General features: G+C 42.4%; 3 protein-coding genes across 6 annotated transcripts; 2 read left to right on the top strand and 1 right to left on the bottom strand.

Moving 5' to 3' along the window:
* Positions 1-74,790: 74,790 nt before the first annotated feature.
* Positions 74,791-150,733, top strand: PSD2 (pleckstrin and Sec7 domain containing 2). 2 transcript variants are annotated; one of them, XM_043985934.1, is made up of 16 exons: positions 74,791-74,957; positions 78,084-78,195; positions 95,155-95,700; positions 113,340-113,849; positions 115,599-115,793; positions 124,687-124,767; positions 127,484-127,596; positions 131,824-131,884; positions 137,161-137,251; positions 139,575-139,618; positions 141,068-141,258; positions 142,893-142,963; positions 144,507-144,664; positions 146,807-146,951; positions 148,408-148,551; positions 149,513-150,733. In XM_043985934.1, the coding sequence occupies exons 3-16, from the start codon at positions 95,213-95,215 to the stop codon at positions 149,720-149,722; spliced, it is 2,502 nt and encodes an 833-aa protein (XP_043841869.1). In that variant the 5' UTR covers positions 74,791-74,957; positions 78,084-78,195; positions 95,155-95,212; the 3' UTR covers positions 149,723-150,733. The 2 variants fall into 2 exon arrangements, with proteins under 2 accessions (XP_043841869.1, XP_043841870.1); XM_043985935.1 differs by lacking the exon at positions 78,084-78,195 and having other exon boundaries at positions 74,793-74,957; positions 131,824-131,882; positions 137,162-137,251.
* A 5,929-nt stretch (positions 150,734-156,662) lies between these two features.
* NRG2 (neuregulin 2) lies at positions 156,663-408,522 on the bottom strand. Its single transcript, XM_043989275.1, is given in 12 exon segments — positions 156,663-158,791; positions 159,927-160,151; positions 164,003-164,130; positions 164,666-164,789; positions 166,231-166,333; positions 169,364-169,387; positions 179,188-179,246; positions 187,266-187,386; positions 200,742-200,860; positions 207,624-207,795; positions 407,329-407,797; positions 407,799-408,522. Coding segments are annotated over 12 exon segments (2,433 nt in total). The 5' UTR covers positions 408,015-408,522; the 3' UTR covers positions 156,663-158,118.
* Positions 408,523-509,260: 100,738 nt separating this feature from the next.
* On the top strand, positions 509,261-531,328 carry PURA (purine rich element binding protein A). 3 transcript variants are annotated; one of them, XM_043984410.1, is made up of 2 exons: positions 509,261-509,410; positions 516,592-531,328. In XM_043984410.1, the coding sequence occupies exon 2, from the start codon at positions 516,744-516,746 to the stop codon at positions 517,686-517,688; it is 945 nt and encodes a 314-aa protein (XP_043840345.1). In that variant the 5' UTR covers positions 509,261-509,410; positions 516,592-516,743; the 3' UTR covers positions 517,689-531,328. The 3 variants fall into 3 exon arrangements, with proteins under 3 accessions (XP_043840345.1, XP_043840346.1, XP_043840347.1); XM_043984411.1 differs by lacking the exon at positions 509,261-509,410 and adding an exon at positions 510,001-510,367; XM_043984412.1 differs by lacking the exon at positions 509,261-509,410 and adding an exon at positions 515,898-516,042.
* The last annotated feature ends 43,280 nt before the right edge of the window (positions 531,329-574,608 follow it).

The following is a 574,608-nucleotide window of genomic DNA, read 5'->3' on the forward strand; positions in this document are numbered from 1 at the left end:
TCTTGGTTAATACTAGCTAACATTTATATAGTGCTTATTGCGTGCCAGGCATTATGCTAAGTGTTTGATAAATATTAGCTCATTTGATCCTCAATAACCCTGGGAGGTGGGTGCTATCATTATCTCCATTTTACAGGTGAGGAAACTGAGGCAGATAGAGGTTAAGTGACTTGCCCAGTGTCATAAAGCCACATTCAAATTCAGGTCTTTCTGAATTCCAGGCCACATGTGCTCTCCACTTCACACCAGGGGCCTCAGGGAAGGTTCTGTTGGGTGGGTAGCTAGGGCAAGTCATTGGGAAAGAACAGCAGTATGTGTGTGTGAAAGTGTGTGTGTGTGTGTGTGTGTGTGTGAGAGAGAGAGAGAGAGAGAGAGAGAGAGAGAGACAGACAGACAGACAGACAGACACAGAGACAGAGAAAGAGAGCATCAATAAAACACTGAAAACAATCAAAAAAGACTTCTTGGAGAAGGTAGCCTCAGAAGAATGGGATAGAGCAACGTTTGCTTGGTTATACAAAGTTAAAGTGGTCTTCCCTCTCCTCTTTGAGCTTTCCGCATCGATCCAACTTCTCATATTTTTGTGTAAGGGCATATAGTAGGCATGTAATAATAAATGTTCTCTTAATTGTTGAGTGGGATAAATCTAGCTATGGTCTGTCTGTCTCTCCCCTCTCTTGTTTTCTCTCCTATTTTTTCCTCTTTTTCTCTCTTCTTTCTCTTCTCTCCCCTCCCTCTCTCTCCCTCTCCTCTCTCTTTTCTCTCCTCCTCTTCCTCCTCTTCTTCCTCCTCCTCCTCCTCCTCTTCCTCCTCCTCCTCCTTTTTCTTCTTCTACTTCTTCTTCTTCTTCTTCTTCTTCTTCTTCTTCTTCTTCTTCTTCTCTCTCTCTCTCTTTCTCTCTCTCTCTCTCTCTCTCTCTCTCATTCTCTCCCTCCCCCCAGCCTCCACGCTGACTCTGTCCAACCATAGATGATCCTCACAATCTTTCTGGCCAAAAATTCTCTCTGTGATGGGGTCAAGAGGGCCAGGCTGGGTAGGGAAGGCTGAGGGAGGACCTGATTGTGTCAGTCTCAGGGGTTAGGAAAGGGCCCCAAGTTGTGATATTGTGGAAATGAGATTCAGTAGACGTGGGTTTTACACATCACTGTGCCATTAGTTAGCTGTGTGACTTTGGGCAAGGGATTCTTCTTCTCTGGGGCCGCTTGTCCTTTCTCTGAAAAGAAACTGGGTAATCACCAAGGTCCCTTCTCATTCAGCAATCCTACCACAAACATACCCAGTTTCTCTTTTTTTTTTCCAGTTTCTCTTAATAATTCATGATAGTGCTCTCATACAGGAGTAAGAATCAAGGAAGTCCTTTCTTCTAATCTGTTGTTTTTTTCCAATCCAGGGATGATGGTCATTCTCACAGTCACTCTGTTTCCTTCTCTCTATAGTCTCTTCCAGATGGAAAACTCTATGATTCTTTGATTCACAAAAGGTTTATTGTGTTCACCCACCTCCCAATCTCTGCTACATACCCTACTTGTGTGAATCATTTCTTCTTTTTGTACCTCAGTTTCCATTTCTGTAAAATGAAGTGGTGAGCCCTTGATCCAGTTGTTATGGGCCCAGGACACCCCAGAAGTTCTCTGGGGCACATCAAAGAATCTTATCCTTGAGAAACTAAACCAGAGGACAGACACCTAGAGAGATAAGTGGAACCAGATTTGGACTGAGCTAGCTCAGACCCCTTCATTCTAGTCTCCCTCAACCCTGGGGCGATAAGATTAGGTGTGGCTGCTTCCTTTGTGTCCTGAAGAGATGGCTTGGGAGATCTGCAGCCACCCCTCACCCAACTCTTCCAGCCACCACCAGTGGGGGATGGTCCTCCACCACTCACCCAATTCCCCCAGCCACCACCAGTGGGGGATGGTCCTCCTTCACTAAAGGAACTTTCCACAGTCAGATGGTCACCCCCATCAATCCTCTATAAAAGTACCTGCCAGTCTCCTGCTAGAAGAGATTGGTATCTCAGAGCCACGTGCTTTGTGCCATGCCTCTCTCCCCATGAGAAGTCCAAGGATTTCTCTTGGCTTCCCTTCCCTTCCCCTTCCCTTCCTCAGCCCTGAAATAAACTACTATCTTATTCTAACTGCTTTTGTGTGCAAGAAGGTGTAATTCTCTAAAGAGGAATTCCTAAGGACCCCAAACCCCAAACCCCCTACCCAACCCCTTCCCAAACCCCCTACTCCATTTTCACATGACACAGTGAGTCTACTTCCAGTACTATCCTGCAAGATCATTGACAGTAAGGAGAGATCCACATTTTTTTAATAGAAGCATTTTCCTGTAAAAGCAAAAAACTGAAAACAAAATATATTTTCAATAATTAGGGGATGATGGAAAAAAGTTTTCCCATATGAAAGTGGAGGGTGACTCTTGAGACTAGTGTCGGCCAGGATGTAGGATAAAAGTTTGTAGTTGTGTGGCAGGTAGGTAGGTGTAAATAATAAATGCAGGAATGTGGAACAGGGGTTGAGGTGATGGCTCACCTAACCCTTTTGTTTTTGCCCCAGGTTCATTTGCATGCCAATTAGAGAGCTGAGTGGACCCTCTGCACTCTAGCCCTCACACAATTCCTGTGGGGTTTTATCTGGTGGAATCACCAATATGGGGAGGTTTGGGGAATGCAGGCTTACAGTAAGAGATTTAATAGGAATTTTCTAATGCCAAGTTAGATAATTAACTTGGGCCAGGACTCTGAGTTTGTACCCAGAAAAGAAAAGTACTCAAAAGATAGACCTTATTCCATGATATTCTGTTGGCTTTGTTGGCTTCCTGACTGGGTATGGAGGTTTATAACATTTATCGATGCACCAAAAGAGATTTATTCCTCCCTGACCAGGGAGAGGCTTACTAACTGCAACACCACAGCCTGTGGTAGCAGAGACCAACACATGGTCCCAGAGGCTGAAGATAGTGATAGAGACCATAGAAAATGCTTAAAAAGAGTGGTGATACTATATACCCTTAGACAGAAATATATCACTAGAGGATATCGGTAGCTTGACGATATTAGAGAAGTGAGTTGGCCAGGTCAGGTGAACACTCTGGCCTAATATATCCCCATACATTTATACTCTGCTAATGTGCCCTGGACATATGTATATGTAGTGTGTGTACCTCATTAAAAATGATCCTTGGCCACAAATGATTCCTAATGTGTGTCCTCCATATGTGACCCTTAGTTACCATTATTTTCTGTATGTGTGCCCTTCACCACAAATGGTGCCATATCCTAAAGGAGAATGTACCCCATGTGTATGGGGAGGAAAATCTTGTCACTTACATTGCCATGTTATTTAATTAAATGCCTGTTGCTTTGAGCCAATATGATCTCTAGCTTATAAAAGTAAACCCATCAGTGGGGGACCATTAGTATGGTTTTGAATAGTTGCTGAGGTGGCATTTCAGGGGGTTTGGGGAGGAAGGGGAAGGATGTTTGGGAGGATGGGAGGGGAGGAGGGAACTGCATGTAGAGGGAAGCCTGGTGCTACAATGGTAAGGGAATGTTATTATACTTATAAGGAATGATGAATATTTTACATTTAGAGAAAGGTGGGTAGACTTTTATGAAGTGATACAGGGCAAAAACCAAAGCAACCAACCAACAAATAAATAAACAAACAAACAAACAAAGTGACTACAACAATGTAAATGAAGTCAACATTGAGAGGCGGCAAAAGGAGAAATATTGTAGTCAATGATAGTACTACTGTACTATCAAAGTTAAAAATATATTCTTCCTTTTGTTAATAATCAACAAGCTCATTATTTGTGAGGAATGTCCTTTGTTGGGGGGTTATTTGGGTGGTTGTTGGGAAACATGTTTTTGTTTCAAAATAAAATGTGTCAATAAATTAGAAAAACCAATATTATAGAAAAAAATAACATAAAATGAGAGGGGCTGGGCTAATCTCCAAGGTCCCTTGTGGTTCTGACATTCTGAGTCATTGTGACATTGGGGTTCTTTGGTTTGGATGCCAGGCAGCTAGGTGGCACAGTGGATAGAGGAGCCTGGAGTAAGGAAGACTCATCTTCCTGAGTTCAAATCTGGCTTTGGATAATTCTTAGCTATATGACCCTGAGCAGGTCACTTAACCCTCTTTGCCTCAGTTTCCTCATCTGTCAAATGATTTGGAGAAGGAAATGGCAAAATACTCCAGGAGCTTTGCCAAGAAAATCCCAAATGGGGTCATGAAGAGTCAGACACAACTGAAAAACAACCGAGCGACAGAAATTTTGGAAGGAGGGGTCATTTCCCCCTAGGGATTCTTAGGAAGCCCCTGAATTATGGAGACAAGGCTCCTGCCTTTGGGAAGTCCTGTTTCCTGCAGTTTAGGGATAGGAAGACATGGTCCTCCCATGTCAGGGAGTTCTTAGTCTGATGGGAGGAATTCAGGGTACATTGACTTGTCAAAAAATAAAAACAAAACCAAAAAACATAATCTAAGCAACTTGTAAACAATTGAGTATTCCCTAGCAAGCTGAATAAACACATACTTAGGTCCTACTTTCACTCCATCATCAAGGAAAACTGACCCAGACAATGTCTGACATCATATTCTATACTATATACTACACCTGTGGTTCTCCACTTCTCTTCTGAGAGGAGTGAAGTGTGTTTCAGCATTTACTCTTTTGGGTTGAAAATGGCCATCATGATTAATGAGAGTTTGGCTACCTTTTGGTTTTGTTTAATTTCTATATTTGTAATCATTGGATATATTGTTTTCCTGGTCATACTTTGGTCTTTATCAATTCATACACATTTTCCCATGTTTCTCTTTGTTGTTAAGTCATTTCAGTCATATTTGACTCTTTGTGAACACATTTGGGGTTTTCTTGGCAAAGATACTGGAGTGGTTTTGCCATTTCCTTCTCCAGCTCATTTGACAGATGAGGAAACTAAGGCAAACAAGGTTAAGTGACTTACCCAGGGTCACACAGCTAGTAAATGTCTGAGGTTAGATTTGAACTCGGGAAGCTGAGTCTTCCTAACTCCAGGCCCCACACTCTAACCACTTTGACACCTAGCTAGCATTCCTATTCCTCATTTCTCATGGCTCAATGATAGCTAGGTGGAATAGTAGGTGGAGTGCTGGAGTTGGGAAGACTTGAGTACAAATCCTGACCCTAGTCAAGTCACAACCTCTCTCACCTATCTTTTCCTCATCTGTAAAATGAGAGATTTGGTCCCTCCAACTCTAAACCTCTGATGTTAAGATATATTACAATTTGTTCCCTCATTTCTTAATCTACGGGTCTCCATTTTGTTCTTGGTTTTTGCTATCACACAACACGCACAAATACAGTTTTGAATTCAATTAATGTTGGGTTCTCTTCTTCCCAAATGTAGTGTTATTCTTAGCGAGAAGAGAAATTCAGGGATGTGCTGGTAAATGTTTAACAACTGGCTCCCCAGCCCCCCCCCAAAAGAAATGTACTAATGACATATTTTTAAAGTTTAATCCAAATGATTAACATTTCCTCTGTTATTTTCTTTTTTTTTTTTTACATATAAGGTATTTTATTTTTTCCGTTACATGTAAAGATAGTTCTCAACTTTTGTTTATACAAGCTTTACAATTTCAGATTTTTCTCCCTCCCCTCCCTCCCCCCTCCCCTAGACAGCAGGTAATCTGATATAGTGTTATTTTCTTAAATGTAGACCATCAACAGAACAATAATTCAAGGCACGATTTGTAGCATTTGCTGATTTCCCAGATGGAATTGACCAATCTGCTCTTGGGAGCCCCGATGAGCCAGCTCCAGCATGCCACTGGAAATGAAGGACAATCCCTTTTACATTCCTGTCTTCAACAGTTTTGACAGCAAGGTAGCTGCAGATTTCTTTAGACAGAGAGCTAACGGGGGAGATGCCGACTTCCTGAATCCTAGCCTCCTTCAATTGGTTCAGGGCATTTTCTTCCTGGAGAAGGTAGCCTCTTCATTTTCAGAGTCCTTCTTTGTATCTGAGCTTCTGCTCTCCTCTTATAGAAGCTTCTGCCTTGTTCTTTCTTCAGTAGCCTGGAAGAAGCTTTCCTCACCATGTCCTCTGTCCAGTAATCCTTTTCTACCTTTGGAGTTTCCTTTAGCTTTGTCTTCTCTGGGTTCTGAATAGAGAATTTGTGCATCAGAATTGGAGGTTTTGGGGAGGCAATTGTGGGGTAAGTGGCTTGCCCAAGGTCACACAGCTATAAGATCCTCCTGAATCCAGAGCCAGTGTTCTATCTGCTGTGCCACCAAGTTGCCCCTGGATGTCAGAATTATTCAAGGACCTCAAAGCTTCTCTTGGGTTAGAATGCTAGACTTGGAGTTTGGAAATCTAGTAAAAAAAATCCCACCTTAGGCATTTATTTGTATTTATTGTTACTTTTAATCTACAGGGTTTTTTTTTCTATATCAAGCAGCATAATGAATGAAGTGCTGAACTTGGAGTCAGGAATGCCTGAGTTTAAATCCCATCCAGACTTACTAGTTGTATATCTCTGGCAAGTCATTTAACTGCTCTGGGCCTCAAAAAATGGGGGTTGGACCGAATGGCTTCTTAGTTTCCTTCCAGTTCTAGATACATGATATGTATATGTAAATTTATACATAGTAGGGGCAGCTAGGTGAAGTGGATAAAGGGCCAGCCCTGGATTCAGGAGGATCTGAGTTCAAATCCCGTCTCAGACACTTGACACATACTAGCTGTGTGACCTTGGGCAAGTCACTTAACCCTCATTGCCCTGCCCCCCCCCCAATTTACATGTAGTATTTGTATGTGACTTTGCTGTTGTTGTTGTTCATCCTTCATTTCGGAAGAGGACCAATGGCATCATGGGGTGATGTCTTGATTTGTGCATGAATCAGGTTTAAGTGAGGTAGAGTTACACGAAGTCATCAGCCTCACTCTCTCTTCCAGAGTCATCAAAATCCAGTGGCAGGACAAAAGTCAAGTTGCAGTGGGTGACCTTGGTGTCTTCAATGTCTGACCAAGTTCTAAGCTCTGCACAGCACCTGCTTCATCAGGCTTCGTGGCCTTTAGAACATTGTTCTCATCTACCCACTCTGCCCTGAGGATGATGTCTTCCCACACTTGGGGTAGATAAACATCCCTCTAACTCACTGCTGGGTTTGAGGCCTGTCGGTTACCCTCAACCCCCATGTAGAGATGGTTTTACTGGGGTGTGGACACTGCTCTTGCTACAGCTTCTTGGAGCCACAGGTGAGAGCTGGGTGACAGGTGGACACCAGAGGTGGATGAGCAGCCCTGAAAAGGGCTCGGTAAGCCCTGACACCAGAGGTGCTAGTCCTATGTGATGTACAAATATAGAGTTTCCCCAAAGTCTCAGTGTACAGTCTTTTTTGATTTTTTGTTTTGATTTTTTGTTTTGTTTTGTTTTTTTGGTTAGGCAATTGGGGTTAGTGACTTGCCCAGGGGTCACACAGCTAGTAAGTGTAAGTGTCTGAGGCCGGATCCGAACTCAGGTACTCTGACTCCAGGGCCGGTGCTCTATCCACTGCGCCATCTAGCTGCCCCGTCAGTGTACAGTCTTAAGCTGTATTGGATCTAAATCTATGATTCTAAGGGCTCTTTGGATTTTAAAGTACTATGTAAATGGGAGTTATTATAATTCGGTCTTTGCACATATTTGCTGACATCTTTGTCCAGCTTCATCTGTTTCCCCCCACTCCTAAAGATCACCTAAGCTAATTTCTTCTTTTTTTCTTTTCTTTTTTCTTTTTTGCAGGGCAATGTGGGTTAAGTGACTTGCCCAGGGTCACACAGCTAGTGAGTGTCAAGTGTCTGAGGCCAGATTTGAACTCAGGTCCTCCTGAATCCAGGGCTGGTGCTCTATCCACTACTCCACCTAGCTGCCCCCCTAAGCTAATTTCAATGTCTTTAGTACCTCTCATTGTCCACACCTCAAGAATAACCTAGCCTTGTTCTCAGAAAGGCCAGAAAACAACCTTGGCCCCTCCTCACACCTTTCCATCCTCAGACCCCTCTCTTGTTTTCAGCATTGCTAGTCTTCATGGAGACTGCCCCGTAATTCTTTCCCTAGTTTAGCCTAGATATTTCCCAGCTGAGGGATTGTTTGACAGCATCATTGCCAATCACCACTTCCTGGCTCTCCTCACTGGAATCTGGTCATGGAATTCTTCCTTCTGCCTGTCTCTTGAATCAACAGGCCAAAGCCTAGGGTTCAGATATCTGGAAACTTCCACCACCGTTCCATGGTGACTCCATGCGAATGCTCTTCCAGATTTGGAAAGGTTGTGATATCATGGAGGGGCTGGCCAATCACGGTCTTCCCTGATAGCTTGTCAGTGCTATTTTTTGGGAGAAGTAAGGAGTTGTAAATGAGGTTAACACAGTAAGGGGAAGGGAAGGGAAAGTGGGGTTAATGAAAAGAGGGAGGAGAACCCAAGGAAGAGCTGGCTCTGTCCTACAGGCAGAACACAGGAAGCTTGGGCTTGATTCTGTATGCCCAGGCCCTCACCTCTTCCCACCATGCAGAGAGCTGGGGGAAGCCTGTGGTTGGGTGGGTTGAAGGGAAATGATGGCAGGCAGGCTTGGGAACCAGCATGTGGGAATACAGTTGAAGGCCTCAGGAAGACGGGAGAGACACAGGGGATGCAGGCTGGCTGGCTATAAATACCTCCCAGGTAACAATATCCTGCAAATGAAGGGAGGGAATTAGTCACATTCTCCGTGGAGGAGAGAGGACGAGGAGCAGTGACCTGAATCCAAGGAAGGGAAAAAAATTAGGCTAGACTGAGGGGAGGGTGTGGGAGTGGGGGCAGCTGGGGGTGGGGGGTGGGGAGGAGAGGGACCAGAGCCAGATGGTGAAAAAGCCCAAGGCTGGGAGCCCAAAGGCCCTGGAGAAAATCAAGGACGGGCGAGCTGGGGTGGCCTCAGGGATTATTGTGACATCAGCCAGAAGCCAAGAGAATCCAAAGGTGGAAATGTTCCGGAAGGGGTCATTTTGTTCAGTTCCTTGCTTGTGGTCAGAGATTACGACATAAGGCAGTGAAAAAGAAACTGGAACTGAAAGCAGGAAGCTTGGGATCTAGAGGCAGCTTTGTCACTTAGTAGATGTGTGTGTGTGTGTGTGTGTGACCTTGGGCAAATAGCTTCCCTCCGTGAGCCTCGCCTTTCCCATGTGTAAATAAAATGAGGGCACTAGACTGGATGATATCGAAAGGTCCCTGTCGGCTCCACCGTTCTGAGTCTATAACTTGAAACCTACCTAGGCCAGTGTTTGGTTTCTCCTGTCCTGGAGAGTCCTGCCCCTTCTTCTTGTTCAGTGGGCACCGCACCCCCTGGCTCTTAGAAGCCTCAGTCCTTTGCAAGGCTCAGCACTAATCATCGTTATTTTTTTTTCTGAGTACATCTTGCTTCCTTCCATTAAGGAGAGTCTAAGCTCCCTGAGGTCAGGAGCTAGTTTCATTTTTGTCTTTGTATCTCCAGCATCTAGCACAGTGTCTTGTAGTAGGAGTATGGAGGAAACTGAGAAGCTCTGTAGTCTAATCCTTGTTTTACAGATGAGGAAACGAGTCCCAGAGAAATCAAGTGACTTTGTCAGGGTCACATGTTAAGTGACAGAGCTGGGATTTGAACTAGGTGGCGCAGTGGATAAAGCACTGGCCCTGGAGTCAGGAGACCCTGAGTTCAAATCTGGCCTCAGATACTTGACACTAACAAGCTGTGTGACCCTGGGCAAGTCACTTAACCCTCATTGCCCAGCAATAAATGAATGAATGAATGAATGAATGAATGAATGAATGAAATCTAGCTTCTTTTTCACTCTAGGGTGACTTGAATTATTTCCACTACTTTCCATAGTAGGTGATAAATAAATGTTGTGTGTTAAGTGTTTTCAGTCATATCTCCATGATCCCGTTTGGGGTTTCTTGGCAAAGATAGTGGAACAGTTTGCCATTTCCTTCTCTGGCTCATTTGACATATGAAGAAACTGAAGCCAACAGGGTTAAGTGACTTGCCCAAGGTCACACAGCTAGGAAGTGTCTGAGACTGGAGGAGTCTTCGTGACTCTAGGCCTGGTGCTCTATCCACTGTGCCATCTGCTGTCCTAATAAATGTTAGCCAAATTGAATTAAATAGAGCCTCGTATCCACTGGTCAGAAAGTCCTTCCTTTATCTAGCCCCAGATCTTCCCCATTTATCCCTTGTTCAGACCTTCAGGAAGACAGGTAGATGGAACTGATTTTGCCTTTAACCCTGTTCCCTTTTTCTTTTTCCCTCCAGGGCTCATCTCTACTTCCCCCCTCCCTCCATTGAGTTGGATCTGTTCTGGGCCCCATCTCTCCCACAGTGTCTCCTCCGGTAGCCTCCCAGGGAAGAGCAGATGAATCAGGATTCCACAGGCTGACATGAGGAGAATGGCAGCTTCAGCCGCTCACCCATCCAGAGATAGGTACTCACCATCTGTGCAACCTTCTTGACGCATGCAGTGCAGATTCTGGGGCCTCCAGAGGAGTCAACACAATCCTAGGCACTTTGCCCTTCCCCAGAGAACAGACCCATCAGTCCACAGTCAGGTGTGATATACAGGGATTCTATGGACCAGGGTTTGGGAGAACGTAAATTGTCTCTCCATGATAGGGTGGGGGGATGGAGTGTGTGTGTATGTGTGTGGGGGGGATTGGCCCCGGGGTTGGCCCCAGGGTGGCTGGATCCTGGGAGATCTTCCATCCTGGTCCTTAGCCCTCCCTGCTGACCTCTGAGAGGGGCAAGGAGGATGACTAAGAAATGAGGATCCAGCTCAGGGCACTGTCCTGTTGTTAAAAACCAGGAGTGTTGACTCCAAATAAACCAGAAAATTCAGCAGTGCAAACCTGCCTATTATTTGTGTCTTGCTATCTCTAGTTGGAGTGTTTCAGAAAAACTGGAAAAACCTCTTTGCCTTTAGGGTATAGGGGAAGGAGCCCCGGGCCTCCCAACCATGGGAGAGGTGCATTGTGTATTATCATCCTCATTTGACAAATAAGGAAACTGAGGTTCTGAGGGATTAAACTCCATTTGATTTCAACTTGATTTATAGATTGTTATACCCCAAAGGACGTTAGTGATAATCTAGGTACACTCCCTCATTTGACAGACCAGGAAACAGAAAAACGGTGAGGCGACATAACTTATGAGCTACTAAGTGGCAAAGCAATAATCTGAATCCAGTTCTACTCATTCCCAATGCAGTGTTCTCTCTCCCACATCATCCTGGGCAGCCCCAGTCAGAGGCTGAGGGTATCTCTGGTTGGAATGGGCCCTTAAAGGCCATCTTTCCCATCTTCCTTCTTCCAAGCAGAATTACAGCATAATATATTATAAACACAGAGTTAGGAGTCCAGAGCGCTGGGTTCTAGTCTCAGCCCTGCCACTTAACTAGCTTTGTGACCTTGGGTGAGCTACTTCCACTCTCTTGGCCTCAGTTTCCTTCTCTGTAAAATTAGAGAGTTGAATCATTTGCTCTCTCTCTAAAGGCAGCTAGGTGATACAGTGGATAGAGGGTTGGGCTAAGTCAAGGGAAACTGAGTTCAAATCCAGCCTCAGATACCTCTGTGTGAGCCTGAGCCACTCACTTAATCTGTTTGCCTTAATTTCTTCAACTATGAAATGGGGATAATAATAGCACCTACACTCCCATGGTTGTGAGGATCAAATGAGAGAAAATTTGTAAAGGGCTTAGCACAGTGCCTGGCACATAGTAAGCACTTAATAAATGCTTGTTTCCTTCCTTCCTCAATCCCTCCCTTCCTTCCTTCCTACCTCTCTTCTGTCCTTCCTTCCTCCCTTCCTTTCTCCATCCCACTCTTCTTCTCTCCCTCCCTCCCTCCTTTCCTTTCTCCCTCCCTCCTTTTCTTTTTCCCTTCCTTCCTTCCTTCCTCTCTCCCTCCCTCCCTTCCTTCCTCCCTCCCTCCCTTCCTTCCTCCCTTCCTTCCTTTCTCCCTCCCACTCTTCTTCCCTTCTTCCCTCCTTTCCTTTCTTTCTCCCTTCCTCCTTCCTTCCCTTCCTTCCTTCCTTCCTCTCTCCCTCCCTCCCTTCTTTCCTCCCTCCCTCCCTTCCTTCCTTCCTCCCTTCCTTCCTTCCTCCTTCCTTCCCTCCCTCTCTCCCTCCCTCCTTCCCTTCCTTCCTTTCTTCCTTCCTCCCTCCCTTCCTTCTTTCCCTGAAGTTCTGCCATCCTAGAGTCCTATGTTCTCCCAGTCTTATCTCCATCCCACTATGCTTACAACCCCAGTAGGGAAGCTCCTTACCTTCCTTTCCCACCAAAGCATGACTTTTTTTCTGTTTGCTTTGTGGTCATCCAGCCAGTCAATAAGCACTTATTACTGACTCCTATGTGCCAGGTACCTCTGATATGGGGGGGGGATACAAAAAAGGCAAGAGACAGACCCCCCCCTCCAATCTCAAGAAGCTCACAGTCTAATGGGGGAATAACATGCAAATAACTATGTACAAACAAGCTATCTACAGGATAAATGAGAAATAATCAACAAGGATGCTAACTGAAAGAGCCCAGGGTGATCAAACAAAAAGAGCCCCAGGCTAGAAATTAGGAGTCCTGAGCTTTAATCTCCATCTGCCATTAACTAACTGTGTGACCTTGGACAAGTCACTTCTCTTGGCTTCCTTTTACTTATCTGTAAACAGCTTTCCACTGAGCTCTCTCCCTGGGGCTCAGGGCCAAAGGTTGTTTCAGAGTCTCCAGACTATCTATGGTCCAAAAGGCTTTATTGGAATTCCTTACACAGACCACCTCAGCAAGAGCAAATGTGACCTGTTCTGGAATTTCTGGGGAGAGGGTTAGAGAAGAGCCCTGTGATTTCATTGTGGTATAGACCTTCCCAGTGAAGAAACTCCCTCCACCAATGCAGTCACCACCCCCTCTAAAACTTGTCTTAGAGGGTTGTCTAGATGAGAGGTGTCAACTCCAAAAAGAAATAGGGGTCACTAATCCATACATAAGGGTCCCTGTGGGCTACATGGTGACTTATTTTTGAATGTTGTGGATCACATGTGGTCTGTCAGCTTTGTGTTTGACACGTGTGGTCTGGTACGGTGAGACTGACTTCCTCAAGGTCACACAGCCAGGATGGGTCAGAGGTGAGAATGGAACCCAGCCTGCCTATGGCACCACCATTTGTTGGTAACAATTTGATATTTTTGTTTGTTTGTCCTTCATTCTGGAAGAGGACTATGACATTGGGTGATGTCATGACTTGCACTGAATTGGATTTATTTTTAAGTGAGGGAGGGGTGTGCAAGGTCACCAAACTCACTCTCTCCTCCAGAGCCATCTGGATCCAGTGACAACATATACATCAGGATAACTGGAGATGGTCCTGGATGTTTTTAAAGCAATTGGGTTAAGTGACTTGCCTAGAATCACACAGCTAGTAAGTGTCTGAGGTGAGATTTGAACTCAGGTCCTCCTGACTCCAGGGTCAGTGCTCTATCCACTGTGCCAACTCAAATATATCTAGGGATTTTTTTACTTTATATTGTCTGATCCTTATAATTTTCTTGTGGGGGTGGGGATTGTTATCCTTTATGGACACATGAGGAAACAGGCCCAGAATAGGAGAGTGATTCTCCCCAAATAAATCCTTCATGAATTAGCCACAGAACCCTACCTAGAAGCCAGGTTTTCACCCATTTCAAGTGTGTGGTATACTTCCTATTGGATCCATGGATTATTAGATCAGAAACAGACTTCAGAATTCATCTAATTCAATCCTCCCATTTGGCAGATAAAGAAACTGAGGCCTGGAGAGGGTTTATTGAATGGCAGATTGACATTAGAACCCAAATCTCTGGTTTCCTGGGGCTGCTATCCTTTCGACTGCACAACAATGTTGCCTACACTAGGAAGGGTGAGGAAAACCAGAGCAGTGTGTGATGGAGCAGTCAGGATTATTCAACCTGGAGAAGAAAAATCAAGGAGAATTGGCCCTTCCTCCCTCCCTCCATCCCGCCCTCCCTCCCCTCTTCTCCTCATACACTGGGGAGGAAAAGGGATGACACAGCAGCATGTGGAATTAATGTTAGATTTCAGGAAGGACTTCCTGGGGTGCGGGGGGGTTGGGAGTGGGAATAGTGTGACATGCTGCTGGGGTCTAGGGGCGTTTGTATCTGATCCCTTTTTGGATGCTTTGTGGGCAGGCGAGGGGGCTGGAGCCCCTGCAGACCGAGACTGCGGAGTCAACAAACAGCAGGTTGGGCTGGGCAGACAGAGCCCTGGCTCCCCGGGGTCTCCTCTGAGCAGTGCCTGCCTGGCTGCGGGGGACCCTGTTGCCATGAAGAGTGAGGATGGTGTAATATCACCATGGCGACGATGCATCACCAAGCGGCCTGTTCCCTCTCCCCCCCACCTCTTCTCTGCAGTGGGCAGAGGGCTGATTCTCTTAGTCACTCTCCTCCCCCCTTCCTCCCCCCCATTCTGTGTCTCCAGTCAGCTTAGTCACCACCCCCAACCCCGCTCTGTCAGGGCTAGGGCCAGGACTCCTGGGTTTGAGCTTGAAAAGCTAAAGAATTGGTTTTGTGAGGCTCATCCCCAGTTCCTGCCCCCCCCCAGTCAGGATCCCCAAAGGCCTCCCCTTGCCAAGGATAGAGCTGGGCTCCAGAGGCAGGAGCAAGGACAGCTGTTGGGGGAGCTTTCCCTAGAGAGGACTGTCTGCAGGGAAAGAGGGGATGATGGTTTCCTCCATGGCAGGCTGGAGCTGGGGGGGGGGAGCTATGTGGTGGGAACAGATTTTTGGCTAAGGCAATCTTGGGATGCCTCTAGCACCACATTGTATAGGCAGCTGCTACTTCAGACACTTTGTGGGGTACTCCAAATCCTCTTCCAGCTCATTCCCAGTACATTCTGAATACTCTCCCATTATTCCTAAAATATGTTCACAGTACTTCTCTAGCACTCCCCCAATCCCCTCTTGGTACCTTCTCAGTATAACTGACACATCTCCAGCATTCTTCCAGGGCATCTTCTGTAGTCTCCCAGGTTGGCTTGCCATAAGGGAGACACTACTGACTTAGGAGTCAGGAGACCTCTCCCACTTAAGCTCTGGGATCTTGGGGGTAAGGCTTTATAACCTCTCTGAGCCTCAGTTTCCACATCCATAAAATGGCTGTAATCATATTTGCATCCCCTGACTCACAGGGCTTTTGTTAGGATCCTGAGTAAATAGAGACAATGTGGGTGGTGATCTTCTTGGTCTCGCTCCTCATGCTCACCCAGTCTGATCTTAGCAGCACCCCCTGAACTCTCCCGGCACATCTCTAGTTCCCCTTCCTTCCCAAAGGCTCAGGTGAGGTCAAGTAGCTGTCTTAAGTAGCCCCTAATGGTCAGCAAGACCTGAGCTGAGTGGGCTGGTGGCTCCAGGCAGGAAAGTTGGATTGCAGGTTTGGGCAATCCTGGGGTCAGGGGTCACTGAAGCCGGTGCCTCAGGACCCCAAGGCAGTGTCTGGGATCTGGAGGTTGAGTAGACAGTGCACAATGTAGGACCGAAGCTTTGGGTAGGGAGGTGGAACTGAGTGGGGACTGGCGGGGCTAAGCAGGGCCCCCAGACTCATTGCCTTGACAGAGCTTGGTCCTGGCCCCCAGCCCTGGGGCTTAGAGCACATTCTCAGGCTGTTTTTCTCATTTTGTGAGGGGTCGCTGGTGCCCTCTGGTGGTCCAAATACTTCACATTTCTGTGCTGAAGTAGAGCAAATTGTGAGACCCAGAGAAGACCTAGGGGAGGGCGAGGAGGGGACGAGCATCCTGCAGGGAGCTGGCCAGGGGAGACTCTGCGTGGGAGAGGGTCAGAGACACAGCTAATTGGGACATTTAGAGGAATAACATGAAAATGTGATTCAAAGCAAGGGCAAATAGGGAAACAGCTGAATTCGTCCCTGCCCTGCCCATATTGGGGGAGGCTGGACCCTTAGCCCCATTCCCAGGCCCCTGGGTCCCTGCAAGTCTCCTTGCTTGGGCTTCCTGGAGTCCAAGGCCTGTGTTGGGAGCTAATTAGTAATCGGAACCTGGAGCCTCAGCCTTTATCGATCTAGCTCAGCTCAGTGAATGGCAGCTTCTTCTCTCCCTCCCCCTGTGAATCAATGCTTCCCTTAATTGCTGTCTCTTGGCTGACATCTAGGGCCCTGAATCTTCCACAGGTCCCTAGGACTTGGTACCCTGCTTCGGGCACTGGAACCAGGCCTAGAATGCCTTTCTCTAAGCTTCCCTTTCTAACCCTCCTATCGTGGAGAGGACTACTCCACGGGGGTGGGGCAGGTAGCTTCCCTACCTGCTCCAGAGGGCTCTCTGTCCTGGGGAAGGCAGGACAGAATCTGCTGGACCCCAGGGAGAACTTCCAGGCCTGTTGAAGAGATAGGGTGGGAAGGGGAAGCTGCAATCAACTTATTCAAGAAGAGTAACTGCAGGAGGCAGATTATCTGACTTGTAAGGGACTTCTAAAACTTATCTAATCTAACCCTTTCATTTTAGGGATGAGGAAACTAGCCCAGGGAGACAGAGAGATTTGCCCAAGGTCATACAGATAGGGCAGTGGTAGAATGACAGAACCTATGGAAGTGGTACTAGAAATGAGAGGCTCCCAAGGTGACCCCTGGAGGGCCAGGGCTTTCGAAAACCCCATTACTAGAGTAGCCTTCTCTCCTCTCCCCGCAGAGGTGTGCTGGTAAATATTTAACAACCTGCTCTCAAAACATGTATGCTCCAATACCATTTCAAGTTTTGTCTGCACAATAATATTTTTCCATGCTTTCTTACATTTAGACAATCAATAAAATTATAGATCAAACCTGGATTTGTAGTGTTTGTTGTTTTCATAGTTGAATTTGCTCACACTGAAAATTTAATAATGGGCAGCTAATTTAATAATGGTGCAGTGGAGAGAGTGCTGACCCTGAAGTCAGGAAGACCTGAGTTCAAATCTGGCCTCAGACACTTACTAGCTGTGTGACCCTGGGCAAGTCACTTAACTCTGCTTCAGTTTCCTCCTCTGTCAAATGAACTGGAGAAGAAATAGCAAATCACTGCAGTATCTCTGCCAAGAAAGCCCCAAATGGGGTCACAAAGAGTTAGGCATGACTGAAAAATGATTGAAATAATCATTAAATCATCCCTGCCCAGTTTTGAGGCCTGGTCTGAAGCAGTTCCAGATGATCTATCCATAAGCACTCTGGGCTAGACACCATGCTAGGTGCTGGGGAATATAAGTACAAAAGAAGGAAGCAAACCTGATTTGCAAAGACTTTGCATTCGCATGAGGTAGACAAGCTCACATCTACATGGATGTGCTGCATAAATACGAAGCGAATAGATTCAAACCTATACAAAGTGGTTGAATACAAGGTAGTTTGGGAGGAGGGCAGTAGCAGTCGATGGGACCAGGAAAGGCTTCATGCAGATGATTAATGATTATACTTGAGCTGAATCTTAAAGGAAGAGAGGGACTCTATGAAGCAGAGGTAGAGATAAGGCAGGAGTGTATTCTGGGCATGTGAGACTGTCATTGCAGAAGCGTGGAGGCTGGAGATGAAATGTCTTGTGTGAAGAACAGAAAGAATCCCAATCTGGGTGGACTGAAGAGCATCAGAGGGCAAGCAAGATCTGATGAAGGTAAAAAGACACATTAAAGGGGCGGCTAGGTGGCGCAGTGGATAAAACACTGGCCCTGGATTCAGGAGGACCTGAGTTCAAATCCAGCCTCAGACCCTTGACACTTACTAGCTGTGTGATCCTGGGCAAGTCACTTAACCCCCATTACCCTGCAAAAAAAAAAAAGACACATTAAGGCCAGGTTGTATCAGGCTTTAAACCCAAGACAGGAGATGATATTTTATCCTATAGGTAATAGGCAGCCACAGGAGTTGGCTGAGCAGGGAAATCACAAGGCTAGAGCTTGGATTAAGGAAAATCATTAATTTGTTAGTCAATAGAAATATATCCAGCACAATGAAAGGAGGTAGCATGGTGCAGTGGAAAGAATGTTTGATTTGGAGTCACAGATTGTTGTTCAGTCATTTCAGTCGTGTCTGACTCTTCTTCACCCCATTTGGGGTTTTCTTGGACAAGGTGCTGGAGTGGCGATTTCCTTCTCCAGATCACTTGACAGATGAGGAAACTGAGGCAAACAGGGTTAAGTGACTTGCTCAGGGTCACACAGAAAATAAGTGTGTGAGGCCAGATTTGAACTCAGGAAGATGAGTCTTCTTGACTCCAGGCCCTGTACTCTAGCTGCTCACAGGACCTGAGTTCAAATCCTAGATCTCTTTCATATTTACTTCTTGGTCTTGGCCAAGCCATTAACCTCACTGAGTCTCAATTTCCTCATCTGTAAAATGAGAGAACTGGACAGATGACTTAGATGATCTCTAAGGTCTGATCTAGTCCTATTCTGCCCTCACTTATGATCTCATCCTCATGAGTACTCCCTCAGAAATTTAAGGTTGTCATACTATTTCAATGTTTTTTTTTTCTTTCTTGAGGTTTTTCCCTTTTGTCCTGATTCTTCTTTCACAACATGACTAATGCAGAAATATGTTTAATGTGATTGAACATATATAACCTATATCAGATTGCTTTCTGTCTTGGAGAGGGGGGAGGGAAGGGAGAGAGGGAGAAAAATTTGGAACTCAAAATCTTATAAAACAAATGTTGAAAACTATCTTTACGTGTAATTGGAAAAAATACTATTAAGATTGAAAAAAATAAAATGAGATTAGATTAGAGGTATAAACTCATGACCTGAAAAACTCAAATCAGATTAAAATATAATTAGGAAATGTTTAATAAATAAAAATACAATGCAACATAGAAAAAAATTCAGGCTTTGTATTATCCCTGGAGCAGCTAGGTGGTGCAGTGGATAGAGTGCCAGGCCTGGAGTCAGGAAGACCTGAGTTCAAATCCAACCTCAGACACTTACCGTGTGACCCTGGCAAGTTCCTTAACCCTGTTTGCCTCAGTTTCCTCATCTGTCAAATGAGCTGGAGAAGGAAATGGTAAACCCCTCCAGTATCTCTACCAAGAAAACTCCAAATGGGGTCATGGAGAGTGGGACATGACTGGAAAACAGCTAAACAACAACAATTGAACCTATCACCCATGCTTGCTGTGCTATTGTCTTCCAGGAATCCTGTCCGCTCTCCAACTCCCTGGGGGTCCCACCTGATATGCTGCGAGGAACCTTCCTGAAGTTCTTTTGATATGCCATGAGGACACCCTCTATTCTCCTTCACTAGACTAGCCTTTTCCCTTTAAATGTGGCTCATAATTTGTGGCAGCCTGTTCACTGCCACGTAAGAGCCCTTAAGTTAAGCCCTGGGAGAGATGCAAAGTTTGGAGAACACACAGTGCCTGCCTTCCTGGAATTTACATGGTGGGAGATGAGGCACAAACCCAGACAGTTATAATACACAACAGTACATGGCAAATGTATTAGAAAGTTGAAAAACAAAGGATGTTTGGGTCTGAGGAGGGAGGTTATTAGCCATCCCAGAGGTTAAGGAGAGGTAGTGTTTGAGTTGGGTTTTAAAGGATAAATAGACTTTTGGCAGGTGAAGAGGAGGGGGGAAGGCATTTTGGCTGTGGGCAACAGTATAATGACGGGAGGGCCCGTGGAATATTCAGAGCGCAGGCAGTGAGTTAACCTCTTTGGTTGGAGTGGAGAATCCAAGGAGAGAAGAGATAGAAGATAAGGATGGAGAGGTAGGGGGCACCAGATTGTGTGGGGACCGGGATGCCAGGCAAAGGAGCTTGGATTTTATTTTATTTTTTTGCGAGGCAATGAGGGTTAAGTGACTTGCCCAGGGTCACACAGCTAGTAAGTGTCAAGTGTATGAGGCAGGATTTGAACTCAGGTCCTCCTGAATCCAGGGTCAGTGCTTTATCCACTGCTCCACCTAGCTGCACCCTTGGATTTTTTTTTTCTATCTCTGATATATACTCCTTGTGGGATTAGGGCAAGTCTATGTGCTTGAGTGTCCTCATCTGTAAAATGGGAATCACATGAACTGATCACATGACTGACTGATCAATCAATCAGCATGTATTAAGTGCCTTTTATGCACCTGGGGCACAGAACTAAGGGCTGGGGATACAAATTTGAAAGCCATTTGCCTTTAGGGAGTTAATATTCTTAGATGTGTCAAGAATGTTCACTTGGAGTGGAAAAGTGACTTTCAGCAGGTTGGTGAAGGTATTAATGAAACAAGCAAAATAGGCAACAACCTGACTTCATGCCTCACCTCATGTGAGTGCAGTAGACAGAGTGCTGGGCATTGAGTCAGGAAATCCAAGTTCAAATATAACCTCAGACACGGACTAACTACGTGGCCATGGGTAAGTCAATTTGTTTCTGTCTGCTTCAGTTTCCTCATTTATAAAAGGAAGATAATAATATCTCCCAGGGTTGTTGTTGTGAGGATCAAATGCAACCGGCACATAGTAGGCACTTAATATGTTCTTCTTTCCTTCCTTTAAGGTTGATTTTTCATGGTGGAAGGCAAGGGATTGACACCTTTTAAGGAACTTTTTGACATCAGCCTTTGGTGAGGAAATTATTTTGGGGGTGGAGGAGGGGTACTCCCTGCCTTCTGATATAACATTGGATATGAAGTTCATGGAAATAGGGGTGGCAGTATTGTACCCCAACGGGGTATAGTAGAAAGAGCACTGAACCTGAAATCACTTGGTCCAAGTTCAAATCTGCTGTGTGTCCTTGGGCAAGGAACATCCTCTCTGGGCCTGTTTCCTTATCTGTAAAATGAGGGATTGAATGAGGAAACCTGTTAAGTCCCTTTCAGTTCCAGATCTGTGGTCCTAGAGTGGTTTTTGTATAATGATTGAAAAGCCCGTTTTAGGTCAGGTGGGAAGGGTCAGAGAGATGGTGTGACCAGGGAGGACCAATAGGAAAGATGGATGGGACCTACTGTGAAATTCCCCAGGAAAGTGGAAACACTGCAGTAGCTTAGGGTTTATGATTTAGCAAGTGAAGATGAATGTAGCTGAAAAATGAAGGAGGAAGCAAGAAAAAGAGAGGAGGAAGGAGGGGCTGGAACGTTTGAGGGATATTCTGAAGGTGGGTCAAGAGAAAGAAAAAAACAGAATCATGGACTGGTTTTTGGGATGCAGGGTACTGGTGGGCTTGGCTATAGGTAGAAACAAGAGAAGTCTAAGAACAACTTTCTGCCATCAAAAAACTCACAGTGAATCTGGGCAAAACCGGTCAATTTCAAAGCCCCTCCCCAATCTGTGGTATAATATTTGTAAAGATCGAATGGCACAGTGCCTGGCACATAGTAGGCACTTAATAAATGCAGATAGATAGCACGGTGGATAGAGTGCCAGGCTCAGAGTCAGGAAGACTCCTCTTCCTGAGTTCAAATCAGGCCTCAGACTCTTTCTAGCTGTGTGACCCTGGGCAAGTGACTTAACCCTGTTTGCCTCAGTTTCCTCATCTGTCAAATTAGCTGGAGAAGGAAATGGCAAACTATCCATCTCTGTCAAGAAAACCTCAAATGGGGTCATAGAGAGTCAGACATGACTGAAAAATGGCTAAACAACAACAGCAGCAACAACAAAAGCTTATTTCTTCTCTCCCTCCATCCTTAGAGAATGAAGGGCATGTTTATCAAATGACATGAAACTGGGAGACATAGCTCCAATAAACACTTGTTATTTCAACAATAGGTAGCATGTTGGATAAGAAACTCAGCACCCTAAAAGATCTCTACTCGAATGATGGTAGAATTTAATACAATGCTGTATAATAATAAAATGTAAAATTTTTATATTCAGGTTCAAAAAATGAACTGCATAAATGCAGAATTGGTTGGGGTGGGGGAGAGAGCCCTATGTGTTTTAGCAGCATCTGAGCCCAGTATGAATTAACAGTGTGATATAGCAGCCCCCTAAAAGTTAACTTAATATTATGATGCATTTATTAAAAATAGATTATTCAAGGGGCAGCTAGGTGGCACAGTGGATAAAGCACTGGCCCTGGATTCAGGAGGACCCGAGTTCAAATCTTACCTCAGACACTTGACACTTACTAGCTGTGTGACCCTGGGCAAATCACTTAACCCTCATTGCCCCACCAAAAAAAATTATTGAAAAATAGATTATTCAGAATAAGGGGAGACATAGCCCTGTTGTCCTTGTCCCTGGTCAGACTATATCAAGCATCTTGTGTTTGGTCTTGGTGGGGGCAGAGTGTCGCATTTTAAGAAAGATATAAATTGGAAAATAGCTGAAGAAGACTGGCCTGGCTAGTGGGGAATCTTCTGAAAGAACCCAGACTATTTAATCTGAAAAAAGGTGCATGGGGGTGGGGCAGTTGGGCAGTGGGATACGATCGCTGCTGTCAAATGTTCCAAAGGCTGTCCTAGGCACAGTCAGGCTTGTCTCACTTGGTCCTAGAGGGCAGAACTAGAGGCATGGGTGGAAATTCTCAGAGGCAGGTTTTGACTTGATACTAGGAAGACTTTTTGGAAAATTAGCTGTCCGAAAATGGAATCAGCGTCCTCAGGAGGAAGTGAGTTTCTAGTCACTGAGCCATTAAATAGAGATTAGATGACCACCAAAGGGTGATGGTGAAGGAAGTATTTCTGTTCAGGTATGGGTTGGGTTAGGTGACCTCAGAGAGTCTTCCCAAGGTTTAGAGTTTTTGGTTCTCAGGCCAAACTCAATACCTTATATGATTTTGCCCTAATCTACCTTTCTTGCCTTGTTTCCCATTGTTCCCCAACACTTAATCCATGCTGGAAACCATATTGGCTTATTTATCATTCACCAAAAATACCAAGTCTTTCCTTGACTCAGTGCTGGCCTTCACCTTCACTGGTGTCCTCCCACCTCTTCTCTGCCTAAGTCTCACTCATTCTTTCAGTTCTCCTTCCCCAGCAGCTAGGTGAAGCTGGGCCTAGAGTCAGGAAGACTTGAGTTCCAATTGGACCTGAGACATTTACTAGCTGTGTGGCCCTAGGCCAGTCACTTAACCTCTATCTGCTACAGTTTCCTCTATTTTAAAATAGGGGTAATAGTCCCAGGATGGTTGTGAGGATCAAATGAATATTTGTTTGTATGTTGTCTCCCCCATTAGATTGTAAGCTCCTTCACTGCCAAGACTGGCAGAGACTGTCTTTTGCCCCTTTGTATTCCCAGCACTTAGCACAGTGCCTGGTACATAGTAGCTATTCCTTCCTTCCTTCTATCTGTGTGACCTGGGCAAGTCACTTAGCCCTATTTGCCTCAATTTCCTCACTTGTCAAATGAGCTAGAGAAGGAAATGGAAAACCATTCCAATATCTTTGCTAAGAAAATCCCAAATGGGTCCATGGAAAGTTGGACATGACTGAAACAACTCAACAACAAAGACAATGATGATGACAAAATGTCACGTGCAAAGACCAGCAAGAAGGCTAGTGTTGCTGGGGGCGAAGTGGGGCATAATATGAGGAGCCTGGGAAGGTAGGAAGGGACCTAATTGTAAAGGGTTTTCGATACCCATCACTGGATATAAATCTCATAGGATCCATTTCAAGCTCATAATTTTTTTTTTGGTGAGGCAATTGGAGTTAAGTGACTTGCCCAGGGTCACATAGCTAGTAAGTATCAAGTGTCTGAAGCTGGATTTGAACTCAGGTCCTCCTGAATCCAGGGCCAGTGGTCTATCTGCTGCACCACCTAGCTGCCCCTCAAGCTCATAAAATTTATAGGACATAAAGTTTTCTAACTTTATGACCACTTAGGGATCACCTAGTCTAACCCTTTCATTTTTACAGATAAGGAAACTGAGACCTAGAAAAAAAAGAAATTACTTAGCCAAAGTTACACAGGTACCAAGTACTAGGACTAGAATTTGAACCCATGTTCTCTGACTACAGATCCAAATCTTTTTGTGCTATAATTGTTATCTTTCTATTCTCCGAGTGCCTATAATCTCTCCAGCCTTTCTTCTCCACTGATTACATAAATAAGGGGAACTCCTTGGGTTGGAATGTCTTCTACCATCATAGATAGCAACTCTTGATGATTTAGCAGAACATGGGATCAATAGGTTTAGAGCTAGAAGGGACCCGAGGGGTCATTTAGTCCTCTCATTTGACAAATGAGGAAATTTAGGCCCCCAAGGGGCAGCTAAGTGGAGCAATGGCTAAGAGTGCTGGGCCCAGAGTCAAGAAGACTCATCTTCATGAGTTCAAATCTGACCTCAGACACTTATTTGCTGTGTGACCCTGAGCAAGTCACTTAACCCTGTTTGCCTCAGTTTCCTCATCTGTAAAAAATGAGCTAGAGAAGGAAATGGCAAACCACTCCAGTGTCTCTTCCAAGAAAACCCCAAATGGGGTCAAGAAGAGTTGCATGGGACTGAAATGAATGAACAACAACAGGCTCTAGAGAAAATAAGTAATTTGTGCAAGGTCACAGAGATGGAACGAGTACAAGAGTTGGGATTTAAACACAGGTTCCTTTAATTCCCAACCTAGAATTCTTTCCACTGCACCACAGCTGTCTTCGGAGGCCGTCTGAAGTGATGAGAGGTTAAACGATTTGTCCAGGGTCAAATGGCTAGGAAGTGTTTAGGACAGGATTTGAACCCGAGTCTGATACTCTATCTGCTTTTTAGTTAGTACTCATTACCTCGTATGATAAATATGTCCTGTCGCCTCCACTAAACTATAAGCTCTTTTTACAAGCAGGGGTTGTGCTTCATTCAGTTCCATAGCAGACTACTTCATAGGTGTTTGCTGATTAAAAGGATGTGATGGTATTCTGGGTAATTACCCATTACATGCTAAAAGGAAGGAAGGAAACAAATATTTGTTCAGTACCTACTATGTGCCAGGAACTATGTTAAGCACTTTAAAAATACGAATTCGTTTGATCTTCACAACAATCCTGAGAAAGAAGTACTTATTATTTTGATTTTACAGATTAGGAAACTAAGGCAGGCAAGGTTGAGTGGCTTACCCAGGGTCATACAACTAGGAAGTGTCTGGGGTAGGATTTGAACTCAGGTTTTCCTAACTCCAGACTCTACTTATTGGGCCACCAAACTGTCACAAGGAGCTCTCATTCAAGTAGGGGGAGACAATACACACAGGTGACTTCAGCTACAAGTCAGATGGAAAGGTTCAGTAGTCTTTACAGTACAATTGAAATATGTATTTTCTGAGAGCCAGGAAGATAAAAGAGTGATGGAGGTCATAGAGATCATATATTTAGGACTGGAAGATTCTTTTTTTTTTTTTTGGGTGAGGCAATTGGGGTTAAGTGACTTGCCCAGGGTCACACAGCTAGTAAGTGGTAAGTGTCTGAGGTTGGATTTGAATTCAGGTACTCCTGAATCCAGGGCCGGTGCTTTATCCACTGCGCCATCTAGCTGCCCCTGGAAGATTCTTTAAAGATATTGTCCAATTCTGCATTTTACAGATGAAGAGACTGAGACCCAGAAAGGTTAAATGAAACTGGAGAAAGGTTGCTTAATTGTTTTCAGTCATGTCTGACTTTTTGTGACCCTATTTGGGGTTTTCTTGGCAGAGATACTGGAGTGATTTGTCATTTCCTTTCTCTAGCTCATTTGACAGATGAGGAAACTGAGGCAAACAGGGTTAAATGATTTGCCCAGGGTCACACAACTATTAAGTGTCTGAAGCCAGATTTGAACTCAGGAAGATGAGTGTGGTGCTCTATCCACTACACCACCTTGGTTACACAAGTAGTAAGTAGCAGATCCTGGATCTGAAACCAGGTACTTTAACTAGGCATACAATATTCTTTCCTCTGTGCCATGCTGCCACAGCATGTGTTAAATCAGGGAAAACTTCCTGAAGGAGGTCAGTTCTAAGTGGGGTATTGTGGGGGTTGATGGATATATATTAGTATTCTGGTGGGGGGTGAAGTCAATTGTATGAACAAAGGCACAGAAATAAGAAAAGTGCATGATGGGGAGGAAGACACACTGGTAGGGTTGGGAAGTCTTGAGAGTGGGGGTCCTTAGCAGGGCTGCCAGCCTATCAGCGTGGAGTTCACTGATTTGAGTGCCTTGGGTCTGTCTCTCACTTGCAATCATCTGTGCAGCTTTTTAGATATTCATTTTTATGTTAAATTCCCCATTTCAGAGGCATTGATGAGGGTAATTGTCATTAATTACCTACTTTTCAAAGAAATGACAGTGATAATGTATAAGTAAAGGAAGTTGTTAATGTTCATACATATGCCCAAATCAAAGAATCCTAGAGTCCCAGACTGGGAGGAACTCAGAGAATTTGTCTGGTTCAGTTTCCTGCCTTCAAAGAGGATGAATGTCTAAACCAGGAATCAGCAACCTATGGCACTAATGAGGGACAACAAAGGTCATTATTGGTAGCCCTCTCGGCCAATGCCTACCCAGTGCACCTCTTTTTTGGTCTTTTTTCTCCCTCTTTCCTCCTCCCTTCTTCCCTCTTTTTTGGCAGGGCAATGGGGGTTAAGAGACTTGCCCAGGGTCACACAGCTAGCAAGTGTCAAGTGTCCGAGGCCAGATTTGAACTCAGGTCCTCCTGAATCCAGGGCCGGTGCTTTATCCACTGTGCCACCTAGCTGTCCCCTCCTCCCTCTTTCTTTACTGCCTCTTCTCCTCCCCCTCTTTCTCCCTTTTCCCTCTCTCCTCTTTGCCTCTCTTCCCTTCTCAGAGTCACAGACTCTCAAAATCTCTCTACCTTGGAAGAGAGGTGTAACTGCAGGGTGGGACTTTTTAATAACTTTTTGTTGTTTTTGGTTTTTTTTGGTGAGGCGATTGGGGTTAAGTGACTTGCCCAGGGTCACACGGCATGTACTCGTTAAGTGTCTGAGGTCGGATTTGAACTCAGGGTCTCCTGAATCCAGGGCCAGTGCTCTATCCACTGCGCCACCTAGCTGCCCCCAATAACTTTTTGAAAATCCTTTTTTCTTTATTTTTCACCATTTACAAGATTTGATTTTTCACACGAATGTATATTCATTTCCCATATATACTATATGTAATGTTATAGTGTTGTAAATTAAAAACAAAAAATAAAGGCATTATTAAATATTGAAACCCCATTTGTGACTTTTGGCCCACCCTGAATAACTGTAACTATAACTCCCCTGACAGGTGGTCATCCAGCCTTTGCTTGAAGACTTCGGGTGAGGGAGACTACACCACCACCTGTCTTGTAATTTCTACCAGTAGCTCCTAATTTTGTCTTCTGGGGTTGAATAGAATAAATCCAAACCTGTTTCCACTAGACAGCCCTTAAAATACTTGCCATCAGCAACCACAGTCCCCTCCCCCAAGTCTTTTCTCCTTCCAGCTATCTTCAACCTATCCTTCTTCCATAGCATGGTCTTGATGGCCCTGTCCATATCGATCACCTTCCTCTGGACATTTTCTAGCTTGTGGATCCTTCCTAAAATGTGGCACACACTGCTGCCCATGATTCATGATCCAAAGGAGGAAGACAGAAGGACCGGCCCCATCTACGTTATGCCCCTTTAAGGCAGCCTAATTTGATCCTAGGTGTTAGCTATTTTGGCTTCCATGTCACATCATTGATTTGTATTGAGCTTTCAGGACACTAAAACCCCCAGACCTTTTCACAGGAATTGTCTAGCTGTGTCTTCCCCTGCAGGTACTGGTGCTATGGATTTTTTTTTTGGAGGAAATTGGGTTTAAGTGACACTCTGTCACACACCTAGTGAGTGTCTGAGGTTGGATTTAAACTCAGGTCCTCTTGACTTGGACTAATGCTCTATCTACTTTGCCACCTAGCTGCCTTGCTATTGATTCTTTGAGCCCAAGTGTAGGACTTTACATTTTTTCCTATTAAATTTCATGGGACTAGATTTGGCCTATTGTTCTAACTGTTGAGATCTTTTTGGATTTTGAATGCCATCTAAATTGTTACCACTCCCTTTCATCTTTGTCTTCTATGAAAATTTGTGGCCATACTTTGGGGGGGGGGCGGGGCAATGAGGGTTCAGTGACTTGCTCAGGATCATACAGCTAGTAAGTATCAAGTATCTGAGGTCACATTTGAACTCAGGTCCTCCTGAATCCAAGGCTGGTGCTTTATCCACTGCGCCACCTAGCTGCCCCCTATGGCCATACTTTTTGTACTGTTATCCAAATCACTTAAAAAAAATTAGATGAACAGCATGAGTCAAAGATAGAAGCAATTGGAGGCTCAGTGGATAGAGCACTGGGCCTGGAGTCAGGAAGAACTGAGTTCAAATCTAAGCTTAGACACTTACTAGCCATGTGACCCTGGATAAGTCAATTAACCTCTGATTACTTGTCAAAATGGAATCCACTGGATTCACTATATTAGAAAATGGCAAAGCACTCCAGTATCTTTGCCAAGGAAACCCCAAATGGGGTCACAAAGAATTGGATATGACTGAAACAACCCAACAACAACAAACATGGGTCAAAGACAGATCATTGGGGCACTCTACTAAGAACTTTCCAAGGTGGCATGGAACCATTAGTGATTATTCTTTGTATCTAGCTAGTCAATCAGTTTTGGTTTCACCTGCTCCACTTCTCTCCATTTTAAAAAGAAAGATAGGATGAAAAACTTCGACAAATAAATGCTTATTGACATCCAGGTATTCCCTTGATTTACAGCATCCCCTTAACTTACCAGCCTAATAATCCTATTAGAAAAGGAAATGAAGGGCTGCTAGGTGGTGTAGTGGATAGAGTACCGGCCCTGGATTCAGGAGGAACTGAGTTCAAATCCAGCCTCAGACACTTAACACTTACTAGCTGTGTGACCCTGGGCAAGTCACTTAACTCCAATTGCCTCACAAAAAAAAAGAAAGAAAAAAAAAGAAAAGGAAATGAGGCCAATCTGGCATGACTTGTTCTTTATGAAGCCATGTTGGCTCTTAGTGATCACTGCTTTCTTTTTTAAATGTTTGCAAATCATCTTTTTAATATTATATTCTATAGTACAAGATAGTTCCAAAGGACTCATGATGGAAAAGGCTCTCCAAATCCAGAAAAAAAAGAACTGTGCAATATGGATGCAGATTGAACCATGCTATTTCTTTTGGTTTTGGTGCTGTTGTTTTTCCTTTTTGCTCTGATTCTTCTTTCACAGCATGACTAATGCAGAAATATGTTTAATGTGATTGTACATATATAACCTTTATCAGATTACTTGCTGTCTTGGGAGGGAGGGAAGGGAGGGAGAAAAATTTGAAACTAGAAATCTTATAAAAACAAATGTTGAAAACTATCTCTACATGTAACTGGAAAATAATAAATACTTTTATATATTATATATATATATATATTATGTTCTAGAATTTTGCTTACTGGTCTATAATTTAAAGAGTCCACTTTTTTCATCCCCCCTTTTTAATTTAAATTTGGGACATTTGACCTTTTCCAGTTCTGACCCAAATATTAAATTGTCTATTATTTTTCAAAGAATGGTTTAGAAATCACTTCTTCGTGTTCTTTCAGAATTTCAGTAATTCATCTGAGAATGATGACTTGAAGGTATAGAGGGCAAGGTATTTTCTCTTACTTGGATTTCAACTACCCCTTAGTCATTTTTAAGCTGTCTTTTCTAGTCAGAAGATCATACCCCTTGGCAGAGAAGACAATCAAAATTAGAATTGAGTCAGAACCATAACCAGGGCAGAGTGATAGGAATTTTGCCCCAGAGTGCTGAAAGTTAGAAAGCTCTGATAATATTTCTACTCTTCTAGCAGGTAGAAATAAGCCAGTTTAGCACCTAGTTAGCAAGAATTGTTGTTGTTGTTGAGTTGTTTCATTCATGTCCAATTCTTCATGAACCCATTTGGGATTGATTTTCTTGGCAGAGCTACTGGAATGGTTTGCCATTTCCTTCTGCAGCGCATTTGACAGATGAAGAAACTGAGGTAAACAGGGTCAAGTGATTCACTCAAGGTTATACAATGAATAGGGTGTATGAGGCTGGATTTGAATTTGGGAAGATGAGTCTACCTGACTTCAGGCCCAGTACTCTATCCACAGAAATACCTAGCTGCCCAAGTTAGCAAGAATAATTCCTTCAAATAAGAAGTTACCATATGGCCAATTTCTGGTCCTGCCCCTAAGGCTGCCCTCCAGATAAGCTCTTCCCCAGCTAGGCTCTGCCTTGGTCCTTACCCTAGAAGTGAATGGCTTTCTGATCCATTTCTCACTTGCCTGCATTTTTCTTTCTTTCTTTCTTTCTTTCTTTTTTTCTTTCTTTCTTTCTTTCTTTCTTTCTTTCTTTCTTTCTTTCTTTCTTTCTTTCTTTCTTTCTTTCTTTCTTTCTTTCTTTCTTTCTTTCTTTCTTTCTTTCTTTCTTTCTTTCTTTCTTTCTTCCTTCCTTCCTTCCTTCCTTCCTTCCTTCCTTCCTTCCTTCCTTCCTTCCTTCCTTTCTTTCGCGGGGCAATGGGGGTGAAGTGACTTGCCCAGGGTCACACATCTAGCAAGTGTCAAGTGTCTGAGGCCAGACTTGAACTCAGGTCCTCCTGAATCAAGGGTCAGTGCTTTATCCACTGAGCCACCTAGCTGCCTCTGCATTTGTCTTTCAAAGTTGATTTGAGGGTGTCCGGCATGCTCCTTGCCCTGGGATGTGTTACTTGTCCCAGGTGTTAGCATTGCTACTTGATCCTACCCTCTATCAAACACCATCCACCCAGAGAAAGAATTCCCCCCTTTTTAAGCTTTCTTTTCCCCAAAACAGCCTTTAAAAAGCCCTTTTTGCTGTCTTCAGCCTTCTTTCCCACTTTTAGTTCCTTCTGGCCTTTAACACTATTGACACTATTTCTGTGGATTTCTTTCTTCCTTTAAACTATATATATATATATATATATATATATATATACACACAGGGGCAGCTAGGTGGCGCAGTGGATAGAGCACCATCCCTAGAGTCAGGAGTACCTGAGTTCAAATCCGGCCTCAGACACTTAACACTTACTAGCTGTGTGACCCTGGGCAAGTCACTTAACCCCAATTGCCTCACTAAAATATATATATATATATATATATATATATATATATATATATATATATATATACACACATTTGATATCTTTTGTTTTTATATCCCCTACATTTCATGATAAATCTTTCCCACTCCCCTTCCCAATGAACCACCATCCCCCTCATTTTTTGGTGGGGCAATGAGGGTTAAGTGACTTGCCCAGGGTCACACAGCTAGTAAATGTCAAGTGTCTGAAGCCGGATTTGAATTCAGGTCCTCCTGAATCCAGGGCCAGTGCTTTATCTACTGCGCCACCCAGCTACCCCCAATCCTTTTTTTTGAAGAGGAAAAAAACCCTAACCAATACATCAACCATGTTGGTTCTTTATTTTTTTTCCTCCTCCCTACCTTCAATAGTTTCTTCAATAGTAAAATGAGAAAGTTAGACTAAATGATTCCCCAAGGCCCCATCTGGCTCTGAAGTTCTAGCTAGAATCATATTTCATTTTCTTTTTTGCTTCATCTCTCCCTCTTCTGCCTGTTTCCCCTTCTTCTCTACTTTTTCTTCTTGTATTTCTCCCCTCTTCTTTTCATTGGTCCTTGTTACCTGGTTAACAAGATGGCTGACCCTGTTCTACGCCACTTAGAACAGATAGTTGCCTGTACTGTCCTTTAAAATCTCTGGGGTTGGAGACCCTCCCCCCCACTCCCAGTGGATGACAGAGTCAGGATTGAAAAAATCTCAATAGGATAGAGCATTGGCATGAATCTAAGAAGAGGAAATTGAATAAGGATTACTATAAAGCCTTACATTAATTATATTAACGTAAAGTCTTACAAAGTCAACTTTGTAAGTAGAGGATGGGAGAAGCAAGGTTAGAGAGCAGTTTGTCTAAAAAAATTCCAGGGGCTTTAGTGGAATGAATGCTCAATGAGAGTCAACAGTGTGATGCGGAAGCCCAAAAATCTAATGATATCTTGGGCTACTTTTAGAGCAAGACTTCCATGAATGATGAGCTCCCTCTTCCCTATTCTGGTCAGATCCTATCCCTCATATTATGTTCAGTTATGAGAGCCAAAGTTTAAGGCCATTGAGAATGTGAAGTGCCTCTGGAGGGGGGCCACGAGGCTGGTAAAGGGCCCAGAATATCTGTCCTACGAAGGGTAGTTGGAAAAGTTGAAGATGTTTAAGATGGAGAAGAGAAGACTTGGGAGGCACTTAATAGTGGTATTCAAGTACTCGAGTGGCCATCAGATGGAAGAGGGACAAAGCCAGAGGGCAGGAGCAGTAGATCGAAATTGCAAAGAGGCAGATATAGGTGTGGTGTCAAGAAAAGCTTCCTAACAATTTTGTTATCATTTTTCAGTTGTGTCTCACTCTTCATGACCCTCTTTGGGGTTTTCTTGGCAGAGATACTGGAGTGGTTTGCCACATCATTTGACAGATGAGGAAACTGAGACAAACAGGGTTAAATGACTTGCCCAGGGTCACACAGCTAGGAAGTGTCTGGAGGCCAGATTTGCACTCATGAAGATGTCTTCCTAACTTTAGGCCCAGCACACTATCCGCTGTGCCACCCAGCTGCCTCTTCCTAACAATTTAGAGCTGTCCCAGAATGCAACGAACCAGGAGGGGGATTGGTACTTAAAGAGAGTGAAAGAGCTTGGGAGTAGCTGCTGGGGTGGGAGGGGGAGGGAAGGTGAGGATGGGGGTGTGATAGGAACTGATGGCAGCTTCTCTCTTGCTGGAGGCCTCCAAGCAGAGGCTGGGAACTGGGAAAGTTAGAGTGGGGATTTCTTTGGGGGTAAGGGCAGGAATAGAGGACTGCTTTGCAGCTAGAAAATCCTTGGATTCTATGTGCTTCCTCAGATTTGGGGTAGGTCAGAGGGGCAGGCAGACGGGCAGTGGTTGTCACAGCTTGCAGAGGTGGTTGTGCTCTTGTGGTTTTGTGGTGATAGGAACAGGAATCCCAGGATAGGATTCAGAGCTGGCGGTGACATTTGAGGATTCCTGGTCCAATGCTCTCATTTCACCAGTGGAGAAACAAAGGCACGAAGAGGTTAAAATGACCTGTTCAGGGTGACACCAAAGGAGCAGAGCCAGGCTTCAAATCTAGGTTTTCTGACTCCAAACCTGATGCTTGTTCTACCACTGTACAGGGGTTGGGGGGAAAAGATGGCTTACATGGGAAGTTGAGATGGGGGTGGCATATAATGCTATTTTGTTTGGGAGGAGCTTGGTCTGGGGATGTACTTCCTCAGCTCAATAAGTCACACTTTGAAACTTACAGACTCCCATATTCCCTAGTTGGCACTTATTGGTGCCCCAGTCAGCAAGAGTCTAATAAAACCTACGTTCCCCCCAAACCCTATCCTGATGATACCATCCGTGGGTCCCTGATGGGCTCGGTGCCTCTTTGAGTGGAAGGAAGTGTCAAGGGTAGAATGGGATCTGACCCTTTGTTTCTCCTACTCTTGGATTTGATGGTTGGGTCTTGGGCTTCTGGGAAGGAATAGGGGCCAACAAAGAGATTGAAGAGATACTTAGGATGTGAGACCCTGAACTGGAAATGGGAAGGATACCAGGACCCTCCTTACTGAAGAGCTCAACGACTAGGCTATCTTCCCAACCCCCTCAACCCATCTTCAGGCTGGGCCTCTTTGGGGACAACTCTATGTAAAGGCCAGGAAGATGGAAAGATTGACCTTTGGTAAACAGCTCTACTGTCTGCGGCTCTTGCAATACCAAACAGAGCCTCTCGGGGCCAGCCTGGGATGCTCAGAGACCAAAGATGTGCGCGCAGGTTTGTGTGTGTGGGTGTCTCTCTTTCCCTTTCCTTTTCTTTCTCCCTCCCTCTCCTTCCCTTCCCTCCCTCTCTCTTTCTCCCTCCCTTCCTCCTTCTCCTTCTCCCTTTCCCTTCTTCCCTCCTTCCTTCTTTCCCTCCCTCCCTTTCTTCTTCCCCATCTCTGGGTCTCTATCTCCCTGTCTCTTTGTGTTTCTTCGTCTGTCTCTGTTTCTATCTGCCTCTGTCTGTCTGTCTCTCTTGATGTATGTATTCTGCTTCCTTATCCCGGTGTAGCACTCAGCTATCATGGAAATGTTTGGATTGTGAAACATCTAGATGTAGTGTCCCTTATCTCCAGACTGTCTCCCTCCCTCTCTGGTTGGGCTCAAAACTGGGGGAAGATTCAAGACAGCAGATTCACCTTGAGTCCATCAGTGAGCAAGGCTATGTGGATTGTGCTGTGTTCCCTGATGCTTGGGTCCTGGGGGGAGTGGGAAAAAGATTATCATGGGAAGGGAGATTTGTGGGAGGGAGGTTTTGGATGAGGTGAAGATTTAAAGACTATCCATAGATGAGATCCTAGAAGTTCCCAGAAACATGTTTCTGGTTGTACTGTTTACAATTGGGGGCAATTCTTGGGGGTCAGAATGGAATAGGTGGCATTTCCTTTGTAGGGACTTTGTGTTGGGAAGTCCATGGAAATGCCAAAGTAATAAGATATGAGAAATTGGGACATGCCAAGTTAAAAAACAGGATGGGGGGACTTTGAATGAGGGAAGTCATGGGCTGGGGGGGGGTGTCCATTTTGTTTGGGAACTGATCGCCTGATCCCCATCTGAGGAAGATCTAAGTCTTTCAATCATTAATCTATTGGACAAGGCCTCTTTTAGCTGAACCCCAACCTGACAGCCAAATCACCATGGTAACCCCTACTTTGCCTGGCTCTGAAATCTCTGCTGAGCTGAACTCCCTCCTCAATTTTCTCTCTTTCTCCCTGACATCTGCCTCTCTGTCTCCCAGGCTCAGAGATCTCAGGCCAGGGGACCTCTTCTACAGAAACTACCTCCACTATACCCCCTTCTCCCTACAGCCCCACAAGCACCCTCCCCCGGATAGGAACTTCTGGTCCAGGCCTGGCTCCCCTGAGAACCTGTCTCCTAGCAACCAGGCCTGGCTGGCAGACTGTCACAGTGGGAGGTCTGGCAGGGTAGACAGGAGGGAGGGGACCAGAGACTCCTCTTCTAGGCAGCTGCTCTCTCTAGGGAATAGAGCTCTTATTCTGGGAGGTGATGGAGTGAGGCTTAAGGGTCCCTAGGGGGTCCCTTTCTTTGTGTCCTTATTCCCCCCTTCCTGCATCACTGTCTATGAGGGCCAGATTATGAAGAAGGATGGGAGCTGGGGAAGCAAGCATCAGGTTGCCTCTCTGGGTGTCTACCCCAACTCTGAGGGGGTGGAGACACTGGGTCTTAGTGAGGTTTGGCTGACTCACCAAAGTGCAGTCTTGGACTCTTCATTTAGTTCTAGCTTTACCCTATCTCAGTCCCATTTACCTAAAATGGTTGAAATTCTCTGGACCTCCCACAATAGCAGGAGGTGAACAGTAAGATGGTGGTCTCAGAGCTCATCCAGTCCAGCCCATACCTCAGAAAGAATTTTACCTGGAAGATCTTCTCTGAGGCTCTTTCCAGCTGTGACTTTCCCCATCCCGGGATATACATGTGGTTTGGGTTCTCTCTGCTAAAAGTTGAGGAGAGAGTTGAGGGAGCTTAAAAAGAAGGACAGGGGAAACATCTTTATAATCAAAGGGGGAAAAAACCTGGGATGATGGATAGAACAAGGTCCTAGAAGAGGCAGGAGGGGATGGGATTGAGCTCACAGCTAGAAGGGTTAGCGTTGAAGAAAGAGAAGGTTCATCTCTTTCTCTGAAACCAGAGATTTGTCTGGATAGAGGAATGGAGTTGGGGGAGATAGCATCACTTGCCTAAGTGAAGTAGGAGGGGAACTGCTATTTAAGGAGGGTGATAAAGTTTGGGAGTAGCCTCTGCAGTGGGAGGGAGGAGGTGAGGTTGGGAATGTGGTAGGAGTCAGCAAGAAAAGGTTAAGTTTGCCAAGCAACAGTGAGGGACCAGTTGAGGTTAAATAGCTTGAAGTGGCAGTAGACCTACCAAGGTTAGCACTTTATAGGGCAGATACAATGAAAGATTAAGGGCTGAGGGAATCTTGGTTATTAAATGAGTGAGTCCTTGGAATAATGGAACATGAGATAAGCTAGGCAAGTAGGCAAGTAAAGCCACTGGTAGATCGAGAATTGGGTAGGCATTGGGAGGAGGGCAGAATCCATAAGAGAGAAGGTAGGTTTTAATACCTGTAAGGTTAGGTGCAAGGTAAGAGTGTAGCACCAAGAGATGGGCTAGACCTGACCAGGAGGAGGGATGGTGCGTCAGTGAAAGGCAATGGTAGGGGAGGAAAGGGAGGGGGGCAGAAAAGAAAAATTTGGAACTAAAAATCCAGTGTAAACAAATGTTGAAAACTATCCTTATATGTAATATGTAACTGGAAAATAATAAAATAAATTTTAAAAAGGCAATGGTAGGAAACATACAACATCATCATCAAGCTGTCATTTTGAATGACAGCTTGAATCAGATAGTTCTCACAGCCTCCATGACCATCACATTGAATCTTTCTGCCTGTACCCACTCCTCGTTGTCATGGTCTTCTTTGAGAATGAAGGACAAACCACTACCACCACCACCACCACCTGTACCCAGCTTCCTTCCTCTGTCTCAGACCCCTGGATTATGATTCTCTGAATTCTCTGACTTGGATACTGAGTCAGAACATATGCCCCCTTCCTCCAAGAGGAGAAACACCCCCACTCCAGTGTCATCCATGCTAGGCTTCTCAAGAAGAGGATCTCAAAGTTCATATTCCATGTTCTCAATAAAGTTTTTTTTTTTTTTGCAGGGCAATGGGGGTTAAGTGTCAGGGTTAAGGCCGGATTTGTTAAGGCCCAGGGTCACACAGCTAGTAAGTGTCAAGTGTCTGAGGCCGGATTTGAACTCAGGTCCTCCTGAATCCAGGGCCGGTGCTTTATCCACTGGACCACCTAGCTGCCCCCATAAAGTCTTTTCTGACTGCTACAACCCTTGCTGGTCTCTCTCTTCACTCAATTTTGATAACATTTACTATCTCATTTAGTACTTAGATGATATATTTTCCCCCTTTTTGGGTTCCAATCTGTGGTTTCCTTAATGAGGGGGATCTCCCAGTGTGGAAGCTCTCTCCACCCACATAAATTGTCTGCAAATTATAGTCTTAGAGTTGCCAGGGACATTGAGAGGCAAGTGCTCATCATCCCATAGATGGTGTGTGTCTTGAACCCAGGGGATTCTGATTCTAAGGCAAGCTCTTTGTGTATTATACTATGCTGCCTTTTTCTTCCATCTATTCTATCTTTATCTCTAAGGTACTTAGTTATTTATGTATTTATGTATATTATGTTATTTATGTAACACCCCCTCAGCCCACACTGGCAAGTGGATCCTCAGACAAGTGGCTCCTGCTACTTCCTGGGTCCTAGGGGATAATTCTTATAGGTAGCTATCCATGTGCTTCCTCCCCTCAACATTCAGCCCAATATATTCAGTTCTTTTTTTTTTTCTTTTTTTGTGTGTGAGGCAATTGGGGTTAAGTGACTTGCCCAGGGTCACACAGCTAGTAAGTGTCAAGTGTTTGAGGTCAAATTTGAATTCAGGTCCTCCTGACTCCAGGGCTGGTGCTCTATCCACTATACCACCCAGTCACCCCTATTCAGTTCTTTAGCAAAGAGATTTACTTAAATGGTGAAACAGGAACAGGAATTAGCAAGTACTTCACCTCAAAACCTGGCCTTAGGTACTTCCTAAGATGTGGAATGTTTATTTTTCAAGGTTTTACTCTTTATATTCATCTCAAGGTCCCCCCTTTATATTTCTTTTTTTTTTTTGGTGAGACAATTGGGGTTAAATGACTTGCCCAGGGTCACACAGCTAGTAATTTAGTAATTGTTAAGTGTCTGAGGTTGGATTTGAACTCAGGTCCTATTGAATCCAGGGCCGGTGCTCTATCCACTGCACCACCTAGCTGTCCTGCCCCCTTTATATTTCTTTCTTTCTTTTTTTTTTTTTAGTGAGGCAATTGGGGTTAAGTGACTTGCCCAGGGTCACACAGCTAGTAAGTGTTAAGTGTCTGAGGTCGGATTTGAACTCAGATACTCCTTCCTGACTCCAGGGCCGGTGCTCTATCCACTGTGCCATCTAGCTGCCCCCCCCCTTTATATTTCAATGTTCCCTTTGAGCTTCAGCTTTTGTTGACGTCTCATGGGGCATCTCATTACATTTGCACGTTGTCTCCCCGTTAGAATGGGAGATCCTTGAGGCTAGAGACTGGCTTTTTTTTTTTTTTTTCTATCCCCACTCTTAGTTCAGTGCCTGGCACTTAATAAATGCCTATTGACTGACTAACTGCAAGACACCTCGGAGTTCTTCTTTTTTTTTTTTTTTTGTGGGGCAATGAGGCTTAAGTGACTTTCCCAGGGTCACACAGCCAGTAAGTGTCAAGTGTCTGAGGCTGCATTTGAACTCAGGTCCTCCTGAATCCAGGGCCGGTGCTTTATCCACTGCGCCACCTAGCTGCCTCCTTCGGAACTCTTCTAACTCGCCCCCTTCCTCCTTCCTTCTTCGTCTCCATTCTCTCTCTCCCCTCTGGCTCTCTCTTTCCATCTCTCTCCCGTGGTTTCTGGTTCTCTGCCATTTGTTCTTCCCCACCTCCCTAAGCTTGTTTTTCCTTTGCAGTTCGGTTAGCAACAGGTATTATTCCAGATTCCACCGGCAGATGGAGCCGATAGCCCAGAAGAAACCCCCACGCCTTGCCTGCTCCTGGATGCTTCAGCTCGCCTTCCTCCTAGGTTCCCAGGGAAACCGCCTAGTGCCCTGCCCCGGTCATCTCCATCACCATCAACAGCAACTCTCCTTCCTGGGCATACCTTGGGCAATGGGCAGGAAGGGCCAGTGGGGGGGGGGGGGTCCGCTAAGTTGTAGTCTCTTGGATGTTTTCGGCGGTATCAAGCTGGGATTGTCCCTTCCGTTGGCCCTGGTCTTGTACTGCAGACAAGCTACTCTCATCCTTGTTTGCTGCGATGGGGTTAGGGGTTTAGGCAGATTCTGGTGCAGGAGGGGAGAGATGTGCCCCTATACCTGCGCTCTGTTCACTCATTGGCCAGAGGAATTTCCTTCTGGAAGGATGGAATTTCATCTGGAATGAGTCTATTTCAAGCATGGGTGACAACATAAACAAATAAAGATAAGAGAGGAAAGGGTGAAAGTAGGGGATGGAGGGTAGACCAGTTGACTTGGAATCTAGATCATATGAGAGGAGGTAATATGAATTAAGGCTGGAAAGGGAGTCTGGTGTCAGACTGCTGAGGGCCTTGAACACCAAACTAAGCAATTTAAATTTTATTAGTGGCTTTTCTTCTTTCTCCCTCCCTCCCCACTCCTCTTCTCCCTCCTCCTCTCTTGATCAGCCTATGATATGTCCTTGAACAGACACCCCAAAGAGTTGGTCTATCAATACCCAGATCTTGACCAAATACTGCAGGTGGACAATAAACCAGGCCCAGAATTGAATAAGCAGTTGGCTGGTTCGCATTTGGAAAAAAGGCTTATTGTGTTTTTTTGTTAATTTTTTTTTTAGGGGCAATGAGGGTTAAGTGACTTGCCCAGGGTCACACAGCTAGTAAATGTCAAATGTCTGAGGCTGGATTTGAACTCAGGTCCTCCTGAATCCAAGGCCAGTGCTTTATCCACTGTGTCACCTAGCCGCCCTCAGGCTTATTGTTTTTAATGGCTGTGATCTCCCTGAAATCAAGGCCCATTTTTTTTTTAAAGCAATGTTCTTCTGGCAATACTGTTTGCCTGCAGATAATGAAATATTGTCCCTGAAGAATCACAGTAGCAGGAATGGAGGGACACATGGTGGGCTTGGATAGGTTGGAACAAGTGAGCACTTGAGTAGCTGAACATCAGATATTGTCAAAAAGAGGGAGGGAGCTTTATATCATGGAAAGAGCACTGACTCTGGAATCATAGGACCTGAGTTCAAATCCTGGCTCTGCAACTTACTCTGTGACCTTGAGAAAGTCACTTGGGTGAGTCACTCTGGGCCTCAGTTTTCTCATCTGTCAAATGGGGAGGAGAGGTTAAACTAGATGACCTCTGAGGTCCCTTTCAGCTCTTTATCTATGTTTCTACCTCTAAGAACCTAGAAAATTCAAACTTGGTCATTATAATTATAGATGTAAGATCAAAAGGAGAAGTAGGCTAGTCATGTAGCAAGAGCAAGGGATAAGAGATGGATTGCTTACTCTGTTTGGTAAGCAGTGTTGGACACTGGAAAGAACATCGACTTTGGGGTCGGAGGACCTGAGTTCAAAATCCTGTCTGTAATGTTTGTGACCTATGTGACTTGAGGCGAAATTCATTTAATCTCCCTAGGCCTCAGTTTCCTCATTTGTAAAATAAGGAGATTGGACCAGATGACCTCTAGGACCTCTTCCTACTCAAATATATGATTTTATCGTTTAGAGGAGCACCTCAGGCTCATTGGATAGCTTGTTTTTTTAATTTAAATTTAAATTTTTTTTAGTGAGGCAATTGGGGTTAAGTGACTTATCCAGAGTCACACAGCTAGTAAGTGTTAAATGTCTGAGTCCGGATTTGAACTCAGGTACTCCTGAGTCCAGGGCTGGTGCTCTACCCACTGCACCACTTAGCTGCCCCAGATAGCTTGTTTATGGAACATTAGTGGGGAAATCTGGACAAGATTTGTGTAGGATTGAGTACATGATTTTAGACCCTTGAAGGAAGTGCAGTGCTTGCATCGATGAAGTCACAGATTCCTTCCTTTCTCTAAAAAGGGGGAATCAAGGAGGTCGGTACTGTTGCAGTGATAACTGATACAAAGATGCCCTCAGGAGCCATTGTTTTATTCTAGCCCCACGGAGTTGAAGATATGAAGAGGTGGGGATATGGCCAGGCAGAGGCTAAAGGGAGTTGGCATTCCCCTCAGACAGCTGTGTCTCTGCCTTTGTGACAGAACAGTTGCATGATTTTGTGTCTGACATTTTTTTATTGTTATTCTTCCTTCAGTTTCTTAGTAAAGCTGTATATAACTCCGCCCCAATTTGCTTAGAATTACAAGGTTTTTTGGGGACACAGCCTGGAGTCAGGGAGAATTGTCAGAATTCCTGGATTCCAGTTCTGGCTGGGCCACTACCTAATTCTGCAACCTTGGGAAAATCCCATCCCTTCTCCGGGGCCAAGTTTTCTCCATCTGTCAAATGAAAGTCTTGAACCGTATGTTTATTTCTTTTCAATTCTGACCTATGAGTCTATGTTGTCTGTGTATGTGTTGGTGAAGATCCAAGGTCTGGCCAGCAGAGAGCGACAGAGAGCTTCCAACCATTTTGGTTGTGACGGAAAAATGACAAATTTACTTAGGGCTGGCTAGACCAAGCACCTCCCAGACTCTGAGTTTATTTCCAATGGGAGGTTATAGGCTCCAAATATCCCAGACTTGTCTGAATCTCCCTGTGAATGAGGATCATTTAATTTATTGTATTTTCCCCCAGCACCTGACAGTTCCTGGTACATGGTAGGTAAGAAATTAAGAAGGTAGGTAAGCAATAAGAAATGCTTGTTGATTGATTAATAATATATCTGCCATCTGTAGATTTAGCTAAACTTTTGTAGTCCATGGTCCAGAACCCAAGGCTATGGGTTAACATGTACTGGGTCGGGACAGCTAGGTGGCACAGTGGATAGAGAGCCCTGGCCTTGGATTCAGGAGGACCTGAGTTCAAATTTGACCTCAGCCACTTAACACTTACTAGCTGTGTGACCCTGGGCAAGTCACTTAACCCCAATTGCCCCACAAAAAAAACCAAACAAAAACAAAAACATGTACTGGGCCCAACATTGGAGGCTCCTAACAAACTCTGTTTTTATTTCATGCTTCCATATAGACCTTGGCTTATTTGTCTTTACCCAGGGTTTCCTCTAGGAATATCTGAATTTGGTTTCTGTCTAAAAGGTAAAGGTAAAAAGTAAAAGGCAAAAGGTAAAGAAAAGACCTTCAACTTCTATGCAAGCACTCAGGTGAACAAATCATTGAATACAGAACAGGCTTTATTTAATAACCTAATAAAGAAATACAAAGATTTTAAACTTTAGCTTAGAAACAGCCAAGACAACCGTGTTTCCCATTCTGGTGGGCCTCTGCACACTTCCTGGAACTTATATAGCTGTTCAGACTTAGAATACTGCCCTGTGATTGAACCCTTCCTCCTCCTGCAAGGGAAAAGCACTTAGGATTGCTAGACAGTTGAGTAACCTGTACCTATGGTGAGTTCCACTTCCTCCCAGGGATCCCTCCAGTCTTGGAATTCCCACTCTGGGATTAAGGTTCCCCAAGTAGGGGAAGAATTCAGGGTTGTTAGGCCTGGAATTAGAAAGACTCATCCTCCTGAGTTCAAATCTGGATTCAGACACTTACTATCTGTGTGACCCTGGACAAGTCACTCAACCCTGTTTGCCTCAGTTTCCTCATCTGTCAAATGAGCTGGAGAAGGAAATGACAAACCACTCCAGGATCTTTGCCAAGAAAACCCCACATGGGATCACTAGAATTCGGACACGACTGAACAGCAACAACAAATTGTTATTATTATTATTGTTATTAGTATTAGTCTAGTCCTTAGGGTTCTTAATCTTTTTCCTTTGCATCATGGATCCCTTTGGCAGTCTGGGCTTGTGAATCCCTCTCAGAATAATGCTTCTATATGAATAAAATTAAATGCATAGGATTACAGAGGAAATCAAAGGTTAGTGAAAATAAAGATATAATTTATTTTCTGTCCAAATTCACAGATCCCAGCTGAAGAACTCTTGGTCTAAGGATTCCTCCATCTGTGTCAGGAGGTTTGATCTTGGAATTCCTTTACAGTATCTGTTTCCCTGGAACACATGGTTTCTTGGTGGAGCTTATGTGGCTGCATGGGTTTCCCTCCAGGGAATCATATATTTTGTGTATTGGCTTCCTGGCTTCTTGCTATACAAACTCCCAACTCTTGCTCTGTCTTCTCTTAAACTCTTTCATCTCCCTCTGAAAGATAAGGTCCAGAGGGGTAGCTCAGATGAATAATCAGCCTTCATTAATATGATAATCAACTCATTGTGACTGCCACTCATCATCAATAAACTTCATCAGGAATAGACTTAACCAATAATAATACTGCTGCTGCTGATAGTGACTTAGGAGGAGGGCTTTGGCACCAGAGTATGTCACCTCAGCACTAGCCTAGCTAAATTTGGAGACACTCTTCCCTGCTTTGGCCATTGGGTGATCACTTTTTCCTCCATAGCATCACTCAAAGGCCACCTTTTTTTTTTTTTTTTTTTAGTGAGGCAAGTGGGGTTAAGTGACTTGCCTAGGGTCACACAACTAGTAAGTGTTAAGTGTTTGAGGACAGATTTGAACTCAGGTACTCCTGACTCCAGGGCCGGTGCTCTATCCACTGTGCCACCTGGCTGCCCCCAAAGGCCACCTATTTTAGCAAGTCACAGAAGGCCTGAGATCCATGGCGATGGAGGAAGTGCGCAAACTAATGAAACAGAGTATCATTAAAATATGAAAGTATTTAAGGACTTTGATTACCACTATTTCTTTTTCTTTTTTCTTTTTTTTTTTTTGCAGGGCAATGAGGGTTAAGTGACTTGCCCAGGGTCACACAGCTAGTAAGTGTCAAGTGTCTGAGGCCGGATTTGAACTCAGGTACTCCTGAATCCAGGGCCGGTGCTTTACCACTGCGCCATCTAGCTGCCCCCGATTACCACTATTTCTTTGAGACATTTAACCTCGATAAAACAGTCACCACAAAAAGGAGGTCTAAAAAGCTGAGAAATCGTCAGATGCTTGTTCTCTTTGTCAAGATAGACATGGTAGCAGAGGCCATACTATTAATTTCCAAAACATTGCTGAGAAAGGTGACTGAAGATTGTAAGTAGTATCATATATGGTAGTCTAGTGCTGGGGTATTTATACCCCCCAAGGCATGCTCTCTAGAAGAAATCCCACCTCTCAGCTGCATTTCCTTGTGTGAGAAGATTGTTTTAACTCTTTCTATCCTTCCATGAGGATTATTATTCAGTTATCTTTAGGCCTACTGGTTTGCAATCCCAACCGTGTCCCTGGGAATGATTCATGCTGAATACCCCTAATAAGCAAACCTATGGGTGGCCTCTGTTTCCGTGGGACTTCTTTGGATTGAGTATTTGGTCTTTTTTTTTTTTTTTGAAGGGCAATGGGGATTAAGTGACTTGCCCAGGGTCACATGGCTAGTAAGTGTCAAGTGTCTGAGGCTGGATTTGAACTCAGGTCCTCCTGACTCCAGGGCCGGTGTTTTATCCACTGCGCCACCTAGCTGTCCCTGGTTTGAGTATTTGGAAGGAAAGGGGAAGCCTCAGGATTCAGGTTCTCCCTTACTCTGTTCCCCATCTATCTTCAAGAAAAAGGTCCTTCTCAGCTCAGGGTAGTCTTGACATCCCTTAAGAGGGTACCAGCCAGCAGTATTTTCTTCATCCGACTCTTGAACCCGAACTTCCTCATATAGGCCATTTTCCAGCCCCGTTTGCCCATTGGCAGTTGGTAGGTTGGCCCTTTGGACAAGAGGCTGCTGCCTTGCCTCTCCAGGGCTTATGTGTACCTGATTGCTAGGAACTCAGCTAACCCACTGGAAGCAGCAAGTGGTTGTGATATAATATCTTGGCAGTGCCCTGACTATTGTCTGGGGCTATTTTGTGGTCCAGCAAGTTACCCAATTTTTCAACTTCCTGGAATATGATGGTTCTCTCTTGGTCTACCATCTTGTCTTTTCTCTGGATACCAGTATTCACAAGAGGACTCTACTCTCACATTGGAGCTCCTGACAGTGAATTAGATAGATTGTCATATTATTGCCTGTTGCTCTATAAGCTCTTCTGAGATGAGGCTGTAACAAGGTGGTAGGCCTCTTTAAATACATTAGTCTAGTGATGTGTTAGTTATGAGTATCCACATCTTCTCCATCATCTGAAACTTTGAAGCACAGAACTTTGAAAAATAGTTCAAATTAGTAGGATCTCTGTAATAGTATGGCCTCTGCTACCATGTCTATCTTGACAAAGAGAACAAACATTTGACGATTTCTCAGCTTTTTTGACCTCCTTGTTGTGGTGACTGTTTTATAGAGGTTAAATGTCTCAAAAAATTATTTGAAAAATAATTCATTGGAGTAGCTAGGTGGCTCAGTGGATGGCATACCAGACCTGGAGTCAGGAGGACCTGAGTTCAAATCCAATCCCAGATACTTACTAGATGTGTGACCCATGGCAAGTCACTTAACCCTGATTGCCTTCCCCCAGGATCTTTTATTTATAGCTTTTGTTTTCATATCACCTTCATTTCTAGTTATTTCTTTCCCCTTTAATTACTTAGAGAGTCATCCTTTGTAACAAATAATTTAAAAGAGGGGAAAAAAAACCAGTTCAACAAGACAAATCAACACATTAACTAAGTCTGACAGTATATGCAATGTTTCACACCCATAGTCTTCCAGCTCCACAAAGAAGAGAGAGAGGTACATTTTTTCATGTTTTCTCTGAGGCCAAGCTTAGTCATTATAATTACACAGCGTAATTTTGGTCTTTGTTCTTCCCATTTATGTTGTTGCAGTTGTACATATTGTTTTCCTGGCCTGGTTTCCTTCTCTCTACTTTATTTCATATAAGTCTCCCTGTGCAAAGCACTGATCAATAGGCAAATGTGATGCATAACCATATGAAATCAGGTACTAGGTAAAGCCGGCAGCACTGGAAGGGAGAAAATAAGCATTTAATAAGTGCCTACTATGTGCCAGGCACTATGCTAAGGACTTTATGAGTATTATCTCATTCAATCATCACAATAACCCTGGGAAGGTAGGTACTATCATTGTTCCCATTTTATAGATGTGGAAATTGAGGGAGACAGGTTAAGTGACTTGCTCAGGATCACATAGCTAGGAAGTATCTGAAGCTGGATTTGAACTCAGGTCTTCCTGACTCCAGGTCCAGAGCTCTATCCATTGTGTCTCTTAGTTTTTGGTGGCATTATATGCATGCACTAGAAAGACCATGTACTAAACCCACTGATCCCTTTACTCAGGTCTTAGAGTCTCCAGCATTTCCAGCAACATGCTATTGAAAGCTCTGGCTGCAGGTTCCCTTGAAAGGCATAATTCTAAACCCCTTGAGTGTTTCCAAGGCTAGCATCATCTTGAATAACTTGCTCTCAGAATGTCAATGCTAGTTGGCATGGATCCTGGGAGGAAAATCTCATGTAGAAAAATATCCTTCTCCCATAATACCTTGGAAGCCTTCTGGATCCTAGTTGGGTATGCTTGTGTGTACTGAATAAAATCATCTCTCATCAGTAGGATCTTGCTGATATTCTACCCTTCTAGACATAAGACATACATGCACCCCAGCTCACAAGCTTACTGTCCCCTGTGCTCTCTAGGTAAGCAGCTCAGATCAGCATCACTTTCAGCTGAGTACACTGACCATAGCTCACACGTCTTTTCCCTCTCTGTTGTCATAATGGGTCAGTAGAATCATTTTACACTAGCTCCAGGGTTTTCTCTTGGCCCAAGTGCCCAAGATCATCACAGACACTTTCATAGCCATGCATTAATTGGCTTTGGTTAGAACCAATTACCTTCCTCAACTGCTGTAGGACAGGTTAGTGTGTAATGTAGCATTCTGTTTTTTAAGTCCCATGTCTTAGTGCCATGCTCCTTTTATTCTTGGCCTGTAACATTTCAGGCAGAGCCATCCTGCATCTGTGATCACAGCTGTCCTTGTCCTTCTGAAACTGATTAGTCCAATGGCATAGTTCCTATATGCCCTAATGGCATAGAGCAAGTCCCAAACTCTCTGCTGCATTTGCTTATGTGACCAGACTTTATTCCTGTGTGTTGCAGATTGCCTTAACCTTTTCCATGATGATTATCAAGGTCTCTCAGGTACTAGACCTACAGAAGAGGACATTTGCATCTGCTTTGGTCTTCCCTGTCTATGCATATTATTGATATGTATAATATATAATATGGCATATTACTGCATATATGATCTACATGTTGAATTAATAGTTGACTAGCGCCAATCAATCAATCAACATTTATTAAGTGCTACATACAATAAGTATGCCAGATCTGTGCTAGGCATTGAGGGCATAAATCTAGAAGTGAAAGAGTTCTAGAGTAGGTTTGATCATGTAACTCCTTCTTTCCCCAATGATCTATGGTGGTTCCCTATTTCTTCTGTTGTTGTTGTTGTTGTTGAGTTGTTTAAGTCATGTCCAACTTTTTCTGACCCCATTTGGGATTTTCTTGGCACAGACACTGGAGTGGTTTGCCATTTCCTTCTCCAGCTCATTTTACAGATGAGGAAACTGAGGCAAACACGGTGAAGTGACTTGCCCAGGGTCAAACAGCTAGTAAGTGTCTGAGACCTTATTTAAACTCAGGAAGGGGAGTTTTGCTGACTATAGGCCCAGTGTTCTATCTCCTGTGCCACCTAGCCACCTTCTAGGCTCATATATAACTTCTTATTACTTCTGGGGTCAAATATAAACTCCTCTTTTGGATTTTAAAGCTCTTCATTACCTGGCCCCATCCTGCCTTTCTAATCTTCTTCTTCTTTTTTTTTTTTTAGTGAGGTTTAGTTGGGGTTAAGTGACTTGCCCAGGGTCACACAGCTAGTAAGTGTTAAGTGTCTGAGGCAGGATTTGAACTCAGGTACTCCTGACTCCAGGGCCAGTGCTTTATCCACTGTACCACCCAGCTGCCCCCTTTTCTAATCTTCTTACACTTTACTTTCCTCCAAATACTCTGTGATCCTGCCACATTGGCCTATTTGCAGCTCTTGGAACATGACACTTCCCTTCCATTTCTATGGTGGTGATTCGCTGGTCATCCTCCATGGCTAGAATGCTCTGTCTCTCACCTCTGCCTCCTGCTTTCCTGGCCTCCTTCAAGACCCACCTCAGATCCCACCTTCTGCAGGAGACCTATCTTACCCCCTCTAGACACAAGTGCCTTTCTCTCTCAGATTACCTCCCACCTACACACACACACACACACACACACACACACACACACATCTAATATATGTACATGTTGATCCTTTATTAGAATTTAAGCTCCTTGAGGGCAGGGACTCTTTTTGTTTGTATTTATATCCTTAGTCCATTGGTCAGTAAACATTTATTAAGCACCTACTATGTGCCAGGAACTGTTCTAAGTGCTGAAGGTACCAAAAAAAGGTAAATAACAGCTCTTGCCCTTGAGATGCTTACAATCTAATGGGGAGACGATATGTAAATAACTATGTACAAACAAGTTACGTACAGGATAAGTAGGAAAAAATCAGCAGAGGGAAGGCACTAGAATAAGACAGACTGGGAAAGGCTTTCTGTAGAAGGCTGGATTTTAACTGGGACTTGAGGGAAGCCAGGGAGGCCAGAAGGCAGATAATAAGCACTTGATAAATGTTTGTTGCCTGCCTGCCTGTCTTTGAGGAGTTTACATTCCAATGTAGGAGACAGCAGGCTTATATGCAGTTATATACAAAACTATTTGTCTCTGGCTGGCACCATCCAACTTAGTGCTTGTCGGGGTGTCGGTGGATTGCTGTCCATCCACACTTAGAACTGAGGCCACTACACAGAGACTTTTCAATCTTCCGAGACTCTCAAGTACCCATCAGTAGGTGATGGTGGCTTCCTTGTAAACATCATCTGGTATGAGATGAGGACTGTGTCATAATTTTTTTTGTGAGGCAATTGGGGTTAAATGACTTGCCCAGGGTCACACAGCTAGTAAGTGTCAAGTGTCTGAGGCTAGATTTGAACTCAGGTCCGCCTGAATCCAGGGCCAGTGCTCTATCCACTGTACCACCTAGCTGCCCCGTGTGTCATAATTTTTGATGGCATTGGGTACACACCCTGAGGATAGCCCATATCAACTGCACAGAGCCTTTGGCCCAGGCCTACCAGTGAAAATAAAAGAAACTTAACATGCCAAGCTTCTCAGGGGAATATTCATGCTCCTCTAAAAAGGTACCATTGGAGGCCTGGATAAGCCAAAGCCCAGAGGAGGCTAATGGAAGCCATAGGGGGCACACATTTGACTTCCTACATACTCTAAAAGTACAGGCTCCTTGAAGCACAGTGTTGCAATTTTCGCAAAAATGAGAGAGGCCATTTGGTTGAGTGGAAAACATGAGGTATGCCTGTGTCCAGTTCATCAGTGCCTAGTGACTGGAGGGAAAGAAGCCCTGAAACTGTGAGCTGCTCAGAGGCCTGGGCCAAAGGCTCTGTGCAGTTGACACACACTGCTTATTCATATCTGTTGTTTAATAGAGTGGCTAATAGTTATATATATATATATATATATATATATATATATATATATATATATATATACACATATATATACATACATACATACATACATAATACATTTATTTTATTTTATTTGCGGGACAATGAGGGTTAAGTGACTTGCCCAGGGTCACACAGCTAGTGTCAAGTGTCTGAGGTGGGATTTGAACTCAGGTCCTCCTGAATCCAGGGCCAGTACTTTATTCACTGTGCCACCTAGCTGCCCCACATAATACATTTATATATTCTCTCTCTCTCTTTCTTTTTTTCCTTTTTTCTTTTTAGGCATTTGGGGTTAAGTGACTTGCCCAGGGTCACACAACTAGTAAGTGTCAATTGTCTGAGGCCAGATTTGAACTCAGGTACTCCTGAATCCAGGGCCAGTGCTCTACCCATTGCGCCACCTAGCTGCCCCCACCCTAAACCTTTATCAGAGATATTCAATACAAATATTTTCCCCATTCAGTCATTTTCTTTCTTATCCTTGATGTAATTGATGTTATCAATGCAAAAGCTTTTCTCTTTCAAGTAATCAAAGTTATGTATTTTATCTTTTGTAATTTCCTCTATGTCTTCTTTGGTTAAGAATACCTCTCTTACCTATAGCTGAGTCATACTATCTGTTCCTCTTCTAATTTTTTACAGGATGATCTTTAATATTAAGGTCATGTATCCATTTAGAATGTACTGTGGAATGAAGGGTAAGATGTTGATTTAAGCTTGGTGTCCCAAGCTCTTTCTCTAGAAATTTGTGTCAATCATGATGTATCACTCAATATAGCTCCACTTCTACTATTTGGTTACTCACCTCCCCTCAAGGCCATAGTAGAACAATTGGTTTAATTATCTTAGATAAAAGCTAGATAAGTAAAAAAAGTGACCTTCCAGGCAAACAAAACAAACAAACAAATCCTCTAGAGCTGGAGTGTGCTCCCTTTCATATCAGCTTCCTAGCTATAGTATGGGAGCAAAAGAGAGATCACCCAGATGTTCAGTGTCTTGAATTAGCTATCTTGCCTCCAATAACCTGGAAGTGGAACATGATCAATTAACTCATAGCAGGTAGTTTATATGGGGATTGGAGGGTTCTGTAGAAGCTCTCAATGATTCTCATGGTCATGGATGCCTTAGTGAACAGGACAGTTCTCTCTCTGTCCTGGGTTCTCCTCCTGGGTTCTCTTCTATCACTCTATTCTAGCTTTTCTATCTCAATTCTTCATTGATCTGACTCATGCATCTATTTATTCTTGAATTCTCCCTTTACTGGAAAGAGAGGATGCTTCCAGACCCCCAGAGCCAGTACTAACCAGGGTCCAATGGCTGGGGGGCTGACATAACTGCATCATGCCTTGACTGCTATTGTCTCTATTCTTTAATCTCTATACCGTAGTCCTGGGTCTCACGTCAGCTTTCTCCAGGCACTTTGTATTCTGTGAGGCAAACAAGTTTGATGAAGCTAGATCAGGACATTAGAGTATTGGCAAGGAGCCAGTTTTTCCCTCTTACAGCATGATGTAAGGACTACAAAAGACTCTATGATGATACTATTGACTATGAGCTCTTCAGGTGTTTCTTTGGGTCTTCCATCTAAGAGTACTAGTTTCCAAGACAACTCTTGGGAATTTGGGGGGGAATTATGTGTATTGCTACTTGGACACATATTATTCCTATTCATGCAATGAGAGCTCACCACTTCTCATGCCAAGTTTCTTCCATAGATGATCTCTTCATTCCATAGACTCTGGGGATTTTCTGAAATCAAACTTTTTTCAATCCTGCCTTGAGTTGGATTGTTTAATGCTTCTTTGGTGCCCTTTTCTGGTGTAGTCCTCCTAAAAGCTTCTACATAGGAGACATGGATAATTGGGTATTGAAGTTCAGAGCCTCAGCCTTCAGTCAACTGCTTGCGCAGCCCAAAGCTGGTCTTAATCAACGACGAAATTCCAGAGGTGTTTGCCACTTTTGGATAGTCCAGGGTTATCCTGTTTCCCTTCTCACTGACTTGCATGAGTCAACTCAATTCAAGTCAACAAGTATTTAATGTTGGCTATGTACTAGGCACTGAATTAGGCCCTAGGGATACAAAGAAAGACAAAAAACAGTCTCTGCTCTCAAGGAGCTCATAGTCTAATGGGGGAGACAAAGGCAACAAATTAAGTGCAAACAAGATATATATATATATATATATATATATATATTTGATAAATTAGAGACAATTACAGAGTGAAAACACTAGCATTAAGGGGGATTAGGAAAGGTTTATTGCAGAAGGTGGGTTTTGTGAGACTTGAAGGAAGCTGGAGACATAGATGATGAGGAAGAACATTCTTGACTGCATGGGGGATAGGCATGGGGAATAGCCAGCATAATGCATGGACAGAGTAGGGAGATGGAGTGTTATGTTCAAGGAACAGCATGAAGGCTGGTGTCACTGGATGTTAGAGAATTTGGAGTTGGATAAGGTATAAAAATACTGGAAAGGGAGGGAGGGACTGGCACAGTGGATAGAATGCTAGGCTTGGAGTCAGGAGGACCTGAGTTCAAATTAAGCATCAGACACTTACTAGCTATGCGACCTTAGCCAAGTCACTTAACCCTGATTGCCCCAAAAGAAAAAGTGCCAAACAGAGGATTTTATATTTGATCCTGGAGGTAATAGGGAGCCACTGAGAATCCCAGACTCAGCATGGCATAAAACAATAAATCAATATTAGTAGACCTCATTCAGTTCATAGAAGCCTTGCTCTTGCATAATTTATAGAGGGAAATTTGACAAGTATCTTTTATAAAATGACTGGAATATAATTGTCATTTGGCACCCACTGTTTAATCTAGTAAAATGTTTTACATTTTTAGTAGTCACTGGAACTATTCTATGAGTTCATGTGGGAAAGTCCCAAGATGTCTTCCCAGGGCAAGGATTACTCAGGATAGCCTCCATCTTCATTCCTATCCAGCTTCTGGCAAACCAATACTGCATTCTTCTCTGGAGTGTGCTTAGCACAGGTGGGGACATTCTGCCCATGTTGTTGTTGTACAGTCATTTTCAGTTGTATTCAGCTCTTTGTGATTCCTTTTGAGGTTTTCTTTGGCAAAGATATGGGAGTGTTTTGCCATTTCTTTCTCTAGCCCATTTTACAGTTGAGGTAAAGAGAGGTTAAGTGGATTGCCCAGGGTCACACAGTCAGGAAGTAAGCGTATGAGGCTGGATTTGAGCTCAGGTCTTCTTGACTCCAGGACTGTTGCTCGTTCCACTTCAGCTCCTAGCTGCTCTATTCTGCCCATAGCTTTAAGAAAATGCAACTTGATCATGTTGTGTTGACCACTGGTCTCAAGCCTCTTTGCCTTTCTAGGAGGAGTGTCTACCTCTTGGGCCATTTTCCAGCTGATTTGGCCCCAGATTTTTTGGTGAGATCTGGTTAGACTCTCTCTCTCTCTCTCTCTCTCTCTCTCTCTCTCTCTCTCTCTCTCTCTCTCTCTCTCCTCCATTTCTCATATTTGAGGAAATATCCTAGGGCCAATTTTTGTCATCTCTAATCATTATGCATTGACATTTCGAGTTCCTCGACCAATGAAATGAACTCTAAGTAACTTGAGGGACTCTCCTCAGCCCACATGCTTTAAAGGTTACAACCACAGTGCTTCACCATATGTAGCAACAATAGCATTTATACACACACACACACACAGACACATCGCTCTGTGGTTTACAAAATGATTTACAAATATTCTCTCATTTTATCCTTACAACAACTCTGGAAGGTAGGTATTATCTCCATTTTACAGATGAAGAAATGGAAGTAGGCAAAGATTAAATGATTAGTCCAGAGTCATATAGCTAGTAAAATGGCAGAGGCAGGATTTGAATGAGTGTCATCCTGACTTCAGGTTCAGCATTCTAGCCACTGGGCTACCTGGCTGCCTCTTTCTTTATCAAAACCTTTAAAACTTGGGTCAGTTTAGTGTTCCAACCCCAGCAAAAAGTCAGAGGCCTTTCTGCCCTCTTACAGGGAAGTATCAAGGAGCCGGAGATAACAGCTCTGAGTATTCTCAAAGCAGTTGTCTCTCATCTGTGAGCACTAGAATATTTTTACCCCACGACTGTGCATCTTCAAAGAGCTTCTGAGGTTAAAGGCACAGCTTTGAGGCTCGACATGAGCCTTCTACATTTCTCTGTATCAATCCCTTGCCATACTTGCATAAACTCGGTGGCCTGTCCCAGCCAAGACTTGAAGGATTCTTCTTCCGAGGTGTGGGAATATCACATCCTCATGAAAAATACAAGTTTCTATACTGGATCCCTTATGTGAGGGGAGCAACATCATGACCAATCTGTCACATAAACTAGCTTTTCCCCTAGGGAGACAAGTCCACCATCCTCAAGATTTAATTGGTTGTGGGCAGTATGGTGTCAAACTCAAAAAGAAATGGAGCCCATTGATCTGCGCATAAGGATCACTGCAGAAAACATGGATTTAGTTTGAAAGTAAAGTTAGCGGGGCAGCTAGATGGCGCAGTGGATAGAGCACTGGCCCTGGATTCAGGAGTACCTGAGTTCAAATCCGGCCTCAGACACTTGACACTTACTAGCTGTGTGACCCTGGGCAAGTCACTTAACCCCAATTGCCCCGAAAAAAAAAAAGAAAGTAAAGTTAGCTATGCTTTATCATATTTTTATTTATTTTGTTAAGTATTTCCCAATTATATATTTTTTCTTTTTTTGGTGGGGCAATGAGGGTTAAGTGATTTGCCCAGGGTCACACAGCTAATAAGTGCCAAGTGTCTAAGGCTAGATTTGAACTCAGGTCCTCCTGAATCCAAAGCCAGTGCTATATCCACTGTACCACCTAGCTGTCCCTCCCAATTATATTTTAATCTTGTTCCTGCAGCTTTGGAGTGTTGTGAACCATGTGTTCGACACCTCTGGTCCAGGGTACCAAGACTTGAACTACTTATGTAACTTCCCGGTCTCCCCAGAGTACTTGGCACTCCTCGGACTTGATAGTTTTCCCATTGCCATTTGAGCCAGACGGGATGCATCTGCCCTTTTTTGATGGGGTGTAGCATTGTGGCAACTGTAGTCCCAAGGGGAGTTGCATCCAACTCAGCCAATATTGTATCTTTACTGAGTATCATTTCTAGGCTAAGGTTGTTCATCTCATTTTGTTCCAATCCTAAGGGAGTGACTTAAGTTAGCCCTGGCTCCAAACACCCTATAACTGCCCTGGTTGGCTGATAGCTTCTTCCCTGGACTAGCCATTGGTCTTGTTGTCATTGTTTCACTGACCCCTGGGGGAGGGAGGGTTGGCAAGGAATAAAAGGCTACTGAGAAAAGTGTTGACCCTGGGCCATTTGGCTGATGAAGAGGGTGTCTTGCCCTTCAGCAGGCCTTTTACATTCTCAGTCCTTCTTCTTCTCACTGTGAAAGCTTTAATTTCACCAGCCCCCAACACCACTTACTAGTTACTTATTTAGGGATCTAGGAACACGTCATACATCTCAGGTAACTCACGCAGTGCAGTTACTGCATTGTATTTCTTCCTCTATGTTTCAGTCAATACCTGACATTTCCCCAAAGAGTCCACAGCATGGTATCAAGTCTTTTCAATATTTTACTCTTCCCAAGAAATCCCCAAATCCTTGATTTGGGTCAAGTCCTTGCACTAAGCAACAGCTCTCCAAATAAGTGAATAGCTGCGGTGGCTGTTAGCCCCAGCATACAAGTATACAATGTCACTTCCATAGTGTTATTTCAATAACGCATATGCTACCACCTCAATAAAGATGTGTGAATTCCTTGTATTAACTCGCCTGAATTTTCTATCTAAAGTCTATCTAAAAAGAGCTGCTTCCAAGTTAAAACAAAGACCCTGAATGACATTCAGAAGTGCTGGCCTAAGCAATTCTTGCAATGTAATAATAACAACAATGATGATAATGATAGCCAGCATTAACATAATGCTTTAAGTTTTGCCTGTTATCTCATTTAATCCTACCAACAAAATGTAAATGTAATTTACTGTTGCAAGGCTATGGGTGCAAACAGTTTATACTTTCAAATAACACTGTAGACTCCCTTCCCCAATAAAATCCATATGTAACCACAAATAAGATAAGAATTAGAGACTGGCCTCCATTTCTCCCCCATACATGTAACTTTTATTTCTAACTCTATATTTCCTCTGATTACTTAGGTTTACTATTTGGATTTGTGTAATTTGCATAAGCATACCTTTACCGGCTCTTCTATCACCTCTCCTAGCTATGCTGGGAACTCCAAAGATCATCTAAATTCAATCATAACAATGTATTGGTAAACCAGGACAATAAAAGGACACATTTTATCTTATTGTCTTATGTTATTTTATTTTTATTTTGTATGCAACAGACAGTTAACAAACTGAGCATCTCTGTATGTGGAATGGGGGACTGACCAATGGGCCTTGATCAGTGCCCAAGACCTACTCTCTCCATCCAGAGTCTTATAGAAGTTCTTGCCTCACTCGCCACCAGGAAAGTGAGAACTCAAGTTCCTCCAACCAGAGCCTCTTGGCTGAATGTTCACTTCTGTCTTGACAGCCCATTGAAAGACTTTTCTCCATCTCACAGTACATGAGCAGGAAATCATCCCAGAATACATGCATCTGCTCTGAGGACGGAGCTCTTGTGGCTGCTATCACATATGCTAAAGAACATGCATCAGAAAAATAAACAAAGAAACCCTAATTAATTGGGATTAAAACAATTGGTAAAGAATTCAGGTAATAATCTCATACTTGGGATCTTGTCCATAAGCAAAAGGGGGAGGGAACACTTTCCTCTAAATGCATCCTCTGAAGTAAGGAGAGCATTGCAAAATCTGCATGGCTAGACTGAGGTTGGCCAGTTTTGCCCATGTAGCATCTGGCTGTTCTCCCAGGGAATTCCCCAGGCTCAAAGTCTCTCTGCCACCTGATATGTCCCCTCCTTCCCCATGATTCCCAGGAACACTCCATTCCATCGTCTACTGACAAAGTAATTTTCCTAGTTCTAACCATGTTATTCTTCTTGCTAAAAGAACTCTAGTGATTCCTTACTGTCCCCAGGACCAAATACATAAAGTCCTTCATTTGGTTCTTAAAGTTCTTCATAATCCAGGCCCATCCTAGCCTTCTAATTTTCTTTTTCTTCTTTTTTTTTTTGTTGTTTGTTTTTTGGTGGGGCAATGAGGGTTAAGTGACTTGCCCAAGGTCACATAGCTAGTAAGTGTCAAGTGTCCAAGGTCAGATTTGAACTCAGGTCCTCCTGAATCCAGGGCCACTGCTTTATCCACTGCGCCACCTAGCTGCCCCCCTAGCCTTCTAATCTTACATTCTACTCCCTTCCATACACATTATAATAAAACCATTCGGGCCTATTTGCTGTTCTTTGAACACATCACTTCCTTCTCCCACCTCCCTTCTCTGTGACTTGGCACTGGCTGCTGCCCATTCCCACTGACTTCTTTTAAGACTCAACTAAAGTGTTACTTATTTCAGGAGCTCTTTCCTGGTCCTACCTAATCCATCCATCAACTGCTAGTGCTGTCACTTTTTTTTTTTTTTTTTGGCGGGGCAATGAGGGTTAAGTGACTTGCCCAGGGTCACACAGCTAGTAAGTGTCAAGTGTCTGAGGACAGATTTGAACTCAGGTCCTCCTGAATCCAGGGCCGGTGCTTTATCCACTGCACCATCTAGCTGCCCCAGTGCTATCACTTCTAAAGTTAGTCTTTGTCTATCTAGCTACTAAGTGGTGCAGGGGATAAAGTGCTGGACTTGGAGTCAGGAAGACCTGAGTTCAAATCTAGCTTCAGATACTGACTAGTTGTGGGACCCTATACAAATCACTTAACCTTTATCCATCTGTAAAGTGGAGATAATAAGAACATCTACTTTCCAGGGTTGTTGTGAGGATAAAACAAAATTATTTTTGTAAGGTTCTTTGCAGGGCTTAAAGCACTATGTAAAATCTAGTTATTATTAAGCTGTATTCCCCTGCTATATTCTGATTTATGTGTATTGCCTCTACAATTAGAATGCAAACCCCTTGGGTGCAGGGCCTGTTTTTGCTTTTCCTTTGTGTTCCCAGTACTTAGCACAGTGCCTGGAACATAGATAGTGCTTGCTGATTGATTGATCAATAGCACCACTGAAGCCTCACTCCACGGGACTACTCTTTCTTTTCAGCATTCTCTTGATCCATGATCTCCTTTTTTTGATCCAATCTGCTTGTGGCAATCACCCATTTTTGCAGAAAGTAGTCACTGATAGATACAACCACTGAGCTATTTTTTTTTTCAGTGAGTCTCCGGTTATCAATATAAAATGAGGCATAAATGAGGGGGCTGTCCATCACATTGCCCAAATGGAATAGGGTTGACTACAAATGGTGAAGTCCTCCTAAGGCTCCTCTTTGTGGATGATGTTAAACTATCATATCAAGTCCTAGAGTATTATATGGACTAATCAATGAGATCACAGCCATTCAAAAGAGATCATCCCAGCAATCCACATGGAAACAACTAAGTGGATAAAAAAAAAATACATCGTCTTTTGGATATGGCCAGAATGGCAATGCTTTCATTTATTCCAACAGAGATTATATCTTGGACAGGCAATGTACCTGAATGACCAGACCTTAGGATTGAACAGGAGGAAACAAATGGGCTTGATTGCATTTGGGAAATCATGCATTGCTTTCAACAATCCCAGGTTGCTCTCCAACACAAAATCCCATATTTTACCCACCATTATTCTTCAAATGATATTGTATGTCTGCAGACTATAGAAGACCACAATTTCCAAGTAAAAAATGGAGGTTACCAAAAGGACAATGTAGAGATGCATGATGGATGCAAGTATTTGTGGCTTATTTCATATGATGATTTGTGGACAAGAAGTGATATAAAATATATCCAATGCAATCCAACATTTATTTAACTATTCTGTGCAAGGTGCTGCATTAGGGGATAGGGATACAAAGAAATAGCTCTTAACCCTGAAAAGCTTACATTCTGTTGGGGCAATACAGGATGTATCTGGATAAATATTTCCCAGATAATTTGATGAAGGATAAAGCACTACAAACTCAGGGAATCTGGAAAAGCTTTATAATTTAAATTTTTTAAAAAGTGATATTTTATTTTTCTTAATTACATGTAAAGACAATTTTAATATTCATTTTAGAAAAAAATTAGTTCCAAATTTTCTCCCTTCCTCTTCTCCTCCCCCCCCCATTTTGATATAGGCTATACATGTTCAGTCATGTAAAACATATTACCATATTAGTCATGCTGTGAAAGAAGACACAGACCCAGAGGGAAAAAACACAGAAAAAATACAGAAATTGAAAAATAGTATGCTTTGATCTACATTCAGACTTCATCAGTTCTTTCTCTTTCTCATGAGTCCTTTGAAATTCTCTTGGATCATTATGTTGCTGAGAATAGCTAAGTCTATCACAGTTGATCATCATATAGTATTGCTGTTACTGTGTACAATGTTCTCCTGGTTCTGCTCACTTCACTTTTCATCAGTTCATATAAATCTTTCCAGGTTTTTCTGAAATCAGCTTGCTCACCAATTCTTATAGCACAGTAAGATTCCATTACAATCATATACCACAACTTGTTCAGCCAGTCCCCAATTGATAGGCATCTCCTCAGTTTTCAATTCTTTGTCATTACAAAAAAAAGAGCTGCTATAAATATTTTTGAACATGTGGGTCCTTTTCCCTTTATTTGATCTCTTTGAGATATAGACCTAATAGTAGTATTACTGGATCAAAGGGTATACACAGTTGTATAGCCCTTTTGGCATAGTTCTACTCCAGAATGGTTGGAATCACTTCACAACTCCACCAACAGTGCATTAGTATTCCAATTTCCCCAAATCTTCTCCAGCATTTATTATTTTCCTTTTCTGTGATGTTAGTCAATCTGACAGGTGTGAGGTGGTATGAAAGGCTTTTTAAAAAAAATAATAAATAACATGTGAGCTCAACCTGGAAGGAAGTTAGGGATTCTAAGAGGCAGAGATGAGGAGGACAAACATTCTAGGCATGGGAGACAAAGGCATGATAATGGGAGATGGAATGTTAAATTTGGGGAATGACTATAAGGCTAATTTGGCTAGAATAAAGAATACATTTGGGGAATAAAAATGCAATGTTTGAAAAACACAAATAGGAGCCAGACTGTGGAGGATTTTGTATTTTATCCTATAGGCAAAAGGGAGCAGCCGAGGATTTTTGAGCAGGGGAGTGTTGTGGTCAAATCGATATCTTAGAAATGTCCACTTGGCAGCTGTGTGTAGGATGGATCAGAAAGACGGGAGAAACTTGAAGCAGTTCTCTCCAATTAGGAGAGAAGTACAGAAGAAGTGATGAGGGTCTGAATTAGGTAGTAGCTGTCTGAAGTGGGGGTGGTGAACAGAATAAGAGATGTTGTAGTGACAATATAAGAGATGTAGACTTGATAAGACTTGTTAACTCTTTGGCTATGGATGGTGAAGGCAAATGAAGAGTTAAGAATGGAATGTTCTGAGGTTGTGCACCTGGGTGACTTGTGGGGTTGTGACATTTTCTATAGAAGTAGGGAAGTTTGAGTATAAGTGAGTTGGTGTATGTGTGAACTAGGTAATAAATTCAATTTTGGACACATTGTGGGTAATGTGGAAATTTGTTTTACCTGACTATACACATTTGTAATGGGTTCTATTTTTCTTGCCTCCTCAAAGGGAGGGAGAGATTTTGGAACTGAAAAGAAAATGGAATTAAAACAATTTTGGACATTTTGAGTTTGCTATACCTATGGGACATCCAGGTGGAGATATTTAGAAGGCAGATGACAAATTGGGACTGCAACTCACAAGGGAAATTAGAGTTGGATATGTGGAATTGGGAGTCATTGACATAGAGATAACCATTGACCTCATGGGAGCTGATGAAATCACCAAGAGATATTGAAGAGAAATAAAAGAGATTCCCAGGGTAGAGCCTTGAGCCTTGGACACATTGATGCTTAGTGGGTGGGAAATGATTGATGACTCAAAAAAGGAGACCATCCAGGGTATTTATGATTGGAAAAAGAGGGCTATAAGTCATATAGCAAGGGTGAGGGATAACAAATAGACAGTCTAAGGGCTACACTTGTACCATGAAATGTTAAAAGAATTAGGGGAAGGCTTCCAATGTGTTGAATAGACCCTCTATGGAAGATTTATCGGAGCATATAGGCAAGAATCATACAAGATGGGGGGCAGCTAGATGGCGCAGTGGTTAGAGCACCGGCCCTGGATTCAGGAGTACCTGAGTTCAAATCTGGCCTCAGACACTTGACACTTACTAGCTGTGTGGCCATGGGCAAGTCACTTAACCCCCATTGCCTAAAAAAAAAAAAAAAAAAAAAAAAGAATCATACAATATAAGAAGGTATAACTAGTTCAGAATCTGCACTGATGGAAGGAGGGCCCACAAAGATGAAACCATGGAGCCATTGAAATGTTATTGGATGCCATTTGTGTTTCCAGGAAGCACCCCAAGTCCTCTTAGCTCACTCTTCACAGGGTCAAGTAGGATTCATTCTAGAACTACCACCTTCCACCTTCAAGGGACCAACCCATGTCCTGGTACTGAGGATTCAAGGACCAAGACTCTAATCTTTCCATGAATTATGTTCATGGTTTGGTGATTCTGCTCTTTACCTTAGCCCAGAAGCCTGCATCCTTGAGATCAATGTGGAATAGGGGATAAAGCACCCCATCTTCCAATTCTCATGAGTTTTCATTGGCTGTCCCACATGCCTAGAATTATTTTCCTCCTCATCTTTATTTTCTAGATTCCCTGATTTTCTTCAAGTCCTAGCTCAAATTCTAACTTCTACAGAAAACCTTTCCTGATAATAATAACAATAACAACATCAACAACAACATTTATATAATGCCTACTATGTGTTAGGCTCTGTGTGAAGCACTTTATAGATGTTATCTCACTATCTCAATAGCATCTGCCTCCTGACAAGAGGTTGGTGCTATTATTTTCTCCATTTTACAGTTTGAGGAAACTGAGGCAGAGATTTTTTTTTTTTTTAATGAATGCTCAGGGTCAAACAGTCAGTAAGTTCCAATAAGTGAGCAGTGGATGCAGAGCCAGGCTTGGAGTCAGGAAGATCTGAGTTCAAAGCCAGCCTCTGACACTTAATAATAATAGTAATACTTAACATTTACATATCACTTACTATGTGCTTGGCATTATGCTATGCACTTTCTAATTATAATCTAATTGGATCCTTACAGCAACCCGGAAGGGCAGGTGTTATTATTAGCTCCATTTTACAAATGAGGAAAACTGTGTCACCCCTTAATGCCAGTGCCTTCTCTTTGTGTCTGCTTCAACTTATCCTGTAGGCATCTTGTTTGTATATAGTTGTTTGTACACTGTCTCCCTCATTTGACTGTGAGCTCCGTGGGAACAGCATCTGTCTTTTGTCTTTCTTTTCTTAGCACAATGCCTGGCACACAGTAGGCAGGCTTGTTGACTGAATTGACTGGTTTGGAGTCAGAAAAACCTGGATTTGAATCCTACCTCGGATCATTAGCAGCTGTTAAATTCCAAGCACATCATTCAACCTCTCTGAGCCGCAGTTTCCTCAACTGTAAAATGGGGATTATAATAGTACCTACTTCAAAGGGCTATTGTGAGGGTCCAATGAGATAATTTACAGGATATCTCAAAAATCTTCCCCGGGACACATGTGCATTTCGCTTGTGATACATTTACTTTTATGTTGGATTGGAAATATCCTTCGGTGGCTCCTTGTGTGCAGATAAATTCTATCCCCTTTGCCTGTTCTCTTCGTAATCCTTTTCCTTCTCCACTGAACTGCCTCTCCATGAAGCCCACCCCCTCCCTTTTCTGGGCTGTAGACTCTGGGCACTATTGATGACTTTTACTTATCCAGGATTAGGAGATCCTGGAGTACACAGAACTTAGTAAGGGGAGGAATGACAAGCAACTCCCCCAGAGCTCTCATTTCCCCCAACCTCCGTGCCTGAAAATGCATGAGGATCCTGCAGTGCCTATGGGACAATATCAGGGTCCTCTCTCACCATCTCACTCCTCCGTTACCCAAATCTCCTCTCTCCTGCAGATGCTCCTCTCAGTGCCCTGGGCTGCCTCCCAAAGGAAGCCTGGCCGTACGCCTGGCTTCCCTGGTGTGGCCAGGGACCAGGGGCCAGAGACGATGGTTGGTCAACAAATAGCCTGATTGAGGATTGGACAAAGTACTGGGACTGAGGTGGGAGGCGATGAAGGATGGGTTCTCCCTGGGGACCGTTTGTGGTGCCCAGAATTGGGACCAGGTCCCTGCCAAGGGGGCCGTGCCCAGGACGGCTGCCTCGGCTCCTCTGGCAATGGGTGGGCTTTGGGTCCTGGGGGCCATGTGAAGGGTCTTTGTCTCAGTGCAAAAAGGCTTGGCGACTGAGTATGTCTCGTGGTGCTTGTTGGGGCCAACCCCTGGCATGCAGCCTTCAGCCCCCGGACACTTCATGTTCCTCTTCTGAGGATGGGGGAGAAGATTATTTGCATAAACTTTTCAATATCCTCTACTATTCAACTCCACCCTACCCACCCAGCTTCATCCTTCCACTCCCTTGGTATGCACATACCCTTTGCTACAGTCAAGAGATAGGATAGTGTGATTTGGGTTCAAATCCTGCCCTAGACACTAACTGTGCGACCCCAGGCAAGCCAGTTGCCTCATCAGTAAAAAGAGGGGCAGGATTCAATGACCTCTAAAGTCCCTCTTGGCTCGGACTCTATGATCCTGTGAACTTGTGACCTTCTAACCTTTGCTCTTGACATTTCCCCTCTGCTCCCCATCCACAAAATGCGACTGTTGAGCTGGATGAAGAGAGTTCTTTAATAATCATTCATGATGCTTACATAGCACTTCACCGTTGCAAATTATTTTCACCTCTCACCCTTCATCTGAGCCTCACAACACCTCTGAGAGCTTGGCAGGGCCTGTATGATTATTCCCATTTTACAGATGAAGAAACTGAGGTCACACAGCTAACAAGCAGCAGAGCCAGGGCTAGACTCCACATCTCCTGACACCTATAATGCTGTGTGAGTCTGTTCCCTGGGTGCTTTCCTTCTTTCTCCTCTTGTTGCCTTCCTTCTTGTCCTACACAGGCTTCAGGGTGAGCAGGGAACTGAAACTGAGGGGACCGAACCTTATCCTGGGAAGTTGCTATGGCAACAGGGACTGGCTGGGACCTTAGGGAAAGCCAGGTGGTGTTAGGAAGAGGCAGAGAAACCACCAGCCATAGGCCTGAAGAAAACAGAAGCCCTGTTTCTCCGTCCCTCCCCTTCCCCCCTCCAAAGTCCTTGAAAAGGCCATGTTAATGGCCTGCTTGCTAGCCCCATCTAGCCTAATCCCCAAATTTCTGAATTCCTCAGTGACCGGGACAGCATTTGGCTTTTGTAGAGAAATGACTTAACTGGAGATGAGGTTTCTGGGACTCAGGGCTCTCTTGCTCCAGGGGAGGGAGGGATGGTGGCTCTTGTTAGGCCTACTGATCCCCAAAAGTCCAGGCCACAGAGTAGTGTGTCCAGGGTCTCAGGTCCTTACTGGTCTCTGGGAAAGCACTAACAGAGAAGGCTTTTCTCTCCATCATTAACACCTAAGGGGGCTCTCCTACCCCCAAGCACATCTCTTATATTGGAGGGGTAAGGGGCTCTGTTTCCTCCCCTCAGCCTGGGTCAAGGTGACATCAGCTGCTTCCTCCCTTCCTGGAACAGGCCCATGGGGGCCAGGAGCTATAATCTTGAGCTCTCTCCTACATTGGGCCTCCTTCCCATGCTAGGTTGTGAGGCCTGACTGGGGATATGTCTTCCTCCCAGAGTTGATTGCAAAGAGCCACTGCCCATAATAACCAGCCTGTGGTTTCTTCACAGGACAAGGTACCTCTCCCCTGAGTGCCAACCTCAGGCTGTGGACAAGGTGAGGAGAATAGCCCTTGTGTAGGGGCAGCCAGGATGAGTTTTCCTTATTCTGTGGGGATCCCAGCTCTGGCTCACTCTCTGAATTACTAATAGAATGTTAAGTCAAATTCTTGGCTCTCTGGGAAGGGAGGGAGGGAGAACAACAAGAGGAAATTTAGGTGATGTTAAAAGAAAAGATATCAAAATTAATTTTTAAAATTTATTGATAAGTCCAAGGAGTCATTAGGCTTCTGTGCCCCTCATAGAAAGTGGTCCCAAAAGTTTATTATCATATATTACTGGAAGCTTGGTGGCACAATAGATAAAGTGCTGGACCTAGAGTCAAGAAGGTGAGTTCAAAACCTGCCTCAGACACTTACTGTGTGACCCTGGTCAAGTCACTTAGCCTGTCTCAATTTCCTCATTTATAAAATGGGGGTAATAATATCACCTCAGGGTTGTTATGAGGTTAAAAAGAGGCAATATTTTAAAAGTGCTTTGCAAACCTTAAAGTACTTTCTAAGAAGTAGCCATTATTATTCTTTGTTTATGGAATATTTCCTAGGTAGGGTTCAAGATTCTGCTGTGCTGGGGGTAGGGAGAGAGGAAGAGATATGAAAACATGTTCTTTGCTTTTGGGTTGCTGTGGCTGGGGAGATGAGACACACATACACAATCCATTCACATGTCACATATCACATATCCAGAAGTAAATATATTTATGAAGCTCAGTAAATACTCATTAAAAAACTTGTCAATTGGCTCTAGATAAATGATGCCTTTCAGTGTCTTGTTCAGTTGTTTCAATTGTTCCAACTCTTCAAAATTCCACTTGGGGTTTTCTTAGCAGGGATCCTGGAGTGGTTTGCTATTTCCTTCTCCAGCCCATTTTACAGATGAGGAAACTGAGGCAAAGAGGATTAAATGACTTGCCCAGGATCACACAGCTAGTAGGTGTCTGAGGCTTGATTTGAACTCAGGTCTTTCTGACTTCTGGCCCAGCACTCTATCCACTGAGTCATTTAGCTGCCTTTGTTTTTCCCTCTGTAAAACAAAAGGTTTTTGTTAAAAAATGGAAAAAATACTGGACTTTAAGTCAGAAGACCTGGGACTGAGTCTCCACTCTGTTGTCTATCATGGATCTTGGATCCAAAGCTGTAAAAGACCTAAGGGGCCATCTATGATAACCTCATTTTCAGATAAGGAAATTAAGGCATACAGAGGTTAGGCAACTTGCCCAAGATCACATAGGCAATAAGCATCAGAGGCAGTATTTGAACCTGCGTCCTCTGACTCCAGAGCCAATGCAATCAATCAAAGAGCATTAATTGCCTATGTATCAGGCATCACATTAGGACCCTTAGGTCATACAAGTATGAGAAGGGAAACAATGTCTGACCTCAAGAAACTTGCATTTTATTGAGGGAAATCAATCACCATCAGGTGATTTGAGCCTTAATTTTGTCATCTATTAAATGGAAAGAATGATAATTGTATTATCTACCTCCTAGGGTCATTGGAAAGAAATCACTTTGTCATTCCCCAATTGAGAAATGGTCAAAGGATATAAACAGGCAGTTTTCAGATGAAGAAATTAAAGCTATCTATAGTCATGTAAAAAATGTCCTAGCAAATTAAAACAACTCTGAAGTACCACCTCATACCTATCAGATTGACTAATATGACAAAAAAGGAAATGATAAATGTTGGTGAGGATGTGGGAAAATTGGAACACTAATGCATTGTTGGTGGAGCTGTGAACTGATCCAACCATTCTGGAGAACAATTTGGAAGTATGCCCAAAGGGCTATAAAACTGTGCATAACTTTTAGCCCAGTAAATGCCACTACTTGGTCTATATCTCAAAGAGATCATAAAAAGGGGAAAGGACCCACATGTACAAAAATATTTATAGCAGCTCTTTTTGTGGTGGCAAAGAATTGGAAATTATGGGGTATGTCTATCAACTGGGAACTAGTTGAACAAGTTGTGGTATATGAATGTAATGGAATGCTATTGTGCTGTAAGAAATGATGAGCAGGCAGATTTCAGAAAAACCTGGAAAGACTTACATGAACTGATGTTGAGTGAAGTGAGCAGAACTAGGAGAACATTGCACACAGTAACAACAACATTGTGCGATCAATTGTGATAGACTTAACTCTCCTCAGCAATACAATGATCCAAGACAATTCCAAATAACTCATGATGGAAAACGCTATCCACATCCAGAGAAAGAAGTATGGAGTCTGAATGCAGATTGAGGCATACTATTTTTGCTTTTTGTTTGTTTTTTTTTCTTTCTTGTGTTTTTTTCCTTTTGTTCTGATTCTTCTTTTACAACATGACTAATGTGGATTTAACATGATTGTATTGTATAACCTATATCAGAATGCTTGCTATCTTGGGGAGGGGAGAAGGAAAGGAGGGAGAAAAATCTGGAACTCAAGATCTTACAAAAATGAATGTTGAAAACTATTTTTACATGCAATCGGGAAAAAATAAAATACTGTTAAGTGAAAAAAAGAGAAAGCAAGCACTTTGTAAACCTTTAGGAAGTCTAGGAACATGAACCATCACTGTCATCAGATGCTTTCAGAGGTCTGCCCTCAGTCTGAGAGTCTAGGATTCTAGGATTGACTGCCTTACATGGACTCTCCTCTCTGGGGTCCAGGGCCCAGATGGGGTCAGTGTAGCTGAAACTGAGGCTCCGCCGAGCGAGGCGTGAGGCCTCCCTCCACAGGAACAGATCAAAGTCTCTCCATATCTTCTCACCCCAGGCAACTCTTATTCATTCATGTCTTTTCATAAATCCTCTGTAGAGAATCCTCCCAACTCAATGGACACCTTCTGCTAGTTCTTTTAATATCTTGGCGGGTACCAGTGTAGCATTCAGGCTGTCTGTCTGCCGCCTCTCATTCTCACCACATGACCAGGCTGACTTTTCTGGTTGAGCACCTCCTTCAGAGTGTCTTTTGTTCCACTTCTTGCACTCACCATCATTGATGATATGCTACAGCCTACTTAAAGCCCACCATTTCTCTTCCCATTACCATATAGTTGATTGCATATATGTATATATAGATATATAAAGATATAAAATAATATATATAAATTAAGATAATGTCAAAACTACATATATGTATATAAGTACATTAAAAACATATAGAGTATTTAAAAAGTATATTTGGAATAGATAATATATCTGAAATATCTGTATATATTATATTTGGAAATTAAGGTGATATAAAAATTATATATGTATATAAGTGTATAGAGACATATATAGTATTTTTGAATATATAATGTAGTATATTTGGAATATTTCAAAATTAAGGTGATGTTAAAACTATATATGTACATGGGGCAGCTAGGTGGTACAGTGAATAAAGCACTGGCCCTGCATTCAGGAGGACCTGAGTTCAAATCTGGCCTCAGACACTTGACACTTACTAACTGTGTGACCCTGGGCAAGTCACATAACCCTCATTGCCCTGCAAAAACCCAAAACAAAACAAAGCTATATATGTACATATATACATATAATTTTAACATACTATAGTCTATCTGGAATATATATGTATTATATTTTAAAATTAAGGTGATGTCAGAACTGTATATATACGTGCATACACATATATAGTATTTTAAAATATATAATATAATATATTTGGAATATATATAACATTTAGAATACATATAGTATATTTGGAAATTAAAGTAATGTCAAAACTCTATATAAATGAATATAGACATATATAGTATTTTAAAATATATTGTATATTTAGCATATATAGTATATTTGAAAACTAAGGTGATGTCAAAACTATGTATATGTATAAGTACATATATACATAGATATAGTTTTGACATAACCTTAATTTTCAAATATAGTTTTTTTTCCTTCCTTCCCATCCCCTGCAAACCATCTCTTGTCTAGTATGGTAATGTTATACATAATCATACATGTATAACACATATCTGGATTTCTTACCGCCTTGGGGAGGGGGGAGGGAGGGAAGGAAGGATAAAAATTGGAACTCAAAACTACAAGTAAACATGTTTATTACTTTAAGAAAACCATCTCTTGTAATAAAGAAAAAGAGGAAAAGACCAATTCAACAAAACTAACCAGCTTATCAACTGAGTCAGATTGTATATGCAGTGTTCCACACTCATAGCTTTCCCACTCCCAAAGAAGGGATGTGAACTCATTATCTTTAAAAGAAAGTCACGAATGCTATATTCTTTTTTTTACATGACTATCACATCCTAATGATGCCCACTCCCCAACAGAAACATCCTATGTAATACTGAAGTATAACTAGGCAGAACAAACTAATCCATTGTCCATATCTGATAATCTATGCCTCATTTTTGTAATTAAATTTTTTTTAATGAACACCTTCCCCCATTAAATAAGAAAGACAAAGCCCTTGTGATGAATATGCTTAGTCAAGCAAAACAAATCCCCACGTTGGCCATGTTCAAGAAATATGTCTCATTATGTACCTCAAGTTCATCTATCACCTCTCAGTCAGGAGGTTGGTAGCATGCTTCATCATCAGTCCTTTGTAATCGTGTCTTCTCAGATATTGCACTGAACAGAGTTCTTAAGTCTTTCAAATTTTTCTTTATGATCATTGTTGATATTGCATAAGTTGTTCCTCTGGATTTGTTCATTAAGATCTGTATCAGGGGGCAGCTAGGTGGTGCAGTGGATAGAGCACAGGCCCTGGAGTCAGGAGTACCTGAGTTCAAATCTGGCCTCAGACACTTAACACACACTTACTAGCTGTGTGACCCTGGGCAAGTCACTTAACCCCAATTGCCTCACTTAAAAAAAAAAAAAGAAAAAAAAGATCTGCATCAGTTCATACAAGTTTTCCTGAGTTTCTATGAAATCATTCCTTTTATCATTTCTTATGGACCAATAGTACTCCATTACATTAAAAAACTCAACAAAACCGCAACAAACCATAATTTGTTCAGTCATTTCTCAATTGATAGGTACTCCTTTAGTTTCCAGTTCTTTGCCACTATAAAAAGAGCCTCTATAACTATTTTTTGTATATGAGTCCTTTTCCTTCTTCCTTTCCTTTTCTTTTTCATTTATTTATTTATTTATCCATCCAATTATTTATTTATTTATTCATTAATTTCTTCATCTATTTATTTATTTATTTTGGTGGGGCAATGAGGGTTAAGTGACTTGCCCAGGTTCACACAGCTAGTAAAGTGTCAAGTGTCTAAGGCCACATTTGAACTCAGGTCCTCCTGAATCGGGTGGGTGCTTTATTCTCTTTTCTTTTTTAAAAAATTATTTATTTGGGGGTACAGGCCTAGTACTGGGTAAGCAGTATAGTGACTTTTTGATCATTGTTCCAACTTGCTTTCTAGAATGGCTAAACAATCCATGATTCTGCCATTGGTGCATTAATGTGCCTACTTTTCTACAACCCTTCCAATATTTTCCATTTTTGTCAACTTTGCCCAACTTATGTATGTAACCTATGCTTCATTTTGCATCTAGAGTACACCACCTTTCCTTTGGTCTTTGACTTCCTTGGGATGTATGCCCACCAATCATTGTGACTAGATCAGGGAGTATGCATAGTTCTCTAGTACAATTCCATCTATTAGCCTTTGACTTGTAGTTTTTATTCTTTCATGCTATCCTACAACTCACAGCATCTCAGGGAGACTTTTTAGGGGGAAAAACCTGTGATTTCATCAGTTCAGGGTACTTTCAGTAAGGATTTTCTCTACCATTGCAGATCAGTACTTTCTCTGAGATTTATAGTCTTAGAGTTGCCTTGGGGTACTGAGAGGTTGGGAGTTGATCAAGGTTATACAGCCAGTATATGTTAAAAGAGGGACTCTAACCTAGATCTTTTTGACTTCAAGGCCAGCTCTTTATCTACTACGCTATGCTTATTTATACTGCCTCTTAATGAGAATATTGATGTTAAAGAGATGGGATTTTGCAGCAGTTCACAATTTGGGGTCATTGAAAGAATTACATAATTTCCCAAATGGAATCCGGCACATTTCCTCACACTATTCAATCTTGGGTCAGCTTCTTTTCTATCTATAGTATCTGTCTATGACTGTGGTGCATCTGTTTATCTATTTGTCTCTTTAATATATCTAACTTGATAGGTTGTCTATGTGGCTGCATGTCTGGGTAATGTGTTTTTCATCCGCTTTGTTTTTCCACAGTAGATGGTTAGACTGATTTCTTTCTCATTGCTGTAGATTTCACTTGAGGAGGCTTTGTTTTGGATTTCGAGGCAATTAATACAATTTTATTTGTGAATAGGAGTAGAGGGAGAATTTCATTACAAATACGAAATTCTTTCATTTGGGCTCTGCTAGATGCTTTCCAAGACACAGGTAAACCTTGTGAATGAGCCTATGTGCCCCTGCTCTGTACTTCAGTTGATGTCAATACTCTGACCATCCTATGATGATATACAAAAGACTACATTTTGCAGAACAATTTGAGGTGACAATATTTAATGAAGTATTTTTAGTATAAGAGAAGTTAGAAATGACCTGGGACAACTTGGGGGTGGGTAGGAAAAGGTATGGGATGGGGATTCAGTGGAGATAATAATAATCACTAGCCTTTATATAGTGCTTTGAGGTTTGCAAAGTGCTTTACAATGTTACCTCATTTTATCCTCACAACAACCCTAGGATGTGGGTACTACCACCCCCATTTTACAAATGAGGAAACTGAGGCAGATAGAGGTGAAGTGATTTGTCCAGATTTGCTACTCTAGTAGGTATCTGAGTCTGGATTTGAACTCAGGTTCTTATGACTCTGAGTCCAGTGCCTTCTCCATTGCATAACTCTTATTTTTTTCCCCTTCTAGCATGCCTAGGAGTGTCATTGGGCATAAGGTTAACCATCAACTCTGGTTGTAGGTTAGATGGACATCCAGAATCCTAGAGGAGTTACCACTCCTAGTGTTACCCCCAACCCTACCCCAAACTCATATAGCTCAGTATCCTCCTGTTTCTTTCTTTCTTTGTGGGGCAATGAGAGTTAAGTGACTTGCCCAGGGTCACACTGTTAGTAAGAGTCAAGTATCTGAGGCTGGATTTGAACTCAGGTCCTCCTGAATCCAGAGCTGGGGCTTTATACACTTGTATGGAGCAAACTGCCTCAGTTTACCCAAATAACTCGAGGAGACCACCAAGTCAAGCAGAGACAGATTTATTACATTCCCATAGGAATGGGCAAGTTCAATACCTGAACCGCGCCAGCCAATACATTCCTTGACCTTATATAGGAATGTTGGTCAGAGGGGAAGTCCCCACGCACACTAGGTCGAGCTCACAATCTAACATCCAATCCTGTCTCACCCAGGGTGTGTGTTCAGCTCGTGATCAATGTATGGAGACATGCATACGTGTTCCAGGAACAAGGGGGAAAAGGGGAGGGGGAACAAGGTCAAACCAAAGGAAGAGGAAACAGGGGAGTGACAGTCAGATGTTTCAGATCTCACAGTTCCCACTGACTCCCCTCTCCCGACCCCTGTCTCTAAAGATATTCAACCTGAATAACAGGAAGAGTCACTCAGGTGCTTCAGCATTGTTAAGGATGACAGGGTTAAAATTTATCTTCGGTTATGTTGGGAAGTCAAAGAAATAGAATAAAGAATAAAAGAATAACACATTGTTGGGACCCTAAGGTCAAGGGGATTCTGCTCTGAGAAAAAGAGACATGTCATTTAACATCTGGTCTCAACTCAATTGCTGCATCCTGTGCCGAGCCCCGTCCTTTCTTCTTGAGTCCCGAGTATTGAATTGGTGGGCTAACTCCCTGACCCACTGACTGGGGTTCTGACACATGATGGATTGCAGACAAAACTAATATGTAGCTGACAAGTGGGGAGACTGAGCAGAAGTAAAAATACTGTTAATTGGCAATAAAACTTAAAGGAGACAGTGAGAATTTGACAAGCAATAAACTTCTAAATGAACTATACTGGGGCAGGGCTGGGTACCTTCCAGACCCCATCCTCAGACTTTAATCTGACTCAAATCCATAATCATATCATACACACTGCACCACCTAGCTGCCCCATCCCCCTGTTTTTTTCTTTCTTTCTTTTTTTTTTTTTTGGTGAGGCAATTGGGGTTAAGTGACTTGCCCAGGGTCACGCAGCTAGTAAGTGTCAAGTGTCTGAGGTCGGATTTGAACTCAGGTCCTCCTGAATCCAGGGCCGGTGCTCTATCCACTGTACCACCTAGCTGACCCATCCCCCTGTTTCTTGTCAAAAGTTCCTGCCCAACTCTAACCCTCTTAACCTTGTCTTAGATCTTGGCATTTTCCTTTATCTGAAAGCCTTTTCAAGGAGAATAATAAGAACAACTCCCACTTCCAAATATTGTGCTTTAATGTTTGCTGAATGATCTGCATAAGTTATCCTTACAACAAACCTCAGAGATAGGTGCTATTATCATCCCCATTTTACAAACAAGGAAAAGGAGGCCCAAAGTGGTAAAATGATTTGTCCAGGGTCACACAGCTAGTAAATGTCTCAGACAGGATTTGAATCCAGGTCTTCCTGACTGCGAGTTTATGCCACACTGCTTCCTTCCTTCACTCACCAGAGCTCATTCTGTATTCTTCATAATATAGATCACATTTTCTTCATAAAAAAAAACATCCTTAGGGAAGGATATTCTGTAGCTCTCCTTGGAGATAGTTTACAGTTTCTTATGACATTCAAGGTCAGGAAAAATAATAACAATAGTAATGATGAATAATATCTGGCATATATTAGAATGTGCTGTAGCATTTGTCCATACATTATCTCTACCGCCTTAGTGCCTAAATTTGATTCCTCATGCTCTCAACTATTCCTGGGTTGGGTCTAGGTCTATGTATGTATATATGTGTGTGTATGTGTATATGTATGTATATGTATATGCATATGTGTATATATAGATATAGATAGAATATGGATATAGAGATATAGATACAGTTCTCATCTCTTAGTGATTGAGAAAACCTGATCACCTGTCACTTTCTGCCTCCACCAAGGAGTCTTGAGGAGTTCACCAGCCCTGTATGGGGCAGTTCAAGGTCATACTCAGCTCAGGATTCTTTTGAATTACTGGACAGGTCTTTAACCCCAGCCCACCCCCTTCCTCTTTTTGTGATGACATATGGGCTAAGAAGTCCTGGAGACAGGAATTATACAAAAAATGGGAACTCTGGGTTTGAGGCTGGAGCAGGCTTCAGTGTTTGAGGGTGGTGATCTCTGTGAGGACCCAGTGGTCAGCCTATTTAGAGGGAGACTTGAACTTGGGCTTGGGTGGGCCTGTTCCTGAGAAATTATTGGGGGCTTCTGAAACAGATTTCACGGTCCAGGGATAATTTCCCCCTCCCCCACTTCTTTATTCCTTTATGTCCATATTTCTTTTAAAAATTATTTTTTGTAGCTGCGTCCCCATCTATACTCCTCTAGGTGCCTCTGCTCCTAATCTCTTTCCATCTGTATTCACCCTTGTACCTCTGGCTGTTTCTCTCTCCTTCTGATCCCCTTTCCTTCCCTGTCAACCTTCCTCTGTCTCCCCCACTCTGAGTCTTTGTCTATGCTTATGTCTATCTCTCTTGCCTCTGGAGCTGTCTGACAGTGGTCTCCTCTTCTCCGGTTCTGTCTGTCCCTCTAGCTGTCTTTAGGTCTCTCTGGGTCTATCTCTTCCTGTGTCTCTGACTTCTTCTACGCCCTCCTCTCCAGGCTCTCCCTCGGGAAGGGAGAGAAAGGAAGGTGATAGCTTGTAGGACTGCTCCAGACCCAGGTACCCACGACCGCCCCTCTCCCAGCTCCAGCAGCTGTGGCTGGTCCTGGAGGGAGCGGGGAACTGGCGCCGGGAGCCCCGAAGCCGCCTTCCCCACGTGGGGAGTTTTCTCCTGCTTCCCGCCTCCCCTCTCCCTCCTCCCTCATTCATTTTCTTAAAAAGGGCTCGGCAGCTCTCCCTCCTCCTTTCTCCCAGCCTTGCTCTGGGGCTGGGATTGGCTGGGCGGCCCCTAGCTCTGACCTGGGCACCCAGAGAAGGTGTCGATGCTCTTAGCACTTTGCACACACTTCTTGGAGCCTCCTGGCAGAGGGGCTTGGCACCCCAGCTCCCCACACTACTACTGTTGCAGGGCTCAGGCGACAGACGACAGACGGACCCGCCAACCGACCGCTGCCTTCCACCCTTCCACCGACTGCAGTCTTCCTCCCTTCCTCCTCCCTTCCTTCTCCTCCTCTCCCCTTCCCTCCCCTCCTCGACTCCTCGGTCCCCTCCCCCCACTCCCTTTCCCGACCCCCCCCCCCCACCCCTTTCTCCTCTCTCTCCTTCTGTATCCTCGATCTGGAGGCAATCTCCTGACACCTGAGGGAAGTGCCGAGGAGAGCTGAGCTGCCGAGACGAAAGAAGCGGGGGGAAGTGGAGGGACTGGTGGCCGGAGCGGAGGGGCCGAGCCCCCAGGCACGGGCGGGGTTGCTGCTTCTTCCGCATGGCTCCTCCATGAGGAAGCCATCTGAGCTCGGGCAGCATTGGAAGGAGAGTCTGGGACTCTGGTGAGTGTGAGAGGCAGTGCTGGGCTCTCCCCCTGCCCAGGGGACTTGGTGGGTGGCTCCAGCACTCTAGTGCTTTGGTGGACGGAGGGGGCCGAGTTGGTGGGAGTCTGGTGTGTCCCCTCCTGCCTGGGTCCGGACAGCTGAGGTAGTCTGTGTGCCCCGAGAACTGAGGTCCCCGCCCCCCTTGGCCTGGGGAGGGGGCGCGCAGAACCAGGGCTGGGCTAAGAAGAGATCCTTCTTGAAACCCACGACCCACCGGAGATGGATGGACGGAGGAAGCACCTATGAGCCAAACCATCCAGCCTGGGGTGGACTTAGGGGACTGGCTGTCCTCTTGGGGTTGGTCCTATTGAGATCAGGACATTTTACCCCGGACTGTCTGATAACAAAGCTACATTTAGAGATCAATCCAGCACTGGCTATAGCATCCCAATGACATGGTTGTCATGGAGATGGTACGGGGAAGCTGGAGTGATAGGAATGCATCTGGACTGGAGATGGGCTTTGCTAGGGAGTGATGCTCTGTACCCGCCCCCCATCCCCACCTACCCCACCCCCCAGGTCTTTTTGTCTGGGTGAGGTGACATATTTGTTCATCTCTCGATAAAACAATAAAACCCCACAAAGCCTGGTCTAGGGGATTTCTCATTACCTTGAGTTTAACTGAATTGTTCCTTCAGCATTGGTCTCAGCTTCTGATCAGTAGGCTTTCTCGGTTTTGTAAAAAAAACCCCAAAACCCAAAACCAAAACTGTTAAGGAGGAGGAGGCTGGAGAGGCCAGGACAGTTTGGCCTCCAGAGGTAGGGGCTCTTTGGTTGGGAAGGCTGCTGGGGTGCATGGGGGAGGGAGAGGGGTGTCTCTCTGGCCAGGATGCTTTTAACCCAGGAAGCTGCTTTTTACAATTTATTTCTGTTTTCTTTTCCTTAACTTTGATGGCCCCGGCCTGGCCACAGGCTCTCCTCAGGCTTTGACTGATCAAGGAACAACACTAGTGGGGGTGTGGTAGGTGCAGGGGAAAGACTGGAGACATATAATGGCCAAGTAAGCTGGCGGGGAAGAAGGGGCCCTCTGGTTGGTCCACAGAAGCAGACTACTGGCTTGGGGGCTTAGGGCTCCATGTGTAGCTATGTCCTGGGAGCTGATTCTCTGGCTGAGTCCACAGCTAGAATCTCCTTGTTCTCTGTCTCCTGGGTCTGGCTAAAGAGCATCTGATCTGCTTTGCTCCTCTCCGCATTCTCACCTCCCTGCCCAGACCCAGGGACGAAGGAACTGTCAGTCAGTATTAGGACTGGGAAGAAGTGTGTGTGTGTGTGTGTGTGTGTGTGTGTTTGGGGGAGTACACTGTCTTTTTAAGGATCCTCTGTCCCCTTGGAGCAAACCCTGCCCAGCTCTCTTTGTTTTGGCTGTGGCCCTATTGTAGGGGATTGACCTGGCAGAGAAACCCATCAGTATGGAAGAATTTCCATGAGAAGATTTTTGCAGGATTGGGTCTAAAACAGGGCTGGGCCTATTTGATAAGGTTTCTGAGAAATAGGGGGGAGGAGGTCTGAGATTAGCTGGAATCTGATTGGGTATTCCTGGGTTCTTCAATTGCAGTCTGGGCGGGAGAGGAAGGCAGGGTCACTGAGGGTAGTGGTAGTAGTGAATGAGTTGGGCTATGGGCCTGAGACCTTGGGAGCCAAAAAGTATTAATGTGTAGGGGGGTCCTCTAGGCAGAGACTTATGTCCAGCAGAGTCTAACCTGTCCAGGACAAAGCTGAGGGAGATACTGTGGCCACTGCCATGAGAAGTTTAATCTCTGAGAAGGTTCCTCTCTCCTTCCTTCTTCACTACTCTCCTCGCTGCCCCTACTGCTCCCTGTCCCCCAAACAAACAAACAAAAAAAAACCTGACAGTTTCTGCTTTTTGTGATGGTTGTATTTGAGGATGTGATATCCTGAGTATTCCCAGTACTCTGGGAACCAAGTCTTCCAGATTTTTTAGAAGAATGTAAGACTTCTGCCACCTGGAGTTACTGGGGGCCTCAGCCTTCCTATCTCTAAATTAGACCCAATACCCTTGTCTCACCGTCTACCTTGAACTATGTGCACCCCTTCCCCCACAAGGCTCAATCAGGATCCAAAAGGTCCTTTGGGGTCTTCGGATGAATTCAGACTTTGATCTTAGAGTGGGCCCAGAAGCATCAAAACTCCACACCAGTGGTGGTGGAAATCTGACCACCAACCAAATTGTAGCAACAGGGTGGATTTGCTGACTGCCAGGAGGAGAGGAAGGGAGAGGCAGCCCACTGTTACTGCCAAGGGAACAGAACACAGGCCATCTTCTCCCAGAATTCTCTGGGATACAAGAAAAGAGGGAATTCTAAATTGACTCATTTAATAGAGGAAATGAATCCCTCTGAGGGAGGGGGCTTAATCTCTGGCTTGAGTCTGGTCATTCTGGGCAGATGAGGTCATTTTGACAGCAGTTTGATCTTCCAATCCTTCTTGGCCTTCTCCTTCTTCTATTCATCTCCAGATTCTTTTCCTGCTGCCCTTGATATGCTGCAGCCCCATAGGTAATATGACCTAGGGGCCCTGGTCAATTTTTGGAGAAGGTCCCTTTGTTTTTTCCTCTCCCTCTCTACTCCTCTCTCTGTGTTTCTGTGTGTATGTCTCTCTCTCTCTGTATCTCTCTCTCTCTCACTTCTGTGGACATTGTTCTTCATAGGAAAACCTCTTTAGAGATATAGGACTAAGAGCTGATCATCTAGTCCAACCCCATCATTTTACAAATGAGGAAACTGAAGATATTAAATGACAACCTAAAGAGATGAGTTTGATGTAGCATTGGGAAATGGGGTTAGACAGAAGGAGGGACTATTGCTTATGAAGAACATGAAATAAGAACAGGTAATGAGGAAAGGAAGACTGGGGCCTTTCTCTGGGAATATGGAAGAAGAGGATTGTCTTGAGAATTCTAGGGCAACTGAGGAAGGGGAGGCCAAGCAATGGGCAGCAAATTGCTGGCCGTTCAATCAGTCAATTAGTCAATCGACAAGCATTTCTATTGTGCCAGGCAATGGCTTCATCAGAGTAGGGCCCCTGTATTTGGGTTCCCAGTCTTCCTCTGTCTCCCCTTCCCAGAATATCTCCTTCGGAGTTCCTTGCCAGAATGGGGTTTTCTGAGACACTCTTCCTCCAAGTGGCAGACGACGCTCGAGACACTTCTCCAGATGGCCTTTTCCAGGAAACTGTTGTGAGTGGTGTCTTATGTTTTGGGAGTCCATATTTAGCCCAGTTTCTCGTGCGGTGCAGACATGCATTCTGTCATTCCCTCCCCAGATCCCAAGGAGTTTTTGTTTGTTGCTTTCTTGAAATCATCAGAGGATGTGGCTGCCCCCCCGGGAGATCCCTTCCCTTGTGCTGGACCCTCTGGAAAACCTGAGGTTTTTTAGGTGAAGTGTTTGCCCCTTAGAACAACCTTTTTTCCCCAGCATCGAGGAAAGGCTAACAGAGCTCCTTCCAGCCTCATCAGTGCCTCTCACCTCAGCCTGGCTCTCCCCTTTGTCCCTCTTGGCTTCCTTGCCAGGCTGGCCCTCAGCAAAATCTACAGATTTTGCTCTTGGTGGTTATCTTCAGCATCCCTTGGTTCTGGATATTTGGTACCCTCTTGCAGCTCCAAAACATGCTAGACCTTCCAGGGAGGGATATCTTCATTTTCAAAGATTCTACCTTACAACATCTCTTGCATGATCCTATTTTCTCCATTGGCCACCATCTTAGTTCTGGCCCTGGTCACCTCTCTCCTGGATCATCATAATGTAATCAATTACATCCAGCTGCTTTTCTCTCTACCCCATCCTCCACATCACTTCCTAACTGATATTCCTAAAGCAGAGGTTTGGCTATGTTACTTCCTTGTTCAAGAAACTTAAGTAGCTTCCTATTACTTCTGGGAAAAAGAATACAAATTCCTCTTTGACATTCAATACTCTTCAAAGTTTGGCTCCAGCCTATCTTTCCAAATTGATTATAAATATCTGCCCCTCATGCACTCTACATTCTAGCCGTATGGCTTCCTCAATGCTACCTGTACGTGACATTCCATTCATTTCTTGCCTTTTTGCCTTTATATTACCTATATCTGGAATGCTCTTCTTCTACCTCTTGGGATGCCTAGTTCCCTTCAAAGCTCAGCTGGTGCCCCCTCTGGTTTCTTCCTGTTATCAGGAAATTGAAATTGCCTTTTCACAATGTTGTTCTTACTTATCTATGTATACGTCCCACCCCTGGGTGGGATGTAATCTCCTTAAGGGCAGGAACACTTTTTGTTGTTGTATTTGATTTCATATCTCTGGGTCTTTGTATCACACGTAGTCTGCCGTACAGTAGGTATCTCATACATACTTGTTGAATTGAATAGAAAGATGATAACAGAATGGGGCTGGGAGGATAATGGTGGGGGATGGCACTGAAATGAAGCCCAAAGAAATAAGTTTCTATTGGTTGAATTTCAGGCACCCATTGGGTAGCTATTTGTAGTTTCAAAATTGTGTCACATGAGAAGTTGCTGACTCTGGCTGTGCAAAGGCTGACCTTGTTCCTCTGGGCTTCACTGAGCTACTCATAAGAAGGACCTTCCTGGGCGAGTAGAATCACCCAGAGCATCCATCTGAGCAGAGGCTGAAAAGACCGAAGACTACATAATCTTGGAAAAAGGGTTTCCCCTTTCTGGGCTTCAGTTTCCTCCATATCTATAATATGAGGGAATTGGGTTGGATAAACTCCAAGGTCCTTTGCCAGCTCTAACATTCTATGTTCTAAGATGCAGACCCAAAGGGGAGGTGGCAAGAGCTTTTAGATCCATACGTAGGTAGAAGCGGTCGAAGAATGGGACTACAACCTGGTTCCCCAAACCAGGAGAGCAGGAAAAGGGACTGCCTTGAAGCTTGGGGGCAGAAACTCTAGGATAAGGAAAGGAAACCCTTCACCCAGCAGGAAGCAAATTTTTGGACCCCAGTACCCCAAGTGGTGATAATTAAAATAGGTCCAGGGATTCAGATATTCCACTATGAATCAATGGATTCATTCATTATTCATAGACTTTGTCCCCAGGTCCTTTAGGCACATGTCAGTGAAGGTGGTTACATCCCTTCATGAGCCATTTTTTGGAATGCCCAATAGAGACTATATTAGCCTACAGAGAGCTGACTGTGTGTGTGATAGTCTTTTGAAATTAAAAAAAAAATTTTTTTTTTAGGCAATTGGGGTTAAGTGATTTGCCCAGGGTCACACAGCTGGTAAGTATCTGAGGCTGAATTTGAACTCAGATCCTCTTGACTCCAGGACCCAGTGGTCTATCCACTATGCCACCTAGCTGCCCCATGATGGTCCTTTTGATAAATGCAAATTGCTTTTTGACATCACACTAAACTAAACTTGGACTACAGTGAGCTTTCTCATCCAGCATGCAGTCAGCTATAACTCTGCTAGGATTATAGACTTTTAGAGCCAGAAAGGACTATAGAGGTCACCCTGTTCTCTTCTGGAGCCCTCAGCAGCATTTCTGACAGGTTCATCTGGCTTCGGTTTGAACACTTTCAGTAACAGAGATCACAACTCAGGCAACAACAGCCCATTCACCTTCTTGACAGCTTGGAGTTTGCCTCCCTGTAATTTCCAACCTTTGGGCCTAGTTTTCACCCTTTTGATTAACAAAGAATAAGTCTAATTCTCCTTCCATAAGACAGCCCTTCAGGGATTTGAAAATGGTTCATAGTCCCCTCCAGATCTTCTTTTCTCTAGGCTAATTATTCCCTGTTTCATACGACATGGTTTCTATACATATCTGCATCCTAGTCATCTCAGCATTTCCTAGTTTGTCTATATGGTACTCATTGAGAGGAACATATTCCAGATGTGATCTGGCTATTACAGTGGGAATCTCCCTTGCTCTAGACGCTATATTTTTATTAGTGTGTTCTAAAATTGGGGAGCTAGGCATGGCAGTGGATAAGCATTGAGTCTGGAGTCAGGAAGACCAGTGTGCAAATCTGGTGTCAGATACTTGCTAGTTGTGTGACCCTGGGCAAGTCATTTAACCTGTTTGCCTCAGTTTCCTCATCTGTAAAATAAGCTGGAGAAGGAAATGGGAAACCATTCCAGTATCTTTGCCAAGAAAACCCCAAATGGGATTATGAAGAGTTCATCATGATTGAGAATGACTGAACAACAACACAATCTTAAAATCATATTAGGATTTTTTGTTTGTTTTTTAACAGCCACATAACATTGTGTGTTCATTTTTTTAACCGGAGGAAAAATTAGATGACAGCAATAGGTTTTATACACACATACACACACACATTGCTTAAGCTGTCTTTCCTATAGCATCATGCATTTTCTTTTTGTTTGTTTTCCTTTTCCTTTTCCTTTTTTTTTTTTTTTTTTGGTGGGGCAATGAGGGATAAGTGACTTGCCCAGGGTCACACAGCTAGTAAGTGTCAAGTATCTGATCCGGATTTGAACTCAAGTCCTCCTGAATCCAGGGCCACTGCTCTATCCACTGTGCCACCTAGCTGTCCCCATCATGCATTTTCTTTTAACCTAAATGGGCAGTTTCACATTCACCCTTTAAAAAATTTTACTATCCTAGCTTCAGTCCATTACTCTCCCTTATATCCATCTGAAACTTGATTCTGTCATTCAATGTATTACTTATCTCTCCCAACTTTGTGCAATCTATGAATCTGATAAGCATGCCATTCAAGCCAATCAATCAATTAACATTTATTAAGTGCCCACTACATGCAGGACACAGTGCTATGCACTGGAGTCATTGATAAAAATGTTGACTAGGTCAGGTCTGAAGACAGATCCCTGTGGCTGTAAATGAAGAACTCCCTCCAGGTCGATGTCCATCTATTAATCAATACTTTCTGAGATGATGGTTGGAGAAGTTAGTGACAAGTCCACGCAGCTGTGCTATCAGGCCAGTGTGAGGAATTTTGAACCATGCCTTGTTGACATCTAGATGTTCTCTATCTTTGGTACGACTCTGATCTAGCCAGTCAAAAAGGAAATGAGGTTAGTTTGAGATGACAAATATAAAATCCTCTGTTTGGTGTTGAAAGCCCTTCATTAGCTGGTCTTTCCCTCCCTTTCCCGTCCTTACTGTCCTCCACATACTGTGCAATACAAGCTACTCTGCTCTTCCTGCTGGGAGGCTGTTTATTTTGGCCATAGTGCGCCTTTGCCCTGGCTGTCCCCCATGCTTGGAGTGCTCTCCCATTTTACCACCTCCCAGCTTCCCTGGCTTTTTCAAGAGGCAGCTCAAATCCCTCCTCCTGCAAGAGGATTTTGTTTATCTCTGCATTCCTTCCTTCCCTCCTTCCCCCTCCCAATGCCTGCACTCTGAAATGATCTCCCATTGACTGAGAATAGATTTTGTATGGACATAGTGACTTGTGTTGCTGCCTCCTTGAGGTCAGGAGCAATGTCTTTGAATATCACTTAGTACTACTGTGTTGTAGTAAACACTTAGTAAATGCTTGCTGACTGTTCTTTGTGAGCCGATGCTGACTCCTAATGATTGCCTCCTTTATTTTCCAATGCTTACAAGCCAACTGAATTTATTTTAAATCTACAAATATCAAGCGTAAGCAAGAGATTGTATTGAATTGGGAATATGAAAACAAAACAACAAAACAACAAAAAAACCCAAACAAATTGGTCTTTGCCCTTAAGGAACTTCGGTTCAACTGGATGAATTCCGACCTTCCTCCCAGTGAGTATTCACAGGGATGACCCTGAAGCATTAGGAGAGTCTGTATCACCAAAGAAATCACCAAAGAAAGATTAATTTATGTTAAATTTACGTTACACTTTAAAGATCTGTGATTTTTCTTTTTGTCCAAGGATATTTCATCCACCAATGGAAATTAGCCCATCAGACTCCGATAGAGTAGATTGTCTTTGAGAGTCTTTGAAACTGAAAATGACATCACCCTGTGGCAAACCCCTAAAAAGCTTCTTTGAATTTGTCCTTGAACAACAGACATGCCCAGTCTAGTACAGTCCATGCTTGAAGCCTTTTCAGTTTGGTAAGGCCTGCCATCAGTTGCGGTTGGCTGATATGGATTTATTTGGCATTTATTTATACCCTTCAGGGCCTTACTCTGACCTTTACAGATTTCGTCCACATTTTTCCCCTTCGGATGCTCTGTTGTCCAGATAAACTGGCTTCTTGCTTTTCTTCATGGGTATTTCATCTTAGATGGCATCTTCATCTTAAATACTCTGGCCTTGCAATGAAGAGATGGGACTCATTGGAAGAGACCCTGATGTTGGGAAAGATTGAAGGCAAAAAGAGAAGGGGATAGCAGAGGATAAGATGGATAGATAGTGTCGTGGAAGTAATGAACATGAGCTTGGACACACTTTGGGATAAAATGGAGGATAGAAGGGCCTGCTGTGTTATGGTCCGTGGGGTCACAAAGAGGTGGATGTGACTGAATGAATGAACAACAATATATTTTAACTCCCATCTTCAGGTCTTTCCCTGGTCTGTTCCCTTTGTCTGGAATGTACTTTCTCCTCTTTTTTATCTTGTCTTTGCTCAGTACCAAGAATTCCTCCTGCCTCTTGCCCTCCTAATGCCAACCCCTATCCCCACGAAAGAAATAGTCTCCCTTGCTCTGGATTTCTTTCTGTATCTCTCCATGGGCCCTTACATAGCAACCAGTAGTAATGGCACTTCTAGGGGTAGCTAGATGGCACAGTGGATAAAGCAACTGCCCTGGATTCAGGAGGACCTGAGTTCAATTCGGCCTCAGACACTTGACACTTACTAGCTGTGTGACCCTGGGCAAGTCACTTAACTCTCATTGCCCCCCCCCCCCAAATTACCCTGAAAAAGAAAAAAAAAAGTAATGGCTCTTCTTCAATTGTTAGAGTCTCTCATTTCTTTCAAAGCTCCACTCAAATGCTATCTTCTATAAAATATATTCTATTGTTCTAGTGTCTCAAAAATTACCTTGTATAGGGGGCAGCTAGGTGGCGCAGTGGATAAAGCACTGGCCCTGGATTCAGGAGGACCTGAGTTCAAATCTGACCTCAGACGCTTGACATTTACTAGCTATGTGACCCTGGGCAAGTCACTTAACTCTCATTGCCCCCCCCCCCAAATTACCTTGTATTACTTTGGATATGCTTATTTGTGTATATGTTATCTCCCTCAGTAGAATATAAGCTCCTTGAGAGTAGGGACTTTTGAATTTTTATCTTATCCTCCACACCTAACACGTTGCCTGGCTAATGGTAGGCTACTTAATAAATACTTGTTGATTGATAGATAGCCTTGAAAATCTAGAGTCATTTCCATGCTATGTTGAGGCATCAGAGTAGAATTTAGTGGTGTTTTATGTTGTGTATTCTATTTTATTCTGTTCTAATTCCCTGAAAACTTATAATCCATATGTGTTATATATTGGACTTGTGTAGTAACCAGAATAGTGGGGCTCAGTTCCTGACTCTGCAAGATAAGGAGGTTTACTGTGTATGCAAATCAGTTGCTAAAATAGGCATATGGTACATTGGATAGCTTAATAAAAACGATTTGGGGATTATCTGGCAGTTTGGATTAACTTGGATAACTGAGAGACAACTGCATTTGGAGTTAAGAAATCTTGAAGTCAGCAAATTTATGCAAAGGCTAAGCAACTGAGAGGGCCCTGAATTATCTGGGGGGGAAAAGTTGCCTCTGTGTCAATGACAAGCGGGATGGAGGAGATGGCAAGAAATGATAACCTTTGAGGGAGTCCCTTGGGAGTTTTAGTTAGCAAGTTGTCTGAGAAAGGAGAATTATGCTGATTAGTTGAAAATATTCCCAAGGCCCTCTGAATGTGGCCTTTGGGGAAAAACAACCAAGTGGGAAATGAAGCTGGGGGTATTTCCTTAGAATCCTCTCACCCCCTTAATCCTATAGTACTGGGCACCAAAGGGCAGTGACTAAAAACTGAGAGATGGAAGTTAATTTGGTCCAAAGCTCTAACCGGTGGAGGTAGGGGAAGCAATGAGTTCATCAAGCATCAGTGTTAGACCCATTAAAGCACATTCCATTAATAACCCATAATTTGCACTGACTAACAGGATCTTGTTCCATGATTAACCATCCCCAAATTATACTGTTAAGGCCTCTTATCAGAGGAGCCAGTGCCCACCCTAAGCATCTACCTTCCAACCCAGATGGAATAATGAGCCTGTTCTGAGGAGAAGGCTGGAGGCCAGAATGGCAGGGTCCTGGTCTGGCTCTTTCTTCCTTTATGAAAGACCACAGGAGGCTTCCATTCCTGTGTAGCTTCCCCATCTCCTAGGAACATGAAAGAAATCTGCCCGCCTGATAGCAGCTCCCTACTATCATCCCTGCCAACCCTGCTCCCCTGCTTACCTTCTCTCCCTACTGCACCTTCTTTCCAGCATCACAGACTAAGTCCCAAGTTAATGAGGTAGTTCTCATCTTCCTGTTTGTCCTCTTCCCCTTCCTCCTTTCCTTCCTCCTCCCTCTCTTCCCCTTCCTTTCCTTCTTCTTTATCCATCTCCTCCTCCCTCTTTGTCCTCCCCCTCTTCTTCCTCCTCTTCATTCTCCTCTTCCTCCTCCTCCTCTCCTAACTAGATTCTAGATTCCTCTCTGCAAGGGAACTCAGAGACCATCTAGTCTGGCCCCCTCAGATGAAGATGCTGAGACCTGGGAAGGTGAATCGATGAGCCCAAAGTCATGCTATCAATCAATTAATCAATAAGCATTTATTAAACACTTCCTATGTGCCAGGCATTATGATAAGCTCTGAGTAGTAAGCTTCTGAGTCAGATTTATACCCAGGTCATCTGATTCTGGACTAATGTTATTTTCACTGTACCAGAATGTTGCCCAAAGCTTACGGCTTTAATAGGAGAAAGGAAATTCTTGTTCCTTAGGAATGGGAGAAAGATACAAGAATGTGAGGGGAGGGGGTCTGTGAGTGGTAAAGCTGAGAGGTCGCCTCCGGCTTCCTTTGAAGACAGTCACCAAACACTAAGAAGGTACTGTTTGCAAGGCACCATGGAGAAAATACAAAGAGAATTACAAGGGAAGGGGAGGCTATTTTTTTTGTAGGGCTTGAGGGGAAGGGGTTGGCATCAGGGGTGGGAGAGGCAGGAGGGGCTTTTAGTCCTGAGCAAAGGCAGGCAGGAGGATAAGGGTAAGTGGGGATGGCACAGCTCCCAGCTCCGGAGCCTGTTGTGGCTTTCCTCCCTCACCCTTCATTTACCAGCATTGGGCAGAGAAATGGCACAGGGGCAGGCCAGCTGTGACTGCTCCCTGAGGCTCTTGGCTTGTCCTGGATGGGAGAGGGGAAGGAAGAAAGAGTGAGGAGTCTAAGGAGAGGGAGTATTATACACTGATTCACAAACTGAACCTCCCTCTTGGGCCCTGGCCAGAGGTTACTGATGCCAAGGCCAAAAACACCCTGGGGCACTGAGAAGCCACTCTCTGGGGATTTCTTCCTCCCGCCCCACCCCCATTACATTTTCTACACTTTAAAAATGTACTTTACAATGAACTTTTACATACATGATTTCATTAGATCCTTAGGACACCCCTGGAAATATTCTTCACATCTTTCAAATAAAGCCCTAGAGTAGTAAGTGACTTGCCTAAGGTAATATTGTTCTGGCTAGTTTTTAGCACACCATCTGTCTCTAGGTTTCCCTTTGTGTCTGTTTCCTGATGGGCAGGAAGGAGTGAGGTGGGGAGGGCTCTAGGGAGCCATTCCTGGTTTTGTTGGCTCTTGGTAGAGAGGTGTCTCTTTAGTCCCTTGTCTCTTCTCTCCCCACCACCCTGCTCCCTGTCATCCAGAGTTGAACTCCATGCTACATTTTGTCCTCTGCTTCCCAAAGGCTACTGGGGTAGACTCTAAACTCTTATCCTAATCCATCTGCCCTTGGACCCATCTACTTTTCCCTTCTATCCCTGACCCACTAGGTTGCCTTTCTATTGTGACCTGGAGACTGGGGACATGGCCTCTGCTGCCTATGCCTTGGCAGAAACTCAGCTTCCTGGTGCCAGCTGCCTTGGCCTCCCCCTCTGAGGGCAGAGAGGAAGTGACTGGGGGAGCCAGGGTTGGAAACTAGCCTTAGACAGCTGCAGTACTCTCTGGGATCTTGGGAGAGGGGGCAGAGCAGCACTAGAGACACAGCTGCAGACATTGCTCAAACTTTGCAACTTCTTCTGGGTCTTCTATTCTTCAAGCTAAGAAAATAGGGAGGACACCAGATAGGAAATCAAGAGACCCAAACCCAGTGTCTGCCTTGCCACAAGTCTCTTGTTCTCTTTGTACCTCAGTTATCTCATCTGTAAAGTGAGAGTTGGGTTTAATGCTTTCTAAAGTCCCTTCTAGCTCTCACATTCATTTTAATTTATGACTATGTACTAGACACTATGCTGGGTTCTGGGTTACAAAGATAAAGATGAAACAATCTCTACCTTCAGGGAACTTACATATATGTTAAATACACTATTGGGGGCGGGGTTTGAGGGAAAGACTCTAATAAATGGGGGGCATCAGAGAAGGCTTCATGTAAGAGGTGCTTCTTTATCTGAGCCTCAAAGGGAGACCAGAATTCCTAGAGTCAGAGATGAGAAGGAAAGAGAACATTCTGAGTGGGGTGGGGTAGCAGTGTGGGGGGGGCGGGAAGCCAGAACAAAAATACAAAAGGGAGCCTTGGAATATCATATACAGAGAACAATGAACAGGCTAGGAAGTCATTCTATGATTTCTTCAACTCTGGGAGCTGTGTCCCTCCTTGTTAATTCTTATTGCATCCTTGTGAAATCAGGAGATTCATATATTAAAACTTCTATTTTCAGGGTAGCTAGGTGGCGCAGTGGATAGAGCACTAGCCCTGGATTCAGGAGGACCTGAGTTCAAAATTGACCTCAGAAACTTGACACTTACTAGCTGTGTGGCCCTGGGCAAGTCACTTAACCCTCATTGCCCTGGAAAAAAAGATTATTCCTTTATGTGTAAAGTGAGGAGGTTGTGCTCAGTGGGCCACAGCTTCCAGCTTCTCCCATCATCCCTATGGCCCCTTTGAGGTTTCATAAATAAGGGGCACAGACTGTGATTTAGAGAAGCATGTTTCTGTGTTGAATAGAAACTATTCCTTTTAGGGATCCTGAGAAATGTATAATAGGATTGTGGGAACTACCATAAAGCAGGACTGTTTCCTCTCCTCCAGTCCCTGCTCCAGTGCTATGTCCAGGTGACTACCTAACTCAATTCTCATACTATGAAATTTGAGGAAAAAGGGTAGAAGGCATAACATTTGCTTTCTAGCATTGACTCACTTGCTCCCTGGCCTTTTCTTTTCCTCCCTTGAAGGAAACAGGTGAATCTTGGAAAACCCATTTAAAACTAAGCCTCCTGAATGCAATATCCCTCAGAAGAGTTCTTCCTGCCAAGGTGGGACTACAGGTCGCAAGGGGAGTAGGGTCTCATCCAGTTGTAGGAATCAGCCTTCCCTTGCTACATTTCCCTTCTACAGGCTTCCGAAACTACCTCTGGTCATGATTGCCCAGATCATCTCCTCCATGCCCTGTCTTTTGCGGATTCATCATCTAGGAAGTGGGACATGTTCCTCCCTCCCCCACCCCCAACCCTTTTTTCTGCAGTAGGGGAGGAGGAGTCAATAGAGACAGTGTCAAGGGTGGGAAGAGATATTTTCCAGTTGATTCAGGCAGTGCCCCTGAAAAGTTTCCCCAGGTAGACTTGGAGACTATTTTTAAATGCAGTGTCTCAGCTGGGAGAGGTTTGCAAATTTGTACCTCAAGGATACTTAAACTTAAATCTGTTCCCAAAATAACTGACTCCTCCCACTGCCCTGGCCCAGCACAGCACTGAACTAGGAGCTGTTACTACCAAAAGCAAAGCCCCTCTCTTGAGTCTCCCTACTTTATCTACTGGAGTTGGGCTAGAGTTGGGACAGAGGGGAGGGGGAAGGAAGTGAAGAGAAATCAAGTGCCCCACTTCCCAGACAAACACATAGGACTCACCTATGTAAGTCATTCTCAATTGTCTAAAAACCAATGAGTATGTATGTGTGTTCCTGGGTAGAGAGTGTTTTGAATCTCTGTTCAGGTGGACTCAAATAGCTGCAGTCTGGGATACATTGTCTCTAAATCCAGGGATCAAACTGCATTTAAAATTCATAGATAAAATTTAAACTTACTGCCCTAATTGTGCCCACACTACAGACTGGTTAGACCCATGTATGGGCAAACCATTGGGCTCATTCAGAAACCATATGATGTTGAAGAAGTCACTTCCTTTCTCTGAACCTTAGTCTCCTCTTTAAAATGAGTGTTGGGGGCAGCTAGGTGGCACAGTGGATAAAGCACCAGCCCTGGATTCAGGAAGACCTGAGTTCAAATCTGACCTCAGACACTTGACACTTATTAGCTGTGTGACCCTGGGAAAGTCACTTAACCCCAATTGCCTCACCAAAAAATAACTAAAATAAAATGAGTGTTGGTATGGATGACCCTAAGATCTTTTCCCACTATGACATTCTGTGGTTCTTGGATCAAAAGTCCCTTCCGATAGGTTGGTAGATGTCAGGAGGGTCTCTATATACTTGTGGGGGAATACACACACACACACACACACAAATGTATGTGTATATTATATATTATATATAATATATATACATATATGTATGTATATGTGTTTATTCTATATTAGATAGATAGATAGATTCTTTTTTTTGAGATGGAGAAGTTTGAATGGGGAACAGGAGTGGCTGATGTTCTTTACTTCTATCATTATTTCCATTTGAAAGGCCCTTTGGAACCTGGAAGAACTTATATGAACTGATGATGAGTGAGATGAGCAGAACCAGGAGATCGTTGTACACAGTATCATCAACATTATGTGTTGATCAACTGTGATAGACTTGATTCTTCTCAGCAATACAATGGTACAAGATAGTTCCAGGGGACTCATGATGGAGAAGGCTCTCCAAATCCAGAAAAAAAGAAAGAACTGTGGAATTTAGATGCAGAATGAACCATACTATTTCTTTTGGTTTTGGTGCTGTTTTTCTTTTTTGAGGTTTTTCCTTTTTGCTCTGATTCTTCTCTTATAACATGACTAATGCAGAAATATGTTTAATGTTATATATATAACCTATACAAGATTACTTGCTGTCTTGGGGAGGCAGGGAGGAAGAGGAGGGAGGGAAAAAATTTGAAACTAGAAATCTTATAAAAACAAATGTTGAAAACTATCTCTACATGTAACTGGAAAATAATAAAATACTTTCATAATTCAAAAAAAGTTAAAAAAATAAACAAAATGTCACTAACAATGGAAAAAAAAGAAAAGCCCTTTGGGGGGCTGAACCATAGGGGGCTAAGATTGTGTTAGAGCAGCCATTTTGCTGCCTGTAACACTCCCCCAAACAAGATTCATATGTAAGAATTATTTAACAAATTACATTAAAATACAATAGAACATAGATAATGTTACTATGTGGTTTTCTGTTTAGAATTTTATTTTCTAAATTACATGTAAAAACAAATTTTGACAACAATTTTTAAAAAACTTTATGTTCCAACTTCTCTTCCACCTTCCCTTCCCACCCCCCACCCCCAAGAGCTCAAGCAATTCAATATAAGTTATACATGAGTAGTCATGGAAAACATCACTATGTGGCTTTCTAAGTCAATATGCAGCCTTCAGGGATCCTTATGTATGGTTTAGTGGTTCCTATTTCTATTTGAGCTTGACACCACTGTTCTATAGTTCAGAATCTTTCATATGGATGCTAGGGCAGGCACAACTCCCTAGAGTAAAGATAGGGTCTGTCTCTGCTGGGTCTGTTCAGGACCACGGACAGCTCTCTGCACAGCTGGGCTTCCCCAGAGGGGCTAGGGCAGCCAATTCTTCATCTGCTTTTTTGCAGGCATGTAATCCTCCTTGCAGTTTGTACTATAACCACTACTCTTCTTTGTGATTGTTCATTTCCTCCATAAAATAAGGATTCAGTTGACGTAATTGCTATCTCCATAAACTCTTACTCTAGAATACAGCCATCAGCCAACTGGAAGTGGGGAGGAAAGGAAGTTCGAGGTTACCAAATAATTACTTCTTTGACTCTTGGGGAAAATGAGTTGTAGAGATGGTAAGATGAGAGAGAGTCCATCTTTACTTAGTCTGGTATTTGGCAGAAGTCTAAGAAGCAATGTACATCCCTAGTGTGGAGTTGAGTGGGAAAGGAATGGGGAAATGGGGCAGATTTAAATCCTAGATCCTAGGATTTAAAGATAGAAAGGATCTTTAAGATACTTGACCCTTCACTCTTCTCCATCCTTTCCCACGTCTAATCAGTTGCCAAGTCTTGTCACTTCTACATCCACAACATCTTTCATATCCCCTTCTCTCTACTCACACAGCCACTACTCTGTTCCAGGTCCCTATCATCTCTTATTTGTATTAGTGCTGCATATGGACTTATATTTGTACTTTGAGTCTCTCCTTTGTCCAGTCCATCTTGGACACAACTGCCAAAATAATCACCCTAACTCACAGGTTTGATTACCTTTGTTCCTGATCTCTTGTTCAAGGACCCTTAGTTGCTCCTTATTACCTCTACAATTAAATACAAAATTCTCATTTTAGCATTTAAAGCCCTTCAAAATTTGGTGCCAGCCAAATACTTTCCCAGACTTATTTCATATTACTGACCTTCATACACTCTCTGTTCCAGTCAAACTGTCCTATTTACTGTTTCCCACCTTGGTGCCTCAGAATAGGCTGTTGTCCTTATGCCTAGGATGCATTTGTTCCTCACTGTCTCTTAAAATCCTTAAGTTTTTTCAAGGTCAAAATCAGATACTATTTTCTAGGGAGAGCCTTTTATGATTCCTAAAGTTGTTAGTGCCAATTATGTGGTACAACTGCTGGGCCTGGAGCCAAGAAGTCCTGAGTTCAAAATCTGGCTTCAGACACTTGCTGTGTCAATTTCTTTTGCACCACTTCTTTCAACTGTAAAATGTGAATAATAACAGCACCAAACTCACAGGTTATTGTGAAGATCAAATGAGTTAATATTTGTAAAGTGCTTAGTACAATGCCTGGTGCATAGTAGCTACTTAATAAATGCTTTCTTTTTCCTAAAATTATGTTTTATTCCTTGAGTACAGATTGTTTTTTTAATTTTGTTTTAATATCTCCAGCATCCAGTACAAAACCTTGCATGTGGTAGGTGCTTAATAAATGTTCATTGATCTCATAAACCCTCACGTTATGGATGAAGAAATGGAATCCCAGAAAAAGGGCAATGACTTGCCTAAGGTCACACAAAGCATATGGAGCAGAACTGAGATCTGAAACCAGCTCTTTTGACTCCAGATATAGTGGTGATTCCATTGTATTGCAACTTTCTTGTACTTTAGCAACTTAAGTTGGGACTTCTTTAGAGGGTTTCATCATGTAGTTCAGGCATTCTGAAATTTTTTTGCATCATAAACCCCTTTATTGGCACTCCAGTGAAGCCTATGGATCCCTTCTCAAATATGCATAAAATATAATATGTAGGATTACAAAATAGTTATCTATATCTATATCTAATCTATATCTATCCATCCATCCACTCATCCACCCATCTATCTATCTATCTATCTATCTATCTATCTATCTATCTATCTATCATCTAAAAATCAGCTTAAGAACCCTTGGTTTAGTTTGCATAATTGTGAGTTCCCAGAACTTCAGACATATTTAAATTTACATATAAATGACTTTCCCCAACCCACTAGAAGTGATTTTGGTGCCTTTTGGTTGCTCTCAGCACCTCACACTCGGATGACTCCAATTGCCTGCTGGTTGGTCTTCCTGCCAAAGGTCTTTCTCCATTCCAGCTCATCCCTCAGTCATCTGATCAAGTGATCTTCAAAAGCACAGATCTGACAACACTGTACCCCCCACCCCCAACCCAACCCAATAAACCCACAACTCAATAAACTCAAGTGGGTCCCTATCACCTCCAGGATCTAATATAAAATCCTGTTTTGTGTTCAAAATCCTTCATAAGATGGCCCTCTTCCCCTTCCTCAACTATTTACTATATTGATGGTAAAAGCATATAGCTCCCAGAATTGTTTGTTTTTGTGTGTTTTGTTTTTGTTTTTGTTTTTTGTGGGGCAATGAGGGTTAAGTGACTTACCCAGGATCACACAGCTAGTAAGTGTCAAGTGTCTGAGACCAGATTTGAACTCAGGTCCTTCTGAATCCAGGGCCAGTGCTTTATCCACTGCACCACCTAGGTGCTCTCTTTCTAGTCTTCTTATGCATTATCCCCCTTCCACATTCTTTGCCATCCAGTGACATTGGCCTCCTTCTTGTTCCTCAAACAAAACACTCCCTCTTTTGACTACAGGCATTGTCAACTGGCTTTACTGCATGCTTGGAATGCTCTTCCTCCTCTCCACCTCCTGACGTCCTTCAAGTCTTGGTGAAAATTTCCCCTGCTATAGGAAGCTTTTCCTGATCCCCTTATTTCTAGTGCTTTTCCTTTATGGATTATTTCCATTTACATAGTTGTTTTCCTATTGTCTCCCCCATTACATTGAAAGCTTTTTGAGAATAAGGACTCTTTTGTCTTTCTTTGTATATTAAGGTGCTTAATAAATGCTTATTATATGACTAACTGATTCTCACATTCCATGATCTCTTATGGGAAGACTTCTTATAGGCTACCCAAATGTTGTCCCTGATGCTTCCTGGGATATAAATTATGGAACAGACCTTGGTCTAATCTCTCATAGTTCTGTGAAATCTGTCTTATGAATTCTAGTCCCTAGAGTTTTGTCTCCCTGTTCAGAACTCATGCAGTGCTTAGCATCTGTCCCACACATTAAGCACTTATAATATGCATCATGGCATTACTGTTAACTTCATGTGAAAGTTTTGTCTCCCTAAAGGGCCTTTGAGTTCCTTGATGACAGTGATTTTGTCTTAAACTTCTTTATATCTCTCCACTGCCCAGAACACATAAGTACTTGATAAATACTTGTTGATTGAATGAACACAGCTGGTGGTTGGGGACTAAAACAAAAATTATGTATTTATCCAAGGAGGACCTGAGTGACAACTGGTCTAACCTCTTTCAGACTATCTTACGTGGAGCTCTGGCTGCTTATAGTGGTCAGGGTGGCCCAGAACAAGGCCAAGTTGAATGAATATTGGGCTAGAGTGCTACTGTTTATCTGACTCAGCCTCATCTAGTCACTTTCCAACATTCCATTTGAGTTGATAAGTTATGACTGAGCACCAACTGTCTTTCCACTGTAGTAAAGGAGATGACAAACTTCCTGCCATCAGTATTTCACAGAAATAAGACTTATATGTAAAACAATCATAGCGTAAGATAATAGATTTAGAACTGGCAGCAGATTTAGAAGCCATTTTGCCCAACTCCATCATTTTACAGATGGAGAAAATGGCATAGAGAGGTTAAGTGATTTGGCAACAGATACTGGTAGGTGTCTGAAATAGGATTCGAATTCAGGTCTTCCTGACTCTTAAGACTAGTTTTCTACTGAGAACAATGGTGGAGAATAATGTAGTCCCTGATGTGATGGTACAGCTATGAGAAATTAAGAAGCTAAGAGGTCATTGAGGATTGAAGTCATCAGAAAGTAACTATGGGAAATGTGGGCCTTGAAGGATGTCTAGGATTTGAGTAGACAGTGGTGGGAAGAAGAAAGGATAATAAAGGTAAAGACCTTGAAGTCAGAATAAGAATTCTGAGAGTGTGTGTGTGTGTGTGTGTGTGTGTGTGTGTGTGTGTGTGTGTGTGTGTGTGTGTAAAAGGGTCCTTGGGGGAGGCGGTTCTCTTTTCTGTCATCCTCCTGTCTTCAGGTAGATCCACCTCAAACCACCTCTACTCTTGAGGCATTGTCTGGATTCTAAAGATATCCTGGGTTTTAGACTCTGTGCTTCCACAGGGCAGGGCCTGCACCCGTGTCATTCTGTTTGCACAATATTGAACAGAATAAAGATTCTGATAATTGTGATGTATGAACTGGTAATATAGAGTCAGAATTTTAGTAGGGGAAGGGAACTCAGGACTTTTCAAGCTTCTGTTACATGGATCCCTTCTTTCTTTTTTCACCCAGGTAACATTGAGCCCCAGACTCTGCTGGAGCAGAGTTGCTGGTGGAGCTGGCAACTACCATGGATGATGAAAATCTCCCTCCATCACCACCAGTGGAAGGCAGTGCCTCCCACAGCCCGATCCTGGGACCCCAGCCCAGCAGAGAGCAGCCATTGACAGAAGAACCCACAAAAGATCAGTTTGCCCCTTCAGATGGAGCCAAAGGGGACAGGAGCTCAGGCAGAGAGAGCATGGACAGCAATGGGGACACTTGCCTGACTGAGCCTCCAGAGCACAGGAAAAGGACAGATACCCTAGCCTGTGGGGACAGTGCTGAGGGTAGGGATGGTGACCTCTGTGATTTGTCACTCATAAACAATGTGTCCTTGGGGTATGGGTCGGATCAGGTGATAGACTTGGATAGTGCTGAAGCTCCCAACATGAGTGGACATGGTGACTGTTGGAGGGAAATAGAACTTGAGAGAGGGGAGGCCCCTTACAAGAAGTCTGGCTTGGGATATCAGCAGCCACTGGGCAGTGCTCCAGGGAGCCCTTGTCCTGAAGTCAGGTAAGGGGGTTTCTTTTTTCATACTATTTCAAGTATGTGTAGCACTGCCCTTGAAATCAGGAGCATTTGGGGATCCTAGTTCCATCTTGTCTCTACCTATCTGTGTGATTTAGGCCTAGTCCCATCACTTGTTTTGGCCTCACTTTCTTTACTGTAAACTAGAGGTAATAATCTCTGCCCCCTTAAGGAAGGACAAAATGAAAGCAGATATGAAAAATTGCTTTAAATTTTAAAGTTCAGCAAACATTTATTAATTATCTACTCTGTAGAGTGCATTATGGTAGGTGGAGGAGATGAAAAGGTCAGAAACCTGCCATCTCTGCCTTCCAGGAAGTCACAGACTAGAAGGGGATGGATACATATATTCAACTCAATTCAATGAACATTTATTAGGCACTTTCTGTTTACAAGACATGCTAGGATCTGGGGATAGAAAATCAAATGCAAGTATAGTCCTTGTTTTTAAGGAACTTATGTGCTATTGAATGATGATACAATATACACAAATGAACACAAAACAAATACTTAAGAGGGCAAACACAATGTTATACAAATATAAGGAATAATGATGATAATGATACTCTATTCCCCAGTGAATTTTGCTTGGGGCTTTATGTTGTTGGCAGGACTGATGTTGTCCAGCTGGAAACTGACTCTGCCTGGGAGGAAAAGGGCCATGTTCCTATAGGACTATACAATTTGCATTGTGGGAGCTGGGAGAAACAACACTGGCCTGTCACTGGGAAACACCTCATATAGCTCAGCCCCACAAATTCAGTAGCCAAGAACTGACTGAAATTCTATCACAGTCTTAGAGTTTGGTATGGTAGCGATTCAATCCACTTAATTCATTCAATGTCTATTTCCTGAGCATATTCTGTGTTCAGGAACCTCAGTGCAAGACACTCTAGGGGATACAAAGATGAGTAGACTATGGTTTCTGCCCCTGAGAAGCTTGTTCTAGTATGGAGAAACAAGACATTTGTACTAGTAACTGATACAAGTTATTATGCAAAAAAGTACTACAAGGGAATGCACGGAGTACATATACACATATAAAGTAAATGTACAAGTATTGATGGGGGTTCAGAGAAAGGGAGAAGGATCTCATAGTCTTCTAATATCTGTCTTTTGTCTCTTTTTGTATCCCCAGCACTTAGCACACTGCCTAGTACATGGTAGGCACCTAATAAATGTTAATTGATTGTTGATATCACAACAGTGCAACCTTTCAGACATACTTTCCTGGATTAAACAAATTCAGGAAACAGTCTGGTACAAGGGAAACTAGGCTGGATTTGAAGTAAGAAGACCTCTGCTACTTACTAGCTATATGACTTTGGGTTAAGTCACTTAATCTCTCAGGGTCTCAGGTTCTTCATCTATAAAATGGGTCTGTTAAATGAGGGGATTGGACTAGAGAACCTCATGTTTAGCCTGGAGAAGAAAAGACTCAGAGGGGCTGTGATAGTTCCCATTTAAGTATTTGAGTGGCTGTTGTGTGGAGGAGGAGCTAGATTTTCTCTCTTCGGCCCCAGAGAGCAAAGCCAAGAGCTACAAAATGAAATTACAAAGAGGCAGATTTAGGCTTGATGTTGGGAAAACCATCTTAACCATGAGAACTGTCCAAAAGCAGGATGGGCTGCCCAGAGCAGTGCACCATAGAGGTCTCCAAGCAGAGACCATGTGACTACTTGTTAGGAATCTTACAGTAAGCATTCCTTTTGGATAAAGGTTGGACTAAATGGCTGCTCGGGTCCTTTCCAACTCACAATCTGTGCCTCTGTGACCTTAACGTTCCTTCCAGCTCTAAATCTGTGACCCTATGAGATATGACCACCTTCCCCCTTCTTTATTCTGCTCCATGGTGCCAAGGTGAGTGAAAGGGTCAAGTTTGCAGGTGTGTGATAACCTTTTTAGCAACATGAGGCAGTGTGGGGCAGTAGAGTGACAGATGTGAAGGAATGAATGAATCTAACAAATGAGTAAAAAGTATTTATTAAGCACCATAACACTGTGCTAAGTTCTGGGGATACGGATACAAAGAATGAGACAGTCTCTGCCCTCAAAAAGCTTAAATTATAATAAGGAGAGACAACACATACAAGGGAGTAATGAAGAAGGAAGCACGTTTTGGTTTGGGAAGTTTTAGGGAAGGTGAGTGGAGCCAGAGGGGAGCTGGTTGAACAACCTTTCCAGAATCAATGTTAGTATTGATTTGATTAGAATTCCTAGTATAAGAGGTGGCCAGCTGGGTATGGAGGGGAGGGGGAAAGGAGAAGTATGCAGCAGGGTGGATGGCAGGGCAATGGCTAAGACGAATGGCTTGATAGGATATGAAATACCACCTGGGGCTGGATTGATAGAGTGGGCTAGTAGAATTTGTCATATTCAGTCTCTAATCAGGGGAGCTTAGCTCTGGGGCAAGTGTTCCAAAGGTGAACAAATGAAGTTCCTCAGGGTCTCCAAAGGTCTGGTGTCCAGAGGGTGTGATGACAGAGTGAATGACAAGATGATGGCCAGGGTGGACCCTTGCATGAACTTTTGATTAAGAGTTAGAGGACTGGGGCAGCTAGGTGGCGCAGTGGATAGAGCACCGGCCCTGGAGTCAGGAGGACCTGAGTTCAAATCCGGACTCAGACACTTAACACTTACTAGCTGTGTGACCCTGGGCAAGTCACTTAACCCCAATTGTCTCACCAAAAAAAAAAAAGAGTTAGAGGACTTAGTTTCAAATTCTGGCTCCTCTACTTGCCTTCCTTGTGACCTTGGACAAGTTACTTAACTTCTCTGGACCTCAATTGCTTCACTTGTCAAATTACAGGGTTAAACTAGGTAGCTTCTAAGGTTCCTTCTACTTTCCAATTAATCACTGTAAGATCCCTTCCTCAGAATTCTATTCTTTCTCAGGCTGGGATTGATATCTGGGTTCCACTCCCTCTTCCCATTTCCTAAGAATTATGTAGTCTCAGTTTCTCCAGGGTCGTATCACATTTGAATCTTCACCTAGATTCATAGAAGGATCTAGATTTCAATCAATCAATCACTAAACATTTATTAAACATCTGCTATGTGCCAGGCACTGCATTCAGTGATGGAGATACAAAAAGGGCAAAAGACAGACCTTGCCCTCAAGGAGTTTACAATCTAGTGGGGGAGACAACATGCAAACAAATAAGGCAGGCTATATACAGAATAAATAGGAAATAATTAACAAAGGGAAAGCACTAGGATTAAGTCAGGTTAGGGAAAGTTTTCTCTAGAAGGTGAGATTTTTTTGGAGGGATAGGGCAATGAGAGTTAAGTGACTTGCCCAGGGTCACATAGCTAGTAAATGTCAAGTGTCTGAGACCTGATTTGAACTCAGGTCCTCCTCAATCCAGGGCTCATGCTTTATCCACTGTGCCACCTAGCTGCCCCCTGAAGGTGAGATTTTAATTGAGACTTAAAGGAAGCCAGAAAAGTCATTACTTGGAGCAGAGGAGGAAGAACATTCCAAGTATGGGGGGCAGACAGAAAAAGTTCCTGGAGCTGAGAGATGGAGGTTTTTTTTTTGGGGGGGGGGTGGGGCAGGCCAGAAGGCCAGTGTCATTGGATCAAAGTGTAAGTGTGGGGGAGTAAGGTGTAAGAAGACTGGGAAGTTAGAAAAGGAATAGACTATGAAAGGTTTTGATGCTAAACAGAACATTTTGTATTTGATCCCAGAGGCAATGGAGTTTATTGAGTAGAGGGGGTGGCATGGTCAGACCTGTGCTTTAGGAAAATCCATTTAGTATCTGAGAGGATGGATTGGAGTGCAGCAGACTATTGGAATAGTTCAAACATGAGGTGATTGAGATTTATACTATGTGGTAGCAATGTCAGAAGGCAGGGCATATTTGAGAGATGTTGCTGTGATGGGTAAAACTAAATGTTTGTGGTCACCTTACCTGTCCCCTTTTGGGGAAAGCTAACTAGGACAACAGTTTAACAGTTTAGGTATTAAACATTTATTAAAATATATTAGAGGTTAACAAAGAGAGAACAAGAATAGGAAAACCCTAACTACCTCAACCACTCCTGGTTCCACTGCCAACCCCACAAGGTTCCAACCACCAACTCCCAAAACCAACTGACCAAAACCAACTGCCTTACACACTACTTCAAGCTGATTGGTTGAGAGTTGTCACATGCTCACACAGCAGGGGGCCTCTGTAATATTAATAATATTCTCACACTCCCCTCTGTGCTTCATTAAGAAACAGAGCTTCCTTAAATGAAGCGATAACATTACATATACTTATAACTAACAATGTAAAGGGAATAAAAAAAATTGAGCGACACATTGACAAAAACAAAAGGGAGCACTCCCCTTTAGTAGGTGGACATTGCAAATAGTGTATACAATGGGAAAAAGAAAACAGAAAAATATCCATTCAAGTCTTTAGAAATATCTTCTCAGATAATTCATGGGATGTCCTCTGGGTATAGCTCTGGATTCTGCCTCTGGATCCTAGGCATGGTCTGAGGTGTGGTTGTAAAAAAAGTCTTTCAGGTATTTCAGATACTGATGATCAGCTAGAAAGTCTCAACTGGAGAGTTTCCTACAAAACTGATCTTAACACAACTTTAAATAACTTTGCCAATAGCCAAATCAAATGATGAGAGTTCTCAAAAACATGTCTAAGGAAATTCAAAATCTTTTAGAGATATAATAAAAGGGTCCTCTGTAATATTAATAATATTTTCACATTGCAAAGGTGAAATTGACAGGCACTGGCGACAGCTTCGATATGGGGGATATGTGAGAGATAATGAGAAGTCCAGGATGACTCCTCACTTGTGAAAATGAAGGACTGGGAGGATGGTGTTGCCCTCTATAGGAACAGGAAGGTAGGAGTTTAAGGGAAAAGATAATGAGTCTAGAAGAAAAAGCAGAAAGGACAGGGAAAGGTATCAGGATGCTGAAAGGAGTGGCTTTTGCCACTGGAAGTGGCAGCCAATGCTATAGTAATTTTCTCAATTTGGTGGAAAGATCTGATTTCCTTCAACCAAATCTCTGGGGAGAAGTGCAGGCAGGTTTGCTTTTCATTTGTAGCAGGAATCTCAAGCATCCTAAAATGTCCTGGGTGGCTGAGGCTGGTGAAGTGCACGCCTCCTAAGAGAGGCCCTTATAATGCAGGGATAGAATAAAAGTCTAGACATCTGGGGCTGACCTAGGGAAAGGACTTGTGGAAATTGACTAGACAGTTATTTAATAATGAGAATATATCTAGTACTTTTTTTTTTTTAGTGAGGCAATTGGGGTTAAGTGACTTGCCCAGGGTCACACAGCTAGTAAGTGTTAAGTGTCTGAGGCCAGATTTGAACTCAGGTACTCCTGACTCCAGGGCTGGTGCTCTATCCACTGTGCCACCTAGCTGCCCCCTCTAGTACTTTTAACTACATTGCTATTGTTATATTCCTTTCCCTCGTTGTTATCCCCTAAAGGGGGAGGGGAGGGCCCCCATTAAGTTTATGCCTGACAGTTTCACCCCTTCTCACCAAAGGCTGGTTACACAAAAGATTCTCACAAATGGTGAATATTAAGTAAACCTATATATTTAAACAATCCAGCAAACAGAAATTGGAGAAGTTCTACAGATTAAAATATACCAGAAAATACATGAGAATGAATGGATGAATTCTTTTGATGGGAATAAGCTTGAACCAGGAGAAAGAGATCCTGATGATATCCAAGGGGAAAGTATCTCTCCAAAGTCTCTAGGGAGGCAATCTGGAAATCAGGGACATGCTGAAGAGCTGGCTTCCCCCTATGAGTTTTCTGCTTCCAAAGTCCTTCCCTCACTTCCTTCCTAGAGGAAAGAAAATCTGGAACCATGTCTATCTCTCTTGAAGAATGTGTCTCAAAAGTTGTGGAGCCAACGTCTCTCTTCATGCAGGTCTGTGGTGTTGTGTCTGCATTCTCCCCACCAATTGGGAGTCAAGTCACATAAACAGCAGCACACAAAATTCCCCAAGCTTGTCTGGAAACCTGAGTTACAAGTATATCATTTAAGCTTCACAATAACCCTTGAGGTAGAAAGAAGGGCTATTATCCCCTTTTTCAGATGGGAAAACTGGTACTCTCAGTGAATGGCAGGGTCTGGTTTAGAACTCAGATCTCCTGACTTTTAGTCTGGTGCTCTTTCTATCACAATACTACATTTGACCACTGTGTGTAAGAGTTAACTGCCCTCCCTGGCTCCTCCCTCCTCCCCTTCCTACTTAACTCCCAAACTAGCCCCTTAACTTACTGTTTTAGATGCCATATCCAGGCAAAGTCCTAAGGATTTTTGTTAAATTTCTTTTCTGAAGCAGATAGATGGGTGGTTGGAAGTGACCCTAGTTGCTTTTCTCTTTTGGGTTAGGGCTGCTTCATGTAGGGAAGTCTCAGTGTTCAGTTGGAAAGTTCATGGGATTTTTCATAAAAGGTGAGACTGGGGGTAGCTAGGTGGCCCAGTGGATAAAGCATCAGTCCTGGATTCAGGATGACCTGAGTTCAAATCTGGCCTCAGACACTTAACACTTACTAGCTGTGTGACCCTGGGCAAGTCACTTAACCCCAATTGCCTCACTTAAAAAAAAAAAAAAAAAGAATGTTCTTCAAGTCGCCTTGGTCAGTCCATGCTGAGTTTCCACTGTCAGGAAGGTCTACTTGGGTAATTTTCTTCATATAATTCTAACCCCTTTCCTCTTTTCCTCAAATGTGAAGTAGAGAGACAGGTGGCAGTCCTCATCCCTTGTACAGTGACATCTCAGAGACTCTCATTGGCAGAGCCCACTGAACATTATCAATGGGTATAATTTGTTTTCCTTTTGCTACCTTATTTTTACTGATTAAGATCTCAGGTCTGTGGTGAATGGGGCTTCTTGGGTAGTAGGAGTGACCTCCTCCTGTTCCTGACTGCCCAGTGTTTGAGGGGATTCTTGTATAGATAGATGTCTCTATCCCACATACACACCACTACCAGGGCCAGGGCCAGGAATGGAGAGAGGTTCAAGAAAACCAGACCATATATATGGGAGAAACAGCAGAGAGGTTGTAGAGAGAGTATCAGGAGGTGATACATATTGATGAATGATGGGTCTACATGGCATGTGTGTGTCTAGGCATGCTCATGCACATAAGTGTATGTTCTTTTAGGTGTATATGTGTTATGAACCCATGTGAATGGATGTGATTGGACACTAAGCGCATATGGGCACAGAGACAGGGTGTTCTAGTAGACACAGCAATGCACTCAGAATCAGGAAGATCTGTGTTTGGGTCTTGCTTTTGATACCTACTAGCTGTGTGACCATAGGCTAGTCACTTAACTTCTCTGAGTCTCAACATTCCTCATCTGTCAAATGGGGATAATAGCACCTATTGTGCTTGTGAGGCTCAAATGAGAATCTTGCATGTTAAGTGCTTTGCAAACCTGATAGTGCCATGTAAATGACAAATATTATCACATGTTTATGAGTTCTGGGTAAAGAATGACTAAGAGGGGCAGCTAGGTGGCGCAGTGGATAGAGCACCGGCCCTGGATTCAGGAGGACCTGAGTTCAAATCTGGCCTCAGACCCTTGACACTTATTAGCTGTGTGACCCTGAGCAAGTCACAACCCCAGTTGCCTCACCAAAAAAACAAAGAAAAAAAGAATGACTAAGAGACTGAGGGTTTGGGAGTAGAACCCAAGACAAGAGAAGTACCATTTGAATACATCGGCCCCTCCACTGACCCTCTGGGTCTGAAAATAGCCATAGTTACTTGGAGACTAATTCTAATTCTCTGCCTTTAAATGACAGACTGGGTAATTAATTCCCTAGTCTCTGTCCCTTTCAGGCAGTGATAGGGGTGGCAGGGAAATTTCAGGGCAGGAGACTTAAGAGATTGGCATTGGAGAGAGGGAGGGAGAGGGGATTGAAATCACTACTTCAGAGAAAAGGAGGGAAGGAAGGAAGGAAGGAAGGAAGGAAGGAAGGAAGGAAGGAAGGAAGGAAGGAGAGGATCAGGAAGGGGGCTGTCACCAGATCCCCACTTCTGACCCTGGGAATCCTCCTTACTGCTCCGTTGGCTCCAAAAGCCCTTGGGTGGAAAAAGGTCAGGAGATGACATCTGTCTTTTGAGGAACAGATGATGAAGGCCACAGAGAATAGCCCAGTGGTAACTAACCATGTAGGAACAGACCAATCACAGAGGACAAGGCCCGGTTATCCCTATTATCAAACAAGGACGGCACAAGGAGCTCCAGCAAGGGACAATTTAGGTCAAGAGGGAGGGGAGGTTTGAAGCGGGTGGGTGTTGGGTGCTGTGTGGAAGCTCCTGCCTCACAGAAACTGCGGGAGGAAAGTCTGCCTGCACCAGGCTCCTTCCCCAGGGCACCACAGCCAGGTGTAAGACAATGGTCAAAAGGGCATATCTGCATGTTATTTACATTCTGCTTGCACACAGCAGCATAACACTGAGCTTTCCTTTCCAGACCAAGTTGCAAATGGAAATTTCATTCCTGCTGCCCAGATGGTGGTCACGTCTGGATGTTTCCCTTCTCTGTCCTTTTTCTCCTTCTTGTCCTAGATCCGGGGGTCCCCCTGGGAGTGGGGATGGGGGCCTGTGGGTAGTGCTGGCAGGATTGTGAAGCTGGTGAAGTTGTCTTTGCTGCTTCCTATCTCGCTGGTCTGTGCCTCACCTACCTTCCCTCCTCTTCAAGGACTCTGTTAGCACCCCCTCCTAACCCTGCTGTCAGGAAAAGGTTATTATCGGAGCAGCTAGGTAGTGCAATGGATAGAGCACCAGCCCTGGAGTCAGGAGTACCTGAGTTCAAGTCCAGCCTCAGACACTTAACACTTACTAGCTGTGTGACCCTGGGCAAGTCAATTAACCCCAATTGCCTCACTAAAAAAAAAAGAGGACCCTTTTTTTTTTAAAGGTTACTATCACCTACTTTCTCCTCTCCTAGTGACTTGTACAACTGAAACCTGACCTCTGGAGGCGTTAGCCCCTGGCAAGGTAACCTCAGAGTAGTAGGAAACAATCTTTTGGGCCTGGAACATTTATGGGGCTCCCCAAATTCAAACTGGGAGCTGGCCACCTTCTCTTGAATAAGGCAGGCTCTTATCAAGGAAGCACTCAATAAATGCTTGATCAATTAATTGGTTGATTAGGAAATGCATTGATCTTGAAGGCCTCTTTTTTCCTGGACCAGCATAACTAGATCAGTCTTCAAACTGTAGATTCAGTTTCTGAAATCTTTCTCTGGGCTGCCACATCCAATCTCATAATCCAATCCTACTTTCCCTTTTCCATTTGCACTACCAGCCCCCAATTAAAAGCCTCATTCCTTTTCTATAAGGAAAAAAAGAGTTTGGTGATGTGTTTTGTTTTTACCTTGTTTACTTGTAACAAAGAAAAGTCACCAGACTCTGCTAAACACATTCTCAAGAAGAGCTTTCTGAGTCCCCAACTTCTAGTATCTCCCCCAAGAAAATGTGAACTCTTTGAGGGCCAGGACTATTGGTTTGCTTGTTTCTGCTTTTTTTCTGTAGCACAGTGCCTGGCACCAATTATCTTTTAATTCATGCTTGTTGATTGATGGATTGACTGTATCCAGCGGGTCAGAAAGCCCTGAAGGATGGTGGGAAGGACCCTCAGAGCTCATTTTCAGTTATCAAGTGGCCTAGTCCCATCTGAGGGTAAGAGATCATAAGATCATAGATTTAGAGTTGGCAGGAACCTCAGAGGTCATCTGGTCTGACCCTTTCTTTTTATGGTTAAGGAAAGCCCATTGAGGGAAAGTGGAAAGTGACTTACCTAGCTACACATAGATTGTAAATGATAAAGTCAATAGTTCAAGTACAACAAATGTCTTTGATTCCCATGAGGAGAACCTGGAGAAAGGAACAAGGTCCTCGGTCCAGATGGTTGCTTCATATTGCCAGGAAAAAAAGTGTTGTTCCATTCTCTGACACCTAAGAGCCACTGGGGGAAGAATCAAGTGATTGAGAGGACTCAGGCCCAAAAGCAGGCCTTGGGAGGGGCTGGAAGTGAGAGGCTCCCAGTGGGGCCTACACTTCTCTTGCTGCCATCATCTCCCCTAGGGGAATGAGCCACAGGTATGGTAGAACCTAAGTTCTCTGAGCACTTTTTGTTCTATTTCATTCTTTGTTTTTGTTTTTTTGTTTGTTTTGCAGGGCAATGAAGGTTAAGTGACTTGTCCAGGGTCACACAGCTAGTAAGTGTCAAGTGTCTGAGTCTGGATTTGAACAAAGGTCCTCCTGAATCCAAGGCTGGTACTTTATCTACTGTGCTACCTAGCTGCCCTGTTCTATTTCATACTTGCTTTTTTGCATACCTGGTACTTGGTACATAGCAAATACTTAATAAATGCTAGTTGAAATGAATTTAATTGAAGGCAAGGTTGAACTTTGCAGACATGGGGAAGTGTAACAGAAATAGTTTTGTCTTATATTTTATTTGCTGTAATATTTAATACAAGAGCCAATGGGTTATGGAGTTATTGTCTAGGGGTGTGATAGGTCTGCTTTTGTTGTTCTTCTCTTTCTCTTCATCCCTTAAGAGTCCTCCCACTTGTATTCCTACCTACATCTATTTCCCTGATACCCCCGCCACACACACCCCTTAGCCCTTCCTGGGACTTGATATGACTGTTTAAGAAGTGGGATTGAATTCAGATATTGGGCTGAGCTTTAAAAATAAGGCTACACAAGATGGTGGAGTAGCAGGCAGATGAAAAGTGAATCTTGCCCCCCAAACTCTGATTAGGTCTGGAAAATGTACCAGACTGAATCCTGATGGGAAAATCCAAGAAAAGGTCACAATAACTCACTTTTCCAGCCCAGGTTTAGGGAGACAGACAGAGAGGTCTCTGGATACTGGGAATGGGGACTGGCCAGGAATAAACTGTGTATGGAGTATTTCAGAACAGAGAGAGCTTGTGCACTGGGGAAAGGGGGAGCAGGAGGAAATATATTCATACATATATAGATATAGAAATATAGATATAGTGTGGGTATGTTCACAATTGCATGTATATATGTGTGTGTATGTATGTATGTATATATATATATATATATTTGTTTGTCCTTCATTCTTTTTTTTTGTGAGGCAGTTGGGGTTAAGTGACTTGCCCAGGGTCACACAGCTAGTAAGTGTTAAGTGTCTGAGGCCGGATTTGAACTCAGATCCTCCTGACTCCAGGGCTGGTGCTCTATCCTCTGTGCCACCTAGCTGCCCTTCAGCTGTCCTTCATTCTCAAAGAGGGCCATGATATCAGGATGATATCATGACTTGCAGTGAATTGCATTTAAGTGAGGGAGGGCTGTGCAAAGTCACCAACCTCACTCTCCTCCAAAGCCATCTGGGATCCAGTGGAAAAATATACATCAGTACGACTAGAGATGGCCTCAGATGTTTAAGGTGATTGGGGTTAAGTGACTTGCCCAGGGTCACACACCTGGTAAGTGTCTGAGATGAGATCTGAACTCAGGTTCTCCCAACTTCAGGGCCAGTGCTCTACCCACTGCACCACTTAGTTGCCTCATGGGTATATATACATACACATATATACACACACATGTGTATTTCTTTTGGACATGGTCATTATGGACTTTTGTTTGCTCGACTATACATGTTTGTAAAAGGGTTCTCCCCCCGGCCTTTTTTATCTCAATTAGGAGGGGTGGGAGGGAGAACATTTTTGGATTTTTATTGATTCAAATAATTTAATTTTTTCATGACAAAAAAATGAGGCTAAAAGTAAGGTTTGCCTTGAGATGAAGTTCTGTTGATTGTCATCATATCTTCCTTTTATTGATAAACTCCTTGAGTAGGCTGTCTACAATTGGTATCTCCACTTTCTCTCTTCTCACTCTTTTCATTCTTTCTTTCTTTCTTTTTTTGGTGAGGCAATTGGGGCTAAGTGACTTGCCCAGAGTCACACAGCTAGTAAGTGTTAAGTGGCTGAAGTTGGATTTGAACTCAGGTCCTCCTGAATCCAGGGCCAGTGCTCTATCCACTGTGCCACCTAGCTGCCCCCTTCTCACTCTTTTCTTAATTCTCTGTAGTCTGACTTGTGACCTTATCATTCAACTGAAACTGCTCTCTCCATTTCTACCAATGATCCCTTGTTTCTTGGACTGTTTTACCAAGGCTCTCTTAATCCCCACATCTAATGGCCCTTTCTCAATCCTTTGCCTTCTTCACCTCTTTGCAGCCTTTAACACTGTTGGTAACCCTAGTTTCCTCAATATTTTTTTCTCTCTAGGTTTGAGACACCACAGCTCTCTGATGGTTCTTTTCTTACCTATCTGACTGCTCTTTCTCAATCTACTTTGCTGGATCTTTATCTAGTTCATGCCTCCTAACTGTGGATATCCCCTAGGGCTGTGTTCTGAGCCTTATTCTCTTCTTCTAAACGATTTTGCTTGGTGATCTCATCTGCTCCATGGATTCAACTATCATCTCTATGCAATGATTCTCAGATCTGTTTATCCAGCCCTAACCTCTCTCCTGACCTCCAGTCCTGAACCTCCAAGTGTCCATTAGATATCTCAAAATGGATGTCTCATAGACTTCTTACACTCAACATACCCCAAACTGAGTCCATTATCTTTACCCCCAAATCTTCCCCTTTTCCTAACTTTGCTATGTACACAGTAGCTACTCTGGCACCCATTTTCTGAGGTCTAGGTATGTTACATTTCACCCCTTGCCCAGAGTTCTCTGATACCCTTAAGGAGGTTGGGAGGATATCCTTTCATATCCGACATTAGCTCAAGCTACCACAGTTTGTGTTCCCTCCATTTGGGGGCGACAGTACCCCAGTTCCCTTTAACTATTTAACAGCTTTTGTAAAGGAATATTTACTTCAAAGGAACAACAAGAAGAAACATCCTCCCTTAATGCCTGGGAGCAGAATTCTTGCCCCTCTATACCCTTCTCAGTCTTTGGAGAGCGAAGGAGGAATTAGGGTTACAGATTAGCTCAGTTCCAGTATAGCATAGTCATACACAAGTTCCAGGTGCAAGACTCCCCTGGACTTATGTCCTGATCATGCTCTGATTATTTTTTTTTTTTTTGTGAGGCAATTGGGGTTAAGTGACTTGCCCAGGGTCACACAGCTAGTAAGTGTCAAGTGTCTGAGGCTGGATTTGAACTCAGGTCCTCCTGAATCCAGGACCGGTGCTCTATCCACTGCGCCACCTAGCTGCCCCCATGCTCTGACTCTTGCTTCTCTGTCTTCTCAGGGCCTCTCTGCTGCTCTGGCAGCAACATTTGACCTGGAATCCTGGCTCTAAGATAACTATGGCTTGAGCTCCTGGATCTGGGGACTCTATTCCACACACCTAGAACAGAACAGGCCAAATAAAACAGACCAAACTCCCAAGCTAGAAAGCCTAAGGACAAGGGAAAGGTTGCCCTTCCCCCACCTAGCCTAGTGAATGGTGTCCATGTTGTGGGTGAACAGGACCTTCATTCACCTTTGCAAGTCACTGGAAGGAGAGAGCTTGCTCCTCTGTCAGGTAGATTTCAAGATGTAACCATTTCTGGCTATGAAGCCAACGGAAAGAGGCTGCTCTCACTCCTAGGCTAGGGGTATGAAGAGTGTCTTCTTCTAGAAGCGTGTCTCCCACACTGAGTGCCTCCATCATGGCTGATCTGAGCCTTCCCTGTATTAATGAGCTGCTCCCATTAATAGCTTTTTAAGAAAAGAATGGGGGACAGCTAGGTGGTGCAGTGGATTAAGCACCGGCCCTGGATTCAGGAGGACCTGAGTTCAAATCCGGCCTCAGACACTTGACACTTACTAGCTGTGTGACCATGGGCAAGTCACTTAACCCCCATTGCCCCGCAAAAAAAAAAAAAAAAAAAAAGAAAAGAGTGGAAGTGTGTTGTAGTAAAGAACTTGCCTTGAGGCCAGAAATACCTGGATTCAAATCCTACCTCTGACATATATTGCCTATGTGACCATGATCTAGGACGCTGACTGTTCCTTCCTCATATCAGTTAAATCACAGGCCCAGTCCCCATCCCTTAAAAAAAGGTGTTTGTTAATTTCAACAAGACTAACAAAAATATCTTCTGGGAATTTGTTTTTGTTTAAAGTTTTATTGATATAATTTTATTTATTTATATTTTGTTTTTATATGACATCTACTGATTATCCACCCCATCCCTTCTCTGTGGGAAGCCTCATAACTAAATAAAATAATTACTCAAAAGTAATAATACAGATCTTATTTGAAAGTAATGCCACATGCTACATAGGTAGCACCCACCCCTATTAAAAATAATGAACAGAAATTTATTTTCTTTCCTTCCCACCCCATTGGGGGGAAAAAGAGAAAAGAAAAACAAATTTATTATAACAAATATGCATAGTCAAGCAAGATACTTCCCCTCACTGGTGTTTACTTTTTAATTCTTAAAAATTCTTTACATTTTGGTGGTGCTACTGATTGAGAGGCAGTGTGATGTAATGAATAAGGAGCTGGCCTTGGTGTCTGCAAAAACTGGGTTTAAGTCCTACCTCTGACACATACTAGCTGTGAGATCTTTGGCAAATGTCTCAGAGCTCCTGGCAACTGGGTTAAGTTACAGAGAAGTTGCCATCTGCACCAGAGGGGGTGTAGATTCCTTACCAAGCTATCCCTACACCTTAAAACCCAGGTTTGAACCAAAAGAAAAACCATTATCATCATTATTAATATAACTAGATAATCAATTTGCCTACTGCTTGGATTCTGCTTTCTTTACTCATATGTCTTCCTATATCTCACTGTATTATTCATATTCTACGGTGTATTTTCCATTGGGGGAGTAGGGAGTGGGGTGGGGGTGGGGCTGGGCCCTGGATATGACTGGGCTCTGAGCCAGACATATGAATTTGTTTGTAAATACCATGGTCCATTATCCATCTGAATACTGCAAATAGCTTTGTGGCAAGCTTGCCTGGGCTCGGATTCTCTCCATATCTCCCCCTTGTGTTTCTGCAACTCTTTGTCCCTGTTGGGCTCTGTCTTTGACTGAGCCTTGAATTGGCCCATCTAGGAGGGAGAAGAGTGGGATAGGAAAGCAATGGATGGCGAGGTTCCAGGGCTCTCCCTTCTCTGAGATGAGCTTCTTACTCTGGTGCTTTTCGGTGGGGGGGGGGGGCGGAGTGGGAGCCAGGCATCAGAATGGGTTTGGATTTGTCTCCTTCAAGGGAAGGGTCTTGGTATGGAGGGAGAGCTCTGGACTGTGCTTTCCATAGCATTGATCCCATGGCTTGACTATTAATGATTCTTTTTTTTTAATTAACAAAGTTTGTTTTCTTTCCCCTTCTCTCTTGTCAAAAATAAAGAAGGAAAAATAAAACTCTTGTTAAAAATATGTATATAGTTGAACAGAACAAATGTCTGACTGGTTATATCCTCAAAAATAGGTCTCATTCCACTCCCTGGGTCCATCACCTACCTCTCTGTCATTGACAATATATTCTCTCTCTTTTGTTTTATTTTTTTTTTGTGGAACAATAAGGGTTAAGTGACTTTTCCAGGGTCACACAGCTAGTAAGTGTTAAGTGCCTGAGGCTGGATTTGAACTCAGGTCCTCCTGAATCCAAGACCAGTGCTTTATCCACTGTTTCACCTAGCTGCTCCCTTTTGACAATATATTGACGAGCTGACCTTTTCTCCTTTCCACCTTGAAAAGCACAGTGGTGTTATTTATCTTTTTTTGTTCCTTCCCTGTGATTTTATTTGGTGCAGGGAATTCCTGGTGTGGAAACTCCTTCCACCAATGCAAAACAGCAATTTGTCTAGTCACAGACTTTGCTGGAGAATTGAGAAATTCAACGACTTGCTATGGACGCATAGCTAGCCTGTGTCTGAGACACAACTTGACCCCAGGTCCTCTTGCCTCCAAGGTTACCTGCCTCTCTATCTACTAGCCAGAGTTGCTTTTGCCTCTCAATCTTCTCTCCCTTATTTGCATATGATGTAGCCACCCAAATAGGTGGTGAGTTCCAAGATAGCAGGCACCATGTCTTTGTTTATCTTTGCATCTCTGGGCTTCATTGAGGTGACACTGGAGAAGACATAATTACTGCCATCAGGGATTTTATGGTTTAGGTGGGAAGATGACATATATCCACACATGAAATGAAGAATAATTAGCTCCTTAACTGTGGGATAGGCTGAAAGTGCTGCAGGGGTTCATTGAGGGGTTAGATTAGTCTAGACTTCTGTGATCAAGGAAGGAGATAAAACTTGATTTAGGTCTTGAAAGGTGCGTAGGATTCAGATGAATAAAGGAGAAGGGAGCACATATCAGCTAGGGGATGGGGAGGGGGTAAACGAAAGTATGGAAAGGAGAGTGAATGCTTGTAGGAAGGTGAGCAGAACTGTTTTACTACTAGCTAACTATGTGCCTGGCATTGTGCTAGGCACTTTACAATTAGTATTTTATTTGATCCTCATAACAACCCTGGAGATAGGTGCTATTATTATCCCTATTTTACAGATGAGGAAACTGAGGCATAGTCTAAGTGACTTGCCCAGGGTCATACAGCTAGTAAGTGTCTGATGCTGGATTTCAATTTGGGTCTTCCTGGTGCCCTATCCTCTGCACCACTAACAGAAGGTACCTGCAGGAGAATAATAGAAAATAAGGTCAGATCAGTACACAAGTGTCATTTTATAGAGAACCTTGAATGACAGTTTAAACAGTGTAGGAGGCAAGAGGGAGCTATTATAGGTTCTAGAGTAGGGGAGTGACATCTCATAAGAAGAAATTAAAGAAGATTATTCTGGTATTGGTGTGCAGGATGGGAATGAGGGGAGGGGAAGAGATAGAGGTAAGGAGGAAGCTGCTATAATAGTCTAGGAATGAGGAGGTGAAGGTCTGGACAGTGGGAATGGAAAAGGGTCGGATTAAAGATACATTAAAAAAAAAAGATATTTGGCAGATAAATTGGCAGGACACAGTTGCTAGCGAAATATAAAAGGAAAGAGGAGTCAACAGATGATTCCAAGGTTTTGATAGACACCAGAGGGGGCCAGTGTTGTAAGAATCAAGGCAGAATGTTTAAAAATTCATTGGCATCTTTTGTTTTTACATCCCCTTCATTTCTGAAAGTTCTCCCCCACCTCTCCCCAAGTGAACCATGCCTTGTGACAAAAAGGAAAGACTAAAAAAGCAATTCACCAAAACTAACTAACCTATCAGCTGAGTCTAACTGTGTATGAAGAATTCCACAGTCATTTTGACAAAGAACTGCGCTTCTGGGAGCAGTTAGGTGGTACAGTGGATAAAGCACTGGCCCTGGATTCAGGAGGACTTGAGTTCAAATCTGTCCTCAGACACTTGACACTTACTAGCTGTGTGGCCCTGGGCAAATCACTTAACCCTCTTTGCCCTGGGGTGGGGGTGGGGGTAAGGCCTGGGCTTCTGCAAAAATTAAGGGAGAATTTTGAGAAAGGAGGGATTGGTGGTGTCAAATGTAGCAGAGAAATCAGGGAGACAGAGTAGAGAGAAGAACTTGAGGACCAGCCATAATCAAAAATGTGGTGAAGGCTGGGGTCCTCTCCTTCAGTAGGGTCGGGAGGGGTCTAATCTCTGTCCTTTTGTCTTACAGGCTATTTGAGGAGCCAGAAGCCAGTGAGTGCCAGGAGGATGGAGAGTCATTCCCCTTTAAGGACATCCGGGATGGTTTTAGCTCCACCTTTGAGAAGATTGTGGAGTCGGAGCTGATGAAAGGGACATACTACAGTAGCCTGGACTCACTGGACGTGCTGAGCCTCACTGATGAGACTGACAGCTGTGTCAGCTTGGAGGTGCCCCTCACCCCACTCATTCAACAGCGGGTCAAGGAGAGCCCAGAGCCCACTGAGGTCCGGCCAGAGGACAGGGATGGGGATGGGGAGGAGGCCATAGACGGGCGAGATGGGGCCGAGGCAGGGTTGGGAGATGGGGACTTCGGGAGTCCCCTGAGACACTCCATTACCAGCAGCAGATCGGAAAATGTCCTGAGCCGACTCTCTCTGAAGGTTGTTCCCAATGGCTACCATGCTGCCACCACCCAGGACACGGAAGAAGAGGAAGAGGAGGAGGAGGATGACACAACCAAACTTATCAATTCTGTCAGGTGAGGCAGAAGGGGTCACACACCACCTGACCATCCTTGGGCACCAATGGGCACTCAGGATCTGTGAAATGAGTCCTCTTTTGCCATAGTCCATCAAGGCCCAAGAGAAAGTTCTTGGGTTACTTCCCATTGATATGCTCTGTGACTGTGGGTAGCAATCTTGACCATTCTGAGTATAATGATTGGAATGATGCCACCTACTGGAGACTTACTGTAGAAAAGCTCCGTCATAAGGTGAAGGTCTTTGAGGGTAAGACCATGCGTCTTTTCTTTGGCGTCAGGAAGTGACGTTTGCTTGTGGAAGGAAGAAGGGGGAGCCTGGTGCCGACTCTCTCTCTCTTTCCTGTGGACTCTGGCGGAGAGCGGAGCTAGAAATGCACTTTCCCTTTAATAGATAGATGAATCTAGGCCTTTCCTTCTCTCTTTACCAAATTCTTATTCTCCTTAATAAATGCTTAAAAGTCTAATTCTTGCTAAAGCTTATAATTTATTGGCAACCACTCATTAGATATTTTAGACAGACTAGCTAGAATTTTAGCCTTAACATGAGAAATGGTTTCTCTGAATGTACCCATTGCAAAAAAAAAAAAAAAAAGCCAGCAGCCATTACTTACTGTACCATTGCAGGCTTGCTGAGGGGTAATGATTTGGATTGCATCTATTGCTCCTAGGAGGTATGCTGAATTTCAGGGACACAGATACTCAAGTCCTTTGGTATCCTCGGGGATGTGGGGAAGGAGAATAGGGCAGGATGAAACCAAGACCCCATCTTTGAGTGAGGAAAGTAATAGCCATGTGCAGAATCCACCATTGTAGGCAGGGTTCTCAGGGCCCTTCCAAGTCATTTTCATGGAAGCGTCAAATCCTTAATCCTTCATTCATTAAAAGTTGCTAGGTTAGGGGGCCGCTAGGTGGCACAGTGGATAAAGCACCAGACCTGAATTCGGGAGGACCTGAGTTCAAATCCGGCCTCAGACACTTGACACTTACTAACTGTGTGACCCTGGGCAAGTCACTTAACCCCAATTGCCTCACCAAAAAAAAAAAAAAAGTTGCTAGGTTAGGGGGCAGCTAGGTGGCACAGTGGATAAAGTACCAACTCTGGATTCAGGAGGACCTACTAGCTTACTAGCTGTGTGACCCTCATTGCCTTACAAACAAATAAATGAATGAACAAATGAACAAATGAAAATTGCTAGGTTGGCAAAGGTCTATAGGGTATTCTGAGTAACAAGGTGCTCCCAAGGTCATTTTGCCCACACCCTTGCCTCCAGACATGACTTTTCTCCCTCCCCTTCCCCCACTCTTCAACCAGGTCCAAACTGTTGAATGTCCACTTGACTCCCAAAGATCTTCAGAGAAAGGGCCCTGTATTTAGAGGCAGAGGGCTTAGGTTTGAATCTGACCTCCATTCCTTGCCCCCATATGACCTTACATAAACCACTTCATTCTTTTTAACCTTCATTTTCCTTAGCTTTAAAATTAAATGATTGGAACAAGATCCCTATCCATTATAAAATGGCCTCTGATCCCATGAGCTTCCACCATAGGTGAAGGGAGAAATAGCTAGTGGTCTTGACAATTCTACCCCAGGTCTTACTCTCCCACTGAAGTTTTCAGTTCCTCTTCCTTGTTCTGCCCCACAAATGTTATTTTAAAGGTTTGTTCCCAACCTCCAACCCTTCTCACCCCCTCTCAGACCACTCTGTATACCTGGCTATGCTGATATTGCTCTTCTTTCTACCCCAGTGACCCAAGCTTGAAGGATGCATTATCAGACTCTGATTCTGACCTGGGCAGCTCAGAGCAGCTGGATCATGGAAGTACAGACACGTTGGCCAATGGATGCCAGGCTGTCAACGAAGCAGCCAAGAGGTTAGCCCGGCGTCTCTACCACCTGGAGGGTTTCAAGCGCTGTGACATCGCCCGCCAGCTCAGTAAGAAGTGAGTACCCCCTCCTTTTCTTCTTCCCACCTCTAATGCTTACTGTTTGTATGACCTTGGGCACTTAAACTTCCTTGGGTCTCAGTTTCCTCATCTGTAAAATGGGGAGTTGGTTGGAGTAGGTGGCTTTTAATATCCTTTCTAGCCCAAGGCCTAGGATGCTATTCCAATGCCCCTTTCTCTGGCCTGCTTGGGCAAACATTCCTCTCCTCCTTGCTGCCATTGTCTATCAAGAACAGCACTGAACTTGGAGTAAGCTCCCACCCAGGGCCTAGTTCAGTCTCTGCCACAAAGCAACCTTGGGGAATTTAGGCAAGTTCCTCCCCGTCTATAGGCCATAGTTTACTCAACCTGCCAGATGGAGGTAATGATGTTTGCCTCACTTACCTCACCGGATTGTAGAATGTCAGAGCGAAGAGAGTCTTCCCCAGAGGAGGTGACTTGCACAAGGTTACTCCTGACTCCTGATCCGGGTCCTCTGACACTTTCATATTTAGTATTAGGATGGTTGTGAGTCAGATGAAATGTCAGTCAATAAGCCTTTATTAGGCTCCTATGTGTGCCAGGCACTGATCTAAGCAAGGGGGATGCAAAGGAAGTCAAAAAAATACTGCCTGACCTCAAGGAGCTCACAATCTAGTGAACACGCAAAAAACTACATGCAAACCAGAAATATACAGGAGAAGTTGGAGATACCAATAGAGGGAGGACACTCATTAAGGGGGATTAAGAAAGGCTTCTCATAGAAGATGGGATTTTAGCGGGGAGACAGGAGGCAGAAATAAGGAGGGAAAGTATTCGAGCATTAGGAAAACACAACGAAAATGCCCAGAGTCTAGAGAGGAAGAGTCTTGTCCTTAGAACAGTAAGGAGGCCAGTGTCGCTACATAGTAGAGTAGCTGGAGGGGAGGAAGGTATAAAAATGCTGGTAAAGATAGGAGGGGGCCGGGTTGTGAAGGGCTTTGAATGCCAGGGGATTTTATATTTGATCCTGGAGGTAATAGGTAGTCATTGGAATTTATTGAGTACTCAAATGACATAGCCAGACCTGTACTTTAGAGTGACTGATTTGACAGTGGAGTAGAGGACAGAAGGGTGTGGCGAGGGACTTGAGGCAGACTATTGCGATGGTCCAGGTATGCGGCAATGAGGACTGGAGTGGGAGTCGGGTTAAAGGAGATAATGGGACACATAGGAAAGGATATTACTAAATGTGGCTTTGAAAGACTTTGGTAACAGATTGGACGGGGAGAGGAGGTGAGAAAGAGAGGCGTCAAGGATGACACCTATATTCTGAGCCTGGTTGTCTAGGAGGCTAAGGATGCCCTGAACAGTAATAGGGAAGTTCAGAAGGGGGAAGGGTTTTGGGGGAAAGAAAATGAATTCAGTTTTAGACATGATGAATTTAAAATGTCTACATGGAATCCAATTTGAGATACCTAATAGGCAGTTGGAGATATGAGTTTGGAGGCTAGGGCTGGGTAAGTAAATCATTAGCATAGAGATTATAAATGAATCCATGGGGGCTGATGAAACCACCAAGGGAAATAGTATAGAGGAAGAAGAGAAGTGGCTCAGGATAGAACCCACCATTGGTGAGTGTGAAAAGCTGGATGAAAATCTAGTGTAAACAAGCCTGAGAAGGAAATCAGACAGGTAGGAGGAGAGCTAGGATTGACAAATGTCATGGAAACTGAGAAAGAAGAGGGTATCAGGGAGAACGGAGCGACCCACACTGTCAAGGGTCATGAATACCCTTCCGGAAGCTTCAAGCCTTCCCTCTGGAAAGCTGCCATGGACACTGTCATTATCGGAGTGGCTGGGCCCAGTACACTTGCGGGAGATAGCAAGTTTGGGTTGGACATAGGTCCTGGCTTGGGGAACTTTTAGTCTGGGGACCATGGGAACTTAGAATAATAATGGGGCACATTCCACTGGCCTCAAATGATTCTATTCTCTCCTCACCCTCCTCCCTGGATGGTGTCCTTGTTCCTGCTGGTGTCCTAAATAGGTTTCCTTTCTGAGCTATACAGGGCCAATGCTGCTGCCCCAGGGGGGGAGGAGTGTTTGGGAATCAGGGTAAAGGCAGTGGGCATGGTCTGCTCTCAGTTGCCCTGAACCAGGCTGGAGATTTCCAACTGCAGTGGTGATTCTCTCTATAAGTAGGTAAAGGCAGGTTGGGAGGGACAAGAAAATCCCCTGTGGATCAAGCAGGCCTGAATGTTGTGGGTCTCTCTTAAGGGTCAAGATAAAGTTCACTGTGTTTGTTTAGTCATGGATTGAGTTTCCTAAGCATCTATCGTAGTGTGTTGGATAAAGAGCTGGGCTGGGAGTCAGGGAGGCCCGAGTTCAGATAGTGCCTCAGATTAGCTGTGACCCTGGGAAAATCACTTAATGTCTCAGCTTTGGTTTCCTCCTTTCTAAAATGAGGGAGCTAGATACCACAGCTTTTAAGGTCCCTTCCAGCTTTATATCTATGATCCTGTGATCATCTTTCTTTCTTTCTTTCTTTCTTTCTTTCTTTCTTTCTTTCTTTCTTTCTTTCTTTCTTTCTTTCTTTCTTTCTTTCTTTCTTTCTTTCTTTCTTCCTTTCTTCCTTTCTTCCTTTCTTCCTTTCTTCCTTTCTTCCTTTCTTCCTTCCTTCCTTCCTTCCTTCCTTCCTTCCTTCCTTCCTTCCTTCCTTCCTTCCTTCCTTCCTTTCTTTCTTTCTTCCTTTCTTTCTTTCTTTCTTTCTTTCTTTGAGGCAATTGGGGTTAAGTGACTTGCCCAGGGTCACACAGCTAGTAAGTGTTAAGTGTCTGAGGCCGGATTTGAACTCAGGTCCTCCTGAATCCAGGGCTGGTGTTCTACCACTGGGCCACCTAGCTGCCCCTGTGATCATTTTCACAGGCTGTCCCCTGGGCCTACAATGCTTTCTCCCCTTATCCCTGCCCTCTGGTTTCCCCAGGTTCTTCCCAGCTAAAATCCCACCTTACAGGAAGGCTTTCCCTGTCCCTCTTAATTGTACTACCTTCTCTCTGCTGATTATTTCTCATATATCCTGTATACAGCTTGTTTGTACATAGTAGTCTCCCCCATGGGTCTGCAATGGCAGGAATTGTCTTTCACCTTTCTTCATATTCCTAACACTTAGCACAGTGCCTAGGGCACACAGTCAGTGCTTAATAAATGCTTATGACTAGGACCAACTGACTGTCAATGGCTACTCTGGATAGAGCTCCAATCTAGCCACTGTGTGACGTCCCACAAAAGAAGGAGATGTCATGAGTCCGGTTTCCTGGAAAGATACTGACAGACAGTGACGACAATGTCACAGGCCCATTCAATTTGTCAAGTGCTTAGAATAAGCTGAGACAGGATGGAAGGAGAGGCTGGGTGGGCTGCAAAGGCCTCCCAGGAGTGGTGTGGCCACATCTGTTTGTGCTTCTTTGGACGTGCATCCATCGGGGTCCTTGTGTGGGTAGGAGTGTGTGTCTCACTGTCCATATGTGTAAGGGGGGCTCTATAGGTTTATTGATGCAGCTCCAAGTTATCACAGGCCTTGAGAGTCTGCAGGCCTATTAGTGTTGCATGTATGTCCTCAGGGGAATACATAATGCAGACTTCTGAACGGCCCAAGGAGGAATTTTCTCTCTCCATCCCCCTCCCTCCAAACCATGGGGATCAATGACGATATCAGGAGCCCAGGACTTTGGAATTCCTGACCTTATGTAAAAACATATAAGGGTCATTGCGCCCCCTGGTGGTCAACAGAGGGAAATCCTTCTTTCATAAAATTATTTTGTTTTTGTTGTTGTTTCAGGTCCAGGGTCCAAATCTCGCTGACCTCATGTGGGGTTTTCTTGGCAGAGGTACTGGAGTGGTTTGCCATTACCTTCTCTAGTTCATTTTACAGATGAGGAACTGAGGCAAACAGGGTAAAGTGACTCGCCCAGGGTCACACAGCTAGTAAGTGTCTGAGGTCAGATTTGGACTCAGGTTTCCCTGACTCTAGGGCTGGCACTCTTTATCCACCATGCTGTCTAGCTGCCCATCATAAGATCATACTGATTAATTTCAGTTCAATTCAATTCAATAAACATTTATTAAGCACCTACTATGTTCCAAGCCCTGTGCTAGGCGCTGGGGATAAAAAAGAGGCAAAAGACAGATTGTGTCCTGGAGGAGCTTACAGTCTAGTTGAGGAGAAAGTGCCTGGAGCTGAGAGATGGAAGGTTTCGTGGAACAACCAGGAGACCAGTGTCATTGAATTGAGGAGTATGTGTGTAGAAGGAAGGTGCAAGAAGATGGGAATGGCAGGAGGGGCTAGGTTGAAAGGGGCTTTGAATGCTAGACAGAGTATTTTGTATTCACTACTGGAGACAATAGGGAGCCAGGGGAGTTTGTTGAATGGGGGAGGGTGACATGATCCTTTCATCAGATCACGGCATGACGATCATGTGATCAAATAGAGAGAATAAAGGGATCACTTTAGAGGTGATCTGGTCCAAACCTCTCATTTGAAAGATGAGGTGACCTGGGGGTTTAAATGACTTTGCCCACATCATACTGGTAAGGGGGGGGAAGAGCCAGGATTCCAAGGGAAGTCTCCAAATCCAGCATTATTTCTGTTGTCTTACTTCTTCCCAAAAGGGAGGAAGTCATAGACACCACCTCTTCTAACCCCCTCACTTTACAGACAATAAACTGAGGCTCAAAGAAGGAAAACGGATGTGACCAATGTTGCACAGCCAGTTAATGCCAGAGCTGGCTAGAACTAAGCAAGCTCTCACGGCTCCTAATTCCAGGGATCTTTCAAGAGTCTTCATTGAATTGTAGCAGACATTGGGATGACAAGCAGAGATGTACTGGAGCCATCTTGGACAAGAGAGCCGATTGTTAAATGTTCAGTGTCTCCTACCTCTGTGATCCTGGGCTAGACAATTAACCTCTCTGGGCCTCCATTTCTGAATCTGTAAAAGGAGGGGATCAGAACAGATAATTTCTAAGGTCTCTTCCAGGACCCTATGATCTTTGAACAAATGTGTAGGTGTACACACATGTCTACATATGTATCCATATGTGGACACACATGTGCACATGTGTAACACACATTTACATGTGCACACACATGTATAAATATGTATGTGTATATGTAGCCATGCAATGCATATGTGTGTGTATGTATACACATATATGTGTATATTTATGTGTATATATGTATGTATATACACATATAATATATATGAAAACTGAGGGGTACAGGGAGAGTCACATGTAACTGGGGGGGTGTAATTAAGAAAGTCTTATGGGGGAGGTGCTACCTAAGTTGGACCTTGAAAAAAGACAAGGATTATGAGAGGGGAAGATGAGGAAGGAGGGCATTCTGGGGACAGGGACCACCTGGTGTGAATGGATGGAGCATTGAGTTTGAGGACTTGCTAATATGTCTGTGTTTTTTAGGGGGGAGAATAAGTATAAGGATAATAATAGTACCTACCTCACAGGGTTATTTTATCCGTATTTTACAGTTGAAGAAACTGAGGCAAAGAGGGGTTAAATGTCTTGTCCAGGGTCACACATCCAGGATGTATCTGAGGCTGGATTTGAACTCAGGTCTTCCTGACTGTAGGTCCAGAGCTCTCTCTGCTGTACCACCAGCTGCTTCAAGGATCACACAATTCTAGTTGGGGGAGACAACATGGGAGCTTTCAGCTGTAAACCCCAGTGGTCTTTAGGATGCTGATGCAAAGCAGATGGTAACTCATTTTCTTTAATATTATTTCAATTGATAAAAAAGCCATATCGATTTCTGATGTTGAACAATTCAACCATACCAAGGACCTTGATTGTGAGAACTGTCTTTTCTAGGCCTTCCATAGCTGTGGCCAGGTGAAGGAGCTAGTAGTGGGAAGCCATGGAAGGTTTCTGAGCAGAAGAGTGACATGGTCAGACCTGGGCCTTAGATTGTTTTGGCAGTTGTGTGAAAGATGAATGAGAGAGGTGGAGAATCAGGAAGTGAAGTTAATTAGGAGGTCACAATTTAGTAGTCAATAGTAAAAGGTGATGTGGGATTAAACTAGGGTGATAGTGGTGCTAGTGGAGAGACAGGAATGTTTTCAAGAGATGTTATGGCAGAAGGTTCCCAAAGACCAAGGCAAAAGAAAGTGTCTGGAAGGAGAGGCTGATAATATTAAAAGTTGCAGAGAGAAAGGATGAGGATCCAGAAAAGGCCTTCAGACTCAGGTGATAAGAGATGACCTCGAGGGCCAGCTAGGTGGTACAGTGAATAGAGCGCCAAGCCTGGAATCAGGAAGACATGTGTTCAAATCTGGCCTCAGTCACTTACTAGCTGTGTGACCCTGGATAAGTCATTTAACCTTGTTTGTTTCAGTTTCCTCATCTGTAAAATGAGCTGGAGAAAGGAATGACAAACCACTCCAGTATCTCTGCCAAGAAAACCCCAAATGGGCTCATGAAGAGTCAAATACAATTAAGACAAGTAAACAACAGCAATAACAGCAGTTACCTTGGAGAGAGAGAGAGAAGCTCCGGTGGAGTGATGAGGAGGTAGAGCTGACAAAGGAGTGGGTGGTGACGAAGTAGAGGATTCGAATAATAAGAGCAATAACAATAATAATTGTTTTTTTTCATTTTTATGTCTCTCCGAGGTTTGCAAACCACCATCCATACATCTCACTTAATTCTCGCAAGAGCCCTGTGAAGCAGGTGCTATTATTAGTCCCACTTTATTGATCAGGGTAGAGGGAGATGCAAATTAGCTAACCATAGTTATCAGTTGCTTGGGGACTTGTGCATTCACAGGGACTGAGATGATGTAGAACAGTACTGGGGTTCCGTTTCGTTTTCAATCTCTGAGGAACTGGGTGATTGTGGGAGGGAGTTAAGGCCAAAGATCTAGGTCCCTAGGCACTCACTTTATACATGTGGCACCAGCTCAGTGATTCTTTTTTGTTTGTTTGTTTTTTGTTTTGTTTTGGTTTTTTGTGGGGCAATTAGGGTTAAGTGACTTGCCCAGAGTCACACAGCTAGTAAGTGTCAAGTGTCTGAGGTAAAATTTGAACTCAGGTCCTCCTGAATCCAGGGCCGGTGCTTTATCCACTGAGCCACCTAGCTGTCCCCCAGTTCAGTTATTCTGTTCCCAAATGAGGCACTCCTAGAAAGTACCCTACATTTGCAGCCTGCGTTCAGTTCTGTGTCACATCTGATGTCTGAGTCCTTAGTCCTTAAGGTGCTCAGGTTACATGAAGCCTGGTCCTTTCCGTATTCATTCTAGTATATAAGGCCATAGGGTAGGCCTGTACTTGGTTCTTGCCTGAGATCTCACTATTTACCATTATAGGTGTGATCTCTGGCACTTGGGGGCAGAGTGCCTCTACTTTCAAGTCACAAAGAATAAAGTGCCTTGGACTCCAGGGCAAGGAAATGTATTAGTGGTCAGGGGTATGTGGATCTTGCCACATGATCTCTTTCTCAATAGATAAGGGTCCTGGATGGTCAGCTTTATTGGGTCTGAAGTTTTTGCTCTTGTAGAGTCACATCTGATTCTTCATGACCCTATGGACTATACTGTCTGTGGGCTTTTCTTGGCAAAGATATTGGAATGGCTTGCCATTTCTTTCTACAGTGGATTAAGACAAACAGAGGTTGTGACTTGCCCAGAGTCACACAGCTAGTAAGGGTCTCTGAGGCCAAATTTGAATAGGTCTTCCTGACTCCAGGCCCACTGCTCTATACACTGAGCCACCTAGCTGTCTCCTGAAGTTTTGGTGTTTTTGTTTTTGTTTTTGTTTTGTTTTGTTTTTTTCGGGGCAATGGGGGTTAAGTGACTTGCCCAGGGTCACACAGCTAGTACATGTCAAGTGTCTGAGGCTGGATTTGAACTCAGGTACTCTTAAATCCAGGGCCAGTGCTTTATCCACTGTGCCACTTAGCTGCCCCCCCTGAAGTTTTTTCCATCTATAGTCCCCATCTTGATCCTGCCTCAGTTTCCAAAGGAACAAAGCAATGTGTTGGAGTTGGAAGACCAATGGTTCCACCTCAACCTACTCCCACCCTCCATCTCAGAACAATTTGCATCTAGAGAAAGTTCCTGGCGAGAAATAATTTTTTAAAAAGTTTTTTATGTTTCTGGGTCAAAAGCAGCAGAAGAGGACTGTAATGAAGCACAGGCTTCCTCTGGCTGCTTGTGGGCACTGGAGAAGCCACAATTCTTGGAATCTGGTAGCCAGAGGTTAGTGAGAGTTGCCTCCCATCATCCCACTGGGATGTGGAGGAAAAATGAAGTTGGATATTTAAGACCCTCTTGCATTTACTTTCTTTCCCTCCCTCCCTGATCCCTACTTCTATATTTCTTTTTCTCTTCTCCCTTCTCTCTCCCTCATTTTCTCCCTCCTCCATTTACTCTGTCTCTTCCTCATCTCTGTCTGTCTCTCTTTCTCTCTCCCCTCTTTCTCTCTACCTCTTCCTCCTCTCTCTTTTCCTCCTCTCTGTCTCTCTCTCTATCTCTCTCTCCCCCTTCTCCCTGTCTTTCTCCCTCCCCCTGTCAATCTGCCTCTCTGCTCCCCTCCCCCCCCATCGCTGCCCTCCCTGCTCCTCCGTTCTTCTTGGGATGGCAAACTAGGGACATCCTTGATAATGGGAATTCAATGCCAAGGCCTGACTAGACACCAAACACTGGATATCCCTACTTTTGCCCTTTCCATCTTCACTCCCTCAAAATGAGAGGGAAAAGCAATAACTGGGGAGATAGTCATCCTCCTGGGGAGACTTTCAATGAACCTCATCCTGGGGTGGGGGGGGCCTTGCCTCAGTCACTTCCAGTTGTTCTGATGACAGGGATGTGCCAGTTCTTATCTTGCCTGACCCAGTCTTCTTTCTCCTCTCCTTATAGTAATGAGTTCAGCAGGCTGGTAGCTGAAGAGTATCTCAGCTTCTTTGATTTCTCAGGCCTGAGCCTGGATAGAGCACTCAGGTGAGCAAATGGCTATGGGAACAAGTCGGGACCATGATTCCAGGATGGCTGGGTCCTAGGCCCTGCTCTGTCACTGACTCATTGACCCATTGTGTGATTTTGGACATGGAACTACCCGTCTATGGTCCTCAGTTTCCCCATCTGTTAATGAGGGTGGTGGTGGTGGATAATAACATCCATGTCTCTATGCAGGGCTCAGCCCAAGGACCATTTCCAGAAAAAGAACTTTTTCTCCAGTTGTTAATGATTCCTCCGTTCCCCAATTGTATATACTTTGTGTATATTTTGTATTTATTTGTTTCCCCCCAAATGAATGAAAGCCACTTGAGGGGAGGAATTGCAGGAATTTTTTCTTTCTTTCTTTTTTTTTTTTTTTGGTGAGGCAATTGGGGTTAAGTGACTTGCCCAGGGTCACACAGCTAGTAAGTGTTAAGTGTTTGAGGCCGAGTTTGAACTCAGGTCCTCTTGAATCCAGGGCCATTGCTCTATCCACTATGCCACCTAGCTGCCTCAGAATTGTTTCTTTTTATTTTGCATCCCCTTCACCTAGCCTAGTGCCTGGCAGAGAGTTGGTGATTAATAAGTGCTTATTGAATTGAATCAAACATATGTTTTGTCTACCTGCCTCACAAGGATGTTATGAGGTTCAAATTAGATCAAATTAGCAAATCACCACAGGCCCAGAGGCTACAAAGAGGCTGTTTACAGCATATCTGGGAGTGGAAGGAGGGAGAGGACTCATGGACCTCAAAGATCTCTTAGAGCTGGAGGGAAACTGAGTCATCTAGCCCAGGGGCTCTTAACCCTTTCTGTGTCATGGCTCCCTTTGACCAACCAGTGAAGTCTATGCACCCCTTCTCAAAACAATGTTTTTGTTGTTGTTGTTGTTTTGGGCAGGCTAATGAGGGTTAAGTGACTTGCCCAGGGTCACAGCTAGTTAAGTGTCAAGTGTCTGAGGCCGGATTTGAACTCAGGTCCTCCTGAATCCAAGGCCAGTACTTTATCCACTGCGACACCTAGCTGCCCAAAACAATGTTTTAAAATACATTAGATTAGAAAGGAAACCAAAAGATAGTGAAAATTAAGACATCATTTTTTCCTAACCAAGTTCACATACCCCCTGAAACCTATTTCCAGTCCCCTTGGGAGTCTATGAACCCCAGGTTAAGAACCTCTTGTCTGGTCAACTCCCTCATTTTACCATTAAAGAAAGACATGCTTAGAGAGGGTTGAATAACTTGCCCAAGTTCACACAGATCTTAGAGCTCAATCTTGGAAGGCAGCCCCCTCTCCCTGCCCCCCACTCCCTTGCAGATCCCCAAGGGCCCTGGTCACTCAGCTCAGGGCCTGAAAAGGAGACCGTTTTAGAAGAAAGAAGATGCCTCACTCTGCCTGGGTCTGTGGCCTGAGATGGCTTGGGCACCCAAGGTCATTGATGCCAAAAGGGACTTTTTTCAAGTTTGCCCTTGATGCAAACATGAACTTCATTAATGTTCCAATAACTAAAAGTATAGTCAGATGGTACTCTCTGAATTGGCTAGAACACACTGGGAGTACCATATCCAGTTCTCGGCATCACATGTTAAATGGGACATTGATAAACTGGAGCCCCACTGCGCAAGGGAACTTGAAATTCAACTTAGTTTAATCCAACAGGCATATAGTATGTGGCAGGTGTCATATTAGGCTCTGGGGATACAAAAAATGGAGTAATTCCTACCCTCAAGGAGTTTCCATTCTACTGAAACAAATATACAAGTAAATATAAAATACGGGATGTAGCAAGTCTTGATGCAGATTTACTTAATGCCCCTATTAAAATCACTCTAATAATTTTGGCACATGCCATAATGGACAAAGGAAATCTATTTGTTAAGCATGTTGTAGTGGGCATTCCTCCTGGGCTGGGCTGGGCTGGATGGCCCCTGAGGTCCCTTCAGCTCTAAATTCTGTAATTCTGTGATTCTGAGAAAGTAAATGTCCTGTTAGAGATAGCCCTGATATTGAGGGTATCAGGAAAGGTTTCATGTGGCCTTTGAACTGAACCTTGAAGGGAGGCAGGGATTCCAAGTAGTAGAGATGAGGTCACACGGCGGTATGCCAGGCTTGGGGGAAAAGCCTGTGCAAAGGGATGGAGGTAGGAGATGGAGACTAAGGTCTTACAAAGAAGTCTCAAAGCAACTGCAGATCTTTAGCCCAGAGAGTACAGTATACAAGAGCCCTTCTTCCATCTCTCCCTTTTTCTCTCCCTCATTCTCTGTCTCTCTGTCTCTCTGTCATTTGGGAAACAGGGAAATTCTAGGGTCAGTGGGTGGGAGCTACAGGGAAGCACATTTCAGTTGAATATAAAGGTGATTTTAAAACATAATTATCTGAATTTTCCAACAATGGGATGGGCTACCTGAGGTGGTAGAGAGCTGCCTGTCACTGGAAGTATTCAAGTAGCTCACCAAATCTCTGATCATGGGTACCATAAAAGAATATTCATGTATAGTGTGAATGGTTAGACTAGATGATCAGTAAGAAGCCTGCCAGTTCTGAGCTTCCAGTGACTGTGACTTTAACCCCTGCACCCAGAAAGGATGGGGCGGGGGGAGGGGAAGGAGCTCCCTGCTCTTTGATTGTAGGGCTACAGGGTAACTTCCTTGGGCAGGGGACAGGTGTGGCTAGTGAGGTTCTGAAGTCGCTTGTCTCCTATATGTGTGTTTCCTTACAGGACCTTTCTAAAGGCCTTTCCTCTGATGGGGGAGACTCAGGAGCGGGAGCGAGTTCTTACCCACTTCTCCAGGAGATACCGCCAATGTAACCAGGGAGAGAGCACCTCAGAAGGTACACCTTCCTTCCTTCCTTCCTATTAGGGGAAGTAATTGGTCACTTGTGGGCTAAGGTTTGGGGAGCATTGAACCCCCCCCAAATACCCTCCCTATTGGCATGACACAGTGCCCAGAATTGTGAGCCTTGAAGACTTTTTGATCTTCCAGAATTTCATATTAAAATGAACGCATCTTATAAGGAGTGTAGTGTGATGGAATAAGTTCTCTGTGGCCGAAGAATCACCTAGGAGGAGGTAGCTAGGTGGCACAGTGGATAGAGCACCGGCCTTGGAGTCAGGAGGACATGAATTCAAATGTGGCCTCAGAAAGTAGCTGTATGACCCTGAGCAAGTCACTTAACTCCAATTGCCTCCCAAAAAAGAGAATCTTCTAGGAGGAGCGGCTTCTCCCCCCCCCCCCCGAAAGGAACTGGAGTCTCTCAGACCAGTCCCTAGGGAATGACCCTAGACCAGTCCACAGAGCCCCTACTAACAATAGGCTTTCATATCAAGGGGCATGAATGTGAATACCTGGTAAGGAAGTGCCCAAAGGGGAAGCTTCTCCTTGCACAAGCTGAGCTTCCATGGGGAGAGCATTCATTTATTCAACCAATACTTTTAAGCATTTACCATGGGCATGAGAGGGAATGTAACATGGTTTCTGAGCAGTTCATGCTCCAGCAACAGGAAAATTTAAGTCAAGACTTGCTTCTGATATATAGTAGCTTAATGACCCTGGCAAAGTTACTTACTTCTCAATGCCCCCAACAACTCACTAAGACTATCAGTTGCAAAGAAGGTGGCAATCTGCATTGGTGGAAGGCTTTCCCTCATTCAGGAGTTCCCTACTGCAGTGAAATCACAGGTTCACTTTCTATCCCTTATATTCATTCAGAACTAAGGTTCTAAAGGAAAGACAAAGTCTAAACAGGCTGTGCTTATTACATTCTCATGGGAGATGTGACATATACACAGAAAACCACAACATGTGATCATTATAGCACCCCTAAGCTATACTAAGAGCTGAAGGAGAAAGGTGTTCCCATCTGGGGGATTAGGGAAGGCTTCATGGAGGAGGTGGTGGCATTTGTGTTGGGTCATAGACAGGATTGTGATAGGGAGCACGATGAACAAAGGCAAGGGGATAGGAGCAAGGTTGGGTGGAGAACAGAGCAGCTTGGCTGGAGCATAGAGTAGAATGAGAGAGGGCAGGAGAAGATCATGCCTTAGGACCCCTGGGACCCCTAGGTCTGAGTTGGGGTTACTGGCTATATCTCTGTGGTTCTCAGGAACAGAAGTAGAGTTCAGGGCAAAGAGATTACCATCAAAGTCCATCCCAATAGTAATAATAGTAATAGTAATAAATCATAATAAGAATACTACTACTAATAATAAGCAATTAGGTAGTGAAGGGATAGAGTGCCAGGCATAGAGTCAGGAGGATCTGAATTCAAATCCAGCTTCAGACACTAGCTGTGTGACCCTGGGAAAGTCACTTAACGTTGTCTGCCTCAGTTTTCTCATCTGTAAAAGGAGCTAGACAAGAAAATGGCAAACCACTCCAGTATCTTTGCCAAGAGAACCCCAGATGGCATCATGGAGAGTTGGATATGACTGAAATGACTCAATAGCAACAACAAAAAAAATAAGAGTAATTTCATACACTTGCATTACATTGACCAGTTAACATAGAGCTATTCACATGTATGGCCTTTTACAGGATGTTCCCAATAGTCCTATGAGAGAATCAGACAGGTGTTAGATAGGGCTGGACCCTTGACTTCACTGGGATGAGGAAGTTCCTTTTACTTAGCAGGTCAGTATCTTCTCTTCAATTTATAGTAGTAAGGGGCAGCTAGGTGGCGCAGAGGATAAAGCGCTGACCCTGGATTCAAGAGGACCTGAGTTCAAATCTGGCCTCAGACACTTGACACTTAACTAGCTGTGTGACCCTGGGCAAGTCACTTAACCCTCATTGCCCCGCAAAAAAACCCAAACACACCACAAAACAATAACAACAAAAAAAGCAAACAATTTATAGTAGTAGAGGGTTGCCTAGAACATTGAGAGGTTAAGTGACTTGGGCCCAGACTGGTTAAAATAGTTACCCAAGGACACACACAGCTACTACATAGAGAAGTCTGGGGGTGAATCCAGTGCAGCATTCCTTCTCCCCAATTTTTATTAATGTCTTTGTGCTTTTAAAAAATTGCCTCCCGGGGCAGCTAGGTGGCGCAGTGGATAGAGCACCGGCCCTAGAGTCAGGAGTACCTGAGTTCAAATCCGGCCTCAGACACTTAACACTTACTAGCTGTGTGACCCTGGGCAAGTCACTTAACCCCAATTGCCTCACTAAGAAAAAAAAAATTGCCTCCCAAAACCATTTCTGCCCAACCCTTCCTTATTACAGATGTACCCTGTGGCTCAGGGGGCTCAGCAAGGAGATTCTGGGCTCACACAGACCCGGATTCATCCTGGAATTGGGTCTGACCCCAAAGTGAGTGTGTGTGTGTGTGTGTGTGTGTGTGTGTGTGTGAAGCAGGTTTTTCTTTCTCTGGTTCTGCCTCACCCAGGAGCAATTCTAGGGAAATCTCTAAAGCAAAGCTTAGATTATCTAGAGTCTCCCCCAAATCTGGGTGACAGGGTTCCTTCTCAAAAAGACACTTAGATACTTATCATGTTATATGTATAATAAATATATATGTATATATATATATATATATATATATATATATAGAGAGAGAGAGAGAGAGAGAGAGAGAGAGACAAACAGTTTATTTTTTTGCCACAGACATTGCACAGGTACAAATGCTTGAATCAATAGATACCTCTGTGTACATATATATACACATATATACACACATATGCATATATACATACCTCTGTCTCTGTCTCTCTCTGTCTCTCTGTCTGTCTGTGTCTCTCTGTCTCTGTGTCTCTGTCTGTATCTCTGTCTGTGTCTCTATGTCTCTGTGTGTGTCTCTGTCTCTCTGCGTCTGTGTCTGTGTCTCTTTCTCTCTCTCACTCTCTCTCTATTATCTTCCCTGTGGGATAGCTGGACAGATGTTTCCCGTTCCCTTTCATCTGCTGGGTTGGAGCAGCCTTCCAGGTTCAAATCTCCTGCCTCGTGGGGCATGGCTTTCTTTGGTCTTTCAGATGCAGGAATATCCTGTGGGTGGCGCCCTTCTCCTCTGAGTCGGGCACCGTGCTGCTGTGGAGAGCTCCTCCCTCTAGTTAGCTCATCCACGAATCCCAAACCCAAGAAAGCTTGACCCTGACTGGATGCTGCTGCCAGGGCTGGGACTGCCATTCTTTAGGATTGCTGGTTGCCAACTAGCACTCCAGGGAAGGGACAGAGAGGCAGAAAGAAGACAGCCAGGGCGCAGCCTGCGTCTAGCCTAGCCAGCGCTCTCCCAATGCCATGTACTTAAGCTGCAAGCTGTCATTGGTCATTGGCTGGGGTGGGGATGGGAGGGGAGGGGAGAGATCTTTCTCCATCCCCCTTCCCCTTCCCCCTTTGCTGGAAGTCCAAGGGAAAGAAAAGGCTAGAAAAAAGAGAGCATGATGAAGCTGTTTCCATGGCTCTTAGAGCTTGATGGGTCCATCCTCCTGACTCACATGAGTCCATCCTCCAGAATCCCAGCATCCAATCATCTTTCACTCCTCCCCCAGGCATGGGGATCCACCAGAAGTTGCTGTGTCATCCTGGAAAAACACATGCCCCCTCAATGGGAGGCCAGAACACATGTCCAGCTCCAAGGGAGGGACCCCCAGTCCAGCAAGTTAGGGGTTCCCTGATCACCTCTGTTACACAAAATAGACAGTCAAGCAAAGCCAACTCAGGAACTGTTCCTATCAATGCCTTCCATATTTGGCATCTGTAGTCACCTGCCCTCTGGATTCAATATTGCTCATTGAATTTCTTCTAAAGTCAGTGGCCTCTTTTGGGTGTAGTTTTAAAATATATTATTTTAATCAGAGTATATATTGTTTGATGTGTTCTTTCCATCATACCATGCTGTTTCTTTGCTCTGTCTGTCCTTTCTATCTGTCCTGGGCATTCTTCAGCCAACCTCTCATCCCTTCCCCACAGTCAGAAATAACCCAGTTTAAGGCCTGGGGCTGGGTCCTCCTGGAGGAGATAGCTCCCTAAGCTGTGTGGGTAACCAGATGCCCTGGGTAACAGGAAAGGGAAGGGAGCCAAAGCTAAGGTCTGAGGGCCCCATGCCTCTGCTGTGTTTCAGATGGGATTCACACGCTTACCTGTGCCCTGATGCTGCTCAACACGGACTTGCATGGACATGTAAGTGTGGATGGGGAAGAGGAGAAGGGAAAAGGGGGGGGGGGAGTTGGTGGATAAAGGCGAAGGCCAGAATGCGGAACAAAGATACAGGTCTGGACCAGCCCAGGGAACGTGTGGGGCTCCTCTGTCTGTCCCCCCTGGCCCAACTCCCTGGAAGGGCAGGTGAGCCTTGGCCAAGATACAAGTGGTTGGTGGATTCCCTTGGGGTGATGGGCATTGGCGGATTCTCTCCTGGAGGTGTTGAGACAGCACTCCAGGAAACAGGACTGAGGGCAGGATGGGGTGTCCTCGGGGGCCAGGTCTCCACTGCTCATTGATTCCAAGGCTCTTGCTCAACCTCTGGGGCAGGGGAGAAAGATGGCAGCTAGCGGTGGCCTTGCCCAAGACATCAAAAACAGCCACTGAGTTTCAGGCAGGTTGGAGCTTCTACTTCTTATCTCAAAAGAGTATGGGGCCAGGAAGGCCTGGGGTGGAATCTGATTTCCATCACTAGCCAGCTGTGTGACTATATATGGGCAAATCAGTTCCCCTCTCTAAATTTTCATTTCCTAACCTGGAAAATGGGAATAACTGTAGCTCTTATCTCACAGGCTCATTGTGAGGATCAAATCTGAAAATGTGTATAAAGCACTTTGTAACCCTTAAATGTAAAGTGCTAGATAAACATTAGCTATTATTATTCTCCTCCCTAGTTCTCCTTTTCTTTCTTTTCTTCCGACTCATCAAGTGCTATGTTTTAATTAGTGTTCCTGGTAGATGGGGCTGGAAATGGGGAGGTCTGGGTTCTTGACTTTTGTGTGTGACCTCATTTACCCTTCTCTGAGACTCTTATTTTCTCTGTCTGTGAAATGGGCAGTCATGTCCCTAACAGTCCCAGACTCTTGTTTGTGATGAGGCTGAGTTTCTAAGGATTGATGAGATAAGCCTCATGAAAGCATTTTAATGGAAAACCCAACTGGTCCCAGTTGTAAGGTCGCCCCAGACCCGGTTGGACCCTCTTAAGGCTATGGAGTCCAGGGCTGGTTTACTCACACTCTTGGCGGGCTATAGCAGAGAACTTCCAGGGGCCTCTGCTGACCTGAGATGACTTAGCTCTGCAGCTCTGGTCTCTTTCTCATGTCTAACCACCTGTCTTTTCTCATTTTCCTGCTGTGGGGCTCATGAGCTAAGGTGTACATGGGGCCTCTGGGCTCTATAGTGCCTGTGTACCCCATGACTTGTCTGGACAGTAGATGCCCTGGATGGGCAGAGCTGCCAGTGGTCTGGCTCCCTTGGCAGAGCCAAACCTCCTCATTAACTTCTCCCTCTTCTCTCTGTCTGCTCCGGGATCCCCTCTTTCCGATATCTTGCTCTTTGCCAGGTGGTAAGTGTAGGTGGGGGAGTGCATGTTTCTTTGTGTATCCCATCATCCCCTTCCTGCCTGTCTCTCCAACTATGCTTTGGGTCAAATCACTCTTTTTCTTTGTCCCCATCCATCATGGGTTCTCCTCTGTCTCCTTGGCTTTTTCAGATTCCTCATGAGCAATTTTGGTATAAGATGTGGTATTAAAGGTAGAGATAGATGGTGTAGGTGAAAATGTGGGGGTCCCTGTGCATCTAATTTATGCATGCTGTCTCAGTCCTCCACCAGAGCTGAGGCTTGCCATTACTGTCTCAGCCTCTCCCCTCTCTCTGAAAAAGAAACTTAAGATGAGTTGGGTTAAACTAAGTCCTGGTTAAAAAAAATATGTATTTATATATATGTATATATATATGTGTGTGTATATATATATGTGTGTGTGTATATATATGTGTATGTATATATATGTGTATGTATATATATATATGTCCTGCGTGTAAAATGAGTTTGGAGTTGTGGAAAGAACTCTGGATTTGGAATTTGGAATCAGGAATCCTGGGTTTCAACATGCTTAAGGGACTTACTGGGGCAACTAGGTGGTGCAGTGGATAGAGCACTGGGATTGGAATCCGAAAGATTCATCTTCCTGAATTCAAATCTGACTTCAGGCACTTCCTGGCTGTATGACCCTGGGTAAATCACTTAATCCTGTTTGCCTCAATTTCCTCATCTCTAAAATGAGCTGGAGAAGGAAATGGCAAACATTCCAGGCTTTGCCAAGAAAACTCTCAAACACAGTCACAAAAAGTTGGAAATGACTGGACAGCAAAAGGGACTTTCTAGCTATGTGACCATGGACAGAAATCCCTTCCCTTTTCAGAGTTTTCATCTTGTTAAATGGGGATGATTATTCTTGCACTACTTATCTCATACATTTTGGCGAAGGTCTTTGCAAGCCTTAATGTCTACACAAATTTTGAGTTATTATTATAAGTGCACATATGTTAAGTCTACCATCAGTGGAATCTGTTTGCTTCTATATTCATTTGGTTTCATATTGCATCTGTCCTCATTAGGAACTGATAGCACATATATATCAAAGAAGTGTTAAAACCCCATAACCTTTAGTTTGGGAATAAGAATAAACCCCAAGTACAGTTGTTTACTAAGATCAATCAACACCCTTCTGGTGTGCTAAGAGCCACTAATCTCATGGATAAATTATTAGATTGAGGATGGAATGTTGTCACAAATACTGAACTACTAATTCACTGATCTTTGTGGACATTAACCAGTCGATATACAAAGAATGTCCCAACTAGGGCTAGAGAGTTTTTCTGGCCTTAGAATTTATGAGAAAGAGAGAATGAATCTTGGGATCTACTGTCAGATTGGAGCCAGAGAGCTTGGCTTGTTATTTAATTTGAGTAAGAACAGCTTAGCATGAGTGATGTGAATGGGACTGAGACAGCTTCCACCTAATGGATCCTGGAAACTCTAACACTTTTGAAAGCCTAAAAGTTATGGGTTAGAGTGGAGCTGGATGGGAGGGGATGCCAGTGTTTATAAGCAGCTTTCAGTCATTTACCACAATGCGTTCATTGATTCATTCATTTCATGCATTCAACATTTATTCATGGCCTATCATGTGCAAAGTACCATGCTAGGTACTATGATGTGAGCCAGGGGGCAGCCTGGCATAGTGGATGGAAGTTGGACTCAAGAATCAGGAAGACCTGGGTTCCAATCCTGCTTAGTTGCTTGTTTAGCCCACGGCAAATCACTTAGTGTTTCTCAACCTGGGCTTCCTTGCTTGTAGAATAGGAATGATAATATTTGTGGTACCTGCCTCACAGGATTGTTGTAAAGAATGCACAGTACTTTGCAAACCTTAGAGAGCTATATAAATGCCAATTACTATTCCTATTATTCTAAGGGAGGGGAGCAGGAATGGAAATACTGAGAAAAGCTCATTTGACAGTCCCTAACCTTGACCCCAGGCCCCACCTTCCTCCATCCTCCCTTCACACCATATCAGGAAGCAAATGGGGCTCTGGGGAGCATCCTGGGAACCTCACCCCTCCTGGGAGGCTCCGTCTCTGCTTGGAGCTTTCTTTCCCTTGTGGCAAAGCCTCAGAGACTGAACTGTGAGGAGGAAGCCTGTGCCTCCCTTCCTGACCTCCAAAATGGGAGTCAGGAGGGGAGCCCAGGAGGTAATTAGAAGTCAGTCAATTACTGATTATCCAACTTTTTTTTTTTTTAGTGAGGCAATTGGGGTTAAGTGACTTGCCCAGGGTCACACAGCTAGTAAGTGTTAAGTGTCTGAAGCCGGATTTGAACTCAGGTACTCCTGACTCCAGGGCTGGTGCTCTATCCACTTCGCCACCTAACTGCCCCGATTATCCAACTTTTCTAGAGGGAAAGCAGCAGGAGGGCTACCCCCAAACACCAGAAAGTCACCAGGTGATATCTCTCAGCCTTGGAAATGCATTATGTATTTTTCCCCTTTCCAAATTCTCGGCCAATTCATCTATCCTTAATCTTTTTTTAAAAAAATGTTACTAATATGCAAATGGCTCTATATTTCCTACTAATAGAATGGGCCAGAGTCAAAGGACTTGGATTCAGATCCCACTTCTTATGGTCATTACATGTGAGACCTTGGATAATTCACTTCATTTTCCTGGTTTTCAGTTTCTTCATTTGTAAAATGAGGGAAGTGGGGGTTGGATTAGCTGGCCTCTGAGTTCTGGTCCAGCCCCAAATCTATGATCTATGATCCTGTAAACCTTCCTTTGGCCCTCAATCTTTGTCAAAGTTCTGCCCTACTTCTCTGTATTCCTTTTATTCCCAAGTAGGAGAGGCTCCACATTGGGAAAGAGTGCCCTAGACAGAGCCTCTGGAGTCAGTGAGTGAACCAAGATGTGTACAGCTCATATCTCAGGTCCAGAATGACCTGATCATGCAGCCTTGAGCAAATCACTTAACCCCTCAAAGCCTCAGTTTCCTTGCCTGTGAAATGAGGGGATTGCACTAGATGACCTCCAAGGTCCTTTCTGGCTCCAGGTTTATGATCCTGTGATCTCTCTCTCTCTCTCTCTCTCTCTCTCTCTCTCTCTCTCTCTCTCTCTCTCTCTCTTTTTTAGCGAGGCAATTGGGGTTAAGTGACTTGCCCAGGGTCACACAGCTATTAAGTACTAAGTGTTAAGTGTCTGAGGCCGGATTTGAACTCAGGTACTCCTGACTCCAGGGCCAGTGCTCTATCCATTGTGCCACCTAGCTGCCCCTATGATCCTGTGATCTCAACCTTCCCCAGCTCAGCTTTTGAGAGAGTCAAAGGTTGCCACAAAGATTGATAGTCAGACACATAGACAACCAAAGTCCAAGTCTCTACTTTTCAGATAGAGGCTCTATAGTCCAGGTGACTTCCTTCACACAAGACGACAGCTCCAGGTGTTCCCTTGATGGGAAGCTACATACAAGTACAGTGAACCAAAAGTCTATGTGACTATAGATAGGGCAGGTCTCAGACTGGAAAGCTCAAGAGCTTCATCTTCCAGGACAAAGACGAATTATAAGGAAGGGACAGAGCCCCTGAACTCTCACCAAAGTTGTTGCAGAGCCTGAAAGTGTAATGACTTCCTGTTTTCCAATTCATCCCACATCTCCTAGAGGGAAACTGGCTCCTCTAGTTATGATCAAGTAACCATCTTCCCTCTCAGACCCTGGGGAGGCCACTCGTGGAGAGAAATTCTATAGAGCTTGGACTCTTTCCAACTAAGCTCTCCCTTAGCTCCACCCTCACTGGAAGTTGTTATCTATGGCATAAGGGAAGGAAAGTGAGAGGAAGTTGGATATGAGGCCTTTTCACCATCCTGAGAGAACTGCCTCTCAGGGCGGCCCCTTACCTAGTCTGAGCCCCCTGCTCTCTGTGTTACAGAACATCGGCAAGAAGATGTCCTGCCAGCAATTCATTGCCAACCTGGACGGGCTGAATGATGGACAGGACTTTGCCAAGGATCTTCTGAAGGTACTTCTTTAAAGTCCTGGCCCTGACCTCAGTATGCCGTCCCGTGTCTCCTAGATGGGATTCCTCTTTCCCCACCCTCCATCATCTCCCCATAGGTGGAGCTGAGATCTGCTCTGACCATTCTTATGGTCAGCATTTTAGACACTATCTGGAAGCATGTAACAAGGCTGGGAAGAGGGGAGGGATGTTAAAGGAGGCTGAGGATTTTATTTATTGGGCAAATTCCCATCCAAGTCATGAATATATTGGTTTCCCTTAGTCAAGGAAATTGCTCTAGTCTAGACCACAGGTTCTTCTTCTTTGTCTGCTTCTTGTTTTAATCCATTTCAATGCCATCATGCTTCATCGTCATCATCATCATCACTGTGGGTATAGGCGACATCATTGAAGTCAGTGTCGTCATTATCATCATCATATTTGCCACCATTGTAGCAGTTTTTATCATCACCAGCGAATTTATAATCACCCTGAGCTACCTGGTGAGAGTCACTGTCATCGCTGTCATCGTAGTAATTCTCTTCTTCATCATCATCATCTTCACCATTCTCACCCTCTTCACTTTCACCATCGGCTCCAATCACCATGATTACTGCCACCACCACCACCATCGCGATCAGCACCACTTCCACCACTGCCATCATTACCATCATCACCATCACTGTCGCATCACCCACCACCATCATCATCATCCCCACCATTATTACCATGATCGCCATCACTATCCCCATTATTAACATCATCACTAACCACCAGATTTATCTATCTATATACAACCAGTGCTAGTGTCTTGCCCGAGTTTCAAGTTCCACATGACCATTGGACACGCCCTTTCGGATGTTCTGTAGGCATCTTAAATTCAACTTGTTTGAAATGGGACTCATCATCTTTCCCATCTGAACCCAACCTTATTTCTAACTTCCCTACTTTTGTTGAAGGTACCATGATCCTTCTAATCACCCAGGTTCTCAGCACAGGAGTCATCCTCAGCTCTTCCCTCTCCCTCACTACCCCTGTATACAGTTTCCTATTCCCATGGATTCTAAGTTTTGTATATTCTCCACAACATCTCTTGAATTTGTCCCCTTCTTTTAACTCACAAAACCACACCTTAGTTTGGGCCCCTTGATCATCTCTCACCTGAACGAGTACAATAGTTCCCCACCCTCCCCAAACAGTCATCCTGCCTCTTTATTCTCCAAACTATCCTATGTTACCAAACATATATTCTTGAAGTGCTATCCCTGTTTAAAGAAGCTTCAGTCATTCCTTTTCTGGTCTCCTGGTTTCAAAACCTATCTTTTCAGGCTGATTTCATGTTTTTCCCCATCACATCCCAAATAGCTCCAGCCAAAATGGGCATATTGATGTTTCCCTTCATGCCTGTCAATAATTTCCCAATCTCCCATTGCACATATTGTCCCCCAAGCCTAAAGTGCACCTCTCCTCAAACCATGTCTCAGAACAGTGTTTTCAAACTCAAAACAGAAAAGGATCCCTGCTTGGCCACATGTTGACTTACAAAATCACAAATGTACATTGTCTATGTTGTATTTATTTTGTGAAACATTTTTCCACCTGCATTTTAATCTGGTTCATCCATGCTTCCAGTGACTGGTCGGCTATGAATTTGACACCTCTGTCTTAAGAGTGCCTACTTTCCTTCAAGGCTCCATTTAAATGCCACCTATAGGAGGCCCTTTCCTGATCACCTAATTGCTAGAGCTCTGAGCCCCACTAAAATAATATGATATTTAGTTTCTATAGATTTTCTATTTACTTACCCATGTGCCTGTTGTTTCCCCCTAATAGAATGTGGGCTCCTTAAGAACAGTGACATTTTAATTTTTGCCTTTGTATCCCCCAGGACCTAGCACAGTGACTGGCACATAGTAGGTACTTAATATATATTAACTTGAATCACCAACCATGAGTGTAGTCCATTGTCACCATCACTATCACCATTATCCCCATCACCATCATCACCATTATGGCCAACACCACCATTACTATGGTCATCGTTGTCATAATCATCACAAGCCATCATGGCCACCACCAAGAAGTACTTGTATTTGTTGATGTGGTACCAAAAGAGATCCTACGTCTCAGAACCTGTCCTTGAGGCATTTTAAGTCAAAGGCAAATCAATGGTAAATCATAGTGAATGTGGAGGGAAATGACCCCGAAGAGAATTATTTACAGAGTCTGCCTGACTTGGCCAAGGCCTTCCTCATATGGAGACTCTCCTCGGACTTAGCTGGAGGGTGAAGAATGGCTTCAACACTTCTGGACTCTTCACTAGTGCTCCTTTTTCTTCTCCTTCCAGACCCTATACAATTCCATTAAGAATGAAAAGCTGGAGTGGGCCATGTGAGTAGTGTTTGTGGCCTTGGGAGTGGGTGGGAGGGACTGAAATGGGGAATAAGTCCCTTGGGGCTATAGTTTGCAGTTGGGGAAGGACAATAGTGTTTAGGTTCTGAATGTCACCTTCTTCCTTCCCAGTCTCCTAGGGCTTTGGAAAATTGGGAACAATGAAAAATTGAAAAGTTTGGGATCATTAAGTCTCGAAAAGAGAAAATTTAGCCATCTAAGTATTTGAAGGGATGCCATGGGGAGAAGGCATTAGACTTATCTGGCCACCCAGGGAAGAGCTAGGAATCAGAACAAACATTTCAGAGAAGCAGATTTCAGTTGGTTTTAAGGAATAGCTTCCTAACAATGAATGCTGTCCAAAAATGGAACAGGTTGCCCTCAGGAAGTAGTTGTCGGAGACCTCATTGGAAGTCTTTAAGCAATGGACAAGATAGCTTGCTTGGCAGTATATGGTGGAGAGTTTTCCCATTCAGGCAAAGGTTGGACTAGATGGCTGCTGAGTTCCCTTGCAGATCTGAGCGAGTATGTAGTACTGGATCCACATACATCATGTGTATGCAAATCCAGTTAAGAGAAACCAGTTTAGAAGGACAGTGGGTCAGTGGACTGAGCCTAGTATGCTGGCTTCTCATTGCCATAATCACCACCAGCCATTGTGGCCAGCCACCCCCATATTTGCTGATGTGGTACCAAATGACATCCAACATCCCAGAACCTGCCTTTGAGAAATTTAGGGTCTAAGGCAAATGGGTGGTGAGCCAAGTGATCCCTCTCCATCTCAGAATAAAGGCCCCACATGTGAAACCCTTGGAGATCTCTCTTTGGTCCCCCTTCCAGTTTGGTTTTAGTTAGAGTTCAGTTCAGCTGAAGACCACACATAATGACAGTTCCCAGGATTCTCCTCACTCTTTGTCCTATCAACTATAAGGACAGAGCAGTTCGATACTCTATCTCTCAATTGTCCTATTCCAGCCCCGCTCCCCCAAGTGGGGTTCTTGGGCATAGCTTGCATTTAGTTATTTACCTACTCCTCCATACCCTTCACCTCAGACAGAGAGAGGGATTGAAGATCTGGCCTGGGGATCCACTGATCCAAGATCCCTAGAGGGGGAGGGGTAGAATCTAGAATTTTGTGGTTCTCTGGTCAAGGATGGAGATCAGTATCAGGAGACCAGAAGTCATTAAGGATCTATGATCACGGGTAGGGGAACCAGAATTAGGAATCAGAGCTTCTTTATCTCTTAGTGAAACTGTCCTGTCTCCCAGGGCAAGAACTAAGGTGAAGGGTAGGGAATGATCTTGGCTTAACCTGCTTTTCTGGGGCCCGGGGAAAGGACTGGGGTTGAAGGGTATGGGGTGGGGGCTACAGATTCCCCTCCTCCCCCTCCCAGGGTGTGTGGGGGAGGCAGGGGCCATCCTGTGGTCCCAATCCCTGTGCTTCCCCAGCGATGAGGAGGAGCTGAGGAAGTCATTGTCTGAGCTGGTGGACGACAAGTTCGGGCCTGGAGCCAAGAAGGTGACCAGGATCATAGACGGCAGCAATCCCTTCCTGGATATCCCTCAGGCGCTCAACGCTGCCACCTACAAGCATGGTGTGCTCACCCGCAAGACCCATGCTGACATGGATGGCAAGAGAAGTGGGTGCCACTCCCCAGGGGCATGGTAGAGGAGGAGGGGGGGAGGCGAAGAGGAGTGATAGGATAACATTTGAGATACCTTCCCCGGGGGCCAGCTCTCTGAGGGAATATTGGGGGGAGGTATCTGGGGGAGTTCATATTATTTCATGGGCTATGGTTGGTGGTCCCAAACAACTCTCACTTCCCTACCACCTCCACACACTGTTAACACAAAAATGCTGAGATATGGAGTGATGGGTACTGTGGCAATGCACGCTCCCATCTGTCATCTTTGATCCTCACAGCAACACTGAGAGGTAGGTAAGGAAAAGGGATTGTTCTCCCCACTTTACAGAGGAAAAAACTGAGGTCCAAAGTGTTGAAGTGTAGTTCAAGGCTACAGAGTGAATTCTAACAGAACCACCAGAACTTGAACCCAGATCCCCTGAGTGCTAGTCCACTGTCCTTTCTGCTAGAATGCATATAACCTCCCTAATTAGCCCATCTTTTTTTTTTTAGCACTTCTTTCTTTCTTTCTTTTGGTGAGGCAACTGGGGTTAAATGACTTGCCTAGGGTCACACAGCTAGTAATTGTTAAATGTCTGAGGCCGGATTTGAACTCAGGTCCTCCTGACTCCAGGGCTGGTGCTCTATCTACTGCGCCACCTTGCTGCCCCCCATCTTTTTTTTTAAACCCATATTTGATACCCTCTCCAGGCTGTACCATTTCTGAGGAGTAATGAGTTCCCTGTTCACCTCCCTCCCTACCTCCCCACCCCCGACCAAGCTCAACTTCCTTTGATTTATCCCAAAGTTTTGACTCAATATCAAGCTCATCCCATTTATCAGGGTTTGAGGACACTCTGGTTCCCTTTGTATCTGAGCACAGGCTCTGTTCTTTGCCCTTCTCAATTTGTCTTTCTCCAAACTGAAGAGAGCCTGATATTATCAGTTTGTGCTCATATAGCCATCCCAAGCCCCTTTCCCCAACCAAGGGGTTCTTGTCGTGCCCTTCTCTAGTGCCTGGCACAGTTTTCTTGGAATGGGGACACCAGTACTTCTGGTTAGACTCTCTGGGATCAGAGCAGGAAGAATAGAAAGGGCCTTCTATGGATACCTAGCCTAGAAGCATGAGAACTGCCAACCAACCCCTTGGGGCAGGAGGAAGGGACAAGGACTGAGGAGTTATTGCTTCATTGTTATCCCATTTTTCATGGTTTTACTCACTGTTAGGACTTTTCCTGAGAGCTCAACCTGACCAGTGGTCATTCCAAAGAGGGAGAGGGATGGGGAACATCTAGCCTGGGTGATTCAGTCCCTGGAAAAGTTAAAGAAGTCTTTGGTATTGATTTTGTCTTGAATCCCCTTTTGTAGCATGAATCTACTGCCCTGGACTACTTCAAGTGGGGGGTTCTGGGGTTATGTCCCTGTGGACTTCATTCCTGAACACATCCTTTCTCTGTATGTCTAGCTGGGATGTGGGCTTGCACACGAATTAGTGGTGTGGGATGGCGGGGTGGGGCGTGGGGGTGGGGAACTGTGCGTGAACAGTGACATGGACTTTATTTGACTCATAATTCAGGAAGAAGTTGTACAGTGGATGGGGAATAACTAAAGATAGGTCATAGACACCCATTCCTTGTCTTTTCTTCCAGCCCCCCGAGGTAGGCGAGGGTGGAAGAAGTTCTATGCGGTTCTCAAAGGAACCATCCTTTACCTGCAGAAGGTACATGCAGTCATGACTGGCACGGTCTTCATCTAGGGCTGAACCTGCAGTGTCCCTTAGTCTGTTGTTCTGTTCAGACTTGAAGAGAGGAGGTAGTTCAGGCTACCAACCTTGGGAAGGAATAGAGCCACTATCTTCACCTGAGGGCCTGGGGTGGGAGGAAGGGAAAGTCTGGAGAGACCCCCAGGGTCATAGTCATTATTCATTCAGCAAGGCTTTATTAAGCCACCACCTACTATGTGCTGGACTAGATACTGGGGATTCAGAAACAAAAACGTAATAATGGTCCTTGCCTTCAATTGTAGCCCCTATGCAACATGTACGCATATAAGCAATTTTTTTTTTTTTTTGGTGAGGCAATTGGGGTTAAGTGACTTGTCCAGGGTCACACAGTTAGTAAGTGTCAAGGGTCTGAGGCCAGATTTGAACTCAGGTACTCCTGAATCCAGGGCTGGTGCTTTATCCACTGCGCCACCTAGCTGCCCCGGATAAGCAAATTTAAAACACAGGAAGTAAATATAAAGTGTTTGGGGATGGGGGGGGGGGGGTGTCAGGATACTAGCACCTAGAGGGACCAAAAAATCTAAAAGGCGAAAGGTAAGGAGTGAGTTCTAGGCAAGAGGGACAGCCATTCATAGTGTATCACCACATGAAAGCAACAACACGTAGACCGATTTGGCCAAAACATAGACTAGTAGTGGGTAAATCAGACTGAAAAGATAGGCTAGAGCCATACTATGAATAATTTAAATGTCAAAAGGAAGTCATCAGCTGGTATCTATCTGATCCTTTGATTGAAAAAATAATGTTCCTCAGGCTCTAGCTGAGCTGATAGTAGGTGGGTGAAATCTATATATGGCCATGGTGATTTTATAGCTGGTATCAACTGAGCAACATCTACTAGTTTGTCCAGCACTATCTGTCTTCGGCGAGGGAAAATAATCACACAATCAGAGACAGAGAGACAGAGAGAAGGAAAGAGACAGAGGATGGAAAGAGAGTGGTCCTACAACCAATTTTTCAGGAGCTCTGTGGTTGGGGAGGGTCTTAAGAGGGAGGTGGGACTGAGCAGGCCTTTGAAGGATGGAGTCTGTATCTGGCAAAGGAAGAGAGAAAGCTCTGCTCTTCTGGGACTCATAGGGATCTTTGCAGTTTTTGTGGTTTGTTTTTGTTTTTGTTTTTGTGAGGCAATGAGGGTTAAGTGACTTGCCCAGGGTCACACAGCTAGTAAGTGTCAAGTGTCAAGGAGGCTGGATTTAAACTCAGGTCCTCCTGAATCCAGGGCCAGTGCTTTATGCACTGCACCACCTAGCTGCCCCTTCCCCCCTTAGGGTTCTTAAAGTGGTGGTTATTTTTTTTCAAGTCCTCACTCTAGCTTCGTTGAAAACTTAAGATTAAGATATCTCTAGGCTAGAGGGGAGGCTAAATTCTGTTGGGAACCTAGCCCTGGGGGGGTGTTGGGGGGAAGGTTTATGGGAAGGTAAATGGAAAATCAAACATCACCCTCCTCCCCCAAATTTCTCCCTTGCTCACTGCACCCCAGGATGAATATAAGCCAGATAAAGACCTCTCCGAGGTGGACCTGAAGAATGCCATTCGTGTTCATCACGCACTGGCCACCAGGGCCTTGGACTATAGCAAGAAGTCCAACGTGTTGAAGCTGAAGACAGCTGACTGGAGAGTATTCCTCTTCCAAGCACCGTGAGTACCTTATGTGGTGTCAGGTGCCCACGGCCTCTGACTCGGGCCTAGGAGAGTAGCAGAGGCCTAGAAGGGGCAGTCACGGACAGGGTCGGTCTCATATAATCTTCAGGTACTTTCTGCCCTTTACCCTGGGACAGCACAATCCAATGCACACAGTTTTCTTTACAAAGCAAACCCAAACCTTCATTAATTTTTTTTAACATGAATGTCACTTCCCATTGACCTCTCCAACAAAAGAACCCTCCCATGTAACAAAGAAATTTAAGCAAAACAAACCATGATATTGGCCAGGTCTGATAACATCTGCTCCCACTTGCAACCTCAGTACATCACCCCTCTTGTGAGAAACAGGAGGTGTGCTTCATGGCCAGCTCCCTGGGTTCAAATCTGGTTCCTGCCATGACCTTGTGTCTCTCCATGTTATTTTCACTTGTGTTATCATGGCCATTGTGTATATTGTCCTCTTCTTTCCTTTCACTTCATACTCTATCGGTCTGTATTGGCCTTCCCATATTTCTTTGAATTCTTCATAGTCTTGGTTTCTTAATATACTTAATATTACCATCATGTTAATTTATTACAAAGGAGATAGATAGTTGTGTGGGGTAGTGGAAAGAGAGTTGGCCCTGCTGCCCAGCAGACCTGGGAGTGCCCACCTCTGACACTACTGCCTGTGTGATCCTGGGTAAGTCACCAGTGATCCAGACAACTTCTGTAAGTTGCAGATAAAGTGTCCACTTGCTCCCTGTGTCAATGTAGCTACACATTCAGTCCCTATTCTATTATAATGTATTCAGCCAGTCCCTAATAGATGTGAGTACCTGCTTTGTTTCCAGGTTTGGTTTTATTTTGTCTCACACACACACACACACACACACACACATGCTTACCCAGCCTCTCTCTGCTTGTAGAATCTGCTGCCTATAAGTAGCCTTGGAATGGAAGAGCACTTGGGGCCTTCAGTAGGTCACCTGCGGCCTAATAGGTTCACATCCCTGATGTCAGCCAAAATGCTCTCACAGATTAATAAGTGTATTTTAGGGGGTGTACTGGTAAATGTTTAATACATGGCTCTCTGAAAAATATGGAGGACACACTTTCAGGCTTAATTTCCATTACTGACATTTTTTTCTGTTGCTTTCTTAAGTCTAGACAATCCACAACAAGAAATCAAGCCTGGATTTATAGTATTGGCTGATTTCTGAGGTGTTAATGCTCATGTTGAAAATTTTAACAGCTCCAACACATCCCTTCATCTGATCCTTGTGTAGCAGGGCCGAGCCTGGGTGGGATATGAGGGGTAGTGCTTTTGAGCCCAGCCTGCTTCAGAGTTTCTTCTCTCTTCTCACTACCCACCTCCCCAAACCATAATCTCAACTCAAAGTGAAAAAATTCACTCTCTCCTCCCCTCTCCCCAACAACATCAGAACTTGTTTCCAGCAACTTCCTTTTGGGGACATATCCAACAGAATCCAACAAAACCCCCCAGGTATGAAAAAGTGGGTTATTGGCTCCTGGGGTTTGGTGGTGGATATGGGTTTGCCTTTCTTTGTTCAAGCAGCTCTAAAGTTACTTGTAAACCACTGATGTGTAGAATATTGGAGATGTAAGAATGTAGTCTAACTCCTTTGCTTTACAGAGGAGGAAACAGACCCAGAAGAAGATGAAGCAACTTGTCCAAGGTCACAGGTGACTTAGTGATAGAATGAGGCGATTAATTCAATTCCCTCTTCTCCTGCTCCAGGGTTTTTTCCTTTCTGTCACCTTAGATCTTTATAGATCACATCGTACTTTTAAATGTAGAGTAGCTGGTGAATCCTTTTTGTAAAATAAATCCCTTAACTTATAAGGATCAAATCTGGATTTCCCTAGCAGGAATTTATTAGGACTTAGGGACACACATGACACACACACAATGCATGCATATATACACATCCATCCATACACACACATACAGAGGGAGGGAGATAGAGAGACAACTAAGTTCTTGGGGAGCCCAGAGTTTAGCTAGCCTAGGTCCTGAAAGCAGGGCCATGCCTGGTCGTGCATGAGGCAGTCGGGCTGCGTCTGGGGTCCCAGCACCACTCAGACAGTATAACCAGAGAGCTGTGAGCAGGTGGCACCTTTTTCCCACCCCAGGAGCAAGGAGGAGATGCTTTCCTGGATCCTTCGAATCAACCTGGTGGCTGCCATTTTCTCCGCCCCTGCCTTCCCGGCTGCTATCTGCTCAATGAAGAAGTTCTGTAGGCCTCTCCTGCCCTCCTCTACCACTCGACTGTGCCAGGTAAGGACCAAAGCCTGCCTTGCCCCAGGGACTCTCCTTTCATCCCCAACAGAATGCAAGAAGGCCAGGGCTTGGAAGAGATCTTGAAGGTCACCTTAATAAGACCCCTGCATTTTCCAGATGGGAGAACTGAGGTGCATAAACATGTTTTGCCCCAACTCACACATTGAACTAGTGGCAGAGCTGGAACTGAGCCCCAGATCTCCTGACTCAGTGCTGCTCTAATAAGATGCACATATTGAGCATCTGCGGTGTATGCTGGCCTTTGCTAATCTCTGTGGGCAAGGTGGGTCTTGTCCTCCAGGCTCCAAGGACTGAGTTAGTTGAAACTATAAAATCCTTTGAGAAGCTAAATTACATGGGCAGCTAGGTGGCACAGTGGATAGAGTACCGGCCCTGGAGTCAGGAGTACCTGAGTTCAAATCCAGTCTCAGACACTTAACACTTACTAGCTGTGTGACACTGGGCAAGTCACTTAACCCCAATTGCCTCACTAAAAAAAAGAGAGAGAGAGAGAGAGAGAGAAGCTAAATTATAGCACAATCCAATAGCAAACAGTATTTGAGATGCTATCGAGCCAGTTCCTAGAGGTAGGTTGGGAGCATATGTGGGGGCATTCCCAAAGAAAGCATTGCCTTCTGTAGTCTAACACCAGGGAGAGAGGTAAGGACCTTTCTTTGTGACATCCTGTGCGCCACGTCCTTCTGCCTGTTCTAGGCCACAGGATTTACAAAGAAGACGATGTAATCTCCTTGGGCAGTCATCCAGACTGGTTAGGGCTTGGGAAACCTTTGAGCTCATGACTTTGATCCTATCTGAACATTTTTTTCAAATATGACCAGGGCACTCCTGCCCTCTGGGGGAGAGGGGATTTTGCAAACACCTCATCAGTGCCAGTGATCTAATTGGGTCTGCCTTGACATACTGCCCACTGATGCATACGTGACATCAGGACCTGGCGGTGTCGGGGAGATTTTGTGTGTGTGTATGTGTGTGTATGCATCTATGTTGTGTATGAATGTGTATGTTATATTGTATGCTTATGTGCATATGTAGTTTGTATATGTGTGTCAACTGAAGTCCTTTGAAAATCCAAGTTGTTGTTGGGAAAGACAGGGTGGGGGGCAGAGATTACAAGGGTGACTGTTAGACTCTATTCTGCACATTTTTAAAGGGGAGGGTGGTACCTGGTCTGACAGCCTGACCCAGCAGCCATTAGCCTACCCTCCTTCCCCTCTGGCCAGAGAGGTTCAGTTGTCAGCACCAGAATTAAAGCGAGGGGAATATGAAGTGAATTGGGAATGGTAGCATCACCTCATGCTAAGAGCCCTTGGCTAGGAAACCTGGGTTCCAGGCTCAGTTCTGCTACTGAGAATCTGTGAAATGCGAACAACCATCCCTCTTCCTATGCTACAAGGTAACAATTCTTGGTTATGGGGGGGGGTCCCCTCTGCAGGAAGAACAGCTGAGGTCCCATGAAAACAAGATGAGGCAGATCATGGCTGAGCTCACAGAGCACAGGATGCACCCGGCTGAGAAAAATGTCAAATCCAAGGAGGCAGAGGAATACCGTCTGAAGGAGCACTATCTAACATTTGAGGTGTGCATCCCAGGGGAATGTGTGGGCATAGGGGACTGGTCCTCAGGTCAGCGCAGACCACAGAGAGAGAGAGCCGGGCCCAGAGAGGCCAATTTCCCCTTCCTTAGCATTGTTGAGGCACCCACGATCACCTTGTTTATTCTTGGTGCTGAACAACGACTTTGGGCAAGCCATTAGGCCTCTCCCTTGAGCCTCATCTTAATGCTAGGGCCTTCCTTTTCCCATTAGACTGTGAGCTCTTTGTATCCCCAGAACTTAGTATAGTTCCTGGCACACAGTAGGTGTTTCATAAAGGCACATTGACCAACTGACAGAAGAAGGAACCCTGTGCCCTTCTTGACCCTAATGGAATCATGGAGACAATATTTGGGAGAGATTTGGAAGAAAATCCAGTCAGACCACAAGCCTTCATTAAGTACTAACTGTGTGCCAAGAGTATGCTTGTCAGCCCCAAGGAGTTCACCTTCTAATGGGGGAGAAAACATGCAAGACGGACCACGTGACAGCAATAGCTGGAGCTGTGCAGATAGATATCTGCAGATACACATTCTCCAACTGGGCAGAGTGACCTGGCTCCTTGTAATGACCACCTCGATACTTCCATCCCCATTGCCTCATTGTGAGAGTGCCTAGAGGGAAAATCCCCCACCCCCACCCTGGGCATTCCCGGAGAAACCACAGGTGGGCACGTGAGCCCCAGACAGATTCTGTGAGAAGCCCCCTAGATGGAACTATGTTTTGTGTAAACCCACAGCATCAGATCTTGGCCACAGTCCTTGGCCCATGCAGGGCAGGGCGGGGTATTATCCCATTTTACAGTTTTCGTTGTCGTCCTGACTTAGTGTTAGGACTTAGTGACACAGTTGGCTTGAGTTAATTCGTCACGTACTGACCCCTCCCTCCCCAGCTGCCTTGTGACCCACTTTCCTCTTCCTTTGCCCTCCCTCCCTCTTCCTCCCAGAAAAGCCGCTATGAGACATACATCCATCTCCTGTGCGTGAAGATCGAAGTGGGCTCAGATGACCTGGAGCAGATTGAAACCAGGCTGGCCACTGTGGAAGCCGAGGACCTCTCGTTGAGGAAGACACACTCCAGTCCCTCTCTTAGCCAGGGCCACGGGCCCACAGCAGGTGGACTGGTGCAAAGGGACATCACAGAGCCCAGCACTTAACTGGGATGTGTGGTCAGGCCACAGAAGCAGGGCCCCTGCTGGACTGCCCCACGGAGGTTAGGGGGCACAGCTCTGCCCTGGAGCCCTCATGCACTGAACCCCGCTGGGCGAGCCAAAGGGCTCGGGTCGGGGCCAGGGCCCCGGAGGCCGAGAATCTGTCATTGTCTAGGTGTTGATCCTCTTCCCTACTCTGACATCTCCGGGTCCTCAACTCTCTCCTAGCCCCCAGACAACTCCCTGTTGGGACCCTCCATCCCCACAGAGAGGTTTCTTATTACAATGGGAATCTGCATCCCTGCCATAAAGCTCACAGTTGTGGAGCTGAGGGACCTTGGCTCTTCCCAGGTGCCCCCGCCCCCGGCTCTTCTCATTGGATTTCTCCCTCTTCTCCCCACCCCATTCCAATGCCCAGCCCCTCTCACTGTGGGCGGATCCTGTCAAATCATAAAGGATCCTCCCCTCCTACCTTCTCTCCTTAAAGACAAGCAGCTGCTGGTCTGCAGGCCGCACGCAGCGCCTCCCCCCAAAAACCTCACCCCCATCCCCTCCAGGACATACTCCACCCACCGGCGCCGGTCACCCCACTCCTGCCGCCATGATCCAGGCCCAGTGACGTCCTTCTCACAGTGTCAAGTCGTCCCTGCTTCACGCCTGTGACCATTCCGTCCGCTGATATAGGAAACACTGTGGCCTCACACACAAACACACAAACACACACACACACACACACACACACACACACACACGATTTTCTAACCATGTAGGAGAAAGAGGAGGAAAAGGAAACACGCCAGATGGAAACCCTTTTCCCAAGGATCTACCTGTTATAGTGTCCCCTGAATGTGGCCAAAGGCCTAGGACACAGCGTCTCCTTAGCGGTCTGGCACCTCGAGGGGGAGAGGGGTGGTTCTGCAGGGACTGTCCCTTGTCTGTTCCTGGGGCCACTCTGGCTTTAGCTGTGACACATACTGCTTTACTGTCCGTGCTTTGGAAATAAATAGACAGAGCCCACGTGTGTGTGTCTGTGTGGCTGAGGCTGCTGCTTAGCCTGCCCCACTAACGATGGGGAAGAGGGGGTGGGAATTGGGAGGGGGAATTCTGGAGCAAAGAGAAGGGGTGTCTGCATTGTCCTTGTTCTACCCAGATTTCTGAGCCTCTAGGTGTGGAGATATCAGATCAGATTAGGGAAAAAACCAGACTCAGTCACCTGATCACATTAGCTGGGGGAGGCTGGGGGGGGGGAGGGTGAATCACGGAACAAGCCTGTGTTCTTGGGAGAAGGTGGGGTGCCACAGGACATATTTGGCTGTAAGAATGCTTCTTTCATAGAATTTAGAAATTGTGGAGTTCACCTGTCTCATTTTACAAATGAGGAAAACTAAGGCCCAGAGAGGGCAAAGGAGCAACTTTTCCAAGGTCACACAGCTAGAAAATGGCAATCTAATGTATCCTATTCAAATGTTATGGCTAGAGTCCAAACTTGAACAAGGGAGGCCTGGCTAACATTCAGTCTCAGAAAAAAAAAACCAACAAAAAAGAAATTTGCAACATATGTGATCACTAAATTAGCATTCTTCAAGACCTGCAATTATTAGCACCTCAAGTGGGTGGGTGATGGCTGCTCTCTAAGTTCAGTTAACGAGCAAGCCCTTTCTCTGTTTTTTTTTTTTCCTTGTCTTTTTTTCCTTTTGGTAACTGACTAATAATATAATCTGGCTCATGTTAAAATAAGGCAGAGATTGGACTCCATTCAGCTGTAACATATGTATTAACTGTAGAAAGAAAGAGAATGAGCCAACCTTGCAAGTGCAAATAAGTCCTGATGCTTTACCAGCCCATCAACATTTTACGTATTCACACATGTATTTGGATATGTGTAGAAAGTGTCAGCTTTTGTTTTTGTAACTTTTAATTTTTTTATCTTAATAGTATTTTACTTTTTCCCAGTTACATGTAAAAATAGTCTTAAACGTTAATTTGAATAAGATTTTGAATTCCAAATTTTTCTCCTTCCCTCCCTTCCGTCCTCCCCTGACCACCCCCCCCAAGCTTTTGTTTTTTTATATTCAAGTTATCCCCAGCTGCTTTTTAATCGCAGACAATTCTGGTCACTCTTTTTGGTAAATAATCTGTGCTTAGGAATTGACCACATTCTCCCAAACTAAACATAATTGAAAAGATAAATTTGGAAAACAAAATAGTATTTCCAAATCCAGTTAGCATTGGATATGGAATGTTATATTCTTTTGTGTGAAACAGACCTCTCTGTTCCCTTCTGTTAAGTGTTGATAGCAGGGGCAGCTAGGTGGCACAGTGGATAGAGTGCCTGGCCTGGAGTCAGTTAGACTCATCTTTGGTAGTTCAAATCTGGCCTTGGATACTTTCTAGTTGTATGACTCTGGGCAGGTTACTTAATCCTGTTTACCTAATTTTCTTCATCTGTAAAATGAGCTGGAGAAGAAAATGGCAAACCACTCTAGTATCTTTGCCAAGGAAACTTCATGAAGAGTCAGCCACAAATGAAAAATGACTGAACAAATGTATTGATAGTAAAGTTATGGTGATACTATAATAATAGCCAGCATTTATATAGTGAGACAAGGTTTGAAGTGTTTCATGTGTTAATTCTTTTGATCTTCTTAGAAACACTGAGGGAGGTGCTATTATTACCCCTATCATCTGTCATCAGGTTCCAACCTGAGGCACAGAGAGGTTAAATGACTTGTCCAGGACCACACAGCCAAGAAGTATCTTGAAGCAGAATTTGAATTCTGGTCTTGCTGATTCCAAATTCTGTCTTCTAGGTGCTGTACCACCTCCCCGCTCCCATATACTATGAAATTGGGATATACTGTACAAAGGTCACTGAGGGTTAAGAGAATGTGTTTCCTCATACAAATCAGCAAGGACAGCAGTGACCTCTGCCAGTAGACTAGCCTAGGGCGCCTTCGAATTAGTGAATGTTTCTAAAATTGTCCAGTCTGAGGGCACCCTCAGGGCAACGGCAGAAATCCAGCAGGTAGCTGGACAAAGTAGAGATACTGTCCGGTAGTAGCTGTTGGGGCTGTACGGAGGGAATCCAGGAGAAAGCCTAGATGGTGGAATATTATCCATGACTACCTTGTTGGGGGAGGAGGGTGTAGGAGACTGACCCTTGAGGCAATTAATTTTAAATATTCAAGGGTGCCTGGGAGTCACGAATTGGGCGGATGAGAGAGTCTAAAAATAAGCAGAGTGGGAGGAACATTGAGTGTTTCAGGGAGAAAGAAACATGGAGTTGGGGAAGTAGTTGGACAGAGATACAGGAAGGCCTGGGAGGCCCTGAGTATTGAAGAGAAGAGCAGAGAGAGACAATTCCTGCCCAGAGCTTCCCCCAGGCCTCCCATACTTCCTCTCTGTGTGACCCCGGACACAAGTCATTTGACCTCTTTAAGCCTCAGTTTTCCTCCTCTGTGAAATAGGGAGAATAATAGCACCTCTCTCACTGGGTTGCTGTGAAGATGGAGTTACCTTCTGTAAAGCACTTTGGGCAGCACTATATAAATGATAGCTATTATTATTCACATAACTTTTCTATCAAAACTAACAAAAAAAGGGGGCAGCTAGGTGGTACAGTGGATAGAGCACCGACCCTGGATTCAGGAGTACCTGAGTTCAAATCCAGCCTCAGACACTTGACACTTACTAGCTGTGTGACCCTGGGCAAGTTACTTAACCCCAATTGCCCTGCCCCCCAAAAAAAACTAACAAAAAAGAACAGGGCCAGGGGCTCCCTGTTTTCAGGCCTCCCCATGAATGAAAAGACTGGTTTCCCTTACACAAAAGTGATGAGTGAGTATGGTGGCAGTGGCGTTATCAATAATGACCAAGAAAGGGCAGAGAGATCTGTGCACAAGGAAACTGCCACATTGACCAAATCCTCTGTACATCCCACCCCCAGAAATGGTGGAGTCCTTTTGAAATCAATGGTACAAGGAATGAGCACTGAACCTGGAGCCTCAGGGACCTGGGTTCAAATCCCATCTTTGATGCTTATTCCCTGTGGGACCTTGGGCAAGTCACCACCTCTCTGGGCTACGATTTCTTCCTAAAATGAGGCTGTTGGACAAGATGCCCTCTGCGGTTCCTTCCAGACCTAGTTCTATAATCTATGGATGTGTCTTGTTCTTATATAGCTACACCATTTCCCCTATGTATCTTGCCGATCATTGCTATGAAGGGTATGTTAAGGGCTAAAATTCTAGCTAAACTGTCTAAAATATCTAATGAGTGGTCGCCAATAAATTATAAGCTTTAGCAAGAGTTAGACTTTTAAGCATTTATTAAGGAGAATAAGAATTTGGTAAAGAGAGAGAGAAAGGCCTAGATTTCTATCTATTAAAGGGAGAGCACATTTTTAGCTCCCTTCTCCACCAGAGTCCAGAGGAAAGAGCGCGAGCCTGAGCGCCAGTCTCTTCCTTCCTCCTCCCACTAGCCCGCGTCACTTCCTGACTCCTGGTCTTGCCCTCAAAGACCTTCCCTTCATGGGTAGAACTCCTCTACAGTAAGTATCCAGCAGGTGGCGTTATTCCAATCGTTACAGGTACATCCTCCAATATAAACTTCAAAACTTGCTAGCAAGTGAAGGCATTTAAGCACATGAATGGAGTAAAGAACTCCAGAGGCCTCCTAGTTCAACCTTCTCATTGTACAGATGAAGAACCTGAACTAAGAAATGAACTACCTTGCCCAAGGTCAAATAGGGAGTGAGTTTGAGGTGGGATTTTTGAAACCCCCTCCCAAGTTCTTTGACTCCAAACTCTGGGCTCTTTCCACTGTAGTGTTAATTGAAAAGATGAGGTGTGACTTAATGGAGGTAGGTCATCTGTGGGTTACAGAGTATATTTAAAAGTCAAGGGCAGCTAGGTGGCAGTGGATAAAGCTCCAGCCCTGGATTCAGGAGGACCTGAGTTCAATCCGGCCTAAGACACTTGACACTGGCTGTGTGACCCTGGGCAAGTCACTTAACCCTCATTGACCAGGAAAAAAAAAAGAAAAAAATTCAAACCGGCCTGTTTCTTAAATTTTCCTTGACTACCCACCCTAATTCTAGAAAGCAAAAAGTCAAATGGAAATACAAATATGGAGAGGCCAAGTGGGTTCATTCAGAATTAAATATTTGAGTTCAAACTGGCACATTTCCTTGTTTTCCCCTCCTGCCCTCCAAATTTTTAGAAAGCAAAAGGCCACAGAAAAGCCAAATTGAGGTTAAGATAACAGCGGGTTCATTAAAAGGTTTCTTGGGCCCACTTGGGGTCATTTTGGTGCTCATTCATCTGAGGTCAAATTGTGGCTTCTAACAGAACTTATTTTGAGCAAGCAGAAATATCAAATGGAGGAACAAATAGGATCACAGAATGACCAAAGAGCTTATTGAGTTGATTGTCCCAGATGTCAGAGGGTTTTCTCTAAGTCTAAACTAAGGTATGTATATATTTCTTTTCCTTCCTTCCTTCCTTCCTTCCTTCTTTCTTTCTTTCTTTCTTTCTTTCTTTCTTTCTTTCTTTCTTTCTTTCTTTCTTTCTTTCTTTCTTTCTTTCTTTCTTTCTTTTTCTTTTTTTGTGGGGCAATGGAGGTTAAGTGACTTGCCCAGGGTCACACAGCTAGTAAGTGTCAAGTGTCTGAGTCAGGATTTGAACTCAGGTACTCCTGAATCCAGGGCCAGTGCTTTATCCACTGCGCCACCTAGCTGCCCTTGTATATATTTCTTGACCTTTAGCTGCTCCTACCCGGATAGTTTCCAAGAAGTGTTCAGATATGGACAGAGATGAAATCGCAGAGATGCCAGTGAGTTCACTACAATTGTAGTGGTTATTGGAACATTTTCCTCAGCTCTCCCAACTGCAACACCTAGTGTAACCCTTGCCTTTTCCCCTGTTTTGAGGGGGCCCAGACTTACACATGGCTCATATACAAGCTGGCCTCTACTAATGAAGAAAGTTGATCCATCAGTCAATCACATGAATATGTCCTGGTAATAACATACGGGACTATGCAAAACCTAGGAAGTTTCTTGAACCCTTAGAATGTTAGACCTGGGACTTAGGACATCATTTTCCATAGGTTGGGGTTAGAATCAGAAGGAGGGACTCCTGGCTGCCCACTCAGTGCTTTTCTGTGTTATGCCATGCCACCTCAGAATCTGTACTGGAGGAAAGTGGGAGCTGAATCTGAGGCAGAAATCTGCTTCCTGTGTCCATAATCACAGGCAAAGAGCCAAAAGCTGCAGCAGATTGGAATTGGTCCTTTTAGATGCTTGGGGGTGGGGACGAGGGAGGAAAGGGAGACTTCTAGGGGGATAGGGATGGGCTGGAGCAGAGGCAACCCACAAATTGTAGAATGACCAATAGTCAGAGTCGAGGTCATCTTGGCAGGAAAAGGAAGCTCTGCAGGCCACTTTGCACATCCAGACTGTGACAGTAACCATGGGAGACTTTGAATGTCACTGTATCAATCCTCCTACCCCCTCTCCTGCCCCTCCCCCCAGTGCCAGGAACTCTCCCTTCATCTTTGCCCCTACAATCCCTCCTGGGAACCATTCCATGCTCTCCGGGCCCAAGTTTCAAGTGGAGGGATCTGCGTCAGCACATTGGCCCTGTTCCTCTGCACCACAAGGGACATCTTGTAAATACCTTCTCACGGAGGCTGTTGCCAAAGGCAGGCATTGGAAGTAGGGGTGGGGGTGCGGGGTGGGGAGCAGAGTGTTCTCTGGCCCCCTGGGGGGGGAGAGAGAGAGAGAGAGAGAGTGTGTGTGTGTTAGCTTGCATGTGTAGCTTCTCTATTGGGGTGCTTCCTTAACCTTAGCACCCAGCCCCCTCCATGCTAGGCCTCCCTTCCCTCCAACCTCCCCTCCCCACCCCCCAATCTGAAGACTGGATAAATGCACTGGGCCTGTGAGTTATTTTGATTTTTATTTATAATATAAAAAAAGTTCAAGTGTTCAACAGTCAAGAGTTCAGACATTCAAACAATCTGGGGCAGATTTCTCCTTGGTTTATGTTTGTTCCTTTGTTTTTTACAATACCTTTATGAGGAATTAGCTGATATTTTTTTCTTTTTTTTGGTAAGACCAGATTTTTTTTTTTTTGGTAGGGGAGGAGAGGTTGGAAGGATGGGTTGGGGGCTGGGCGAAGGGATTTGGGGGAGGACGGGAGGGGGATTGGTTACTTTATTGCTAAAAGGTTAAATCAAATACACTGTCAATTGTGTCTTCTCAATCACAGCCTCACCATGCATCCAATCTACGGTATCTGAAATGCAGGACATGCAGGCGTAAAAGAGAAAAGGCGAACCATGTAAACGAGGTGCTGCAGAGAACTGAGGGGAGCCCTGGAGAGATCTCCCTGGGGCAGGGGGAGGTGGGTGTACCCCTGATCCCACCGCAGCTCTGGCTCTCCCTAACCTAGGATGCATTACTGGGCTAACCCCCTGGGCCCTGGACACCGTGGGTGGGGAGGAGGATCCTCTTTCTGAGCCCACCCCTGCCAGGGGTGGAGAGGGATGGGGGGAAGCCCCCCATTTTGTTCAGTCGTACCCCAGGCTGTCTCCTAACTCTGCCACACCCAGCCTCTCAACGTCTCAAAAATGAACATCTTAGCTTTTGTTCTTCCACTCTCCAGGACCCAAGTTCTTACTGTCTGGGAAGTCATCTCAGGGGCCATAGAATTTCACAATATTGGGGGAGGGATGGTTCGATTGCTTCCCCACTCCCCCAAAGTTTCTCCTCTCCACATGCCAAAATTGGGCTCCAGAGAAGAATGCATGTAAGAACACCTGGGAAGCCCCTCTCAGGCTGTCTTCACTGTGGCTAGTTCCTGTCCCTGTTCCTCTTTTTGTTCCAGTCTGGGAGTGGGTGGGCATCATCTCTGGGTGGGAGGGAGAAGGAAAGGGGAGGCAAGATGGTGGGGTTGGGGTGGCCAGAGCCAATCACTAACCTGTTGGACAGCGGAGGTGGCCACAGCCTTCTCTCCAGGAGCTCCATATTAGCGTACAGCAAAAAGGCACCACATATAGGTTTCTATTAAATAGTCAAAAAATTGGCCCATCTCTCCTTTTTTTTTGTTTCTTTTTTTTCCGAAGCTGTAAATCAAGATGTTACATATAAATAGAGTTTCCTATAAAAAAGTCTTTGCTATTAGCTATTATAAGACAACTTTTGCTAAAATGAAAATAAAACATTTTGTTATATTTTTCCTTTTATATAAAATAAAAATATTTTTATTTCTTTTTTTTTCTTTCCAAGTGTGTGGTTTCTGTTCTCCTTAAAGATACAGGGAGCAGAAGGAGGGAAATGAGAAGGGGATGGGGCGGGAAGGGAGGAAAGAAGAGGAGGTGGGGAAGGGGAGGAAGAGTGGGTTCTAGAGGGGAGCGGAGTCTTGTTTCCCCCGTGGGTGTGTGATGCGGCTGTGTCTGCTCTCTTGGGCGCTGTGTCTGTCTAAGGAGTAGTAAGTCCTGCTGTCCACTGGCTGGTACCGAGGGGAGTCCGTGCCCAGCATGTCCGAGGTGTGGATGCTGAGAAAAGGGGTACACTCGGCCACCAGCTCCTCATCTGATTCACTGTAGGAGGCACTGCTGAGTGAGAAGGAGTCCCGGACGGCCCGCGCCCGCTGGGCCATGTGCCCGTTCAGTCTGGATTTCCTCCACCGCCGATGACCTGTGGATGTTCTCTTGGGCGGTTCAAGGGTGGGTGCACACTCCTGTGTAGTCTCATACTCATCGTCCTCCGTGATTCGGAAGGGGCTGGCGGGCAGACTCCCCATGCTATCGTGGGAGCAGCCCCGGCGAGGCGGGTAGTAGCTGTCGTAGCTACGCTGCATGTCAGAGGCGGGGGCCGCGGTGGCTGTGGCGGGCGAGTGCCGCAGGAGGGGTTGCTGCTCCGCCAGACGAAAGCTGATGGGTGCAGCTGGGGGGAGTGAGACGGCATGGGCTGAGTTTGGTGAGGTGATCTCGAAGGTAGGCACCTGCGTGGCCAGGGAATAGTGGAAGTCGACAGGCGAGAGACGGGCGGGCGTGGTGAGGGCTGACACATACCTGGGAAGAGAGGCAAGAGGCAGCTGGGGTCCTCAGGAGCCAACCTAACCCTTCCCTAGATTAATACTGAGGCCCCTGAGCAGAGGAAGAAATGAACTAGCGGGAGAGACTCCTGGGGAAAACGTTTCTACTTTAAAGCAGCACCTCAGAGTTGGAAGAACTTTTATTTAGTCTGACTTCCTACCCAATGCTCTAGAGCTACTGGTGGAGAAGTCACTACCACACAAGCTCAGTAGATTCTCCCGTTGGACGATTATCGTTATTACAAAGTTCTTTGTCCTTTGGAGCCTGTATCGGCTCACCTCTTCCCACCCCAGTAACTTCCACCCTTGGTCCTAGAGCTAACTTCTGAAGCCACTAAAATTCTAATTCCTCATTTAAACATTGGAAGTCAGGGATCACGTCCTTCTTACCCAGAATTTCACCTTTATGCATACCCCACAAAAGTGAAATCGGTTTCTTTTGCCAGTGCCTCACATTGCACACCCTTCCCCTAGACAGGTGGGAACCTGTTACTGGACACATCTGGTAGGAGAGGAGGCTAATTAAGCCTAAGGCAAGGCTCCAATGCAAAATTCTAAGAGCCAAGTAGGGAAAAGGAAGGATGGTTTCCTCGTTTTCCCATGTTACACAGGAGCTCAAGAGCATTTTTTAAAGTAATGGGACCATACCACCAATTCCCTAATCACATAATTCTGGGGTAGGAAGGGACCTCAGCGATTTGCTTCAGGACTTGCAAGACCCCCTGGTTGTTTTCTTTTGTCTCAACAATTACAGTGCCCCCAACCATGCTCCGCGTCCCTTCCTTTTTTTTCCTTGCTCCTACTGTTTTCTATGATCTGACCAGAAAATCTGAGTTTAAGCATGATGCCTGACTTATTCCATAACCTTAGGTAAATCACTTTGGGACTCATTCTGCCCAGTTGTAAAGTGGGAATGATGATCTGCCTATCTTACAGGGGTACTTACCCCACTAGGTGTTGTGAAAACTGATCGAGACCTTGTTTGTTAAACATCAGATAGATACAAATAAAGGTTTGCTGTCACAATTATTTAGGCAGCTGTTACCCTTGGCCAGAGAGCCATGAAGAAGGGTGGGATAAAGGGTGAGAGGCTGATTGGAGGCAGGGCTGACCTCTCACTGTGTGGGGAGTCCCGGAGGGAGTCCACCGAGTCATGGTAGGGCATGGCCGGCCGCCTTTCGTCTTCCATGTTGCAGGCCGCTTCACGCCGGGCACGAGCCTCGATGCAGGCTGGGCTGTTACACTTGCTGGTGCCCACGGATGACATCATGATACCTGACTGGGAATCTGACGTCAAGCTCTCTGTCTGCTCCAAGCTCCATGTGTGGCTTTCATGTCTGGGGAGGCAAAACACCAGAGGACATGTAAGGTACGGATGGGGAAAGCAAACTAAAATTCGCCTTTTATTAAATGAGGAACCGTGCAAAGCACTGAGAAGACAAAGAGAAAAACAAAACAAAAATCCAGCCCAACAAAAACATCCTTTTCTTTCAAGAGCTTACAACCTACCAGAGAGATAGAAAATGTGCACAATATATGAGCCAGTCAATACAAGATAGGCCTGCAGTTGAGAAATACACAGGCTTTGAAGTCAGAGGATCCGCATTTAATCCCATCTCTGACACTGTTGGTGTGACCTTAGGCAAGGCACATTCCCTGACCTGAAGTTTCCTTATACGTACAATGAGGGAGTTGGTCCTTTTCAGCTCTAAATCTATGTGCCTAAGGAAATATGAAGGTAATATGAAGATAGAGAATTTAAGAAGAGGGGATTTTTTTTTGGGGGGGGGTGGGCTGGGCAATGAGGGTTAAGTGACTTGCCCAAGGTCACACAGCTAGTAAGTGTCAAGTGTCTGAGGCTGGATTTGAACTTAGGTACTCCTGACTCCAGGGCCGGTGCTCTAGAAGAGTTTTTGAGATTCTCAATAGCCTTCTTCTGGATATTCTCTGATCTCTTGGCTTTCGTTTCCTCCCAGTTCTTCTTCTTCCCCATCTCCTTTGCTGGGTCACCAACAATTTCATACCCGTTGAGCAGGTAGGGTTCTCACTGGGTTCCATCTTGGACCCCCTTCTCCTTCTGCTCTCTTTTGATAATCTTATCAGCTCCCAGAGGGTTTCTTTCAATTAACATGGGATGACTCTGATCTACATATCTAGATAGTAGCTCTAATCTCTTTCCCAAACTCCAGTCTGTTGTCAATAGGACATTTTCATCAGCCTCTTGAATTCAGCAGATTGAAAACAGAATTCATCACCATCCCCCCAAACCTCAACCCTCCTCCACACTTCTCCATTTCCATTGATCCTTCCGAGTTAACTCAGGTTCACAAACTGATTTTACCTCATCCCCCACATCCAGTCAGTTGTCAAGACTTGTTAAGTTTTTCTCCATCGCATCTTTTGTGCCTCCCCTATTTTCTCTCCATTCACATGGCTACTTGCCCAGTTTAGGCCTTTGTTCACCTCTCACCTGGACTTTTTTCTGCCTTTCAACTGATCTTCCTCATCCTACTCTCTCCCCTCTCTGACCCATTTTCCACATAGCTGGCAAACCAACCTTTCTAAAACACAGGTGTTACCGTGTTACTTCTCTACTCAAACAACTTCAGTGGTTTCTCATTTCCTTAGAATAAATGCAAACTCTTTCCTTTGGAATAAAATGCAAACTCTTCAACCTGGCAAAACTCACTTAACTTCACTTGGCCGCAGTTTCCTTAACTGTAAAATAGTGATAATAACAGCATCTACTTTGCAAGGTTGTTGGATGATCAATTTTTTTTGAAGGGCAATGAGGGTTAAAAGTGACTTGCCCAGGGTCACACAGCTAGTAAATGTCAAGTGTCTGAGGCCGGATTTGAACTCAGGTGCTCCTAAATCCAGGGCTGGTGTTTTATCCACTGTGCCACCTAGCTGCCCTCGATCAAATATTTTTAAAAGTGTTTTTCAGAGTGCCTGGCACATCGTAGGCACCATACAAATGCTTATTACCTTCTCCCATCTGGCATTTCAATCTTTCTACAACTTAGTTTTTGCCAACCTTTCCAGACTTGTGTCATGTTCACCCACTCTATGTCCAATCGAACCAGCCCATTAGTTGTTCTCCAAACTCAACACTCTGTTTCCATTTTTACCTCTCAATCTCTCACTTTCTTTGTGGCTCAGCTGAGCTGTCCCATCCTATGTGAAATGAAGACTTTTGTGAATTGCTTTTCTCTCCCCCAATTCCAATCATCTTTTATTTACTTATCTATATCCTCCCCTTAGTAGAACATAGAATATAGTAGAGTAGAACATAGAACATAGTAGATAGAATCTTTGTTGGCAGTTACTCTCTTGTTTCTGTCATTATAACCCTAGCTCCTAGCAGAATGCCTTGTGCAAAGGTTTAAAGTAAGGGCTTAATAAACATTTGTTGAATTGAATTAGGCAGTGTTGTACTGTTTGCCTACCATTAGTAGTAACTCCAATAAAGGCTCTCTCTACTTCTAGAACCTGAGTTTCTCATTCTTTCTTAGCCCTAGGTATCCTATAGGACCATGGCTAAATTCTCCCCTCCCATTCTATACTTTGTTTTTTCCCAATTGAAAAGATATAATAAAATTTCAATGGCTTCTTATCATTTGTGTAAAAAATATGGTCCACCAGCCACATGCGGCACACAACACTCTTAAATGTGGCTCCAACCAGATTAAAATGAAATTGGGAAATATTTAACAAAACAAAAACGCAACAGAACATAGATCATGTTGACATGTGGTTTCCTAAGTCAATATGTGCCTGCCTGTAGGGCTATTTCTGTATGGTGTAGTGATCCCTGTTTCTATCTGAGTTTGACACCAATGTCTACATGACATTCAAGATCCTTGACCAGATGACACCTACCTATCTCTTTTACCTTATCTCCCATGTAGTCACAGCTCCAGCCAAATTGGTCTGACACTCGTTGTCCCCCATGAATCTTAGAATCTCAGAGTCAAACAGGGCCTCACAGATAATCTAGTTTAGGTCATTCATATTCATGAATAGGAATGTTCTCTATAATTCTGACAAGTACATATCTGGCACTAATTGTCAGGGAGTTCTTTCTCGTATTAAATCTTTTAAAAAATTTTTTTTTTCCCCGGGGCAATGAGGGGTAAGTGACTTGCCCAGGTCACACAGCTAGTGTCAAATGTCTGAGGTCACATTTGAACTCAGGACCTCCTGAATCCAGGGCTGGTGCTTTATCCACTGCGCCACCTAGCTGCCCCTCTCATATTAAATCTATAGTTAACTGGTTAACATATGGTTTATGGTTAACATAAATCTATGGTTAATCTATTGCTAATCTAGGTATGTGCTCTGGGGCCCAAGGACATAAGACAGTCTTCAGATATTTGAATATGACTTGTCATGTCAATTTAACTAATAGTTTTCCGCATGCAAATTATTCTGTCATTGACATTCAACAAACACACTGAGAAAAAGCAATCGCCCTTCTCTCCCAATGCATGACCTCTGAGCCAATGGAAACAGAGTGTACAGATCTCTTCCCTTGCTACCTCTTTTGCATCTTCTCAGGGTATGTGCACTGACCAGTGCTGTCACAGCTGTTTCCCTTCTTGCTGTTTCCTCTGCTCCATCACTTCATCATCTGGCTACACCCTTATTTCACTCTCCTCCCCAGGCCCACTGATTCTTTCTGGCCACAGTACCAATAACTAGGTATCCTTAATACTGAGGTACTCAAGAAAGAATACTATTGTCTGTTAAATTTCTTTTGTTTTTCAAAGTATGAGTGTTGTTTGTGGATATAGGAGAGAGACAGACAGAGAGAGAAAGAGAATGAGTATGTATGTGTGTGCGTATGTATAGATTTGCAGGTATGAAAAATTTAGAAAGAGAAAGGCTGAGGTGATATATAATCCTAGTACATAATCTCACAAAGGGCACAGGGAGGGAAAACAGTCTTGTTCACCAAGCCACAGAGCCTGTGAGCAAAGAGGAAAGCTTTGATGTTTCAAGGATGATGTTTAGGGACAAATAAGACACACATGCAGCTAAGGAATAAACCTATGGGAGTGATTCCCTCACTCCTGGGGTCAGGGCTAGAAAGAGAACCCTCTTCAGGAAGGGTTTGGGCAAATCCACCATGAATTGTTAGAGAGAAGTTGGGAGTCCTTTGGGGGCATGAAGCAGGTATTCCCACCTGTGGCTGGAGGTGGGTGTGGCTGTGGAGCAGTGATGGGACGGCGAACAGGAGTGGCTCCCAGAGAACGTGGTCTCAGTTTCCCTCCGGATGACATGGTCAGTGGCAGGGACATTTTTGGAGATGTACTGGAACAGAGAAAGAAAGGCAGATGGGTGACACATGAACGGAGTAACATGAGAACTGAGAAAACCTAGGACAACAGGACCCTGGTTTGACTACCCTGAACCTCTCTGGACCTGGTAGTGAAGAGTGTAATTGGGACTACTCTGATGCATTCAAGTTAGCCAGTTGATAAACATTTTATAAGTGCCTACTATGTGCCAGGGTGTGTGAGTGGGTATGTGTGTGTTTTTGCATGGTGGGAGGAATTTAATTTAAATAATGCTCTAATAAATACATTTAATAAAAATATTAAACAATAATTTAAATGGAGAGGGCACAGAGAGAGACAACTTAAAGCATCACATGGGACCCAGTCAATAAGCACTTTGAGGGGCTGAGTAGCCTAGGTTTCCCATCATTAAATAATTGACATCTCCCAGTCTCACTTCTTGCTCTGTGGGTGTGGGGATGCCAGTGAGCTAGTCTCACACAAGACTGCTACCTGTGGTGAATGGTACCTTCCTGGGCACAGAGAGGAGGAAGCCACATGCCACTCACATCTGCCATCTGAATCTCCTCAGGATCTAGTCGGGGGTGGCTGGGTCCATTGGCCAAGCTCCGATTTTGATGGGCTGGGCACATGTTCTGCCGAAGGTGGTTGTGCATCTGTTTCCTCTGTTTTCTGTAAGGAGGAAGGATGAGTCATTTCACACAGAACCCTAGCATATTTGAACCTTCCCTCTCCACGAAGTATGGTGTAGTGGAAAGAGTCCAGGCCTGAGAACCAGCTATGTGACCTTGGACAAGAACTTTCCTTTCTCTGGGTCTCAATTTTTTCATCTGGAAAATCAAAGAGGTGGACTAGATAATTTCCATGACCCTTTTTTAGCTCTAACAATCCATTGTTACTTTTCCATGATTTATTTCTATGATCCTTCCCTCCCACCTGACTCCTGCAGAAAGGTGAGGACCCAATAGCTGGATTCGGGGTTCTTATAGGAATGTTCTCCTGCCCAGGACAGTAGGTCTCCAAAGGGCCATTTCCTGCACTTAAGGTCCCCTATCCCCCGCCCCCCATCAAATTTAAAAGGATATGACAGACAAATCACCCTAAAATAGTACTTTCCACATATCATTCTTCTACTCAAAATGTTCAGTGGATTTCCACTGGATATTGTATCTAAGACCCTGCACAATTTGGCTCAGCACCCCAAATTTGGCTTTAGCTAAATCAATCGTTCTACTATTCCTCAAACATGGTCAGTGCCTTCTTGCTTCAAAACTTTTATTGGTACTGAACCATCCTCCATCTGAATCTTATTATCCTTCAAGGACCATCTCAATTCCAACCTCCTTCATGGAGCCTTTTCAAACCACTCTAGGGTCCACAGTGATCTCTCTCTCCTCCTTTCCTGACTCTTTATAATGCTTTTTATTGTTTGGTATCTTTCTGTGTCTGACTCTTGTTTCTCTAAGTATATTATGAGGACCTTGAATGGAGTGATTATGTCTTACTCATCTTCCTCTTCCCTTGCTATCACAATGCTAGGACTCTTTGCTTGCATGCTGCACCAGGAACTAATCTCTGGTCTCCCCCTGCTACACCTTCCTCCTCTCCTCCTCCTCCACCCCATGTCTTAAGTTATCATCCCCTCGTCTTTCAGGACATAAGGGGTCTAGAAAGCCTAAAGGGGAAGGAAGAACCCTCTCTCAGGGAGATAGAGCTGTGGGCTGGCCCAGCAGCACTATGTGGGAATTCATGGTCTCAGACCTCAAGCTCCAAGGCTGGATGACACAGAAAGGATGGGGACCATCTGAATGGATGATATGGAGGAATCTTAACATGGGTCTGTAGCTTTGGGGCTGGCGAGTCCTATAGATGGAGGTGAAGGTGCTCATAGCTAAATTTAGGGCCCTTCAAGGAGCATCCTCCTGCTCAGGGTTACAGTTCCTGGTCCCGGGGCCTGATTCAATGGGTGTGTGTGTTTTTTTCAGTTTTGGGGGCGGGGGGGGACCATTTTATTTCCTTCTGCTCAGCAGGTAGCTCTGCTGGAAGGACCACACCAAGGTAGCCAATCCTCAGACCCTCTGTGTGTCCATCTGCCTGCTGGGCTCTCACTCACTTGGTTTTGCAATAGGCCACCACGCAGACGATCCCAACAACAAGCAGAGCCACGCAGATTCCTGTGATGGTCAGGACCCTCTTCTGGTAGAGCTCCTCAGCTTCTGCAAGAGGGCAGGAGGGAGGCCAATTACTAGGAGTGGGGAGAGGGCTGGGGATGAGCAGAGTGGGACCCTAGCTACTGACTTCTGGAGTGGAGGGGAGGCTGACAGACTGAGCCCCTGGCCAGCCTCGGGGAGATGCCATGGACAATGTCTGGCGAAACCTCCCAAACTCAGGGGTCCTCATCAAATCCTGTTCCTTCTTGGATCCCCTCTAGCCTCCTGTCAATGTGACCCCCTCCTCTGCAGGTGTGCCCCGACTCTACCATGTGCCTCCACACCACTACTCCTGTGGCCCACCCCCCATCTGATATAGCCCCTCTCCCTCAAACATCAAGCTCAGCCATTCCAGCATCTCCTCCTTTGACCCCAGCACCCTGGCTTATGAGGAGGGGGCAGGGGAAGAAGAACAGTGCAGAGAATAAAGGCAGTGATGCAGCCAGGAAGCTGAGGAGGAGATGTGAGGGGGATGGAAGGAGAGAAGATGGAGACAATGACCAGAGATGGACTCCAGACGAGGAGACCTGGAGTGATGCTTCCAAGTCCACAACCTGGACCCCCTGTCCTAGTTCAGGGAGCAGTACAACCCAGACCGACCCCGACCCTCCACAATCCACCCTCCACTTCCAGGAGTTGTTCCCAGCAGGGATCACAACTATTCTGTTCCCCCTTTTTGGTTATGGCTCTGGAGGAGAGGCCTGCTTCAGCCACTAGTCAACTCCTCCTCCCCAGATAATAAACAACAACTGTATTTTTTTTTCTGGTCACTTGAAAGGCATGGGGCACAAAGTGATGAGTGAAGGGTCCCTAGGAGGTCAAGAAAGGAGAAAGAGGATCTTAGGGACAGAAGCCATTAATCCTTAAAGGATGGATGGACTGGAAGGGTTCTATGAGCCATTTAGTCCCCAGGACCTCGGGAGGGCTCCTGATGTATCATGGCCCACCCTGCCCCAGTCCACGGCTGTCTGAGCGAGAGCTTCTTCTTTAGTACAGTGCGTACTGTGGACATGGAGCCTGCCATCCATCCCTGAGAGCTGAGCTAGCGGGGATCCGAACACCAAGCCTTCTCACCCGATTCAGGGCCCTGAGGAGGTGGAGTTCCCAATGACTCCTGCCCCAATGGAGAAGACACCATATTTTCCCTGGATTCTAAGCTTTTCCATAACACCATTCAATTCTGACCCTCCCACTGTCTCTCACCCAAAGTGAAGTATGTATACATTCCTAGATGGAAGAAAGAGAAGGAAAAAAAGAAGACAGGGCTACCAGCTGTGTGGGGTGGCAGATTCTGGACCTGGAATTCCAGGATCAAATGTCCCATCTGGTCTCCCTGAAGGCCAAGGGAAAAGAAGGGAATATTTGGTCCTCCATGTTTCTCCACTAGTTCCAAGCTAGAAAACCAGTTCTGGGAGAGATCATGGATCAAAAAATGCAGCAAAAATAAGCCTTCAGACTTATGACATTCACAGGGTACCATGTTGTCCACCAAGTGGTATCTTTGTACAATGGTACACACATACATTCAAACCTACATCCAGACACATGGAGACGCTGAGATATTCCAACACACACAGAAAAGTCTGATGTACACAGATGCATGCAGAAGGAAACCTACAGTGGCAGATCCTCACTGAAATACTCCTACATACAAGGTCGGACATACAGACATACAGACATAGAGATGTATGCAGAGCTGAGTCTATAGTGGAGATATGGTGACCATACGCTGAGACATATGAAGGTACGTAAACCTCCACATACGTGTGTGCCTAAAGATGGCAGCAGGGGAAAACTACCCCCAAGAAAGCCTTTTCATGCTCATAGAAACCTTTTCTGGATCCCAAATGTCTACTTTTGATGTCCCCATTCTAATAAAAATCCTCAACCACACCAAATATGTACCTTTTCCAATGGTCAGTGTTGGGTTCCTGGACAATTTTAGGGTAAAGTGAGTCTTAGATAACAAGTCCATGTTCTCTTGGGGTGGGGAGGCTTTTCAGCCAGATGAGATGACTTTTTAAAGTCGAGTCCAACCCAAGGATTCACCCAGGGTATAGAAATCCAGGCCTAGCCTCAGCAGGAAGGGTGGGTGAACAGGGAAGAAGGGGGTTAGGTACCGAGCTGAGCCAGATCCTCCTGGATCATTGCTAGACAGACATTAGTCACCATCCCAAACCCGGGTCCCATGGCTGCTAGGCAGTAGCACACAAGACACAAAGGCCATGGCTGGGTGAGATGAATCTCATAGAATCAAGGCAGGGGGATGATGAAAGAGGCAGGATGATTCAATGGGTGACTTGACACAGGATGAGAAGCAATGAGAAAGTGAAAGGGAATGAAGTCAAGAGGGAGGTTAAAGTCCAGTTTAAGGGGATGTCCACCTTCTGCGGATTCCAAACACCACTCCCCAAAGTGTCTGTATCCGTACATCTTTCTCCAAACTATGAGGCCAATCCTAGCTGCAGACAGCTGTGCCAGGGCTTCCCCCTCCAGGGAGAGGGCAGGGGTAGGGTTGAGGGTGAGGGTAGCCTTCCTCTTAGGAATAGTCCAAATGCACTGCCTCTTTCCCCTCATAGGCCTCACACCTCAGGCATTGAGGTGGGGTGGATGCCCTGAGCTGATCATGAGAAAGTACCTTTTTCTTTCTTCTCTTTACTATCTATAAGGGCCTTGGAGATGCTAGGAGGAAAAGGCCAAGGCAAGCATGTTCTCTCTCAGTACCTCAAAGGGGACCAGAGATTGCTTGGGAGTGTGTACATGTATACACATACACATACCATATACATGCATGCACACACATGCCCTGGTGAGGACCTTCCTTCTCCTTAAAATTGATCAGCATGATGATGTTGGACTTCCTTCCTCTTCTAGCCTCCCCCCCAAACCCAAGGTTAAGAGGTAGGGTAGCTGAGTTTTGGAATCATCCCCCATTTTTTTTTCTTTTGGAAAGAAAAAAAATCAATTCAGCACACATGATGTCAGGAACTGTGGGTAAGTGGGAATGGGGTCTGAGCAATAATGGAGTTTTCGTACCCTTTAATTCAAATCCAAGGTGCTCTGACAGTTCAGAAGAGAGAAGGGCCAGGAAATGTGGGGGGAGGCAGAAGGCGGGGGAAAGAGAGAGAGAGAAAGAGAAAGAGACAGACATTGGTCAGGGTTCTTCAGACATACTGGGCAGCCAGCCTGTGAGGTGGAAGCAAGTTAGTAGCATCCCCTCCCTGCCCCCTTAGCTCCCTCCCCTTGACCCCCCTTCCCCCAGGAGCCCCTGAGGGGGCTGGAGAGAGGAGAGGTTAGAGTCAGCAGGCAGGCCAGGTTCTTTAGAGATGAGCCATGTTGGTTAGTACCTGGTGGGGAGGCAGAGGAGGCAGAAAAGTCAGTTGGTGAATGTTGGGAGGGGTGTTTCCTGGGGACAGGAAGGGGCTCAGACAGGATGCCTGCCTCAGGAAGGGAAGTTGGGAGGAGAGGGGAGCCATGCCTCAGCAGCAGCAGGCCCCAGGAGATGGACAGGTCCATGGATTCCACTCTTCTTCCTTTACCTTCTCCCTGAGACTGGAGCCCATGCTCCCTTATCTTTCAAGCCAAGTGTGTAAAGAGCCCTACCATCTTTCCCTGTCCCACCCTCACACACCTTCCCTCACACCTGTGTGTGTGTGTGTGTGTGTGTGTGTGTGTGCAAAGGTTGTCCTTTCCCCCACATCCCTGCGTCCTCAAATTAATGGACAGATGAGACTCATCTTCGTAAGAATGAATCCAATTTCTTTTAACCAGAAAAGGCATTTTCTACATTTACCAAATCAAATGTTTTGATTAAAGGAATGGGGACACAGAAATATCTTGAATGTATCCCCATGTATAAGGCTCTATTATCTTCCTGACATGTCAGATCTGACTAGTCTGTCCCTCTTTAAGGCTGACAAAAAACACATTCCTTACAACAGCCCAATGAGGTAAGTAAGCAAGACAGGTATTATTATCCCTGTTTTTTAAGATGAGGACCAAGAGGCCCAGCTAGATCTAAGCCTCAGGAGAAAAAAAAAAGAAGCAGGATACACCGTAGGGAACTCCCTCAAGGGCCTGAAATTCTCTCGTTAGCTGTTCTGCTCTCTCCACATCCAGAATCAGCTACGAGTGGCAAGGAAGGGGACTCATTCTCCAGTCTGCACTTGTGACTTCATCAGCACAGGTAACTCCTAACCTCTACCAATGCAGGTTCCCATTTGCCTAGAACACTGAAAAGTTAGAGATTGTCTAGGGGCCCAGAGCCAGGTTGGGCTGGAGGTGGGTCTTTTGGGCTCTTGCCTTCACAGCACTATGTTGCCTCTCTCTAATCACGTTCAGGCTTACTGGGGGGGGGGGGGGTTTCTGTTCTTTACGAGCTTCGAGAGCTTTTGCCAACTTGATACGGCAGTGAATCAGCACCCAGAGCTGGGTTTCTGCAGCCCGGCTATTTCCCAGTCACTTAGGTTTGTAGCAAAGATCCAAGCCTGCAGAGGTGCCCTGTTAGGAAGCTTATAGAGGACATATCTAAATGGGTTAGAATCATCACATTTCTAAAGTGGAGGGGACCTAGGTCACCGAGTTCCACCCGAGCCTGGATGGGAATCCCCTCTACAATATACATGTCATCCAGCGAGAGGGCTCCTGCTATACCTCCCTAAGTAGCCCATTCCCATTTGGGATTATTGCAGTCATTAGGAGTTTTTCTTGATCATAACTTAAATTTATCTGAAGCTTCCTTCCTGCTTATTCCTTTCACGGAAAAGCAAAAGTCTATTCTTTTTTCCCCCACGGAGACCCTTTAAATGCTTGCAGGGGGCTGTCACATCCAACTTCCTCAATAAATATTCAGGTAGCCCTTCGCCATATTGGTTTGCCTCTTTCCAGACACTCTCCTGCTTCTTAATGTGCTTCTTAAAATATGATGCTCAAAAGTGAACATAACATTATCCCCAGGAAATAATCTTACCAGGGGAAAGTAACATCAGTCTCCCCAGTTCTGGACTTTTTGTCGCTTTCAAAGTAGCCTAAGATTGAATTAGCTTTCTTGTCCATATTGTCACATTGTTGTCCTATTGTCACAATGTCGCAAACCAAAGTGGAAACGTCTAGGTGGCACGGTGGATAGAGCACTGAGCCTGGATTCAGGAAAACCTGAGTTCGAATCTAGCCTCAGACACTAGCTATATGACCCTGGTCAAGTCACTTACCCTCTGTTTGCCTCACTTTCCTCAAATGTAAAAATGTGGATGATAATACCATTTACTTCATATGGTTTTGTGAGGATCAAATAAATGAGTAATTATTTGTAAAGCATTTAGCACAGTGTCTGGCACATGACAGGTACTATAGAAATGCTTATTCCCGTCTTCATTCCCCAACCCCACCCCCACTCCCCACCCCACCCAGGCACTGGATAAGGCTGAGCCCATATGACTTTAAAGCTCTTTTCCTATGCTGAGAATCAGTGTTTCTAAGTCCAGTGTGGTTCCTGCCCCAGGCCCAGCTCCAGTTTTTCCCACAGAAGCTGTAGCCTCCCACTGGGCTGAGCTGCCCACACAATATCTTCTCCACAAAGGAGAGGGAATTTGGCATCTTCAGCAACTGGTACAAAGAGCCAGCCTGCAGAGGAATACGGGTGAGGGCTTAAGTGTTAGGTCTTCTATTTCGTTCTCAGGGTCTGACTCGGGCCAGGGGCAAAATCTACCAAAGAACCAGAGCAGAGCTATAAGCTGATGAAGGCTTCTGTGGCTACAGCTGAGGCTGAGGAAGGAAGCTTGACCCAAATGCTAAGCATTACCCAGATCATAGCCTAAGCTAAGCTGAGCTGAGAACAGCTTCTTAACTGCAATGGTGGAAGGATCTGATCCCTGCAACCCATCCCTTTAGCTCCAGAGGAAGATGTGGGTCTCTAACAGCAACAGATCTCTGGAGATGAGATGTACCATTGAGAGGGGAAGGGGTAGGGTCACCGCCAAACTTCGCTGTGGTAGTCTCTCTAGACTGGCACTCCAGAATAGAATGGCAGGGTTTGGGGCTTCAGAACCCTGAGGAAAGTATATGGGGAAAACAGCTATTCCAGATTTTCCGAGTATAGCAGTTCTGTGCTTTCTCAGAAGGAAATTTCAACCCATTCATTTCTGGATGGATGAAGGTCAGTTAGAAATGTTTTTGTGGACCCTCTTTCCTTTTTGGATAAGCTCCACCAATGGGAGTACAATGGAAAGGAATGAGAGCTATTTCCTATCATCTTCCCTCCAAATCAGGCCCTGGGTGTACCAGAGAAGGGCTAATCTGCTATTCTGTTCATCCAAAGAAGTCTTGGTTCACATGTCCCCCAAGAAATAAAGCCTTAGAGGAATCAGTTATTCTGGCCCCGTTGTTGGGTTTCCATGGTGTTTTGAATCTGGATTTTGGGGTGGAGGTAGGGGAGGCTCTAAGTGTTCTTGTAATAGACTAGGGGGCTGTGAATAAGGAGTATGATTTGTAGGGAGAAGGCCCTGAGATGAGTTGTGGGGGCAGGGTGTCCATAGACAATTTCTGTGACTGGGCAAACTCTTGACAGGGCTTGACTATGAATAATAGGGCTCGGCTATCTTAGATGCTGAAGTTCTAGTGGGGTGAGGCAGGAGGGTGAACATCGTTGTCCTACTCAGTTAGATTAGATTAGGTTGGACCTCTAACCCTGCTTTTTTGACTTTCCTACTTCTCTCAGCCAGGCTTCTCAAGAAGGAGACATGAAGTCCCAAGGAACACTGCCAGGTTGGGACCTGGGTTCCAACAAGGGGCAATCAGGAATCACCCCTAAAGCATCATCTACTTGGGGAACTGCCTCATACAATCCTGTGGGCTCACAATCTGACTAGAGATATAGAGCAAGAGAATTAACGATTCTAAGACTCCTTATAGGAATCTAGGCAAGGATCTACAACATATGAAATGGGAAGATTGGGATTTTGTGTGTCTGCGCATGGTTCTTTGGCACTCAGCTCATTCTTTTTTTTTTTGCCGGCACTGGCTTCCCATATTCAGCAGCTCCAGGGCTTCCTCTCTGCCCCTTTCCTTCCCTTGAACCAAATTCCATTATCTCGAGCTTTCCTCTGCTAAGCATGGGCAGGAAAGCCAGATACTCTCATGATTTCAGTTGTCCAGATGATTGCTACTCCACCTGGATGGGGCGGGAGGGAAAGACCCTCATGCCCCTGGAGACTCCAGTGTAGGGTGCTGGAAATTCCTTCTTGCCCCCTCATAGAGCTTCATCCAGCTGGGAATCAGGTGCTCCCAATCATCTTTGAATTTCTTTCTTTCTTTCTTTCTTTCTTTCTTTCTTTCTTTCTTTCTTTCTTTCTTTCTTTCTTTCTTTCTTTCTTTCTTTTTTTTTTGGTGAGGCAATTGGGGTTAAGTGACTTGCCCAGGGTCACACAGCTAGTAAGTGTCAAGTGTCTGAGGCCAGATTTGAACTCAGGTACTCCTGAATCCAGGGCCAGTGCTCTATCCACTGCGCCACCTAGCTGCCCCTTCATCTTTGAATTTCAAAGGGAATGGGGGGTTCGGCTTCAGAGGATAAAAGGAGCACTAGAACACTGATAGACAATGCACAAGCCTGGAGGAAGCTCAGGGGATGGGTTAAACAGGATTTTCGAGCTGGGGGAGGGGTTCTTAAGAACTTCTCTGGTACGATCCCTTGCTTTAAACATGGAATTATTAATCCCCATTTTACAGATGAGGTAACTGAGATCCAGAAAAGCTAAGTAACTTGGCCAAGGTCAATCAGCTAATAAATGGTAGAGGAGTAACTAGAGTTTAGATCTTCTGTTTCCTTAGGGCAGTCCTCTCCCCATTATAACAGGCGACCCCCTTGGGAAAGCAACTGAAGCATGAGCTGAGAAGGGAGGAGGCCTGAACACTCATTCCTGGAAACAGGCAGGGATCTAATACTGTCTGAGCTCTGGACAAGGCCGTGTCCATGGGAACAGGGATTGATTACCACTCATAATCCAAGGCTGAGCTATCTCTTACACTACAATATGCCCAGATATGCCTCTAAAATCTGAAAGGGCCAACGCTGGAGATCCAAGCACCCCAGGTCTCTCCCAGGCTGGAATCCAGGGCAGAAGTCTGAATGCATGTGAGACTGTGATGTCACAGTGGACTTAGTCGACTGTCCTACAGGTGATATCACTTCACATACCCAGAGCAGTCTGGTTTGTACAGAGTAGCCATGTTTGCTTTGTATGGTGAAAAAAAAATAACAACAAAGTGCCCTCCCCAAGACCTTCAAACTGCATTCTGAACATGGTCCCTTGGTTCAGTGCTTGGCCTTTCCTGGCTGGTACCCACCAGTACAGGACTATGGCATGCAAGTTGCATGCAAATTGTTTTGAGCCATGAATTTCCATATTGACCAGAGCAACCCAGAATGCTAGGGAACACATCAAGTAACATGCAAATGAGCCACTTTGCTCATGCCCTGAGGGACAAAGGCATGAGAGCCAGGAAGCTGAGAGAAAACTGTGTGATGGACGCTGCCCGGGGAACATGCGTCTTTTTGCACAGGAAACCAATTGGGATGCAGATGCGAATGGTTCCTGTTTGTTCCTCCAGAGGGGATGAGGGGTTTGAGGAGCAAGGGGGTCACTGCACAGGGGAAGTTTGGAAGCATCAGCTCCTTTTCTTTTTCCTTCAGGCCTCTGGATAAGCCTTTTAAGAGGCAAAGTCAATCCAGGGAGGTAACTTTTCTTTGGGTGGGAACAGGATGGGCTGCTGGTGGAGTGAGAGAAAGCTAAGTTGACCCAGTGGTCAGGAGGGAAGATTTCACATAGGCTGGTAGACTCTGGATTCAGCTTTGTGGGAAAAGGCTGCAGCTCACATCACTTTTCACCCTGGCCTTCCAGGGTCTGAGGTTCTCAGAGTTAGAGCTGGAAGGGATTTTGGAGGGCATGGGATCAAAGTTATCTGCTCCAATCCCTCCATTTTACAGATATGGAAATGAAGGCTCAGAGAAGTCCTAGAATCATAAAATCATAGATTTGATAGCTGGTAGGGACCATAAAGATGAACAGTTCAACCCCTTCATTTTATAGATGAGGAAACTGAAGCTTAGAGAGGGCAAGTGACTTGCCCACAGTCACACAGCTAGTGTCTGTCAGAATTTGAACCCAGGTCTTCTTATCCACTATACCATGTTGTAAAAGAAAGGATATGGGCATTGGGCACCTTAACTGCTTGCCAAGTGACCATTGCAAGGTCATGATAATTCAATAATGTAATTGATAATCAAATGAGTTAGTGACAGCATTTTGAAAGGTGTAAGTCAAGGCACCAAAGGTAAAATAGAATTATCTATTACTAATTAACCCTTTACTCCCTACAAGCAACCTAGACAATAAGCTCCAGTTCCTAAATGCCCTGGTTTTAATTCTGGAAGTGTTTATTAGGGGAAGGATGGGTAGATGAGGGCAATGGTGGAGAGTGGTCCAGTGTTTTTGCTGGATCTGAGGTTTACTGATTAAACAAACAAAAAAGCTCGGGATCTTGCTGAAGCATCTCCCTTAGCTTCAGGTGATAACCAGATCCCTAAAAAAATGCCCTCTATTGATAAGCATTGTTCCTGCCAAGAACAGTCTATTGATAAGCATTGTTCCTGCCAAGAACAGACTGGACCCCCAACTGACCCAATGAGAGCAGTCCAGCCCTGATAGAGAATCTCCTCTTGGATATAACGGATGATCACTTGGCCTTTACGTAGAGAAGGGGGGCTCAGGACTCATCTCATGTTTGGACAGCTCTCATCCTTGGGAAGGTTTTCCCAACATCAAGCCCATTCCCTGCTGGCTCCTAGTTCTGTTCTTTGAGGGCCACATCTAATCCATGTCCATCAAATCCTTGAAAAAGCCCTCCTACCCTCTCTGAGTCTATTCTAGGTTAACCTTCCCCTTCTCCTTAACAGAGCTTCAAATAGCATGATCTTGAAGACCCTTACCATTCTTTTTGTTTTGTTTTGTTTGCAGGGCAATGAGGGTTAAGTGACTTGCCCAAGGTCACACAGCTAGTAAGTGTCAAGTGTCTGAGGTCGGATTTGAACTCAGGTCCTTCTGAATCCAGGGCCGGTGCTTTATCCACTGTGCCACCTAGCTGCCCCCTACCCTTATCATCCTGATCGCTCTCCTCTGAACACCCCAGCTTGTCAATATCATTCCCAAACTCTGCTACCCAGAACTCAACGCAAGACTCTATACATGATCATCTCTGCTCTATAGCCCAGTGTTCTGCACATTATATCTCTCTAAGGACAGCCAAATGTTGCATTATTTTTTTTGGTTGCCATGTTCTACTTTAGACTCCTACTGAATTGACAGGCCCCTAAAACCCAAGATCATTTTCATATAGCATGTCTAGTCTACCCCCATCTTCCCTTTTTTGTACTTGGGTTCAAAAAGCTCAGCTTTCAAGTAGAGGACTTTGTGAAATTGCAGTATTTATATCTATTAAATTTAATACATGTAGAAGTCATATGTAACATGATTTGTGACATTTAATATTTTCATTATTTACTAAATCAATAAATTAAATTAATTAGATTAATAAATATTTATTTATTAAATTTCATTATTATTAGAGTTGCCCCATCATTGAGCCTACTGAGGTATTTTTTGGATCCTGACTGTCATCTGTCTCTCCCAGACTGATAACATCTGCAAATCTGATAAGTATGTCATTTAAGGCTTTATCCAAATCATTAATAAAAATGTTAAATAATACTGAACTAAGCATCCCTAAAGCATTGCACTTGACACCTCCCCACAAGCTCACATCCTACCATTAATAGTTACTCTTTGGGTTGGTCCACAAAGAGTTAGCCTGTAACAGAGAGTCTTGATTCCAACACCCTTACCCTGACCCGAAGGGCTGCCACTTAATGAGCTGATCGGTCTGGAAGATAGTTGTTCTAAAAAGTTCCCAAGCTATTCTGAGGAATAAAAAAGAAATATGGCTTCCTTCTCTTCGTCTCATGTCTCTAGATCATCTAGATCAGGGGAGAGTATGTTCCCCAGTTCTCCTATCTCCAAATTCCTGCATGTTCCTGGCATTCAATCCTCAGAGAGGTCTGAGATACTAAGACATTCTTTTCCACCAGACAATCTTGCCCAGTTGTGGCTAGGATCTCCCTCTAAACCAACACAGGCCTTTTGGAGAGTGGTTCAGCACACGGTCATCATTTCTATTCTCTGGGGCCTTTAGCCCTACCACCTTCGAGGAGCTGTGAAGACAAACCTCTGCAGAGATTCCTCAGGGCAATGCCAGGGCTGGTCTTACTCAGAGGTGCCAAGGTCACCTTGCACCTCAGTCTCTCCCACACTGCCTTACAGTGTCTGAAATTCCATTATTATCCTCTCTGGACAGATAGTCCTTGGAGAGGTAACACATTAGGTTCACTTATCCCTTTTTTTTTTTTTTTTTGCAGGGCAATGGGGGTTAAGTGACTTGCCCAGGGTCACGCAGCTAGTAAGTGTTAAGTGTCTGAGGCCAGATTTGAACTCAGGTACTCCTGAATCCAGGGCCGGTGCTCTATCCACTGTGCCACCTAGCTGCCCCTCACTTATCCCTTTTGATGGATAAATTCATTAGAAGCTTTCCTTCCATGATAGGAGAGACCAAGGAAGCAAGAGGCACACTGGGCCTGGAGTGAGGGATGAAAGGTGAAGAAAAGAATGTACATGGGAAGGGGCACTATGAGAGGAGGAGAGGGTACTGAAAACAAATCTCCCTGATTTTGCAATGAGGCAAGTCCCATTCTCTCCCTTGTTTGTTACTGAGTCAAATAGTTTTTCTGCTTTTAGTCCATCTCCACCTGGTGGCTGAAGAGAGAATTCACCCACAGTGCCAAAACTCCTAAGCAATGTTGGCCCTTGGGCTCAGATTTTTCTGCAAACCATGGAAAGAATAAAGTTCTTCATTTGAGAGAAAGGAAATGGAAGATAGTGCTGTTTGGGGTTTCTCCCCAGAGATACTGCTAGAAACTTATCATCTAGCCCAGGGGTTCTTAACCTTTTTTGTGTCATGGGCCTCTCTGGAAATCTGGGGAAGTCTATGGACCCTTTCTCAGAATAATATTTTTAAGTAATTGAAGAAAATGCTAAATTTCAGTTGGAGGTAAGTGAAAATAAAATGTTGTTTTCTCCTCCCCCCCCCATTCCAATTTCAAAGTCTCTGGAAACCTATCTGAACCTATCAGGTTCAGAAGATCTAGCCTGTAAGATAGACCTCCTTCAGCTTTCAGTTCTATTCCTCTCACATACATGTGGACCCATGTACTCTCACTAAGGTCCCTTCGGTGAAAATGTCTACGGATTATGTAGAAAACCCTACTCTAGGTGGTCATAATCTCCGGGACTTCCCTTCTCATAAGTGATGTTCAGGCCAGAGTAGAGGCTTTCAAACAGCCCTTACACACTCAGTCCTCCCTGCCCACTGGCCTTGTACCCTGGGATCTAGAGAAAGTTGCTCAAGGCTTCTCTGTTTCTTATTTAGGCAGAGCCTCCTAATTTCAGGGGAGTGTTGAGGTCAGAAGTGGGTAGGTGAGGAGGGATCATGTCTGTCGGGACCATGAAGAACATGAGGTTATTCCCCATTTGAGATAGGAGGGAGGATCAGCAGTGTGAGGAGTGGTGAGGGGCGCGTTTTTGGTCTTTTAAAAGAATTCCTGTGGGTTCTGAGCATTTACAGGAACCCAAGATACTTGCCTGCTCCCTCCCCTCTCCCCCATAAAAGTATGCCTCTGACTTCCTAAATAAGGTCCCCTCCCTCCCACAAGGGCGACAGTCACCAGGGAAGAAAAGAAATAGAAGAAAGAGACATACTGGAGAAGTTGACCATTGCGAACTGCTGACACCTGTCCCCGGTGTATCCCACAGGACACCTAACAAAAGAAAGAAAACCAGAAAGAGAGAACCAGGATAGCAAGACATGGGCATCTCAGCAGCCCTGCATGGCTCCTGCCCATGCCAGCTCCAATCCTTGCCAACGTTACCACTTGTCCTGGCCTCACCACTCTATCCCCTTACCTGCAACCCTAATCTTTCAACCCAAGAATTAGGCCAAAAATGAAAAACAAAAACTAAAAAAAAACAAAACTTAAAAAAAACAAAAACAAAAGAAACCAACAAAACAAGGCAAAAAAAACCGAAACAGAAACAAACAAACAAAAAGAAAACAACAACAACAAAAAAAACAGCCAAAGATCATAACAACCAACACCCCTGGTCCTAGTACCCTACATGGAGGCGGGGGAGGGGTGGAGCTGCACCCAGGAGCTTTCTAAGGGAAGGGGGGGACTTTTGTTTGTGTCTTCAAACATACTTTGCTTAGGATCTGGCATGTACAATCGCAAAGGCAGTTTCTCCAAACATCTCTGTCCGAAGAATCCGTTTGGACATCTGGAGAAGGAAAAGGGGACAAATCACAGAACAAACCGGAATCATCCACGAGGCTAAGGTTAGAAATCAAAGTGCATAGTGATGAATGAGAAAAATCAAGTTAGGCACTCGGTGTCACACCTGCAGCAAAGGGGGCCGGGGAGGGGGGAGAGAGAGGAGGGAAGTTGGGGGTGGGGAAGGGGTCTGGTGGATGATTGAAATTTCATTTTCCATCCTGCTAACAGAGGCCTCTGTGTCATCCTATTACAGAAGAGATTGCTGCTCTGGGCTTTCCTGAAACTTTCCTGGGGGGTCTGGGAGTTGGGGATGGGTAGGGGGACTGGCTTGGTGACATTCATGAACTGGTAGGTGTATCAGGGGCCGGGGCCTCAGGAAATGCCAGAAGTGTGAGGGCAGCAGCATCCCTTTGCCTCTTGTTTTATCCCCCTCCTTATGAAGCTGATCTAAGAATGGGGGGGTGGTCTCTTTACCTGGAATGGCTTCTAAAAGAAATTTCCAGAGCCAGTGGCTGTAGGAACAGTTGAGTCTGGGAGAAGGGAAGTAGGAGAGCTGATGAAAAAGTGCCCTCAGTTGGCCAGCCCAAATAGAGTCACCTTGTGCTTCCTTGGGGGTGTTCTCTTTGTGATCTGCCATTGACCCTGCAGAACTGGTTGGCCATGGGCCAATGGGGAATGGGAATGGGCTTGTCCTAGACCTGCAGGAATAGAGGGTCACTGGAAGGGCTGGGCAAGCCCTTAACCTGCTGGCCTTCTTAGAAACCCGGCCTTTGCTTTCTTCACCCATATCCTTGCCTCCCTCTGTTCTAGTTCACTTTTCTCTCTGGTGGTGCCCCAGCAGCTCCCCTCTGACTCCTCCATGGCCACACCTTCTTCCTAAAACGATTTTCTGCTCTCTGGCTGCTACTTCCTACCCCTCTGACTGGAGACTCCATCCTTACAGGTTTTAAAGGGATGGTCACATTCCTTTGATTTCTTATCCTGTGGCTCTCAGAAAGTCTGGGAGCACACTAGGATGCTGGGAATCCTAGCTGTACTTTCTCCCTGACCAAGGGGTCATACACCCTTTATCTTCTTTCATCTTGGATCAGCCCAACTTTGCCCTGGGACCTGAGCCTTGCAAGATCACGGTCTTCACGTTTTAGCTTATGTTTATGTTAATAGTAACAGGCTATTAGTCCAACATTAGCCAGAGGACCTGGAAAATGTCTCGTTTCAAACAAGCAAGCCTCTGAGGGGCGAGTATACCTTTGATTTTGTGGCAGACAGGCCGGCTAAGTTACACCGAGGATGTTCTAGTGTTTTGGTTTATTCTAACCATTATCCAATTATCGGGCCCTTCAGGCTCTGGTGCAGATCCAAACAGAAAGCCTTGAAGCCAGCCCAGCTAAAAAGATGGGGGGTCTCCCTCAGGCCATGAATAACAGTTAGCAAGGCTGGAGAAGGGACCTACTGTGTTCCTCCAGGATGTCCAATGGACAGGCATTCAAACACTTGCTGTTAGGCCTACCCTTGTGGACAGGGGAAGCAGATGAGTGAGTAAAAAGAGTCAGAGTATATGGGATCAATTATGATCCTTTGTATTTGAATCTTCAATCCTATCAAACCCGAGGCCTCAAAACACTTTGGAGTTGGTCCCAATTCTACAATGCCCTCCTCTGCTCCCAGGGGGTGGCTGTGACAGGGATATTCCCCGTCACCTCAGAGTGATAATCAAGGATTCCTCATGGTCATGGCAATGGTATGGGGAACCTGAGGAAGGAAACTCTGGCCTGGTATCTATGGACGTATCACAGAATGTGAGAGCTGCCAAGAGGCCTGAAACATGACTCCTCCTAGGACATATCTGAAGAGCAATCATTAATCAGGCCTCTGCTTGACCCCCTCTGGAGGTTGTCCTAGAATTGCACATATTGAACCCCAATCTGCCTTTTTAGAAGGAAATTCTGCCAAATGATCTTACCTAGCTCTGGCCTCTGTAGCCAAATAGCATCCCTCTTCTACATAACACCCTTTAAAATACCTGAATCATGCCTTAACTAAGTCTCCCTTCTTCTTCTTGAGGTTAAGTATCCAGTGACTTCAAATGATCCTTCCATGAAAAAGAGGGAAGAGAAAAAGGAGCCATTTCCTTCTAGGACACTGGCTCTCATCATCTGCCGTTTTCCTTGGACAGTCTATACCAATAATAGTATTTAAACATTCACCAGACCCCAAATAAAGAACTGGAGTATTTTATTAGGATCCTGGGGTGGGGGTGAGGGAGCTGGGTGGGGTATATGTCTGTGGCCTAACCTCTACCTAAGACCAAGACCAGGGCATGCCAGTCCCATGATAATGTGAATAATAAGAAGAAATAAGCTCTAGGTTGGGGAGGGAGGAGGGAATTCCTATTCAAATGTGGATTTCTACTTTGTTCAGGGGCCATGGAGTACCATATAGTATAGCAGCAGATTGTAGCACCCACCCCCTTCCTCCCAAGGACATCGGTTCTAAGTATGTAATGATCAGCTGGTCAGAGAGATGCCTACCTGGGTTGGGGAATGGGTGTGTGTGTTTGTGTGTGTGTGTGTGTTTGTGTGTTTGTGTGTGTGTGTGTGTGTGTGTGTGTGTGGTGGGGATTAGTTAGGGAGGTCCCAGGTGCTGCATATCTGTAGTGACAGAGAGGTTGCTATTATATTCACTGGGGTTTAGTGGAGCGAGGAAATGGAGGACCTGAGTTCTGATCCCACCATGGGCTGGCTCCAAACCCTTCCTTTCCCCCCACCTCCCCATGCCTCAGTTTCTCCTTTTGGTAGCCTGGGGATAATGCCACATGTGCCGCTCTCCCCTTGGGGAGAGGGGAATAGAGTGGAAGGATGGATTAATGAGAGCCCACACCACAGGCATGATGAATGGGGAGGGGCAGTAACAAGGGGATGAGTGAACAAGAGGGTGTGTTTTGGGGGAGGTGATCCATGGCAGCTGAGCAGGCAGTAAGGATAACACAGTGAGGGAGTACTAGGGTTGGGAGGTAGGGCAGGAAGAACAGACACAAGTTATGGGAAAAGGCAGGAATGAGCCAATGGTAGTGGTGATGGGGACATGCTGCTAGTATGTGCATAGGGCTGAGAAAAGAGCCTTGTTCTGTCATCATCCCCTGAACCAGTCCCCGAGATGCATGCACCAACTGTGCTCTACAAAAAAAACACGGAGAGAAGAGGAGAAAGCAGCAAGAGCAAGTGCGGAGGCCCTCGTCTAATGCAAAAGGGACACAAGGAACTTGTCTGAACCCACATTTGCAAATTTCCCTAACTCTGGATTTTTAAAGCAAGATTCAATACCAATGACAATGTTTCTTTCCATCTGACTTTTTGGGGGGGTTCTAAATGCTATAAAAATGGGGGGAGGGAGCTTGTGTACACTCCAGAGTTCCCCATTGTGCTCTGAACCAATATAAAACCTAGGTAAGAGAACCAGGATGGAAACCTGACTGCCGTATCAACACAAATGAAAATGGCCTGTCTCATTTCATTATCCAAGCTGAGCAAAATGCAAAAAACAAAATAAACAAACAGCACAAATGGCAAGACGTGAGTTCAATTTCCTGAATTCTTCAAATCTAAGTTCTATCCAGGTGCCGTTAGTCACCCCAGAGGCTGCTCATCCTTCCCTCCCAGACAGCCCTCCTCCCACGTCCACCCCCAGAGTGGTCTCTGGGCTCTGCCCTGTGACCACCTCCACCCAAACCCCCAAGTAGAGCAGTGTGGCCTCATTCCTCTGCCCAGAGGACTGACTATGAACAGCATAGTCCTAAGGATGGATTTTGATGTTCAAGGATTCCTTCCATCCATGTGAGCAGCCCAAGCTCCCCACCCCCAGCTAGGGCAGGCCAGGGCTAGGTCAGAGAGAGAGCCAGCCTGGTTGTATGCAGTGAATGGCCCATTTGGTTGGACTGGGCAGGGAGGTGTCTGAAAAATCTCCTTATTCCAAATCATGCAGCTTGGTGGGGCTGAGTGTAAGGTGAGGAGGCATGAGCTGACCTTTATCTATAAGGTGGCATGGGGTGGAGGGAGCTGAGGTCTTGAGATTCTATAGAATTAATCCTAATTCCCCCAGGTCTGGCATCTGAAACACTGCCCATGGGCTAGGGGTGAGGGTGGGGAGGGGAAATGCTGACCTGGGGTAAGGAGAGGATGCCTGATCTCCAACCCACTCTGTCTTAGCCTGAATACTTTAGGGAACGTGGTGTTAGAATCCTTATAGACTCCATGCCCTTCACTCCTTGGACCAATTCTTTTCCACAGCTTTGGCCATTCCAACCTACAAACAAAATCAAAGGGACTCATCTTGCCCCCTGGGTCTCCCTAGACTTTAGTATGAGGGGTGGGGGAGGGTTTGGGGGAAATGAGAAAGAGACTAGATACCTGCCCCAGGTGGCTTCACCTGTCTAAAGGGCAAGGATTGGGTTCCTATGAACTCTTCCACATCCCTTCCAGGTTAAGAGTTGAAATGTCCCAAGGACAAGGCATTAGAGGTGTGGGACTGCTTTTTACCCAGTCTCTGTGCAATATTGTATCTTTTTGACGGAGCCCTACTACTGCTCAGCTTCTTGGCCCCCAGAGCATAGGCTAAGCATCCTGGTGGGTGTCTCTATCACATTCACTCCAAAGAGCTCAGAGTATGGCAAACTTGAACATTTTTAGCCAGGAAGCCTCCCTCCTCCCTCCTCCAAAGCATCCCATCACTACTGCCACAGCTAGCATTTACCCACTGGCTTGGAGAAAGGAAAAAAGGCGGAGCCTCGGTTCAGGGCTTGACACTGTTGTCTCTGTCTAGCACTAATGAGAAGAGACCAGACTTCTTGGTCACTGATATTTCAAGACAAGGCTCAGCCAGCCTTTTGGGTCATGACCTTCAGGGGGTAGGCAAGTCCCCCGGGGAGCCTCACGAATCTGGTTCAGGTGAAGAAGCCAAGCTTCTCTGTTCCCAAAGCATCTTCCAGAGTTTAATTTCCCTGTCCAACCCCTAACCTACTCCTACTTTATACCATAGTCTGAAATGAACACTGATTCCATTGCTCTCTCCCTTCATCTGGGTTTCTTCCTTCCAAGATACCCTGATAATCTGGGGACAGGAGGTTTGGGACCTTCCCCTTAAGCTGTCTTTCTATTCCTGATGGGAAACAACATTCCAGAGAGTGCTGTAACCAGGGAAATCTTTGTTCTAGAATCAGGTGGGCTGGGACCATGGGTTCCTAAGGATCAGCCCAACATGTTTTCTTCTGACCATAAACTGGTTAAGTGAAATTTGAAAGGGAAGAGGTATCAGAACGGGTCTTGCATTCAAAACCTTAAGAAATCAGGGTCAAAATTCACTCCAGAGAATAAGTGGTCCAAGGGCTTCTGGTGTGAGAGACTGCTCCACAGTGCACATCTCCAACAGGCCAAGAACCACCCTGAGTAGTTGCTTGTCAAACCACTCCATGTGCTGGCAGCTCGGTCCTAACAATAATAATAGCTAGTATTTATGTAGTGCCTCCTATGTGCGGGGCACTGTGCTAATCACTTTATAAATATTATTTCATTTGATCCTCACAACCACCCTAGGAAGTAGGTGCACTATTATTATTATTATCCCCATTTTGCAGTTGATGAAACTGAGACCAACAGAGATTAAGTGACTTGGCTAGGGTCACATATTTAGTAAGTATCTGAGGCTGGATTGGAACTCAGGTCTTCCTGACTCCAGGCTCACTGGTCTATTCACTGTGCCTCCTTAGAAGTATGTATGGGGGGCGGGGGAGAATGGGACAAAACCTCTTATTAAGACAAGGAGATAGTAGGGTTCCCTTTAGAACTTGCCTTCGTGTGTACTTGTCCTGACAGGCTCTTCCCCAGGCAAAATATCTTTTTTCTTGGATGGTGGCCACTTGTTCTTGGGGAGCATAGATCAATTTAGATCTAAGTCTGGGAGCTATAGTTGGGGTGGGGGAAGCGAAGATACCACCTTAACCTTCCTGTGAGAGGCCTCGGTGGCATGAATTTAAATCATGGGCCACATTTCTCTCTTTCTTACCACACTTTTTTTTTTAGTGAGGCAATTGGAGTTAAGTGACTTGCCTAGGGTCACACAGCTAGTAAATATCAAGTGTCTGAGTCCAGATTGGAACTCAGGTACTCCTGACTCCAGGGCTGGTGCTCTATCTACTGTGCCACCTCTTACCACACTTTTGATGCCCCTGTCCAGATGTTCCAAATGTGGTTAGAATTCCCATTGTCAAACTTGGACCCCTCATCAGGTACCTAAGGCTAGGTTGCTATGAAACTCAGGCCTCTTATTTACTCTCTGGGCTATCACGCTCTGAGCCTCAGCCAAACTACTAAGTAAGGTGTTGGAGGACTAGCTTTTCAGCCAAGCTCTTCCTCTGATGTATTTGGCCTCCCCCCTCCAAATAAAAGGCCTCCCTGTTTCTGGGCCTCGGTGACTTGCCGATCCATCCCTGGGCTGACTGGTGCTATGAGCTCCTTGGAGATCAGTGTTTGAGAGACACCCTGTGCTGGGGCTAGTGTTGTCCATCCAGAAAAGAGGACAAGAGCCAGGAAAGCCAGTCGAGGATGAGGCTAGGGAGGGGCAAGGCTCAGGTCATGGACTGAGTCCTTTTCCTTTTCCTCTTTCTCAGCATCCCTATTTTCCCATTCAAAAGGCAGCTCTTTCTCTCTTTCATGAAATATCCAGGTCAGTTTCCAATATGACTCGGGTCCTGGTGGGAGGCTGACTCTACCAACCCTTGGTCCTTTTGTCCCATCCCACAACATACCGACTAGGGTAGGGGTGCAGTGATAAGGGTCGAGTGACTCTGTGATTATTAGGCCACTTTCCCTCCCCTCCCCTTGCAGTGAATTCAGGGCGAGGGACCCATCCTCCAGCAGGTAAACTGCCAGGAGATGCACATTTTGGCTCCCAGAACTCTCCCTGCTCCTTCACTTCTGTGCTGATGCCTCCCTCTTCACCTCTAGGGAGAGAGACACCCTAGGGCTTATCAGACACTCAGCAAGAGCAAAAGGCAACAGAGATGCTGAGATAGAGAGACAGAAAGAGAAAGAGAGTTATATAGAGGAAGAAACTTCCCACATAGGGAACCAAGGGGCAGTTCTATGGGGAATGCCCTATTGAATAGAAACCAGTGGAAGAGGAATTCGGGGAGGGAGGGAAGGAAAGGGAAACAGGGACTCCAGGAGCCCTGAGACCCACATGTGACACAGACATCTCCCCAAGCTTCCAGGAGGAATCTTTGGCTGGGTGCAAAGGGACCAAGGGATGAATCAAACCTACCTCTGAATCCCCACCATGGACATACCAACAACTGCTCTGAGCTGACCCTCAGCAGGGAGGGTGAGGAAGCCCTTAGGGCTTGCCCAGACCACTTTTGGAGACCCTCCCTTCAGTACCCACTACACAAGCTCCTGGCCTCCCTTCCCCTCCCTCCACTCCCCCCTCAGTGCCCAGGCACCAGCGCTCACTTACTTGCAGGACAGCTGATTGATGCCCTCTATGTAGTAGCAGACCCCACCGTTGACACAGTATGACTTGGCCGTCTCATTGCATTTCCGAGCATGCCCAGACCATGATGAGAGGGTGGTGGCCACTGGAAAGAGGAGAAATATATAGAATGACACATTGTTACTCTAGCTCCCCTTCAGAATGCATCAACTTAGGGGCTAGCTAGGGGTAGGGATAAGGAAGAAAAAAAACACCATTTATATAAAAACACCTACTATGTGTCAAGCACTGTGCTAAATGCTTTACAAATATTATCTCCTTTGATCTTCATAACAACCTTGGGGGTAGGTGCTATTATGCCACTCTGGGCAGATCACTTAACCACTGTCTGTCTCAGTTTCCCCATCTGTCAAATGAGAGGGTTGACTTCATAATGCGTAAGAGAGGGGTTGGAGGGAGGGAGAGAAGTTGGAACTGAAAATAAAAAGATCCTCCCATTCTCATCCCTCCATTTACACTTGAGGAAACTGAGGCAGGATTCACACAACTACAGTATATGTTAAAGGCAGGACACTCCAAGGCCAGGTCTTTGATTACTATGCCCCACTGATTCTCCACCACCTCTTTACTTGGTGATATACTTTCCCTTTATTCCCTACAGAGTCCTGTGTCATAGGACTGTAGATTTAGGGCTAGAAAGGGCCTTGGATGTCATCTCCAGGCAGTTGGGTGGAATAGTAGATAGAGCACTGTCCCTGGAGTCAGGAAGACCAGAGTTCAAATTTAACCTCAGACTCTTAGTAGTTGTGTGGTCCTGGGCTAGTTTCTTAATATCTATCTGCCTCAGTTTCTTTATCTGCAAAATGGGGATAAAGATGCACCTACCTTCTAGGGTTGGTATGAAGATCAAAAGATAACCCACATAAAGCACTTTGCAAACCTTAAAGTGCTATATAAATTCCAGCTACTATCATTATTTTTATTGCTTTTGTTGTTCAGCTGTTTCAATGGTGTCTGGCTATTTGTGAACCCATTTGGAGTTTTCTTGGCAGAGATACTAGAGTGGTTTGGCTTGCCATTTCCTTCTCCAGCTCATTCCACAGATGAGGAAACTGAGGCAAACAGGGTGAAGTGACTTGTTCAGGGTCACAAAGTTAGTGTCTGCACCTGGATTTGAACTCATAAAGATGAGTCTTCAGGACTGGTGCTCTATCCACTTGGCAACCTAGTCACCCCACTATTGTTATTACTTTATTATTATCATCCTCATTTAATCCAACCAACTCATTTTACACAGTAGAAAACTGCTTCCCAGAGAAGTTAAAGGACTTGTCTAAGTTCACAGCGGAAGTCAGTGGCAGAACCAGGAACCAACCTCAGGTTCCCTGACTCCAAACCTAGTGTGCTGCCCAGTACACCACAATGCCTCCTGTTAAAACCGTAGCTGGATGGGGCAGCTAGGTGGCGCAGTGGATAAAGCACCGGCCCTGGATTCAGGAGGACCTGAGTTCAAATCCAGCCTCAGACACTTGACACTTACTAGCTGTGTGACCCTGGGCAAGTCACTTAACCCCCATTGCCCCACAAAAAAAAAAAAAAAAAACTGTAGCTGGGCCAAAAAACCACACCCGACCAGCCTTCCCAATCAAAAGCACCTTAACTCCTCAGCATTCCCAAGGGGCCCCAAATATATAAACAGGGCCTACGTGTGCTTCCTTTTTTATGATGGGGGAAGAGGTTCTCAGATTACCTACAAGAGAATCTTGTATCTCATTCTCATCCCCCAACCTGGTCCTTCTCTCACAGAACTTTGTGTTACCACCTGGGGAAGAGGCAGCAAACTCAGAAGCCCCAGCTTGGTGGCCCTTGGGGCAAGTGTGAGCATTTTTTCTCTAGTTCTCTCACCCAGTTCCGTGGAAAGTTTCCCCAGAGTGCCTTTAAGGGATCACACTGGTAATGAAACTATTCCCTCTGAAGTCCAGCTCTTCAAAGTCCACCTTCCCAGAGAGTATTCAGGTGAGCTCCACAGGTAAAGCCAGAGATAGTAAAATGAGGTTATCTCAGGATACGGGAGGTGGGCATCTAAGAACAAGGCTCATTAACATTAACAAGCCTGTTAGGTTCATTCTGATCAAAGCAGGCCAGGGGCACCAGGGGAATGGGAACTTAGTAGAAGATAGGGGCGGGGTGCTAGTAGGAGACCAAGGTCTAGGATCAACATGCCCAAAGTCTGGGATTAGCAATCCATTTGCTAAAGCCAATTTCTTGGGGAGATGCTTCTCAACATCTCCCTCTCTCCCCAAACAGAAATGGTTCATCCACGAAAGAAACTACTTTCTTATCAGCACCTCTTCTTCTAAGGGGTTTTTATCCTTGGCACATTCTCCTCCCTTTCCCCTGGCCCAATCTTCCTTGGCCCTCCAGCATCATTTGATATAGGCCTACACCAGCCTAGGCCATAAATCATGAGGCTCCAGGGAGGCCCAGAGCAGAGACAGGAACTCAAAGGGGAGGGAGAAAGGGCCAGCTGTGATAGGAAAACAGGCTGAGGGGAATATTTGGTTTTTAATACATCTTTGTCCAGGATATACATCTTACTTTAACAGAAGGATGTAGAGAAATAGCCTTCCAAACTAAAGCATCATCCCTAGATGCTTGAGATTGAGGTCAGGGGGCATGCAGAAAGTCAACATGCAGCTAAGAATCTCTCAATCTCTCTCCTCTCTCTGTCTCTTTCCTCCTCCCTCCCTCTTTCTCTTTCCCTTCTTCCCCTTTCTCTCCCTTCTTTCTCCCCTCCTTCCCTCTCTCCCTTCTTTCCCTTTCTCTTTCTCTCTCCCTCTCCCTCTCTCTCTCCCCCATCTCTCCCTCCCTTTGACCTCTCTTTTGCTTTCCTTCCCTCCCCTTCTATCTACCCCTCCCCCCATAGACACGTACACACATTCTCGTCATGGCCAACAGTGGAAGAATCGACAAGGAGCAAGCTCAGAGAGGGCAGCTGGGAAATCAGCTCATTTCCTATCCAGCTCTCAGGTGCTCTGTGGGCCTGCAAGCTAAACTCTACTTTGGCTTGGTCACTTTCAGTCAGCTAGGGGGTGCTAGATTTCTCCACAGGATGCAGTCCTTGGTTCCTTAGTGTTTAGACATTTGGAGAGATGGATGGACTGAGTGGGCCTGGGAGTATATACATTAGCTTTCAGTCTGTATATGTCTAACAAGCTCATGGATAAAATGTAGCATGTCACTCTCTAGCTTTTGAACCGCTCCCTCTGCACCACGAAGGACCCCAAACCTAGATATGTTTCTATTTTCCACCCCTGAGATCTAGGGATTTCCCCATCCCAATCCTGGCACTCTGCAAGGCTTCTCAGACCAAACTTAGGCATCAGAAACTTGCCCGGGCACATCAATCTGAAGGAGCCCTTTGCCCTGCTAGGCTCTGGTCAAGGGAATCTAAGTCAGTGAGAGCCAGAGGGTGGTGATGAAAAAGCAGAGAAAAAGAAATATTTAGAAATGTCCAAAAAAATTTTTTTTAATTAAAAAAAAGAAACGTCCACCTAAGAATCAGGGATCATAAAACTTCAGTGGGAAGGCTCCTAAAAAGTTGTCTCGTTCAGTCTCGTTCAATCCCCTTGTTTTACAGATGAGGAAATGGAGGTCAGGTGATTTGCCTAGTCACACAGATAGTAAAGTAAGGAGCAGAGTCAGGATTGGAACCTAGGTCTTGACTCCAAATGGGGCAGATAGGTGGTGAACTGGATAGAGTATAAAGCCTGGAGTCAGGAAGACTCATCAACAAGAGTTCAAATTTGGCCTCAGATACACTCTGGCTATGTGACCCTAGCCAAGTCACTGTTTGCCTCAGTTTTCTCATCTGTAAAATGAACTGAAGAAGGGAATGGCAAAGCACTCCAGTATCTCTGCCACGACTGACCACCAACAAAAAAAGCTTGGCTCAAAATGCATTGTTCTTTGCTGATGCTTTTTCCTAGGCTCACAGAATGTTAGAATGAGACTCTAGAAGTTTTCTAGACCAATTTCCTCACCTTATGGATGGGGAAATTCAGGCCCAGAGAGTCAAAGTAACTTGTCCAGTTGAAGTCAAAAAGAGGCCACTGGAGCCCAGATTTCCCAAAATCCTTGTCCAGTGTTATGGGCTGCCAGCTAAATGTCACTTGAAACATCTTAATGGCACAATCTAGGCCATATATGCAAATGATATGCAAATGACAAACAAATACAATACCCTTCCCTCTTCTCCCACTCATATCCACACTCAGTTTCCTAGTCAGAGATCTGGGGAAATGTCTCCGCCACACCTCTTTTGTTAATCTCATTGACAATAGAACCTGCTCTCCCCTCCCTGCATCCCAGTGCTCTGTTATGGCTTCCAGCTGGGCCTGCTGGCTCTGATCTACAGAGTTTACCAGAGAAGAGAGTGGGCTACTACACAAAGGAGTGAAGGGTGGTGTCTGCTCCTCTTAAGAGGTGAAAGTCAAACTTGCAAGGAGCAGACTAAATAGAGTCAGAATCAGGAAGGCTTGAGTACAATATAAAGTCAACAGGCAATAAACATTTATTAAGTACCTACTATGTGCCAGGCACTTGTGCTAAGTGATGGAGTTCAAATCCAGTCTCAGACACTTACTAGCTGTGTGACTCTGGGCAAGTCACTTAACCTCTGTCCACCTCAGTTTCCTCATCAGTCAAATGAAGGGACTGGCTTCTCAATGGGTGGGAGGGGCTGGATGGAGGGAGAGAATTTGGAACTGAAAATAAAAATGATGTTTTTTTAAATGAGGGAGTTAGCCTCAATGACTTCTGAGGTCCTTCCTTTCTAGCTCTAAATTTGGATCCTAGGACTCTTACGGTCCTGGAAGCCTGAGTGTACAAGGCCCGCTGGCTAATTCCAGACACATATGTCCTTTTGCAACCCTACTGAGGGCAAAGCATGTGAGTGGAAATTAGGGGGCTCCACAGTAACTGCTGACCTCACTGGTGAGAGTAGGGAGGGGAGTTGAAGGGAGCCAGCTGAAAAGAGGTGGCTAGGCAAGGTCTTAGGTCACAGAGAATTAGAGGACCTCAGAAAAGGCCCAGCTACAAACACAGAAAGGACTAGGCAATCTGAGCACGAAGGTGATTCAGGCCCACAAGGAGAATCTTGGCTTTTTTTTTTTTTGGCGGGGCAATGACAGTTAAGTGACTTGCCCAGGGTCACACAGCTAGTAAGTGTCAAGTGTCTGAGGCTGGATTTGAACTCAGGTACTCCTGAATCCAGGGCCAGTTCTTTATCCACTGTGCCACCTAGCTGCCCCCTGAGGGTCTTGGCTTTTACTCAAAGGCCTGGGGTGGTTTCCCCTAGGAAAGACAGAACATATTAAGTTGGGCCAGCCCCACAGCAGGGTTTTGCTCAATCTTCTCTAGCACCTAGATCCATGTGAGTGCTATGTCTATGCTAGGGGTCAACAAACTATGGCTGAAAGGCCAAATTCATCCGCGCAAGGAATTGGAGACTTCTGGGGGAAATAAGGATGACAAAAGATCTGGAATTCTGAGGATCCAGATACTTTCAGACCTTGAACCAACAACGGTATCCTCTTCCTGGGGAAATGTCCATAGGTTAGATAAACTCAGAATGAAGAAATAGTGAGTACCAATCAAAGGGATGCTGACTTGACCTGATTTCCCTTGGAGGTTGAGAGTGAAGAGTTATATCCTTTGGGAAAACATGCTGGTGGCTAGACATCAGCCCAAGGAACCCTGTTTCGTACATTCAGGGCCATATTTTGGGCATGACAGACATTAAAACAAGGCGACTCAGGGCAGCTAGATGGCGCAGTGGATAGAGCACCGGCCCTGGAGTCAGGAGTACCTGAGTTCAAATCCAGCCTCAGACACTTAACACTTACTAGCTGTGTGACCCTGGGCAAGTCATTTAACCCTAATTGCCTCACTAAAAAACAAAACAAAACAAAAGAAAAAACAAAACAAAACAAACAAAAAAACAAGGCAACTCTTTATTTCACCTCTACTGGGTGAGTAAGGACACTTTAGAATGAATTCTGGGTCTTAAAAAAATCCATTCCCTCCATAGGCAGGCTAGATGACCTCCCTAGATTCTCTTTGGTCATCACACTGTGATTCAGGCATGTTTTCCTTCTGTTCCTAGCCACACACACAGCTACAAGGCAATTCTATTAAGCAACTATTATGTATCTATGTGCAAGGTACTAGGAAGAAAAAGAATAGTTTTTTGCCTTCCAAGAGCTTACATGAACACAGCTAGGTCTGAAGGGGACAAAGGGTTCTAGAAATATTCAAGAAAGGAGATGATACTAAGAGCCAAGGACAGAGGAGAAGAGACTATAAGAGACTTCATGGAAGAGGCAGCAAGTGAGTTCAGCCTTGAAGGAAGAGAGGGATTCTGAAAGATGTGGCTGAGGAGGGACGGTCTTTTGGACATGGCAGACAGCCCCTGTGAACCACTGAGGCAAATGAAGGAAAGTCTATTTTGGGGATCAGCAAGGAATCCTTAGCTAGAATATAGAGTGTTGGAAGAAGAAAAAGAAAATATAGGGATAGAAAAGTAAGTTGGAGAAACAAAGGAAAGCCTGAAATGCCAGACTAAGGAGCTTTTATTTATTTTATTTTTATTAAGGACTCTTAATGTTTTTGAACTGGGGAGTGAGATGGTTAGACCAGTTTGTCAGCTGGGCAAAGGACTGGCCAGAGAAGGGACAGACCAGTGGCAGACAAATTAGAAGGCAATTATGCTGTTGAAGGACCAAGACTAGAAGAGAGGGACTAAGAATGGAGAGAGATAAAAAAGATATTGCACAGAGGTAAAAAAAAACAAACAGATTTGGCAACTGACTGAATATGAGGATGAGGCTGAGCAAGGTTACAAACCAGGGGACTGAGGATAATGGTTCATTCCTCAGAGAGATGGGAACTCTAGGAGGAAGGGTAGCTTTGGTGGGAAAGATTAGTCTGGTTTTATAGATGTTGAGTCTGAGGTGCTGACAGAACTTCCGGGTGGAGATGTCAAACTCCAGTGGCTTCCTAATACCTCCAGGATTAAATAGAAAATCCTCTGTTTGGCATTTAAAGCTCTTTATAACCTGACCCCTTCCTACCTTTCCAGTTCTCTGACACTTAAGTCACTGCAATGCAGTGACAATGGCCTTCCTACTCTGCTGTTCCTTGAAGACCACCCTCCGTCTCCTTGTTACTGGCTCTCCCACATGGCTAGCATTCTCCCCTTCCTCAAATTCACCTGGTTTCCTTCAAGTATTAGCTAAAATCCCACCTTCTATGAGGAAGGCCTTTCCTCATTCCACTTAATGCCTCTTGAGGGGGAGGGGCGGGCAATGAGGGTTAAGTGACTTGCCCAAGGTCATACAGCTAGTAAGTGTCCAGTGTCTGAGGCCAGATTTGAACTCAAGTCCTCCTGAATCCAGGGCTGGTGCTTTATCCACTGCACCACCTAGCTGCCCTAGTACCTTTCTTCTGATAGTTTTCCAAGTTATCCCAAACATAGCTTATTTCCATGTTGGCTCCCCCACTAAGTGCTGGATCCCCAGCAGTTAGCACAGTGTCTGGCATATAATAAGCACTTAATAACTGCATGATAGGCATTTGGAGACGTAGGACTAGGGTTCAGGAAATGTTATGGCTGCATATATGTGTGTGTATGGGGTGTGTGTGTGTGTGTGTGTGTGTATGTGTGTTTATGTATGTATTTCAGAGTCATCTGCATGGAGATTAGCCTTGAATCAATGGGATAAGGGCACCTAGGAAGAGAGGGTAGAGAGGAGAGAAGAGGGTCTGGGCCTGAGGCACCATCATGCTCAGGGGGTGGGAAGTGAATGATGATCTAGCAAAGGAGCTTGAGAAAGAGTGAACAGACAGGTAGAACTCTATCACGGAGGCCCAGGGAGGAGAGAGTGTCCCAAAGCCGGGAGTGGCTAACAGCAGCTGCAGGAAGGTCAGGGAGGGTGAGGATTGAGAAAAATCCATTAAATTTAGCAATTAGGACACCATCGGTAACCTTTGAGGGAGAAATTTCAACAGACTGTTGTGGTTCGAAGATACATTAAAAAGCACTGAAAAGTGAGTGGGTGGTATAGGGAAATGAAGTAAGCATTTATGTAGTGCCTACTGTGTGCCAGGCACTCTACTGAGCACTTTACAAATATGACCTCATTTGATCCTCACAACAAGAGGTAGGTGCTATCATCACCTCTGTTTTACAGTTGAAGAAACAGAGAGTAAGTGATAAAACTAGTAAGTGCCAGAGGCTGGATTTGAACTCAGGTCAACCTTACCCTAGGCCTGGAATTCTATCTATTATGCCATCTAACTGCCTCTCAAATAGGGAGTATAGACAACTCTTTCTAGGAGTTTAATCAGTTGAAAAGGAAAGGAGATATGAAATGGCAGCTTACCAGGGAGGCAAAATCAAGTGAAAGGTTTTTGCTATTTTGCTTATTTTGGGATTTTTGAACCTAACCTGTGACTTCATTGATATAGGGAATTCCTGGTGAGGAAGATCCTTCCACCATTGTAGATAACCATCTACTCGAAGTCTTAGCAAGTTGAGATGTTAAGGGACTTGTCCAGGATCATACAACCAGCATGCTAGTGAAAGCATAATCTGAACCCAGTGGGCCTTCCTGGATCCTAGGCCAGCTCTCTGCCTGCTATACCACAGTTACCTCTTATCAAGTGAAGGATTTTTTTTTTTTTTTAAGGATAGGGTAAATCAGAGCACATTGATAGGTAATAGGGGGCAGCTAGGTGGCACAGTAGATAAGCACTGGCCCTGGATTCAGGAGGACCTGAGTTCAAATCTGACCTCAGACACTTGACACTAGCTGTGTGACCCTGGGCAAGTCACTTAACCCTCATTGCGGCCCCCCCCAATTACAGTTTACATGGATAGGTAATAAGGAAAAAAAGGGTAGATCATGAGAGATAGACTACGAAAGAGGGAAAAGCAGTGATCAATGGCACAAGACCCTGACGGTGGAGGGAAAATGGGGAATGAGTGCATGCTTCAGAGGGGAATGAGTGCACAGTTGCTCCCCCAGGGTGGAACCTGGCCTAATTCTGAGATTCTGGCATGAGCTCAGGGGCTCTGGGACATTCCCAGATCCTCCTTCACCTGGGATTGAAGCATCAGATTCTAGAAGCTAAGACTATGTAGAGCTGGTCCAAACCAGCTGCTTTGCTGTAAGAGAACGGCGATCCTCCAGACGTCAACAGACCTCCGCTAAGGGCTACGAAGGCCACTTCTGAAGAGAGAGAATGCTCTGGTTTCAGCGGCAGTGATGTGCACAGAGGGAAGAACAAGCACTCCAGATTTAAAAACAAAAACTAAAGATTACATCACAAACTGAACAGCAATGCCAGGGGCCTGGTAAACACGCCTGCCCTGCTGTAGCCCCTGCCAGGCCGCTCCCTGACCCCCAGCCCTAAGGCTGAGGAGGGATCGCCCCCTTGCTTCTCCCTGCGACCCCCCTTCCCTTCCCTTCCCTTCCCTTCCCAATGTGATGGGGTCAGGCCAAACCCACTGGGGTGGAGCTTGAGTGGCTGGAGATGAGTCAGAAGGCATTTAGCCCAGCCCGCCCCCTCCCTCACCCCTCCCCTCCCAGCTCCTGTTGCTGCAGGTCTCCCAGGTTCCACCAGTAAACAAGGTTCCTGATGCATCTATGCCTAGGCAGATGGGAGTGCAGCTTCGGCCCCTCTTTGGGCCAGAAAGGGAGGTTGGGCCGAGGGGCCCGAGGACTTGGAAGCTGGAAGTTCAATCTAATGAGTGTTTTGTTAGATGCTTACTATGTGCCAGGTACTGAGTGCGAGGTGCTGGAGATACAGAGACCAAGACTGAAACAGCTCCTGCCCTCGAGGAGTTTACATTTTACTGCTGCATTTCAGAGCTGAGAAGGGGACTGGTGGAACTGAGGCCCAGAAATGGGACATGACTTGTTCAAGACCACCAGCTTGAGCTAGGACTTGAACCCGGGTCTCTTAGCTCCCATCCGATGCCTTCTTCACTTAACCATGCCGTACAGCTATCAGAGGCAAGGATGGGAAGGCTGCTTATGTTCCTGGCCCTGGTCTCAGTCCAGTCATATGAGCCTCAGTAAATATGCCACTTGGGTCCCAACCACATTGGGGCCTTTTGAGCTAACTGGAGGCAGAGCCCTGTGGATTTGGAAGAAGAGGAAGGAGAGACAGTCCCGGAGCCCCAAAAGCTGATCAAGGATCTTCTCCACCCTCACTCCCTGAATCCAAAATATAAATTGGCACGAGCCCACTGGAATAGAAGGCCAATTCACTATGGCTAAAGATGTTGCCTGTGGCTAGGCTGCTGGGCACAGGCCCTATAAGAGGACCAAGAGTGGGTGAGAATTAGATCCTGACTGTCCCCACAGTTTCTCTGGCCAAGCTGGAGCTATGCAGACTAATGGTGTACCCCAAGAGGCAGCCAGGTAGTATAGAGGATAAAGCACTGATTACATATAGTTGTTGTTTTGTCCTTCATTCTCAAAGAGGTTCATGAAAGATATCATGATTTTCAATAAATTGGATTCAAGAGAAGAAAGGCTGTGCAAAGTCACCAACCTCACTTTCTCCTCCAGAACCATCTGGGTCCAGTGGCAAGATATAGATCAGGATGACTGAAGAGATGGTCCTGGATGATCGAGGCAATTGGGGTTAAATGACTTGCCCAGGGTCACACAGCTAGTGTCTGAAATGAGATGTTGAACAAAGGTCCTCCTGATTCCAGGGTCAGTGCTCTGTCTACTTCATCATCTAGCTGTCCCTGGTTATATGTATAATAGTTATCATAGCCGAGTGACTCTGGGCAAGTCACTTAGCATTTCTCAGCTTTAGTTTCCTCAAAGGTAAAATAAAGATAAGATCCTGAGAACTTAGAACCAAGTAATTCAATCTAGCAAGCATTTATTGAATGTTCCATTTCCTCAAATGTAAAATGAGAATAATAATTGTACCTACTTTATAGGTTTGTTGTGAGGCTCAAATAAAATAATATTTATAAAGCACTTAGCACAATGCCTAGCATGACAGGTGCTTAATAAGTCCGTCCGTCCATCTGTCCTTCCTTCCTTCCTTCCTTCCTTCCTTCCTTCCTTCCTTCCTTCCTTCCTTCCTTCCTTCCTTCCTTCCTTCCTTCCTTCCTTCCTCCCTCCCTCCCTTCCTTCCTCCTTTCTTTCCTTCCTTCCTCCCTTCCTCCCTTTCTCCCTCCCTTCCTTCCTCCTTTCCTTCCTTCCTTCCTTCCTTCCTTCCTTCCTTCCTTCCTTCCTTCCTTCCTTCCTTCCTTCCTCCCTTCTTCCCTCCCTTCCTTCCTCCTTTATTTCCTTCCTTCCTTCCTTCCTTCCTTCCTTCCTTCCTCCTTCCCTTCCTTCCTCCCTCCCTTCCTTCCTCCTTCCCTTCCTTCCTCCCTCCCTTCCTTCCTCCTTCCCTTCCTCCCCAGATCAGGTGATACATTCCATGAGCCCCAGGCCTCAGAGTTGAGATTCTCTCAGTGAATTGCCCTCATGATTACACTAACTTATTGCATATCCAAGAGGTAGGGTGGTGGTGATGAAAAGACAGAAGAAAACAGAGTCCCTGCCTATAGGGAGCTCACAGTCCAAATAGGGAGGCTGGACATATTCCCTTAGCTGAGTAACAATACAAGATGACAACACCAACAATGCCAGGGAGTGATTAGCTGCCCAAAAGCCAAGGTTCTATAGAAATTCAAGGAAATGAGTTATTGGCGTGGGTTGATATAGGCAGGGAAGGCTTTAAGAAGGAAATGGGGCTTAAGACAGGCCGTGAAGGATAAGCATAGTATGAAACAGGCAAAGAGCATCAGGGAGGACATTTCAGGGAAACGAAGGATCAGCAAAGGCTCATAAATGTGGGAAAGTGCAAGGCATGTTTGGGACATAGTCAAGAAGAGCAGTTAGGTTGGGACACAGGCTCATTGTAGTAGGGGGTTAAAGGTGAAGACAAGACTGGGAAGACTGGCTAGTAAAAAATTGAGAGGGCCTTGAATGCCAGGCTGAAGAGTTTATTCTTGACCCTTTAGGTGAAGGGGAGTTAGTGCTACTTTTTAGGCAATAGTAATTTTTGGTGGTGATGAGCAGGACAGATTAAAGAGAGGAAACATCAGAGGTAGGGAAGCTATTGCAATAGCATATGAGGATAGGGTGCAGCTAGGCGGCACAATGGATAAAGTACCGGCCCTGGATTCAGGAGGACCTGAGTTCAAATCTGATCTGACACTTTACACTAGCTGCGTGACCCTGGGCAAGTCACTTCACCCTCATTGTGCCCCCCCCCAAATAGTATATGAGGATAAGGGTGAATTCAGTGGGAACTGAAGAGGGGAGAAAGCGGTTTTTAAAAGAAGAATTAATGGGATCTGGGGACATATAAATTGTTCACAAGGGACAGGATAGAGTCAAAGTTGATGGTAAGATTTCCAGCCTGGATGACTGGGAGAACAGGAACAGAAAGGGAAGTCAGAAGATGGAGCCGGCTTGGGCAAGATGATGATGAATTCTGTTTTGGACACATTGAGTTGGAAGTACAAGCACATTCAGATAGAGGTGTCGGAAAGGAAGCTGAGGAACAGAGGATGCAGAGGAGAGCTACACAATGTGGTTCAGAGCACAAGTGTTTAGAGAGAAGGGAGAGAGATCTGTATTCTGTCTCAGGGGTGGGATGAAGGGGAGAAGGAAGACTTCTGGAAAGACTGAGGGCTTGAGCTGTGCTTGTGAGAAGCACTAGGATGTGAATGGGTGGGAGAGATCCTCTCCAAAGAAGACCCAAAAAGTTTGTATGCAGTGGGACACTGACTAAAGACAGACTCTTGGACCCTTCTATTCATTACCACCTCAATGCCCAAGAGGCCACAGAGTTACCATCTACCCCTCCATGGTGCAAATGTGGGCATCAAGGGATTGTCCTCCCAATTCCACTCCTCCCACTGCAGTTTGCCTCCCCCAGTCCTCTGAGAGGAGAAGGTAGGAGGTTGCCTGGCCTGTCAGAGGACTGTTCCCCAGTAAGTGATCAAACAAACACAGGGGTAGAAAAATCAGCTCACACTCCAGCCCGGGGGGCCCAGCCCTGACTCCCCCAGCTCCGGCTCCTGGCAGGCGAGCCACCCATAATCACCTTCTAAAAATAGCCCTCCCCCACCTATAGATTTCAAAATATTTAGTTTTCAGGGTATTTAAAATGTGAGCCGGCAGCTCTGCCAGCTCTAGATAACAAAGCTAAACATTTATGCTTTAACTGCATTTCTCTTAATCTGCCGAGATCGCTGTGTTTGATAGGGAGAGGGAGTGCGAAGCGCAGTGCAAGATGAATCATGTGCCAGGAGGCTCCCCAGCAGTGCCCAGTGACTGGAAGCCCCCCCTCCCAGTCCTCCCAGCCCAGCCCCCACCTCCCTGACTCTCCCCGAGACCAGACGACCAGACGTACCGCTGTTCACATTCAGTCTGCCTTTGGCTGTGTCCTTGCCGAGAATGTTTTCTGCCTCACAGACATACTCCCCAGCGTCTTCCACCTTCACCTTATTGAACTGCAGCCTGGAGTTTCTTCTGTTTGGGGGAGGCAGAGGGTGGAGGGGTGGGGAGAAAGGAAAGAAGTTTTGATTGAAGGTGAATTGTTCTTCCCCTGACTGCCCCCAGACAGCCTATCTCCCAGCAATGGAAGAGGAGGGAGGTGCACAGCCTACGGGCTGAATGTGGCTGTAAGGGATAGAGAGATGCTACTGTTTCGGAGGGTATAAGCCCTTGACTTGAGAGATCCTAGACTGCTATGAGAACCTACAAATGCTTTCTAGGTTGGGGCCCCTCTCCACCCCCACACCAAGCACCTCTCCTTTCGCTCCCTATGTCTGCCGATCATAAGCACCACAGGGGTAAGGGGCAAGGTCAATTCAAGAGGGAATGGAGAAGAAAGGAATCTATCAGAAAAATGAAGAAAAGTCAACTTGGAAGGAAAAAAAAGCTGGCACTTCTTATCAGCCGCTGTGACCTATTCCAGAAGAGATGCATGTGACCCCACTGGGACCCTAACTTGGGGAGGGGGCACTTTCTGCAAGTGTTGGAGGTAACAGCCTGAGAGGCAGACTGTTGTAGTGAAATGGGTTCTCATGAACTTTGAGGGTTCATGAGGTTAAGAGGGGACCAAGTGCTCCCCAGGACCTCGGAGAGCAACAACTTTGAAAATGACCATTTTCGGGGGCAGCTAGGTGGTGCAGTGGATAAAGCACTGGCCCTGGATTCAGAAGGACCTGAGTTCAAATCTGGCCTCAGACACTTGACACTTACTAGCTGTGTGACCCTGTAACCCTCATTGCCCCACCCCCAAAAATGTTCTGAAAATGACTGTTTTCAGAACTGTTGAGTTGACAACACCAAACCTGGAGTACTGTTATTCCTCATCTATCCAGCTCCCAGCCTTTCTGATCAGGTGGGTTTGGATTCAAATTCCACTGCCACCGTCACCACCACCAGACATTTGGATGAACACTTTGAACACTTTTTCCCCTACATATATTCCCTTATTCCTCTGAGGAAGGGAGGGGTAAGGGATGATTAGCCCCATTTTACATAAGAAGTAACTGATACTGGGGGAAGGGGGGGGGGATGACATGCCCAAAGTCACACAGGAACTTAATGATAGAGCTGGTCCTAGAGCCTCCATCTTCTGACTTCTAGGTTCAGTCATTTTCCCTAGCAAACTGTACTTCCTTTCCTTTCCAAGCTGGTGAGGTAGTGAGCGGATGCTCCTTGTGAAGACTATCATCACTAGGGAAGCCAGCTAGATGTTATATCTTGGGGGGAAGTAAAATAACCATTCTCCCCCTCAGGGGTCCCGGCTTGAGACTCAAGAGTCTGTATGGAGGGAGGGCATGTTGGTTGCACAAGGTGATCCCACCCTGACAAATCTCTCCCTCAGCCTGAGGAAAACTAGGGGCTTGTCCCTCTCTTTGGAATCTCTTCAGCCTCTGGAAATACGGCCTTCAGAAGGCTACCTCAAAAACAGTATTTCTGAGTGTGTGTGTGTGGGGGGGGCAGCTGTTCAATTACTTTGATGTTGTTCACTGATAGGAAAATCATAAAGAAAATTCCCCAATGGTTGATTCTAGTTCCTGATCCTTTTCTGATGCCTCCAATATCCTTTTTTTTTTTTTTTTTTTTTTGCAGGGCAATGGGGGTTAAGTGACTTGCCCAGGGTCACACAGCTAATAAGTGTCAAGTGTCTGAGGCTGGATTTGAACTCAGGTCCTCCTGAATCCAGGGCTGGTATTTTATCCACTGAGCCAACTAGCTGACCCTCCAATATACTTCTTGGCACAACCTCATCTGCTCCCCAGCACCAAGGCAGGCCACAGTGATAGTGCAGGCATCCACTTAGAAAAAAGTTGTCTTTTCTATATTTTCTGCTCCCTCCCTTTCATCTCCATTTCCTTTGGGATGATTCCACCCCTATTCCTCTAAAATCCCCAACCACTGAGAATCCCACCTTGGCCCTGTCTAGAGAATAACTATTGAGCCTTCCTACCCCCCTCGCCCCAGTCTGGCCAATCTTCTGGATGAAAGCACAGGACAGTGACCTGTCCCCTGAGAGAAACAAGACAAAGCAGGAAAATCTCCTTACACAACATGAGTTCTTCACTTCATTACTGAACTGGAAAACTAATTACCAACTTCCCAGAATATGCCTTGCCTAGGGGCCCGTAGCTATAGCTGTGAGCAGTATTTGTGAGGAATGGGGGTGGAAGAAGTGGAGTGTGTGTGTGTGGTTGGGGGGGCAACAACAGGAGATAGGCAGGGCCAGAAGCCCAGTGGGCTAGGAGGAGGGAGAAGGGCACTGGTATGGGGATGAGAGGACCATATCAAACAAATCAAAATGACAAGCACCGCTTGTTTCTTTTCCAGAGACATCCCTCCCCTTTCAGTGAGTCCAGGGGCCTCTGGGGACCATCTTCCTCTTGGGACTCTAGGGGACAGCTCCCTACAGTTGTCTTGTCAACACTTTCTGTTGCTATGGAGATATCCCCAGTGATGCCATAGCTTCTCCAAAGCACATTTTCAGCTCCTTGGCCCAGCTTCTGCCCACAGCCTTGGGGCTCATTCTCCGTGTCAATTATAGTGGATTTCCTTCATTAAAATAGTTGTTAAGATCCCTTTCACCATCCTACCATCTCCTCCCTGACTCCAGCTTAACCAGAAACTATATTCCCCTTTTGTCAGGAATCTGCCCTTGCCACTGCTCCCCAGAAGAAAGGGGACACATGGGGGTCATGGAGTCAGACAATGTAAATCTTGAACTTTCAAGGCCCTAAAAGAACAGGTTTGTTTCCACCCTTTTCTCCATACCCCAAATTGGTAAGTTTCCTTTAAATGCCATCATGGTTCTTTATAAGGAAAGGGCAAGGGGGAATAGGTTCAAGCTACAAGTAGAGAAATGTAGATAGCTACAAGGATGACCTTACTGGTGATCAGGGGAATGTGCCAATATGGAGTCAAGGCATCTCCTTCCATGGAAATCTTGAGGAACAACAGTGGAGACATATTAAGATTGTTCTACTCTGAGATAGGGAAGTCACATGTGATGACCTCTGGAGACTGCCACCAGCTCTAGGACAGAAGTTCCTAATCTGAGGTCCATGACTTGTGTGTGTGTGTGTGTGTGTGTGTGTGTGTGTGTGTGTGGGAGGGGGTTGGGTTTTTTTTTTTTTGGTGGGGCAATGAGGGTTAAGCGACTTGCCCAGAGTCACACAGATAATAAGTGTCAAGTGTCTGAGTCCGGATTTGAACTCAGGTCCTCCTGAATCCAGGGCCAGTGCTTTATCCACTGCGCCACCTAGCTGCCCCCCAAAGGTCTATGACTTGTTTAAAAAATCTTTCCCCAAAATAGTTGGTTTCCTTTGTATTTTATCTCAAACATTTAAAGCCATCATTCAGAGAGGGGGTTCATAGGCTTCACCAGACAGCCAAAGGGATCTCCAACAACAACAACAGCAACAACAACAGCAACAAAAGGTGAAGAAGTTCTCTTCTAGGAGCCTTAGGTTATCAGGCATTTTATAATTAAGACCCACCCTATTGGTTCCTCACTGGAAGGGAAGGGCTCAGAGGGGAAGACTGAGGTACAAACAATGGTCCCAGCTCTGGAGAATGGAACCCAGAGGAGAGAGGAAGACCCCCCCCCCCGGGAAGTCTTTGGAGAAGGGCTCCTATCTTTTCACCATTTAACTGCTCTTCCTTGAGCCTATCACACTGCAGTCCTGTCCTCCCCCAATTCTACATCCTCTCCTCTCAGTGGCTCAGGTTGTATCTTCACATCTTGTGCCCCTTTAGTTCCCAGATTTTATTTCCCTATGTGACCTGGCACCCCTATTCCCAGATAGTGACGCTGGCAGGAATGCTCCACCTCTCCCCACCCCCACCCCCACTCCCCCTCCAATCCCCATACTTCCTCTCTGAGCTGCCCGCCCGCCTGCAGGGCCTGTCCTAGCCTGCTTCTCATTAATGATGGAACATGTAGTTCTCCAGGGGAGGGACCTGGATACTGAGCTGGGGGGGGGGGGGTAGAGATTAAAAAACTGTGCCTGAGAAAGAAGGAAGGAAAGACTATAGTGAAGACTGAAAGACAAACTGACAGAGGAAGAGAGACAGGAAAATGCTGCAACACAGACTTGCAGATGGAGAGAAAAGGAGAGGAGAGGAGAGGAGAGGAAAGGAGAGGAGAGGAGAGAGAGAGTGTTACAGTGACAGAAGCAGAACAGAGTATTTGCTACAGCTGCATCATGTGGTAAATGAGGCAGAAATTCTCTTTTGTTCTTCCTTGGGGTAGGAAGGATTATACACTTGCCTCTTCCTCTATAATGTCAGCTGGGGAGTTAGGGAGGGGGTAGGCTAATTCCAAGGGGCTCTGAGGCTCAGGGCTAGGGGCCAGTGTTACAGGCCCAAGAATCCAGTTGGAATACCTCCACAGGAGGCACAGACCACACATAGATGTTTCCTCATCACTTCAAACAAAACTCATCACATCCTCATCATCCTTCAAACAGGGCTGGGATGGAGAGGGAGTTGGGGGGGCTCTACTATGGGATACCTGAGTGACATAATCAAGATGTGTTTTGAGGGAGTCACTTAATACTACAAAGTGCCCAGGAAAGAAAGATCAGGGAAGCCCCCACCTTAGCTCTAGAGAGCAACTTGACTGAAGGAGAAATCAAGGTCCAGACTAAGGTAGCGACTGTCTCAGGAAGAAATGTGGAATGGAGAGAGGCCTGATTCCTGGATCAGGCATCTCAGACTCAGGAGAAAAGAGTTGCTTCGCCCAGAGAGTTGTCAGTCATACCATGATATCATCACCCCAAGCCTCAGTCAAGGAAAGGAACATGGTCAGACTGGAGTCCCCCTTTCTTCAATTCCACTTTGGGGATCCTACCCAAATGGGATGGAGGAGGGTCAATCTTTGATCAACCCATAAGGACCCCATGCCCAAGGTTTTAAAGGACTCTCACAGCAAAACCTACAGCATGAAGTCTGCAGATCATTCAGCCTGGCCACCCGCTGGCTCCTACAAGTGGGGCACTGACCACAGGAGTGTGGTGGAAGCAAAGAATTCAGGAACGTCAGAAATGTGCCCTCAGCCTTATCAATCCCATGGTCTCTCTAGGCTCTAAGTTTTTCTCTAAAGGAATGGTGTGGATTTAGGGACAGGAAATAGGGCAGATGTAACTGGTTTCATGCAGGTCTCTGGTGTGTCCGTGGTGGTGGTGGTGGTGGTGGTGGGAGGAAGGGAAGTGGGGGGGGGTGTGTTATTGCCCACTGTTAACTTTCTATGAGTGAAAAGGGCAGGGGGAGAGGGAGGCACCAGCAGAGCACAGAGGATGCATGGGGAGATCATTGGCTGAAGGTCTTGGGTGGGATGAATGTTATCCAAGTGGCAACGCGTACTAGCCAATTGAATAGAACAAAGAAAAATTGAGTCTGGGATACAGGAAGAATCGAGGAGGACTTTTATTTTGCTGTTAGTAAGGAGCTTTTAATTAATAGCATCCTCATTCTCCCTCCCCACCAACCCACATAATCCCTTTGGTTCATGATTTAACGGCTGCTATGGATACAGGTAATTCGGAGCTGTTACCTTTTCTGGTAGGAGGCATAGCCAGAATGGGATGTGCTCCTGGGGTCTTCTCAATGCTGCAGCTGGAGACTCCCCAGAGTCTCCCTCATATACACACTTGCCCAGGAGGGGAAGAATGGGGACCTTTGCCAAGCCAGTCCAAGATCTCAAAAAACCCCTGAGTTTTTTCCCTTAGGCTTAGACTCAAACAGATGTGGCCAAGAGGCCAAGCTTCTGGGAAAGAGACGGAATGGGAAGCCAGGGGCTTGGGAGAAAGGAGAAAGAGAAAACTAATCTTCTATCTTGACCCTGCACTTCTTGTTCCCACTGGAGAAGATATGGACAGACAAACATTTTCCCGAGGACATATTTTTGCATCCTCTTCAAACTCACAATTACCAATGAACAGACAGCATACCCAGATCCTCTCTTCTTAATACCCACCTCCCTGCAAACACCTAAATGTAGCTACTTCTAGGGAGGATGGGGCGGGGTGGCTGTATCACTGTCAATAAAGCAGAACTGTAAGACAGGTGGTTTATCTTGCTATTCCCCCTCCCCGACATGCTTTGGGTAGCCCTTCCTGAGGGTGTATCTGGTGCTTTTCTCTTTCTCCTAGCATCCTTTCAAATCATGCCCTTTCCCCTTAGGGCTCTGTTGTCTGTAAAGTGACAGACAGAAATCTAATAGAAGTTAATTATCTCTAATGGGTACATATGGTACCTCTCAGAGACACCAGGTTCTTTTTTAACAGAAGCATCATGAGGAGAGCACCCCAACCCAAAACAGTGAGTGATGGTGAGGATCTCAGGCACCATGGTGAGATCCTGAGGAGAAGGGAAGGGTGGTCTCTTTCACGGCCCCGGAAACCACACTGTGTCACTAGCCTCCTTCACTTATGACCTGAAGTTGCCTGCAGAGATTCATAAAAACTTCCTGAGCATTTCTTAGGTACCCATCATCATGCCGGGACTATACTCAAAGCCCCAGAGGGAGTCAGTGAAGAATAGAAAGAAGGGGAGATCTGAGGTGGGCTAATATGGACTCTGGGGTGCAACCCCCAGCTGCCAGTTTTGCCTCTTGCTTCTGAGGTCTCCTGGCCCCCGGAAGCCAGCTGAGGTTTCAGAACCTGAATTCCCAGCTCTCTGTTTCCAGGAGGTCACCCAGAGGGTGCAGGATATGCCACCATAGTTTGGGAAAGCAGGTACTTACTTGCCGTTCCCATACTTAATTCGGATGTCCCTGCTCCTGTTGAGTTCCTTCCCGTCCTTGTACCAACGGTAGGCGGGCTGGGGATAGCCGGCAGCTGCCTCACATTTTAAGGACTGTTTTTCCCCCACCTGGACCGTCTGGCTCTTCATTTTCTTCAACTTGGGTGGGACAGCTGAAAAAACACAAGACAGAGGGAGCCATCAATCCCAGTTCTGAGCAGATGGGGATTCCCCAGAAGGCAACAGGGTGTGCATGTGCCTTGTGAGGCTTGGCCCATGGCCGGCCAAATTGTTATTCTGGCAAAGTTTATCTCAGGTGCCCCCGGGGCTTCTTTTTCTTTGTCCTTTCCCTCTTAGAGCATCTTAACAAATCTTTCAATGGCTCAGATCGTTCCTTCTCTCTTCCTCCTTTTTTCCAAATGTGCTCTCAGGAAAGGATCAGCTATCAGCCATTCACACCTAAGTGTGAGCATAAATAATCGTAATAATATTAGCTGACATTTATATGAGCACTTTAGATACATTATCTCATTTTCATCCCACGACAACCTTGTAAGGTAAGTACCACTGGTATTATTAACCCCATTTTACAGTTAAAGAAACTAAAGTTTTGAAAGATATTAAGTGAGGCAAATTAACGCAACTCCAAGGTTCTGCCTTCATAATCGTCTGATGATTATATCATGGGGCAAAGATGACAAAAAAGAAAAATTATGAATGTCGGAGGGGCAGTGGAAAAAGACACATTAATGCACTGTTGATGAAGCTGAGAATTGGTGTAGCCACTCTGGAAAGCAATTTGGAGCTCCATCCCCAAAGTTAGTAAAGTGCGCAAACCCTTTGACTCAGCTATATATTGTTACTAGACTTATACCCCAATGACATCGAGGAAAGGGAAAAAGGACCTATGTGCATGAAAATATTTATAGCAGCTCCTTTTGTGGTGTCAAAGAGCAGGAAACTAAAGGAGTAACTATCAATTGGAGAATAGCTGAACAAATGATGGAATATTCTTGTGGTATAAAAATGATGGGGGCAGGTGGATGGTGCAGTGGATAGAGCACCGGCCCTGGATTCAGGAGGACCTGAGTTCAAATCCAGCCTCAGACACTTGACACTTACTAGCTGTGTGACCCTGGGCAAATCACTTAACCCCAATTGCCTCACCAAAACAAAACAAAAGAGGGAGAGGGAGAGAAATGACAAAAGGGACTGTTACAGAGAAACCCAGGAAGACCTGTATGATGACAGAGTGAAGTGAGCAGAACCTAGAGAATGATCCAGAGAATGATTAATACAATAACAACATTGTAAAGTCAAACAATTTTGAAAGAGTGAAGCCCTCTGATCAATGCAGTGGCCAGTCAAGATTCCCAAAGCCCCATGATGAAGCAAGCTAACCCCACCTGACAGAGAGACTCAAGGTCCAGGATGAGATAGATTTCTGGATATGGCCAACATGGGAATTTGTTTTGATATGTATTATAAAGATTTGCTTTTGTTTTTTTTCTAGTGAGAAAGGGAAGGTGGGAAGGATAGAAGATAGATTTTTATTGGAAAAAAAACTTTTAAGGTTGTGATTTGTCTGTGATCATACAATTAATGAATATTAGATTCCAGATTGGATTCCTGATCTTCTTGACTCCTGACTCTCTGTGTTCAGAGGGGACACAGGAGAATTTTAACATCTTAATATTCTATTTCAGATGTATAGGACTTTGTTAATTCCCTTCACATCTGTTTCTTTGATCCTCACCACAATCTAGTGGATTGTGGTCTGTGTCCTCATTCTACAGATGAGAAAACAGAGACTAAGGAGATGAAGTGACTAATAATATTTGAGAGTTAGAAAGAACTTTAAAGGGTTTTGTCTTTCTTCGTATCCTCAATGCTTAGCACAGTCTAGCATACAGTAAGCACTTAATAAATGCTCGCTAATAGACTCATTCCCTATTTTAAGAACGATGAACCTTTAGCCAAGAGGTTACGTTATTTTATATTAAGGTAAGTGGCAGAAATGGGATTTGAACCCAGTCCTCCTAACTCTCAGATCCAGTGCCCCCCCAAAGCCCCATGGGACACAGCAAGGCTGGAACTAGTCTTCTGACTAGCAGTTCAGAGATCTAACTATGCCATAGGTTGCTTTTTTAGTTACTGCATCCTCAAAGTGGCTGGCCCCTATTCAAAGGATTAGTTTAGGGGAGGATAAGACGGGACATTTCTGGTATTTATAAAATCCTGTTCTGTAGGAAGTATCCTTCTCAGAGCCGGCTCAGCATTGAGGGCTCTACCCAGGAACAGGGAGCATTGGGAATGGAGTCAAGGGATACTCAGCGTAACAGGACATCAGGGGTCAGCCTGGATAGTCTAAAGGAGAAAAACAGAGAAGGGGTGGAAGTCAAGGATAGGTGTTCCTGTCCTAGGCTGAACCTGGGCTGACACTCAAGGTCTGAGGGATGGGGGAATGCATAGAGCTTCCCCAGTAATTAGTGGTCAGTAATAGAGGTGAGTGGTGTTAGAAAGCACTCTGTTTCCTTCCCTGGCTGCTGTGTGACTTCTGAGGACAAAATGGGGGCCAATCTTATTGCTACTGATAGGGAGAGGACCAAAAAGCATCAGCACGGGCCCATGAGAACTGTCCGCTTCCAGATGATTTAGACTAGGCTTTCAGTAGGAACCCAATGAAGGAAGTCAGAGCCCAGGGAGATGCTGGGGTTGGGAGGAGCTGGGTCCTTTCCATCCACTACTTAGGAAATTCTCTCAGGGACAGTCCTTGGGGTCCAAGCAAACTGGAGAAAGCCACCTTTTGGGAGCCACCCTAGAGCCTGTCTGGGCTGAAGGGTGCAGTGAAAAAGCATAAGGGACCCAACCCCTACACAGGGACGCTGAAACCCCAGCCAAGGGAAGGACTGACCTCTGATTGTATTCTCAATGTGCTCTTCTGGGCCAGAGAGAGGGGGCCCTCAAGAAGGGGAAGCTTTAAAACAGTAAGCTAAAGGCGGCTCCAGCCCCAAAGAGAGACTAATTGTGTGGCACAAAATCCAAGTTATGTAATGCAATTAAATGGTGTGGCAGGTGGGCACATACACAGAGGCCAAGGGCAGACAGAGAGACAAAGAGCTATGTGTGTAGCAATGGGAACAAACATCAGTACCTCACTCTGAAAATCCCAACCGGGAGCTGGGTGTCAAAAGAAGGAAAGGAGTGAGTCTCAGGGACCCTCCTTCCTCAACTACCTTCAAGGTCCCTTTATCTATCCCAGTGCAATCAGAATGCACAGTGTGAAACCCAGGGGCTGGGGGAGTTCTTTCCTGGGTTCCCCAAATTCAGAGCCGCCTCTCTCCTCCTGGAAATTCATCCCTAGAACCTCGGCTTTCAGGGACTTCTGAGTTCATTTCTCAGCCTCCAAGAAGGACCCCATCGAAGCTTCCACAGGCTGCAGACTCTTAGAGGCTGAGAGGTTGTGGTACAAACAATAAATGGAAAATGCCTCATATAAACCTTAAGGCACCACGAAAGTCTTTTCTGTGAGGCTGGGTTCTACAAAGCCATAGGAAAACAGACCACACCAGAAAGGTCAAAGGCCTCAAGGCCCACAGGAGGAGTGGGGAGCAGGGGAGCTCACTGCCTTCATCTGGGGTTCAACACCACCCACCTGCACCCAGGCGTCACTCCCATGTCCTGGTCCCAGCATAAAAAACAATATCATCAACAAGTTATTTTCATTTTTAGCATTCTGGGAGGCGCCTCTGATGCTGACAGCCCAACCTCGTTAATCTGAGGCGGGCACCGGGCCTTCAGAGATCTGACACAGGAGGCCCAGCTTCACCACCCAGGGAAAGCACAGACCCCCCACCCCCAGCACCCTCCCTTCCAGGCTCCGCCCATCAACAACAAGGGGATAGGTGGGCAGGGCCAGCGGGTTCTTGAAAGGGCTAATGATCCTCACCCTCCTGACTAATGCTGAGCCAGCCCCTTTGCTGGGAAACACCCCGAAACATCAAAGTCTCTCACTTCCCATCTGTCAACCAGGCCCCAGCATCTCAACAGCCCCCCTCCACCTTCCCAAGTAGCTTCTACCTGCACCCCAGCCCAGATGGAGGTGTTGTCTCCAACTCCCCTCTTCCCACCCCCAACCCTGCTGCAACCCATAGGCTGGTAATTATAGACTCTGAGTTCAAATGGAAAAGAAAAGAAATGGAAATTATAAAAAAAAATGCAACAGATATAAGAGGCTGCTTTGGCGGGCGCCTGCCCCTTCCCCCTCCTCTGAAATGGGCAGCCAGACAGTCTCACAGCCCTGCTTCTGATTGGTCTAAAGAAGGAGTGGCTCCACCCTCAGGTATGCATGGGTGCAGGCACCACTGAGGGGCCTTGGCATGGAAACTCCCAGCTGAGCCAATTTGCATCCCCCAGGGGCAAGGTTTCTGATGGCAGCCTGGCATGGACCTAGCTAGGTGTTTTTGTCTGCCCCTGCCTGGCTTAGGTAGCTAGATGGTGCACTGCAATCTGGAAGGCCTGAGTTTGGATTCTGTCTCACTGACTACCTGAGCAAATCACTTAACCTCTTTGGGTCTCTTTTCTAAAACGGGGGTAATAATTGCATCAACCTCACAGGGTTGTTGTGAGGATCAAAACGAAATAACATATGCAAATCTCTTGGCCAAACCTTTAAGTACGATATAAATGCTATTTCTTCTTCTTACCCAGCTTTGCAGACTGAACCAAGGCAGAGCTGCTGGAGTCTCAGAACTCAGTTCGAGCATTAGATAACAAACATTTATTACGTGTCCTCTGCCGTATTCTTCTGCAGAGAAGGGGCTGGGGAAGGCAGGGAGCGAGGGAAGAAGGAAGGCTGGGGCCAAGACTGGAAAGAGGCAAGGAAGGAGGTGAAAGAAATGAGAAGGGGGCGGCTAGGTGGCGAAGTGGATAAAGCACCGGCCCTGGATTCAGGAGTACCTGAGTTCAAATCTGGCCTCAGACACTTGACACTTACTAGCTGTGTGACCCTGGGCAAGTCACTTAACCCCCATTGCCCCGCAAAAAAAAAAAAAAAAGAAGAAGAAGAAGAAGAAATGAGAGAAGTTGGGGGGAGGAGGGGAAAGAAGAGCCCAGGGGAGCCAAGGCTAGCATCTCTACTGCCTTAGGGGCAGCGTGCCCCATTGACTCCTCTGGCACCCTCCATTGTATACAGAAGCATACAAAACCTAACCCTGGGGTTCAGTCATATGGGGGTTACACAGGCATGCGGGGCGCACTCTAGACACTTGGAGGGGTCAGATTTAGAGACGAGCAAGAACCCAAAGCATCTGGGGAATTATATGAGCAGGGCCTAAATTAAGCAAAGGTCACATTGGGCAGAAAGCTACAGCTTCCTGGAGGTGAGGGACGGGAGTGTCACACAGGTACATGGGACAGGGACTACAGTCACCTAGATGTCACAGAGGGACATGGGCATATACTCCAATCATTCAGGGGTAACACAAGGACACGGGTCAGACACGTGAGAGGTAGGGTCACTCTTGCCTATGCTTACTGCTCTCATTTCCTTCTGCTCCGAAGGTACAAACACACTGAATCTTTACCTTCAGTCACCACTCATGGCCTGATCCCACTGCTGACTGGCACAAAAACTTTGCACTTGGCCCTTGCAGGGCCTCACCATATTAATGTCTGACGTAGGATAGGTTTTAGCCCAAATGCAGCTCAGAACTCCTCAAATCAATCTCTCTATCAGCCTCAGCACCCTCAGTCATGGGGAATTACAGGCCTGCACCAGTCATCTAGGCCCACATCCTCATTCATCTTCTACCTGCAGAGGGCTTGGTTTTTTACTTCATTAAGCATATGAAATAAGAAATGCCCGGGGCAGCTAGGTGGCGCAGTGGATAGAGCACCAGCCCTGGAGTCAGGAGTACCTGGGTTCAAATCCGGCCTCAGACACTCAATACTTACTGGCTGTGTGACCCTGGGCAAGTCACTTAACCCCAATTGCCTCACTAAAAAAAAAAAAAAAGAAAGAAATGTCTGGTGCCTTGGTTGTAGGAAACAAGACCGCTCTACCTCCAGGTGCCCTGAGTCTGCTGTGGGTAGGGGGATAGGAGGGTTAGGTTGTCCAATCTGTTTTAGTTACCTGTCTATTCGAAGCCCTGAGAGCCCCTGAAGGTGACTTCACTGACAACCCTTTTCATGCTTTCCTTTCTCTGGCCTTTGTCCAAAGTCTCTGTAGCTGAGGGCATCCTGGATCCCAGAAAGAAGAGGAAGCCCACAGTCTCTCTCAACATCCTCCTGCACCCAGGATGGTGACTTGTGGGAGCTCTGAACCACAGTGAGTTTCCGTAATGCTTTCTGGCTAATTAGGGACGAGAAAGGGGGAAGTTCAGAGGCCTTGGCCCATGGAGTCGGGGATGGAATGCCTCCAGGATCTTCTCCTCAGCTCGACAGAGAAGGGGTGTTTCCAACATTTTTACTATGATTTGGGGATCTGCTTAGAATGACAAAGAATATGGATATGAGGGACATCAAATGAACCCCCGAACCTGAGATACTGGAACAATTCACCCTGGCCTTGAAGGGTTAGAAGGGATGGAAGTTTTAAGAAAAATAAAAGGGAGCCCTAATTCACTTGGTGGGGAACTCATTTCCCTAAGAGTGGAAACAAAACCAAGAGTACCATTTTCCCTTGGTTTTCTGAGTACTTTCACATCAATGATCTCCCTTTCTCCCCGAAACAATTTCTGTGAGGGAGGCAGGGCAAGGTATCATCACCCCCATTCTAAGTGAAGTTGACTTGTACAAGGCCAAGGAAAGAGTTGGAGACCCCAAATTAGGTCTCCCTATACTTTCTTCTGCACCATGAAATGAGTTTGAAAAGGTAGGGGAGGAATCTATTCACAGTCATAATTATGAAAAACTGATTTATGCTGGTGATTGTGGTTATTTGGTCACTGTATTAGGAACATGCACTACAGATTGAAAACCAAGATCCCTAACTTATTAGTGAGAAAAACCATAACCTCCTCCAATCCATCCTTTGGAGACAACTGCCTGAGTTCGAATCCAGCTTCAGACACTTGACACTGACTAGCTGTGTGACCCAGGGCAAGTCACTTAACCCTTGTTGCCTCACCAAAAAAAAAAAAAAAGTTGCTCACTCTAGACAACTGCCCTCTTCCCACTGCCCTGATCCACCAAAGGCAGAATCCTGCATAAAGGGAACTCTGGGACTGACATTCTACATTTATGAGTATCCTGAACTTCTCTGTCCCAAATACCAGAGAAGGACACGTTCACCAGCCACTTCAAACAATCCCCAAACAAAGCTGCAGGCAGCTCAGGTCCCTACCTCCCACAAAAGGCTAAATAAATAAATAAAAATAAGTGCCTTGACAAAAAACCAAAAACACAATTTCCCAGGCCCCAGGGATGGGGTAGGTTAAAGGGAGAGAAGATCTTCCTCTTTAGAAAAGAATCCCTTTCTCTTCACCTTCGCCAGAGATAGCTCCTTTTCTTGGGGGCCAACAAGCACCCTCAAAGTCTGCCAACTCAAATGTCTTTTCTCTATCTCAAGGAAGTCAGATGAAAAGAGATAACCTTGGGCTGGGGCCTGTCTTCCTCACCTTCCCAGCTTTACCCTACCAGGACCATCAAATCTGGAGGCCATGTGGGTCAGTCAATATCAGATTAACCCTCTACCTCTCCAGTGTTCTCTTGACATAATGCCTTTCCTTTAATTCAATTCAACAAACATCTGTCCATGTGGTAGACATTCTGGGGGTGATAAAGAAGTGAATCCCCTCAGGGAACTTAGAGTCCAATTGGTTCCCTTGCTAAATTTGTTGATAAATAATTAAAATAGAAGGCAGGGGCAGCTAGGTGGTACAGTGGATAGAGTACTGGCCCAGGATTCAGGAGGTCCTGAGTTCAAATCCGGCCTCAGATACTTGATACTTACCAGCTGTGTGACCTTGGGCAAGTCACTTAATCCTAACTGCCCCCACAAAAAAAAGCAAAAAAAAAAAAAAAAGAATAGTGCTTATGGGGGCAGCCAGATGGTGCAGTGGATAGAGCACTGGCACTGGAGTCAGGAGTACCTGAGTTCAAATTCGGCCCCAGACGCTTAACACTTACTAGCTGTGTGACCCTGGACAAGTCACTTAACCCCAATTGCCTCACTAAAAACAACAAAAAAAAAGAAGGCAGAAAAGGATAGATGACATACAAATGGAGCAGGCAAAATGATCTACAGAAATACAAAGAGAGAAGTCATCTTCAGCTGTAGCAATCAGGAAAGGATTTATGGAGGATATGCCACTTAAAATATAGGAAGGATGTGGAAGGCAGTAAAGAGGTGAGGTAAGGTGAGGGAGGGGCTCAAGCAAGAAGACAGGGGCATATTTATTTCAGAAGTATTCATCTGGGGCACAGGGTGCATGTAGAGAATAGGCGGTAGGTGGGGAGAGTTGAGGTGCTTGGGAGGGTGAGACACTGTATCTTCTGAAACCAGAGAACTGCGAGCTGGGTACTGAGGCCAATGAGAATTTGAACTGTGTATCCTGGGACAGGAAAGGGGAGCAGCATGGGTCTCACCCAGAGAAAGGGAGAATGAGTGAACAATTCCATGAAACAAACTACTGACCAGAAAATTTCTGCTTAACACTGAGAGTGAAGATATAAAAAAGAAAAAAAAAAAGATTTTCAGTTTCTGTTTATATCGAGAGCGGGGATGTAACTCTGAGTGAAGATTCCCTAAGTTGCATGCATGTGTGTATAGAAGGGGTGGGAGAAAGAGGGACTAGAATCCCTTAAATCTAAAACATCTCCAACCGAACTTGCTGAAATAGTGGGCTTTCCCTTAGGGACCCTGGATTCTCTGCAGAAGGATGCTCTCAAACATCACCTAGGCTACAATACCAGGAAGCTTCGTAGTTAGAGTTAGGGATGGGGGGGGGGAATAAGGGTAGGATGGGCAAGGACAGTAAGGAGCCCTCAAGTCTGGCCAGATCTGGGTACCATATCCTCCCCTTGAAGCTGACAGGGGAATGCACTCTTTGGGTATGTTCCCCTTCTCCCCCAAATGGGGGTTGAGAAAAATCAATATGGGCAAGGACTGGATCAGCTTAAGAAGTTATTCCAACATCCTCTTGAATTGCAGTCCTCCTTCCTGCCCTACCTCCTTCAAAAATGGAACCTGATTACTGTTCTTAACCACCTTTCCCATTCCTAGGCTTAAGGCAAGAGAGCCCCCTTCCTCTTTGAGGGCCTGGGATGACTAGAGAAGGGGAGAGGGAGACCATAAGGAAATGGACAGAGTATAGGGAAATAATGGCTCCTGCCCCAGAGGAGCTGAGAATACTTCCCAAATTTTCTTCTGGCTTGTCACCTGATTCCTCTGTTATCAATAACTAATGAATAGTCTGGATGCCTATAAAATAGCAGTACAGTAGAATAAGTACCTACAAAGAGTAAGAGCATCTAGGTTCTAGAGCCAGCTCTGTCATTAATTGACAATGTGACCTTGTCCAAGTCACTTCCAATTGGGGGCCTCAGTTACTCATCTCTAAACAGAGAGGACCTAGACTAGGTCATCTCTAAGATTGTTTCTTTCTGTCCAAATTCTGTTATCCCAAAAGGTTTCCTCTTGCATCCTTCACTTCTTCCCCACTAACCCCTCCACCCCCCTTCCCTCCCTAGGGAAGGCCTCAACTTTTGGCCACCAGGGGGCACTGCACATGATGCACTGGCCCAAAGCTTTGAATCTATCTGAAATGTCTTCCTTTACAAATCTCTTATTAAGAGGAAAAATGCTAGCTAGGGCAATTACTTGCTCCCTACCTCCCCAGGTGATCTCCTCTGTACTTCTCTGCTTTGCCCCCTCTACCCACTTACCCTTCTGGTTCACCCCCTCAGTGGCCTATTCCAGATTACATTTTCATTATCCTGGCAGCAGCATCCACTTAAAAGCCATAGCATAGAACCTTGCGTAAAGGGTTAGCGATAGGGATTAGACCTGTGATTTCACAAATATAGGAAAATCCTTCTACTGACAAAGGTCATAATTTATGGGCTTAAGAGTTAACTAGAACATTGAGAAACAAAGAGACATATTCAGGGTCACTCAGGCAGCATGTTCCAAAGACTTCACTTGAATCTATGTCTTCTGGCCTTCAAGGTTGGCTCTCCACCCACTATGCCACATTGTCTGTTGGGGGCTCTGCACATGGCAGTGCTGTTTTATACTTATGGAAGTTGACAACCTACTAACTGATTATGAGTAGAAAGACTATTGGTCTGGGAGTCAGGAAACCTGAGTTCTCTTTAGTCCTGATTCTGCTACTTATTAGCTATAGGACCCTCGACAAGTCATTTAGTCTTACTAAGCCTCAGTTTCTCAATCTGTAAAATGGTGATAAGAATTCTTGCCCTATCTATTTCACAGTTCTGCTGTGTGAGGAGTAAATAATGTGAGAGTCCACTATTAGCTGTCAAATTCTATCTACATGTAGGGCATTATTATTCTGGATGGTTAGACCAGTGGCTGCTTGGAGGTCAGGAGGAGAAGGAAGCAACAGAATGAAACAAAAATCCCCTCTTTTCCCCCCCATTCCCATTCACGCATATTCCAGCAAGTTCATCAGTATCAAGAATTTCGACAAAACATTGTTTTTTGCCAGACCAAAGCCACAGGTTCAACCCTATGCACAGAGCAGACAGTTTTACCTAGAGAAAACCCTCCATTTCCAGATAGTATCAGAAATTTAGTCCTGAAAGGGATCAGAAATTCAAATGGTGAATTTATGAAGTAACTCCTAGCAGTCGGGTACTAGGGTTACAAATACAGGAGTGAGAGTCCCTTCCCTCAAGGAGTTTGAATTTGATTGCTGGTATTCAATAGGTTTATAGATCGTTGTTGCAGTGTGCTTTTTTTTTTTTTTTTTGGTGGGGCAATGAGGGTTAAGTGACTTGCCCAGGGTCACACAGCTGGTAAGTGTCAAGTGTCTGAGGCTGGATTTGAACTCAGATCTTCCTGAATCCAGGGCCAGTGCTTTATTCACTTTGCCACGTAGCTGCCCCCAAATAATAACAGTTGATTCAACAATTTTTTTTTTTGGTGAGGCAATGAGGGTTAAGTGACTTGTCCAGGGTCACACAGTAAGTGTCAAGTGTCTGAGGCTGAATTTGAACTCAGGTTCTTATGAATCCAGGGTCGGTACTTTATTGTGTGGTTTTTCAGTAGTGTCAGACCTTCATAATTCCATTTGGGGCTTTCTTGGCAAAGATACTGGAGTGCTTTGCCATTTCCTTCTTCAGCTCATTTGACAGATGAGGAAACTGAGGCTAACAAGGTTAAGTGACTTGCCCAGGGTCACACAGCTATAAGTGTCTGAGACCAGATCTGAACTCATGAAGATGAGTCTTACAGATAGGTACAGGATGAAAATAAAATAAATTCACAGTATTTGGGGCATGTCTGTAGGCTTAGGTGGGGTGTGTGTGATACCAGTAACTGGAGGGAATCAGAAAAAAACTCCTTCTCCTTCTCCTTCTCCTTCTCCTCCTCCTCCTCCTCCCCCTCCCAGGGCAATGAGGCTTAAGTGACTTGCCCAAGGTCACATAGCTAGTAAATGTCAAGTGTCTGAGGTTGGATTTGAACTCAGGTCCTCCTGAATCCAAGGTCAGTGCTCTATCCACTGTGCCACCTAGATGTCCAGAAAAAAAAGCCTCTTAAAGGAGGATGAGTTGATTTGAGACTTGGAAGGAGCCTGGGATTACAAGAAGTGGGGGTCAAAAGGCACAGCATTTCAAGCAGAGGATCAGCCTGTCAGAAGGGAAGGAGGTGGAAGATGGTATGTTGTATATAAGGAAAAGCAAGCTGGCCAGTTTGGCTGGAGCATGGAGTACATGAAGAGTAGTGAGTAGTCAGATCCATCTGGAAAGATGGGTATGACACCAAAGCATGAAGGATTTGAAATACGAATAGGGAACTACTGAATTTTCTAAGCAGGCGAGTGACATACCCATCCTTGTGCTTTGGGAATAATAATTTGGTAGCTGTGTAGAGGATGGATTGGAAGATGGGTGAAAGGAAAGACAAGGGACCAAGTAGGATGTTTTTTCCTAAGTTCAGGTAAGACATAATGAGGGCCTGTACTAGGGCAGTTGTAGTGGAAGAAGGGTAGATGTGAGAGATGTTGAGAATGTGGAATTAAAAAGACTTGGCAAATTGAATGCATATGGGAGAGTGAAGGAAATCAAAGAGCCAATTTGTCCAGTACAAATTGGTCATTTCATGAAGAAAGAATATGAGATTTGAAAGAGGTGATGTGACTTGCCCAAAGTCAGACAGGTGGTGAGAGTCAAAACCACAATTGGAAGCCAGGTCTTGTTATTCAAAATACAGCTGTCTTTATGCTGCCCCCCACTTCCCTACCAAGCTAGCTTGCAAGAGTACAGATCAGATCCCAGTGAAAGCAGAAGACTCTGTCAGAGAACAGGCAGGGCCTGAGCACCATTATCTCTGCATTTTAGGAGTAGCTACATCTCACCCTCTGAAAGTGTCCAGGGCTGATGGCTGAAGGGTCTTTGAGAGACTGGTTGGTTAATCTTCAGGGATGTATTTGGGGCCACTAGCCAAGGTCTTCAAAGGGAATCTCAGCCAATATCCAGCCCAAGAGGACCCCTACATCCACTTCTCAACAGCTCATACACATAGAGGCAGCAAGGTACAGTGGCCCCCAGCTTTGGAGCCCAAGCATCCGAGTTAGAACACAAGTTGTACCACTTACTACCTGTGTGGGATCTTGGGCACATTACCTCGCCTTGTTACATCTTAATTTCTTTATCTACGAAATGAGGGGATTGGGTTAGATGACTTCTATGATCCCCCCTCAACCTCAGATTTATGATTTTCCTGGGCTCAGAACTGGCCCCCGTGCAAACAGTAGGTGTCACCAGCTTTTGGGAAGAAGCAGTGGCACCGAGGGGCCTTTTAATCCTGTTTTCCACTACAGGCCGTCCAAAGTCAAGACTCAATTTCCCCATTAACCTCCTCGCCTCTCCCTCGAGCTCCATGGCCACCCCTCTACATTCCCTGAGCTTGGTTTCCTTGTACCTGACTCACTTTGTCCCCTCCCCTCCCTCCCAGGCTGATGTTCCTGTCTGATGGGCCAGGTACACAGCCTCCCTCTTTCCCCAGGGAGGGATCCTGAGAATGGATGAGTCTCCATCTGTAAAATACTTTGAGCTCCTCAGATAAAAGGCACCCAGAGAGTACAAAGTCGTCACCTTCTTCTTGTTATTGTTTCTAATGATGTCCAGGGTGCCAGCGAGATGGAGCTGAAGATGGGACGCTTGCCCCAAACCCAGGGCAGAGACACAAGCTACTAAAGGAGGAGGGATGCCTGGCACCTAAGATCAGAAATGATAATGCTATGGTCTCCTAAGAGGGATCTCAGTAACCCCACATGCTGTCCTCCCCACTTCACAGGGAAATCACACACCTGCTGAGCTGTTTGATCATAGGGACAATTTAAGGGCAAATGTCTGTGATGCTTGGTGTGGGATTGGAGGCAGGATGAGTAAGATGGCCTTGAAAGGTCATTCTAGCTTGAAGAAACTCTAGCCATAGTCGCAGAAGTATCACTGATGCAGCACAAAGGCATCTGGGATGTTAACACTGGAAGGAATCCATCTAATACTCATTTTATAGATAAAGAAATGGAGGCATTGAAAGGGCAAATGATCATGTTCAGAGGAAAGAATGCCAGATCTGGAGTCAGCAAATCTGAGTTTAAATTCTGCCTCGGTTCCTTACTACCTGTGTCATTTAAGGCAAATCAGTTCATTTCTCTGGACCTCAATATGTTTATCTATAAATCGAAGGGGTCAGGACAGATGACCTCTAAGGTCTCTTCCAACTCTATATTCTCAATCCTGGGACTGACCCAAGGACATAGTCAGAAAATGGCAGACTGGGGCCTAGAATGAGGTCTTCTGACCCAGATCCAATGTTCTTTTTACTCCCCCAGGCTGTATAAGATGTTTATAGGAAATCTCAGGGGAGCAAGAACTAAGGTTCCCATAATACCAACACCTCCCCTCCCAGCCATTCCCCCCCCCCCAGATTCCTAAGGGATCCAAGGTAGGATCCCAGGCGTCAGCCCCATGAACTCCTAGTGAGTCATTCCACAGAGCCCACACCTGTAGCTTGCCCCACCCAGGCCTGGGGCGTCCATACCCCCACTGCTGGTGAGGTAGGAAAGAACTTTCCCCCACATGGGGATAAGGAAGCCGGCCTCTGGGGGCTGTCAAAGAAACAGAGGAACCTGTTTGCCAATCAAGAACCTGAGTGAGGAATGACAAGCTTTATGATCAGGGACTGGGATAAGCCAATGACTCCTCTGAGATCCCCTCTTCACACAGTATGGGCCACGCCTTCATTTCTCACACTACTCCCCCCACCCCCAACTGGAACCTGACCCTCTTATAGTCTATGGCTTAAGCCTGCCTCCCTCCAGTTTTGCTCCTCCCTCTCTCTTCTACATGTTGCATAGCACAGCTGGATATAGCCAACACAGCTGGGCAGCACCCATACCCACTCTTATCCTAGAAGGAAGAGAGAGAGATTTCAAAACAGGGGTTCTTAACCTCTTCCAGGGTCATAGACTATTTGGGAAGTCTAATGAAGCCCAGGGAGCCCTTCTCAGAATAGCTTTTTTTAAAAAAAAAATTTAAACCTTGATAGAAGGAAATGCTAAATTTCATGTGGAGGTTAGTAAAATTAAAGATGTGAATGTTTTCCCATCCAAGTTCATAGATCCTCTGAAATCTATCCACAGGTCCCTTGAAGGCTCATGGACCTCAGGCATTACACCTTTGTAATTAGGCTTTGACTTCTGACCTCAAACCTCCTTCTCTCCCTTCAATCCATCCCCTACCTCTTATATAGCCACACCTAAGCAGCCAAACTGAGGGGGTAACAATGTCACACAGCTGTAATATAGTAATACAGGGAAGGCTATAGAGAAACATTTAGAAGACTTAAAGAAACTGATAGAAAGTGAAGCAAATAGAACCAGGAAAGCTATATATACAATGAAAAAAAAAAAAAGCAAAAGCAAAACTGAAACTGAAACTGAATACCATCTAATTATGACAAGCTTGATCCCAAAGAAGAGAGGAAAAAATGTACCTCCTTTTCTTCTTTGCAGAAGTGGGGCACAATGGATGTCCTATTGCATGCACTGTAAGATTTGGGGTATGTATTGGCTAGTTTTGAACTGTTTCCACCCCCACCCCTCTTTTTTATTCTCTATTACAAGTGATAGGGGCAACTAGGTGGTACAGTGACTAGAGAGCCAGCCCTGGAATCAGTAGGCCCTGAGTTCAAAACTGGCCTCAGACACTTCCTAGATATGTGACCACTTAATCCTCTTTGTCTCAGTTCCTCATCTGTAAAATGAGCTGGAGAAGGAAACACCAAACCATTTCACTATCTTTGCCAAGAAAACTCTGAGCTTCGTGGAGGGTTGGACATGACTGAAACGACTCAACAACAACAACAACAACAAACAACAACAACAAACACCACCACAAGTGATAGATCTCTGGGAAGGAATATATTTGGAAACAAAGTGATATAAAAACAAAAGCTATCAATCAAAAAAAATTTTTTTAGTGGTACAAGGTTTCCTTCAGTAGAGCCGATTAGACAGGGGATGTTCCCCCAACAGCTAGGAGCCACGGTTAACATTTATTAACCTATCCTATCTGGGTAGAAATCTTACTCTCCAGACCTAGTGTTGGATTTGTGACTGTTTTCACTGAACTCTGATTTATTGAATCGTCATCGCTAGAGGCAGTTGCGATCCCCACATTCCTGATCACATTAGAGGCCAGAATTATATACCTCAGACAAAATCTCAGCCTAGCATGGTCTCTTCCATACTAGGAAGGCTGGATATTCACAACCACCTGCTTTCTAGGATTGACTGTGGACATTATGATGGCATGTACAGGAGACAGAACAAGAGGGACAGAACTGAAAGTGTAGCAGGAAGTTCTTTCTGACATGACTAGAGGAGATAAATATTTCCCCAGAAAGTACGACTATTCTGCCATCCCCGTTCCCATTCCACCTCTAAGTTACCCCTTCTTTAACATGGCAGAATTCCAATTCTGCTCAGATGAGGCTGAGTCTTAAAAACATTTTTTTAGAGTTGGAAGGGTACTTTGAGATCACCTAGTCCCAGGATTCTTAACCTAGTCCCTTTCACTTGTTTGTCTGTGGGTTTTTTTTGTTGTTGTTGTTTTTAGGGATTTTGATAACTATTTCAATGCATTGATTTCCTTTTTGATCCTATGTAAATTATTTTATGCATTAAAAAACATTATTCTGAGGAGCTCATAGGCTTCAGCAGACTGCCAGAGAGGTCCTTGACATAAAAAAGGTAAAGAACTGTCAACTAGCTACAACTCTCTCATTTTACAGATGAGGAAACTGAGGCTCAGAGAGGAGTAGTGATTTGCCCAAGGTTACCCACTTAGGGCCAGAGCAAGGATCAGAACACAGGTCTACTAATTCGAGACTAGTGCCCTGCCTGCTCTGGCATACATGGTCTCCAAATGGTGAACTTTTTACCCATGGTGGGAGTACTGAGCCTTCAGTTAGGCAAGTATTTGGACACTTCTTTTAGACTGCACTGGCTGACCTACCATGGTGGGTTCCAGGGCTGGATAGGTGGCAACAGTTAAGTGAAGTTCATTGATTGTTCTCTTGGCCCTGGTGAGGTTTCCAATGCCCAGAGTGCACCATAACTTCACTTATACATACACATAGTATGATGCTCATCAAAACTGGTAACCAGCAATTTCCCCCAGAGAAAGGCATTCCCAGAAATACCCATCCAGCCGTCCATCTTTTGATGGATATTTTAAAAGTGATAACACACAAAACTTTGTACTCACAAAGAATCTTCTTCTAAGAAATCTTCTGCACCTAGACATGGATGCAAACACAAATATAACGTCCTAGACTTGAAGTGATGGCTACTAAAGGTGTTCTGGTAAATATATTTAACAACCAGCTCTCCAGGGAGGAAAAAAAAGCATAGCCACACAAGTGTTTAATCTGCATTACTAACATTTTCTTCATCACTTTCTTAAGTGCAGCCAATCAACAAAACAATAAATCAAGTCCAGATTTGTAATGTTTGCCCATTTCTGAGATATAAATATTTATATCAAAAATTTAACAATTAGCTCTGGAAAAGGTGACTCAAGCACACCTCTGACTTCTTCCTTGGGGACACTGAAGCACAGGGTGGGACAGTGATTTGCCTATGTTTGCACAGTGAAGCAATAATAAAAGCAGAAATCAATTCCTTAGATTTGCTTATCATTAACATCGACCCCCCTCCACCAATGAAGGAATGCTATTTCAAGCAGCACATTTAATAATGGGGGCTAGGGAAGGAACCTGGCATTTATTAAGCACCTACTACATGTCAGGCACAGTGCTAAGTGCTTATTAGGTTTTCTGGACTCCAGGCCCAGCACTCTATCCTGGCATCACCTAGCAGCCCAGACAAATCAGGAAAGGACGGGAAGTGAGATCTGGACACAAGAAATGCTCAGAATCCACTCACATTGAGCTTCCCCTACAATGGGGCTCAGAAGCCAACCTGTTGCTACACGATCCCCTTCTTGGCCCCACTGTAGCTCACTCCACCACCTCCCCTCACCTCTAGGGGAAGTCCTAGGCGAGCTTGCCTTCTCAGCTTCCCACCTGAGACACGGGTTTAGGGAAGGGAGCTTTCCCCTCTTTCTCCCATCCCCCTAGCTTCGAAGGAAAAACCTCTGAGGGAACTCTAGGTGTCTGTCACGGTGGAGTCCAAGGTGTGCCACTCCCCCCACTCCACCCCCATCCCCCAAGCTCAGCCTGGCTCGGCCGAGGTAGCTAGCGGTTTGCTCCATCCCCAAGTGTCTTGTCCTGGCAACCTGACACCATTCTTCACCGGAGAGAGCCCGGCCAGCCAAAGGGGGGGGGGGGCGGCGGGGAGGGCACAGGCTCAGGATCAAACAAGGTGGGCCAGGGCACGGAGAACGCTGATCCCCCAGAGAGCCGAGGGAGCCTCAGGTCACCGGGGCAGCGCGGAGGCCGAACTTTCCCACCTGCCCGGCTCAGGATTCTGCAGAAAGTCTCCTTCCTTTGCCCGGGGGAGGGGGTCACAGGAGGATGGGGCAGAGGGACTCGAATCTCAGCTGCGCAGGGGAACCACCCCATCCCATTTCTCAGGCTTTCTCCCTGGGAAGCCCCAGCCCTGACACCCGAGGGGAGCCAGGCGGAGACCCTCGCTTGTCCCCCAGGATCCTGAATTCGGGTCTCACCAGCCGCCCCTCACTGGTACCCACACAGATACTCAGACAGAGACACATGGTCCCCAGGGGAGGGGGCTGGCGGGCTGGTTTCACACGTGGTCAAGAGTGGATTATTAGTATTAATTTTTTTTTTTAAAGAAAAAGCCAAAGTCGTGTACCTTCATCGCCGAGCTCGGGAGCTCTGTCTCTCTCCCGCTTTCTCCCCTCCCTGTTTTTTTTGCCCCGGCCTTTCCCTCTCCTCTTGGTCTCCGACATGCTGCTTGGCGCTAGGGTCAAGAGTCCCAGGCCCATGGGTCCGGGAGGGAGGCACGGGCTGGCAAGACCCACCGCTCCGTCGCCTCCAGCTGCCTGATCGCCTGCTGCCGCCGCTGGCCTTCTTATAGCAGAGGCCCCAGCAGGCGGGTCACACCCACCGCGGGGAGGGGAGCTGCAAGGAACCTTTAACTCTTCCTCGCCTGCGGTTGGGCCAGCCCGCCTGCCTGCCACTATCCTAATCCCTCCCCTCCTCCCGACAGGGGCCTTGGGGCTGTGCAAGGGGGTCCAGGCAAGCCCTCCTCTTCTACCTCTGCTTTCTCCTGGCCAGAAGGGAGTGCAAGGATGAGAAAGAAGTTCTGGGAGAGAGAGCCCTTCTTCAGTTTAACGAGGGGAGGAAGGCAGAAGGGCCGCCCAGTCACATATCTGGACCTTTGGGCTTTCCTAAACTTTAGCGTTTGGATGGCATTTTGCTCCCTGGATCACAGTCCTTTATAGTCTTCCTTTACCTCCTAAGCCTTGAACCCCTTTGTCTGAGAGGTACTTAGGGATCCTCCTTGGTCTTTGAAGGTTTCTGGCTCCTTTGGAGGACGGCAGAGAACCTCTAGGGGCTCCCCCTCTATCAGGGAATTTGCAGGAGAAGTCGGTGGGGAAGTGAGTCCAAAACTAAGAGCAAGAATGGGGTGGTATTGTCATAGCTCATTCAGTTGTTAGAAGGGGGCATGGAGCATCCCTACCCCGTACAAACATTCCCTTCCCACCTCAATACAGAAGCTCAGGGCCAATTTCTGCTCTAGCAGCCCCCCAGCCAAGAGTAAAGAGTGTAAATGGAATGTCACACCCCACCCCAAATGTCAAGGCTCCAGCCTCCCTCACTCTAATTCTCCTCTGGTCTCTGCCTCTGTAGTATCACCATTTGCTGTTTGAGCTTATGAATCTGGCCATCACTACCCTCCCCCAAAGCCCTTCTTTCCCTGCCCTCCACAAACTACAGCACAGCAGAAAAACAGATGTTTATTTGTTGAATGGGACCACACTCCTGCTCTGGTAACTAGCAGGAGTTTCCAACTCTGGGGTACATTTCTGCATCGTACCCCAGTTTGAGGTGGGATTAGGACTCCCCCCTACTCAGAGGAAGAAAGGAAACTTGTCTCCCCCTAATCCCCGTCCAGCTCTTGGAAAGCAAAATTGAGACTTTCCCAACACCCTTCGTGGTGCTGAAAGGGTTACAGAGGGAAGGTTTTCTACTCTCCCTTTCCTAACCTGTGGTTTGCCTCTGGTTTGCCAGAGGTGTCCACTTACAGAGATCCCCATTGGAATCAGAGAATCAGAGTCAAAGATCAGCCCAACCATACCTCTGTCTCCTGGCAAGTTGGGAGCTCACCCTTCTTATAGTTACCCTGACATCAGTGCTGAAGTTTTTCTGCCTATGGGGGTGCTGAGAGCAAGCAGGCTCAGCTCATCTATCTCAGGCCGGGATCCTGAAAACTAGCGACTGTAGTGGGCTCAGCTGCAAACCCAGTGGAGAAAGCTCTGGCTAGACTGTAAAGAGAAGTGGTATCTGGGAGGTGAACAAATGATTTTATGCCCAGAGGAGAAAGAGAGAACTTTTTACCTCTCCTCAAGTCTTCTCTCTGGGTCAGAGGACCATCTCATAGAAATATGGGCTACAGTGAGGCCCTGAGAGTCCCATGCGTCCTGTTCATCACCAATGTTGGGAATCAAGATACCTGGGTTCAAATTCTACTACTGACACTTAGGTATGTGACCACAAGAATGTCACTTAACTTGAATCTCAGTTTCTTCATCTGTAAAATGGTGCTAATAATGATTATGCTACCTATCACATAGCGTTGTGAGGAAAGCACTCTGTAAAACTATATAAATATGACCTGTTATGATAATTATTGTTGCCAATATCTAATCAGGCATGACTGGGTAAAAAAGATTTCCCAAATCCACCCCCCCAACCCAGACACACTCAAGTAATGGAAAGATGATAACTAATAATACAGTCTTTTAAAAACAAAACAAAAAAGAAGAACTTTACAAATCCATTATCTCATTTGATCCTCACCGTAAGGCTCTGAGGCACACAGAACTTGTGTTACGATGCCCATTTTGTAGATGAGAAAACAGAGACTCAGAGAAAAATTGACTTGCACACAGAAAACTAGGGGCAGGGCTTTCTACTACACCACATCGCCTCCTAGTGCGGGATGGCTAAAATTCAACTCCTCCATGGTTCTGTCCATACCTTGTGGGCAGGTGTGGGGCATACATGGACTTACTATAAGGCATTCCTGGGCAATGTCAACTGGATCCTCCCCCTCTTTGGGGCTCTCTCCACTCTATTTCCTTACGGTCCTTAGAGGAAGGGCACTGGTGGGTCTGGGGAGCTTAGTGGACTGTGCCATGGGGGGAGGGAATTGGGGAGGAGGGGAGTCCTAAAAGTATCTCCTGTGGACAATGTATGTGGACAATCACTATGGGAACTTTTTTCTTTCTAAAGGTTGTGCAATTCACTCAGCGACCTAAGCCGGGGAGTCCTGGGGATAGGCGTGGGGGAGGGGGCCCTTTGGAGCATAAGAAAAGAAAAGGCTCAGTTGCTTAAAGAAGCAACTTCTCCCCTCCCCCCTAAGGTTACACAATGGGACACTAATCATAGAATAACATGTTAATTCAATTCCTTTAAGGAGCAAAGACACAATGTTTCGCTGCTTTACAACCTTTTTCTTTTCTTTTTCCGTTCCCCCTTTTAGCATTTTCTCTTTGGATTTATATAGCAATTCTTCCACTTTGAGGCTGTGCCATGGGCACACTTTGAAGTCAGCAAAGTTTAGACATGTTTGAGTCATGTGCGAAATGCCTATGAGTGTAAAGGGGAAAAAGTACTCACAATAACTCTCCCCCACCCCCCAACATTAGGGTTTACAAAGAAACATCCCTCAATCTCTCCCATAAAGGGAAATCAAGGCCAAACTCAAGATGCACCCCCCCACACTACCACCACCTGTAGTTCAGCAGAAACCTTTGCGGAGAGCCCTTCTTCCTACTAGAGAAGTCTGAAGGGGGACAAGTAGTCCATTCCTCTATCCATCTGCCCTCTAGGTAGAGACATCTAAGCCATTCCAGAGGCACAGAGATTTTTTTCTTATATAAAGAGAAATTAATGCCAGCCCACCGCCCGCCCCCCAGTCAGTTACTCCAGTTTTATGTCTGCACAACTCCTTCATATCACAAAGTTCTTCCTTTAGCATTCATCTGATACCCTCATCCTGTTGTCAGAAAAGGGAAACATAAAACTTCCACTGGCTGCAGGACCAAAGAAATTCAAGCAAACGATGAGAACCCCATTCCTCTGAACCTGAAGGTAGGAAGGAAACAAGTATAATACCTACTATGTGCTAGGAACTGTGTTAAATGCTTTACAAGTATGATCTCATTTCATCCTCACCACATCCCTGGATGGTAGATGGGCACTATTATTATCCCCATTTTACAGTTGAAGAAACTGAGGCAGGCAGAGGTTAAGTGACTTGCTCAAGGTCACACAACTAATAAGTGTCTATGGTCAGATTGAAAAGCGGGTCTTCCTGACTCCAGGACCCAGCGTTCTGTCCACTGTGTCACCTACCTGATGAGCATGAGACACAGAGTTGACCCAAAGAAGCTCCTTTCAAAACACCAGGCCTCTCTCCTTTGGGTTGGCAATTAGTGTCAGTATTAGGGCAAAGGAAATATCTACCCTCAGTCCATGGGAAGTCTTCACTTTTTAGCCATGCGGTTCAGGGCAGAGCTTGGTAGATTGTGGAGATTTCAATATAGAATGGACCTTAAAGGCTGAGTCCAACTCTCTCATTTTGCAGATAGGGGAACTGAGGCAAAAAGATAAGGTGACTTGACTATCATAACAGAGCTGGTAAGTGTGCAAGGCAGAATTTGAACCCAGATCTTCCTTGACTCCAAATTCAATGCCCTAAAATAAGTGAGGCCTGTGTTCTAAGCATGCATTGTCTCTGCCCCTCTAACCACCACAAAGTGTGAATTTTGTCCATGTTGATTATTTGTATAAACATGATTTCCCCAGTAGCTACTTGAGGACTATTCAGTTTTTAGTCTTTGTATCCCTAGTGCCTGTCACCTAATAGATCTTAATAAATAAAAGATGCTTGTTGAGTTGAAAGCAAACTTTCCAGAGAAAGAGCTAGAGAGAGGGAGAGAGAAGCAGAGACAGAGAGACAAAGAGAGAGAGAGACTGTGGCATGTAAACAACAAGGTCATGGGGAAAAGGGACTGAGCTGGGAGTTGGGGCATTTGAGTTCCATGCCCACGTTTGCCCTTAGAAATGTGGGTCCCTGAGTCACTTTCTGGTTTTGTCTCTCTATAAAATGGGGATAACCACAGCAGCTTTTCTCTCCTGCCTGTGCAGGGCTCCCAAAGGATCCGGAAGGTAGTAAGATGAATGGAAGAGAAGTCTTAGCTTCACTTAGGTGCTAGATAAAGTGGTCCAAGGATTTATACAAACCAAAGCTCGGGAGGGGGCTACTGTAAACAGCCAGTTACTTATATACAGAAGTGTTTCTTCTCCTCTACCCACTTCCCACTCCCCATTTCCCCAAATATTGGTAAATTGAAGTATTTAAAGCTCCTAGGCAAGAGGTCAGATAGAGAATTAGGATTCCTGGCTTCCAATTCCAATAGACAAGAGGCTCCTGAGCATGATTCGATCTGTCCCTCTGTAAAATAGGCCTATAGCACTTTCTTACAGAGATTTTGCTGTAGGAAAAGTGAGTTTCTATCTGTCCCCCATGAAAATGGGTAAAAAAGTCTTCTGTGTCTGGACCAAGCGGTAGGGGACAGTCCACCACACCAGACCAGGGTGCAGAGCTGGGCCCCTCCCCAATCCTTCCCAGAGGCCTTCCCCAAACCACACCCCTAGCTCCTGTGGGTATGAGGAGAAACCTAGCACCTGGCTCAGTTTATTTCCATCTAGACCCACAGAGCAAAGATTCCACTGTGAAAGGCACCCCCTTGTTGCCACTCCTCCACTAGCTCTTAGGGAAAGAAGAAGGCAGGGCTGTCCCAGCAGGAACAGATGGGGACCTAGATGGAAGAGGGCAGGCCTTGCTCGCCTGGAGAGGAGAGAGTGGAGAGCCCTCTCCTGGCTCCAGGGGCTGAGGAGAAAAAGGGACAAGAACGGGAGACGGAAATGAGGGGAGAGGTGAGGTGACAGGCAGGCCTGGGCAGAGCAAAGTGTGCAGGATGGGGAGGAGGAGGAAATGAGAAACCAGAATGGTCAGAGGCAGAAAGATTCAGGAAACAGAGATGGTTCTGAGCCGGAGACAAGAAAAAGAGCAGGGTATTAGGGGCTGATGGTAAAGAGAAAGGCCCTAGAAATAAGGAAGAAACAATCAGCCTGGATAGGTTCCCCTGGCCCTCTCACTCCCACCTCTCCTCGGGCCTGCAGGGGGCATTTGGCTTTCTCAGCCACATGCTTGGCCCGGGTCGTGGAGCACCTGGGACTCAGGTCAGGTGTGGAGCTGGAGAGAGCCTGATGGGCTAGGAAACCTGACCCTGGGAGTTTACTACTGTGCTGTTCCAGGGAGAGAAACCACTTCCCCTTCAGACCACAGCCATACCTGGGCAGACACTGGGGGCCCAGCCAGTTGTCGGTGACCTAACAGAATGTGGCCCAGAGCAATCAACCCTCAGCAGGCGATTGTCTTCACCTACGGGGAACCTTCTCGCCTTCACTAGAGTGATTCAACCCGGTGGCCTCCCTTCCTCTCTCCAATACTAACTGCATAATTACACTGCAATAATAACTGACACTTACACATTAAGTCCTGTGTAAGTACATAATTTATTTATATAACAACATAATGACTTGTTTGCAAGCCTGGGGGTGGATGGGGTTTGGGCAGGGGGATCCTGCGGTTGTCTACACTATCCCCTAGGGACCCAGCACTTCTTTTCGGACCGCCTCCACCATCGGCCTGCTGCCCAGTTTATCCCTGTCCTTCTTGGACTGGCAGAGCTGAAGGGAGATGGTCTTAGCTGATGTTTGAAATGTAAATATTTTCTGCTATGTTCATCTCAAGTCTTCCATTTTCTTCTCTGAAGGGACTTAGAGTCCAGGTTGGGGTGGTGGTGGTGGCAGTGCTGGCGGTGATGGTGGTAGTGGCAATGTTGGTGGTAATGGTGGTGGTGGTGGTGGTGGTATGGATCCTTTTGGGAGAGTCCAGCCCCCACGGAATCAAGCCAGAATTCAATCCAGCCTGCAGATTGGGAGAGGCCTACAGAGGCATGTTCTTGGTCCCTGGTCACCGCCTCAGCCCCAGGGAAATAAGAAGCCTTGCCCAATAAAGGCATCCACCCGCCTTGGAGGCAGGAAGATTCTCGCCTGAGAAAAAAGTAAGTAGAGTAAAGCCCAGCCCAGCCCAACCCAGCCCAACTCCCTGAGACTTGGCATCTCATAGGACCACATCCCTACTTTCCTGGCTTTGGGCTCTGGACCTTAACGACATTGCTCCCTGTGAAACCCCAGAATAGGATGGCTTCACAGGGACATCAACAGGGCATGTCTGATGAGGACCCTGGCCAGGGAAGAACCCAGGGACAATTGTGGTCTAGTCACTATCCTCTAAATATTCTCTCTCTCTCTCTCTCTCTCTCTCTCTCTCTCTCTCTCTCTCTCTCTCTCTCTCTCTCTCTCTCTCTCTCTCCTACAATCCTTCCCTATCCATATCTCCCAGCTCAGAGCCCAGGGACACTTCTGATGATTACTGAAAGCTGAAGAAAGGATGCTAATTCTGGGCCTAACTCTGGTTCTATTGATATACCCCAAAATGGTAGAATGAGAAAGTCGGGAGAGAGAGGATTGGTGACTACCAAACTTACTAGCACATCCAGAAATGAGGGTCATGGAAAGATTGTCAGAAGCCTGGCTCAAGACCCAGCGCAAAGGCAAACTTTTATGTGATTTTGTATAAGTCTCCTTTCTGCCTCAGTTTTGTTATCTGTAAGATGAGAGAGTTAGATGATGTGACCTCTCAGGTCTCTTCCAGATCTAGTAGTCTATGAAAAATCCTATGACTCTCTGTTTGTCTTGGGGTTTGGTGAGTTGGCATCATGTCATCAGAATTCATCTCCTGATGCTTCCCAATCCTCCAGATTGGGAAAATAACATTTTGTTGATGTTCAGGACATGAAAGTGGTTGCCCCTCAATCTTGTTTCTGTGCTTTTCTTACCTAGTGGTATCTTAGTCCAGACAATAACCACCTTCACCAATGTTCCCAGAAGACTCTTGGTCTTTCAGTCTCAGGACATGAACGCTTACACGTGTCTAAACACAAGGGTCATTCACTTGCACACATATGCATATGCCCTGTGTACACACATATGGACACTGATAGAGCACCTTGGACCCTCTCGCTCCCCCCATGGCTATCTATTCAATGTGGTCCTATGTTCACAACTGTGATTATAGTGGATCTCAGACCCCTCAAACAAAGCACAGAAGATTCCTGCTGCCTTGTTTTCCTCGGGCCCACTCCTACTCATCCCTATTCGTCTCCAAAGCAATCCAAATCCCCTAGGTCTCCAATCAATCAACAGACAAATATATAGTAAGCACCTACTATGTGCCAGGCATTGAGCCCATTCTCACTAAATGCTGACCCTGCCTTCTACTCCCTTCTTGCTTCCCAAAGTGGTAGAATCTGAAATATATCCATGGTTAAATCCTCACCACAGCTCTGTCTAATTACCCCTCATTGTTCACTATCTGTCTGATGTCCAGCCAAGAGTTCTTTTTGCGTAGTTTCATTTCCCCTTAAATCAGTCTGAAGCTCTCCCTCTCCTTACCTTACCTCACCCTAGCTCCTCAAGGGACTGACAGCAGCTACAGCAGCCCAGCTGTGGGAAGACATCTTCCACTGTCTCATTCTCCTCCCCATTCACAAATAAGACAGACTGCTCCTCCCCTCAACTATGTGCCCTAGTTAGGTGACGGACATCTTCATTTATTATTATTATTATTAATTTTTTTTTTTGGTGAGGCAATTGGGGTTAAGTGACTTGCCCAGGGTCATACAGCTAGTAAGTGTCAAGTGTCTGAGGCTAGATTTGAACTCAGGTCCTCCTGAATCCAGGGCCAGTGCTCTATCCACTGCGCTACCTAGCTGCCCCTATCTTCATTTATTATCGAGTGATAATAAATCGAACTCTGTGAGAGGTAGAAAGAGGCAGAGGGTCATGAAAGGTACTAATGAGGGGACTTAAGGTGTACTTTGATGAATGGGGATAAACAGGGAGAAAGACTGGAGGCAGGGGCAGGGGGATAGATAAAATGGCCTCAGAAGGATTTTTGCCCATTATATCTACAAGGTCATCCTACTGAACTTTCCATTATTACCAGCATCCCTTCTAGGACCATGACTGTTTGAAGAAAAGGCCCCATGAGCCTTCAAGGACAACAGCCTCCAATATCTTCCAGTCTGCAGGATCTCTGCCCTCTGTTAGCCGACAACCTGGCCTCTCCCACATCTTTATCACTCCAGGTTTCGCTATCTACATCCACAAATGAGAATGACAAACCCCTCATCGTGTCATACCTTAGAGAAATTAGCCCCTTGATAAGCCAGCTACAATAGAAGACACATGCGCTGCCTCTTCCTCCCCCCAACTCTGCCCAATCCCTCCTATCGCATTCCTCTCCCCCATTATATAACACATATTATTTTTGCCCAAAGGTATGAGCTGCATTTCTGCATATTTAAACCGCCCTTGATTCATTCCTGCCCATTTCCTTGCTCTGTTTGCCCAGGTGCCCGCCCCACCCGCTGGCTCTGAGGCCTCTGGGAATGTGCCCGAGTTCAACCTGACTCCTGTCTATCCCCTGAACTCCTAGTCCCTCCTGAACCCCACAAGAGCCACCCCAGCAGTGTGCTTAGTTCCAAAGAATCTAGTCCCATGGACCTTGGACTGTGTTGGAGCCAAAAGACTAGGATCACTTCTTTTCTGTCCTCTTGTTCGTTTCCAGTTATGGGAACTTGGCTTGGGTTGTCTCTGTTCTTGGGTCCTCACCACCTCCCTGTCTGCATCCTGGCATCTACTATAGCTCTTGGACTTGGCAGTGCATCCAAACCAAAGTTGGGGGGTTGAGGGGGGAGGTAGGAGAAAATGAATTTAAATTAATGGTTTGTTTCCCATTAGCATCTTAAAAATAAAAAGGCTTAACTTAATTACTGCAATAGTTGCAAGGGGGAATCTTATTGCATTGTAAAATAATTACCTTATAATCATTACTTTATTTTTAAGAGCTCATCACTAAACAGATCATAAATTGCCATCCTACAAGCTCTCTTGCCATGGAGAGAAAGCCTGGCCCCCTGAGAAAAGGTGGTTTTTTGGGTGGGGAAAGAGGGTAGAATAGCAGCCCAAGAGGATTATAGAACATGGAGTCTCTCGGCTCAGGGTCATTGGTTCAAATCTTTATTTCAGCTCAGCAATTTCCAACCATTGTGAGGAACAGGCAGTCGAAGAGGATGGGGTGGGAGTGTGGGAGGAGGAGGGCCCAGCCACTGCCTTCCACTGGCTTCTAAACAGATGTCCCCTAACTGCCTTTGGTGCACGTGGTCCTCCAAGATGAGCTGGTTTTCCCTCGACATTATTACCTCCAGGTGTTTGCTTATCATCCTGCTCTCCCCAGTCCTCTAGAAGGCCCACATCTTCACCCTCCAAATTGTACCCATCCTTTATTCATTTCCACCCACTCCAATGGAATAAGCTAAGTTAGTTGACTACTTAAAAGGTCAAGCAATTCTAGGTAACTAATGAGTTCATAAACTTAAAGTTCATTAAACATTTCGACTTTTTAACAAAAGTAAATAAAGCTTAAGGAAGATGTAGGTGGCTCAGTGGATATAGCACTAGGCCTGGAGTCAGGAAGACCTGAGTTCAAACATGACCCCAGACACTTACTAGCTCTGTGACCCTGGGCAAGTCACTTAACCCTGTTTGCTTTACTTTTCTCATCTGTAAAATGAGCTGGAGGAGACAAACTACTCTAGTATCTTTGCCAAGAAAACCCCCAAGTGGGGTCAGGAAGAGTTTGATAAAACTGAAAGTGACTGAACAACAACAATAAGGCTTAAAAAGGCTTCTCTAATAGCCCCCACCCCCACACCCCTAAAGAGCCAACCTACATCCATCTCTCCCCCTTCTGAACTTCCACAGCATTGATTATCTGTACTATTTATTTGTCATTTGGCTGCCTACAGACTTCCTTATGATAGCTCTTTTACTGTCTCTCTTGTACTGTTGCCAAAAATTTGTATGTATCTATTTGTATCATATTTAGCCACGAGTAGGGCAAGGACTATGTTTAAAGATCTCCATAGTCTCTTGTTTGTAGATGTTTCGGTCATTTTTCAGTCACGTCCAGTTCTTCATGACTCTGTTTCGGGTTCTTTTGACAAAGATAGTAGAGTGGTTTGCCATTTCCTTCTCTAGCTTGTTTTACAGATGAGGAAACTATGTGACTTGCCCAAGGTCACACAGCTAGTGAATGTCTGAGGCAGGAAGATGATGAGTCTTTCTGACTCCAGGCCAGGTGCTCTAACCACTGTGTCACCTAGCTGCCGCTTGTTTGTAGATGACTGTGCTAAATGTTTCAATCTCTATAAAACACTACAGGGTTTCCTCAGTGAGATCCAGATTGACTCAAAAGGGATCTGGCTAACAATCCATATTTTTAAAAAAACCTGAAATGGATGTAATTGAATTTCAATTCAAATTTTAAAATATTTATGAAATACCTATTATATTCTAGGTAATGGGGACACAAAGACAGCTCCTGCCCTTAAGTATAGACATTAGATGGCTTAGTAGAAATGGTACTGGGCCTGGAGTCAGGAAGACCTGAGTTCAAATCTAACCTCAGACACTTACTAACTGTGTGACCCTGGGCAAGTCATTTAACCTCTGTTTGCCTTAACCCACTGGAGAAGAAAATGGCAAACCATTCCAGTATCTTTGCCAGGAAAACCCCATAGCCAGATTGGTGTGCTATGGCCCTTGGGGTTACAAAGAGTTGGACATGAATGAACATTAACAACTCTCAAGAAGCTTACATTCTGTTGGTGTTACATAACATGTAAATACATACATAGAAATAGGAAGAGAGAGAAAGCCCTAACAACTTGGGAGGTCATGGAAAACTTCATGGAGGAGGTAATACTTGAAATAAGCCTTGAAGTGATAAAAGGATACTGAGAGGAAGAGATGAGGAAGAAGTACATTCTAGGCATAGAGGATGGCTCACATACCATCCAGGGAGGCAGGAGATGGGCTGTCAAGTTTGTGAAACAGCCATCTGGTTGGGTTGGAAAGTAATTTGGGCAAGAGAGTAATAGAAAATAAATCTGGAAAAGTAGGTGGTAGTCAGATTGTTAGGGTCTTGAATGTCAGGATGAAGAGGTGGTATTTCACATCAGAGGCAATAGAGACCCACTTAAAGTTTTTGAGAAGAAAAGTGTCCTGTGTCTTAGAAACATTTATTTTGGTAGTTAAGTGAAGGGGAGTTTGGATAGGGGAGAAATTAGAAGCAAGAGGACCACATTGGGCAGTGGCCTAGGCCAGAGTGGTGGTGAGGGTCTGAACCAGGGTAGAGGCAACATAACCAGAGAGAAGAGCATGGATGTAAAAGGATGTCCAGAAGGTATTTTCGATGAGGTTTGATTAGATGGTAGAAGGTAGAGTAATGAGCCAAAGAAGATTTTTAGGTTATGAACTTGGAATGAGAAATGCTTGTTGCTCAGACTCCAAGGTACAGTTGGATGGACATTCGATGGAGTTAGTCCATCGGTGCCTATATTTTAGATACTGAGACTGGGGCCAGAATTGAATTGAAGTGAGCTTGAATGCATTTGGGAAATTGCATAGCATTTCAACAATTCCAAGTTATTTCCTGACACACACAAAAATCCATTTTTAAAACACGAATATTCTCCTGGGGATGTGTGTCTGGGAATCATGGAACAACATAACCTTCAAAGAATGAAAATTGTGAATTGCTCAAAGGGCAATGGAGAGACATATGGTGGGCATAATAAGTAGGCTGCAGCAAATTACCAACAATGACTTGGGGACAAAAACGTGGTCGTAAGGGATGTGCAGGAAATTTATGATTGGAAAAGAAGTAGGGTCCATCATGTAGTGAAAGTAAAGGAGAACAGATGGACAGCCCAAGTGCTACACGGGTAACCATAATATGTTATTAGACCTAGAGAAAGGCTGCCAAGATGACAGTTTGCTCCTCTGTGGAGGATTTATGGGACAGCATGGATAAGAATCATATATGATGAGAAGTGTTGCTCTCTGTACTGTGGAAGAGGGTACCTGATTCAGTTAAATAACAACAATAATAACAAATGGCATTTACATAGTGATTTAAGGTTTGCAAAGCATTTATATATGTTAATTCATCTGATTCTCAAAAAAATCCAACCCACCAACCCTATGAGTTAGGTGCTATTATTATCCCCATTGACAGATGAGGAAACTGAGGCAACCAGTGGTTAAATGACTTGCCCAGGGTCACAGAACCAGTTCATATCTGGAAGCAGGATTCCTGACTCCAAGTCCTATGCTCTATCCATTGTGTCACCTAGCTTATTAAGAACCTACTATGTGTAAGACATATACAAGACATGAAGATAAAACCAACAGCACTGCCTGTCCTCAAGGAACTTACATTTTTTTTTTTTGCAGGGCAATGGGGGTTAAGTGACTTGCCCAGGGTCACACAGCTAGTAAGTGTCAAGTGTCTGAGGTCGGATTTGAATTCAGGTCCTCCTGAATCCAGGGCCGGTGCTTTATCCACTGTGCCACCTAGCCGCCCCCAGGAACTTACATTTTAAAGGCTAAATATACATACAATGCAGTGAGTGATCAGAGTGAGGCAACGCAGAACCCCAGGTAATGTGCTCTAGAAATATTTGAGAAGGAAAAATAAGCACTTTCCACCTATGGGGAGCAAAGAAGGTTCCATGGAGAGGGTGGTGGCTGAACTCAGCCTTGAAGGAAAATAAGGCTTCTGGGAGATAGAGATAAGGAGGGAAGCCATTCCAGGTCATGAGGATGGCTTCTGCAGATGGAATGCCAAATCTGGGAAATAGAAAACAGCCCTGTTTAATGGAATGTAGAGGGAAAGAAGAGGAACAGTGTGAAGTAAGACTGGAAAAGAAGGTTGGAATTAATCTGTGGAAAGCGTGACAAAAAGTCAGTGTGGTGTCATAAAGCACAGTGGGTCATACTAGATGGACATCATTGCCTTTTTTTGGACAAAATGATTAAATAAGGAGGAACCCAAGATCCTTAGAGCAGGAGGGTACCTTAGAGATAATCTGGCTGACTTCCGATGTGTGGAAACTGAGGCCCAAAGAGTATTTTGCTCAAGGTCACAGAAGTAGAAAATGGGAGAAGGCAGGCAAATGCATAAGAGTTTGCCTAATGCTTTGCTGAAAGCTGAGTATATAATAGATAAAATATAGACAGAGTGTACTTACATTTTCAGCAAAATATTTTATAAACTTCTTCATGCTTTGCTTTTGGATAAGATGGAAAAACATGGACTAAATGATAGCAGAGAGAGGAGAATTTGGAACCAAGTGAATGATCCCTGGAGTAGTCATCAATGACTTGGTGTCAATTTTAGGGAAGTCTCTAGTAGAGTGCTACAGAGATATCTGTTCTTGGCCCTGTGCTCCTCTCTCTCTCTCTCTCTCTCTCTCTCTCTCTCTCTCTCTCTCTTTGTCTTTCTCTCTCTCTCTCTCCCTGTCTGTCTTCCTCCATATATATGTATTTAAACACACACATATATATTATATATGTGTGTATATACACACATGCACACACACATAAATATATAGATACATATATGTGTATATGCAGTGACTCAGATGAAGGCATCGATGGTATGCTTGTCCAAATGTAGATTACATGAAGCTTAGAGAAATAGTAATGTGATTATAGACTCCAGAATGAAAATTATTTCAACAGGCTGGAAAGATGGAGCTGAATCAAATAAAATGGATTAAAAAAAATTTTTTTTTAAAGTTTAGTGAGGCAATTGGGGTTAAGTGACTTGCCCAGGGTCACACAGCTAGTAAGTGTTAAATGCCTGAGGCCGGATTTGAACTCAGGTACTCCTGACTCCAGGGCCAGTGCTCTATCCACTGTGCCACCTAGCTGCCCAATAAAATGGATTTTAATGGGGAGAAACTTAAAGTTCAACAAAATCAATTTCACAGGACATGGGAGATAGGGCTAACCAATAGCTCTTGTGAAAAAGATTGGGAGATTTTAGGACCAATTCAGGATCAATCTATGTCACAACATGGTAATTTAAAAAAATATGACATTATCCTAGGCTACCTGAAGATGGGCACAGTATCCAGAGAGGAACACCAGATCAGTTCCACCATGCTTTGTCTCTGGAGTACTGCGTGCTGTTGAGGGCACTGCACTTTAGGAAAGAGAGAGACAAGCTGTAGCACATACAAAAGAGGGCAACCAAGAGTGAGAGGTGAGAAGGCTAGAATGCGTGGCCCATGAGCAATAGCTGAAGGAATTGGGACGGTTAGCCTGGAGAAGAGAAGACTCCTAGGAGACTTCAAAGCTGCCTTCAAGTTCAAGTGTTTGAAGGGCTGTCAGGTAAAAGAAGGATTAGATTTGCTTTGATTGGCCCCAGGGGGCAGAACCAGGAACAATGGGTGAAAGCTGCAGAGAGGCAGAGTTAGGCTTGATTTCAGGAAGAAGTTCCTAACAATTAGAGCTCTCTGATGATGGGCTGTCTGGGCAGGTAATGGATTTCCTCTCACAGGAAGTAGTGCTAGGAAGATGACTTTGGTGGGGGGCATGTTGTAGAGGTGATTCTCGGCAGGTAGGGGTTGGACTGGATGTTGGCTGAAGGGCCCTTTAGCGCTTAATTCCGTCGTATGAAATGCCAAGCCAAGACATTTCTTCATCATCCTAAAGGCAGTAAGTTGCCACTGAATAGTTTTGAGCAGAGAAACAACATGGTCAGGCCTATATTTTAGGTAAATTAGCTGGTAGCTTTTTTTTTTAACTTTTTTTTTTTTTTACTTGGTAGCTTTTCAAAGAATGCATAGAAGAAGAGAGAAACTGGAGGCGGGAAAAACAATTAAAGTATCAGAAGAGACTGGATGATGAGATCCTGAAGGAGGCAGTGGCAGCATGAGTGACTGGAAGGGGATGGATAAGAGGAATATTGTGGTGTTAGAATCAGAGGACATGGTGAATGATGAAATCGTAGGGATGGGAGGTGAGAGAGAGAGGTATCAAAGATGATTGAGGAACAAACTGAATGACTACAAGGAAGATGACAACTTCCATGGAGATAGGCAGTTTGAGCAGAGTTTTGAGCAGGTATAGATTTAGTGGGAGATGTTGAGCTCATTTTGGGGCATGTTGAGTTTGAGGTATTATGGGGACAGTCAGGTGGAGATGTCCAGCAAGTATTTAGAGGTGCTATCCTGAAGTTCAAGAGAGAATTTAGGGCTAGTTGTAAATTTGGGAGCCATTTGTTTAGAAATGATAATTAAAATTATAGAATAGGATGTGATCACCAAGGGAGTGAATGCAGAGAAAGAAGAGGAAAAGTCCCAGAAAAGAGCCCTGGGGGGGACAGTCAGGCTCAGGGAGCAGGAAATGGATACTGATCTACCCTTTTAGGGAAACAACATGGTGAAGTTGAAAGGGTTCTAGTCTAGGAGTCAGGAGGAAATTGGGTTTGAAGATAGCTCAGTGACTTAATAGTTTTATGTCCATGGGCATATAGCTTAACCACTCAGCCTCAATTGCCTCAGCTGTAAAAATGGGAATAGGATTAATTACTATTAGTATTTACCTCAGGGAGCTGTTGTAAGGATCCAAGAGAAAATATGGTAAATCTTGTACAGCTTTTAAAGCTTAAAACCACTTAGAAACAAGAAACAAGTCAAGGAGATTAATATAATTTTAGAAAAGTTAAATATAATAGACCTCTGAAGAAAACTGAATGGGAATATAAACGAATATATTCTTTTTTCAGTGGTACATGACACCTACACAACAAATGACCATGTTAGGGCATAAAAACCTCACAACCAAATACAGAAAAGCAGAAATAGTAAATGCATAATTTTCAGATCATAATGCACTACAAATTATATCCAATGAAGGGCTGTGGAAATATAGATTAAAATTAATTGGAAACTAAATAATTTAATCCTAAAGAATGAGGTAAAAGAACGAAGTGTAGAAACAATAAATAATTTCATTAAAAATAATGACAACACTGAGACAGCATGCCAAAATTTATGGGATGCAGCCATAGCATTACTGAGGGGAAAACATATATCACTAAACCCATCAATAAAATAGAAAAAGAGCAGATCAATGAATTGAGCATACAACTAAAAAAAACCTAGAAAAACATAAAATTTAAAATCCCCAATTAAACACCAAGTTGGAAATCCTGAAAATCAAAGGAGAGGTTAATAAAATTAAAAGTAAGAAAACCATTGAACTAATAAATAAAACTAAGATCTGATTTTATGGTAAAAAATAAAATATATAAATCATTCATTAATTTGATTGTTAAAAAAGAAAAGAAAAACCAAATTGCCAGTATCAAAAATGAAAAGGGTGAATTTGCCACCAACGAAGAGGAAATTAAAGCAATTATTAGGAGATATTTTGCCTTATTATATGCCAATAAATCTAACAATCTAAGTGAAATGGATGAATATTTACCAAAAAAATATAAATTGTTCAGATTAACAGAAGAGGAAAGAGAATTCTCAAATAACCCCATCTTAGAAAAAAAATGAACAAGCCATAAATGAACTCCCTAAGAAAAAGTCCCCAGGATCAGATAGATTCACAAATGAATTCTACCAAACATTTAAAGAACAATTAATTCCAATACTACATAAACTATTTGGAAAAATAGTCAATGAAGGAGTCTGTGGTGAAATAATGAGATTTAGCAGACACTCAAAGACCCACCTGGAGATTAATCTAGACTGATTGAATCAAGTGAGAGTGATTAACTGCTGATTAGCCTACTTCAAGTTAACTGGATTTAGTCACACCTTGAGAACATCTTCAGAACCAATGGATTTGGATGATGCCAACCAATCAGCTTGAAGCAGTGTGTAAGGACCACCTCTGTTCCAGACCTATAAAAAGCTTCCACAATCAGTTTGCTGGAGAGAGTTCCTGATTAAAGCAGGCTCGTGGAGGAGGACTTAGGGAAGAACCCAACCAGGCTGGAACTCTAGGCTAGGTAGGATTTTTTCTTTCTGAACTCCATGGGAATATCTGTATGCTTTAATAAATGTTTAATGCCCAAGGACTGGTGCTAAAGCTTCTAATTTAAGGCGACCACAATTTAGATTTTAAACATCACAAATTCCTTTTACAACACAAATATGGTGCTGATACCTAAAGAAGGAAGAGCAAAAACAGAGAAACAAAACAATAGATCAATTTTCCTAATGAATATTGATGCAAAAATTTTAAATAAAATACTACCAAGGAGATTACAGCAATATATCACAAAGACCATACACCATGATCAGGTGGGATTTATATCAGGAAAGCAGGGCTGGTTCAATCTTTTTTTTTGTTGTTCGTTTGTTTTGCGGGGCAATGAGGGTTAAGTGACTTGCCCAGGGTCACATAGCTAGTAAGTGTCAAGTGTCTGAGGCCGGATTTGAACTCTAGTACTCCTGAATCCAGGGGTAGTGCCTTATCCACTGTGCCACCTAGCTGCCCCTGGGCTGGTTCAATCTTAAGAAAACTGTCAGCATAATTGGCCATATTGATAACAAACCCAACAAAAATGATATGAGTATGTCAATAGGTACAGAAAAAGCTTTTGACAAAATACAACATTCATTTCTATTAAAAAAAAAAACACACACTAGAGAGCATAGGAACAAATTCAGCTTCCCTTAGAATGATAAGCATTATTTATCTAAATCTGCTAGAAAGCATTATTTACAATGGGGATAAGCTAGAAGCCTTCCCAATAAGATCAGGGGTGAAGCAAGGATACTCATACCACTATTATTAAATATTTTACTAGAAATGTTAGCTATACCAATAAGGGAAGATAAAGAAATTGAAGGAATTACAGTAGGCAATGAGGAAACAAAACTATTATTCTTTGTAGATTATATGATGGTATACTTAGAGAATCCTAGAGAAACAACTAAAAAATTAATTGAGGTTGGGGAAGCTAGGTGGCACAGTGGATAAAGCACTAGCCCTGGATTCAGGAGTACTAGAGTTCAAATCTGACCTCAGACACTTGACACTTACTAGCTGTGTGACCCTGGGCAAGTCACTTAACCCTCATTGCCCCACAAAAAAAATAATAATTGAAGTAATTAGCTTCAGCAGAGTTGCAGGATATAAAATGAACCCACATAAATCATAAGCATTTCTATGTATAATCAACAAAGCTCATAAGGAAAAGATAAAGAAATTCCATTTAGAATCACTATAAGACAATATAAAATACTTGGGAGTCTACCTGCTGAGGCAAACTCAGGAACTATATGAACACAATTACAAAACATTTTTCATACAAATAAAGTCATCGAAATAACTGGAGAAATTTTAATTGCTCATGAGTAGTCTGAGCCAGTATAATAAAAATGGAGATTCTACCTACATTAATTTACTTATTTAGTGCCATACCAATCAAACTACCCAAAAATGGTTTTATAGAACTAGAAAAAATAATAAAATTCATCTGGAAGAATAACAAGTCAAAGATGTCAAGGGAATCAATTAAAAAACCCTATGAAGGAAGGTGGCTTACTAGCAACACATCTAAAATTGTATTACAAAGAAGTAATCATCAACATAATCTGGTACTGGTTAAGAAATCTATGGATCAATAGAATAGATTAGGTACACATTACACCATAGTAAACGACCATAGCAATCTAGTGTTTGATAAATGCAATGAACCAAGTTTTTGGGATAAGAACTTACTATAGTCATTCCTCTACATTTGTAGGTTTCACATTTGTGTTTCTGCTTATGCAAGTTGGTCATTGAAAATTAAATGGGAATTTCTGTAGATTTTCAGCATACTGTGGAAAATCACAAATGATGAGCGTATGTAAAGAAAACAAAAAACAAATTTAGTAAGTCATAAATACTGCATGTTATTAACCTATTTTGTCACTTACTATCATAAGTATAAACACATACATTTAATATAAATAATTAAATTTTGTTAAACATTTCAGTATGCTAAAGAATTATGGGCTATGGGAATGCCTCCTCTTTGTCACTCTACCATCCAGACTCAGTCATATGATTTTCTCCCGCAGTGATTGTGGAATCTTGTGCTTTTCATAAGAGAAGGAAATCCATGAAGCAGTTACTGCAGCTAAACCAGGATCTGTGAAGGCTCTGCCTAGTGTATGAAATATTAATTTCTCTTGCATAGAAACTACAATGTTTTTATGGGAACAGTGTGTTGTTTTAACTTGTTTGATCAGAATGATTAAAAGTAAAGGTTTGGTGTGGGCCCTAAAGTAATTTAAAGTCTTTCACATTTGTGGGTTCCTGTTCCCCTGATCCCCACAAATGTTAAAGGACGACTATATTTGACAAAAATTGTTGGGAAAACTGCAAAGCAATTTGGCAGAAATTAAGTATAAACCAACATCTCACACTGTATAACAAAACAAGATGAAAATAGGTATATGATTTAGACATAAAAGGCGATATCATAAGCAAATTAGGGGAACCTGGAATATTTTACCTCTCAGATTTATGGATGAGGGAAGATTTTATGACCTATTAAGAAATAGAAAGCAATACAAGATGTAAAATGAATACTTTTGATCATAATAAATTAAAAAGGTTTTGCATAAACAAAACCAATATGACCAAGATTAGAAGGAAAGCAGAAAATTCTGTGTGTGTGTGTGTGTGTGTGTGTGTGTTGGGGGGGGTTACAGCAAGTTTCTTTGATAAAGGCCTCATTTCTCAAAGCAAGTCAAATTTCTAAGAATATAATTCCCCAATTGATAAATAGTCAAGGATATGAACAGGCAGTTTTCGGAAGAAAAAATAAAAGTTATCTATAGTCATATGAAAAAATGCCCTAAATCACTATTGATTAGACAAATGCAGATTAAAATCACCTCATGCTATCAGACTGGTTAATATGACATAAAAGAAACAATTACAACATGTTGTAGGAGAATGTGGAAAAATTGGGGCACTAATGCATTATTGGTGGAATTGTGAACTGATCCATCCATTCTGAACGTGGTAAAAATTATTAGAGTTTAGCTGACTCATTTGGGAGGGGCCACACCTGGTCCACCCTGAAGTTATGTATGCTACTGAGGTCAGAAGGAGAAACCTCTCCATAGGCAGCTTTTTGAAGGACCTCGCCTTTTGGGGGAGGGAGATTGAATGCTTGCTGAGGGGAGGCTGGAGTCACTTCCAGAATGCTCGCGCTCCCCCACTCTCTCTCCTTGGTTTCCCTGGTGATGTGAGAAACTAGCAGATGTCCCAGGTGTGGTGAGTGAACACAAAAACCCTGCATTCCTTTGAATTAGCTTAATTGGAAATGATCTGGGGATTGTATAGACTTAGGTTAGAGTTAGGAGAATTTATCTGTATTTCTTTTTCCCTATTTCCTTATCTTTGATTTTTAATTAATTTCACCTTTGTTTAATTAATTCCCAAGTAATAAAATCTGATCCTTTTGTGAAAAAGAAGCTGTAAGGCTCCTTTCTTATTGGCCTGGGAGAAATATCTAAAAGGGCAGTTTGGAGGGGAGGGAACTTTGAACCTAGAGGTCCTTCATTATTTCCAGGACCCCAATATTTCAGCAAGTCACCCAATTAACTCTCTATATATTAAGTTTGGCCCCTACATGGAGAACAATTTGGAATTATGCCTAAAGAGGTATAAAACTGTGCGTGCCCTTTGACCTAGCAATATCACTACTAGGTTTGTATCCCAAAGAGGATTTTTTGTTTGTTTTTTAGTGAGGCAATTGGGGTTAAGTGACTTGCCCAGGTTCACACAGCTAGTAAGTGTTAAGTGTCTGAGGCCAGATTTGAACTCAGGTACTCCTGACTCCAGGGCCGGTGCTCTATCCACAGCACCACCTAGCTGCCCCCTCCCAAAGAGATTTTAAAAAAGGAAAAGGGCATATGTGAACAAAAATTATTTTAGCAGCTCTTTTTGTGGTGGCAAAGAATTAGAAATTGAAGGGATACCCATCAATCAAGGAATAGCTAAACAAGTTGTGATATATGATTGTGATGGAATATTATTGTGCTGTAAGAAATAACAAGCAGGATGGTTTCAGAAAAACTTGGGAAAACATGTATGAACTGATACAAAGTGTAGTAAATAGAACCAAAAGAACATTGTACACTGTAATAACAATATTGCACAATGATCAACTGTGAATGAATTAGCTATTCTCAGCAATACAATGCTCCAAGACAATATTAAAAGACTTATGATAAAAAATATTATCTACCTCCAGAGAAAGAACTGATGGAGTCTGAATGTAGATCAGAACAAACTTTTTTAAAATTTTCTTTTTTCTTTTTTTTTTTTGGTCTGTTTTCTTTCACAACATGCCTAATATGGAAATATATTTTGCATGACTGCACATGTATAACCTATATCAAGTTACTTGCCTTCTCAATGAGAGGGGAGGAAAGAAAGGGAAGGAGAGAATTTGGAATTCAAAATTTTAAAAATTGAATGTTGGGGACAGCTAGGTGGTGCAGTGGATAAAGCACTGGCCCTGGATTCAGGAGGACCTGAGTTCAAATCCGGCCTCAGACACTTGACACTTACTAGCTGTGCGACCCTGGGCAAGTCACTTAACTCCCATTGCCCCCCCCCCCAAATTGAATGTTAAAATTTGTTTTTACATTTAATTGGAAAAAATAAAATATAACAATTTTCACTTAAATATGTCACAGACTTTTGGGACAATTTATATAGCACAATAGTTTGAGGAGACGATATGGTCAAAAGAAAGTTTGGGGTTTTTGTCATTGTTTTTGATGGTTGGTTTTTTTCCATTTTTTTGTTTTGTTTTGTTTGTTTTTAGGATAGGGAGAGCTGAGCATGTTTAAATGCAATAAGAAGAAGAGATGGGAGTTAAGAGAGGGAATCATAGATTCCCTCCCAGAGATGGGAAGGAATGCGATGAAAGGCACAAAGGGCTTAATAATTTGACCAAAAAAAAAAAAAGGCAAACAGGCTATCTATTCTTCTGAGATGGAAGTGAAGGATGCTACAGGTGAAGATTTATAGAATGTTAAAATCTTAGAGCTGGAAGGGTCCTAAGAGTTCACCTCATCCAACCTGTACTTGAAGTATGAATACTCTAACATCCCTGCTAAGTGGTCCAGTCTCTGAAGATTTCCTCTGCTTGGAATAACAGTGAACTCACTACTTGAGTGGACAAGTTCATTTTTGTTTTGTTTTGTTTTGTTTGTGGGAGAATGAGAGTTAAGTGAATTGCCCAAGGTCACATAGCTAGTAAGTGTCTGAGGCCAGATTTAAACTGATAAGTTCATTACAACTATGGTACTCCCCGTCCCCCCTCCTCCCAGCCTCAGCATGGTTACAGCTGACATTCCCAGGCCTAGTTCCCACAGGGTGCTTTGTTGCTTGCTTCCAGACTTGTGCTAGGCCAGTGCTGAAGAACTATGCTTTTTAGTATGAACAGTAGGGCCTTGTTGCTTTGTCTCTTCTGTATGGTAAATGATGTATTTCCTCCTTTGTCTCTGCTAAGCAGAAGAGTGGGGGAGTCAGGTGGCACAGTGAATAGAGCATTAGACTTGGAGTAAGGAAGATCTGAGTTCAAATCTTGCCTCCAACAGACACATACTAGTTGTGTGTGACCCCGGGCAGTGTCACTTAATCTCTATCTTCCTCATCTATAAAAAGAGGATGATAATAGTACCTACCTCACAGGGTGGTTGTAAGGATTAAATGTAATAACACAGGTAAAGTGCCTTCTAACCTTAAAGCACTATCTAAAGGCTAGATGTTGTCGTCATCATTATTATTATTCCCTCCCTAATTATAATCATAGGAAGAAAAGTTTAGAACAATGGTGGTGAAATTTTTTCTGTAAGCTGTTGGGAAAGGATAGAAATATAGGTAATGTGGAAGCCTCAAAGGGTGAGGGGAGGGGTTAGGATAGAGAACGTGAGACAGGTGTGAGCCCCTTGAGAAGGGGAAATGACCCGACATTCTGCATATGATGGGGGTTGGGGGGGTGTGGATCTGGAAGTGTGCTCTAAATGGACAGGGTAAACCTCAAGGTAAGAGCATGATGGTGCTGGGGAGAGGGTCAGAAGGTGTGAGTGGGATGCCCTGTTAGAATGTGGATTTGAGTAGATGCATTCGTGCCTGGGTCCATTCTGGCCACCTCGTGTATTCTTTTCTGAGTTGATACTAAACACGATTCGAAAGCTGGACATGCTGAGACCCAGAGACAACTTGTGAGTTCAAGTGGTCTGGATGTTATATGACCAATTCAAAGAGCTGATGGCTATGGCAGTGCCATAAGAAGGGGAATTTTCTGTATTGGATAAGATGGCCACCAATAAGACTGTAGCCCAAGCAGTAGCAGACATGTACCAAGAGTGGTTTGGACAGCATAGTGGCAAAGTGAAATGTAAAATGCCTCATTAGCACCCCTGAAAACAATTTTTATGTTCTGTTGTTGTTGTTTAGTCATTTCAGTAGTATCCTAGTCTTTGTGACCTCATGTGGGGTATTCTTGGCAGAGATCCTGGATTGGTTTGCCATTTCCTTCTCCAGCTCATTTGACAGATGAGGAAACCAAGGCAAAAAGGGTCCAGTGACTTGCCCAGGGTCACATAGCAGGTAAGCACCTGAAGCCAGATTTGAACTTAGGGAGATAAGTCTACCTGACTCCAGACCCAGCCCTCTATCCACTGTACCACCTAGCTGCCTCGTTTTATATTTAGCTCATTTATATTTATACATAAATATATTTGCATGTGTTTATATTTACATTGTATCTATTTTTAGATGTTCTTCTCTTCTCCATTAGAATATAAATTCATATCGAGAAGACATTGTTTCATTCATTTACTTGCATGCCCAGCACCTAGTAGTGTCTGAAAGTAGTAGATGCTTGAGAAATACTTGTTGATTTGTTGATAATATGATGAAGTTTGATGATCAAACCTAGAAAATTGTAACTGTTGTCACAAGTTAGGTTAGGAATAGGGATTAGACCATGATTGGTTTAGGGAATTCCCAGGTAAGGAAACTCCTTCTCCCAATATAGGTCAGCACCCTTTTAAAAAATTATTCAAAGTGTTAGTTCCTAGACCACCAAGAGGCCCAAGATTATCTAGCCAGTTTATATCAGAGATGGGACTCACTTGAACCCAGGTCTTCTAGGCTTCAAGGCAGCTTTCCACTGTACCACACTGCCACTCAGTTGCAAGTTAAACCAACCAGTAAATAGCAATGCACCATCTCCCAGGCAGAATATTTCCCTGGGGGACAGCTCTGGCATAGAAGGATTTTCCTTATATGAAACCTGAATCTGACTCCCAGTCACTCCCACATTTATTGCTGCCAATTCTGTTTTAAAAGGCCAAGCAAAAGAGCCCTAATCCCTTTTCTACGAGGCAGCCCTTTAAATATCGGAAGATAGCTATCATGTCCCCTCTAAATCCCTTATCCATGTCAGCAAGCCTCACTTACTTTTTTTTTTTTTTTTTGCCAGGCAATGGGGTTTAAGTGACTTGCCCAGGGTCACACAGCTAGTAAGTGTCTGAGGCTGGGTTTGAATTCAGGTCCTCCTGAATCCAAGGCTAGTGCCTTATCCATTGCGCCACCTAGCTGCCCCCGAGCCTCACTTACTTTTACCAGTTCTTATATGGTATGACCATATAAGACCTTCAGCTGGATATTCTGCAGCTTATCAATGCCTTGCCCTAAAGTGTGGTCATGAAAATGAAATATAATCTCAACTGGTTTGACCAGAGCAGAGACATGGATTAGGGAAGGCCAGAGAACTCACAACTGAAGGTCTCAATTTCCTCAGTAAAGTTGGAGATCAGCTCATCTGCTGAGAGGGAGAGGGTCTGGGGTGTTGGGAGAGGGAAACACTGGGAGTTGTTGCTTTATTAATTATGATAGAGTGTCCATCTGGCAAAAATGGGAAACAGTGTGAACCTAAGGATGTAGTAGTGAGGGCCCAGTTCAAAGCAATTTAACTCAGCATGCATTTATTAAGTATAAGGCAAGGTGCTAAATGTAGAAGGATACAAAGACAAAAATAAAAAAATCTGTGCCCTCAAGGAGTTTAAAGTCTTCTGTCAGGACATAACATGCACACACACACATGTACACTCACTAACACATGCATCTACATGCATCTACATACACATACACACATAAACAAAATAGAAAGTGGGATGGGACCTGAGTCTTGAAGGAAGATAGGAAGTTCAAGATGTGGAAGCAGGGAGAGAGGTTATTCCAGGTATGGGAAACAGCTGTTGCAAAGGCTTAGAGGAAAGAGATGGGATGCAAGGCACGGTAAACAACAAGGAGGCCGCTTTGGTTGACTGAAACAAAGAGCATTTGAGAAGGAGTCAGGTGAAATAAGTCTGTAAATTGGAGCCAGATTCTGAAGGTGAGATAACACGAATTTATCATGGAGCCAGTGAGCAAGCTTGCATAACTTTCTTGGGCACTGTTTGACAACTCAGGAATAGAAGCAGAGAATTCTGACAAAGGGTGAGAATGAGCCAGGTCAGGGGCTCATCAGGGTATGGATGGTGGTAGGGTGAGGGATTCAAGGGTGAAAGACAGTGTAGAGTTGTAGGCCCACTGTGGAGTGTGAACACTGTGAACAGAAGCAAGTGAGGACAGAACAGGGGTGATAGACTGGGAGAACAGGGAGGGAATGAAGGTGTGATGGGAATGAATAATAAATTTAGGAAAAGTGAAATAGAGGGGAAAATAGGACAGGTGATTATGATCAGAAAGAGTAATTTCATTGTTCAAAATCAGAAGCAGAAAAGTTTAGAATGATGGTGGTGAGGTCTTCGCTGTGGGCAGCTGGGAAAGGATGGAGTTACAGGTAATGTGGAAGCCTCAAAGGTTGAGGGGAGGGGTTAGGATAGAGAACGTGAGATAGGTGGTGAGCCCCTTGGGAAGGGGAAATGACCTGACATTCTGCACATGACAGGGAGGGGATCTGGAAGTGTGCTCTAAATGAACCAGGTAAACCTTAAAGTAGGAGAATGATGGAGCCAGAGGCCCAGTATGTCAGTCCTTACCCTCATGGATTGTGTGGTAACCAAGGGCAGTGCTGGTGTCTCCATAGATGGTTATTTTGGGCCAGAGGACTCTGTGGTGAAGAAGTCTCTCATCTCAGACTTTTTGGGAGGAGGGGGATGGGTGAGAGAATGAATGACTGGTTCATCAAATATCTGCTAATTGGTCCACTCAAAGGGCCGGCTTGAATCCGTGCCCTACACAGTCCATAGTGGCAAAGGATAACACTTTCCCAGGGGTTACTTTGATGGTGGAAGGAGTACTTAGCTCTCAGTCTGAGTGATGAGAGCTCATGTGGGAAGTTAAAGAAAGGATAAAGAGGAAAGAAAGGAAATGATTGATAGGCCAAACTTCTGAAAAAGACTGGAGGGATTCAGTGACCCAAAGGGTTAAACTGCTTTGGCAAGAAGAAGGGTAATCTATGGCTGAGTATGGTGGTACATGCCTGTTATCCCAGATCCCAGGGAAGCTGAGGTCATTGGGTCTCTTGAGCTTGGAAGTTCTGAGATGCAGTGGACTAAGTGGATTGGGTGGCCACGCTAAAATCAAAATCAAATATATTATGGGACCCTGGGAGCAAGGGAGGGAGGAACAGGTTGCCTAGAAAAAGGCAAACTAGGCCAGGACAAAGTTCTCATGACAATTAGTGGCCCTTGAACTGTACTTTCAACCTGGGCGAGATAGGGAGACCCAGTATTATTATTTTAAAAAAAAAAAAAGTCAACCTCAGGGGGCAGCTAGGTGGCGCAGTGGATAAAGCACTGGCCTTGGATTCAGGAGGACCTGAGTTCAAATCCAGCCTCAGACACTTGACACTTACTAGCTGTGTGACCTTGGGCAAGCCACTTAACCGTCATTGCCCTACAAAAAACAAACAAACAAACAAAAAAAGTCAACCTCATCATCTAAGACTAGAGGAATGGAGCAAAGGATTCATGAATCCTTTGATTCATTGGAGATTTTTGAGGTAAGGAATAGGGGAGATGAAGGAGTCATATGTGAGGGCCTCAACTGTCTCAGTAAAGTAGCAACTGAGGTCAGCTGCAGAGAGAAGGGTAATAGCAACGGAATTAAGGACTTGGGGAGAGAGGAGAAGGTTTAAAAGCATCAGAGTGATCACGAGATCAGTAGAATTTAGAGTTGGAAAGAACCTTAGAGATCATCAAGTCCAATCCTGTATAGATACTAATGAACATGGGATCACAGAAGCAGATCTGGAAAGGACTGAAGTGATTTTCAGCCAGTCCAACTCCTTCATTTTTTTTTTGCTGGGCAGTGAGGGTTAAGTGACTTGTCCAGGGTCACACACCTAGTAAGTGTCAAGTGTCTGGGGCCTGATTTGAACTCAGGTCCTCCTGAATCCAGGGACGGTGCTTTATCCACTGCACCGCCTAGCTGCCCCTAAAAAGATTTTTTTTTTTTAAAAGAGAAAGGCTTTCTGTAGAAAATGGGATTGTAGCTGGAACTTCAAGGAAGCCAGAGAAGTCAGATGAGGAGGAAGAGTATTTTAGGCATGGAGGATAGCCAGAAAAAAGGCCCATAGTCAGAAAATGGAGTGTTTGGAATTGAATGTATTGAAGAACAGCAAGGGGGTCAATATCACTGGATTGCAAAATACAAGGTGGGGTGTGTATAAGGTGTAAGTTATAAGAATACTGGAGAGGTACAGAGGGCATGTCATGTTAGGAAGGGTTTTGGTTTTTGTTTTTTGTTTTTTTGCAGGGCATTGGGGGTTAAGTGACTTGCCCAGGATCATACAGCTAGTAAGTGTCAAGTGTCTGAGGTTGGATTTGAACTCAGGTCTTCCTGAATCCAGGACCAGTGCTTTATCCACTACGCCACCAAGCTGCCCCCCAGGAAGTGTTTTTAATGAAAAACAGGTTTTATACTTGATTCTGCAGGAAATAGGGAGCCTCTGGAATCTATTGGTTGGTGGTGAGGGTGTATATGAAATGGTCGGATCTACATTTTAGGAAGATAATCTTGCACCTGAGTGGAGGACAGCCTGGATGGGGAGAGGCTTGTGGTGAGATGATGAAAAAGCAAGCTCTTAATCAGTCCAGGTGATGAGGATTTACATCAAGATGATGGCAATGTCAGAGGAGAAAAGGAGTATAGGAGAGAGATGTTACAAAGGTAAAATGGATAGGCCTTGGCAACAGATTGGAGATGAGGGATAAGGGAGAGTAAGGAGTCAAGGATGACATGTAGGTTGTGAGCCTGGATTGCTGGGATGATGGTGGTATCCTTAACAGTCACAGGAGAATTGGGAAATCCATAAGAGCAAAAAACCATTCCACAATAGACAAACTATCAAAGGATATGAACTAACTGTTCTGAAATAATGCTCCAAATCACCAATAACAAGAGAAACATAAGTCAAAAGAACTTTGAGGTTTTCCTCACTCTCAGAAAATCGGCAAAGATGCTAAAAGACAAGGAGATGGAGGAACGCACTAATGCATTGTTGGTGGTCCTGTTAATTATTACAACCATTCTGGAAAGCAACTTGGGATTATTCAGATAAAATGACTAAAATGTCCATATGCTTTGACAAAGACAATTATCCTTAAGCATAAACCCAAGGAAGCCACTAACAAAAAGAAAGACTCCATTTACAACAAAATATTTATAGCAACACTTTTGAGGGAGCAAAGAACTGGAAAACAAAGTAAATGTCCACTGATTAAGGAGTAGATAAAAAAATACTGCCATGTGAATTTAATGGAATATTATTGTGCTTCAAGAAACAACAAATATGATGAACATAAAAAAGCATGGAAAGAAATACAAATGAACTGGTTGAAAGTTCCATATCTGGGGCAGCTAGTTGGCACAATGGATAAAGCACCAGACCTGGATTCAGGAGGACTTGAGTTCAAATCCGGCCTCAGACACTTAAAACTTACTAGCTGTGTGACCCTGGGCAAGTCACTTAACCCTCATTGGCCCACCAAAAAAAAAAGAGAGAGAGAGAGAAAGAGAGAGAAAGGAAGGAAGGAAGGAAGGAAGGAAGGAAGGAAGGAAGGAAGGAAGGAAGGAAGGAAGGAAGGAAGGAAGGAAGGAAGGAAGGAAGGAAGGAAGGAAGGAAGGAAAGAAAGTCCAAATCTGTGGAACCCCTACCTCTGCTAAGAAGAAAGCGGAGATGCCATCTAACATCCATTCCTAAGAGCCAAGCTTGGTCTTTATAATTTTTGAACATTCAGTTTGTTTTGTGGTGATTGTTCTTTCCATTTATGTCATATTGTGTCTATGATTTTCCAAGCTTTGCTTCTTTCACTTTGAATCAGGTTGTTGAAATAGGATGGTAATCAGATGAAAAAGAAATGATGGTAATGAGGGAGAAATGTAAAGCTCTGCACTTGGGTTAAAAAAAATCAACTTTGTAAATGCAGGATGGGGAGGTATGGGTAGACAGAGGTTTGTCTGAAAAAGATCTGAGGCTTTTAATGCACTAAAAGCTCAAAGTGTCAGCAGTGCGGCATGGAAGCCCAAAACAGCTAATGCCATCTTGGACTTCATTGAGAGCCAGAACATCCAAGAATAAGGAGGTGATTTTGTTGTTGTTCAGTCATTTCAGTTGTATCCTACTCTTTGTGACCCCATTTGGCAAAGATACTGGAGTGGTTTTACATATGAGCAAACTGAGGCAAACAGAGTTAAGTGACATGGCCAGGGTCACACAGCTCGTAAGTGTCTGAGGCTAGATATAAACCCAAGAAAATGAGTCTTCCTTATTCCAGACCTGGCACTCTATCTGCTGGCCCACCTAGCTGCCCAAGGAGGTGATAGTCCCTCTGTACTATGTTCTAATCAGAGAGTCTCTGGAGTATTCAAACCTGGGTGCTATAGTTTAAGAAGGACATTGATAAGATTGAGAACATTCAAAAGAGGGCAACTAAGATGGGAAAGGGCTTTGATTTCTTATCATCTTTTTGTTGTTGTTGTTGTTGTTGATCCTTCATTCTTTTTTTTTTTTTTTGGCATGGCAATGAGGGTTAAGTGACTTGCCCAGGGTCACACAGCTAGTAAGTGTCAAGTTGTCTGAGGCTGGATTTGAACTCAGGTCCTCCTGAATCAAGGGCCAGTGCTTTATCCACTCTGCCACCTAGCTACCCCAATTCTTGAAGAGGACTGATTACAGCACGAGTTCAGAAAAAGTCTTGTCATCTGAGGATTGGTTGAAGGAACAGGAACTGGAACTGTTTGACCTGGACCACAGTCCTGGGTACAGTTTAATAAATGTTCCTTGATTGGGATTGAGAAGCCAGAGAGGGGACATGACAGCTGTTTTCCAGCATTTGAAAAATAATCACGGGGAAGAGGAATTTGGTTTATTCTGTTTGGCTTGAGACAGCAGAAACAGAAGCAATGGATGGAAATTGCAAAAGAGGCAAAAGTTTAACATTAGGAAAAACTTCCTAACACTCAGAAGTGTAAAAGTGAAATGGGCCAGAGGTGGTGGGTTTTCCTTCATTTGGGGTTCTTTAAGCAGAGGCTGGAGGAGCACTTGTCAAGTACATTCTCATAGGAATTTCTCTTAGGTGTGAGCTGGACTAGATGGTCCCAACAACTTAGAACAATGACTTGAACCTAGGAATATGAAATGTAATGGAAATAAATAAATATAAAGGAGGCAGCTAGGTGGTGCAGTGGATAAAGCACCAGCCCTGGATTCAGGAGGACCTGAGTTCAAATCTGGCTTCAGACACTTGACACTTACTAGCTGTGTGACCCTGGGCAAGTCACTTAACCCTCATTGCCCCACCATGAATAAACAAACAAATGAACGAATGAATAAATAAATAAGTAAATAAATGAAAAGCCTTACATTTGGGGAAAATGTACATGGCTGTACAAAGTGGCCTCCAAGCTTGGTCTGACTCACCTGGACAAGACGGCAACTGAAAAAGCAAATTCAATCTCAGACTGCAGTAACAGAGGCATGTAGTCCAGAGCCCCAGAGAATATAATCTTGTTGCACTTTCCCTTAGTTAGAACACATTTGGAGTGTTGTGTTCAGTCAAGGCATCCCATTTAAGGAAGAGAATTGATCCCTGAAGAGTGTCTAGAGGAAAGTGCCCGGGATGGTGGAAAGCCTTGTGATTAAGCCACATAAGGATTAATTGAAGGAACTGGTGATCTTCAGCTTGGAGAAGAGAAGATTTCTGCTAGCTCAAATACCTAAAAGTCTGTTGTATATAGGTGATTATATTTGCTTTGCTTGACCCCAAAGGGCAGAATGGGGAACAGTGAGTAGAAACTGAGGAAAGGCAGATTCAGTTTGATATAAGGACAAGCTTTTGAATAGAGCCGTGCCTCCAAGTAAAAGCTAGATGTCCTCTTTTGGGGGATGGTGTAGAATTGATTCTTGTTTAGGTATTGGTTGAACTAGACAACCACTAAGCACCCTTCCTCCTCAGAGCTTCTACAGTCTGTGATACGAGACATAGGGCAAAGCAAGAATCAACAGAATTAAACAACCGATTGGCTCCTGTACTACCCTGCTGGTGGGTCTGCCTGCTTCAAGTCTCTCACTGCTCCAATCCATTCTCCATTCAGTCATTAAAGTCATTAAAGATTTCCCTAAAATGCAGGTCTGATCAAATCACCCTCCTACTCACCAAACTCCAGTGGCTTCCTATTGCCTCCAGGAGCAAACACAGAATGTTCTGTTTGGCATTCAAAGCCCTTCTTAACGTAGTCTCCTGCTGCCTTTCTGGTCTTCTCACACCTTCTGCCCCAACATTTACTCTTTGATCCAGTCATACTGGTTTCCCCGCTGTTCCATGAATGAGACATTCCACCTCTCAGTTACAGGAATTTTCTCTGGCTGTCCCCCATGCCTGGAATGCTCTCTCTCCTCTGCTCCAACTGTTGATCTCCCTGACTTCTTTTAAGTCCCAACTAAAATCTCCCATTCTACAGGAAGCCTTCCATAACCCCTCTTACATTCTAGTATTTTCCCTCTGTTAATTATTTCCTATTTATCCTGCATATAGCTTGCTTTGCATATATTTGTTTGTATGTTGTCTCCCCGTTAGATTGGAAGCTTCTTGAGAACATGGACTGTGTTTTGCATTTTTTTTTGTATCCCCAGAACTTAGCACAGTGCCTGGAACATAGCAGGTGCTTAATAAATGTTTATTGAATGAATGAATGAATATTTAGGATGAGAGAAGTATCAAAGATAATTAAAATTTTGAAGCCTGAGTAACTATTAGAATGGTGAAGCCAGAAGAAGAAACTTGTTTGGAAGGGAAAGAGAATGAGCTTGGAGTTAGGGAAATTTGGGTTTGAATCCTATCTTAGAACAGGGCTTCTTAAACTTTTTCCACTTAAGCCCCCTTTTTGCCCAAGAAAGTTTTACACGGCCCCTGGTATTTGGGTATATAAAATAAGTATACATAAACTTTTATTGTTGCTAAATTTTTTGTGGCCCCCACATTCAGTTATATGACCCCAAATGGGGTCTTGACCCACAGTTTAAGAAGCTAGGCCTTAGACACTAGCTCTAAAACCCTAGGTAAAGAAATCACTTAGCTTCCCTAAGCTTCAGTTTCCTCTTTTGTAAAATAATAGTGAGATAATGGATGGAAAGCACTTTGCAAACCCTAAAGTGCTAGATAAAACTCTGCCTGTTATGGGGCAGCTAGGTGGCACAGTGGATAAAGCACCAGCCCTGGATTCAGGAGTACCTGAGTTCAAATCTGGCCTCAGACACTTGATACTTACTAGCTGTGTGACCCTGGGCAAGTCATTTAACCCCCATTGCCCCGCAAAAAAAAACACCCCAAAACAAAAAAACCTCTGCCTGTTACCATTAGCATAGCCAAGGTTCATTTTGAGGTGTTGCTAGCATTGACTTTGGTCTTAAATGGATCTGATCTCATGCATGTGGGTATTCCTTTTAATAGTTTATCTTTTGCATAAATGTAGATTTTTCCACATAAGATTTGTTTAAATCTGATTGTGCCTGAAGATGGAATTATAACATGGGTCCAACATGATTGCCCATCTGAGATCAGAGGAGGATGCATCCTCTCACACCTGTTGTCATTTTTCAGTTGTTTATGACTTTTTGTGACTCCATTTGAAGTTTTCTTGGCAAAGATACTAGGGTGGTTTACCATTTCCTTTTCCAACTCATTTTAAAGATGAGGAAACTTGGGCAAAGAAGGCTAAGTGCCCCTCCTAGGGTTACACAGCTAGTGCATGTCTGAGGCTGGATTTGAACTCAGGAAGATGAGTGTTCCTGACTCCAGGACTGGTACTCTATCTTTTGCACCACCTAGCTTGCCTAAAGGCAATATTTTCTGAAGCATGCTCATTATACATCCTGCAGACATAAGTAGAGAAGAGGAATTAATAACTAGGAACCCATGATGTATTGTGTATTGTTTGATGAACCAGACTATGGATAGTTCACAAAGTGATGGAGTTGGGGAATGTAGGACTTTAGAGGTCTTTGATTCCCTCCTCCTCCTGAGTAATTATATATTTTGCAGCAGAAGGGTCTCTGATTCCCTCTTCCTTTTGAGTAATTGTATATAATATTTTGTATAATATATTTAAAGTGGGCAGATAGGTGGCACAGTGGATGGAGTGCCAGGCTTGGAGCCAGAAAGACTCATCCTTGCTGAGTTAAAATCTGGCCTCAGATACTTTTACTAGCTGTAAAGTCACTTAACCCTGTTTGCCTTAGTTCCTCATTTGTAAAATGGCTGGAGAAGGAGATGACGAACCACTCTGGTATCTTTGCCAAGAAAACCCCAAATGGGGTCATGAAAAGTTGGACATGACTGAACAACGGTAACAAAAAAAGAGCCTTAGGAATCATCTTAGGAAACATCTTTGATGTTCATACCTTGCCAAATTCCAGCCCTGGATTATTTCCACTATCTAACTCCCCAATTCCTTTTCACCAACTGAACAGAGTTGAAGGAAATGATGCAAGTGAGTCCACAGGGTCTACTATAAATTTATGTTATCTGATCTCAGCTGGGTCCTGATTCTGTTCTCTCTTGGTTTTCCTCATACCTTTTTTTTTTTTTTTTTTTTTTTTTAGTGAGGCAATTGGGGTTAAGTGACTTGCCTAGGGTCACACAGCTAGTAAGTGTTAAGTGTCCGAGGCCGGATTTGAACTCAGGTACTCCTGATTCCAGGGCCGGTGCTCTATCCACTGAGCCATCTAGCTGCCCCCTCCTCATACCTTTTTAACTTCTCTATTTTATATATTTTTTTTTAAAAAAGAAGTAATTATGCACATATCAGTGAGGTAATAGGATAAGGAAAGGAATGTGCTATCCAAAAAGTCTGGAGACAAGTGGCCAACTTGACATTTCCAACTGAATATTCAGTAGATCTCTCAAATTTAATATAAGCCCAACAGAATTCATTGTCTTTCTCCACAAACTTACCCCTATTTGGAACTTTCTTATTTCTCACCTATCTAACAGTTGCCAAATTTTGTTGTTTTTACCTCCATATTACTCCCCTTCTTTCTACATCCATAGCTGCCCCATCTCTTCTCATCTGGATTATCACAATTGCCTCCTAATTGGTTTCCCTGAATCCAGTCTCTCCCCACTGCAATCTATCTGCCATGAAGTTGCCCACATGACCTTCCTAAAGCTTAGGTCTGACCATTCCATTGTCCTACTCAAACTTCAGTGGCTCCCTATTCCTTCAAAGAGAGAAACAGACATTTAAAGCCCTTCATGACCAGGAGCCACCTTACCTTTCTAAATGTTTTGATATATGACTCCTCATCCTGATCTCTCTGGTCCAGTCAAAGTATCCTTGCTATTCCTTAACCGTGACACAGGTGAGTCTCCCTCCATATCTTTTCACTGGCTGTCCCTCCTGATGCCAGAAATGTACTCCCTCCTCTTAGAATCTCTTGGTTCTCCTAAAACTCAGTTTATTGTCCCTGAAGACTTTCTAGATCCCCCACCAGTTAAAAGTGCCCCCTCAATTTACCTCGTATTTATTTTCTCTATACTTATTTTTTTTTTGCAGGCAATGGGGGTTAAGTGACTTGCCCAGGGTCACACAACTAGTAAGTGTCAAGTGTCTGAGACCGGATTTGAACTCAGGTACTCCTGACTTCAGGGCCGGTGCTTTAACCACCATGCCATCTAGTCGCCCCTATACTTATTTTTAAATAGGTTCTTTCCCCCAATAGCATGTAAGTTCCTTGACAGCAGGCACATGTTCATTTTTGTCTTTGCATCCCCATCACCGATACAGTACCTGGCACACCATAGGCACTGGAGAGATGCTTGTTGAATGAATGGATCCAAGTGAATAAGCTAATTTTATAAATGAGGAAACTGAGACCCAGAGGGATTGAGTGACATACACAGGTAGTGTCAGAACAGGGATTTAAACACAAGTCCTCTGACTCCCAATCCAAGGTGCTTTCCACTACCCCATGAACAAACAAGGCATCTGACCAGAAACCAAACAGAACTTCAGAATAGAGTCCAAATGGTGGAGAGAGCTGGAAAAGGGAGTTGTGCCTACTCCCAATTCTTTTTTTTTCTTTTTTGTTTTTTTAAGTGAGGCAAGTGGGGTTAAGTGACTTGCCCAGGGTCACACAGCTAGTAAGTGTTAAGTGTCTGAGGTCGGATTTGAACTCAGGTACTCCTGACTCCAGGGCCTGTGCTTTATCCACTGCGCCACCTAGATGCCCCCCTACTCCCATTTTTACCCTGAAATGCCTTGGTCTTCCTACTATACATTATGGAGTTTTTATTGTTGTTCAGTCATTTTGCAGTCATTTTCAACTCTTCCTGGCCCCATTTTGGGTTTTCTTGGCAAAGATGCCATAGTGGTTTGCCATTTCCTTCTCCAGCTCATCTGACAGATGAGGAAACTGAGTCCAGCAGAGTTAAGTGACTTGCCCAGGGTTACACAACTAGTAAGTATCTGAGGCTAGATTTGAACTCAGGAAGAGAAGTCTTTCTGACACCAGGCCCAGTTTATATACAGATAACCCATGGCTTTAACATTGATCAGTTCATCAAATATTCATTAAGCCTTTTAGCTGGAGTAGGGAATCTGCGCTTCAGAACCCATCAATCGGGCAGCATTTATTAAGTGTCTATAACATTCTAGGCACTGTGTTAAGGAGAGGGGATATGAAGAAAACAACGAAGAGAACAGAAGGGAATGAGTTTGGAGCTGGTGCTGGAATGAAGAGGCCTTAAATGCCAGGAGACAATGAAGAGTTGCCAAAAGGTTCTGAGCAGGATAGTGACATGGTGACAGTGGATCCCAAGTGTTTTTCAGGTGTCCATATCTCTCGCTTACCTTGTGAAACTTTAAGGGGATTGTGAACTGTGGCACCAGAGGGAAGGTCATTGCTAATAGGCATGCATATGATGTGGAAGATATTAGGGGAGAAGTTTTTATTTTCAAAGCAAACAACAAGCCAAAACATTCATAGTCAATACCACATAATTTGACACTTAATTGTTTGCTGTTTTGTATTATTCTCCAATTGTGTGTGTGCATTCTGCCTTCCCAACAAGCCCATAAGCTATTCAAAGCAGTACCATATACTAGAGGTCCTTTATCTCCCCCAATACTGAACTGGCTACACAGTAAATGCTTAATGTTTGCTCCCCACCCTAATTGATTCAAATTATTTGATTGAATTCTGACTATGTTCAAAGTACTTTGTTAGATGCTAAGGTAGATATGATACAAAATCAATATGGAAATTAATTATGAATAGGTTTGTGGGATATGAAGTTGTTGCTTACACAACACATGGTTATAGTGAAAAAGTTCTGGGCCAAGGCAAGTCATTCATGTTTAATATTGCAAAAGACTGAATGGGTTAAAAAAAAGGAGAGGGAGAGAGGGCCAAGGACTGAACAGGAAGGAGGGAGGGAAGAGGAGACAGAGATAGGGGAGAAGAGAGGAGGGAGAGAATGGGGAAGGGGGAGAGAAAGAGAGAGAAGAGACGAGAGGAAAGGAGAGAAGAGAGGCAGAGATAGGGGAGAAGAGAGGGAGGGAGAGAATGGGGAAGGGAGAAAGAAAGAGAGAGGAGAGGAGAGGAGAGGAGAGGAGAGGAGAGGAGAGGAGAGGAGAGGAGAGGAGAGGAGAGGAGAGGAGAGGAGAGGAGAGGAGAGGAGAGGAGAGGAGAGGAGAGGAGAGGAGAGGAGAGGAGAGGAGAGGAGAGGAGAGGAGAGAGACAGAGATAGGAGAGAAGAGAGGGAGGGAGAGAATGGGGAAGGGGGAAAGAAAGAGAGAAGAGAGGAGAGAGACAGAGATAGGGGAGAAGAGAGGGAGAGAGGGAGGGAGGGAGAGAATGGGGAAGGGAGAGAGAAAGAGAGAGGAGAGAGGAGACACAAAAAGAGACATAGAGAGAAAGAGACACAGAGAGAGCATGTAGTATAGTATCATAGCAGAAAGAGTGCTAGGCAAAGCATGGAGAGACTTGGATTCTAATCCTAAATTTGCCATTAATTCAATATGGCAGAGTCAGTTCCCTTCTCTGGGGTGTCAGCTTCCTCTCTGTAAGATTAGAAGGTCACACTACCTCCCAGGTCCCTTCTAGCTCTAACTATTACTTTGAGAAAGAAATGACAATGAAGAACAATGAATAAAGACCACAGGAAGAATTTCCCAGCCTCTTAATTCTAGGGCCTTCCCTCCTTTCCTTTTTATCTTGTATATAACTTGTTTGTACATATATTGGTTTGTTTACCCCATTAGATTGTGAGCTCCTTGTGTATAGGGACTGTCTTTTGCATCTTTTTGTATCCCCAATACTTAGCACAGTGTCGGGCACAAAGTAGATGCTTAACAAATGCTTATTTACTGACTGGGCAGAGCTGAAGCATATTAACATTGGTGATACTGTTCTTGCCGCATCACCTAAGAGCACAGTAAAGTACATTGTTGGGGGCCCAAGACCAGAGACTAACTAGCTCCTCTGGATGGTGGGATCCATCCAAGGGGGTAACAAGGGTCCTTGGCTCCAGAGCATGTCTATCCATCATGCCTACTTGGTGATGCTAATTTCCCATACCCCCCCCAAACCAGCAAAAATATGATACTCAGAATCAACCGAGGGGATCAGAAAGCACCTCTCCCATAGTGAGAACCCAAATCCCCTTTGTGCTTCCTACTCATCCTGACTGCCAATTAGCCCAAGATGGGCCCTGCCAGCTCCAAGGAGCATGCTTACCCTGGGTCCTTGCAGGATGGTGGGTAGATCTAATGGGATAAGAAAGAGAAGCAAGAGATTCTGACTTTTCTACAAGGTAGAGTAGGAAGAAGGGGGGCTCTGCTATGGTTAACCTCCTTTACCTTCCCTAGTATTTATATTCCACCAATTAATAGCTCACAGACATTATACTGAAATAAAAAGGAATCTACTAACAGGACCATCTTCCAAGGAAGGTCTTCCTGGCCTGGGCATCTTTAATAACATTTTCCCCTCCTGTCTCCTCTCTTTAGCCCAGAAGTGAACTTTCCTCCAGCTCATTAGTTAGTGATGCTAAATCAATCAGGCTTTGACAAGAATAAATCTCTCTGGTCATGAGACAAAGTCAAAAGCGCAGAATTTCTGGTAAACGAGCAAAAAGAAGAAAAAAAAACCCAAGTATTTTTCTGAAGGGCGATGAATTATGCCTTCCTTATTGTGTTCTACAGACAAAATTACTCAACTGGCTTGTTCTGTTTTAATTAACCCAGCTAATAACTTCCCTGCTGGATCCCCTTGTTCATAACTTCTCGGTTTAACATAATAACGTGTTTGTTTCTCCTTTTGTGTCCTAATGAAATGATAATGACCGTCCCTGGCATCCATTTCACCCTTAATATCCGGAGATTTCATGAATATAAACTCTCTTTCCATCTGCTCATGCTGCCTTTTAAAGGAAATATTTCTATCTTCTCTTCTCCACTTCTTTTCTTTGGGGAGGATAAACTAATCTCTCTCTCCCAGAAAGAATCTTTCGGCAATGCTTTCCCAAGCAGACAGGGTTTGGCACAGGCTACACTCCATTCTTTCCCTTCCCATGGCCTCACATTTTTGCCACGGGGAATACTAAACATATTTCACCTGGCACCTTTCTTCCCCCCCACCCCAAGTAATCCAACAGGGTTAAGTCCCCCCCCAAAGGGTCTAGGGAGAAAAAAATGAGAGAAATACCTACCTTGAGTACCAAAGAATGTTTTCTCCTCCCCTTCCATTTGTCCTTGACTCAGCATGTGCCTCAAATGACATTGCAAATACAGGGGTCGACCCACTGTCCTGAATAGGAATGTCATTCCCTGGATACCAGTCAAGGGGAAGCATTTCTAGGTAAGGTGAAAGACACAGATGGCCATGGGGAGAACTCTGTGCCCAAGATTGTGAAGCAATATAACATTTAGGGCTAAATAGTCAGGAGACTTGGATTCAAATGGATAAGTCACAACCTCTGAATATAGGTTTTTGTATCTGTAAATTGGGAATTATAATATTTGCACTGTGATTTGTAAAGTGATTTATAAACCATAAGTATGTAATGAAAGTTGTTAGCATTATAAGATGAGCCTGGGATATCTAAGGAAGAAAAAGTAAGGAAGAAGGGGGATTTGTTATCATTTCATTCAAGCTGTTCATTTGCTCTCTCTTAGGCAGTAAAAGATCAATTCTTATCAGCCAGGAGAATTACTCTAATTGTTTAAATGAAGCCATAGATTGAAAAGCCTGTGTGTTACTCCATAATATACAATTTAGCTCTTAATTATCTATTTTCTTCTATTGTTTGTTGCTTAAAAACCCAAATACTTACTGAGTACCTACTTTTTCAAGTCCCTGTGCTAGACATTGTGGGAAATGCAAAGATTAGTAAAACATGGTTCTTGCCCTCGATGAGCTTATACTCTAGCCTGGGAGACAAGCTACATACACACGATAACTACCAGTACAAGGCAGGATGTAACAAGTATCAGCTGAGTGGTAGCAACACATGTTATAAGGGTTTGGTTCCTAGCTGAGATGGTCAGAAAGGACTTTCCTTGTTTGACAGGTTCTGTATTTTCATGAGTCTTCATTAGTATTTTCCTCCAGAGAGGGATCCTCTGGCTTCTACTTCTCTGTATCCCATAGCACCTACTGCAGAGCTTGACGTAGAGTAAATCTTCACACTTGTAAATACTTGTTGGCTGATCAACTAATTGGCATAAGGACCTTGACCCAAGATGGTGCCTAACTAAGGATTCCTATTCTACTCCCTGATGTCCTCTGGATGTGGGCAGTGGAAGCGGAGCAGCAGAATGTCCTCAGGACTGCTGAGTGATGGGAGAGCCAAGGGCGTGGTTCCCAGCCCTTGGCTCTGTAGATCAAGCCGGGAAAACACAATGACAAGGAGAAAGTCGCAGGAAGGGCCAACCACAAAGTAATTTTCCCAGTCTGAGATTGCCTCAGAAAAATGCAGAGTGCACTACCCCAATGAGATCTAGCTGAGATGCCAGTAGAGACAGGTTAAAAGTTGGGAATTGGAACTTGCACCCAGTTGTTGTTGCTCAGCCATTTCAGTTGTGTCCCTTTCTGGGGTTTTCTTGGCAGAGATACTGAAGTGTTTTCTCATTTTCTTCTCCAGTTCATTTGACATATGAGGAAACTGAGGCAAATAGGGTTCAATGACTTGCCCAGGGTCACACAACTACTATGTGTCTGAGACCAGATCTGAACTCAGCAGATTTGAGTCTTCCTGACTCCAGGTCCAGTGCTCTATCTACTGCACCATCTGGCTGCCCCCCAAAACTATTTTTGCCTTAGCCCAAACCCCAGAGAAAAACCTTGTGCCCAGGCACACCAAAGTATCAAGACCTCTAAACTCTACAAATCGAGTGGCCCTGAAATTAGCTTCCACAGAGAATCATTTCCATACTGGGGGGACCACATAGGCCCATACCTCCTGTTAGAAAAGGGCCAGCTGTCTGGCTGAGGAGACAAAGCAAGTGGATACATTCCAGAAGGGGCATCTTCCTCTTATTCCATGCCACCACATCCATGCCAATCAATACAGGCCTCAACACGTGGCAGGTGCAGGACAACATGGTCACGACAAGGGTACGAGTCACGCCACTGACATCGGCACTACCAGGGTGCTAGAAGCACTGACAAGTTCTGGCTAGCTAGAGAACAGCCTTTGCTGAACCTTTGTACCCACAACCTATTTGTAGCATTGAGCCCTGCCACACCTTAGGCTGCCATCCTGCGTAGCCACCACCAGGCACAGCACAGCCTGAAAGAGTGCAGAGGTGAACATGTTGGCTTGTTCAATTTGCTCTAACGTTGCCTGGGTCCAGTGTGGACATCAGACAACAGAAGGAAAGAAAGCAGAGGAATGCCTGGGGAGCGGGGAAGAATGTCAGTGAGAGCCAGGTCTTTGCATGAACACACACATGCACACTCACACATTCTCACACACACACATCCCACACATAGGCACACCCACAGACAAAGCCACAGCCACACAGAGAGATCTCTGAGGATGTCTGGGGTCAGGCAGCTCCTATTCCTCATGCCTCTTTCTGTTCCCCCCTGCTGGTTGCAGACAAATGATGGCGCCACAAGTAAGACCCAAACACTCTGGCTCCCATCCTTGTGGTCTCTCCATTACACTTGACTGCTTCTCTTAAGACGAGATTAACCAAAGCATTTGGTGAGTGGGGAACCAGCCCAGGTGTGTGGCAGGACCCTCTGGCATGGAATTCTCTCAATTCTCTCTCCTGCTCTTCTTGTTTCACAGAACTAGAAGGCTGGATGGAAGCATAATAATAACAAAATCAATAGTAATAAATGGTAATTGCATTTATAAACTTTTGTTGTTGTTGTTAGTTAGTCATCTTCAGTTGTGCCTGACTCTCGATGACCCCATATGGGGGTTTTCTGGGCAGAGATACTGGAGTGGTTTGCCAATTCCTTCTCTGGCTCATTTTACAGATGAGGAAACTGAGGCAAAGAGGGTGAAGTGACTTGCCTAGGATCAGACAGCTAGTAAGATTCTGAGGCTAGATATGAACTTGGGTCTCCTGACTTCAGGACCAGCTCTCCATCCACTGTGCCACCTAGCTGCCCCCAATTCTATGCTAGCACTTTGCAAAGTCCTTTATATATGTTATCTCATTTGATTCTCATAGCAACCCTTGAAGGGAGGAACTTTTAACATTCCCATTGTACAGATGAAGAAATTAAAATTATAGGGAAATTAAGTGACTTGTTCAGGGTCATAGAACTAGTTAGTGTCTGAAGCCAGATTTGAACTCAGGTCTTCCTGATTCCCAAGTCTAGCATTCTATACACTGAACCATATAACTGTCTCAAGAAGTCATCTGGCTGGGGGCAGCTAGGTGGCACAGTGGATAAAGCACTGGCCCTGGATTCAGGAGGACCTGAGTTCAAATCTGGCCTCAGACACTTGACACTTACTAGCTGTGTGACCCTGGGCAAGTCACTTAACCCCCATTGCCCCACCAAAAAAAAAAAAAAAAGAAGTCATCTGGCTTATCCCCCTACTCCCAAACAAGATAGATGAAAGTTTTTCAGTTCCTAAAAGTTTTCATCAATGGAGACTCCATCCTCTTTGAAAGTCTGTTCTGGTGATACCATTTTATTTTATTTTGCGGGGCAATGAGAGTTAAGTGACTTGCTCAGGGTCACACAGCTAGGAAGTGGATTTGAACTCAGGTCCTCCTGAATCCAGGGCCGATGCTTTATCCACTGTGCCACCTAGCTGCCCCCAATACCATTTTAAAAGCAAAGGAAAAAGCACTGAATTTTGAAGAAGACCTGGATGTGAATTCTGACTCAGATGCTTACTAGCTGTGTGAGCTTGGGCAAATGACTTTTCCACTCTGTTCCTATTTTATCGTCTATAAATTCAGTGGCTGGGACAAGATGACCTCTAGTATTCGATTTGGCTCGAAGTCTTATGATCTTTCGAACTATTCAGCCTATATGCAGATGCTGCTTCCTAATTTGTTACCTACACAAGTGCTCTGAGTTGCATATTCTGAACTAATTTCTCATAACTCAGGACAAGATTAGTAAGGACACATTCTATGAATGGAGCAAAGCTAATCAAGTGACACAGAATTTGAATCCATGACCTTGGTCTCCTGAGAGCATCATGCTCTATCTATCTGAGCTGCTAGGCTGGCAAACTCTGTGGTCAACTGCAGGAGAGGCCCTTCACCAAATTTAACTAGAATCTCTTTTCTGGTATCAAATACTAAAGCATTTAACTTTGCTAAAAACAATAACAAGTGATGTGCAGAAAGGACACTATACTTGGGGAGCTGCTGGCATTAGGGAATGGGATAGTGATGGTCACTTCCTCTAGGACTCCATTCTGGGAGAATAGGAGTGGTGTTGTCTTAGATCATTATATTGCTGAAAAGAGCTGTCTATCACAGTTGATCATCACATAATGTTATTGATAGTGTGTACAATGTTCTCTTGGTTCTGCTCATTTCACTCAACATCAATTTATGTAAGTCCTTCCCTGTTTTTCTGAGATCTGCCTGCTTATCATTTCTTATAGCACAATAGTATTCCATTACATTCTTATACCACTTGTTTACAGTAGATAAAGCACTGGCCTTGGATTCAGGAGGACCTGAGTTCAAATCCAGCCTCAGACACTTGACACTTACTAGCTGTGTGACCCTGGGCAAGTCACTTAACCCTCACTGCCCTGCAAAAACAAAAACAAAACAAAAAACCCCCATATACCACTTGTTTAGTCAGTCCCCAGTTGATGGGTATCCCCTCAATTACCAATTGTTTGTCACCACAAAAGAGTAGCTATAAATATTTTTGTACATGTGGGTCCTTTTCCCTGTTTTATGATCTCTTTGGGATATAGACCTAGTAGTGGTTTTGCTGGATCAAAGAGTAGGCACACTTTTATAGTCTTTTGGGCACGGTTGCAAATTGTGCTCCAGAAAGGTTAGATCAGTTCACAACTCCACCAACAGCGCATTAGTGTTCCAATTTTCTCATATCTCCTCCATTTATCACGTTCCTTTTTTGTCATATTAGCCAATTGGATACGTGTGAGGTGGTACTACAGAGTAGTTTTAGTTGGTATTTTTCTAATCAGTAGTGATTGAAAACATTTTTTCATATGGTTATAGATACCTTTAATTTCTTAAAACTGCCTGTTCATATCCTTTGACCATTTCTCAATTGGGTAATGACTTGTATTCTTATAATCGATTCAATTCTCTATATATTTTAGAAATGAGGCCTTTATCAGAAACACTGGCTGTAAAAATTGTTTCCCAACTTTCTGCTTTCCTTCTATCTTGGTTGCATTGTTTTTTGTTTGTGCAAACCCTTTTTAATTTAATGTAATTAAATTTATCCATTTTGCATTTTATAATGGTTATCTCATCTTTGGTCATAAATTCTTCCCCTCTCCAGAGATCTGACAAGTAAACTAGCCCTTCCTTTTCTAATTTGCCTATGGTGTCACCCTTTCTGTCTAGATCATGTACCCATTTTGACTTTACTTTGGCATGCAGTGTAAGATGTTAGGTGCCTAGTTTCTGCCATACTATTTTCCAGTTTTCCCAGCAGCTTTTATCAAATAGTGAATTCTTATCCTGGAGGCTGGAGTCTTTAGGTTTATCAAACAGAATATTGCTATATTCATTTATTGCTGTGTTTTGTGTGCCTAACCTATTCCACTGATCTACCACTATTCGCTTTCTTGATCAATGCTAGAAGCTTGACTGGCTGAGGGCTCAAGAGGGAAGCCTCCAAACGATAGCACTCAAGAGAAAAAAAATTTAAATTAGATTACAACCTATTAAGGTCTGTAGGATGAATTTTGTTCATTCTTCCAGGCACATCTTCCCCTTTAATTCCCAAACAAAATTCCCCTGAGACAGTACCATAATGCCCTGATTTTGGCACTCACTATGCAAGTTCCTAGCTCTCTTAATTTACTCTGAGGAAGACAGATCCCAATGGAGCAGACATTGTATTCCATGGGACACACATGGGAATAGGTCTATAGGGAAGCTTTTGGAGACTATAGGAACACATGACATGACACTGAAAGAATTTTGTGCTTTGAGATCACAAAGCAATCCCCTTACTGGCCTCTGGATGCTGAGGGAGAAGATACAGTGCCCCAGTCCCATGGCCCATCAGCAGATAGTTATTGTTCTACTTAAGGACCTCATCCAGGATCTGAGGGATTCATTTCAATAAACCCCAAGTACTTTATCCCTTTTGGGGAGCCCCATCCATGTTTGAGGCACATCTGAATTTGTTTGTGGTCTATTTTTATCTAAGCCTCCTTACCTAGTCATCAGGTGAGTTCGGAACTCCTTTTGAATTGTTCTAATGGAGAAATACCACTGGAGAAAGAGGGGTACCCAATGCGTTTTAGGGATAAGAATTTGAACCCAGAACAGGACCCAAATGTTTCCTCACTTGAGGGTGAGTCAGTGATTTCTAGTTGACTCTAAATCTCTAATTTCTTTTTTTAATCATAAAAGTATTTTATTCTTTTCTCGTTACATGTAGAGATAGTTTTAACATTTGATTTATAAGATTTCTAGTTCCAAAATTTTCACCCTCCCTTCCCTCTCCCCAAGACAGCAAGCAATCTGATATAGGTTATATATGTACAATCACATTAAACATATGTCTATATTAGTCACGCTGTGAAAGGAGAATCAGAACAAAGAGAAAAACCTTAAAAAAGAAAAACAAAAAAGTAGAAATAGTATGGGTCAATCTGCATGTAGATTCCACAGTTCTTTTTTTCTGGATTTGGAGAGCATTTTCCATCATGAGTCCCCTGGAATTATCTTGGACCATTGTATAGCTGAGAAGAGTCAAGTCTATCACAGTTGATCAACACACAATGTTGTTGACACTGTGTACAATGTTCTCCTGGTTCTGTTCATCTCACTCAGCATCAGTTCATGTAAGTCCTTCCAGGTTTCTCTGAAATCCTCCTGCTCATCGTTTCTTACAGCACAATAGTATTCCATTACGTTCATATACCACAATTTGTTCAGCTATTCCCCACTCAATGGGTATCTCCTCAATTTCTTTCTTTTTTTGTTTTTGTTTTTTTGGTGAGGCAATTGGGGTTAAGTGACTTGCCTAGGGTAACACAGCTAGTAAGTGTTAAGCATCTGAGGCCAGATTTGAACTCAGGTCCTCCTGACTCCAGGGCCAGTGCTCTATCCAATTTGCCACCTAGCTGCCCTTCTCCTCAATTTCTAATTCCTTGTTACCACAAAAAGAGCCCCTATAAATATTTTTGTACATGTGAGTCCCTTTCCATTTTTTATAATCTCTTTGGGATAAAGACCTAATAGTGGTATTGCTGGTCAAAGGGTATGCACAGTTTTATAGCCTTTTGGCCATAGTTCCAAATTGCTCTCTAGAATGGTTAGATCAGTTCACAGCTCCACCAACAATGCACTAGTGTTCCAATTTTTCCATACCTTCTCCAACATTTACTATTTCCCTTTTTTGTCATATTAGCCAATCTGATGGGGGTGAAGTGATACCTCAGAGTTGTTTTAATTTGCATTTCTCTAATCAATAGTGATTTAGAGCATTTTTTCATATGGCAATAGATAGCTTTGATTTCTTCATCTGAAAACTGCCTGTTCATATCCTTTGACCATTTCTCAATTGAGGAATGACTTGCATTCTTATAAATTTGATTTAGTTCCCAATATATTTTAGAAATGAGGCCTTTACAAGAAATACTGGCTATAAAAATTGTTTCCCAGCTTTCTGCCTCCCTTCTAATTTTGGCTGCATTGCTTCTGTTTGTACAAAACCTTTTTAATTTAATGTAATCAAAATCAAGTCTCTAATTTCTATGAAGATAATCTTACATGTTCTAGGAAATCATTTGGGACATTTCCTTCTGAAGGAAAAAACTCAGTTTTCCTTTTTCTTTCTCCCCCCCACCACTTTTGTTAAGTTTGTTTTATTCTACTTTTCCATCTCACCCCACTTTTCTCTATGCGATTGGCTTGATACAAGCCCTTATAAGGATCCAATGAGATAATATATTAGTAAAATTATTATATTGATATGTAATATATTAGTTAATATTAGTAAAGAGCTTAGCACAGTGCTTAGAGTAGATGCTTAACAAATGTGTATTTCCTTTCTTTATAAAGCTTTATAAAATGTTGCCTGTGTGTCAACTTTATGTGACTTTGTATTGGGAGATGATTATAATTTCCAGGTTCATCAGCTAGAATAGACTTGGGCCCTCTCCAAAGACTATTAATTTGGGTACTTTATAAGAACAATGCTGAAAGGATTGTTTAGAACACTTGACAGTGACCAATAAGAATGATGCCACACAGGCTATGAGATTCTTTAGTGAAAAGCACGGAGGACAATATTTGGACCTACCCAGGACCCCCAATAATTTTTCAGAATTGGGAATATGGACAAATATGCCAAATGTATCCCAGTTTATTTGCCAATGATAACAAATATTTAACTAGGGAAAGAGTAGAACAGTGATTATATCCCATGAAACATGTGCCAAATTGTCCTGGAGAAAGATATACTCACATTTAAAGGACTTGTCCTTTAAACCCTTGGTCCCTCACCTGTTACAGCTGAAGGGAGGTGGCAGGGAAGACTGCATCAAAGTTGCATCAATAAGAATGGCCACTAAAATGGAAAGGCCCACTCAAGGAACCTTAAAAATGGAGTGACTCAGGGGCAGCTAGGTGGCGCAGTGGATAGAGCACTGGCCCTGGAGTCAGGAGGACCTGAGTTCAAGTCCAGCCTCAGACACTTAACACTTACTAGCTGTGTGACCCTGGGCAAATCACTTAGCCCCAATTGCCTCTCCCCCCAAAACGGAGTGACTCCACCATCTGTCCTCAATTCTCTAAGATATGTGGGCAATTAACTCTCCTAGGAAAAGTTGGGAGATAGGGATGCCCTACTTCTCAGCTTCAAAAATATTCAAGCACATGGCCAAAAAACCCCAATATGTCCTTCCTGAGTGAAATTGAGACTGTATCTCAGAGCCTCTTCTGCTTTATGTTTCTTCATCTGATTGGAGGTGATCAAGAAATGACCCAGAAATGGACCTTTCTAGTCTTGGAGGTCATCTTGGGAGTTCAATAGGTCTGGGGAGCTCTGGTCTTCAGTCAGTCTATATCTGTTGCAGTGCTTCTTGGAGGGGAAGGCCAACACCAGCTATAGGATGAGCCCAAGCCTTGGCCTAACCTTTCAGGAAGACCATGTGCTTGGGAGGAATTGTTTTAACAGTGCAAAGATGAGGTGAAATATAAAATGCCCATCCAGCAGTCCTGCAAACTGCTTCATTTTTAGATGTTTAAGTATCAACCTTCAGGGAGATTATAATGGCAGTTACATTATTATGCCTGCTTTTTAAGCTATCCTGCTAATATGTGGCAGTGTACTACATGAATAAAGTTTGAACTCCAGACATCATGAGCTAAACTCAAGCTACCTTTACAGTCTCATTTCTACCTACTCACCTTCATGTAACCTTTACTCTAGTCAACGTGCTCTTTCTAAAATATGCCTTTGGGGGGCAGCTAGGTGGCGCAGTGGATAAAGCACCAGCCCTGGATTCAGGAGGACCTGAGTTCGGATATGATCTCAGACACTTGACATTTACTAGCTGTGTGACCCTGGGCAAGTCACTTAACCCCAGTGCCCTGCAAAACAAAAAACAAACAAACAAATAAAATATGCCTTTGCTTATACTATTCCTTCTACTTGGTAGGCCATCCTCCACACCCCAATATAAAATCCTATCCATCCTTCAAGGTCCAGATTAAATCTCTCTCCTCCATGATGTTTTTCCTGATTATGCTTGGAAGAAGAGATCTCAACCTCCTTGAAACCTTTATGGAACATGGTCTGTACCTCTCTGATGGTGTTTATCACATTCTGCTATATTTTAGTTGACTCTGAATTAGAGAATTTTGGAGCTGGAAGGGACATTCAATGTCTGATTAAACAGCCTCATTTTGTAGATAAGAAAATTGAAACATAGAGAAAACTTACCCAAGTGTAGCCAGGGTTACAACCTGGGTTTCCTGACTTCTCATCACTGAAGCACACTGAAGTGTGTGTGTACACATGTATATGCATTATATATAAATAGTTCCTAGAGGCCTCTCCTATCATCTGCCACCCACTACCCACTACTTCCCGATTTTTCCCAAACCAAGTCCTTGCCACCCTTTTGGCACTGAACCAATTAAGGAGAGTAGCACTGGAAGCAGCCTCTTATGAATGGGGGAAGATGGTTATGAGACACTTTCCTGAGGATGACAGGGGCTGCAGCAAGGGAAGACACTCCCAATGACCTAGGAAATAGGTCTTCTTTCCTTCCTACTCAGTCAAGGAAGAATCCAGATTAAGGGAAACTGCCTCAACGGTCTGGGTAAGTCTTAGACAAGAGGTTTTTAACTGAATAACCTAGTCTCATTTATCTTTGTATCACCCCCAGGGCCTTTAAGTGGCCTGCACATAGTAGGTGCTTAATAAACATTTGTCAAATTGAATTGAACTTGAAAACCAGATTTCAAGAACCAATCGGGAAATTTTTAAAAATTCTATTCTGAATCTGATTCTTACCCACAAAAAGACCTGAAAATAGACTGATATACACCCTATATATACTGATACCTACTAGGGGCAGGTAACGAGGGATCAATATAAGAGCCTGCCATGGTCCTGTAAGAACAGCATCAGAAGCCCTAAAGCTTAGTGTTAAGTGAAGGACAACAAAATAAGTTAAAAACCTTTCTCTAGTTATAGAATATCAGGATTGCACCCTACCCCAGCTAGTTGCTGGTAAGATGTCTGAGAGAAGAAAAGTTTCTTCCATGCTCACAGACTGTATTTTTTTTTTCAATCACTCACTTCTTGTGTTATCATGAAACTAATTGCAGACATCCAATTAATAGTCTTGCAAGTGAATTTTCCAAAAATCCAAAGCATTTTTCCACTCCAAAATGTTTCCTCCTTTTTCCTCATACATGCATGCATGCTTTCATTCATTCAACTATTTAAGCACTAATGTGGAAATATGTTTAACATGAATGTAATGTATAACCTATATCAGATTGCTTGCTGGCTTTGAGGGGGGAGGGGAGGGAGGAGAGAAATTCAGAACTCAAAATCTTACAAAAATGAATGTTGAAAACTATCTTTATATATAAATAAAATAAAATACTGAACAATTTAAACACCTACTATGTGGAAGGTAGTGAGGTAGGCCTTGGAGATGCAAAGACAAAAAATGAAATTGTTTCTGACCTCCAAGAGGTTACATTAAATAACAAAAGACGTGTTCAGGTATTATAAGTACCCTACAAGCTGTGGTATATGACTGTGTTGTTTAGTCGTATCCAACTCTTTGTGACCCTGTTTGGGGTTTTCTTAGCAAAGATACTGAAGTAGTTTGCCATTTTCTTCTCCAGCTTATTTTACAAATGAAGAAATTGAGGCAAAGAGGGTTAAGTTACTTGCCTAGGGGGGCAGCTAGGTGGCACAGTGGATAGAGCACTGGCCCTGGATTCAGGAGGACCTGAGTTCAAATCCGGCCTCAGATCCTTAACACTTACTAGCTGTGTGACCCTGGGCAAGTCACTTAACTCCAATTGCCTCACCCCCCCCCCAAAAAAAAGTTACTTGCCTAGGGTCACACAGCTAGTTAGTGTTGGAGGCCAGATTTGAACTCAGGAAGATGAGTCTTCCTGACTCCAGGCCTGGCACTCTAATGACTGTGCCACCTAGCTGCCCGTATGATTGTGATGGAATATTATTGTGCCATAGGAGATGACAAGTGGGTTGGTTTCTGAAAAATCTGGGAAGACTTATGTGAACTGATGCAAAGTGCAGAGAGCATGGTCATATATACACACATATATAGAGAAAGAAGTGATAAAAAACCTGGGTAAAAACTGGCTTTTCCTGGTCCCATCCATTCCTTTTCATGTATTTTCACACTAATTTAAACAGTATTAAGGATAGAGCCCAGTCCAATAATGATAAAGAGGTAAGGGGAAATTCAATCCAAAATCAGCGAACATTTATTAAAGGCAGATATTGTGCTGGGACAAAGATGAAGCAAACCCTGTGCTAATGCAAAGTGGAGTGAGCAGAACCAGGAGAATATTGTACACAGTAACAGAAATATTGTAAGAATGATCAACTGTGAATGACTTAGCTGCTCTGATCAAGACAATGATCCAAGACAATTTCAAAGGATACAGGATGAAAAATGCTATCTACCTCCAGAGAGAGAAGTGATAAACTCTGAGTGTAGATTGAAGCATACTTTTTAAACTTTTAAAATTTTTCTTGGGGATTTGTGTGTGTATGTGTATATGTTTTCTTTTGCAACATGGCTAATGTGAAAAAATGTTTTACATGACTTCACATATATAATTGATATCACACTACTAGATTTTTCAAAGGATGGGGAAGGGAGATAAGGGGAAAGAATTTGGAACTCAATTTTTTTAAAAAAATGAATGCTAAAACTTTTTTACATTTAACTTGGAAATATTTTAATGGATAAATAAAAATGCAAATATGACAAAGAAGCCTTATTCTAGAAGGTTCATTAAAGAGATAGCAGTGAACTTCTAAGAAAGGAATAGTGACTTAAAAATGCCAATATGGCTCCATCAAGAACAGGTCATTCCAAGGGGGCAGCTAGGTGGCCCAGTGGATAAAGCACCAGCTCTGGATTCAGGAGGGCTTGAGTTCAAATCCAGCCTCAGACACATGACACTTGCTAGCTGGGCAAGTCACTTAATCCTCATTGCCCTTCAAACAAAAACAAAAACAAAAACCAAACAAACAAAAAGAACAGGTCATTCCAGACTAATGTTATTTCCTTTTTTGACAGGATTACTAGACTTGTAGATAAGGGAGTGAAATAGATATAGTTAATTTTTTAATAAAAATATTTTATTATTTTCTGGTTACATGTAAGGATAGTTTTCAACATTTGTTTTCATAGGAATTTTAGTTCCAAATTTTTCTCCAACCTGCCCTTCCCTTCCCCTTCCCCAAGTCGGAAAGCAATCTGATATAGGTTATATATGTATAATCACATTAAACATATTTCTGCATTAGTCATATTGTGAAAGAAGAATCAGAGCACAAGGGAAAAACCTCAAAAAAGAAGAAAAAGAAACAGCCCAAAAGTAGAAACAGTATGGTTGAATCTGCATTCAGAATCCACAGTTCTTTTTTCTGGATGTAGAGAACATTTTCTATCATGAATTCTTTGAAATTGTTTTGGATCATTGCACTGCTGAGAAGAACCAAGTCTATCACAGTTGATCATCACATAATGTTGCTGTTACTGTGTACAATGTTCTCCTGGTTCTGCTCCTCTCACTCAGCATCAGTTCATGTAAGTCCTTCCAGGTTTCTCTGAAATCCTCCTGCTCATCATTTCTTACAGCACAATAGTATTCCATTACAATCACATACCACAACTTGTTCAGCCATTCCCCAATTAATGGGCATTCCCTTGATTTCTAATTCTTTGCCACTACAAAGAGAGCTGCTATAAATATTTTTGTACATGTGGGTCCTTTTCACTCTTCCATTATCTCTTTGGGACTAGTAGTGGTATTATTGTGTCAAAGGGTATGAACAGTCTCATAACCCTTTGGACATAGTTCCAAATTGCTCTCCAGAATGGTTGGATCAGTTCACAGCTCCACCAACAATGCATTAGTGTTCCAATTTTTCCACACCTTCTCCAACATTTATTATTTTCCTTTTTTGTCATATTAACCAATCTGATGGGTGTGAAGTGGTAGCTCAGAGTTGCTTTAATATGCATTTCTCTAATCAATAGTGATTTAGAGCATTTTTTCATATGACAATAGATAGCTTTGATTTCTTCATCTGAAAACTGCCTGTTCATATCCTTTGACAATTTCTCAATTGGGTAATGACTTGCATTCTTTTTATTTATTTATTTATTTATTTATTTATTTATTCATTCATTCATTCATTCATTCATTTATTTATTTATTTATTGAGGCAATTGGGGTTAAGTGACTTGCCCAGGGTCACACAGCTAGTAAGTGTTAAGTGTCTGAGTCCGGATTTGAACTCAGGTACTCCTGACTCCAGGGCCGGTGCTTTATCCACTGCGCTACCTAGCTGCCCCACATTCTTTTTTTAAGGTCTTTTTTTTTTTTTTTGGTGAGGCAATTGGGGTTAAGTGACTTGCTCAGGGTCGCACAGCTAGTAGGTGCCAAGCATCTGAGGCCAGATTTGAACTCAGGTCCTTCTGAATCCAGGGTCAGTGCTCTATCCATTGTGCCACCTAGCTGCCCCACTTGCATTCTTATACATTTGATTTAGTTCCTTATATATTTTAGAAATGAGACCTTTATCAGAAATACTGGCTATAAAAATTGTTTCCCAGCTTTCTGCCTCCCTTCTAATTTTGGCTGTATTGCTTCTGTTTGTACAAAAGCTTTTTAATTTAATGTCATCAAAGTCCATCCATCTTGCATTTCATAGTATTCTCTATCTCTCCCGTTGACATAAATTGTTTTCCTCTCCATAGATCTGAAAGTTAAACTACTCCTTCCTTTCCTAATTTACCTATGGTTTCATCCTTTATGTCTAAATCATGTACCCATTTTGACCTTATTTTGCTATATGGTGTAAGATGTTGGTCTATGCCTAGTTTCTGCCATACTATCTTCCAGTTTTCCCAGCAGTTTTTGTCAAATACTAAATTCCCATCCCAGAAGCTGGAATCTTTGGGTTTATCAAACAGTAGATTACTATAGTCATTTAGTATGGTGTCTCCTGTGCCTAACCTATTCCATTGATCCACCATGAAATAGATATAGTTTAACTAGATTTTAGCAAAGCATTTGACAAAGTAATAATAACAGATAACATTTATATAGTGCTTACTATGTGCCTGCACAAAACTAAGCACTTTACAGTTATCATATTTGATTCTCACAACAACCCCGGGTGGCAGGTTTTATTATTATCTCCATTTTGCAGTTGAGGAAACTAAGGCCAACAGGTTAAGTGAATTGCCCAAGTTAACACAGCAAGTAAGTGTCTGAGGCTAGATTTGAATTCCAGTCCAGGCCCAGCATTCTATCCACTGTTCTGACAGCTACCTACTTTTTTCTCTGAGATAGTTTGAAAATTAATCCTTGAGGGCCTTCAGAATTGTGTTGCCTTGGGGGCAGCTAGGTGGCACAGTGGATAGAGCACTGGTCCTGGTATACTTACTAGCTGTGTGACCCTGGGCAAGTCACTTAACCCCAATTGCCTCACTAAAAAAAAAAATAATTGTATTGCCTTTAACTAGTATTATCTATATTTTATTGTAGAAGAAACTGAGGTTACTAGCAGTGAAGTGACTTTCCCAAGGTCAAATAGCCAGTAAGTGTCTGAGGACAGATTTGAACTCAGGTCTTCCTGACTATAGGCTAAGTGTCCTATCCATTGCACCACCTAGCTGTCCACACATGTCTCATACAATTCTAAGGGAAAAGACAGACATGAACTAGACAATAATATAATTAGATCATGAGTTCTTCATCTTTTGTGAATCACAGGCCCTATTAGTAGTCTGGAAAAGTCCATGGATCCCTTCTCACAATAAGGCTTTTAAAGGTATGAAATAAAATACGTGAGAATACAAAGGAAACTACTTATATTGAGATACACTTATCAAGTTATTTAAATCCATACATCCTAGGTTAAGAAGCCCCAGATCAGAAGGAATCAGAAGATGGTGGTGGCTCTGTCCCCTGCCCTGGTCAGAACACAGTTGGAGTATTATGTGCAGATCTGATCACCATGCCAGTTTTACCAGGACCTTGAAAGCATCCAGAGGGTAGTGAGGATGGCAGAGCACCTTGAATCCATGTCTTATGGGGGATGCTCAGATTGGAGAATAAGAGGCTTAGCCTGGGAACACAAAAATGGTCTTAAGATATCTGAAAGGCCAACATATGGAAGAGGGATTAGGTTTATTCTGCTTGGCCCTCACAAGACAGAAGAATCAAACAGAATAAGGAGAAGAGGCGGGATGCCTTTCAAGATATTGCAAAGTTCTTTTAATGACTCTTCTTCATAGATCAATCTTTCTTCATATCAACCTTCTTTTTTTGTTTGTTTGTTTTTTGGTTTTGGTGGGGCAATGGGGGTTAAGTGACTTGCCCAGGGTCACACAACTAGTACGTGTCAAGTGTCTGAGGTCGGATTTGAACTCAGGTCCTCCTGAATCCAGGGCCAGTTCTTTATCCACTGGTCCACCTAGCTGCCCCTCATACCAACCTTCTACTGGTGGCTTCATGTCACTTTATGTCATGGAACTCTAGAGTCCTGGAAGACCTAAAAGCAATGACTACTCAGAAGTCAATGGAAAGTTATATAACGGACAAGAAACTTCAAAGAAGACTGCTCAGGGCATAAAGAATGACATCAGGAAAATGCATAAATGGGGTGGAAAGGACTGGTCATGTGTTGAGACTGAGGGGAAACTGGTAGACTGATCATTTACTACTCCACTGGCATTCTCTCAATATCAAGAGAAATTGAGTAAGACACCCAGAATGTTGCGTGATATCCTAATGGTGAACTTATTGGAGGATATGTTATTCCCTCTTGGAGCCAATGAAAATAAAGTTCAAGCAATGCTTACCCCCCACCCTTCTTCCCCTCCACTATAATAGGTCTTTCATGCCTCTTCATATGATATAATTTCCCCCATTCTGCCTCTCTCTTCCCTCTTCTCCAAGTGCAATTCCCTTTCTCACCCCTTAATGTTTTTATATCATCCCATCAAAGTCAACTTATACACACACCCTCTGTCTATGTATACTCCTATGGGACCTAATAAAAATAAAATTTTTAAGAGTTAAAAGTATTATTTTCCCATGGAGGCATGTAAACAGTTTAACTTTATTGAATAACAGGTTATTTTTTCTCATTTATCTTGTTATTCTTCTCTTAAGTATTGTATTTGAAAATCAAATTTTTTGTTTAACTCTGGTCTTTTCATCAGGAATATTTGCAAGTCCCTTATTTCACTGAATGCCTGTTTTTCCACCTGTAAGATTATACTCAGTTTTGCTGGGTAGTTGATTCTTGGTTGTAATCCTAGCTCCTTTGCCTTCCAGAACATCATATTCCAAGTCCTCTGATCCTTTAATGTAGAAGCTGCTGAATCCTGTATAATCCTGATTGCGACTCCTTAATATTTGAATTGTTTCTTTCTGGCTACTTGCAATATTTTTTCCTTGACTTGAGAGTTCTGGAATTTGGCTATGATATTCCTGGGAGTTTTCATTTTTGGATCTCTTTCAGGAAGTGATTGGTAGAGTCTTCCAATTATTATTTTACCCTCTGGTTCTGAGATATTAAAGGTTTTCTTGATAATGTCTTAAAAGATGCTATCCAGGATATTTTTTTAATCATAGCTTTCAGGTAGTCCAATAATTCTTAAATTATCTCTCCTGGATCTATCTTCCAGGTCAGTTGTTTTTCCAATGAGGTATCTTACATTTTCTTCTATTTTTTTCCTTCTTTTGATTTTGTTTGATTGATTCTTGACATCTCATAGTGTTGTTAGCTTCCACTTGCCCAATTCTAATTTCTTCAGTTAGCTTTCATACCTCCTTTTCCATTTGGTCAATGCTGCTTTTTAAGTTGTTTTCTTCAGTGGATTTTTGTACCTCCTTTCCCATTAGCCAATTCTTCTTTTTAAGGAGTTGTTTTCTTTTTCCAAGCTATTGACTATTTTTCATGGTTCTCTTGCATAACTCTCATTTCTTTTTCCAATTTTTCTTCTACCTCTCTTATTTGATTTTTAAAATCCTCTTTGAGCTATTCCCGGAGGACTTTTTAGGCCTGAGACCAATTCATATTTCTCTTTGAGGTTTTGCATGTAGGCGTTTTGATCCTGTTGTTCTCTTCTGAGTTTGTGTTTTGATCTTCCCTGTTGCCATAGTAGCTTATTATGGTCAAGGCTTTTTTTGTATGTTTGTTTGGTTTTTGCTCATTTTCTAACCTATATTGTGACTATTAAAATCAAGCTCTTCTCCTGGGGTTGCCAGGGGCACTGTCCCAAGCTTGGGGATGGGAGGAGTCTGGTTACTGACTGTCTGCATCAGGGCCTCCAGGACTAACTATTATCTTAATATCTTACCTGCCCCTAGTAGGTATCAGTATATATAGGGTGTATACCCAGGATCAGGGTATCTATACCAGTGTTTGACTCATTGGGGATATTACATATTCATGATTTGGGCAAGGAATTTTTACCAGATTTTTAATAGCTAGAATAAAAGAACATCCAGAGAAGAGCAGCCAGGACGGTGAAGGGCTACAGGGCCGTGCTAGCTGAGGATTAGTTTAAGGAGCTAGGTATATTTAGCATGGAGAAGAAAAGACTGGGAGCCGGTGGGGGACATGATAGATATCCCCATATATTTAAAGGACTTAGAGGGACAGGACTTTTTCTGCTTCATCTCCGAGGGGAGAACTAAGAGCACTGATGGAAATTACAAGGAGGAGAATTTAAGTTTGATGTCAGAAGAAAAAAATCCTAACAATTAGAGCTTTTCTAAAGTAGGTCAAGCTGCCCCTAGAGACAATGGTTTCCTTTTCTTTGGAGGTCTTCAAGATAGAAGGCGTGGGTGGACTTCTTGTCAAGTATGTTATGGCAGGGAATCTTTTGGGGTATAAGTTGAACAAGATCAAGGGTTCTCAACCTGGAATAGACTTTGGCGGGGGCGGGGAGTGTCTATAAAATTGTATGGGAAATACTTTTATTTTCCCCAACCTTTAACTGAAATTTAGCATTTCCTTTAAATATGAATTTTTAAAAAATTATCTGAGAAGAGATACATAGTCACGGTGACCAGACTGCCAAAGAACCCATGACATAAAAAATAAGAAGCCCTGGACTAGATGGACACTGAGGTCCCTTCAAACTCCATAAATTTGGGGACAGCTAGGTGGCGCAGTGGAGAAAGCACCAGCCCTGGATTCAGAAGGACCTGAGTTCAAATCCAGCCTCAGATACTTGACACTAGCTTGACACCGGGCAAGTCACTTAACCCTCATTGCCCTGCCCTCCCCCCAAAAAAACCTCCAGGGCCACATGGGTTTACAAGTGAATTCTACCAAAAAACAAACAAACAAAAAAGGGAGTAGCTAGGTTGTGCAGTGGATAGAGCACCAGCCCTGGAGTCAGAGGACCTGAGTTCAAATCTGACCTCAGACACTTGACACTTACTAGCTGTGTGACCCTGGGCAAGTCACTTAACCCCAATTGCCTCACCAAAAAAGAAACAAACAAGTGAATTCTACCAAACTCCATAAATTCTGTGATTCTGTCATGCCAACCCTAGCACGTACTATGTGTCCTGCACTAGGTAATGGGGGCAGAGATGATAATGATAATAATCATCATAATAATTACTAATATAACTTTTGCATAGCACTTTAAGATTTCTAAAATACTTTGTAAATGTGATCATATTTGATTCTGATAATAACCCTGTGAAGCTGGTGCTATTATTATCCTCATTTTACAAATGAGACTAAAGTACAGAGGTTGAATGACTTGCCTAAGGTCACATAGCTAATAAGTGTCTGAGGCAGCATTTTAATTTAGGTCTTCCTAACGCCAAGTCCCATGCTCCATCCACCATACCACATAGCTGGTTCAGTGTCTCAATATGAGATAGGCCACATATCTGTGAAAATACATAATAGCATTGAATGAAATACTAGATTGTGGAGTACAGACAATAAGTGCTATAGCTAAGAGAAGATAGACCACGGAGGGTCAGAATAGAAGATGTGGCACTTACGTTGAAACTGAAAGGATGGGTGGGATTTGGAGAGGTGAAGAGGAAGTATTTAAGCAGTGGGTCTGAGCTGGTGAAGAGTGGTACAATTATGTTATGGACCATTTAGAGAACTAACTGTGATCAAGCCTACACGAAGGCACTGTTGGGAAATTGGGAAAAGCAAAAATTCAAGGGTCCCCTCCACCTCCTTGGGGAGGCACATCTGTTTGACATCTGTTTGATGTACAAGTGTTCAACAGAGCCCTGCCCATTATCCAGGCTCCATAAAATTGGTGTAAAAACAGTTAGCTCTATATAATGGAAAAGGAGGGAGGGGACAAGGTAAGAAAGGTTAAGGCAAATAGTTCATGATTAAGAATTGTGGTAATAGGTAATAGGGATTTGGAGAAGTTTGGGGGAGGGAATTAGTGGCAAAAATACCTGTGGGAGGACCAGATCACCCTCCTTCTCTGTAACAGGATAAGAAAAGATTTCCATGGGATTATAGGACATTATGGCTAGAAGAGAGTTTAATGATCATAGGATCATTGATTTATTGCTGGAGTAGACCTTAGAAGCCACCTAGGTCAACCTCTTTATTTTACAGATAAGGAAACTGAGGCCCACAGAGGTTATATAACCTGCCCAAAGTAATACAAGTAGTAAATAGAGTTAGGAAGGTGATCCCAGATTCTGATTCCAAGGTTGGGGCTCCTCCCACTACTTCATCCTATCACATGAATCAGGACTATCATCCCAATTTAGCAATCTAAGTCTTCCTTGAGTGTCCCAGTCCCATTTCCCCAGATCAACCAGATGGGAATTGGAACTCAGTCTTACATATCACTGAGGGCTGAGACTAATGGTGTTAAGTTATCCAGTGGCAAGCCTAGCGGCTCATCATTAATGTACATACAGACCTTTCTGGAGAGATATTTACCCATTCTATCTGTACATAAAGCTCAGCCTAGTCTCCAGAAGCCAGTCTTCAGAAATGACTCTTCAGTTTTCTGCACAAAAGAAGGTCAGAGAGTCACCCAAAGTAGCACCTACCACTGGCTCAGTCAATCTCAGGCCTAAGGAAGAAGCTTTCACATATAAGCAGGAATAGTGGTTCATTAATATTCTGGGAAATCTCCCAAAGACAGCAGTTTTAACAGCTAAATTCTCTTCACAGCTCTCACTGTTGCCTGGTCCCACTTTATGTGACAGAGACACAAGTGAAAATGTGGGCAGGAGGTGGAGCCCCAGCCTATTCCTAAGGGGAAAACTGATTAAAAGAACCATTTCAAAGCATTATTAGCCAGAAGAAGACTACTGTCTCCACCAGGAAGACAGGGGCAGGAACAGGGCAACCTATTGTTCCAAGCTCTGTTTCAAAAGACCTCCAAACTTCCCCCTAACTCCCCACCCACCCCCAGTGCCATCCTTTGCCAAATAGTCAGCAATAAGTGAAACATACCAGAGGCCTAGGGCCAGTGACAGATTTCCAGTTCTAGCCCCCTCCCCAGGAGAAAAAGACACCCACATTGAGGGGAGGCCAATAGAGTCCTCTTCCCCACCAGGAGACAGAGCTTATCTTAACCCCAAGAGATGGCTTTCTCCATACTAAAAACCATTCACCTTCTTTTATAATTGGAAATTCCCTAGGCTCATGGCAGGGAAAACAACATTCATACATGGCTAGTGACTTGACAAAGGAGCCTGACTCAAAAATGTTTCAGACCCACTTTTCTTTGGAAGTCTGAGACAAGGATGGTGCTGGGAACTGGGGAGCTGCCTATATCTCCTAAGGATATCAGCAGTCATAGCCTTCTCCTTTCTTTTCACAAATACTCTTAAGCACATTCACATCTACCCTGAAGGGGCAGGCAGAGGGGGCAGGCTTACCCCCTTCTAGAGCAACCACAGCAGCTCAAATAATATCCACCCCATCCCAAAGCGTATGTGTGTGTGTGTACATGTGTATATAAATATATAAATGTATTTCATGTACATGTATGTTAAGTACATACTACACATAAAGTATATATAACCATACATGTATGTGTGTGCGTGCATGTGCATGCGCGCACGCACGTATGTTTGTGAAAGTATATGGGGTGGGGAACAGGAGGGAAGGAAGCTCATCCCAGGCATTTCTATTCTCAAAGTAGGATGATGAACAATTCAGACCTATTTGTTGTTGACATGAGTCATATGAATTGTAGAGGTACCAAGGGAAGGGGGAGGATGGAGAGGTCTGGCAGAGAGGAATTTTCTTTGATGTCCTCCAGAAATGTGAGGAGAGTTTTCCTGATACTTGAAGAGCTCAGGTATTTATCCATTCTGTGTGTGTGTGTGTGTGTGTGTGTGTTGGGTTAAGTAAATCCATTGTGCCCCATGTTCAATATCTTGTTAGCCTGAGTGCCTTCAAAAGAGCTGAGAATCCTTTCTAGAAGAGCAAAATAAGAGAGACTCTTAACTTTCCCAGGATTTTGCTAGGTGAGGAATGAACCAGTTTTTTATGAGACATGAGAGAGATATGGGTGTTCCCAAACTTTCCCTGAATGGGGGCACAAACTAACAAACTGTTATGAACAGCTCTCTAACACCTTGACCCTCCCCCTCCAAAAAAAAGTTGTTTCAGGAGTCATAGAATACTGAAATATGATTTAAAAGTTTTATGGGAATGTCAGAGGACAAGAGAAGACCTTTTGTTGGGGGAGATCAGTGATGGCTTCATAAAGAAAGTAGCTGTGAGCTACTTGTCCTTTAGAGGATAGGTAAGATTTTTGTTTTGTTTTGTTTTGGTTTTTGCGGGGCAATGAGGGTTAAGTGACTTGTCCAGGGTCACACAGCTAGTAAGTGTCAAGTATCTGAGGCCAGATATGAACTCAGGTCCTCCTGACTCCAGGGCCAGTGCTTTATCCACTGCACCACCTAGCTGCCCCCTAAGTAGGATTTTTTAAAGATAACAGGATAAATAAAGTTACACACGTATGAAAATGTGAAACAGTTTGGGGAAAGACCCTGACTACTAGATTCACTCTTTGTTAGAACTACAAGGAAAACTGCAAAGCAGATTAGCAAAAATTAGGTTTAGACGAATTCATCCTACAAACCTTAATAAGCTCCAAATGAATACATCATTTAAATATTATAAAATGTCACTACACAGACAAATTAGAGGAGGAAGGAAGGATATGTTTTACAAGTATAGTTAAGGGAAGAGATCACAACCAAATAAGGGATAGAGAGGATCAGAGAAACTAAAATGAACAATTTTGAAAACATGAATTTCAAAAGGTTTTGTATAAACAAAACCAATACAATTAAAATTAGAAGGAAACTACTTAGCCAGGAAAACAACTTTACAGAATAATTTTGGATAAAAATTCCATTTCCAATATCTATAATGAATTGATTAAAATTTATAAGGACAAAAGCTGTTCCCCAGTTATAAAAGGTCAAATGATAGAAACAGGGAGTCCTCAATGGAAGAAATTTAAGTCATCAACAATCATAGGAGAAAATGCTCCAGATCCCTAATAATTAGAAAAATGCAAATAAAAGCATCTGTGAGGTCCTATCTCATACTCATCGGATTGGCAAAGATGATAAAAAGGGAAAATGACAAATATTGGAGGGGTTGGGTAGAACTACAACAACAGACAGTAAAATGAGCACAAGCAAGAGAAACACTTATACAGCAAAAACAATACTGCAAAAGAAAATACCTTTAATTCAGTGGTGAGTGGTTTATTTTCAACTTTGTTCATCTCTTCTTTGATATTTAAAATTTCTATTTTGCTGTGTTTAATTGGGTTTTTAAAAAATTATTGATTTTCTAGATTTTTTATTATATGCTTAACTCACTGACCTGTTCTTTCTCTCTTTGGTTGATGAAAATGTTGAGAGATAGAAATTTTCCCTTAAGTACTACTTTGGCTACATCCAAAAAAATTTGGTGTATTTCCTTGTTGTTGTCATTATCTTTAATGAAATTATCTAACTTTTCTGTGACCCACCAATTTTTGGAGTTAAATTATTTAGTCCCCAATTAAATTTTGTTTCTTGAATGGTCCTTTACTAAATATAATTTTTATTGTTTTGTGGTAAGTAAAGGATGTGTTTAATGGCTATGCTTTTTCTGTGTTTATAAGGTTTTTAAGCCTAAATATAAGTGAATTCTTGTAAATATTTCTTGCACACTGGAGAAATATGTATCTTCCTTTTTATTTACATTCAATAATCCCCAGAAATCTTTCTAAAATTCTACTCAGGGTCTTAACTTCTTTCTCCTTTAATTTTTTTTGTTATATTTGTCTAGGTCTGAAGAGGATAAATTGAGATCTCTCACTATTATAATTTTACTGTCTATTTTTCCCAGTAACTCTTTTTGTAAAAATAATTTTTAAAAAATAAAGCTTTTCCTTTAAGAATTTTGATGCTATGTCATTGTCTATGGCACTTTTAAGTGTAATGTATTTTCCTTGCTTATTTCTTTCAATGAAGTCTAATTTAACTGTTGTTTTGTCTGAGATCATGATAGCTTTTTTAAATTTCAGCTGAAACATAATAGACTTTACTTCAGCCTCTTATTCCTAATGTTGTGTGCTTTTAAATGTGTCAAATGTGTTTCCTGTAAACCATATATTATCACAGTCTACTTTTTAAAAATCCATTCTGCTTTCCTCTTCCCTTTTATGGGTAAGTTTATCTCATTGCCATTTTGAATTATGGCCATTAATTGTGCATTTCTTCCATCCTTTTCTTTTGTATTTTTCCTACTCTTTGCTACCGGCCCCTCTTTACAAAGAAGAGGGTAGTGAGAGAAAAAAAGACTGTGGTCATCATCAGTATGCTATTCCTCAAGCAATCTGCTTCTGCTCCCTTATCTCCTTTTTTTCTTCCCTTGCCCAGACCCCAATCACAGGTTCTTGCCCCCTTTTTCCTTCTAAATCCTTCACAATCCACCCTCTAAAGTCAGTTTGTTTTGTTTATGACTAATCCCTCCCTGAATTGACTTTTCTTTTTATTCCCCTCTCTACTCTCTTGCTTCTCCTCATTCCCTCCTGTTTACCTGTTGAGTTAAATGTATTTCTACACCAAACTATTTGAGTTTGGGTGTGCACATATGTGTGTTCTATCATAGTTTGACAGTTCAGATAAAGTAAGGTTCAAGTGATTTCCATTCTTCCCATTTTTTTTATCTTTGTATAGCATTCTGATTTATGTGAGATATTAAGTTCCTTCATCCTTTCCCCACCCTCTTTCTTCCTTAGTGTATTCTTTTCCCTCTCTCATTCCTTCTTTTAAGATTATCAAACATTACAAAATTAGTCACAGGCTCTCTACAACTCTGATGACATTAGAGGGGACATTATATCATCTTTCCCATCAGAATATAAACACTCCATCACTGTATAGTCCCATCTGATTGCCCAATCATATTTACCTTTTTATGTTTCTCTTGACTTTTGTGTTTGTATTTCAAAGTTTCTACTCAACTCTGGTCTTTTTATCAGGAATACTTGAAAAGCTTCCGTTTTATAAAAGTTTGATTCCCGCCCCCCCCCCACACACACACAGACCTTTGTAGGATCTTCTTCAATTTTTCTGGGTAATTTATTCTTGGTTATAAGCCTTTATCTTTTGTCTTTTTGGAACATCACATTCCAAGTTCTCTACTTCCTTAAAGTGTTAACTGCTAAATCTTTTGTGATCTTGACTGTGGCTCCTTGGTTCCAAACTTTCTGTGTGCTTGCAGTTTTTTTTTTTTCCTTTGACCTGGAAGTTCTGGATTTTGTTTATGACATTCATTTTGGGGCTATTTCAGGAGATGACTAGTGGATTCTTTTTATTTTTACTTTGCTCTTTGGTTCTTATAGATCTGGGCGGTTTTCTTTCAGGATTCTTGAAATATAATATACATGCAAGAGCCTGGATATTTTTGTTCATAGTTTTTATGTAGCCAAATGGTTCTTAAATGATTTCTCCTTGATCAGTTTTTCAGGTTAATTTTTTTCAGGGTAGGGTGAAGCAATTGTGGTTAAATGACTTGCCCAGGGTCACACAGCTAGTAAGTGTCAAGTGTCTGAGGTCAGATTTGAACTCAGGTCCTCCTGACTCCAGTCAGGTTCATTTTTAAATGAGATACCTTATATTTTCCTTTTTTCCACAGTGTTTTTACTTTAATTTAGTATTTCTCATTGTCTCAAGGAGTCATTAACCTCTGTTTGATCCATTCTAATTTTCAAGGAGTCTGTTATTTAGATAAGATTTTGTACCCATTGTATTACACTCTTAATTCTCCTTCTATGTCTTTCTTCCAAAGATCACATTCCCCCCACCCCCAATTCTGTCCTTTAGTACTCTCATTTCATTTATTATGTAATTTTAAACTTTTGGTTTAACTCTTGATGAATTTCTTCCAGGAATCATCTAGATGTATTTTTCTTTGAGGGCTTATAGATGTTTTAAAATTATTCTCCTCTCCTGGATTTGTGTCTTGGATGACTTTGACACTATAACATCTTCTTATTGTGGGAGGGGTTTTTTGTTTGTTTGTTTATTCATTCTTCCACCCCAATTTCCTGAATTGAGACTTGATGTTAAGGGATAGGATTTCATACTTTTGGAGGAATGTCAGGATATTGTTTAATCTTGATTTGAATTCTCTGGTGTTCTGCTGCTGCTTTCTCTGATATTGAGTGCTGTGTTCTTCCAGGATTTCAGGGGCAGCTCAGGCCAGGGACCTATAAACTTTCAATGTGACCTAAGGCACTCTGATTTAAGATGAAATCCTTCTAGCATGAGCTCCTGACCCCAGTTTTGGTTTAAGTGACACAATAATGGGCTTGTCCCTGGTTAGAGTTCCAGTAGATTGTTGCTGGACTGTCAGCTAATTGGAAAGTTCTAAAAGTTCAGAACAATAGAGCTACAGGCTTCCGCTTGATCTGATCTCTCCCTATCTTGGTCACTTAGGTACAGAATTCAGCTGAGAAATGTGAGCTAAATCTACAACCTACTCCAGTGTTAGTGCCACAAAGCTGCTGCTCACTTCTGTTCCTGCTCCTTGCCCAGTATATAGTCTCAGACCAGGTTTGAGTTGGAACCAACCACTTCTTGTTCTGCTGCACAGCTAGATCCAAGCAGCAACCAAGCTCCTAGACTTATATAGATCTCCCCCTCATTCCATTCTGGATCCTCTGACCAGCTCTCAAGCTCTTAGAGGTATACAGCTCCTAGTTGTCTTATGTTCTTGCTCCCTCTCTGGCCTATAGAATCAGACACTTCCCCTGCTGTGTCAATGAGCACTTTTATTTTTCCTTCATAGGGCCTTCCTGGCTGGAGTTCCTCCCTAGTGCCAGAGACTTCTGGCTGTCTCCCTGTGCTGACTTGGACTGGAAAAATGATGCCCTATGGTTTCTCCTTGGATTTACCAATCACTATTCCATCTGGTACTTTTCCCAAATCTTTATTGGAGCATCTGTAGGAGAGGGCTGGATTATGATGCTTCCTCATTCTCTTTACCAAGCTCCTCAAAAAAAATTTTTAATGAAGTTCTAAAGAATTCTAATCAATGTCTTGACCAAACATAATTCATGAGAACTCTTGTTGAAGCATCTTTCCCACCTCCTGACACAGATGTGATGAACTTAAGGTTCAGAATAAGACATACAGGGGCAGCTAGGTGGCACTGTCAATAAAGCACCGGCCTTGGATTCAGGAGGACCTGAGTTCAAATCCAGCCTCAGACACTTGACATTTACTAGCTGTGTGACCCTGGGCAAGTCACTTAACCCTCATTGCCCTGCAAAAAAAAAAAAAAGAATAAGACATACAGTTTCATACATGAACAAAGTGGGAATTTGTATTGCTTTACTGTGCATATCTTTTATGAAGGTTTTTCTTTTCCATGTTGTGGGACAGAGATGGGAATAAGAGTAAGGCTAGCAATACTGTTGCCAAAAGGAAAAAACAAAGAAAAAATGAGTCTTTGAAGCATTAAAAACACACCACAGACACACAAGAGAACAGAAGGAAAATCAGAAAGAAACAGACAAGCAGGACAGCAATGAAAGTTACATATTGACTTTATTATGCACTTAAAAGGAAAAGCCATAGTGATACATAATATTTATAGTATCATGGACAATCCTATGGTTCAAATTAGCCAGGATATTTACTCAGGATATTTAAGCTAAGGAGAATAGCAAACATTGTCAGTATTTTATTTTTTAGACCAATCATCATCCTATTGTTCCAGAACAAGCAAGAGTTGGCAGAAAGGTATTCATTGGTACAGATGCAGGGGCATGGACTTACAGGCACCATTCTTTTCATGTATTTGAGCTCTGCTCAGAATCCTCCTCTCTGGGAAGGACAACCAGAAGGCAAGTCTTGTGTACGTTCCCTGGGGTATGTTTTGGGTACCTGTGACTGTGCTGGTAAGTTTGCCAGACAATCTCGACATAAAAGTTACCAAGAGAGAATGGTTCATGATGATCTAATTTCCCAGGCTCAGCCTGTTGCATGCTGGAGCTGACATTTTTGAGATCACTCCCTTTCCCTTGGGGCAAACCTGTGACAGGTTAGGGAATCCCATTAAGGATTCCCTCCATCCAATCAAGTCCCCAGGAGATTCAGTTCCTTTATTTGAAATGGGATTGGGGACCCTTCATGATTAAAAATGAAGACATTCCACATTTGACATTGACCTAGAAACCAGCTCTGCTGGTGTTTTAGGCCTTGTCTGATATTCGCCTCTAGTTTTGACCCCACTGCTTCAGACTGCCTTGTAAGATAGTGGTCAGTAGTAGAATGGGGGGAAGATGAATTGTCTAAACAGATGTGAAATCATCAGAGGTCATTCGTTTAAGCCAATGACAACTGTATCTTTCCTCCCTCCCAGAAGTGGGCAGATGTTGCATATCATAGCCAATGAGTCAACCTGCAAGACTGGAGAACTCCATTCATATTGCCTCTTCCCCTCCCACAATACTCCCTAAGGAATGAGTGGCTCTTCAGCATCCTCTTGAAGCAAACAGAAGCATTTATTAACCCATTTCCACCCTTCCCCATCTCAGACAAGGCTCATTGACTCTTTGGGATTGATTTTCAATTATTCAAAGGCTCATGATCCCAGTTTATATGGACTCAGTCCCTTATAATATCTTTTTTCCTTTCTGCTACACAAACTATGGCCTATAAATTATGGAGGCAATAAGAGAGTAAAATAGGAATTGTGGGATAGAGAACTAGAAACGGGGATAGGTCCTGGAAAGGGGGTACTCAGGTAGCCCTAAGATGAAGGCAGAGGGATCCTGCTGGGAGGAATCAATATGTAAAAGCTTCCTATGTCTCACACTCAGTCGCCTTTAGTAGCCAAGATGTTAAACCTAGAAAAGGGTCCCAGAAAATCCCACCTCCCAGGAACACAGCTGAGAAGTCAACAAAAGACCATGATGTGATGGAATGATAAGCTAACAATGGGTTGACCATTCTTTCTGTCCCCTAATTAAGTCCACTTTGTCTCAAATCCATGGAAGCCTTTCAACTCTCCCTCCTATGTCGCCTGCCTGTCTTTCAACCCATACCACTGGCTTTCCCAACTCCTAATTGTGTTTCTGTGGCCTCAGTGCCCCCCCCCAGGCCCTTCACTCAACTATGTGAAAAACCTGACTCCATTACAACACCCCGACCTCAGCGTTGCCTTCCTCTGCTTAAAGCCTGGCCCTTAAAACTTACCATTCCAAGCTCACCCCGCATGACCCTTCCCTGCATACTCTAAGAAGCCCAGAATCACAGGACAAAAGACTTCATGGAATAGTGTAGTGAAAAAAGTGGTGAACAATGAGGCAGAAAGCCTGGGTTCTAGTTCTACCTCATCCACTCATTGTATGGCTTCAAGAAAGTCACTTGACTTTTCTGGGCCTGAGTCTCCTTATTTATAAAAGTAGAGTTTAAGTCACACAATTTCTATGGTCCCTTCCCAGGGACCTCTAACATTCTATGATTGTTCTAGGAATACGAATGATTCCAGGAAAAGACATCATGACCTCAGGGCATTGGCCTGAGGTTTAGTGCCCCTTGCAGATAAACAGAAGCAATTACCAGCCCATGTCTACCCTTCTCCAGTTCAGTTAAAGCTATGCCAGCAAGAGATTGACTTCTAAATTGTTCAAAAGCTCATGACCCAGTTTATGAATCTACTTTCTCTCCTTTTTTTCTTCCTGGCACACAAACTATGGCTTACAAATGCAGAATGGGGAAAGAAGAGGGGAAAACTCAAAATAAGAAGGGAGGGGGAAAGGAGCTAGGTCAAAGAAACAAGGTAGGGTAAGGAAAGGGAACACCACCATGGCTACTCAGTATGGGAAGGAAAAACTCCTGCAGGTCCGGGCTCTGGCTCACTTCAAGGGGAAGGCAGAGGACTCCAGTGGGGAGGAGTCGGCCCCAGAGGGCCTCCCCCGTCTCAGAGACAAGGCTTCCTTCGAAGCCTCACTGAACCCCAGAATGACAACACCCTCTCCCTCCCCTCGCTTGCCTTCCCCCAACCCAGGCCAAGCCCCTTTCCTAAAGGGGCTCTGAACTTGAAGATCCTGCCTGCTGGGCCGAGTTCTGCCTGTCAGGGCTGGAGGCAGAGAACCCGATAGTCACATACCTCAGGAAATGTGTCCCACAAACCAGCCCCACAATAATGGAAGAGAACTAATCCCCCAAAGACGCAGTTCCCTTCACTCCCAGAGAGAGCCAAATTACCTCAATGCTTTTAAATGGCTATTGGGGGTAGGGGTGGGGACAGATTCCTCTCCTATTCAACAAGTTGGAGGCAAACCTTGTAGAATGGGATAGACAGCCAGCTGGGAGGCCAGCTTTCTGGGGTGGCGCTGGGGTGGGGGTGGCTGTGCAGAAGGAATCTATAACTTCGTTGTGGGGCGTAATCCCAGACATGTTGCTCTGGAAGATGTGTGTCGTCATCGTTATCATCATTAAAAAAGAGGTTCCAATAAAAGAGAAGAAAAGGAACATCCCTAAAAGCTGTCAGTAAGCATTCAGATTCCCTCGTGGGGCTGTGCCAGGGAGGGGAGACAGGCCTAGCACTTAACCTTGAAGTCACCAGGGCAGGCAGGGGAGCTAAGTGGATCTTTTTTACATATGTAGCTTTTAGCCACTCAGGGTCAGGTGGTATAAAATATAACTATGGGTAGGTATTTTTTTTTTTCTGGAGGAAAAATACAGCACATAACCTTGGTCTTCTTAGGACCCTGGAAATGGGGATATATACTGTAGTCTGGAAAGGTCAATGAGCCTCACTTTCAGTCAGTCATTTTTAGTCCTGTTCAAGTCTTGGTGGCCCCATTTGAGTTTTCTTGGCAAAGATACTGGAATGGGTGCGGCTAGGTGGCGAAGTGGATAAAGCACCGGCCCTGGATTCAGGAGTACCTGAGTTCAAATCCAGCCTCAGACACTTGACACTTACTAGCTGTGTGACCCTGGGCAAGTCACTTAACCCCCATTACCCTGCAAAAAAAAAAAAAAAAAGATACTGGAATGGTGTGCCAGTCTCTTTTCCAGCTTATTTGACAGATGAGGAAACTGAGGCAAACAGGGTGAAGTGACTTGAAGTGACTTGCCCAGGGTTACACAGCTAGTAAGTGTCTGAGGCCAGATTTGAACTCAGTGAGTCAGCACTCTGTACACCATGGCGCCACCTAGCTGCCCTAATAAGCCTCATAGCCATAGTTATTCAGACATAATAAAGGTAGCTGAAGAGTTAATGATGCCCAAGTTATTGAAGGGAGAGGAGAGAGGGTGGAGGAATCCATCCAAGCTTGGCTGTGGAATTGGGCTTGATTTGGGAAGGGGGGGTTGGGAGTAAGGAAGAGAACACAGACCAGACCTCTCTCCTTGGCCTTAATGAAAGCAAGGATCCTGTGTGGCCCTAGCAGAGGAGAAAATCCCTGCTTGAAGTGTCCAGTCTCTGAACCAGAGAGCTAGCCTGAAAGTCCACAGAAATGCCAAGCAAAGACCCCAGAGCTACAGTGTCCCCAGAGGATACTGAGGTTGAGGTAGACCTGCTTTTTGTTCAAGCCAAACCACATGTAGCTGAAATGACAGTCCTGATGTGTGGGAAGCAGTCACAGAAAGCTCCAAGGAATGAATGGAGATAGATATACAGTGGTCAAGAAACTGAGTGATGAAGGGGAAAGAGTAGAGAGAATCATGAACCATAGAAAATTAAAGAAGGGATCATCCAGTTCAACCCCCTGAAGATGTGTGAGGTTAAAGAATTTATAGGAAGGCACCTTGGAGATCATTAAATCCAGGGGTTCTTAACCCTTTTCTCTGTGTCCCGGACCCCTCTGGCAATCTGGTGAAACCTATGAGCCTATGTTTTACTGAATAAAATAAAATATATAGGATTACAAAGGCAGCCAATTATATCAAAATAGGTATCAAATATGTGGGGGAAAGAGTTCACAGATCCCTGGTTAAGAAGCCTTGATCTAGTTCAATCCCCTTAATTTTACAGATTAGAAAACCAAAGCCTGAGAAAAGCTGAGCACTTTCCCTGAGCTCACAAAGTTAACAAGTAGCATCATTGGGATAGAAATTCTGGTCCTGAGTCTAAATCCTGTCTTCCTTTCACAAAGCCAGAATGCCACCAACACTTGCCAACCTTTCTTTCCACCTCTACCCTCCAAACCTCAGGCTGCTCCTTCTTTTAGCTAAAGGATCTTAGAATGAAACAAACAAACAAACAAATAGATAGAGAGGAGATGGGGGGCGGGGGGGGGCAGCTGGGATAGAGGGCAGAGCCTGGAGTCAGAAAGACTCATCTTTGTGAGATCAAATCTGGCAGTCACTTAACCTTGTTCGCCTCAGTTTCGTCATCTGTAAAATGAGCTGGAGAAGGAAATGGCAAACCACTCTAGTATCTTTGCCAAATAGGGTCACGAAGAGTCAGGCACAACTAAACAACAATAAATAACAATAATGGGGGTAGGAGATGGTGACAGAATCTCTGGGTTCTCCTTAAAGATTGAAATGCCAAATAGAGGCTCTGGAATGAGACATGTATCACTCTCAGATTTGGAGGTCAAAGGCCAATAGCTAAGCCAAAGGTACTTACAAAGGTAAGGGGCCAGATATACTGGGTTCTCCTCTCCTTCCCCTCACACTCTATTCTCTCATGGCAAAAACAACTGTTTTTCATTAGCAAAATGACTAGAAGAAAATGAATTCAGCCTCTCCCAGATCCTGGTCACAAGTAGCCGGGAGCTACTAACTCTAAATCCAAGCAAGTCCAAAATAAGGCAGAGGGACGAATAGATCCACAGAAAAATGTTTCCACAAACCAGAGCAAGGACCCTTGATCCATAAACTTTCGGATTATCACAATCACCACTCCCAAATCACCATCTGGAATTTGGACAGAGTCCTAAAGAAAATATTGAAACTGAGGGAGGGAAGAATGGGGGAGGGGGGAGATTATTCCAACAACCTTCTAATCAGTCTCTTCCCAGTTTGATACACTTAAATTTCTGAGCCCCAGTTTCCTCATCCATAAAATGGAGATAATTACACCCGCACTGCCTAACTCACAGGGATGTTGAGCACCAAATGGAACAAGGGGGACATACTTTGAAAACTATAAAGCACTAGACAAGTTGATGGTAATATTCTAACAAATAGTAAGGAAGGGGAGCTAGAAGAGAAAAACTATAGCCTTAGAGAGATTCTGAAAACAGACAGGCAGAAAAGGAAGACTATTCCATGCAATTGGCTGGGTCTGCAGAGACATACCCTGGAGGAAAGGGTGGAAATCTGTTGTGCAAAGAACATGGAGCCAAGTGAAGAGAGTCTTCACTCCCATCTCTTTCCCCCACCCCCACCCCGTGTCTGTCTGTCTATCTCTGTCTCTCTGTCTGTCTCTCTGTCTCTTTGTCTCTCTGTCTCTCTCTCTCTGTCTCTCTCTCCCCACCCAAGGAAAGCCACAGCAAAAATAACATCTTTCCAGTTAGCAAACAGCTTGGAGATAGGGAGACTGAGTGGGACCGGTTTGATGCTTCCAGGCTGATGAACCACTCCCTCCCTTGCCCTAGCCAGGGCAGAGTCTCTGCCCAAATGAAGGGAATCTCTCTCTGCCCCAGCAGGGAAGGGAAATCTAGGAGAGCAGTGACAAGCATGTCCAAGCCAGAGACACAAGCTCCTGGGTGCCTTATAGACCTGCTCTGCAAGCAGTAGAGACAGAGACAGTAGCCAGGGGACATGGAATGGAAGCACATAAGAACGAGTCACTGCTTTGAAAGCCTGGGCCTGTCAGCAGTGACAGGAGGTGGAGGGTGTGGGGGGCGAGACAGACCAGGCCTCCCCATTCGGGAAGGTGGGGCTATGACCTCTCTCAGGAAGCTCTCTGAGAAACTAAACTCCCCTCTTTCAAAACCAGGTCGTGTCTCAACTAGCCAACCCTAGGGCATCAAGGAGGGGGAGGAAGGAGCTGTTAGCATAGCCTTCTGAAACAGCAGGCCAACTCCAGAGGCCGGGCCTCCCCACAGCCTCCTCTCTCCTTTCACCAAAAAAAGCAGGGCAGCAGCCACTGATCCCGCTTGCCTTTGGCTCTGGGGTTGGGGCCCCAGGGGCAGCCGGGCTATATATATATAGGCGGGGCGTAAGACTCAATGACTCAAAGAAGATGAGGCCTAGATCAGATCCTCCTTTTTCTAGGCATCCAAACTAACTTAGCCTGAAGTGATAGTTCTGAACTCCTACAACCCTGGATGTCTGTGCATTTGGTATTTACCTTAGACTGCTTTCAATGATTGGTTATCATTTCATGTGTATGTATCTGATCTCAAATAGACTGTGAGTTCTTTGAGGAGGGGGACCTCATCTACTTTACCAAGACTTCAGAAAGATTCATTACTGGGGGCAGCTAGGTGGCACAGTGGATAGAGCACCGGCCCTGGAGTCAGGAGTACCTGAGTTCAAATCTGGCCTCAGACACTTAACACTTACTAGCTGTGTGACCCTGGGCAAGTCACTTAACCCCAATTGCCTCACTAAAAAAAAAAAAAAAGATTCATTACTCGCTGGAGGAGCCCCTCATTCTGCTCGAAGCTCCCTTTCTGAATCCATCAGAGAAATCTCTGGAGATGCGGCATTCTCAACCGAGGGGAAGAGAGAGTGCAGAAGAGAGTTGCACCATCTAGGCTGAGCTGCTGGAAAGCAACACATATCATATACTGTGCACCTCCCCTTACCCCCACACTTCAGTCATCACTGAGACGTGGACTGTCTTGTAACAGCTGTGCTGTCGTGGGATGTTAAAAGATGGAAACAGCTGGGGAGCAAGAGCCAAGAACTCATATGCAGCTGCTCAGAAAGGAATTAAAAAGAATAAATCGATGCCTCCAAGTGCCTGATGAAGATGTTGGGAAGGTGGCCTGGGTCTGAAAGCGTAGATGGGCCCCCTTGGAGCCACTTCCCTTGGCTACATGTGCCTAGCTCTGATCCCTCCCCCAACAACATGGTGTTGAGCACAGGACTAGCAAAGGCAAAGGCTGTATAGGGGAATGGGGGTGGGAGGGGAAAAAAGCTGGTAGGTATGGGAGGTGGAGGGTTACCAAGTATATTTACTTCACACAATAATCAGGCGCTCCATCATAGCTTCTAAATGTGAATTTGGGTGGTTCCAGATGTGTGCTCAAGTGTAAGAAAGTAATGTCTTGGCATTGGCTAGGGAGCAATCTCTGGGTCTGCGTTAGATTTTTTCCAAATGGTAGGGTCCTTTAGAGGTCATTCTGTCTATTCCCCTGTTTCTGTACTAACCAGACAAATAGGGGTGGGGTGTAAGCTCCTTTTGTTTTAAGTGAACCATAGGCCAAAAGGTTTCATTAGTTTACTTTGATCATCCCATTATGGAGTTTAACAAGTGGTTGGCCAACTTTTTCCTTTTGCATTGGGGTGTCAGTCTATCATCTTGTTTAGGTCTCGGTGGAGATAGGGGACAGCTGGTCACTATCTTCTATCTCATGTCCCAGCCAAAAATCTGGTGTACAGATGAGGGCCTCTGACAGAGTGTGAAAAGGGAAAGGGAGAGACATGGACCAGAAGAAAAGAGATAGAGAACCACCTAATTATAAAATCACAGCACATCAGCAATGAAAGGGACCTTGGAGACCATGAAATCCATCTTCCTCATTTAATGGAGCCTAGGCCTAAGGTCACACAGCTAGTTAGGGGACACTAGAAACAGGTTCCCTGACTTCTAATCCCCATGATAGCTCACTAGTACACATTCCTTAGAAAACATGCTAGCCATAATAGGACATAACTGTGATGACTGGTGTGCCTATGAGGCCCTGGGATCATCTTCCCATGTGGATTTTCCTGATATATGGAGTAGCTAGTGGTACAGTGGATAGAGCACTAGGCCTGGAGTCAGGAAGACCTGAATTCAAATCCAGATTCAGCCACTTACTAGTTGTGTAACAACTGGTCCTTCTGACCAGCATCAGCGTACAGAACACTGACATGCACATTCTTTCTCCTCAGGGCCAACCCCGGGAAAGTTCATGATTCCCATCAGGAGCAGGATGCAGTGCAAAACAAAGTGGGGTGAGACAGGAGGGGAGAAACTTGGAAAGCTTCTAAATAAGTTAGTGTGAATGAATGTTCCTTAGGATGATCCCTGCTGCTGAGGGGGCTCACTTGCTCCCTCAGGGAGGGGACATTGCACAGAGAATGATTCCTCTTCCCCAGGGGGCTGCTCTCACTGTTTTCCAGTTTGTGTCCAAACACACTGGGCAGGGTAGAGCCTGGAACATCCAGACCAGCTAGCATCCATCTCCACGCGTAAGGAACCATCTGCTGATTTGGTATCTAGAAAGATGTGACCTAGCAAGAGGGTTAGGGGTTTTATTAACCCCCCTCCTCAATAAAGGGGAAAGGCTATATGTTCCTGTGGTCCATACAATTTGAGCCCTGAAGACCCCATCAAGCTGTGTCAACTTACAAGGTGAGGGAAAGGATTTATATAAATTTATATAAAGAAGTATTTATGTAGAGCTTACTATGTGACAGGCAATGTGCTAAGCGGTTTACAAATGTTATCTCATTTGATGCGTTCTCTCACTTAGTAGAGGGGAGAGAAGTTCAAGTGGTAACCCGAAGCCCGAGCTCCTGCACTGCCCAAATTGAGTCTCAGTGTGTGAAATGGACACGAGCCTTTAGGAGAGGAGAGGAAGAGCCTGCTAAGAAAGCTGGGGTGGAGTTCTCAGAGCAGAAGGGGCTGGACACTCACTCCCTAACCAATCCTGGGCTATCTGCTGATACAGGAATGAGGCTCAGCTCTGGGTTTCCTGGGGAAGGGGCCATTGTTTGGGGGCTGAATTTACCACTAACCCCAAAGCCAACAAACAGAAAAGGGAAAAGAAAAACAGGGTTTTTTCAAGCATCAATAATTATCTGAATCTGAAACCCATCTTTTCCAAATTCTGCAGAGCACACACTGTACAGGACCCCTCATTAAGTATTAATTACTGGCCAAGTTTGAAGTCTTCAGAATTGTTTGGAAGTTATTTGAGCTGAAAAGAAAAACATAACTCTGTTGTTGTTTCTTCTAAATGGAAAAAAGGATATTTTTTGTGGGTGTTCTCTTACTTCACAAACAGCTGAAAGGGATTTTCCTCAATCTTTCCAAAATCATTTGCCTCTGGGCCAGGACAAAATATGGAAAGGGGGGTGAGGAGGGGCAATAAATAAAGAAATCTTTAAACTTTGAACTTCTCAGAAAGTTACAGGCAGCTTAAAACTGGCATTTGGTAAAAACTACCAGTAACCTCATAGAGCCTTATTTGCCCATCTCCCTTGATCTCTTGCCAATCCTGATCATTTTACTTTCCTGTCAATCTCACGACTCCCACCACTGCGTCCCCAAGATCACCCTTTCAAGCTAGGGTAAGTCATCCAAGGATCAATCTTTAGAACAAGAACAGGCCTTTCAGATCTAGTTGATTCCCACTTTAGCAAATGAGGAAACAAATTCACAGGGGGTAAGTGACTTGTCCAAGGTCAGTCACATAGTCAGTCAGTGGCAGATCCAGAAATAGAACCTGTCTCCTGACTATCAATCCAGTATTTTTTTTTCCATAGATGTTCATCTCCATCATAATGGTGGCAGATAGGGACCCCTGAGGACTCTTTTGGAAGCCAGAAAAATACCAATTAGTGGATGGGTTTCTGCCTTGCCCATCACCAGGGATGGGGGTGGGGTAGGATATGTGTGTGTATGATGTGATTGAGAACAGCACAGAGATGGAGATAGGCTTTCTCCTTCATCTGGAAAGAATGCCCTAGGATGTCAGTAGACTAATTGCCCACATATTTGTTACCTTCCAGAACTCCTAAAGATTTGGGGGAGTTGATATCCTGGGTTTTGTACTAAGCAGCAGCAAGACAGGAGGGGGCTGGTGGAATGCAAAATGATACTGTTAAGGGATGGGTTTGACTGCTTTGAACAGCAAGTGAGGTGGCCACTACGGGACCCCTGTGCGTAGGTCTACTTAAGAAACCATGTTGAAATACCCATTGCCACCCAAATATCCTGATGACTTGGCCTCAGTTAAGAAGTCTACAGCCTAAAACCCCTGCCCTGCTTACTGGGGGAGGAAAGAGCCAGGGGAAATGAACCTGGATGAAGACTGAACTGACACTTAGCTATTTAGATTGTTCTTAAGTGTCCTGGGGTGAGATTTAGGCATTGAAGATCATTGCTCGGCATTTGTGATTTAAGGAAGAAGCAACAGGAGCAGACAAGAAACCAGATTGAGAATTGAGCCTATTGCCTTGGGCAGAAGCAGAAGACTGGACAAGGTGACCTCCGGAAAAATCCTAAACCTGTGACTTTAACTAGGGTGTGTGGGAGGAGAGAAGGGGAATGGAGAGAGACAGAGAGACACAGAGACAGAGACAGAGAGACAAAGATAGAGAGACAGAGACAGAGACAGAGTCAGATGCTTGTTCCCAGCTACAGATGAGCTACTTCCATGATCTCTGAGAAAGTCGCCGAGCCCGTCTGGGCCTCAGTTTCTCTATCTGTAAAACAGGGATAATATAGCCCTTGCCAGTCTGTAAAGTCCTTTGAGAGGCTCAGATGAAAGGCCCCCCGAGCAGGGTGAGATGCTGCTATTACAACTAATAACAGAATCAACACGCTCGTAAGTTACAGCCCGGCTCTGACTCATCATGTTGGTGGTTCTGGTTCTCGGGCCGGGGCCAAGTGAGGATGTTGGGGAAAGAAGCAGGAATGCAGACTGATGCCCTTGTCTGCCCCAGAGCTGCAGTGGGGTGTGACCACTATACACACTCAGGTTTCCGTGGGCTTTCCCACTGCCCCTGTTGAGTCCCTTTTGTGGACTAGAAGTTTGTTTTGCTGCTGATCTATGACTAGCCCTAAAATCTATGATTCTATTATCCTTGAGAACCCCTAAATCGATGTCCTCCCACCCCTCTCACGGCCAAAGCTGCTGGCTCTGGCTCTTCATGTGACCGCCCTCACTCTGGAAAACAAATTAAGCCAATCAAGCTTGTTTGGAAAGATGAAGGGATTGTGCTTGAAGGACAAGGCCTAGGAGTGGGGGTTGGGTGGGCGAGAGTATTCCATCTCTCTCATCTCTTTCCCCTTTTACTAATACTGGTACAGGGATAGCAGCACAACTGGAGCAGGCAGAAGCAAAACGAGACTCCCTCCATGGCCTCCACATCTGGCCAGATGCTACAGGCTCCTCCTTCCTCCTGGGAGCTTCTAGTGGGAGGCTGGCCAGAAATACAGGCTTCATAAATAAGCAGGCCCAGTAAAGGACAGAGTGAGGGTGTTATTTATTACCAGGTTGGTTTCTACATTGTACTTGGCCACACCAATCCCCCAGGGAGGGTGTCAAAGGGTAGCTTATGTGAAACCCCTAACCACAGCTCTCTGGAAACTTTGCAGCAGCTCAGATGAAGGAAACCTGTAGCAGCTTCTGTTCTATAGACCTTCAGAACCACCCAAAGGCTTGGCAAAGCTCACCTCACTCACACTCTCAAAGGACAACCCACAGAGAGGGAAGGTGGTGGCCCAGGGCTCCACTCAAGTAGTCTTGCCCACCTATCGTCTATCCCAGGTAAACACTGCAGATGCTTTCTTTTATTTATTTATTTTTTGGGGTGAGGCAATTGGGGTAAGTGACTTGCCCAGGGTCACACAGCTAGTAAGTGTCAAGTATCTGAGGCTGGATTTGAACTCAGGTCCTCCTGACTCCAGGGCCAGTGCTCTAACCACTGCGCCACCTAGCTACCACAGATGCTTTCTTTTAAAAGCACCGCCGCCTTTGGTTGGACTAGATGACCATTGGAGGTCCTTCCCACTCTACATCTGTGACCCCATGAGCCTTCTCACTATCCAAGTCCCTCTCTCTCATGCCTCACACCCAGTCACAGGCTATGATCTGATGGACACCAAAGGGAGATGAGCAGCACTTGTAGATGTAGTAGATGAGATACTAGTACTACAGGTGTTCACTTCCCCAGAAGTCAAGTGATTTGTTCTGAGCCATACCTGCAGCTGGTAACAGAAGACAAATTTGAACCCAAGTATTTCCTGATTACAAGCCCACCGCTCAGAACTGTTCAACTGTTCTTTTGTCTCCCAAGGAGAATGATCTCTAGACAGGAACGTATTGGGGAAAAGTGGTGAATAAATGTGTGCTGAATCGAATCAAAATGATGTGATATGCACAAGCAACGGGAATACAGAGACAGAGAGGAAAAACAGCTCCTGTGTTGAAGGAGCATAAGAACAACAACATCCTGCTTCTGGATTTTCTCTTCCTCTGAACTCCTCCTGCTCATCGTTTCTTACAGCACAATAGTATTCCATTGTATTCATATACCACAACTTGTCCAGCCATTCCCCTCATTCTCTCTTTATCCTTCATTCTCTCTCCCTCCACCTCTTCCTCCCTCCCTCCCTCCCTCTCTCTCTCTCTCTCTCTCTCTCTCTCTCTCTCTCTCTCTCTCTCTGTCATTCTCTCTCCCTCATTCTCTCTCTCATTTTCTCCCTATCCCTCTCCTCTCTCTATCCAATCAGCCCATATTCAGTGAGTCCCAAACCATAGTTCCTCGCCTTGAATCCAATTCAAGAGAAAACACTTAAATACATGGAAAAAATAAAAGAAAAATACAGCACAGCATATGATTAAGGGCTAGGCTGTATATGCTATAGGAATTCACTTTAGTCTGAGGTGGACCAGACTTCAGAAAAGAGGTAGGGTTTTGATATAGGCCTTGAAAGATGAATAGGATTTTGAATAAACAGAGAGGCCTCAGAAGGGCATCCCCATTGAAAGAAATAGTGTGAGCAAATGTTTGGGAGCAGAAATAAAAATGGCTCATGCCGCAAACCGGTCCCTAAAGATTGGCTTTGGGGCAGCTAGGTGGCACAGTGGATAGAGCACCGGCCCTGGAGTCAGGAGTACCTGAGTTCAAATCCGGCCTCAGACACTTAACACTTACTAGCTGTGTGACCCTGGGCAAGTCACTTAACCCCAATTGCCTCACTAAAAAAAAAAAAAAAAAAGATTGGCTTCCCATAGAAGACTGGGAGAAATCAAAGGTCAACACCAAACCTCTGGGAATCCCTGGTGGAGCCTGGGGAAAACTACAGCCTCAGGTGACTTCCTGGAGTGAGCTATACTTGATACCCTTGCCAGTATGGCTAGGGAACCAGTCTGGTGGAGTAAAGATGGGAGGAGCAGGGGCCAGCTCACTGCTTTCCTAATAACCCTTTGGAAGGACAGTGCTAGCACCACCTCTTCTAGGCACTCAATGCATCTTCACAGAAGTTGCTTCCCTTACCCTTACATAAAAACTATGAAAAGGAGACATACAGACATCATTGTCCTCCTTATTTTATTTCTCAGAGGGAAACTGAGGTTCATAGGTACTTAGTAATAATTTGCCCGAGGTCACAAATTAAGTCATCAATTGTCAGGACTGAAATTCTAGAATCTTGGGTTTGGAAAAGTACTTCCTAGCTCATCTCCAGATATTCAATACAGCAAACATTGATTAAGCAGGGTGCTAGGTGCTAGAAAATCAAAGACAAAACCAAAACAATCCCTGCCCTAAAGGGCTTTACCTTCTACTGAATTTGTGTGTGCAGTAGCAACCTTGTTTAAGCCTCCATCATATCTAATCTAAAGTATCCTACTGAACTTTCAATCTGTATGCCTTTCAGCCCTAAGTAAAATCAGCTTTGTCTTGCTCTGTTAAAAACAACAATTCTTAGGGTGGCTAAGTGGCACAGTAGATAGAGCACCAGCCCTGGATTCAGGAGGACCTGAGTTCAAATCTGAACTCAGACACTTAACACTTACTAGCTGTGTGACCCTGGGCAAGTCACTTAACCCCAATTGCCTCACAAAAACAAAACAAAAAAACAATTCTCTTTTGACTTGTAGACTATTAGATTCTCCTTCGGTTTTCCATTTTCCAAAACTCAATCATTTTAATCCCTTGAATTTTTCTTCACCGGTTCAATTCTCCTCTCATCATTTCCAAGGCCTCCCGTTGGGCCCCTTTCCACATCTTCCTGATCTGATAAAGAACAGAACTGGACACAAAATTTTTCTCCATGTCCTCTCAGACTTAGATGATATGTTGGTTAGTTCTGATGAACTGCCTTATTTTCTTGTGCTTATTTTTTATTATAGAGGCAACTTGTCTGAGTTAGGGAAGGAAAGATGTATTGAATGTGAGTATATATGATATATATTTTATTTATGATATGGTGCATATTATATTTATATATGATATATATTTCACATATGTAGGAAAATTATATACAAACCAAAGATATCAATATTTTTAAAGAAAAAAAGAATGTATCAATACTTCAATGGATCTCTGATCTCATCTATCAAGAAAAAAAGCACCAATATTGCACTACTTCATATGTCAGGTACCATACCAGGTGACAGGGACAAAAACACAAAAGTGAGACAGTCTCTGGTCTCAAGGGAGCTTACATTCCACTGTGGTGAATAACACACACACTGATAAACAAATATAGGATTTATACAAAATAAATACAAACTAATTTGGAGCAGAGGAGGATGTGACTAACAACTATGCGAATCAGGCCTTCTAAGGTCTCTAAGTAGGTGGCACTTGAGGTTGAGTCTTAAAGGGAGCTAAGAAAGCTCCAAAAAGCAGAGAGACGAGGAGGAAGAAAATGGAATGTTGTGTGTGAGGAGTAGCATTTGGGCCAATCTGGCTGGAATGTGCAGAGTGCATGAGTGGCAGTAATGTGTAATCAGTTCAGAAAGATAGGATGAAGCCAGGCTGTGAAAGGCTTTAAATGCCAAACCGGGGAGTTGGTGTTTTATTTTATAAACAATAAGGAACCAATGAATTTTCTTGAGCAAGGCAGTGATATGGTCTGACCTATGCTTTAGGAATATTAATGAGGCTGCTATGAGGATCGGATAAGAATGTAAGCTCTTTGAAAGTAGGGATTGTTCCATTCTTTATATTGTTATTCCCAAATGCCCAGCGCAGTGCCTGACAAATAGCAGATATTTAATAAACACAGTAGGTGCTTAATAAATAAAGACAGCCAGGTGGCACCGTGCATACAGCTGAATTTGTAGTTAGGAGGACCTGAGTTTGACTTCTGCTTTAGACACTTAGTATGTTAGGTAAGTCACTCTTTCAGCCTCAGTTTCCTCACCTGTAAAGTGGGGGTAATAATAGCATCTACCTTGTTGGGTTGTTGTGAAGATCAAAATGTAAGGCATTTTGCAAACCTTAAAGCACTATGTAAATGCTGGTTGTTATTGCTGCTGTTAGATTTGATCGATTGATTAATTGTGGAGAAAGGCTGAATCTAGGTTGACCAATTAAATGGCTATTTGTATGACAAAGAATTGGAAATTGAGGAGATACCCATCAAGTGGGGAATGGCTGAACAAGTGGTGTATGAATGTAGTGGAATACTATTGTGCTGTAAGAAATGATGAGCAGGCAGATTTCAGAAAAAAACAGGAAGGACTTACACAAATTGATGCTGAGAGAAATGAGTAGAATCAAGAGAACATTGTACACAGTATCAACAATGTTATGTGATGATCAACTGTGAGAGACTTAGCTCTTCTCCACAATACAATGATCCAAGACAATGCCAAAAGACTCATGATGGAAAATGCTCTCCACATCCAGAAAAAGAACGGTGGAATTTGAATGCAGATTGAAGCATACTGTTTCTACTTCTGTTGTCGCTTTTTGTTGTTGGTGGTGTTTCTTCTTTCTTGTGTTTTTTTTTTCCTTTTGTTCTGATTCTTCTCTAAAAACATGGAAATATGTTTAATATGACTATAATGTATAACATATCAGATTGCTTTCTGGCTTCGGGAATGGGGAAGAAAAGAAGGATGGGAGAAAAATTTGAAACTCAGAATGTTACAAAAGTGAATGTTGAAAACTATCTTTACATGTAATTGGGAAAAAAAATAAAGGTCTGGAAAAAAAGGCTATTGTAATAATCCAGGCCAAAATAGGGTAGCTTTGAAAAGCCGATGGATTTGGGGGAGAAAGAGTTGGAATTACAGCCTGGATAAGGAACCTCCTCAGTGAGTGAGAGGGTGGAATCAGAGATGATTCCTGGGTTTCGAACTTGGGCAACTGGCAGATTAGGGAAGGGGATTAGGAAAGATAATGAATTCCATTTTAGATATGTTGACATTGAGATGACAGTGAAACCTCCAAGTGAAGATATCTGGCAGGGAATCCATTGACCTGGGTATTCCCTTCAGTGTTGCAGATGGCAACCCATCCATACCTTCTTATCCTCTGTGACATTTGTCCATATCCTCCCATACATCTTCCCCGGGGGGTCCACCCAATTTGCTGGGCAAGGAAACAAGAATTTATTAAGCCCTGACTCTGTGCCAGGCACTGTGATAATCCCTAGGGATATAAGAAAAAAGACAGACAATCTTCACTCTCAAGGAGCTTATACTATCTTGGAAGCAAACAACACATAAAAACAGAGCTGACTACTCAGGGGGTGGGGAAGGAGGGAGCTGGGTACTCATGTGGGGGCATCCTGTCAAAGTCTAAAAGTCAGAAGCAAAACCAGGAGGGGAATGAAGAATGGCTGATCTGGGTCACTCCTCAAAATAGAGGCTCTTCCTTTAGGCCTTTGGACATTAGCCCAAGGGCTGTCCATCTCTCTATAGAAGAGCTCTTCTCCATTTCTTCTCTTTGATGATACTTTTACACTTTTTTCGAATACAATTCATTGCTAGTAGCAGGTAGCAGCCCATTTTGATTGACCTGCAATAATAACAGCTGACATTTATGAAGTAATTTTTTAAGGTTTGCAAAGTGCTTTCTTTGTATACATTATTTCATTCAGTGATCTCACACACACAAAATCCTATGGGGCTAGTACTATCATCATTCCCATTTTACTGAACCTCAGAGAGGTTAAGCCGCTTGCCTGGGGTAACACATCAAGGAAATGTTAGAAACAGACTTTGAACCCAGGTGTCCTCCAAATCCAAGTCTAGTTCTCCTCTGCAAAGGAGCTGAGGATGCCCATCCCCATGTCTCAAACTTTATAAGCCTCCTGAGCCGAGGATAGGTAGCACATAGTTTTTGTCCTTTCCCTGCCTCACCCTTCTCATCCAAGTTCCTTTCATTTTCCTGGGATGCCCACACAGCTCTAAGTCTCTCTCCCTATAATTTACATAGTAAAGCAACAATACCCTTCATTCTAGATTGGGGATTTCTTCAGCCTAGGGTTCCATTTCTGATGGGAGGGTTGGGGTGGAACACTAAGGAATGGTTTGGGTAATACTGTGGGATTTGCCTTTTATGAAGTCAGCCTAACCTATACTAAAAGTCCCTAACTCCTCCTGGGGCGAAGGTATCTCACTTTCCTCCCATCACAGTCTACTTCTTACCCCCAACTTTGGCCCATCTGTTAATTCTGCCATGACATGTTTTTTGGACACCATGTACACCAAAGGTAGCCTTCAGCATTGTCCTCTTCCAAACCAGGTAACTTCATACTTCCTAAGGCCTTATCATAGGGTGAGAGCGGAACCGTAACCCTGTAAAAGGAGAGAGCCCTTTCTCTCTCTCCCCTGCTTTCCTTCTTGCTCTTTTTTTCTCATTCCCTCTCTCCCTTGTTCTCTCTTCTCTTTCCTCTCTCTCTCTCTCTCTCTCTCTCTCTCTCTCTCTCTCTCTCTCTCTCTCTCTCTCTCTCCCCTCTCTCTCTTGCTCTCTCTCTCCTCTCTCTCTCTCTCCTCTCTCTTTCTTCCTCTCCTTCCTTCTCTCCCCCCTTCCTTTCCTCCTCTCGACATGTGGAGCCACATCCAGACGGGAACATTGAATAGCAGCAGGGGGTTTGTTCACAAAGCACCTCATCTTTGTTCAAACTGTTTTCTTTTCTACTTGTTTCCTTCTCTCCTAATCTCTGATTGAAGGTCTATTATTCCCAAGCCAGGAAAAGAGGAGAAAAAATGAGAGGTCTGTTCCAAGAACTGTTGCATCTCTGTCTATGCGGCCCATTTTCCCATTTCTCTCACACTTGGATAAGTCTAGTAAGAGCTTGGTACCCAACTTCCACCTTGGTCAGAACCCAGAGGCCTCTGAGGCCTTGATCCCCTCCCATACCCCTCAGCAGACATCAGGAAGCAAGGGGGAGGGAGTTGAGGGGGAGAAGCAAAGGTCAAGGAAAACCATTCAAAGAAATTGCAAAATTCTAGACCTACTATGACCTTCTAGAATCTTGCCTGGCTGACTCACAGCAACACGCAGCCCTTTTCCAGTCAATACAGAAATGGCTCTTGGAGAGTAAAGTTTCTACAAACACACCCACAACCACACCCGTGACTGCACGTGTTTACAAACACAAATTCATAAATGCATATTCACTTTCAGGGTCAGAGCTGGTAGGGGGTGCCTGAGGTGTGGCTTGGCAGAGGGACACCCCCTTTCACTTGTCTGTACACAGACCATACCCATACTTGGTTCTTAATACCGGATGGGGTTCCCAATTCATGTAGGGACTTGCCAGTCAACTCTCCACTAGATCCTTCCTCTGTTTAAAGCAGGAGTAGCAGCAGGCAGCCCCATCTCCCAGGAGCCAACACCAGCTTCCTCCATCACCCCCAACTCCATGGTTCTTCCCTCTCCAAGCTCCTGAGGAAGCTGGACTCGGTGGAGCCCCTGAGGCCGCCAGACCTATGCCCAGAGATGGTTTGTGTCAGGCTGTCAGGAGACGCCGCTAAGTCTCCCCAGGAGAGAGAGAGAACAAGCACACAGCTCTTGGCCCCAGGCCAGTGGGAACCTCTAACCTGGGGCTGGCATCAATTCTCCCAGCTGATGGAGGAACAAAGGTGCCTTGATCAGAGCGCTGGGGTTTTTGTTGGTTCTGAGGACAAGTCAGCATTCCTTCAGGGGGGAACATGCCACTGTGTTAACCCCACATGGGCAGATCTAATACTCTGGACTAGCCCTCATATTTGGCACTCTGCCAAGCACCTTGCCCTTTCTCTGGGCACCAGCAATGGGTTTGTGGGAGCCTGAGTGGTCCTTGAGATTGATTTGGGGTGGGCTGAGGGGAGGTAGCCGCAGACATCCTTAGAGGACCACCTAAAGCAGACTCTTCCCAGAGATTCCCTCCCTCTCATACTCTCCAGCTGTCATGTTTTCCAAGCGGGTAAAGCCTTGCACAGCAGGGGCTCCTAAGGGAGGGCACCCTCATCCCAAACTTCTGTAAGTTCCTGGCAATTACAGCCACACCGACAGAAGTCCAGGTGGTCAGAACCTACTTTGAAAAAGGGAAAGGCTGGAGCTGTGGGTAGCATCCTCAGGAAGCACACCCTAAAGGCAAATAACACAGTGGAGAAACAAACCAAAGACTTGGACCAAGGGGCCCATAGGGGGAAGAGGAAAGAAGCCTGACTCCTCTTCCTTCCACTCCCTTACACATAGTCTTCAAACCAGGGAAGGGTGGGGTGAGACTGTGATCTCACCGTGTTCTTCTTGTACAATCGATCAATCAACCAATAACCATTTATTAATTTATTAAATAATTTAATCAGTGTATTAATTACTATGTGCAATGCCCAGAGATCCTCCATCAGGTCAATCCCTTTCTTTGAGTTCCACAGATGTACACAAAGACAGAGAACCTCATAGCCCCATGTGGGAAATGGTGATCTAGAGGGAAGCAGACAAATGGAGTTCCCAGGATCTCTTGGTCTAAGTCAAGTCAATAAGCATTTATTAAGCACTTACTATGTGTCAGGTATTGTGCTAAGTGTTGGGATACAACAAAAGGCAAAAATAGATCTTTCCCTCAAGGAGCTTACAATCTAATGGAGGAGACAAGATGCAAATAAACAGCTATGTATATACAAGAGATGCACAGTGTAAAGGAGAAGTAATCTCAGAGGGAAGACAGTAGCAGTTGAAGTTGGGAGGAGAACTGGGAAAGGCCTCTTGCAAAGGCAGTATTTGAGCTGAGTCTAGATAGAAACCAGGGAACCCAGGAGACAAATCCAAGCAGGGAGAGCATTCCAGACGTGGGATAGTCAGTGAAAAGGCCGGTTGAACCTGAGTTCAAATCCAGCCTCAGACACTTAATACTTACTAGCTGAGTGACCCTGGGCAAGTCACTTAACCCCAATTGCCTCACCAAAAAAAAAAAAAAAAGAAATGATAGGGAGCCAAGGGAGGTTACCAAATAGGAGGTCAGACCCAAACTTTAGGAAGATCATTTTGACAGCTGAGTGGAGGATGGACAAAAGTGGGAAGAGGCTTGAGACAGGGAGATCAACCAGCAGGAGTTTAGGTGAGAAGTGGTTAGGGCATACACCAAGGGTGGCATCTGGACCACAGTGCCTTTGAAGAAGATAGCCCAGTGAGCACCTTCCCAAGCAGAAAGGGTGAATGACCCTACTAATTCCTTGACCTGTATTATTCCCCAAAGACTAGAAGAGATGAAGAAGGAAATAAACATTTAAATAACCTACTATGTGCTGGGCACTTTACAAATATTATCTCATTTGATCCTCATAACAACCCTGCAAGGTAAAGGCTGTTAGTATCTCCATTTTACAGTTGAGGAAACTAAGGCAAACAAAGGTTAAGTGACTTGCTTAGGGCTACACAGCTAGTAAGTATCTGAGGCCACATTTGAACTCAGCTCTTCCTGACTGCAGGCACAGCACTCTAACCACTGTGCCATCTAGCTGCCTCTCAAGTGTTTGTATGTCCTCAAAGGAAAACACAAGAGAAGTACCAAAGCAGTATTGCATTTACAGAGACAGTCTCAGGCTTTTCCTGGGCATCTTCTTCAGTCTGTAGAGAGCTGGGAGGCCAGAGAGTTCAGTAGTTAAGATCCTTTGGGATATGAGGTCATTATAGAAAAGGGGAAAATAGCATGTCAGTGGAGATGGCCAGAATGGGGACTTGAAGGGCGCAGTTTGAATTGAATTGAATAATAATAGTGTTCCTGCCTGGAGGGATGGAGAATTTGCTCAGCCCCTAGCACAATGCCTTGCATATAGTAGGTGCATAATAAGTGTTTGTTGAATTGATTCCTCTGGAGACAGGGCTTCCTACTAAGGGAGAAGTATGCTTTCAAGGTGAATAGCAAGAAAGTCAACAAGAATAATTGATAAATGATAGCTAGCTTTAAGTTCCTTGAGTACACGGAACATTGCCTATAGCTCTCCTGTGTCCCACACATTCTGTTAAGACTCATACTCTCATTTGAAGCAGAGGCAAGAGCAATATAAGATGAGGATGATGCTGATGATGGTCCTCACTTTGCTGGGCTATTGTGAAGAAAATTCTTTGTCAGGTATAAGGTATTATATAAATGTTAGCTATTATTGTTGTTGCAATAATCAACCTCATGAGTGTTTTGTAAGGAAATCTCCCTTTAAAGTACTATATAGGGGCAGCTAGATGGCGCAGTGGATAGAGCACTGGCCCTGGAGTCAGGAGTACCTGAGCTCAAATCTGGCCTCAGACACTTAACACTTACTAGCTGTGTGACCCTGGGCAAGTCACTTAACCCCAATTGCCTCACTAAAAAAAAAAAAGTACTATATAAATGTAGTTTACTATAAAAAAAAAAAAAGATGAGCAGGATGCTGTCAGAAAAACCTGGAAAGACTTACATGAGCTGATGCAAAATGAAATGTACTGTATACAAAATAACAGCAATATTGTAAGATCATCTGCTGCAAATGACTTATTTTCAGCAAGGCAATGAGCCAAGACAACTCTGAAGGACTTATGAAAAATGCAGTCCATCTACAGAGAAAGAACTGATGGTATTTGAATACAGATGGAAGTATATGTTGTTGTTGTTGTTAATTCCTCTTTCTAAAGTTTTTTGTCTGCTATGTTTTGCACGACTGCACATATATAACTTATATTGAATTGCTTGAGTTGTTAAGGGGGGGATAGGGAGGAAGGAAGAGAATTTGGAACACAAAATTTTAAAAATTGATGTTACAATTTGTTTTTACATGTAAGGTGGGGAAATTTCTAAATAAATTTAAAAGAAAAAAAGAATCATACTTTCAAATGAAATCTTAAAAGTTATCTAGTCTACACTGACTAGGCTCTTGGTAAATGTCTGTTGACCAAATGAAAATGCTGAATTTTAGCTACTTAAGGAAGGATTGTAGAGTGTGACCAGAGGGTTTGGGGGGAGGCCAATAGCACATAGAAATATGCATATAGGAATTTTGTATAAAGACTTGTTCCCAAATAAGAAGATGCTAAGATAGATTGCAGAGCCAGCTGGGAAACTTCTAGGAATAAGCTTTCTGACACCCATCAGCACCAGCAACCCTGAACAGCACGACTCCCCTGGCATTATACCAGCTGGGCAGCCTCTTTCCCATGCCTAGGCCCTTCTTTCTCCAGAGACCACTTCCTTAGAATCTATACCCCAAGACTAAATAAACATCAACACTAGGACAAGAGTTATCTGGAATGTTGAGTTGTCTATAAGGGACCAGGAGGGAAGGCATGCAATGTCAAGAGAAAAGCAAATCATAAAGAAAGGCAAGTCCACAGCCCATAGATCCCTGGAGAAACAACTAAGAATCAGATAGTCATCGAATGTTAGAGCCAGCAGAGACCTTAGAAATAACCTTATCTATGGGGCAGCTAGGTGGCAGCTAGATGGCGCAGTGGATAAAGCATCGGCCCTGGAGTCAGGAGGACCTGAGTTCAAATCCGGCCTCAGACACTTGACACTTACTAGCTATGTGACCCTGGGCAAGTCACACACAAAAAACCCATTGCCTCACCAAAAAAAGAAAGAAAGAAAGAACCTTATCTAAACCCTTCATTTTCTAGGTGAAAAAAAAAAAAGCAAGCACAGATCAGTGATAGGCCTAGTCAAGGTCACAATGTTGGGCAGGGATAGGGGCAGGGCCAGGACTAGGACAAGGCCTATCTAATGACATTTCTACCACATCACATTCAAAAAGGAAAGATGAGGTCATCCTGCTTGACTTTCCCTGAGAGTACCAGTAAAAGGAATTAGGAATGCCTTCCAAGGGGCCTGTCAGTACTCTGGATGACCTTGTTAAAACAAAAAACAAAAAACCCAACAACCAAAAAACTGTCCCTCTCTCTCTTCCTTGCTATGGGAGTTCGGGGGAGGAGGAAGTCCTTAGCAACATCAGGGTAGGACCTAGGAAGGAGAGAACAAGACTTAGTTCCCTGGATGAAGTAGAATAGAAGGTCATCTTTTGTACTAGGTGGCTAGCATCCATCACCTGATGATACTAACATCCCTTCCAGCCCTGGGGGATCTGTCATAAACCTAATGTCTGGTAGGTCTGGAAGAGTAAGAAAGAAAGTCATAATCTTCAGTAGGGTTTCTGGGAGGCCCAGGAAGAAACCCAGCTCCGTTTTGATGAGCCTGTTTTCATGGAGACTCTATTTCTGCCTTAGCAACTCTTAAGAAATGCTCTGCTAGCCCAGGAACCAAGAACAAGAAGTCCTGGAGGGAGATGGCTTGCCCAACAGGCGTGCTGCTCTGCCACCTGGTGGTGAGAAGAGGAAAGGCGACTTGAAGAAACCTGTACGAGGGCACTGCCCTGCCACCTAGTGGAAAACTAAGGCATGATCAGGAGCACATAAATCAATCAGAGAACTCTGCATGGTGACAGAGATGATGGGCTCATAAATCCAGAGCTAGCAGGGATGTCACCAATTCCAACTCCTTCATTTTGAAGATAAGGAAACTGGGACTCACAGAGATTAAAGTGATTTGCCCAAGATCTCAGAGGAAGTAGTCAGGTCAAGTCAATAAGCATTTTTTAAAGCTCTTATACAAGCACTTTGCTAAGTAGTATATTATATATATATATATATACATATATATATATATATATATATGTATATATATATATATATATATATATATATGTAAACAGTCCCTGCCCTCAAGGAACTCACAGTCTAATGGGAAAGTCACAATCTAAAGTAGCAGATTGCTGAGCTAAGATTCAACTCCCAAGTCAATCAATCAATCAACAAGCATTTAGTAGATACCTACAACTTGCCAGATGCTACACTAGGTGCTGGAGATACAACATGGATAAAAAGGAGAGATCACATTCTATTAGGAGAGACAACATGTACATATTTAAGAAAGAAAACAGATACTAGATCATTGAGGGAGGGACTAATAATTGTACACATTTATATAGCATTTGAAGGTTTACAAAGCTTTATATACATGATTTCATTGGATGATGGAGCAGCTGGGGAAACCAGGAAAGGCTTCCTGTAGAAAGTGGAACTTGAGCCTCGGAGGACTGGCCACATCATCTGCATCCTCAATTAACCAGCTAATCAACCAAGACTTCACGAGCGCTGTGCCCTTGAGTAACTTGGTCTTATCAGGAAGACTTCAATAAATATTTACTGAGTTCCAATTTTGTATCAAGGCCTATGCTAGGTATTAGAGGGGACATGCAAGAAGAAGAAAACAGTAACCCTGCCTTTGAAAAGCAATAAAAGAAGAAAAAAAGCAATAAAAGGGGCAGCTAGGTGGTGCAGTGGATAGAGCACCGGCCCTGGATTCAGGAGGACCTGAGTTCAAATCCGGCCTCAGATACTTAACACTTACTAGCTGTGTGACCCTGGGCAAGTCACTTAACCCCAATTGTCTCACCAAAACAAAACAAAACAAAAAAAGAAAAGCAATAAAATCTGTAATTCATAACCTATATCAAATTGCTTGTAGTCCTCAGGAGAGGGGAAGGAAGGGAGGAGAGAAAAAAAACTGGAACTCAAAGAAAATCTTTACATGTAATTGGAAAAATAATTAAAATAAATATTTTTTTAAAAAGAAAAGCAATAAAAGCTACTGCTACTCACATTCCTGTACTTTATAATTTACAAAGCACTTTGTACATAACACACCTGGGAGGTAGAGAGTGCAAGTATGTTAATACCATTCAAGATTCCTTGATAGAGCCCACAACAGAGATGACTTTGTCCTAAGATTGCTGATTATCAATATCAAGTGGAGTATTAAAGAGGGAGCTGTGTGCTCACCAAATGTGTTTGCCACAGTCACAGAAGATGGCCAAAAGGAAGAGGGATTCCCTATGGTTCTTAACCTGACATCCATGAACTTACTTTTTTAAGGTTTTTATCATTGTGCTTCAATAGCATTCATTTTTCTAATCCAAAGTATTTCATGTTATGTATTTAAAAACATTATTCTGAGAAGGGGGTCACCAGACCAACAAAGGGGTCTATGACACAAAGAAGGTCAAGAGTCCCTGCTCCAGATGATAAGCTCCTCTAGGTGCTCTTGTTGTGAGCAACAATGTGGTGATTGCATCAAGCTTTTGAAATCCTCAACCACTCAAAGGGGTTGAGGGTTTCAATATACTCAGGAAAAACCAAAAGGTTGAAGAATATTCATTGTCTGGACCACAGCTGGAGAGAGAGCCTGTTGAGCTGATAGACTGGTACTCAGATCTTAGACAGATACTGCAGATTGTCAATGAGATGAGCCCAGAACTAAATAGAAAGGGGAAAAAAACAGGTTAGATTAGATTTGAGAAATTATAATGCTTTCAATGTCCCCAGATTTTCCAATGAAACACAGGGAGTAAACATGTTTTCAGTACTGTATCTTTCTGATGAGAGGTGTCTGGCATAATGGATAGAGTGCTGGGCTAGGAGACAAGAAGACCCAGGTTCAAATCTTACCTCTAACACCACTTGCACTAAGCTGGCCAAGTCATTTAATTTCTGTGTTCCTCAAGAAACTTGCTATGACTTATGGATAATTGGGAGAAGGAGTGCTCATACAGGAAACTCTTCATGCTGATGAAAATTATAGGTCCTTCGCATACTCAAATATTCTCCTGGTGATGCTTCATGTCTGTGAATCATGGAATGCCAAAGTCTCTGAAGAACCAAATTGTGAGTCACTCAGAGGGTAAGGGAGAGACTCATGGTGGGCGTAAATAGGTCATAGCATATTTCCAACAGGGCCTGTGTACAATAAGTGGTATAAATGGTATCATCAAAGAGATGCATGACCAGAAAAGGAGGTGAGCCAATTGGTGACGTATGAAGCAAGAAGGGTAGCAGGTGGACAACTGGCATGTGTCATTGATGTGCAGAAAATGTTAGGAGACCTGAAAAAAGACCCTTGAGTGAACTGTCTGTGGAGGATTTAGAGGAAGACAAGAAAAAGAGTTGCACAGGATGAGAAGGAACATATGAATTGCAATCTTCATGGATGAGAGAGTTGATGAGATTATAGATTCATGAAAGTTTCATAGCTTGGAGGATGCTATATTGATGGTCCAACCATACTAGTCTACTTGCCACTCCTCACACACGATCTCTCTCCTCCCTTTCACCTCTTGGAGTTCTTGGCTTCCTTCAAGAGTCAGCTCAAGTTCCCACTTCTGCAGGAGGTCTTTTTTGGTCTTTTCAGTTATTTGTGTCTTCTTATCCAAAGTTACCTCATGTCTGTTTTTTGTGTCTTGTACATCTTTATAGATGTCTATGCTCTCTCTCCCAATGGAATGTAAGCCCTCAGAGAGCAAAGGTAGTTTCATTTATGCCCAGTGCCTGGCATATTAAGCGGGCACTAACTAAATGCTTGTTGACTGATTTTAGAGAACTGGGGAACAGAGGGAGATGCTGGGTATCCCTGCCCCCAGTAATGTTTTTGATAAAGCCACTTGTGTCCAAATAATACTGAAACACAAGTGTGTACCCCCTCACCCACACCCATTCACTCTGCCAACCAAAGTCACAGACCAAGAAAATAGAGCTAAAGGGTTATTGAATCATCATCTTTCACATCCTTGAAGAGTTATGAGATAAAATGGGTGCCCAGCTGTTCTCCAACTCTTCCCAAACCACATTGTGAGTTTAGTCATAAGAAAAAACTTCTTGAGAATTAGGGGGAGTTCCTAAATGACTTACAGACTCAAACTCTGGAATCACTTTCCCTGGAGAACTTTATAAGCAGGGTAGATTATACCTATCTTTAGTGATTTAAAAAATTCTTGCTCTCAGATAAAGGGAAGGAGGAAACAACTCAGGATCCCAGGGACATTCAATTACTGGTTAGTACACAAGGAACCCTTTAATCCAGGCTTACCACATGAAATCAGTAGGTGGTCTTTATTGCTACCTCAAGGATGTGCAAGTCCCCCTGCCAACAGGACAGAGAAACATACTGAGACATAAGAAAATAAGACTCAATGGAAACTTGGGATGGGCTAACTTTAGGACTCCATGGTCAACTGTCCATCCTTTAACACCAGATCAGTCTGGGACAACCAAGACCCATCTCAAACACTCTCTGCTCCACCCCATCTCCACCTCCACTGAAGTAATCAGACCCACCCTGAAGTGCTGGGCTGGTTTCTCTCTCCCCAGGAGAGGCTGTACCCATTCTACTCCTCTTCAGCACACAGTCCTAGATTCTGGCCTACTTTGTGACAACTATGGGAGAGGAGATTTCTCTCAGAACTGGTGGGGTGGAGGGAAGGAGGAAGGAGGAGGAGAAGATAGAGGGTAACAGAGGCAATAGGGAGGCAGAAGGCTGGTTCATTAACACAAAATTACCCTTTGGCTAGTACACTAAATATTGCGGTGGAAACAATTGCTCACATCTAACCAAAGCAACATTTGTAAAATATGGGAATTCACTTAGTCAACATTATTCATTAGCTCTTTTGAAACGTTTCTCTTTGTTTAAATATGAGCAATAAGACCAAAGCCTCCACACCCAGTTTCTTTCTTCTCTGGCTTTTTTTTTTTTTTAAGATTAAAAAAATATATAAAATGTCTTTCTCCTGAAGCTCGGTTCTACCATCATCTTCCTATGGAGACTAGGGGAAAGAGGAGAGAGAATCCATGTCTTTACTGGGTCTCAATTTCCTCTACTATAGAGTGGAAATAATAAAATCCAACCCAGCCCCACCTTCTTGGGCTACAGCAAGAGATGGGAGAGATTGCCTTCACACTCCCAATCATCTCATGATGCTGGGGATCTCCCAGTTCTTAAAGATCCCCCAGGGTTTTTAGGATTGGTTACAAGTTCCATATACCCAACTCCGACTTATCTCACCCATACTCGTGTTGATCTAGTGGTTTCTACTTCCATATGATTCCACATCTGACCCCTTAGCTTCCAAGCTTAAGCCCATAGTAGAGAAGAATGTGTTTCCAGAGGCTGCACATTGAGTGTCTGGGTGATGGTCCCTCAAGTTGTCTTTGCCTCCCTTTCATCTTAGAGTGGCTCCTGACAACTTTCCTGGGGAAAAGGAAGGGTTGGCTCTGTATTTCTAATTAAACTCTCTCAGGACCAGTGGGCATGTCTTTAGGAAGAACAAAGTACCTTCTTTGGGGCTAGAAAAGCCAATTTGTCTCAGGAAAAAAAAATGCTAAACAGAGTTAGTGAGTCTATGTCACATATGTGCATGTATACTAGACCACATATAGGTGTTCTGCTGTGGGTTCACATATTTGTACTTTCTAGAATCTCTCAGGCTAATTGCAATGTAATGTGGCAGAAGAGTTGGGCTGAAAGCCAAGTTCAGCCCTACAATTTTCATATTCATTGGGTTCAGTACAATTTGGCCCACCTATCTCCTTCTTGCCTCCCACACCCAACCCCCAGTACTGCTGAGGATGGTCAACATTTCCCTAACCCTACATCCTATTGGCCACCATGGAGCCTGGCTGGAAGCCCGGCAGGGGCATGTGGCAGGCTATGCCTCTCTCACCCCATTTCACCATTATTGAGAGTGAGAATCTCCCCATTTATTCCCAGGTTCTTCTCTTTTCAAACTCATTAGCCTAGCTGATACACACAATCGAAACCTCCCTGTGGAAGCTGCACCAGCAGATGCAAAGCAATGGCTACAGTAGAAAATAGGCACTTGTGCTACTGCTCTGTTCTCTGAAAGGAGGATGCACACTGTGGTCTACGCTTCTCCCCTCACTATGGTAGAGGGGCGCCAGATGGAGCATCAGGGCCATCTGTGTGGAGTGTCAGATGGCACCATGACAAGAAGGGCAGGCTTGGGCTCAGGCCTACTTCTTTCTTCCCTGTTCCCTCTTACCTAAGCTGAAAGGGATGGAAAGACGAGTCTCCCTCACAAAAACTGAAAGTTCCCTCTGTGACTGCAGTAGAACACTGACTTTTGAGGGACACTTCACTGAACATGAAAGGGTAAGCAGAGAAAGGAACAGCTGGGTGGAACAGTTGCTAGGACCTCACCTCTTCGCTCTATCATCCCCATATCCACTCAGTGGTCAAGTCCTGTCTTTTCTATTTTATTTATTTATTTATTTATTTATTTGTTTGTTTGTTTGTTTCTTTCTTTCTTTCTTTCTTTTGTGAGACAATGAAGGTTAAGTGACTTGCCCAAGGTCACGCAGTTAGTAAATGTCAAGTGTCTGATGTTGGATTTGAACTTAGGTCCTCCTGAATCCAGGACCTGTGCTCTATCCACTGAGCCACCTAGCTGCCCTAAGTCCTGTCTTTTCTACCATCATAACATCTCTTACTATGCCCCCTTCTCTCCTCGGATACAGCCATGAGGATGGGGTAGGAGAGCTTGCTGGCTGGTCTCCCCACTCCAGTCTCTACTCAGATGTCAGTGATCTTCCTAAAGTCCATGTTGCTTCCCTATTCAATAAATTCCAGTGACCCGCTATCACCTCCAGGATCAAATAGAAAATCCTCTCTTTGGCTTTTAAAGAGCTTCATAACCTGACCCCTTCCTATCTTTCCAGACTTCTAACAACTTACTCCCCTCCCCATGTCCCCTTTGATCCAGTGACACTGGCCTCCCAGCTCTTTCTTGCACAAGACTCTCCATCTCCTGACTGCAAGAATTTGCACTGGATGTCTCCCATGCCTGAAAAATTCCCTCCCTCTTTATTCCTATCCTTTTGCTTCCTTAAAGGTTCAGCTGAAGTTCCTACCTTCTGCAAGAAGATTTTCCCAAAAGAGGACTTTTCTTTTTTAACCTCAGAGCCCTCCCTCTGAAATACTGCCAATTTAGCCTGTATGGGTTGTGTCTCTACAGATTGTTTGCATGTTGTCTCCTCCATTGGACTGTGAGCTCCTTAGGGGAAGGGGCTATTTTGGGGAAGGGGCCTTTCTTTGTGTGCCCAGTGCTCAGAACAACACTGGGCACATAGCAAGTGTTTAATAAATGCTTATTGACTTGATGACTAAATACATACATTAAGCATACATTAAGGGTCTACTATGTGGCAGACACTGTGCCACATAGTGTGTTGGGAATGCAAAGAAAGGCAAAACTAGTGTCTCTTCTCGAGGATTTTACATTCCAATGAGAGAGACATGTACATAAATAGGTGTATACAAAATACATACAGATCAGGTGAACCTTTGAGGTAATGGCTTTAGCAGCTGGAGAGCCTGGGAAAGACGCATTATAGAAGATGCTATTTGAGCTGAGTCTTGAAGGAAGTGAGCAACTTTAAGAGGCAGAGCATTCCAGGCATGGGGGACAACCAGAGGAAAAGTCCAAAAAAAGAGATGGGGACTTTTATGCAAGGAAGAGCAAGTAGGTTGGTTTGGCTGGATTATAGAGTGCATGAAGGGAAATAAATTACAAGAAGTCTGCAAAGATAGGAAAAAGGCGGACTGTGAAGAGCTTTAAATGCCAAACAAAGGACTTCATATTTGATCCTGGATACAATAGGGAGCTACTGAAGTTTATTGAGTAGGTGAGTAGCATAGTTAGAGCTACATTTTAGGAAGATGATTTTGGCAGCTATGTAGAGAATGAATTAGAGTGGGGAGGGACTAGAGGTAGGGAGACCAATTAGAAGGTTGTTGTAATAGTCCAGGAAAGTGGTGATAACCTGAACCACAGTTGTGGTGGAGAGGGATATATGACATATTATATATATATATATATATATATATGACAGATATTGTAAAAGTAAAAATGACAAATTTTAGCAACTTATAGGTTGAGGAAAAGAATGGAGTTAAGGATGACAGTGAAGTTGCAAACCTGGGTGACTGATAGGTGCTTGCTTCACCATGTGGGTTACTGGAAGGATAATGGTACCCTATAATGCTATATTAGAAGGAGAGTGAGTTTGGAAGGAAACATCATAAATTCTGTTTTTTACACATGAAGTTTGCCTTCCGAATAGGATTAACAGGACATCCCATCAAAATGACGAGGGAGATGGTTTCAGAAAAACCTGGAAAGATATATGAACTGATGCAAAGTAAAGTAAGCAGAACCATTGAATACAATAACAGCAATATCGTAATGATAATCAATTGTGAAAGACTGCCTACTCTAATCAAGACTATTTAAAACAATTACAAAGGACTCATGATGAGTCCTCCAGAGAGAGAAACTATGAACTCTGAGGGCAGATTGAAGCATATTGTTTTTCACTTCCTTTATTTTTCTTGCTTTTTTGCAACATGGCTAATATAGAAATGTGTTTTGCATGACTTTATATGTATAATGAGTATTATATTGCTTGCTTCTCAGTGGGTGGGGAAGAGCTGGAGGGCAGTCAAAAATTTTAAAAGTATGTTAAAAAAAATTTTTTTAAGTCTATCCCATTCAAAATGTCCAACAGGCAGTTGCTGATGCAGGATTAGATCTCAAGAGAGAAGATAGGAGATAGGGGCTATAGATCAATAATTAGATAGATAGATAGACAGACAGACAGACAGACAGACAGACAGATCTGGGAATTATCTGCATGGAGATAATCATTGAACCCATAGGAACAGATGAGAATACTAAGTGAAATAATACAAGAAGAAAAGAGAAGCTGGCCCAGGGCAGAGCCTTCAGAGGTGCAACATGAAAGTGGCTGTAACATGGATAAAGTTTCAGCAAAGGAGCCTCAGAAACAGTCCAGACAGGAAGAGGAGCAAGAGAAAGCAATAACACCAAAACCAACAACAAAACAGAGGAGAGAGAAAAACCATCAAGAGATGATCAACAGTGAAAAGTGCTACTGAGGATTAAGAATAATGAGGATTAAAAAATAATAATAAAAAAAATTAAAAAGAATAATGAGGATTGAGAAAAGAAGGATTTCTCAATTAAGAAGTCACTGACTAGGTGGTACAGTAGATAGAGCACCAGGCCTGGATTCAGGAAGACTCATCTTCCTGAGTTCAAATCTGACCTCAGATACTTACTAGCTGTGAGATCCTGGGCAAGTCACTTAACCCTGTTTGCCTCAGTTTCCTCATCTGTAAAGTGAGCAGGAGAAGGACATGGCAAACCACTCCAGTATCTTTGCCAAGAAAACCCCAGATGGCGTCAGTTACAAAAAGTCAGACACAATTGAACAACAACAAACAAACTTTGGACAAAGCCACTTCAGTTCAGTGGTAAGTCACTTCATTTTTCTGAACCTCAGCTTCCCTATATATAGAATGAGAGGGCTAACCTAGATGGCTCCTGAGATGCTTTCTTCCTCTAGATATATGATTCCATGAGTTTAGAAACCAAATTTCAGAGGTTTAGGAAGTGAATGAAAGGAGAGGAAGTGAAGGCAATGAATGTATATACCTTTTCCTAGGAGTTTGGCTGGAAAAGGAAGGAGAGGAGATTAGTTTGAGATGTGGTGGAATCTATTGAAGGTTTTTCTAAGTATAGTAAGATTCAACAATGTTTGTAGGTATCATTTAAAAGATAACTAGAGAATAAAATTAGAAAGAGAGGATTGGTTTTCAGGGGAAGATGCCAAGTAAGATGAGAGTGGGTGGGGTCAATGGTATATGTATAAAGACTTTGACTTTGATGAGAAGAGCCAACTTTTCCATCATAGAGGAAAATAAGATAAAATGGGGGGTGATTTCAGGGGGTTTTGAAATGTAGAAAAGGGGAAAAGAGAGGGTTCAAAGCTTCTACTCTGTCATGAGGCAAGGTCCTTAATTGAGAGGGCAGAGGAAGGAGTGGTATAGAAGTCTTGAAGAGAGATGGGGTTTGGAATGGCCTCTGTGGGAAATGGGATAATGAATAAAGTGGGGAAAAGGAAAATGATTGCCGTGGTGAAGTGAGAGTCCATTTCAGCTTTAGAGTGGACCCAATCAGCACCTTTACAAGGTTTCCTCCAGCTCTATTCAGCAGCACATGAGTAAAAAGCATAAGAGGCAAAAGGTAGGAGCAATCTAGTGTCCTATTTTGGCAAGGCATGAGTGGCAATAGGGCATGGAAGCTAGGGATTCAAGGGAAGATGATACTATAGAGTTGAGTTGGTTACTTAAAGTATTGCTATGGAGAAGGGAGGAACATGAAAGTGAGAGGAGTGGTGTTTGCCTAGCAAGGTCCAGAGAGGGTAAAAGGATTGAAGGGTAGAATGAGGATGAAGGATAGGTTCTGGAGGAATAAGGCACAGGGAGATATGCAATGCTAAGAGGTGATGATTTGGAAAAACAATTTCTGAGTTTTTTATCTTGAAGCAGACCATCTGTGGGTGATGCCAAGATTAAAAATGTGACCATTCCTGAGTGTATCTCAGGTAGAATGGAAGAATGACAATTGAGTAGATCAAGGAACTGGAAGGTTGAGATGTTTCAGGGAATATCAACATAGTATAGCAGGAGCTGGGGTTGGAGTAGAAGACTGTGAGCCAGGTACCCAGCTCTTTGAGAAAGGAGAAAGAATAATATGAGGTTAAGAAATAATAGCCAGGAGCAGCTAGGTGGCGCAGTGGATAAAGCACCGGCCTTGGATTCAGGAGTACCTGAGTTCAAATCTGGCCTCAGACACTTGACACTTACTAGTTGTGTGACCCTGGGCAAGTCACTTAACCCCCATTGCCCCGCAAAAAAAAAAAAGAAAGAAAGAAAGAATAGCCAGGGGCAGCTAGGTGGCACAGTGGATAGAGCACCAGCCCTGGAATCAGGAGGACCTGAGTTCAAATCCGGCCTCAGACACTTGACACTTACTAACTGTGTGACCCTGGGCAAGTCACTTAACCCCAATTGCCTCACCAAAAAGAAGAAGAAGAAGAAGAAGAAGAAGAGAAAAAGAGAAATAATAGCCAACAGGATCTAGATTGGGTGATAAATTAAGAAAGAATCAACCTAGGGGCAGCTAGGTGGCACAGTGGATAAAGCACCGGCCCTGGATTCAGGAGTACCTGAGTTCAAATCCAGCCTCAGACACTTAACACTTACTAGCTGTGTGACCCTGGGCAAGTCACTTAACCCCAACTGCCTCACTAAAAAAAAAAAAAAAAAGAAAAGAAAAAAAAAAAGAAAGAATCAACCTCAAAGGAGAAGAGGTTGCTAAGTGATGGGGATAAAGTCTAGAAGTGGCAATGTGGAGCAAGAAGTAAATAGATTTGGTTACTGGAAATAAATGAAGGGACTTTTATTGGAAGTAAAGGGATTTGTTAAAGCTGAGCAAAGATCTAAGACATGTCACATGCCAGACTTTCCACATCCCTGTATCCTTCTAGCCTTTTAAAAAATTACTTTCCAACTTTCCCTTATTCCCTGAACATTCAGAAGCAAAAGGATTGAGAAAGAACCAGAACACATTTGTAATACAGCTCTCTTTTGCTCCTATTAGAACAATTCAACAAATAGTAATTAAGCATTTACTATGTACAAATCACCATACAAGGCTCCAGACCTTGTCACAGGATGTCGCTGAGGATGTGAGGGTCTAGGGCTATGCCTAATGAGCTTTATAGAACTCTTCTAGACTGACCACCTGATACTAGAAGTCTTCACTATGGACAAAGTAAGATACTTTTTCCAAAATACTTTGACCATCCCCAATAAAAGGCAGAAATTCAAGAGGATTTCCCCCCAATTTAGCAAAAGGAGATCCCGAGTCAAGGTACATCTCTGTGTGTCACCCCTACCCCTCATTAAATTTTATTTAATAAACATTTGTACCAGTGTCCACAGGCTTCCAGCAATGAATTTGATCTGGCAATACGGATCAGCACTTCCTCTAAAACTCACTGTCTTAGGACAGATGTTCATAAACTTTTTGTGTGTCATAGACCCCTTTCGCAGTGTAGTGAAACCTACAAACCCCTTCTTGAGATGTTTTAACTGCATAACGCAAAATACATAGGATTACAAAGGAAACCAATTATATTGCCATACAGTTATCAGAAAGTTTTTTTAATAGAGTTCACAAAGCCCAGATTAAGAAGCCCCTTTTCAGAGAGTTTCTGGGGATGCTGAAAGTGTTAATGACTTGCCCAAGGACACAGACCACTTTGTGTCAAAAGTGAGACCAACCCAAGTCATCCTTCCTGACTCCAGGGTCAGCTCTCCATATACTATGCTATAAGATGTAGTAGTGGGTAGCAAGGTCAGAGTCCAGAGGACTTGCTTTTAAGTCCCGCTTCAGATGCATCCTAGCTATGAGACTTTGGGTAAATCACTTAGTCTCTCAGTATTGTAGGTCAGAGCTGTCAAACATATAGCTTCCCGCAACATACCCTGAGTGCAGCCCAAAACAGATTCAAATATAATTGGGAAATAATTAATGAAATAGATAAAAATACAATAGAACATAGATAATGTTAATATGTGGTTTTCTAACTCAACATATGACCATAGAGATCCTTATTTAGAGTTGAATGGTGGTTGTTGTTCATTTTTCAGTTGTTTCTGGCTCTTTGTGACCCCATTTGGGGGTTTTCTTGGTAGAGATACTGGAGTGATTTTCCATTTCCTTCTCCAGCTCATTTTACAGAAGAGGAAACTGAGGCAAACAGGATTAAGTGACTTGCCCAGGGTCACACAGCTAAGAAGTGTCTGAGGCCAGATTTGAACTCAGGAAGATGAGTTTTCCTAATTCTAAATCCAGCATTCTACCCACTGCACCACCTAGCTGTGTGAGATATTGGTGATAAAAAGAAAAAAAGAAGTCAGTCCCTGCCTTCATGTAACTACTCTACTTAAGAGAAACTACCCATACACAGATAAAGAAATACAAAATATATATATACAAAGTACAGGATGATTCCTGAGTCAGGGAGAGTGCTAACAACTTGGGGATAGGGAAAAACCTCTTCAAGGAGGCAGAATTGGAGCTGAACCTTGAAGAGCACTAGGGATGCGGGGAGGTGAAGATGAGGAGGAAGGGCACTTAAAGTACCAGAGGACAGTCCGTGGATGCAAAGGCTCATGGGTGGAAGATAGAATGAGCAAGTAGGTCAATTTGACAGCAATGTAAAATTCATGAAGGGAAGTAATATGAAATCACTCCAGAAAGACAAGTTAAAACCAGACTGAGGAAGCCTTGAAACATTGAACAGAAGAGGCTGTGTTTATCTTAGAGGCAAGAGGGACAGTTTATTAATCGGGGAGGGACATGGTCAGACCCATACTTAGGAATATCACTGATTGTGCTTAGATCACTAGGCATCTGTGTGGAGGATAGACTGAAGTGCAAAGAGAAAGAATTAAAGAAGGGAGAGCAATTAAGGGTCTGTTGTGATAGTCCGGGCAAAGTCAGGAGGGCTGGAGCTAGGGGGATGGCTGCATAAATGAAAAGAAAGGCCACATGGGTGAGGCCTGTTATATGGATAAAAATGACAAGACTTGCCAACTGATTAACTATCAGATTATCAGGGAGAATGAAGAGCCAAGGATGAGTTCTACATTGCAAACTCCAGGAACTAGAAGGATGGCCGTGTCCTCATCAAAAATAGGGAAGTTTAGAAGAAAGGTAGGTTTGGGGGAGAGGATGATTTCCATTTTAGACATGTTGAATTTGTCATATCTATAGGACATCTAGGTGGAGATTCTTTTTTTTTTTTTTTAGTGAGGCAATTGGAGTTAAGTGACTTGCCCAGGGTCACACAGCTAGTAAGTGTTAAGTGCCTGAGGCTGGATTTGAACTCAGGTACTCCTGACTCCAGGGCCGGTGCTCTATCCACTGTGCCACCTAGCTGCCCCCTAGGTGGAGATTCTTAAAAAGCAGTAATGTAAGACAGGGCAGGGAACAGGGAGGCAGCTAGATGGCAGAATGGGTAAAGCAATGGGTCTGAAATCAGGAAGACCTGAGTTCAAATCCAGCCTCAAATGCTTACCAGTTGTGTAATCCTGGGTGAGTCACTTAATCCCTATTTCCCTCAGTTCCTCATCTATAAAACAAGGACACAGAGTGGATAAGGGAATGGCAAATCACTCTACTATCTTTGCCAAGAAAACCATGGAGTCATGTAGAGTTGGACATGATTGAACAACAACAAAACAACAACAACAATAGTAAAATGAGCAATCAGGAGCAATTTAAGAACTTCATATGTAGATTTGGGGGTCATAGCTAGAGATGATAATTGCATTGGAACAGATGGGATCACTTCACCTACAAAAGTGGCTTCACTTTACCCAACATACAGTTTCTTTCTGTAATTCTTTCCTTTCAGCTCCTAGACCAGTTTTCCCCAGGTTTCTGGACAAATTTCAATGACCCAAGGAAAATATCCTAACAAAAATGTGTGAATTTGTTTTGCTTGACTATATACTTGTGTTAAGGGTGAGAATCCACTGATTATTCCACCCACTTAAAAGTAATTCACTGTGTTAGGTAAGAATATGTTTTGATGGAACTGAACAATCAGGTGCCCATCTACCTCAAATCCATTAAAGAAGTTGTGTGAGAGAATGGGGCATGCCCTAAGAATCTATTATAAAAGGAATAAGCTATCTCAGACTTAGAGGGAGAGATTCTGAGTGTCTGGATTTGAGAGCTTGGAGCAAGTATGGCATTTCAACACACCTCTGAGGAGCAAAGGAAGGACTGAGCTGGGGCAGGAAAATGAGATCTGTTGGTTGTACAAGCATTTTAGAACAGAAGACCCAGGCTGAGGGTCTGCTCTTCCCACAAGCTTTCCCTCCTGATGTCTATCTATCTACAGGGGAAAAGGACAAGATCTGCAGATAATATATCTACTGTTTCATTGCCCGAACATTTCCAGTAAACTGAATTTAGCCTCAATCACAAAGAGGCCAAGGTTTAATAATGTAAATAGAGATATAGATAGCTAAACAGTGACATATACACACACACATATATACACATATACATACACACACATACATATATACACATTAGGGAGAGAACCCAAACTCTGTCTAAATGTTAGGGATTTTCCTAACTGGGGCATTGGAACATTGTAACTTAACCCAGAACTTTTCATCTAAAATAATCTTACTAAAAGCGAAGAGGAGGGAACCAAATAGACCTTAGGGGTCATTATAGTGCCCCCTAGGCTTAGTATGAACTATTTACTATAATAAAATGTTACATTTGTCACAAAGGAAGGCTTCTATTTAGTGGGGGGAGTTGTGAGAGAAAGTTGGTGAATAATGATAAAGAAGGAGGAAGAGGAGAGGAAGTGGGAAGAGGAGAAGAAGAAAAAGGAGAAGGAGGAGGAGGAAGAGAAGAGGAAAGAGAGTAAATGAAACATTTTTTAAAAATATACACAAGAAAAATAAATAAATATACAAGAAAGAAAAACAAAAAAAAATTTTAAATATACACAAGACACCAGAAGGAAGTTTATAAGAGGGTACAAAGAAACAGAGCTGCTTTGTTAGTGTCATGTTAAATTCAATATACATTTTTAAAAAGATAGGTAATAGAAATTCAGTTTCATATACAACTGTCTTTCTCTTTTCTTAGTAAAGTAAAATGTTTGTGTTTGTTGCTGTTTGTCAAGTTAATAATTTTTTAAAAAGAAAAATTTCAGACAAAGCCTCAGCTGTATTCCCCAGCCCAAGTCTAATTCCAAGCCCCAGGGGTCTCCAGACCGAACCCATCCTCTTCTCTGTCTCCTCCTATTTTTGCTGTTGAGTCATTTCAGTACTATCTGACTCCTCATGACTCCATTTGGGGTTTTCTTGGCAAAGATACTAGAGTGATTTGCCATCTCTTTCTCCAAATCATTTGACACATGAGGAAACTGAGGCAAACAGGGTTAAGTGACTTGGCCAGGGTCACACAGCTAATAAACTGAGGCTGTATTGGAACTCACATCTTCCTGACTCCAAGCCTAGCACTCTATTCACTATGCCACCTAGCTGCCCTGTCTCCTATGCAAAGGCTCCAATGGTGGATTTATACCAACTTCCTCTCCCCATGACCTCTCCATGCAAATCTCCCAATAATATTTTCAATTCTCGAGAAGCTGTGGGAAAATTGGAACACTAATGCATTGTTGGTGGAGCTGTGAACTGATCCAACCATTCTGGAGAGCAATCTGGAATTATGCCCAAAGGGCTATAAAGCTGTGCATACGTTTTGACCAAGCAATAACACTTTGGGGTCTTTTTCCCAAAGAGATCATAAAAAAGGGAAAAGGACCCACATGTACAAAAATATTTATAGCTGCTCTCTTTGTGGTGGCAAGGAATTGGAAATTATGGGGTTGCCCATCAATTGGGGAATGGCTGAATAAGTTGTGATATATGAATGTAATGGAATTCTATTGTGCTGTAAGAAACAATGAGCAGGAGGAGTTCAGAGAAACCTAGAAGGACTTGCATGAACTGATGATGAATGAGATGAGCAGAACCAGAAAAACATTGTACACAGTATCATCAACATTGAGTGTTGATCTACTGTGATGGACTAGATTCTTCTCACCAATGCAATGGTACACAAGAGTTCCAGGGGACTCATGATGGAAGAATCTCCAAATCGAGGGAAAAAAAGAACTGTGGAGTATAGATGCTGAATGAACCATACTATTTCTTTTGTTTTTGGTGCTGTTGTTTTTCTATTTTGAGGTTTTTCCTCATTGCTCTGATTCTTCTCTTATAACATGACTAATGCAGAAATATGTTTAATGTTATTTTATACATACATATATATATATATTTATATATAAAACCTATATCAGATTACCTGCTGTCTAGGGGAGGGGGGAGGGAGGGGAGGGAGGGAGAAAAATCTGAAATTGGAAAGCTTGTATAAGCAAATGTTGAGAACTATCTTTACATGTAACTGGAAAAAAATAAAATACTTTTATCAGAAAAAATATTTTCAATTCTCTAGATACTTTCATTCAAACTTTCTTTTCCTATTCTTTTAACCTTTTCTTTAAAAAAAAAAACAAATAAAAACCTGGGCTAGCCCATCCCTTTCTCAGCTGAAGTCTTTTTTTTTTAAATGATGCCTATTCTCTCTGCCTTCACTTCCTTTCTTCTCACTTCTTAACCTTTTGTAATGTGGCTTTAGATCTCATCACTCAACCAAAGTTGTTCTAAGTTTACCAATGATCTCTCTCTCTCTCTCTCTCTCTCTCTCTCTCTCTCTCTCTCTCTCTCTCTTTTGGGGGGGCGGGCAGGGCAATGAAGGTTAAGTGACTTGCCCAGGGTCACACAGATAGTAAGTGTCAAATGTCTGAGTCTGGATTTGAACTCAGGTCCTCCTGAATCCAGGGCCGGTGCTTTATCCACTTTGCCACCTAGCTGCCCCCCCCCCAATGATCTCTTAATTACCAAATCCCAGGGTCTTTTCTCAGAACTCATCATTCTGGACCTTCTTGCAGCATTGGATACTGGTGACATCCCCCTCCACTTAGACGCTATCTTCTCTCTGAATTTTCCTGACATTCTTGGCTCCCCTTTTCCCTGCATCACTGCTCCTTCTGAAAGCTCTTTGCTGGATCATCATGATCACCTGCCTTCTAAAATGCATACTTCCCCCAGGCTCTTTTCCTGAGCCCCTCCTCTCTCTAGACTTTCAAACTTGGTGACCTCATCAGCCCGTGTAAATGATGGCCAGATCTATATATCTAGTACCAGTCTTTCCTCTCCTTAGATCTGGTCTAACATCACTGTCTCTTTGACATTCCCCACCAAATGTCCCGTAGGCATTTCAAACTCAACATGTCCAAAACAGAGCTCGTTGTCTTTCTCCCCAAACCCACCCCCTCTTCCCAACTTCTCTATTTCCACTTAGGGTACCACCATCCTTCTAGTCACCTAGGTTTATAAGCTTGATGGCATACGTTATGCCTCACTCACCCCCATAGATACAATCAGTCGCCAAATCTTGTTATTTCCACCTCTTCCAGCCACACAACTTTCCTTTCATATAACCTCCATCTTAGTTCAGGCATTTATCACCTGGATTATTGTAATAGTCTGTCTCCTCAATGGTTTCCCTGCCTCAGGCCTCTCCCCCTCCAATCTATTTCTCCATGCAGTTTTCAAAGTGATCTTCCGAAAATAAACGTCTGCTCACATCACTTCCCTCCTCAATATAAACTACAGTGACTATTGCTTCTCGAATTACATGCCCCTAGTGGAATCCCTAGGATTCTTCAAAGCTGAGTTCAAATACCATCTCCTACCTGATCTCTCTCCTTTTTCTGATCTCCCTCATAGGCTCCCTGCCCCCATCGTTCAATCGTTCAGTTGTGTCAGACTTTTCATTACCCTGTGGACCATAGCATGCCAATGACGTCCCTGGAACTTTCTTAGCAAAGATAGTGGAATGGTTTGCCATTTCCTTCTCCAGTGGATTAAGGCAAACAGAGGTAAAGTGACTTGCCCAGGGTCACACAACTAGTGAGCATCTGAGACTGTATTTTTAATTCAGGTCTTACTAACTCCAGGCTTAGTGTTCTATCCACTGAGTCACCTAGCTGCTTCCCCATTGTTTCATATTTATTCTGTATATACTGTATATTTGTATATACTTATATGTGTACATGTTATCTTCCCCAGGAGAATGGAAGCTCTTTGAGAACAGGGATTATTTCGTTTTTGCCTGTGCATCCCCAGGGCTTAGAACAGTCCTTGGCACATAGTGCTTAAGAAATGCTTGCTGATTGATAGATTTTGTCCATTTGAGAATCAATTTCTTTCTTTCTTTCTTTCTTTTTTTTTGGCAGGGCAATGGGGCTTAAGTGACTTGCCCAAGGTCACACAGCTAGTAAGTGCCAAGTGTCTGAGGCCGGATTTGAACTCAGGAACTCCTGAATCCAGGGCCGGTGCTTTATCCACTGCGCCACCTAGCCGCCCCAATCAATTTCTTTCTTGATTCATTACCCCCTACGAGGTTCAGAGACAACATTTTTGTAAATACTTCCCAGAGGGGGAGAGGACACTGACCCTGCTTTCTGGTACTTCTGCAGATTCGCTGGAAGTGCTTCCTCTGGTGAGGCCCATTGAGCAGACACTGGCCCAGAATAGAGCAAGATGGGATCTGGGCCAGACTCACCGCAGAAGCACGTACAGCCTAGCACAGCTGAGGGAAGGAGTAGAGGTTGCTAAGCACCTAGCAACGGTTCACACCTAGTGTCAGCCTCGGGAAAGCTGGTTATTTCTGCGGTACCAGCCAGACTCCTATGGGGGGACGGGCTCCAGGCCAATGTCCTTTCTCCCTAGCTACGGCTACTCTTCCCTGGGCTGAGTCATCTTCTCCACACAATAGGCCTGGAAGATTTGCCCCGCTTCTAATTAGTGCTGGGGAAGGGAGGAAGGGAGAGGAGAAGGGGGAAGGGAATTGAATAATGCTTTGTGGTTCACCCCACACTGTAATCCTGACACCTCCCTCTCAGGGCCATCTTTCAGGGAGTTCCACGATGCTCGCCTTTTCAGCACCTTAGACATGCTGCTCAGGAATGTGAATTAAGGAGGCTTCTTTATCCCTACCCCTACTTCCCAGAAAGACTGATCTAGGGAGAGACCTGAGTCCTAAGAACTATGGGATCGCAGCCCCCCTAAAAAAAATCAGGTCTACTCTCCCACGATCTTGAGAAGGAGAAATATGGAAATGGGCTTAGAATAATATCCAGGGGAAAACATCACTACATAGTTTCCCCCTGATTCTTCCCATCAACAGTCCAGGAGTCTATCTCTCCTTGCTTCAGATTAGCAATGGCTCCCCTATTTTCCTGCTACACATAAACCTAAATTTCACTTTTCCACATTCAAAACCCTCCGGAATCTGTCCCCACATGATCACTGCAATCTTATTTCCCATTACTCCCTTACATGAACCTCCCCTCCCTGACTCCAGTCTAGCCAGGCTGGTTCCCTAGATGTTCCTGAAATGAAACATGGTCATTTCTGCTTTCATTTCTCTGAAAAGATTCCTCTCTCCTTCTAAATATCCAAATTCTACCCTCACTTTAAGGCTGGGTTCCTCCATGATGCTTTCCTTGGATATTTCGGTCCTCTCCTTCTCTAAGCTCCTACAACACGAACAATCTGTACCACGCAATCTAAAGCTAATTACCCACTGCTATGTATTGCCTCTAATTGTTTCATGTACATGTTAGCTTCCCTACTAAAATGTAAGCTTCCAGAGGGAAAGGCCAGAGTCTTATAAATCCTTGTTTTTTGTATGTATGTATAGAATGTATGTATGTATGTATGTATGTATGTATAGAATGATTTTACAAATATATATGTGTATACACACAAATCTCTAGGATGGAGTAGGGGAGGGAAGAAAAAAAGGAAGAAAAAGGAGAACATTACAAAATAACTTTATTATATTTAAAAGGAATAGGAAGTTGTTCATAATAGTTTGCGTCTTCCTTCATATGTCCTTTGTAGTTAATTTGGGTATTTATAATGACCTATTTGCTCAAAGTTGTTCTTAAAACAATATTGATGGGGCAGCTAGGTGGCGCAGTGGGCAAGTCACTTAACCCCCATTGCCCCGCAAAAAAAAAACAAAAAACAAAAAAAACAATATTGCTGACAATATTCTCTTGGTTCTGTTCATTTTGCTCTTCATTATTTCATGCAGATCTGTCCATGTCTTTCTTTCTTTCTTTTTTTTTGCAGGGCAATGAAGGTTAAGTGACTTGCCCAGAGTCACACAGCTAGTAAGTGTCAAGTGTCTGAGGCTGGATATGAACTCAGGTCCTCCTGAATCTAGGGCCGGTGCTTTATCCACTGCACCACCAAGCTGCCCCCTCAGCATTTCTTATAGCACCGTAGTATTCTATCTCAATCATATACCACAAGTTCAGCCATTTCCCAATGATGGACATCCCTGCAATTTCACAAATACTTGCTATAAATATTTTAGAACACATAGGTTCTTTTCCTTTTTCCCTAATTATCTTTGCAAATAGACCTAGTAGAGGTATTGCTTGGGTCAAGGGGGATAGACATTTTCTTAACTCTTTTGGCATAATTCCAGATTGTTTTCCAAAATGACTGAATCAGTTCATAGTTTCACCAACAATGAATTAGTGTTCCAATTTTTCCACATCCCCTATGACATATGTTGATTTCCCCTTCATTTTAGTCAATCTGATAGGTATAAAATTATACCTCAATGTTGTTTTAATTAGCTTTTCTCTAATAAATAATTGGTTTGGAACATTTTTTCATATGACTACAAATTGTTTTGATTTCTTTATCTAAAAACTGCCTGTTCATATCCTTTGACCATTTATCAGTTGGAGAATTTTAAAGTTCTTTATATATTTGAGATATGAGACCTTTATTTGAGAAAACTGTCCTTAAAAATTTTCTCCCAATTTTCTGTTCTCCTTCTGATCTTGGCTACATTTGTTTTACCTGTACCAAATTCTTTTTAACTTAATGTAATTGAAATTATCTGTTTTATACCTTACTCTGCTCTCTTCTTTATTTGTAAATTGTTCACCCATCTACAAGACTGATAAATAATATGTTCCATGTTCTTCAAATTTTCTTGTGACATCTCTTTTTATATCTAGGTCATGTATGAATTCTGACCTTATCTTGGTAAGTGGTGTAAGATATTGGTCTATGTCCAATTTCTGCCAGAAATTTATTTAGTAAATAATGAATTTTTTTTAGCAAATAATGAATTCTTATCCCAAAATCCTAAATCTTTACATTTGTCAAATACAAAGTTACTATATTTGCTGCTATAAATGTATGTCTACTCTGTTCCACTTATCTACCTTTCTATTTCTTAGCCAGTACTGGATAGTTTTGACAATTACTGCCTTATAATATAGTTTTAGATCTGGTCCTGCTAAATTCCCTTTCCCCAATACACTGAACACTGTACCTCACCTAAAGGGTCAGCAAGGAGCACAGACTGTATGGAAAGGACTCTTTGGCCTCTAGGCTGAGGTTGGCACTTTTGACATGTTGAGGTACAGTCTTGCCCATAGATAGACAGATAGATAGACCTGCCAGGCTCACACCAGACCTCTGCTACGCCTACTCAACAACATTGACCAAGAGTGAACATCATCATCTCTGCGACTCTCCTCCTCTTCTCCAATATCTTATCACATCTCTCTGAGCAAAGTTCCATCTCTGTCAGGCTAAACCCTGCTATCTGATGGATTACATCTTTCCCCTCTCCACAAGGCCACTCATGATCTCTTTTTATGACTCCAGGTCTCTGGCCACCAAACCCTGGGGAATGTTACACATTCCTACTTGACAAGGATGAGACTTCCTACACAGACTCTCCCTTTTAAATCCCCACCCCTGCTCTGCTGGGCACAGACAGATGGCCCCAGATCATCCTCTCTTTTCTACCCCACCCCTAGCTCCCACAGTCCTGAAGCCAGGCTTTCTCAGGGAATGTGGTCCTGAGTTTTTCCAGACAGGCCATTAAACCTGCCCATCAGAGTCTCCTCCTGAGGTGCCCAGTTTCTGATGTGATAGACATCTGCTTTCCAGCAAATCAGTGTGCTAAGCCAGCAGGCCCTCATGAGGGTGATCACTTAGGACAGAGGTTAACTGAGGCATGGAATGTTCTGGGGCTAGAGAGAATCCAGGTCAGTCCATTCCTCCTGCTCCTCACTTGATGGTCTCCAAACTCTCTCCCAGTTTCATTCTGTGCATTCAACTTTATCTCTTTCCTTTAAGTCCATTTTCTCTCCTATCTTTCTCAGCCACTAAACTTTATTCCCTCTGTTTCTCCCTTCCATTCTCCCTCATTTCCATATCACCACTACTTTTTTGTCTCCTCTCTACACACCCACCAATAAAAAACAATAATCCCAAACACTTTTTATAGCACTGGATACTCTTTAAAAGTTTCCAAGGTCATTATTTCACTATACTCTCCCAACACCCTCTCTGTGAGTCGTGTCAACAAGCATTTATTAAGCATTTACTATGCGCCGGGCCCTGTGCTAACTGCTGGAGATAAAAAGAAAGGCAAAAACAGTCTCTGTCTTCAAAGCGTTCCCATTCTAAAGGAGGAGATAACATGTGGACAGTAACACACACATACAATTTATACAAGGTAAACTCTCAGAGGGAAGGCACTACGTGGGGAGGGGAAAGACCAGGAAGGGATCCTTGCAGAAGGTAAGATTTCAGCTGAATTTTGAAGGAAGCCAGGGAAACCAGGAGGCAAATAGGAGGAGGGAGAGCATTCCAGGCATGGAAGACAGCTGGGGAAAAGACACAGGGTGGAGTAGGGGAGTGACATGGTCAGACTCGGGCTTTAGGAAGATCACTTTGGCAACTGAGTGGAGGATGGACTGGGATGAGGAAGGACATCACTGCAACCAGAAGGCTCTTTCAAGAATCTAGTCATGAAGCATTATTCAGTTTATTTTATGGATGACGAAACTGAGATTCACAAGAGTGAGGTGACTTGCCCATGATCACCTAGAAAGTGAGTGGCAGAACCAAGATTAAAACTCAAGTCTTGGGGCAGCTAGATGGTGCAGTGGATAGAGCACCAGCCCTGGAGTCAGGAGGACCTGAGTTCAAATCCGGCCTCAGACACTTAACACTTACTAGCTGTGTGACCCTGGGCAAGTCACTTAACCCCAATTGCCTCACTTAAAAAAAAAAGAAAGAAACCTCAAGTCTCCCAACCCTTACTGTAAAGGCTAGTTGCTTTTGGTTTTTTTAGCTATGCTAATGTATCTCTGGGGGCTCTCGTATTGGCCATTCTTACCCTAGATAGAATTGTTGGCTTTTCCATCTTAAAAGGACTCCAAAAGTGGTAAACACGCACTTTACCACTTGTTACTAATGAGAAAGTTCCCCTCCGCATACCTGTTCTACAAGTTACCCATCAACAACTCACATGAAAGGTTTAGACAGTGCTCTCCTAACAATCTTTTTTTTTTAAGTGAGGCAATTGAGGTTAAGTGACTTGCCCAAGGTCACACAGCTAGTAAGTGTCAAGTGTCTGAGGCTGAATTTGAACTCAGGTCCTCTTGAATCCAAGGCCAGTGCTCTGTCCACTGCATCACCTAGCTGCCCCTTCTCCTAACAATCTTACCAAAAAAGCAGCACAAGTATAATTGTACAGAAGGGGAAACTGTGGCTCAGAAAGGTTATGAGACCAGTGCAAAGTCACATCAGGTCATATAAGAACTGGACCCGGATCACCTTGACTCCGAATCTAGCACTATTTCCACTGAGTTCCACAGCACAGGAACCTTTTCCAAGTGTTTTCATATAAATTTTTTCATCTCATTTTCTCTTTCCAATGCCCCTTTGAGATAGATAAGGGCAGGCAGTATTATCTACATTTCATAGGCAACAAATATAAAATTCAGTGACTCATCCAAGCAAACACAACAAGGAGAGAAAACCATTACCAGAACCCACATCCCCTGACTTACCTAGCTCAGCCTCAAGGACATGCAGAACTCACAGAGACAAACCCATCCCACTTATATTTCCTACTATACTCAAGCATACATTCACATTTATATCCACACAGATGTGCAGTAAAAAGGATCTCACCTGGGGTCCAGTACTTTTCCACCCTATTATAAGAAAAAGCCAGGGAAAGGGCATGGAAAAGACAAGAGGAATCTCCATCCTCCTCCATACCCAAACTGGCAATGTACTAGGTCTATAAAAGATGTTCTTTACCTATTTGTTCCTTGATTCAGTTCCCAACCCATCTCAGTGATTCTTTTCTTTTCTTTTTTTTTTTTTCAGGGCAATGAGGGTTAAGGGACTTGCCCAGTTTCATACAGCTAGTAAGTGTCAAGTGTCTGAGGCAGGATTTGAACTCAGGTCCTCCTGAATCCAGGGTCAGTGTTTTATCCACTGTTGCCACCTAGCTGCCCCCATATCTCAGTGATTCTTAGAAATGGTTCTCATCCCCAGTGGAACTACAATCCCTTTGCAAATAGGGGGTAGAGGGGCAGCTAGGTGGCACAGTGGATAGAGCACGGGCCCTGGATTCAGGAGGACCTGAGTTCAAATCCGGCCTCAGACACTTAACACTTACTAGCTGTGTGACCCTGGGCAAGTCACTTAACCTCAATTGCCTCACTAAAAAAAAAAAAATAGGGGGTAGAGCTTGACAAAGTGGCAACTCTAGGAGAATGGCCTATGTTGCCATTTCTCTTCCAGCACACCAACCTACATAGAGCAAGCATGGAAAAAAAGACTAGGCTGGGCATTTAGATTTGAGAGCCACTTCTGTAATTTACTAGCTAGTGCAACCTTGCACAATCACTTGACCTTTCTAGGTTTCAGTTTATTCATCTGTAAAATGGAGAAAAAATATATTTATATAGTATTTGGGCCTCCAGGTTCAAAGGTATGATTCCAGATTCTGTTGGTCCATATTCACTCAAAGACATAGCTCTTGAGGCCCTCTACCTCCAAGTGTTTATTAACTAATCAGCCAGAGGACACAATTAGTTCAAAGAATCACAGAATTAATATGTGTGTGTGACTAAATGAGTGAAGGAGAAACTCATCTCCAAAGCTGCAGGACCACCAGTGTCTTCTGACATTTTCCTCACACTACTCTCTTCAATCCTGCTCCTGGCTGGGTAAGCGATGAGTTTTGCCCAGATCTCTGGTACTCCCTACCTATCTCTCTCTTCAGCTTTTCTGCTTTTCCCTGAGTTCGTCAATCAATCTGATACCACAATTGCTACTGAGCATTGTTCACTGATAACAATTTCTGGGTGTCATCTCTTCAGAGCTACCTGATGGGTCATATCATTTTCAGTATTCTAGGGTACAGTGATTAGAGATACTCTCCCTGATACAAGCAGGTTGACAGCATTTTCATCATGATCAGAGGCTATGAGTTGGTATATCCAGTTACCAAAAGGAAATATGTCCTTAGATTAAGAGTAAATCTTTTTGGGGCAGCTAGGAGGCACAGTGGATAGGGCACCGGCCCTGGATTCAGGAGGACCTGAGTTCAAATCCGGCCTCAGACATTTGACACTTACTTAGCTGTGTGACCCTGGGCAAGTCACTTAACCCCAAAAGCCTCACACACAAAAAAATAATTTAAAAAAAAAGAGTAAATCTTTTCTTTTAACTCCCAGTACCTGGGAGGAATCTCAGTCTTTTGTCCCAGACAACTGTCTGATTTAGGGTTAAGAGATTCTCTAGTGTGTCACATAAGTTAATTTGAAACAAAAAAAAGCTAAGTACAGCAAGGTCAAGGCAAGATCATTGTGTTCCATGTCACTGGCCACATTCCTGTTTCTTTCATATATATCTTTCAACATCAAAGTCCTTTGGCTTTGGTGCTATATTTTGACCAGTGAATAACCTCAGTCTCCCTACAAAATACTTGCACAATTTACATTGGAAGGTTGTTCTAATGAAAACATTTTGTGAAGAGTAACATAGTATTTTAATAATGTTTATATTATATATTCCATATATAACAATATTTAATAATTTGATTTTAAGGGGGCAGCTAGGTGGCACAGTGGATAAAGCACCAGCCCTGGATTCAGGAGTACCTGAGCTCAAATTTGGCCTCAAACACTTGACACTTACTAGATGTGTGACCCTGGGCAAGTCACTTAACCCTCATTGCCCCACCAAAAAAACCAAAAAATTGATTTAAAAATATGTAATAATATTATTATATAATGTTGGGGAAACTAGGTGGTGTAATGAGTAAAGTGCCCTGGAGTTCATGAAGACCTGAATTCAAATCCAGCCTCAGGCACACACTAGCTGTGTGACACTTAACCCTGTTTGCCTCAGTTTCTTCATCTGTCAAAATGAGCTGCAGAAAGGAACTGGCAAACCACTCCAGTATGTTTGCCCAGAAAACCCCAAATGTGGTCACAAAGAGCTGGACATGACTCAACAACAACAACAAATTCTACTAAGTGTAAATCATCATCCTCATTATTATGGGGGCCAAAAGAGGAGATGCCATGGAGAACAGACTTTCTCCAGGACTCTTCAGTCCCAGCCAAACAAGCTAAGCCGGACTAGACAATAAAAGGGACAGAAGCCCTTGCTGTGACCTGTTCATAGCAGCTGCCTCTCAGGCACCTTTGTGAGTCCTAATTAGCTTCTCTCTGGGGGGTGAGTCAGGGTCATTATCTCCCTCCTACCAGCCACGGGGGGAGGAAAAGAAAGTGTCTTATGCAAAGTCATCTTGTGAGTCAGTGGACAAGCCAGGACTAGAACTTGGCACCTGGGGCTTCCAGTTCTATATTTAGGCCACCGGGGTGAGCTGATTCTCACAGCTGGGATGCTAACCAAGTCTCACAGATAGATATAAAGAAGACTAGGTCAAGAGCTTCATTATCACACGATCATTGTCAAACACTTCCTGTGCATTATTAGTCAGTGACCTTTATGAATCCAGGACACTACAGAGAAACCCAAACCCCATATCGCAGCAGGGGGAAACTGAGGTAAAATGAAACAGAGCACTGAGCTTCTGGTGCTTCTCTTGTCTCCATGTTACATAAACCACAGTTCCTTGGCCTGTTTTGGTATCTGGATATCTTTGATAAATTACTCTCTCTTGTCATATGACTAGAGATCAGATGCTTGAAGAAAAAGTCTCATCAATATCACAGATCATAGACATTAGTATCACAATTACCCACACCTCTGTAGCACCTACAAAACACAAGCACATCTGCATCCTTCAAGAAGTAGCAGTGAAATATGGCAGACTATTGCGTATATTGCCAAATGTAGTCATTGTATCAGATGTTTTTGCCGAACTGTTTTTCTCTGGCATTTGAGTGTTTGGGGAGGGGTAGGGTTGAAATGACTGATGTAAAAAGAAAAGGCATCAATAAAAGGCAGCTTTTTAAAAAGTAGTAGCAGTCAAAAAAAAAAAGTAGTAGCAGTCACAGAAACCTGAATCCTTTGCTAGGGAGGAAGGGATTAAAGAACTCTGGTTGGTTTCAGAGTCAGAAAGGAAAAACATTTTCCCAGCAGGCCAGTCAAGACTATAAAAAAATGCCCCCTGCCTTTCACTGGGCACCATGAGGTTAATGTTCTCAAAGTGGTCTAATCCTGCAGAGACTGAATCAATAGATTAATTCCTTTAAATACCTAATTCTCTTCTATTATCTTGTGATTTAAGAAAACCCCCAGATCGCTTGGTAATTCTTGAGTGGGGGTAGCTGAGGAGGAGCTAAGCCCGAAGGGAGCTGGGAGGTTTGGTGGGAGATCTTTGTGGTTCCAGCATGAAAGGTGACCTCACAGAACAACAACAAAAAAAAAACCAATGCCGCTGACGCCTGGGCAGCATGCTCTGGATCTTCTTGTGCTAGGCCCCATCCCAGAGGAAACCTATAGAATTCACACCTGAGATCCTTTCTACCTCCTCTCACCTAATATACAAAGAGTTCTGAAAATACTTGAGTAGAGGGTAACCTAGGAAACATTCTCTATAAAATTGTAGATCACAATCAGTGGGAGACAGAATAATTAGAAATTTTGATCAATGCTGGGGTAACTCCCTGGAGATACACGAATTCTTCCATTTTCTTGTACATTCATTTAACAGCCCCCAGGCTGAGATGAGGGAAGTGGAGAGGACATAAGAAAAAGATAAGACCCATTCTCTGACCTTATAAAGCTCATGGCTTAATTGGAGATACCAAAATAATAGAATATCAAAGCATCTGCAGTCAAAAATCAATATTCAGCTAGTGTTTGATGCTTGAGCATACAACTCAGTGTTAAGTACTGAAGGAAAGATGAAATAAAGAAAAAAGTCCCTGTTTTATTTTTTCTCTATGAATAATACTTGATTTTTCCCAATTACACATAAAAAAATTTTAGCATTCATTTTGGGTTTTTTTTGGTTTGTTTTTTGTTTTTGTGGGGCAATGGGGGTTAAGTGACTTGCCCAAGGTCACACAGCTAGTAAGTGTCAAGTGTCTGAGGTCATATTTGAACTCAGGTCCTCCTGAATCCAGGGCCGGTGCTTTATCCACTGCACCACCTAGCCGCCCTAGCATTTATTTTTTTTAAAAATTGATTTCCAAATTCTCTCCCTCCTCCCCACCCTTGCTGAGATGGTAAGCAATTTGATATAGGTTAGGCATGGGCAATCACGCAAACTATAATTCCAAATTAGTCACGTTGTGAAAGAAAGCACAGACCAAAAAAACAAAAACAAAAAACCCACGAAAAAAAAAGTTGAAAATAGTCTGCTTCAGTCTGCATTCAGACTTCATCAGCTCTTTCTCTGGAGGTGGAGAGCATTTTTTTTATCATGAGTCTTTGGAATTGTCTTGGATCACTGCATTACTGAAAATAGCTAAGTCGTTCACAGTTGATCATTATATAATATTGCTCTTACTGTGTACATTGTTCTCCTGGTTCTGCTAACTTCACTTTGTATCAGTTCATGTCTTTCCATGTTTTTCTGAAATCATCCTGCTCATCATTTCTTACAGGACAATAATATTCCATCACAATCATATACCACAATTTGTGCAGCCATTGATGGGCAATTGATGGGCATCCCCTCAATTTCCAATTTTTAACCACCACAAAAAGAGCTGTTCTAAATATTTTTGTATATTGGGACATTCCCCCCACCCCGCCCCACTTTTTTTAAAGGTTCCCTGTTTTCAAGGAGTTCACAGTATAGTAGGAGAGAGAAATCATTAGACGTATGAAAAACTAACAAAATACAAGAGGCAGCCATTTAATACAATACTACAAAAACAGTTGCCAAATTAATGGTACACAAGGCAAGTGTTATATAGTAACTCAGTGGAGCGAGAAATCGCATTAGGCTTGAGTAATTTGGAAAGGTTTTAAAGGAGGAATTTAAGATGAGTCCTACAGAATTTGGATAAGCAAAATGAGTGAGGAAGAACAACATAGGAAGGGTACTGAAGTCTACCTTCTCTTTTCATCACTGAAAGAATTTTTCAAAAGGTCATCTCTTCAAACAGAAAGAAGGTGAGAAAGGAGCGCAGACAATTAGAAAAACTTTGAAAGTTATAGATTGAGTGTGTATGCATACAGATATATACCTATATACAAGCACACATATACATTTAAAAGCAAGCTATATATAATAGAAATGCTGTGTGTTTGGAAATCCCCATTTTGTTTGTTAAGTTCAGAATTTTAAATATATGTATATGCATATATATATTTTTTTAAGAGAGGGTAATAATTAAAATTTAAAAGAAAGGGGGAAAAGATCATCTCTTCTCTCCTCCTACTTCTAGGAAGGATAATCACCCTGAAAGATGGAAATGGATCTATCATAGTGTGAAGATCCTACAACCAACCTCAGTAGCCTTTATCATCCCTGCTACCCTTTTGCTCATGCAAAGGCTGTACCAAACCTGAATTCTGTTGCTCTGCTATAAAGCCAAGATCTGGCTATTGTCCTGGGATCAACAGGAAAAAATGGAATGTCATAAAGCTGTGTCAATACCAGCTGGCCCATGGCCTGCCAACATCAACATGGAAGAAAGAGTATCCTACATACATTTCTTATGTTGAGTGAGTTGGAAACATTTTACAGGAGGATTTTAAGCTAGGTCTTCTAGAATTTAGATAAGCCAAAAAAGTGAAGAAGAAAAACTTCTTTTGGGGGGAAATGGAGGGAGGAAGGAAGGCTGGTGGGGTTGGTAATACATGCTTACTAAGTTCTGCTATAAAGGGGCAGCTATGTGGCACAGTGGATAGAGTACTGGGCAAGGAGACAGGAAGATTCATCTTCCTGAGTTCAAATATGACCTTAGACACTTAATAAGCTGCGTGATCCTGGGCAAGTCACTTAATCCTGTTTGCCTCAGTTTACTCATTTGTAAAATGAGCTGGAGAAGGAAGTGGCAAAGCACTTCAGTATCTTTGCCCAGAAAACCCCAAATGAAGTCATAAAGAGTTGGACATGGGGGCAGCTAGGTGGCGCAGTGGATAGAGCACCGGCCCTGGAGTCAGGAGTACCTGAGTTCAAATCCGGCCTCAGACACTTGACACTTACTAGCTGTGTGACCCTGGGCAAGTCACTTAACCCCAATTGCCTCATTTAAAAAAAAATTTTTTTAATTAAAAAAAAAAAAAAGTCGGACATGATTGAAATGACTTAACAACAAGTAAAGGGTTGAGGGAAGTCAAGGTCCTGGGAGAAATGATGGAAATGAGGGGGCAACCTGTATCATACAGGGTTACAGCTGCCAACAGGGCAGGAAAAATACATAGAATTGTAGATTTTGAGTGAGGAGGAGGGGCTTTAGAGGTTCGTAGTCCAACCCCTCATTTTACATATGAAGAAACTAAGAACCAAAAAGGTTAAGTGATTTGTCCAAAGCCCTACTGGGAGTAAGTGGCAGAGCCAGCTTGGACCCAGGTCCTCTGCGATATGATTTGAGCAGAAAAAGACTTAGATGTTTGCACCCTAAAGCTAAAGAGACAGCATTCTAGCTTCCAAAACCAGTGCCGTGCTACTCGCTAACACAAGGAGGCCTTAGCTGCTTTTTTCACTAAACCAGGACATTTTCTGCTCCTCTCTTCAAATTGTGGCATCCATGGAATGAGTGATAATTTCTAAGACAGAGTGAGCAGGGGGGTCCTCACTGATTATCAAGATTGAACTTACAAACTTCCTTCCAAGCAGGATAAAATTTATCAAGAGAGAGTCCATGCCCCAATGGGCTGAGTCCTAGGCCTGGAGATCTATAATTGGTAAGGGGCTTGTTTACCCACTAAATGCTTATTCATTTACCAAACATTCATTGAATGTTTACTAGGTACAATTTCCTGTACTTGGCGTCATGGGGAATACAAAGAGGAGTGAGAGCAACCCCCCACATTCCTAGGGATGACACACAAACCCATTTCTGCGATGCAAGATGGCAAGTGATAAATGCCACAGGAAAGCTAAGAACAAAGGGCTAAAGATGTCCAGAGGTCTGGTCAATAAATCTTTTTAAGCACCTACTATGTGCTCAGCCCTGTGATAAATGCTGAAGGAGAAGGAGAGCACACGGGGTAAGTGGAAGTTCTAGTAAATTATGAGCTCCTGAAGGAGAGGGGTGGTTTTTCATCCTGTCTGAGAATCACCAACACCCTTCATATTCCCTGACGTGGGGGAGGCGCTCAAAAACCATTTCTTGAGTTAAATTGCAGTATATGATCAAAGTCATGTGAAGTATATAGTGTCATTGGAGGGGTATCAGTAAGACTTGAGGGAGGCTGGGGAGAGGAAGAGGTTTAACTGGTAGAAAGAACACCAGGCTAGAAGTATGGACAGTGGGGTTCTAGCCTTCATTCTGTTACAAACTAGCCACGTGGCTTTGGGTAAATCGCTCCATCTCTCTGGGCCTCCATATCTTCATCTGTAGAATGGGGTAAAGTACCCCATTCACACTGACCTCACACGGATACTATAAGTACAAGCAGGACAATAACTAAAGTGAAAGGATATAATGGAGCCAGAGTTCCAGCCATTCAGCCTCAGGTAATGATGATCTCTGAGTTTCAGTCCAATCCCTAGACTCTCAAGGTCCAAGCACCTCCAAAAACAGCACACATTTCTATTTGCTCAGGAGAGGACCCTTTATGTCATACTATTACCTTCACCTCCTCATACATTCCTGGAGCTGGTTTTGCCCAGGGGACCTGAGGGAGGGACTCAGGACTGGAAACCACATAAAATGAAAGACCCCAAGTCTAAGGATTTCTGACTTTAGAACCTCATGAGGATTTTCCTCATGCTTTTCAAGGTGACAGAGGGATGAAAAATGAAGAGAAAACCCAATGAGCCCCAAGAGGTGGCAGAAGGCCTTGTCTATCATCCAGACCCAGTGACTCATCCCAAAGTATGTATTTGAAGATCTAAAAGGCTGAAAATTCAAAAGGGTGGCAGAATAAAGGGTAGAATAGAGGTGGAAGAAATAGTGAAACTGGGAAAACAAAAAGGGGGAGTCTCTAAATCAAATAAATTAGAGGAGAAAAGATGGTGTCCAGAAAGTCGCAATAAATGACCTGGGCAAAGGAGACAGAGAAGAAACTGTCATACAGGTAGGAAGAGAAAAAGGGGAGAGCAGTGTTCGAAAACCTAGAAAGAAGTAGAGAAGGAGTGATTGGAGATTAGTGGGAGAAGGGATGAGAAGAGGGAGCAATCTGCCAGAGAAGAAGGGATGGAAAGAGACCACTGTCTGTTAAACATCCATATCTCACACTAAACAGAAGTGAAGCTGAGATTCAAGTGTACTCTGCCATCATTCCCATCAGCTAGTACATAAAGAATAGTGTAGGCTCATCCATTCTGTGCTCCTTGGAAGGCAGAGTCTATCACCACCCCTGTCATAAACAACCTCCACACAGGGTTTCTTGGTGTTGGAGTCCTTGAGCTTAGATTTTTTTGTTAATATTTTGGTAATTATTTCAATATAATTGATAGTCTTATGTATTTTATTTGATGCATCTAAAAACATTCTTCTGAAGAGGAGTCCAAAGGCTTCACCAAACTGCCAAAAGGGGTTATGATATATACATATTTATTTGTTTGTTTGTTTTTGTGGGGCAATGAGGGTTAAGTGACTTGCCCAGGGTCACACAGCTAGCAAGTGTCAGGTGTCTGGGGTCAGATTTGAACTCAGGTCCTCCTGAATCCAGGGCTGGTGCTTTATCCACTGTACCACCTAGCTGCCCAAAGGGGTTATGATATAAAGCAACATTAACCCCTTCCTTAATAGTACATATATATTTTGTAGGCCCTAATAGGTAATAGACGTGTAATCACTCAATTTTTTATTTTCAGCCCACACTTTTTGCGGGGGGGGAGTAGCTCAGTTTGAGAAGGTGAATTATTAGCTGTTCTTCATTTTAGAAACAAAATTTTCAGAGTCCATAAGGGGGAACGTCTATTCTCTCAAAGGGTACATTCCTCAATTCAGAAATCTTTCACTGTACCCCAGGACACTGCTGAGGTTAAGCAGAGAATTCTTCATCAATATGAATCATGCTCATATTTGTTCCTTCCAAGTAATGGGTCCCTATACTCTCCATTCCTGTTATTCATGACTGTTCAGCCAGTTTCCAACTTGTTTCAATTGTGTCCAACTCTTTGTGACCCCATTCAGTATTTTCTTGGCAAAAATACTGGAGAGGTTTGCCATTTCTTTCGCCAGCTCATTTTACAGATGAGGAAACTGAGGCAGACAGGATTAAGTGACTTGCCCAGGGTCACACAGCTAGTCAGTGTCTAGGGTCAGATTTGAACTCAAGTCTCCCTGACTCCAGGCCCACTACTCTGTCTATAGCACCACCAAACATAACTAAAGCACCTGGGTAGAAGGTAGGAAAGGGAAGGGTGTCGGTCTTTACTTAAGAAGGCACAAAGTAAATCATGGACTTCTCCGAACTCACTTACTGGGGAGGGCACTTTTCTAGGTGTGGGTCCATCCTCAGGGGCTCTAGCTAAACTCAAACATTAGGTGGCTCAAGTAAGAATGGACTGATGAGAATACCTTTGCCATGATCTTTTTTTTTTTTTAAGTGAGGCAATTGGGGTTAAGTGACTTGCCCAGGGTCACACAGCTAGTAAGTGTTAAGTGTCTGAGGCCAGATTTGAACCCAGTTACTCCTGACTCCAGGGCTGGTGCTCTATCCGCTGCGCCACCTAGCTGCCCCGCCATGATCTTTTAATAAATCTGAACAGCTCCTCCCAGCTCCCACAGGCCTGTCTAAAGGGAAAATCCGGGACAACAATAGATTGCAGATCACGCGCCTGAAAGTCCTTAGACAAGAAATGTGATAGAAACATGAAGTATTATTGTTGGCAAACGCTTTCCCCTTTGGTAACTTGGTCTTTCTGAGGAAGAAGGGCAGTAAGCAGAAGCAGGCAAACAACATAAACAATGGCCAGAGCTACCACCACAACCAAATGATTAAGACTGAATGTTTCAAAAGTATAATTCCTTAGCCTGATCCCAGTAAAGAGAGAAGAGAAAATGCTCCCCTCCCGAATTCTTTACTAAGATGGGGGACCACAAGTGTGCATATAACCTCAGACTTTTTTTCATTAAGAGTTTGGAGTTTTATTGAACTTAATTTCTTCCTTTTTAAAAATTCCTTATTTTAAGGAATGGTTCTCTGGGAGGGGGTGGGGAGAGGGACACGCGACATAAAAAAAAGTATGAGACATAAAAGGAAAAGGTATTAATAAAGATGTATTTCTTTAAAAAGAAGAGCACAAAAATAAAAACAAATTACCCGATGTATATTTGCCTGAATTCTGACTGCATTTCCCCTTCTAGTCCTGGCTTTCTTACCTCTTTTCCCTTTTTAGGTTTGTCAGGGAGCCATTCACCAGAGTGACCAACTCCTGGAACCCCGTTACTCGGCAAGACTAGGTCAGACTTGAAGGGAAGCAGGAAGGGCCTGAGGTAGGCCCTGAATTCAGTGGGCTGTTAAGTAAGTGGGTATGAGCATCCATCAGCTAGAAGCACAGAGGGTGGGCAGGCAGGGAGAATGAATGTGGATGAAGACACAGTATAAATGTTGTCACCCAAAATAGTGTGGAGCAGAACTTTGCTTTTGGGTGCTGCAGTCTTCCTTACATCACTGCTCTGTTCAGGAGAAAGCTGCTCTCTGCTGGCTCCCTTCCTAGGACTCAGATTCTCCCCAAGCACAATGCCACCCCGCCACCACCTCCTCCTCCCTTTGTTTCCCTGATTGGCCTCCCCTGCACTGCCAGTTAGAGCTGAAAGCATCTGGCAGAACAAGGGCCCACTGACCCAACCCAGGGCTCAGCAAATAGGTCCTGGCCACAGATGAGGCCCTCTTCTGCCACCAAGTCCCTATCCCAGATGCCTGGAAGAAACATAAATTACATAAGTTGGGCATTGGAGTGCTCACTGGGGACCATTAATGCACTCTATAAGCAAGAGAAAAGAGAAAAAGAAAGGACAGAAAAGAAGGTATGAGATCCACAAACCAAAAAGAAATCAAGGGATATTTGGCACATTGTTGTTGAGTCATTTCAGTTGTATTCAATTCTTTATGACCCCATTTGAGATTTCCTTGGCAAAGATACTGATAATGGTTTCTCATTTCCTTCTCCAGTTTATTTTACAGATAAGGAAACTGAGGCAAACAGAGTTAAGTGACTTTCCCAGGGTCATATAGCTAGTAAGGGTCTAAAACCAGATTTGAACTCAGATCTTCCTGACTCCAGGCCCAGAGCTCTATCCACCATGCCATCTAGCTACCCATTATCTAGAGTAGGGGTCCTTAATGTTTTTTTGTGTCATGGGCCCCTTTGGCAGTCTTATGAAACCTATGAGACCCCTTCTATGAATAATGTTCTTAAATACATAAAATAAAATACATAAGACTACAAAGGGGGGCAGCTAGGTGGCGCAGTGGATAGAGCACTGACCCTGGAGTCAGGAGGACCTGAGTTCAAATTCAGCCTCAGACACTTGACACTTACTAGCTGTGTGACCCTGGGCAAGTCACTTAGCCCCAACTGCCTCACCAAAAAAAAAAAAAAAGATTACAAAGGAAGCCAAGTATATTGGAATACAACTAAAAAAATTTTAAGGTCACAGACCCTAGGTTAAGAACCCCTGATCTAGGGGCAGCTAGGTGGTGCAGTGGATAAAGTACTAGCCCTGGATTCAGGAAGACCTGAGTTCATATCCAGCCTCAGCCTTGACACTTATTAGCTGTGTGACCCTGGGCAAGTCACTTAACCCTCATTGCCCTGCAAAAAAGTGGGGGGGAAGAACCCCTGATCTATAAGGATACAGTCCAAGGATTTCCATAATCTGATTTTGTCGTTTCAATCTTATCTAATACTGTTACTCCTTTCACAAATCCTCTGTACCCTCCAAATTTGTTTATTCACTGTAGCTAAAAATATCAGAGCTTTCCTACCTTGGTCATGCCTCATCCTTCAATACCCAACTCAAATCCTATTCCCACTTTTGTGAAGTCTTGCCCCAGCTGCCCCAGCTCCCCTCCTCCAGCATTCATTTCCTGTTCCTCTCCTTTGATATTACATGCTGTCATATTATTTATCTCACTGTGTGCATTTATTCCAGCTCCCTAACAACAGCTTAAGCACCTTTTGAGAAAGGGGCCAAATCTCTAACCTTTCTATATCCTCCTCAACACCCAACAGTGCGGGCTTCGAGTAGGTGTGCCATGTCTGTTGACTGAGTTCATGGCTGACTATAAAAGAAGGCATTCAGATGTGTTCTTGCCCATCAGATAAAAGGTACCATACTGAGGCAAAATCCTCCTCTTCTTCCTCTTTAGCCACCATACCTGGCACAGTATGAGCCAAATAGTAAGCATTTAATAAATGTTTATTAATTGATGAAGCACTGACCGCAACCTGCATGCCACTCAGAGTCAAGGTGACATGGATTGAAATCCAGTCTTTAACACATACCTAGTATGCAACCTTGGACAAATCACTTAATCCCTTAGAGCCCTAAAACAATATTGTAGAGCAAGCAGCTGATGATCTGGCCAAAGGGACCTGTATGCACAAAATCACATTGGGTGGGTCATCAAAAGATTGTTGGTAGTTCTAAGGTCTCTGGCTCCAGGGAAGAAACTAGAAAAAGCATGGGAATCTACGAAAGCTGTACCAAATTGAGCTAAGTCTGGACCAAAAATAGAAATAAAATAAAAGACAAAACAAAAATAAAAGCAGGACAAGTAGGGTAATAAATTGAAAAAAAAAAAAAGAGAAGACAAATAGTAATAGTAATAATTTACACTCAGGGAGCACAGTAAGGTTTACAATGTACTTTATCCATAATAACTCTGAGATAGGATGGTGAATGGGGAGAAAGGAAAGGAAGCATAAGCACAAAGGGAAAGAGACAGAGAGCTTTTGAGGACCAGACCTTAAACAGAAACAAAGAATTTAATTCCACTCCCCATTGTGAGGATAGGATACCTCTTATCTGGAGTTATATTTACATTTGCACTATAAAACCTAAGCCTCAGGGGCAGCTAGGTGGCTAGTGGATAAAGCACGGGCCCTGGATTCAGGAGGATCTCAGACATTTGACACTTACTAGCTGTGTGACCCTGGGCAAGTCACTTAACCCTCATTTCCCTGCAAAAAAATAAAAAATTAAATTAAAAAAACCACCTAAGCCTCAGTTTCCTCCTCTATAAATGAAGGGGTTGGACTAGTTGCCTCATAGGACCCCTCTAAATCTATGCTTGGACACTGAGTGTCATACAGATGATTTTAGGGAAATCCTAATCTCAGTTTCATCTGTAAAATGGGAGAATAGTCCCAAGATATATCTACCTTGCAGGGAGGTGGCACTGGATGGGTCTATTCTACAGAGAATATCTGTAGAATGCTTTAAGTTCTCTGGAGCCAAGGGTGGAAAGAAACAGGAGAAAGGGTGAGAGCCTGGTAGAGTACTGCCTACAGATAGAAACACCTTCCAGCAGCCCAGCTGCTTCTTCAAGCATCTGAAAGGAAACTGGAGGACAAAGAGTCCCCAGAAAATAGCTCTGAAGTTACAATAAAAAAACATCAAACTAGCAGTCCCAGAAAGACTTTCCACTATCCATGTCACCATTTAGAAGAAGATGGTCTTTTTGTGGTGGCAAAGAATTGGAAATTGAGGAGATGCCTATCAATCGGGGGATGATAGCACAAGTTGTGGCATATGATTGTCATGGAGTATTATTGCACTATAAGAAATGACAGGGGAGGGATGTTTTCAGAAAAAAAAAAAACAGCAGAGAAGACTTATATGAACTGATGCAAAGTGAATTGAGCAGAACCAGGAGAACCTTGTCCATAGTATCAGCAATATTGTAACACTGATCAACAGTGAAAGACTTAGCTACCCTGATCAATACAAAGATCCACAACAATTCCAAAGGACCGATGGTGAAAAATGCTATCCACCTTCAAAGAGAGAGAACTCAGAGTACATTGGAGCATATTGTTTTTCACTCTTTCACAAGAGTGGGGTATTTTTCTTTTTACAACATGGCTAATATGGAAATATGTTTTGTATAGTTTCACAAGCATAATGTATATTATGTTACTTGCCTTCTCAATGGGGGGAAGGAACTAGAGGGAGAGGGAGAATTTGGAATTCAAAATTTCTAAAAATTAATGTTAAAAATAAATAGATAGGGGGCAGCTAGGTGGCGCAGTGGATAGAGCACCGGCCCTGGATTCAGGAGTACCTGAGTTCAAATCCGGCCTCAGACACTTAATACTTACTAGCTGTGTGACCCTGGGCAAGTCACTTAACCCCAACTGCCTCACTAAAAAAATAAATAAATAAATAGATAGATAGATAGATAGATAGATAGATAGATAGATAGATAGATAGATAGATAGATAGATAGATAGATAGATAGATAGAGGGCAGCTAGGTGGCAAAGTGGATAAAGCACTGGTCCTGGATTCAGGAGGACCTGAGTTCAAATCCGGCCTCAGACACTTGACACTTACTAGCTGTGTAACCCTGGGAAAGTCACTTAACCCCCATTGCCCCCAAAATAAATAAATGAATAGATACACAAAAGAACAACAACAATAAAAAGAAACTGGTCTTGATAGCAGATCTATTCACAGTGGCCAATAACTGGAAACTAAGGATATACTTATCAATTAGGGAATGGCTGAACAAGTTGTGGTATGTGAATGTGATGCAATATTACTTTACTCTAAGAAATGACGAAGGGGATGGTTTCAGAGAAACCTGGGAAGATTTCTATGAATTGATACAGAGTGAAATGAGCAGAACCAGAACAGTGATTTGTAAAGTAACATTAGAAAGAAAAACAGCTTCAAAAGAGTAAGGAACCCTGATCTACACAATGACAAACATTCCAGATGACTCATGATGAAGATCATACTCATATCTTGACAGACATATAATTGACTCAGAGTGCAGATTGAGACATTTTTTGGACATGATCAGCTTGGGGATTTTTTTGTTTGACTTTGTTTATGTGTGTGTATTTGTGTGTGTGTGTATAAAAAACATAAGATTTGTTTTTTCTTTCTCAGTGGGAAGTAGGGAAGGTAAGAGGGAAAGAAGGTGAATTTTCGTTGATAGAAAAAATAAACTTTAATTGGAAAAAAAGAAGTTGGTCAAGGACTAAGAAAAAGTGGAACATTTACTGATGCTCTGATCTCTCCAGGGCTCTTAGCCCTTGGACAATGTTATTTTGGGTAATATAGGAGGGCCAACAGCGATCTTACTCCCTGGCACTGCCATGGTGCTGACTAGCCAAGCTCCCATCTACAAACAAGGAGCAGAGCCTATCTGGGTTTTTTGTCTGACCTATGTCCATCTCTAAGAGAAGGCAATTGTTTCCATCACCCTGGCTCCTGTGACTTCAGGCTGGACTTCCCTAAATACATCTCTGAGAAACTCCTCCCTACCTCTGCACCCCATTCTGTCATTGCACATATCTGCCCTTGCCAGGGGAGGGAACATACCACGGGCAGAGATTCCACCATAGGTACTATACTCATCTTAGTATATCCTGTGAGTACTCATGGTCCATCAACATCAACAAGATGACCAGAATTATGGATAAAGCTACGGGCCACAGCTGAGTATGACCAACAGCTCAGATATAATAGACTCTCCTACTCCAAAACCTTCCCAACCATTTGGGTGCCTTGTTTTCAAGCTATCCTTAAGGGAATTGCTCCTTCCTCTTCATGTTGCATTCTGGACTCCTACCAAGTCCAGCTCTTCACCCTGAGGCTCCATCCAAGCCTGGAATTCACACATTGAAAATACCTTCTGCCCTGAGTCCTCTCCATCTGATTGTATGGCTCCTACCAGAACCTCCACATAAGGATGGCACCCAAGCCAATCTTGTGTCATTGCTTTCCAGGCTGTGCTCCATCTTCCTCTACCAATGCCCCATGCAGGGTACTACTCCCCCATTTTCAGCTTCTTTATGTGTTATCTTCCTTGAGGACAGTGTCTGCCATCCCTCTTTCTTGTATTTGTACTGACAGTGTTTAGCACAGTGTCTGGTACATAGTAAGAGTTTAATAAATGCTTTTTGATAGATTGACTAATTGACATTAGTGTAGTCTCTGGAGCAGAAGTTCTTAACCATTTTTGTGTCATAGATCCTTTCACATAAGGAAAGCCTATTCAGAGTAATGTTTTTAGATGAATAAAATAAAATTCAAAGGATTATCACAAAACCAATTTCATTTAAATAGTTATTAAAACATTTAAAAAACAAAATTTACAGGTTCTCTGCTCTGGAGATTGGATTGATAGCATCCTCAATTTGATTCTCTTTTCTAAGACAGCCTCACTGGCAGATTAGGCTCCTGAGAACAGAGCATGAAGAGTGAGGTTTGAGAGAGCCCTGGTACTGACAGTAACTCCAATCCTGATGCATTTGCCTCAGCTACTGCACTGCTTAAGACTCCAATGTAAGTAGTGAGAATCCGATTCATTAAACTGAATGCTGGGGGCAGCTAGGTGGTGCAGTAGATAGAGCACCTGCCCTGGATTCAGGAGGACCTGAGTTCAAATCCAGCCTCAGACACTTAACACTAACTAGCTGTGTGACCCTGGGCAAGTCACTTAACCCTCATTGCTCCACAAAAACAAAACAAAAACAAAAACAAAAACAAAAACAAAAACAAAAAAAACCAATTGAATGCCAGAGACTAATCTGAATCCATGGACTCTGAGTTTCTAAGAAGCCACCTGTCTTCTCCTTCCTTGCAACTCAGCTCAAGGGGCAGGATCATGTGGCACAACATTTAGGGCCACATTCTGCCAGTTGGGTCCAAATTCTGCCTTGTTCCCTAGATGGGCACCACCCATCACTCACCCTGATCAGGCCACACTTTATCCATATGTAGAATGGTAACACAACACTACAGACTGAAAAGAGATTGCATAGCCTACCTCAGTTGATCAATAAACATTTATTTAGTGCCTACTAAAAGGTGGGCCAAAAGTCATGATGTTTAAATAACTTTTTGAAAATTTTTTTTTCTTTATTTTTTGCCATTTGTGAGATATGACTTTTCACACATAATGTAAATTCATTTCCTATATATACTGTATATGATGCTATGGTATTAAAAACAAAAAACAAAGGAGTTATTAAATATTGAAACCCATTCGTGACTTTTTGGCCCACCCTGTATGTGCCAGGAACTGTGCACTGTCCTTAAAAGAGATCTGAAATGCCCCAAAACAATGGTTACATGTAAAGATAACCTTATTTTACAGCTGGATAAAGAGAATCAAAGACAAGTTGAATCACTTGCCTAGGGACACCCAGGGAGTCAGTGAGGGTTTTGATAGGTCTTAGATCTCAAACACCAGGCCCCTTTAAAATAACTATCACCATGTGCTCAGGGGCAGCCCTGGAGAAAAGCTCAAGCTTTGGAAGAATTCACATGCATAAAAGGTACATCATGAAGCTGTAATCTGCTTGTAGAACTTTGCATCCTAAGAGACCTCCATTGGCTCCTGTTTCAAACTGGATCTAACTTGGCAGTTAATAGGTCCCCGGGTATGGCGCACTGAGAACTTTATTACTTACATTAAGCAGCTTCCTGCTTCCAAGTGATGAAAAATAAATTGCTTGCTCTACTCCCAAGCTGCAACTGACATAAGTAGAATACACACCTTGGAAGTGAATTTCTTGAGATGAAGGCCGTAGGCCAGCAAGGCAGGGATGGAAGCAGAGAACTGGCAAAGGTGAGCCCAAACTCAAGAGGTGACTCTCTTTTGCTCTTCCTGCTTCGTTCTTGGGTTACTGTGTTGAGTCTAGACTGGGGCTCCAAGTAGGGGGCTGAGTACCTGGTCCACGTCCCGGAGGAAGACTCTTCAAGAATTGGAGCTTACCCCCCACTATCCCTCATGACCCTGCACAGCTACTTAAGACTATGACTGAAGATCTTCTCTCCCCCTGACCTTGATCTCTTCTCAAACTCGAAGCTCTCTTCTAGCACTGGTATCCTGGAGGTCATCTGGTCCAGGGGTCCTTAATCAGGTGCCCATTGACCCTCTCCACTCCCCTTTCACCAAGGGATCCATGGATAGGTTTCAGAGTGTCTATGAACTTGGATGGGAAAAAAAATTACATCTTCATTTTCACTAACCTGTGGTTTCCTTGGTAATCCTATATAATTTATTTGATATTAATTTATAATTTATTATAATGCATTTGTGTGTATTAATTTAAAAGCCAAAGTCTGAGAAAGAATCCATAAACTTAACTGTACTTCCAAAAGAGTTCATAGACACAAAAAAGGTTAAGAACTATTCATCTAGTCTATAATATCTTCATTTTACTAATAAGGAAATTGAAACCCAGAAAGGGTAGGTGGCAAAGGTCACCTGACCTCCTGACCAAGTCCATGATCTTTCTATTTTCCCATGCTGCCTCTATCATCAAAGAGCCCAGAATGACAACCCACGTGGTCCATAGCCTATTTTAAAATGAACCCAATTTCTGATAGCATCCCATGGAAGGTTAAATATGGAAAACAGCACAGCAGTAGTCCACTAATTCCAAACAAAAAGCATCAGGAGATGATCTTGTCCCTCATACTTCCAAAGGCTGCTGAGACAGAGATAGAGACAGAGAGGTCACTGCTTTCTTCCAGGACAGAATCTATCTTTGCTAAGGATGTTTAGAAAAATCAAAGGGATATATTCCAGAATTGGTGTTGAACTTCAGGGATCACTATAGTGACTTCCTCCCATACCCTCTGGATGTTTGCTTCCACCTTGGGATTACTTCTGGTCCCTTCCACATTATAGGGACACACAATAGGCTGTGAATGGAGGCGGGGAATGTGGACAACTGGGGCCAGGCACCCCTCTGTACTCAGATGTTAGAGTGAACTGCCCCATTCTGGTCCATTTTCCCTCTAAGTCCTCTTGCCAGATGACACATCATTTTGCCTGCTGATGGATTGTTATGGAACAGTATTGCCAAGTCACCCAATCTTCTTAGGCCTATCAAAACCTGCCTAGTTCATATAGTGACTGAGACAAGCAATATGGCAACCCAGCCAAACTCAAAGCCATTTCTTGGGAGTGGCAGAATTTCTACAAAAGGGAATTTCCTCAAAGGAACAACAAAATCCTTTGAAATTCACACAGAACAAAGCCCTCAATGCCTAGTGGCTAGGTCTTTTTATGTTTAATGAATTCTTTTTTGTTGGTTTTTTTTGCTTAATGAATTCTTATGAACTTAATATTAAGCATGGTTGAGTAAATTGTGATACAGCACTGTAACAAAATATCATAATGCAATTAAGATGGCTAAGTATAAAGAATATAAAGAAATCTGGAAACCAACAATCTGGAAATCAACAGGTACCAGTCTCTGTGCTAGGATCAGAGGAGCCAGAAACAAAAAGGAAACAGTCTAGGTTCTAAAAGAGTTGACAATCTGTTGAGAGGAACTTACCTGTGCTCAGAAAAGTACATTTGAAGTATATGAGAGGTAAATATAATATGATTTCTGAGGTCACTAGTGGGCGGGAGGAATCAGGAAAGGTTCCACATAAGAGATGGCACTTGAGCTGAGCTCTGAAGTATGACATATAAGAAGTTTGAGAGACAAAGTTTCTGGGTAATTAATCATTTTATTAACCGTGCTAGCGGATAATTAATAACAGGGTTTAGTTCAGTGTCCCTCTTGAATGCCAAAGACCTCTCATGGAACCCACTCAATGCTTATATGCCCTTGGAAGAATGGGTGTTCCGAGGGTAGCAATCAATGCAGATATGTTAACAATTAATGAGAAGAATAAATATTATAATGAGAGGTGGACTTATTCTAATGAGGGGCTGGGAGATTCAATTGATTATGTCACTCATGGACAAAGAGAGACTATCTCAAACCAGACCACCCCCAGACTCCCTGCTTCAATCTAAACAAAGGAAACCCCTCCCACCAAGCCTGAGTAGAATACAATGGGCTGGAATTACTTTAGATTAGATTCTTTGTAAAGTTTTCTAGTTAGGTGAGGTCTGCCACCCAGGATGAAAAAGCATGTATACAGGGGATTTGGGCAATCTCATTCATCAACAATGTCTTTCAGCAGATTTCTGAAAAAATCCAGGTCCTAATTCAATAATTGATTATAATCATTTCTCTCATTAGGAAACTAGGGATACTATGAGAGGAAGTAAGAAAGAACTGCATTCCAGGTAGGGGGCACGGCTTGAGCAAAGGCCCGGAGATTAGTAAAAAGCAATAAATTTGGCTGCACCATAAAGTGAATAAAGGGCAATAATATATAATAAGCCTGGAAAGGTAGACTGGAGGCAGATTGTAGAGGTCTTTGAAAGCCAAACAAAGGAGTTTGTATTTTATTTGAGAGGCAATGAGAGCCTACTGAAGTTTCCTGAGAAAGGTCAGACCTTTACTACTGAAATATAATTTTGGTAATTATGTAGAAGATGTACTGGACAAAAAAAAAATTGGGGAGGAAGCGAGGTGATGCAGTGGATAAAGCACCGGCCCTGGATTCAGGAGGACCTGAGTTCAAATATGATCTCAGTCACTTGACACTTACTAGCTGTGTGACCCTAGACAAGTCACTTAACCCTCATTGCCCTGGGTGGGGAAAAAAACAAAGAAGATGTACTGGAGATTAGAGAGATTTAAGGCAAGAAGATAAATTAGGTTATTACAATAGTCCAGGTGAGAGGTTATGAGGGCCTAAACCTGAAGGGTGGCCGCATGAATGGAGAAAGGACAATGGATTCAAAATATGTGAGGATAGAATTGACAAGAGTTGCAATTGATTGGATGTGGGGCAGGAGGGAGCATGAGACTTTACACCAAGATTGCAATCCTGGGTGAGTGGAGGGACAATGCCTTTGACAAAAATATAGAACTTGAAGTGAAGAGTAGGTCTGGGTTTAAAATAATGAGTTCTGTTTTGGACATGTTGAGTTTGCGATGCCTATGGGACATCCAGTTTAAAATGTGCAATAGGCACCTATCAGTGATGAAGAACCGGTGCTCAGGAAGGAGAGAGACTAGGGCTCAATATGTCAATCTAAGAGTCATCGCATAGAGATAAAAACTGAACCCAGAGAAACTGCTGATATCACCAAGACAGAAGTTATAGAGAAAGAAGAAGACTGAGGACAAAGCCTTGAAAGACACCCACAGTTAAGGGAGAGGATATTGATGATAATCCAGCAAGAAACTAAAAAGGAGCAAACAGACAGGATGGTAGGAAAACCAAGGGAGAACAGAATGAAGGGGATTTCTAGGAAGAAAAAGAGGTCAACACTGCCTAATGCTGCAGAGAATACAAAAAGAATAAAGAATGAGAAAACTAAGAGATCATTGGTAACTTTGGAGAAAACAATTTCATTTGAGTGGTAAGGTCAGAAGCCAGAACACAAGGGGCTGAGAAGCAAATGAGAGTAAAGAAAATGGAGGCAAGGAGTGAAAAACCTTTGTAATATAATGCAAAGTGAAAAAATCAGAAGCTGAAAACAGTATACACTAACAATGAATATATAAGAGGAAAAGCAAGGAGGCTGAATGGCCAGGTTTTTGAGCAAGGAACGACATGGTCAGATATGTGACTTAAGATCACAATATTTGCCAGCTGTGTAGGATGGATTGGAAAGTAGAGAGACTGGAGTCAGGGAAACAATCTGGACACGATCACAGTAGGCCAAGGTAAGAAATTACGAGGGCCATGAGTAGAGAGAAGCAGATGAATGTGAAAGATGTTGGGCAGAATCCATGCAAGGTGAAAATGAATTGGAGGAGGGGGAAGGAAGAATTCAAGATGACCTAGAGATTTAGAAGTTGGGTGACTAGATAGAAGATGGTATCATCAAGTTAAAGAAGGGAAGCTGAGGAAAGGGCTGAATTGGGAGAGGCCGGGGGTGAGTTCAGTGTGGGAGTGGATTTGAAATATAAGTAAAAGTGGAGATGGGGCAGCATCACATATTAAGATGATACACTCATTTGAGGAAATCTAGAAACCAGAAGAGGGGAAGCATGACAAAGAATATTTGGGTAAAGACCAAAGGAAGGAGAAACAGGAGTGATTTCAACATGGGAATACACCATAGTTCACCTAGTCAAAAGAAATAGATCAGTTTGTTAACCAGATCCAAAAAAAAAAAAAAGCTAAAGAGAGGACTTTATTTGGGGCAGCTAGGTGGTTCAGTGGATAAACACTGGCCCTGGATTCATTCATGGAGGACCTGAGCTCAAATCACTTGATACTTACTAGCTTGTGTGACCCTGGGCAAGTCATTTAACCCTCACTGGCCGGCAATAAAATAAAATAATTAAATAAAAACAAAAATAAAATAAAATAAACAGATTATAAGTTTGGCACAGAGGCATGATATACTAGTGATGGGGAACTTCAATAATCTAGAAGTTTACTGTAGTGATAAATTTCTTCCTTTAAAAGGTATTGGGGGGGGAAGGTATTGGAACCAATGAGGGGGAAATTCTATTATGGATCTCATTTTCATTAATAGGGAGGAAGTGGTTGCTAGGGTAGAAATGATGGGAACCCTGGGGAGACGTGAGCACTTCCTCCTAGAGTTTATAAAAGAGGAGAGGAAACATGGGCATAGTCAGTCTTACCCATAGATTTTTGAGAAAATAGATTTCAAAGAGTTCAGAAGAAAGATAGGTAGGATTCCATAGAATAAAATGCTTTAGGAGAAATCAGCCCAGGTAGGATGGGAGAGTCTCAAAAATTAAATTCTGAAGACACAATGGAAAACAATTCTAATGAAGAGGAAAAATAGGATTTATTCAAAGAGACAGAGATTTTAAAAAGAAATGTTCAGAAGATAAGAGTGAGGCCAAGTAACAGAAAGCGAATATAAATGTGGCATGGTCCTGAAAAAATGTGAAAAAATACTGAATTCAGAATGAGCTGAGGCTGTCAAGGAAAGCTAAGGGGAAAAAGGGGTGTTGTTTAAAAAAACTAAACTGGGAGAAAAGGAGAATCAAAAAAAAAGGATAAGACCTTTGCTTGGCATGTAGGAGTTGACAACTGAGAACAGAGAGAAAGCAGAGCTGCTCAATTCCACTTTGTTTCTCTTTTTTCTGAAAAAGGGAACTAACCTCACACTGGATGTGACAGAAAAAATATGATTAACAGGGAGTTGACAACCAAAATGAGTAAGGAAATCATAAAAGACCATTTAGCTATCCTATTGAATTCCAGTGCCCTGATTCAGAACTACATTCCCAGATCCTGAAAGAATTGACAAATGTGATTGCTAAGACATCATCAGTGACATTTGAAAGATCAGGGAAAATGGGAAGGCCATCAGAAAATTGGAAGGGGTCAAAGGCTGTCTCAATTAAAAAAAAAAAAGTAACAGAGTTTGTAAATTATAGGCCTGTCAGCTTGATTTCAATTCCTAAGAAAATTCTAGAATATATCATTCAAGAGACGGTTGGTGAATACCTAGAAAGGGTGGTAGTGATGAGCCATCATGACTTCATCAAGAATGATTCATGCCAGACTAATCTCATTTCTTTTTTTGACCTATCAGTTCTTTAGAATTGTGTTATGTAGACTCCAATTACTTTCTCATTCTTTCTTTGAGGGCCTTTTATTGAATATAATTGTATTATATTTTGATCAGTAAATATGTTTAAAATTTCTGCTCTTCTACATTTTTGGTCAGATCTTTCTTTATGCATGGCCAATTTTTGTAAAGGTATCATTGCATCTGAGAGTTATAAATTCCTTTCTAGTCCCATTCAGTCATCATCAGAGATTTACTATCTATAATTTTTCTCAAGTTCTATTTGGGTCTATTTGGGTCATATAGTTCTCCCTTTAATTTGATTAATTTTTCCTTTAAGTATTTAGATGTTATGTTAGTAGGTGCATATATATTTAGTATTATTTTTTCTTACAAGTAACATTGTGAGATTCTGCCTTCTAATACGTTCTGCTATACTCTTCTGTTTTATGGGTGAGTTTATCCCATTCATATTCACAGTTATGATTGTTCATTATATATTCCTCTTCATGCTATCCTCTTGTAATTTTCTTCTCTTTGCTCCTACCTTTCTCTTTATAAATAAGAAGAAAGTGGTAGAAAAAAAGGGAATGCCTGATGCTTGTCATCTTATCAATGAAATAGCCTATTTCCTCTCTGTTGTAGCTCTTCTTTTCTCCTTACCTGCCCCTAATCCCAGGTTTTTACTTCTTCCTTTCTTTTTAATTTTCTTTTTATATTCCTTCCTCTAGTATTCATTTCTTTTGCTTATAACTATTCCTTTATCTATGCTGTCCTTCATTTTAGCCCCTTCCCTGCCCTATTCTTGTCCCTATCCTTTAATATTTCCTTTTTTTATTTTAATGAATTTCTATACCAAAATCTGTGTGTATATCTGGGTATAATTGTGTTCAATCTTTCCCTTTATCTGATTCAAATGAAAATTAAGTTCACAAGATGTTTGTTCCCCTCATTTCTCCTCTAAGGCTATATACTCTTCATTTTAGGCACCTCTATTATGCAACAGTGATTTCTCACCCTTTCTTCTTCTTTCCCCTCCCCCTTGTCGGTACAGTCCCTGTCCTTCTAATTTTTTTTTTCTAAGAGCATTAAAACAGAACAAAATTACCACTACAGACTCTGTCATTTTAACCTTTTTCTATGACTCTTAAAGATATTAGAATTCCAAGAAGATATTTGTTTGTAAGATTATTTCTCATCTCCCATTAAAAATGTAAACAATCCATCCCAACATATTCCCTTAAACGAATTAAACAAATGTGTACCCTTTATGTTTCTTTTGGTGCCTGTGTTTCCATTTCAAAATGTCTGCTCAGTTCCAACCTTTTCATCAGAAATGCTTGAAGTCTTCTATTCCATTAAAGACCCATTTTTTCCCTCTAGGATTATACTTTGTTTTTTTCCAGATGAAAGATTTCTTTCTCGAGGCAACTAATGGATTCTTTCTATTTTTCACTTTGCCTTCTGGTTTTAAGAGTTCTGGGCAGTTTTCATTTATTTTTTCCTGAAATATGACATGCAGACTTTCTTCTGATCATAGTTTTCAAATAGTATAATTCTTGGGGAAGCTGGGTGGCACGGTGGATAAAGCACCATTCCTGGATTCAGGAGGACCTGAGTTCAAATCCAGGCTCAGACACTTGACACTAGCTGTGTGACCCTGGACAAGTCACTTAACCTTCATTGCCCCACCCCCAAAAAATTCTTAAATTTTCTCTTTGACTTATTTTCCATGTCAATTGTTTTTGATATTCTATTTCTTATCTTTTGATTTTTTTTTAATATATTTTGCTCTCTTGTTGAGTTGTTGCTTTCTATCTGGCCCTTTCTCATTTTCAGGGTATTGAGATCTAGAATGAGGTCTTTCACTCTCCCTTCTAAGATTCCAGTTTTCCTTGACATTCTTTCTTCTCCCATTTTGTAATGTATTTCAATGCTTCTGGGTCTTCCTGAAATCCCTGGGACCAAGACATTTCTTTTCTCTGAGGTTCTACTTAGAATTATGGGGTTGACCTCTTTTGGGGGTTTACTCTTCCTGCCTTTCTCTCAAACTGAGGTATTTCTTTATGTATTTGAAGTTTTTCTTGGTTTACTCATAGAAGGGATTGGGGTGGGAAATGTGTCTGAACTTAAGTCAAACTCCTGTGGTCAGGAGCAGCTAGGTGGCTCAGTGGATAAAGCAGCTGCCCTGGATTCAAGAGTACCTGAGTTCAAATCTGGCCTCAGACACTTGACACTTACTAGCTGTGTGACCCTGGGCAAGTCACTTTAACCCCCATTGCCCCACCAAAAAAAAAGAAAAGAAAAGAAAAAACTCCTATGGTCAGGGCTTGTTGGGGCCTAAATACAGTGGGCCAGACTAGCTAGGTCCAACCTTCATGGCATTCTGAGGCCATTCTGGAGCTGGCCTCTGCCTGGAGGGCCCCTTCAAGTCATAGGCTTCCAGGACCTCCTCTTATTATAGGATCTGCCTGGGGTTCTTCCCCCACTTTTGCTAGGTTCAGGGGCTACTCTTCTGCTGGGCTGTGACATGGGTTTCGGGGACCCCTAGGGTTGAATTTTCTCCAGGACCAATGCCACCTTGTCCTCTACCTGGATCACCCTGAGGTTGCTTTCTCTGCTTGACTAAGGCTGGATTCCAGAGCTGCTGGACTGACCTCAAGCTCTGTTTGTCTCATAGTGGGAGTGCTGGACCACCTAGAAGGTCCAAGGTTGTTCCCTTGTGAGCAGGACTCAGGCAGCCAGCTATGGGCTTCTGGAAGGCTTGGACTGGGCTCTGGTACTGTTTGATTTGGTCAGGAAGTACCATGCTGAATACCAAAACACACCAAAGTGCTGTAGCCACAACCTCAGGGAAGATTTGGTCCAGGTTGGGCTGGGCTTGGGAGCCCACAGGTAAGGCAGGAAGAGTCCTAGACCTCCCCTGAAGGTTCAGTGGCAGCTGCCTGGGATCTGCCACTCTGCCTTTCAACCTCCACCTGTAGCCAATGGCTTGTCTATCCTAGGATCTCTGCAGAACTCTGAGGCCCTTCTGTGGATTTCTGGATTGGGCTGGGAGAAGGCTAGTATGCTCCTTTCAACAAGATTACTAAACTAGGAGATGAGGGGAATTCTGGAAATGCAGCTCACCAAGATTATAGCAAAACTTGTGCCAAGTTGTTGATGGTTCAATGTCCACCAACAAAATATCAAACATTAGAGCTCAGCCTGGTACTGTCTAACTTGTTTATCAATTACTCAGATAAAGGAATAGATAGATGGCATGCTCATCAAATGTGAAAATGACACCAAAGCTGGGAGGAATAGCTAACATGCTAGAGGAGAGTCTGGATCTAAAGAGACCATGATGGGCCAGAGCATTGGGCTGAATTTACTACTCAGATGAAATTCAACAGGGATGGTGAAGTATCTGGAGACAAAACAGACTCAAACCAAACTTTATAGGTATAAGACGGAGGAGGGGCGGGGTTAGACCGCAGTGGTTTTAGAAAAGATCTGGGCATTTTAGTGAACCCCAAGTTCAATGTGTCAGCAGTGCACTGTGGTAGCAAAAGCAAAACAAAACAAAACAAACAAACAAAAACCAACCAGAAAGTGGACTTTACTGAGAGGGGCCAACTCCTCTTCTGGATTATTGTGTTCAGTTCTGGGTCCTACTACTTCAGAATTAAGAAAGTGGAGAGTGTCCAAAGGATGATGGTCAGCATCTATATATGCTTTAAGGTTTGCAAAATTTTATACACCTTACAACTGTCCAAAAATGGAATGGGCTCAGTCTAGAGGTGGCAAGTTCCTCCTCCTTGGAGGTCATCTAATCCACACAAGTCTACTTGTGTAGAGATGTATTCTGAACATAGATGGGACTAGATGGCTGCCGAGGCCCCTTCCAATTAAAATTCTGTAATTTGCTCTATTTTTTGCACACACAACCCTAATAACAATACTAATAACAACAGCAATAATAACAGCCAGCCTGTATCCAGCATTTTAAGGTTTATAAACAACCGTACATGCTACCTAATTTGCTCTTCATCATGACCTTATGACATAGGTGCTATTATTATTCCTGTTTTACAAATCAAGAAACAAAGGCAGGGGCGGCTAGGTGGCGCAGTGGATGGAGCACCAGCCCTGGAGTCAGGAGTACCTGAGTTCAGGTCCGGTCTCAGACATATAACACTTACTAGCTGTGTGACCCTGGGCAAGTCACTTAACCCCAATTGCCTCACTTAAAAAAAAAAGAAAAGAAAAGAAAAGAAACAAAGGCAGACAGAGATTAAGTTACTTGCCCAGGGTTGGATTTCTAGCAAAGGTCTGAGGCCAGATTTGAACTCCAGTCTTCCTGAGTCCAAGTCCATAGCTCTTACCCATCATCCCAACTGGCTGTCTTTTTTTTTCTTTTCTTTTCTCTTTCTTTCTTTCTTCTTCTTCTTCTTGTTTTTGGTGAGGCAGTTGGGGTTGTGACTTGCCCAGGGTCACACAGCTAGTAAGTGTCAAGGGTCTGAGTCCGGATTTGAACTCAGGTCCTCCTGAATCCAGGGCCGGTGCTCTATCCACTGTGCCACCTAGCTGCCCCATCCAACTGGCTGTCTTAAACAGAAAGGTGAAGGGCCTTGAGTTCATGTCCTTTGAGGACTGGTTGACAGAACTGTGCATATTTAGCTTGTCGGGAGAAGAATCAAGGGGAACAGGACAGCTGCCTTCAGGTATTTGATGGGTTATCTTGTGGAAGAGGGATCAGCTTCATTTTGTTTGGTCCCAGATCAGAGAGAGAACCAGGACCAATAGGTGTGAATTGCAAGTAAGACGATTTTGGCTTGCTGTCAGGAAAATGTTCCTAGCAATTACAGCTATTTAAAAGTGAAATGGACTTGCATAGGTGGTGGGTTCCCTCTCCTTGGGGATATTCAAGCAGAAGCTGGAAACTACTTGTGGGCTTTGTTGGAGGGGAAATTCCTTTCATTTAGGAGTTAAAGTAGATGACTGCTGAGGTTCCTTCCAACTCTCAAATTTCATAGTTCTAGGAAGGTTAGAACAGGCATTCAGGGGGGCAGCTAGGTGGCACAGTGGATAGAGCACCGGCCCTGGAGTCAGGAGTACCTGAGTTCAAATACATTCTCAGACACTTAACACTTACTAGCTGTGTGACCCTGGGCAAGTCACTTAACCCCAATTGCCTCACTTAAAAAAAAAAAAAAAAAAGAACAGGCATTCAGGCGAGATTTCCCACCTGGAATTCAGCCCCATCCTGCACAAGATCCCTGATTCCCATGGGTTTCTCAACTCCTTTCTTATACAGAGAAAAATCTTAAAGTCTAGGTTGACTCTTCAATCAGCAGAGATTTCTCTGTGGAAGGTACCACCTATTGAAAAAGAAAATGTGGGAAGTGTGTCTAGAAGCAAGCATAGGCCAGAGGTGATAGCTCTTCCCAGTCAGAGGCTAACTGTCCTATACTGGGCAAAGCCCTATACAGGGCTTTTTGCTCCCCATTCCCTTTGCTTATCCCCTCTAATAGACACCCCCCAAAGGGAAAATAATGGGTAGGTGGCAGTGAAACACTGGATTCTTACTTTTAGGTTTGTCTCCTCTCTAATCCATTCTGAACACCAGGAAATTAATCTTCCTAATGTAAATGGGACAAAGAGCTTTGGTTTCTCCTTTCCTTCCCACAGGATGTAACTATAGAAGATAAGGGTTTTTTTATTTTATTTTTACAAGTAGATGATAAGGTTTTAATATGCTAGCAAGGCATTAATATACTGATATCCCCTTTACAAAGTATGGATGCCTTTCTCTCTGGCTGAGACAGAAGGGAGCAGTGATTGGCTACTCTGTCTCCACCCCCAAATCTTAAAAGATCTGGCAGCTGGGGGCAGCTAGGTGGTGCAGTGGGCCTTGGCACTGGCCTTGGATTCAGGAGGACCTGAGTTCAAATCCAGCCTCAGACACTTGACACTTGCTAGCTGTGTGACTCTGGGCAAGTCACTTAACCCTCATTGCCCCACAAAAAACAACAACAAAAGATATGGCGGCTTCTAGGACTGAAGGAAGGAACCAGCAATTGGAGAAGAACCCAGCCGTTATGCTCCTGGGGCAGAAAGGGGATTTTCTGTCTTCCCTTGTCCCCTCCCTCCAACCATGGGCCATGGCAGCTATCAGCGGGGCTCCTCTCCCAGAGGACATATTACACCAAAAGAGGTACCACAAGCAGGCCTGTATAGCTGGATCATAAAATGTATGGTGGGGAGAAAGGTAGAAAAGGCCCAGGTTGTGAAGAGCTTTAAATGTCAGACAAAAGACCTAATATTTGATCCTGGAGGTGAAAAGGAGCTACTGGAATTTACTGAAGAGGAAAATGACGTGGTCAGACCTATACTTTAGGAAAATCATTTTGGCAGCTGAGTGGATGATGCACTGGAGTGGGGAGAGACATGAGTCAGCCAACCAGTCAGCAGGCTATTGCAAAAGTACAGGCTAGAGATCGAAAGGCCCTGAACTAGGGAGAGAACAGAACACACGTGAGAAATGGTTTAGAGAAAGAAATTACATGATTTGGTAATTGATTGAATAGGTGAGACGAGCAAGAGAGGTTGAGAATAACAGTAAAGTTGCAGATCTGGGTCCATGCCTTAGTACCACCATCTCTATCCAATATTTCCCAGGATCTCACCAACACAAATCCAGGAATCAGTCTCATCACTTCCATGCTCACTTCCTATGCCTTTACCCACACTCTCTTCCTCCTCTTCCCCACCTACAATGTCTCCTCTGCTCTGACAGAGCCATAGGTAGTTACCTGACTCTGCTCCCTCTGCACAAATAATAATGATATTCGGGGCAGCGAGGTGGCGCAGTAGATAAAGCACTGGCCCTGGATTCAGGAGTACATGAGTTCAAATCCGGCCTCAGACACTTGACACATACTAGCTGTGTGATCCTGGGCATGTCACTTAACCCCCATTGCCCCGCAAAAATAAAAATTTTTTAAAAAAATAATAAAAATGATAATGATATTTGATAATCACATTATGCATGCTGTCCCCAGACATAAATGAGAGCAGAGCTCTATGAAAACTTGTGTGAAAAGTGTCTGGTGGATAAGAATCTACACGGTGCAGCCCCATTCCCCTGCCTTTCCTAGTCTCCATACCTCCCTATCTCCTGCTCCCTATCCAAACCAATTGCAAAAACTAAGGGGATCATATCCCAGATGTTCTCATTGCTTCTATTCCTGTTTTGAGATGCTCAAGTGTCTTTCATCAGGCAATTCAACTATAATAAATAAAACAGGAGGAAAGGATGCTTAACTAAAGGACTGCCTCCCCACGGGATCCTTCTGAGGACCCAAACCACATGTCAACACTGAGATAAGGGCTAGGTTATGGTTTACCCATCAGACACAAAGCAAATAACAAAGGGAGGGGTAGAAAATAAATTCTACCACCTGAGCTGCCTCAGGCTTCCAGTTCCAAAGAGCTGGAAAATCAAGTTCTTTAAACAACTCTTTCCTTGTGTTTCACCCTTCGATGCTTCCTAGTTTATCAGGGAAAGCTGGCAACAGCTCAGACACCATCACAACGCATCATTCATCTATAGAAGGGCCTTCTTTTCCAACAGCTCTGTGCACCTTTCTCTAAAACTGACCAGCAAGGGATAGGCTGGCTCCTACCTGTTATACCTTAGTCAGAGTCAAGGAGACAAGCGTAAGCTTTTCTCACTTCCTCTAGTTAGAGAAACACTCTCAAGTCAAGTCGACAAGCATGCTAAGTGCTAAGCTCTGCAGATATAAAGAAAGGCAAAAACAGCCCCTTCTCTCAAATACCTCACAATGTGCAAAGAACAATGTACAAACATGAGGTCGATATAGAGATAGATGGAGCCATATCTGAGAGTTTACCTCACTAAGATGAAAAAGGACTCAAAAAAACTTTTAGAAAATGGGATCTTAGGGGCAGCTAGGTGGAGCAGTGGATAAAGCACCAGCCCCGGATTCAGGAGGACCTGAGTTCAAATCTGGCCTCAGACATTTGACACTTACTAGCTATGTGACCTTAGGCAAGTCACTTAAACCTCATTGCCCCGCAAAAAAAAAAAGAAAGAAAGAAAGAAAGAAAGAAAGAAAGAAAGAAAGAAAGAAAGAAAGAAAGAAAGAAAATGGGATCTTAGCTGAGACTTGAAGGAAGCCAGGAGGCAGAGCTCGGTTATGTATGTAGGCTTTTAACCCTAAGAAGCAGTAAGAAGCAGGAAGTGATTAGCACAGGGCCTGGAACACAGGAGGAAGGCGGAATAAATGTTGACTGACAGAGGGAGGGGGGTAGAATGGAAAGAGTCCCAGGGTGGGAGCCTGGATGGCTTAGATCCAGTTTTTCCTTTACTACTAACTCTCTGGCTTCATCCCATCACTGAGCTTCAGTTTTCTTATCTATAAAATGGACTAGGGGCAGCTAGGTGGCACAGTGGATAGAGCACCAGCCCTGAAGTCAGGAGTACCTGAGTTCAAATCTGGCCTCAGACACTTAACACTTACTAGCTGTGTGACCCTGGGCAAGTCACTTAACCCCAAATGCCTCACCAAAAAAAAATTTTTTTTAATGGACTAGCGGGTGCCCAGGGTCTTTTCCAGTATTACAATTCTCCTTAAAACTCCTTATTTGCAGATTTTTTAAACTAATTAGAGGAGTTGACAATCATAGAGGGAGGGTGAAGATGGCTGTAACCTGATCATGTCCCCATTTAAAACATGTTCTCTCCTGTGTTTGACTTGCCTCTCTTCTGAGATGCCCACCATAGCAGAGTTGTTCAGAGGAAGCCATGAAATTCAAGGCCCCATCTGCTCTCGGGAGGTTTTACAGACTCCAAGAGCATACAAGCATACTTCTCTCCATCTCTTCTGGAAACAAGTGAAAAAGAAAAGAAAAGCATCATTTGCCCCGAAGACTTAAAAGAAAAAAGGAAAGGACCCAGTTCTAGAAAAAAGATTTCTAGCAGTCCTTTTCATAGCAGCAAAAAAACTAGACGCTAAGGGAGTTCCCAACTCTTGGGAATGGCTAAACTAATTATGGTATATGAATGTAATGGAATACTATTATAGTACAAGTAATAGTGAAATGGACAGTTTCAGAGAAATCTTGAAAGACTTGCATGAACTAATGCAGAGTGAATTGAGCTGGACCAAACAATTTCTATACAATGTCAACATTAATAAATAAAAAAATTTAATTCAATAAAAATGTGTTAAGCACTTATTATGTGCCAAGCACTGTGCTAAGTGTTTCCTGTCTCTCAAAAAAAATCTTTGAAAACCTTTAGTCCTCTGATCAATGCAATGGCTAATACGATTCCAGAAGACAGAAGACAAATCATACTACCCTCCCACTGACAGAGAGGTGATAGACTCACAATGCAGAATGAGACATATGTCTTTGGCCATAGCCAATGAGGCAATTTGCTTTATTCGACCATGCATATCCATTATGAGAGGTTTCTTCTTAGCTTTTGTTCAATGGTGGGCATGGAGGAAAATAAATGCTTATTAATTGGAAAAACCAGTTAAAACTAAATTAATATTTTAAAACATGCTCAAAGTAAAAAGAAAAGCATCTCCCTACTTTCTTTCGACCCAGAAGAAAACTCTTTATTGGTCTGGGAGTCAGGAAGATAGATTCAAGTCTGTCCTCTGAGACACACTAGTTGTGTGACTTTGAGAAAGTCACTTGGGGCAGCTAGGTGATGCAGTGGATAGAGCACTAGCCCTGGAGTCAGGAGGACCTGAGTTCAAATCCAGCCTCAGACACTTAACACTTACTAGCTGTGTGACCCTGGGCAAGTCACTTAACCCTCATTGTCCTTCAAATAAGTAAATAAATAAATGAATAAATAAATAAATTGGTGGATAGATAGATAGATGAAAAAGCAATGAAGACAAGACTGGGGGAGGGGCAGTAGAGAGAAAGGAGAAAGTTCTATTCCTTTGCCTAGGCAATATTTAAGATTAGCTAGAAGGTAATGGTTAAATTGTATATATTTGAATCTTACATATATTTTAGCATCAGCCAAGAGGAGGTCACTACTCAGCTTCCAAAAGCATTACCATCACCATTCTCAAAGCAGAGGGACATACCCAAGAGATGGCTCTAACTCTGGGACTGAAATTCTACTCGTCACCTCTCACCATCAAGCTTAGAAACAGCTCATGAAGGCTGAACCATTTAAGAAGAATAAATTGCTAAGGACAAGGTGCCCAGCCAAGGTCAATTCAATTCAACTTAACCAACATCTATTAAGTACCTACTATGAGCAAGGTACTCTTGATGATACAAATACAAAAGACAAATGTGAAATCTCAAGGAAAAGACATGGAGGGGGGAGGGGAAACTCAGCATTTAAACAGAAAATTATCATATAAGGTGGGGAATTATGGGAGCAAAGGAGGCATCCAGACAAAGTGTTCTAGAAATATTTGATGAAAGAGAAGATTTTTAAGTTGAGTAGGAAGATGAGGGAGAGGATGGCACAACCGAAAGCTACAGAGAGGATGTGATACCTATGATGAGCCCTTAAGAAAGACGAGGATGTTAGAAGGTTAAAATGAGAAGGGAATGCGTTCCAGATATTGAGAGAAAGCCTACACAAATGCACAAGTGGGAGACAATATGTCAAGTTCAGAGAACAAACTATCATCCAATTTGGCTGGAATGTGGAGTGAATAAGTGGAAATTTTGTAAAAACAAGGCTGGAAATGTAGGCAGGGGCCAGACTGTGGAGGGCCTTAAATGCTAAACTAAGGAGTTTGTATTTCATCCTATGGGTAATAGGGAGCCATTGAATATTTTTAATCAGGAAAGTGACATGTTCAGAACCATAGCTTAAGTAATTGGTTTTGGCAACTGCACTGAAGAAGGGTTACAGACAGAAGAGACTGGAAAAGTACAGTAAGTCAGAGGTTACCAAGCCTTAGGACAAAGCACGAAGCCCACAAGTTCAATCCAGCTCCTCTTCTTGGAAACAGCCAAAGCTAGGGCACCATTCCTGGCCTTTCCATAGACCTTTGGTGCGTTCTCCCTTTTGGCCACGAGAGGGGGCAAACTTTCAAAGTGGTAATGCTTGTTGTAGGTTCACAGACTCGCACAGCTACCCGGACCCTGCTCCCAGAAAGATTGACTAAGAAGCAAAATCTTCAGCTCTTTACATTGAAACACCTTAAAGCCAAGCTAATCAGAGCCAAACTACCCCCAGATTAATGAACCAAAACTACTTCTTGGCCCTCTGCTTTTAGGGAAAAAATAATGTCAAATATTTTTTTAAATCTAAATTATGTCCTAAGGTCAAAATCAATCTATTATGCTTTCCTGTGCCTTCTTAGGAATCACAGAATTTTAGATCTAGGAGAAATTAAATAAATCCAACCCTCTCATTTTATGGATGAGGAATCAACCCACAAAAAAAAAGGAAGTGATGTGACTCAGGTAGCAGAGCTGGGATTTGAACTCAGGTCTTCTGACTCCAAGTTCAAGGAAGGCTTTTTCATTATACTGTGCTGCCTACCTTCTTAGCTCCAGACTAGTATAATGAAAAATGGTACTGCCATGGGACTATGAGGGGATATTCTTATGAGTACAAAGTAAGAGAAATTGGGCATTTGCACAAATAACTAAACACATTCTATTTTAAAGCAGTGATATGAAAGTTCATAGGAGGGAGAGATCACTCACTGTTGGAAAAATCAGGAAAGGCTTCTTGGGAAATGGATGGTATTTTACTTTTGTCCTTGAAGGATGGGTAGGATTTCAACAAGGAGAAATGAGGTGAATGAGAGAAGAGATGGCATTTCAAGAATATGAAAGGAATGAGTTTTGGTTAAGCCTCAGTTAATAAATTTTTAAAAATCCCTCTCTCCAATTCCTCCACCATTTTAATTTGTTGAGGATGGACAAGGTCTATCACTGGGTTCTGAGGCTTGTCTAGGGACAGTCAAGAGGAGGACAACCAAGATGGTGAAGTGCTTTGAATCCATGTCATCTGCTGATTCATTGAAGGAAGGGGACATGTTTAGCCTCGAGGAGAGAAGACTAGAGGTAGACATGGGGAGAAGAACATAATTGTGTTCAAGTATTTGAAGGGCTGTCTTATGGAAAAGGGATTAGCTTTGTCCTGTTTCACTCCAGAAAGCAGAACTAGGAATGATGGGTAGGAGTTACAAAGAGGCAATTTAGGGAAAACTTCCTAGCAATAAGAGCTGTCCAAAAATGTAATGGGCTGTCTCTAGAGGTGGTGAGTTCTCCCTCCTTAAAGGTCATGAAGCACACTGCATGACTACTTGTTGGGAATGATATAGTGGAGATTTATTTGGGGTACAGAAGAGGTCCCTTCTAACTAAAATTCAGTGATTCATTCTATATTTTGCACATATTACACCAATAATAATAATATTCAATTAACAACAACAACAATACTAATAATAGGCAGCATTTATAAAGTATTCTAAGGTTTGCAAATCACTGAGCATGTCATATCATTTGATCTTCACAACAATCCAGTGAGGTAGGTGCTATTATTATCCCCATTTTACAAATGAGGAAACTAAGGCTGAGAAGAGCTAAGTTACTTGCACTGAATCACATACCTAGTAAGTGTCTGAGGTGAGATTTGAATTCAGGACTTCCTAATTCCAAATCTATTGCTCTTACTGCTCTACCTGTCTACCTATGCCTTGAGCTTACTGGCCAAAACAAATCAGTCCATCATTGTTTCTAAACCACCTCACTCTGGACCTTTTCAAGCTCTGGGGCATTTGCATTCCTGGTAGAGAGAACCTGGTTAAATTATATTTTTAAAAACCCTTACAGTCAGCCTGTAGGAGTGGACAAAATGGTTAGCAAGCAGAGGCTGAACATGTTATGAGCCAAAGTCACAGTGAATATAACCTCTATGACTCCCCAAGACAAATTCATAACAGAAATTCCAGTGAGAACCGACTCCATAATAGCTCTTATGTTTCAAATTCTCACATAATCTGTAGCATCCTTCTACAAATGACTCTATTATGGCTGAAGGGATAGGAAAGAATTGTGCTGGATCTTGTTCCCATCATCATTTCAAAGCCAGGATTTCAGGTTTTCTCTGCACAAGACTCAAAGAAGGAGAAAACCTCACCACTCAAGTTTCACACCCCACAGGGAGCTTGTGACTTCCTGAAATATCTCTGCACTAATAATGTTAGCATGCCCTAGTATCTGGATCTGCTTTGGCGTCCAGGGAGACAGGCACTGGAGTTCCTTGGACTCCAATATTTTGATGGGCTTCAGGGATCAAGGTCAAACATATGGAGGAATGTATTCACCGTAGGTGGCTATGAGTCACTTGAAAAGCAAGGAATAAGCAGTACCAAATCTCCAACGACATTACAATTACAAAGCAGGAATTATCAAAAACTATTCTGCACTAACAACTAGCTAACAACTCAGATAGAAAGTGAGCCTCAAAATCAGGTGTTACTTCTGCCACACACTAGCTGTGTGATCTTGGGAAACTCACATGATCTCAGTGTTCTAGACAATTCTCTAAAATTATAAGTGCAGAGAAGTAGCTGAGCTGCATTGAGGAAGGGATTTTCCTCATCTGAGAGTTCCCTATACCAATGAAATGGCAGGTCCAGTCTCTATCCCTAAAAAAGCAAAAACAAATCAGATACTCCAGACCTAGGAGCAATGAAACTTAGCAGCTGAGTGTTGAATAAACTCATTTCTTGGGGTAAGTACTCACTCTGACAAAAACTGCTAAGAAGGGGCAGCTAGGTGGCACAGTGGATAGAGCACCAGCCCTGGAGTCAGGAGGACCTGAGTTCAAATCCGGCCTCAGACACTTGACACTTACTAGCTATGTAACCCTGGGCAAGTCACTTGACCCCAGTTGCCTCACTCCCCCCCAAAAAAAAAACCTGCTAAGAAAACTAGAAAAGCAGTCTGGCAGAAGTCAGATTTAAATAAACCTCTATCTCACAATAAACCCCAAACATATATAATCTAAATATAAAAATCATATCATAAACCAATTAGAGAAGAACAGAAGTAAAGACCTTTGACAACTATTGATGGGAGAGAGTTTTTGACCAAAAAAGGATCAAGATGATCTTTAAAAATAAAATAGGGGGCAGCTAGGTGGTGCAATGGATAAAGCATTGGCCCTGGATTCAGGAGGACCTGAGTTCAAATTCGACCTCAGACACTCAACACTTACTAGCTGTGTGACCCTGGGCAAGTCACTTAACCCTCACTGCACCACACACACACATAAAAAAATGCTCCAAATCACTAATAATTAGAGAAATGCAAATCAAAACAACTCCCTCTGAGTTTGTTTGCTTTAACTTCTCATCTGTTACATGAGCAGACTTTTAAGTATTTTTTTTTCTGGGAGAGGGAAATGTAGAGAAAAAGGGGGAGTAATGATGAAGATGCAAAAAAGAAAAGAGTGGCAATGAAACAATACATATTAGGCAGCAAAAGCAAATTTAGAACAAGATACAGAAAAACAGCAAAGTGTTGATACTACCATATTAAATTCAATATAGAATGTAACTCTAAATAAAGAGATGTTAATTACTCATGAGCCATTTTTCAATTTGTAAATAGTCAAAGAAAATGAACAGGCAGATATTAAAGAAATACGAGATATTGACAATCATATTAAAATGCTCAAAATCACTAATATTTACAGAAATGGACATGAAAACAACTCTTAAGGTTTCACCTCACACTCATCATTTTGGCAAAGATGACAAAAAAAGGGTAATGGCAATTATTGGAAGGGCATTGATTGGGAAAACAGGCTCACTAATACACAGTTGGTAGATGTGAATTGGTCCAACCATTTTGTAAAAACACTATGGAATTATAAGTGCTATCCTCCAAAAAGATCAAATAAAGAGAAAAAAGATCCATAAGTACAAAAGTATTTACAGCAGCTCTTTGCAAAGAAATAGAAACAAATCAGGTGTCCATCAACAGGAGAATAGCTGAAAAAAAATGACATGAATATAATGGATTATTATTGCATTGAAAGAAATTACAAAGGGATAGTCTCAGAGAAACATGGGAATACCTGTATGAACTGATGCAAAATGAATTGAGAAGAACCAGGAAAATAATTTATATAGTAACAACAAAATTGTAAATAAAAACAACTTGGGAAGACTTAAGCATATTGATCAATGTAATGACCAACCAATCCTGCAGATAACTGAAACTGAAGAATGCAGCTCATTTCCTGACAGAGAAATGATGGACTCAAAGTACAGGTTGGGAATATGGTATTGAACATGGCAACTATTTGTATTTATTTTGCTTGACCATGTTTATTGGTTACAAGGATTATGGGTTGGGTTTTTTTTTCTTTTTTGACTGGAGTGGGGAAGGAAGTGGGGGAGGTCATGAGAATTTGGTGAAAAGAGGAGAGCTATCTATAGTGTTGTCAAAAAAAAAGGAAGAAAAGAGGGGCATTGAAATATTTTTTAAATGCACAAAAAAGAACAGAAGGAAACATAGATAAGAAGGTCAGCTTTTCAAGGAACATGTTGAATTTATTATGTGCTTTTTTAAAAAGCAAGTTATGCATTATAGAGATTCATGGATTCACAGATAGTACTTTTCTCTTCCATTTTTATATGTAATTATTCCATTTGGGGGCATTCACAGAAATAAAAGATAGAATTTAAAGGCATTTAAGAAAAAAAGAAACACACTGTATGTAACATAGACCATGGTTCATACACAATCCTCTTTTTCTGTTCTTTGTATATGGAGATACTCATTTTAATGTTAAGTTCATAATTTTTTTTAATTTTTAAAAGATAATAAAGGAATTTAATCCTCTCAGTCCAAAAGAGGGTCAACAAATGAAAATGGATTTTGAGTTAGAGAATCACCTAAATGACCCCTTGAATCAGTCATACCCTCAAAGGGCCTTCCTTTCTCAGCTTTAATATGAGGGAACTGGGCTAGATATCTGCAAAGTGCTTTGCAAACCATAAAGCGCTATATAAATGTTAGTTATCCTCTTCCTTCTCTTCCTCATTATTATTCTGGTTCTAAATCTAAGATGCTATGAAACAACCTTTCACAAAAGGGAAGATCTTATTTTTCATGAAATCAAAGTATAAATAACTTCTTTAGAATTACCTAGAAGTGGGGCGGCTAGGTGGCGCAGTGGATAGAGCACCGGCCCTGGAGTCAGGAGTACCTGAGTTCAAATCCGGCCTCAGACACTTAACACTTACTAGCTGTGTGACCCCGGGCAAGTCACTTAACCCCAATTGCCTCACTAAAAAAAAAAAAAAAAAAGAATTACCTAGAAGTAGCCTTGACTTCCACCTAAGTTTAAAATAAAAGACCCCCAGGAGCAGCTAGGTGATGCAGTGGATAGAGCACCAGCCCTGGATTCAGGAGAACCTGAGTTCAAATCCAGCCTCACTTAACACTTACTAGCTGTGTGACCCTGGGCAAGTCACTTAACCCCAATTGCCCATGGTCAAGTTCAAGGAGTCATTCTGTGACTTTTCTTTTTCCTTCATCCTTTCAATCCAATGAATCACCAAATCCTGTAGATTCTTCTATAAAATCTGCAAGAACTCAGAAGTCAGTGATTCCTCCTTCTTCAGAACAATAGAGGACATTTTGTAACTCTCTACTGTACTTTAGTAGTATAATTTGTAACAGTGATTTAGAATAGAATTTTAGAGGTACAAGAGACCTTATAAAGGATCTGATTACTCTCCATCAGTTTACAAATGGAACTATGGACCAGAAAGAAGTAACCTGCCTAGTGACCAAGCTGGGTCTAGAATTTAGGGCTTCAAAGTTCTAATTAGGTATCACTCCTAACACTATACCATAAGGGATGTGTGTGTGTATCTTGCTTCCTCTATGAGATTCCAAACTCTAGGCAGAAATCAGGTCTGCTTCTAATTTCTGCCCCCACTACACACACCCACACAAATACAGTGCCAAGAACAGTGTTTTACAAATTGTAGGTCTTCAACAAATATTTTTGAGTTAATTAGATGTAAAAAAAAAAATTCTACATGGCTATGAACTTCAGAAAGATGCTTCCCAAGACAAAACCCAAGATCAATGAGGTACTGAGAAATGGGAAAGAGGGGAATTTTGCCCAAAATTAACTCTTAAAGTTGGGGTCAGGGAAGGAGGGAAGATGTTTTGCCACCAGTCAGAAGATCACCTCATATTGCTCCACAGAAGATCACCACAAATGGAAATCTTTTTCAGTTTACCTGTCTCTGATCTCCAGAGATCTGACCAGTCATCCTAAGGACCAAATGACCAATAACAACATGATGAGACCAACAACCTCTACCCCAGTTTCTGAATCTCTGAGGTTTGGTACTACAAAATCCTATGTCCTCAATCACCTCCTGGGGACAGAGCTACATCTGGGAAACAGCAAAAATAGCAGGAACCTGTGTTTCCCTTCACAGTGCCCAGAAAGCTACTTGCATTTTCCCAGTATCTGGGGATGGCGTTCTTTAGAGACATTTTTTAAAAAGCTTTATCATAAAGCCAGCTCCCCTTATCTGATTATTTGTTTGCTTGTTTAGATTTCAGTTATCCCTATTTGGAAGGGATATTCCCTATTTATGTCAGTTATTCATCATTCTCCCAATCTTTCCCTTCAGACAGACATCTTTTTTCCCTATAGCCCCCATTGGATTTTTTTTGGGGGGGGGGAGGGCAGGGCAATGAGGGTTAAGTGACTTGCCCAGGGTCACACAGCTAGTAAGTGTCAAGTGTCTGAGGTCGAATTTGAACTCAGGTCATCCTGAATCCAGGGCCGGTACTCTATCCACTGCACCACCTAGCTGCCCCCCCCCCCATTAGATTTCAATGGGAAAAGATCCCATGTCTTCTTAGGTTGTCTATGGTCACTCTTGTCTGCAGTTTCTTATTTGTTTTTCAGAATAGAATACTCCGAATGGTATCAGCTTCAAGGAAGGATGTCCCTGGTCCCTTTTTCCAGGTCCCAAAACCCAGATAAAGCAGGAGTCAGAGTAGTTCTTAACCTTGGGTCTATGAATCTGTTTGTTTTCATTTATTTTATTATGAACTTAAGAAATAAAACAAGCATTTCCATAACATAGTAGAATGGGGGGAAAGATGATTGTATATGAAACTGCAAACCTATTATATACAACTTGCTATTCCTTTTTGTAATGATTGGAATGACACCACCTGCTGGAAAAGCTCCACCAAGAGGTGAAGGTCTCTGAGGGCAAGACCATGCATCTTTTCTTTGGCATCAGGATATTTGCTTGTGGGAGGAAGAAGGGGAGCCTGGCACTCTAACTCTCTCTCTTTCCTAAGGACTCTGGTGGAGAAGGCAGCTAGAAATGCGCTCTCCCTTTAATAGATAGATGAATCTAGGCCTTTCCTTCTCTCTTTACCAAATTCTTATTCTCCTTAATAAATGCTTAAAAGTCTAACTCTTGCTAAAGCTTATAATTTATTGGTGACTTGCAGAGGCCCTCCCTCTGTAAGACCAACATCAAAGCATCGTGTCTATGAGGGACCACCCCTCTGGACAAAACTTTCCTCTCTCCCTTTTGTATATTGTTATTAACATATTGTTAGTTAGCATAGGATATTATATTCTGTTATTTTTGACTGTTTCATCAAGGAAACACCACCTTTCTTGAAGAAACAAAGCAGGGACTGTAATGATTGGAATGACACCACCTGCTGGAGACTTACTATAGAAAAGCTCCACCATGAGGTGAAGGTCTCTGAGGGCAAGACCATGCATCTTTTTTTTTTTTTTTGGCGTCAGGACATTTGCTTGTGGGAGGAAGAAGGAGGAGCCTGGCGCTCTAACTCTCTCTCTTTCCTGAGGACTCTGGTGGAGAAGGCAGCTAGAAATGCACTCTCCCTTTAATAGATAGATGAATCTAGGCCTTTCCTTCTCTATTTACCAAATTCTTATTCTCCTTAATAAATGCTTAAAAGTCTAACTCTTGCTAAAGCTTATAATTTATTGGCGACCACTCATTAGATATTTTAGACAGTATAGCTAGAATTTTATCCCTTTACATTTTAAATATATAATAAAGTTATTGTGTAACTTTCTTTTTTCCTCTTTTCCCCTGCTACCCCCCCAAAGGCTGCCATTACACCCAAATATAGATAGAAATAGATATATAAATATGTATGTATATACATATATACACATACATACATACACAAGCACACACACATATCTATCTATCTATCTATATATATATATGCTTCTATTTATCAGTTCTTTCTCTGGATGCAGATAGCACCTTCTTTCATATAGCTTATGTAGTTAATTTGGGTATTTATAATAGTCAAAATTACTTAGTCACTCAAAGTTGTTCTTAAAACAATATTGCTGTTACTATAGACTACGTCCTCTTGGTTCTTCTTATTTCACTCTTCATTATTACATGCAAGTCTATGTTTTTCTAAGATCATGGAGCACATCATTTCTTATAGCACAGTAGTATTCCATCACAATCATATACCACAACTTGTTCAGCCATTCTCTAATCGACAGACATCCTACAGTTTGCAGTTCTTTTCTACCACAAAGAGAAATATTTTAGAACATGTAAGTCCCCCCTCCCTTTTCCCCTAATCATCTTGGGAAACAGACCCTAATAGTGGTATTTCTGAATCAAAGGATATAGACAATTTAATAACTCATGAATTTGTTTTATATATATATATATTAGAGAGAGAGAGAGAGAGAGAGAGAGAGAGGTGGGTGTGGGTGTGGGTGTGGATATGGATATGGATATGGATATGGATATAGATAACTGTTTCAGGATAATTGGTTTCCTTTGTAATTCTATTTTATTTTATGCATTTAAAAAACATTATTCTGAGAAGGGTTTCATTGGCTTTACTAGACTGCCAGGGGAGTCTATGACACACAAAAAGGTTAAAGGAACAAAGTACTGGATTTGAGTCACAGCAACTCTAGATTTAAGTTCCAGCTCTGCCACTTCCTGCTTGAGTGACCTCAGGAAAGGCTTTTAAACTCGTTGGGTCTCAGTTTCCTTATCTTTAAAATGAAAGTATTAGAGTAGGTAGAAAAGTCTCCCAAGTCTCTGTCATCTCTAAATATATAATCCTTTGACTCTAAAATCACAGGACCAGCCTAAGCAGAAACAGTTGGCTTGAGCCCTTCTCTCTCTCTTTTGTAGATAACTTCATGAAGCAACCATAGGTAATTGGAACAACTGAGCCCAAATGCCCTGGGGAAATATAGAGAATAGGGGGAGAAGCAGGATAAGAGGAAGAGTACTCTTCTGAACTCCAAGGTCATTCAGATCTGGGAAAGAGAAATACAACACCTATATATGCTGGGGGAGAAAAGAAGCAAACAGTGGTGACTCACAATAACCCTTTGCAGATAGAATCAATTTGAACAATGTAAAATGGAATTCTTCTTCATTTTATCTGGGCTTAGATGTGAATCCTCTCCCTGCTTATGAATTTAAAAAATGTTTTGTTGATGCTACTTTCACACCACAGTCACATCCCAATAACCTCCTGACACATAGAGCCCTCCCTTATAATAAAAACAATTAAGCAAAGTCACAGACACAGTATATATATATATATAAAACAGTATATGTTATATTCTATAATGAAGGTTCACTACCAAGAAGAGGGAAGTATACTTCACCATCAGCTTTCCATCCACTAATTTATAATTGAAACTCTTTTAAATTTGAGCCTTGTGAGCATGAATGCTTGTAAAAGGAACTAATGGCTACTCTTGGAAAAGGCCAGACAGTGATATTTCCAGGTTCCACCTGAATAAGAATACTGAGCCAGAGATGTGAAAGGCTTCCAAAATGTAGCCAAGTCCTGTCACCAGTTCATGTCACCAGTGAACCTCTGATATATGGTTTACATTGAGTTCTGTAAGAAATATCAAGGATCAGAAGGTCATAAATCAAAGGTTTCAAGCTATAAGGGATCCTAGAGGCCAACCACCTATTTTACAGATGAGGAAACTGAGGTTCAGAGTTGTTAAGTGACTTACTGAGGGTCTTACAGCTAGTAAGCATCTGAGGAAGGATTTGAACTCAGGTCTTCCTGACTCCAACTCCAGCACTCCATCCACTGTGCCACCTAACTGCTATGATCCTAGAATCCCATTATAATACTGCCCCTTTAACTCAACCAACTCAAAATTCTGTCCCTGTCCCAGGTGCTTCAGTGCCACCCTCAGAAGGATGTAACCTCAGTTCAGTTCAATTAAACAATTCAATAAACATTTATTAAGCATCTACAAGCATCTAATATGTGCCAGGCACTGTGCTAAGCACTAGGGATACAAAAAGAGGCAAAAGACAGTTCCTGCCCTCAAGGAGCTTACAATCTAATCGGGGAGAAAATATGTATAATCAAGATATATCTAGGACAGATTGGAGATAATCAATAGAGAGAAGGCACCAGAATTAAGAGGGGTTAGGAAAGACTTCCTGTAGGAGATGGAATTTTAGTTGGGACTTAAAGGAAGCCAGGGAGGTCAATAGTTGGAATGAAGGAGGGAAAGTGTCCAGGAATGGGGGACAGCCAGAGAAAATGCCCAGAGCCAAAAGATGGGTCTTACTTGTGGAACAGCCAGGAAGACAGTTACTGGATCAAAGAGTACAGGCTAGGAAGTAAGGTATAAATAGATGGAATGGTAGGAAGGGGCTAGGTTATGTAGGACTTTGATTGTCAAATAGTCTTTTGCATTTGCTTCTGGAGGCAATAGGAAGACACTGGAGTTTATTGAATAAAGACTGGAGGGGATGACATAATTAGACTTGTGTTTTAGAAAAACTGCCTTAGCGGCTAAATGGAAAGCGGATTGAAATGAGACTTAAGGCAAGCTGACTCACCAACCGATTATTGCAATAATCAAGACTTGAGGTTATGAAGGTCAAAACTAGAGTGGGGGGTAGCTAGGTGGAGCAGTGGATAAAGCACCAGCCCTGGATTCAGGAGGACCCGAGCTCAAATCCGGCCTCAGACACTTAACACTTACTAGCTGTGTGACCCTGGGCAAGTCACTTAACCCCAATTGCCTCACCAAAAAAAACAAAAACAAAAAAAAACCTAGACTGGGAACAGTGTCAGAGAACAGAAGGAAGCGTTTGGGGGCAACATTACAAAGAGGAAATTGGCAAGCCTTAGGTATGAGGGTGAAAGAGAGTGAGGAGCCCAGGATGACTCCTAGGTTACGAGCCTGGGAGGATGGTGTAGTACTTCCCTGCGGTAATAGGGAAGAACGGAAAAGAAGGATTGAGGGTGAAAGTTAATGAATTGTGTTTTGGATATATTGAGTTGAAGATGTCTAGTGGATATCCATTTCAAGATGTCTGAAAGACAGTTGGAGATGTGAGATTGGAGGTCAGCAAAGGGACAGGCAGGAAAGGTAGATTTAAGAATCATCAGCAAAGGGACGGCTAGGTGGTGCAGTGGATAAAGCACCGACCCTGGATTCAGAAGTTCCTGAGTTCAAATCCAGCCTCAGATACTTGACATTTACTAGCTGTGTGACCCTGGGCAAGTCACTTAACCCCATTGCCCCATTAAAAAAAATTTTTTTTTTATTTTTTAAAAATCATCAGCAAAAAAAAATAAACAAACAGATTGATTGATTGATTGATTGATTTTTTTTTAAGTCATCAACATAAGGGCAGCTAGGTGGTGCAGTGGATAAAGTACCGACCCTGGATTCAGGAGTACCTGAGTTCAAACCTGGCCTCAGACACTTGACACTTACCAGCTGTGTGACCCTGGGCACGTCACTTAACCCCATTGCCCCGCAAAAACAAAACAAAACAAAACAAAACAAAAAACCACCAAAAAAAAAGTCATCAACGTAAAGATGGCAATGAAATCCACAGGAACTGACGAGATCACTAATAGTATAGTAGTATAGAGGAGAAGACCCAGAACAGAACCATCAGGTGATCCAACCAAGGCAGAGCACATAAGAATAGTCTACTCAAAGTTACACAGTAAGCAGAAGGACCAAGGGATCATGATTCCCAATCAGAGATTGTCAAAAATAAAGAAATTAGGGGGGCAGCTAGGAGGGGCAGTGGATAAAGCACCAGCCCTCGATTCAGGAGGACCTGAGTTCAAATCTGACCTCACACACTTTGCATACTAGCTGTGTGACCCTGGGCAAGTCATTTAACCCTCACTGTCCCACCAAAAAAATTAATTGATTGATTGATTGATTAACCAAGAAATCTCTTTCTTCTTTGAACGTTAGCTAAGGTCACATGCTCCAACACTTTGCTTTAACATCCACTTAAAAAACAAAACCTTCCCCTTGGATGATCTCTAAAACTCTGTCTCTTGGTTATGCTAAGTTACCTCACTCCCAAAGAAGCTCCTTCACTCTATGTATTGTCTGGTATAATTTCCCATGTATACGTTCTCCATTTTTGTTTTGCTGTCACCTTGGATAAATCAGTTTCTTTGCTACTTACTATGTGTGTTCATTGTAGAACTGGTATTTGGAGAGAAAGGGGTCAAGTCTTGGATATAAAACTTGGGTCCTCCTTCTTCTAATTAATGAATAATGATCAGAAGCTTAGCTTGAACTGGAAAACCACATTCCCAAGCCTAATAGTATTTAAGGGAACAGATAAGTCTAGCACAGTAGCCCTTCTTCCTGAGGAAAGCAGAGAGGCCCAGCTCCTGGCCCCAACCTCCTATTTTCTTTCCTAACAGGTATTAAAGTCTCTCTTGGAGAAGGGAGGGAAGATTAGAAGCTAGAGTTGTCTGTTCTGCCTCCCCTTGAGCCACCCAACAACACCCCTGTGCTACATGAGAGAGACAGCTCTTGCTGCATGAGAATGATTACAAACTAGAATCTACACATCAGTCATCACTCCCATTAGAAAGGTTCTCAAGCCAAGGGAAGGAAGCCGTGTCTAAGACTACCTCCTTTCAATTACCAACATTTCCTATTGTCTTCTCCCAATTATGCTACTTTCTTACATCAGTACACTGCCTTCACTCATTCTATCCTCCCCCTATTCCTCACTGACCACCTGGATTAGTTTGTTTTTACTTCAGGAAAAGGAAAATTTCTACTGGCTAGCTAGCATTTTTCATGGTATTTAAAGGTTTGCAAATCACTTTACATGTTATCCCATTTGATCTTCATAACAACCCTGTAAAGTAGGTGCTATTATTATATCCATTTTACAGATGCGGAAACTGAGGCTGAGAGAAGTTAAATGACTTTCTCAGGGTTATACCACTACTAAGTATCTGAGGCAGGATTTGAACACAAATCTCTCTGACTCCAAGTCCAACACACTCTCTATACTGCACCACATAACAGCAAAGATCAGTGTAAAATATGACTGATTTTAAACAATCCTCTTGGTCAGTTGTTGCATTTATAAACTTTACCATACATACAGACTATGTGAATTATATGACTGAAGGAGAAGGTGGTCTGGTTGCCAGGTGGGTGGTTAGGGCACTACCCTGGTAGCCTTGCGAAGTCAGAGGAATAGAGAGGAGTCACCTAGGATAGGCAGCCATGAATGGGGTCCACTCTCTATTAATGGAGGGAACCCCTGAATCAATGAGATCACAGATCCATTTGAGAGTATATATACCTTATACACACACACACACACATACACACACACACACATACACACACACACACACAGATTTATCTCACATATAACTAAGAACCCCCAGAAGCTGACTTTAAGACAGTCAGGAAGGGGGGCAGCTAGGTGGTGCAGTGGATAGAGCACTGGCCCTGGATTCAGGAGGACCTGAGTTCAAACCTGGCCTCAGACACTTGATACTTACTAGCTGTGTGACCCTGGGCAAGTCACTTAACCCTCATTGCCCTGCCCCCCCCCCAAAAAAAAAGAAAGTCAGGAAGACTGAGATCTCATCCCAAAAGCATAGAGTCTGTAGAAAATGTGGGCAGGAGGATGGGCTGCAGCAACATTAGCACAGGGGAAAATTTTATTCCCAAGTGAACAAATTTCAGCTCCCACTCCCATTTGTCCTTTCAGCTCAAAGCAAACCACGCACAATGCAGGAGAAACCTACTCAGATAATTTCCATAATGAAAAGCCCAGAAAGTAAGCTCTCTCATGGTCTGGTGGCCACCCATATTCCTCTCTGTCTCTCTCTCTGTCTCTCTCTGTCTCTCCCTCTGTCTCTCCCTCTGTCTCTTTCTCCCTGTCTCTCCCTGTCTCTCTCTGTCTCTCTCTCTGTCTCTCCCTGTCTCTGTCTCTCTGTCTCTCTTACACACACACACACCTCATTTTGACGATGAGGAGATGCTTTTGGAGTTAGCCATATCTTTCTCCATGTTCTAGTCCACTCCCCAAGGTTAGATCTACAGAAGGGGAACTAACGATAATGAGGTATATATCCTGAGACATGTGTTGTCCCTGTCCATCTATACTAAGACCCAGAGGGTCAAACCCAGAGTGATAGCTACCAGTGCATTATTAGCAGGTGTCACTAGCCTCTCCAATGCTACTGTCAGCCTAATGGTTTCTTTAAGAAGCAAGAATTAGAGATGTGGGGGAGGCCCTCCTTGGGAAAATCCCTGCTCTGCAAAAAATCCATGTTTTATCCAAATTAAGACAAGGGAAAAACCAATCTCTGCTTATTAGTCCACAGGCCTTAGAAGGTCTGTATATCCTTCTCCCTGTGCCATGTCAGGAGGAGTCTTTCTTTTGGTAGGTAAGACGCAACTCACTGAAGCAACCAACAGGCCACAGAAGGATGGGGGAGGGGCACAAGGGGTAGATAATATCCCATTCATAAGTTCTGGAAGCTTCTCCAACAGTTGGGAAGGGGTAAATTAAGGGCTATGGTTTTTTGGTGTTGTTGTTTTTTTTAGTGAGGCAATTGGGGTTAAGTGACTTGCCCAGGGTCACACAGCTAGTAAGTGTTAAGTGTGTGAGGCCAGATTTGAACTCAGGTACTCCTGACTCCAGGGCCGGTGCTCTATCCAGGGCTATGGTTAAGAAAAGAGAGACTAAGGTAGGGATGACCTGAGATAAGGAAGTAAGAAAGGGAAGTGAAGAGAGAACAGCCCCCAAAAGAGAAAAGATGACAATACATCAGAGCCTCCACCCAGAGATAGAGGGTGGGGGTTTGGGGGAAGAACAAACAGAAACTAGAATTGTCGGGTTTCAAGAAAGAAAGCCGCTAGATGTTTTGCCTTTGGGAGGGCTGTTTTGCCAGCCTCATTTTCATTCTGTGCCAATTGGATCCTGCTGTGGCCTGAGACTCCTTTTTTTATTTCTGAAATCTGGTCACCCAAGTGACAAAGCTGGAGAAGTACCATTGGCTGCAGTAGCAGCTCCTGCTGTTCCCTGTCACCACAGAAAGAGGAGTTCAGACACTGACAGGATCAGCTGTTTAAATTCAAAAACAGGGTCTATTTGTCCCACCCCTACCCCTCAATAGGCCCTTCTCTTTAAGACTATGTGCCATGTTAGTCCCAGAAATGATTCCCCAAGAGGGGAAAGTACACATACAATATTGGAGGGGGAGGGGGAGATGCAAAGGGATGATTTAGGACCACAAGCAACACAAGTGAGGACTGATTCGTTTTACACTGACTTCCAGTTGACTTATTAAGAGAATGCTTCATTGCTAGGATTGGAAGATGAAACCTAAAGCAGACTGCTCCATTGAACTGATGTTCAACACCAAAACCCTTTACAAAAGGCAAATCTGGGGGCAGGAGGCTGTCCTAAGATGAAGTGATTAAAATGAAACTCTCACTGAAGAGATCCAGGGAACAGTTAAGGAAACAGATGCCACAGAAAATGCCTCATTAATTGCAATGATGAGAGAAACCGTGAAAGGGTTAATGTGACAAATGAGGAAAATTAACAAGACGCTTAAATCCTTTCTTCTCCCTCTTCCAGCCCCCAAAGCAGAAGATAATTGTCTAAACCTATATGCCTAACTCTGGAAGCACCAATTCTCCATCCTAAGCATGGGGGAGAAGTGCCCCTTACTACATGGCCTGGAGTGAGTAAGTCTAAACAGGTTGTAGAACCAGGTCTGGTCATCTCCTACACACTCAGCTAAAGGCATCCAATCTGAAGCTGGGTATGGTAGAAAGATCTGTCTGAAATCAAGTTTACCCAAACAGAAGAGACACCTGCTCCATTTTAGAACTCCTTAAATGAAATGGGGAGATGTTAGGGCAGGGAAAACTTAAGCAATGTGACCAGTAAATGGTACTAATCTGCAGAGCACACAGCTAATCTATAGTCAGAAAAAAGGGAGACTGGACAAAGACTGGTTCTCATAGAATGAAACAAAAAACAAGCAGGTTGTTTCCAAAATGAGAACACTGAAAGGAAAAAAAAATCTTGTGTAAGAAACTGAGAAAATTTCAGAATACCAAAAAAGAAAAAAAAAACAACTTAATTGAAAAAGCAACTATGAAAAAACAAAGTTCTAACCTCTAAACATCTAAAGGTACTGTCAAAAGCCTAGTCAGCGTTCTCTCCAAGACTACAGCAGTGGGTTGTTATTTGCAGAATCATGTTATTACAAAGTAACAACCAAAATGCTAAATGGGTAGGGACCCATTACATAATAACCCATTACAAAAAAATGAATTCAATAATACTGGAGTACTATATTACCATAAAGAATGAAAAATGTTAAGAATATACAGAAATATGAGGGGTATGAGAGAGAGGGAAAGAATTTGGAACTCAAAATTTTAAAAACAAATGTTAAGAATTGTTTTTACATGTAATTGGGGGGAAATAAAATACTAAACAAAAGGGAGGGAAGGAAGGAAGGAAGGAAGGAAGGAAGGAAGGAAGGAAGGAAGGAAGGAAGGAAGGAAGGAAGGAAGGAAGGAAGGAAGGAAAAGAAAACCAGCAAGGAAACAAGGTCAATTTATAATGGAATCCAAGATTACTTGTTTGTATTTATTTTAACTTTCATATCTGACTTGACTATAGTACCTGATTAGTACTTGATTATAGTACCTATTAACAGCATTTTTCTCCTTTTTTTTTCCCTTTCTTTCTTTCTTTCTTTTTTTTTTTTTTTGAGGTGGGGCAATGAGGGTTAAGTGACTTGCCCAAAGTGTCTGAGGCCAGATTTGAACTCAGGTCCTCCTGAATCCAGGGCCAGTGCTCTATCCACTGTGCCACCTAGCTGTCCCCATTAACAGCATTTTAAAAATAAAAATTAAGTGCCTCTCCCAAAAAAGAATAAATAAAAATATGGCAAGTGATTATACAAAATAATGCAAAGTTTGAAAAGAAGAACACTAGTTACAACCTTGTAAACTGTTACAAATTAACAACCAAAATACTAAACGGGTAGGGAATGGTTTCAAAGAATTAATTCAATAATGTTGGAGTACTATGTCACCATAAGAATGAAAAATATTAAGACTATAAAGGAATATGGCAATGTAAAATAATTCAAAGTTTAAAAAGCAGAATACTAACTACAATTTTGTAAAATAGACATATACATAGTTGAGTCTATAACCATAAGGATCAAAAGAAATTGTTTTGATTTTTGATAGGACAACAATGTCTATATAAATTTACCTTTTATTGTAATAATGATAAAACATAAAAAAAATAATGACAAGTCTCATTTTGCTTCACAGCATTAACCAAGTACTAGCCAGCAGTTAATCAAATATTAAATAAGCAAATATTTGTAGGTCCTTGCCCTCTAGGAGTTTACAGTCTAGTTGAAAGATAAGAAAGGTAGTAATGAAAAGATTAACAGTACAAATAGTAAATGATAAGTGCCAAAAGAGAGGTAACACAATAAGTCCTTAGGGGGTGGGAAGGACCAAGGAAGACTAAGATCAGAACAACCAGGAACAAGGAGAACCTAAAATTCATCTGGAAAAACAAACAAACAAGCAAACCCAAAAAAACAAACTTAAAGCTCAAACTTTAATCAGTGCCACAAAGAAAAACCTTGCATCAAAGCCACAACCTTTGACAGTCCTCTCTCAAAAGAAGCAAAGTAAAATTAATCCCCCTCCTGCCAACCCAACTCAACTGAATGGATCAGTAGCATTACCTTCTTATAATGACATGGAACCCATTCATCTTTTTCTATGGAATTTCACCAAGTTCTATTCAATATGAGACATATTGAAGAATCCAGAGATACCAGAGATCCAGAATACTTCATGGTATTCCCAAAGCTCTGATCTACCATGATGCTATGGAAAGAGTATTTTATCTAAAATCAGAAGAGTGGGTTTGAATTCCAATTCCAGCACTTCCTACCTAGTACAAGTCATTTAACCTCATTAGTTTTAGTTTCTTCATCTGTAAAGCAAGGGGTTTAAGGTCCCTTCCAACTTTAATTTTCTGATGTTAAGATATGATCTCCAGCCTACCCACACACCATATCACCTTAAGAAAGTCACTTCTTTGAGAGACTTAGTCTTATGATCTGAAAAATGAGGAAAATGTTATTTTCCTGCTAGACTATTCACAGAACTAATTAACATATATAAATAAACTAAGGGGGAACTCTGTTCTCTCCAAGTCATGGGCTCTGGGTGCAGCCAGCTCCAACTATTCCTTTTGGAGATCCAGAAGCAGACTGGGATTATCTGCAAAACCCTTCACAATTGTCCCAGAGGAAGGAAAAGGACAAAAAGACAAATAGAAAGAGAGTAGGAATGCCTTTTCAACCCCAAAGACAGTGAAAGGTGATGATATGAATGAAAGGCAAAATACCCAGGTGGTAGGGAAGGGAGAAGGTCTGTGAATACCACCTTATCATGAGCCAACCCAAAGTGGAAAACAGATACTCATTTGAGCAGTCCAAGAAAAAGGCAAGGTGTTCTCACAGTTACTTGAAAAGGCCCTCTGTATGAAGGATGGGGCTGGGGATGCAAGGTGCAAAAGAAAGTAATTTAAACCACAGATATCCTGTCCCTGGAGATTAAAAGAGCTGTAATATTGTCAGCTGAGGTGTCAGAGTAATTTACTTCCCAGGTCACCTGTTCTAGAGCTTGAGAAGGGGTTGATAGTATCATCTGCACAACAGTAAGAGTGAGCTTGTGGCATCTGTCAGAAAAGAATAGCACAAGAGGGACAGTGGAGATTCATACAGAAAAAATTTTGAAGAACTGGCAAAAGAATAACAAGGTACAGAGCACCCAGGTGAAGGAGGAAATTCCAATTGGTGTCAAACCTAGGGCAAGACTGTAAACTACAAAGACCACACAGGTTCCTGAAGGAGAGTTGCTCACTGGAAAGGGCAGAGTGTCTTTTGACAGTCTACAGATTTGAATGCATGTCCTTTCAGATCCCTTTACTACATAGAGGATAAAACTATCCTATGTATCAAAGCTTTGTGAGCCTGAGTGCTTATAAGAGGAGCTGGTGGTTACCTTAGGAATGTGCCAAAAAAAGAAAGTTCTTAGAGAATTAAGTCAGAGAATTAAAAGGTCCCCTAATATATACCTAGGTCCTTTCTCTCTTCAGAAGAGAACTTTTAACACAAGGGTCACACACAAAAATTTAGATTCATAAAAGCATATTATAGTTTAATACATTTTTGTAGTATCCTATTTATTTGCATATAGGTCATAGTCATTAATTTCCCAGGCTAAAGAGCTTCATCATACAATTGACTCTCTCTTATGATTCTCCCTTCTCACTTTTGACCCAGTGACATTCAGTGAGTTTCCTAAGCAAGCTATGGCTATTGGTGAAGGTTTTTTCCCACCCCCTAAGTAGATATTCATTTCGCATATTCCTTGGTCTAGGCGTTTTATTGCAATGTTTCCCTGAAACAATCATCATCAAATGTCATAGCTTCAAAGGATTTCAGAGATCATCTATATCAAGCACCTTGTTTAGAGATGAAGAAACTGAGGACCAGTGAGGGGAAACAAATTGTTCAAAGCTGTAGAGTATTTTAGTGGTAGATCCAGAAATGGAAGTCAGGACTCTACATCCAGTTCAGTGTTCTTTCCAGTAGGTTCAAAGCATCTCAGAATTTTAAGCAACCTTAAAAGTAATCTCTTTGGGGTTCTCTTCCATATTCCCACTCAAGTTATAAGTGGGGACTGCTGAGTATCTAGATACATATACCTATCAAATTGGCACTGACCTTCTGGACCCTACACTACTCCAGGATCCCTTGCAGTATTAGTCTGAGTACACAAAGGTTCAATTACCAACAGGTGCCCATTGAAAGTATTAGAACATACCACTCTTGGGTCTTTTTCCCAAAGAGATCATAAAAAAGGGAAAAGGACCCACATGTACAAAAATATTTATAGCTGCTCTTTTTGTGGTGGCAAGGAATTGGAAATTGAGGGGATGTCCATCAATTGGGGAATGGCTGAACAAGTTGTGGTATATGAATGTAATGGAATTCTACTGTGCTGTAAGAAACAATGAGCAGGTGGAGTTCAAAGAAACCTGCAAGGACTTGCATGAAAAGATGATGAGTGAGATGAGCAGAACCAGAAGAACATTATACACAGTATCATCAACACTATGTGTGGACCAACTGTGATACATTAGATTCTTCTCACAATCCAACGGAACAAGAATGTTCCAAAGGACTCATGATGGAAAAGGCTCTCCAAATCCAGGGGGGAAAAAGGGAATTGTGGGATATGGATGCTGATTGGACCACACTATTTCTTTTGGTTTTGATGCTGTTGGTTTTCTGATTTCAGGTTTTTCCTTTGTGCCATGATCCTTCTCATATAACATGACTAATGCAGAAATATGTGTAATGTTATTATGTATATTTAACCTATATCAGATTGCCTGCTGTCTGGGGGGGAGAGGAGGGAGGGAGAAAAATTTGAAATTTGAAATCTTATGTAAACAAATCTTGAAAACTATTTCTACATGTAACTGGAAAATAATAAAATACTTTTATTTAAATTTTTAAAAAAGAAAGTATTAGAACAGGATAAAGCGCCAACCCTGGATTCAGGAGGACCTGAGTTCAAACAGATTTCAGACCCTTGACACTTAATAGCTGTGTGACTCTGGGCAAGTCACTTAATCCTCATTGCCTCGCAAAACAAACAAACCAAAAACCCACTATTAGGACATTTCTCAATTCCAAAAAGAACAAAATAAATACAACTTCATTTGAACCAAAGAAGCCAAACTAGGAGCCAATGGTTTGAACAAAAGGACACCTAGTAAGTAAATGTAAAAGTCATGCTTTTACATTATGAGGCTATGTCCTATTTTTCTGTTATTTTGAAAGCATAATAACTTTAAGAAAAAACAACAACACACCAGTAAATTAATGCCAGGGAAACAGCTAGTTGTTAGTTCCTAAGTTGGACTGCTTTAATAAAGCATGGAGTTACATGAAGGGAACTTTTAAAAATAAAATAAACAGAAATGCCCTTTAAAAAGACATTGAGTTCAAAAACAGAATTCAACAAACCAAAGAAAAAGGTGCTACTGCATCTGAAAACCTACCTTTACGTTAGTAGCACACAAAAAGAAAAGTTAAATATCCTAATTTTAAATTTCTGCTCATTTATAACTGACACTGGGCTAAAGTTTACTTTCTCATTCTAGTCCAAGGTAGCTGGAGTAGGGAAGCCTTCACTAAACCAGCTAACAATGTAAATATCTGATTAGGAAGGGAATATTTAACTTACTTAAGAGAACAAACTGCTTTCAAGTGCTTTAAAAGCACCCAGTTGGAATAAAAATGATAAGCTAACAAGGAATCATTCTCATCCCTTCATTAAAGAATGTTCTTGAGGATAACTTGGCAATACCTTAATAGCCCAGTTCAGATTACATAGTAGATAGGGTTCAAGTACTGGAGTCAGAAATACTCATCTTTCTGAGTTCAAATCTGACCTCAGACACTTACTAGCTATGTGACGATGGGCAAGTCACTTAATCCTGTTTGCCTCAGTTTCCTCATCTGCAAAATGAGCTGGAGAAGGAAATGACAAACCACTCCAGTATTTTTGCCAAGAAAACCCCAAATGGGGTTATGAAGTGTTGAACATAACTGAAAAATCACTGAACAGCAACAAAATTTGAAAATAATAAAATTGTATCTCTTTCTTTAAAAACAAATCTGCGGGGCAGCTAGATGGCGCAGTGGATAGAGCACTGGCCCTGGAGTCAGGAGTACCTGAGTTCAAATCCGGCCTCAGACACTTAACACTTACTAGCTGTGTGACCCTAGGCAAGTCACTTAACCCCAACTGCCTCACCAAAAAAAAAAAAACAACAACAACAAATCTGCAATTTAGATGGACTTTCCATCTCATCATTGTTATTCCAAATTATCGAGAGTTGATTACAATACATTTTCCATTTAGATTGCCAGAACATTGGATTGGGATAATTAAAAGGCTAGCATTGACACTTTTAGTAGAAGCCATTTCTTGAATATATTTGATCCAGTGAGTTATCAAATCAAGTCACTGCCTCAAATGATGATGCCCTGAATTCCACCATTATTGGACCAGGACTTCAGATATGTAGTGACCTTACACTGTTTCAATTCCAGTGAATTTTGATTCAGCTTGGCTTCTGCTGTCTGAACCAATCCCAAGATCTAGACCAAGTAAAGCATCCTAGCCTGAAGGGCAAGGCCCGTGTTTATAAAACAACAAATCTGTGTGAGGACCAGGAGAGGGAAAACTGCTATACTCCAATCTGGGCAGGAAATCTATAAAGGATAGAGAACCATTAAGGGCTGTTTGCAAGGTAGAGAAGTAGGTTGTTGTTGGGTCTTTAAAACAATGATCACCACCACAACAACAGAAAATAATCACAACTTGAACTTGAACATCATTGGCTTTGAGTCTACTTTTACCATCCAGTACTTCAGCAATTATGCCTCCTTGACATTGGCAAGGGTTAAATCAGTGTTATTAACTATTTCCCTAATTATATCCAGGAAGGACAATCTGGAGTTGTGCTTCCCCACCAAAAATTCCCTGACAAAAGTATCACGAGCAGTGGAAAGACTCTGGAGACCTCCAGAGGAAAAATTGATGGAGTCTGAATGCAGATCGAAGCATACTTATTTTTCACTTTTTTCCATGTTTTTTAGCCTATGTTTCCTTTCACAACATGAATAATAGGGAAATATGTTTTGCATGATTGCATGCAAATTGCTTACCATCTCAAGGAATGGGGAGGGGAGAGGAGGGAAAATAATTTGGAATTCAAAATTGAAAAAATATATTTAAAATTGTTTTTACACAGAATTTTAAAACATAAAATATTATTTAATTTTTTTAAAAAAGAAGCAACTCATCCCAATCACCGTGAATAAATGCTTCTTGAAACTAGATTGGCAAAAGCTTCCTAGTTTTCCAGTTGGGTACAGCAAGTCCTCCTTCATATCTTCCTAATGCCTTTTAATCATCCTCTGAGCTTTACTTGAGCATTAATACAGTGCTCTAGCTCAGCAAGATTTGTCTTTAAAAGGGGGGCGGGTAGGAGGGGTGGAAAACATTTCTCCTGAATTCTGTGCTTAAACTGCTTACAAAAGAACCTTAATTCCAAACTTTTCTCCTAATTTAGCATTTCTACTCTTGGCCTCACCTAATTTCCTTGAAATTTCCTTGCGAAATGCATAACTTAGTTTAAATTCATTAACGTATGTGGGGGATTTATCTCATTTGCAATAATCAGAAAAAATCCCTTGCTTTTCCCAAACTCCCCCACAGAAATTCCAATCTGTATTTGTCCTAGCCTTACAGGTAGCTGGGTGGTACAGTGATTAGTACCTGAAGCCTGGAGTCAGGAAGATCTATTTAAATCTGGCCTCCTACACTTACTAGCTGTGTGACCTTGGGCAAGTCACTTACAGTTTCCTCAACTGTAAAATGACAATAATAATAGCACCTTCCTCCCAGCATTGTTATGAGAATCAAGTGAGATATTTGTAAAAACAACAAGAACAAAAGTATAGTACAAGGTGCTGACCTTGTACATAGGAGGCACTATTCAAATATTAGCTATTATATTTTTACTAGCTATTATTTTTTTTACTATTATTATTAACCAACTCTTCTGTCCCCAAAGGAAGGTTGGCATAGTGTAAAGTTCCTTAAATCTGGAGGCAGAGAACTGAGGTTCTCTTGGTTCTGCCACTAACTATTTGTGCGATTTAGAAGAGTCACTGCATCTCTCTGGGCCTCAGTTTCCTTGTATATAATGATGAAGTTGGACTAGGTGACTCGTAAATTCTAAAACTGTGATTCCATGAAGACTCAAGGAGATGAACACTGTGTAGCTGTAACTCCGTTGACGACATTCCTGCTCTTCCAAATTAATGTAAAAAATGCCAAATGCCATAAGCCAGTAGGATTTAGAGAGCTAAGACTGTTCAGTGCCCAGATATTTGCATATTTGCCTTTTTCTCCTTATCCAAATGGCAACTCTCTGATCCTTTGAAATTTTAATACTAAATCTAAGCCATTTACCTCAAACATAGCACTTCAAAGCACAATGCAGGTAGCTAATTCCTTCTGGAACAACACCAGCTGTATGCCAATATGGTTAAAATCAAGCGTTTACTTGCAACTGGTGATCCTGACTTCTCAATGGAAATAAAAGCAGACATCTACCGTGGACTTTCTCTTTCTATATATGGCATCATGTAATTTCCCATATAGAAGCTGCTGTAAGACTGCTATTGCCTGAGAAGCATTGTAAATAAGTCATTGTTATTGTATGGATTACCCTTCTTTTCAAGGATCTGGCCTTTGAATCACAGATTTGAGTGCTCTGGTTAGGGCTCACAAAGTTCATTGCAATGAATGGGTTTCTCTGCATTGTCTCCAAAGTGAATTGTGTGTGTGTTTTTATTCCTGCCCCTAGGGTCTCATTTCCGAAGCAAGCATGAGGTTTAGAGGTGAAAGATTGGATACTTGATTAAAAAGCTCAGAAATAATAGGAACTATGTGGTTGGTTCCTGCTCCGGGTTAAGGATTTTTAAAAAAATCTGAGTAGTCTTAGCAGAAAATATTTTAGAAATAAAATTAACATTCTCAGTTTAGGAAATAAAAGTTTTCACCCCAAAATGGAGAGGAATGTTTTGAAAGTCCAGGAAACTGATCCATTTCAAAAAAGGGATAAAGATTTTTAAGCCCCACCCTCTACCCCCAAGCTGATAAGAGATAATACAGAAAATGTGAACCACAGTGCTACAGAGCACTAAATTGAATAGATGAAAATGGAAAGTTCCCCTGAATCAGAGGCCTGAGGCTACCACTTAACTAAGTGTGATCTTGGACTTCTAGCTTCTTTTCTGGGCCTGTTTCCTCTTCTAAGGGAATTAGACTAAATCTCTAAGCACCTTTTAAATATACCACCCTCACCAAACCCCAAATCCATTTTGTTCTTTAAACTTAGTGATTTCAAAGAAACCAATATAACTTTCTGGGAGATGGGCCCAGGTGAGTTCAGATTGTAGAATCATTCACTATATATATATATATATGCGCTTTGAATTTTAAATTCTATGGAGGATATCCTAGGCTCAGTATCTGGAACCTTGCCCTCCACCCCTCAAATCCTATTAACCTGAAAATGCACAATGGTAAGAGCCTATTGTGGTGAGGTACTCTAGCTGATAATAAACCCCCTATGGGAAAGGGATCCCCACGGAGACAGATAATGAGACAAGGCTATCATCAAACTCTTGTTTTCAATAGGTGGTCAATCTGTGTTACCAGTGATTAGAACTGCAAGAATATTTTAGTTTTACTTTTTCACATTTCTCTGTGTAAACAATACAGCTTGCCCCTTGGCTAGTCAATTCCTAATCTAGTTGGTTTCATTTTCCCCCATGCAAAAGCACCAGCACAGCTGGGTTTCCAGCTGGGCTAAAGGAATGAATAATTCTTTAAATAACTATGGCTTTTTAAAAGTGTGAACTTTCTTCTGCTTAGTACTGAATTTTGTGAACGGCCTTTTTCAATAAGTGAATTTAGAGGCTAAGAATTTATAATTACCCTAAAAATGGGAAGCCCAATGGACATGTCTCTGGTTTCAACCATCACCCTCAAATAGGAAACCAATGCATTCTGATTTTCAAAGGGTGGAAATGGATGCCTTGATAAGTCAAACCCTGCCTTGACACCAGGAAAGAAACTGCTAAAAAGAAAATGCACATGAGAAAGCAACAAGATAGGGTGTAATTACACCAAAATACAAGCAATCCTTGGGAATACAAGACTATTTGCAGAACGGGATACTTTTATATAGCACTGTGAGGAGTTATTATCCCTGGTTAGTCCCCTCTACCTCTTCCTCTTCCCCTCCCACAAAAGGGAAGGAGAAGACTCATAGTAATGAGTCTTAAAGAAGCTTAAAGAGAATTCAGAGATTTCACAACCTAAAATGCCGGTGATAGAATTTTGGATAATGCAAATACATGATTACTTCAATATTTGAAGGATCTATGATTTCTCCAGTGCGAGTACTGCTACTGCAAATGCAGAACCAAGCCCCTGTATGCTTTAGAAAACTTTCTTCTTGAGTTGCAGTGGTCAAATAAATTCATCATGCAGAAGCCTACCTTCTGATGAATCTCTCGAACTTAGCTAGTCTGCTCTTTAGACAACAGAGTGCAATCTGTTGCCAGGCCTGTATTTAAAGCCTTTCCAGTTTGGTAGTCTGTGTGCCACTCGACACTGGCACAACTTTAGAGAATCCAGGGTCACCTCCAAAACTGGAGGAAGCATCATTGAGGAAGACTTGAGTGGAGAAAATGTACACTACCCAGTACAAACTCCTTTTTGATTCATCCTTTGGTTCCAAAAAAAACCCAAACCCCTTTACTACTATTTCCAATATTATTAAGCATCAATCATCTATAGGAAGCTCATTCTTATTCCTCCTTCCTCCAGTAGCTAACACCTTCACTACCTTATATCTAACTACTTTACATTTATTTCTTTTTTTTTTTTTTGCAGGCAATGGGGGTTAAGTGACTTGCCCAGGGTCACACAGCTAGTAAGTGTCAAGTGTCTGAGGTCAGATTTGAACTCAGGTACTCCTGAATCCAGGGCCGGTGCTTTAACCACTGTGCCATCTAGCTGCCCCTACATTTATTTCTAATACATTTTGTATATGTATGTATACATTTTGCCTCCCCTTAGAGAATACAAGCCCTTTGCTAGAAGTAACTATTTAATTTTTTTTTTACCCTGTATCCACAGCATCCAGCAAGCACAGTGCCTAGCACATAGTAGGCACCTAATAAATGTTGATCAATTGCCTACTCCCTTTCCACCCACTGCCCTCATCAAAAATATTCAACACAAAATTATATAGGAAGTGTATTACTTCAGGTTGCTGTGAAAGTAGACAACAGAATAGCATTTTAAAAGAGTTACAGAAGGAAATACAGCCAATGAATTGATTCAATTCAATTCAATAAATATTTATTGAGCACCACTATATGTCAGGCACTGGGCTAAGCACTGGGGATACAAAAAGAGACCAAAAATAGTCCCTGCTCTCAAAGAGCTTACAATCTAATGTGGTAGACAATAGGCAAACAAATATATACAAAGCAAGTTATGCACAGGATAAATAGAAAAAAGTAAAAGGGGGAAAGCCCTGGAATTAAGAGGGGATAGGGAAGGCTTTCTGTAGAAGGTAGGATTTTAGTTGGGACTTAAAGGAAGCCAGAAATGACAGTTATTGGAGCAGAGAAGGGAGAATATTCCATGCATGAGGGGCAGTCACCAAAAGTGGGCTCCCATCTTCACCCTCACCAATATATACCACCCCAAAGTATTTGTTTGGTCCCCCTAACTGTTTTTAACTGTCCTTCTAAGAACCACACTTTCCAGAACCCAGACACCTGAAAGTCTTGATTAAATGATAAAACAATTGAATTTCAGTTACTTAATATGACCAACAAAACAGTCACCAAAGGCCAGCTTCCCTGTTTTCTATGCTCTAGTATCTTCCAAAAAGAAAACCCCAGCAACCTGATGGCCTGATGTTTTACACACAGAAAACAAAAAAAAGAAGGCTGTGGGGTTTCTTTCCTGCTTATCACATGGTCAGGATGACTAGGTTTTCTTGTATAATATCCCACTACCACATGCGTTTTCTTTAACTTTATTTTAAGGTTCTTTCTTTGAGCTGAAATAAGAAAGTTCAATTTCCACTACTTTACTCCATCCATGTTGCCAAAATGTCTATCAGATCTACAATGTGTTTTTTTTTTATTGTCTAGTCTCTAGTATCTGGACAAAAAAAAAAGTCATCAAACTAAGGGTAACCTACCAAACATCTATTTAAATCAGGATCTTTTCATTTTCAAATGTTTGCTTTCAAACACATCCCTTTCTCCCTAACAAATTATGATATATGAGGGCCTTTTATCTTTCCCATAGCTAAATCATATATACTGCTTTAGAATGTCCCATCTTAGATAACAGACTATATATCTCTACCCCCCAAAAGACTTCCTGATTATTAAATTATTAATTGGTAGGTCAAGTGGCCAGTGGAAGGAGAAGTAGAAAGCACCCATCAACTCCAAGTATACCTGGAGTAGGCCATTAGATCCTCAGTGAACAGGAAAGTGAATCTTTTAAATTTATGTACATTACACAAGCAGACTCAATAAATAGACCCCCTGCACATTCACACTGAATGTATGAACAAGACCCACAATTCCATGAAGAGATCTCCAGTAAGATGAAATAGGATTGAAGGCAAACAATTCTTGACTGGTCTTAACTATCCAGCACAGAATAAAGCAAAGTATTAAAATACAGACAATAGTTTTGCCTCATTTCAGAGTAATGAAGCACTCTTTTCCCCAAACATCTTTTCTGTTGTCCCTATTAAAAGATCATTAAAATCATTCTGAAAGAATTAAAATGATGTGTCTTAACATATACTGCCCAGATATACTCCCTTCTACCTAAAATTTTCTACTTGAAGGACACACCAAGAAGCCCTTCAAGTGGCAAATGTCAGTTATTGGGGAGATATATTGAGCAATATTTTTAAAGCATGAATCTGGAAGAATGAGGAATACAAAACTTTTTGATAGTTATTATATATTCTCTGCCTCCCACAGCTTCTCTCCTAGCCATCTCTTGTCGGTTGGTACATTAATAAACATGCAGACTTCCAAGGAAGTGCAATACATCTGTCCTGATTTAGTGGATACATAGTTCTGAGAGTCTCTAACTGCATATAATTAGCGAGTTTTCTTTGGGTGGGTTGCTGTAATTAAGTATCCTGAGAAAGAAAAAAGAAAACAATTAAATACTTCAACTGAAAAAGCACAATAAAGACCTGTGCCAAATATTTAAGTTAGCCATAATCTGAACTGAAACATCCTACTGAGATACTAATACTAGACACAATGACATTTTTAAAACGACCATTTCTCTTTTAAAGAAGATTACTTCATAGAAGACTTCTCACACTCTCACATCAAATCATCTGCTGAGCAACTTCAATGTCGAAGAGATTTCAAAATGTTACCTCTCTAATCACCTGCATTTTTACTGCACCCAACATCATGGAGACGACAGATTCAGTCACTACATCCTGCCACCGAAGTGTCAGAGCTGAACTTACAGCCATTTAGAGAAAGTTACCCCAATATTTTATCATCATCATAACCTAGAGACATACATGCTATGCCTATTAAGAAACCTCTAAGAGATATACCAGAAACTCTGAACAACAGGCTGAAATGAATCACCAGGCCTGGTTACTGGTTCTAGAGGTTAAGACCTGACAATGCCAGGCAACGCTGAGGTTGGGGATAAACACGACACATTAAAAAAAATGGGAGGAGGGGGCACATGGAGAAAACAATATCTGTTAAAGTCCAACTCTGCCTGCGCCAGCCATGTAGAGGTGGGGGTGGGGGTGGGGTCGACGATTCCCTGGGAGAACTTGTGGGCATGGGCCTGCGAAGCCCAATAGAGTGCCCAGTTATTCCTGCAGAACCAATCCAGCCCATCCAGGGCAGTAGCCCAGAAAGGAAGGAGGGGGCCCTTTGGGATCCCTAGCAACCTGATCCAGGCCGCTGAGGCCCCCACCCGGCCCAACTACCCCCGGTCCGGCACCGCCCCGGAACTTTCCCTCTCTCCAGCCCCTACTGGGCTACAATGGCAGCGTTCCAGCCCCACATGCCATCCATCAGCCGCAGATTCCTGCTGGCACAGCCCCAAGGCTCTTCTCACGCCCCCCTCCCCCCACCCACCCCGCACTCTTCCTCTCCCACACACACTTTGAACCTGCTCTTCCCGCACCTCCCCTCACCCACTCGTGCCAGACGTCCTGGGCAGGGGTAGCCCCACCACCCCCCCAGCTGCTCGACCCCCACACCTGCCAGGCCTAGGCACCTGCGGCACCTCCTCGCCCCTCCCCCTTCTCCCCCACCCCAGCTGAGGAAGGGGGCGACTCACCGCAATCGATGCACAGGATCCTGCCCACCTCTTTCTTGAGGTTCTTGCCGTTAGTGTCCAGGGGAGGGAAGGCCGTCTTGTAGACCTTGGGCTCTTCGGTGGCCTCCAGGAAAAAGATGTAGCGCTGGTTCCTCTCCACGGGCGCGCAGGAACCCACTGTGATCACCTGGTCCCGCTGCAGCCCCCCGTTCCGAAGCGGCCACTTGTCCAACACCTTCACCAGCGCCGCCCAGCCTGAGACCGGGGGCTCTCGGGTGCTATTCGAGCCCCCCGGCTGGACGAACCCCTGCACCTTGCCCTCCACTACCACGGGCGCCTTGAACGCCTGGTCCTGCACCGACCTGAGGCTGGGCGAATAGCAGGCGAGTGACACCCCGAAGAGCAGCATGGAGAAGCCGGGTGCCGGGTCGCGCCTCATGCCGCCGGCGGCTGCGGCTCCCCAGCGGGCTGCTGCTGCTGCGGCGGCGGCGGCAGCTGCTGTCCCGGCTGCTGGGCTGCGGCTGTGGCTGCGGCCGCGGCTCTGGGGGCGCAGCAGGACGGGCGATGCTGCTGCTGTGGCTGCTGCTGCAGCTGCTGCTGCTGCTGCTGCTGTTGCTGCTGCTGTCGTTGCTGCTGCTGTTGCTGCTGCTGCTGCACGAAGCCTCCTCCAGTGGCGGTGGCGGCACTGAGCAGCAAACCTGCCGCATCTGGCCAGGCCATTTGGGGGGCTCCGCCGCTCAGCCGCCGCCTCGGGAGGGGAAACACAGCCCGTTGGAAAACCGGAAACGGCGTAACGTGATCGCCTCGTAGCCCTCCGCCCGCGGCCGGGCGAGGTAACCTAACAGGGCAAGGGCGGGGAGGGGACAGCGCTGGCTACGCAGGCTGGCAGGCAGGGAGACAGCAGTCCCACCCGGAGCCGACCTGAAGGAGGATGCGGAGGATGTGACATCTGCCCTCCTGCGCCCTCTCCCACGCCCCCCACAGTTCCCTGGGCTCCATGGGGCACTGGCTTCTGAAAGGAAATTTGGAGCTATACCCAAGGGAATACTTTTCCCCTCGGGGAGGTTGCTCTCCCCCTTAGAGGTCCCCTGTAGGGATCCTCGGGAATCCCGTCTATCTCTGCCCTCCCTCCAACCAGTCCCCGCTACCCTTGGCTGATAAAAAGCACCTGAGAGCACAGATCTTTCCCCAGAGCCCCAGAAACCTGGAGAATAGGGGCCCCATCTGTCCCCTTGTGTTACGAGACCTGGGAACAACAGGCCTCTAATTTCAGGTGCGCTGGGCCTTGGTTTCGGATTGGAACCGACATCTGACACAAGTTCGGACTGGGGAGGCTTCCAACCCCAGTTCATTTGGTCTCTCTAATTGAGACTGCAAAGGTAAGGAAAGGTGATGCCAGGGATGGGATTTGGAGGATGGCTCCCAGTCCCGGGACTCCTTCCTACCCTTCTGTACAATTAGAATAAGAATACTACCTGTAATGCCTACTTCATAAGAGCTGTTATTAGTCTCACATGAGGTGATGTATGTAAAGCATTTTGCAGTCTTTAAAGCTGTCAGTTATTAGTCCCATCACCACCATCATTATCCCTCAAATCCTTGCCCAAGAAGGCAAAAGTCAAAGGTTGTCCCTAAGAGACAGGCAAGAGCCTTCCCTTCACGGTATTGGTATTCTCTGGGAGATGCTTTTAGAGTGTGGAAATCATTTACCTCACACCTAGATCGGGACCTACTTGGCCTAGACCCTGGATTCAGGGATCCTATAAGGTACATTATAAACCATCCTGCACCCAGCCAGTGACAGTCCAGGGAGATTTATTCTCTATCAATCAATCAATGAACTCCAATCCATTCTCCTTTCAGCCACCAAAGCAAGTTTCCCAGCCATGTCACACACCTACTCAGTTGACTCCAGTGCCTCCTTATCACCCTCAAGGACCAAATACAAAATCCTATTTGACAGTCAAAGCTCTTGATATCCTAGCCCCCTCCTACATTTCCTATCTTCTTATATCTTACTTCTAGGCACCACTCTTTAATCCAGCAATACTGGCCTCCTGGCTTTTCCCCAACCAAGACACTCCATCTCTCAGCTCCAGGCATTTTCTCTAGCTGCAAAACTCTCCCTCAACTCTCCTGCTGACTTCCCTGGCTTCCTTTAAGCCCCAATTAAAATTCCATCTTCTACATGAAGGCTTTCCCAATCCCTCTGGATTCGAGTGCCTTTCCACTGTGAATTATTTCCTATTTATCCATTATTTTACATGTTTGTATATATTTATTTGCATGTTCTCTCCTCCATTAGATTGTAAGCTCCCTGAGGGCAGAGACTGTCTTTTGGTTCTTTTTGTATTCGCATTGTATAGAGCCTGCTACATAGTAGGCACTTAATAAATGTTTATCAGTTGATTAAGAAACTTTCAGTACAATGCACATTTTCACTACTTTGCTGATTGTGTAAGTTTGAAATTAATATTCTACTGAAGTTCTAGAGCCCCTGTGCTTATGTCAACAAAAAGTAAAGGGGCTTCACAGAAACTAAAGAATGGGGGGAAATAATTATTCTTCCTTTGCTCAATATGTGATATACATGGAGATGAGCTCTTACAACTGACCTCAACTGTTCAATGACTTGAGCAGAGAACAAAGTATTAAGTTTCCTGAAAGGGCAGCCAAAACTGCTGCTATTCTATTTATATTGGACATATAGTAGGCATTTATTAATGGACCAATGTCAATGTGGAGGAAGTCTCTAGTCAAATGCCCCAGGGATCTGTCCTTGGCTTAAACTTGTCAATTCCTTCCTACAATGTGGTGCCTTGGTTTAAATACACTATTTCAGATGTGGTCTGACTAGGACAGAGGATGCCAGGACAATCACCTTTGTACACTATGCCTCTCTTCATTCAGGTGCTTTTGAAAGTTTGGGGGTTTTGTTTTGTTTTGTTTTACCATCATATCAGTGTTGGTGGGTTGCTCACTAAAATTCTTAGATCTTTTTTTCAAATGATCAGTTTCTAATCATACCTCTTCCATCCTTAAGCAACTGATATTTTGAGAACAGTGTAGGACTGTATATTGATCAAGGGCATGTAGGTAATACAGTGGATAGAGTGGTGGGCCAGGAGTCAGGAAGACCTGAGTTGAAATCTGACCTTAGATCCTTACTAGCTCTGTGACCCTGGGCAAATCACTTAACCTTTTTTGACTCAGTTTCTTCATCTGTCAAATAAGCTGGAGAAGAAAATGGCAAACCACTCCAGTATCTTTGCCAAGAAAACCCCAAATTGGGTCACAGAGAGTTGGACATGACTGGTATATTTATCCCTATTAAATCCTATCTTATTACATTTGTCAAGATATTTGGTATCTTTACTATGTCATCCAATGCCTTAACTATTCTTTCAAGATCTGTGCTTTCTCCAAATTTCCTAAGAATGCCATTTGTACTTTTATCCAAGTTTTTGATAGAAATGTTCAACTTTGTGGGGCAGAGGATTTATGCCTATGTGCACTCCACAGAGATTTCCCTACTGCAACTTGACATCTAACCATTAATGATGACTAAAGACCCAAAGGAGTTCATCATTTATCCTGTTCTGAAAACACCTAACTGTAACAGCTGAGCCACATCTCCCCATCTTGTCCACAAAAAGAGCATGGAAGACTGTCAAAAGCTTTGTTGATCAAATCTAGATAAACTGTTTGTAGAATTCCTTTGATCTACCAGTCTAGTTGCCCTAGAAAAAAAAAAAAGAAAGAGGGGCAGCTAGGTGGCGAAGTGGATAGAGCACCAGCCCTGGAGTCAGGAGTACCTGAGTTCAAATCCGGCCTCAGACACTAGATACTTACTAGCTATGTGACCCTGGGCAAGTCACTTAACCCCAATTGCCTCACTTTAAAAAAAAAAAGAAAAGAAAGAAAAAGAAAATTGGGTTACTCTGTCATCACCACTTCTTGGTGAAACTATTCTGGTTCTTGGTGATTACCATTTCCCTTCCTAAGTGCTTCCAAATGATCCCTTCAATGACACATCCTAGAATTTGTCTTAAAAGCAAAGTCAAGCCCCCTAGTCTATCATTGAAAAATTCTACACACTTCCCTTTTTTGGAAAATAGTAGATATTTGTCCATCTCTGATCCAAAAGAATCTTTCCCCTCTTTCTCCATGAGTTTTTACTGACAATGGGTCAGCAATCATATCTGTCAGTCCTCTCAGAATATTGGAATGTATTTCCTCAAGCCTGAAGACTTGACTGTGTTAGTGACAACCATCTCACTTATCTGGAGTTGCACCCAAATATTAAACATTTAGCCTATCATTCCAAGGCCAGAAGTCATTTTATTGTCAGAGAAAACAAGAACCAAAATTGTAGCTCAGTAATTACTCCTTCTTTTATCCGTTGCCATTATCCAACCTACTCTGAGCAATGGACCTATCATTCTTTAATTATCTTATTGCCCCACCATAGCTAATAAAGTCATTTTCTTTTGTTCTTAGCATTCATTGGTAATTCAAGTACATTCTTAGCTTTAGCTCTTGGTATTATTCTTACAGTTAGTTAATCAATCAACCAATCAGTCATTAAGTATTTAATAAGCACCTACTATGTGCCAAGCTCTGTGCATAGGGAATACAAGTACAAAGCATGAAAAAAGTCCCTACTTGTGATGAGCTTATATTTTTAGAGAGACAAGTGCATATGAAAAATATATATGGCATAGCTACAAAATTAATAAATGCAAATATATACAAAGTAGTTGAACACAAGATAGCTTGGGAGGGAGGCCACTAGAGCTTGGGGGACTAAGAAAGGTTTCCTGAAGAAAGTGATACTTGAGCAGCATTCTGAAGGAAGAGAGTTTATGAGGCAGAGGCAAGGCAGCAATGCATATCAGGCAAGAGGGATGGCCAGTGCAAAGACATGGGGTTGGGGTGTGGGGATGGAGACTGAGGATTAGAGAGGTCAGGATCATAGAGTGCAATGGGGATGAATAATATTCAGTGAGGTTGGAAAGCTAGTCTGGGGACAGATCATGTAAGTCAATCAATCAATGAACATTTATTAGGCACTTACTATGTGCCAGGCATTGTGCAAAGTGCTAGATTATAGGGCTTTAAAAGCTAAACAAAAGAGTTTATATTTTATCCTAAAGGCAATAGGAAGCCACTGGAGTTGGCTGAGTAGGGAATTCAAGTGGTCAGATCTGTCCTTAAGGAAAATTACTTTGGCAGCAATGTGTAGGATAGACTGGAGTGGTGAGAGACTCGAGGCAGTGAGAACAATTATGAGGCTGCTGCAGTTATTTAGATGAGAAGTGATGGGGGCCTGAACTAAGGTCATATCTATGTGAGTGGAGTGAAGGGGTGAGATGCAAGAGATTCTGTGAAAGAAGAAACAGTGAAGATTTGGCAAATGATTAGATGTATAAAGTGAGGGAAAACCAGAAATCAAGGATGATGAGGTTATGAACTGGGACACTAGGAGAATGGTGATGCCTTTGACAGAAATAGGGAAATTGGGGAGAGAGGAGGATTTAGGAAGAAAGATGATGAGTTCAGTTTGAGATACTGGCTTAAGATGTCTTCAGGACATGCAGTTTGAAGCATTCAATAAGCAAGCAATTGGTGATCCATGACCAAAGCTCAGAGGAGAGACTAAAGCTGGATCTGGGAGTCATATGCCTAGAGATGACAGTTAGCTATGGAAGATACCAACAACAACTTACATCATGTATCAAGGTTTGCAAAGTGTCATACACGTTATCTTATTTGCTCTCATTTGCTGAGAGCCGATGACATAGCCAAGTGAAATAATATAGACAGGGGAAGAAAAGAATAGGACCTAGGACAGCACCCTGGGGAATCCCTCCAGTTAGGGGCCAAGATGTGGATGATGAGGCAGCAAAGTTAGTCAACAAGCTTGTATTAAGGACTTGCTAAGTCATTGTGCTAAGTGCTAGAGATGCAAAGAAATGCAAAAAACAAAAAATGCCAGTCCTTGCCCTCAAACATCTCACATTCTAATGAGGAGACAACATACAAATGACTACATGCAAACAGTAATAACCACAATCATAATAGCTAAAATGTATGTGCCACACTATGTGTCCAGCACTGTGCTAAGCTCTTTACTATTAGTATTTCATTTGATCTTCACAACAAACCTGGGAGGTATGTGCTATTATTATCCCATTTTTACAGATGAGGAAACTAAGGCAAACAGCCAGGGTCACACAGCTAGTAAGTGTCTGAGACTGGATTTGAACTCAGACATTCCATAATCAAGACTGGAGCACTATTCCCTGAGCCACCAGGCTACCCTTAAGTATATATTTTGAATACAAGATATATACTGGGTAAATGGAAAGTAATCTCAAAGGGAAGGTACTAGCAGTAGGGAAGGCCAGCAAAAGCCTCCTGCAGAAGGTGAAATTGGAGCTAAGGAAACCAGGGAAGCCAGGATGAGGAGTTTAAGAGAAAAAGAAAGAGAAAGCATTTCAGGCATGGGGACAGAAAACGAAAAGGTGTGGGTACCTCCCATTGGCTTATTGATCCTCCATTATCTGTCTAAAAGGTTGTTCCATGTGAGTCAGCACTTTATTACTTCTTCTTTTTTCTTTTTTAATTTTTTAATTTTTTGCTTGGCAATGAGGGTTAAGTGACTTGCCCAGGGTCACACAGCTAGTACGTGTCAAGTGTCTGAGTCCAGATTTGAACTCAGGTCTTCCTGAATCCAGGGCTTCTTTAAAAACAAACAAACAAAAAACTTCTTAACTACTATCCCTGCTAGGGCAGATGGGGGCTATCTTATGTTTTCTTTGTTTCATGGGTTACTATTTACTGGCTATCCCACAGGCTCTCCATATTTAACTAGGCTAGCTCTCAGACAACAGACATAGTTTGTCACCAGGTCCAGGACTCAAAGCCCTGCCTGAACCTGTCACACTTTGGGCCCTATTGGCATAAACTATAAGAACCCTGACTTATTTCCATGCTATGATGATGCATTAGGTAGGACTTTTGTGGAAGAGCTAATCAGTCAGAGAGAAAAACCTTTGAGGATATTTATAAATGAGGAAACTGAGGCCCAGAGAGGTTAAGTTACTTGCTCAAGGTCACAGAGATAGCAAGTGACAGTCAGAAGTCAAACCAGATCCCCTGACTTGATCCAAATGCAATGACCTTTTCTCCTGTGCTATGCATTACCTTTCTTCTTCTATACTTTTAAAAAAATCTGTTTGTCTTTAAACTAGCATTTCCACTACTAAGTATATATCCCAAAGAGGTCAAAGATCCCAAATATGCCAAAATATTAACAGCAACACTTTTAGTTACGTCAAAGAACTGGAAACAAAGTAGATGCCTATCAATTGGGGAATGGATAAATTGAAGTACATAGATGCAATGGAATGTTATTATACTGAGAGATTCAAGGAATATGAAGAATTCAGAGAAACATGGAAAGATTTATGAACTGATGTAAAATGAAGTAAGTAGAACTAGGAAGGCAATATAAAAAGAGGACACAATAATGTAACTAGAAAGGAAAAAAAAACTTAACCTGAATACTATGTAATAACAATAACCAAGGTTGACCCAGAAAAGAGATGAGAAAATGTACTTCCCTCCTTTTTTTTTTTAATTTTTTTTAAGTGAGGTAATTGGGGTTAAGTGACTTGCCCAGGGTCACACAGCTAGTAAGTGTTAAGTGTCTGAGGCTGGATTTGAACTCAGGTACTCCTGACTCCAGGGCTGGTGCTCTATCCACTGCACCACCTAGCTGCTCCTGCATTTTTTTTTTTAAACAAAGGTGGTGAACTATGCATGTGAACCATTATGTAGACTGACAGATTTGGTTGGTGTGTAGGTTAATTTTGTGAAACTGTTTCTTTTCTTCTTTAGTTTTTTTGTTTTGTTATAAGGAATAGTTGACTGATAGGAAAATATTTGTAAATAAAAATTCCTCATTTTATAGATGAGAAAACAGGCTTAGGAAGGTTAAGAATTTTCCCCATGCTCACACAGCCTATTAATGAAAGTGAACAAAGAATAAAATATATCAATTTAAAAAATGTTTAAAGAAGGCAATGTAAAATAAGTTGCTGTCTAATCACAAAATCCTTGTGTATCCATATTGGTCTCTCTAAACAACACCCCCTTTTCCTTTCTTCCTTACTAAATTCATTTGTTTATATTGTTAGAAGTTCATTTTTAAAAGCCTTTTTTAAAACCTCTTGGGCTAGCTTCCTTTATAGTATTTTAGAGCATTGCTTCTTACCTATCCTTTCTCTCAACTCTTTAAAAATCCATTTCCCTATACTTTGCCAGATTTTTTTCTCTCTATCCCAAATTCTAGAATGGGACAGTCATTTCCTCCCAAGGCTCTTCGGAAACCAGTCCTTCCTTAGCTATCCAAATCAACTGTTTCCTCCACATTCTGAAGAAAAAAGTTATGAGAGAGGCAGGTTCATACTTTCATAGTTTATCAGCTGTTTTGAACTGGGGGCAGGGGGAGAGAGAGAGAGAGAGAGAGAGAGAGAGAGAGAGAGAGAGAGAGAGAGAGAGAGAGAGAGAGAGAGAGAGAGAGAGAGAGAGAGAGAGAGAGAGAACATGAACAGATCTTGCTTTAAGGTAACAATGTTAATGAAAGAACCAAGTCTAGAACCCAAGTTTCCTGTTCTAATGCTCATGTACTTTCCAAATTCTCACTAGGAACCAAAAAAATAGGAGGAGGAACAGTACTGACACCAAATTCAAGGTAGAACACGAACAAAAACCTTCTGGTTTTCTTTCTCTGGTTTCTTCCCCACAAAGAGGGCCTGAGGTAGCCCTAGCTCACCAGTCAACTTAGCAGCTGTTACTAAAAGAGAAAAATATGGCTATTTGTTCCAGGGTACTTGGTTTGACTTTTATTTATTTGGTCTCTCTATGACACAAAACATTGTCCCACATTTTCAACAATGGCATTCATTTTTTAAATAATGAAAAATTGTAAACCAATGTTCTCTCTCTTTAGGGTCTGTTTTCTAAATTAGGCTCTCTGAGTCATTCTCAAAGTCTGCAGGGTTAAGTTCATTTCCTCTAAGGATGCTTTGAACAGAGGGCCAGATAGTAACATCAAATTTTAGGTTTAAAAGGGACCTTAGAGATTATTTTGTTGAATGTCTCCATTTTATAGTTGAGGAAACTGAGGCTCAAGGAAGTTGAGATTTTCCCCATGTACACACAGCTTAGTAATAGCAAAGCAGAGACTAAAAGCCAGACTCCTGGTCCCAGACCTTTAATATTTACATTTTGGTCTTTTCTGACAGCAGAGCCATTTTTCTTTTATTAAATATCCATGTTGGGGGCAGCTAGGTGGCACAGTGGATAAAGCACCAGCCCTGGATTCAGGAGGACCTGAATTCAAATCCGACCTCAGACACTTGACACTTACTAGCTGTATGACCCTGGGCAAGTCACTTAACCCTCATTGCCCTGCTCCCCCCCCAAAAAAAAAGCAAAAAAAAAAATCTATGTCGATTCTTTTCTTTCATAACTCAAATTTTATTCATTCATTTTCATCAACGTGTGTACATATATATGTATATGCGCATACATATATGGGCATATGGTCACACATATGTGTACATTTGTGTGTTTGCACATGTGTATGCATGTGTGCACATACACATATACATCATAGACATAGACATAGAAAATAATGGGGTTTTAGGGGTCATGCTACACAAGAGAGCTTTGCCTGACCTCTTTTAAGGCCATCCCAGAGTCAGTAGAATTGCAAAAGAAATGTAGATTGACCTTCCTGACTACCTAAAAGAAGTTAACTCACCCAGGTGACCCCTCATGTCATGTCAATCAATGGACTGGCCAATTAGCTTGGATCAATGTGTAGTGACCCACCTCTACCTAAGAGAGGATAAAAACCCTTGGGTCAAGGGGGGGGGTCACCCTCTTCTCTTCCTTGCTCTTCTCGCTGCACCTCTCCCCATCCTGGGATTTTATGCTGGGCCTGGGACATTGGAGGAGGCAGCCGCACGGTCCCCACTCTCTCTTTTCTATCTAGGTATATAGGGCTTCTGTTTTGTTTTGTTTTGTTTTTTCCGTAAGGCAATTGGGGTTAAGTGACTTGCCCAGGGTCACACAGCTAGTAAGTGTTAAGTGTCTGAAGCTGGATTTGAACTCAGGTCCTCCCAAATCCAGGGCCGGTGCTTTATCCACTGTGCCACCCAGCTGCCCTCTATATAGGGCTTCTGAATTCTAATTCTGAGCAATGTGCTCACTCTCTTTACTAACATTTGATATGCTTTAATAAATGCTTAATAGCCCCAAACTGGTGCAGTAGGCTCTAATTTATAAGTAGCAATATTTTAGAAACCCCAGCTAAGTTCTTTAAAACCTAGAACAGAGACAGGCACCCCTATATATTTTAAAATGACACAATATACAGATACACATACACACATACAGATACAGATACAGATACATATACATATACCTATGAGCGCATGCTAAAAATATTACCAGTGGAGTCTGTTGTCTCTGTTTCAGAATAGGCTTGTCATTGATACTCCCAACTCTCAATCACTTAGGGGGTAAGAGTCAATAGTTATAGCACACAGTTCAGAGTTAGGAGTTCAGGGGGTTCTACTCTCAGCACCACCCCTAAATTGCTGTGGGGAGAGGGGAGTGACAGACAGGCAGTCTACTCAGCCTCTCTGTGGCTGCATTTCCGCATCTGGGATAATAATACTCTTGTTTATAAAGTGCTTTGAGACCTTTGGATGAAAAAGTGCTATGTAAGTGCAAATTATTATCTCTTTTCCAGATACCACTTTCAGATCCAAATCCAGAAACTTCCCCAATCCCCAAAAGGGAAGTCAGCAAAAGTCCATGTGTAAATATACCTCTATCCTATGCCACTGTAAAGATGTATGTGTGGGTGACCTAGCTACAAGTTTTTGTTTATGTGGTTTATCACATCTAATCAGAATAGGGGGAAACTTAGAAGCACTATTCAATGTTGAAAGGTGGGTTTTTTTTCTTATTTCCATATGACTTGTGGATATGTACTTCTCTCTCAAGGTCAAGAGGAACCCTAGCAGGGTGGCTAGGTAGCACAGTGGATAAAGCACTGGCCCTGGATTCAGGAGGACCTGAGTTCAAATCCAGCCTCAGACACTTGACACTTACTAACTGTGTGACCCTAGGCAAGTCACTTAACCCTCATTGCCCCACAAAAAGAAAAAAAAAGAGGAAGCCTGATGTTAACTCTGGAGGTAGCAACAGAACAAGAGAAGAAATTGTTCTCTTTCCCCCAGATTCCCAGCCTGGTGTACATTTGTATATACAATTTCACTTTTCTTTTTTTTTTTTTTTGCTGGTTCATCCCCCCCCTTAAGTGTGAGTGTACGCACACTTACAATACTGTACTAATCCCTCTTTTCTTCTCTTTCTAAATTCTCCTTGGGGAAATCTTGTCCACTCCCATAGCTTCAATGATTACTTCTTTGAAATAATTTTCCAAACTATATATCTAGCCTTAATCTCTTCCATGAGCTCAAGTCTTACATCTCCAATTGCCTGAGGTATATCTCTCTTCTCCTGCATATATCACAATAGTTATGCCTTCCACATTGTGGAGGTGAAGGACTCAGTACCCTCAGGATCTGGAAGGTCCATGTAAAATTTTTTGACCCTCCTTTGGTACCAGAAAAGAAGTCTGATTGTGCTGTAAGAAACGATGAGCATGGGGCGGCTAGGTGGCGCATTGGATGAAACACCGGCCCTGGATTCAGGAGTACCTGAGTTCAAATCCGGCCTCAGACACTTGACACTAGCTGTGTGACCCTGGGCAAGTCACTTAACCCCCATTGCCCAGCCAAAAAAAAGAAAGAAAGAAAGAAAGAAAGAAACAATGAGCAGGAGGAGTTCAGAGAAACCTGGAGGGTCTTGCATGGGCTGATAATGAGTGAGATGAACAGAACCAGAAGAACATTGTTCACAGTATCATCAACATTGAGTGTTGATCTACTATGATGGACTATATTCTTCTCACCAATGCGATGGTACAGAAGAGTTCCAGGAAACTCATGATAGAAGAGGATCTCCAAATCCAAGAAAAAAAAAAAAGAACTGTGGAGTATAGATGCTGAATGAACCATACTATTTCTTTTGTTTTTGGTGCTGTTGTTTTTTCTATTTTGAGGTTTTTCATCATTGCTCTGATTTTTCTCTTATAAATGACTAATGCAGAAATAGGATTAATGTTATTATGTATATATATATATAACCTATATCAGATTACCTGCTGTCTAGGGGAGGGGGGAGGGAGGGGAGGGAGGGAGAAAAATCTGAAATTGGAAAGCCTGTATAAACAAAAGTTGAGAACTATCTTTATATGTAATGGGAAAAAATAAAATACTTTATTAATTTTAAAAAAAAGAAAATAAGTCTGAATTATTATGGTATTAAGAGATAAAATATGGGGGGCAGCTAGGTGGCACAGTGGATAGAGCACCGGCCCTGGAGTCAGGAGTACCTGAGTTCAAATCTGGCCTCAGACACTCGACACTTACTAGCTGTGTGACCCTGGGCAAGTCATTTAACCTCAATTGCCTCACTAAAAAAAAAAAAGAGAGATAAAATATGTTGATATTATACAATACTATTAAACTATACTATATAACACAATATTGTACTATACAATATAATGCAATACATATATTTTATGCATTTATGAATTTCAAAGTATTTCTGTGTCATCTGCTGGCCTTTGTGTTTTGTTTGTGGCTTCCACAAAACTCCTAAAAAATACTCATCTAATTTCTTTTTTTTCTTTCTTTCTTTTTTTTTTAGTGACTCCAGGGCCGGTGCTCTATCCACTGCGCCACTTAGCTGCCCCTTCCCCATTTAATTTCTTATACTAACTTGCAATATATTGAAACCTCAAGGAGGAAAATTGCAATATAGAAGGGATAATTGTAGTACCACAAATTCAACATGCCTTCAAACTGAACTCATTGTCTTCCCCCTAAATATTCCCATCCAACCAACTTCCTTATCTCTGTTGATGACATCACCGTTCTAGCCAGGTTCAAGAGCTTGAAATTCTCTTTGACCCTTTTCCTTCTCAACCCTAGCCTGATCTTCTTTCAAATCCTCTTGATTTTGCCTCTACAATATATCTTGAATATATCCCTTTCTCTCCATTCATGTGGCCACCACCCTGGATCCAGCCCACATTTCTTTCCAGCTGGACCATTGGAATAGCCTCCTAACTCATCTCCCTACCTCCAGTCTCTTCCTTCTGCAATCCATCCTTCATACAACTGTCAAATGAATCTTCCTGATGCACAGATCTAACCATGTCATTTCTTTTCTCAGATATCTTCAGTGGTTCCTTATTGCTAAGAGGAGCAAATACAAACTACTTATCCTGGTTCCAACCTACCCTTCCATCCTCATTTCACATTATTCCTATTTATGCACTCCGTTCAAAACAAACTGGACTACTAATTGTTCCCTGATCTTTTTGTTGTTGTTGTTGTTTGTTGTTTGTTTGTTTGTTTTTTCAGGGCAATGAGGGTTAAGTGACTTGCCCAGGGTCACACAGTTAGTGTCAAGTGTCTGACACTTGAACTCAGGTTCTCCTGAATCCAGGACCAGTGCTTTATCTACTGTGCCACCTAGCTGCCCCCTTGTTCCCTGATCTTGTCGTACATTCTCCAACCTCCTTGTACTTCCCATTCTCCCTTTCTGACTTTGACATTTTCTCATTTTTGCTTCCCCAGTGCCTTGCCTGGCAGCTGCCATATAATAAGCATCATTTAATAAATACTTATTGGTAGATTGATTAATTTGATTCTTTTATAAAGGGAGGAAAACCCATTTCCTGCAACAGATCACCTTTTCTATTATCCCCACTCTCTCACTTAGCTTCAATCTCTGTATGTCTAATGGCTGCTTCCCTACTGTCAAGAAACACCCGTCTTTCCCAGCCTCAAAAAACCCTCACTTGATTTGTCCATCCCTGCTTGCTACCATATAATGTCTCTCCTTTGTGTGTGTGTGGCTAAACTCCTTGAAAAGTCTGTCCACTTGAGGTTATATATTTCCTTCACTTCCTCTCTTCTCATTTTCTTCTTCACTTTCTGCAGTTTGACTTTCAACTTCATTATACAACTCAAACTGCTCCATCCAAAGTTACCACTAATCTCTTAATTGTTCAATATAATGGCCTTTTCTCAATCTTCATCCTTCTTGACCTCTCTGCAGCCTTTGACACCTGTTGATCACCCTCTTTACTCCAGGTTTTCATGGGTACTGCTTTCTCCTGGTTCTTCTCCTACCCCTTTGTCCATTCCTTCTCTGTTTCTTTTCTATATCTCCATCCAAGTCACATACACTATGGGTGTCCCCCAGGACTCTGTCCTGAGCTCTCTTTCCTTCTCCCTCTATGTTATTTTATTCAGTCATCTCATCAGTTCCCATAGATTCAATTGTTATTGCTATGCAGATCATTCTCAGATCTGTTTGTCTTGTCCTAATTTCTTTCCTAACTTCCAGTCTCACATCTCCAACTGCTTATTGGACATATCAAACTGTATGTCCTATGGACATCTTAAACTCAACATGTCTAAAACAGAACTCTTTTTCTTTTCCCCCCAAACTCTCCCTTCTTCCTAACTGCTTTATCACAATTGAGGGCACCATCATGATCATAGTCATCAGGATTGAGAATACCAAGACAAGAATGGGGAGTTGAGATGTTATGTGGAATGCAAAAGCAATTAGTAGATATGGTCACTGTGGCGGCGACCCATAGGCATTTTGCCTAGGCAAAATTGTGATTTCTTGAAATTTGGTTTCACCTTTTCCCTAGTCCTCCCTTTATAACACTTTCCTTCCTATCCTTTCCCCTTCTCACTGGTGTCTTACTCTTTCAGTAACCTTGGGTTCCCAGTGACTTCTATCTCTTGCTCCAAATCTGACATTTTAAAAGCACATACCAGCCTAGTGATATGCCTGTGGTAGACTAGATACTCAACCACTGTCTGTTGAATGAATGAATGAATGAATGTATTCACACTAAGGGAATAAAAAAAAATACTGATATGGCTTACTATGTGACACCTGCCAGAGGGATTTGCATTTAACAGAGTAGTGATATTAATAAAGTAATAATTACACATCACATTTACATAATGAAACCCTTGGCCCAAAGTTCTAAATCTCTCATGTTTAATTAAAGTTTTATTGATGCCTTTTGTTATTTAGACTGAAGTCATTTCCCAATACATCTTCCCCCACCACCCAATCCTCCCTTTTTATAAGGGAAAAAAGTTAAGCAAACTAACAGATACCAATGGAATCTGATGGATTATGCAACATTCTGTACCCCATAGTACTAGCACATCTTTACCAAAAGGAAAGAGGTCTAGTTCATCATCTACCCTCTGGAACATTTGTTCTGCATCTCTAATTTCTGAATTGTAGGCATCAGTAAGCAAATAGGAAAAGTATGGGGAAGATAGTATTGGGCTCCCTGAAATTACAATGCCCTGGTCAGAACCCTTCAGGAGCTTGTGAATATAAGATATTTTTGCATGAAACAATGAACAAACAAAAATAATAACAGAAGATTATAGTAACAAGCTATGTAGACACATAAATGCTGAGGGAACTCAAAGGAGGGGACTGTGGGGGTGATGTCAGTGAGATCTTCAGAAATAAATCTCAAGTAATGGATCCTCAGGTCTTGAGCTGTTCAGTTCCCTAAAAATGCCCCTTCCAGGTCCAGTGAGTACCTTTTCCCTCATGACTAGAGTCAGGGCCAGAGAAAATTATGGACATGGATTGTTGGAAAGAAGGCAGGAAACTATTCTGTCTAGGAAGAATAATCTGGGTTAAAACTCTAAGAGATATTCAGATGCAATAAAGCTACTCATCTAAAGTTGTGGAGAATAGAGAGACCACCTTTGATTAATTAATTTCCTAAATGACCCCGGAAAAAAACATCTTTTTCTATACCTCCTCCTTTAGTTAAAAAAAGTGAGTTATACCACTGACCTACCTTAAAGACATGTTAGTGAGTGACATGCTAAATAAAATTACTGAATACTTACAGGTTTTTAGAATTTCTGCAGCTAAGTGACTTAGTGGATAGCATGCTAGACTTGGATTTAGGAAGACCTGAGCTCAAACCCTACCTCAGATACATAATATCTTTGGGAATGAGGACAAGTCACTGAACCTCTTTCAGTCTGTTTTCTTCATATGTAAAATAGAGATGATAATAGCACTTATCTCACAAAGTCAGTCTGAGGATGAAATGAGATAACTCATGCAATGTTGTTGGCTATTGTCATGGCCGACTCTTCATGACCCCATGGACCAGAGCAAATCAGGCCCTTCTATCCTCCACAATCTCTCCAACTCTGTTCAAGTTCATGTTCATTGTTTCCAAGACATTACCCATCCAACTCACCCTCTGCCATCCCCTTCTCCTTTTGCATTCAATCTTTCCCAATATCCGGGTCTTTTCCAATGAGTCCTGTCTTCTCATTATGTGCCCAAAGTATTTAAACTTTAGTTTCAGCATTTGACCTTCCAGTAAATAGCCTGAATTAATTTCTTTAAGTATTGACTGACTTAATCTCTTTGCTGTCCAAGGGACTCTCAAAAATCTTCTCCAGCACTACAATTCAAAAGCATTCATTCAGCAACACTCAGCTTTCCTTCATAGTCCAACTCTCACAGCCATACATCGCTACTGGAAAAACCATAGCTTTGACTATACAGACCTTTGTCAGCAAGGTGATGTCTCTGCTTTTTAGTGTGTTGTCCAGATATTGGTAGCTTTCCTTCCAAGTAGCAAGTGTCTTTTAATTTCCTGGCTCCAGTCACCATCTGCAAATGTATATAGATATTATTATTGGAGTAGCACATATCAATGCCTGATCCTTCCCATACATGATAGGTATATAAGGTTAGGATTATAGGGTAGCAATTACAGGCCAGAAGGCTTTATAAACATATATATTCATAGTATCCTTATGTTTGTTGTACAAGACTTCACTTTTCCTCTTAATATAGATAGAGTGCTGGGCCTGGAATCAAGAAGACATCTTCCTGAGTTCAAATCTGGCCTCAGCCACTTACTAGCTGTGTGACCCTGGGCAAGTCACTTAATCCTATTTGCCTCAGTTTCCTCATCTATAAAATGAACTGGAGAAGGAAATGACAAACCACTCTTTGCTAAGAAAAGCCCAAATGTGGTCACAAAGGGTCAGACACCACTCAAAACAACTGAACGACACAAGTAAAATGAAGAGCATGGGCTTAGATAACCTCTCAGATCTTTTCTAGTTTTAATGTTCTATGATCATATGTTTCACTGCTATCCTCAACTGTTCCAAGGTACCTGAACTTACAAGTCACTTAAAGTATGAGCAATTATTATTATTATTATTGAAGGTATGCTATATTGTATATATAATATGTGATATATATATATATGTGTGTGTGTATATATATATATATATATATATATATGTACATTTAATAGTACTCTGGGGCAGTTAGGTAGCACAGTGGGTAAAGCACTGGCTCTGGATTCAGGAGGACCTTAGTTCAAATCTGGCCTCAGACACTTGACACTTACTAGCTGTGTGACCCTGGGCAAGTCACTTAACCCTCATTGTATCACCAAAAAAAAAATAATAAAGAAAAACAAAAAATACTCTAGGATATGGAAAACCATTTCTTTTTTAAAATAATATTTTATTTTTATCCAATTACATGTAAAAACAATTGTTAACATTCATTATTTTTTAAGTTTTGCATTCTAAATTCTATTCTCCCTCTCTTTCTCCTCTCCTCCATCCCTGAGATGGTAAGCTATCTGATACAGGTTATACATGTGCAATCATGTATAATTTTATGGAAGAAAACCTGAAATAAAAAAAAGAAAGAAAGTAAAAAATAGTACACTTTGGTTTGTATTCAGACACCATCAGTTCTTTCTTTAGGGGCAGATAGCATTTTTCATCATGAGTCCTTTGGAATTATCTTGTATCGGCTCTGAGAACAGCTAAGTCATTCAAAATTGTGTAACTTTGCTGTTATTGTGTACAATATTCTGGTTCTGCTCACTTCTCTCTGTATCAGTTCATGTCTTTCCATGTTTTTCTGAAATCATCCTGGTCTTCATTTCTTATGGCACAATAATATGGAAGACCATTTCAATAAATATTTCAGTGTCTATATGCAAGGCACTATGCTCAGTTTCTGGTGTTACAAAGATAATAAAGGGCATAGCCCCTGCCTTCAAAGAGCATAAAATCTGGAAGACCATATCCTTATAGGTGTCCATATTATTACATTTCAAGCTAAATACTAGAAACTCTTAGGGCAGCATTGCTTCAAAATCTTGGCTAGAGTTAATAATTAAAAAGGGATTAAAAACAAATTTAATGTTTCCCTTTCTTTATTGGAAAAATGGAAATACTGAGGTATAGAAAATAATGGTACTCCTTTGGATTCTTGAGAGAGAAAAGGAGAGGAGGGATCATTTACAGGACATTTCTATGCCCTCTCTCCCTACTCTTTACTTTCTACCTGAAACACTTTACATAGAAGAGATATAAAAGTCATTCTTTGGGGCCCTGGTTTCCCGGAAGCAAAGCTGTTTGATATAGACTCCTATGCTTATGCCAATGTGAGGAAAATCACATACAAAGCTTATTTTCAGGTTTTATACTGTCATTCTACCCCCATGGCCTCTTTGGGAAGCTCTTTGCAGTCATGTCCCCCACCATGTCTCCCACTCTCTTTGGATTCTTCCTTTGCACATGTGCAAAGTTTCTGGAATATTCCTTTATGCCTACAGTATAAAGTTATCACTCATTCTAAGTAACTTGAGCACCCAGAATTTTGTACTTACAGATTTCATATGGTCCTGAATCATTTTATGTCAACTGAAGACTAAAACTTAAAGCATTTTCTGACTGTAGTATCTCATATATTAGATGACAGTATCTATTGGTATGGAGTGAAACTGTAGCTCATCTTTATCAGTCAGTTTTAAGTACATTCTGGCAAAAGGGGTGGGGAGTGAAGGTGTAGGAAGATAAATTCTTCAAACTACAAGTGCAAAGTCCAGGGATTCCAAAGAATGACAGAAATTCCTCTGGTCTGTGGAGGGAGGCAGAGGTGGTGATCACAGAGTAGGAATTATGTTTCAAAATATTGGATGTATGGCAAAGATAAGCAAACTGCTACGTAGTCTCTACAAATCCCAGATATAGAACTATTGGTCCGCTAAAATGCCCAGCATGCCATGGGGCTGGTCACAATATTGACCCTATTTTTTATCAAGAGGTTTTATTCATTCAAAATTTAAAATTCAACAAATGTATTCAACAAATATCAAAGCAATAAATAGGACTTGACCCTTTATCCTCAAGGAGTATAAACACCATGATGTAGTAAAGTGAACCTTATCCAAGGGAGTCAGGAAACCTGACTATGGTTATAGACTCTGAGAAGCTTGTTACCTCCATCAACTCCCTTCATTTTTCTGGGACTCAGTTTCTTTATTTATAAAATGAGAGGATTGGATTGGACAACTTCTAAGGCCTCTTCCAGCCCTAATATTCCATGTTCCAAGGGGAGATAAAACATGCAAATAAGTTTAATACTAACAAGAAAGAGCAAATGTATGAAGTAAAAAGAGCTTCAAGAATTTTTACCTTAGGTGATTAGAACTATTTTATTTCTCCCTATATCTCCAATTTTGTAGATTAAAAAAACAAGGTTCGCTTTACAGAGATTTTCTTAGTAGTCATTTCTAATAGAAATGGAAAAATATTTAGGGTATCTGCATTTTATTCCTGTGGATAGTGATTTTCACAGATGCCAAGTTGATTTTGGTCTCTGTTGCTTATCACTCTTTCTTCATTCCTCATTCCTCTGTTTTCTCCCATGTCATCTGGGCAGGTTTACTTTTCTTCATTCTCCCAGGAGCAGAAAGCTTTGGGTACAATTTCACATTGATTGTCTTTCTATCCATGGAGTGAGAAACATCATCTCCCCTTTTCTCCCATGTGCAATCATCCTTTCAATATGCTCTTCCCTTACTCTTGCCAGTGTGTCAAAAATGATACAATTAGTATGTGACACAAAATGAAACTTTTCAAGAATTTGTCCCCAGGGTAAATTTCCTATTTTCCTATGGGGGGCAAAAGTTTGTCAGAGTTTCAGTGGCAGATGGCAGTTTTCTACATGGAAAAGGAAATTCAAGTCACTGGAGGGGGAAGAAAAGATGTTTTGCTATTTTGCAGGTCCAAGAAAATGAGGAGTTGTGTTTTTGTTGTGTGTTTTTTTTTTCCCAGATAGTTTTAGTTGGCAAGAGAAAGTGTGGGGGTAGCTTCCCCTGCCATAGCTTGTGCTAGAGATAAAGAGAAATGCAGTCTCCAGAACTGAGATTCCAGCAGTAATGAATTCCCTCTGAATGTGTATTTTGAAAGTTAGTGTTTTCTGAGCCAAATCTTTGTGCCTACACATGGATATCTTGGTTGTAGTTTTAATGGGGCATGGATTACCTAATGGGAATGGATCACAAGGTCTTGAACTGCTCAGTTCTCTCAAATGGTCCCTTTTGGAGCCAATGGACACGGTCTTGGTAATGATTATGGTCAGGGCCAATAGAGTGGGAGGACCTTTGAGACGAGCTACAAGCTAAAAGTGGGCCTCAAATACAGTAGGTAAAGTGCTATTAACCTTTAGCTATGGGAAAAGAGAATTGGAATGGTCCCACTAGACTTAAGAGCAACTGTGATAGTTTATGCATGGATGCTAGATTTTTCTTCAAATAATTAGTATATTTGCACAGAAGAAAAGGAAAAAACACTGCTTACTTTTTTTTTTTAATTGATTATTGGGGCAGCTAGGTGGTGTAATGATTGGAATGACGCCACCTGCTGGAGACTTACTGTAGAAGAGTTTCGCCCATGAAGCGAAGGTCTTTGAGGGCAAGACCAGGAGTCTTTTCTTTGGCGTCAGGAAGTGATGCGGGCTAGTGGGAGGAGGAAGGAAGAGACAGGCACTCAGGCTCACACTCTTTCCTGAGGACGCTGGTGGAGAGGGGAGCTAGAAATGTGCTCTCCCTTTAATAGATAGGAATCTAGGCCTTTTCTTCTCTCTTTACCAAACTCTTATTCTCCTTAATAAATGCTTAAAAGTCTAACTCTTGCTAAAGCTTATAATTTATTGGCGACCACTCATTAGATATTTTAGACAGTTTAGCTAGAATTTTAGCCCTTAACAGAGGCACAGTGGATAAAGCACTGGCCCTGGATTCAGGAAGACCTGAGTTCAAATCCAGCCTCAGACACTTGACTCTAGCTGTGTGACCCTGGGCAAGTCACTTAACCCTCATTGCCCCACCCCCCAAAAAATATTATGACACTTTTTTGGAACCCTGTTTTGTTTTCATGGATCTTCATTTTGATATTATGGCTAAGGACTTCAAAAGCTGAGAACAGCTGCCTCTATAAGGCCTAGTAGTTCCTTCCCCTCAGTTAGGCGAGAGACTCAAGTGCATTCAAGTGATTTCTAACTTGAATGGTGCCACATTTCCAATAACACTGGATTTCTTATGCTCACATATACCTACTTAAGTCAAAGAAGTGGCTCATCCTATATGAGGTATGTTAGGTTAAGAAAAAGCAGCTAGATTATTTCCTCTGTATTTTTCACCATGTTTAGCAAAACACCACACACATTTTGGATGTTTAATAAGTTGAATTTAATCTAGTTATCTTGTGATAAACAATCATTATAATATCAATTAATCAACAGCTTTGTTTCTTTTAATCACTGTGTACTCAAAACTGTACTAGACATTGTAGCAGGTCCAAAAGAAATAGAACATAGAGGCTCAGTCTTTAAAGACTTTACATTGTAGTTGGGGAGGTAGAATTCCTAACATATGTGACACAATAATAAGTCATACTTAGATGTTTGAATGGCTTTCTAGTTCTGAAATCTATCAATATCTGTTCTCTCTTCCATCCTTATTGCCACCCTTTCTGGGCCTAGAGGGAATAGGAAGTTGATTAGAATGACACCTACCTACAAAGAGTAGCTCCTTGGTGTCTATATCACCTTCTCCTACCAGTTCCCATTCTTACATGTTAAGATCCTTGGGGTACCAGGTTGGTACCCCAAGAGCCAAATAAAGTCAAAACAAACATCAAGGGTAGTCTTGAAAGAGGAAAACATACCACAAAAGGAAAATAAACTGCCTAAGGAATGTGTGGAGTAGGAAAGAAAGGAAGGTCCTGCCTACTTATTGCTATGGTGGTGTGGGTCCCAGTTCAGGTGAGAAGGTGTATATAGGCTAGTTACATCTATTATAGGAGGCCTACATGGTTTCTTTTCTTTCCTTCCCTCCCCCCCTTCCTTTCCCCCTTTCTCCCTTTCCCTCCCCTCCTCTTCCCTCCTCTGCTTTCTTCTTTTTTCCTTTCCTTCAGAGGTCAACTATCTCCCTGTGTCATTAGGGAAAATGGGTCAACAAAGTACAGGGGTGAATCCTGAATTATCTATAAACCACCTTTTGTTCCTTAATCCAATTCTTTCTCAACTACTGGAAAATAAGACAGAGAGGAAATGACACTGGTTCATTCCTTCCTATAGAAGGAATTTAACTGACAATGTATAGGAAAAAACAGAGCAGCTATTTAATTATCAAAAATTTTCCCACAACTTTTCTATGTACTTCAGATGATTGTCACAAGAAATAAGAATGCAGCCAATTAAGGGTTTTTTTTTTCTCACATGTTCCATCACTCACCTTGGAATGTTTATGCTAAGAAATAAGAAATAAGGAGTCTTTCATCAAATTATACATCCTATAATCAATTCACTTGTGAATTGGCCCTGCCACTGGGACAAGCTAAGGCTGGTGGATTGCTTGAGCTCAGGAGTTCTGAGCTACAATAGAGCTAAAAACCATCTAGCACTGATATGATGCACCCCATGGACTGGAAGTGGGGAGTCACCAGATTGCTTAAAGAGGGGAGAACCATCCCAGGTTAGAAATGGAGTAGGTCAAAGCTTCAAAGGGAACCAGTAGTGGGATAATGGCAGTGAGTAGCTAGTGCACTTCCAGCCTGGGTGAGGTAGAAAGACACCCCCATTCCAATTTATAAATAAATAAACAAATGGATGGATGGATAAACGAGCAAATGAATGAGTGAATGAAAAAAAAAATAGAATTATGCTGAGCCCATTTCAAACTTATACAAGCATGGTTCTAGAGCTTTTGATTGAAAACGGACATCGAGAAACTTAAAATAATGCTGAGCCACATATAGACAACACCTCACAGGCAACATTACATCTTGAGCATTGTACAAATGAGCCTCACTTAAAAAAACAAACAAACCCTAATATACAAATAAAAACAGTCGACAGATAAACATGCAATAGATAGAGCCAGGGATAAGTGGTTTGCAGTGTCCCAAAAGCCTCAAGTCCCTAAAAGATCTAAGTCTTAGAGACCTAAGGCTTTTAGGACACCCTGTATAAAGAAGAGATACCACTCAAGGTTCCTTTTAAGTAATGAACCTACCTCCCCCAACACACACACACACACACACACACACCTGGATGCTTAAATCACAATTTAATTTACAAAAAAAAAAATTAGTATTTCCACACATTTTAAAAGTAAATGTTGGGGCAGCTAGGTGGAACACTGGATAAAGCACCGGCCCTGGATTCAGGAGGACCTGAGTTCAAATCCGGACTCAGACACTTGACATTTACTAGTTGTGTGACCCTGGGCAAGTCACTTAACCCTCATTGCCCTGCCCCCCCCAAAAGTAAATGTCTTACATTAGAAGAAGGCATTTCTAAAGCTTTCATCCATTATCTGTTTCTGAGTTTCCAGGACAAAACAATGCTCTTCACAAGTGTTAACTCCCTTCTAATGATGAAAAATACATATTCATCATGTGCTTGTAGCTCAGACAGAAAAGAATGAACATGCTTATCCATTTATCTTACCATCTCAAGTTGGGGCACTTTAATCAATTAATTAAAAATAATTAATCAATGTCCCACTTACTCCTAGTCATATGTTAGGTTCTATGATAGAAACAAAATACATTATGGAGACCCTGCCCAAAAGGATATTGTAATCTAGTTAAAGAAACAAGACTATACATCAAAATAGCAAATAATCATTTATTTATATGGTACTTTTCAATATATCTCATTTTTTCCTCACAAGAACTCTGTGAGATAAGTGTTATTATTATTCTCATTTTACAAATGAAGAAACTGAGACAGAGGGAGATTAAATCCCTTGCCTGTGGTCACATACCTAGTATCTGATTTGGTTTGAACTTAGCTCTTAGTGATTTCAGGTACAACACTTTATCTACTGTACCACCTAGCTGCCAAAAAAATCAAATGCTGAATTATTTGATACATTCTATACAAACTTTCACAATACTAGGCAGATAGTAATAATAACAGCTAACATTTGTTTGGCTCTTTGAAGTCTGCAAAATACTTTACATATATTATTTCATTTGATCTTCACAACTCTGTGAAGGGTAGACTAGTATTTTCCCATTTTATAGTTACAGAAAATGAGTCTGAGAAGTTAAGTTTTGGGGAGTATAGTCAAGTTTTTTGCTCAGGATGAGACAGTAAGGGTCTGGAGGCTAACTCTGAACTCATGTCTTCTTGATTTCAAGTTCAGCACTCTATTAAATATTCAGCCTATCTGTATAGGTTCTTAAATCCCCTTAAAACTTTCATAATCTTGAGAGTAGAATATGGAGGTGACAACAGCAAGATTCTGGAAGATCAGAACTAAAGTCTTCATCTTTGCACAGCCTCCTCAGAAGAAACCATGTATTTCTGGATCCTTTATAGATCATTGCACATAGTAGGCCCTCAAAAAAATATTTATTTACTGACCAGGATTCAGTGAACAATGACTCTATCACTTACTATTTGTGTGACTTTGTATAAGTCCCTTAATACATGTAGGCTTCAGTTTCCTCGTCTTTGAAATGAGACATTTGGACTGGGTGATTTCTAAGGTCCTTTATAGCTCAAAATCTATTATCTGTGAATGAATGAATGACTTCATTCAATGACAGAAGGATGACCTGCTAACTAAAAAAATACCACTAGGTGGCAGCATGGCCAATTAATTGGCTACTTTATTATCCTAAACAAATTATTTATAATCAGGTTTACTATACTCCAGGTTGGCCAGATTTTTAAGAAACAATAAGAGTTTATTAAAAGAAAGCCTGGTCAGATATAGTTAATCTATGTCTGCTCGATCATTTGAGGGTCTTGCCTCAAATTATTATACTAAGAGTTAGTTGGGTTTCCCAAGCATGAGAACTAAGGAATTTCCACATTGTCAAAAAAGTGTGGAAACCACTGCTTTAGTTCATTGCTTCTCTTTTCCCCACTGTGGTCATTTGGGTATTAGATCTGCATTTTGCTGTTCCCCTTTTGAGTTTTCATGCTTTTCCCTTTTTCTCAACTCCTCCAGCCAGTCTAGAAGGTAGGGAACAGTGAGCTTCTCTCTGAAGGGACAGAGAGACTCAAAGAAATCCAGTATAAACCCACAATAGATACCTAGAGTACTGAGTCAGAATCCTCCATGTACAAGCTGAGTAATAGTCACTCCTATGAAATAATTAGAAAAATACTGACATTGACATTTCCGGAAATTTTCTTTTCCTACCAGACTTGCTATTATAATAATAATAATAATAATAATAATAATAATAATAATAATAATAACTATCACTTTCTATAAATGCTTTAAGTTTTTTGAAACATTTTTTATGTTACAGAACATTATTTAATTCTCGCAGTAGTCCTGTGAAGTGAGTGATATTGTCATCATCATTTTACAGGTGAGGAAACTGGGTCTGAGAGAGATTAAATGGCTTGCCTAGAGTCTGACAGAAATTTATTTTATATTAACAATATTTCTATCATTAATCCCCCCTCTAATTCTGAGAAGGTAGAGTCTTCTCAATGAATGCAAGTCACATAGCTAATACATATCAAAGGTAGGATTTGAATTCAAATCTTCCTCATTCCAAGGCCAACCTAATAGAGCCTTCTATATGACCCCAAATCATATCTTGGGTCTCAGGGATAAATTTCCGTGACGTGATAGCAGCTACAAATGATGGATGGTGGTAAAAACAGCATAAAGGACTAAGCCAGAGAGTATATATTTAATATGATGGAGAACTCAGGTAGGTACCTCAAGGCTGAAGTAAGAGGATGCTAAAAACAAAATTTGCCTACTTCACAATTTTCCCAGGTCTAATTCTACTCATGGTAATCATAAGAAACATAAGAAATACTACATTGGGTTAGAACAACTGAGGCCCGAATTATATCTTGGATGGAAGCATTAGTCCAAATTGCACGGCTTCACCCACCCACCCACCCAGTTTACTCAGTCCATGAGTCCCCCTCAGATTACATTTTACTCCATATCTATTTTGGATACTATTTCAATAATCAGGTATTTCAGTGACATCCTGACTAATATAACATCCTGGAGTCCTTCACCCGCTTGACCTTCCTATCATGTTAGCCATGTTGATCCTCAACTTGGGATCACCCTCTTCTTTGATACATCAAAGAATTCTTCCTTTCCTATAGGTAGATACAGCTTCTACCAGTGAAGATTGTAACCAAGCCTCATCTTCTTATCCAGTGCAACTCTTATCCTGATTCTCTCATTGTTATGCCATTAAAGATCTACCCAATATTCTGGAAGTCCTCCTCAAAGTTGTTGTTGCAGTTGTTTTAACATATCATGGGGAGGGGCAGCTAGGTGGTGCAGTGGATAAAGCAGGATTCAGGAGGACCTGAGTTCAAATCTAACCTCATACACTTAACACTTACTAGCTGTGTGACCCTGGGAAAGTCACTTAACCCTCATTGCCCCACCCAAATATATATATATAGGGGACTGGTGTGGCTTTCGAGCCTTTCTACCTGTTATTCCCCTTGCTCTTGCTACCTAATCTACCTACTTCCTTTTTGAATCATATATTTCCTTCATGATGTCTTTTATAACACCTCTTGAACACAACCTACTTATTCCAACTTGTGCTTCTCCACTGCCCTTTGGGTTGCCTTTGAGTAATTTGATTTTTTTTTTAAAATCAGGTTACTCCATGATTTGAAGCTATATAGCATCATTGGGAGAATACTGATGTTGAAAATATGGGTTTATGTGTCAGGAAGCAGCTTGAAATCGGTAAAAGTGTCATGCAAGTTTTCAAATGCAATACCACATGTTCAGTTCTAGGCCCAGAATATTTCCCACACACACTATCTGTCTAAGATAAATGAATTGATGGATGAACTTAACGGACTGCCTATTCAACTACATGTCATAGCCTGAGAAATATTTATTCTTCATGCACTTTTTTTTTCCTATGAGGATTGCTAGACCAATTAACACAGGCACTTTGTCTGTTTATAGATCTCATCGAGGACTCCCTGTAGTATTCAGAGACTTAATACAATCAATGTAATATTATCCACAAATAAGAATATCTAGACAATTTCACCATCTGCAAGGAATCCCTTTTTCATTTGAACTCTATGTAAGTCCTCTTTCAAGAAAGTAGCAAACATCTTAGGAAGCCTATACCTTCCTATTTTATGCCTCACCTGACTGGTAATCAGAGGATTACTGAACAAAGTTATCTCTGTGATATTTCCATAAATATCAGATGATTTTAATATATTCATGGGAGAAACTTTGTTGGAAAGATTTTAAGTTTAAAGTTGCATTTTATTTTACTAAGTCAAAGGCCTTTTTAAATTAATAAACAATAAGTACAGTACAATCCTTCAATTGTATGATTGTAAAGATGGAAAGTTGTGATTGTTGTGTCTGCCTGTTCCCTTTTTAAAATTAAAAATATTTTCTTTTCCCCCATTTTTTAAACATTTGTGGGATTTTTTAAAGTTTTGAGTTCCAAATTCTATCCCTCCCTTCTTCTCTTCTCCCTTCTCTGAGATTTCCTATTTTCATTGAAGATGACCTCTGTGTGTGCAGAGACCATTCTCATAAAGATTTTGGAGAAATTAAAAAATAGGCATATGGGTCAGTAGTTACTATTGTCTTCTCAGTTATCTCTTTTTTAGGGAAGTAACATTAGCTACAATTTTTCTTATTCTTTTTAAAGGGGAAAGAAAAGAGTAATCATATATATATATAAATTGTTTATATATATATATATATATATATATATCTTGCTATGTGCTTTTAAAAAATATCTCATTTGATCCACACAACAGCCCTGGGAGGTAGGTGCTATTATTATACTCATTTTACAGTTGAGGAAACTGAGTCCAACAGTTTAAATTATTTTCCCAGGGTCACACAGCTAATAAATGTCAAGTGTCTGAGGCCGAATTTGAACTCAGGTCCTCCTGAATCCAGGGCTGGTGCTTTATCCACTGCACCACCTAGCTGCCCCTCATTCCCATTTTTTTCAAATAGCATATGGGGTACTAAAGTGTTAAAATACAAATGTTGTGGTTCTATATTTATCCATAATAAGAATAGATTACTCTTATTCTCACTAACAAATCTGTTCCATTTTTGCCTCTATTTGTTCTTCCAATTTCATTTACTTCTGGGATAAAGTAGCTTAATCGGGTCTCATCCCAAGCTTTCTGCAAATTTGATTTTCATTCCATTGATATTCATTCTTTTGTGAAGCAAAGTTGCTCATAATTTTCTCCCATCATCATCTGTACTATTTTACAAATGAGTTTATACTCCAAACTGGTATTATGATTGGATGTCATGTCTTTCTGCTTGGCAAAGAAATCAAATGTTTGCTAAGGTCAGTTTCTGGGATCTTTTGGCCTACTCATTGTAATGATTATTTTATAACTAAGAAATGATGATAATCAGTTAGTCTTTTATCAACTTCCCATTTTTCTGAGTCAACAGCTTATTTAAATAGGCTAGATTGGTGCTATGTTAATTATACATTGTGTTTTCTCATCTTTATCCATTCTCTGAATTTATTATTTTTTACCTTTTTCTATCTAGCCAATGATCTGACTGCATACATAACAGCTGATTTTTTAAATGACTCCCACATCAATAATCAGTCACTTTGTATGTATGAGGACCTGTGATTTCAGTGATATAATCATCTCCCAGATGAGAAAACCCCCATTTACCAGTGTAAGCCAGAATTTTCTCTGCAACTTAGTCTTAGCTGCCTAGAGAATTGTGAGGTTTAGTGACCTGCCCAGAATTATACAGCCTTGTATGCTTCAGAGAAGGGACTGAAATTAAGATCTTACTGGCTCCAAGGCCAAGATTCTATCCCCAGTGCAATACTACTTCTAATTTTTTGTTGTATTCCTCAGTGCTTGCAATACGCAGATACCTTCTGACTCTTCTTGAATAATGTGTTGGAGATATGCCTACTTCAGTCTCCTGAATAATCTCAAAGCCTTTGATCTCTCCAATTTCTTAATCTTAAACCATGTTTTCCAAACATCCTCCCCTGTGCCTAACTTTCCATTAAAATCAATGAGCAACAATGTATATGTTATCTTGTTAAATTCTTCATATAATTTCTCTGTTTTTCTAACCTAAGCTTTGATTAGGGGCAGCTTGGTGATACGATACAGTGAATAGATATATACTGTATTAATGAATGAACAAATATATACAAAATAAAGTAGCAACTGAATGATAAACATTGGCTGAATGAAAGGAAAAATGTATTAGATTCAAGTATATCCAAATAGTTCCACTGGGTGGATAGAGTGCAATGGATAGATAGCCAAGCCTGGAGTCAGGAGGACCTGAGTACAAATCCAACCTGAGATATTTTTTAACTGGATGACCCTGGGCAAATCACTTAACCCTGTTTGCCTCAGTTTCCTCATCTGTAAAATGAACTAGAGAAGGAAATGACAAACCGCTCCAGTATCTTTGCCAAGAAAACTCCAAATAGGTTACAGAGAGTCTGAAACAACTCAATAACAACAAAAGCTTTGATTCTGTGCTCATCATGAGATAACCAAATATCCTCATGAAATATTTCTTCTTGCTGCCTGAGAACTCATTCCCAACCAACTCAACTAATCTTTTTCATTTTTTCCTTCTAAGAAGAATCTGGGACATACTTACATTTAATTACAACTTCCATATGTCTTCCAGCTTCACTGGTAGGAATAATATCAATATTAATCTGATCTTGTTTCTCCTGGTGGTATACAAGCTTTCTGATTGTTGGACATGTATCTCATATTTAGAGCACCAAAAATTAAATCAGTATTTAGACAGCTTAAAAACAGATTCTTAGCACTGCCTGCTATCCCTTTCATCATTCTATTGCTATCCCTGCAGAAGCATAACAGGGCTGCATAAGACTGAGCTCTATTTGATACTTTTTCCTTATATCACAGGTCATCAATGTATAAGAAATGCATCACCTAATGTCAACCTGATGGTCATAATCCTCTTTGTACATAACTTGGCTGGTTCTCAGATGAGAGGCACAATCTGTTGCCGAGAATATGCTGAAAGATTTTCTGGCTTGGTAGAACCTACCAGGAATTGTATTCTTTAAGAACCTAGGGTTGGGGGCATCTAGGTGGCTCAGTGGATAAAGCACCGGCCTTAGATTCAGGAAGACCTGAGTTCAAATCTGACCTCAGACACTTGACACTTACTAGCTGTGTGACCCTGGGCAAGTCATTTAACCCTCACTGCCCCACAAAAAAAAAAAGAACCCAGGGTCACCTTCATGCTCAAATCATCCTCACAATCTATTCAGCTTCACGAATTTTGTTAGGGAAAACTAACGAATTCAGAAGACTTGTTCAATTGCACAGTCATGTGCATCAATGGAACCCTCACTAGTGTTTGAGAATTCTTTTGCTCATCCACCAATCAATAAATATTTACTGAAAACCTACTTAGTGCCCAGTACTGTGTTATATAATGTAGAATATTAAAGTGAAATAAAATGTGATCCTTGTCTCAAGACATTTAAAATCAAGACAAAGCAGGCATATACTGAAACAATTAAAAAACAACCAAGTGCTGAACTTTTTGCCACTGATTATAAGTTAAAGAGGAGTTTTGAGGGATAATCAAACAAGAAAGGTTTCGGGGAAAAGGCAGGCCTTGATCTGGGCCTGGACCATGAACAAGATTTAGATCAGCAGTAGATAAAAAGTAGAGAAATTCCAAGAGAGGGGAATGACATAAACAAAAGTGAAGAGGTATGAAAGATCATGGCATGGTTGAGGGAAAGTGAATAGGGACTATTTGTTACTGGTTCCTTTGGAAACAACATTAGATAAAAAAAGGATGGAGCCTGGTTTTGTCCAGAAAGAGGAAGCTAGACATGTTGTCACAGAAAATAGGGAGCCATTCTTGATTCTTGAACAAGGAAGTTATAAAGACGGCATATTTTAGAAAGATAGGCTAACAATTGAGTACAGAATAGATTAGAAAGGGAGAGACTGAAGAGAGGAAGAGGGGGTTATTGTAACAAGCCAAGTATAACAACTGCTGCCGGCCCAGGGTTCCAAAGTTTGTCATCTGGAAGGCTCAAAGAATGGTGGCTATACCAATGTGAATAGGACCATTGAAATGAGGAGCCATTTGGGGAAATAAAGTTACATGGGGAAGATGATGAATTCAGCTTTGAACCAGTGGAGATGGAAGTGATGAGATGGTTACACAGAGATATCTAATAATAATAAAATATAGCACAGGTCTACAATTTCATCATTTGGGAACTCCTTTCATTGGTATGGATATCAGCCTAACCATAACTTAGGAGGTAAATTGAGAGTTCCTGCAGCTCAGAGAGGTTACATTACTTGCTCAGGGTCACACAGTCAGCAAGTATCAGAAGAGGGACTTAAAGCCAGATCTTCCCGACTTCAAGCCAATTTCTCTATCCACTATACTGTGTTATCTCTCAAGAGATATACTATAAGGGGGCAGCTAGGTGGTGCAATGGATAAAGCACTGGCCCTGGATTCAGAAGGACCTGAGTTCAAATCCGACCTCAGACACTTGACACTTACAAGCTGTGTGACCCTGGGCAAGTCCCTTAACCCCCATTGCCCCAGAAAAAAAATACAAAAAAAATTAAAAAGAGAGATATACTATAGGGGCAGCTTGGTGGCTCAGTGGATAAAGCACCAGCCCTGGATTCAAGAGGACCTGAGTTCAAAACTGGCTTCAGACTCTTGACACTTACTAGCTGTGTGACCCTGGGCAAGTCATTTAACCCTCATTGCCCCACAAAATGAAGCAAAACAGAGAGAGACAGAGACTATGGCAAACAGCTGGAACTGTGAACTCACTTCTAAGCAAGAAGTTAGGACCAGGAATTTGGCAGTAATCTACATAGAAGTGCTAATGGCATACCTCATCGACTCCCTAACACTACTGCCACTGTGCCAAACCTCCACTCCTGATTCCATTCAACCTTCCCCTCTTACAAGGTGATCTAGTCTACTTTACCAAAAAAAACCAAAAAAAACCCCCAAAAACAAAAAAACAAAACCAGTGCTCTTAAGTGCTGGATGTGGTCTACTCAATGTGGAATCAGGAGACCAGAATTTCAAATTCCACCTTAGACATTTATCTTTGTGATCAAAGGCAAATTACACCTTGAACTTGAATTTTTTCCTCTGTAAGAAGGGGTTAAGAACACCTGGGCTACTGCCACACAGAGTATAACAGGGGTCTAGTCAATATGCAGAGTGCTTTGGATAGCTTCTCTGCATGTGAAGAGGCTGTGGAGCCTGCTTCTGGGAGAGGTCTGCACAGGAAGTTCCTTAGAGAGAATATAGACCATACACTGACATTCTGTAACTTGGTGAATGGGAGGCTTTTTGATTGGCTGCAGAGATAATTTAAAGCCCTGAGTCAGCATTGGCCTAGCATCCTTTGATCATCCCCTCCCTCCCTAAGCTATGTTCTGTGGTGTGACTCCTTTGCTCACAGCATCTTTGTTCAGTTGTTTCAATTGAGTCTGACTCTACACAACCCTGTTTGGGGTTTTCTTGACAAAGATACTGGAGTACTTTGCCATTTCCTTCTCCAGTTCATTTTACAGATGAAGAAACTGAAGCAAACAGGGTAAAGTGACTTGCCCAGGTTCACACAGCTAATAAGAATCTAAGGCCAGATTTGAACTCAGATCTTTCTGACTCTAGACCCTACTCTGCCTGCTCACAGATCTAGTGATAGACAATAATGTAAGGGAAAAGACCTCAGGGCCTCTTCCCCTGTGAGGCCATGTGATCTTATGAAAGGGCCTCAGTCCTTGATCTTTGCATTTGTTCTTTTCCACTCTAGGTGACATGAGTTGAGTCTCTGATCTTGTAAGGTCAGGAGGGGGTGCCTCAGCATTAGGTATTCCAAAGCCTGGATTTATAGCCAGCACAGAATTGATTCCCTGAGGAGCAAGGAGTGAACTTCAGGAGTGACCCTTTGGAGCCAGGCCAGCAGAAGGTGAGATGAGGACTCATTCAACAGTCAAGCTGCATCTGGACATGACCTTGGTGGGACCAACGTTATGGAGAGCCTGAGCTAAGAATATACCCCTAAGGTATTAGCAGAAATGTTTGTATGTTTGTTCTTGCAATACCTTAAAAAAAAAAAAAGCTAATTTTCTTTTTTTTTGTGGGGCAATGAGGGTTAAGTGACTTGCTCAGGGTCACACAGCTAGTAAGTGTCAAGTGTCTGAGGCCAGATTTGAACTCAGGTCCTCTTGATTCCAGGGCCAGTGCTTTATCCACTGTGCCACCTAGCTGCCACAAAGCTAATTTATCTTAAGTGATTAAATGGAACTAGGGTGCTAGCCAATGATCCCTTAACAGTTATTCTTTTTAACATTCATTTTTTATTTTGAGTTCCTAATTCTCTCCCTCCTGCTAGCCCTTCCCCAACTCATTGAGAAGGCAAGCAATGATACCCATTATACATGTGAAATCATGCAAAACATTTCCATATTAGGCATTATGTCAAAAGAAAAGCAAGAAAAATAAAGTGAAAAACAATATGCTTCAGGCTGTACTCAGAGTTCATCAGTTATCTCTCTAGAGGTAGATAGCATTTTTTATCATGAGCCCTTTGGAATTATTTTGGATCACTGTATTGGTCAGGGTAGCTAAGACTTTCACTGTTGATCCATCATTACTCTATTGCTATTACTGTATACAATGTTCCCCAGTTCTGCTCACTTCACTTTGCATCAGTTCATGTCTTCCCAGATTTTTCTGAACCCACCACTTTTTTCATTTCTTATAGTACAATAGTATTCCACCACAATCAAATACCGCAAGTTGTTCAGCAATTCCCCCAAAGGATAGGCATCCCCACAGTTTCCAATTCTTTGCTGCCACAAAAATAGCTGCTGCAAATATTTTTGTACTATGGGTTCTTTTCTTTTTCTTTGATCTTTTTGGGATACAAATCTAATATCAGTATTGCTGGGTTAAAGGGTATAAATAGTTTTATAGCCCTTTGGGCATAGTGCCAAATTGTTTTCCAGAATGGATGGACTAGTCCAACAATAGCACATTAGTGTGCTATTTTTCCACATCCTCTTTGACACTGGACACTTTTAAAGAGCACACTTAGGAGGGCTCAAGCAAATGACAGTAGAGAAGAGACAACTTCAAAATCCTTCAGGGTACCCTAGAACCTTAAGGAAGAGATACAGCAACCTGGCTCTGGGAGAGTGGACCAGAATGTACTCACTACATGTGGGGCACTCAATTTATGAGGAACACACTTTGAAAACCTTAAAGTACAACCCCCCAAAAAAAGAAAGAAAGAAAACCTTAATGTATTCTATAAATGTGAGTTATTAAGAATTAAGCTATCTAACTTTGTCTGTACCTTTCTTCTCACAAAGAAGTATTTTTTTCCTACTGAGATGAAACCTTATGTTTTTCCTTCCAGATCCCCAAAAGGAAGACATATCCCTTGTGTGATTAAACTAACATGAATTTTTAATTACAGTGCTACCAAGTTTTTTTTTATAATGTCATTTCCCTACTCAAATACCCTTAGTGGCTCCCTATTGTCCCTAGGATTAAGATAAAAACTCTTGGGGCAGCTAGGTGGCAGCAGTGAATAAAGCACCAGCCCTGGATTCAAGAGGACCTGAGTTCAAATTTGGCCTCAGACACTTGACACTTACTAGCTGTGTGACCCTGGGCAAGTCACTTAACCATCATTGCCCTGCCAAAAACAAAAACAAAACAAAACAAACAGACAAAAACCTGATATTTAAAGCCCACAGCAGACTCCAACCAGCCTATCCAGAATTTATTCAACCTTACTCCCCTTCACAGACTCTATATTCCAACTGAACTAGTTTACTACCTTTTCTCCAAAATCAGTTTTTTTCCTCCCTTTTTCTTTTTCTATACCTTCTGCAGGTGGTCTCTTATGCACTCCTTTCTCACCTCTGTCTCTTAAAATTCTTAGCTTCCTTCAAGGCTTAGCTCAGTTGTCACTTCATTAATTTTGTCCTTAATTCTATTAGTGTTTTCTCCTTTAAAATATTTTGGTTTTGGTGCAGCTAGGTGGCGCAGTGGATAAAGCCCCGGCCCTGGATTCAGGAGTACCTGAGTTCAAATCAGGCCTCAGACACTTAACACTTATTAGCTGTGTGACCCTGGGCAAGTCACTTAACCCCCATTGCCCTGCAAAAAAAAAGAAAAATTGGTTTTATTTATCTATGTACATGTTATATAACCCAGTAGAATAGAATGTCATTGAAAACTGGAGCTGTTTTCATTTTTTTAATCTTTTAAAAATATTTTATCCCTAGTACATAGTATACATGAGGTGTTTACTAAATGTTGGCTAAACTAAGTTTAATTTTTTTATTTTATTTGATCAGAGAGAAATAGCTTTTTCCTACTCAGAAGAAAATCTGTTAGTCTGAACAGTTTTCTGAGGCAGGGAGAGAGTTGGTTATAACATAGTGGATTTGGAGACAAAAAGACCTAGTTTCAAACCCTGTCTCAGAAACTTGCTGTGTGACCCTGGGCAAGTTGCTTAACTTCTCTGATCCTCATTTTCTTTGTGTGTAAAAGGGAGATGATAAAAATACCTATCTCTTAGGATTCTTGTGAAGGTCAAATATAATAATATGTATGACGTATTTAGCAAACTTTAAAGCATTATGTTAGTGTGAATTATTATTATTATTATTATTACATAATTGCCTAGAAAACTGAGGCATGGCAAAATAGATGTTTTTCCCATTGTCAAATCATAAAAGGCAGGACCAATTTTTGGTTTTGCAATTATAATGTTATGATACTTTATGCAATGAAATTAATTAACATGTAAATAGTCATAAAGCAAATATAGTTGTTTGCATTCATTTTAATGTTAAGTACTTAATACATCCTTTAGTTTTTAAAATAAAATAAATAAAAGGCAAATCCAAGAAGTCTGGTTTTTCCTCCTGTGTTTTAATTCTGTGCTAGATTCATTTACCTCCTCACCCTTTCCCTTTTGCATTTTCTTCTCTATTCCCTTTATCAGAGATTTGACTAATTGAAATCATTCTGTTACTTTCACCTTCAGATCAGGGTAATTGCTTCCTATAATCCCACTTTTTCTTGCCTGCTTTTCTTTAACTCATTCAGATCAGTTCCTGAATGGACAGCTCCCTTTCATTCTTTCCGAATGGAGCAGTTCCAGAATGGTGAAGATTTTCCTGCAGTTCACACAAGTCATATGAACAGTGTAGGGACGTGGGCACCTCAGAGTCTTATAGTTCCCTTTCTTTCATGGGCAGGGATGATGCTCATGCCCAGGCTGCTTTGAATGTCAACTTTCCAAATTCCCTAATTACAAAACAAACTTGGTATTGTGTCTATCCCTGACTTGAAGAATCTCCATTTCTAAAGGCAGTAGGAAAGTTCAGATCCACTCAGACCTCTACATTAATGCTCCCAAAGAGGACCTAAAATGTACTGATTGTGTCTACCATATGGTATTGAGGACAAAACTCAGTATAAAAGAAATTAGTTCTTTACCTTTTTGCCCTTGTCATGTGATCAGTATCAAAAAGTTGCTTAAGTACCTATTTTTATAGGCTGTTATACAATATAAAATAGGCAAACACTTTCCCTTCCTTCCAGGACCTTACCATTTCAACTAGGTAGCACCACTGTGGATGAACAGGCAGAGAATACAAACACTGTATAAATGAATGAACAAATATATTTAAATAAAGTAGCAACTGAATGATAAATATTGGCTGAATAAAAATATAAATGTATTAGATTTGAGTATATGCAAATATTTACACTGATGGCACAATAGATAGATTGCCAGGCCTGGAATCAGAAAGACCTGAGTTCAAATGCAGATTCAGACACTTAACCAGCTGTGTGACCCTGGGCAATGTTTATCTCAATTTCCTCATCTGTAAAATGAGTTAAAGAAGGAAATGGCAAACCAGTGTTCTTTGCCAAGAAAACCCCAAACGAGGTCACAAAGAGTCAGACACAACTGAAAAATGACTGAGCTACAACAACCCACATGTCAAACATATGTGCAGTAATGGTGAACTAAGGGGGGAAAGGATAGGCAACAATCCTTGATCAGTCTTCATTTGAACTATAATCTTCAAGAAAAAAGCTCTTCCTTCCATTTCTAGTCTTCTGAAGTAAGGCCAGCCTAAAGAAAAATGATGAAAAAAAGATAGTCTTTGACAACCCCTTTTCTTCTCTACATGACCTATACCTCCCCACAAACCAGTCACTCAAAGTCCTCTTCTGTGATGCTCTAAACTAGGTCCTTGGTAGTACCCCCATACTCTTTAGACTTTTCCCTCTCTTCATCCTTTCACTTTCCACCCCCACCCTAGCCAATCATATCCCAACTACTCAGTATCAACCCCTAAGGACAGTGCTTCCCAACCCTTTAAAATATCAAGATCTATTTTTAATGTCAAAAAATTAACAGAACACCACATGGTAGAAGTTGTATTATCAGTATTTATCGATTAAGGAAATACAAGATGACAGCTACTATAAATTCAGCAATACATTTAAGTGAATTTACACTGTATTAATCATAATAGCATCTATGCACATTTGAAAACAGTAATACACAGAAGTGCTAGACATTATTCAGTCTGCAAAAGGTATATCTGAGTATTTATTGTACTTCAGTCATGTAATGACTTCATAGTAACTCTGAAGTCTCGAGGTTGAGAAGTATTACCTTAGGACTGTGACTTCTGCTTTTTCCCCCAGGCTCTTTCCTTCTGTGATCTCTCTCTGTACATCTGTCTCTGTCTGTCTCTGTCTCTCTGTGTGTGTCTCTATGTGTCTGTTTGTCTCTGTATATCTCTGTCTCTGTCTCTCTGTCTCTGTCTGTCTCTCTTCCTCTCTCTCCATGATATTCTCTGGAACCCCTACTCTATTGTTAAACAGAGTTGTATTATTAGTATCTTTCATTCATCATCCTTCACCCTTTTCATGACTTACTTCTCTCTAGAGCAGTCACAGGGATGGTCATAACCTATAACCATCACCTATAACTCTGCCATTGCCATGATTTTTAACTCTGAAGTTCCCCTGTTTGATCACAATCTCCTATCCTTCCTTCTCTCACTATATCTTGCTCTTACTAAACCAATTCTTTCTCCTTACTGAAACCTCTAGTGCTTTGTTTTCTCTTTGTCCTTCTAGTTCACCAGGAATATTCTGGAATCATTTCTTTCTTTTACAGTTTAGACCCTATAGTTAACCAATTCAACTAAACATCATCCTCTACTCTCAATGTCCTTGCCCTCTTATCCTGCCTTCCATGCCCTGCCAATGTTCAGACATGGATCACCTTACTATCCCTCTTCTCTCAACCTAATCCCATGTTGCTAAATGTCTCCAGAGGAAGTCATACGGGGCAGCTAGGTGGCGCAGTGGATGGAACACCGGCCCTGGAGTCAGGAGGACCTGAGTTCAAATCTGGCCTCAGATACTTTACACTTACTAGCTGTGTGACCCTGGGCAAGTCACTTAACCCCAATTGCCTCACTAAAAAAAAACAAAAAAAAAACAGAGGAAGTCATACAACCATGCCAGATAGGTCCTCTACAAGTCTACTTTTTCTAATCTCAACTGTATCTTCCCTACTAAACAACAAATATATTTGTATAGACTGGAAGGGTTTTTATCCCAACTCTCACTTGCATTAGCAGGTTGGGTTCCCAAAGCAAGGCTAGCTACATCTGTTCCGTGGAGTTGTAGGGGTCACCTTAAGGAGTTATGAGACATCTTTCTAATTCTGTTGCTCAAGTTCCCATTCTGGTATATGTTTCCCAGGATCAATCGCTAATTACAGAGAATATCTTCTCTAAATTGTTCATTGAAAAATAAATAAATTAAGATAAATTGTTAGTTGACCCAGTGATTAGAACCCCATTATCATTTGACCAATTAGCATCAATAAGATTTTATAAAGAGATATTTGCTGAGAAGACTTACCAAGAATAGAAGTTAAAAGCAGTTTCCCCAACACTAGAGGCACATTCTCTACCACATTGGTCCTGAAGAAAGTGGGCTAAAACTTAAAATTATGTCTACAAAGCATTCATCCCACCAAGTTCACACCCAAATTCAGGATAGACAATGGATGAGTCATTCTCTTGCTTACTGGGCATAATATCTTGTCTACCATTGAGCTGTGTCAGGCAAGACACTCTGTGGAGCTTTGCTAGTGCCTCACCCAGCTTTATTGCTATGGACTATAGTATGGACTTCTGACCTGCTGAGATCTTGCAAGGTTTTATAGGGCCTATACCAAAGGGGAAAAGACACAAACAGGAGAAGGCCACATCTCAGATACGTTTGCCTGGAAGAACATTTTTCAAAGGTTTCCTGGCATTTCTAGGTAAGATAGGGTACAAGGCAAGACCCTCCCACCCAGAAATCCAGGACATTCCATCTTCCTCACTCAAATGTAGCCATGGAGAAAGAATTGCCCCCATGGGAGACTTTTGGATGCACACTCAGTTTTGGTTCAGCAGATAATAGCTCAAAATCTTACATTTTTAAATTTTGTTTTTCAATCATAAAACATTTATTTTCTCTCTCTATCTGCCCCCTCTCCATCAAAAAGAAAAAAGAAAAACAAAATGCTTTTACATACACAGTCAAGCAAACCAAATTCCTATATTGGAAATGTCCAAAAATATGTTTCATTCTTCATCCTGATGCCATTACCTCTCTGTCAGGAGGTAGGTAACATTGTTCATCCTTGGTCTTGTGGAATCATGGTTATTGCACTGATCAGGGTTCTTGTTTTCCAAAGTTGTTTCTCTTTATGATATTCTTTGTTACAGTATAAGTTGTTCTATTAGTTCTTCTCAATTCACTCTGCATTAGTTCATACAAGTCTTCAAAGGTTTCTCTGAATCCATCCCTTACATCACTTTTACCACACAATAGTATTTTGTTACATTCATATACCATAATTTGTTTATCCATTACCCAATTAATGGTCACATTCTTTTTTAATAGTTACTTGTCACTGCCAAAAGAGCTGTACTAAAAGAAGACATTATTTTTGTACATGTGATTCCTTTTCTTCTTTTTTTGATCTCTTTGGGATTTAGGCCTAGTAGTGAGTCAAAGGATATGAACAATTTAAAGATTTTTTTTTTTTGGCCATAGTTTCAAATTGCTTTTGAAAATGTTTGGACCAATTCACAGCTCTACCAACACTGAGTGCATTAATGTACTTGTTTTCCCATAGTTCTTTCAACATTTGTCATTGCCAACTTGATGGCTGTGAAGTAGAACCTCAGGGTTATTTAAACTTGTATTTCACTCATCTTTGAGTAGTTTGGTGTGCTTTTTCACCTGACTATTTCTTCCTGTCTTGATTAGTTCTTTATCCCACTTGCCTTTGTAGCTATTGTCAACACATTATCCTAAAGCCTAAGGTCACCCTCAACTCCTTTTGTTCAGCAACTGTCCTCACCTATTTTACTGAGAAAATGTAGATCATCTGCTGCAAGTTCTCTCTGTCCTGTACTCCACATGCTAAAACATTTGTGTTTTTATTCATCCTTTCCTCCTTTGTGTCAGTTTCTGAGAAGGAAGAAAACTTCTTGTGGCCAGTAGTTGAACCACCTTCCTCAATGCCCTAGGTCAAAAACTTCCCATTTCTTTGGGAAGCTTTTCCCATCATTCTCTCTCTTCCTCTTTCTCTGTCTCCCTCCTTTCTCTTTCCTCTCCCTCACCCCCTCATTATCTTCAAATTCTCTCTAACTCTACTGGTTCTTTCCTGTGTCAACAAACACTCAGGTCTACTCCATATTTAATTTAATTTTAATTTTAATTTGATTTTCAGTTCCAAATTCTCTTTTCCCTCACTTCCTTCCCTCCAGTCATTGAGAAGGCAAGAAATACAATATCTAAAATAAATACATAAAAAATTTAAAAAGAAATACAATACCTATCACACAAATGAAATCATAAAAATATATTTACATATTAGTCATGTTCTGGAAAAAATAATCAAGAAAAATAAAGGAAAATATATACTTCAATTTGCACTCAAAGTTCACAAGTTCTCTGTCTGAAGGTGGTTAGCATTTTACATCATCAGTCCTTTGGAGTTGTGGTAGATTGTATTGATCAAAGTTATTAAGTCTTACACAGTTGATTATCTTCATAATGCTGTGAGGATCATTCTAGTTCTGCTCACTTCACTTTGCATCAGTTCATATAGGCCTTCCCATGTATTTCTGAAATTATCTCCATCATTTCTTACAGCACAATAGTATTCCATCACATACATAGACTATAATTTGCCCATTCCCTAGTTGATGGGCATCCCTTCAATTTGCCACCACAGAAAGAACTGCTATAAATGTTTTTGTATATATCGTTTTTTATATATAGTTTCTTTTCATTTTTCTTTGATTTCCTTGGGGTGTAGACCCAATAGAGGTATTGCTGATCTCCCCCATTTTTTTTTTTAGTGAGGCAATTGGGGTTAAGTGACTTGCCTAGGGTCACACAGCTAGTAAGTGTTAAGTGTCTGAGGCCGGATTTGAACTCAGGTACTCCTGACTCTAGGGCTAGTGCTCTATCCACTGTGCCATCTAGCTGCCCCTCCCCCATTTTTAAAAAGCTTCCATATGGGGGCAACTAGGTGGAGCAGTGGATAGAGCACTGGCCCTGGAGTCAGGAGGACCTAGGTTCAAATCTGGCTTCAGACACCTAAGGCTTACTAGCTGTGTGACCCTGGGCAAGTCACTTGACCCCAATTGCCTCACCAAAAATACCCCAAAAATCCCAAAACAAAACAAAAAGCTTCCATATGACCTTGCTCCTCAAGCTACCAACTCACGTCTCTCCTTCTTTTCACCACCAAATTCATAAAATAAGTTATCTGTACTTAGTGCTTCCATTTCTTTACTATCTATATCCTTCTCAACACCTTGTATCTGACTTCTCACTCTACCATTCTACTAAAACTACTCTCCCCAAAGTCACCCATGCCAAAGTTAACTGCCTTTTCTCAGTCCTCATGCTCCCTGACAATCTAGATTTCGACACTTTTGGCCACCTCCTGAATACTATTCTATAATACTGTTCTCTTGTTCTTCTTCTACTACTTGTCTGACCACTTCTAAATAGCCTTTGCTGGATTATTATACAGCTCCTGTCTCCTGTAAATATCTCCCAAGATCCTGTCCTGGGCCCTCTTCTCCTGAATACTCTCTCTGTGATCTGATCTGCTCCTAAGTGTCCTTTCTATGTAGACAACTTAAAAATCCCCCCCAAAATCCAGTTTTTATCTTTCTTCTGAATTCTAGCTCTCTATTATTTGCTAGACATCTCCTAGATGTCCTGTAGGGATTTTGAATGCTACATATCCAAAACAGAACTGGTTATTTTCCCTGTTAAACCTACCACTCTTCAAAACTCCAAATTTTTGTTAAGGGTAATACTGTCCTCCATCACTTTAATTCATAACATTGAAATTATCCTTGACTTTCTCTCTTCATCATTCTTCTTCGGTCAGCCAGCTGCCAAGTCTTGTCAATTTCATCTCTTCAACCTCTCTTACATATACTCCCTTCTGTCCTTTCACATAACCACCACCTTTGTTCAGGCTTTCATCACCTTTTGCCTGGAGTAGTGTAATGCTTTCCTAATTGGTCTTCTTGCTTCTACTCCCTCTCCAATCCAACCTCTTCAAAGTTACCAAATTCCAGCCCTAGAATTCATTTATTGGAAGTACCCTTCCCCCCCCTGTAACTTCTCCCTGTGATTAGACTTCTAGAACCTCCATCTAAGAAGGGGACTCAGGTCAGCCATATCTCATTCTTCTGCAGGGTGCATTCTGGACTTTCTCTACCATGTCCCAGAACATGGCACCTTCTTATCTTCCCTTCATTTTCAGCTTTCTTTTATGTGTTGTCTTCCTCCATTAGAATGTAAGCACTTTGAGGGTAGGGCCTGTATTTACTTTGGGGGGGGCAGTGGGGCAATGAGGGTTAAGTGACTTGCCTAGGGTCACACAGCTGGTAACTGTCAAGTGTCTGAGACCAGATTTGAACTGAGGTCCTCCTGAATCCAGGGTCTGCACTCTATCCACTGCGCCACCTAGCTGCCCCACGGGTCTATATTTATATCTGTTTGTATTTGTATTCTCCGTACTTAGCACAGTGCCTGAAACAAAGTAAGTGTTTAATAAATGTATATTGTTGACTTGTTGACAAATAATCTTCCTCAGACACATTTTTGTTTTGTTTTTGTTTTGTTTTTTTTTGGTGAGGCAGTTGGGGTTAAGTGACTTGCCCAGGGTCACACAGCTAGTAAGTGTTAAGTGTCGGAGGCCGGATTTGAACTCAGGTACTCCTGAATCCAGGTCTGGTGCCTTATCTACTGCGCCATCTAGCTGCCCCCAGACACAGTTTTGATCATGTCACACCTCTGCTCATCAACCTTAAGGAGACTATTGCCCCAAGAATAAAATACAAGCTCCTAATCTGGCATTAGAGTCCCTTTACAATTGAGCTCCATCAACCTATATTTCCAGTCTTATTTTATATCACTTTTCTTCATGACTTCTATATTCCAGCTGAATTGTACTAATTGTTCCCCAAATTGAATGGCACATTTTCCACGTCTCTGCATTCACCAGGCTACCCCCCACATGGAATGTACTTCCTACTCACCTCTGCCTCTCAGAATTCTTGTCTTCCATAAAGGCTCAGCTCCAGAATCACATCTCCATGAAGCTTGATTACACCAGCTGTTAGTGCTCCTGCTCCTTAAATTATCTTGGATTATAGGTAATTGTGTACAAGCTATATCCTTCTCTACTCTAGTCCCAAGGAGAAGACAGCATTTTGTGTTTGCATTTGTATCCCCAGCACCTTGAACAGTTTTTTTTATTAGCTCCTCTGATTTACGTGGTGTGGAGAAGCTCCACTATAGAAACTTCCTACCACTAATGCAGATTGACAACTTTCCTGTTAATTATTGTCTTAGAGCTTTGCCTAAGAGGTTAAGTGACTTAAAAAGAGAACAGGAGATAAGAATTTTTAAAGAAATTATATGCTTAATAAATATTTGTTAAATTGAGCCAGAGAAATCCTCAGAATGATAACAATAATAGGATAATGTGTGACCTTCTTCCCCCACAAGTTTTGAGAAACAGACAGCTAAACAAACATGGGTTCAAATCCTACCTCTGACATTTAGTATCTGTGTGACCTTTGGCAAATCATCTAACCTCTCAATGTCCTAGGCAATCCACCAAGATTACATGTTTTCAAGACAGTTTTAATCCAGAGAGAGAGAAGGAAAGAGAGAGAGAGAGAGAGAGAGAGAGAGAGAGAGAGAGAGAGAGAGAGAGAGAGAAGGAAAGAGAGAATTAATGATATTTTATTTTTTTATTTTTAAGAGGGACTTACAGGAATCAATTAATGAATGGCTTAGCTGAAAGTTGTGGGTGGGAATTTCTGATACCTCAGCCAGCAGATGGGGGATGAGTTGGCAGAGAGATATTTTGAGGAAGACTGGTCTTTCTCAAATCCTTAAATCCCACTTAATTTGTTACTGCCTAGGTTTAGGACCAGCCCTTATAGAAGTATTCTGTTTTTCTTCATGAGAGAGAAGATGACTAAGAAATACAGACAAAAATTCATTTATCCAAGTCCAGATTTTAAACTTCAGGATCTCCAGACAGGAGCACAACAATTAAATTCATAAATGAGGTTACAAAGCCAATCAGTCAACAAGCATTTGCTAAGGGCCTACTATTTTCCAGGTACTATGCTAAGTGCTGGGAATACAAAAGAGGGCAAAAACAGTCTTTGTACTCAAGGAGCTCACAATCTAATGGGGTAGGAGACAACAAAACAACTATGTATACGAAATCTATATACAGGATAAATAGGAAATAATTAAGAGGGACATCATTAGAATTAAAAGAGATTGGGAAAGGCTTCCTTTATAAGATGGGATTTTAAGTGGGACTTAAAGGAAGTGGGGGGGGGGGACAGCAGCTAGGTGGCACAGTGGATAAAGCACCGGCCTTGGATTCAGGAGGACCTGAGTTCAAATCCAGCCTCAGCCACTTGACACTAGCTGTGTGACCCTGGGCAAGTAACTTAACCCCCACTGCCCCACCCCCCCCCAATAAAATAAAATAAATAAAGGAAGCCAGGAGGCAGAGATGAGGAAGGACATTTTGAGGCATGGAGGACTGGAACGGCGAGATGGATTGTCTTGTTCATAGAACAGCAAGGAGGCCAATAAAGTGGGGTGTAAAATGTCAAAGGATTTGGAATGTGGCAGTGGAACTATGCTATGAAAAGCTCTGAATGCTAGACAAATCACTTTGGCAGCTGAATGAAGGATGGATTGGAGAGGAGAGAGGCTTGAGTCAGACAGATCCACCAGCAGGCTATTGCAATAGTCCAAGCATGAGGGACATTAGGGCTTGCACCATGGTGGTGTCAGTGTTGGAGTAAAGAAAAGGGATTACCCAAAATGTTATGCAAGTAGAAATGACAGGACTTGACAACTGATTAGATATGGAGGGGGGCAGTGAGAAAAAGTAAGGAGTTCAGGATGACATCTAGATTGCAATCTTGATGACTGGGATCATGATAGTGCCCTCAACAGTAATAAGGAAGTTAGGAAGAGGGGGGAGTTGGGAGGGGGGGAGTTCAGTTTGGGACCTGTTGAGTTTAAAATGAATACTAGACATCCAGTTCAAGATGATTGAAAGGCTATTGGAGGGGCAGCTAGGTGGCGCTGTGGATAAAGCACCAGCCCTGGATTCAGGAGGACCCGAGTTCAAATTTGACCTCAGACACTTGATACTTACTAGCTGTATGACCCTAGGCAAGTCACTTAACCCCCATTTCCCCGCCCCCCCCAAAAGCTATTGGAGATGAAAAACTGGAAGTCAACATAGGAGTTAGGACAGGATAGGTAGCTGTGAGAATCCCTAGTTTAGCAATTGTAATTAAATCCATTGGAGCTGATGAGATCACCAAGTAAAGTAGTATAGAAGTCAAAGAGAAGAGGGCCCAGCAGAGCCCTGTGAGACACCTGTGGTTAGAGGGCATGACCTGGATGAGGATCCAGTAAAGGAGACTGAGAAGTTAGAGATAAGGGAGTGTCAAGGAGAAGAGAATGATCATCAGTGTCAAAGACTGCAGAGAGGTCAGGTAGAATGAGAACTGAGAAAAGGCCATTGGATTTGACAATTAAGAGATCAATGGCAAATGTCCATACCCTTTGAACCAGAGATTCCATTACTGGATTTATACTCTAAGGAAACCATCAATAAGAAGAAAGTCCCCATACATTCCAAAATATTTGTAGCAGCACTTTGTGATAGCTAAGAATTGGAACAAAGTGTTGTTGTTGTTGAGTCATTTCAGCTGTGTCTGACTCTTCATGATTCCATTCGGGGTTTTCTTGGTAAAGACATTGTAGTAGCTTGCTATTTCCTTCTCCAGCTCATTTTACCAATGAGGAAATTGAAGCAAACACAATTAAATAACTTGCCCAGGGTCACACAACTAGTAAGTGTCTGAGGCCAGATTTGAAGTCAGGTCTTCCTGAGTCCAGGCCATGCACTCTATCCACTGTGCCTCCTAGCTGCCCATCTACTGAGAATTGGAACAAAGTAGATTCCCATCAACTGAGAAATAGCTAAACAAATTATGATATTTATATACATATTAATGGAATATTATCATGCTATAAGAAATAAGTCTGTGATGAACACAGAGAAGCAGGGAAAGATCTGTATGAACTGATTAAGAAGTGAAGTCAGCTGAGCCAAGAAAACAATATGCAGAGTAACTACAACAATGTAAATAGGAAGAACAATAACACACCAAAAAATTTTTAAATGCAACAAAATTATAAAGATCAATTAGGACTTGAAGGAAGAGATATGGGAAAACACCCTTAATCTACTCCTTCATGGAGATGGAAGATCCATAAGTATTATACATTGCACATGTTTTCATACTTTTTCAATGTATCAATCAATTGTACTGACTTTTTTTCCTCTCCAAAAATACCACATTTGTCATAAGGGGTATTTCTCTGGGAGGGGAAAGGAGAGGGAAACATGGGATGTTATGTTGATGTAAGAGACAGAAAAATCAATAAAAACTTATAAAAGAGAGATCATTGGTAACTTTGGGGAGAGCAATTTCAGTGGCATGATGAGGTCAGAAACTAGATTGTAAAGGGTTAAGAATACCGGCCCTGGAGTCAGGAGTACCTGAGTTCAAATCCGGCCTCAGACACTTAACACTTACTAGCTGTGTGACCCTGGGCAAGTCACTTAACCCCAATTGCCTCACTAAAAAAAAAAAAAAGGGTTAAGAAAAGAGTGAGAGGAGAAAAGTGGAGGTACCTACTGTAGATGGCCTTCTCAAGGAATTTAGCCACAAAGGACAAAGGAGATATAGAATGATACTTATTGGGGTTGGAATGATCAAATGAGGATTATTTTTATGATAGGGGAGACAGGTTTGTTTGTAGGCAAGGGAGAAGGAGCTAATAACCAGGAAGAAGTTGAAGATAAATAATAGATTAGGGTTGATAGAGGGGGCAATCAACTGAAGGAGACAGAATGGAATGGATCACTTGTGTAAGTATAAGAGTGGGCCTTTTGACCTTTGATCTTGCCATGACCCACAAATACACCACCTCCATGTTCAAGAATTCTGAAATCCCTTTGTCTGATCATAATTTCTTGATTTTGCACCTCTCCTTTATCAAACCCTACTTTTCCATCACAACATGAACTCCAATCCCTCAAACCATCTGTTCTCTCCCAGCTCGTCACTCCTGAACTAGCAGGGAGAGCTGACTGTGTTCTGATGATTCTCTATTGCCTCTAGAATCAAATGTGAACTCCTCTGTCTCACATTTAGAGCTCTTCACATGTTGGCCCCAATCTACCTTTCAAGTCTTATTATACATGGCTCTCCTCTCATTCTGCAAGCCAGTCAAACTGACCTCCTTGGGGCTCTCCACACACAACACTCCATTTCCCATCTCTGTGCCTTTGTATGCCTTTGTACTGCTTGTAACCCAAGCCTACCATTCACCTCCTCCTCACTTTTTTTTTTGGTGAGGCAACTGGGGTTAAGTGACTTGCCCAGGGTCACACAGCTACTAAGTATCAAGTGTCTGAGGCCGGATTTGAACTCAGGTCCTCCTGAATCCAGGCCCAATGCTCTATCCACTGCACCACCTAGCTGCCCCCTCCTCCTCACTTCTAAGGTTCAAAATCAGCGTGAATAGCATTTCCTACATGAAGCCTTTCCTTACTCTTTCCCCTCTCCAACCCACCCCCAGGTACTTTATATATGTACAGAAATCACCTCCCCCCAATTGTATGCAGGGTCCTCGATGGTAGGTATTTTATAAGTGCTTGTTAATTGATCAAAAATATACCAAAAATCACTATGAGTAGGTGAACAACCAGTGAGTGATTGAATGAATTGATTCTCTAGATCACTGATTTTCAGAATACATTCTAGGAAATCAAAAAGCACTTCAGAGAGTTCCATGTATAACAGTATCAACAACATTATGTGTTGATCAACTGTAATAGACCTGATTCTTCTCAGCAATACAATGGTTGAAGATAGTTCCAAAGGACTCATGATGGAAAATGCTCTCCAAATCCAGAAAAAAAAAAAAGAACTATGGAATCTAGATGCAGATTGAGCCACTATTTCTATTTTTTTGTTGTTTTTCATTTTTGAGGTTTTTCCTTTTTGCTCTGATTCTTCTTTCACATGTGATTGTACAAGGGCAGTTAGGTGGCGCAGTGGATAGAGCACTGGCCCTGGATTCAGGAGTACCTGAGTTCAAATCTGGCCTCAGACACTTAACACTTACTAGCTGTGTGACCCTGGGCAAGTCACCTAACCCCAACTGCCTCACTTTAAAAAAAAAAACCACATGTGATTGTACATTGATAACCTACATCAGATTGCTTGCTGTCTTTGGGAGGAGAGAGGCAGGGTAGGGAGAAAAATTTGAAACTAGAAATCTTATAAAAACAAATGTTGAAAACTATCTCTACATGTAACTGGAAAATAATAAAATACTTTTATAAAAAAAGGGTTCCATGTATAAAATGAGGATTTTGAACTAGATTATCTCTAAAGTCCTTTCCACTTTTAAATTTATGCTCCTATGAAAGAAAGAAGCATCATGGCAAATGTATATCTGTCACATATTGCTTTTTTACTCTACTGATATTTTTTAATGTAGTGTACAAACTCTGGGCTTACTCTCCCAAACATCCCAGAGCTCATCAAGTTGCTTCTCCCGTTATGTTTCTATACCCCTGAGGAGTTGGGGATGTTTTTCTAATGCTATTACTCATAAGTCAAAATGAGGATGCTTTCTTCATTGATTACCAGTTGACCTCAGTTAGCCTGCAAGAGTTAATTAGATTTTAGATAGGTGTACAATGGATAGAGCACCAGGCCTGGAGTTAGGAAGACCTGAATTCAAATCCAGCCTCAGACACTACTTAATTTGCTGTGTGACCCTGGGCAAACCACTTAACCCTGTTTGCCTCAGTTTCCTCATCTGTAAAATGAGATGGAGAAGGAAATGGCAAACCACTCCAGTACCTTTGCCAAGACAACCTGAAATGGGGTCACAAAGAGTCTGAAATAACTGAAAATAACTGAAGAACCACAACAAAGAGGATAACTCACAAGTCCTGGAAGTCCTTTTTCTGGAAGCCCTTTTTACCTCTTCCTGGAGCCTTCATTAGGCTCCTGCTCAGGTATGGTGAAGCTTTCTGGGGTGGACTTCTTATAGAGTTTTGAAGCTATCTTTCCTCCCTGTGTCCTCAGTTCCCCATGCAGACACTACTATCAGCCACCATTATTCTAAGGGATGTGAATAGCATGCTGATGGGAAGTCCTAAATCTTCCAACCTTTCAAAATTCCCAAGATCATTCTCTGGTCAATGGGGGGTCAAGAAGAGGCCATTTTCCTGTGCATACCCCTTTGACCCATACTGCTACTAGGTCTGTATCCCAAAGATATCATAAAAAAGGGAAAAGGACCCATATATACAAAATATTTATAGCAGCTCTTTTTGTGGTGGCAAAGAATTGGAAATTGAAGGAATGCCCATCAATTGGCTAAACAAGTTGTAGTATATGAATGTAATGGAATACTATTATGCTATAAGAAATGATGAAGAAAAAAAAAGAAAAGATGAACAGGCAGATTTCAGAAAAACCTGGAAAGACTTAAGTGGACTGATGCTGAGGGAAGCAGCAGAACCAGGAGAACATAGTACACAATAACAGCAACATTGTGTAATGGTCAACTGTGATAGACTTGGCTCTCCTCAGCAATACAATGATCCAAGACCATTCCAAAGGACTCATGATAGAAAATGCTCTCCACATCCAGAAAAAAAAAAAAAAAGAACTGTGGAATCTGAATGTACATTGAACCATACTGTTTTTTGTTGTTTTTGTTTTCTTTTTTGAGGTTTTTCCCTTTTGTTCTGATTCTTCTTTCACAACATGACTAATGCAGAAATATGTTTAATATGATTTTACATATATAACCTATATCAAATTGCTTTCTGCCTTGGGGAGGGGAGAGGGAAGGGAGGGAGAGAGAAAAATTTGGAACTCAAAATCTTATAAAAACGAATGTTGAAAATTATCTTTACATGTAACTGGAAAATAATAAAATACTTTTATTATTAAAAAAAGAAGAGGCCATTTTCCAAATATAACAAAAAGCACTGGCCCTGGAGTCAGGAGGGCCTGAGTTCAAATCCGGCCTCAGACACTTAACACTTACTAGCTGTGTGACCCTGGGCAAGTCACTTAACCCCCATTGCCTCACTAAAAAAAAAACAAAAACCCAAGTATAACAAAAAAGGAAAATATTGGATGTTGGAGAGTATATGGGAAAACTGGGTCACTAATCCACTATTGGTGGAGTTGTGAACTGATCCAACTATTCCAAAGAACAATTTGGAATTGTACCCAAAGGGCTATAAAACTGTGCATAGCCTTTGATCCAGCAACACCACTACTACGTTTATAGTTCAAGGACATCCCCTAAAAGAGAAAAAGACCTATTTGTAAAAAAATATTTCTAGCAGCTCTTTTTGTGGTGGCTAAGAAATCAAAGGAATACCCATCAATTGGAGAATGGCTAAACAAGCTGTGGCATATGATTGTGATGGGATATTAGTGTACTATGAGAAATGACAAACAGGATGATTTCAGAAAAGCCTGGAAAGACTTATGTGAACTGATGTATGGTGAAGTGAGCAGAACTGGGAGAATGTTGTGCAGAGTAACAGCAATATTATTTGATGAAGAACTTTGATTGACTTAACTATTTTCAGCAATACAATGATCCAAGAAAATCCCAAAGGACTAATGATAAAGTATACTAGCCACCTTCAAAGAAAGAGCTGATCTTGATTGAACACAGACTGAAGCATGCTATTTTTCATTTTCTTTCATTTTCCCTTCTAGTCAAGTTTTCAAATACAAAATGACTAATATGATAATATTTTACATAATTGTACATGTATAACCTATATCTGATTGCTTACCACCTGGGGTAGAGGAGATGGAGGGTAGAAGGGATAGAATTTGGAACACAAAACTTTAAATCAAAATGGTTATTATTATTAAAATAAAATTATTTTTGTAAAAAGAGGCCTTTTTCATTCCCTCTTAAGTGACTACATCTCAAGGGCTTGTTTTGACTACACTCTCTTCCAGGCCAGCCAAGTACCCAAATGTCCCCTATTTTATCCATGAACCATAAAGCATAACTGAGTCTCTATAACCAATCTCAATACACTTCCTATGTAGTCATTCAATTTCATTGAATAGCTTTCTAAATTAAGGCCTTTTCAAACCCACTTCTATGCCTTTGGTTGATTGATTCAACAGAGGTGTTATCGCCTGATTAAAGCTATCAGGGTGCAGTACTATCTTGTTAGTTATTTTATTGGGTTAATGTGCTTGATTCTATTAGTCTTCTACCTCATACTAATAAATAGATTTAACCAATAGAAGCTATCAATCAACACACATTCATTAAGTAACTACTATGTTCCAGGCACTGTGCTAAGTGCCAGGGATACAAACAGAGGCAAAAGCCAGTCTCTGACTGCAAGGAATTCACAATCTAACAGTGGAGACAATAAACAAGCATGTACAAGCAAGCTATGTAGAAGATAAATAGGATGTAATTAATAGAGAAGGTACTAAAATTAAGAAGGATTCCAAAGGGCTTCTTGTAGAAGATGGGATTTTGGTTGGGACTTAAAGGAAACCAAAGAATCCAGTAGGAAGAGATGAGGAGAGAAAACATCCTGAGCATGGGGGACAGCCATAGAAAATACAGAGAGATGGAGTATCTTGTTTGTGGAAAAACAAAGAAGCAACACTCAGCCAATCAGGCAATGAAAAAATGTATTTATTAAGTAACTTACATAGGTCCATTTGTAATGAGCTGTGAAGAATAGAAATATATGTGTGTATGCATGTACATAGGTGTGTATATATGTATATACATATACACATGCATATACCACACACATGTGTGCTTATTTATATATACATATACATACATATGTGTGTGTATGAAACTAGGTCCTTGTCTCAGGGAGCTTTCAATTTGTTTGGAGGTGGGGATGTATGTGGAAATATCAGTGTATTTTCTGGTTCAAAACATTGTATATTATTTGAAATCTGCATGAAAGTTATGCTATTGAAAAGAGGCTTTATCCCTTTAAAAATTCATAAGTGGTTTGGAAGTCATATGGAAGCTTTCAGAGTTTAGTAAAGAAACCAATTATATGAAGATTAAGCATTGATCACCAAGGAAGGGGGTAAGCTGGAAAACGAAAATGGGAAAGACAGGTTAAGACTGAGAAGCTAATTGCATAGGAAACTCATGATCAGAAAAGGATACTCATGTGGTGTGGACACATATGGGGGACAGCCATAATCGTCTTTTTATTTCTCTCTTTGACTTCTTGCCAAAAGGTAAAAAAAGGAAGAAAATTGGGAGGACAAATAAGGCCTTCTGAGAGGTTAGTATAAGTGCTAAATGTCATATTTCCAAGTCAGAAATTTAAAGGCAGGAGAAGGTTGCCTGCCTGGTAAATTTGCCAGGCCTTTTTATTCTGGTCTGTGCAGATGCCCTGAAATTTTGGAGTAATAGCCATGTGCTTGTCTCAGAAGACTTTAAATTCTAATAATAAGCATCATCAATGTGGAAGAAAAAATTAGGATTAGACCAACAGTTGAAGTTTAAAAAAGATACTGTGTTGTATATAGACATTACAAAACATTTTAATATATAGAAATATATTAGTCATTAAGATGTTTTCTCAATTTAATAAAGTAAAAATTAATAAAATTTAATTTTTAAAACTTGACTGAAAACATGCATTAATCTGAGAGTCAGTTACCAACACCAATGGAAAGCCTGCCTTTTTGGACCTCCCAGCCATATCTCAGGGACTACTTTTTTGTTGTTCAGTCATATCTGACTCTCTGTGACCCCATTTTGGGGTTCTCTTGGCAATGGTATTGGAGTGGTTTACCATTTTCTTCTCCAGCTCAGTTTACAGATGAGGAAACAGAGGCAAACAGAGTTAAGTGACTTGCCCAGGGTCACAGAGGTAAGTGTCTAAGGCCAGATTTGAACTCAGGAAGATGAGTCTTCCTGATCCTAAGCCCACTGTGCCACCCAACTGCCCCAACCACTTTTTACCTGGTGGCAGAGATTCAAATTGTAGCTGCAGTGTCAAGAAGGAAACAGTCATATTCATGCTAGATGTGCAAAACCAAATTTTAAAAGTGACAGCAACCATCACAGGGAGACAAAGACAAGATAATGTCTGAACATAATCTAAGTTATGTGAAAGACATGATGCTTCCTTCAAGAAATTGACAATCTAGTTGCACCTCTCCTTGGAACAACTGAAGAACACTGTTATAGAGAGAAATATCAACAAGAACAAATGAGCATATTAGACACTTAGCCCAGCATATAAATGACAAGAAGACACAAAGAACAGGGTATCAGGAAATGCAATTTATTATTTTAAATATTTTATAGTAGTGAGGAGTACAAAAATATATATGATGTGTCTCTATCAACAAAATGTGTGTAATATACATTCTTCTAAAGTGTTGATAACAAATCCTGGCATGCCATATACATTAATATAGAGAGTCCCAAAAGTCTTAGCTTTTGGGGATACCCTGTAGTATCCAGCCACTGGTAATTATTGTGTGGTTGGTTTAGAGCAGGGCCACTCAACCTTTTCTGTGTCCTAGACCCCTTTGGCAATCTGGGGAAGCTAATGGACCCCTTCCCAGAAAAATGTTTTTAAATGAATCAAATAAAATATAAAGGACAATAGAGAAAAACAATTATATTAAAATACAATTATCAAAATATTTTTAAAAACCAAGTTCACAAACCCTGAAATTTTCTTTGCTCTTATTTTTCTAAAAGCAATAAAGAATCTGAAGGGATTGACCAGGGGACAGGGAAGGGAGGGTTTTAAGATTCTGGAACAGTCAGGATCTTGATTGAGAGTTGATATTGAGAAATAGACACGGGCAGCTAGGTGGTGAAGTGGATAAAGCACCGGCCCTGGATTCAGGAGTACCTGAGTTCAAATCCAGCCTCAGACACTTGACACTTACTAGCTGTGTGACCCTGAGCAAGTAACTTAACCCCCATTGCCCCGCAAAAAAGAGAGAGAGAGAGAGAGAGAGAGAGAGAGAGAGAGAGAGAGAGAGAGAGAGAGAGAGAGAGAGAGAGAAATAGACAAGCAAGTGTTTAGGACAAGACAAGAGGAGTGGAGGCAGGAAGAGGGCAGGAAAAAGAATAATGGGGCTCTGCCCTTGATTCGACATCTGAGGAGGGAAGGGAGGGGAAGAATCACAAGCAGATGAGATGAGAAAAACCCTGTGAAAGAAACAACATCGCTTGAATATTCTCTCCTCTAACCATAAGGTCAGGGTTGGGGGACCTGAATTACCATCAGAACTATCATTTCTTTCATTTAAACATCAAAACTCTCTTCCCATGGGAGAAAAGAAATGGGAGGGGAGAAGGAAGGAGTATACTACTAGTGCCCTAAAGATTGCTGCTGGGCACTCGAGGTCGGAGCTGCAAACAGAAAAGTTGGAGCTCAAGGACCCTCCCTCCTGCCTCCCCCACCCCGCCCCCGCCCAGTTTACCCAGGCCTTGTGTATTCTGTGCCCTGGATGCCCTCACTTCACTGAAAGCTATTCTTTCATTGAGCTGCTTAGCTTAGTTTGGCAGCCACCCTCACTTTGATATGCAGGTTCTGGAATGCTGGGAGCTGTTTGGCAGCCAATTCTCCTCTCCCTTCTTAAACATGACATTCCCTACAATTCAGTTACTAACACCTCTTTCCTCAGCATTCTCACCCAGGGAGCCTGATGCAGGAGCCTAAAGACTGTGCCTCATTTGCCTGGGCAGCATGTACAAGTGAATTTGCATGGATCTCATGTCCATTTGCATTCTCCTCACATGAGGTATTTAGAATAAAAACATTCATGAATCAAAATGAAGCTTGTTCCAGTCCTTCCTTCTCTGTCAAAGTATAAAGGAAGTAAGAGGATACTGGGGTGTGAGAGAACAGCTAAGATGAGATTTGTCAGGGCAGCTGATGGTTACATGTATTTTAAAGCCATCAAAAACAGTGGAGTGACATTTTCCCCCTACTCAATTGGAGTTTAATATTTACTTTTTTGACCCTTGCTGCATCTCATGATATACTACTGAAATAACTCGTCCTCTCTACCCTCATTCATATAGAGGCTGAAGCCAAAAGCAGCTAAAAAAACTCAGGTTATCCTGTTTCCTCTCTAGGTTACCATTAGAATGGGAATCTTCTGGTTACCAATGAGTGATTTCATATTTGGGGATATATTAAACTAATTAAAAGGGAGAAGAGGAAGAAAAGTAGTTACTCTTCTAGATATGTTTGGCCTCTGTGAGTTTAACAAGCTAAAGAAAAGAACAAAGCAGATTAGGATGAGCATCCCATGGACATATCATCTGAACATAAATAAGGTAGCTTCCCTAGACAGAGAGAATGCATAACTGAAGGACAAGGTAAAGGAAAGAGCTCAATACTCAAGCCAGGAAGGGCCATATTTGGTCTCTGGAGCAAATGAGAACTCATACACCATGTCTGGAATTAGATTTGTATAGGAAATAACAGAGGGTAACTGACGAACCTCAAACCCATTGGTGAGTTCGTGGGCTGTCTACCCCAGGCATGTAAAGACTTCCCTCAGTGAAATAAGTGGATGAGAACAATTTGTTCCAACAGCTATGAAGGTGGCTGAAGCAGTAGAGCACTTAGAGCTTGGTCAGACATAGAAGATGCCAACCAAGGTCATCCATTGCATCCCGAGGCATCACTGGATTTCTTTCTTTCTTTTTTTTTTAGTGAGGCAATTGGGGGTTAAGTGACTTGCCCAGGGTCACACAGCTAGTGTCAAGGTTCTGAGGCCAGATTTGAACTCAGGTACTCCTGACTCCAGGGCCAGTGCTCTATCCACTGCGCCACCTAGCTGCCCCGGCATCACTGGATTTCAATGACTCTGAAAGAGAGAGTATAGCTGAAGACTTTGTGCATCTCTGTCTCATTCAAATCCGATTCATTGGAAGTCAAGATATCACCCCATGATGTCACTGGTCCCCTGTAAAAACAAAGGGTGAACAATGACAATGACAACAACATATGCCAAGGTTCTATTTTGAGTTACCTTTCTACTGAAATTAATATGCATCCCCACAAGCCATCAAAAAGTAATCAAACTGGGGGCAGCTAGGTGGCACAGTGGATAAAGCACTGGCCCTGGATTCAGGAGGACCTGAGTTCAAATCCGGCCTCAGACACTTAACACTTACTAGCTGTGTGACCCTGGGCAAGTCACTTAACTCCAATTGCCTCACACACAAAAAAAAAAAAAGAAAGAAAGAAAAGTAATCAAACTAAAATCTAACTAATAAAAATTATTTGTAAATGTGGAATTATGATTTAAACAAATTAAAGTCAATAAGTGATATTATTGAATTTGAGTTAACCCATTAGAGGAGCATAATATGAAAAGAAATAGGAACAAACTGAATAATGGTAGTAGTTCTCATAAGGTCTAAACAAGAAAAATTAGAGTTGGAATTTTTCAGTTTGTTTCCAGCACTGTTGAAGGATAAAGGCACTTTAACCAATGGCTAACCAAAGGTACTTAGGGCCAGAAGTGTCATTGCCAAGAAAAATTTCAAGTGTGAACAGTACCAGATTAAAATGAAATTGGGAAATGTTAAGAAAATACTCAAATACAAATGCAATACAACATAGATAATGTTAGTTTGTGGGTTTTCTAACTCAATATGTAGCCAGGAGGGATCCATCTCTATTCTTGCTTTGACACCACTACTTTGTGCTATGTGACAGAATGTTATAAATGCCTCTAGAGATAAAGTACTATGGGGGGTTCAGATGAAGGAAAGATTACATCTAGTATGGAAGGAATTGGGATTGATTAGATAGGATGGGTGCAAAGGACAGGACAGGCAGAAAGGTGGAAGTCCTTAAATTCCAGGATAAGGAATTTGGACTTTATCCAGCAGACAAGAAGGAGCTATTGAACGTTTTTTGATTAGGAAAATGACAGTCAAAGTCTTAGTGACTAAGTTCCTCAGTCATGTGAGATACTGAGATGCAAATTATCATGACTTGCCCATCACATGTGTAGAGATCCAGGGACAATTCCCAGTGAGTTTAAATGGCGGAGTTTCTAGGCTCCAGGCATACACTAGTGTCCATTATAACCTTTACATTGAGATGAGTATGTTACTATTTGAATTGTCCATTATAACTTTTACATTGAGAGGAGTATGTTACTGTTTGGATTGTCTTTATTGCCTGGTTGAAAAGTGTCCAGATTACTATCCTATCATTTCTGTCACTGGAATAATCAGTGAAGGGATCCTATAAAGCTTGTTTCAATGCAACTGTTCAACACAAAGTAAATACTATGGTGATTTAGAATGGAACCCCCTTTATGAGGAGGGATTGTTTTATTCTTTGTATTTGTATATCCAGGGCCACATAAATTACTTGTCTTCTTCCCCAGGGAAGCCTTAAATGTTCTATACCTTTATTAAATATTAAACTATCCAGACACAGAAAGAATTTTACTTTCAGAACATGTCACTTACCTGCTTAGGAAAATTCAATGACTCCCAATTGCCTCTAGAATAAGCTATTAACCCTTCTGTTTAGCATTTAAAGTCTTTCACAGTCTGGTTCAAGTTTATCTTTCCAGACTTATTACAAATCATTCCACTTCACACGCTGTATTTTAAACCAAATGATACACTTTTTGTTCTTTGGCCAGCTAGGTGTCACAGAAGGATAGATAGCTGGGCCTAGAGTCAGAAAGACCCAAGTTCAAATTCAACCTCGGGGTATTTACCAGCTGTGTGACCCTGGGCAAGTTACTCAATTAACCTGTCTACCTCAGTTTCCTCAACTGTAAAATGGGAACAATAATAGCATCAAACTCCCAGGGTTGTTGTGAGGATCAAATGGGATATTTGCAAAGTGCTTAGTACAGTGCCTGGCACATAGTAGGTACTTAATAAATGCTTTCCCCCCTTTCCCTTATTCTTGTTTTTAATTTTTAATCTTTTTGGGGGGGGACGGGGCAATGAGGGTTAAGTGACTTGCCCAGGGTCACACAACTAGTAAGTATCAAGTGTCTGAGGCTGGATTTGAACTCAGGTCCTCCTGAATCCAGGGCCGGTGCTTTATCCACTGTGCCACCTAGCCGCCCCCTTCTTTTTGTACATGTTGCATCTTCTTACCTCCATTCCTTTGCATTGGTTGGCCCCATGTCTGTAATGATTTCTCTCCTCAGCTTCATTTCTTGAAATTCCAAGCCCTCTTTAAGGTTTAACCCCTCTATGAGATGATCTAGTTGTTAGTATTCTCTACCACTACTGTAAATTATTTTGTATCTACTTAGATGTGTATGTAGTGTGGGGACCAATTTTTAATTGGGGAGTGCTAGCTAAGCAGCTCGCCGCAATATTGGAGGAAGGAAGGAGACTGGCAGCCTCCCTCAAAATAGAATAAGAATTATTTTAACAAGAACGAACTTAAAAAAAAACACACAAACAGGATAAGTAGGATCAAGGAAAAGGAAATAAAATGGGGAAAGGGAAATTATAATACCTGAAAAAATACCACTGCCCAGGAATCAGCTGAAAATATGCAGCAGAACGCCTGTCGCTTTCCAGCTTCCACCTAGAATGCCCAATTCTCCTCCCCCAAACCTAGAAACACCCCACACAGCCCCAGTCAATGGGATGGCTACTCTGACAGTCACATGACTGCCCTCACTAGGCTTTCAATCATTATAATTTTGCCAGGCCCATGTAGGCATCGGCGAGTGGTGATGACGTGAGGTGCCAGAGCCCTGGCAATGGCTACAACCAGTGGGTGGAGCACTGTGCGGTTTGCGGAGCCAGAGGCCAGTGCGCGGCGAGGCATAAAAACGTCAAATAACAATTAATTCTTTACATTCCCCCCTTTGTTTTGTCAAGAAACACAGGGTGTTTCCTTGATGGAACAATAAACAATAAATAAATTTTTTAAAATAACAGAATATCATAACCAATGCTAACAAACAATATACTAATAATAATATAGGAAAGGGAAAATACATATTACAGATGATGTATATAGTAACAGAAGGAAAAACAAAAATGTCCATTTAAAGTCCTTAAAATCTTGTCTTTGAAGGAGGGTTGAGATGTCATCAGGGAAACTGGACTCTGGTCTGGATTCTGGCTGTCTCTGGATTCTGGTTGTCTCTGGAACTGCTGGATTTTCATTAATCTTTAGCATAGCATTGTCCAAAAATGTTCAAATTAAACACTGAAAGTTCTTCAAAATATACAAAACAAATTTAAACTTGATATATATACAGCATATTGGAGTCCCCCCTTTAACTTTAACAGTAACAGGCATAGCAGATTTAAGGAGCCCCACTTCAGTAGAGGATGAGGCCCATAGGGACTCAGGAATGTCAGAGGGGATTTTGGATGTATCCCGTACTGCTCCTTGAGCATCTGCAATCAAAATTGGTAATAAATGAACAGTATCCTCTGGCAACCACAGAGAGACAGCTCCATCTGGAGCACAAGATATGGTTGCTCTAAGTTTACAAAGGAGATCACGACCTAATAAATTTACAGGGGCATTGGGCATAAGTAAAAATGAATGTTCTACAGTTAAAGGCCCCATCGATACCATGCAAGGGGTTAATTCTGCCACTCTTTGGGCCTTACCTGAGACTCCTACCACATTTAAAGATCCAATAGCATTGCATCCAGGGTCTGGTTTATGCACTAAGACTGATTTAGAGGCTCCTGTATCTAACAGACAATCATAATACGTGTCCCCAACTTTGAGGGTCACATGGGGTTCGTTACTCTGGGGAGGTGAATGAATTGGTACAAAAAGGTTCAAAAATTCAGGATCTGGAAAAGTAAAGCTTTCTGTATTTATTTTCCACTCCTCCCCTGGACACCGTCAGTCCTGTGTCTCCCTCTGAGGGATTCTAGAGTTACCCCAATTCTGATTCTGTCCTTCTGTACCTCCCTGATAGGGTCTATGATTATACTGATTCTGGTTGTAATAAGGTCTGTAATTATCTTGGTTGTTTCCTTTCTGGTAAAAATTTCCATAATTATTCTGGTTTCTCCTGAAAAAATATTCCAGACCCTCAGTTATTGCCCACCCGAGTTCTGGCTTTCTAATTCTACATTCTCTCAATGAGTGTCCTTGTTTTTCACAGTACTGACACACCTTAGGGGTTTTGTCCTGACCTTTAAATGCCTGACCTGAAAGTGCTGGTGCCAGAATGCTTTGCTTAGCCATATTGTCTTCATTCGCCTCAAAGATATAAGTGGCAATTTCTTTAAGCCTGTCTACAGCCATATCTTTCCAGCCTGGACATTGTGTCATAAAAAATTTACGTGTTTCTGGCAATGATTGATATACAAATGTATTACATGCAATATAGGAATCTTTTGAGTCTAGTGGGTCCAGTCTTGTAAATTGCCTAGCAGCTTCACAAAGTCTATCATAAAATCTATTAGGTTGGGGCAGCTAGGTTGCACAGTGGATAGAGCAATGGCCCTGGAGTCAGGAGTACCCGAGTTCAAATCCGGCCTCAGACACTTAACACTTACTAGCTGTGTGACCCTGGGCAAGTCACTTAACCCCAATTGCCTCACTAAAAAAAAAAGAAAAAAAAATCTATTAGGTTGTTCATTAGGCTCCTGAGCGAGTTTTAAAAACTTTTGCCAGTTGTCAGATTTCTTAGAACAGGATTCCATTCCTTTCAGTAGCATTTCCCTAGCATTTTTAAATCTTGGAATTGCTGTGGATCATTATAATCCCAATTTGGCTCTTGAAGAGGCCACTCTGTTAATGCTTCCCCAGAGGCCACCAAGGAATTTCCTGCTGTGGCAATATCTGCAATTTCACTTGGGGATAGTATAATTTCCATAAGACAAGTGACATCGGCCCAACTGGGTTGATATGCATTAAATATAGACCTTAACCGCAAAATTACTGACTTCGGATTCTAATCAAACCTAGGTATAAGTTTCTTCCATGAACACAGATCCTTTGGACTGAATGGGCTATATATTTTACACTGTGCTCCTCTGTGGGCTGTAACATTCTGTAGGGGGAGCAATTTCTGTTGATCTGATTCTAAAGACTGGTCTAAATCTGTTTCTGAACTCAGGTCATCTCCAATAGAGGGACCTGTACTGGTATCCCTCTGAACATGTGGTCTACTATGATCATATCCCTTCCTCTCTTTACAGCTTTTTTGGAAAAAATGCCACATTGCAATAATGACAATAACAAGAATAAAATTTATAGCCATTTGAGTTACAATGATAGTGGTATAGTAAAGTTCTAATTTAGTTGTAATGCTTCCAGTGATATTGTATATGTGCTCAATGGGAAAGATAAATTCTCCCATACCATTGTTCCAAAGATTTTTTACTGTGTTTGTGAGGAGGAAACCAGCAATGCCATGAATAAGTATTGAGCAGGCCAGCAGTTTAAATAGGGACAATATGCTGTCCCAAAATATGCCAATTAGAATATACAAAGGGGGAGCCAAATATTCAATCATGCTGCAGTTCAAAATGAACCGGCTTTTCTCTGACCAGCAAGATAAACGATAAGGTTTTTTTAAGAGCAAGGGAGATTGCCTAAGGGGGCAGCGGGGGAGGGGCAAGAAGGTCCCCCAGGTTACTTGGCTCCTTGCCAAATAAGGGGGAGGGGAATTGAGTAATAGAAATTCACTAGATTAATCAACTCCTGGCTGACTCACCAAAAACTGTGGGGACCAATTTTTAATTGGGGAGTGCTAGCTAAGCAGCTCGCCACAATATTGGGGCAAGAAAGGAGACTGGCAGCCTCCCTCAAAACAGAACAAGATTTATTTTAACAAGAACAAACTTAAAAAAAACCACACAAGCAGGATCAGTAGGATCAAGGAAAAGGAAATAAAATGGGGAAAGGGAAATTATAATACCTGAAAAAATACCACTGCCCAGGAGTCAGCTGAAAATATGCAGCAGAACGCCTGTCGCTTTCCACCTTCCACCTAGAATGCCCAATTCTCCTCCCCCAAACCTGGAAACACCCCACACAGCAGCAGTCAATGGGATGGCTACTCTGACAGTCACATGACTGCCCTCACTAGGCTTTCAATCACTATAATTTTGCCAGGCCCATGTAGGCATCGGCGAGTGGTGATGACATGAGGTGCCAGAGCCCTGGCAATGGCTACAACCAGTGGGTGGAGCACTGTGTGGTTTGCGGAGCCAGAGGCCAGTGCGCGGCGAGGCATAAAAACGTCAAATAACAATTAATTCTTTACAGTAGCCTAAGATTCTTAGGAAACTAGTCAATTTTCTGATTTTCCCAGTTGTTCATATTCCTCATTACTACTCCAAATTATTTTCTGTTTAATTACATGTTTATGTTGTCCCTCACCCTTTCTGGGGCTATTCTCCCAATTGGGTACTCACGCCCTTGGTTGGAGTGGCAGGCTACTACTCTCAGAGTTCTAGGGGTAAACATTTGTGCAGCTCTTTCTCACACTAACTCACAAGCCCCACAAGTGCTTCCCCTTGACAACAAGGAGCCACTAACTCACCTAATTCTTAGTAAAGATATTTACCCACATGGCATAGAAATGAATTACAAAGCATTTCCCCCATAACCTGAGGTGCACTCTCTCACAAATACATAACATGTCCATGAAGAGGAGAGTGAGGCATATGTATAATTAACATATGTGGCCAAAGAAACTCTCAGCTCTAGTTCAGATCTTTTCCCAGAGGAACTTCTTGAGGTGCTCTGTGTAGTGTAGCTCTTCTGCTCAGCTGAACTGGCTTCTTGCAGCTGGACATGTCAATCCACTGCTAGGCTAGTTCAAGTCAACAGCTCTGCTGTGGAGCTGGTTCCTCCCTGGGCTCAGCTGCTGCTTCAGCTGGGCTAGGCAGATTACTCAGCCACCAGGGTCTTCACAGGGTACTGTGAAGTATCTCTGCCAGAGAGGTCAATATTCTGGACTCCCTCAGCTTGCTTTTCAGTGGGCAGCTGCAGTCATCACCACCTTCAGGCCCAGCTGGGAGTCAACAGTATTCTTTCCATAGAGGCCTAGGACTTTGTTTTTAGTCTAGAATGGGCAGTGTTATGGGGAAATAGGGTACAGGGTTTGGGATAGGGGTTGGGGTTTTTAGTGTCATGGGGAAAATGGGGTAGGGGGTTTGGGTAGGGGTTAGGGATTTTGGATTGGGGTAGGGGTTTGGGGTCCTTAGGAATTCCTCTTTAAAGAATTACACCCTCAGGGCAGCTAGGTGGCACAGTGGATAGAGCGCCCGCCCTGGAGTCAGGAGTACCTGAGTTCAAATCCAGCCTCACAGGCTTGACACTTACTAGCTGCATGGCCCTGGGCAAGTCACTTAACCCCAATTGCCTCACCAAAAACAAAACAAACAATAAAAAAAAGAATTACACCCTCTGGCACACAAAAGCAATTAGAATAAGATAGTAGTTTATTTAGAGGAAGGAGAAGGGAAGGGAAGGAAAACCAAGAGTGAAATCCTTGGACTTCTCATGGGGAGAAAGGCATGGCAGAGTGTTGGCTCTGAGATACCAATCTCCTCAAGCAGGAGACAGGCAGGTACTTTTTTTTTTTTTGGGTGCAGCAATTGGGGTTAAGTGACTTGCCCAGGGTCACACAGCTAGTAAGTGTCAAGTGTCTGAGGCCAGATTTGAACTCAGATCCTCCTGAATCCGGGGCTGGTGCTTTATCCACTGTGATACCTAGCCGCCCCACAGGCAGGTACTTTTATAGAGGACTGATGGGGGTGACCATCTGACTGTGGAAAGTTCCCTTATTGAGAGAGGACCATCCCCCACTGATGGTGGCTGGGGGAGTTGGGTGAGAGATGGCTGTGAATCTCTCAAGCCATCTCTCTCCTCCTCCCACCACAAAGGCAGCATCTCCCCGGTGGGGGGGAGGGCAGACTGGAATGAAGGGTGGTGGTCCTGGGGCTGGCTCAGTCCCCATCCGGTGCCACTTATCTCTTTAGGTGTGTCTGTCCTTTGGTTTAGTTTCTCAAGGAGAAGGTTCTTTGATGTACCCCAGAAGTTCTGGGGTGCTAGGCCCATAACAGGTAGCAATCACACTACTCAGAACCAGGTTGTGAGGGAGTGAAAGATTTGTCATAACCAAGCAGAAAGTGGAAAGCCCATTGACTCTTTTATTTGTCATTATTTTTCTGTTCAGAGGTGGCTCCCTTTCTGTGAAGAACTCCATTTTTACTTTCTCTTTCCATTCATTCCAGTTATACTACCCAGACTCCTTTTGGGTCTCATATAGATAGAGTGGTTGGGAACAAAGGTATTGAAATACTCTCTGCCCTGGAGCAAGTTAATCGTTTTACTGGCTACTTCATATACAATTGAGCTATTCAAGCCTCAGATCCTTTCTAAGGTTTAGGCTGTTGTTTCCTCTATCTCTTAAAGATCCCTCCCCCACCTTACATGTTTTTTGGGGGTGGGGTTTGTTTGTTTGTTTTTTGGTGTGGCAATTGTGGTTAAGTGACTTGCCCAGGGTCACACAGCTAGTAAGTGTCAAGTGTCTGAGACCGGATTTGAACTCAGGTCCTCCTGAATCCAGGGCCGGTGCTCTATCCACTGTGCAACCTAGCTGCCTCCCCCCCCCTGCCCCCCCCCCCCCGTACATTTTAATGGTTGTTTTTGCCCCTTCCAACCTTCAGCTTAGCTAAGTCTCGATAGGGAAGACTATTACAAGTATATATACAAGTATATATATTACAAGTATATACAAGTAATTATATTTCCCTAGTCAAATGCAAGCTCCTCAAGGGCAGGAATTATTTCACTTTTGTCTTTGCAATAGTTCAGATTTATATGGCTATAGTTGGGGTGATATTTATTGTATTCCTCCCTCCAGCTAGTTGATTTAATCATGAACGCAGTGGGGCAGATAATAGAGATAACAAAGAATCATTTTTTTAAAGTACGGACAGATCTCACTATCATCCCTTTATGAATTATGAAAAATTTCTCTGGGATGCCAGACATCGGCTGGGTAAGTGTTGGCATTGCCCCAGCTGGCCCTTAAAAAAACAAGCCTTCTAGTCCTAAAATATTTGGAGAAGTTAGAGTCAAAGAATAGATTCATGGAGTATGACCCCAACACCTGGGGGTGAGGTGGAGAAGAAGTCTGGAGGGTGTTTTCTCAACTTTCCCTATTTATTATGTTGTCTTGCAGAAGAGTACCCTAAAGGAGATAATATGCCACATCCTAAAGGGAACAGTTAGAGTTTGAATCACAGATGAGATGCATCTGGTAGGGAGCAAAGATATGTCCTCTATGGTGACTGAATAGAGAAAAGAATAGTAATCAAGATAGGAAGTAGAATGACCCCTGGCAGCAGAGGAAAAAGTCAACCGTAGTTTCAAATGAGAATTAGCTCTGGTAACTGGGAGTTGAACTGTGAAGAGGAGCAGACGCAGGGAGCCACTAAGAGAAGAAAATGAACCTTGGGGTCCTGTGGGACCAGAGGCATGAATTGTCTTGTCCTCATGTGGGACACCCACGTGGGTGCCTCAATGCCAGTCTACTCTAAATCTGTGGCAGACTGCACCCCCCAGGCTTAAGGGAGGAATATTTTGTAGCTACTGTTCCTAATATGTCATCCTAGTAAAGGCTTTTGCTTTGAACTAATTGTACCTATTAGCTGACTACTAAAATCAAGCACACGGGGGCGGCTAGGTGGCGCAGTGGATAAAGCACTGGCCCTGGATTCAGGAGTACCTGAGTTCAAATCTGGCTTCAGACACTTAACACTTACTAGCTGTGTGACCCTGGGCAAGTCACTTAACCCCCATTGCCCCGCAACAAATAAATAAATAAATATAAGAATAAAAGCATCATCAAAACTGTAATCAATTTATAAAAAAAAAAAATCAAGCACACTGGTAAGGGCTCGTGAGCTATTATAGTTCTAATAATGCTGACCCACAGAAAACCTTGGATCCTAAGACAGTAATTAACCTCCCCCCAATCCAACCCACAAATCATGAATGAAAATTGGGGGAGAAGCTCCCAGACAGAATGTTACTAAGTACATTAAGGTTTGTAAAGCACTTTATAGGTGGGCTGACTAGCTAAATGAATGAAGTAATGAACTAATGAAAATGTATCAAGTACATACTATGGGCTGAGCTAGGTGCAGGAATTATAAATACAGATGTGTAATAATTTGGGCCCTAAAGGAGTTTACATTCATTCTAATGGTAGGAAAAACCACTGATAGAAGGGTGGTGATAGGGAAGGAGGATTTGATCTGGGAAGTTTAGTGGAATGGTGCGTAATTTGTTGTCAAGCCCTTTCCAGAAATCAGTTACTAGAAGGCAGAAATTTAGTTAGGGGGGTGGGATTGGTGGGGGTGTGGGGGTGGTGGGGAGGAAGAGTCAGTCTGTGATAAAGGTAGCCGTCTGGATATGAAGCAAGACTAGGTGGATTCTTTGCGTTTGCATTCTTAATAACTCACCAATCAGATCCGCCCAGCCCCAGGGCCAGAATTCCAAACTGAGTGGGTTAATCCTGTAGGGAAGGGAAAGGAGGAAACTAGAGGAAAAGGGAAATGTGGCTCAGGAGGCCTGTTAGGAGTGATAAAGAAGGAACAGTCCCTAGATAGATACCAAGATATCCAGAGTAGATGACTGAATGGAATGTGTGATAGGTACTATTTATTATTATACCTCTCTTACAGATAGAGGAAAGGCAGGCCTGGCAGGCCTGGCAAGGTTAAGGGATTTGTTGAGGGTCTCAAAGTTAGTAAGTAAGTATATGAAGGATTATAAATCCGAGTCTTTTAGACCCTAGCTTCTTAAACTGCGGATCATGACTCCATCTGGTATCGCATAACTGAATGTGGGGGTCATGAAAAATTTGGCAACAGTAAAAGGTTAGGTATACCTATTTTATATATCTGTAATGGGGGAAATGGGGTACGGGGTTGGGTTAGGGGTTGGGGTTCTTAGGAATTCCTCTTTAAAGAATTACACCCTCTTGCACACAAAAGTAGTTAGAATAATGTGGTAGTTTATTTAGGGGCAAGGGAAGGGAAGGGGGTGGGAAGGGAAACCGTGAAAGAAATCCTTGGACTTCTCATGGAGAGATAGGCACAAAGCACGTGGCTCAGAGGTACCAATCTCCTCGAACAGGAGACCGGCAGGTACTTTTATAGAGGACTGATGGGGGTGGACCATCTGCCTGTGGAAAGTTCCTTTAGTGAGGGAGGACCATCCCCCACTGGCAGTGACTGGAGGAGGAATTGGGTAAGGGGTGGCTATGGATCTACACAAAGGCCGCAGCCACACCCAAATTTCTCTCCCATGGGGTAAGGAGACCAGAATGTAGGGTGGTAATCCGAAACTAGCTCAGTCCGATTTGGTTCCCCTTATCTCTCTAGGCATATCTGTCCTCTAATTTAGCCTCTCAAGGACAAGATTCCTCGGTGTGCCCCAGAGAACTTCTGGGGTGCTCTGCATCCCATGACATATCTATATACCCGGGGTCGCATAAAAATATCTTGGGTGAAAATGGCAAAAGTTTAAGAAGCCCTGCTTTGGAGTATAGGGCCATCCAGGGGTCTACTCTGAGATATGGCAGCTGGCAAAATTCCAGTACAGAGTGTGTCCAGTACCAGATTAAAATGTAATTGGGAAATGTTTGACAAAATAAATAAAAATACAATGCAATGTAGATAAGAATGTTCATTTGTGGCTTCCTGAGTCAATATTAAGTGGCATTGCAGGGATCCATTTCTATTTGAGTTTGATTCCACTAAACACCATGTTTGTACCCCAGCACTAGCATAGTACCTTGCACTTAGTGTTGTATAAGTGCTTACTGTTGAATTATAAGCTTCTACTGGGCAAAATTCTTTTCTGCTGTACCAATAATTTTTTTTTGTACCAATAAATTATAGGGACTCAGCCAAGATAATAATGATGATATCTATTTTTATATCCACCCCCATGTGGCCATACTTAAAATGTAATGTAAATTATTGGTAAAAGTTCATGTTTTCTCTTCTTTAAAAAAGAAAAGAAAGAAATGTACTAAAAAATAAATTTAAAAAATCAATATGTAGGGCAGCTAGATGGTGCAGTGGATAGAGCACTGGCCCTGGATTCAGGAGGACCTGAGTTCAAATCTTCCCTCCTTCCCCTTCCCTACCAGGATTAACCCACTCAGTTTGGAATTGTGGCCCTGGGGCTGGGCGGATCTGATTGGTGAGTTATTAAGAATGCACTTACTAGCTGTGTGACCCTAGGCAAGTCACTTAACCCCAACTCCTCATCAAAAAAAAAAAAATCACTGTGTGGCTATATCAGTATTCAATTCATGAAAAAAGTGTCAGAAAGGGAAAAGAGATGAGAATGTGATTCATGGTTCCTTCAACTGTTCAAACGGTTTTGGGAAACTCATTTCCCTTTTAGATGATTCAGCTGTCCTGCTAGTAAAAGAATAATGAAACCTAGAGGTAGTAAGGTAAAAGAATTCTAAGTATTTGCACAACAATGTTCATTAATTGCATGAAGAGCATCAGAAAAAAGTCACTTAATAACTGCCATAACACCTCATTTATCCAGAGGTCATGTATCTAGAACACAATCAAGCATCAAAAGTAGCAAAAAAGGAAATCATTTTGTCATGGGGTGCAGAGCACCCCAGAAGTTCTCTGGGGGCACATCAAGGAACCTTCTCCTTGAGAAACTAAACCAGAGAACAGGTAATGCCTAGAGAGATAAGCTGAACCAAATCGCACTGAGCTAACTTGGATTCCTACCCTTTATTCTGGTCTCCCTTACCCTGGGGAGATAAATTTGGGTGTGGCTACGGCCCTAGTGTCCTGAAGAGAGGTCTGTAGCCACCCCTCACCCAATTCCTCTAGTCACTACCAGTGGGGGATGGTCCTCCATTCCTCACCCAATTCCCCCAGCTACCACCAGTGGGGGATGGTCCTCCCTCACTAAAGGAACTTTTCACAGGCAGATGGTCCACCCCCATCAGTCTTCTATAAAAGTACCTTCCAGTCTCCTGTTTGAGGAGATTTGGTACCTCTGAGCCATTGTACTTTGTGCCTATCTCCCCATGAGAAGTCCAAGGATTTCTTTCATAGTTTCCCTCCCCCCACCCTTCCCTTCCCTTGCTCCTAAATAAACTACCACCTTATTCTAACTACTTTTGTGTGCAAGAGGGTGTAATTCTTTAAAGAGGAATTCCTAAGAACCCCAACCCCAACCCCTACCCAAATCCGTACCCCATTTTCCCCCTTTACAATTTCAACAAAAATCTAAGTTCTGATTGTGATCAAAACACTTACTCTGAACTACCAGCCTTGTCACAATGCCTGGACACTAAAGTTTGTGTGCTTATTCATTTGAGTGACCCTTGCACAGAAGCTACTATTCTTGTTAGCCATAGTTGTTATAGTAATTTAGAAGCTGTGACAGGAGCAGGAACGCAGCAGCTGCTTACAATAGGTCTAATGAGGATATCGGCCTCTCTTCCAATCAGAGACAGCCTGTAGGTAGTATATAAAAAAGAGGAGAGGAGCAATAGGCCCCGGGGTTGGTGACTTTTCCTGAGTTAGGCCTCGGATACAATGGCTATAGAACTTAATGACTTTAAGAGTGACAAAGCTGGAGTTCTTCATGGCTCTGGGGACTTTGACTTTCTCTAATATCTACATTTCCCTATCTTGGGTTTAGACATAGCCTGACCTTGTCTGTAGAGCTACAATATAGTTCTCTGGGTAAAGTCCCAGCACTTCTCTGGTAGAGCTGGGAACAACATGAAAAGAATTCCAAACCAAAGGAAAGTGAGTCTGCTCCCCTATTCCCCAGAGAATAAGCTGAAGACCATGCCTTGAAGTACTTGAGATAGAATGCAGAAAGGTCTTTGGGGTGAGAACTCCTGTTTCCCATGACTTTCTGTGTTCAGTATAGGTAATGAGATGAGAATCTCAAGAGTTGTCTGAAACAGGAAGCAACAAGGATAGACAGGCCATACTTGGCATCACTTGGGAAATCCACTATGCTTATGAGAGAGGCCACAAAGAAGACTCACAGTGTTGAGATGATGGCATTGGACATATTCAACCAGATCATTTCAACTAGGTCACTGTAAGTTATCAAACGGGGTTGTTGCATTTTAAAGTATTCTTACATTTGAGGAGTTGGGGATAGCCTTGTAGATCAGTGCTCTCCAGAATGGGGGTGTGCATTATAGGAGATATACAAGACAATCTACTAGGATACAGGAAGAAAATGTTAGAACTTCTATAGATATTTATCTGAAACTAAATTTTACTAATATTTAATGTGTGGACTGACACTGGCACCTTCATTTGGTCAGACTATCAGATATAACCTAAAATGGCTAGGTAGCTCAGAGGATAGAGCACTGGACCTGGAGTCAAGAAGATATGAGTTCAAATCCAGCCTCAGACACTTCCTAGCTATGTGACTAACTATATGCCTCTGTTTCCTTATCTGTAAAATGGTGATAGAAATAGCATCTACCTTCCTGAGTTTTGTAAGGATCAAATGATAATATTTGAAAGGCACTTAGCACACTGTCTGGCACATAGTAAGTGCTATATATATATATATAAATACTAGCTATTATTAAGGTAAATGAGATATATTGTTGTGAGGGAAGAATGGGAATTCCATAAAGTAGACGGTTGACTTAAGTGCCTTAACTTGTTTGTTCACATTCAGCATTGTGATCGAGATATAGATAGATAGACAGATAGATACACACACACATATACACATATGTGTGTTTGTATATGTGTGTACATGCATACATATATGTTTATGTGTCTATATCTGCACAGTGTACACATACACACGTGCACACACAAACTCACATAAGGGGATAGTCAGATTTTACTAAGTTTTTACTTAGTTAGTTTTACTAACTAAGCCTGATTACAAGGACAAGTGGCTTAAAAGATTCCTACAAAGAAACCTCAGATTGAATATAATATTGATAATAAGAACAAAAGAAGGGCAAAGGTGACACTTCTGTCTCTAATACTAGCTTTTTTTTTAATGTTAAAAACCATTACTATGTATCTAATCAGATCTGACAAATCAGTAAAAAAAAACCCTCAAAATCATCAAGATTTGGGGGGGGGCAGGGCAATAAGGGTTAAATGACTTGCCCAAGGTCACACAGCTAGTAAGTGTCAAGTGTCTGAGGCCGAATTTGAACTCAGGTCCTCCTGAATTCAGGGCCAGTACTTTTTTCAGTGAGCCACCTAGCTGTCCCTGATCAAGAATTTTATATGTGGATTTAGTCTACTATCTTTAACACTGAACTTCATCATAAGTATATGTAGCACTTGGAGATGTTATCAACTAATCCAAATATGAAGCTATCATGACTAGCAAGACATCTAAAAATCAAGCTTTTATTGTCTCCCTCACCCCTTCAAAATATAGGTGTCACAAAGAAAAACTCTCATATCTATATACTTTAAAATTTGGGGAAAATAATTTACCTGTTTAAGAATCTTCCAAAGAAGTTTTTTTTTTCTCATCTTGAACCCATTTGTTAAATATAAAATTGCAATACTTTCCAGTTAGTTTGCAAGAACTGTGACATCAGGAATGAGCAATTGAATTGCAGAATTTCATAAAAAATGTGTGTAATTGGGGGCAGGCAGCTAGGTGGTGCAGTGGATAAAGCATCAGCCCTGGATTCAGGAGGACCTGAGTTCAAATCTGGCCTCAGACACTTGACACTTATTAGCTGTGTGACCTTGGGCAAGTCACTTAACCCTCACTGCCCCACCAAAAAAAAAAAAAAAGAAAGAAAATGAGTATCAGGATTTATTAAGTGCAGTCAATAATGTATTACCATTTGCATTTATGGAGCTTTGTTGGCATCTGCTTCATCTAGGACAGTCATTAAAACCAAATATCAAAATAAACCAAATTTAGAAGAAAGATCCCTGTAGCAATGTTAAACCAAGGTTTTAAAAAGTAATGGGGCCATCAATTGGGGAATGACTAAATAAGTTGTGTTATATGATTGTGATAGAATGCTATTGCGCTACAAGAAATGATGAGTAGAATGCTTTTAGAAAAAACTGGAGAGACTCACATGAACTGATGCAAAGCAGAACCAGGAGAATATTGTACTGTATACAGTATCGGCAATATTGTACAATGATCAACCATGAATGACTTTAGCTATTCCTAGCAATGCAAAGATTCAAGACAATTCTGAAGGACCTATGAAGAAAAATGTTATCAGCCTCCAGAGAAAGAATTAATGAAATCTGAATGCAGATCAAAGCATACTGTTATTTTACTCTATTTTTCGGGGCAGGGCGGGGGGGGGGGAGTTGCCTGTGTTTTCTTTCACATGACCAATATGGAAATATTTTGTGCAACCGCATGTGTATAACCTTTATCAATTGCTTGCCTTCTCAATGATGGGGGAGGTGAGGAAGGATGGGAGAGAATTTGGAACTCAAAATTGTTTTTTAAAAAATGAAGGTTAAAATTGTTTTTACACGTAATTGGGAAAAAATTAAAATTCAAGAAAAGTAATGGGGCCTATTCAATCTTGTTACTCTTTCTAAAAATGTGAATAGATTGCCCTTTTTTAAGTGAGACCAAAAGATTTTTGTATTTTAAAGAAATGTTTTTTTTTTTTTAGTGAGGCAATCGGGGTTAAGTGACTTGCCCAGGGTCACACAGCTAGTAAGTGTTAAGTGTCTGAGGCCAGATTTGAACTCAAGTATTCCTGACTCCAGGGCCAGTACTCTATCCACTGCGCCACCTAGCTGCCCCTTAAAGAAAATTTTTAAAATTTAAATATTTAGTTTTATCTTTCTCACATTAATCTGTAAGATTTTATGTCTCTTTTATAATGTACACTATAGTATAATAGTACATGTCTATAATTTACAAATGTATGTATAGTGAATGGATAATGTACTCAAAGTTTAGAGACTACTGTTCTAGACTATATCCAATAGAAAGTCTCCCCAGTCATCTGATTGTGGCCATGAATCCTGTGAAACAGAAAAATCTCTTGTAAATCAAATTGGGTCCTTATATCATGTGTGGCTGAGGCATAAGGATTCAAAGCACACCTAACCAAGCATAACACTCAGTCAATTAACATTTATTAAGTACCTACTATGTGGCAGGCACTGGATTGAGTACAGAGGCTTGTATACCTCAATATTTCCTAAGGCATTACTATTATTGTGTTACATTAGGACTGAATCATCAAACTCATGACCCATAGACATCATCACTGGTCCTGGGACCAAGAAGACCTGAGTTCAAATCCAGCTTCAGACACTTACTAGCTGTATGACCTTGGAGCAAGTCATTTCACCTCTGTTTGCCTAATCTACTGGAGAAGGAAAAGGCAAACCATTCCAAGACCTTTGCCAAGAAAATACAATAAAAGGTCACAAAGAGTCAAACACAAATGAATAACAACTGAAGTTGGGGAAGTTAGATCCAACATATGAGCAGCCCAAGTGGTCCCCTATTATCATAGAGACACTAAAAGACTTTTAGGATAGTATCTAGAATCTCTATGGAGAAGTTATGGGGAAGACATGTACATATCACAAAAAGAGAAGAGAGGGTTGTAATCTGTATCAATGGAGGGACTGTCTGCATGGATGAAATCATGGCTCCACCAGAAGTTACTAATTGCTAGTAACTTTCTGGTATCTAAGAAACTCACTGGAAACAATTTATTTCTCAGGATGCCAGACAAATGAAATGCTCCCATGCAAACTATTCTAGGAATTTAGTTCCATTTCTAGGGAAGAAAAGTTGAAAGGTGAAGAAAAGAATAGTAGGGAGACAAAACTCCCCACAAGAAGTCCAAATAAACTCTGGCAATTCCTTTGCTCTTATCCCATTATTTATTGTTCCCTCTCTACTTAGGGTCACAAAATCCTATATTTAGAGCTGGTCAGACCATCTAGTCCCATGCCCTCATTTGAGAAAATCTGAGGCCTAGAGAAAGAATCAAAGGTGGAATTTAATTCCAGGTCCTTTGGCTCCAGAATTAGTTTTTCTTTAACTGCAGCACAATTAGAAATAATTTAAATCTTTGTTCCTGATAGTTGTTTTCTTGAATACCATGTAAATATTTTAGCTGAAAATATTTGCATGGTACTTAGTTATTGATACAATCCTCTTCTGTTGTCTATATATTCATGACCTCTTCATTCAGACCATAAAACCCTAGTTAGTATGTCTTTTAATTGGCCCTGCATGGTGTTGAACTCTGTATTGAGTAAAAATTGTTAGTTAATTTTTAAAGAGTGAAAACAAACATGGCGGTATGTGAAAGGAAAATCGTTTTCTAATGTTCTTATACTGGTTATGACCTTGTCTGAAGACACTTTCAGTAGGGGAGTTCTGATAGAACAAGTCTGGGACTAGTAGTCTAAAGACATTGGGGTTGTAGTTCGAACTGCCACAAACTAGGCCCCGGGCCGAGTCTCTTCACCTCTGAAGTTTTATTCCTAAGTCATATGATGTTTGTTTGAAAAGTCATCCTGTACAGAGGCAGACTTCTATTCATAAGTTGTACTAAATGACTTCTAAGGTCCATTCCAAATATAAATGCCAATATAAACCACTGAGAAAAATGGGAGAAAGAAGCTGGCATGCAGAGCCACCAAAGAACCAAAAAGGTGCCTTGAGGGGGTTGTTAATAGTCATATCTAATTCTTCTAGACCCCATTTGCAGTTTTCTTGGCAAAGGTACTGCAGTGGTTTACCATTTTCTTTTCCAGCTCATTTTACAAATGAAGAACTGAGGCAAACAGTTCAATGACTTGCCTAGGGTCACACAGCTAGTAAGTGTATAAGGCCAGATTTGGACCCAGAAAGATGAGGCTTCCTGACTCCAGGCCTGGTGCTCTGTGCATTGTGGCGCCACCTAGCTGTCCAGGCTTTCACTTATTAAGTAACCTCCTCAGTCGCCTTCAAAAGGCCTTTAGTGAATCCATGTGTTTAGTAAGATGATGAATCTTTGTCTCTAAACCATGTTAATTTTTTTTTCATAAAAGTATTTTATTATTCTCCAGTTACATGTCAAACCATGTTAAAATTAAGACTAAGTCTCCAACTTTAGTTCGTCATGTAGACTAGATTTTTTAAAAAAGAGGATTTCTCATTATGTAGCAAGAAGGGAACAAGGGAGAAGACATCAGAAAAAGCTCAGAAATTTTATTTCACCTGTATGTGAAAACACTTCAAAATGGAAAAAAGTCAGGTTTGACACTGTGAAAGAGATTTGTACTTTGCCTGAAAAAAAGAAATTGGGCAAAATCACTCAAACTAGAAGAAACTTGAATTTGTACAAAGGCAGACTTATGAATAAAGATTTTTTAAAATACAGCAACCTTTTTTTTTAAACCACTTCATCTACCTCCATGGAAGTCATGACTAATAAAAGAATTTAAAAGGCAACAATCCATCTTGCATAAATTATCTCACCTGGGTTAAGTGAATAGCAATTTTCAAGGCTAGGATTCAGAACTTGGAGGGAAGATACTGTCAGCTTTCTTTTGGTTTTGCCATCTATGTGGTAGCAAAGGGAAAGTAGGAAGCATCAATTAACATCCAAGTTTCCCATTTATGGGACCTACCATACCTAAGACTGTAAAGTTATATTGAATAAAGTCTATTTTCTTAGACCTCACATTTAAAGGCAAAAAACATGATGAAGGAAAGAAGGAAAGAAAGAAAGAAATATATTTTAAAAACAAGTTCATGAGGGGGGCAGCTAGGTAACACAGTAGATAAAGCACTGGCCCTGGATTCAGGAGTACCTGAGTTCAAATCCGGCCTCAGACACTTGAAACTTACTAGCTGTGTAACACTGGGCAAGTCACTTAACTCTCACTGTCCCACAAAAAACAAACAAACAAAAAACAAATTGATGGATACCAAGTTAAGTTTAGTATCCCTTAATTAGGGAGTACACTACTCTTAAGTCCTTCACATTTGTTTGTTTAACATTGATTTGGGTATCAGTGAAAAAGCTAGAAGAGATATTGGCAGATAAAGAAAAATCCAGTAAAAGTATCATAGATTAGTGAAAATTTTAAGCTATATTTTAAAATAAATAACCAATTTTTTTTTTTTTTGGCGGGGCAATTGGGGTTAAGTGACTTGCCCAGGGTCCCAGAGCTAGTAAGTGTCAAGTGTCTGAGACCAGATTTGAACTCAGGTCCTCCTGACTCCTGGGCCGGTGCTCTATCCACTGAGCCAACTAGCTGCCCCCCCCCCCATTTTTTTTTTAAAGCTAACCTATCTCCAAGTGAGAAAGATGAGAGCTGATGCAAGGGAATAGAATCTCTAGGCTGGAGATGTAGGAATAAGAAAGAAGTTGTGAAGGAGTAAGAAATAAGTAGATAGGTTCTAGGTATGGTGGTGGGTTTTTTTAAAGTTGTTATAGAAAAAAAAATATAAAGTTGTTATAGGAAGAAAAGGAATTGGGAAACTTCTAGAAGACCTGGGCAATCAGAAAAACAACCTATAGTTATGTCCAAATTTTGAGATATTGGGATAAATCTATCTACTTATGGTGGAGGGGGTTGTATCAAATTAAACATTTATTAATACCATTAAGTCTTTCACATTTCCATGTAGTTGTTTTAAAATATTTTTTCTTGATTTTCTTGGTAATACCCTCTTCATTTTCTTTTCTTTTCTTTGTGTATGTGTGTGTGTGTCTGTGGCAGTTAGGGTTACATGATTTGCCCAAGGTCACACAGCTAATAAATGTCAAGTGTTTGAGGCTGGATTTGAACTCAGGTCCTCTTGAATCCAGGGCCAGTGCTTTATCCACTGCTCCACCTAGCTGCCCCAACCCCTTCATTTTCAAATGTGTTCTCCCCTCTCTCCCACTCCAATTAACCATCCTTTGTAACAAAAACAAATATACAAACAAAAAAGTGAGGAAACCACTTGGCAAAAGTAACCCATAAAGTAATAGCTATTTAAAAACTATTAAATTGTTATTATTTTTTTTCCTTTTAAAGGAGGGAACTGGTGAGAACTCATAATGGACTGGTAGAGATGAAAGGTTCAGTTCTAAGTAAAATGAGTAAAAGCCACAGTATTCTGAACCAAAGAGCAGGGTAGTCAGTTTTTTGAGTAGGAGAAAACTATGGAGTTGTCAGGACATTTGCTTGGAAATAGATTTGACTCCAGGCCTGTATTGGAAAGGAATTTATTTCAGGGATAAAGACAAGTGAAAGAATTCAGAGACAAGAGGCAAAAGAGACCATGAGGACCTAAGCTAAAAGATAGGCCTGTCAACCTGAAATAGAATGAAAATAAGGACCCAATACTTCAAATTTATACCAAATTAAGGTGTGTGTGTGTGTGTGAGGATGTTTGTAAATCATATAGAATTTATATCTTAAGCTTTCCTTACACTATGGTGAGACTTAATGGGCCACTTAAGTAGACCCTATACTATCTTTTTTTTTTTTTTAGTGAGGCAATTGGGGTTAAGTGACTTGCCCAGGGTCACACAGCTAGTAAGTGTTAAGTGTCTGAGGCCAGATTTGAACTCAGGTACTCCTGACTCCAGGGCCAGTGCTCTATCCACTGCGCAACCTAGCTGCCCCAGACCTTATACTATCTTGCAGTTAACATAGGAATGTGGGAAAATGTTATCCTCATGGTATGATCTTTAGAAGATATCTTTCAATCCTCTCCAAACCCTCTCCATTCAATATGGTGACCTGGTAGGCCATGGGTCATAGTGAAAAGTCCTCCCTGGAAAGCAGAGGTAGAATTTTAGCTAAAGAAATATTGTTTTTTGGGCGGGGGGGGCACTTATTGTACAGAAAATAAATACCATAATCAATATTTTTAATTTACCTAAAAAATCTCAATCAGTTTTCTCTCTTGATTTCTCAACAGCTCAAGTAATAACTGACCAGTTCAGTTGATAAGGTTATAATGCTAATGAGGCAAAGGTCATGGACATTTTAACTTTAAAATGTTTGATATTTGCATAGATCTGTTAGCCATATACTGTACCATCAACTTTTACAAATGTATAGCATTATTCACAATGGGCACCATAAAACAAATGTATCAATATTACTCAGGCAACTCTAAGCAAAAACCTTAAGGAGGGTGGTTAGAGTATTTTTTTTTAAATAAAATATTTTTTCTTTTTATTTTAAAATGTTGTTTCAGGAACATTTCCAGAAGAAAGAAAAGGGGGAAAATATCATCATACTGCTCTCATATAATTTGGGCTTCTTTTTTTCCAGTCTGTATTAAATTCAGCATGCTAGTTCAAAAAGCTTGTCTATATTGCTTGTCCTTGTTTCCCACTGATCCTCCTTCTGTTCTTATCTGTGTAGTTACCTAAATGCTTTATTGATCTTTTCTTTTTTCATTATTATCAATCTTTTCCTTTCCCTAGCTCCACCCCCCATAAGTTTTTAAACCTTCCTTTTGTTAGGGACTAACATTCTAGTTATACTGTCTAAAATATCTAATGAGTGGTCACCAATAAATTATAAGCTTTAGCAAGAGTTAGACTTCTAAGCATTTATTAAGGAGAATAAGAATTTTGTAAAGAGAAAAAGGCCTAGATTCCTCTATCTATTAAAGGGAGAGAGCATTCCTAGCTCCGCTCTCCGCCAGAGTACACAGGAAAGAGAAAGAGTCAGAGCGCCAGCCTCCCCCTTCTTCCTCCCACAAGCAAACGTCACTTCCTGATGCCAAAGAAAAGATGCATGGTCTTACCCTCAGAGACCTTCACCTCATGGCGGAGCTTTTCTACAGTAAGTCTCCAGCAGGTGGCATCATTCCAATCATTACACTTTGTAATAAGTTAACACAGACATTTGAAAAGGAACCATGTATTGGCTACATCCAAAAACATATATCTCATTTTGTACCTCTAGTCCATCATCCCTGTCAAGCACATGCATCATCTTTAGTTCTCAGGAGTTCATTGGTCATTACATTGATCATAATTCTTAAGTATTTCAAAGCTGTTTTTCTTTACAGTGTTGTAGTCATAGTAAAAAACTGTTTTCCTGTTTTAGCTTTGTATCATTTCATACAAGTCTTCCCAGGTTTCCTTGAATCCATCCTTTTCATAGCTTCTTTTGACACAATACTATTCCATTTCATATGCCATAATTTGTTCAGTATAGAACAACGGCCCTGGATTCAGGAGGACCTGAGTTCAAATCTGGCCTTAGGCGCTTGACACTTACTAGCTGTGTGACCCTGGTCACTTAACCCCACTTGCCTCACTCCCCCCAAAAAAAGTGCTGCTTAGACTATTTTTGTGCATGATCTCTTCTTTGTTTTATCTCTTTGAGGTATATATGCTTAGTAGTGATATTGATGGGCCAAAAGGAATGCAATTTAATGACTTGTTGGGTATAGTTCCAATTTTCTTTCTAGATTGACTAGTCCAGTGATAACACTTACTAGGTCCATACCCCAAAGAGATCAAACAAATAATAACAGCACTCATATGTGCAAAAATATTTATAGCAGCTTTTGTTGTTGTAACAAAGAGCTTGAAACAAAGGAGGTGCCCATCAAATGGTGAATGGTTGAACAAATTATAGTATATGAATTTGTAGAATATTGTGAAATGAATGATTTCAGAGAAATATGGTAAGATTTGTATGAAATGAGCAGAGCCAAGAGAATAGTTTATACAGTACTAGTAGCATTGTAAAGAAAAACAACACTTTAAGACTTAAGAACTCTGATTAATAGAATTACCAACAAGGACTCCAGAAGACTGATGAAGCATGGCTACCCACCCCCCACTTCTTGACAGAGAGGTGATAGACACAAGGTGCAAAATAAGAATGCATTTTTTAATATGGCAAATGTTTGTATTTGTTTTGCTCAGGGATGTAAAGAGAGGGTAGCTAGTAATGATTTTGCCCCCTCCCACTGGAAAAAAAATCAAAAAGGGCCATTGGAACTTTAATTGCACAGAAGAAAACAAGGAATTTCAAAAAGAAATAGGCAAGTATACACATGTATAACATATTTAATTGCTTGGGTTCTTAAGTAGGGTGTGGGGAGGGAGGGAAGAAGAGAATTTGGAGCACAAAGTTTTAAAAATGGACATTAAAAGTTGTTTTTACAGGGGCAGCTAGGTGGAGCAGTGATAAAGCACCAGTCCTGGATTCAGGAGGACCTGAGTTCAAATCTGATCTCAAATACTTGAAACTTACTAGCTGTGTGACCCTGGACAAGTCACTTAACCCTTATTGCCCTGCCAAAAAAAAATTGTTTTTACATGTAATTGGGGAAAAAATATAATTCTAAATAAATGGGGGAAAAACCAAAACAATATCAAAAAAAGAAATAGGCAAGGATATCTATAAAATTAATATGTTGGATATACTATATGCTTTTACAAAACAAATTATTAATAAGAGATCAGCAGTTTCATAAATTAATGAAGAAGGGGGGGCGGCTAGGTGGCGCAGTGGATAAAGCACCGGCCCTGAATTCAGGAGTACTTGAGTTCAAATCCAGTGTCAGATACTTGACACTTACTAGCTGTGTGACCCTGGGCAAGTGACTTTACCCCCACTGCCCCACAAAAAAACAAAAAAACAAACAAAAATTAATTAATTAATTAATTAAGAAGTATTAAACATTGCTAAGTGCTGAGAATACGAAGATACATACTCAAAAATGTACATACAGGATATAAACAGTAGTAAGGAACATAGGGAATAGAGACATGGAGCGTTCAGTGCAAAGAACAGAAAGTAGGCCAGTGCTGCTAGATCATGGAATATATGTAAGAGAGTAAATTGCAAAAAGACTAGAAAGGTCGGAATGGACTAGATTGTGGATGGCTTGAAAAGTCAAACAGAGAAATTCTTTTTAATTTGATGCTGAGGGTAATAGAATCACTGGAGTTGATTGAATAAGGGAAGTGACATGGTCAGGTGTATGCTTATGAAAACCACTTGGCAGCTGATGGAGGATGGATTGGAATGGGGAGAGATTTGAGACAGTTACCAACCAGAAAGCTATTGCAATATTCATAGTGTGAGGATATAAGCACCTGTACCAGCTGGTGGAAAGACAGGAACATATATGAGAAAGATTGAGGTAACAAGACATAGCAATGGATTTGACATACAAACTGAGTACAAGTGGGGAGTCACAGATTATACCTAGGCCTCAGTCCTGAGCAGCTTCGAAGATGGTTGATACCCTGATAATAAAAAGAAGTTTAGGAAGAGAGGAGAGTTTGGAAGGAAAGAAAATGAGTTCCATTTTTGGACATGTTGCATTTGAGGTATCTATGGGATTTTCCAGTTGTCCAAGGAGCAGTTGGTAATGTGAGACTGAAGTTCAGGAGGCAGATTAGATCTGGATATATAGATCTGGGAATCCTCTGCACAAAGAAAATTGAACTCTTGGGAGCTAATTAGTTTACCAAGTGTGAAAGTATAGTGAGTTATCAGTTTTTTCTGTTCTACTTTGTATTTGGAACATCATTTTTGGTGTTCTTTAAAATCAGGATAAAAAAAAATTTTAAAGAATGGCTATTCACTCTCAATTCCACCAGTAGTAAATGTGTTCCTCTCTTCCCATATCTCCCCCCAAAATTATAATTTTGATTTTTTGTCACCTTTACTAATCAGAGGTAGAACATCAGAATTGCTTCAATTTTCATTTCTCTTATTAATAAATTGGAACACTTTTCATATTTTTTTATAGCGTGTGTTTCTTCTTTTGAGAACTGCCTTACATTCTTTAGCCAGTAACTACTGGGGAAATTTTCTTATTCTTATACATTTGAATTATTTCCCTATATATTTTAGATATCAAACCTTTGTAAAAGAAACATATTACAAAGATTCTTCTCATGAAACTTCCTTTCTGATTTTAGCAGCATTAATTTTTATATGTTAAAAAGCTTTTCCATTTTGTGTAATTAAAATTGTTCTTTTTTTTCTCCTGCCCCTTGTTTAGTCACAAAGCCTTACCTTACTTCTGGGCATGAAAGGTATCATCTTCTATTCTCTTCTAATTTGTTTATGATGTAACCTTTTATATCTGTTATGTTTAGATTTTGGAACTCACTGTAGTACATGCTATGAGATACTGGTCTAAACCTAATTTCTGTAGACTGCTTTATAGCACTTTTTTTAAACTTGTGAATCCTTATCCTAGTAGCTCTGAGTCCTTGGGTTTATCAAGCACTATGTTACTATGTTAATTTGCCTTCGACTCTCATGCTGTAGATAATGCTCCACTGCTCCCTGCTTTGTAGAATGGTTACTGGTGCTTCTAGGCCTCCTCCTTCTTTTTTTTCATTTTTTGTTTTTTTATGTGTGGGGAGAGGGAACTTTCAGCAATAATAACTTTTATTGATACTGCTTCCCAAAAGAAGAGAGAACACATGACCCAAGACCAATACATAAACTTAAAATGAAAGATTTTGGTGGGGGTTGTGGGATGAACCAGAGGTAGCATCTCAGGCATTTTCCCCCTTTTCCATTTTCATCCAATAAGATACAAATCCCCCTAGGGATGGAGCTGAGGGTATTGACTAGAAAGAAAGGCACCTTAGAAGGGACCAAGTGGAAAAGAGGGATCCTTCCCACATGAGGTTGGGAGACAACCTAAAGGAAATAGTTAACCTACCACTTACCAACTTTTCACTTTCTACCCCACGTAATGCTAGAAGAATATTACCACCATGACTAGAAGCGATACTATTGGGTGAAAGTATATGTGTAGGACATTTCCAAATTGCTTTTCTGAATGGTTAAACCAATTTGTAGCCCCAACATGAAATTACTGTCCATGTTTTCCCACAGCCCCTCCAACAATTATAATTTTTCTTTGTTGTCATCTTTGCCAAACTGATGGGTATAAGGTTGCATTTTTTAAATTATTAGTGATTTGGAGTATTTTTAATGTGGTTGATGATTGCATTTCTTCTTTTGAAAAGTGCCTGTTCATCTTTAAAATTCTTTTTCATTTTTTCAGTAACAAAAAATATTTTTTCTTTCTCCCTTCCCCTCCCCCATTGAAAAAGAAAAAATAAACCCCTTGTAACAAATATGTACTATATGGTCAAGAAAAGCAAATTCCCACATTGACTTTGTCCCAAAAAATCTGTCTTTGCCTTGAGTCCAAAACTTCTATCAGGAGGTGGATGGCATATTTCATTATGAGTCCTAGAGAACTGGGGCTGATTATTGCATTGGTCAGAGTTATTAAGTTTATCTTTACACTGTTGTTATCTGTGTACTTCATTCAGTATCCGTTTCTTTGAAATCTCCTTTCTAACATATACCAAAATGTGTTCAATTATTCCCTAATTGATGGACACCTCCTTAGCTTTCTTCTTTGCCACTACAAAAAGAGTTGCTATACATGTTTTTGTACTTATAGATCTTTTTCCTCTTGTATCTTTTTGAGATGTAGACCCTGTATGTATAGTTCAGTAACTTTGGGGATATAGTTCAAAATAGCTTTCCAGTATAACTGGACCAATTTATATCTCTAAAACAAGTGCATTAAAGTAATTGCTTTCCCACGGCCCCATGGCATGTCATTTTCCCTTTTTTATCATCTTTGCCAAGCTGATGGGTAAGAGGTAGAACCTCAAAGTTGCTTTAATGTATATTTCTTTTATTAATGAGCATTTTCATATGGTTATTGATGGGTTAGATTTCTTCCTTTGAAAATTACCTGTTCATATCCTTTGACCATTTATCAGTAGGGGGAATGGCTGTTTTCCTTGAATCCATTTTCTAGATATCTTTGTAACTAGACCATTATGAAAGACATTTATTGCAAAGAATTTTTTCTCCTAGTTATCTGCTTCTCTTATAATTCTAGCTGCATTGATTTTGTTTAAGCAAAAACTTTTAAATTTTACTTAATCAAAATTGTCTTTTTTATTTTCTGTAATTCTATCCATAATTTGGTCATGAGCTGTACCATTATCCATAGATCTGAAAAATAATTTCCTTGCTCCTTGAATTTATGATGTCACCTTTTATGTCTGTCATGTATTCATTTGGAGCTTATCTTGTTTTAGAGTGTGAGATCTTGGTCTATATCTAGTTTCTGCCAGACTTTCCCTCTTATTGCTTTATTTTTCCTTGAGATTCTTGATTCTTTGTTTCTCCAGATGAATTTTTTCTAGCTCTATAAAGTAATATGACATTAGATAAGTAAACTAATACTGGTAGTATTTTAGTTTTTATTATTGGTATGGCTCAGTCATGAGTTGTAATGTACTCCCTCCTTACCTGTTCCTCATATATTCCCTCTCTTTTTAAGGTGTAGCTAAGATGCCATGTTCTGCATGGAGTTTTTCCTGATCCACCATAATTTCTAGTACCCTCCCCGTCAAACTACAGTGTACTCAAATATTTTTGTTGTATATATCTATATCCATTAACTTTTTATTGGGGGCAGCTAGATGGCGCAGTGGATAAAGCACCGGCCCTGGATTCAGGAGGACCTGAGTTCAAATCTGACCTCAGACACTTTACACTTACTAGCTGTGTGATCCTGGGCAAGTCACTTAACCCTCATTGCCCCACAAAACCAAACCAAAACAAAACTTTTTATTTATGGCATGTATATATATATATATGTGTGTGTATATATATATATATATAATATGTACTTCTCTCCCCCATTAGAATATAAGTTCATTGAAAGTAGGAATTTTTTCATGCTTTGTACTTGTTTCTCCAACTCTTGGCACAGTGCCTAGAATGTAGAAAGCACTTAATACTTGTTGATTGATTGAATTAATATATCTCCAATTATTATGACCTATATGTATTTCATTAAAGTGTTTTATAGTTGTCTATGTGTGTCCTGGTAGCTGGACTCCCAAATATTTTATGTATCTCTTTCTTCTGGGTATTGTTGGTAATATACAGAAAGGCTGACTTATGTTGGTTTATTTTATGTCCTACATTGCTGAAATTATTATTTCAATTAATTTTAGCTGAATCTCTAGGGTTTTCTAATTGAAGGCCATCCTATCAGCTGCAAAAAAGTGGTGATCTCATTTTTTCTTTGTCCATGCAAATTCTCTCAATTTCTTTTTCTTGCCTATTGCTATAGTTAGCATTTTAGGACAATATCAAATAGTGATAGTGATCATGAACATCATTGCTTTTATCCTTGCTCTTATTAGAAAGACCATATGTTTCTCTATAGCATATAATGTTAGCTCTTGGTTTTTGACAGTTACTATTGATCATATTAAAAGCACAATTATTTTTATGTCTTTTTAATGTTTTAACAGAAATATGTATTGTCAAAAGCTTTTTCTGCATCTATCAATATTATTTAATTATGTAATTTTTATTATAAATGTGATTTATTATGTTTAATATTTTCCTAATATTGAACCAACTCTGACTTTCTGATATAAATTTGGCCTGGTCATTGTGAGTATAACAAGGGGCCAAGAGGGTCCAATTATTAAAGCATTCACAAAATCACTTCCATTCATCTTTCTACTTCCTGTGACCCCTTGAAGACATTAGCATTAGGTTGAGTCACCTGTCTCTCCTCCCCCCTAAGAATTAATGTAAGGACTTGATCATTTAGTACCTATCAACTAGTCAAATTTATTTACCTTTCTAGATTTCTTGACTCCTGTTTTCGCTTCAAATTTTCTAGCAAGCTAAGGCCTTTTATCAGGAACACTTAAAAGTTCTTTATTTTTTTTCTCTATATGATTATATTTAGTTTTTCAGAGTAAATTATTTTTGGTTTCAAGTCTTTGTCTTTTGCCTTTTGGGAAATTATATTCCAAGATTTTTTCTTCTTTAGAGTAGTTACTGCCAAGTCCTGTAGAATCCTGACTGTGGTTCATCAGTGGTTTAATTCTTTTTTTGTTTGTTTTGTTTTGTTTTGTTTTTCGGAGCAATGGGGGTTAAGTGACTTGCCCAGGGTCACACAGCTAGTAAGTGTCAAGTGTCTGAGGCCGGATTTGAACTCTGGTACTCCTGAATCCAGGGCCGGTGCTTTATCCACTGCGCCACCTAGCTGCCCCAGTGGTTTAATTCTTTATGTCTGTTTGTAGTATTTTTTCATTGACCTGAAAACTCTGGGTTTTTCAACTATGATGTTTCTGGAAGTTTTTATTTTGGGGTTTCTTTCAAGTGACTGATGGATTCTTTTTAGTTTCACTTTGTCCTATGGTTCCAGTAAATATAGACAGCTTTCAGTTATGAGTTTTAAATTTTAGTGTTCTGTTTTTGTTGTTTTGGTGGGGCAAGGAGGGAGTCTGATAGTTAAATTATCTCCTTGATGAGTTTTCCCAGACAGTTGAATGAGATGGTCACACCCTATTTAGTCCTGATCTTGACTTTCTGGGATTTTGCCACTGTCTTTAACCTCCCCTGATGAATTTATAGTATTAAATACTAATAAAGTATTAGTGGGCTTCAGTGTTCCCGATCTGGGTACTGTAGTTAGCTGTCTTTGGTAAGGGCATTGTCACAATCTTCTATTCCCATCCTCCCACCATGCTTCAGGTTTTTTCCAGTTGAGGCACTTTGGGGTTTCTGGTCTATTCATCTGGATTTGTCCTGGTTTTTCTAGTAGAATCTTCATTCCAGCACTTTTTTGATCCTGGCTTTCTTTTTTAGTTTTTTGTTTTGTTTTGTTTTTGTTTTTGTTTGGTGAGGCAATTGGGGTTAAGTGACTTGCCCAGGGTCACACAGCTAGTAAGTGTCAAGTGTTTGAGGCCAGATTTGAACTCAGGTCCTCCTGAATCCAGGGCCAGTGCTCTATCCACTGCACCACCTAGCTGCCCCTTGGCTTTCTTTTTGAGAAGAGTTTAGATTGCTTGAAGATGCTTAGTAATCTATTATGATTTCTTTATCTTGTTCAATCTGATACCCCTTTTCAGATTACTGCCACAGCATTTATAATGAGCTTAGGTTCCTCTCTACCCTTTCATGATGCCATTTTAAATGGACTCTCTATCGAATTATCTTTGCATTTGAAGAGTAATATATTAATTATTTTTAAAATTAGCTGTCAGTGACTGACATGTCTAATAATCATTATTCAACACCAGTTTAGGAAATCAGGATTCCTGCTTTATATTTCTAAAAGCTTTGGGCTCTAGCCATGAAATCACATTGCTATTTATATTTTGCTACAGAGTGAGTTTACACTCACCAAATTCAGTGTGTACTCTATTCTACTTTAGTAGTAACTGAAATATCTTTTAAGGGACAAAACTACCAGTCTGTCTAAACTAGAACTGTTAAGCACTTAAAACTAGGCCTAACTCATGAAAACATAATTTGAAACAAGCAGTGTTTTTAGTGGCTGAAAAACAGACATTTGGCCACACCTGTAGGTGGAATACTACTGGACAGCAAACCCAGTCTTCGTTGTTAGTGTGTGATAATAAAGGCTTAGCAGCAGAGATGTTAATTGGAAAAGAAATTGAACTGAGAAGGAAAGAACCCAAAGAAATTCCAAAGAAGGACAAAAAGGTAGAATAACATAAAGAGTTACTAAGCTGAGAATAGTAAGGAGCAATTCTCCATTTCCACTAAAGAGTGGATGGATTTACATTGAGGATGACCCACCATCTATAAACTAAAATCAGAGAGTCTTCTCAATCAATCAAGGACAAATCTAGTAAGTACATAAAGAGTCGTGATTCTAAGTCTTCCTATAACATAATGCCTATATTTTAAAGGCTAATAAAGAATAAAATGAAGCAAATTTCTGATTGAGAGTCTAATAATATTTTGAAAAGGACATATTCATAAAACCTAATTAATTTGGGGGGTGGGGCAATGAGGGTTAAGTGACTTGCTCAGGGTCATACAGCTAGTAAGTGGCAAGTGTCCGAGTCCAGATCTGAACTCAGGTCTTCCTGAATCCAGGGCCAGTACTTTATCCACTGCACCACCTAGCTGCCCCCCCCTAATTAATTTTTAAAGGAAAAAAGAAGGTTCACATGAAAACATTACTGGAGTTCATCTATATTACTAGTACATGGCTAAGTAGCAAATAGTGGAGTGTAATAGATAGAGCTTGGGGGCAGCTAGGTGGCACAGTGGATAAAGCATTGACCCTGGATTCAGGAGGACCTGAGCTTAAATCTGGCTTCAGACACTTGACCTTTACTAGCTGTGTGACCCTGGACAAGTCACTTAACCCTCATTGGCCAGCCCAAAAAAAAAAAAAAAAAGATAGAGCTTGTACATATCAAAAAGTTGCCATTTCAATAGCAGGTAGTATCAACTTTCTACTAGAAAGATCAGGATACCAGTGTTATCAAAACATCTTAATATCAGAATTTTATAAGACACATGTAAACCATTTACCAAGGGAACTAGTGCTCAGAAGAAAAAACAAAATGTTTCTCTGGCACACATAATTATCACTTAGCTGTAACAATATTTAAGTGATAACTAATCATTGCAGCTTTCTCTTAATTATTTTATTTAAAAGGATATTAAGGAAGGAAAACTGTATATTCAACAAGAGATTATTGTATCACAACTTTTAAACTTGCTTATCTGAATTCTCTTAGTGAATGTTAGCTTCATTTTCTGTTATTTTTTTTTTTTTAGTGAGGCAATTGGGGTTAAGTGACTTGCCCAGGGTCACACAGCTAGTTAAGTGTTAAGTGTCTGAGGCCAGATCTGAACTCAGGTACTCCTGACTCCAGGGCCGGTGCTCCATCCACTGTGCCATCTAGCTGCCCCCATTTTCTGTTATTTTTTAATTTTACTGCATTTGTGCTATGAAGATTAGGTATTAGTAGATGTTAATGTCTGATTTGCTTTTGCTTTTTTTTTCTTTACCTTGAATAAAGTGACCAAATCAATGTTAACACATGGTAAAATGTTTGTATCCTAAGGAGAAGTCAAGGAATTTCTGTAATCTTTGTAAAACACGCTCTAGTCCGTGACATTCATGACATGGCACAATGTCTTTCAAATACAAATGCACAGAATATTCAACCATTTCTTTCTTTCTTTCTTTTTGTGAGGCAATTGGGGTTAAGTGACTTGCCCAGGGTCATACAGCAAGTAAGTGTTAAGTGTCTGAGGTCAGATTTGAACTCAGGTCCTCCTGAATCCAGGGCCAGTGCTCTATACACTGTGCCATCTAGCAGCCCCTCTTCAACCATTTCTTGAAATGGCCCAGCTTCCTTCTTTCTGGTTAACCGCTTCCATACGTTACTTCTGATTTGTTGGTTGTCTGTGAGCATGAGAGAAGAAAAGGAAGAGGTACTAATGGGGAAAGATACAAAACATTTAGTAAAAGTACACTCACTACCACTTTTAGTTTACCACACTTGTTTCCACACTTGATACCTTGTGGATGTAGGAGATACAAAAATATGACGAAAGTAACATTTGAGTCTCTATTACTTCTACTCATCTTAGTGCCATCTCCTTATCAACTTAAAATTGTGCATATTGTTCCCAGTACAATAAATGATTTTCAATCTATCAGGTCCCAAGAGTCTGAACACTTAAATTATAATATAGTAGAATTTTTAAAATACTGTTGTGCAAGGCATGCTAAGCACTTTACAAAGATAGATCCTCACCTCAAGGAATTTACCATTTTAGAGAGAAATGCTATGTACAAATAATTTAATCTTGAACCTCTTGTGCTTCTTACTCTCCCTTGTGTTAAAGCACTTCATGAAATTTCAAGAGAGATACTAGCTAGGTTTTATGATTGGGGGGAGGATGAATAAGTCTTCATGAATGATGATGCCATATAAATTGGTTTTGAAGGGCTGGACTTCAACAGACAGGTGAAGGGTATTCATGTAGGCATGATGAAACACATGAGCAAAGGTGTGGAAATGGGATATGATAGGATGAAAACATAGAATGGAAAGTAGTCCACTTAACTAAAATGCAGTAAATGCAAAAAAAGAAGAATATGAGAATTCTGGAAAGTGGCACCAGGTGATGTAGGGCTGTGAACAACAGGATACAGAATTTCTATTTTATTCAACAGGCAGTGGGGAGTTACTGAAGAGTTTTGAACAAAGGAATGACATAATTAAAAAAAATTTAATTAATAAAGTATTTTTTTCCCATTACAAGTAAAGATAGTTCTCAACTTTTGTTTATACAAGCTTTCCAATTTCAGATTTTTCTCCCTCCCTCCCCCCTCCCCTAGATAGCAGGTAATCTAATATAGGTTTTATATATATACACACATAATAACATTAAACATATTTCTGCATTAGTCATGTTATAAGAGAAAAATCAGAGCAATGACGAAAAACCTCAAATTAGAAAAACATCAGCACCCAAAACAAAAGAAATAGTATGATTCATTCAACATCTATACTCCACAGTTCTTTTTTTTTTTTCCTGGATTTGGAGATCCTCCTCTATCATGAGTTCCCTGGAACTCTTCTGTACCATTGCATTGGTGAGAAGAATACAGTCCATCACAGTAGATCAACACTCAGTGTTGATGATACTGTGTACAATGTTCTTCTGGTTCTGCTCATCTCACTCATCATCAGCCCATGCAAGACCCTCCAGGTTTCTCTGAACTCCTCCTGCTCATCATTTCTTACAGCACAATAGTATTCCATTGTATTCATATACCACAACTTGTCCAGCCATTCCCCAATTGATGGGCATCCCCTCAACTTCCAATTCCTTGCCACCACATAAAGAGCAGCTATACATATTTTTGTACATGTGGGTCCCTTTCCCCTTTCCATGATTTCTTTGGGAAAAAGACCCCAAAGTGGTATTGCTGGGTATGCACAGCTTTATTGCCCTTTGGGCATAATTCCAAATTGCTCTCCAGAATGGTTGGATCAGTTCACAGTTCCACCAACAATGCCTTAGTGTTCCAATTTTTCCACAGCTTCTCCAACATTTATTATTTTCCTTTTTTGTCATTTAGCCAATCTGATAGGTGTCAGGTGGTACCTCAGAGTTGTTTTAATTTGCATCTCTCTAATCATTAGAGATTTAGAGCATTTTTTTCATATGGGAATAGGTAGCTTTGGTTTCTTCATCAGAAAACTGCCTGTTCATATCCTCTGACCATTTCTCAATTGGGGAATGACTTGGATTCTTACAAATTTGATTTAGTTCCCTATATATTTTAGAAATGAGGCCTTTATCAGAAGTACTGGCCATAAAAATTGTTTCCCAGCTTTCTGCCTCCCTTCTAATTTTGGATGCATTACTTCTGTTTTACCAAAATTGTTTAATTTAATGTAATCAAAATTATCTATTTTGCATTTTATAATATACTCTCTTGTTTGGTCATAAACTGTTTTCCTTTCCAAAGATCTGATAGGTAGACTATTCCTTTCTCTCCTAATTTACCTATGGTATCACCTCTTATGTCTAAATTATGTATCCATTTTGACCTTATTTTAGTATAAAGTGTAAGATGTTGGTCTATGCTTAATTTCTGCCATACTATTTTCCAGTTTTCCCAGCAGTTTTTGTCAAATACTGAGTTCCTATCCCAGAAGCTGGAGTCTTTGGGTTTATCAAACACTACATTACTAGTGTGGAATGACATATAATTAAAGGAATGATATATACAGAGTAGTATATATACATATATATAGTATGTATGTATATATATATATATGTATAGGATGATATATACAGAGTACTGCTTAGGCAGAGGTAAGATTAGAAACAGGAAGATCAGTGATAGTTCTGGCAAGGGGGCCTAAACTCAGGTGGTTGTAATGAGACTGAAGTTAAGGGATAGATGTTAGAGACTAAGTAGGTAGACTCAACAAGATTTGGCAATTATTGGATGTAAAAGAAAAGGAAAAATCAGATGTCTGAAGCTTAAAACCTAAGTAACTTGGGAAGATTGTGACTCTATCAACAGAAAGAGGAGTTTTGGACCTCTTGATGTGTCAATGGAACTTTGGACACATGTTTATAGGTCAGAGGATGAGAGAGAGAAGAAACCAAGAAAGCCTAGAAATGGAAGGGAGAGCAATGTTCTTCTACCAATGAACATCTGACAGTGTCCCAGAAGCTACTGAGGAAAGGATTGTCAATTGTACCACTACTGCAGAAAGATAGCCAAGAATGAGGGCCATAAAAAGGCCATGGGGTTTAGTAACAGAGGTAATTAAGGGTCTAATTGAAAAGAGATTTCCTATAAATGATAAGGTCATCCAAATGATCCTGCTTGTAAGAATGTATCAAATCTAAAGTATATTATAAAATGCAAAATGGATGATTTTGATTACATTAAATTAAAAAAATTTGGTACAAACAGAAGTAATGCATCCAAAATTAGAAGGGAGGCAGAAAGCTGGGAAACAATTTTTATGGCCAGTATTTCTGATAAAGGCCTCATTTCTAAAATATATAGGGAACTAAATCAAATTTGTAAGAATCCAAGTCATTCCCCAATTGAGAAATGGTCAGAGGATATGAACAGGCAGTTTTCTGATGAAGAAACCAAAGCTACCTATTCCCATATGAAAAAAAATGCTCTAAATCTCTAATGATTAGAGAGATGCAAATTAAAACAACTCTGAGGTACCACCTGACACCTATCAGATTGGCTAAATGACAAAAAAGGAAAATAATAAATGTTGGAGAAGCTGTGGAAAAATTGGAACACTAAGGCATTGTTGGTGGAACTGTGAACTGATCCAACCATTCTGGAGAGCAATTTGGAATTATGCCCAAAGGGCAATAAAGCTGTGCATACCCAGCAATACCACTTTGGGGTCTTTTTCCCAAAGAAATCATGGAAAGGGGAAAGGGACCTACATGTACAAAAATATGTATAGCTGCTCTTTATGTGGTGGCAAGGAATTGGAAGTTGAGGGGATGCCCATCAATTGGGGAATGGCTGGACAAGTTGTGGTATATGAATACAATGGAATACTATTGTGCTGTAAGAAATGATGAGCAGGAGGAGTTCAGAGAAACCTGGAGGGTCTTGCATGGGCTGATGATGAGTGAGATGAGCAGAACCAGAAGAACATTGTACACAGTATCATCAACACTGAGTGTTGATCTACTGTGATGGACTGTATTCTTCTCACCAATGCAATGGTACAGAAGAGTCCCAGGGAACTCATGATAGAGGAGGATCTCCAAATCCAGGAAAAAACAAAACAAAACTGTGGAGTATAGATGCTGAATGAACCAAACCATTTCTTTTGCTTTGGGTGCTGATATTTTTCTATTTTGAGGTTTTTCATCATTGTTCTGATTTTTCTCTTATAACATGACTAATGCAGAAATATGTTTAATGTTATTATGTGTATATATATATATATATATATATATATATATATATATATACACAACCTATATCAGATTACCTGCTGTCTAGGGGAGGGGGGAGGGAAGGGAGGGAGGGAGAAAAATCTGAAATTGGAAAGCTTGTATAAACAAAAGTTGAGAACTATCTTTACATGTAACAGGAAAAAAATAAAATACTGTATTAATTAAAAAATACAAAATACAAAATTAAAATAAAAAAAGAATGTATCAAATCCCAGAATACCGTAAGTAAGGAGTTCCAATTATCCACATTTGTTGTTCAGTCATGTCTGATACTTCATGACTCTGTATGGAGTTTTCTTGGCAGAGATACAGAAGTGGTTTGCCATTTCCTCCTCCAGGGGATTAAGACAAACAGAGGTTAAGTGACTTTTCAAGGGTCATATAGCTAGTGAATGTCTAATGCTGGATTTGAACTCAAGTCTTCACAACTCCAGGCCTACCTAGTACTCTATCCAATGGGCCACCTACCTGCCTCCAACTATCCACACAGGAAAGACTAAGTGAATGTGGAATTACTTTTGTCCAAATAAATATGAAATTTTATGGGCAACACATAGAATTCATCAATTAGCATATGTGCATGTATATGTAGAATATATATTATAAGCATACCCTCATGTATGGGGTGTTCAGGGAGGACTAGTACCTCTTGTGTGAGGGCTTACTGAAAGGCCTTTTCAGGGCTGCTCATTCAGCTTTGGTGTCCACCTGTCACACAACTCTCACCTGTGGCTCCAAAAAGCTGTCTTTTGTGTAGCAACCAGCCTGGCCAAACCAGTTTGAGGGTAACAGGCCTCAAACCTGTTGGTGAGTTAGAATGATGCTACCCAAGCATGTGAAGACTTCCCCCAGTCACATGGGTGGGCTAGAACAATTTGTTCCATCAACAATAAAGGTTGCTTAGAGCTTTGTCAGACACTGAAAATGCCAAGATCATCCACTGTTTCCTGAGCCATCATCACCTATGTCCTGACTTTTGTCATTGGGCTTTGATGACTTGACAAAAGAAAGTGAGGCTAACAATTTTGTACAGCTCTGCCTCACTTAAATCCAATTCATTGCAAGTCAAAGTGTGACCTTGTGACATCATTGGTCCTGTGAAAATGAAGGATGAATTACAACCCTCACATCCTGAACAAGCACTGCAAATGGATGATGAGCTGAGGCCAGAATTAAACAGGAAAATAGGATTGTAAACTGGATTCCTCAGGAGAGACTCCAAGCTCCTCCCTGAAACAAGATCCAACTTTTTAATGCCAATATTCCTCTATTACTGGCATATGGCTAAAAACAATGGAATGCTAGTGTCAGAAGAACTGAAATCAAGGATCAATTGGCTTATTCTCAATCTTTATCCTTCTGGATGACTGTAGCATTTGCCTCTACTAACCATTCTCTGCTCTCAGATACTCTCTGTGACAATGCTTTCTTGGCTCTCCTGATACCTGTCTGACCACTTCTCTTACTGTCTCCTTTGATTGTTCAACATCAATATCATATCCTCTGTCAATATGCTCCAAGGCTCTGCTCTGGGGCATATTCCCCATATATTAGGGGTTCTTAGCCTTGGAGTTTAGGGATAGGTTTTTTGGGGGGTCCATGAATTTGAATGGGGGAAAAATTACAACTTTGTTTTCAATAACCTCAAACTAAAATTTAGCATTTCCTTAAATTTAAACACACACATATATTTTGCTTAGAAGGGGTCCCTAAGCCTCATCAGACTGCCTAAGGAATCTATGACACGAAAAAAAAAATGTTAAGAAGCCTTGATCTGTATACTTACTTGTTGACTTGATTAGCTCCATTGAATTTAATTCTCTCTATGGAGATGATTCCTAAATCCATAAATCCAGCCCTAGTTTCTCTCCTGAGCTCCAGTTCCCCATCTCCAACTATCTGTCAGATATTTCAAACTGGATGCTCCAACTCAACATATTCAAAATAGAACTCCATTGGTCAATAAACATTTATTAAATGCCTTCTATATGCCAGACCCAGTGCTAAGTGCTAGGGAGAAAAAAAGAGGCAATACAATCTCTGCCCTGGAGTGATCTAAGACACCATGTAAACAAATATACACAAAGCAAGCTATATACAAGATAAATAGGAAACAACAGATGGAAGGCAGTAGAGTTAAAAGGAGTTAGGGAAGGCTTCTTGTAAAAGATGGGATTTCAGTTTGCACTTAAAGGAAGCCAGGGAAGTCAGTAGATAAATGAAGGAGGGAGGGCATTTCAGGCACAGGAAACAGAGAAAATGCCCAGAGCAAAGAGATGGAGTAATTTGTTGGTGGAAACATGAGGCCAGTGTCAGTGGATTGAAAAGTACATGTTGGAAACAAAAGTTGTAAGAAGACTAGCAAGGTAGGAGGGGGCTAGGTTTTGAAGAATTTTGAATGCCAAATAGAGCATTTTTATTTGATCCCTGGAGCTGATATGGAACTAGTGAAGTTTATCCAGTAGTGGGGATGACACAGACTTCTGCATTAGGGAAATCACTAGTGGTTGAATGGAGAATGGATTGATTGGTGTGGGGAGAGGTTTGAGAGGCAGATTTACCAGCAGATGATTACAAAAGTCCAAGCATGATGAGGGCCTACTCTAGAGTGGTAGCAGTATCAGAGGAAAGAAGTGGGGCATATTGAGAAATATTACAAAGGTAAAACTGACAAGTCTTGGCAACAGATTGGATGGAGTGGGGTGGAGGTGGAGTGAGAGATAATGAGGAGTCCAGAATGACTTTTAGGTTGAGATTGAGAGACTGAGAGGATGGCAGTGCCCTCTACAGTAACAAGTTAGGTAGGATTTAGAGGGGAAAGATTAATTCCATTTTGGACATGTTGAGTTTAAGATGTCCTTTGGACATCCAGTTTGATATATCTGAAAGGCAGCTGAAGATGCAAGATTGGAGGTCAGCAGAGAGTTTGTGGTAGGATAGGTAGATCTGAAACTCATCAGCATGAAAATGGTCATTAAAACTATGGAAGCTGATGAGATCAAGTGAAGTACTATAGAAGGAAAAGAGAAGAAGGCCCAAGACTAAACCCTAAAGGACACCTATGGTTACAGAGCATGAGCTGGAGGAGGATTCAGCAAAGGAGACAGAAAAGGAGTGGCAATAGGGCAGAACTCAATCTTTTCTCCAAAACTCATACCTTCCAAATTTTCCTATTTGTTGAGGCCACTCAGGATCACAACTTCACCATTATGCTCAACTCCTTTTCACCCCATATCTCCATATTACGTCTTGTCATTTCTACCTCCACAATATCTTTTTTTTTTAATTTTTTTATTTGTTTATTTTTTTGGGGTGAGGCAATTGGGGTTAAGTGACTTGCCCAGGGTCACACAGCTGGTGTGTGTTAAGTGTCTGAGGCTGGATTTGAACTCAGGTCCTCCTGACTCCAAGGTCAGTGCTTTATCCACTGCGCCACCTAGTTGCCCCCACAATATCTTTTATCATTCCTCCTTTTCTACTTTTATAGCAATCATCCCATTTCGGGCCCTCACCAGGCTATTGCCTGGACTATTGCAATAGCCTCTATTTAGTTTTCTTGCCTCAAATCTTCCCCCACTCCAATCCAGCCTCCACGCAGTTGCCAGAGTGATTTTCCTAAAATCCAGGGCATTCCTCTATTCAGTACTCCACTGGCTCCCTATTGCTTCTATACTAAAACATAAGCTACTAGGTTTAGTTTTTAAAGCTTTCTACAACCTGGTCCCAACCTTATTACATGCCGTTATTCTCTTCTACATCCAGTCATTTCTCCATGTAGTTACACTGGATATTCTCCCATGCCTAGAATTGCTGTCTCATGTCACCTCTGCCTCTTAGAATCACTTATTTCTTCAAAACTGGACTAAATGATACATGATGTCCTTTTTTTTTTTTGAAAATGCCTAGTAGTCACAAATAAATTCTTCTTCCCTTCTTCCTTTCCCTAGTTTTCCCCTCCCAGATTCTAGTGCCTGCTTCCCAAAATGTACCTGGATTTATTTTGTATACACATATATTAATCTACACGTTGTCATCTCCCATAGAATGTAAATTCTTGGTGGGCATTGGCTGATTTATTTTTGCCTTTGTATCCCAGTATCACCTTTGGCACATAGTAGGTACTTAATAAATGCTTGTGGATTGACTGATCACCCAAAGAGCAATGGAGAGTTATACAGAGGATATGAACAACCTATAATGCATCACAAATGTGGAACTGCACAGATGAAGTGGTATAAAGGATGCCATTATCAGAGAAGGTGTCTATTATGGTATAACAAAGGACACTGGAATTGAAAGCATGAGTACTATGAGATAATGCAATCACTAAATATGAGCAAGTATTCACATTTGTGAATTCTAAAAGGTTGTGGCCTGTGCCTTTGATTCCCTATACTAAGAACCAAATGTCTGAGAAACTATTTCAATCTAAGACCCATGGGAACTTTGTTCAAGAGGAATACTGTAGTGAGGTTTGAGAGCATGGAATATTAGCTGTTTTTTGTCTGTACTAGGGAGCCTCCCAAATCTTGATTCAATGCTGCTGTTTGAGTACTATTTGCTGAAGTCCATCAACCAAATGAAATATGAGATGGGAACTGCCATCATGAAGCTCTCACTTAACCCCTCACTCTCCAGTCAGAAATAGGAACTTGAATTCCCCACTGGAAAGGGCCTTAGACATCTTCTAGTCTAGCCTTTATCTTGTTATAGATGAGAGAAATGAGACCCTTAAAGAGGGACTTACCCAAGAGCACAAATCTGATTCAGGGTCTTCTTAGCACTGCCCCATAATCTCTACTTGGTTCTTCATTTGCATTTGGGGCTCAAGACCCTAGATTCCATGGTGCTAGCACCTGCTAAAGTGCCACGTATCCTATGAATGTTCGGTACCTTATATTGCAAATAAAAGGCAAACTTAAGTCTTTGGGATTTCTTGAAATGAAGGGAAGAACTGTAAATATATAAAAGCATAGTGCTGGACTTGGAGACAGGAAGAGTTGGTTGAAATTTCACCTCACTACTAAATTCAAATTAGGATACCTTTGCTCCATAACCTTCATATAACTGAATTTAAAGACTTTGGGGGAAATGAGCTACTGTTTGTTCACATCAAATAATATTTGATATATACCATAAAGTTTAAGCAATAACTAATCTCAAAAGTTTGTAGCTACTGATACAAGTGCTGTTGCACTTAAGTGCAATAATAGTAAGACATGACAGCTACTTATTCATTGTATTTTTCTTTTAGTTCTTAGTAGTGGTAATTGAGTTTGCTAATCAATTTAGGATTATAGAAAACATCTAGGGATCCAAGAAGAGAACTTTGGCCATTTCTGTATATGCAATAAGACTAGGCCTCAATTTTCAAAATTCAGGTTGAACAAATGTTGGTAACTATATTATTGACAGTTTTAAATTTTTTTGTTTTTTTTTTTTAAGTGAGGCAATTGGGGTTAAGTGACTTGCCCAGGGTCACACAGCTAGTAAGTGTTAAGTGTCTGAGGCCGGATTTGAACTCAGGTACTCCTGACTCCAGGGCCAGTGCTCTATCCACTGTGCCATCTAGCTGCCCCCTTAAATTTTTTTAAAATGAGGTATTTCGAAAGCCTAGAGTTCTCTGAGAAAGTGAACTGTTATGCTTGTGCTAACTTAAAATACAATTTAGAGAAATTGTTCTTTATAATTATGGAAGACATTATTTGAAACATTATAGCATTTCCCCCCTAAAACTTCCCATATTATCAAAGTAGTCCTCCTCTTCCTTAAAGATAGCTAGGTTAATAGACAGAGTGCTAGACTTGGAGACAGGAAGACTTCAATTCAAATGCCACCTCAGATACTGACTCTGTAATCTTGGTTGTGTTCAAATTTCTCAGCATCATTCAGTTTCCTCATCTGTAAAATGGGGATGAATACTAGCACTTTCTTCTCAAAGTAGTTAAGGTTCAAATGAAAGTGTTTTGCAAAAAAAAAAAAAAAGGGAAAAAAGCTATATAAAGATCAGTTATTATTCACCTTACCTGCTCTATTTAAGGAAAGTATGAAACTAAATGTTTTATCTCTGGAATAATCTTTGAGTAGTCAATACAAAACACTTACAAAATTACAAAATGGTGTGGGTTAAAGACTATTGCCAGCTAAGGATAATTTGGTTAAAGCAGTTTAAAGAAGAAACAAAGAAAGCTGGCTTCAAAAGTTCTCATCACAAAATTGGAGACAAACAGAGATTTGACAACTGAACGTTATTAGTGAGACAGCTGGATTATTTTCAAAGTAATTTATTATGAAGATTAAAAAATTTAAGCATAATTTTCTAGCTCCACATCAGCATCCTTGAGATTTCTCCAATTTGTGAAGCAGCAGGGAACATGCCAGAATTCCCATCTCCTAAATCTGTCTGACCTCAGCAACTAAGGTACAGGCTATGAAGCAAGAAAGGAGGGGAATAACTGAGGAAAGAAATTCTGATTTGGTGGACAGAATAACAGCTAATCTAGACTCTTCCTAATTCTGCCACCAAGACTGTGACTGGGTAAGTTTGTCTGCAGTTCGGTTTCCTTATTTATAAAACGAGATTAATTATATTTCCTCATCTCCATTTTGTCTCATAGGCTTAACTAGATTGGCTTCTTGGGGGAGGGGGAAAGATGTGCATTACCCTAAAAAGTTCACATTCTCTAAATGTGAATCATGCATTGCAGCATACTGCCACTTAATTGCAGCATAAATAGAAATGCAACTAGACTAAGACAGTAACCAGTTGATGTTTTCCTAGATCATAGATTAACTTTCCTTTAAAGTACTTACAGGTTACCAGGCTGTTACTTAAATAATGACTGCTACAGGTTGGATAGAGGTACTTTAATATTCCTTTTGCAGATAATATTTTTAAATGGCTGTCACTTCTATTTTTTACATAATGCAATACGATGGAAAGATGTGGAACTACATACGGGAGAAAACTGGTAAAGACCTAACGTCAAACTCGATAAGGTTTCAATAACCATTTTAAAAGTTGATAATTATCCCAGCACAGCCTCTTAATGAACATTATTAACTCATATTTTCTCATCATTTTCTTCTCCTTCGTCTAACAGGTAAATTTTCCCTAGAACTAGCCACTCTAACTGCAGCAGCTTTACCTAGACTGCAGAAGGAGGGGGGGAGGAGGGGAAAGAGGGGGGCAGCGAGGAAGAGAGAGGCCGCGGTGCAGGAGTTCTCTTCTCCTTTCCAGTTAAAGACCCTTCAGGCAGGTGCTTAAATCTGGCTAAATCTCCAGTCTCTTTTTTATGCTAATTCCTCCAGCAGACTAAAGGTGAGGTTAAACTCCTGGGGCGCGGGGAGGCTGAGACTCAGACCGCATCCGGGGTGAATTGCAGCATCCCCCCCCCTCCCCCGGGCTGCTAAGGGCCCTGCGCCGCGGAGGCTGGAGGGCTCTATGAGCTGGGGCGAGACCAAGGATTTGGGCCAGTCGCTGCCTCAGTCCGCCCCTCCCTCTCCCATCCGACAGGGCAGGTCCTCATCCCTGAGATTGACCGTGGGATGCTGAGGCCGCTCCCGGACTTCTCAGACCCACCTCCCATCCCCTAGCGGCGGCGGCGGTGACGCGCCTCGGCCCCCTCGCCCCGGGCCCTGTCCTGCTCTCACTACCCCCCCCCCCGCTCCACCCCCTCCTGCATCCTCTCGGAGTCCCCGCCCGCTCCAGCTCCTCCCGGCGGTTGGCTCGGTAATTGGGGTGGGGGCGCGGCGAGAGGAGGGAGGCGGCGCGCGCTCCCGGGCAGGAGTGGGAGACAGGAGGGAGGGCAAGGGTGAGGAAGGGAAGGCAGGAGAAAGGGAAGGGAGGAGGGCGCGAGCCGTGGAAGGTGGGGAGCGCGCGCTGACGTCTCCCGGTGTCACGCACGGAGCGCCGGGTTACGCGCCGACGTCTGGCTGCCACGACTTGCCGTCTGCGGCGGCGGCGAGCGGAGCCCGGAGGGAAAGGAGGAGGGAAGCCGGGGGGCTGCGAGGGCCGCGAGTGAGCGGCAGGGTCTGAGCGGGGGCCTGCCCCGCGCCGGAGCCGAGTCATCTTTTTCCCCTCCCTTCACCCACCCCTTCCTCCTGCTGATCTCCTCCTTCCCCTCCCCCCTTTCTCTTCCTCAGCTCGGCTGCTCGCGCGGGCGCCCGCCAGCCCGTCAGCCTCAGCTAGAGCCGCAGCTCGCGCCGCCCGGGACAGGTGTGTGCGCGTGCTCGCCCTCTCTCGCCCTCCCCTCACCTGCTGCAGGACAGCGCCCGGGTAAGCCCGCCGCGCGCCGCGCGCCCCCTGTCCCCAATCTATTCTCCCCCCCCCTCCTCGCGCTCTGTCTTTCCCCCCTCCCCCCGCCTGGAGCCCCTCCCGCCGTCGTCGTCGCCGCCGCCGCCGCCGCTGCTGCAGCAGCCCAGCTGCACCCCAAGCCCCGCCGCTCGGTGCGTGTGCACCCGCCGGAGCGGGTACCGCCCACCCCTGCTCCTCCTTCTCTCCATGATTATTATTTAATCACTGCAGACATCTCTGCACCCGCCCTCTCGGGGAGAGAGGCTGTGCAACACCCCTCATTACTACCACTACTTCCCTTTACGCACGCACAGACGTACTTCATCTCCCCAAATTCCCCAAATCCTCAAGACCACCAGCGGTTCTGATTTACACCAAATTCTCAATATCTCTAATTTCTTCCCAATTTTCCACTGGTTGTGGTGCCCCTGCCTACCTTCCCTCCATTCTGAAGAGCCCTGATGTTTAGATTCTCTTCTTCCCTCCCCCTCTAAACCGAGGAGGGTTAAAGGAGATGGGGGGGGGGCGGTGCGGGGGAAGGGAGATATAATATAGGAATAAGATGCTGTCGTTTATTTCGATCCTTTTTTACTCTACCTCAGCGCACACTTCCATTGAAACGTTGTAAAAATAAACAAATTGGTTTTGACAGCTTCTGTCAAGTCAGATCAGAAGATAGGGCCTCCAAACCAATCTACTTTGGGGGTTCAGCACCTGGGAGCTGGAGCTTGGAGCCCGACTCCTCCCCCATTACCTCTCTCCATTTCTGGCCTTTGTCAGTGTTGGGCAGGGTAGGATACTTGGATTGTCTTCCTCCCAGGTACGGGGTTGCCTCTCGTTCCCCTTAAAGGTCAAGATCCCTGAAAGAGAAAGGCTTATGGGGATTTCGGACAGCCTTGGTATCCCCGTTGTTTGGTGGCGACAGCTTTCCTCTTAGAGGTCAGAAACTGTTTGGGCTTAGGTCACGATACCCACTGTCGGGGGCCGAGGACTTAAAGAACGGCTCTCGGGGAACTTTTTGTGATATTGCTAAATCTTCAAAACTCGGCGAGCTCAGGTGGTTAAAAACCGTTGTGTCTACCCCCTTGGAGGAAGTCAGGCCACTATCTTTGGATTCGTGGGTCCATTCTTATTTCCCCTCCGTAATCCCGGGCCTTTGACCACAACAAAAAACTCTCCGAACAGGAGACTGATTTTTCTGGTAGCCTGTCGGAGAGAACTCATTGTCTCTTGGGAAGTAATTTAGGGAAAGCAGAATTTGATTTGCCATCGTTCGTTGAGGTTAAAAGAATCTTTTCCTTCAGGTTCCTCATTGCTAACCCCCAAACTTGGGCTTTTTATAAATATCAAGAGAGATTTTGGGAATTGAAGTATTCACTGTTGCTAGAACTTTTATTTTAATTCCTTTGAGTAGCTTGAAAACAATTTAAATAACTACGGAAACATAAAACAAGAAAAGAAAGGTTGCCGGAGTCTGAGCATTAAAAAAATTTGTATCCTGCTTTGTCTTTCTGGGTACTTTTTCTGCTCCCTTGAATTGGTTACTGAAATTTTCTTTGTGTTAATATTGTATTTATTGCTCGCTTTTCAAACTATTCTAATGGCATTTTGTAACGTGGTAGTACTACATAAATTAATCCTTTTCAGATTTTTAATGCTCACATCAAAAATTTAACCACGAACCTTTATAATGACTAAAACTTGAAGAGGTAGAACTTTACAGAATTGGTTGAAGCAATAAGACAAATGTTTTGATAATGGTTTCATAATGAATTAAATGATTTTCTGGATTTTTGAAATATTAAAATGTATTGAAAATTTCCCTATATCTGGCTATTAAAAGAAATGGCCAAGTCCTCCATGTTGAGCATCATTAATATCATATCTCAGTTGTGATTTCAGTTTTTCAGAAAAGTATTTGGTTTGTCAGGGATTTTCTTTCTTTTGCTTTTAAACTAGCTCATGAAAATCGCTAGTTCTTGATTTGCTTCTGTTTATGCACATTGTAAAATGTTGATATCCTAATCAAGATAACTTGTTTTGGTTAGGGAACTTCACAAGCAAGAGGTGGGAGGAAGGTAGGTATGTGATTTTTTTATTAGTGTTTCGTAGTTTTTAATGTATGTGTTGACTTTAATTCTTAAAATTCCAAGTAGAACTTGTTAATTTTGAAATTACCTAAAGCCTATGATCCCAGGAAATCAAATGATCTTCCTTTCCTTCTCCTAACCTTTTTTTTTCTTTTTGGTTGAGTTGATTTGGTTTCTTTTGGTTTTATGTATTCATAGCTTTTCTTATATGGGCAATCGTGCCTAACAATTTTTTGTAAAGGTGTTTTAGAAGCTAGAATCATTCAAAATTGTACAATAAAAATAGTCTCAGTAAACTTAATACTATGTACTGGGTAGGTTTTTGATTTTGCTTCCCGCCTCCAATAATATAATCAATCCTTAAAGAAAAATCAAACACTTAAACAATTTGGGAGGATAACTTGTATTTCCTCCTCTATAAAAATCAGAGACTTGAGATTGATAAAGTCCTTTTTCTTCTTTAACATTCTTTGTCTCAGGCCTTTTAATTTAAAATATCGTTTTCCCCAGTATTTTATTTTCAATTTCATTTCAATTGTAGGTATTTAATTTCATACCTGACACTTGCTTTAAAATAACAAATATAAATAATGGATGTGAAGTACCTTTCTGGCGCCCTGATGAATAGAGCTCAGATAATTAACAAAGGAGTATATTTCTCTTATTTAAGTGGATAAGTTTTTTATTTGCAATTTAAATGCTAAATGTAAGTCAGTGTTCAAAATTCTAATTAAACTTGAACAATTTTTCGTTGTAAATATCGGACCCAGTTGCAATCATATTCATTCTTTTCAGAGCGCCTTTGTAGGCTTCTCTAGAGTAAAGAGAACTTCGTTTTCTTCTCTTAACTTGAGAACCATTTGCCCTTAGGGAATTTGCATGAAATTCCTTTTTTTTCCTACGCCAGCAGTTAAAATTTGCCTTATTTTATTTATAATTGAACTCTTTTATGATGACACATACCATTCCTTTCTTGTTTGGGCTGTAATGTAAAGTAGGAATATGGGAGAGGGAAACTGGTATAAAATGCCTCCAGTTTTTGTGGTGGTGGCGTTATTTTTGTTGTTCTTGTTATTAATGTGGTGGTGCTTGTATCGGGGAAGGATTGTCTCCTCCCAGTCTTGGTCTCCCTAGCTAGCCTCTGTTCCCTGGGGCTCCTCTGAAACCTGCACGGATGGGACAGAGAGGAAATGGGCTTCAGCTTATCCGCACTTTGAAAACTGCTTTGACGGGAATTAGGCATTTTCCATTGTTCGATAGAGGACCCAAGACCTTTTTGAGCGTCTGAGGGCTACAGTTGCTTTTGGGGGAATTCTGAGGATCCTCAAACACAAACTTCTGTTTCTCAAAGCAAAACCTATGGCGGTAAGAAACTGTGGGAAAAGGATTCGTGATTCCGATTCCTCTTTCCAGTGGCCTCCCTAAAGAAGATTGTCCTTTGGGGCGTTAGTTCCTTAGTGTGACTGTTGCCCGCTCCTAGTCTGCTAGGACTGTTTCTCCGAAAGTGTGAGGAAAACCCAAATAAGCGGAGGAACCCAAATGAAGGCACCAACTTCCTGGCCGCTCAAAACTGCTTTCTCTCGCTGTCAAAGCTGAACCAGGAAGCGCTATCCCAAAAGTCTGGGATACTGGCAAATACCTATCTAGAGGGAAGGGACCCGGGTCTATCCAGGGTCCTGATCATTGCTGATGGAGCGCTTTTGTCGTTTTCCTTGCCTTTGCTGATATAATAGAGACTGGGCCCCTTTGGGGGAGCAAGAAGGTGGATTTTCGGTATAAAAGGTAGCAGGGGAAGTAGAGCCTAGTTTCCCCTTACCCTGGGCTTCAGGGAGGGACGGGAAGGGACAGAAGAGAATGGGGAAGGGATTCTGTTGGGATACCTGAAAAACTCTCATCTGGAGAAAACAATTTGTGTTTGACACAGAGCTGGGAATTTCCTCCCCTCTATGAGGCCATCCCCCAGAACCTATTGCTCAGTGCTTTGTACATAGTAGGTATATCATAAATGTTTATTGGATTGGATTAGACATCGGTTGGTGACCTTGGGCTGGTGGCACACATATTAGTTTTTGGACTTGGTTTTTGATATCAGAAATGCTCTGAATCCTACTGCTTAGGTGATAGAGAGCCCCTATCAGTGGAATGAGTGCCTGGGTTTAAGTAGCTTACCTTCAGTCAAGGAAAGTTGGACTCTTGATTATTTAGGTACAAAGGCCCTTGATTAGTTAGGTACAAGAGGCCTACTTTAAGAAAAGAGACTATTAGATGGTTTTAGACCCCAAAATGATTCTTGCCCCTTTGATTCTAGATCCTTCCCCTACTTAATAGACGGTTTCTAATGCCCCTTCTTATTTCAGAGCTGAACTTTGGTGAGGAATCTTGCCAGGGCTAGGCTTAGTTTTAAGAAGGAAGTCCTGGGCTGGGCAACTGGAACTTTCAACTCTCTGAGAAACCTGTTCGGATTTTGGTCTGTCCTTTGTGTTGGGGAAAAGAGTAATAGCAGCCTCCTCCTGAACTCAGCCCTGGAGGAAAAGGATTGGGTTGTGGATTCCTTTCATTAGGCCCCTCAGGAAGTGAAGTGTGTGGATAGGGAGCTCCAGCTTTTTCAGAACCTCCTAAAGGACTGGGGGAAATGTCTTTTGCCCCAGAGAAAGGGATTGGGTCTTTGGTTGTTGAATCAGAGGGTGAACCAAGGACTTTTGGGCCCTCTTCTCTTTCATACTATCCCCCTAGGACATCATCCTTTTCCATCATCATTTTAGGACCCAGTGTTAGGCATCGGCCGTCATATCCCCTCACTTAAGACAAATAGGATCTTTTTGTTTGTTTGTTTTAGAGAGGAAAGAGGGATAGTCCATTCCTGTCACATCTGGGGAGTCCTGATCTTAGGACAGGAAAGGACTCAGACCTGCCCTAATGAATTTTGGGAAAGAGCTGCAGTTTCCCCCTCCCCCTCAAATGATGGCATTTTTGTAGAGTGGATTTCCTAAAGCTGGTTTGGTTTTCTCCTTTATTCTGATTTCTCCTTTATTCTGGAAACCCACTCCTTCCTGGGTCTGATGGCTGGGTACCCTGGTTTTGCTGCATAGCTGGTCTGCAACCTAAGCAAAGCCAACCCATGAGTCTGGTGCCCCCCTTCCCTGGGATGTTGGAGGAAGGGGGGGGTGCTATGCTGTCCTATAAGGGGCTGGTTGCAGCTTACTGTGGTTCGGCAGGGGTTTTTGGGGGGGGGGCAAAGAAGAGGGGATGAGGACCTGTAAGCGCCCTCAGCAGTTCGACTCCGGCCTCTCCTTCTCTTCCCTTAGTGCCCCCACCCGGGTGCACTGGGCGGTGCGGGGCTGCGGTTGGGGGGAGGGGGAGCGGGATCATCTGAGGCCAGAGCCGCTGCCGTGCGCGGGGAGGGGGAGGAGGGAGGGAGAGAGGGAGAGAGAGAGGGAGGGGGAGAGACAGAGGGAGGGACAGGCAAGGTGTCTGCTGCTCCGCTGGCGGCCCCAGCTCTATCTCCGGGAGGCCGGGCGGCTCCTCATCTTCCTGCGGGTCTCCCACCTCCGGGGCCAGGGCTCTGCGGTAGGAGAACCCGGAGCGGGGCCTGTCCCCTCACCCCACTTTAGATTGGGTGGATGGGGGAATCAGGGGAATGGCCTTGCCTCGGGCTCTCTCCCACTCCCCCCAGGTGGCTGCGCAGGCCCCGGGGAGGCCGCTCCCGGGTCCCCTGGGCCCCGACGGACGTCGGAACCGGCGATGACCTATTTGAAGCCTTGCCCCCCCACCCTCTCTGCGGATGGTGGCAGCTCCCCCTTCCCCCCACCCCCCCCCTTCCCCTGCGGGCTGTGGCGGCGGAGGGGTCCAGCCCGGCGGCGGCGACGACGCGTCCCAGCTCCCTCCTCCTCTCCCTTTCCCCCCCCCCCCCCCCCCCCCCCGACCCGGGTGCTGGGGGGGTGGGCGCTGCCTCGCAGGCTGGGGGCGGGGTGGGGGGGATAAGAAGGGGGGAGTGAGCGCTAGCGAGCGCGCGGGGGGTCACGTGCCGGGCGCCGTACAGTAGGGCGCCCTGTTACTGTACTCGGGGAGTCAGTGCCCTGTTACCGGGTCTCGTCTGTCTCGTCTCTTTTCCTTCAGATCTCGCGAGATCGGCTGGTTGGCTGTGGGGGTTGCAGCAGCGGCGGCGGCGGCGGCAGGCGGAGCCGGGGGAAGGGAAGGCAGCGGCGGCGGCGGCAGGCGGAGCGGCAGGCGGAGCGGCGGCGGCGGGCGGCCGGCTGAGCGGCAGCATCATGGCGGACCGAGACAGTGGCAGCGAGCAAAGCGGAGCGGCGCTGGGCTCTGGCGGCTCCCTGGGGCACCCGGGCTCTGGCTCGGGCGGCGGCGGGGGCGGCGGCGGCGGGGGCGGCGGCGGGGCCCCGGGGGGGCTGCAGCATGAGACCCAGGAGCTGGCCTCCAAGCGGGTGGACATCCAGAACAAGCGCTTCTACCTGGACGTGAAGCAGAATGCCAAGGGCCGCTTCCTGAAGATCGCCGAGGTGGGCGCTGGGGGCAACAAGAGCCGCCTCACGCTCTCCATGTCGGTGGCCGTGGAGTTCCGTGACTACCTGGGCGACTTCATCGAGCACTACGCACAGCTGGGCCCCAGCCAGCCCCCGGACCTGGCCCAGGCGCAGGATGAGCCGCGCCGGGCGCTCAAGAGCGAGTTCCTGGTGCGGGAGAACCGCAAGTACTACATGGATCTCAAGGAGAACCAGCGGGGCCGCTTCCTTCGCATCCGCCAGACGGTCAACCGGGGGCCCGGCCTGGGCTCCACGCAGGGCCAGACCATCGCCCTGCCGGCCCAGGGGCTCATCGAGTTCCGTGACGCCCTGGCCAAGCTCATCGACGACTATGGCGTGGAGGAGGAGCCGGCCGAGCTGCCCGAGGGCACCTCCTTGACTGTGGACAACAAGCGTTTCTTCTTCGACGTGGGCTCCAACAAGTACGGGGTGTTCATGCGGGTGAGCGAGGTGAAGCCCACCTACCGCAACTCCATCACTGTCCCCTATAAAGTGTGGGCCAAGTTCGGCCATACCTTCTGCAAGTACTCCGAGGAGATGAAGAAGATCCAGGAAAAGCAGAGGGAGAAGCGGGCTGCCTGCGAGCAGCTCCACCAGCAGCAGCAGCAGCAGCAGGAGGATACAGCAGCAGCAACCCTGCTGCTGCAGGGGGAGGAGGAGGGGGAGGAAGATTGATCAAACTGTAAAAAACATAAACACACATACACACACAGAGAGGAAAAAAAAAACTATACTATAAAGAAAGAGAGAAAATAAAATTTAAAAAATGTAAAAAAAAAAAAAAGTAACTGTTAACTCCAAGGGAGCACCCACCACCCACCGAACCTCCACCAACTGACAGTTTCTCTTCTTGACTTGCCACCCATCGCTGGATGTTGTCCACTTTATCCACCATATAAAACAGTAAGCAGCTGCTAAAACAAAACAAAAAAAAAAAAACAAAAAAGTAATAACATTATATATGAACTGTGTTTCCTACTTGATTAAAAAATATAAAGAACTGAGTGTTTATTTCCCTAATTAACCAAGAACTTTTGTACACGTTTAAGCTATTATTATTAAAAGTGTTTGCAAAATGGTCAAGATTATAATATTGCTGAATTATATTAAAAAAAAGTCCTTTTCATGTTGAGCTAACATTTGACTTTAGCACAAAAAAAAGAGATATTTTAGAACACGTAAAATAATATTTTTAGTTTTTTCTTCTCATTTTGTTACCAAATTTCAAACCTTACATGGAGGTTATTATAGTATATTTGACACCCTATATACCTGTGATTAGAGATGTGTATATATATGAGGGCTAGGCATGCTGTGTGTCTGAGCTTTGTCTAAATGTTATGCAGAAGTTTGTAGAGTTAAAGGTACGTAGGTTTAATTCATGCAAGGTAAACAATAAGTGCTCTCTTTTATACAATATGCATTGCATCTGGACCTTAAACATATAAAATGGTCAGTGAAACTTCTGTGAACATGAAGAAAATTATTAAAAAAGGCATTTAAATGAAATTTGCTAAGTTGTGATTTTTACGGTTTGAACCAAAGTTATTCAAATAGTAAAAAAAAAAAAAAAGAAAAAGAAAAAAAGAATATCTCCTCCCATAATATTTTTCTGCTCCTGTTTGGTTTACAACTAAGTAGGCGTATTGTCATTATTGTGTATATGAGATGTACTTGTATTGTTCATAATATATTTTTTTTATTATGTGTAGAAAGATTTAAAGTACTTACCTTATGTGCAGCAATTTCCAGTGAACCTGTATTTGGACAACAGGTAGTGAGTCTTTGTGTGGTCACTGACACTAGCACTGTTTCCTAAACTTGCAAGAGGTCTGAAGCTATCCTTTGATTTATGCCAGTGCTATTAATTTATGTAGGCCTGTTAGAAACCAGTGCAACACAATTATAGAGTTATCCTACTGAGCCATGGATTTTGAGTTTCATATAAAAGTGAAAGCCAAGTTGGTGTATGTAAAGGATTTCCATGTAGCTGTGGTGCTAGTTATTACTGGCTACATTATATTCTAAGTGTATTTGTGACCCCAAGTGTACAAGCCTCCTATCAAGTTTGTTCTTGTAACTCTTATATTCAAGGTGTAGGGTATGAAAATGCAGAACTTAGGAGAGCACTGATTTGTCAGCTGTTGTCCTCCAAACTGAAGTTATTTGTAACTATAGACTTTTACAGGTTTTCCTTTAAGATGTTTGTGTGCTTTTAATTGACAACTAACTTCTTGCTGCTGTATAGTAAAATATTAATATATTTTTATCATTAAACTGCTGCATGACTATCATCATTGAGTGAAGAGAAAATGTTATAAAAAAGATGCCTTAAACAGTACATTTTTGTTCAGAATTCTGTAGAAAGCATTTAAGTAAATGGAGAATCTTGTCTGACTCAAAGTTCTGGGGATGAAATAATTTGTTTCTTGACAAACCTAACCATGTAGATCTAACTGCTGTATATAGAAGACACCACCTGTAGGAACAGGAAGGTATCTGTGCTTCTCAATGATTGTAAAGCATTGGCCTAGGAAGGTGAAACAGTTGTCTAAAGTAACTTTTCTGCTGGTTCATTTGGTTTTATTTTTATATTTTAAAAGTTCCCTGGTTGTGTTTTTTCTTTGTTTTTGAGATCTACTGTATATGTTGGATAAACAAGCTATTTCCATTGTACTGTGCGTTTCTCTTTTAAATAATTTGCTTTTAGTATTCATACAATGTTAAAAATATGATCTTACAGTAGTTAGGAGTTTCTTTTACTTAAAAATCACTGGAAATTATTAAATTGCTTTTTTTCTCCCCAAGATGCATTTTTCTTATTTCCAAATAGTAGAATTAAGCTTTGACAGTACATAATGTGAGTCATTTGGAATGCTTTTCACCTGCATGTAAACGTTGATTGATGATCTGGGATTTTTTTTGTTGTTGTTTTAAAGTTTGTTGAGCAGTTTTGTTCACTGTACTTTAACTGTGATATGGAAAAGATTGCATTATCTGTGCTGTTTCTAGTTAGAGAAGTGATTGGCTTTGATTTTTATTTCTGGTTTACTATAGGTCTAAAAAGTCAAGCATTGTATCACAGGTGGTTGGAATACTTCTAGATCAGTGTTTTATATTTGCCAGCAGTAAGTAGTGCAAGTCAGCAAAACCAAGTCAAATTTAAGCAAAGTGACCTTTCTTATCATAGAGAAGAGAGTTCTTTCACAAGATTTTCTTTAGGGTCAGAATTATCTAAAGGGAACCCTTGACTATAGATTTCAGATTCTGCTTTGGAATTGGACCAGATAGAAGTATATGGGTTGTGCAATTCTAGTTATGCTATAAGAGTTGATTGAACACAATCTTAGCAAGTTTTTGTGCACAGTGTCTGATTTGCAGTCAGTGGATTTTTTTAACCCACATACAGATATACTAAGATTTACATGGTGACCATAAAAAAGATAAATAACTGTAAAGATGCTCCTGTTGCATCAGTTCTCTTCTCCCCTCCCCACCCTCCCCCACCCCCAACCCAGGGGCTTAGTACTTTACTATGGTTCAATATCTCAGTGTTTTGCATCTGAAAGTTGTTTCTTTGTTTTTCTTTTAATGGAACCCTGTTTTTGCTAAAACAAGAAAGGTAAAGGTATATTTGACCATATGTGTTACTCAAAAAAGACAGTATGATCAAATGTGCCAAAAAAACAAACAAAACCAATTCCAAACAAGTATTGCCTTATTTTCCTTGATGATCTGCTTTGTCTTACAATGGTCCAATAGCTTGGTCAAATTATATTGCCTGAGCATGAAAGAAAACTTGAAATTCATTGCAATATTGACATTCTTTAAAATGAGAGACACTGTCAAGTAATTCAACCCAGAAGAAAATAGCCACCAGATTTAAATACCAATTGTGGTGGTGGTGATGGTGGTGGTGGTGGTGATGGTGGTGACGGTGGTGACGGTGGTAGTGATTGTGGTGGTGGTGTTTAATCTTTTATTTTAAAAGCCACTGTTGATTTGTGCCTCATTTTTTTTTTCATTCAGTCATCCAGCCACAGAGGGAGCTAAAGTTAACTAACCAGAACTATACAGAAATCATTATACATGCTTTTTCACAACAAAGGAAGTTCATAAGAAAAGCCATGTTGGCTTTTACTCTATAAGATAGAGATTGGAGGACAGATGAATATTTGCCAAATAGAAAGAAACAATAAGAAAAAAAGAATACTGTTTTCTAGCTTTTCAAAAGCCATGGAGTCTCTAAACCAAAACCTACCAACAAAAATCCTTGACAGTGTCACTTTTAAGTTTTCCCTGAAAGGGGTTGAAGTTTAACTAAAGTATAAAATATAGCAGTATGTTGTGTTGTTTTTTTTAAAGATTTTACAAATACTTTTAAAGAATAGAGTTGCTATAGTACAGATGGATTACTATCTTGATCTTTCAGGTATGCAGAAGGCTGCTAGTAATTTTAACCCTTTCCTTATCCAAAGTAGACAATTATTTTTATTTGGGAACAAGTACATTGTTGCCTTTTAAAATAGCACTATAACAGCCTCTGATAATTAGTTATAGTGTAATCTTTATCCCTTGCAAACTATGCAAAGTAAGTATAAATTATGATTAAATTAAAGGTAGTTGATTACATTTCAATCAGGTGGCATTCAGGAAACTAACTGAATTATATACCAATAAAAACCATTAGTCTAAGAACTATGTATGCTAACAACAAAATATAACTTAGCTACCTAGTCTAAAAATTGTCAACCTTCATATTGCGTAACAGGTCTGGGAAAGATTGCCTCCTTTCTTAAAAAGAGAGATTAAGGATTTTTATAATTGTTTTTCATCAAATTTTAATATTTTTGTCAAATTTTTAGGTATTTAATTTGTAAAACAGTCTGCTTTGTACTAGCATACAGAAAATAGGGTATTGATTTAAACTTTTTGAAGCCAAGTGATCAAGTACATTTGTAATAAAAGTCAATGCATCGATATCAGTTGTACTCACTGTTTTCATTTCTTGTACTTTCTAATGCAGTGGTGTTATACTTCTGCAGGAGACATGAACTGAATCTGGGTGGATGGGAGGGAGACAACTGATATAATATGAATGTTAAAAATCTGGGTGATTTTCATCACTATGTACCTTATATCCTTAAGTCAGTGAAGATTTGGTTGACCATATGAAATACATTTTTATTAATATCCTTAATTTTTGCTTAATGTTTTCCCACAAATTTGATGTTTATGGGATTTTTTTTGCTTTTTATTTTCATATCTTTTTTGCATTTTATTAATGTTACAGCTTCAAACTTAGAAACTTTCCTTTTAAGATATGGACTTTTTTTGCCAGCAATGTCAACTCCACTATAGCCATGATTATTTTTTGCCTTCTGTGTATTTCTCTCTTTTCTGAAACATTCCATCTTTTCTTTTTTTGTGGTCCACATATGTGTGTATGTATGCTTTTATACATATATGTACACATACTTTTCATACTGTGAATTATTTTATGAAAGAGGCCTGTATAACTAGGCCTGATAGCATTGCATTCATGCCATGCATAATTCTTTTTTAAACATGTAAACAAATTAAGCTTTTCTTTCCTAAGTTAGAAGTCACATACCAAATCTAATGACTTTATTCTCATCCTTTCCCAAAATGTTTGGAATGGGTATAAAATCCTGACATTGATGTACAAGAATGCTAAAACAAGTTCATATTTTCAATTACTAATATTTTGGACATTTGATGGCAACTCTGAATATAATATTTATAGTTGACATGTGATCACTTTGGAGAATAGAAAAAGTAGAAACTAAAAATATCTGGTTAAGCAGTTTTTAAAATAAAGAAATCATTAAGGCGGTTTTTGTAGAGTTTTGTTGTTGACAGAACATTGTTAGACTGAAAATGAAACATTGAGAGATTAATTTTCTTTTGATTGAATTTTGATAGTTAACTAAACCTGTACCAGTAAACAGCAGTAATTGTTACCCTTATTCTTGCTTTTCATTCATTGTATCTGTGTCATTTTCCTTGCAGGCCATTATGATAGGATATGAGTATTAGGGAGGGTGTGTGTGTGTGTGTGTGTGTGTGTCTGTGTGTCTGTGTCTGTGTGAGAGAGACAGACAGATATCAAATTTTAGTATTTGAGAATGTGTGTTAAGTTTAAGTCCTCAGTCACTAAAAAGTTCCTTTTTAAAAATATAACTCCTACAATTGTCACTTTAGAGGATGTTGTCCTAACCATAAGAACATCAGACCTTCCAGTGTTAGTATGAGGGAAACAATACCTACATAGTACCAAAAGAACTCAGTTGAAAAGTGAAAATAGCAATTCCGAAGCCAGTAGTTTGAGATAAATTAGCAAGTTTGGGTATTGAATAGATGGTGGCTTAAGTGGCTATGTCACTATGGGAATGTTGAGTACAGGGCAGGTACTGTGTCAAAGAGTTCTTCCTTAATATGTGGAAATACAGATTCTTAATGGTGTCCATATTATTTAGTGTAGACTTTTTTCCTTTGTGTTCTGTAAATAAAGTTCCTTCCTATGATTGGAATGTTGTACCATTTGAAATTTAGAAGTTCAAAGTGGTCTTTGTGACCATGTATTCTTTGTTTTGATATACATTAGTAACCTCCTATATAGTAAGGTCAATTTTACCAGCATTTCATGTGCTAGAATTTAGCTCAGTTTAAAAAAAAAAAAAAAAGGCAGTAAGTCCGTTATTACATTCTTGATTTGGCTTGCTTTGATGTTTCAGGAGGCCATAAAGTTCTGCCATTATATATTATTGGGCAGCTATGTGATCTCCACAGGAATATGTAGAAATATACTTGTGAACATAACCCCTAGCAGAGTGTTTTGTGCATAGTAGGCACTTAAATGCTTGTTGAATGCTTATTGTTTAATATCAATTACCTTCAGGACTCTACATGATGAGTCAGGAACAAGATGGAGCACATATATCCTTATGATATCCTTCTACCCTTCTTAAGTAGGGGATAATTTGATTGTCACCTATCTTGACTATTTCAAGCCATGATCATAACCAACCAATCTGGTGGTTGGCACTAGAATGCCCTAGAGCAGAAGCTAGCAACCACTGATTCCTGTGGAACGATACTACTTTACACCATATACATCTCTGACATTTTTTTCTCTGTTGCTTTCCTTCCTTTATATTATATTCTGCCACTTGGTACTCTGCATTCTTTTCCCCTTCTTAGGCCTTCGACCTCTCAGTGACATCTATACTTGCCACCATTAGAGGGGCTTGGATCTAAAGAGATTGTTGACCCTTGTCCCCGCAGCATAGCCCAACATAATGGTCACAAAGAAGCCATGTGCAATGCAGTTTAAGTTCAGGATTCTTCCCTGACTTTTTTTTCCCTGGAAGTCTACATTTTAGTTAAAGAAAATTATGAATTAAAAGATAGTAAAATGTATGTATATGCAAGAAAGGTCGTTGAAGTTGTTAATGGTTTGGAAATTGGAACTCTGTTTAAGGAGTTTGTGAAAGAGATGTGAGTGATATAAGGAAGAATGGATTAAAAGTAGGGAGGATCTTATAATTGGATGTAGTTAGCGGTGCTAAGATGGGTGCTTGAATTGAGTTATTTGCTAAGGATGGTGAATGAAACAGCACTAGGGATGTTTCTGGAAAGTCAATGATTACTTCATTTGTTCTGTGGAATGTGATGGTCTTCCATCTTTGTGGGTCTTATGATAATGCATTAAGTTTATTGTTTTACTTATGTATAGGTGGCATGTTATGGAACAATTTAAAACCCAAGGATTATGGACTTGGCCATTATTGGGCCCATTCAAAGTGAACCAAAGCTAAGGGGCTTCATTATTCTGAAGGAAATACCAGATATTCCCAAATTCCTAATAATTTAAAAACCAGTTCTCAAAAGCAGATGTGCTGTATAATGTCTGCTGTAAGTCTTAGGACCATGTTATAACCTGGTAGTTTTCAAATAAATTCTTAGATGTTTTTAGTTTTTGAAGCTACTTCTTCCTCTCTTAGTTACTCCCCCATTTCACTCCCCCCATTCCACCTTGTTTAAAGAGCAAATAAAATTCTAAATCCAGGTGAAATGGCTATCACTAAATTACAACTTGAGGTATATTTTTATATTTCTTTTGAAAGTTGTAAACATAGCAACAAATTAACTGCATTCATATGAGGCCCTCGATAACATATCTGAGGTATGATTTTAGCAGACTCAGTTTACATATCCTTGCCAGTTTTTTTTCTTTAGTTATTCATTGTAATGCTTTAAAAGTACAGAATTCCTAATCATTTCTGTGGTGAGGAATATGTTAGCACTTCTGTTTTCTAAAAGTTCCTATGCCCTTTTGCAGGATCAGCTAATAGTATTTGGCTTTCTGCTTTGCCTAAGCAAATAATGCTTTATATTTTAGTTAACTTTTAGGAATAATTTCCTTATTTTGAATAGTCTAACAAACATTTATCATAAAAGCTATACAGTATTATTTTGGTTCCAGTCAAATGTGTACATTATGATAGTCCTCTTTTAAATTTATTTAATTTTAGACAAATATCTCACATTATTATTATTAGATGTCTAAATGAAAGGAATTCATAATTTTTACCTGGAAGATACATTTTTTAAGCCCAACATGTTAATTATGTTAACAATTGTAGTATTTCTTTTATTATGACTAATTGATAGAGTTGGCACTGAAATATAGTATGGTACCCAAATTTTATAGTCATTTAAAATTCTACTATAGTTTGAAACTATCATTTGTTTTAGTCAGTACAGGACCTTCTTAGATGGCCCCTCAGTTTAACAATTATATATTTTAAAATAAATGTATTTCAGAGCTAATGTTTATTATTGATTTAAATGACTAGGCCAAAGTCTTTCCAAGGCTTCCTTTAGTGTTGTGCAAAGAAATGAATGGTAGCTGGCTTTCTGCAAGCAGTTGTGGTTATACATGGTGTTGCCAGTGTAAAAACTGTCAGTCTCAGGGCAAAGTCTATAAAGTTGCCTAAAAGGTTTCCAACTTTTTTTTATCATTTTGCACTACTTTGTATTTAATTTCTCTTTGAAAGTGAAGATAGATCAGTTGTTTTCACTTTTGTTTCTAGGTGTTTCCAATTTCCTGGTCATCAGGAGAAACCTGCAATGTTTTCGATATCTCACCCAAATGAAAAACTTATTTACAATTAAGCATGCTTAACAAAAGTGAAGAAAATATTTTATAGTTGGGTAAAACTAAATCTCATTTTGATTCCACTTAAATAAGACATTTGCCAACAAAACCCTTTGAAAATGTGTACTTTATGTGACCTCTATGTAAATATACAAAATGAAAACCTTGAAAAGTATATGAAATGCTGTCTTTAAGATCCAGATTTCAGCACAAGAAGCTCTGTTTGGGTTCTTTCTGTGCATGTTTTGACCGCTAAACTTGTTCGAAGGGAAGAGGTCTGGTGAGTTGTAAATAAGTTTTTTGTTTTTTTTAAATTGTCAGTAGGTTTTCTTATGGTCCATCTGATGTGATTAGAATGACAACTGTCTTCTTATATGAATTCCCTTAAGGAATTCTGTGGTGGCCTTTTGGGGAATATGGTGGGTGTGATACATGAAGAAGCTTTATTTTAATCAGAAGTATTCTTGTAACTTTAAAGGTGTAAAAGTTGACACATCAGACCTTTTCTTCTGTTGGCTGTTAGATTGTGCATAATAGTTGGTATTGAGAAAGATAATCAATGGCTATTGTCAATAGAACAAAATAATACATGAAGTTTTTTAGGGTAAAATTATTTAGTGATTTATCTATGTTCCATTTTCTATAGCTTTTTAGGCATGTCATACTTAAAACTCAACAAGCGACAGGCCTCTCTTTGGGCCTAGTTTATTTTTGGAATGCTAGAGTGTGTTTCATTGGGGAGGAGGGGGTTTTATTCTTGACATGCTATTCCACTGCATGACTTTTCTAGTCATTCTTGACTTTGTTTGCAAATACTGTTGTTCTTAAGAAGTAGTTTTCTGTATGACAAATATGTTTGTGAATTTGACTCTGTCAGAACTTTATCTTTCTGTTTAATTTTTTTCAGAAAAGTTAAACTTACATTGTTAAGATTTTATGTTTGTTTTGTAGAATTGTACCAGTTAATCTAAGTATGGGATAACATGGAGTAATTAAGTTAACAAATATGCACTTATTTGTTTCAAAAAGTTCCTTAAAAAATTCAGTGCAATATTGTAAGTTAAAGATTCATGTCATTAGGGTTATTTACATTCATAACTGTCAAATGTCAAATCTATTTTGGGATTTGGGGATGGTGTTCATTATTATCCCTATGTATTTCCTTCAGAAGATTTGAAAAGATTTCGTCTCCAAATTTGGAGATTATGCCACCACATATAGGGAGAAAATTAGTGGGTTTGATATTTAAGGTTTTAAGTTTATCTACAAGTTTCCTTTAGCAAGCTTAAATTTAATGATTCAGAGCATTTATTTACCAAATATGAACAAGAGGGAACCAGCAGTTTGAAATGGGATTTGAGGACTTTTAGGATTCTTCCCCCATTTCCTATTATAACATTAACTATAGATTCCCTTTAAGAAAATTTCATATGCAAATTTTAAAAATATGTATAAGTACACATATGTACACACATACTTGATAAAGTATGGAACTAATTCACTTTACATAATCTAAAGTTTTGCAATCAGGTTTCAGATTGGAATAGACTATAAATGAAAGGTGGTGGCACCTACTGGCAAAAAGTGACATTGCAACCCTGGTCTTTTAGACATGACAAATAGCCAGACAAAAGAGAGAATGAAACAAAGTTCTAGATGCTGAGGGTATGGAATCAGAAATTGCCCAGATATATAAAGAATTCCTTTGTTTAGGGACAGAGGAGAGAGTGAATAAGACCGATAGTCCTAGAGTTAGAAAAGTAAACAACTGGATAGATACTCTGAGCAGGTATAAATTCTAATGTACAAAAGTATGCTAGAAGCTGGTTGCTTTCATAAGTTGGCGTTGTTACCAAAAGTTCCAATTAAGTTTCGGGAATATATTCCCCAATAAAAAGGCCAATTTATGATAAAAGTCAGTGGTAAAAAGAGAATTTGCTTTATGTAAAGATGCTTCACCGGAACACAGCTATTCTGTGAATTGAGGGAGACCCGTATTACTATTTAGAGGTTGTATGGAACAAAAAATACATTGTTTCTTCTCTATCTAAACCAGTATTTATGAGTAACACTTAATTGGGTGTCTTTGTGTTGGCAACTTTTATCAGTAAATATTGGTTTACACTTGTGACCAAGAGCCAAGTTTATAAGGCTGGCTAATATTTCTTCTCACCCCACCCCACCCCACCCCCAACCCCTTGTTAAATGCAAACACTTTAAAGATATATACATATGTTGTCTATGTATGTATGCTTGTATGTATCTTCAGTTATAACTTCTGAGTTAAAAAAACTAGAAATTATAGAAACACATATAATAGGACAGGCATCTGACAAATTGTTTCCTCCCAATTTAGAAGCTTATGAGAAACAGTACTTTGAGTCTAACTATACACCATTCTAGTGTGTATTAGTTTTATTACAGAATTTTGGGGCATGCCCTTGGGCTTATTCAAAAGTGTACAATAGGAAACTAAATTTCCTTTCATAGGAAGGAGATGTTTTTCTATTTTGCAACACATGACTATAAAGCTTCCACTATGGGAAGATGAATCATGTATCAAATTAATGAGACATATATATTTTTACATATTTAGAAGGAATCTATGTAGAGCAACATTCAGAACCTATATAGAAATGATTCTGTATAGGGCCAATATAGAAGCAACATTCAACACTTAAACATTTGGACTTTTTCAGGTAGGGAGACTTTAGGTCTTGTAATGACTTGCAGAGTATTATCATTGAAATGCAATCATTACTGGAAATTCACTGGGGAAAAATTGTTAGAATGTTCTCTTGAAATGTGTTTAACTTAAATACAGCAGCTCTGGGCTAGCATATATGTAGGAAACAAGCAAAACCAACTAAATAAATCAATCTGGTTTGCCAGCCAATCCAGTTTGAGTGAAGTGAAGACACTAATAGCTTGCATCGTGAAAAAAACCAACCAACCAACCATTCTGGATCTTAGCCTAAGGATCTGAGAAACAATCTTACCTGACACAAGAAGACTCACACTTTGATAGTTTCTAATATAACTGTCCATTTAAGGAGCTATGATACAATTTACTAATTTAATCCACAGATACCTGTTGATTACCTGTGAGATCTTGAGTCCAAAGTGGCCTGAAGCCCTTATCCCTGGAATTAGATCTCAAACAAAACAGGTTTGGATCAGGTCATTACTTGGATGGGTGACTTCAGGTCCTGTAGAGTCTTATAGATTAAAGAGCTGTACCTGCTTTCCTTGAGTTAGTACTGATCCTATATCCTGCATGATGTTGCTGCAGGTACTTTCTCTCAGAAGAGACATGGAGCCCACATCCTGAAGGCTTGTGGCATTTTGAGAGGAAGGTGTTAACTCTAGTGCCCTAGCCAAATTCCAGCTCAGACAAATGGGTATTCCATCTTGTTTTCAGTGGAAATGTTCATCACTTCCCAGCCAACCTGGATGAACACAGTGTGGGTTGAACTGCTGTTTCCCATCCCTCCCCACCCAAGTCTGAGATGCCTGCATGTACTAACTTGATGTTAATCCTTTAACCTACCTCACAGGGATGTTGTGAGGCCTCAAAAGTTCATGTTTATAAAATGTTCTAATTTCATTGGGTAGTTGACTCTTGTAATTGCTGTGTGGTTAAATTGAATTTCTTCTAGGCCAAGTTTGTAATCTGTGGCTACTGGAGTATTCCAGCTGTAAAGTGTGAGCTGAAACCTACTTTTCCTCCTTTTTGTTCATGGTGTGTGTATGGGAAAAATACCTGTTCAATTCTGTCAGGGAGGTCCTAAGTTGAGCAGCATCTGAGTAACTAAGGCTGTGGTGGTATCCTTGGATAGTTTGAATATGACTAGCTGGATCCTTGGATGCCACAGACACAATGAGAACTCACCATTATTTTTAATGGTTGTAATAGCTCTTTCCTCTAGTTGTTATTTTAAGAGTAAGTCGAAAAGTTGCTTTATTTTGAGCTTTTTGTGTATGCACAATCCCAAACTGGAAGAAACAAAAATCCTGCTGTGAAAGGTATATATTACTCTAGATTTTTCTTATTGTAAATATTGTAAGATTGTAATACTGTCGATATTTTATTAACCAACAGATGTTAATCTATGTGAATTCAGACTTATTTTAAATGTGCTTCATATTTACTGTATGTTGTTCCTGTTGCAGACAGTATTAAGTTATATTCTGATGTAAGATTAACTTTATTAAAGAATGTAAACATTAATGTTTCCTTTTGGGAAAAGAAATAAAATATTATAAAGACAATTCTTTTCATTGAAATATACTGTGTACTTATGCTTGCTAGACCAGTACCACTTATCAATTTAGTACAACTATTCCAAAATGTTAATACAGCTAACATAGTTGTGCTGTTATTTGAAAGTTCAAGAATAAGTCTCGTTGGAATATAAAGTTTGTATCAGTCTGCTGTGAATCAGAACCTTGACATTTCTAATCACATTTGTAAACTTTTTATAGTGAAAATTTTAATGACTTCATTTTGAAAATTCTCCACTAAAGAATAGTCAAATCAATATCCTTTCAGAAGTAGAGTTGTCTTTATTGTCTTTACAAAACGACTTTGGTTATAAGGACCAGAAGTATGTTAAAGGCTTTAGAGCAGAGTTGTTGATATTTGAGTTTACAAGTTAGTCTTCATTGGAGATGTGCCAATATACAGTAGAATATCATTAATTTGCACTGATTAGGGAGCCCTTTGAGGGTACTTGAATTTTGCCAATTAAAAAGTAAGCAAATGCAATTTTAAAACCAAATTCAAGGATTCTGTATTAAATAAATGCAATTGTTGTGTAATTAAAAAGCAGTGTTTTGGAATGTAATGTAACCCTAATTTGCTGCCATGCATGTCCATCCCATTGTTGAGAACTCAGAATATGGAAATACGGCAGATAGCTCGTGAGTCAACTGGCTCTGAGAGTTTGTGGAATATCAAAATGGAAACTAGCAAGGTTCTACTGTACTGCTTATTGAAGTATTGTGATTATTTTAGGCATTTTGATTCTTACAAAATATATACTGTAACAGTATACTTTGTACAGATTTAAATTTTATTTGAAAAATGAAATAAAGTAGGCAAAAATAAAGATGTTTATTTTTCATGTGACTATGTAAACAGATCAGTCTTTTGTTTCAGTGTATTTGGGGGATGGGGGAGAGGAGGGGGTGCTAACTATTTTTTAATCTATTCCTTCCTCTAAAGGCTAAATGGAAATACTCTTTCAGGAGCCCAATAGCATATGTGCTTGCCTATTAACTACAACCTATAATTATGGGCTTTAAAAGTATACTGTCTTACATTGAAAAGAAGTGCTCTGGCTTCATTTTTGTTTTGTTTTACGATAAAAAAATTTTTTTTAAGGATTTTGAAGTGAAAGACCTATCCTGCTTTTTAAAATCAATTTTGAAATCCTGTGGTTGGGAGTGGTTGACTTAATGATCAAATGAGGAATTAAAGTTCTTCAGATGTCATGTTTAATAAAGGAAGGGCTAGTCAGTCATAGCTATGATCAGATTTTACATGAAGGGTGTTGTTGTTTTTTAAATTAGGTGGTTTTTTTTAAATGGGGGGTTGTCTGCAACAAAAGATGGCTTACTAAGAGACTCATTTTCAATTTATACTAGAGAAAGTAGGTGTTTTGAAATGTTTAAAGTGAAGATTTTCTGAATTACTTTTCTGCTGAGTAGAGCAGCAGTCATTCATGTTACTAATAAAAATTTTGTAAAGCATGTCCCTAAAGTATAATTTTAGATTGGGGCAGGGGAAGACAAATGGTTACTTTATAGAAGTTTAAATTATCTCTTTAAAGAGGACTCTTGTTCTCCAGTATATTAACATAAGGAAAAGGTATAAGTGACCTTAAATTCATTTCCTCCCCACCTTTTTGAAGTGAAGTTTGATATTTTTATTTAAGATTTTCCTCTTTAGTTTCATCTTTTTTAAAAAAAGATTTGTCTTCAGCCCGGTTCTGAGGAAAACTTGAATGTTGCTGACGATTCCTGGCAACAAGCATATCATGGAAAAAAAATGCTGTTATTTTAATTATTTTTCTACCCCAATATAACAATGGTTATATTATACTGAAGTATCACCATGGAATTATCTCAGGTTAGATGCATAGCACAGTTACAGGGTTCCCTAGGTAAATCCTGGTGCTTTTTCTTTTAACTAAAATGATTGAAAGATGACCAGTTACCAAGTTTGGCAAGCTACAGACTTCAAATAAATAATAATGAAATTTTGTTTCATTACCAGAAGCTCATCTCTTTGGAGGGGAGCTGTCCAGGAAATGCAAGGCTGTTGCCATTAGTTTGGGGAGCACCACTGCTCTTTGTATATGGACCTTCAGAGGAGAGAACTGACTGACAAGTGTTTCCTTAAGAGGAAACCAGGCTATTCTTCCTATCTAGTGTGATTAGATTAAATGAACTCTCTGGCCTGCCAGGACTGTGGTCAAGTTACACGGCTATAAAGTCCTAGTGGCAGAAGACCCTGTTGAGATTTGTTCAAGGTGAGTGAAAGACTAGAGGGCAAAGGGCTAGACTCCAACTCTCCCCCTCAATATCATTCCCTAGCCTCCTACTGTCAGATTTTACATCACCACAGACTTACACCAAGTATAAATTAATTGATTGATTTCTAGATAGAACTTGTTCGTTTCCACACTCTAAAGGAACCTTAGACCTCAGTGGCATCACCTCAGTTGAAGCTGCAGGCTTAGGACAGGATGTGTTCGTAGCATTAAGGGATTCTGGGAGGGTGGTACAGTTAGGGCCAGGCTAGATTATTGAGATGGCACTCCATATTGTGCTCAAGTGCCTGTCCTTGCCCTAAACAGAACTATTTGCCTTTTTGTCGTTTTTTTTCTCTAGTTACATTTTAAAGAAAACAATCAAGAAACTTTATCAAATTCTGCGGGAGATGTTAGCTTTAAAAGTTGGGCTATTTAATTTAATTTGCATTGCATAGTTTTTAGAGATTCTTTTGTTAAATGGTTTTCCTTACAGTTTCTAAGTAGACAATACCTTTGGGCTTGAAAAGTTGAGTTTTAATGCCCATTCAGCATTAAAAGAAAAGGAACTTGCCTCTTTCTTTAGTTTCATAAATGGTCCAGCACAAGCCTGTTACCCTCCCTTACCCCCCATAAACAACTGACCAACCAAAGAACTAAGAAATGTTCCCTTTATTCTTTTAGCAGAGGCTCCCAGCCCTAGTTTTGCAACACTCCAGGGTCTCAGTAGTAATCTCAAGGGATTTCATGAAATTCTCAAAAGCTTACAATTTTAATTCACTTTAATTAAAAAAGAAAATAGGTCAGGCAGCCCTTTGGAGAAGAGCAAGGGAGTGTCATAGAAATCCAACAACCCTAAAGTGTTATGGCTTCCAAAAAAAAAAGGGGGCGGGGAGGCTGAGAGCAATCATGGAAAGATTGATGGATTTGGGGTTAGAGCAGACCCGGGAATCCTGCCTCTTAATACTTATTACTATGTCTTCATAGGCAAAACCAACTTACCCGAGCTTCAGATTTCTTATCTGTAAAATGGGGATAATAATGTGTGGGTCTCATTATGTTATGACTGGAAAAAAACCTTCATTTGTTCTACACTGCCCAAAGAATAAAATAGAAACTCTTTAGCCTTGCATTTGAGATGCTCCATAATTTGTCATTTGTTTTCTACTTTATTTCCTGCACTGTTATTTGCATTTTTTGTGCTCTACCCAGACTGGTATACTTGCTGCCCTCTGGTCTCATCCTACCCTCTTCTATCTCTGCAAATATGCATGCTGTCTGCCACACCTGGAATGAACTCCTCCATTCTTTGTCTCCACATTTTGAAATCCTTCAAAATGCCACCTCTTCCATGATGCCTTCCCTCATCCACTTAGAAATGATTCATCCCTCCTTGAATCTTTCAAGCCACTCTACACTCTAATGCTTTTAATCTTGGGGGGGGGGGGCAATGAGGGTTAAGTGACTTGCCCAGGGTTACACAGCTAATAAATGTCAAGTGTCTGAGATTGGATTTGAACTCGGGTCCTCCTGGATCCAGGGCTAGTGCTTTATCCACTGCGCCACCTAGCTGCCCCCAATCATACTGTTTTAAAAATTATCAGTGTGCGTATGTCCTATCCCTACTAGCTTATAAGCTCCTTGTGGGCAGCGATTGTGTCATTTAACCATTGTTATCTGAATGGGTAACACAGTATCCTGCACACAATAGAGGCTTATCAAATCAGTGTTTAAATGAAGTTGTTAACACAAAAGAGAACAAATGGCCTTTCTCATCTAGATGTGAAGCCCTCTTACCAATTCTTAAAGTATATACATGCCCACATCTGATTTCTGTTTCCTTGTAATTTCCTAAAGTGTTCACCCTTTAAGTTCATTACCTACGAAATTAATCAGAATGACCTTTACAACCATTTCAAGTTTGTGGCTTTGACAGATTATTACTTCCTTTTCCTTTCCTCTTTCCTTCTCTCACCTTCCATCTTAGTCCATGTTATCTCCTTGAGTCACTTAGATCATATCCATAATTTGGGCATGCACGTTGCTTCAAATCCAGGTAAAGTGCAGACAATTTCCGCTATGAGTAGCTAAATAACTGCTCTGATCTGAATGTTTCCGGGGTAGTCCTTAAAAGGGAGCCACTATTTAGTCCTCTGTTGGGTGAGTTTGCCTATTCCTCTAAAGATTCAGTATTCACTCCTAATTGGATCAGTAATTCTACCTCTCAGAATAAGTCTTGCTGTTTCTAACTCAGTATTTTGCTTTGGGACTCTTCAAAGACACTTCCCAAAGTGACTCTATTCCTGCTTTCAGGAAAAGAACTCCTCACAAACATTTAGCCCCTCCTATTTTTCTTGCCCTCTACTACCAAACAAGTCCAGGGAGGGAATTGCGTTCCTTGTTTATTGTTTGACCCAATAAGACTGCTCCTGGGGACCCTGTGCCAGATAATTTAGAAAAGTTATTGTAGCACTGTTCAATGTACTCCTTTGGTATTTCAAGAACACTAAAGAAAAACAAATGCAGAAAACAATGCACCCTGCCAAGAGTACGGGATATCTCTTCCCCCCGCCCCCCAATATTACAGTCATTTCAACTACTGGAGCTGAAAGATCTGCATCTCAAAGAAGAGAAGACTGGTGTTTGCTTGCTGAAAGAGACCAATTCCTTTGGCATTACTCTACCTGAAGATGGGAGCATAACTATTACCTACTGCCCTTTGCCTTTAATAAGTAGCACATCAAGATTCATGCTTTCTCTGGGTAGAATTTCTCTCCACAGTGCCATAATCACAGATGTTATGGGGGAATTTGTGGGAGTGTTGGGGTCCTTAGGAATTCCTCTTTAAAGAATTATACCCTCCTTCACACAAATACAAATAGAATAAAATAATATTTTATTTGGGCTCTAGAGAAAGGAAACCAAGAGAGAAATCCTTGGACTTCTCATGGGGAGAAGGCATGGCACAGAGACTTGGTTCTCTGAGATACCTAGCTCCTCGAGGAGAAAGGCAAATACTTTTATAGAGGACCGATGGTAGAGGGACCAGATGGGGTGATCATCTAACTGTGGAAAGTTCCCTTGTTGGGGGTGATCACCCAAGGGAGGACTGTCCCCCACTGGTGGCTGGGGGAAGTTGGGAGGGGTTGCTCCCATCTCTGTTCTCCTATCGCCACTAAGGCAGCAGCCATGCCTAATGGGCTTATTTCTCTTGCTTCAAGGTGTGTCTTCTCAAGGAGAAGACCCCGGCTGGCCAGTTTACCTAACCCTATAACACAAGGAAGTATCTGGGAACATTGCCACATTTGGTGACACCCACCCTGTATAAAATTTTCCCTGCCCCCTTTCACAAACTACTTATGAGGTAACCTGAAAGATACAAAGCAACATTCTCAGTATTCTGGGATCGTTATTTCCCTGATTCATTGACATCTCAGCCAACCAACAATATTGGTGGATAGTGAGCTCCTTCCCCTATAGGAGGTTAGACATTTCTATGAGCCCACATTAAAATAAAATCACTACACATGACTCTGCATACATCCTCTCCCACTCCCTACTACAAACATCTTTACAGAATCACTGAGTTTGAAAGTTGGAGGGGACCTCAGCTGACATATGATCCAACCTACATCCAAAATAAATCAATCAACAAGCAATTATTAAGAATTTACCATGTGTCAGTCAGTCAACAAACATTTAAGAACCTACTTGGTCCTGTGCCAAGTGTTAAGGTTACAAAGTAAAGTGGAGTTAGCCCTTGCTCTTGAGAATCTCACAGTCTAAGGGGAGACACAATATGCAAACAACTGTACAAATAAAATATATCTGGGATAAACTGGAACTTATCACCAGGGAAGGCACTAGCATTAAGGAGGATCAGGAAAGGTTTCTTACAGAAGGACTTTAGCTGAAACGTTAAGGAAGTTAAGAGGTGAAGAAAAAATTCCAGGCATGGAGAAAGGGAAGGGAATAGGCATTCTCATAGCACCTACTATGTGCCAGGTGCTTTCCTGAGAAATACCTCATTTGATCCTCACAATAATCCTTTAAGTGCTGCTATTATCCCCATTTTATAGTTGAGGTAACTGAGGCCAACAAATGTTAAATAACTTGCCCCGGGTCACATACAAGTGTCTGAGGGCAGAATCAAACTCATATCTTCCTAACACTAGGCCCAGCATTCTATCTACTTTATTACCTCACCGCCTGGGAGGTAACGATCAAAAATGCCCAGGGTCGGGAAAGAGTGGTTATTTGGAGGAACCAGTAACACTGGATTACAGTCATTGAGTAGAGGATGTGGTGGCAATGTGAGGGAGAGAAAAGGGGCATATGGGAGAAATGTTATAAAGGTAAGAATGACAAGATTTGGCAACTGATTCAATATGGAGGTGTGAGAGAGTGAGGAGTTGAGGTTGACATGTAGTGATGAGTTTGGGTGACTGGGAGGATAGTGGTATGCTGCATAGTACTAGAGAAGTCATGAATAGAAGAAAGTTGGAGGGGGGAAGATAAGTTGTTTTGTACATGTCGATTTTAAAATGTCTATGAGACATCTAGTTTGAAATGTCCAATAGGCAATTGGAGATTCAAGATTAGAGATCAGGAGAAAGGTTAGAGCTAGACAGATAAACTTGAAAATCACTAGCATAGAGATGATAGCTGAATCCATGGGAACCAATAAGAACACCAAGTAAAACAGTATAGAGAGAGGAGAGGGCCCAGGTCCAGACTGTGAGGGATACCCACAGTTAACAGGCATGACCTATAGGAAGATCAGCAAAGGCAACAGAGAAAGAACACACAAGTAGGAAGAGAACCAGGAAAGAGCAGAGTCATGAAAATCTAGAGATAAGAAATAGTCCAGGAGAAGAGGGTGTCAGAGACTTCAGAGAAATCAAGAAGGATGAGGGTTAAGAAAAGGCCATTAGATTTGATGTCAAGACACAATACTAAGTGCTGGGGTACAGAGAAAGGCAAAATCAGTCTGTCCTTAAGGGGGAGATAACATGCCAACAACTATATACATACTAGATATCTACAGTATAAACGGTAGATAATACTGAATAGAAGACACAAGAAATGTGGGCAGGGTGGGCCTCTACAGGGGGTGATATTTGAGCTGTGTCTTGAAGGAGGCCAGGAGGCAAAGGTGAAGAAGGAAAGCATTCCAAGCATGAGGGGACAGCTAGTGAAAAGGCCCAGAGTGGGGAGCTCCAACATACTCTGCCTTTGTCTTCTGGTCTAGTCTTTGTTTCCTCCTGATTAGCTAAATGCCTGGGATGTAGCTAGAGCTCCTTGCCTCAGGATAGGATGCTTATCCCCCTCCCCTCCTCCCTCACACACACACACACACACACACACACACAGAGCAGTCTCCTGCCCCACACTTTTCTTTCTCTTCTCCCTCAAGACAGGCCTTGGGCTGGTCCTGAACGCCTGAACTTAGCTTCCCATTGAGGAAAACCAGATGACCCTCCTAGAAGAGGGAATTGGGCCCTCAGATAATTAAAGGTCTTCTACTCCTGGAAGCAGAGTCTGGAAAAGACCAGTGCATTCCTTTCTGATATAGATAGCTGATTCCTTATCTAGATTTAGGAGTGCAAGGAGAGTAGCATATTTCCAGATTTCATGAACTAGGCTCAGTGCTTGTCCCTGGTATTCTGGAGTCTGCCACCAGGTTGAATCCTTTCCAGTATCTTGGTCTTGAATGTTGATATTTTCAATGACATTTGATATGGTTTGTGTGCCCTAGTCCTTGCAAGATGATGATCCAGGGGGCAGCTAGGTGGCACAGTGGATAAAGCACCAGCCCTGGATTCAGGAGGACCTGAGTTCAAATCCAACCTCAGACACTTGACACTTACTAGCTGTGTGACCCTGAGCAAGTCACTTAGCCCTCATTGCCCCTGCAAAAAAATTAAATTTTTTTAAATGCCACTAAAAAAAATTAAAAAGATGATCCAGGAGTCAGTTAACCCTTGCCTTGATGTAGTCCTCCTCCATCTCCTAATTTCCTTTCTTTTTTAAAAATGTAATTAAATTTAATTTTTTAATATAAATATTATTTTCCAGTTACATTTAGAGATAGTTTTCAACATTTGTTTTTATAAGATTTCTAGTTTCAAATTTTTCTCCCTCCCTCCCCCCTCCCCAAGACAGCAAGTAATCTGATAGGTTATATATGTACTATCACATTAAACATATATCTGCATTAGTCATGTTATGAGAGAAGAATCAAAGCAAAAGGGAAAAAACCTCAAAAAAGAAAAACAACAACAACAACAAAAACAATAGAAATAGTATGGTTCAATCTACCTCCAGATTCAACAGTTCTTTTTTTTTTTCTGGATTTGGAGAGCATTTTCCATCATGAGTCCTTCCTAATTTCCTTTCTAACTTTTCTTTTCATGTTTTTTCTTCTTCCAAGTTCTTCCAGAGACAGTAGAACAGGCAGCTATGGTGCATCCTTCCAAACCCAATGGCCCAAGACACAAATTCCACTGGCCTCACCACAAAGATGCTGACAGCAGTTGTACTGCGGGTTTAGGTTTTGTACGTCTTTGAAGTCACCATTAGACACCTTCCACCATACTACCTTCTCAGTGAGTGACTAAATGGAATTCTGAAGCAGGTTTTGATGATCAAATCATATGTCACTGAGTCAGTATTTAGCATGGAAATTGCCTCTTGGTACGAAAGGATAAGGGGGTGGGAATTTTAGAGGCAGGGTTGTTTTGTCCTTAATGATGTCAGGTCTAGAGATATGAGACTGTAACCACACAGAGCTCCAACACCATTGGTACAAACTGGCTTCAGCCATTGGGCTGTTCCTTAGCAAAATGGTCAGAGACGTGGGCAGGGTGGGGCGGGGTGGAGAAGGGAGAGGGGAAGGTGGGGTAGACAGCTGAAGGAGGCTATAGGCAATTGTATTCTAGGAATAATTGGAGGATAGAGTCACTGCTGGAGTGCTGGAGTGACCAAGTTTAAGAAGTAGAGGGATTCTGGCTCTTCCACTCACTACTATACCTAGTTCCCTGTGTGCCCCATTTCCCCCAGTCTATAGAATGGGAATGATGCTAAGTTTCCAAAGATGAGTGGTGTTAGTAGTGGGCATATGAAATTCCTGGATTCCTTAGAGTGAGGAAAATTATTTTCAGCCTTGATCCCAATCTAAAGGGGGAGAGTTGAAGTTCCTGGGTACAGCTGAGTTTAAAAGATAAATTTAGGTTCCAGAATAAATTTAGGACTGTGGATTGTGGCCACAAATAGCAGAGCTGTGCTAAGACAGAGGATGAAGTTTGAGGATTTCAAGCCAATGCATCAATAGGATGACTTCCTAATGTGAACACTGGGCTTCTGGGTCCCTAGGGACTTTCCTTGAGAAGTATTTTCAAACACCCTCTGAAAACTACAGTTGAGTGGAAAAGGAGGCAAGATAAATGTGGAAACTGAGGTATAGAGTGGTTCTGTGCCTCCAACTATATTGCCTCTGCATTGCAGAGGTAATGGAAGTCTTTTTAAAAAGTTTTTATTGGAAAATTATTACTTTTTCAAAACAAAATATTTTAGGAGACCCTTTTGGTTACATTGATTGGATCCTTCAAATTTCACCTTATTTCCAAGTTCTCTGTTTGCTTTAGATTTTTTGATGCCCAGCCTAAGATGCATTTCATTCCCTCTCTTCACTGGACAGATGTTTTTATTGTTTAGAATTTGCTTTCAAATTGTTTTATCATTCCCAGCTCCTTAGATGTGAGGCTTCTGCAATTTCTTGATAGAGATGGAGGGATTTGCCTCTTTTTAAAAACTATGGTTCCATTCCTGCTAGGGGAATCAATTCTGTATTGGATACATATGACCCCATAAACTTTGTTATCTGTCACAGCAGAAAGGACAAGGCTATGACATTATTAAAGGTCAATATTTATTGTGAATATATCCTGGAGACTTTTAAAGTAGCAGAAATTGGTATTAGCAAACGATTCTTTTCTTACAAGGACTAGATAATAATTTGTACTTCTGGAGTAAAGGACTGTGCTGTGTTTCTAGAGATAAACTCATCAATGGGAAGATTGCTGAGAATTCATGCTGTTTTAATCACTGAAATTAGTTGTGACTAGGTCTTGTGGACAGGTAGCCTTGGCAAGAGTAGTCACCTAGATTTAGAAAATATTCTGTAAGGCGACACCAATTACTAGAGATGAAATAATATACCAGAGACATTTGTTAGGCTGGGTTAGAACTAGAGTACTCGGGGCAGCTAGGTGGCACAGTGGATAGAGCACTGGCCCTGGAGTCAGGAGTACCTGAGTTCAAATCTGGCCTCAGACACTTTACACTTACTAGCTGTGTGACCCTGGGCAAGTCACTTAACCCCAATTGCCTCACCAAAAAAAGGAAAGAAGGAAAGAAAGAAAGAAAGAAAGAAAGAAAGAAAGAAAAAAAGAAAGAAAGAAAGAAAGAAAGAAAGAAAGAAAGAGAAAGAAAGAAAGAAAGAAAGAAAGAAAGAAAGAAAGAAAGAAAGAAAGAAAGAAAGAAAGAAAGAAAGAAAGGAAAACTAGAGTAAGTGCCTCTGATGCAGGGTTGAGGGTCTACCTGATGGCCCTGGGAAAACTGGATGTCCTTAGCAACTTTGCTGTCTCTCTTTTCTCCTGGAAGTTGGCTCTGGTTTTGAAAAGTTATGTGCCGTTTCACCCAGGTATGGTCATCACTTGTGTCAGATTGGCACATTGATATAATTTCTCTTATTCAAACTGTCACTTCCATGGGGGGTGGGGAGGGCAGAGAAAGACAGGTGGATTATTCTGTGGAGAGACCAGTGTGTTATTCTCATTTTTTGTCATTCAGTTGTTTTCCAGTAGTGTCTGACTCTTCATGACCCCAGTTGAGGTTTTCTTGGCAAAGATACTTCTCCAGCTCGTTTTACAGATGAGGAAACTGAATTAAATAGGGTTAAGTGACTTGCCCAAGGTAGCACAGCTAGTAAATGTTTGAGGCCAGATCTGAACTCAGGAAGATAAATCTTCCTGACTTCAGAACCAGTGTCCCAGATCCTTATCTAGAACACCAAAATTAGGTGTAGACAAGGTAGGCAGTTGCTTAGATTATAATGTTGAGGATATAATAATGCAGGATACTTTTTAATGGTTTATTATAAATGTACATATTTCCAGTACCATGACATTTCCCACTCCATAGCACATGGTTATTTTGTGATCTACTGCCTCTGTTGGAATGAAGGCTTAAATTTTCTTTCTTTCTTTCTTTTTTTTTTTTTGGTGAGGCAATTGGGGTTAAGTGACTTACCTAGGGTCACACATCTAGTAAGTGTCAAGTGTCTGAGGCTCGATTTGAACTCAGGTCCTCCTGAATCCAGGGCTGGTGCTCTATCCACTGTACCACCTAGCTGCCCCAAAGGCTTAAATTTTCAAACCTAGCTTGTCATCTGTTTCAATAGAAGAGTGGCTCCTTCACTAATGAAGGGAACTAAAAGAGTCAGCTGTGCTCTTATCTTACTATTACATCTCCCCCTTTCCTTGGCTCTCTAGAATCATCAATTCCTTCTGAGATATCTTCCTTAATAAATATGATTTTGGTCATTTATTTTCTGAGACACTCTGTCCAGACCCTAAGGCTCATAAAAAATAGAGAGAAAATTTACCTCTAGCATGACTTATAATTTTCCCACTTTTGAAGGCAAATCATTTATGGTTGGAGGAACCCTCCAAAAGGTCCTCTTTATTTTCTTACTTCCAAGCAGGATGACATATCCCTCCTAGCAAGCAGATCCATACTTAATCTGAGGAGACTTCTTCCTTTAGTATTATTTCTTGAGATCTCTTCCTTGTCCCTCCAGTTTCTTTGACTTTGACGCTCATTTCTTCTAGAGGGCAATAAAATATACATTGAAAAGAGTACTGAATTGGGAATCAGAAAATCTAGTTTCTAGTTCTGTGTTTGCTTCTAACTTGCTGTATTGCCTTGAGCAAATTGCTTAATTTGTTTCCTCAAAATGGAGATTAAACAAAATATTTTCTATGGTCCCATCAAGGTAACATTCTTTAACTCTGCTTCTTATTGGTCCTTGGCATTGCCATGTTCCATGACTCCAATTTTTATTCAAGATTAAGCATTTGGCCATGTGTCTTTGCTTAGGGGATCTGCAGACTTTATTTCTGTCATTCTATGAACAGCTCAGTGAAAACTGTTCCAAGTTCCCAGGAAGTCCAGTATTCCCCCACTCTAGCAGAACATACTCCTCAGGAGAAGAAGTTTCATTTTTGTTTTTGTATTCTTGGGAGCAAGCTCAGAGCTTTCCAAGTGGATGTATAATAAATGTTTGAATTGGATTGTATCTAGGGAAAAGAAGAAAAACCAGTAGGAACCCTGCAGTACATTTACATGGATCTTCCATGGAAGATTTAGAAAAACATGGATGAGAATTACACAAGATGAGAGGGTTATGTTCCATCCCAATGAAGGACTCACAGCAATGTGATTGGATTCATTTAAGCATAAAGGAATTCTGGCCCAAGCTTCCCTGGAATCTACAGGGCTTCTTAAACTTTTTCCACTTGCAACCCCTTTTTGCCTGAGAAATCTTTAAGCAACCCCAGGTACATAGGTATGTAAAATAGGTAAACGTAACCTTTTATTGTTGCCAAATTTTTTGCGACCCCTATAATCAGTTCTGAGACCCCATATGGGGTTGGGACCCACAGTTTAAGAAGCTAGGGACTAGGGGCAGCTAGGTGGCACAGTGGATAGAGCACCAGCCCTGGAGTCAAGAGGACCTGAGTTCAAATCCGACCTCAGACATTTGACACTTACTAGCTGTGTGACCTTGGGCAAGTCACTTAACCCCAATTGCCTCACCAAACAAAAAACAAACCAAAAAAAAAAAAAGAAGCTAAGGGCTAGAACACATTTCCTCCTTCATGTTCTTTTTCTTACCACCTTCCTTTTACTCTTCTGATTGTGCCAGCTTGATTCCACAGCTAGACTCAATGGTATATGAGCAAGAAAATTCCTCGGGAGTTACTAGTGGTGACTGTGCACTCGTTTACCAGAGGCAAACATTTAAAGGAGACTTCCCAACAATTACCAGCTATTTTAATTACTGACATGAACTAGAAAGCATGTCCAGTAATTCCCATCGCCATTCTTGATCACTGCTAACTATGACTTAACCTGTAGGCTTGCTGTTATTTGGAAAGTTCACTTGACCCAGGACCTAGAGTTAAAGCAAGGAGGCCTGAAGCATTGGGGATGTCAAACTCATGCTCTTAATTAATCTCTTTTGGACATAGCAACAGATTCACAGGCATTTTTGTTTTTTTTTTTTGCGTGTGTGTGTGTGTGTGTGTGTGTGTGTGTGTGTGTGTGTGTGTGTGTGTGTGTGGCAATTGGGGTTGAGTGACTTGCCCAGGGTCACACAGCTAGTAAGTGTTAAGTGTGAGGCCGAATTTGAACTCAGGTCCTCCTGAATCCAGGATCGGTGCTCTATCCACTGTGCCACCTAGCTGCCCCCACAGGCATTTTTAACTAACGTGGAAATACGAATGCTTTGTGCCAAGGTCATTGTGTTTGACTGGCTGGCATATTGGCACAGCTAGGGATAAGACTTCTGGGGGCATAGTAGTCTTCTCAGACCCAGGGTTGTGGTCCAGGCATGATACTGTTAGAGAAGTCAAATTTTCTTTTCAAGGCTGGCACTCTGGCTAGTGTGTAGGATTGCTGGAGGGACATGATGTGATGACCAAGGCTCAGTATTTATTGCTGGAAAAATACACTGTTGACTCAAGGGTGCTGCAGTTCTTGCTCATCCATGCCCAGATGTAGTTGCTGCCTGAGCATATCCATCAGGGAATTATCAGGGAGTGTAAGGACAGGACAAGGGTTGGAGTCTATAGAGAACCCAAATGGATGTCTCTGATGAATAATTTATGGATAGGGGCTCAAAGGTGAGGGTGTTTATACCTATACTGTTATAGATCTCACAAAATTTTTCTTTTGCTTGATCGTGAATCTTTACCATGTCCCTTTCAAGTCAAGTTGTCAGCATTGTACCTGGTTTGAAAGTCAGTGAAGTTGGGGGCAACTAGGTGGTGCAGTGGATAGAGCATCGGCCCTGGATTCAGGAGGACCTGAGTTCAAATCCGGCCTCAGACACTTGACAATTACTAGCTGTGTGACCTTGGGCAAGTCACTTAACCCCAATTGCCTCACCCCCCCCAAAAAAAAGTCAGTGAAGTTAAGAGAATTGTCCAAAGCCTGTCAAAGTGTGGGCTAGAACCCCAGGAGTCCTAATGTCCAGCCTTGCCTTTGTCATCCCGAGACTATGCTCCTCTTTTATCCCCATCTACTCAGCTCTCTCTAGGTCTGCCTCCTTCACTCCTCAAGTTTTCCTTGGCACCAAGTCAGAGTAAGTCACTGCTAAACTATTCTGCATGATATTGAAGTCTATTTTACCTGCTGCTACATCATGTCCAGTGGATAGGATTTCAGGTCTGGTACTATGGAATGTGCTAGTAATTGAAAAGTTACTCAAATGTAAGACTATCGCAGAAAATGATTCTTAGACATTTGAGTATCAAAGAACAGAATGAGCCACTACAGAATATTTAACAGATTTTAGGAATGGGAAATCTGCTACAGTGATTGGAAAGTGATAGTATCACAAACAGAATTATAGCAAATAATTCCTAGAGATAACATTTCCAAACCCAACATGAGCCGCTACTGCTGGTTTTTTTTTCAACAACAGAAGTTATATGCCACCCAGGCAACCACTGATTTTTGAATCCTTAAATCTAAAAACCAAAGTCTCAGTTTGAGAGAGGAATTGTCACAAGTAATTGCAACATCCCACAATAATTTGGGGCTTAAAGGGAGCCAGATCTGGGCCTTCTCCAGCTCTAGATTGGCCTTTAGCCCAATAGTTACAAGTCTGAGCTTCTGAGAACCACATTTGATCTGTTCCATTATTTGATTTATTTATTTATTTTTTTTTTTAATGAGGCAATCGGGGCCAAGTGACTTGCCCAGGGTCATGCAGCCAGCAAGTATTAAGTGTCTGAGGCCGGATCCGAACTCAGGTCCTCCTGAATCCAGAGCCGGCGCTCCATCCACTGTGCCACCTAGCTGCCCCTGTTCCATTATTTTTAATGTAAATGTTTGCCTTGTGCCTGTTTAGCAGATTCAGAGGACTCTTCATGGCTCCCACCGATCTACTAGTGATAGATTCAGAGAGGCCAGAGAGAGAATGAAGAAGAAAGCTAGCTGGTGCCTGCCTAGGCCTTTTTCATTCCCTCTAATTTTAGAATGGTTGTGGGGAGAGGGCAACCAAAAATCAGTTATCTGTGTTGAGCAAGGAAGTTGAGGTAGCAGAGAAGGGAATTGGTACCTTAGGTTTCTGCCGTATTCTGAACTCATAAGCAGAAGGAACAAGGCAGTGTGGGAAGAAAATAGAGACCAGTAATGGAGAATTGAGGGGATGGGAAGACATCTCTCTGATATCACAGATTATTATCCCTACTCAAATTTGGATTTGTGGGAATGGGGAAGAAGTAAAAATTATTTGGTTTCTGTCATTTTCATTTTTAAAATACTTTCATCTTTTCTTATGTTATCCTCACACATTAACCTCATATGGGTTGAACATTTTCTACATGAAGAAACTTAGGTACAAAGAAGTGACTTCCTTGATGTCACACAGCTGGTGAATAGTGGAGCTAGCTCTGAGCACCTGCTTGCTTTTTTCTGTTAGGTCCCTCTGCCTCTTCATGCAAAGTGATCACTCAACCTCTTCTTCAATGTTCCCAGGAGCCATCAGAGGACACAAGAAAACCCTTTTGGCTGAATGGTGGCTCCTCCAATACCATTTCTTTCAGGCCTGGAGCAAGTGGGAAGCCAAGTAAGAGATTTCCTTGAGGACAGGTGTAAGAAAGAGGAAGGGTAAGAAGAAGAAAGTTGTCTGGGAAAGAGATGAGGAGGTAGCCAGGTACATGGCAATTCTCTGAGTCTAATGCAATTCAGTGTATAGGGTTGAAACAATTGATCCCTACTTCCTTAGATTGTGAGGTAGCACAATGGATGGGTGCAACAGTCAGGAAGATCTGAGTTCAAATCCAGCCTCAGACATTTACTAGCTGTGTGACCCTGAGCAACTCATTTAATCTCTGTTTGCCTCAGTTTCCTCAACTTTAAAATGGGGATGATGATGATAGCACCTACCTTGCAGGGTAGTTGTGAGGCTCAAATGAGATGATATTTGTGTGTGTTTAGCATAGTGCCTGACATATAGTGGGTACCGTATAAATATTTATTCCCTTCTCCAACCCTTCTCTTTTCTTCTTATATGTTTCTATAGATTGTTTCCCATGGCATTCTTTTTCTCTTCTCATTTTGAAGATCCTGCTTGATGGAGATTCCTTTTCTTCCTTCAGAAGACAGTTTTGCAGTTGAACATAATAAGACACTTTCTTAATTTTCAGGCACTCATACATGGATGTTCTCTACTTCTTCCCAGGCAGACATCCTCTTTAGGTGTTTGGTTAGGGATCTGTGACCATCCTCCGCTTCTTTTTTTTTGTCATCCTCCACTTTTTTTTTTTTTTTTTTGCGGGGCAATGGGGGTTAAGTGACTTGCCCAGGGTCACACAGCTAGTAGGTGTTAAGTGTCTGAAGCCAGATTTGAACTCAGGTACTCCTGAATCCAGGGCCAGTGCTTTACCCACTGCGCCACCTAGCTGCCCCTCCATCCTCCACTTCTTAATGGAGCTGAAATTAATGGCTTTTAGCTTTCTGATCACCCAGAACCAAATGTGTCACCTAGGGGTCCCCTGACACTCCCCTGTGGTACACTACAATATGCCACCTCTTGGGCTTTCTCAGAGCCTCTAATCTCAAGGCTTGTTTTGTTGTTCAGTCGTGTCCCACTTCATGACTCCATTTAGGGTTTTCTTGGAAAAGATAATGGAGTGGTTTGCCATTTCCTTCTCTTCCTCATTTTACATTTGAAGCAATGGAGGTGGAGTTAAGTGACTTGCCCAGGGTGACACAGATAGTAAATCTCTGGGGCCAGATTTGAACTCAGGAAGATGAGTCTTCCTGACTGGCACTCCATCCACTGCCCTAATCCCTGAGGATTTTAAAGGCTTCATTTTGTGACACCTCATAGAGCCAGGTTTGAAGGTGTGAGAGAAGACATAGGCCTTCCTTACTTTATAGAAGCTGATATTGTGGCACAAGCTCATCTCTATAGGAGCATATGGGTATAACTGTGTGTATTATGTCCAGAGGCAACTAGTTGACACAGTGGGTAGAGCACTAGGCCTGGAGTCAGGAAGACCTGAATTAAAATCCAGTTTAAATACTTACTAGCTGTGTGACCTTGGGCAAGTCATTTAACCTCTGCCCCACTTTCCTCAACTGTAAAGTGGACTGTTGTTAAGATCAAATGAGATACTATTTGTAAAGTATTTAATGCCTGGAAAAGGTGTTTAATAAATGCTTGTTCCTTCCTTCTCCTCTGTCCACCCCTACACACACACACACACACACACACACACACCTCCCCCTTGTATATGGATCTCTCTGTGCTATTCAGCAGTATAGACGAGAAAGAAAGACAGCTTTACTAGCAAAGCTAGAAAGAACAGAGGTATAATTCAGTCAATAACAACAAGGTATGAGTTATAGCAAAAGCTTCCTTTCTATCAGGAGAGAAGGTGGCAGCATCTCAGCAGGAGAAAACATTTGAAAATTTCACTCTCGACTAGAATCAATTTCTCCCCCAAAGCCAGTGACCTGGATTGGACGCACTTCCCTGAGCTCTCTGGACTGGAATCACATTAAGGAAGAAATCCAAGGGGAAGAAAAGAGAAAACCCTAAGCCCAGGGTTTTGGGCTTGTACTCTGCAGTGAGATCTGTTTTGCCTAGGTATCGCTGAACAGGTGGGTTGGATGATGTCACTGAAGCCTTTGCTCCCCCTGCTGGCCAGACCCCAGATAGCATTCCTTCTGGGATATTCCCCCACTGGAGTGTTGCCTACTTGTAGCTTCCCAACCAGTGCATTTTAGAGACCCCATATGGCATTCCATAACTGAATGTGAGGGTCATGAAAAATTTGGCAACAGTAAAAGGTTATGTAGACCTATTTTAGATACCTATAGACCTGGGATCGCTTAAAAATTTTTCAGGTGAAAAGGGGTAGCGAGTGGAAAAAGTTTAAAAAGTCTTGTTTTAGAGTCTCCCTTTGAATGACTCCAGGCTGCTGACCTCAGCACTTACTATTTCTTCTTAGAATGTCTCAAGATCAGGACATAGCTCATATCCCACCACTTGTTCCTACTTTGTTTTCTTTTTTGAATCTAGGACCTGCTAGTTCCTTACCCCTGCTGTTGCCCCTCCTGACCATTGGTTGTTCCCCAGTCATTGTTTTTGGTATAGATTTGTCTATAGCTTCTGAAGTGGCTCCCAGTGCCCAAGGTGCCACTCTGCTTCATGTCCTTACCACTAATTCCTGAGTAAAAACTTTGAAATTTTCCTCATCCATTCTTTCCTTTCTATTGCCACTCTCATTGCCCCCATATTATTATAATAGCCTTTTTTTTTATTCTTTTTTTTTTTTTTGGTTAGGCAATTGGGGTTAAGTGACTTGCCCAGGGTCACACAGCTAGTAAGTGTTAAGTGTCTGAGGCCGGATTTGAACTCAGGTCCTCCTGAATCCAGGGCCGGTGCTCTATCCACTGTGCCACCTAGCTGCCCCTATAATAGCCTTTTTAAAGGCATCCCCATCTAATTTCAGACTAATAAGCTACCATTTTAATCATGTTACTCTCCCTTAAGTATCCTCCTATGATCTGGTGCCCACCCTAGCTCTTAGCACAATTCTCTATTCTAGCCAGATGAGTTTCCACCAGCTAGAATATCCTTTCCATCCACCCACATCTTTCCTTCTTTAATGAAACTTCCCCAAAACTTCCCCTAACCAACCCTGCTCACCTAAGTCTTTCTCATCTCTGAACCTGGAGCTAACCATAATAACACTTATTGTTCAAACCACTCATTTGATATTTAATTGTGTGCTATCTTATTACTTTTTATTTTATTATGTGTACGTGTGTATGTTACTTTCTCCAACAAGACTGGAAGGTCGTGGAGAGCAAATAGTCCATGCTCTTCACAGAGTTTACTAGTGAGATATATATAGGTGCTAGCTAAATACATTGTAATAAATGAACTGCTGCTGCTCCAATCACAGTTCTACCTAAGGGCTCTTTGGTCAATCATTTCAATAAGACCTAAACTAGCTAACATTGCCTCCCCAAACACCCAAAATATTGTGTTGATCGGGGTCAAAGTTCAACACAAGGACTTCTCTGAATCAGAATCATAGCATCTCAGAATTGGAAAGGATCTCACCAGTTATCTAGTTCAACTCATAACTGAACAGGAATCCTTCATCAAGAGGAAAACAGCTACCTCCTGAAGAATCCTATTCCATATTTGGACAGTTCTAGTTTTAGGTAGCTTTTCCATGCATCTACCCTAAATGACTTTCTCTGCCACATCTAATCAATCGAGTTGATCATTTAATCTCTGCTTCCTCCTAAAGCTAAAGTGTGAGGGGAGTGGAAACATGCAGTTGCCTATTCTTTCCCCCCTCTGTATCCCGATTCTTGGAGGCCTGGTGTGATAGTGAAATAGGAAGACTGAAAACTGGGTAATAGAGTATACCAGATACTTCAGTGAATGGAATTCTTTTTGACGGAAGCTTTCTTTCTCGGTCCCCTAATTTCAAGCTAAAAATAGTCCCGGTTTATTCTGCCTTAGATGTTGTCTTCTACTTGAGGCCCTAGAGCAGTTCAGAAAAACCCGTTTAGCATCTACATATTCCTCTAAGGTACATCTGGCATAGTAGAGAGAGAGGGCCATCCTATCCATTCGGAAAGACCTGAATTCAAGTCCTTCCTCTTACTAGCTCAATGACTGCGGTTAAATCATTCAACTTCAGTGCTCCTGGCATCTTTCCAAGGCTGTAAATAACAAAGAAGTTATCCAGCTGCATACCAAAGGTATGCCTCCACACTAGTAGTTCCCCTTACCTACGAAAACCACAGATCTGGTTCCCCCTCCCCCCCCATCCCTACTCCTTGACAAAAAAACCCACAAAATAAAACACACAAATTCCCCTAAACATTGTAGGATTGCTGCTCACTGGGAGTTCTCAAGCTCTGTCTGCCCCACCCACCACTTTGTTGAGAGATGCACATAAATGTAGCGTCTCTGGGAGACTGGCGAGAGTCGTAGGATCTTGGGGCCGAAAACTGGGTGCTGCTTTGGACAGCTCACTCCCGCCCTCCTGGTCTGTTCCTCGGCAGCCGCCAGGTGGCGTTTAGATGCCCTAGTCTCCTTCCAGGCGCTCGTTGGGGATAGATAACTGGGCTGGGAAGACGTGGATGCCTGCTTCAGCCCCAGCCTGCACCTTTTGCCGTCTTGTCCCCTTTCCTCTGCCCTGGGCCTCCCATTCCAGCCTACCCTGCCCTCATGTGCAGGTTCGCTCTCCTGCCAGACACCGTCAGCTCCACACAGCTCAGAGAACTTGGGGAGCCCTGGCCTAGTAGAGTCCATCCGCACATCACTGGAGCCCTCTCCCTGACCAAGATTGTCTGAGAGTCAATCCTACCTCTACTTCTTTTTCCAAAGATTTAAGTCCCTAAGCTGGGAGGGGTGGGAGGAGCATAGGGAGAACTAGTCACCTGACACTGAAATTTGGGGGATGGAAGGGAGGCTTAACCCTCTATGAGCATTCCCTTTATTCCCCTTTTATTCCCAGAGCCTTTTCCGAGTTTGGCATGAAAAGGTCTTTCACCGCCAGCACCCAGGCTCGATCCCGCCCCCGAGCTTCCCTCCCTCCTCCTCCCTCCGTGCTTGAGGTCCCAGTGGTCCAGCAGCGCCTATCCTGCCTGCTCAGCTCGGTGGTTGAACACTGATCCGAAATCGGAGTGCAGTGACGCCAGGAGCTTCTTTGGGGAAACGCCAGGGACAGAAGTTGTTTGCTGAAACCAGCTTTACCCTAAAGTCCCTGCATTACCTGAGACTCCAGAGAAATCGAAAAAGTTGGATTTACAATTGCCACCTCTCTGCATGTCCTCCTATGGTGAGTATTTTAGTAGGGCTTCATAAAGAATCCCAAAGCAACATTTAGTCCAAAATGGTGTGGTGCTGTGGTCTGAAAGACATCGAGTGGCCGTCCCCCGAGTGCTATAAGAGGCCTCCAGTTGGTTATGTAGTGATAGAGGCTAGATTGAAATGTTAATCCTCTAGCGTTTTGTTTTCTTGCAAAAACTCCCTTTGCCTTGTAAAACTAGAGCAACCAATATGAAAATAAAATATGTAATGGCAGAACAGAGGGCTGTGAAACCTTTTGTTTAGAATGCTTTTGTAAAGAGTGATTATCTTTCTGTCCACAGAGCAATGTATGGACAAGCTAAGTACATATTTCCAATATGAAGTGAAAAGAAGTTGAGCTTATTTCATTTTTTTAATGATAAAGTGCTCATTTGAAACAGTGATGCCTGAGTTACATTCTATTCTATGACTCATGTTTTGTTTGCAGAGAAGAAACTAAATGCCTTATTGACTCTATTTCCACCTTAGTTTAAAATTTTGAAACTTGGTGTTTATTTTCAGATCAGAGGTTGAAGCCTTATTTCTATTAGGCATTTATTATGGTCATTTAGATTTTATCAGATGTTTATTGGAAGTGCATAAGTATTTGAACAAGAAGTTCTTCTGTCTATGGCTCTGAAACTGAATAGAGAAAAGTATTTAACAAGCTATTGGGTGAGGGCAGCTAGGTGTTGCAGTGGATAAAGCATGGGTCCTGGATTCAGGAGGACCTGAGTTCAAATCTGACCTCAGACACTTGACACTTACTAGCTGTGTGACCCTAGGCAAGTCACTTAACCCTCATTGCCATGCCAAAAAAAAAAAAAGGAAGAAGAAGAAGCAGCAGCTATGGAGGGGGCAGCTAGGTGGCACAGTGGCATGGACCCTGGATTCAGGAGGACCTGAGTTCAAATCTGGCTTCAGACACTTGACACTTACTAGCTGTGTGACCCTGGGCAAGTCACTTAACCCTCATTACCCCGAAAAAAAAAGAAGACGCTATGGATAGTGTTACAATCAATTATCAGTTGCTGATGAAAAAAGGCAGGGGGATTGGACAACTCTAAGGAGCAGCTTATCCAAAAAAATTATCTATAGTTGATATAGTTAAACACACCCACTCAGCTACTCTAGGCTTCTTGTGAGGCAGCTGCTACTAATAATCAACAAAAGATAACTGATTGTATTATTAAAGGAATCCTAAACTCCTGGGTGAGCAAAGTTCAAGTTAGAACTGAAGGCCTTTTTTGACTGGGTTCTCATCTTTCCCAGGATCTGTTGCTGCTTAATGCCCTAGAGCTCTAAGTAGTCTTTTTACATGATCTGGGTTTGGGTCTTTAAATTCTGCTTTATCCTGCTGTTTCAAGAGATTATTTTCAGCCATAATGTTCCTCACTAATACTGGTTCCCTCTCAAATCCAAGCACAAAACTCCTGGGGAAACTTGGGGCTCAGAAGCTAGGGATGAGAAAATGCCATGTCACGTCTCATAAAAGCCAAACTTTTTTCTCACCATCTCTCCCCCAAATTCTCTCTTTCTATCTTTAGGAAGTCCCCACTTAGTGGGTCAAGAGGCCTTGGGCTACCTAGATCCCACTCTGGAGCTGAGCTCTTAAAGGTAAAACAGATTTGGCTCAGAGTCTAACTGGGAACAAGTATTCTCAATGGTCAGGGCTAAGGGAGCTATAGCCAAAGTTACTCCAAGTTCTCGGGTCCCAACCTAGAGTAATGCTGGGACTGGCTGAGTGACAAGAATCAGGTTCTCTTCCTATATTCAATATGCATGACTGAAAACCTCACACCTACACCGGGATTTGGGTTTTTTCCTCTTCATCAACCGACAATGGCCATCTTCCTATTCTTTCCTAAGATAGAGTCCATGCTATAAATAGAGATTTTAAAAATCTTTATTAGCAAGTGTTCAATAAGTACTTTTAGAACTTTTAGTGATTTTGAGGCCAAATCTCTCATCCAGGAGGTGTATCACCAGAGTAGAAGGGAATGGGGGGGGGCGGGAGGGAAGAAGGAAACTATTGGCATTAATATATCCCTCAAGATCATTTTCACCTTTACTTCAGAGCCTATCCCTACCTACACCCAGATCCTCCAAGAAGTCTTCTCTATGCTGTCAACATGAAATGCAACCTAGAAATTGCACATACCTCCCCTCTCACCTCAGTAAGAAATGTGGTTCCCATGAAAGTCAGTCTGTCTTGGGCAGCTAGGTGGCGCAGTGGATAAAGCACAGGCCCTGGAGTCAGGAGAACCTGAGTTCAAATCTGACCTCAGATACTTGACACTTACTAGTTGTGTGACCCTGGGAAAGTCACTTAACCCTCATTGCCTCATCCCCCCAAAAAAAGTCAGTCTGTCTTGCCTCTGTTAGCATTTTGTTTTCTGGAGGCAGGGACCACATCTGGCCTATTCTATTGTTGAGTGGTTGGAGTTACAAGGTCCTGTGTGTTAAGAGATATACCTTTATGCCTCTATGACCTAGGGTGGAACAATATTCTGTTCGAGGCATCCATTCCTTTTCCTTTTCCCCTTGTATCCTCTATTATCAAAGTGTCCAAAATGTAGTGTTTAATTAATTACTGATAAGGAACAACAAAGTTTCAATGTTGGTAAAGCTAGTTTCACTGCAGGGTAACTCTGTCCCTTGCCTCGCCCTTCTGGCCAAATGCCTTGGTAGTCGGGTTCTCTTCATTTGAAGAAAGAACACCAGAACAACACAAATAAACCCATTGATATGCAAATGATGGACCACCCCCTCCCTGTGACCCTTCTTCCTGGGAATGGAGTCTTAGTAAGAGATAGAGAAGCCTTGAAGCAATGAACTTGGCCTTGACTTTCTGGACAGCAAGTCTAACTTGACCCTGCTATAGTCAACGCATTGCAGTTACTCTCCCAAGGGGTGGATTTGGGGGACACCATAATGTTAGCCCCAAGGCTCCTCATCCAGATTGGTTCATCCCTAAGACATGCATATCCTGGTTCCATAACTCTGAGGGAACAGCAACATGAAGCAAGAACAATATACTTGGTTCTTTGGACCGAAAGGTTGCAACTCTAGCTTCAGGCAGTTCTGCTTGGCTACCTTCAATAGCCCTCAGTGGGAGCCCATGTCAAATAGCACCCACCCCATCTAACAGCTGATTTGTGGTGGGGGAAGGGAGGTATAGGACAGGGTTGTGGAAGAGAAAGGAATAGGCACATACTATATTCACTAAACCAAAACTTCCCTTCCCTAGCACTACACTGTGTCAGGCACTGCGCTAAGCACTTTATGAATCTTATCTCATTTGAGCCTCACAATAACCCTTTGAGGAAGACCCTACCTCCTCAGATACCTTACCTGAGGCACAGTTGGGAAAGGAGTGTTTCCAGGGCCTCGCTTTCCTGGCATATCCACTGCAGTCACTACCCACTGCCTCATCACAAAACATCCCGGTGTGGTCATCAGGGCACAGTGGGGAGCTTCCAGTCTGGCAGGGTATGCAAAGAACACAAGAGTGGTACTGTATCTGCATCCTATTTTGCATTTCAGTGTGTGATGCTGGTAAGCAGGAAAACACAAACTCCTGAGCTGCAAGCTTAATTGATGCTAAGGACATGTAGTAGATGAGAACCTAAAGTTTACCTTTATGTGACAACTGAGCCTATGAGGATTTCAGCAGCAGTACCCATGAGAGACAATGGAGAAAGCACAGAAATGCATCAGTAAAAAATATAAAAATGGAAAGATACAAAGATCTACAGAAGTTCTGGGTCTGCACTCCAGCTTTTCCATTTTACTAGCTTTTTGACTTCGGCCAAGTCACTTAATTTCTCTAAGCTTCAGATTCCTCGCTTGTAGAATGAGGATAAGACTATTTGTGCTATCTGTTCCATAGGTTGGAGGGACAGGTCTTTGTAAATCATAATTTAACATGATATGTAAATGTGAAATATTATTGTTGTTGTTGATACTTTCCACTTATCCTCTAGGAGACAATTGCCCTGGCAAGAAACCTCAAAGAGAATCAAGGGAATAAGGGGAGATTTCTACTCAAAGGGAGGAAAAAACAAGATCCAGCTGAACTTCCACTTCCCCTTTCTATCCTCTGGAGTCTCTTTGGATTGTACAGGGGTAGTAACCTAACAATAAATGAGTCTGGAGGAAGGAAACAGAAGAAAGACAGAGCTGAGGTTCAGTGATAGACCAGGATGGGATGTGTTTCTATTCTTATTCAAATCTGTGTGACACCTATAATCCTTTCCATTCCTCTGAGTCATATGGTTCCAGTGTTCCTTTCCTTAATTCTACAGAAAAACAGCGTGTTTCAGTGTTAATTATCCATTAAGGGCATGAAATATCCAAGTTAAACACCAGGGGACACCCAACTTGAGTTAGCATCCCTTGTGGTCTCATCAGAGTCTCTCTGGCACATGGGTGGTCTCACTTTCCTAAAAGGCCACTGTCAGTACTTAGCCTGCAGATACCTAGACTGCTCCTCCCTCCCACTACAGGGCTTCAAAGAGCAATGCTGACTGTGTCCAGAGTTAAGCTTAAAGATGAAATAGACCATCATTCAGACTATTAAAACACTGAGTTTAAAAGTCCACATGTAATTCCAGAGCCTCCATTCTATCAGTCTGGGCCTTCTCCTCTCTGGCCATGACTGCTCCACATCTAGAAGATTTAGATATTTTCCATGTTGTACTTTAGTGAACTTAGCAAATATGAAAGGAATTTATTGAGTAAAAAAGTGACATAGTCAGACTTGAACTTTAGGGAAAAATTACTGGCAGCTATATGAAGGATGGATTGAAGTGGGGAGGAATTTGCAGCAGGAAAACTAATTAGGAGGCTACTGTAGCAGCCCAAGTGAGAGGTAATGAGGGCCTGAACTGGGGTGGTGACTGTGTGAATAGAAACATGGGTCAGAAGGGAGAGATGGCATTAGATGAATTAGAAATGACAAGATTTGACAACTGATTGAATATGGGGAGTGAGAAAATGTGAGCAGTTGAAGATGAAACCAAGATTGTGAACCTGGATGACTAGAAGAATGGCAGTGCCCAGACAGCAATAGGAAAACTCCTAAGAGGGCTGGCTTGGGGCAGGGGTGGGGGGATTTTGTAATGAGACCTGATGTGTAGCAACCCATCCATACCAACTCATCCTCTTCCCCCCAAACAAAAAGGGACAGGAGCAGTTCTTACCAGTCACTACCCTGGAGCTCAGAGTCTATCCTGCAGCATCAGCTCATTGGGGAGATAGAGGATTGGTGCGCAGAGAGGGGAGCTGTGGAATGTGCCAGCTAGCCATTAGGTTATGACTACCTCAAGAGACTGAAGCCTGCCTCAGGAAGGTGTAGGTTGGGAGCTTGCAAGCTGGAAGGAGGGAGCCGAGTGGAGTGTTGGGGTGAGGGGTATCGCCTTTGATGGGGAGGGTGATCCCTCACCCCTTGTGGGCAAGCCATGCCCCCAGAGCCTCGAGCCCTCATTGTGGAGACCACTATCTAAGCAAACCTACAGATCTCATACCATTTTATCATAGAGCATGGCTTCCTGCTCCAAGGTGTATTGGGGGCACTGTAGCTTTCTTCTTCACTCTCCATCCTGGAGAGGATTGGGCCAGTCTCACTTCCCAGTGTCTTACAAACTCTGATTCCTTCTGGAGAAACATCCCTGGGCCTTTGGGGTCCCCACAAGAAAAGGTAATATAGAAACGCCAGCTACACCTGATCACCCTTTATTTGCTCATTTATGCAGGTGGGATCTAGTTTGTTGGCATGAAATAAACTGAACCCTCAAAGCACCTTAGTCTTAGAAGATTTATCAGCCTATGGCCCGTCCTGGGAAGGTGCTAGGATGGGGGTTGGGAGGAACAGTGTGGCCCAAGGGACAGACACATTTCCGTGTGGTGAGAGGCAGCTCTCCTTTCCACCCTTTTCTTTGGCCCTTCCTAGGTGTCTGAGCCTGCACATGAGGAACTAGGGTAAACAGAAGCCAACGAGAAGTTCTGGAAAAACAGTTCAGCTTCTAATCGTCCCCCCAGATCAGGTGGAGAAGACACCAGCTGTCTGAGGGATGAGGGCCTCAAAGAAAGCTATTTCTACTTGTAGTTCCCATTACAGTTTTCCCTTCTGTTATTGCCAAGTCAGTAAAGGAAATAGTACACTAGTATACTGCTTCAGAAGGGAAAATTGGAAAACTTCCCTAGAGCCAAAATTCTAGGCTCTGACTCTTTGGGTTTTCTACTACTACCAAGTTGTTTAAATATGTATCTTCTGCTGGCTGGCTTTGTGACACTAGTTAAGCCACTTAACCTTTCTTTGAATCAGTTGGTGATTCTTTCTATGATCACAATCCCCTGAACACCCTGGGGAAGTCACAAGACTATGAAAGGTGTCACATAACAGCAGAGGAAGTCCTCTGAGATCAAAGCCAAGAATAGCCCAATGGGCAGAAAGCCCATCAGTGAAGCTAGTCATTCCCAGAGCACCAAGGATCTTCCTCTGAACACTGGTCTTAGAGCATCTGGCTGATCAGGACTCTTGACTCATCATGGAGCTGACACAGCATCCTTGATTCTCAAATCCTGAGACTAAGCTGTGGGAATGACAGGGAATCCCAGAAATGTTCCAGGTATCCCATAATCCTAACTCACTTCCTAAGAAGTGATCATAGAACCCTGAGAATCCAATCTAGCCAGGAAAAGGGAGCTACTCTCTTGTCTTCCCTAGGAAATATAGAGCCACCTGCATATAAGGGATACTCACTTTGGGGGGGAGGGGAACGTGAGAAGGAACGAACTAAATGTGAAGTTTTCTGTGCTTTTAAAGAGAAGGTGCTGAGACAAGGACAATAATTGGAATAGTGAGTCTATAGTTTTCACAGGTTTTAGCTCCAGAAATCACTCTGTCTAAGGTCTGAGCATAATGGTAGGGTGATTCACTATCTGAATGCTACGGTTCCCTAAGTAGAAAGTCTTTGAGCATGCTCAAAATTCATGTGAGAACGTAGACCTGGGAACTGGGTCATGTGATGAAGAAAAGCATAGCACTGAGAGAAAAGGAAAGTGCTCTGGGAATAGAGAGGGAGAAGCAATCCAATGCACAAGAAAACAAGATAAGGGATGGGCTTGAGTATTGGAGAACAAGAAGGGACTTGTAGTAGTGATACCATAGTGCTATGAACCCGCCACTCTATGTGTTGTATAATTAGCGTTCCCCAAAATGACAGGGACTGCCTTGGATTTCTGAGTCTCTGGAAGAGCCTGGGGACATCCCTGCTCCTACACATTTTCCTTTCTTGGGTGTTCTGTGTGGGCAACTATATGGGGAACATTCCTGTTGAATCATAACTCTAGATCTGCTCCCTCTGGCAGCATCACATGCTAAGGCAAGGGGACCCAGAAAGGGAGTTTACAGCACACAGGGACCTCTGCCTCCCAGCTGGCACAAGAGAAGGGATGTTAGGGGTCAGAAATCCTCACAACCCCCTTCTAATGGTGCCCTCAATCCCTGGACCCAGCTGCTGCTTCTGAAAATGACACTAGGATTTAGTTTCACTCAAACTAGGAGACAAGTTTGGTTACCTTGGCTAACTACACAGCTATTTACTATTATGGGACAAGAGATGGAGGTGGGAGAAAACACTAGGGCATGAAAATAAGGACAAAAGGTTAGCTTTGGAATACGACACTAGGATTCTAAATATATTTGGGTAATTTTTGCAAACCTTTTGTTTACCTTTGAATTGAAAATAATATTCATTTGCATTGAAATTTACATGTGATTTGCCATTCCTGGTGCTTCTTTCATTAAAAAAATAACACTGTGCCTTTGGGGGGCACTTAAGTGAGATGTCAGAGAATGGGGGCACATGGCACACTGCCTCACCTTAACTACTTGAGAGCAGAGAAGAACTGTGGCTGTTTATCTTGGTACAAATTGCCACTTGATTCCCTGCAGCTCTGATTTAATAAATCCCATGATGTGGAAAAATCCAGCCGAAACTTTCTTTCCCCCAAGACGAAAAAAAAAATGAAGATGAAGCAGCCTAGTGAAACCCTAGTATTTTAGGGAAAATATCCCTTTGTTTTGGGGTAACGGAGGAGGAAGAATAGGAATATGGACTGAGAGGGAGAAAAGGAGGGAAAAATACTGATAAGAAGAGGAAAAGAAAATGAAGCAGGCCAATGACCCACAGCCAAACAAGCCTCTTTCCAGCCACATAAAAAAATAAAATGTAATTTAAAAAAACTTTCTCATTTCTTCGTACTTGGCCATAGTATCATGGATTTTAGACACCAGAAGAGCTGAATGACTTTTTTGTTTTGTTTTGTTTTGTTGTTGCTGGGTTGGGTTTTTTGTTTTGCAGGGCAATGAGGGTTAAGTGACTTGCCCAGGGCCACACAGCTAGTAAGAGTCAAGTGTCTGAGACTGGATTTGAACTCAGGTCCTCCTGAATCAAGGGTTGGTGCTTTATGCACTGCGAAACCTAGCTGCCCCCAAATGACTTTCTGTTGCATTAATTTCTAGGGCAATGAATTGCCTCATTACTAGCTAAGAAACAAACATTTAAGAAACTGAGGTGAATGGACATTCACTCCCCTCTTCCCTGATCTGGTACTCAAACCCTAGCTCTTTCTGGGGATAAACTCAAAGCAGCTGTATCTTATCATCATAAAGGGAAGCAGTATGCTGAAGGGCAGGGTATCAGTTGGATTTGTAGTTAAGAGGAGGTAAATTCAATCCTTGACTCACCACCACTTACTATTTTTAACCCTGGCTAGATCCCTTAACCATCCAACCAGAACTGTAAAATTAGTATGTTGGACTAGATTACCTCGAAGGTTCCTTTCATTACTAAATCCATGATCTTGAAATCCCTCCAAGATGCTGAGATCCTTGCCCCACCCCACCCCACCCCCGGTACAGCCCAGATATAGCCCAATGTTAAAGGAATAGGGTTCAAAATATATAGCCTTCACCTTTCATAATTCTTATCCACACTGCTCCATTCTGCCCATCTGGTCCTATATCATATTCCAATGACTGCTTTACCCTTATCCCTGTTGGTCCCTTACACATCAGCTTTCCCCTCTCTGGATCCCAGTTGACTTCCTGCCTATTCTCTCTTGTTCCCTGCACCCCCTTCCCTCAAAGGTACAATATCTAAATGTTTAATTTCAAAAGGTTCATTTCTACTTGGGCCAAGAATTTTTCCTGTTTAGTGCCAGAATCCCTGGCACATACTACAGTGGGAACGTTTATCTGCCATAGTGATTTCTGTCCCTATTACATGTTTCAAAGTAACCATGACTGGGGCAGTTAGGTGACACAGTGGATATAGCACCGGCCCTGGATTCAGGAGGACCTGAATTAAAATATGGCCTCAGACCCTTGACACTTACTAGCTGTGTGACCCTGGGCAAGTCACTTAACTCCAATTGCCTCACCAAAAAAAAACAAAAACAAAAACAAAAAAACCCAAAGTAACCATGACTCCTTTCATTCTAAAGGATTGCAGACTCCAAAAAGAGAATTTCTTCAGAGTCTTTAAAAAGAGAGAAAGAGATGGGGAAAAAATACCCTATTTGGGAACAGACTGGGAGAGAATCACAGATGCATGGAACATTGCAACTCTTCCTGCCCAGCAGCAGGTTGGGATGCTACACAAAAAGCTACCCTGAAGGAGTCATAGTCTCAAATCCCTTGTCCTCTATCTAATTTTCATAGTCTTCTTAGCAGACAGAGCATGCTCTAGGAAATTCAGATCTCCATTTGTGACCAAACCTGCATCTTCAAATTCCTAAGGCAAAATCTTGATATACAAAGAAAGCTTTGGTTCTTACTTGCTCTTACTACACTACACCAAAGGTTTTCTGTAGACACACCACACACTCAAGTATGGTTGTCTTTATGTGAAAATGGTGTGAGGAAAAGGCATCCTTTTTTATACACACACACACACACATATGCATATATATGGATATAATTCACAGCTCTTTTATTTGTAACAGTGAAAAAGTGGAAACAGCTTCTATGTCCAATGATTGGGGGATTGCTAGATAAATGAAAATATATTCTTTTATTTATTTGTTTGTTTGTTTATTTATTTATTTTAGTGAGGCAATTGGGGCTGAGTGACTTGCCCAGGGTTACACAGCTAGTAAGTGTTAAGTGTCTGAGGCTGGATTTGAACTCAGGTACTCCTGACTCCAGGGCCGGTGCTCCATTCACTGCACCATCTAGCTGCCCCAAAATATATTCTTTTAGATACTCTCGCACCATAAAAATGGCAAATATGAGGAAAATCAAGAAATATGGAGTGTTTATATAAAATGATGCAAAGCAAGATTGGTAGGGGGAAAACAGCATAAACACTGACTACAAGCACACTGGGGGAAAAAGGGAAAACAAAATTTCCTAACAGATTCAGAAAGGGACATTGAACAAATAAATTGTTATTGTTACTATTTTGCCAAAATTTATATTCCTATTATTTTAAATAACATTAAATTGTCTTGATTACAAGTTTATTTTGGGGGGAGATTTACTTCATATTTTGTTTGTTTATCTCTGGTTTTTGAGTGTTACTCTGAAGTAGTTCATAATAAAAAATTTTTATTTTAGAGAAAAGGGTATACTCCCCCCCCAAACATGTTTCTGCATAGAATCTAATTTGGCCTTCTATGGTCACTCCTCTTTTTTCCCTCCTAATTCACTGACTTTTTCCATCCCCAGAAACCCTGACCCAGAGTACCTGCAGAAGGCCTTCTTATTACCATATCCAATCCTGGGAACACAATGTGATAACATTTACCTTTGCCCAATAGGCAATCTCCTTCCTTCCATCTTTTTTCCTCTCCCTCTCCTGGCTTCTTTCTGGCCAGCTCCCTGAGCTCTTTCCCAGGGCTGGGCCTGCTGACAGCTGATTCAGTGACACTGTTTTAAAGAGAATGAGACATCCCCATGTGACACAAGTCCCAACATCCAGCCTAGTTCAGCATTATGCCTCACCCCTCCGGAGCCAGAGGCCCTGAGAATCTAGACTCTCTGCAACTGAGCCCCAAACAGCGAATGACCCTTCTAGCTTTTCCTCACATCCCCCCTGCCTCATTTTTCTGATGGACTTTTTGGTAAAAACAAATCCTGTGGCTGTCAAAGGCAGACTGGTCTTATCTGCTCTCATACAGTCATAACTATTTCCTTTAAGGGGACTGGATCCTCTTAGGGCGAACCTCTCTCATAAGCAGAGGACCTTACTTTGGTAAATGCTGTCATATACATGGAAGCAGAGAACTAGAATTAGGACTTCCACCTAGTGAGGATGGAGGAAAAGATTTTCACATGTGATGGAAGGGATAAGATTATGTTCAGGAGTAGAAAGGAGGCTAGTGGTTGGCTGAAAGCAATAAGATCTGTTTAGTCCTCAAGCCAACAGTAGCTTCCTGGAACTTGTTCAAAGAAGAAACCAAATCAGAGTCTGCCTCAGGCTTGGCATGCTCTGGCTGACTCTTACAATGCTGCCATATATTGTGTGGCCCGAGCTTTATAATGATTACCAGCTTGCACTTTCCTGGAATATTTCATATGGTCCAGTGAAAACAGAATTTCTTCCAATAATTTGTCAAATCAAAAGACCCAACTGCGTTTTGGTGGTTCAGGGCATATCCATTAGATTGTAGGCTCTTTGAGGGCAGGGCTTATCTTTTACCTCTTTCTGTTTCCCCAGCCTGTAGCACAGTGCCTGGCACATAGTAGCACTTGATAAATGTTGATTGATTGATATCCAGGTTGAGAAATGTTCCTGCTTTGCTTGGATTTAGTTATAAGATCATAGATTTTTGTGTGTGTGTGTGTGTGTGTGTGTGTGTGTGTGTGTGTGTGATGCAATTGGGGTTAAGTGACTTGCCCAGGGTCACACAGCTAGTAAGTGTTAAGTGTCTGAGTCCAGATTTAAACTCAGGTCCTCCTGACTCCAGGGCCAGTGCTCTATCCACTGCACCACCTAGCTGTCCCAGATTTTTAATTAGAAAGAACTTCATAGGTCATCTAGTCTAACCCCCATTGGTTTTATGCATGAATAAAATAGGTCCTAGAGAAGCAAACTATCTGGCCCAGGGTCTCCCAGATCCAGGATTTGAATACAGGCCCAATGACCCCAAATCTAGCAGTTTTCCCACTACATGACACCCCTACTTACACCTCCCAGCATAGGTTCCAAGCTCTGAGACACAGAATCATCACCCTCTGCCATTTTTGCTGCCTCACTCAGTCCAGACCAGCAGAGAACAACTAGATGATTTTGAGCAAGTAAATCTCCTGCTTTGCCTCACAAAGGAGTTATGGTCATTTCAGAGCTCACTGCATCGATGACCTCTAAAAGTCCTGGACAGTATGACCTCAGAATAAATGGTGGTGAATGCTATCATTTCTCTTTGTTTTATTGGAGGTGCCTGGAAGGGGCAATGCTCTGAACTTCGATCATCCATGAAGGGACCAATCATGGCTTTTCCTCAGAAAAGCAGTATTTTATTGCCACCTGGTGGAAGAAAAAAACAATGCAATTTGTAGGCACCGTAAGTCTCCTTGACTGAAGGCTTTGGGGATGGCCTAGATGTTGGGAAAGATGAAGCAGGGTTGAGGGCTAACATTTGAATTGCCTCAGCATTAATAATCATACCATTGTATCCACTGTCTTGACCTTAACAGTATAGACATTCAAGAGGCAGTGTGAGACGGTGGGAAGAATGATGGATTTGGACTTAGAAAACCTCAGTTCAAATCCTGCCTATTACTTTCTACCTTTGTGACTTTGAGTAAGTCATTTAACCTCTCTGGGCCTCAGTTTCCTCAACTGTAAAATGAGGGGTTTAGACTAGGTGGCATCTAAATTACCCCATCTAACCTACAACATCCCACCCCCAACTCTAAAGCTATGATCCTCTGATGATTTGACTATTTCCTTTATTATATCAATTCTGGTCTGACACACAGATTAGTCACAGTGGGTGACCAAGGACCAAGGATGGGCTAGTATAAGATTAATTTGCCTCTGATATTTGTGTACCCTAAATATCTTAAAATAAAATTTTTAAAAATCTATCTGAGGATTCCAGGGAAGAGGAAGATTATAGAAATATCCTACCTACCTTTTAAAAAAAAAATCACTCTACAGGGGGCAGCTGGGTGGTACCATGGATAAAGCACCGGCCCTGGATTCAGGAGGACCTGAGTTCAAATCCAGCTTCAGACACTTGACACTTACTCGCTGTGTGACCCTGGACAAGTCATTTAACCCTCATTACCCTGCAAAAAAAGAAATCACTCTACAGTTTGGAACTATGTCCAAAGGGCTATAATACTGTGCATACCTTTTGATGCAGCAATACCACTGCTAGGTTTATATCGAAAAGATATCCCCTAAAAGAGAAAAAGACCTATTTGTACAAAAATATTTATAGCAACTCTTTTTGTGGTGGCTAAGAATTGGAAATCAAAGGAATATCCATCAATTGGGGAATGGCCAAACAAGCTATGGTAGATGATAGTGATAGAATATTATTGTGCTATAAGAAATGACAAGCAGGATGATTTCAGAAAGGCCTGGAAAGACTTGTATGAATTAATGTATAGTGAAGTGAGTAGAACCAAAGAACATTGTGCACAGAGACAGCAATATTGTTTGATGAAGAACTGTGAATAATTTAACTATTCTCAACAGTGCAATGATCCAAGACAATCCCAAAGAACTATTAATGAAACATACTATTCACCTCCAAAGAAAGAACTGATATTGATGGAACAGACTGAAGCATGCTATTTTTCAATTTCTTTTTTTCTTTTATTCAAGTTTTCTTATACAAAATGACTAATATGGTAATGTTTTACATAATCATACATGTATAACCCATATGTGATTGCTTACCACCTCAGGGAGGGGATAGGGGAGGGAAGGAAGGATAAAAAATGGAACCCCAAACTATAAATAAAAATGTTTATTACTTTGAAAAAAAGTACTCTGCTAAATTTCCTCCAAAATTCTTTTCTTCTTTTTTTACCAAAGGAATCCCTTTGGGAAAACTTCTGTCTCAAGCAAGATTCCAGGACCACGTAGAAGCTACAGCATTGGTAATTACCCAAGGACAAAGACCACCTGAATGAAACAACTTTCTTCCTGCTTCTGAATGAGCCATGTCAGAGGAACCATCTAGTGTCAAATTCTCCCTAGTAGCACTCAGAGAAGCCTATGATAAAAATTGCCTAGTGCCTTTGTCTTTCAAAATGCCAAAGAGAACATCAGCTGTTTTCACCATCCAGAACCATTTGTCCCTTCCTTTCATGTCTCCTCTTCATCTCCAACATTTAGTAGAGGCTTGTACAAATAATCCTCTTACAGTGGGTGCATTCCAAAGCCAAAGTAGAGGTAGTGGTCTCTGTGGCTAGCCTTGTGGCTTCTCTATGTTGCCACAGTGCCATTTCTTTACAAATGCCAATCTCCTTAGCAGGAAGTTGCTAAGGCTGTGGGTTGAGGGAATGTGAAATGTGTACTGACTTGCAGTTATTTAGAATTTTCAATATTGCAAAGTAACTTACAATTTTGGAAAAAGGGGAAAAAAAGATTATAGCGACCCCTTGGGAGGCTGTAAGGAGGATGAGGTCTGTGCTTTGATTTACTTCTCACAGCTGAGGAAACTGAGCTGGGGGTAGAAAAGTGACTTTCCCAGAAGCACATGTTTGAAAAAAGCAAGCGTCCCATTTTCCTCCCAGTCTTCAGTGTTGCTGGTACCTTGTGCATAATATCTTTGATGGGGCCATGGGCTAAATAACAGATCAGCAACAGTCCTGGGCCTTGGCCTTGTCCTCATTTCTGTGTCAGTCTGTAGGCCCTGCTGGAGCAGACCTAGGCTCATGTTATTTGGTTATACAGTCAGACACCAGAGAACCCTGAAGGAAGGCCTTGCCTGGCCAGAACAAAAGTGGCTTTTCTTGTCTGTTACCAGACTTAATAAGGTAACAGTGGGTCCCTCTGGATAGCAAATAAAAGCTGTGAGATAACCCTCCTTCTCTTCATCATAAGCAATTCTCTAAGAATTTTCAGGAGAGAAAAAAAAAATTCTTCCTGCAGAATGACTTTAAGATAGTGCCTTTTTCCTCCCTCAAAGGAATCCCTCTGATGGGCCTCAAAAGAACTGGTATGTGGAGTATCTGTATTAAGTATATTACATCATGTCCTAAACCCAGTAGTAGAATCCAAACCAGGCTCATTAGCCTTAGCCTTTAAAACAAAATAAAAGCATGACAGCAAAACCTTATGCATCAACTTTATTTATTTATTTATTTGTGAGGCAATTGGGGTTAAGTGACTTGCCCAGGGTCACACAGCTAGTAAGTGTTAAGTGTCAGGCTGAATTTGAACTCAGGTCCTCCTGACTCCAGGGCCTGTGCTCTATCCACTGTGCCACCTAGCTGCCCCTATGCATCAACTTTAAACAGAGGGATATCTGCAGCAGAAAGGGACATCTACAGAAACTGAGAATAACCAACAAACAAATCTATTTGCCTAAGCTATTTACTAAAAGGCTTTGCTATTATGAGATAATATAGCCACTTTTTTTTTACTATCTTGAGAGCAAGTAGAAATGGGATTCATCACTTATTAGGTTGTGTACTTCTTTTTTGTGTGTGTGTGTGTGAAGGGTTAAGTGACTTGCCCAGGGTCACACAGCTAGTAAGTGTCAAGTGTCTGAGGTCAGATTTGAACTCAGTCCTCCTGAATCCACAGCCAGTGCTTTATCCACTGTGCCACCTAGCTGCCCCCAATGTACTTCTTTTTAAAGCACTTCTAGCAAACAGAGGTTTTTTTAGTCCTATAAGCATTATAGATGAGAACTTTTTTTTTAACATCAAGACAATCGCAGAATTGCAGTCTTTTCACAGGACTAATGTTTTTTCAAATAGGAAACCTATTCTACATTCCCTTTCAAAGCCACAGCCTGTAGAATAGCTACTGTCCCAGATTAGGTAATTTAATTTATCTTGGGTCCAGGTAAAAACCACCCAGCTGAAGTAGCCCTCAGGATGTCTCTTTGCTTTTACCACTGGGCCCTTTTTTTTTTTTCTGAGGACACATCAGAGCAGGGGAATGGATGGAGGGCAGAAAAGGGGGTGGAACAGGACTTCTAGGAATAGTATTGTTTTGAACAAAGTATCATATGTCAGGAAGATAATAATCATTATTAAGACCTCAAATCTAACACATAACCCACCCTGAAGTTAAATGTTCCTTTTCAAATAAAAATGGTTTGACAACACTGGTAGTATAAGCTTGTTGTTTCCAGGCATCCTCCATAATGGCTGGCATTTTGAATGCCTGAATGCTTCCCCTTTTGTGAATCAATCAAGCAATTTCAACAAGCCTTCACTAATCACCTACTCCGGGCCAGGCTGTATTATGTTCACTGTACTAGGTCCTCAGGATATGAGGCAAAAATGAAAAAGCCCCTCCCTGTTTAAACTTCCAGGAAGCTTCCATTCCAATGGGGGGAGATAGCATGGACACATGAAAATGAAGACAAAATACATATAGATGTTACATGAAAAATAATTTCAGGGAGCACTGGCAGGTGGGAGGAATCAGTAAAGGCCTCAAGTGGGAGGGGACACTTGAACTGAGCTTCCAAGTGTGCTAGGTATTCAAAGAGATGGGAGTTAGAAGGAAATTCATTCCCAGGCATGGGAGGCACAGACTGTTTAAGGGGAAGCAGATAGGAGATGGAAACCAGTGAATGAAAAGTAGCAAAGTCCACTTTGGCTGGCACATAGCATGTGTGAAGAGGAAGGTAGGATCCACATTGTGAAAGACTTTAAATACAAACCAGAGGAGTTTTTATTTTATCCTAAAGGCAATGTGGAATCATTGGAGCTTTTAGTACAAGGGAGTGGCCTGGTCAGACCTATGTTTTAGAAATATCACTTTTCAGGGGCAGCTAGGTGGCAAAGTGGATAAAGCACTGGCCCTGGATTCAGGAGGACCTGAGTTCAGATCTGGACTCGGACACTTGACACTTACTAGCTGTGTGACCCTGGGCAAGTCACTTAACCCTCATTGCCCCCCAAAAAATATCACTTTGGCAGTTTATGGAGGAGGGATAATGGAGGGGAGAGACTTGAGGCAAGGATAGTCCAAGTGAGAGGTGATGAGGCCTTGAGCCAGGGTGATGGCAGTGTGAATGCTGAGAAGGCGACAGTTGGGAGACCTACTGTAGAGATAGAGAGGACAAGAATTGCCAATTGAGTGGGTGACGGTGAGAGAGACTGAAGGTAACAGCCATTTGAGTGGGATGGATTAGAGATATTGTCCCAATGGAGTTGACAAGACTTCACAACTGAATGGATGAATTCGAAACTAGCAAACAAACATGAGGGACTAGAACGGTGTTTAGAAAGATGTTGGAACCTTTAGCAGAAATAGGGAAGCCCAGGAGAAAGGTGTTTCAGGAGAAATAAAACCCAATGGGTTCTGCTTTGGTCATGTTGGATTTGAGATGAGCACACTATTTTTTTTTTCCCTGAAGAACTGATTGTTGAGTAGGACAGGACAAAAACTACCAAACAAAAAAGGAAACTCTGGAGAGGGGTGGCTAGGTGGTTCCACAGGGCACAGAGCACCTGGCCTGAAGTCAGGAAGACAATCTGGCCTCAGACACTAGCTGGGTGACCCTGGGCAAGTCACTTAGCCCTGTGTGCCTCAGTGTCCTCATCTGTAAAATTAGTTGGAGAAAGAAACGTCAAACCACTCCAGTATCTTTGCCAAGAAAACCCCAAATGTGGTCACAAAGAGTTGGACACCAGTGAACAACAAACTTCGGAGAGAATCATTTGATTTGAGTGATAAGGTTGAAAGCCAGCTTGGAAGATGTTGAGAAGTGAATGAAAGAAAAGGATGTAGAGGCAGAGCATAGACAGTTTTTTCTAAGAGTTTGGCTATGAAAGGGAGGAGAGATATAAAAGGATAACTTAAAGGGATAGCCAGGTCAGGTGAGAGTTTTTTAAGGTTAGGAAAGACTTGGGAATGTTAGTAGGCAGCAAGGACATAATCACCAAATAGAAAGATTGAAGATTAAAGAGAAAGGGGATAATTGGTGGGTAGGGCATGCCAATCTGTCAAAGGAGATGTAACATGATGGAGTCAAGGATAAAATGAATTTACTCACTCTTTTGGTAAACAAAAATGCCCCATCTTTCTATAAATAGCTCGTCACCAACCTGATAATTCCTCTAAGGTGCAAAATGCATTAAAGTTTTATCTAAGTGGTATTACTGGGTTTGCAATTTATCACCCATGTTTACCTAGATGCAGTTAGGTTGGCATACTGGAATCAGGAAGACCAGAGTTCAAATCAAGCCTCAGACACTAGCTATATGACTCTGGGCAAATCTCTTAGCCTCTGTTGTTTTAATCTCTTCATCTGTAAAACGGGAGTAATAATAACATCTAACTCCCAGGTTTGTTGTGAGGATCAAATGAGATCATATTTGTAAATGGCTTTGCAAACCTTAAAGTACTACATAAATCAGAGTAATTATTATTTTAATTTTTACTATCAAAAGGCATTACCTGTTTACCTGCATAACTATAATCAAGACAGCCTTTGGAGACATTAAGACATTAATGTTGAAGAAATAGATGGTGTACAAGCTCAAACTTTCACTACTGTCTGTATAATATATCAAGTAATTAGCATATTGTTCTGAATATAGGTTGTGTTCCTAAAACTTGGTCTCTTTATTATTTTTGGCAGGGGGAGGAAATCAGGGTTAAGTGACTTTCTCGGGGACACACAGCTAGTAAGCAAACTTGATCTCTTTAAAAAGAAAAAAAATACTTAGATTTACATTAAAAATAATAACACTCGGGGCAGGTAGATGGTGCAGTGGATAGAGCGCCAGCCCTGGATTCAGGAGGACGTGAGTTCAAATCCAGTCTCAGACACTTGAAACTTACTAGCTGTGTGACCCTGGGCAAGTCACTTAACCCCAATTGCCTCACCAAAAAATAATAATAATAATAACACTCACTTTTCTGGGTTTTTTATGGGCATGGTTAGGCCCTATTATTTTATTGGAAGAGATAATGCTGGTTTGTTGGGATTCCCTCCACTTGGCACTTTATGGGTTTTAACTGGGTTATTGAGAGGTAAAGATGATTTACCCAGGGTTACATAGCCAATATGTCCCTGAGGCAGAACTTGAATCTTTCTGTACCCAAAACTAGCACTGTATACTATGACAGTCTCTCATAAAATTACCATGTGAAACTTTATTACCTCTAAAAAATAATTGTGCATTTATTTATTTTTAAGCCAATATATACTTTAAAATGTGCATTTCAAATATATATTTTATTCATTTTTATCACCATTGCTCCATTCATTGTCATCACTTTTGCTATCATTCCTCCACTAAAAACACAGGACTAGGCTACACTCGAGTATAAACCAGATTTGGAGAGAAAGAGTATAGCCAATTAAACCAATGTGTTACTTCAAAGTCTTGAAAGACAATGGCAAATTAATTTAAAGACAAGTTCCCCATTTCTAGCTCATGTGCTGAATTTCTTTCTTAATCCTTTCAAATAAGGAATGAGAACCACTAAGGAATAAGGATCTTAAGAGCTGAGATGTCTTCAACTACTTTGTTCTTCATAACCAGATTGGTGAGAATTGGGTTACTTCAGCAAGCAGTGCCTCAAAAGGTTTTACATTAGAAATCGCTATGTATACACAGTACCTTGATGGAGAGTTTAAGGAACTTAAAATCTTTATAGCCATCAAATGTTCTTCAAGGCACTCTTTCCAGAAGTGTAACTGAAGAGAGGAGAGAACTTTATGCAAAATTCCCACTTCTGATGACTCTGGGTAAGTCACTTAGCTTCTCAGTGCTCTAGGCTCTGCTCTTAAAATTGTAAATTGCAGAGAAGATGACAGTCTACTTTGGTACAAGGAGTTTCCTCATTTAGGAGTTTTCTATGCCAAATAAATTACAGGCACAGTCTCTATCCTCTAATTATCATAAGCACAGTGGCCCCTTGTACTGGTTATTTATGGCTGAAACCCTGAAAATGAATTAGCTAAGTCAGGCAGGTGAGGTGCAGACCTTCCTGGAGGCAAAAATCTGTAAGTAGTTGGCATGGTAAGTCCCTTAAAGCTCCTGGATACTCACACAGCACCGTGAACAAATTCACACCTGGTCTTGGCCAGAATTTTTGCCCCTCCCAAGTTAACCTATACACTCATTTCATTGAAAGAAAGCAGTTTACTCCCTGATGAGGGAAATGATTGACTCTTATATTTACACTAGATACCTGTTATACCCTTATCAATTACTTCTCTGCTCAACTCTGCAAAAGAAGAAATATTTCAATATCTCAAAAGAGCTCATGACTTTGCAGGTGAGGAGACTCCCTTCATACACAGATTGCAATCTTTCTATAATTTAGTAGATTGTTTTGCAGCACTGTAGTGGCTGACCGGCATTATCCTGAAACCAATCTGGTAATCCTGGCGTGGCATTTGACAATCCAAGTTCACCTCGATGACAGGTGGCAACACCATGTCTGCATACACATTTTTTTTTTGCACACACAAAATTTTAATAAACCCAACAAAAGTATTTTAGGGCTGGGAAAGAGGAAAGGGCAAGGGGAAAAGGGGTCAGTGTTTACTAATTTGTAACTCATAACTGACAACGATGCTTTTTTTTTTTTTTTTAGTGAGGCAATTGGGGTTAAGTGACTTGCCCAAGGTCAAGCAGCTAGTAAGTGTTAAGTGTCTGAGGCCAGATTTGAACTCAGGTACTCCTGACTCCAGGGCCAGTGCTCTATCCACTGTGCCACCTAGCTGCCCCAACGATGCTTTTTTATCCCTTTTATTCTAGAGGATCATTTCCAACTTTCATGGAACCAATAATTCTCATTACCTAGTAGGGGAATACCTCAGCAACTCTTTAAGCCTCTGACAAGAAACTGTTCCTCTTTGCTCCTAAGGAACTAAGGAGGAACTCCATGTCCATAGACAACTTTCCAATGACAAAAATAATTATTTCCATTTTGAGGGAAGGACATTGGTTCTGAAATCTCCAGACAATACTGTAACACAATCCATCAATTAGCAAGCATTTATTAAGCACCTCTTATGGGGCACACCCTGTACTAAATGGTAGGAAGTGTAAGGAAAAAGCAAAAAACTATCCGAGAGCTTACATTTTAATGAGGAGAGACAACATATATAAACAGGTATGTATAAGATATATTAAAAAACGGATGGAACTCGAAGTTAATCCTATGGGGAAGGCTCTGGTATTTGGGGCTACTGGAAAAACCCTCCTACAAAAGGAAGTGTTTGAACAGAGTATTAAAGGAAGTCAGAGATTTTAAGAGGCAGAAGTGAGAGAGGGGAGCATTCCAAGCTTGGGAGATAACCAGTACAAAGGAATGGAGATGGGAGATAGAAGCCTAAAAAGACATAATAGGGGAAGGAAGCAAGGAAGCAAGCAAGGATTTAATTTCTTATTAATTTAATTAATTATTAACTTAATTACTTAATGCTTACCATGTGCAATGTTCTAAGAGCTGAGAATGTAAAAATAAAAAATAAAAAAGGCAGTCCCTGCCCTTAAGAAGTTCACATTCTAATATGGGAAGAAAACACACCAAAGGAAGCTGAAAAGATGGGGGGGGGGGTAAGATGGGGGGACAGCGCAGAATAAGGGTAATTGATGGCTTGGTTTTGAAATCCAGAGAAAGACTGGGGCGGGGGGCGTCCTCGACAAAATGTCTGGCTAATGGAGAAAGGGGGGGGGGCGATTGAGGAGAGATATTCCCTAGTTACTAGGCCTAGCGGTGATAGGTTGTTCCAAGACAAGCCAGGTAGGTCTTAGGCTCTAAGGGAAGTTCCTGGATGAGTCAGCAATAGTGGGAACTAGATCTGGAAATTCTGAGAGAAAGTCAGGATCGAGGTGTGCCGGCCAGTTATGAAGCGCTTTAGATGCAGGGGAGTGAAACTTCTGGAGAAATTCAATCTGAATGTAATGAGAGGGATGAAGTAAGGACTCATGGAGCCGTGACTCACCCCTGCCCCGTGTGGCTAAAGTTTCCATTTGAAATTGATGGTCAATTTCAGCAGCAGGTACACCTGTAGGGACTGCAGAAGACAGATCCCGAAAGTAAATTGATTTCCTCCAGCAAAACAAATCTGGAGAAGAAGGAATCAATTAGTATAAGTCTGCTTCATTCTGTACTGGGAAGAAAGTCAGGCGTCTTGTGTGTCACAGCGCCCCTTTATGCCAAAATTGGGGGAGGCTGTCCAAACTCAAACTTCCCCAACACCCGCCCAATGCCCACTGCTCAGGGCCTATGGCCGGGGAAAGTCAGCTCTTTTCAGAGCCCTGGGCACATGTTTCACATTTGTTAAATGGGGTTTATAAAAATGTTTTGAGATTTGCTAAGACAAGCTACCTTAAAACAAATGAGTACTGGTCAAAAACCAGTCTCTTTAACAACTGTGGGTTAACACTACAACCCTACTCACCACACCCTGCCAAGCCAAGGGCCCCTAAAGTCAAGACTATCAGGATTTCCCAGTTTCCGAATTATATAATGTATTCAAAGCACTTTAAAAACTTAAAATCAATGG

This window comes from Dromiciops gliroides, chromosome 2 (genome assembly GCF_019393635.1).
Source record: "Dromiciops gliroides isolate mDroGli1 chromosome 2, mDroGli1.pri, whole genome shotgun sequence".
In the NCBI taxonomy this organism is placed as follows: Eukaryota; Metazoa; Chordata; class Mammalia; order Microbiotheria; family Microbiotheriidae; genus Dromiciops; species Dromiciops gliroides.

What these genes read in the sequence shown, in the direction of transcription:
- PSD2 (XM_043985934.1), top strand. Translation starts at nt 95,213, where the DNA reads ATGGATGATGAAAATCTCCCTCCATCACCACCAGTGGAAGGCAGTGCC. An exon ending in AAACTTATCAATTCTGTCAG is followed by an intron (nt 113,850 to 115,598) that starts GTGAGGCAGAAG and finishes TTTCTACCCCAG; the next exon opens with TGACCCAAGCTTGAAGGATG. An exon ending in GCCCGCCAGCTCAGTAAGAA is followed by an intron (nt 115,794 to 124,686) that starts GTGAGTACCCCC and finishes CTCTCCTTATAG; the next exon opens with TAATGAGTTCAGCAGGCTGG.
- PURA (XM_043984410.1), top strand. Translation starts at nt 516,744, where the DNA reads ATGGCGGACCGAGACAGTGGCAGCGAGCAAAGCGGAGCGGCGCTGGGC.